At 35.9% G+C, this 505,547-nt stretch overlaps 6 protein-coding genes and 2 long non-coding RNA genes across 16 annotated transcripts; 5 read left to right on the plus strand and 3 right to left on the minus strand.

Annotated features, from left to right (window-relative positions):
• The first annotated feature begins 32,345 nt into the window (after window positions 1–32,345).
• On the plus strand, window positions 32,346–49,076 carry KATNBL1 (katanin regulatory subunit B1 like 1). Of its 2 annotated transcripts, none has more exons than XM_027717025.2 (10): window positions 32,346–32,436; window positions 40,611–40,738; window positions 41,478–41,518; window positions 41,885–42,164; window positions 43,513–43,631; window positions 43,795–43,845; window positions 43,935–44,024; window positions 44,590–44,679; window positions 45,117–45,210; window positions 46,746–49,076. In XM_027717025.2, exons 2-10 carry the CDS (start codon window positions 40,625–40,627, stop codon window positions 46,776–46,778), a joined length of 912 nt encoding a protein of 303 aa, XP_027572826.1. In that variant the 5' UTR covers window positions 32,346–32,436; window positions 40,611–40,624; the 3' UTR covers window positions 46,779–49,076. The 2 variants fall into 2 exon arrangements, with proteins under 2 accessions (XP_027572826.1, XP_027572827.1); XM_027717026.2 differs by lacking the exon at window positions 32,346–32,436 and adding an exon at window positions 32,704–32,859.
• Window positions 49,077–62,847: 13,771 nt separating this feature from the next.
• EMC7 (ER membrane protein complex subunit 7) lies at window positions 62,848–70,504 on the plus strand. The gene is made up of 5 exons (XM_027717028.2): window positions 62,848–63,128; window positions 65,235–65,354; window positions 67,217–67,355; window positions 67,876–67,956; window positions 70,005–70,504. Exons 1-5 carry the CDS (start codon window positions 62,863–62,865, stop codon window positions 70,155–70,157), a joined length of 759 nt encoding a protein of 252 aa, XP_027572829.1. The 5' UTR covers window positions 62,848–62,862; the 3' UTR covers window positions 70,158–70,504.
• A 17,058-nt stretch (window positions 70,505–87,562) lies between these two features.
• On the plus strand, window positions 87,563–92,771 carry LOC113985846 (fibrinogen-like protein 1-like protein). Its single transcript, XM_027717027.2, has 3 exons — window positions 87,563–88,509; window positions 88,592–88,776; window positions 91,043–92,771. Exons 2-3 carry the CDS (start codon window positions 88,629–88,631, stop codon window positions 91,741–91,743), a joined length of 849 nt encoding a protein of 282 aa, XP_027572828.1. The 5' UTR covers window positions 87,563–88,509; window positions 88,592–88,628; the 3' UTR covers window positions 91,744–92,771.
• Window positions 92,772–93,837: 1,066 nt separating this feature from the next.
• On the minus strand, window positions 93,838–156,866 carry CHRM5 (cholinergic receptor muscarinic 5). 6 transcript variants are annotated; one of them, XM_039378747.1, is made up of 6 exons: window positions 147,588–147,993; window positions 147,261–147,500; window positions 124,885–125,024; window positions 108,376–108,670; window positions 107,852–108,218; window positions 93,838–101,759 (listed from the first exon to the last, which is right to left on the minus strand). In XM_039378747.1, exon 6 carries the CDS (start codon window positions 101,674–101,676, stop codon window positions 100,090–100,092), a length of 1,587 nt encoding a protein of 528 aa, XP_039234681.1. In that variant the 5' UTR covers window positions 101,677–101,759; window positions 107,852–108,218; window positions 108,376–108,670; window positions 124,885–125,024; window positions 147,261–147,500; window positions 147,588–147,993; the 3' UTR covers window positions 93,838–100,089. The 6 variants fall into 6 exon arrangements, with proteins under 6 accessions (XP_039234681.1, XP_039234683.1, XP_027572824.2 ...); XM_039378749.1 differs by lacking the exons at window positions 107,852–108,218; window positions 108,376–108,670; XM_027717023.2 differs by lacking the exons at window positions 107,852–108,218; window positions 108,376–108,670; window positions 124,885–125,024; window positions 147,588–147,993 and adding an exon at window positions 156,690–156,866.
• On the plus strand, window positions 107,281–208,054 carry AVEN (apoptosis and caspase activation inhibitor). 2 transcript variants are annotated; one of them, XM_039378750.1, is made up of 7 exons: window positions 107,281–107,628; window positions 129,380–129,560; window positions 173,996–174,082; window positions 200,304–200,374; window positions 203,977–204,072; window positions 206,672–207,032; window positions 207,620–208,054. In XM_039378750.1, exons 1-7 carry the CDS (start codon window positions 107,386–107,388, stop codon window positions 207,736–207,738), a joined length of 1,158 nt encoding a protein of 385 aa, XP_039234684.1. In that variant the 5' UTR covers window positions 107,281–107,385; the 3' UTR covers window positions 207,739–208,054. The 2 variants fall into 2 exon arrangements, with proteins under 2 accessions (XP_039234684.1, XP_027572825.1); XM_027717024.2 differs by lacking the exon at window positions 173,996–174,082 and having other exon boundaries at window positions 107,285–107,628.
• On the plus strand, window positions 153,841–159,198 carry LOC120322711. The gene is made up of 4 exons (XR_005562561.1): window positions 153,841–154,135; window positions 155,861–155,950; window positions 156,888–156,971; window positions 159,120–159,198. It is a non-coding gene; the product is annotated as an uncharacterized LOC120322711 (long non-coding RNA).
• Window positions 208,055–208,130: 76 nt separating the features above from the next.
• Window positions 208,131–423,065, minus strand: RYR3 (ryanodine receptor 3). Its single transcript, XM_027717007.2, has 105 exons — window positions 422,865–423,065; window positions 376,074–376,193; window positions 372,561–372,668; window positions 369,244–369,255; window positions 368,870–368,944; window positions 367,840–367,918; window positions 365,278–365,390; window positions 364,709–364,808; window positions 361,023–361,116; window positions 357,623–357,697; window positions 356,493–356,649; window positions 350,547–350,720; window positions 347,782–347,903; window positions 346,425–346,593; window positions 345,297–345,432; window positions 343,555–343,650; window positions 342,736–342,854; window positions 340,189–340,322; window positions 339,336–339,577; window positions 337,052–337,244; window positions 334,266–334,482; window positions 333,955–334,059; window positions 333,458–333,561; window positions 333,015–333,098; window positions 331,218–331,377; window positions 330,654–330,801; window positions 329,523–329,728; window positions 328,685–328,859; window positions 326,898–327,106; window positions 325,533–325,717; window positions 325,068–325,104; window positions 324,562–324,722; window positions 323,878–324,043; window positions 320,491–320,577; window positions 319,874–320,100; window positions 317,983–318,784; window positions 317,281–317,481; window positions 316,001–316,103; window positions 311,592–311,729; window positions 307,742–308,015; window positions 306,009–306,123; window positions 303,152–303,284; window positions 302,139–302,242; window positions 299,173–299,308; window positions 294,394–294,574; window positions 293,816–293,921; window positions 292,491–292,611; window positions 288,609–288,778; window positions 287,725–287,945; window positions 287,016–287,106; window positions 285,518–285,658; window positions 283,748–283,929; window positions 282,727–282,805; window positions 281,297–281,386; window positions 279,717–279,866; window positions 278,602–278,664; window positions 278,072–278,147; window positions 277,765–277,888; window positions 273,222–273,337; window positions 272,863–272,930; window positions 272,153–272,274; window positions 269,831–269,880; window positions 269,517–269,577; window positions 268,258–268,496; window positions 267,263–267,344; window positions 262,740–262,870; window positions 259,582–259,902; window positions 258,205–258,445; window positions 256,637–256,724; window positions 256,439–256,531; window positions 251,687–251,701; window positions 248,529–248,699; window positions 248,074–248,133; window positions 246,874–247,005; window positions 245,924–246,036; window positions 241,989–242,085; window positions 240,387–240,496; window positions 239,531–239,582; window positions 238,769–238,819; window positions 238,392–238,491; window positions 238,066–238,145; window positions 237,633–237,709; window positions 236,017–236,090; window positions 235,757–235,774; window positions 235,190–235,270; window positions 234,719–234,807; window positions 234,211–234,339; window positions 233,720–233,824; window positions 232,526–232,607; window positions 230,882–232,206; window positions 228,746–228,804; window positions 227,339–227,507; window positions 226,604–226,690; window positions 224,585–224,782; window positions 223,885–224,015; window positions 220,099–220,141; window positions 219,367–219,494; window positions 218,390–218,450; window positions 216,971–217,117; window positions 215,000–215,134; window positions 212,843–212,999; window positions 211,740–211,804; window positions 211,533–211,633; window positions 209,866–209,917; window positions 208,131–209,060 (listed from the first exon to the last, which is right to left on the minus strand). Exons 1-105 carry the CDS (start codon window positions 422,913–422,915, stop codon window positions 208,965–208,967), a joined length of 14,643 nt encoding a protein of 4,880 aa, XP_027572808.1. The 5' UTR covers window positions 422,916–423,065; the 3' UTR covers window positions 208,131–208,964.
• Window positions 423,066–429,308: 6,243 nt separating this feature from the next.
• Window positions 429,309–450,610, minus strand: LOC120322712. 2 transcript variants are annotated; one of them, XR_005562562.1, is made up of 3 exons: window positions 450,253–450,610; window positions 446,317–446,370; window positions 429,309–430,165 (listed from the first exon to the last, which is right to left on the minus strand). It is a non-coding gene; the product is annotated as an uncharacterized LOC120322712 (long non-coding RNA). The 2 variants fall into 2 exon arrangements; XR_005562563.1 differs by lacking the exons at window positions 429,309–430,165; window positions 446,317–446,370 and adding an exon at window positions 448,889–449,022.
• Window positions 450,611–505,547: the final 54,937 nt, after the last annotated feature.

Below are 505,547 nucleotides of genomic sequence, written 5' to 3' on the forward strand. Positions count from 1 at the left end.
GCAGCAACACAGAGAGAACTCCTGGAAGGAGAGAGAGAAAGAGAAAGAGAGCCAACAGCAGGGAGAGAGAGAGTTTTGGGTAAGAACTGAACAAAGTCCCCAAACCCCTCTGAGACCTCCAAGAGAGAGGAGGATGATGGACTCTTACTTGAGTAGAGTCCTGGAGTGCTACAGCACCGAAAAGAGAGGAGCTAAGAACCTCAAAGCGTCCTGGAAAGCTGGACCAGGATGGAGACGGAATGTGGAGGGGGTGACCTTGGCACCCCCTCACCGCTGCTGCCAAGCTAAGCTAGCAGCCTGAGACAGAACACAGGAGCTCTGGTAGAACTCTTGAGGCAAAGGCTTCCAACTGAAAGCTGCCCGAGACGTTCTGACTCGGGGGTGAATCCCCTGAGGAAGGGACCTTCATGGGGGTCTTACGCCCCATGATATGACGTGGTGACGCGAGTTTTGTCCCTGCTACGCAGCCCACGGAAGAGAAGACCCTCGCTTGGAGACAAAGGGCCGAGGGGCTTGGATACCCCTTGTGTGTACTGGCAGAGATCCAGATACAGATGCTGCATGGAAGAGAGAGAGACAGACTGCTACTCTGAAAAGAATGCTGCTTTGAGAGTGGAAAGGATCTCTTCCTTCTTCCCTCCTGGACTTTTATTTGGAGGGGAGAAGAGATTTGATCCATTGTAAATACTTTTATGTCATGGTAGAAATAGTTAAGATTGTATATAATGTATTGTAGTATTTATTTTGTACAGTCATTGTAATATATAATCCCTTCCCCCCATTCTGAGTCTCATGTGGTGTCTGGAAAACCCATATCACACCAGGTTGAGATGTGGGAAGGGGCTTGGACTCGGGAATTGGATTCTGGGGTTCTCAAACCATGACACTAGGATAACGGAAAGATGCATATCAAGTAGACGCTGCACCCTGGAAAATAATTGACCTAATATTTGCCAAGTGACCAGACACAATATTTGATTTGAAATGTCATATAGCTAAATGAAGTCATTTTACTCTGACTGATAAACAATTCAGAGAATAAAAAGGAAGAAGTCTGACAGACCTTCTTTCTTGCAAAACTGACAGAAGACAAGAAAGCTTTTATGAGTTACTGTGTTTACTTTTAGCAGTAGGAACTGACAAGACTCACAACTACAAAGCAAAAAAGGACAGATCTGCTTCATGAATTAGAATCTACTTTTGAAATATTTTCCCTTTCTCTAAAGAAAAGGTTGTCAAAACATGTTTTTAATTACTTTCAGAGGTGTTTTTTGTTTCCCTTAAGTGTCTACAGCTGTCCCCTGCTTAATCATTTCAAAAATCTGATGAACTCTCCTAAAAATCATTCTGCTCAGAAGCAATTTTTTACATATCACATATTTACCATATCTTTATTCCTTTACTGTTTCATTAATTTGAATATTGGAATGAAAATAGGATAACTGCTTCATAAAAAAGGTTTTTGTTTCTGTCACTTATTTTCCCATTTGCACAATAATTTCTTGGATTTAAGAAGATGGTTAGGTTAAGACATCTCTAAAAAGTACCTAATAAAGCAATAACATGATACAAATATAAAACATTCTCAACTGCAAGTGTTCCATTCCCCAAACCAGGCAGCATAGGACAGACTGAATCACAGGAAGAGTTGCGTCCTTCTCTTTGTGTGCATAAATGTAAGAAAATAACATGTCATTATAGAAGACAGAATATAAAACTTTGGATCATCTGACAGATTCTAACAGGAGCTTGAAGAACCAGTATCAAGGAAAAGATTCAGGACAAAATTTTCACACAGTATTTTGTAGCTCATACTCTTTGAAAACTGTGTGCCTCCTTCAAGAATCATGTCAGAGAACATACTAGGGACAATACAGCTAAAAGCATTCCTGAAGCCATGATGTTCTTCAGCTGCTGTAAGACTTGTAGCAGAGCCATCTGTATATGAATATGTATGTAGAGCCATCAGTACTTCGATAGCATGTAACAGGAACTGAAGAATTAGTATTTGCACCATCTTGGTTGGAGTCTTTAGTTGAAGTACTTCCTGGATTCTGACTGTAAGAAGAAAATGGGTACTAGGAATATATATTTATATGTATTATTTGTTTACAATACTATTTCTTTACAGTATTACTTGTTTACAGAAGAGCTAGGAGAGGGGGAAAGAGAGAAGGATATGTAGTTTTCAAATACTACTTTTAACCACAGAACCCTCAGTTTCTATTATTCACCTTAACAGAATCAAATGCAACCTCCACATCAATCAAGCTCTCTCTCATACACACATACATAAAAATGGACAATTCTTTGAAAAAGGATATAACAAAGGATTTGGTGGTGTTTAAGAGGTATCAGAGTACAATCATATAGAAGTATACACTGTCCATGTTTACGGGTTTCTACAGTGATTCCTAGAGATTTCAACTGCTTAATTAAGCCTTAAAAGGTATGTAAATGCTGGGTTTATACAGGCAAATATGGCATTCCATGACAAACCTCTTTCTTTTTCACTTCTGTGGACATTACATCTCTACTTTATCTCTGGTCATATCACCCACTTTTAGATAGAACTCTCTGCAATCAGTAAATGGGACCAGGATTGTACGGAGAGTGAGCAGAGCCTTTGGTTGTTCCTCTCCTCGGTGCATAGACTACCAGAGTTATGCCAGAAATCATAGTCTGTAAGAGATAGGGCCAGCACAGTTCTGAAGAAAGCCAAAAGAAAAGTCACAGTCCTGTTGCTGGTGGGTCCCAGAGAAAAAGTGCTTGAAGAGTTGAAAATAATTTATTAATAGCTGACCAAACCTCTATCTTCCTACATCAAAATTATAATGCATTAGTTACCTATTTTAAAATTCATATTATTTAATTACGCAGTATTTCTAACTTCTAGGGTAGGTATTCTAAAGGCACAGTTGCAAATCAGTTTGTGTCAGTCTCATATGCTTCTTAGAAACTGTTCTGTAAAAGCACCAAAAATTTCATAATTATTTTCTCCAGAATTTTAATTAAAAAAAATATTGTGTCTAACCATCAAAAAGCTTGTTTTCTGTGCAATAACTCCCAAAAGGCTGCTTGCTGATCTCTAGACTGTCAGACCCATTAGTCCGCAGACTAGCATAAAAATGAGTTTCTAATTTATTCATCCTAATAGATAGAGAAAACAATAGCATTTTACAAGACACACATTGTTTCTGTCAAAATCTTATAATATTAGTTGTATGTGAAATTCAACTATGAAACTTGACCCATGTTCTGCAACAGCCTTATTTGTCCTTGGAGAATATTTAGAGTCACAGAGGTGGACTACTGAGAAAAAAAAAATTGCCACTGAAATGGGAGATCAGTAGCAGAAAAGAACCAGAACACTGCATGTAAGTCTGTAATTAGGGACCTGATTCTGCAATAGTCTTTCCTGAGTATTTCCTGAATGGTTTGGTGCTGAGTACCTTTAACTCATCAAATGATGTCATCAGTTTAGTTTGTTCAACAGCACAGCACTGTGGTAAGAGGAAGGTAAGGAAGGTTGTTTAATTGGAGATGTGTTCCAATTGTTATTCAAAGGCAGAAAATCAAATGTCAGACAACTGTAATTTTTTGGTTGGGACTGCACACGTAGTGTGCCAACCAAGGCATTAGAGCACCTCACCTGAAGCAGGCGGAAGGTCACTTCATCAATTAAATGGCTGGAGAGATGCCCAACAACTAAGCATATAAAGTGAGAGCCACAGACTCACACTCAAAGCGCTCTCACACTCCAAGCACTCTCACAGCATTTAAATTTGATGTTGTCCGAGCCACAGAGCCACTTTTCTTGGTACTGAGTATGAGGATAATGTGTAGCTGTGTTGGGGGGGCTTGAAAACTGTTCAGATTGGCTCCAAGTTTGTTTTGCTTCAACTGTCTAACACGTAAAAGATTTTTCCTCATAATCCATATCTTCAAACATGCTGCCTTATCAAGCATTACAGATTTACCCATGAGGAAGAATAAGATTGTTCTATGTCCTAGAAAATCCAGATCAACAAGTTCATATGAACATGGGAACAAGGTGGTATGATCATCTAATTGTATATGAAGGAGGAAAGAAACTAAGAAATTGTACTGTACAAATTCTATCTGCTGAGGTGTAAGTTGAGGTGTCCAGGGGTTAAACTCTTTTCCCCATTGATTTAAATATAACTAGTAGGAAAAAGAGAGTATATACTTTTAAACTAGGACTGTGAATTGTATTAAGAAATTTCCAAACTTTCACACCATCTTCCTGTGTCAGAACAGGATTTTTGGAATCAGTGCATCATTGCTAAAAGGTACTGAAACAGAAGTTAGCAAGTGCTGCTTTGTTTTGGAAAGGACATTTACAGTTTTAACAACAAAGAAGGACACTATTTAGTTCTGAGGTCTAACAGGGCTGGAATATCAGGATTATTTTATAGCATTTGATTATTATAGGAAATAAATTCATAGTATTAGACATTAATCATATTCCAACAATGAAAAATATAGAGTAGTAAACAAATGTTTTTTTCTATTCCCCAATCTTCTAGTCAATTTACAACTTGAAATCCTGACACCTGGATTGTGAGCTTGCAACTCTGACACTTCTTAAAATCTGATATCAAAGAGTGCTTTTCTACTTATAAATAATACTGTCCAAAGCATCGACTTTACCTAACATTTCACTTTCCTTTGCTGAAGTGGAATGGCCAGCACCGGCATACAGTTCCCCAAACTCTGAGGTCTTTTGAGCCCAAGGGAACCTCAAAAGTATATAGAAATTGTGAAAGAATTACTTTATAACCATTTCCATCTACAAAAAGGCAATTTTGGGACATACAAGTGAGTTCACACTCAAAATTGGTGTCAAACCTTCAAAAGGATCTTGAATTTTTACAGTGAGTCCAAGTGAACAAGATTTATTGATGTTTTCCTCAGAAATCTTCTCCTATATCTTTCACTTTAGCTGAGTGAGGGATATGAAAATCTACTACATATACATACTGTAATACATACATTCTTAGTTTCAGTCCTCTTTCTGGGTTTCTTTAACTTCAAGGTTTACCTCAAATTGCAGTTCACTTGAGTTAGTACTAAAATAATACATTTATATTGCTAAAATAAATAAATTTTGTTATATGAAAATTACAGGATGTAAGATGTGTCTCCATTGTTTTTCATCCATCATTTATTTAGATTTTGAATAGTGGAGTTGATATTATGGCTCTTTTATGAGATTGTCTACTTGGTATATTTTTTTAAGTGACTATAGATAATATCCACAGCCAAGGTAAAAACTATGTGTATAGCCTGGATTTTCAACTCTCTGTGTTACAATCCTGGGAATATTGGAAATTACTTTTTTTGAGATTGCAATGAAGAGGTCAAATATTGAATTCTCTCTCTACAGTGTGAAAAATTCTCATAATCCCATATGAATCTATCCTTGGTCATTTAATTCCAAAATTTTAATTAGTCTATGTTGTTAGCAGATTATAGGAAATTGTAGACGAAGTACTGTTGATTTCCTTAAGAATCATATGGCTTCCTATAATCTATTAAGAAGAAAATATTATTTTGTCTTCTGGCCCAGAAGGTTGATGTTCATTCAGCTTCTCATGGAATAAGACCCAGTTTAGATAGGATAAAAAGACTTTTTTTTTTTTTTAATTAAACCAGACACTTGGTTCTGGCTATCCAGGTAAGTTAGAATTCAAAAATTTTATCCATTCCTTTTGCTGAAGTGTAAATTGCCATTACACTCAGTTTCATATTATCTATGTAGGCTTTTATAGCCATACAAACTAAACATAGAAAAAAAATTTCTCATCAGCACGTCACTCAGGAATGACATTTTGGACTTTATCACTGCTCCATTGAAGAACTTCTACAGGAAACCATACAATCATAGAATAGTTTGGGCTGGAAGGGACCTCTAAAGGCCATGTAGTTTAACCCCCCTGCAGTGAATAGGGATATATTCAACTACATCAGATATACATCAGCGAATAGGGATATATTCAACTGCTCAGAGTCCTGTCCAATCTGACCATTAATGTTTTCAGGGATGGGGCATCTACCACCTCTCAGGGCGACCTGTTCCAGTGTTTTACTTTCTTAACAGGAAATGTTTTAACAGCTGACCCTGGGAGTTTGCACTTTCCTAACATAAATTTCAGAATTTGCCAAAAAACAATAGCTATTATTTTTACTTTTTCAGTTCAGAAAGATAATTGTCAGTCTGAAATAGACTCTACTTGCACATGCCAGGATGAATACCAGTGATTCCAGTGCTGTTTAAGGTTCACTGACAAGATCTAATAATTTTAGTTTGAGCTACTCAGAGTATACAAAATAAGATAAAACTAGCCATGTACAACCTATTTTACTTTGTTTACATGTACGTGACCAAGTGCAAATATTTATGAATGCACACTTAGTCTTACTAAACAGTGACATGTAAAACTGAGATACAGTCTCACAATACACAATTTCTTAACCAGTGCATTGACTTGAAGCAATGGAAGTTGTAGGTTCAATCTACCCTTTATCTATTTCATAACCTGAAATGTAAGGGAATGTTTCTAGAATAGAATGCTCCAGAAGACACCTTGGTTTCCTTGTGGTCAATTAAATGGAAAAGCTATTTGTAAAAGGAAAGTACCAAATTGTCTTATTACTTCACAAATATCTATTTCAAGTAAAGCTGCCTAGCCCTGAACACTTAGAACATTAAATGTACATTACAGTCATAACTATTGATTGGACTAATGTTTGCTTAAAACGATGTCACAGCAACTCACTGTTATGGACCTAAATCAAATAGTTTGAGCAATAGTTCAAGTAGGAGTTAAATCTGATTGTTTGCTTGGATTTGATTCATATTCTTGTAGCCATTATGATATTCACTGTAAGCTACCAGTTATCTGCATAAGTAAAAATCTATGCTCTGAAAATGTTTGGTTCCTTTTCACTACCTGTGTTCTCACAGAACTCTACTTGCATCCAGTGAAAAGCTTAAAGTGCACTTGGAGCCACCTCATATTTCTGTATACTTGTGCACTAGCAAGTTGAATGAGGCATCTGATTCGTATAGAGGTGTGATGAGGAAGCACAAAGGGAGCCATACACTGAGCTACAACGAGGTGTATAAAATCATGAATGTTTTAGACAAGGTACAAGTCTATTTGATTTGCTCAAAATTCCAAGATCCTTCATTTGGCCTAATGTTAAATTCTATTTAGTTTTAATCCATCACAGCTATGTTAATTGACACAAACAGATCATTACTCCACTTTTAGGGAAACCAAGTCATGAAGTCAAAAAGCAGAAGAAAAGAATTGTTGTAAGATGTAATCAGGGAGGAAAGAAAACCTACTGTGTTCAACTCATGTCTGTGATTAAAATTCATTTATTCCTACATAGCTGGTACTTGGGTACATGCAAATAAATCTGCAGATGATAAATAAGAAATTTTTGCTTTTTCTCAGTCACAGATGGTAAGGTAGAAGACAAGGAGATCAGGACTTGTTTCACTTCGGAAGACTTTCCTGCCTGGAAGAAGCATCTTTCCCAGAGACAGTTTTGGATGGTTTCTCCACCTGCATTCCAGAGAAACTGGTATGAGAAAAATATAAGTCCTTGCAGACATGTTCAAAGGTCCCCACAGAGAGGGGGGCTAGGATAAAGCCCTGAGAAGAACAAGGGGCATGTCTTTGCCCAGGCCCAGTGTTTGAAACATCTTTAAGTTTAATGTTCTTTAAGTCTAGTGTTCTCGACTTTGGAAATAAATTTTCCTACAGTTCTTCCACTGCCTAGCATTTTGGTGTACCTGCACGTTATCTTATTTCACACTGTTGCTACATTCAAGAGAGAAACAAAAGTTGGTGAAGTTGTTCATACGCTAATTTTTTAATAAATTTCAGTTAAATTGCTGTAGTGGAAAACTGTCTTTCTGTAAATTCCTAGAGTGATATACAGAGCAAAATATGTCATTCTTAGTGCATCCAAATTATTTTTTGCTCATGTTCCTGACATTTTCCACTGTCTGCGATTTGTACACAGAAAAAGGTAAAAAGTTTTCTTAAATATAGTTACCATCAGGAGGATCAGAATTTGGCAAATATCACAGTGGGAAGAAAACACAACAGTAAGACAACTCACACACCTTTCTTTTGAATGCTAGTCCTTTCCCCTGATAAATAACATTTAAGTAACCAGATATCCAGGAGCACGAGCTGTGGTATTGATCAGGATGCCCCTGTGAAAGGCTGTCTGACAAAATAAGAAAGAAATAGACAAGAGTCCAAGTTAAAAAGCACTTCCTTGGGCTATGGCCTAAAGAAAATAATTTATCATGCTCTAATAGATATGTCCCTTCTAAGAAAGCAGCAAAAACCCAAGATATGATCAGCAGAAAATATTTTGCAGGAGTTGAAGTGTTAGAAGCAGTAACTCTGTTACAAGTTTTCTGCAAAAACAAGCAGAATTTATGTAAATAATTCACCAGCAGTTAAAGTGAACAGATCAAATGTGGGGAGAAATCTATGTTCTTATGGTCTCGGCACTCATTGGCTGTTTCTTGAGAGGGATTTCAATTAATGTTTACAGCTTTTATGCAAGGGATAATGTCTTCTCCTACCTGCCCTGACTGGATGTAGTAAATGGTTTGTGACTGATTCTGAAAGTGTTCATGCAAGTGACATCTGCCATTAGTTCCTTTCTAGTTCCACAAATCAATTAATATACACAATCCATACTTGCCTCCCAGAGATGCAATACAAGTGATTTACCCACTGCAAATCTGTCTAAAACCGCCACGCAGCAAGTCGGACATTGCTTCTGGAAATGAAGCTTCATGTGTCTGATTTAAAGGCTAAAAATCAGGAGGTTGGATTCCTACATGAACTGTTTCACCTCACACTAATGAAGGTAAACAGTTACTGAAAAGTTCATTATCCGGATGTATATGGACCTGATTTCAGGAAAAGTCAAATTTTCAATGTGTGTAGTTTCACACCACCAGCCCCTTCCTCCTCACACACAAATCTAAGGGCAAACACAGCCTATTCAGAGACTGAACTTTAGCTGACTCTTTTTTTCTGTTCCTGTCATCATACTCCATCTGCTTTGATGTTACTAGAGATTACACTGAGGTATGATTAGAAGGGAGCTGGAATTATGCCCACCTCTCCTCCCAGGATTTTTAAGAGAGATGTGAGTAGAACTTTCAGACTTTGGCTGAAGATGAAAGACTCTAAAAATATGAAGTTGTGAAAACATGAAGGGCTCACATGCTCTCTGTAATCAAGTAGAGCCCTCACAATTGTCTTCAGTGCAATACCTCACAAGAGAATATCCTCAAAGGAAACAGAATAGTTTAAAAATACACATTTAGTATCGGATGTCTAGATCTATTTTGCAAAGAATCCAGATAGTGAATGTTTTTGTTCAGTTCTTCAACTGAGGGTAAAAATTAAAAAAAAATAAATTAAAAGAAAATAAAAATTAAAAATAGCCATATATTCAAAAAAGTAGGGTTTGTACATTAGAATCTTAGCTTTGCTTTTGCTAATAAGTATCCTCTCACAAAACAGTATCTCTCACCAAACAGTCAATAGGGACAGCACTTGAAATAGAGAGTACCCTGCAGCGTAAAGGTATGCATTATTCCTGAGGACTAAATAACTCACACTGGATGACAGCTCTTCAAGTACCATGCAGGAGATGGAACAGAACCCTGTAAGCTGCAGGTTCCACAACCCCATCAAAAGTCTTTGCAGACAGCAGCTGCTCCTGCTCCTTTAATCCTCACCCACACCTCATCGCTCAGATTTTGCAAAGTCAACAGAAAAAAAACCAAACGAACATCCTTTTTTAGGAGGTACTGTTTGACCAAACATTGCAACGAGCAAACAAATTGCTGAAATAACCATTAACTAACAAAAGTGCATAGGAAATGATTGTTTTATATATAATAAAAGTGCTAAAGTTAAACTCTCCTCAGTCTATCCAAAAATTATGTTTTATCCATTTATTACATGATAAAACTAATTCTCATCAAGACCTGTTGAGCAAGCAGTGTTAATCCTGCATTTTGACCATCAGCTAATGTAAAACTTTGATCAGATTAATATTTTTGCTCAGGTTTAATATTTTATACTATAGGGCCTATGTTGGGAACAAAGTCAAAAAAGAGTACCTAAATGTGATCTTCTATTTTTTCTTTTCAATTATTTGCTCCAGATTACCAACAATGGTAGGATGACAATAGAAAATATCTCTTCTTCATGTTTTATGAATGCTATGGCTAAGTACAGAGTTGAACACATTGCTGCTTAGGGTGCAGAGCCATCATGCAGCACTTATTTCCATGAGAGACAGAGATTTTCCTGTTTGATGCCTCAGGACAAGTCTCAGACAAAATTCCATAAGGATCTTTTCAAAGAATTTCAAAGTAGTCCAGAGAGCATACATCTTGAACAGAGAGTCAGCTTTCTGAATTTTATATACAGCTCAACTGTTTATTTCCTGCATGATTTTGGTCAAGATCACAGGTATGCACCAGTTTCAAAGAAACGGTTACAAAGGACCATGGAAACTAAGGAAGCAAAGACTTATTAAAGAACCAATGTGCTGCTCTTATTACCAAGCCAGTGGTGTCTTAACTGTGGCTCAACAGAACATCCAGCACTTCTCATGCCACAAGCAGAGAAAGAGGTAAAGCTGAGGACCCTAGACAGGTTTTGAGCAGGAGACTGGACTAGATGACCTCTTGAAGTCTTTTCCAACTCACATGATGCCATAAAAATGTCATGTTCCAACAGATAAGTACTTGTTTACTATTGCTGCTTATAGACCAGAAATAATCAAAAGAATAATTTAAAAAAATTAAATGCAACTACTTAGACTTTCACATTTAGTAAGATTTGGCTTATTAATGGTTTTCTTCTGTATTGAGATAAGCAATGTTTTCTAAATTTATGACTATTCCTAGTGGTGAGATTTAGTCTGTATTTCCTAGAGGAAAAAAACCCAGCCTATCAAATATCTAATACACTAGTAGTGCTTATCAAACTCGCAGATGTTTTCTCTGAGTTGTACACAACTCACAGCAAAATACTTGAAAATATTTAAGTTTGTGCATTTCATTATCACAGAGAAAAATGCCAAAACAAAAGCATTTTTAAGAAAGAACTAAAACAGTTTCCTCTCACTGCTTGACAGGGTCATTTGAATATGAATTTGGGTCCTTTCAGCTGTAAATTAAATAATCTAAGATTTATTCCAGAAGCAGATAGGAAGCTATGAAAAAACAAGCAGTTACATAAACTGTCCTCTGTTCTTAAACAAAAGAGAAGGAAACAAATCTGCCAAGAGTAAGAATATGTCATGAAAAATAAGTATACTGAAAAACAGCTGCTCCTGAAATGACTGATCACTTGGGTGGGCAGATACTGGAATACATGTTAGTGGGATCAGTCCTGACTGAAACAGCTGCAGTGAAAACTAGGTTTGCAGTAAGAAAGGTATATATATTAAATTATTTACTATTTGCCAGCCACTACCCTCAGTTCCTTATATATTATTCTAGAATTCCTTGAGCCAAGTATTACTTCTCCCACGGCTTGACTCTGTATGTATGAAGGCAATGGGTATTTTGCTCTTGACTTAAGTGGAGAATGACTAAGTTCTGAACTTGATTTACCTAAGTATGAAAAAAACCTCAGTTGTTTATCACAAACCAAAGTCTCGGCTAACATTGTATTGTTATTCTCACTAAAATCCTTGACCTTACTCACTAAGTAACTGTAGCTACAGTCACAAACCTAAAATTTGTTTTTAATAACAGCAGTGAAAGTCTAGCCTTCCCTGAAGTCAGGAAAGAGGAGTAGATCCGCACCTATGAAATTTCCAGGAGGAGGCTTTGGCAAAAAACTTTCACAGATCACTTAAGGAAGACTGTCCCCTCCATCACACTGCATCTGAGCAGAGACTGAATCATGACAATAGCTGTGGCTCCTGACAGCAAGCACTGACTTGGCAGCAGGACTTTTTCTTGGATAATGTATCTCGCAAAATTCTCAGAATGAGGTTTTCCGAGAAAGACAATGTCAATTGGAATCAATATATTTTTGGAAGATTTTTTAGAGGGGAGAAAAAAAATATTCCTTCACACTCCATATGCAGTGGGCTTATTATGGCTCTGCCTCTTCTGCCAGAATGGTATCTGCACCACAAAAAAATCTTAAAACCCAATGCACTGAATCCAGTCAAGCACAAGCAAAGGTTGCTGTTGCCCTAAATATCTGGAGGAACTCTGTCTCATAATTTTATTCTACATTTTTTGTGTTCCTTCAAAGTGTTGTGAGCCCAATGCTGAGTATCCAAGTAGGAATAAATTGCAGTAAGTACATTTGTGATACTCTTAGTCTTGTCTGCTTCTTTGTTCTCTTTCAAGCTACAACTGAAAGCATAATTTGAATCAGGAATTCAGCAAACAGCCATCTCTCAGTTGGGTGGCCCTGACTAATCTCTCATAACTTTTTGCACAGCTTCTTCAGGAAAACTAGCAAGTTATGAGCAGAAATCTCTCACGTACTGATCAGGAAATCCTGTTGCATGTTGGTGTGAGTACCTTCAAGAATACCTGAGAATTTAATTCAGAATATGCTCCAACTACCACTTTCTATTCACAAAACAAAGAATAAGCATAACTTGTGCTTTGAGGAAAAAAAAGACATCAGCAACTAACTTCAGGAGGCAGTTTAGTGCTGCAGATCCTGTGTAAGTGGATGTATCCCTGTAGACTGGAGGAAATAGTCTGAGGAAGGGGATTTGAGATTTCCCCTCACCTCAGTTTAGATATTGGGCTAGATTCCTTCTTAGCAGTCAAGCTTCACAAATCTTTCACTTCAAACCCACTGTTGGGGTTATGTAGTAATAAAAACCGGGTTCTGAAGTGTAATCTAGGGGTAAAGTGCCTAACAAACTAAGTTTTATGGTGTCAAACTTTACTGAATCTAGCCTCTAATTTCATTTTATTATCAAATAAAAACATCAAAGGCAAATTACGAAGCTATTTCCAGCATAGAAATAAAGCTGCATTTATTATTACTTAAATCAGCTAGAGCAGACTCACACATGCTTTCCTTCCTAAGGTCAGTCTTGATTTCTTTAAATAAAAGGAAGATACAAGATGAACAAAATATTTGGAACAAAAAATATTTGGATAATAGTTTTGTAAAAGTTAATCTCAGAGGTGTAAATTTTTTATAAAAGACATGTAAAATAAGATAGAAGTTCAGCAATTGAAAAGATTTGACAGTTAAAATTCTGTGGCTGCTCCACCCTGTCTTAAATATTAAAATGAACACCAGCATGAAGGCATGTGTGCCCTTAGAACAATTTCTTCTTGTTTACAATTGCAGTAGGCTACAATGAGTCATCGTTCTGTACAAAAAGAGAACTATGTGCTCCCAAAAAATGTTTTCATATTATCTGAAAATTTTCAGCAAATTAGAATGTCAGAATGATATATACAATTTCTTTGAATATAAATTTGTAAATCATGGTGCCTATAAGAATGAAAAGATATACAATTATTTGAAATTCTGTTTCATGATGATAACCTAGAGGACAATTTCTATTTTTCTTCACAACTGTTCAAAGAACAGGTGTTCTAAAACTAAATTAAGTTCACCACAATATTTGTCCTTCGGGAATTTCTAAAATAGAACATTTTCTAGGGTTATAAAAATTATATGTAGCATTTTGGAAAATTTTAAGAACTCTTTTTGTCATGAGTTTCTCCTAATATACATACTAAATATAGAGAGTTTTTATGAAAGGCTCCTGTATTAAAACATAAGCTGTAAAGATATCATCTTCATAAGTTTCCTGTACTAACCATGAGTGTGGCAGTTTTAGTGATAATTTCAAAGGTAGTAGAATAAGACAAGCACTTTGTGCTTGAAAAGAACTCGAATAATTAATTGTAAAGTGTAATTCTGCTCAAATTATGCTTAGGCAGCTATTATAACGTCTATATAAAGACTACATCTTTTCTTAGTTTAATAATATATATTTCAGTAAGTTATCAAATCAGTCGGAGAATAATTCATACAATACATAAACACAAATTTCAATACATTTTGGAAAATATATACATACACCATGAAGGATTTAATCTATTCTTCAGCCTCAGTGTTGAAACACAAGCTAACTTCACTTGAAAACCATGCTACTTGTCTGAAAATTCAATTAAGTAGATGAAGAGGTTAAAGTCTTCACTTCAGGAATGGAAAATCAAACAGAAAGAAGACTACCTTTCTGTAAGTACTCTCCACAAAACAAGCTATTAGAAAGGTAAATCCCATGTACTTTAGCAAATATTCCAGGAAAGAGTTATTTGTGTTCTGTATTAGAGGAGAGCACCATCATAGAAGAAGCTTTTGATTTTCTTTAAAGGTCACGAAAGAGGCAGAGTAACAAGAACTTTTAAAGAACAATATACTGTCACATCAACTACCAAAACACACTAGAAAATATACAGAAAAAAGCATTCACAGCAAATTTACCAGTAGTTTCTGTATTGACCCAAAAATTTCCAAACAAATGAAGACTTAACTAAATGACGATATCAGGCCCATCATGAAATCCATTTAGTATGAATGAAAATACTAACCTAGTCTGTGTTCAAACCCTCTGATGATGTTAAAGATGCTCGTTTTGCTATGTTTTAGACAATAAGAGGAAAACCCACAAAGAAAGAAAATAGTCCTTACCTTTCTGAAAATCAAAATTCAACACACTCAGGAACTGTAAAATTGTACCTTTATTTCTCACTGTATCTGGACCTACATGCAGGTACAAATTAGGGAAATTAAAACTGTAGTGGAAAGTATGAATGGACAGTTATCACAGCATCCTATTTTCTCTAAGATTTGTTTAATGAGTAGAAATACAAATATTCCTGTAAAACTTGTGGGGAATATCAATTTTAAGAAATTGAATGGGGTCAGAACTGTTGGCTCTTTCCTTGTGTTTGCTGTCTTTTCTCCATGGGTTTGGCAGTGAAGTTCATTAAGTTCACAATAGAAATTTCTGCTTCTTCACAACACACCTCATTATAAAAGGGATTTATAAAACTCATGCTGATTGTAGCCATGGGGGCTGTCTTACAGAAAAGGCAACAGCTGGACAGGTAAGTTTCCTAGAATTTCAGGCAGAATGTAAATGAGAGCAGAATGGGAAAAGACTCATTAACTTCTCCAAAGAAAGTCCCCTTTTGTCACTTTGACCTGTAACTGCTTGAAAAATCACATCAAAGACTATTTCAGAGGGCTTTCTACAATTTTAGCCTTAAAAGAGGTGTTCAAACTTTCTGAGGCAAGTCACTAGATTTAATTTGAACTACAAAACATGAACAAAAATAGCCAGCTACTTGATAGACAAAACAAATCTATAATCAACTTCCATTGTTATTAAAACACAACTGTTTTGGCCACATGGAATCCAAACAAAATCCCATGTGGATTAATGTGTTAAAACAGCGAAGTTTAACAACAACATTTATGACTTAATTTCCAAAGTAAATGTCATCAAAAAAGACTTTATCATTGCTTTGATTTCTGTTTTGCACAGAAAAATTCCTTAGGATTTTGCAGACTTAAAAATGGGAAAAGATACAGAATTAAAAAAAATGTCATCAAAAAAGACTTTATCATTGCTTTGATTTCTGTTTTGCACAGAAAAATTCCTTAGGATTTTGCAGACTTAAAAATGGGAAAAGATACAGAATTAAAAAAAAAAAATTAAAATGTTGTGTGCACCTCATTATATCATAGATATGCATTCTACTGTGCAGAAACATCTTATCATGTTATAAGGGGGAGAGTGGGGATAAAGTGCAATCACTTGGCCAAACATCCCAATGACCCACCTTCGAAACAGCTGTTAATTTCAAAGAAAAGCAGAACAAGTCAGCACAAACGGAACAAGGAACAACAGAGAAGCAATGCAGACAGAAGAGAGAAAGGGAAGAGCTAGAAATCCTTAAATTAAATATTAAATTTTTCTCTCAGAAAGTTAATTGTTGATTTTACAACATCAAAAATATAAAAAACTTATATAACAAAACTTTATCTCTCTATTCTGTAAACAATACTGTTTCTTGAGAACATGTGTATATGCACTGGGATTTGGGGAAGAAAAGGCATAGACTTTTTAAGCAAGAAGCAGGAAGACTGTATAAATATTAGTTCCTTGACTGCTATCCAAAAAGCTCCATGTTGATCATTACATTTTTCCAGAGTTTATGAGGTTAGGTCCACTTAAAACAGTTTTGTGTTAAGCTGAATATAAAACTATTTGGAACAAAAGATGAGTTTACTTGCGCAGCATTATAAATCAATATAATATCCTTTATATTTTTTGAAATCCCAATTGACTTCCCACAATGCAGGGTTACACAGTCTACTGTCTGTCAAAGAGGTACCTGTTATATAGGTTGGACAGGTAATCTATAAAACACAATTTATAAGGAAATACCAAAATGACCACAAGCATTTCAGGAGTCCAGGGAATTTTCCAACCGACAAATCAAAAAGAAAGGAAAAAGCAGTTGACCTAAGAGGCTGTTGCCTCATGGTGTTTTATATTGTATTATCTCTAACAGTTGTTAGGGATGAAAGTGCTTATTCCTCCTATCCCTCAAAAGAGAGATCTTCCCCAGGATGTTCTGCTTACTTAAAGCTAGAAGAAAGCTAGCTAATGGGAGACTAACAGGCTGCATCAAAAGAAACACGGCCAGCATGACAAGGGAGATGACCCTCCCCTCTCTCCATCCTCATGAGATCCCACCTGGCGTACTGCCTCCAGCTCTGGGGCCCTCAGCACAGGAAAGAAGCAGACTTGCTGGAGCAAGTTCAGAGTAGGGCCATGAAGAATAACAGAGGGCTGAAGCACCTCTCCTGTGAACAGAGATAGAGAGATTTTGGGTTGTTCAGCCTGGAGAAAGCTGCGGGGAGACCTTATTGCAGCCTTTCAGTATGTAAAGGATGCCTGTAAGAAAGATGGGTACAGACCTTTTAGCAGGGCCTGTTGAGATAGGACAAGGGGTAACGGTTTTAAACCAAAAGAGGGTAAATTTAGACTGGGTACAAGGAAGAAGATTTTTACAATGAGGGTGGTGAGACACTGGAAGAGATTTCGCAGAGAGGTAGTAAATGCCTCATCCCTGGAACCATTCAAGGTCAAGTTGGAGGGGGCTCTGAGCAACCCAATCTATTTGAAGATGACCCTGCTCATTACAGGAGTGTTGAACTAGATGGCCTTTACAGGTCCTTTCCAACCCAAACTATTCTATGATTCTACATGTTTCTATTACTATTGCATATGCCACTGAGCATAGAAATTGCCATCTTCCTTTTAGTCATGGATTTATGCTGTTCTTCATATTCAACCAGATACATCATTATGGAGAAAATATAAATAGCAATATAGAAGTTTTGTAAAAGTCACAAGTGCAGAAATGCTAGTGTAAGTAAAAAAAAAAATGGAAAAGATTGGGTTAGTAAAGGTAGAATTAGTATATACAAGATTCAATCAGTAAAGATACAAATTGGATTAGCAAATGTGATTGCATAGGCAAAGGAATTGTTAAAAATAACAACTTATGTCCAGCCATTTTTTTGGATTTATTTTTATTATCTGGCAGATGTACTTCATTCTGATAACATGTAGGACACGTGGCAAGTCAAGAAGTTTCTGCTCTACCATATCACTCCATAGCAGTACTGTTGTGAGTCCTTTTTCTCTATTCTGCTACAAATTTTCATAATACTTGAAAAACATTTGGTGTCCTTAAGACTTCTACACCTATTTGAAACCTTCTCTAAATTTATCAGTGAGTTTAAATGTTACTTGGAGAAATACAGGAAAAGGGACTAGTGCATCCCCATGATGCTGCACTAGAGAGTTTCTAGGGTCTTTAAAGTCTCTTTTTTGAGATGAGAAATTATCCACACAAAAACACATTCAGAAAATATTATTTGAGTTGTAATCAATCACTTCAGAATTAGGAACTGCTTAAGTTATCATTTTTTCTGACTGCATTATGATATGGCCTTTAACTACATAGTCTTTTTTCAAGCTTATCCTCATTCTACATCACACTTATGAATTCCTGTGCCATGCTGACAAATCAATTAAATTGAACATTTCACAGACTGCCAGTAGAGCATGCTTCTAGATGACAAGCTTAATACCTTATTGGAAGTCATGTCTAAACATATGAAATGTTTAATGCCAAGTTCAGTGAAGAAATCGTGCCATGATTCATAGTATTCACAGAAGTTCATAGTAACAAATAAACAGTCTTGGCTTCCTTTTGCTGGCAAAACTGGCAGCCAGGGTGTGAAGAGTGATTGTCTTACCCCACTAACTGTTATCTTATATTGAGATCACAGTAAATAGTGTGAACGCAGTCCTTTAAACCTTTGCTAAATAAGGTTAATAATGACTCCTTTTGCAGAGTTGTGGCGAAAATGAGTAATATCTGTACAGTTCTGAGATATTATTGAAAGATGCAATAAAACAGTGGATGGGGGAATTAATCACTTTCTCTGAAAAGTAGAATTTGAATACTGTGAAATATATGTGGTGCTGGACTGCTTTATTCTCACTAAATAAGAATAATTGGGTTTTTCTCAAGGCCTTTAACAAGATGGGCACTGTTTTACACTAGGCTTTGGAAGAAGTTTTCTGTAAATATTCTCTTAAAAACTGAGCACATTTGCAATTTACTAAAATGCAAATTGACTACTATAGTAATTAAACTTTTACTCATAATTCATTTACATACTTTACTTACTCATTTAACAGAATCTAGGATTCACTTCTCTTTCTTTCTGATATTGCTTAAGTGGAGCTTCAAACTTGTTTCGGAGACTGAGGTCACGGAATGGTGGTTCTCTGAGCATCTGCAAACTTAACTTTAACATAGTGGCTATGAACCAGTAGCACCTATTAGTGGGTGCTACTTTACACCTTATTTCTATATTCCCAAGGTTGACCTTGGAATTCTCAAAACTGCAGAACAAAAAGGAGTCTCAACCCAATTCTCACATTTAAATCACATTATAGATCTTCGAACACTTTACTAGAAGCAGTTGGACCAAAAGTCTGCTCAAATGATAAAGAAATGGTAAGAGAAGAAAACATTATACATTAAGATTTTCAAATTTCTTACACTACATAGAATACATACATTCGCTAAACAAGAGGAATGAGACATGTCTGTACATAGACTTTTGCACTAGCTGATGACCAAACTTCAAAAATATAATATGAAAGATGCCAAGCATGAAATGCTAACCTACTATTGAATAAGAACAGTGAAAGATTTGTCATTTATTTCACTGTGAACAGTGCTTTATTCCAGCTCCCAGCAGGATTTCAGATCTTGATGAACAAAATTACTAATTTGCTGTGAGTTTATCCCACAAGTACCTGGAAAGAAGGAAATATGGGGAAGAATCTTGCATGACTGTAGGTTTCTTTCCCTAAAGAAACTGGAACATTTTCATTGTAAGCAGCAGGAGCTAGTTTTGCATTCCAACAAAGACCTGGAGAGAAAACACTCTCTACCTCTTTAAAAGTTGATGTCTCTCATGTAAGTTAATTTATGCTTTATTACAAGAAAACTATTTACAACCTTAATAACAGTATTTACAAGCTTTGACTCAGTTCTGCCTCCTCTGTTAGACAGTACTGTGTCCTCCCTTCCTGCTAGAGCTGTGGCAGGATTCCATGCAGAAATATAAGACTCACAAGGTGAGAAAACTACCAGGAAAGTGGGAGTCCAGCTGAGGGGATGGGGGTGGGGATGGTAGTGGTGGTGATGTTCTATGCCTTTTATTTGCATTTTAAATGTCAACTCATGCTTAATAGAAAAAAATGGAAATGTTGATGTAAACAGGGACCCATACCTTGCAAGTGCCAGAAAACTCCCTAAATAATATTTCCTTCTGGACTTTCTCATTCTGTAACAGAGCCCAGAACTTCTCTTTTTACTCCACAGTCGGTCAGTTTCAGAAGAGCAACAAAGTGCCCTCCAACCAGCATAGTCAATAATTTGGTGACTAAGACATTTTTCAGAAGAGCAGTAAAGTGGGTTTCAACTCCATTCAGTTAAGAAGTGCACCAAATCTATGTCACCACCTTCTGGGTAAAAAAAATGCTCTGAACCAGCAGCTATTATAGGCACTTCTTGCAATAGTTTTGAAATAAAATAGTGCAGAATGCTCAATTATTCCGCATGTCTTTCTGTATGTCTTTTTGTATTTCTGCACATCGTATATCATCATGCTTTGGGTCCTCATCACAATAATTCACCAGCACACCAAAAGTGATATTCTATTTTTCTCCTTAAAGACATATTATTTCAGATATTTGACAAGAACCATGCAAACATAGAATAGTCCAGGTTGAAAGGTGGCTCTTAAGATGATCTGGTATAAACTTCTCCTGAAAGTAGGGATTTAGATTAGGTTACTCAGGGCTCTGCCAAGCCAAGTTTTAAGTAATTCCTGTGAGAAACATTCCACCACCTCTCTAAGCAACCTATTCCAGAGTTTAGTTGTTCTCATGGTAAAGAAAATCTTTCCTATATCCACAGAGATTTTCTTCCAGAGCAACTTGTGCCTGCTGCCTCTTGTCCTGTCCCTTTGTGCGCTTGAGAAGAAAGCACCTCCCACTCCACCATAGCTACACTTTCAAGTACTGGAAGACTGCAACAGCATCCCACTGAGCCTTCTCCTCTCCAGGCTGAACAAACTCCATTCCTCAGCCTTTCTCGGGGATTTCTTCACCCTCTACATTCCACTAACTTACTCGGGAATCTCACCTATTGAACAACATTGCTTCTGAATTTAAGTATTTGGAAAGTAAAGAAGAATCACTATAAAACCTTCAAAAACAAAATCAGCTTCTTCTAACAGTCCCTGAGCAATTTAAATTATTTATTTACTAGGTCACCTTCCTTCAGAAAAAAAAATAATCTAGTCTTTGAAGTAAAAAGCTTTAAATCTTACAAAATGCATGAATGGCTCATACACGAGCTGTATGCTAATTATTTTTAAAGATTTACAGTCCATGAAGACACCACGTGGAGTGATGCAGAATAACAAGCTTAGAAGTAAAGTATAATCAAAACTAAAATTATAACCAGCTTTTTTTGACATGTCTGTGATCATTTGGGCCCAGAAATAAATTTCCTATACTTCGAAGGAAGTGAGAAACAAACAAACAATACAGGCACAGGAGAACAGAGAGTTATGAGATTGCTAGGGTATGATACTGCAGGACTGCAGTTAAAATGACATTTCCTCACCTTGTCCTTTCTTTGGATACACATTTGTAGCCTAATAGCTGCATACTATTTTTTGCTCGCTGTTGGAGACTTTGTGAACCACAGTATTTCATATTTTAATTCCACTGCAGTTCAAAAACAGTTTATGTAATCTATTCAAATCTGATTTTGAGAATAGCTGTTTTATTTAAGTTATGAAAAATTGTCTCCTGCGGAGTCCAGGGCACCAAGTAGATAATCGTGAATGGAGATATGCCCTAAGTCTTTAACAAACATCGATAGAAATCATCTGCTTTGAATCTTTATGTTTTTAAATAAACCAGCAAATAACAGAAATATTTCCAGAAGTCATCTGCTTTGAATCTTTATGTTTTTAAATAAACCAGCAAATAACAGAAATATTTCCAGAAGTCTCCACAAAGCTTCTCTTCAATCGTCGCAGAATTTATGTTCCAAAGAATTACATGTTTGCAAAATATTACAAATAAGAACTGAGCTATCATTCAAGACTCAATAATATGACAGTTTATGAATGTCATTGCCATTTAACACACCACAAGACACAATTTTAAATGTGAATGAGGAGGAGGCAAATCTTCATATTAAGTGCAGAAAGTTGCAAAGTATCTCATAGCAACCGACCAAAATAAATGGATGCTCCAAGATGCAGACAGTGTCTGAAGGTTCCCACACAGCCCCTTAGAAGCTTAGCAGCTCTTCCACCCCTTTTTGCAGAGACAATTTGCATGACAGATATGTAGGAGTAGGTATATGGAAAAAAAATATAATAAAATGAAAAAATGTAATAAAAGACACAGGAAGAAGAATAATGTTATTTACAGATTTTCCAAATCTGTATCTCGTGGAAGTGAAGCATGTAAAGAACAGAATATGTAACCTACATGTGACAGTACTAAGTCATATTTCTTAAAGACTGATTTGCCTTTCTTAAAGAAAAAAGCTCAGCCTGCAAGTTTTATATACAATTTTTTTAAACCCAAATTGGAAAAATTGTAGCCAAAGGAGGAAATATTTCAAAATGCAGCTACAGAAGAGTAAACAGATGTAAAAAGAAAAAAAATGGACCCAGATGTAAATTATAAAAATAGAACCTACTACCTCCTTACCATTTAGAAAAGTGGCAAACTGTTCATGTCATAGCCTACATTTGCAGCAAACACGTAAAATTTAAAAACTCATCAAAGCAAAACTCCCTGAAGAATTACCTTTTTTTTAGGGTTTTTGGGGGTATTTTTGGTGGTGATGGGTATTTGTTTTGTTTGTTTGGTTTTTTCTTGAGTGGTTTCAACAAAGATAAGAAGAAGATGGTATCTAACCAACATGAAAGAGCTATGAAGAAAGGGCTAGGATTCATGCAAGATCAAGCTGCAGAATAGGCATAGAGGATTTTCCATGTTAAGGTACTGTGAAAAGAGGAAAATATCCCAGAACTTGTTACTTACTTAAGGAGTTACTCCTTAATAATATCAAAAAGCAAGTCTAAAATGGAGAAACCAGGATGACGTTTTGTTTCTCTAATAAGGGTAGACTACTGGTGCTCACAATGACTATTACGATTATTACTAAAAAGTCTGCAGGGATTCAATACTGCTCATTGTGAACAAGTATGGATGGTCCCTAAATTGGTTTAATTCACTTACAGTTTTTCTTCACAGTTGTAATAATTTCACGCAAATAACAGCAAGCTCAAAGACAGTGTAGTCACCGTGAATTCTCTTAAATAGCCTGTAGTGTTCAGGCTATTTTCAGTAAATCTACAGTATTTTTATCAGCAGTGACAAATGCTAAAGGAAAGAGGAAAATAATGGGTCTGGTAGCAATATTAAAATGGTGACATTTTTGTCACGGTCCTACCAACTAAAATCTTACCTCTTAAATTATGAGTATTTGTAACATTTTAACTTTAATCCTAACTGAAATCCTATTCTTAGTAATGTTATATCACATCATATTGTGCTGTTTGCCCAAGTAACATCCTGCAGAGGTGAATTCAACTGCACAATTAATCTGTGTTGATATAGACATTTGGTTGCTTGGTTCATATGCACAAAACGTCCCCATTTTTCCAACAGTATTAGCTTGGTAAAGAAACCCTGTATTATCTCTACCTACACATTTTCCACAGCATCCGCTTTTTAATTACTGCTTTATAGTTTCTTTAGTCTTCTCATTGTACTGAGAAATACAAGAAATGTATGCTGAATATTATGTCTTAATGCTCCTCATTAATTAGTAAGCTTTGGCATGAGACAACTCTGCTCTCATTGACTTCACTGGGAAGAAATCTGAGCTTATGTGTCTCCTCCACAAGTTGTATGGTGCAAGTCTTCCCAATGACTCTTCCCCAGAAATGCATTTTCTCCCACATCCTATTACTTGTCATGTTTGTTCCCCCTTCTTGTACCTACAACTAGGTCCTTTTTGGTGTAGGATGGGGAAGTGGATTTAGGAGTCTGTTTGGTTATTCTAAATAAAAAAAAATTGTTTTTGAACATTTTTATTTTCAATAGCTTAGTCTCAGTTACTCAATCACAGAAAAAATATTCTCCCAAGAAATTGTATTGAGAAAATAGTTCCAGGCGTTCCATTGTTACCAGCTCAGCTCAGTGTGCCTTATAAGGAGAATTTTTTTTCTTAGGTAGAACCTCTTTTAAAAATATGTTGGAAAAGGTGATGCCATAAATCTGTGTCAGGCCCAGATGTGCAAATTTCTGGTTCTTAGAAGTCATCCCAACTTATATTCATATATGCTTCCATGGTTTGTTTAGGCAGTTTAAAGTAATGTGTGTACATTAGAAAAAAATTACTCCATGTACATCTGGTAAATACGTGATATATTAACTGTACTAAAAGACAAGAGTTGAGCACCAGAAGCTGTGGTTCAAACACTAGTTAGCAAATTTTTCTCAGAGGTCATAAAAACAGTAACAAGGAGAGTATTCTGTTATTCAAGCTTATAGGATTCAAGCTCTCTCTGTATGTCTGTTTAAGCATGTGTACGTACCCTCCATGACAGCTTCAGACCAGCTGAACACAGAATAAAGATGCAGATTTCATGACTTTTCTGTTTATCATTACCCCCTAAAAAATATATCTTTCTCACTACACAAGATATTCAGAACAATTTAGAATTTTTCCCTAACACAGGTGCTTAATAATGAAAACAGGATTGTGGTTTTTTTCAGTTAGAATCATGAAATTTAGTACAGCATTTTAAATACATACAAAATTTATAGGCAGACAAACATAGTTCCTTTATTCTTTCAGCCTAATTTGTTTCTATTACTCACATTCCAGGTATTTGTTTTCCTGTACTTTCACATGCTTAATTTGATACCCCTCTTCTTGACACCATCCTGATATCTTTCTAGTCTCTTTTTGCCTCTATATTCTTTTTGGACCTCATTAAAACCCGGTCCCTTAAGACATTGTTATTTGCTTTCGCCATTATTAAGAAGTCATTTGCTTTCAGTACTGTATGTCATTTAAATTTGTAGCCTTTTCCTAAAATTCTTGCCATAATTTTATTTCCTTCTCCTCTTAATACTATTATATAAAAATGTTCTTCATCATCTTTTTAAATAGCATTCCAATTAACAAAATCACTGGTTAATTTTAGTCAGAGCCTCATCTACTCATTACTCTCAAAAAAAAAAGTTTTACTACTTTATGAATATAACTTATATAACTTATAGGAAAAAATATAACTACTATAAACTAGTGTCATCATCCTAATATTATGAATTTCCTAAGAGAAATTAATACAATATGTTTATTAAGTGTTTAGAAAAATACTCAGGCAAACCAACATAATATCATCAAGTGCTGTCATTGTGAGATGCCTGAATTAGAATGGTTATACACCTTGCACAGTATGTAAAAAAAAACTTTTGAGGAGACACAAAGAACTTGATAATAGTTACTTGAAATCAAAAGAGTCAAAAATCTATGCTTTATTGGAATTAATTATTTGGGATTACATCAATGTCAACTATAAATTCTCACTAAAAGAAGTAATTGTTCTGATAGCGGAACACAACCACCACTATTTTTACAATGCTCACAGAAATACTGTGACATCAAGCCCTCCTATAAATGGGAGCTATGTGGCATGAAATTTTCCATGAGTATCCTAGGAAAGAAAATGCAGCAGTAAACATCATTAGTCAAGAGAGACCTACACGTCATAAGCAATAGGCAAGAGTCCAGGAAGGCCACAAGGTTAAAATGCTTTGTTTGAGTAATTATAGGATTGGAGGGATTAGGCTGAACCAAAGGATTTAAGGACATGGAAGGATTAAATGGAGAAATAAATAAATTCAATTAAATAGAATGATGGTATAGAAGGCAGCACAAAAAAAATTGATATTATGTTCAGTAAAGTATTTGAAACAAGAATTGTTAAATGAATTAGTTGGAATTGAAGGTAACATGATTTTGCTGTATTTGTTTGCTATTCAGTAACTGAGTCTGCAGAGACAAAGATTTTTTACAAAATATTTGTATGTTTCTGAGATTGAAGATCTAACAGTAAAAGCACACATCTGAGGTGAGATATCTTAGCCATTCTTTGTGTCCCAGAACATGCTCTGTAGCTTCTGTGAAAGTGAAATCCCCATGTACAACTGTAGGTGAGATCACAGCCACCACAGCCTGTTATTGAAATCCAAAGATTCTTTCTATATGCACAAAAACTGAGTTTGAATGTTTACCTTATGCCACCCTGAGTTACAACATTTTACAAGCCAAGTTTGTTTAATTTAAAAGCATACTGTCCTTGTGAGCTGTTAATAATGAGAATTAACTCACTACATCTATTTCAAAAAAAATCCACAGGCTCTGTTTCTTGAATACTGTGGATGAGAAAAATTATTCCAGTGTTATGACTCCTGGGCAATCCACAGCTCATGATGAAAACCCGACAAGGTAATCATTGGTATACAACACTAAACATAAACCAATAAATGGTGGGGGGGGGGTTATGAAACAGTCACTCGCAAATGCAAGATAACTGCGCTTTCAGCAAAACTGTGCAGAGACAATAAGGCTTCGAAAACGGCCCTGAAAACAGGTTTGAAAAACGAGCGCGCCCCCGGGCCGGCCGGAGGGGCCCGGCATGGCGGGGGCGCCACCTCCCGGGCGGCGGCGGGAAGGCAGCAACAAGCCACGCTTATAAAAGCCGGTTGATTCATTTTGTCCTGGTCTCGGCGTGTGGCGGCGGAGCATACAGTGTCACCGTGTTAAAAACCATGGGTCTGAAACCATCACCATTGTCATCGGGATGCCTGACCTCAAACAAAGCCAAATAGCGTCAGCAACCCAGAAAATCAGATACTAAATTCTTCATACATTTGCTTAAAACTCTTTATCAAGGCCTAGCTGGTTAGTTTCTCTCAAAATGGTCACTCTGAAAGCCTAGTTTTGCTTCAGAAACATTAAGCAAAGCCCTGAACTAATTAGCTATAGTTTATTATTTCCATGTTAAAGTTAAATATTATAGTGATAAATAACAATTTTCATATAACCTTTTTTCAATATAACAGTATGTTTTCTCTTTAGGTACTATTTAACTTGGGGGTTTTCTAGTTCAGATAGAATAATGCTTCAGAAAACTACAGAAATTCAGGCACTAACCTAATTCACAGATTCTGTAATTACATGTGACCTTATTTCTAAAATAGGAAACGGATGCAGTGTCCAGAAGTGCTGTGTTACAGAGAATCCCAACTTGGCACATCAATGCATAATTTCTTATTCATTAAGTCAGCTAACCTATCTCAGATTGAAAAATATTTGAATTTTTATATTCTTTATATTATATTATCTTTACATATTTGAATAGATCATGTCTTTCAGCTGAACTATTTGAGTATTGCCATCATATGCCAACCAGAAATATTATTGGTGGGTATTTGCACTTAGAAGCCCAGCTGTTCTGCATCAGAGAAAAATCATATCACTTTTTGTACACGCTGTTGTCATTCTCAGCCAAGAATTATGAGTTGTTTGCTTTTTAAAAAGCTACCTTCCTGTAAACTGAATATTCCCAATGAAACAGCATCTCTCCTGACAGCTCATACTGACAAATTTTCCTATGTTCCATTCAGTTTGCTGAGGCCTGATCATCAGGTTTCTAGAGTGATTTTTAGTCCTCATGCTCATTTGGAGCTGTTTGTGGTGAAATCATTCTTCACACAGTGGTTTTTTTTTGGGCGGTGGGTTTAATTGTAAAGCTGTTCACCAACAACAGGGATGGCTACTGATTTCTCTCTCATATGGGTCACTGACCAGACACCAGATGGCGGAAATATTATGTCCTACTAATCTGGCCCAGAGTTGGCAATTCAGAGGTGAAAAGCTTTATCCCATTACCAACTGCCTGAGCTGTTCTGTCTCCAACCTGCAGGCTAAAGATTAAACAGTTAATAGTCTTGAAGTAACTCCCACCCCCTCAAATATCCCATCTACTGCACATCCCAGATATCTACTGGGCAGATCTAAGAGAAGATCCCTGTCAGTACACTTCATTGACTTTAAATTCTACCTAAGGAGGAATGAAAAAGAAGCCAGTCTGGTAAAATAACATCAATTGGGACAGTACTACTTATGTAACATCTGGAAGAAAAAGTTTATTGCAGACAAAATATCAGGAAAAATGGAAAATCCAAGTAGGCTGTTTGTGAGAAATTAAATTTGGAAATAAAGGGAGGGGGCATCATAAGAAGGAAATGCAAACACACAAAAAAAGGCAGAAAATATTAAGATGCAATTTCCTTTTGAAGGTTTCAGAAAAAAATCATATTATCAGTATAACACTACACAGTCATAACACCTTAGTCAGCTCTGAACAGTAGAACCAGTTTTAGTGAACTTACCTATTATATCCTTCCCATTTTCTTTGCCTCTGCCCAAGTATTTTGCTTTACTGTACATTCAAGCTTTCAATTTTTATATATTAGATTTCTATGTTGCATCCAAAATCACCATCAAAATTTCTGTTTTTTACTATAAATTGCCAGAGAAACTATTGTTACATCTGAGAAGATGACATCAAACATATAATTTGTAGTTCAAGATCTCTGCAAAGGAAACAACTTACAGAATTCCTGAGCACCTCTATATCCAGACTTAATCACTTTAATTCTTTAAAAATGCAAATGGGTTTAATAGCAATATAAATTTTAAAAATAAAAGAATACAAGAGAAAGCAGTTAGTAGGTTATTTTTAAATGTATTTTTAAATGTAGATATGTGTACATTTCTGCATGTTAGGCCTGCATATATTTGGATCTGTATTCTTTCACTCCTGCAGAAAAATATGATTCAGATTACATATCATGATCTTATAAAATCCTATCACACCACAGTTACCTTATCTAGTTAGACTCTTACCCATCTGGAATATTCGACTGTTTAAATCTGTCAAGCTGTGCACAAAGAACTGAGGAACCATGAAAGTAACTGTAAAAAAACTGTCCTTAAGAGAAGGGAAAGGGTAAGCATAGCTCTTTGCTGCTATCTTACATGTCTTAGTACTCATTCCTCACTTCGTATTTCATACAGCTTCACTTAGGGCAGGTACAGAAAGTCATGCTGTGAGTATATATAAGCTCTTGGTTGGCTTTATTTTTGATAACCTGCTTAATTCATTTACAACCATGATGTTTCTAAGGACTGAAAATACTCCATCTTTTGTTCATAAAGCTGTCCTATCACATCACACTGTGCCATAGTAAGAGTAGTAAAAAGCATTGTTCTAAGGTAGATTACATAAACGAAATCTCTCATGGGTAATTCTTTTCCTTGAAAATCCATAATTAGACCTTGCCAAAAAATTTAAATTATTAAAAAATTCCTTAAGTATACAATTTTCTATATTAGAACAGCAGCTAAAATTGCTTGAGGTTTGAATTTATTGCAAATATTTATTTTAAAAGCACAACATTTTGTTCAGGTTCAATAATAAGACTGGTGTAGCTCTTCTGCCAAAAGCCCCTGGTTTTACCTGTATAGCAAATTTGACTCAAGAGGGTTAAAATAAGCAATGTTAGTAAAGTACCATTCTCTGAACGCAAACTTCGAACTTTACAAGTATCGTACAGGTGTGGTATGCTAGCACTCCTCTATTAGCTCTGTGCAGAAGCAGAAACATTAGATCTTTATTCTATTGAACAAATTACACAAATTAAAAAAAAAAAAAAAAAAAGGTAAAAAAAAAGTAAGTTAAAGGAAAATAGGCTAAGGAACAGGCTCCCCAGAGAAGGGGTCACAGCACCAAGCCTGCCAGAGTTCAAGGAGCATTTGGACAATGCTCTCAGGCACATAGTATGACTCTTGGGGATGGTCCTGTGCAGGGCCAGGAGTTGGACCAATGATCCTTGTGGGTCACTAACAACTTGGCATATTCTGTGATTCTGTGAATATATTTAGAAAGAGTATAAGGATGTTTAGCTAAGGAAATTGTTTTTCCGGGCCCAGATAGTAATTTAAAACAATTGAAACTATGCATATCAAAAACAGAATCAAAGGAAAAGATGCAGAGATTTTTAATAGAAATTACTGCAGCTGAGCCCTAGGATAGCCCTAACTAACTTGTTAGTATTAGCAGCTAGATGGTCCACGGTCATTCCTACGTAGCCAGAGTACACAGCTTGTGTGCTTCTGAAAACAGAACAGGGCCCTTGGCAGAAATCGCATTTTCATTACAAAATTTTCCCCCTATGTGGACTTGCAGAGCAGCTTCTTTTCAGAAGATGTATTTAATAACCAGGCCCAGTAATAAAAATATTTGGCACCTTGACTGGACAAACCAGTTGCTCTTCCCTTTCAAGCTAAACATAAGATCACATCACATAAGAAACACATCTCCCATTTCTGCCACTGTCTAGCATAAGCATGCAACTCAGCTGCATTTAGCTGGCAATCATCTAAAAATCGTTGGGTATGTAACTATGTGCTCCAGACAAACTTCATGGGAAAGGTCTGTTTTGGAAAGCCCAGGCATTTTGTAGTGTACATCATCTGGTAATTGTCCCTTTCTCTAAAACAACATATCATCATCTGTTTCTTTTGGTAAGTTTCCATCAGTACACAGCTCAAAGAAAATATTCTTTTAAAAACTCTTAGTGACCATATATACCTGGATATCCACAGCTGCTCAGATGAGTAAGAGAACCATGTGTAGAGTAAACACTGTGCACACAGGGCAGAAAATTCAACATCTGCAAAAATGAAGGTAGAAGTGCCATTAGGACGATTAAGCAAGCAGAAAGGCTATCCTGCAATAGGAGATCAAGACCGTCAGGTAAGTGAAACGAAATTCTTGAGAGGATAAAATTATTCTCTTATATTATTCTCTTATAGCACATACACATAATAGAAAGTGACAGTTTTTTAAACTATAGGGTAATATTGGCACTAGTAGAATAAACAGGATGTGAATTAATTTAGACTGAAAATAAGAATGCATTCCTAATCACCAGGGCATTTTGGATGAAAAGGAGAATGATGATGGTGAAACACTCTAACCACTTTTAAGATCAATATGGTTATGAAACTTACAGATGAATCGTTACCTGACCTAAGGACCTGTTATATATTTGCACTTAAATTTCATGCTATTAAATGCCTTCTTTGTATAGCAGTTTGCTGTCATAAACTGGTATCTAAAGGGTTTAACTTGTTTTAAGTCTGAGGATATTATAAGACAAAAAGCACATCACAAGAAGTGGTAATGTAGCTTCTGATTAAATCCAGATAGTCTTGGAGTTGTTCAGACACTGAGGAAATGCTTTGGTAATCAAGTTATAAATTAAATTGTCATATAACTTATTGAAGAAAGGATGTAAATTGTCAAAGCCTACGCTCCCATCCCCCAAAACTGAGACTAAGGTACACTAGGTAAAAAAGTTTCAGCCAATACAAATCTTATATGCCTATAAGTGACAGATGAAGTCTCTATCTTACAGGGATGCTGTGAGCTTGCATGAGGAAATAACACACTTCAGGTGAGAATTTATGATGGGTAAGAGGACTAAAGCAAGAGGAGACGTGTCATAAATCTCACCTTTCCCTCCACTTATGATGAAAACAAGCCGTTTTTTTCACTGGCTTTAGGTATGTTCTGAGATGTTGCAACAGATTAAAGAGGGAACCTTAGTAACACTCTAGCCTCAGGAATACCAAAACTATCCACACTCAACTATAATTTACCTGAGTTTTAGCTAGTGTACCTTGGTACACTCAGCTATAATCTTACGTCCACACAAGAGCTTCTAGGACACAAAGTCTTGCCTGTTATTACCTCCCCTGGATAGCCTTTCATCGCCACCTGGAACACTGAGCCTACATGCTTTCCTTCCTTCAGAAAAGTACTGTCATTCTCTTTCAGGATCCCATCACTGAAACAGAAATACTACCTCCAAAACTGAATACGTCCAAGGATTGCTTCCACACAAAAGGTGCCAGGTCTTGCTGCCCTTTACCTGCCCTGGGCAGCCTTTGATCTGTCCCTGGAGCACTGGGGCTATTCCTTCCTATGGAAAGGAGCCCATCACCGAATTAAGGATATCACCTTCAATAACGAATACCATTGCTCCCACTCGAGAGTAGCCAGGACAGAAAGATCTTGCTGGTTACAGTCCAGCGGAGTGTGGAGCGAGTATGGTTTTCTCAGCCAGTCTGAGCGTCGCACGCTCATAACGACGCCCGCGTCATTATCCTGCAGACACGGTGAGGTTGCGAGGTTCCCGACAGAACATAGGAACCCACAGATTCCTCGGCATTCCCGGGCTGTCTCGCGGCGGGGCAGGACGCGGCAGGTGCGAGTCACGCCGGTGGCGCGGGCAGCGCGCGGCACGTGCCGCGGCCACCGCCAGGGGGCGCGGCGGTGTCGCGCGGGGCGGCGCGCGCGGCCCGGCATGCACCGCGGCGGCGTTTGAATGGCGCAGGCTCGGGGCGCCGGGCCCCGGCAGTAGCGATCCCGCCGATCCCAGCGATCCCGCCGCCCCGCCCGCGGCCCGGCCCGGGACCATGAGCAGCGGGTGAGTGAGGCGAGGGACCGCGAAGGTTCCCGGGGCAGCCGGCCTTGGGGAGCGTGGCGGGGCCGCGCTGTGCCTCGCCGGACGCAGGTGCGGCTCACAAGCGCCGCGCCGGGCGGGCGGGCCGGCGGCGGGGACGCCGATAGATCCGTCCCGCTCCGTCCCGCTCCGTCCCGCTCCGTCCCGCTCCGTCCCGCTCCGTCCCGCTCCGTCCCGCTCCGTCCCGCTCCATCCCGCTCCTCGGCGGCCCCTGCCCAGCCCTGTGCGGTGCCCCCAGCTTCCGCGAGCGAGATCTGGCACTTTGGGCGTTCTCTAAGATGGGGCCATGAGCCCCAGCACGGAACAGGCGTGTACAGAGGCAGATACGTGCCAGGAGAGCGAGGAAAGCTCCCGTGCTGCGGAGAAAGGGAAGACAACAAGCTGGGTGTAAGGCCTGCTGACGGATTTAATTTCTTGGGTGTGACAGATTCCAAGGAGGAAAGGGGGGAGGGGGCGCGGGGGGAATCTTCGGTTCTTGAAGATCAGATCCTGCATTAATTACTTTGTTCAAAAGCCTTTAAATGTATTTTTTTCAGTGTTGTGCTGGAGTAGTTTGGCATGCAGATCTAAATGACTTTTCGAATAGGGAGATTTACTAAGGAGAGAGATTTGGAGGTAGTTTTAGATACCTGTTGTTTCTGTTTTTGAAACATGCTCTGCTTTGAAGCTTTCTTCCATCTCTTCTTGGAACATGAATTTTGCTTTTCTCACTTTCTTCTTTGTACTATTCTCTGGCTGAAATCAGAGAAATAAATTCTAAAAAAGGATAGTTACCCCTGTTTAGTAAAATTAAAGCATAACAGAAGGCAGTCTAGTGCCTCTTTGGCCTTGCTGATTGGAAAGAACATCTTGTTCTTGTCAAAAGATGTCACTTTAACTTCTTATTAACAGTTTTTAGACGTTTTGATCAAAACTTATAATAGTTTTGATTAAAATTTCTATGAAGTTATTTCATTAAACTCAAATTACCATGTATTTGAATTCCTCAACTTTATAACTCAGGGTTTCATTGTAATATATTAAAATAATATTGAGGTATTTTATATGTGTATACTAGAAAACATATACATGAGTATTCCAATACATATGTATTATTATATAGTAGTGTGTATGTATATTCTCTTACCCAATTTTGAATGTTTTCTTTTCAATCTATTTTCATTGTAATAATTTAAATAAGATTTTTTTTTTCTAATTTTAACTATGTGTTGGTCCCAGGGTAATGAGCTTGCCTATGATTAAGAAAGTTTTTAAAATATTATAAACGGATTGTGGTGACAAATAGAAGTGTATTTGATGGTAACATGAAAACTCATGTGAAATGTAGTCATAGACTGTTCGTTCAGGTGGGGATGTAGTGGGGATGCCTCCACTAAGTGGACCTTGAGAAGTTTTTGAATATGTCTCTTTCTGGGTTTGAATTCAAAAATGTTGTTGCAGTTTTTTTAAAACTCTTTGGATTGAGCAATAAATTTAAAAAAAAAACCAAACTGTATTTAATTTTGTAAGTAGTTTCTTAAAGCTTCTGTAAAAATATTAATATGGGAGCTTCAGTGTATTGGAAACTTATATTCTATATAGCAGCTCTCAGATAATGTTAGTTATAGAACTTTTCCAACCTTATTATGTCTAGAGTGTTCATAACTGAAAATGAACAGGTGAAGGTATCTTTTCATTACCGAAGGATGACTTCAGAAAGAACTAAACCACTGACAGCTGCTGGTACTTTATGGCAGCTTAAAATATCTGTAAATGGTACCTTCAGATGCAGAAAACTGGGCACTTGTTTGACTTTTTTTTTTTTTTTTAAGAGAAGGTGAATAAGGTTCAGTTATTAGACTCCTGGGTTATCTCCACAAGGAGAGCTAATGCACACCTGCGTTCACCCTCGCTCAACTTGAACAAACTTCTAGTCGTTTTTGGAGGTTCATTATGGCTGTCAGTGGGCCACAGATAAATTCCATATGTAAGAGAAAAATGAGCCTAAACCTTAGGTATAAACTAACTTACCTTAATTAGTTATTCAATTAATCTTTGTCTTTATTGCATATTTAACAAAATTCCTGTGATTTTTATCAACACAAGAAACTTTAAACTGGAGCAAATGACCTGACAGGTATTGCACATTAAAAAACTGTGTCCTGCTAGCCTATAAGGCACTTTTTATAGTGTTGCAGAAAAATTTTGCAGTAACATACTCCTTACAATCTTGAAGTCTGCTTTCTTTTTTTTAAGAAAATTCAGTATTTAACACCTGGTGAACTGTCAGTACATAAATTACTAGAAAAGGAATTTGAAAAAAAAAAACTGTTTCATATTCAAAGGATGTGGAAGCCTTCTAAAACAGAATGTTACGGATGGATTCTGTAACATTTTTCAGAAGTAAAATGAAATTAAATTATGCCAGGCTTACAAAATCACTTCTACATCATAAGATAGTGCTAATTTTTTTTTTTAGACAAATTACCCTTTTGGAAGTAAATTTGAAATAACTGTTGTTAGAGGTTTCTTGTGAACATTTCAAATCTGATAATGACCAGAGAAATTAGTTGACCATTACTGGTTCCCTGATGTATACCTCATTGGGATGTTTTCAAAGAATGAACTCCCCTCCTTTGGAGTCACAATTAATTTGCTCTTTCATCTGAGTTTAATATTGTCACCCTTGAACTTGAGTTAATAAGGAGTGAGGGAGAATTACAAGAACGTTTGCAATGGCCAGTGTACATGGAATGCTACAGGAAAAAATAGCTACTAAGAATGTGGTCAAAGAATAGGATGGAAGAATGTTGGTTTTAAAAGATATTGCTGATGACTTAAGATATCCAGCTATTTTATGTTTTCTTTGCCGCCATGCAAAGTACTCCAGTCTATGTTTAGTAAGAAAATAATGTTATGTTAATACTTGTGTAGATTATATAACGTGCCAAGAAGAGTTTGTCCCTCTCTGGGGGCCATGCCCAGAACATAGGATAGGAGGGAGTGGCAGAGTTGTTAATACTTGCCTTAGATAGATATGCACTAGAAAGCCTGTTTAGTGCTGACTTTCTTTGCTCGAGTCTGGTATGGCTTGAAGAGTTTTATTGAATCTGGGAGAGATCAGAGATAGAAAGTAGCAGAAGAAGCATCAAGAAAACTTTGCACAGGTCTTGTCCGTTGACTGTGGAAACAAATCAGCTTACCTAGTCCTTCTGCTTTATGAAAATTGAGGAGAACAAAAGGGGGAGAAGGGAAGGTCGTCATCTACTATGAGAAATCATCTATGTGATGGGGGAAATTGGTGTAATTTGAGCCTATTATCTTAATGAAATTGTCCATCTCTGTTCACATTTGCAGTCTGCTTTGTTATAGTTGTAAAACAATTTAGGATTGTACGATAGATTGAGGCAGAGCTGAAGGAACATGCATTCTGTCCTTAGTTTAAAAAGTTTTATAAAGCAGAACACTTGCATTGGCCTTGGTGAGATGGTATAACAGATTGTCTTGAACAAATACCATTAGCCATGCTCATCACAAGGGTAAAGTCAAAAATTAAAAACATTATATGTTTTTTGACTCTGTACAAATTGGTATCTAATGTCAGTTTAAACACCCTCTGTATATATCCAGAATAACTGAGGGCTGTTAGATGTCCCTAGATGATATCTGGTGGTAGATAGGAAAGTTGTGAAGAGCCCTATAAATTGTCTTTCATCCTGTAGCATTCGTCTTTTTAATTGCCAACCAACTTGCATTTTGTTAGGTGTTACTAAGCTTTTGGAAGCTGGTTTCTTAAGATATCAACTAAGTTTGTTATAGCAGTGTTGGATTTGTATATACTGAATTCTTCCACTTGTGTTCTGCTCTGTCTGGACTACCTGGTTTGTGTATCTGAATTTAATCACTTTCAGTCTATTTCTTTTTTTTATGAATTTGCAGAGTCTGTCCTGGAACCCACTTAAACATTTGGGTCCACAGTATCCTGTGGCAAGTTCAGCTTGATTATCATTTGCACAAAGAGCTGCCCTCTTTTATTAGTTTTGAACCAATCTTCAGCTATTGTCTTTTGACCCTTTATTCTTATATTGGACAAGACAGTGAACAGTCTCCGTGCAACTTCTCTGAGCCATTAATTTTGTAGTTTGTTGTCTTATTTCCCATTTCAGCTATAAGTAGCTTCCACCAGGTATAAGTAGCCTCCACTCCACGTTAAAAAGGCTGATCTGTTCAGTTATCAATTTTATGAAAGTTTTTCCATACCTTTTTTAACTTGCCTTTGTCTGAGCTCTTTTTTATTTTACTTAGAAGTTTTTATTTTTGGAGGTTGGGGGTTTTTTTGTTTTCTTTTTAAGGAAAGAGAACTAAACCTGCACTCAGTATTTCAAACACAGGCACAAATTGGTTCTATACACTGTCACTGTTTTGTTTATTTTTTTAACTGTTTATTGATCCATATGGAGCACTGAGCAGTCCAAATGATCTAAATTAAACAGCCATATATCCAGATCTAGTGAGTGACAGTTATTAGCTCAGAGCCTGTGATTCTGTGTAGGAACCCAAAATTTCCTCATGCCTGCAGACACACAGGCTTTGCTTGATATTAATCTGTAATCATTGCTTCTGCTTACTGTGCATCACAGTCCTCTAATTCTTCAGTTAGCCCACATCTTTCAGTGTGGTGTGACTCTGTATTGTCAACAGTCTTCATCAATTAACTACTCATCCCCTTCGTGATGTAACTTATGAATATATTGAAGAGCATAAACCAATGCAGATTTTCTGCAGGGATTTGGAGGTGACTTTCTGCAGTGTGGAAACCACTTCAACAGTTCCTTAAGTATTGCTCCATGCTAAAGCTTTCCCCCTTATGACTTGGAAGCACAGTTTCCTCAAAATTTAAGTGAGGGACTTGTGGAAGCTTTTTGGAAACTCAAGTAGTCTCTGTCATTCAGCTGTCCTTTATCCCTGTTGTACTATCACATACTCTTGATAAATTCCATTAGTTTTGGAGGAGAGGACTATAGAATGATTTGGGTTAGAAGGGACCTTAAAGATCATCTAGTTTCAGTTCCCCTACCATGGCCAGGGACACCTTCCACTCGACCAGGTTGCTCAAAGCCCCATCTAACCCAGCCTTTAACACTTCCATCCACCACTTCTCTAGGAAACCTGTTCCAGTGCCTTACCACTCTCACAGTAAAGAATTTTGTCCTAATATCCAATCTAAACCTACCCTCTTTCAGTTTGAAGCCCTTCCTCCTTGGCCTATCTCTAAATGCCCTTGTAAAAAGTCCTTCTCCAGCTCTCTTGTAGCCCCTTCAGGTACTGAAAGGCTGCAATGAGGTCACCCCAGAGCCTCTTCATCTCCAGGCTTTGTTGCCAGGTTGAATCTTTCCCAGTATATTATTTGGTTGTGTCCACTAAGTCTATTCTTGACTAATTTTTACTAATTAGCACAACAGAGATGTCAGTCTTGATCTTCCTTCAGGCTGTCTTTAAATACTGACTATATTTTCAACGTGATTTCCTTAGGTGCTTTGTCAGCTCCAAGGGAGAAGTTCTGCACCTTGCCTAACAACACAGCTATTTCATTACTGCTTATATATTCACGGATGCTTCTGCATGATCTGAGACCCTCACAAAGCAGGTTAAACTGTGGAAAGCTCTCCTATATACATAAGAATTCTACTTTGCTTCATCAGATGTACCTTTACATTTGATTGTCTGTTGGCCTTTTTTTGGATTTCTGTTACCAGTCTTTAAGGAAAGAATTGATAGTTCTGTTGTCTCTTCCTGTTTCAACTGGAAGGCTGGAGAGTAATATGTTTTAGATCACATTTGTCGAAGAGTGTGATTCTCTTAATTTTTCTTCTTGGACACATGCAACTTTTGGTAGGGAACTTCTTCCCCTCTAGGGTCCTTTCTCTCCAGTTCAGATACCTCTAGTTCAGGTATTTTGAGATGTTGCTTTAGGCTCTTTAGAGCCCAATATTAAATACTGACATGCTAATTGAATTTCCTCGGTAAGACGTTTTTTTCTAACCTGATATTTTACACTTTATTAATTAAAGGGCATTCTAGTTATACAGTGCTGTCCTTTTACTGGCAATCAGGTTCCTACGTACTGCTTAGTGAGAAAGAGGAAGGAGAGGTCAGTGTTAGGCATGAAGGATTGTAAGCTGGGAGTGTGTTAAGGGAGTAGTCAGAAAAATTATTCTTCAGGTACAGAGATTATGGCTTTTTTTAGCTTCTGATGAGATGATCCTGTGGGGGTTAGCTCTGGTGTTTGCAGGTTGTCCTCCTTATTCTTTTGGAGTTTATTGCTTTACTCTCAGCTTTATTGTCAAAAACGGGATGAAAAAAAATACCAAGATTTTTCCAAGTTCTCCTACCTTTCTGCTTTCATCATAGGCCTGAATATAAGGCTTGATTTGTTTGGATTTTAGGATTGTTGGGTTGGGATTTTCTTCAAAAGTTCAGTTGCTCAGCATATGCCTTTGTGTTGTGCTCAAAGTTCAGATTTTAATACATAGCCCATTTTGAGTCCAAATGGTTTTAACCATAAGCAGAGGAGAAGTTGTTTGGTTTGTGGGGTTTTTTTTTCTAAACTTCAAGGGGGGGAAAACCCTTTTTTAATATTTATTTATAGGCTTGGTGTGGAAGAACTAGAAATTGGAAGTGTAGAGAACTAACTGTGATAACTACTCTGTTATAACCATCCCCTAGGGTGGAAAAGAGTCAAGTTATTAGCCAGCCTTATATCTGGAAAAGTATTGACCACCAACTGTTATAGGTCTTGTCCTAAATAATGCTACCATTTGCAATGCTTGCTGTAGTCTGAGCAAGATGGTCCCATCTTACAGAGTAAGGGATTCTGTCAGTAAATCTTCCGTTTTTTGAGAGAGGTCTCAAATGAGATCTTTAGTACTGATCCTCTTCTAAAGAAAATTGAAACATTTGAAGAATTCTTTTTTTTTTTGCTTCCACTGTACCTTACAATATGGATTTTAATATGCCTTATGTTTAAAGTACAACTTCTGTCTTGTTTCGAGCCTGCCACCTGCTTATTTTATTTGATGGCCTTTAGATGCCGTATGGAAGGATCTTCATAGCTAATAAGCTGTTTGCCATCTGGCTTTTTCAGCGCTCAGTGTCTTAGTGTTTTAAATACTGAAGTTCTTAATGTGGGATAAATCTGCTACATAGAAGAAAAAGGATAGGGCTGTTGCTAAAAGTGGAGGGAAGAGATTAGAGCACTCATGTTGGGACTAGAGTTTTACCTTTTAGGGGAAAAAACAGTAATATTAGGGGAAAAAACAATAATATTAGGGAAAGTCGTTGTCTTTTAAAAGTAGGGTAGAATGTCTTGCTAAAACATTTTAAGAATAATGCTCCATGATGACATAGTAGTTGAATCCAGTCTCAAGCAATGAATTTTCTGATCACTTCCAAAAAATGCAAAATCATATGTACAAGTGTCTCAATCTTGGTGTTGCTTCTTATAGAAATATTTGCATACTTCCAAAGACGAAGTACTTTAGACATAGAATAATGGGGTTTAGTATGGAAAATAGCCAAAGTCGTACGTTGAAAAAAATGGACAGGAGTGCATTTGCTAATAAATTAAGGGGAAGATCTTTTACTTCCATTTTTTTTAACCTTTGCTATTTTGAGGAAGTTTGCCTTCTTCCTGAAAAAAAGTAATTATTTTTTTAGGTGCCTTTCTCTCTTGGAAGCAGTTGTGGGACTAGTTATTTTTCTCTAGGCAACAGATGAAATTCATAGTATGAGGAAAGAGTCTCATAAATTACCTTGTTCTTTTCTTGAATTCTTGCTCGTATGGCACCCCTCAGTGCAAGTGTACACAAAGCTAGTCTGAAAACAAGATCTGTTTCTTGGGGTGATTTTGGGTTTGTGTCTTTTTTTTTTTTTTTAAAGGTAAATAGGGATTATGAAATGCTAATCACCATGTTACTAATGATAAGGCCTCCAGCTAACATTTGCTAAATGATGATGTCTTGGGTTATTTATATGATGGAAGATCTTGTAAATAATTGAATTCTTTTACCTAGTTTTGCCAGCTGCAATTGAAGAAAGTTGACTGCATGTTTTAGAAAATATAACTAAAATATAACTAAATATCTTTCCCTTGAGAACAGGGATTTGAGAGATTATGGCATCTGAAGCTCACAATGTTAAAAACCAGAAAGTATTGCATATTGAAGGTCATCCCATTGATCTCCGCAGAAAAGGAATCTCTTCTTCCACTAAAAAGATCATGAAGGAGGTGAGCTGGTTGTAGTGTTTGTTGGGTTTTTTTATGTCCCCTGATGAAACCAAAGTAAACATTCAAACAGGTCTGTAGTTCTGAGCAGTCTAAAACTAGAAGCACAGCACTACTAGGCACTTCATGTTTAGATAATAGAGCTTTAGCTTAAACAGCAATTACATTATGAAAACTATGCATTACAATAGACACAGGCTGCACTCATAAGTGCGTTGTATTGTCCAGGTGAGCAGTAGGTACTGATACGGTTTTATTCATACCTGTTTTTCTGCAATCTAGCCAAGAATGTTTAAATACAGGAATTCTGTCATGAAAAAGTTCTCTCTTGCCAAGAGAGCTCTATGATACAAGTGAGAGGTGGAGTAGGTGAAACACCTGCATTGAAATGGATCTGTTGTCTTATAATCGTACAGCTTGATCTACCACATTGTCTGGTAACACACATTTCACTGAATTCTTGCTATTCAAAACCAGTTTTCATAACCTCTTACCTGTGTTACTGGCTGAAGAGTAAGGCAGTGGAGCAAAGAGGAAGCACTAGAGAGGTAAACTCACTGTGAGATCTCTTCAAACAGTGGTGAAGATGCCAATATCCTCTGTGTTAACAAAAAAGATCATAACATTGTTTTGCTGGTGTGCACAATGTAAATGTTACTGTTAATGTTAAATAGTATAAATGGGAGTGTTTAGGCCTTTTTTATTAATAAAGCTTTTTTCTTCTCTGTTTCCTTTCTCCCAGGGTAAGAAATCTCCAAAACAGCTGGCTTCATACACAAACAGGTAGGATGGCTGTGCTCTGTAGTATCTGAGTTTCAAGTACAATGGTGGTAGGGAGGAAGAAGCAGTTGAAATCAATTACAACACCAAAGCAGACACAAATGGAAGATAGGTCTTGATTTTACTGACAATTCTTGGTTCTTGTGTTCCCTTCCGTAATAAGTCTCTGCATTAATAAAAACAGAGAAGAATATTGGTGACATTTCTTCTGATAACCCAAATGTCATGAAAGTATATATTGGGGAAAAAACGTTTTCAATAACCTGGAAGTTGACTACTGAATTTATAATCATATATTTTAACTTAATAATGTAAAGTATTGATTAGGTTTAGAGCAACCTTCACTAAAATACTGCTTTGTTATTGCAGAATAACGGTTGGAAAAACGGTGACCAGTCCCCTCTCTCTTTTCAAAGTGGTATATTGTAAAAGAAAAGTTCATTGTTATACTCCAAAGCCTTGTTACAGAAAGAAACTGTGCCCTAAATCTAGGGGCTGTGACATGGCAAATAAAGAAAATGAACTGGCTTGTGCAGGGAATCTGCCAGCAAAACTTCACAACAGTCGTACGCACTTGCTAAATTCTAGTGACTCTGGCTCATCTCAAACAGAAGGCCCCTCATCCAAATACAGTGGATTTTTTTCAGAGGTAAGTAACGTTTGAAGAAACTTGAGTTTAAAATAAAAGTATTCCTGGTAGTTAACTGTGAAAGTTTTCATATAGATTAATTTTCTTCAATTCTTTAAATTTCGGGTCTTGTGATTTACAGTCACTATCTGTCAGTTTATGGTGATACAGTTGTCAACAGTAATAGTCCTGCCAGTTTTCCCCATGTTTGTGTCATGTCAGAAGCTCAGATCTGCCAGACTAGACTGGGTTAAAATTGTACCAGCAGCAAAGGAAAACATTGTTTTGACTTGGTTAGGTTTCATGATCTGACTGAACACATGGCCATTTACATGTTTATGGAAGTGTGAAAGGGTATCAATGGGAATAAACTGGTGAGGTAGGCTTGGACTATTTTCAATATCTGTATCAACTTTGTGTGTGTGAAACTAACTTAAGTGTTTGTGTAAGGCTGTATTTCTTGTTAAGATTGCTTGAGGAAATGTAGTAGATGCTTTCAGGGCTCCTGAATCTGGCTAAAAGGTCATACATTTAAATGAAATGGGTTTTGTGACAGTGAAGGCCATTTAAGTCCCTGAGGCATGGCAGGGAAGATAAGATCAAAGACTATCACCATGCTGTCTTTTCGTGGTGCTGTAAGTTTGGGCTTCTATGAAGAGAACCTTGAGAGTTCGGTGGACTGAAGGTGCAAGTCTGTGGCATCCTGCACTGTTTAATTTGATAGTTTCAGGAAAGGAGCAGCAGAATAGCTACAGTTAAAGAGGTTGCAGAAAGAAAGGTAAAGAAATGGATACTGGGGAAGATTCATTCTCTGAGAAACTAAGGACCAGATCACTGAACACAGATGACTACTTAACTACTTAACTGGTTGGAGAGATGTGTGTGGCTCTGCAGTGTCCATTCCAATCCAAGGTCTATTTAATAAAATACCTGAACTTCATTCAGAGAACTAGCTTTTTTCAGAAATGAAGCTTTTCTGTCAGAATTTGGAACATGTAGTTATTTATGTTTAAATTGTGTCAAAATCATTAATCATCTGAGTAAAAAGTTCTCAGAGTTCATAAGAATTACAGTTTGATGGTCATGAGTGCTCTATTTCATTATTAGATACCTCTCTTTAGGTGGTAAAGAGATACGAACCTTATTCTTATAGCTTTGGCGTAAAGTAGGTTTAATATTTTTGTCCCCTTCTAAGGGAAATTTATGGATTTAAGGCCATCGTCAGCTAAATTTCTAAAACAAACTCATCAGCATACCGGTAGAAAAGTATATTTTCATATACTAGATTACTATAGTAGAGCAGTTTATTGTGTTATTCCTGGCTACTTAACTTGTGGCAAACTTCTTTTATATTTTCAAAAACATATAGGTTTCTCAGGACCATGAAACTATGGCTCAAGTTCTTTTCAGCAGGAATCTGAGGCTGAATGTAGCTTTAACCTTCTGGAGAAGGAGAAGTATAAGTGAACTGGTAGCCTACTTAGTGAGGTAAAATAAGTGTCTCTTTTATATTCTTAAAATAATAGCAATCCCAAATATGCTGCAGTATTTTCAGCAGCTCCTTAAGTGTTGTAACTTTGTTATACTTTTTAAATTCTACTGGAAGCATATACTTTGGTAACATTTCTGATTTTATTCTTAATGTTTCTAGGATACAAGATCTTGGAGTAGTAGTAGACTGCCTTCCTGTTCTTACAAACAGGTACAAACAAACAAAAAAAAAGTGGGGGATTAGAATCTCCTATAACAACATTAGAGTTCAAACACTTCTGAAACATCTTGTTTTTTAAGTTTACAGGAAGAAAAAGCATATGTTTCAGTTGGCTGCTGTGTAGATCTTTTGCCTTTAGTGAAATCTCTGCTTAAAAGCAAATATGAAGAGTAAGTATCAATTCTGGAAGTTTTCAAAACACTTATTACTTCTGGCTATGCAGAGCCCTGGAAATTAATGGGTTTTAGTCCTCTGACTCTTTTTCCCTTTGCCTCTTCTCCCAGCTCTGCCTTTCTCAGGAATGCCTACCTGAGGGGGAGCTTTCCTGTGAGTCTTTATCCTTTAACAAACTAGAGGTGCAAAAACTTTTCTGCAAGGTTAAGGACTTGGGGGAGAGGACTGGTTTTGCCCTTATGCAGATTTATTTATCCTAAACAGTGAAACAGAATAGCACTAAGGGTTTAATATGCTTGATGACATAAAATCAAGGCAGAGTTTTCAGGCAAAATACCTGAGAAATTTCTACTTTTTAAACAAGAACTTCAGTTTACCACTTAGAAATGGCAAATGTACGCAAGTATTTAAACTTGCCAATTTGTTTAGATTTTTCTTCTTCCAGAACAGCAAATGTGTTGCTTTCTTAATTGCTTGCCAATTTACCTTGACACTCTATCTGACCTGTAGATACTGCATGTGGAGGATGAAGTGCATAATGTGTAAAATATGTTGTTACAGATATGTGATAGTTGGTTTAAACTGGCTTCAGGCTGTCATTAAAAGATGGTGGTCAGAACTATCTGCACATACAGAAAAGGCAGAGGATGGGTGAGTACAGTGTTGGGAAATATTTAAATTTGTTTCTGTAGCTTATTTCATCTCAGAATGTTTTAATTTTGATCAGTAGGAGCCTTGCCTACAAAAGACAAAATTATACTCATAATTTGAAAGTAAAAGCTTAAAAGTACTTAAAAATAGTTCTGTTCATAAGACACAGATAGTGTTTGGAAGCTTACTTTAAGGATAATCCAAGTTTTTGGTTTTGTTTTGGTTTTTGGTTTTTTTTAACCGATGTTTTAGTACATGTAGAACATAGTCATATCAGGGGTTATACAAATGCTGTAGAAGTTGGATCAAAATTTTTCAGATCTTGTGGTGATATCTATTGTATAGGCTAAGTCTGTATGCAGTATTAATGCATTTTAGTCAAAAAGACTGCTGAAATATACTACATATGTTATAAAGTGTTGTTCATTCTTTTTCAGGAATATTCATATTTTAAAACAACAGCTGAGTGTTTTATGGGAACAGGAGAATCATCTTACTATGGTTCCAGGATATACTGGTAGTATAGCTAAGGTAATCCAGTTCCAGTTGTGTTCAGTAGCAAACGAAGTTGTATCACTGGCAGTATTCCTCTTGTTTTATTTATGCTAAACTGTGGATGGATAGAAATACCTTTACTTATTTTCCACTAATGCTCAAGCGTATTGCATGATTTTTACAGAAGTCTGGAGTGGATTCCCTTTGATGATAGTAGTATAGTTTTTTATCCTTTTTTCGTTCTTTACAGAGGAAGCATCTCCTTAATAACAAAGTAGCTAATAGTAATAAGCCTTAAAATTGATGTAAAAAAGGGTTCAGATGAGTAGGTAGACTGTGGAAAAGACAGATGTTTTCTCTGAAATCTGTTGTACCCATGGTTGTAAGTGTGAGGCAGAATGGAGAATCTTAGCTCAGGAATGTCATTAGTACTTGCACATCAGGTGACAGGGCAAGTGACAACATACTAAATTTTAAAGCTTATTGCTGACCTAATGCTTAGAAAATTATGAACTTGTGGAGAACAGAAGAGTAGATCTATCTAAGCCGAATCCCTGTTTGCCTTTCTCAGTAGGTTGTGGTGTCAGTAATATAATGAGGGTGTCTGGTAGATGCATGTTTTGCTGCTTGTTCTCATCTCTAGTAACATGGCTTTCTGAGGTTGGGCACCAAGAGTTATGCTGAGCAAAAAACCTCTCCACATGGAGAGACCTGGTGGAGGTAGACAAGTGAGAAAGAGCTTACAGCAGACACTTGGTTAGTTATGTGCAGGATTTGAGTGAACTTGAAAAGAACTTAGCATCTTTTACTTACATCTTAAGAAGTTTTGTGGAATCCATAATTCTGTGCCTACAGAATTGGTCTATTTTGATGTATCAAACAAGTAAGTTATATCTTGTTTTTCTGGGACTGCTGTGCACCCGTGACTTCAGTTTTGGTATCTCTACAAGGATAATTAAGAGCTCCTTGCAGAGTTTGTCAGCAGGGATGCAGAATAACTGTGTTCTAACTCCCAACTGTGAGGGCATCTAACATTGACTGCCTAATTCTTTTGCTAGATCAACATAACAGCTAGTGTCAGTTTGTTTCTCTAGGATTCAGGTTCCCCTTATGCTCATTTGCCTGCTTCTTAATATATATCAGGATAGATTGTGGCCATGGTCACCTGAGAGAGTCAGGAGCAAAAGCAGTACAAGAATGTTGGAAGGATTGGGTACAAGAGTGTTGGAGGGATTGGGTGAAGGAATATCACACTTGACATGTTTAAACTGCATGATTGTATGATGATGATTATCATTGCTGTGTATTCAGGGAGCAGAGGGATAACAGACTAAATTGATGGCTTTGTAAACTAATCCTGCTGTTCTTGCAGGCTTTTTAGTAGATAGAGAAATGTCATTGAAAGCATTAATTGAAAGTAATCATGAAGATAACTTATTCTGAAATTTGGCCTAATATAATTATTCTTGTGTTATGGTCCTGATTAGTTACCCCGCTTCAGACATAGAGTTGATATTACAGCTATAAATAATGTGACAAAGTCTTTCTCCCTTTTTTTTTTTTCCTTCTAGGATGTAAATGCTTATTTATTACAGCTACACTGACATGATTGAGAAACTATGTGTGCTCATGTGGTGAAACAATCCCCTAAAGTATCTCTGAAATACGTACAGAAAGCCTTTTGAGAAATACTGGCAGAAGAGAACTGAACTGTCAAGCTGTTTAATGAAACCACTAACAAAATCCTAGCAATCTACTTCACATTGAAGTGGAAAAATGTCTAGTAGGAGCAACTTTTACTTCAGTGAGGTGAAAGTGCGCTATGAAAACTGTATGCCTTTGCTGCATTTGGGATTCACTCAATTACTAGGTATTCATTTAAATGCTACTGTATTTTCCTACAACATCGCATAAAAGAAGATGAATTATACTATCATGAAGGCAAGACAGCAGAACCAGTTATAAGGAACCAACAAAAGCAATCAGCATTAAGAGCTTTTAAATATCTCTTTCACAAGAGAACTCCAAAATGCACAACTATCTTCCAATTACATTAAAAAAAAAACATCTTTGGGATATTCAGTTACTTCTATGTTTTAATCAAATTATTAAAGACAGTTTTTGTTTGCACTAAATAGAAACTATACAGCAAAGATGCCTTAATTACTAGTGTTTTGAAAAGCCAATGTGTTAAGATGCAAATAGCTATTATGTTCATGATTGTGATGAAAAATGACGAAAATCAGGGTTTCACATTGTGTAGTTAATGAAATATTGCACATATACAAAGATTCATGTATGAAAAAATATTATAAATACCTGAAGTTAAGCTTGGATAAACAGTTATTGCAAATGTCAGCAGAATGGTGAATTTATGTCTAACAAATGTTTTTATATTGTATGTGGATTTCTAACACAGTAATCTTGTTCTGTATCATTTAAACTACATGCAAATAAGTAAATATATTAAATATATCTACTGTTTTTTCTTTTCAAGTTCAAAAAATACCAATTTCTAGAATCTGTTCCGCAGTACTTTTTATCACAGATATTTATGTCTATTGTTTGAAATGTTTACAGCCAGGTGAGGCCATGTTATTCAAATCACATCCTTTTTATACTACCTCCTTTAAGAAACTGACAAAGAGCTTTTGCAAAATTAAGTTCTAGCCTGATCAGTAATGGCAAATTTATACCAACAATAGCATTGAGAATACAGCTATAAGTTCTTTTGCTGTCATATTGCTATGCTGTTCTATTTTAATTTAAAAGCTATACCTTAATAGCTCTGAGGGAGTCTTGATTTTAGGCTTGCTGTTGCCTTTTTTAATTTTGTGATTAGAAAGAATGCTTTTTCAATTAAAACTTCTGAAGTGCCAGCTCTTTACTTAAAACACAGATATACATGCACAGCATGTATGACCAAATCTACTTTCTTAGAAAACTAAGTACTTACAAGGGTTGTTCTCATACCTAGCATTAAGCATGTGCACTTTTATTGCTGTGCAGGAGAAAAGTCTTTTGATAGCCCCAAGTGGTTTTTGCTTTACAGATTAAAGAAATGAATTTTAAACTCCTGTAGTGGTCAACAACTTTAGGCCTCCTGATGCTTCATTTTGTATTTAGTTTACATATTGTTATTGCTGACTTCTAATGGCCAAGTAGAAATATGTCATCAGAACTTGGTGCTTTTGGTTATTTGAATATCCAAAGGTTTTGCACTTCCCAGGGCAGTCAGTTAACAGAGAAAAGTTTCTGGGACATCCCAAACCCGATAACTTTGTGGGGCAATCTGGAGACATGCACACAGCCAAATTATTTTTGCTAGTTATCACTAGAGATATTTCATGCTCAGAAGAGTTTGAGATAGAACTTTTCAAATGTTCTTGCTGTCAATTAAAAATTTAAAGAAACTACAGTATGACAACATTCTTGTATTACTTTACTGTTCTGTTGACCAATTAAATGTAAAAGTAACATAGAGTCTAGCTTCATAATTTGGGTAGCAATTGCTGAAGCTCTTAGATTATTCCTCAAGGAGAATACTGTAAAGGTAATGGAAACTCAGATCTTTTCTCTTGTGTTTTTTTTAATGGACAAAATGAAGTAACTCAAGGCCATTTACTTCTGATAATAGAAGTAATAGTTGTAATTGATTAAAGGGATACCCTAGTACTTAAAAAACTGGCTTGACTGTAGATGTAAATATGTGGAGTTTTAATGAATTCTTGTATGTGGTCATAGAGTTACCAAATCATAACTGTGGATGGTGCTTTTGTTCTAGAGGCAAGGTAAGATTGACTTGAGGATTGTTATTGAGACATTACTAATAAAATAGTGCATTCTTTTTAACTGCCAAAAGTTGTATTTTGACAGCATCAATAATACAGTATTAAACATTGTCAGTATCTGTGCCTTATTTTAAATGAATTTTCTTACTGTTTTCAGGCAGCTACTAGACTGTAAGAACAGGATTCCGATGTCTCCATTACGAAATTATTTTTCTGTCATGATCTTAATTTAAACTATTAACACTATATTCAGACTCAGCTTCTTGTATTCTCTTTAGTTCTCAAAAGGCTAGGAATCAGTTTTGCTGTTATAGAATGTACATGTGTAATATCCGGTCAAAGGACCTGAGTAAAATGTCTTACTAGCTGTATAACTCCATTAATTCCATATAGTTGTCTCAGTGAATCCAAGAATTAAGTTTACGAACTATCATATGCATAAGTGCTATCATGTGATACTTTCTGAAAATGCTGTTTCTAGGATATGTCTTAAGAATCAAGCAGAATTAATCCTTTTCCTGTATGTTCTTGTGATGCAGAAGCACGTATGTACTTGAGGATGAAGGATTCCTCCACAAAGCTGTTCTTCATGTTATACTATTTGATATGAAACTAATATCTTTGAAAAACAGTGTGTCTTTTGCCTCAATGTCCCCTGAAAATACTTGAGGCTGTATTGCTTAAAGAGTACTTATTTGAAGTGTGACCCAGGACTTACCCATTCCCTAAACTGAAACTGAAGAATCCTTCTGGCAATCTTTCTCTTTCTGCAGAGTTAAGGAAAAAGAAAATCCAGTGTTTTGTAACTAAGAGTCAAAGTTTAGGTATTGCTTAGAGCTTGCTGAAGAGTGGAGATAGAAAAAGCTACCCCATTAATTAGCTGGATAAGAAGTTAGCATGTCTTAATGATTATGTATGTCTCAGTTTTGAAGGAGTTACACCTATTTCTCAGTAAAGAGTACTCATATCACGCAGGTACTGCTACTTAATAGTGCTTACAGATTGTTGCTGGTATTAAAAAAATTAGCATTAGCCCTCCAGCAGCTTACCTTCTGCAGTGAGATATAAATAAAATGATCTCTCCCTTCCTGTAGGCTGCTTTATTGTTATCACAGTTTTAACACTTGAGGTGCAGGGGGGCTGGGAGAATAGGAAAGGACAAAAAAGTACACATGCGCTGTGTAGAGGGTCATCAGCCCCACTGCATTATACCATAACTTAAAGCAGGCTGTGTTTTCATTGTCTGGCATCTGAAGCAGACAAGTTTGGAGTTAGAAGTCTTTACACATTTTGCATTGAAGAGAGAAAGGTTTTGAAGATGGATGCTATAGTGCTAATTTGTGATGTGTTGATTCTTTTTTTTCTTGAATGAGTGGACATTTTTATGTGTAGAAACTTGAAAGTATCTAAGCTTACATTTTGAATTAGCAAATGGTTGCTTTTGCCAGTTCATCTTGCCAGATCTTCCAGTTTTACAGAAGACTGAACATCTGTCTGAGTGTGGAGATTTGCAGCTATATTTTGTGCTGAGTTTTCTGGTACAAAGTCAAACAGGTGTTTCATAGTCAACTATTTCAGAATACAAAACTATGCAAATCATCCTACTGGTGTGAAGTTATTCCAGCTTTGCACAATGCAAATGTTTAATTTTGTGAAAGCAGTTGATTCTTATGTAAGGAACTTTATATTGAGTTGATGCTGCATTAGAGGAGGAAAAAAAAATGAAGCCATTTTTAGTAGCCTTTGTAAAAGCCAGACAGCGTAGTCTAATTTTTCTCTTCAGTCTACTATCCTACACACAGTAATCATTGTAGGCTACAGATAAACATTCACAGAGAAAATAGATTGAGCATGCTTCTGTTTTTAATGCTTATCTTATCCTTCCTTAGACAATTTATGTTTATTCTATGAGTTAAATGGCTTGGTGTGTCTCAGAATGAGACTAAATGCAAGTGTTTTTCTCTCTGCTTCCACATTTGTTCTTCAAGTCTTAATGAAGTTATTTATTCCTCTTCTAGTTTAAATATCCTATGAGTGTCTATTTTTAGAAGGGGGGAGGGGAGGATGAGAACTCTAGACAAAACATGGGGCTAACTATTTAACAAGATTCATTCTGAAGCAATTGTGAAAACTTTTCATCTCTAAAACTTTTCACACAAATTTTGTTAATAGCTACTAATTGAAGTGGGCACTCACAGATGCAAGTTTGACTTTGAACCTTGTTGGAAAAAAATAAAGTGTTTTCATTCTAAATAACCATAGCTGCAGTATTGTTTCTATTTCTTCTTGGTTTTTTGCATTGAGTACTAAACTGGATTCTTATTAGCTAGACTAACCTGCTGTCAGGGAGACATGATGTGTAGCACTGTCCCTTAAAGGGATAAAATAGAAATATTCACATAGTCTTCAACTATTGCAGACCTAGAATATTTTTGTTTTCATACTGACTGGATTTTTGTAATCTGTTTATGTAAATTGTAGCTGCTGATCACATTGCTGTAAAATGAGATCTGCTACTTTCAGGTTGAATGTGTTGCATAGTTGTTTCTGATTTATATGGAACACTGCTTCAATTCAGGCAGTCATTACTCTGAGCGCTAAAGTGTAGATGAGCAACTAACTGTTGGGGTCTCTGTGCTGTGCTGTAACAAAATACAAGGATGCCATGTTTATGTTTTGCACCTTTACATTTTTCCCTTATTCCTTAATTTAAATGCTTAAACCTATTTTAATCCCCTCTGGAAAATGATAGCTGCCAAAATGTGATAAAATGCTTTTACAAGTACGCTTCTGACTTGTTTTGATAAAGTTCTGTGAATAATAGTTTTCTGTGGATTTGGGAAGGAGGATGTTTTCTATATGTGTAGGCTTGAAATAAACAGAACCAATGGGTTTTACTGAAATTCTATTCATATCCTTGATACTTTTTTTTTTTACATAAGCATTATGTGAATTGTGAAACAATTAAACCAAATCTAAATATCAAGATAATATTACATTCCAAGACTACCTGCTCTTACAGGTGTAACTGTTGAAATACATACGCACCCTAGTATCATACTTTAAAGTGACCTGCAGACAGTTTCAAATAGCTCTTGTAATTTACTTTGATGCCTCTTTGTCAAGTTGTATTTAATCTATTGAACTTCACTTTGAAAAGCCTGAATTATGTTTGGATCTTGCAGTTGTCACTTTCACTCTTATTTCAGATATTCTATGGATTGAAAGACTTAAGATAATAAGTATTCCAGCTTCAGAAAAATAGCTGGTCTTTTTCTCTTTGTGACAACAGGCTTTCATTACATCTCTTCTGCATGAAACAAACTTCTTTTCTGTAAGAGTTAAATAATTTTTAGAGACACTTTCAGAGGAGGATTGCCACATACAAGAAGCCTGTGGCATGTTTGGTTTTAAATGGGGAAATTGCACAAATACAGGCAGCTGTTAGGACAACAGCACATTTCATTACTGTTGAATTGTCTTATCACATGTGAATCAGCTGTCCTATTATCTACTTAGTCTAGATAAAAGTGGAATGATGGATTATTGAGAAGTTGAAGTCTTAACAAGTCTTGTCTGTGAGAAACTAAAACTGTTCTTTCCATTCTGATGAAATTGCTACAATTAATGCAGAAAGGAACTATTTTGTGTGTTCGGTTTGGAGAGAAGTCTCTTAATACTTTCTGTGTCTGCTAATAGTACTTTGTCTTGAAGCTTAAAGGCATAGGCATTTATGTGTTCGCTTAAAGTAACATTAGGTTTCTGACTGAAAAGGAAGAAAACCCTTGCTGCATTAGTTCATTTCTGGATGACTATGCCACCTCATGTTCCAGCTGCAGAAAATAGTAAACTGTATTAACCACCATTGTACAAATAGTGTTAAAACTTTGTTTTCAGCTTTTTAAGGCTTAGGCAAGTAAAGTAAGCAGTAAAGCAAATTAGTAAAGCAGTAAAGCAAAACACAACTAAAGAATTAGTGGGCAGGTTTTGTTCTCAGCCTTGTATTTTAGTAACTCTAAAAGCTTGACTTTTTAATCAGAGAGAATGAGTGGTGAACCTTTTTGTTACTTATAAGTAAAAATTAATTTGCCTTTTTTTTTTCTTTTTTTTTTTTTAAGATGTTACAGTTAAGGTGTTTCTGGATAAAGAGGGCAGAGAGGGAATTCTGAAGAGTAAGTTTTCTAAATGTCCTTTTAATTGGATGATAGAGTACTGCTGCAAGGATACCTCTAAAAATACTGCCCTCTGAGTGGTGGCATCAGTAATTATTAAAGGGGATTGAGGGCTCAAACACAGGCAAACTCTAATCCAGACTGCCAGACTGTGGCTGATGTGTGTCTTCCTGGTTGGCAATGTAGGGAATTGACTTGCATAAAACTAGGGGAGTGTTTAAGATCCAGTACAAAAATTCCTATCACCTGAAAAGGATGCCTGTGATTGTTGGGTGATTGGGGTATGATGATACTGGAAGTCTTTCCAGTCCTGTGTGCCTAATCCACGGCAATGAGGCACTTCACAAAGGACGGCTGGAGACTTACTGCTCACAGAGCAGTCATGTTTCCTCCAGTTGCTGCTTTCCCACCCCTCTGACGTGTTGGGGCACATCTGCTTGGCTGAATTCCCAGCTCCACATCCTTGTCACTTATCCAAGTGAGAATAAAATGCCTTCATATTTGGCACACCTAGTTTCCCAAGTGGTGTCTTGTACCTCAAGTCTTCCAGGTTCTCACTACAAAACAAATTATCAGCTTAGTGGCATCGAACTGTGAAAACTCAAGAGTCTTATGCCTATGCTGGGCAACTGTGGATGCTACCACTTGGTTTACTCCTTAGATTAACACTAGAGAAGCATAATGATGCATGCTAATGTAATGGCTGTTTCAGTCAGGAGGTTTAAGATGAAGCTGGTGTATTAAGAGTGTGTGTATATAAATGTTTTTTGAACATTAACACCAGTGTTCTACTAGTATTAATTAAAAATGCCTGCAGTTCGGAACCTTTACAAATGGTAAGCTAGTGATTGCTGCTTAGAGGTTTAAGAGGTTTGTTGGTTTGGATTGGGGTTTTTTCCCTCTTCACCCATCTTGCCTCTCTCTCTGAGTACAATTCTTTAAATTTGTCGATGCCTCTTATAAGCTTGCAAAAAATGAAAATTCAGTCTTTCAGGGTTTTCTGACCACACAAAATAATCAGGGAGTTGGGCAGAGGGAGGACATGTCTTGTTCACACAATGCTGTGTAAGCACATGTATGCACTCATTGCTGTGCAGAAGTATCATCTTTTGCACTTTCCTCTGCATTCCAATACATTTATGCTCCTATTAGTGGCATATCCCTTAACATGTCTAAAGGGATTCTTTCCATCTCACAATTCTTGATTCAAAAAGCAGATTAGCTACTTTCCAGATGAACAGATAAAGTTGCTACTGAAGCTAAAAACAAGAAAGGAGAAAAAAATCCAAAAAACCTCGACACAACAACCCAGAACTCAACCCAAAACAACAAACTAGAATGTACTTGTCTCCAGCATAAAGTAGCACTGTGGCCAGATGATAACAAATGCTACTACTGATTTGTCATTAAAAAGGGGACATAAGAATATCTGAGCAAAGAGTCTGACACGACAAATTGTTTGGGTTTTTTTTTTTTTTTAGGATTTTAGTGTATTGTGATTTAGTTTACTTTCCACAGTGTCTGAATATTTGGTTTGTGACCTCAGCCACACTACTCATGAGGGATGTAAATAAGAGAACGCCCTTGGAGCCATTTTCACAACTGGCAGCTTGCTAACTTCAGCTTTTACCTTGGGGACCAGCAAAACATATTTCAGCATTTCTGCATGCAGGATTTGGCATACATACTTCAGATATTGTTTCCTCATTTGATAGTTCTCTCTGAGCTCTGGAAAATGAGCATTTAGCCCCTGGTGACTCCTTCAAGTCCAGTCTGGTTGAAACAGTCAAGGATTGTGCTTATGTGAAAGGAACTGCAAGACATCATTCATAAACTCACCAAATCTAAATCTTGATTGTAATAGGCTTTTGTATTGAGAAATTGTTAATCTACAGGTCTTGGTATCCTCATTAATACCTTTTCCCTGACAAAATGGATTGGTCAGTGGTTGCTTTGTAGTATTTATTAAGCTTATTCTATTTTTCATACCTTATAGAGCAGTTCCTATTCATTACTCTATGTCTCCAAGTTACTGCAGTCCACATGTTCCTGGTGTTCAGCATAACTAACTGATTTTTCAGACTTACTTGAAGTTGTCTTTTGGCCAGGAAATGTATTTAGAACTTGAACTGATTTTAATGGTCTGCAGCAATACCTTCACTGGTATTTAGAAGCATTATACTTTTTGAGGAAAGTATCATTTTAGTTGGCATTGCAGCAGTATAATTGAATTTTACTGTCTCATCAATGAGAGACTTGAGTGAGAGGAAGAACTAATTTGAGTCGGATGGCTCCAGCAAGCCCTACCTTTTGCTCCCACATCTAGTGGTGAGATAAAAGGAAGATAAACAGCAAATACTGCTTTAAGGACAGCCTCAATCACATCTACTGTCTCATATACTGCATTTTCTCCTCATGGTACTGCCGGCTGTGAGCCATGCAGAGTTGTGGCATGTGTGGAGCTGCAGCACTGCTCCTTGATCTGTTGTTCTGTTTGAGCTTCAGACAAAGCATTGCCTCTGCTAAGAGACCCTTTTGCTGAACCCTTAATAGAATTCTTTCGTAGCAGAACTTCCCTTAGGAGATATTGCAAACTCATCTCAAGTTGTGTCAATGATTCAGTTATAAAAGAATCTGCTTTTCTTTCTTGTATGTGCCTGTTCTAGGTTAAGATGCCACTGTGTGCTTTGTATGCAAGGAGAATCTTCTAATATTAAATGCACAAGCTCAGGCTTTCTAATCTGCCTATGTTTTGTCTGCCACAGAGACTGTCCAGCCAGATAATGGGCTGTGCAAAAGCCTGCGGTGGGACTTGCTGGTGGTTCACCTGAGCTCGAGCTTTCTGTGGCCTTGCTGAAGAATGCTCCTATTCCAGGTAGCTGTGCCACAGCCAGTAAAAAGTCAGTTGCTGTTTCATCAAGCATCACATTATTTTATAGAGAAAGAGATTATCAGTTTCGGAGATGACCAGATTGGTACTTTTTATTTGGTTTGTTGTTTGAAGGGGTTATTTCTTCTTTTCTAAACAGGTATTACTTAGGAGCTCAATGTAATACATATTTTTAAGAGTTTATGCACTGTTTCTTTCCCTCTCCATCCCACCCGCCCATCCCCTCAACTCTTGCTTGAATACAAAGCAGCCCTGGCAGTTATTTAATTTTGCTTCCTCTTCCCAATATTTTAACATGTCAATAACTAAAAGCATATCTTTACACCTGCAAAGAGTAAGCCTAAACTACACACCAGAGTCTTTGTCACCTGGAGTTACCACCACTTTTAAGATGCTTAGGCTTCTTTAGGCTTGCAGAAAACAGCGAAAGTCATGAATGAAATCCTGCAATAATCTTTTTGTAGGTCATAGTTACTTTATTTGCCTAAAATAAAAATCTAAAACCAAAACACAAAATTAAATTCAGGATTTCTGCTAGCTGTGTCAAAGCTACTACTTCCAGTGGGCCCTGGATGTTACTAGCCATTATATAGTACAGAGCTTCCCAGAGGAGCCTGCTGTCAAATATGGTTACATATTTTCATTTACAAATAATGAAAGCAAGTAGCTAGAGGGGAGGAAAAGGCATTAAAAGGTGACTTATGGTATTATTTTTTCCAAAAATATATGAGACGTAGAAAAATAACCCATTCTTACATGGCTCAAAAAATTAAGGAGGAAGGAGAGATATGCATCCAAACCCATGAATCATATGACAAGTACAACACGTCATGCTGCAATTACAAATATTTTATATGACAAAGCTAGTATTTTAAATCTAAAAATTATTTCATTTAACCCCACAGTGCTTATCTGAGAAATAGAAAATCCCGCTTCAGGCTAAACTATTAAAATAATAAAAAAAGAAAGATTAATATAATATAGAAATAATCACTATACTCCTATAGGACTCTTACTTACCTGTAGTCTAAGGCTGACAGATATATTTGAGTCAAACAGGAACTACTGCATATTGCAAAGCTGCTAATTGTTTCTTTAATGAGACTGTTTAACACACTGAATAGCAATGTAACAACGCATAGAAAAGTAGCTTGTTTGCCATTGATTAATGATAGATAATGTGTGCAGTTCCCCACAGTGGTTCATTTGAGCAGTTCTCTATGACGTACGAACTCTGGCTCATCAAGGCATGCCTTTACTTGCACAGTCTGATTCAGCATAAAGGCCCACACAAATAGGAATGCACTTTAAATATGAATCCTGTCTTTAGCTTATTTACAGCGTAATGGAGGTGTAATGCACCTCCAAATTATTTAATTCAGAAGGAGGATCTCTGCTGCTTTTGGCCTTTATTTCTTCAGGTTCTCCTAGCAGAGAAGCAACTGTAGCATAATTTAAGCAACTGCTTAAGGCTCTCTGAATTAGAGCATCGCTTTGCATGTCAGATTCAGGATTTCTCAGACTCTCTGCAGGGCAGACAACTTGTGGATCTGCTCTGTGAGCATGTTGCTTGGTTCCTGAACAGGCTTCTCTCTGGTAGAACATCCTACTCCAGCACTTGCAGCTGCTTTGTGTTGCTTAACCTCCTGTCTCTTGGGAACCAATTCTATACAGCATGTGAACTATTTGAGCTTGACATACAAATAAAGGAATGTTGTTTTGTGGTAGTCTATTACTGATACTGCAGTAAAGCACAAACATGCTTTCATATGTCTTTCTGTAAAGGATGTGATGATAATGCTGTATTATGTGGAGGCCACCTTGTGGCATTATGGAAGTAGAATCCAGATGTAAAAAAAATAACACAGCATTAGACTCCATACCGAAAAATAAGGCATCTATACTGCTTATTTTTTTAGAAACCAAATATCACAGTGATGCGTCATTCTAGCCTCATGTGAATGATTACAGGTGCTGTCCATACAAGTAACAACACAGGAATCTGAGAACATGTGTAGCACCATTCTGTGGGACATAGCTTCTTAACTAGTCAGCTTAATGAATGCTGCAGTTCTTAAGCACGCTGCTTGCATGGTTTTTGAACAATTGCTGCTTAACAGAGATGTAGGGACAAATCTTTACGGAGAACAGGAGCACATGAGGAATGCAGTCATAGTACTGTAAAACTGGCTTCCGGCTTACCATCGTGTTACACCCATACTTGTTCTGCTTGCACGAGGGAGTCTGGAAATTTTTACAGCAGGAAAAGTATGCTCCTTTTCCCTGCACCTAAACTATTAATTAAATTTCCTCCACAAAAGAATGAAATTTGAATTCAGTAAAGATCAGTTCAATTGCAACCAGACAAAACTGGTTATTATCTGGCAATCTCAATGTCAGCATTTGCTGTCTCCTGTGAAGAGTGTGCCAAAGTAGAGTATCCTGTTCATGATTTTGGACATATAAGATGCAAACAATTCTTTCCTGAAAAAAAAACAAAGCCCACGTCCTGAAGAAGTTTGTCCAGTCAACTTGAGATGAAAGCAAACAAGGGAGTGGATGAATGTTAGTTCTCTGAGACTTAAAAGTCCTCAATCATATGTGCTGACTCCACGCTGTGGGGATGGATGTGTTGGAGATGTAGAAACTATTCTGACAACTACAGAGTTTACAGGGGATTAAGAGATTTTTTCTGCCCCAGCACAGTTATTTAGGTTGCCAAAGCCCTTTTAGATCATCAAGTCCAACCAGTAACCTACCACTGCGAAGTCCACCACTAAACCAGGTCCGTAAGCACCACACCTACATGTCTTTTAAATACTTCCAGAGATGAGGACTTCTCTGGACAGCCTGTTCCAGTGCTTGGCAACCCTTTTGGTAAAGAATTTTTCCTAATGTCTAATCTAAATCTCCTCTGGTGCAATTTGAGGCCATTTTTTTTCCTGCTACTTGGGAGAAGATATTGACCTCCACCTTGCTACAACCTCTTTTCAGGTCGTTGTAGAGAACAATAATATCTCCACTGAGTCTCCTTTTCTCCAAGCTAAACAAACCCAGCTCCCTCAGCTGTTTCTCATGAGACTTAGGCTCCAGACCCTTAACCAGCTTCATTGCCCTTCTTTGGACAGGCAATCTGTTTGAAGCAGAGTGGGATTCTGGAGAAACTGAAGATGGTGTACCTGTGTATCTTTCTGCCCCAAGTCAGATGTAGGACCCTCTCAGGGTGTTTTATATTCAGGACAACAAAAAGACTGTTGCTGAATCCAGACTGCAATCCTGACTTGTTCTGTCTGTGTTCTAACCATTTGTAGTGTAGAACAGAAAATTTCCAGTAGATGGCATTATGATTCCACACTACAATAAATATATCTAAAAAAAAAAAATAAATCAGTGCTGAAAAGATATGCACTGCAATTTTTGTTAATTCTGTATTTAATCATAGTAAGGTTCCTTGGTAAGGAGGGAGCTCAGCAAATGAGTTAACCTGGCTGTGGCCTTTCACTGTACCTTTATGCCGAATTCTTCCATCTACCTTCAGTTGTGTATTCTCATAAATCTGCTGTTATTGGCTGGGCATTTTGACTTCTTCTCACCTCTAATTAATTAGTTTCTCAAAAAAAAAAATAGGATGTAGCTGTGCTACAGTATTCCAGTGCACATGTAGTTCTTATTTATTCTTCATGTCAGCAAGAATTGTATCTTTGCTTCCACTGAACATATGTTAACCAGAATTACTCATCTGGTGTGCTGGGTGTTGTTATCTGTGTACCTATATCAAGGGACTGACTCAAAGATTATGATAAGACTAGAAGCAGATGGCTGAAGCTGCTCCCTGCTTGTCTGGTCAAAGTCAACACCTCTGCATATTACAGCCTGATTTTGGGCTACTGCTCTTTGTGGTCCGGTGTATTGAAGTAAACTAGTATCAATGACAGGATCATGTTCCTTTTCAAATGTAAATATTTAAATACTAGCCAAGGTGCTATCAGCTTTATGGAAAGAGAAGTTTTCAGAGAAATTGCACTGACATGTTCAAGAGTGAATTAAACACTTTACTAATGGTCTCCTGTAAGGAAAAAATATATATCAAGTTCTGCTAGCATTCCAACTGTGAAAAGGATTCAGCACAAAAATAAGTTCTGCTACACTGTTTGCAAAGTGCTTTTATCCTCGCAGGATTAAAAAACTCTCTTGCTACTTAAGAGTATCCAACAGTATCCCAAACCACTTAATTCAGAAACAGCTATGATGGTCTTGGATTTTGATGTTTTGTTCAGATGGATTTAATGGATCTCCTCTGCTTTTTCAGTTTGTATGTGAAACCACATGTGACAAGAATCTGAGACACAGATTTTGGTGTTATCAGTGTGATGGAATTACATTAATCTAGACCTCCTCTTTGTTCAACCCATTAGGGACTGTCAGCTCTCATCCATCTGGCTGACAGTTCTGTAGTGTTAGTCACAGCTGATTGAAGTAACTCAAACAAAACCGTAAATGTGCTTATGAGCAGGTTAGAACTTCTAAGAAACTTGCCATTTTCTATGTAGCTGTTACTCAATGATTCCATCAATGAAGAGGCAGCTACAAAACATGGAGGTCATCCTTGATTGCACTTTCAAGTTGTTGGAACTGTTCAGTTGTTTCAATTGCACTGAAGCTGTTGCTTGGCAGTTTTATCTGATTTCTGACCAGAGATCCACTTGAAATCAAGCTGCAGACATGACTTTGCTAATAGTAAAATTCCTTCCAGAAAAAACAGATAGCATCTCCCAGGTGAGGTACTGGGAGGTACTGAGGTATATTTTGATAAATATATACCTGGACGTTTTTATTTCTTTGTTTCCATTTGTACTACTGTTGATCTGGGATTCCTTCTTTTTACCTAGAAGGCAAACACCAATAGCATGATATCAAAACTCACAAACAGACTTGTGCAATCCACTCAAGTGAGTTGCCACTGTAGCTAGTCTTAATCGAAAAAAAGGCAGTAATCAATTATTTTCTCAGTTGTGTACACTTAAAAATACGGTAACCGATATATCTGCATGAAATAGAACTTTTATATGTAAAGAAATTATGTGGTTAGAGGACAAGGAACTGTTTACCTAACATTGAAAAGGTTGCATGCCAGTGCAGCTATCGGATAAGGCATATATGTATGTGTGTATATATATATATATAAAATTAGTCATATATAAAGATTGCCTCTGCAATGAAAGCTGCAATTACAGTCAAGGCTTCTACATGAGGATAAAATCCTAGCCAAGATGCTGTTTAATTAGCTGCTAGGTTTGTTAGCAGGACGATACAGAGAGAGAGAAGCTTCTTAGATTAGATTATGAAAGAACAGATGAGGGTTTTTTCTTTAGGTTCTCCAAGTATTTAAACCAAGAAACTCTGTAGGGTGGCACGTGTCTTTATGTAATAAAGAAAATACACGCTCTCTGTGAGGTGGTAAAACAAAGAGGTTTATTTCAAATTCGGCGCTGCTTTTATCCCTTGAAACCATGTGACTTCCTTGACCAATAGGGTTGTCTGTATCTGCGCACGCTCCCTCGGGCACTCTCGCCCTGGTACATTCCCTCGTACCTTGACACGTCCCCTACGAAACTCTATTATGTAGGTTATAAAAATAAATTACTTGGTTGAGGAAATCCTTAAAACTGGAGGGCATGATCATTCTTTGTGGTCTGACGGTATCCTAATACAGCTCCTTGAAGATATTTTAAAAATATGAGCATTTTTACAGTAACTGCGTGTAAAAACTATTAAACACGAGGTGTCACTGTGAAGATGATGTGTCTCTGTGATGTTGTAATGGAAACAGTGTTGTGTCTGTGGCTTTAAGAGAGACTTCTTAGTGGTTTTATTGGTAAGTACTTCTAACACTATTCAGTTCTGGCATTCTTAGGTTTTCACTCCCAAAACTGGTGGAGGTTAATGCTTTCAAGAGCTTATATGATGGAAGAACCTCATAGATTGTCTCCAAAGCAGACACAGCTAAAAGATACTGCCAGACAAATAATTCACAACATCCCACTGACATGGGATGACATATGCTTTTCAAATCATGCCTAGTATGATACAATGTTTTTTATTATCTGCTGATGACCAGGTTAATCTTGTTTAATGATAATGTTTTCCACATGTTCAGTAATTAACTCTGACATAAATAAGAGAGGTAAAAAGGAAGCAAGTGTAGCTACAACGTGACAATAAATACATATGACATAACAGGATGTGCTTCACAAAGGAAAATTAGGGGACAGGGAAGGTACTACAGCCCTTGTGGTTTCTCCTGTAAGTCTGTACTCCCCATTAAGTAACACATTTTCATGCTATCGTACTTAATAAAAACAAACTGCAGTGCTATGAATCACTGCTAAAAAAATGACAATTTAGGCCTTTATTTTATGATAAATTTTAATGTTTTGTAAGCTTGTTACATGTTTTCCCTAGAAAAAGCTCATTCCTCTTTGCATGATAACTATTAAGATTTAAAACTAAAACACCTTAAATAGATCCATTACCAAGGAACATACATCTACTTCTTAGACATTTATGTTCTTCAGGTTCACATTCTGCCATTCCACTTTTTGAGCAGCAAATTATCTTATCCTTTGTTTTTACTCACAATCCGAAAAAACAAAGGATCCTGCCCTGCCTTTCCAACGCGCGTGACGCGGGCTGTTGGATAAGCGCGTTGTGTTTGGGCAGATTGTGCAGCTTAAGCACCGCAGCTCAGCCGCGCCTCTGCCCCCGTCCCAGAGCTCCGGCCCGAGGGGCGGCTCCGGCGCCGCCCCGCCCTCTCCCTGGCGGGCGCAGGCGCACGATGGGGGCGCGGGCAGCGATGGCGGCGCGGAGCGGGAGCGGGGCCGGGGCGCTGTGCCTGGCGCTCCTCTGGCTGTCGGTCGCGCCGCTGCCTCGCGGCGCCTGCGGCTCGGAGCTCCTCGGGCCGGCGGAGGTGCCAGGCGGCGCGGGCCCCGGGGAGCGGTTTAAGATCGAGGGCCGGGCCGTGGTGCCTGGAGTGAAGCCGCAGGACTGGATCGCGGGGGCCCGGGTGCTGGTGGACGGGGAGGAGCACGTCGGCTTCCTGAAGTGAGCGGCGGGCGCGGCGGGGGTCGGGCCCCGCGGGGCGGCCCTGGCCGGGCGGCCCTGGCCAGACAGGGGCCGGCGGCAGGCTCGGCTCGGCCCGGCCCGGCCGTGGTGGGGCGGGAGCAGGGACAGGGCGGGGCGGCTCCTGCCAGGCACGGCCGTGTTCCCGTCAGCCGCGCACGGTTGTGGGATCGCGGGATCACAGGCTGCCGAGATGGGCTGCTGGAGTTACGCTGGCCCCGTACCTTGTAAGGGACTAGGAACGGCCAGGCCAGCAGTGCTGTAGGTTTTGGCCTCAGCCTTCTGCAGGCGTATCCAAACTGATGGCTCAGGCTGCTAGCGTTGTAGCGATCAAAAACATTGGAACAGAGTTATAAGTAAAAACAGTTCCAAAACAAAGAAAAACCCCAAACGCGTTTGCACTGTTTGGAGGACAGTGTTTATTCTCAGCTTCTCTTGGTGCAAATTCTACCACTTCGTTATAAGAACCTTAGCTTTGCTCAGAATTTACAAAATGTTTGTTGCAGTTGTGGTTCTGTGTTGTAGTACCCGTGAAAAACTTTCACTGTACTGGTGAAAGCCAGTTCAAGGGATGACTTTACTGCTTCACACAACATCATGCAAATGCAATTGGAAGTTGTAAAGAATCACATTATCCTATTCAGTCTCAGGTGGTAGTGGGTATATATAAACAAAGGATCTAGAGATTTTAAGACATAGAAAATGTCCTCAATTAAGAATGTCATAGTTTCAAAAGTAGAAGTTACCAAAACCATTCCAGTTATCAAAATAGGAAAACAATTATTTCGTATAGTAAAGTTGTTTTTCGAGTATTGCAAGAGTCGTTCTCTTGTATGAGCATTTTTATAAATCTGATTAGTTTCCTCAGTGAGGTAAAAATGGAACTTTTTTCTTCTAAAAAAGCCAGTACTGGATACCAGTATATGAAGTGAGAATTTGCTGTGTCATATGAATACATCTTTAGAAAAAAAATTAGGGGAATTTTTTTGAAGTGATACTGTAAAGAATGAAAAATTAGAAGGAAATTCCTAGGGAAACATCCTTCTAGCAATTGCCATATAAGATAGCGTAAGCATTCTTAGTGCTTCAAATCATCACATAAAAGTGGGAAGGTGCTTAATTGATGTGCATCTTTGAAAAAGAGCTGGTGTAAAGGGCATAAGGACAAAATTCTTTTTGAGAGTTCCCTTTTAAGAGGGTTTATTTATTTGTTTTTCTGATGCACGTTTCTAATGTGTCAGGTTTTATTGTGGTTTTTTCCCTTCGAACAACTTTTTTTTGTCTTAACTTTGAGTCTTATTTTTAGAAGAGAGATCATTGCTGTTGCTTTTAACACTAAGATTTTCTTACTGGAAACTTCTGGAAACACATAGGAGGAAAACTTCTGTACTTTTAAGACAACTGAAGCTGAAGCTTTCAAGTATCCTTTTAGTAATTTCACTGAATATTCAAGTTTCATATTTTAAAATAAAAGCCATCTGTATAAAAATCCCTTCTGTGTATATGTTCAGAGCTCTTAGTTTCCTTAGTGTTGTGACTGAGTTTTCCAGTGTGGGCTAGTTCTAAAGGGAGCAATTAAAATTAAACCCCTCTATTTCACAACAAAGGCACAAACTACTATTATTGTGCATTGCAAATCTTCCCTAATATCTACCCACACTATGTAGGATGTCAGTTTGGGGAGGGGGTTTGCTACCCGCAGAAGTGCTGAGGTAAACTTCATTGTATGTATTTCAGAAGGAGGAAAGAAGGTGTAAATTCCTTCTGCTGTTACTCGAATATGTGAAATGTAACTCCTTCAGATCTTTCTTGGGCTGTTGAATTGTTCTTCCAGCAAGACAATAACTTGAGGGCACAACAAAACCTTTAAGAAAACTAGTAATTTCTGCTACTGTTGTGGCGTTCATTGATGATCTTAAGGGGTTTGATATTGTGAGTGCTGAATGATTTAATTTTTCTTTTGGCCATTGTTATATTAATATTTATAATATAAAATGATAGTCTTACAACCTCTTTTAAAAAACGGGAAAGCATGCTGTCTTGTATGCTGGAGCATATTGAAATGTAGCGCAACTTACTGTTTTTCAGGACAGATGGAAGTTTTGTGGTTCATGATGTACCTTCAGGATCTTATGTAGTGGAAGTTATATCCCCTGCTCATAAATTTGAGCCTGTGCGAGTTGACATAACTTCAAAAGGCAAAATGAGGTAAGCCTTTCCTGATTTGCTTCTGTGTTGGTGTATTATGTGTTCCTGACAGCACAGTACAAGAATTAATGTAAACAGTGCTGTAGGTCTGATGTTCCATTTCAGAGCATACGTTTTAGCTTCTTTTAACATCACTTCTAGGAGCACGTTTCTTAAAATCCGAAGTCTGATCTCTTTCTTTCTTTTTATATTTATGGCCTTAAATAAGAGAAAATAGATTTTAAAAGTCTTTCTGTTTACTTTTATTATCTGCTTATGCAGCTATCCTGAAATAAAATCTGGGCATGAATCAGTTATCTGCTTTATCATTTGCCAGTACCTTTTTTTCCTTCTTCCGTATTCCATTTCTTTAATAAATGTTCTGTCAGGATTTGGCACAGTGAAACTTCAAAGTATTTCTGTTACATTCCCATAGGACACTTGTTACAGTTACTGGTTAATAGTAGTAGTTGCTAGCCTGCAGTATTTCTGTAGCATCATTAGCTTGTTTTTTATGTTATGGCAAGATGCGTTATACCAAACCACTCTAACTGTACACCTATAACTGCAAGCTATTCAGAAATACAGAAAAACTATATATCTGATGTAGTAAGGTGATTTTCCTTTAAATAAAGGTGTTTGTAGTTAATTTTTCTTTGTTCAGGCAGACATAGAGTTTCTTAACTTCATTATTGTCTTTTACAGTATCTTATAAAAGTTATCATTACATTTTAGAAATACAAACATCAGTATAAATATTCCAACAGTATATTTAAGGGAGGTTAAAAGTTGAAATCTCACTGAAAATGGTGCTTGTTTAATAATGGAACAATTTGTTTGAGCTTAGGTTTTTTCCAAACTTTATGTAATTTTTATTTTTATAGTTCGTTAGGCAATATCTTACTGGCAACAGTATGTAATAAATATGGACAAATAGACACAACAGTGTGTTTAACGTCACTCCTAGCACTGTTTGGGTATCTGAAGACTAGTAAGGTTACAAATTTGATGTAAAGTAAATCGCTAGGATATGTCTGCAGAGGAAAGTCGCAGTAGGCTTGCCATGTCTGCCAGTCAAACAGGTAGAAACTGTAATGAGGAATACAGCTGAGGAATCAGAGATGCATGAAAAACTGTGATACTTGAGGAAAATGTCAACAGGGCTTTTCTAGGGAACATTCTGCCTTAAAAAATTAATGTAATTCCTAGAAAGAGGAAAAAGAGTATTTGATAAGATCTACTTTAAAATCTCAAGTTTTGGAGAAAATATTTAGTCATAAGGTAGACGGGAAAGGCATTCTGTGGATGAGTATTTGATGAAAAATTCAGAAGGAATAATTCTCTTGTAATGAGCAGAAGCCATCCTTGGAGTTGCACTAAGGCAAGTAAATATTCATAAATCATGAAAAATGGGTCAAGAGTGACAAAGATGGTGGTAACTGAGTAACTATCTAAATACCAGGCCAAAATAAATAATGAGTGAAGAGCTATGGAAAAACCTGATAAAGTAATAAAGACTGAGATTCAGTATTGATAAATGCAAAGTAATGCACTTAGGCAAAAGGTATTAACTTCACGTACAAATAATTGATCCCTGAGCAAACTGGTTAAACCAGACTATAGTATGCAAAGCTGTATCTGTCTTTATACAGTGTAGTTTTTCTTGTTCATTACCAAGGTGACAAAAAATGGCTTGTTTTTGATTCCGTAAAAGATGCTGCTGAGAGGAACTGGTTTCTGAGAAGTGAAGCCTAATTGACAGTGCATAATTTTGTTTGTAGTCTATTATTAAAACTTTGTTTCGATTTTTTTTTTAAAATCATCTTTTATTTTGTTAAAGATTCTATGATTATATTTTCAATTACTCACATTTTGCTCATTAGAGCAAGATACGTGAATTACATCAAACCCTCTGAAGTTGTCAGGCTGCCATACCCACTGCAGATGAAATCTTCTGGACCACCTTCATACTTTATAAAGAGAGAATCTTGGGGATGGACAGATTTCCTCATGAACCCTATGGTACGTACAAGCAACACGCAAAGGTTAAAAGTATGCTAAGGATCCAAATACAGCTGTTTTTCAGAATACCAAGAATAAAGTAAATGAGAAAAGGTGTACACACTTTGCTCTTCCGAGAGGATTGTTTTATTTTTTTCATTTGCATACAAATAGAAAGTTTTTCTGTGACCTCTCCTTCCTTACGTACCCACTCTGTGAAAATAGCCTGTAGTCTGCTTCATTTGACAACATGATCTTGTTCTAATAATGTGGAGATCAACATGTTGCAGAATTGTAATGACAACAGTTTTAAGATATAACAACCATTTGCTTTATTGCAATAGATTTTGAAATCATATTATTTAAAGCACAATACTCCTTACCAGGTTTCTTTCCTGACAAATGGATTACCGTTACTGGGTTACTGACTCGGAATGCAGTGGTTCTAGAATTTGACTGTTTAGCTAAAGCTTTATGTTAGTATTTCTGAAAGTGTCTAGAGCAACCTAAGCTGAAAAAGTATTTCCTGCTTTCTGTGTAGGTGATGATGATGGTTCTTCCGTTACTGATATTTGTGCTTTTACCTAAAGTTGTCAACACCAGTGATCCTGATATGAGGCGGGTAAGTAGGTTCAGTTGATGCATACATAGAGACCAAAGATAATGAGATTTTAGCGTACAGAGAAGCAATAAAAACAAAACTGGACTTTTAAAGAGGTCTTAATGGGCATCATTTATTCAGTTAATGCAGTGTTGCTGTTCTAACATTTCCTGATTCATGAATTTGCTGTTAAACAGGACAACACAGAATTAAATTATTTGCCACAACTTTGAGGCTGTTACAGTATGAATGGTGTTTTCCAGACTTTCTTTAGAGTGATAATTTCTCAAAGGATTTTTTTTTTGTAAATTTTCAATATATTTTCGCACTCTATTTAAATCTGGCACTTTATTTTTAGACATCATTTAATAAGTGTGTATTGAGAAGAGTATGATTTGGGGTTCTCTTTCCCGTCAGGCTAAAGCACAGTTTACTATGTTAAATCCAGATGTCACAGTAGTGTATATGATACAGAGTCTTAATGTAGTCATTAAATTGCCTGATTTATTGTCCTTTCATCATGCAAAATGCCGAATAGCAGAAGGCTAGGACAAAATGGAGATTCAAGGTGTTTGCTAAATCTTTTCTTATTTTTAGAAGTATTCCTTGTCTGTCGTGGGTGGCTGTTTTTTGAAGGCTTGGTTAACTAAAAACGCCTTCTCCCCTAAATGACCAGTGTCTTCAGTAGTACTTTATAGGTGTCTGAATCTTTTTTTTTTTAATAAGTAATACCTATAAAAAGCATATCAGAGCTATGTAATGCTATTTTGGCTGTAATTTTCATTTAAAAACAGATACAAATATATGCTAGATATACATAGCATGTTCTTCAAACCAAGCTGAACTCTGGAAGTTGAATTTAAAAAAAAAATCACTTATTCCTTACTTTTTTCACTGGCCTGACACTGCTTACAGGCAGGCCATTCTGATGGTAATACCATCAGAACTTCTGATGATTTAGTTCTTATTAGCTGACCAATATGACTTGTTAAGGAGAAATTTTAAGTTGAAGGAATTTTGCTTGTAATTTAAATTATCTTTAAAGAGTAGGAAAAGGGAGTTTTTAAGAACTCAATTGTAGTGGTATTCTCTAGATGACCATGTATTAAATTGTTAAATGTATATCCAAATTCCATTTGTTTTTGGAGTGTATAGAGCTTGTATAATATTTTTCAAGTTAACTTGTTTTTTATTTATGGAATCAGCACAGTACTAGTCTGTGTAGAAATGATTAATGATTTAGTGACTGCCTGTTGTGGAGGCTTTAAGTGTAGATGTAGTGGGGATGCAATAGTAACAAAGTCTAGCAAAATGCCCTGAAACATATCATTCTGAATGGTAACTAGAAGAGCAAGGTGACAATCCCACATTAAATTGGCGATTGCTGTAAGCGTTATCCTATTGTGGATGTGCAGTTAAGCTGTTGTATGCACTTCAGGGGTGGTTTGTTTTGAAACATGCTAATTCATCTCATAGAACCACTACGCTAAATTCTAAAGTTACATTAAGCTTACCTGGATATATGGTCTCATTAAAATCCTTCTTTTCGTGAAGCAAAGAAAACTCACGTGCTGTACTGTAATAGTTTAATGTCAGAAAGTAGGGCAATGAAAATATCTAATCCCTTCAAACAGCGACAAAAATTTGTTAGATTTAGCATAAATAATACTAATTTGAAAACATCAAAGTGTGAATCTATGAAAGCACAGATCTGAAAATCTAAACAAAAGCTTAAATTTTAAAATGGAGGAAAGTAGTGTTGAAAATAATGACATTTTTTTCTTTAAGATTATTTTTTTGTCAGATGTTTGCCCTGTAAGACTGCTTAAGACATGGTTACCATTTTCCATACACCAGTGCTTTTAGTTTTGGGGTTTTATGTTTCTGTATGTAGCTGGGTGTTTGGCTGTGCTTGCATGAAAATATATAGCAATATGTACCTTGGAGGACTACAAATAGTGAAACAGTATTTTGGGAAAATTTGAAATCTTTCTGATACAATCAACTGATACCTTAACTACAGCCAGAATTGTTACAAGCTATTAAGATTATCTGATCTTTGCATGCAGGAAATGGAGCAATCAATGAACATGCTGAATTCCAACCATGAGCTGCCAGATGTGTCTGAATTCATGACAAGACTTTTCTCTTCAAAATCTTCCAGCAAGTCTGGTGGTAGCAGCAGTAAAGCAGGGAAAAGTAGTTCTGGAAAAAGGAGGTAGTTGAGTCTTCAGTTTGCACAACTGTTTGTTATGTGCTGTTGTGTTTATTTGTCCTGAAAGATCAAAAAGCCACTACTGTAAACTTTAACCAGGCAGAAAATCAGTATGCTACAATTGTAGTTTGTAGCTTTTTTTAAGACTGTTATAAGCTGTTTTGTACTTGACAGTAAGCAAAAGAGGACATGGCTTCAATACTGTATCTGTATAAAGTTACTGGTTATACTGAATTAACTATATTGTTCTGTAGAGAATTAAAATAAATTATATGATGTGCTTCACAGTAATGAATGTCTTAAGACAATGTATAAAAATATTTCAAAGATAATACAAGTGGAGTTCAGTCTTAAGATGTCTTTAATGTTTTACACTTGCTTGAGTTCTGAAATGAACAAATCACCCTTTCAAAATTGAGTTGTGGGTTTACTAAGTAGTTTGCTGTATCAGCTTGTCAGATGTTACATATAAAATAATTTTATGTTGTTTACTGCCTACACAATTTACACAACCACACAGTGGGTAAGGTTGGAAGGGACCACAGTGGGTCATCGGGTCCAAGCTCCCTGCTCAAGCAAGGTTGTCCTAGAACACGTGGCACAGAATTGCATCCAAATAGTTCTTGAATATCTGTAGTGAAGGAGACTCCACAACCTCTCTGGGTAATCTTTAGTTCAAAGACTTTCCACTTTGTATTGCCCAGTTTTATTCTGATCTACTTCCTGCTAAAAACTCTTTGGAAGGAAAAAAAAGCAAAGTATCTTTCATCAGAAAGTCTTTTAAGCTGTCCAGTTAATTATGAATCAAGGTATCTATATAACATGATGAATGTTTATCTTGGATCTTTTCTTTCTCAATCACATGTATCATTTCTGCAACATTTTTGCTTCTTACTGTTTTCTGCGTGCTGTGCTTTCATCTTATTGGTGATATGATTTGAGGCCAAATACAGAATTTTAAATGACTTGAAAATTAAATCATTTTAAAATGAAAGAAAAGAACTAAAAGTGTAGCAGGAAGATAAATCCCACTCATCTTTTAAATTATATTTCAAAGTATATGGCTGTTACTAAGTATGCTGAGTCACTTGCAAAACTTTGTTCTTGAGCATGCCTATGTGTTATGCAGTATCTTTTCAAGCTACCTGGTAACTTCAGAGAAAAGTAGAAACAATTGATTGTTTTCCACTAGCTGAACATTTGCAGAAAGTGACATCAATACCTGTCAAACCACATTAGCAACTTATAAGACCCCAGGCTCGCCCCACAAGCTCATCAAAGAGGTTTTACTCTAAAAATATACAAGGCTCAAAAAATCCACTCACTGGATTTATTAAAAGGGCCTTCAGGTCTTTTATACCTTGAGAGAGCGCACAGTAAAGGGTGCTGCACACGTTACTCAGCAGGTTAAATGACATGCTTTTACTGGAAAACTTTAAAAAATGAGGGAACTTGACAAAAGTTTAAAGGGCAACATTCAAACAAATTAAAGCATTTCACAAAGCAATGACTTAGCACCTGCTAGCCCATACAGCTTAGCAAAATCCAACCCATCCAGTTTTTAATTACCCAAATATCAAGAAAGGAGATTAGGAGAAGAAGTAAAGAAAGAGGGAGAAAAAGAGAGAATTACAGCTACCACCCCAGATCCAGCATAGATCCAGCTACCAGGAGTCCAGGAGATGGCAGGGTCACAGTCACACGATGGCTGCATGGTGCTGGTTTTATCTGCTCTGGCCCCCTGTGGCCACCCCTTCCAGGGAGGACTTCTGGCCCACTGGCCACTCTGGAGCATCGGAGTAGGGTGAGGGGCAGTGTTCCGGTGTGCCAGCCATTCTGGGGCTGGATCAGGGGCTCTGTGGGGTGTGGTTTGGGGCAGTGCTCACTGGTGTACCAGTGACTGACAGCTGCTCTGGGGCTGCTCAAGGAGGCTCCAAGGGGCTGGGGTATGGGGCAGGACACTATTCCACCTTGTTGAAATTCAACCTATTCCCTCCACCCCATTCCCTACACACTTGACTAAGTCCAAGCCAATAATTAATATAATGATCCTGTGTCTCACAACCATCCATGAATATATTTTATTCAGCATAAATGCTGTTCTCTTCCATTTTTACAATTGCTAACTTCTTAGGTAACAGTACTGTGCAGTGTCGGTAATGTATATCTGATTCCCAAAATGGGTTTAACATTTAACATTCACCTATAGTACACCTGAAGCAAAATCAATTCTAATACATTTATTTGTTGTGCCAAACACTTAGGAGAGGTATAAATTTTCTTAGAATACATACTTAGAAGTATGCTGTGAAACATAAAAGCTGCAAAAGAATAAGTACTCATTCATAGGATTAAGGCAGCTTTTAAGATGTTGGAGAAGAAATAACCCAATGATTTTGTGGACAACGAAGACTTCAGTCTTTGCACAGTAAGCTGCACAGTTTTGCTCCCTTTTTGTTTTGCTTGAATGGTCTTTTTGTTCCATGTATTAAGTAAAATATATTCAATGGTGACAAGAGAATATTTGGATATTCTTGCTGAAAGGATTTACTGAAATGAATGTCACGTTGCTTTGGTGGGGAAAAACAAGCAAGCAAACAACCTCTTTCAGAGTACCTTGCTGAAAATTTTTTATGAAAAACAGGGAGCAGTCTTTTGAAGATGGAGCATTTAGCATTGTTACTATGCTATCCTGAGAGTACAAGCCACAAGTCACTTTTGTTTAACAGCAGTTGGAATGACAATTGCATTAACTTGTTCTAAGCACAGTTTGTTTGGTAGTTAATAATCATAGTGATGCATTTTTCCATGTTAGGTAAGAACAGCAATATTTCTGCCTTCTTTCATTGTGTCTGTTCACATTCTTGATTCGTCTTCAAGGGAGAATGGAGATTTCAGGCCATGAAAAGATGAAAGTCTTTGTTAAATGTTCAGAGTAAAAAAGTTGACAGGAATTGTAAAGATCCTAGTAAAACTTTTAAAGGAGCATATGGAATATTAAACACTTCTCTTTTTCTTAGAACTTATATAAAGGTCCAGGCAGTTTCTTTGTGCATCAGGATCAGATGCAGTGTATCTCTCCTTTGCCTTCCTCCTCAGAAAATTCTCCCCGACTCTCAGAAACCTGTTATCTGAAAAATCCCAGCCCAAAAATCTTGTTACCTAATGTTGTTACCTGAATCTTGTACTTTATTCACCTCCTTTTCAGACACCTTTTTGATAAAGTAATTTGTAGAAGTCTGTTATTCTGCTGCTGAATTAATGCTAGTTACAACAGTACCATTTTTTCATTTTGTTTTATTTTAGAGCTGGAATCTGTCTGTCAAGTGAGCAAAGAGGTTCTATCTAGCCAGAGTGCCTTGGTCACTTAAAGTCACTTGGTCATTGTTGTGGTTTAACTTCAGCTGACGGCTCAGCTGCATACAGCTGCTCACTCACTTTCCTCTGTGGGATGGGGAAGAGAATCAGCAGGGTAAAAATGAGAATGCTTGTGGGTTGAGATAAAGTTTAATAGGGAAAGCAAAGTCTGCACATGCAGACAAAGCAAAACAAGGAATTCATTCACCACTACCCATGGGCAGGCAGGAGTTCAGTTATGCCCAGGACAGCAGGGCTCCATCATGCGTAATGGTTGCTTGGGAAGACAAGAACCATTGCTCTGCATGTACCCCCCTTCTTCCCACAGCTCTATAAACTGCGCATGAGGCCATATGGTGTGGGATATCCCTTTGGTCAGTTGGGGTCAGCTGTCCCAGTTGTGTGCCCTCCCAACTTCTTGTGCATCTCCAGTCCCCTCACTGGCAGGGTGGGGTGAGGAGCAGAAAAGCCCTTGGTCTGGGGGAGCACTGTGCGGCAGTAATAAAAATGTCCCTGTGTTATCAGCACTGTTTCCAGCACAAATCCTAAACATGGCCCCATACTAACTGCTGTGAAGGATATAACTGTCACTGCCAAAACCAGCACAGTCAATTAAAGTTGTAATGTGGTCTTGGGCTATCATAAATGCCACTAGGCAAAACTTACTTGATAGCTTTGCTGTTGTGGTTACTATTATAATGCAAGGTTTTCTTTCTGCAGAAAGTAAATATTTGTTACAGTTCAGTTTTTGTTTTCTTACTTACAGATTTTTAGTAGTCTTTCTTCTGTGTTAGGTCTGGCAACTCCATTTTCCTCAAAAAAAATGTAGCTGCTTTTTAGTGAGGCTATTTGAGATAAGGCAGACTGTATGTTGGAGCAACTGATACCTCAGAACAGAAAGTAAAGATTTACAGAATCTGCTTGGACTATAGACAAGCTGATTTCCTTATTGGCAAAAAGAGGAAGACTTCCTCTTCTTCGACGGGGTAACCCTGCTACCTTCTGACTACAAGTTCTGGTACAAGTTGTCAGGCTTTGTCATTCGTTGACTTAGCAAGAGAAGTTGGTTCATCTTTCTGCTAGATTTCTCTTACGTTTTAGAGAGTTAAATCAGCTCACAGAAGGATCAAAGAAATCCTAAGGCTAGCAGAAAGTAAGTGCCAGAAACATGCAGTCAGAGACAGGAATTCTCTGTTTCTGGCACTGAGTGTGCGTAATACAACAAACTCACTGCGTCTTAAGGATTTGTAGTTGAAGTGCTCATTTAGCTACATTCTGAATGAGTGGGCAACTCAGTTTATGACAGGCCATGTAGAAGGGAGAGGAGACATATTTTGCTGAAGTCTGTTTTAGCTATTAGTCATTTAAGATGGCCTGGAAGGTGTTTAGAACAGTTTGAAATAATTTTATCAATTACATCATCAAAGATGCTTACATTCTTCACATATGAAGAAAAAAATTAATGCATAACTATCTCACCTCACTGTTTTGAACAAAAAATATTTGTTGATGCTCTTTATCTTTTTGATGAAGTGGGGACGATAATGGCTCCATAAATGGGGTGTGCATTGCTTCACAGAGACAAGCTGGCTTGTGGTTAGGATTTGTGTTTGTGAAAAGGACTTTAGAATCAAGGCCTTAGGTCCTGATACAACTGTTGGACTTTGTGCAAATCATTTCTGATTTCTGTTTCAGTTTCTTGTGTGTGAGGTACGAGAAGCTTGTCTCATAGAAGTAGTTGTGAAGATAAATTTAGTAATGAATATTGGGTACTCAGATAGCATGGCTATGAGCTGACTGAAAAAAATCCAGTATGTAATCTTGTTAAAGAGTACCTTTGTTAAGCATTATTATGTAGCTCTTGATACGTATCTGTTAGAGCAACCCATTTCAGTAACCGCATGTCAAGATTTTCAAAGCAATCTAGGCAATTTTAAGTGCGTATCATTTTCCAACTTAGTGAAAAGTATATTAAATCACTAAGATCCATTTAAACATCTCCACCTGGGTGTTAATGGACCTTGAATTGCATAAAAGTCATGTGTGCTCAGTACCTCAAAGGGCAAAGTTTCTTTTACAGTTTGATAAAAGACCCTATTTTTAAAGGCTAACAGTGATAGCAATACCTTAAGGTACTAAAAGGATTTCACTTTCTTGTCTAAAACATCATGTCTGACCTTAATCCTGCTCCTATTAATAGTGAGTAAATAGTGAATTTGTATTCCTATAATTTTATGTTTCATTTGAAACCAATTTGAAAATAACCGATATAAAATATAAATAATAACAAATCCTTAGTTGTTTTCATTCTGATGTGTTAGAATGAAATATGGATACATATGGCTATATATTAGACTTATTTAACAAACTGAAGGAAAATACAAGTTGTTTACATCTACTGTTGATGGGCTAAGAAAGAACTTAAAATTTTGTATCAGTGGAAAAACAGATTTATTGAGGAAAGTATGTTGAAAGGTTAAAAAAATACATATGCACATTTTGCACATTCTTGGGCAGGAAAAGCACAAGATGCACCTATGGTACACATGTGGGACCTTGGGAAGGTCCTATTTAATAGGCTTAATTGTGGTCTGTATCTCTGTTAATTATCTCCCATGTCCAGTGAAGTTCTCTGATGATGTTTCATTTTGTAAAATACTTCAGGTATTTTACTAAACTGTAAGGAGAAAAATTTGGAGAAAGACCCCAAAGGTAGAAGAAAATTTAAACATTGCTGTCATGGCATATTTGACACAAATATTAAGGTTTGCAAAAAATTGTAGATGAAAAATATTTTTGTGATGTTCTACAGACATTTTTTTCTAGATGACCGTAGTGTTGGCAGTAGTGACAGCATATATGGACAAATGGTTATAAGTGAGCAAATCAACTGTAGTCACAGCTTTTAGGAGAGCACTGATTTCTGGTTTTGCATGTTACCCAGGTGAGTGAAGAAAAAGCTGTGATCCCATGTTTCTTTCCAGCTGGATAGGATTGCTGTACTATTCAAGAGATCAAGATCATCAGTCTTTCCCTCTATAACTACATAAAAACTGGGCACCCATTTAAGGCTCTTCCCTAAATCTTCCCAATCTAGCCAGCTTTCCCCCACTTAGTATAGGTTTCATTCTGTATAATAGTCTGCCAATAGACTTGTTAAATACATTATTATACTTTGAAGTGCCAAAAAGCAAGCAGTATCAATAGTGAAAAAAAAATTGAATTTCAAAAAGTCTTATGTCTTTCATCATTTCAGTGGCTGTGAAGACAGGACCCTAGATCTTAATGGCTGGTTTGAACTCTGTGTAAAATCAAGTGATTCAGACCATAAATTAATACAATGTTCAGGGAGCTTTTAGTCACAAAATTGTCTGTAGGAATAGTGTTGAGTTTTAGTCTCTTTTCAGATTGAGCTAGTGAAAGCTTCTGGAGGTCACAAATAGGTTGTGGCATTTTAGTTTATTTTATTTCTGTTGTTTCAAAAGCCATAAAGGATTATGAATCCTCTGTCATAATAAATACCAATTCTTCAGGAAAACATGTCTACTTTTGAAATTATAAGGTTATTCCTTGAATTATGCTGGCAGTGGCCCTTTGATAATACTTTGTTTCCAGTAAAGTTAGGAAGATTTAATGACAATATGATTTTCTGTGCACGTGGAACTTTAGCTAGTTGTAATATGTTTGAGACTTATTTTATTGTAGAGTTTTTTTTCAAAACCTTTAAGTGTACCCTGAGGATAGTATATCTGCAAATACAAGAGTTTAACACAATGTACTGTTTACAGGTTTTTTATTGGGAAAAAATAAAATTGAACAAAATGTCCAAAGGGCCTAGACAGCTCGTCATGAAAAATGTCAGCTTCAATCCTAGTAACCAACACCAAAAGTCACCTGCTGCTTTCAACTCACTTCATTAGTATTGCATTGGAAAGAAACACACTTGTAGAATTCTGCCTCTTTCAATCTTAAATCTGTGTTACAAAAAATCTGCTCTCCTTCGTACATTGTAGCTCTTTCTACATCTTTTGTATATGATGGAATAGACTTGCCCTCTGAAGGTCATTAAGTTCCTTTATAGCTTTGCGGGTCCATCATTAGCCTTTTTTAATCTTTTGTACATTGTTCAAATTTGATAGCTTTTTTTTTATAACTAAATAAACTTCTACTTTCTCAAATTTGCCTCTCTGCAAGAAGTGGTCATGTCTATAAAGACTTAAAATTTTAACCTGATTTAAGCACTGTTTGTTGTTTTTATTCTTTAATAGTGCTTATATTTTCTACTCTTTTTTTTAAGTATTTTTAATACTTTACATATAGTTTGTGTTTACATATTTTTACTAGCTAATCATTTTTTTATGTTCCAAGTTAGGAATTTGAATAAGCAGGTATTTCTGCAGTAACAATATGTGTTGCTGAGAACATTAATATGGTTTCTCAACAGAAGTCCAAACCATGAATTGGACTCTACCATGTTTGTTATTTTTAGCAGCACTTCCATGCTTCGGTTAGCTCCTTTATGAACAAAATACAGACTAAAATTACCAGTGCAGCCAGGTTATATTAATACCTGTGGAAAAAGATGTGAACACATCCAAAGATCTTGCTCTTCTACACGATGTTTCTTTTGAAGGGAAGTTTAGTATTCTTTCTCCAGCCAATGCAAGTGCTATTGGTCTTAGCAGTGGAACACAGACAGCATGGCTGCAGATAGTAGATTATGAAAAACTCCTAGCCTACACTGTAGGAATGTACTTCTAGCATATGTATGGCCTTGTACTGCTGTAGCACTTCCAGACAGTCTCCTCTGAGTGACTGTCATCTGTGGCACAAGTACGCCATAACCATGCAGTGCTTAAAAGGCAGTAGTCAGGAAAGGTCATTTGCCAACTAGACTGAAGCAAGGATAAATAAATGAGAATTTAAACCAAAACTCTGAGATCTGTGCATGAACTTCCCTTAATTTCTATATTCTATAGGTTGTTTCAGTGTGGGGGGAAGTGGCAGGCCCGTTAAGCCCCTAGAAGTTGACGAACATAATGTTTTGGATGGCATAAGACCGTTCCCATGAGAGCAGGGAAGCTAATTAACCATTCCCATGAACAGAGCAGCCTTGAGAAGTTGAGAGTTAATTGGAAAGGTGATAAGCAGCTTTAGGGAGGATAAAATGTACAAGGACAAGAATGTTGGCTGTGTTCATGGTGCAGGTGCATAGTGATGATGTTTTGTAGAAATTATGTTATTTACAGAAAGTGTGTGAGAAAATGTGGGCTAGCTGCCCCAATAAAGGATGCTGCTGCGCTGACGCGGCAGACAGCTCGTGTCTCAACTCCTTGTGCAGCGTGTGTGTGTGTGCTTTTCTATCGGCCAAACCTAACTACTATGATAGATACCCCGCGACATTTCAGAACCAGTGTATTAAAGAGGTATTGCAGGTTTTCTGTTCAAATTCTTAGACTATAGGTTCTTAATACCATAGTTCCTTAAAATAGTTCATTTCAATAGTCACTGAACAATCTGACTAATTCTTATGATGTGATCTCAACCTCTCCTGGGGAGAGCTGTGGGCAGTGAAATGTGTTGTTTTGGTAGAAATTTTTCTGCTCCCACCCTATCCACCCCCTGTGTATTTTTCGTGTTGCTATCCATTTTCCTTAAATAGCAGGATCAAGAAACTAAGTCATGTAGTTAGTGTGAGACAGTGAGATCTGTGATAAGCATCATTTCCAGGAGAGATTGATTCCACAGTCAGTTGCACAGAGTGACAGTTAGAGTGATGGGATATACGTGTTTTGGTTTGGTTTTTTGGTTTGATTTTTAACTTGGGCTCGTCATCAGACTGAGAATTTAACTTGTTTAATTATGCCTGCATTATGTTTTGAAGCATTCTTTTTCTGATCCTTCCAAGCATTTCTTACAATGGTATATTGCTCTACATGAAAAATCCCCCTTTTTTTCTTTTTTTTTTTTTAAAAGAAATACTACTAAGCGGTGAGGTTGCTAGAGAGCAACAGAAGTCACAGAATCTGTATTTGGAAATGAGGTGGTTGCCATGGCAACGATCCCAGCTGCTTCTTTTCCCAGTTAAGAAAATAATTTTTAGACTCCTATATTACAAGGTTAAGCTACAATGTTTTAAACTAAATGATATAGCTAATTGATTTAAAATGAAGATCAGCACATTGCTTATTAAAAATCTTTGGGGTTATAATTATCTGAAATTGTTGAATCAAATATTTGTGCAGGTACTTATCAAATTTTTTTTCTGTTTGTTTTGGATCAGGTACTTGAGGTAAAACTGGTGCATTGAGATGGAAAATATTTTCATCTTACTGATTTTACTAAATGTGTTTTTTATAGTAGAAATTATCCTGAAAGCTGACTGATACCTGGATAAATAGTGTTTAAAATATGACTCATATTTTGCAATATGCCAAATCTGGATCAAACCTGAAATGTTAGATACTTTTAAAGTCTATTGTCTCCAAAGTCCAGACAACTGGTAAAGTGTTGGTTGTTTTGGTGGTCTCTAGGCAACCTCACTTTGAGCAGGATTATCACCAACACCAGTTCAGTCATGCTGTATATAGCCAGTATTAAAAACCTCCAAGTATGGAGGTTCCACAACCCATCTGGGAAACCTTTTCCTATTCTCCACTACTCCTGGTGAACAAACTTTCTCAAATGTCCTGTTTCAGTCTCCCAAGTCACAGGTTGTGGTCATTGGACTGTGTTGGTTTTAGACTATGGTATTAATCATGCTAATCTAAAAAGCCTGTAAAGGTTCAGATGAATAATAACATGAAGAGGATCCCTATTAAGATAATTAGTGAACATTGGAAGGCACAGACTTCTTTGCTCCTAAGACTATCAAAGAACCATTGTCCCTGGTGTAAAACTCAAAGAAAAACTCCCAGAGCTCCTTGCAGAGTGAAGTATTACCTACAGGGTACTCACTATGGGATGTAGGGGAAAGGGCACTTTGGAATTGTTTAAAGGTTATTATGGGATACTTTTAATGGGACTGTAGGAGCATGTGGTACTATCTACAAAATGTTTAGAGGAAGGACCAAAGATTGGGAAAGGGAAGGATCCATGTAGCAAGGAGGTACAAGCTTGGTTTGATTTCTTTGTTGACCAGTCTTTGCTGGCTGCTTTTCATCACCTTATCATCCACTGGTTTGGGGGTTTTTTCTCTTATTTTCTATGTTTTGAAATGTAGCTCACTCTTTTTTATTTCACTTACCTTTTCCCCTTTTCAAAATATAGGCCCACTGAAATCCTCTGGGACCTCCATGACTTCTAAAAGGTCATTGTAAATAGTTGAGAGGACTTCTGCTTGTTCACAAGGTGCCTATAGAATTTTATCTGTCCTTACCACTTGCTACTTACTGAAGTAGTTAGGTGTCAAGTGTATCTTTGAGATGCCTCCAGTCCTACTCTTTCATTAAAATTCATTTCATTAAGTATCTGATCACTGTTTATGAAGTCTGCAACAAAAAAAAACAGTGTCATTTGCCTGTCTCCCTCATTAAATAATGGATTTTTGGGTTTGACTTCTTTTTACATCCAATACATTTACAGAATATTTGTTGAGTTTTTATGTCCCCTGATAGTGGTAACCTTTTTAATCTTAACCTCTAATTTTAGCATAAGCAGTTATTGTATTATTCCTATATAGTCACTCTTAGGATTTGTCCTTTGATTCCACTCACTTGCACAACTTCATTCTGACTTTCAAATTTTTAAAGAACTTTTGAACCAGAACTTTTGAGCTCCTAGTATGGTTTCTGCCTTTCTTCATGAGAAATAGTTTGTCATTTCACCTTCATTATAATACCTTTTATTAATTGCCAGCCCCTTCAAAGCCCTGTATCTCTCAGACTCTTAGCAAGAGAGGATAGAAAATGGTTGCCTAAGTTTATTGGTCTGACTTTGTATTTTTTCAAATATATTGTCCTTACAATGCTGCACATACTTTTCCTCAGAATCACAAATTCTGCCATCTTAAGATAGATGTCACCTACACTTTATTCATACAAATACTCTCCAACAGTTTTTACCTGCAGTGTTTATATCTGGCAATTTCTGCCACCTTTAGAAAAAAAAAAAAAGTCATTTACCAGATGTCCTACCATACTGTTTTTCAAAGCTACCTGAGTAACTTAAGTTTTTGATTACCATCAGTCCTACCTGTCAGCTAACCAAACAATTATTTTGCAATGTCTTCCATGATGATGAATTTGGACTTATTTTTCAAATTAGGTCCTACTTCAGTGCTTTTATTGAAAGTAAACGCTTTTCAATTCAGTTAACTTTCTGCGCCTTTAAATTTAGTCTTGAGTTCAGCAGGAAGACGAAGAATATGATTTTAGTGTTTACTTCAGTTCTTGAAATATTTTCATAAGAAATCTGAACAAATTTGCTGAACATCTGAAAAGTCAAATGTTTCTAAGAGTGAAGCATTTGTTCTGTTTTACATTCAGTGAAAAAATATACTTTGGTTCATTTCCCCAATAATGGTTCATCTCACAAATAATGAATGTGTAAAAAGAGATTTAAAAGCTGTATTGAAAATAGCCTTATGTGCAACGTGTTTCAGCACTTAATAACTGCTTTCTGCATTGTCAGACAAAACACACATTTCATATGCCACTGCCAGCTCAGAAGTTCAAGACCAAGTGAAAACTGTTATGAACACTTTTTTTTGTTACTGATCCTATGCATAGATACCAAACTGCATTTAGCTGAGGTTGCAAAACAATTAAAAACTACTCAAAGTTGCAGAAGTATTTCTGTGGCCCGATGTCCTGATTTAAAAGTAAACCAATGGGAGAAATGAACCCAACTCAAGAGACATTACAGGTCAGAGTTACAATTTACTAAAAGGATTATGATAAATACAATGCAGAGAATAGGTACAAAGATACAGAGAAAACTGGTTTTAACCCCTGAAGACAGATATATAACCCTGCACCCTGGGACAAGAACAGAGTGGTGTTCGTTGGCCCCTGTGCTGAGCACCACGTGGCCCCCCTGGGCACAAAGCAAAAGGAAAGGAAACCTGTTGGTGCAGATGATGGTGGCAGTTCTGTCGAAGTAATGATCACAGTCTTGTCGAGAGTGGCAGTCGCAGTCCTGTTGAGTTCTGGTCCTCCTCTGGATCTGACAAGCGGTACCAGAAGTTCCAAAACCCCAAGATTATACATACTCAGGTTCAGGTGGGAATGTCCAGTACCTCGCCCAGGGCGGGGAGTTTCACAATGGATGATTTAACTCTGTGAGTCATGGGATATTTTTGGAATCTTTGATGGTCTAGGTCTTGCAGCTGCCTATTATGCCAGTCCAGTATGATCCATTAGCAGAGATGACCCCTCAGGCTGGGTGTGAAGGTGCTAATGCCTCCCTGGGGGGGGGGGGTGGGGGGTGGTATCACAGCTGAGTCATTGGTGTGAAGACAAAGAAACACTCCCCTGCCTTGGCTTGTAGCCTAAGGTGTCAGGTGTGCCCTGGGCAGCTGCTGCAAGCGATCCATTAGTAATAGTCCATCAGAAATGACATAGAGAGTGTAGAATACACAGTTTTAGTTATACCCACATAGTGATAAACTGGACCCAGCCCCAGTAACTAGGACACCTGATTTTGTTGTTTGGTGGGGATTTGTCAATTTGTTTTCCCAATGCATCTTTCAGGATAGATACTCAGTGAGCCCTTCGTTATGTGTTTTATGTGTTTTGACTTGTTAGAACTTTGTCTCTTGAGTTCCTCAGTATGCTGAACAACTTTCTTACGTGAAAGTTAGCATTTTACATGTTTCTGGCAACCATACAAATCTTTTTGAAGGTCCTGGGTATGCAAGTTGCCAGCCTGTGTCAAAGCCTTTCCCATAATTAGAGAGTCCGTCTTGGGCAGTGATCATGAAATGAGAGGTTTTTTGGTTCTTGGACAAGTAAGGAGGTAGAGCAGAACTGCCTCCTTGGATGAGAGAGAGCAGACTTTGGCCTGTGGAGGAGACTGTTTGACAGAGTCCCTTGGGAGGCACTAGTGAAGAGCAAAGAAGTCCAGGAAGGCTGGACATTCTTCAAGAGGGTGAAGGAGCAGGCCATCCCCATGTGCCAAAAGGTTAGGTGGCAAGGAAGACCTGGCTGAACGGAGAGCTTGGGCTGGAACTCAGGGAAAAAAGGTGATTTTATGACCTTTGAAAAAAGAAGCAGGAAATTTGGGAGAACTACAAGGGTGATGTAAGGTTATGCAGGGATAAAAACAGAAGGGTCAAAGCCCAACCAGAATTTAATCTGACTAGTGCCCTAGAAGACTGTAATAAAATAAATATATAAAAACTATTTCTGTAAATATATTACCAGCAGAATGGCTGAGGATAATCCCCATCCTGTATTGGATGTGGGGGAAGAGAGTGACAAGGGATGAGGAAAAGAGTGAGGTGCTTAAAGCCTTCCTTGCCTCAGTGGCAAATTAATAGCAAGATCGGTTGTTTTCGGGGTACTCAGCCCTATGAGCTGGAAGAGAGGAACAGGGAGCAGAATGAAGCCCCCATAATCCAAGAGCAAATGCTCAGTGACCTGCTATACCACTTAGATAAACTCAAGTCTATGGGGCCAGGTGGGATTCACAGGAGGGTATTGAAGGAGCGGGCTGAAGAGGTCCCTGAGTCACTGTCCGTCATTTACCAGCAGTCCTGGCTAACCAGGGAGGTCAAATGCAACACCTATCTACAGGAAAGACCAGAAAGAGAAGCCAGGGATCTACAGGCCTGTCAACCTGACCTCGGTGCTGGGGAAGGTTGTGGCATAGAAGGTCATTTTGAGTGCCATCACACAACACATAAAAGGACAACCAGGGGATCAAGCCCAGGCAGCATGGGTTGTGAAATGCAGGTCCTGTTTGACCAACCTGATCTCCTTTTATGAAAAGGTGACCCACTCAAGTGTAGGAGGGAAAGGCTGCAGATGTTGTCTACATGGACTCTAGTAAAGCCTTTGACACAGTTTCCCACAGCATTCTCCTGGAGAAACTGGATTCCTGTGATTTGGATGGCATAGTCTTTGCTGGGTAAAAAGCTGGCTGAATACCTGGCCCAGAGAGTGGTGGTGAATGGTGCTACCTCCACTTGGTGGCTGGTCACCAGTGGTGTTCCCTAGGGCTCAGTTTTGGGGCAAGTCCTGTTTAATGTCTTTATCAATGATCTGAACTAGGGTGTTGAGTGCACCCCCAGTAAGTCTGCACATGACATCAAGTTAGGTGGGAGTGTTGATCTGCTGGAGGGCAGGAAGGCTCTGCAGAGGGATCTGAACAGGCTGGATCAATGGGCCATAGAATTACAGAGAACTTGTAAAGAGTCTTTCCACATAGAAGAGCCTGAATTGAAAAAAATCAGATGAATGTTTGCCAGTTAAAGCTGAGCAGAATTAGAAGGATCATTAAAACTTCAGTATATTGTACAGAAGGAATATGTGGTCATTGGGCTAGGAAACTAAGTATTTTAATTAACATGGCTAAAAATAAGTCATAGCAATGCATTATTTTGAAATCTGTATATGACCAAGCCATACTAATGTAAAGTAGTCTGACCTTAAGATCATTATATAATTTTCAGGGCGAAAAATTATTCTCAGAATCAAGAGCAGAGAGAAATATGTAAAGATTTAGTTGTTTCTTCAAAGTTTTCAGCTACAGAAATAGATGCTTTTCCTGAGCATGAGTGAATGAATGCTGATGCCCTTTCTTCTCTCTTCTAATTAAACACTTCCCACTTCACTTCTGCTCTGCCAGCTCAGATGAAAGTTTGGAAGTCAACAAAGAAGCAAACTGCAAGAAGGTAAAGAAAAATGGAAAGATGGGGGAGGAGATAAACAGTGATGGAATATATGGGAGTAAAAGGCACAAAACAAAGATGTACCCCAGTTTATATCAGGGTGACGAGAGGCCTATCAATAAACAACACTAGGGTCAATGGTGTTTTTCAGAGTGTATCAATATGGGCAGAGTGGAAAGGCTCCTCTGCCTTTTCTTAGCATACTATTTCACGAAGATCTTTATCTGTTCAAAGCAATTTTATTATTTCATAATCTACCATACAATATTTTCAGGCCTTTGCAAGGCTTGTAAAACTTGGTACTAACCATACATAACATATTGTCAAACACACAGATATCAGAAATTCCCTGAGCTTCATAATGCTAAAAGCAGAGTAGCTCTGCTACTGACCAGTGACAGAGAGAAGATACTGTGACAGAGGGAGGACTCTCTGTGGCCATCCTCCTGTATAATAAAGCATTGCTTGTACTTTAAAAGTGAAGAAAAATATCACTGATTTTTAAATGTTACAAGCAAATATTTCTTAAAACATTTCCTAGGGGTATTTATTTATTTGTACATAAATACAAATCCTCACATGGGAATCCTCACTGAGGATGAAGTATTGAAGAAGAGATTATGATTTGATATGAATCCTGAAGTAGAGGTTGCACAGGACTTAAATGTTCCATCAATTTTAATTGTGATTTGTTTCAAGGATGGAATCTGATCAGAGTGGGTTCCAGAGTGGATCAAGGAGCTCAAAAATTTAAGTGTTGGCTCATCTTTAAAGGGCAAATGCTAGATTAGACACCATCTAAAGGCGATGCAGACAGACAGTACAACTTTCAGATCCATAGCAACAATTAATTCATTTAATTCATTACAGTTGTGACCTGAATTAATGTTAATTAATTATTGTTAATCTACATAAACTCAAATACAAACCTGTTGACCAGCCTGTTCTGCTTTTGTTTTCTTTATTTTTAGAGCTCTGAGACACTGCTTCTGATTCATTCACATTAAAACATGAAGTAACAACATAGTTTATGGTTGGATTGTTCCTAATAATTAAAAATCAAGTTGTCTCTATGCAATTTAAATGTGGCTAGCAGTACAGCTTCTAGTTAATTCATCTGTGCAAAATGACATCTGTGCAAAATGAGCATCTGCCTGTGTCTATTTAAGTAACATAAATAATCTACTGAACTGAAACTTCTTCATGGTTCTCCATCACTGTGCCTGTTGATTAACCAAGGAAATATAATTTAGTAACTATGTCATTTTAATCATTATGGAAGAACTTTGTACTTTATAATTCATACATACATACTTGCAAATGTAATTTGTCGGAGCAAAGTCCAGCAGAATAAGCACAGTGTGAAATAAGGAATATGCAATTTTGCTGCATTTGTGATAGCATGTTGGAGCTGATTTATTCACTTGGACTTAAGTAGCAGGCAAAGTACAACTGTAGAGAGTGAGCTCATTTACTTGTGTTCTTCCTTGCCAGTCTTCACTTCAAAGAGGTAAGATGCATGCCCAGGGCTGTTTTCTTTGGGTGATTTCTTAATAATTTATAATATCAACTTCTATTCTGGAATTAAACAGATATGTAAATAACTTCAGTGTGTAAATATGCGTGAAAAAAGAAAAGACTGACTCATTCAAAAATGCTAAAAGAAAGATGAAACAGTTAAAAAAATAACTCCAGGTTGAAGGTCAAATTTCATGAAGTTTAATTATGCTTGTGGGTTAAGTTTTGATTTCAAGTCATTTAAAATTTAATAGTTAGTAATAGCAATAATAATAGAAGCTTTCAGGGAAAATGATACATGACAGTAGGAAATACAGGCACAGGAAACTTAAATGCTTTAAGGGAAGCACTTCCAAATTTCATGGAAGGTAATTTTCCAATTTATTATGATCCTAATGTCAAATGACCAACTTTACATAAAACAGCAAATTGTATGCTAATAGTAAATCATAGTTATTACTGAATAGTTTTAGGTAGAGTAGAAAATTCTGTTTTGCTGGTGTTTTGTATGGTAGGTATAAAACTTAAGTCTCAAACCTGAGCTTTATTATGTTGATTTATCTTGAACATTTTTTTTAAAAATGTGCTGAATATTTTTTCACTCTGGAAAACTGTTTGCTGAATCTGCTGCTAAGTCATTAGATTTATAAGGAATGTGGTCTTGTTGCAACATAAGCCACTGCGGAGGATACTGGCCTCTGCAGACTGTGTGCTGACACTGGCAGGAAATAAGCTCTGACTGAAGAGCTGTTTGCTGGATCTATTTTCTGCCTTCATCAAAGTCACTGTAGAGAGCCCAGTCCTTAAAAATTAAATTAAAGAAAAAATTAAAAAGTTAAAAAAGTTCGGCTAGAGACTAAGTAAATGTGTCCTTTGAGAATATAGGAAACATTCGTTATCCTGATTCAGTCTAAACTGTCATTGATACAGAAACTCCTCTTCAGAGAATCTGGGATTTGCCTAAGTGACGACTGCAGGATTTAGTCTAGTAATAGCCTAAGACTTCTTGCTGTATCAGATGGAGGGTTATAAGTTCTGTACCCCAAAAGGTGGATAAAATGAGGCTCAAAGCTGTTTTAATTCAATATATTGCACTCTTGGTTTTGGAGAGGCTAAAGGAAAGTTCTTTTTGATTTGTTTATTGAACTTTTGGGTTTTTAATCTGATTTAAACCTGTGACCTATTATTTAAACCTGTAGATAGAAATTCACAGAAAGCACAGTTCAGATGTGCTTAAGTGAGTTTTCCAGTGCATGGAAACATTCCCAGCATTAGGAAAGCCATGTCTTTGAGTACTGTTTGAGCTACAGACAGTCAGCAGAGATGTTACTGTTTCTGCCAATTCGACCATTGGTGTCTCTCCTTCACTGTAGTTTGGACTCAGGGAATAAGAAATTCAACTCTGATAAATATAAGATGTGCTTTTTCTTTTGTCATTACATTACTCTCAATGGCTTTTTTCATTGCCCAGCATGGCATCACCAGCATGGCACAAGGTGACAGAGGTGAGAGATGTTCTAAGTGTCGCAGCACAGTTCTCTGTGTCACGGGAATGACTAGTCAGAAATGGGGTGTGAGACACCAGGAAAGGAGAGGAACCTCAAAGATGGAAGAAGCCAATTTTGACAGAGGCCTACTATGTTGAAGCTAGGTATTTCAGAGCCTTTCTCCTTCAGGACTTCCACACTAAAAGTCCTAAATATTTCCATTTTCAGCTCTAATCTGTGTTACAGTTCTGTATTTCTGCAGGAGAACTGACTCAGAAGGAAGATGTTGTTGACAAGCTCAGCAGGATTTATGCTGTTCTTGCTCTCTCAATGCACTGTGTCACTGAGCACCAAAGAGGCAGTGGTCCTGGCTAATGCCCACCTTCTCCCCCAGAGAGACTATGAGAGACTGGGTAATGCCAATGAAAAAGGTACTCACAAAGACAGTGAGAGATTTAGATGCGTGCTGTGTTTTACTTTATTGCTTTGTTGTAACATTTTCAGCTCACATATTTGAAAGTTAGCCCTGAAAAAATAGTTTGCAATATGAACATGTCCTGCCGCAAAGTTCCAAATCTTTAAAAACCTTACTTTGCAGCCATCTAATTCAAGAGAAATCAACACATTATTGGGTTTTTGTGGTTTGTGTTGTTGTTGTTCTGTTTGGGGGGCTTGTTTGTTTTTGTTTGTTTGTTTGTTCATATTTTTAAATAAAATTCTGTAACATTTGAAGACTTATTCTTAGAACAATCATACCTAGATTACATCTTACATCTCAATACTTAGATCCCATTGGTACCTATAATTGAGGCAACCTATCTAGCTTTCAAAATCCAGCTTGGTATGCTTTTAATACATTTACCAGAGTAGATCCCACATAAAATGTACACAAAGAGTAGTGGGATTGATTCATTTTCATCCCCATGGCACTTTGGGATTTATAAAATTTACTTTCCAAATTAATCTTATTGTCTATAACAATCAGCCGAAAAATTTTTCTCATTAGCTGTCGATAGAAATTGTTCTATAATGTTCACTGAGGGGGTAAATACAAGTGTCACTGTGTATATCACTGACTTGGACATAACTATATACATGACTTAAATAATCCTTCTATAAAATCATGGGATCAGGTTTGGAGGCAGGCAGGCAATGTCTACCAGGTGAATGTTCTAACAACTGGGGTACAGGGTTGTGTACACAGGTCTGCTCTTTCAGGATATTTAATAATGTCATGCAGATAGTATTGAGATTTAAATTTATTCTATTCATGGCTGTAGATTCTACTAGGAAATGAAAGGCAGAAAACTTAAGACCTCAGAAAGCCTATATACTCCTGTAAATCTGTCTTGAGTGGCTTAGAAGTATCAATAAACTTCCAAATATCAAATATAAAAGACTATATTGAATAATTATTTAACAGGTTTAGTCCATCTGGATTTCTACAAAACCTATGATACAATACAATATTAAATCAGAGATGCTAGAGTTACACTGAGATTGAAAAGAAAATGAAAATGAGTTGGGTAGAAAAGTAAGCCATAAAGTCAAGGTGAGACTGGAAGTATTTGCTAATTAGTTATCTTTTCAATATTCTTATGGAGTATACCAATGCAGAAATAGGAATTAGATGATAGAATTTAATGATACCATGAAGGAGAGAAATGCAAATACAAAAAGTAGGAATATTATGTAGAAAACCCCACAGATGTTCTTAAGTAATACCACTGAGATGAAAAATAAAGTACAAAATTTTAGGTTTTACTGCAAGGTGAGGACCTTACCAGTTTCAAAGAACAAAACTCCAGCTTAAAGGAAACTAAGCAATACAAATGCAATCCTAGAAAATACCAACAAAGATGTTTTAGTAAGACTTTGAAAGAATCAGTGTCACCGTATAAGGCCATCTGCAATACTGTGTGCAAATTATACCCACATTCTAGGAGATTATCCAGTGAAGAGATGCAGAAAAGCTACTAAGACAAATAAGGAACTGAAGATTTATCTTACATGAAATAATAAAAGAAATTACTTACCCTAACAACTTACCCTAACAAAACAAAGACTTATTAAAAATATAAGTTTTCTCATGGTACATGGGGGCTTATTACACAGGAAGAAGCACTTATTTAACTAAAGAATACTACTAAAGAAATGAAGATGGACAGTGGAAGTCATTAAAATTAGATTGGGAACTAGATAAGGATTTCTATCAGAGTAGTGACAGTTTGTGAAGTCTACAGTGCCTTTCAGTTGGAAGAGAAGAAATTTAATTATTCTGTGAGAAGACTGTATGATCTAATTCCCTACAGGACCAGTAGTAGATAAAATAGTCACTCATGGTCCCCTTCTCTTTCCAGAAAGTTGGGGGCACTTTTTTTTGTCATCATTTTTGTTTGTTTGCTTTTTATACTAACCAGACTGTTTAGTGTACTTTTGATCTGTTGGTCATGAGACCATACAATACCACTTTTGTTGTATCACAGGGTAACAAACCTTTTTTTGAGTTTCTGAACATTTGCTGCATCTTCTGTCCTGAAGTCTTCCCTCTTTAGCTGAGTGAGTGCCAACCATCTGGGATGAAGTCAGTCAGCTTCCAATCAGAAGACAATCATTCACTCACTCTAAAGGACAGAGTTCAAATTCTAAAATTCATGATTTGAGCAGAAATTTACTTTAATTATTTTTTTTTCTCAGACTATCCAAGAGATTGTTTTGAGATTTTTCAGCGCTCCAAAGGAAATTCCAGAGATGGTCTTTACATCATCCAACCAAAAGAGGACCCTATTGTTGTTTCTTGTAACATGCAGGATGGTGGCTGGACAATAATCCAGCACATTACTGCCAACAGTACTGTCGACTTTGACAGGACCTGGCAGGACTACAAATATGGATTTGGCTCTGTTCATGAGAACCACTGGTTAGGAAATGAATATATGCATCAGTTAACTAGCAGCTCTGTGCAATATATACTTGGAGTTAAACTTGTAAACCTAAATGCTGAAATTAAATGGGGACAGTATGAACCATTCCTTATTGAAGGTGAGGAATCTCAATACCGCATTAGGGTCGGTCTATACAAAGGTAATGCCACTGATGCGCTGACCCTGGACACAGAAGCCTATCTCCATGACAACCAGAAGTTCACCACCAAGGACAGAGACAATGACAATTACTTTCTGAATTGTGCTAAACTGGAACTCAATGACATTCCTGGGGGAGGCTGGTGGTACGACGCGTGTGCTGGAGCAAATCTAAACCGTAGGAACATGATATACTGGCAAAAAGACTGCAACAAGCAACGCCTATGCAAGTTTGCATGGATGATGATCAAACCCATTGAGCACCACCTGTCATCTCCATCAAAGTCCTGCCCATGTCAGAAAATTGAACTGTAGATAAGCCATGTGTACTTTGAAAGGAACATGGACTTTTTGTCCAGTGACTGAAGTGAACTCACTGACTGAATAATCACACTAAGTAAATATGGTTGAAAATTTAAATTGGGCCTCTGCAAGGGATTTATGATAACATATCTTCCAGGACTGGACCATGTCATAGAAATATGCCAACCACACAAGTGAGAAACTGTCAGAAACTGAGGCCTCTACCACAAGAGTTAAATAAACAGAAGATTTAAAAAATTGATTTTATAGTATTTTAGCCGTAAGACAAGCCAGGTATGAAATCCAGGACATGATGTCTTATACAATATATACATGAATATAATTGCATTTCAGAAGGTTTTGTTCCAGTATCAATGTTCATGATTGATCTCCTATAATTGCACATCTTCATATATCATGCATGAGAGAAATTTCCAGTGAAGTGCCTACATTACAAAATGCATATTGAAGAGTATTGTGTACCACAGGGCAGCAACAGGCCTTTTCTTTCTAACTTTAGTGAACAGTATTTTAATTTATAAAATTGGAATTAGCCTTATCTCCCATGGCTTCTTTCCCCATTCACTGACTCTTCTTTTATCTCTGCTTTTTAATGATCCCGTACACATTGAAATATTCAGCATAAGCTTTTCTTTTCTTCCTTCAATTTAGAGCACCCAGCACTAATGGGATTGTCAGCTTTGCCATTTAAAGCTACTAATCCAAAGCTTACAATCCATCTGAATATTTCCCCAAGAAACTCAGACAACACATTTTTTAAAAGATCAAATTGATTTTGCAACTGTTTATTTATTGCTTCATTTTTTCCTGAATATCACTTCACTTTGTTTACCATGATTTGACTGTTGCTTCTCCCTGTTCCATGATGTGCTTCATCTTTCTCTTTTTTTTAATACTGTGAGAAAAAAAGACAGCATTGCATTTATTTCACATTTGCTAGCTTCAATTGTTTTGGTACTCAGACCTGACAGTATTTAAACACTGCCTTTTTCTAATTATAAAATAAAATAAAAATTATATATTCTTCAGTTTTAAAATAATAAATAAAAGAATTTTAGCTTTGATAACCTCGAAGACCTTGTTTTCTTTTACCTCTGTTTGAGTTCCTTCACACATTTCTATACCATTGGAATAGCTGAATGATAATTGAGGAGGTTTAATTGTTGCATTATACAAAGTGTCAGGATAATAATTAGATTATCGTGTATATTTTCTTAGATATTTCAGTTACAGAAACTCAACAAACAAATACTGGCAAATTCCTGCTTTTTAATTTAAAATATGATAAAATATCATCATTTTCACAAAAATTGCTTCACAGAAAATAAATCATATTGTGTTTTGAAAAGACTAAGACTATCAGGATTATTTAAGAAGATAAATTAATTGAGAAGCAGAAAAGCCAAAAAAGTAATATTTATTTTTTCATGATGCACTGCAACATTTTCAGAAAGAGATACAGCTATGTTGCGTGGGTGACGCCAACCCAGCACACATGTCAATTTTGCAGCATTTGATTTTTCTTGTCCCCTGAATTTGTGTTCAAAGACAGAAGCGTGATACAGGAGGAGACAGTTAATACCTGAATTGAGTTTATATCATTGAGTCAATTTAATGTGGGTTCTGCTGTAACTCTATCAGGATGCCTCCAAAGTAGTAATGAGGATACAAGAAAATCACCTAAGTGCTGCCAGTCTCCCATAGCTTTTATTTGAATTCCTGGCTATATAGCCAGATTCTCACACACCTTCCAAAAATATGTTTTGAATAACCTTGACATCAAAGCACATAACAGAAAGTCCACAGGCTGCATCTGATCATCAAAGGCAAGTAGCCTGCTCTGCAGCCCACCCTTGGCCTGTTTTGGAGAGTTTTGAAAGAAAGGACTCTGCAAATAAGTTGTATAAATGAGTTGGGCGCTGGCAGCCCAAATCCAGCCGCCCAGTTCTGGAGGAACTCTAGTATTAACTAGAGCCCTACAGACCTATACTGATACTGAATTCCAGTATAGGAATTAGATAAAAATGCAATAAAAACTCATAAGAAGTCTACAAGCAAGACGAAAAAAAAAGACAGAAATATCAATTCAGTTCAAACAAAGACATTTAATGGAACTCTGGGACTGAGGTACATTCCACACTTCTAAACAAACTATGGATGGATATTACTATTGGAGCTGAATTTGGGACAAAGTAAGAATATTCCAAAACATCCACCACCATGGAACCGTTAAAAGTGGACTAAATTCTACGTCATAATTCCCTAGCAAAAGACTGTCTTAACAGACTTTTTTTCTTCCATTGCTGAACCTTAATCACCAGATTGCAGAAAGGCAATCCAGAAGGCAGCTGGCCTTCAACACTGAGTCAGTGAAATCTCAGACTGAAGCATGGAGGTTTCCATTCTGTCTACTCCTGTTTTCTTTTGCCCATCACATTTCTCCTATGCTCTCTCAGCCTTTCCTGATTATACTGTCGCCTGCAGTATAAGAAAGGAGGAGAGTCTTCCCACAAGTATCTGCTGAAACAAGCCTATTAGGTCAAATAAATATCTTTCCAAAATGACAAGGTCTAGAGTAATAGGTTTCAGCTCTAAGCACCTGTGAATGGGAGACGTTCCTTTTTTAACAAGCAGTCTCCTAACAATAGCAATGAAATACTTTTCTTCACCTCTTTGCTACTTTGCATTTCTCCCTATCCCTGTTTTCTCAACTGCAGGAAAGACAAGCACATTCTCACATACCGATACCACATTAATCAACTCATAATTTATTTATTTTTGTCTTTAAAAATCATTCAATTTTCACATGAGAAAATGCTTGCTCTTGTTTCTGATTTCTTGACCTTTCATGTAACTTTTTTTATGTGTTAACCGTAGGTTTAAAAGTATGACAAAGTGGTTTTAGGACCGAAAATCCTGTGCATCAATAAATTAACAACATTAGCTGTCCCACCTCGTTCTTATTTCCTAGAATTAACAAGGAGTCCTTTAGTCACTCTAACATCTTCTGCACTTCAGAAGGCATCAGGGCCCAGGCAGAGTTGAATGCAGCTGTGCTCCGCAGCTGGTATCCTCCTCTGCACCCTCTCTCCACTCTTCCTCCCATAGCTGAAGAATTGCACACCTAAGGAGGCCTTATGGACAGCATACAGTAAAACCAACTGTCTGACTTCCACTATGTCTAGGTAGCTGCACCATGTAAGGAGTAAAAGATATTACAGTTTATATCTTGGCATTGTAATCTGGGGATTCTATATAACCCCCAAACTTAAAATGTCCACTGAAACAGGAGCCATCAGCAACCCGGGTTTGGAGAAGTACCTGTTGAGAAGAAAACTTTTGAAGGACTTCAAAGATTTGGGTTTTTTTGAGGAAGACTGACTGATATATCAGCAGATACACATAGAAGCGAATGGCATTTAGTGGCTAACGGCAAAAGTATCGAGTAAAAGGCAGCACTTTTACTGAGTGTAATGAAAACTGAAGTTCCTTAATTCTGAAGAAATACACCTACCAAGACAGAAAGAACAATTGCAACATCATCCCTTTCTGAAACCACTAATAGTCACAGATTATCTCATGTTTTACAACACAGTGTTATCAATTTTTTTAAACTAGTTATAGTTATGGCAACGCTATTAATAAAATTGTAAACAAGATGCTTTTTTGAATGGTCAAAGTTTAAGGCATTATGACACAACCGTTAATTGTATGTGGAAGAAAATTTCTTAGTGGGTTCAAAAGGCAGCAACGGAGACTTGGGATGACCATGTATGAAATAATTGGCCTCTCTCTGATTTGGTAGGGGGAAAGCCAAGTAGTTAAGTGAAAAGACACAGTATCCATTTCTGGAGTTAAGACTAGCAGGCTGTTTCAAAACAGAAAAGCCTGATTACCCAGCAGCTGCAGGAGCATTACAGGAACTGATGGAGGCCTTGGAGTCCCCAAGGCAAACACTGCGGGCATTTCAGAGGAAAGTTCTGACCCTGCTTTGTAGCTCATAAAAGTAGTGAATGTGGGCCATTCTTTTAAACCTTCTCTAATATCAAAAAGAAGGAAGCAGTGTGGAGTTTTTTGGGCAGAGTTCTTTCCAACAGAGGGGCACCTAGATGTACACTTCACAGCAAACTGACTGTAGTAACTCCAGCTTGATTGTTAGGTATATCTGAGGAAACAGGTTTTTGTTTCTCACTAAGCCTAAGTAAGAAACATATTCATATTCTTCATACTATTTCTATCTGTATAGAAAGGAAAGAAAATGAATTTCAGAGGAAAGCTACATCATTCTCTCTGTTTGTTTGTTTACCTAGAGCAAAGAATCTAGGGAAGACAGCAGTAATTAGGTCCCCTAAAAATTACAGAATAACTTTAAAAAGGAAGCATCCAAAAATTCTCTTTCAATATGAAGATTTTGGGAATCCAAAACTACGAATGGGCAATTTGGAAACTGTTTCCTACCACAAGTAAAGAAGCATCTTACAAAATCCTATTCAAAATTCAGAATCTGAACAAAGTCCACAACTATTAAGTTCAGTTTTAAACTGGGTATCCAGTTCCATAATAACTACATTCTAAGAGAAAACAGCACCGATATGGGATTCTTTATTTGTTGTAATGACTTAGTTAAATTTAGCATGCTTACCACACCTCAGTGAGATTTTTATTCCTTCAAGGATGTGACTATCCTTACCTGCATTTGCATTAAGATTTATCAGTTACATTAATTTGACGTGTTCAGGTCATCTATCAAATATGACAAGGAGGCAATGTCACAGATCACTGAGAAAAAGCCCTACGTGCCAGATAAAATGATCAGAATTAGAGATGGGGACTTTTTATGAGACTCAGCTCTAAAACTGGAACAACATCTAAAGTGTGATGAGAAAGTACAGTGAAGTATTTTGCCTTGAAGTCCATCACTGCCTCTGGATCTAGACTCCTCAAGTCCATATTTCCCAGTGCAGGGAATGAGATGAGGAACAAAAATCCACAAATAAAAATAATTTTCAACAGATAATAGCAGTTAATAATTGACATGAATAGTTGAGTAGGATAAGCATTATTGGCAACTGAATTGTATAATTAATAGAAAAATATTCTCTATCATATTTTACAGGTTCTTAGACTATTTTCTCTGTAAGTCTTTTGATTTCATTCTTTCGTAATTCAACAAGATTTTTTCTATAAAGGAAACCCTTGCATTTATGGTCTATCATGACTTTCTGTCCTTTGCAAAGCTCTTCACTCTGAGTAGTCACGGAAAGTGCACAACGGTATCCAGGTGTTCTATACCTGTTCAAAAATTCTGGGAACTATTCCAATTATTTATCTACAAACATAAATTATATTTACAGAAAATTAATGTTAGTTGATAATTTATGGGGATCTGGAACATACAGGGAGGCTGGCATATATGAAAAGGTAGAGGCAAAAATCCTACCTCAAGTCTGTGGGAAAATTCAATACTCAAAAATATAAAAGCTGCTGGGTCTCTGAAAAGTTTAGTTAGGGATGTATATTTATGCATCTCTATTGATAATACATACATATATTTGTACATACATGTATGTGTATGTAATTATGTATAAATAAAATGTAATTTTACAAAAAACATTTCACTAGTCCATGACCATAACCAATTATAGGATCAGTAAAAATGTCATTATAATTACAGAAATACAGACAACAAGATTGTCTTACACTGCAAAAGTCCCACAACACTTTTCAAAGGTACAAAATATAATTAAGTACTAAGTGATACTCTGATGACAACCACATTTGTCTTGTGATTTTGATTTCTTTTTTAAGAAAAAATATCCTACATAACAATAAAGCAACACATACCTCTTTATATAATTCTTGATATTTACAATGTACTCATGTTTGGCCATGTAATCTCTCACATGATTAAGTGCTAGCAGCATAATTTGAGCACATATTTCACAATTATAATAAATCAACATTGTTGCATCCATCACTATGTATTTTAATACATTAGCTGAGCACAGAGTCCATAAACACTTACAGAACATTCTTCAACAGAAATCGAAACCAACAAAAAATATCCCATTTAATTTCAGTAGAAGCCAATGCTTCATTTTAGCAATAACAGTGCAGCTAGCAGGAACTGTTACTACCTCATAAATTTTGCCATTAACTACAGCTTTTGCCCCAGAGGGGCACATTCATTTGCTAAAAATCAAGCATAGTTTACTGAATGTCTGATCCAATGTAATATAAAATAAACCCACTATAATAACCAATGTGTACATAGTTACTGTACACAGGAAAAGCTCTGGATAGTGACAGAGCAAAGTTGATGAAAGGGTCTTTATAAAAACCTCTGCTTTCCTTTAAGAAGTAATCATATGGTAGTGCACAAAAAATAATAGGCACAGTATGGTGCATTACAAAATCAATCATGAATTTAGAGAATATATTTTTACATTATTACACTGCTAACCTTTCACTGACACAATTTTGCCCTATGGAGACTGGGGATAAAGCAAGTGTTAATTACTTGTACTGTGATTGTTGAAATGGTGGAATTATTTATCTGTAGGGAAATTTTTGATGGTACGATAATTTAATAAATTATACAAATAATTTCACCGAGAGCAATGGTACATTCATGATAACTAATACAATCCCTGAAATGTGCAACTGGGTCATGTCACCACTATAATGTCCCACTAATGTGTATAGCAGATATTATAGGAAGATTGTCCCAAACTAATATTCCAGAGTATCTCACTCAGAATTTTAATAGAAAGGCTAGAACTGAATTTGAACTTTGAGTACTCGAAGATATTTCTCATTCATTCATAAACATTTGTTTCCTTTACATCTTCATTCCTTGTGACTCCTGTTGTCATTAACTTTGTTTTCTCGTGGTCTTTCCTGAGGCTTCTTGTTTGTTCCTGCCAGAAAGAGGCAGGTCAGCAGCTCTGTTCCAATGGCCTTCTGCTGAAGGCAGCCCCTTGCTTATGCACCCAGTCAGTGCTGCAGGACTCCTGCCAATCTATCACAGACATCAGTCAGGCACAGGCAGTTCAGCCCCGGCACCAAAAGCCCCAGCAAACCTCAGTTAGTGGCCAGTGCCTCAGGTCATTGTAACTAGGCCAGTACAACCCAGTCCCAGAAGCTATAGCCACCTGAGGGGTTGACTCCAGCCCCCGGTACGGTAGCAGAAATGGTTCTGCTGGACTAAAAGACAGTACCTGAAGGTTACTTGTGTTTCCAAGCACCTGATACTGACTAGTATTTGTAAAGCTATTCAAAGACAAAAAGTGTAAAGTGTCCTTAATAGTTTTATAGAAATATTCAAAAGTTACTTTAAAAAAATCTTTCAGGGATGCCAATTCTGTCACGTACAGTGCACCAATCCTTATTTTTCTCTTGTTCTACATCATTCCCTCAGTAACGGAAAATTCTGGGCTCAGGGGAAGCACAACAAAGGTGATTTGGAAAAAGGCTTTCCTTGTGTTGTAGATAGACTGTATCCATTATGCTTTACAGTCAGTTGTGTTTTGTACCATTGTCAGTATTGCATAAAATTTTAAAATTTCCTTCAGAGGTACTGGGAACTGGAGAAATTTAGAAATATCTGCTAATCAACACCATTTTTGCAGATGACAGTCACTTGTATGATGGATTGGGAATGAGACTGGGACTGGCTTCTTCATATAGAAAATACATTATCTATTCCCTTCACTATGAGCCCCTCCAATGTCTCCACAAAAGTCCTCCTTAAAGTGGAAATTTTATCAGTATTAAAATCTCCTGCAATACGTGTGTTCATCTTGAGTATTATTAATCTCCCTAACCATTTAGTATTGGGCATGACAGCATTTATCCCTTTACATATTCCTTGTTGCATTTTAACAGCAGGTGGAAAAGTCTCAAAACAAAAGTAGTACAACCTCCATCGCTTGGTACATTGAAAACTCAATAGAAAATATATTATAGAAACACAGGGAATTACAGGGAGAAAGACTGGATGACCTAACCTAATGATTGGATGATCATCCCAGTCTAATTTCTAGTAGTTCATAATTTACTCCACATATTCTTAGGCTGAAAGAAAGGACATAAGACCCCCAAACATAGTCACTTTAATGCAGATCTACTGCATAGTCAAAAACAAACTGTGTCGTTCATAGCAGCCACTGACTTTTTATCCCAAGCACGCACTATTTTCATGCAAAATTTAACTTATCAGCAGATTTTTTTAACCACTAGACACATAAAGCAACAGCTTTGAAAAGACAGAATTACAGTCAATTTGCTAAGTTACATCAATATATATATTTCCCCTTATTCCTTATTCAAAAGCAATTATGGCAGTCTGGTATTGCCGTGCCAGTATAGTTTCTCTTCCACTTTTTTCTTTTTCCACTGGCAGAAAAGCAGCATCTTAAAAGTCTTCCTGAAAGTTTTATTACAGAGGGCATAACACATGGGGTTAACAGTGCTGTTCACATAGCATAGCCAATATCCGAGGTGCCACAGTGTTACTGGAATGCATTCAGGGCAAAATGTGGAGATCAAAACCATGATATTATAGGGAGTCCATGTCATGATAAAAGCCAAAAGAATGGCACTTAAAGTCTGTGCTGCTTTGCGCTCCTTTATAAGAACCATCCGTTTCCTTTTGGTGATTTGGTTATTTATATTTGGATCCATGCTTTTGATGGAAGGATCCTTTGACAGAGCAGCAGAACAAGGAGTTATTTTTACTTTTTGGCAACCACTGTTGGCTTCCTGGGTGCCATCAGTCTTAACCACCAATCGGAATTTATAGGCTACACATTTTTTACTTTTCTGTATGTGGTCTTTGGCAGGTGACAAAAAGTATTTCTGGTTCTCAAAATCATTTTCTTCAGGTTGGTCTTTGACAACAACATCTGTACTCTCATGAAACTCTTCTGCCTTACTATTAGATGGACTTCCGTAAGTTACTTGGAAAACTGAGTCAGCGGCAAGTTTATCCTCCTCTTCTGATGATGCGTAGCTGCTGCAGGTGGTTAACTGGTCAGCCTTGGCCCAGTCGATACAAGTACTCGCTGCCTGAGAGGCTTTCGCCGTGGCTGACGTACTTCGACTAGATGAAGACCAAGAAGCCTGACACCTCTCTCTTTTGACTAAGTTTTGTTGCTTGCAACTGAAGCAAGACTTCAGGAGAGCTTTCTGAGGCTTTATTGTCTCAAACTCTGCCACAGACTCTGAACCCTGCAGTTCAGCAAGGTCCTTGGTACGTTTCTCTGTCTCTTTATAGATGCGGCAATACAGAATGGTCATCACAGACACCGGAATGTAAAAAGCAGCAATTGCAGTACCAAAGGTGACAATGGGTTCATCTAGAAACTGTATCTGGCACTCTTCAGGTGGTACTGTTCGTTCACCAACAAAATACTGCCAGCACAAGATTACAGGTGCCCACAACACGAAGGAAATTAGCCAAGCCAGACCAATCATGATGCCAGCTCTTTTGGGCGTGCGTTTGGCCCTGTAAGTTAAAGGCCTTGTGATGGAAAAATATCTGTCAAAACTGATGACTAGAAGGTTCATTACTGAGGCATTGCTAGCTACATAGTCCAGTGCTAGCCACAGGTCACAGGCAAGGCTTCCAAGAGACCAATGGCCTATGAGTATATAGGACGTATAAAGGTTCATAGAAAATATCCCAATGATGAGATCTGCACAGGCAAGGCTCAGCAAGTAATAATTGTTGACAGTTTTGAGCTGACTGTTAACCTTAAAGGATATCATTACAAGAATATTTCCCACTATGGTTATTAAGCTTACAATTGCAGTTACAGTGGCAATAGTAATGACTTCCCAGAGGCTATGCCCCTCTAACTGCTTATGGTTGATTGATGAACTGTTTACAACAGTAGAATTGCTGAATAAATTGACTCCCATTCTTGTTCTTGGTGTATTGTCATCAGAATCTTAGCAGTGTTGCATATTGCTTTCTGTATTCAAAAACATCCTTTTGGAGATAGCTATAAAGATCAAAGAAAAAAAAACCAGAAAATGACAGTACCTCATTAAATAGCATAGACTTCCACTAGAGTTATCATAAAAACACCTGTAAAGCAACCTATCAAATTATTTGTGTTCTCCTTTTGCATTTAGGTTATTCTTCCTACCATTGCGAAGATAACTAAAACCCACAAATGTACATCCTAAGACAATGTACTCTGACATTTTATGACATTTCAAAAAGCAATGTAACTATTGTTTGATAAGATAGTCAATCACACCAGCTCCTACATTTTGAATACCTTAGGAGACACTCTACATATTCTCGAAGACAGACATGTAAAGTTTTGCAGTGCAATAAGACAGTGAGTGACTGTGTTGTTTCCCACAGTACTATGTAGAAGGCATGTCAAGGTTTCAGAAAATATCTTTGGAAAATTTTGAAAAGTGACCAACAACAGAAAGAGAGCAAGAGAAAACTGAGGATGCACAGGGATTTAGGAACCACACTGCCTTGGTGACAACAAGAAACAATTAGGTGTTAGAAGTGCTTGAGGCAATTGAAGGGGAATCTGAGCTAAGGAAGCAGGCAAGGTCAAGGAGATGTTTCTAGAAAAATAAGTTAGGCAAGAAAGATTCTTCTCTATTGAGAGATCTCAGGACAGAGGAGACTGACTGGGTTAGGTGTGGAAGTACAGTCTGGGTAGTTTGGTGAGTGAATGGTAGGGTTGAGGATAGAAAGGAGTAAACTGAAGAGGGAGAAGCAATAGATAACCATAGTGACAAAGAATGCAACAAAAGCAATTTAATACTTGCATTAGCAGCAAAAGGTGAAAACAGGACCACTCTATTAATGCATACATTCCTCTGACATCCACTCCTTCCTACATTCCTCAGTGCTGTTTTCTTGTGCCAGTGAATACATGCCTGTATTAGGCAAAATTTCTTTCACAGATAACCTCTGGATTCTGAGCAATTCAATCACATCAGATGATGCTAATGACTTGCTTGATGCTTAGTCTTGCAAAACTGTGTAATTTTGGAATAGTCAAAGAGTATTTAGTTTTTAAAGTCAGAAATGAAAGAAAAATTATTAACAGGTTTTTCTGTTGGGCATATAGCTAGTGTAAAACTGGTAAGATGATCCCTTTTTTTAAAGCAGACACTGGTTCATCACTATTGAAGTCCAGCTCTAAGTCATTAGGATTCTCTCTGCATCAGATCTCTATTATATGGTCCTCCCTATCCACCCACACCACTTCTCCGTGTTTTCATCTTTCATCCTAACTTTCAGAAAGTTGTTATCTTTGGCCTTGGCAAGTAGCTTCTACAGCCTATCCCTTTCCCACATCTATCTTTTGTACCAAGTAGTTGGGTCCTGTCTCTCATCAGCTGAATACAAGCTTTTACAGCCACTAGTTGAACTTTCAGAAAAGCATCTCACTTTCTTTCATTGTCCTCTTTGCCCAGGGAGGTGGTTGAGTCACTATCCCTGGAGGTGTTTAAGAGGCATCTGAACCTGGTGATATGGTTTAGTGGTTTAGGGGTTACAGTGGCAATGATGTGTTGGTGGTTGGACTTGATGATCTTAAAAGTCTCTTCCAATCTTGATGATTCTATGATTCCTATTTGCTTTCTTTGTTTCCTTCAGTTTTGCCCCTGGTCTCCTAAGTATCCACAGAAGTTTATCTACTTTAATCTGTATCTTTCTACTTCAAACCCTACCTAATGATTATCTCTTGTTGTGATGAAACTGGATAATGGCAAGTTTCCTGATGTACCGAGACTTCTGCCTATCATGCTCCTCAAAATCATTCTCCTCCATCTGTGTGTCTGTCATCTCCTGTTTTATATTTAAATATTTGTGCATCTGTATTCTGTTTATACACAGCATATATTGAACCTAATTCAACAGGATTCTAGTTCATGTATAGGCCTTGCAAACTAGCAATACTCATAGTATGTGCATGCTGACCATCTGTATGCTTGGCTCTCTCTCTCCAACCTGCAGAGCCAGTCTAGCAGCCAAGAATGCTGAAGTGCGACAGCAGTCCTAATGAGCCTTATACAAAGGAAGACATTCCATCCTGGTTCTGCATTCTGCAAAGACTTCCCCTAAGCCAGAGCTGCCCTGATGGCTGGCTGTGCTGGCTTTACAAACCTTTACACAACCTTGAAGAGTAGAAATTAATTTAGTGTGAAACAAAGGTGTGTGGAGCAGCTGTATGGCTGTGATAGGTAGCTGAGCTCTGAGAGATGAATCTCTATCTCTGCTACCTCATGTGGCTTATGCTTCTTTTATTGTGGACAGTGAGCAGAGTTGTTCTGCACATTAAAAGTTCCATGTGACAAAATTTTATGCATGGCAGAGTGGTAGTGGTTTTAGTGTGCCAATGTCAGGGGGTGTGAGGGCCATTTGCTTAGCAGAGGAAGGTGAGCCACAGGTGGAGCATGATGCCCAGGCAGGTGGGAGCTAAGACCTCACCAAAAAGCAGCAGGGTGTGGAGAAGCACGTTTGGTTCTTGAGAAGTCTTGAGAAGTGACAGTGATGAGAGTAAGACATAGTCCATTGATCGCACAGCAAGTCTGTAGTGATGAGGAAGGTCCAAGAGCAATCCAGGAAGCCCAGCCAGCAGGTTTGAGTCAGGATCTGAGTCAGGATCGAGGAGATAGGACACCAGCTGTAGATGTAGCTGCTGTGAGGGTCAGTGGTACAGCCTCGGCTTAAAAGCAGTTCCCAAGGGAAAGGAGAAGGAGGCTCTCATTTCTAGCTTTCTTCACAACAGGTCTTATCAGTAGTGCAGCTGACCTTTGGCTCAGCCAGCTAAACTCTATCATAGCCAATGGTACTCCTAGAACGGGGCTGTGCTCCAGGCCTTGCAGCTAATGTACATGAAACACTATCAGGCTCATGAATTTTATGCAAGTTGCAAGACAGCAGCTAAGACTAGAGACGGTCCTAAAAAGGCACCAGCTACAAATATCAAGCACATGGATAAACATATACTAACTTCTACATTTGCCTAACATCTGGGTTTGAGCAACTGCATAGGAGATTGTTTCAACTTTCTGCCTTTTCTTGCCAGAACATAACACTTTTCTTAGAGGAGGGAAGACAAGAAATTGTCTAGATGCTGTTGCCTGTAACGTTTTGTCTTTGCCATAGGTAGCAAGTGTCCCCCTCTTAGGTCACTTAGCTTCCCTAACATTAGGATTTAGGAAGAAAGACTGCTGAAACTATGCCACGTGGATTGCAGACTTCAGAGCAAAAGGAGAAGCAGAAGTTTTTGTTGTCCTGACACAATTGTTCTTGGTTTGAACTGACATGGGTGGCAGAAACACTGGTAATACGGTACAGAAACTACAATTAATTTCTTAATAAAAAACAGTCTTGTTACCGTCACGCAAAGCCTTCCCTCCCTAACAGGCTATTTTACTGTGATGTCTATAAAAGCTGACAGTAGCTAAGCTACTAGTATGCAAAGATCTCTTCTTGACATTCTTGTCACCTCTTCATACTCTATAATCTTTTGTTTCATAGGTCTGTGTTAACACTTCATGGCATTACCTTTTGTCATCTGTTTGTGTATTACTCATGGCAATAGTGCCTGTGAGCAGGACTCCAGTGTGCTATGGTAACATAATTTATGTTAATTGTCTATCTTAGAGATGATAATGATAGGGAGATCAAAATTAAATTACAAAATCAAAATGCATATGTACAGTATCATGACTTCGCTGTGTCTCATAATTACTGATGTATAATGTTCATGCTTATGAGTTGTAATGGTATTTGCTATTTGTTGCCAAATATTAATGATACTTTTTCAATCTATCTAATCAAGTGTTAATTAATATGAGTTGTTAAATTTGTACATATAGTCAGCTTCCAGTTATCTGGGGGCAGATTGTTCGTGTCACAGATTAATTGCACCACAGATGCAGGCACAGCTTGGGCTCTCCAGGTTTTATTATCTCTATCTCCTTCTGAGTCTGCCAGACCTGTGCTGGCTGCACGAGAATTGCTTGGATGTCTTTGCAACATGCTTGCCAGTGCTGCTCCCTGTTATTTTATTTATTTGCATGTACACTAAGCTAATTTACTGATTCGCTGCATGCCGTGCCCCAGAACTGAGCAGCCCTTACCAAAGGTAGTAGTGCAGAGTAAGTACTGCCCACGATTTCAGAGAATGGGAGTTGTGGTCATATTTTGCTGGAAAGGCTAATGGGTTTAAAAACCTTCAAAACTAGACTGATGTTTTAATGTGTGTTGTCAAATGACAGTCTGCATGCTCAAGAGGGATCTGGCAAGCTGGTGTTAGGAAACTGGTGAACTTTCCCGAGGACACATGGGTGGCTACTTAGTTCAAGATGAGCAGAACAAAACAGCATGGCACAAAGCTGTTCCTGTGTCTCTGCTCTGCATCCTCAGAGAAGGACACTCCTCCAGTGGTTGTGGAGTCACCTCATGGGGTTCATGTAGTGCAACCTTCCGTGTAACACCCTGTCAGCCTGAGATCGGTTGCTTTTTTCCTCATTTGCTACAGAAAGCAAAGGTCTTGCATTTGGGTCACAACAACCCCATGCAATCCTACAGGCTGGTGGAAGAGTGGCTGGAAAGCTGCCCTGCGGAAAAGGAGCTGGAGATGCCGGTCAACAGCTGGCTGAACACGACCCAGCAGTGTTCCCAGGTGGCCAAGAAGGCCAATGGCATCCTGGTTTGTATCAGCAATAGTTTGGCCAGCAGGACCAGGGCAGTGATTTTCCCTCTGTACTTGGCACTGGTGAGGCTGCACCTCAAGTCCTATGTTCAGTGCTGGGCCCCTCACTATGAGATAGACATTGAGGTGCCGGAGCCTGTCCAGAGACGGGAGAAAGAGCTGGTGAAGGGTCTGGAACAAAGGAAGAGCAGCTGAGGGAGCTGGTTTTGTCTAACCTGGAGAAAAGGAGGCTCAGGGGAGACCTTATGACTTTCTACAACTACCTGAAATGAGGTTGTAGCCAGGTGGGGCTCATTCTCCTTGCCCTGGTAGCAAGCAACAAGAGGAAATAGCCTCAACTTGCACCACAGGAGGGTTAGATTGGATATTAGTAAAACTTCTTCACCAAAAGGGTGGTCAAGGAGTGCAACAAGCTGCCCAGGGAAGTGGTAGAATCACCATCCCTGGAGGTATTTAGATGTGAATTTGTGGTGCTAATGAACACAGTTTATTGGTGGACATGGTAGTGCTGGGTTAATGGTTGGACTCAGTGACATTAGAGGTCTTTTCCAACCTAAACAATTCCATGATTCATGCGGCTTTAGTTCACCATACTGTTTTCTAAACATTAAATACATATTTGCTGGAGTTCTTTATTTTTAATACATGTGGATTGCTCGTTGAGACCTCTAGAGGGTGCAGGGGCAGAGCATCCCGCGGCCACTGCCCGCGGCTGTCCCCGGGACGTGCGGGGCTGTCCCGGGAGGCGCGGGGCTGACATTGAGTCCCTCGCCGGCGCTCCCGGCCCGGCCGCGCGCCAGCCACCGGCAGCGGGCGCTGCTGAGGTCGCGGACGCCGCCATTTCCCTGTGGCCCTGGCAAGTGGCCCCTTTCCGGCAGTGGGCGGGGCGGGCGCGGCGCCGCGGCCCGGGAGGCGCAGCCCGGCCATGCAGGCGGAGCGGGGCGGCAGCCGGGCCCGCAGGGAAGGGGTCCGGCACGGCCGGCGGCGGCCTAGCGGCGCGGCCGAGGCAGCAGCTGAAGGAAGCGGCCGGGACTGCCACGGTCCCGGAGGAGGCGGGGGCCGGGGAAGAGGCGGCGCTTACGGACAACGAGGAGGCGGGGGCCGGGGCAGGCGACAGCCCCGAGGTCGCGGGGCAGCTCCGCCGCCCAGCGCTCCCCAGCACCAGCGGGTAGGCGGGAGCAGAGCCCGCCCTCCGCGGGAGGGGAGGCGGGGCTGGGCGCGGCTGGGCCGGGGCGGCCCTTGGGGTGGGGGCACAACCCTTCCCTCCCCTATTCCTCCCCTTCTCGAGGTGGAGCTGGGCTGGTAGCTCTTTCCCGCGGCCGTTCCCGGGAGTTTGGCGGGATGGGGCAGTATTCCGGGGTTGCGGGGCGCGCTGGGACTGCGGGCGTTACCTGTCGGGCCAGCCCGGCGCCTGCAGGCGCGCTCTGCCCCATCGTCCTGCCCTGGCACGGCTCAGCCAGCAGTAGTGCGCCTTGGTGCGGTATACACAGGAGTATTCTGGCCGGAATACGTTTATGATTTTGCGCTGAAGGGATAAAAGTCTTGTTTGAAAAATGCATCAGAAAAAATGCATCTCTGTTTACAAATAGACGTGAAGAATTGCTGAACGTTTTTGGCATAGTCGATTTAATGGTTGTGCTCGGATGATCTTTGAGATCTTTTCTAACCTTAACGATTCTATAGTCAGAAGTCGAAATGAGCGTGTGTCTTGTCCAGCCTGTTTTACTGAGATCTTGCGTAATGGATATCTGTGATTCACTGGAACACATATTTACCATTAGTACAAGTTAATGGTTGTGCTTTGACTAATTATGAAGTATTTTAGCAGATTAAAAGTAGCACAGACATACCAATGTGTACCACAACTACATCTGCAATTTCCTGTGGAAGTGTTAAAATGCTTTTTGTAACCTACCATGGTGTCAGATTTGTGCCTTTAAAACAGTTTCCATTAAAAATACTTTGACAGTACTACATCCAGATTGTCTCGCTTCCGTTAGCATTGTTGCAACGTAGAAATCTTGATTGTAGAAATCTGGATTGGCAGACACATTACAGTGATGCTTACTGATTGGTAGTGGCAGCACTGGGAGACCAGCTGCTACCCCATTTCCAGCATCATGTTGATTAGATTCACTTTGACTGTTACAATGCCATGGCTTCAATTGACTCCAGCCAGTGTTTTATCTGTCTTAGAGCTCCCATGGTTGCTGGAGGATTTAAAAAATATAAAATACTAATTTTGTCACTGTATTTAGATACATTTTAGCACTCATGTTTAAAAGTGAAACAATAGCTAAGATTTTCCCAGAACTCTACTAAAGACTATTCAAGTGTAATGCTCTTCCTGCACTGGAGGGTTTGGATATTATGCGTTGTATAGTCTCTTAGCACACCTGCCACAAATCTTGTGCTTAGCAGCTTGGATAGGATGGGCTCCCAGCAGTCCAGCCATACAGCAATGTGCCAGCCTGCAGCTGCTGGTTCTAGTGCTGCTGAGCCAGTCCAGTAATTTACCACTTCTGAAGCAGGGAGGACCTCCTTCTTTCATCTGTGTGGCCAGTTCTTGTCTGACAAGGAGTTACCACCTTTTATTGCCAGTTCCTTGGTGTTCTCTCTGTTCAGCAAGGTGACTTGTATTACCTGAGTGCACCACCTCAGTGAGGGGTGCTTGGTCCAGATTGAGCAGTTTGTGTGAGAGAAGACCTCACTGTCTTTCAGTAACAGGGGGCAAATCTTTTGAAGTGGTGATGTGTGAATGGTAAACCCGGAAAGCTGGGTAATAATACAAGGAGTGTGATGGTTTTACCACATTCGCTTTCCTCACTGTGTACTGAGAAGCTGAAATCTTCTCTAATTTTTTTTTTTTCCAGTGAAGTAGAAATTTGCATTAAATTGCATAATATTTTGGCAGCTATATTTCTTAGTCAATTGCATTCATTTAAAACCACTGTTGATCTTAAAGTTTTGCGGGTTTGGACGTTTTAATTTAATTGTTCCTAAGCTTGTGTTTGAAGCTACAGGTGGACATTATTTCTGACCTGTACAACAGGGAGAAGAAAGTGTCATGGTGGCACATTTGGTTCTCAGTTTTGTGTGGACACATGAAGATGGAACACCACATTATATGCTTTATGCTACTACAAGAGTCCTGTTATTCTTTGGTTTTAGTCATGGATGATCAGCTGTGTTACTTGCAAAGCCTGTGAAGACCCAGTACCTGCTGAGTCAGTTCTTCACACCTTGGCTGTGTGCTATTGTAGAAGGAGATCAGGGTGCTGTTTGTTTATAAATAATTGACGTCATACCCTGCATGGTACATACAGCTGTGGATCAGGATCTTAGAGATGAGTTTTCATGATTTCTGTCAGCTCTTAAGGAGGTGGCTCCCTGAGTAACTCCCAGCTCTGCACTTGAAACAAGATGCTACCTCTCTCAAACATGGAATTGGTTTAGAAAACGTGAGGACAAGTGTTTTTATTCCTGGTTAAGAGGGAAAAGGATCTTCCACCTGCTATGTCTTTTTGTAACTAGTGTGCTTGTTGGTTTAACTGGCTTGATTACTGAAGATTTTGTGTCCTCCTTTCAAAAATGAGTTTGTCTAATTATGACCAGCTGGTTTACCAAATGGCAGATTTCTTTGTAGATCTGTCATCTTGAATAATTTTCTGTTGTTTCAGTCTGCTTTAGCTGCTCTGTGCTATGTTAAATGAATAAAACACGGTTACAATCACTCATTTTTAGTAAAATGTGGAATTATAATGCTTAAAGATCCAGTTGACATTGGCCCAATATAATCTCTCACTTTTAGTCTAACTCCTCTAACTTGCTCAGAATTTTACATACTGTCAGAATATTAGGATTGCTCTCTCTGTGAGAAACAGAAACAACTTTCTGAAACTGTGGACATGACACTGGGTTTTATTTTGATGGTCCTTGACTACATTCTTTTGTGGGTTGTTTAAGGAGATTTTTCATTGTCCTTTATGTTTGCAATTTATGAAGTATTTTTTAAACTTTCTATTCAGTTATTTACTGAGTGTGCATGTAATGACTGCTTCAGTGCAGGTGGAATTGGCAGGTCTGTTTCAATGTTCCTTTTCTGGTTTGGGGCACTGGTTGCAGTAAATATTTTATTTTTAAAGAATGGAGGTTAACAGATGGGTTTTGATGCAGTTTTTCTTAGGTATGGTTAGTTTCAAGATATCATGTTTATTTAGTGTTTATTATATCTTCATTCTTGTGGGCCACGCACATACAGAACTGATCTAAGAGAACATCTAATGCTGTAAGCATTAGATAATTTTTTCCTAATGAGTATGAGCTAAGTCTTTACATTCTAAGCAACTGCAAAAAGCAGTTCACAGACACAGTAAAAAAAGCTTGCATTTTTCATATGCAGATATGTTTGATTTCCTTTGGAACACTGTAACACAACTTGTGCAGATAGAAGAAGAATAGATTTCTGGATCTTGAAGACAATAAATCTTTTGATATTTTAAATTAATGTTCTCAAAAGCAACTAAAAAACCCCTTACTTAAATTAATGTACATCAGTTTGTGAGCTGTACTTAATTACTAATGAGGTGTGAAGAGCTTCCCTTCTCAGGAGTTTATCTGCTGTGATGGTTCAGTGTCAAACTGGTGTTTGTTAAACAGAATTCTGCAAGGCTTCATTCTGTATCTGCTCATGTTCAGCGTTTCTATTAATAATTCTGAGAAAGATTAAAATATACAGTGTTAAAATTTGCAGATAGTGCTAAACTGGCAGGAGGGTGGAGCACAGAACAGTCTCAACAAATGGGAGAAACAGCCTGCACTAAGGTGTAATTTAAGGTCAAATATTTTGTAAACTACATTTACATAGGAAAAATCTATAAAGGTGTGTGACTGATAAAGCCGCAATTTTATAGAAGGAAACTGTCAGTTTAATGGATGAGAAGGTATCGATTAGCAATGCAATCACACTGAAGAACTGGTTCTATTCTGGCAAGATTTGGACCAGCTGGGAAAGTTTAGAGGGAAGGAATGAAGAAAGGTATGAAGTCTTGAAGATATGACCTAGGAGGACAGGCTCAAAAACCTGGTTCTTTTTGGTTGGGTTTTTTGTTTGTTTGTTTGTTTGTTTTTGTTTTGTTTTTTTCTTCCTTTTTTTTTTTCTTCTTTTTTTCCTCTATCTGGCAAAGAGGACACTTTGAACAGGCCTGTGTAGAAATGTTCCATTAAATAGAAATGTTGCTGTAAACAGGTCCATTTTAGGCAGGACAAGAAGAAAAACATTGTTAAGAATCAGAAGGTTGAATTCGGGCCTTGAGAATAAAAATTGTGACTGAAAGGGTAGATAGCTTGTGTAATGGATTGTGTAGGAAGTACTTGGAGATCAGTACAGAAAAATATGTATGGTGAAGGTTACTGAGCCTACTCACTAGAGCTGATGTGTAACCACTTGTCACAGTCCTATTTACTTTTCTTTTATTTTTTCAAGGCTGTCTGTGCGATGGAAAAAGAGAAATGCTTTTTATACAGTGAAAGTTAATTTATTCTTTTCAGTTTCTAGACAACAGAGGAACCTGTTTTTCACAGTGCTGGGGACTGCAATGTTTTGTAATAATCCCTAATTGTTTAGTGAAGAATGGTTTAGTGATATTTATTGTTATTCCTTCGTTGTATTTTACCAACTTTCCTGCTAATTTAACCTGAGACACTTGTATCAAAAGCATCCCATTTCACAAGTGAACATGCAGCACCATTGCTGCATAGCACCTTCATGTCTGACTCTGCTACTTCCTTGGAAAGAGCTTGAGGTTTTTTTATATTTTGGATGGCTGTGCTTTTCTGTCCTTGCCTACTTAAGTGCTTTTGTTCCTCATTTTCCCCTCAAGTCTCTGGGGTAGTAATTTGGTAACTTTCAAACAGGTTATCCCAAATATTTTCTAGCTTAAAGAAGAAACTTTAGCAGCTGCATATTTCGTTAATCATGTGAAACACAACTTTCCATCCTTCTCTTATTTAGATTTAATTACCCAATAAAATAGAGTGGATATTATTCAGATAAAATGAAATGGTAATATTTTGAATATTGGAGAAGAACTTCCCATCATATTTAACTGAAGATTTTAGAATTTCGAGTAGGACTAAAACTACACATTTAAGAATCCATGCAGCCAACCATCCATCCGTCCATCCAGGGCAATGAACCAATGCTGTAAGAGACCAGTAGGTGGTGCAGGCAGCCCACCCGCTGGCTGCTCCCATGCTGGATGGCCCAGCCGCGCTTCCTTGAGCTTGGAAAGGGCCAGAATTACATGATGGAGAGTAAAGATGTGTGCATGTCACAGGCTGGGAATGTTTTTCTCATCTCATAGTGTTTCTCGAACGTACAGCGCAATGTGTGAAAGTCAAACGTGTGAATTATTAGGACTTGCTCCTGGGTATTTCTTCCAAACAGAACTCAGAAGTTACTTGTAGGAAGGGAACTCTGTAATTCTGAGCTAAAAATCTTGTTGTGCTACTGGGATAAGCGTTTGGTCCTAGAGAACATAATACAGGAGTTTGTTTGGATATATAAAGTGTAGGTAGTAGGTATTTCTGGTGAAGAATAAATAAATTTGTAGAAGTGATGTAATTTGATTAAAAATTATTCCATGCAGTGCCGTGCTCTTTTCCTCACAAAAGTAACTGGGTAGTTTCAGGAGCTCTGTTAAGAGTTCCCAACCAGTCTAATCGTTCTGCACAGCCTTTGTAGCTGTCAGGTTTCCCTGTATCGTAAAGAAAAAAAAATTGCTGATTATTGGTTCAGTGGCGATTTAAAGCCTTATAAAAAGTATGGAGGAATATTTCTTACTCAGTTTCATAATCAGAGGATTTCAAGCCTGTGTGATTCAGTATTCTATGGTAAGGCATAGAGTAGGGTCCATTTCTCACTGTTCTTGTTCATGTATGCAATTCCTCAGTACTTTTATGTGGATATAGGGGGGTTGGGGTGGTTTATGGGTTTGTTTCTTTGTTTGTTTTATTTTTGTAAATAAGACTTTTAACTCTTCTGCAGGTAGACTTAGTAATACATCTTGCTGGTAAAACTCATAAATCTTCTGGAGTGTATAAGAAACTTGCCTCAAGCACCTATTTCTATTCCTGCTTCTCTTTTCCCTGAGGATAAGTCTACAGTTACAGACTGTACAGTCTCTCTCTTTAACCCTGGAATAGCTGGGATCTTTGCCTTGTAGAGAACAGAGTGATGATTCTGGGCCACAGCTCTTCCTAGGCAACTGCTCTGTCACTGACATGTTGGGAGGCCTTGATCTTTTTCTGGTTGCCTGCCAAATTAAGGTTTTTGGTGTTTTGGTTGTTTTTTTTTTTGGGGGGCGGGGAGGGAGTTGGGTTTGGTTTGAGGGGTTTTTTCCCCCCAGTATTCTGTTTCAGGCTGTATTATTCACATTATGCCGCATTGCTGACTTTACTGGCCTATTATGTTCCTGTTAATTTGTAACAGATGCTCAAATGATCCCATCCCCTGTATTTCTTTTTCTTCCACTTCAACCTCATTGTTAGCAAGGATGTTAAAAGTCTCAGAGTAAAATGTTTTTGTAGAGGTAAAATTAAAAAAAATGAATTGTGCTAATGAGAAAAATTAGTTCCTTCAGTATTTTTGTCTTAGTTTGAGTTACTGTCAAGGAAGATTTTTTGGTGCAAAATTGCCTCAAATTGTTTTTGCTCCTGATGGAGTCACAGCTGAATGCTGTCTGTAGCTTAATATCCACTGCAAAATGGATACAAAGTTCTCCTGCAGTTACTGGTCTGTATGCACCTAAGTCTGGCAACCAGTGCAAACTGTAGCACATAAAGGTGTAATAGGCACATAAAATCCTGGGATTGTAGTGTATCCCAGCAGGTACAGCCCAGTCTTCCTTTAACTTATTGGGAGTTTAGATGTGTTTGCACTTTCAGAAAGTTCTAAGTGACTCTTAGAGCTTCCTCACAGTAGTGTTAAGTTCAGGGTCAGAGCATCATTGTGTGGTAGCTCTTACTTTTTAAAATTATACTCTAGATCAACGGCAAAATAAAATTACATTTTAACATCTTGTTTTTTTTAAATATGGCATTAGGGCACTGAGGACCTTGGACAATGATTCTTCATTACCTTACACTGTGTGTTGGACTTAGGGAAGCACATTCCTTAAGGCTATTTAGAAAAATATCTTTCAGAGGATTTCCCCCTCTACCCTCTTCCAAAAAAAGTTGAAGGTCAGTGAAGGAAGGGTGTCTGGGCTTCGAGTGGTGATCTCTAAAATGTCTGCAGTAATTTGCATTCAAATTTGATATACAAATAACAAAGGGGGTTTTTCGAGTGAATGCAAAGACAGATATTTGAAAACATCTGTGGTAGTATACCACTCTGGTGTAGTTATAAAACAATTTAATGAAGATGGTTTAGATACAAAACAACATCCTCTCAAGAGGCTGATACTCACAGAATAAACATGGAGATGCAATACACAGAAGTGGAGTTTTCATGAGCACAGGGTAAGTTTTGTTCTGTTCATATAGAATTATTTAAGCCTTGTTTAATGGTAGGCTTTTTACTGATGTTATGTGTAGATATGAATCATGTTTTTTCTTCAGCTGTAAATAGGTTTGAACATAAGAACTTCTCAGGATCTAGACTTTTTCTTTTGTTATTTGAGATTGGTATTCTGCAAGTGCAGTGATGCTTTTCGGAGAGGAAACTTTGGTTATACTCTTTATCTACAAGTTACGTATCGTAGAGGACGATAGTTCACACCAGGTCACAGTCACATAACTAATCGGTTTGAATTGCCCATAACACGTTTTAAAAATCAAGGCGAGAGAAATACTTTTTGCTATTCAAGGCATTAAAACAGCTTCTAGAACCATACTTAGTGATCATTGGAGCAGTCACAATTTTATGTAGAAACTTCAAGAATAAGTCTCTTTCCTGTGTACTTCATGAGATGTTTTTCCCTTTAGCTAGAGCACCATTCCTGTTAGGCAAAACATTGTTTTCAGAATAGGATGTCTCTCTTGGATAATTCTATCTTTAGCTAACGCAGAGTGATGAGTTCCAGTATCCAACATTTATGAAGCAGTCTTAGGATTTCATCCCTCTTTCAAAAATTCTCATCCTGTACAATAAAGACTAAAAGCTTTTTTCTTCATGCTACCTGCTCTCTCAGCTGCCCTTTCTGCTAATTAAGCTTCTCTTTAGCTTTGGTAGATCTTTCTAAAGGTCACCAGTAGAGCAAACTAGTGAAGAGGATTACTCTTTGCAGGGATATTTTTTTTCTTTTCATGAAAGAACCTTTGTTGAGGCTCTTCCTTCCTTAGTCTAAAGGGAAAAAAAAAAAAAACTTTAGCTTTTTTCTTTTTCCCCCAAGCTGAAAAAGTGGTTTATAATAGAAACTTGAACTTTTACTGACAGAGCTCTGATGTCTAGGTGAGCAATAAAGAAATAAATTGTTGCTGTTTATGAGAAGCAATGCTGAAAACTCACTGAAGGTTTACTACAAATTCGTCAATAGGTCACTATGCCAACATGAAAAGACTGTGAGCATAAACGTGTCACCTCATCTCCATTAATACTTTTATAGAAATAATTTTTAACTTACTCTGGTATGTGTCATTGTAATGATGGAATAGATTTAATGTTTAGCACTACTATTTAATTTTATTAATATTGTTGACAAATCAGAAAGTGCAATACACAAAATATTAAATATCAAGGTTTTTTTTTTTAGTCTCTGTATTTCATTAGGTGTGGTCTGGAAAAAAAATAGAGCATAAAAACGAAAGGGTTTGCAAACATCTATACTGGCTTGTTTAAGCTGGCTGCCAAGAATTGCAATTAAGTGACTTTTACAAATGCTAATTTTCTGTTGAATAATTGGAAGGGAAAAAAATCTTATCTAAATTACATGAAACCCTGAAGGAGAAGGTATAATGAAAAATAGTTTAATTATTTTCAGTGAGACAGCAAAACAGATTGATGAGTTTATCAATAATTGTTTATTTTCTTGTCTTATTGTATCCTTTATTAGCCACTGAAAATGCCATTTATGATGCAGGAAAAAAAGTCTCACAATAAGGTAGTGTATTATTTTCAACTCCTTCTCAAAATATATAGCAAAATCATCTTTGCATCTACCAGTTCATGTTAGAAACAGCTTGTGTGTAATGTTACAGAGCCATTAGCACTGATGCTTTTTTGTAAAAAGGGAGGCAGTGGACACAGAACCTTTTTTGGATACAGAGTACACGATGAAAAAGTTTCAGTCTGCAATGAGTAATGAGGCAAAAGATTTGGAGAATGTGGAAAAAAGGAACAAGTTCAAACTGTGATGTTTTCTTCCCAGTTTCAAGTACAAAGTGCAGTCAAGTTTGTTTTTTTTTCACCTCTCAGCTAAGTGACCTGCCATTGAACTTGAAATAGTTTTTATCTGAATTTCCCTCAATTCCTTTTTTTCAGACCCTTTGTACTTTATGTAAAAACATGATACTGTCATAAAGAGAGCAGGAATGAAAGACAGAATGATGTGAAGTGTTACTTTTTGTTTTTTTCTTTTTTTCTTTTGTGTGCATGGTGATTAGGCATCTACAGGGCACAGAGGCCACCAGCTTCTTGAGTTCTCCTACTAGGAGGTACAATACAAAATAAAATAGGGCTGGCTGAGAAAACAGGTTAGATCTCACATTTCAGAGTATGTACAGTCACTGTGTTCTCATGGAAAGTGGGAGATGCAACTTGAAATGCATTCGTGCAGAGAAGGGAATTGAACTTATTTCCACTTCCTGGATAAAATACTGTAGTTCTGCAGTAGCTGAATAAACATGGATTGTATTTACTTACACTGTCTCTTTGAGATGCTTTGTTTTGGCAATCCCCTCTCTTATGCCCCAGGCCCCATCGATTCTGAGGTCATTTCAGGACAAACAGAACTATTTTTGCTGGTTAAAGTTTTATATTTCTGTCGAAAGTGTACTGCTTTGAGACCAAGTGCATGTCACACTTTGGTGATAAAACGTTCTGCTTCTGGCTTACCTGAGTCAAAACAATGGGATGTCTCTACATCTTTTATTTGTGTTATATTGATATTTTTATATATAAACAGAAGCCACAAACATGTTCATCATTAATACTCAAATAGCAGTTGGAGAACATGCTGCTCTGGGAACTATACTACTACCTATACATCTTTGAGCTATACTACTGAAAAAGCTTGAAAATGGGCTGTGTGGTGTGTTGCTGCCTTTTGTTTCGGAGGAGCATCATAGAGACACATTGTCCATAATACAGCTGTATTTTAAATGACAATCCATATCGATTGGACGCTCTCACCTTTGGAGGCAAACCCACCACAAATCAGATGTTTGGCAGTAATTTGCCGCATAACGGGACAACACATTGCATGGTGCCTGAGAGAATTCCAACTGATTTGTTCCTTTTTAGCTGAGTTTGTGCTAGGAAGGGGCTGACTTTTGTGAGGAAGTTGATAATGGAGGGTGTAAGTGGCTGCTTTTTTGCACCACTCAGATATACTGTCAGGGAAATGCTGCCTTGACTATGAAGCAGGGATTGCAATGTCTTAAATTTGGAAGCATATCCTTGATGAATTACTGTTTTACTCATTTCCACTTTCCTCGCATCACTATGTTGACTGGTTTGCAGACATGTATGAAAATGGATCAGCCCATATGTTCCTCACATAATTGAAAAGACAGGGAGAAAGAAAGGGTTTGGTGTTTGTTTGTCAAGTGGGTAGTTAGTACTCTCTGTACGTTTTCTGGTTTTCCATCGTATAAAGAAAAACATTAATTGTAGTATTGGTCTAAGAAATGCTGTTTAAAACCCTGGGCATCAAGGATACTATCTTTTTGATGTAGAATTGCTGTAAGTGTGGTTAGTTGGTTAAGCGTGACTTGCTTCTTTTTATAATTGGTGTCATTCAATATATCTATATCCTGCCTCTTTTTTTCTTGGTATGTGGTTTTTGCATTCAGCTTTATAGCTATGCATTTTGTTTGCCTGTCAGACAGTCTGCTTTTTATCCTTAGTGTCTTTTATATAACTTGTTCATTTGACTGTCTATTGGTCCTAAAAATTACCCCTTTTTGACCCTCCTTTCTGAAAATATTGTCAAACAAGGCAGTGTGTAACTCAAGTCTTACTGCTTCATCGTGCCACACCATAAATGTGTGGCAATAATGCAACTTAGTTTCAAAAATGCATAATGGCTGGATCTACCAATTTGTTGATAGAAGGGTAGTAGAGATGTGAGGTTTTTTGGTAGCATGTGAAATTATATTTATGAAATGGCAATATATTAATAATGAAGAATGAAAATCTTAGGGGCTGTGCTACTTACAATGTTGCAGACATAGTGAAAGGGAGGAGGAAAACAAAATGCTGTCCACTGGAATTTCTTGATATAGTATCTTTATAGGGTTTCAAATTGATAGGGTGTTTCCTTTTGCAGCTTTAATTTTCATTATCTCAATATTTATGTGTTTGCAATATGCTGTTATTATGTGATAGTTGTTCTGAAAAAGTGACAGGTGTTGGAGGTTTTAATTTAAATTCAAGATAGAATTTCCCACCATGAACCAAACATCAGTACTTGTATATAGAACCTCTAAAATGATGCCTTACACAGCTTAGTGACTATCTTAAAACCTTAACTGCAAAGGGGGACTAAAAGCCATCACAAATGGCAAATGTTCTGAAGTTTATGTTAAAAATTTAATCAATCAACATAAATATTTGTAGCAAAGCATTTTTTTTCTTAACTATGTGAGTTTGACAAAGAGCACCTCTATATCCACATGTCTTATGTGAAGCAGGAATAGTAATGGAGAATCTGTAAGTCTTTAGTGGAAAGACAAAACAAAATGTACTTTAGAAAAACAAGCTTAAGATTGCAGGAAATTAAAGCCAAGGATACGGTTTACCAGTACACTTAGCCAGTCTAGCAGATAACTGTTGCCAGACATGAAGGAAAAGACCTACTTCCCAGTTCCCATGTTTTATGACATGCTTTCAGCCTATCTAACCTTTATTTTTGCATGTCTGATTCTGCTGTGAATCGATAAAGGAACTTAAGCTGGCAGAAGGTTAGGAGTAGAAAAGGGAGGAAAATGATTGATTATGTTTCTGGCAGTCGGGGTATACAATTTCAAAGAATACTGTTCTGTTTGGTGTCTTTCAGAATTTTTTCATCTTTAATGCTGTGCCAATTGAAAATAGAACAGTGTGAGTGAATATCACTAAGCTATTTTCATGTTTTGAAATCCATAGAAAAATAATGTCTTACTCCTATGTGCTTTCCCTTTTACCAAATAGATGCATTTAAAAAACCCTAAACTTTTAACTTACTATATATTATCAAACATTTTTGAATCTGAAGATAAGGAGTAGGTTTGTTGTTATTGAAATGTGAGTTTTGGAGGACTCCTTTCATTTGTAATATAGCACAGCAAGAAATCTTTCAAGAGGTTGTTTCGGGAGGGTTGTTTGTTTATTTTTTCTATTTTCACTGTGGTAAAAAGATGGATCTGTTGAGAAACTTTGTCACATATCTCTCCTTGCATGAGAAACCCTGAAGCTTCTTCAACATGTTGTTTTTGATTCTTGGTAGAGTCACTGAATTTGTGTTGGCTTTGTCCTAAAACTGTGTGCTTGTAGGGGTTATTGACTAAACATTAGACTTGTCAATATAGCTGAGATCTTCTCTAAACTTCGCTCTGTAGAGCAGCCTTTGTTCCAAGTTTAAGAAATAACCTTTATGAGTTAGGATCAAGACTCAGTTTTGTCTCTGTTCTGCAGGTGGCTGCTTTGAATGAGCTTTTTACATAATTAGTCATGCTTTTACTTCATCACTGATATGGTTGCAGAAGTATAAAGCTTTTCAATACGTCTCAGTTTATAACAGATACCTTTATTGAGAGAGACTGTCTTACCCAGTGACTCGTGAAGACCAGTAAAATAGCAATATCCTTCAAAAAGTCTCTTATTTAACTGTTGAGGTGGATATTTATCCTCAATACACTTTGATTCCGTGATGTTACAGAATTCCTCATGTGTGTTCTTTACAAGTTATTGTTAAAGCTGTTAATATGACTGCCTTTGCAATTTTAGAAGTGCTAGAATAAAACAGCAAAATGAAATGCTAAGAATTAGGTATAGTATTGGAGGTTTTCAAGCCGTGAGTGGACAAAGCTACAACCTACCCAGTCTGATTTCAGTTTTGACCTTCTTTTGAGTAGGTGGTTGGACAAGATAACCTTTGCAATCCCTTTCAGCTTGGATTAGTCTATAACACTTTGCCATTAACACATAAGAATTGAATCAATTTCGGGATACAGTCAGTCTCTAGTGCAGCTCAGGGCACTTCTGCTTAGGAACAGCAGATCTGGTAAGAACAAATAACTTTCTCTAGAAGATTTCCTTAACCAATCTAGGATACTAAGTGTAATACAGCATTCCCATATGTGGAGCCATATGTATGCCACATATAAAACTTCTGACTTTTGCCAAATACAGTCTATACATAGGAACAATCGGTAATCTTACTGAAAATGCTATAACCTTTGTGACAATATACTTTGTAAGGTTTTATTGAAACCTGTTATTTCTGTCAAGACAGAGGCTCCTATTTTGTTTGCACTCATATTTTTGACTGATGTTTGGAAGAAAAAAGTCAGCTTTTTAGAGTTACTGTAAATTTGAAGGTAATAAAGCTGCCAGGTTTTGTGCAGGTCCATGTGACAATTTTGTATAAATTGCCTGAGTTGCATAGCTGCCAGTAACTTTCATATAATGATTTCCAGTGAATTAAAGACAAAATATGGTTGATTTTCTGTTGATGGAAATGCATTAGCTTGGCAAGTTTAGAAAATCAAAAGTCTCTTTATCTGTAGACAGCAGCTGGACAAACTTCCTACAGACTCTTTGTTTGCAGCGTGGCTCAGCCTTGGTGAAGGAAGGCAAAGCATTACTCCTACAGTTAATGCAACTTGATTCTTTACTGAGTTTTGCAATTAGTACAGAATGAGTGCTGAATTTGTAATGATACTATTATCACAACATACCCCATCAAATATCCTTCAGTTTGGAGTTTTAATCTAGATGAGTAAAGTGAAATTTTAGCTAGTGGTTCCGTAGTTTGGGAAATTCTGTATCTAATGAGCAATGTCTTGAAATATGCAGTTTTTGCTTAACCAAGCCCCATGTCTTGATAATGTACATTGCATGGTTATTAAGTTTAATTTATCTGCGAGTCAAAAGTTTTCAAATGGGGTCTCTAAAAGTTGCAATACAAAACTTGAGCAGTGTGTATTAGATTTTGTCCCATAAGGCACTCATTTGAAGGACCATGCAGCTAATCGTGTACTAGGTCATGGAGGTATTCCTGAGAGGGCAGTAAAAAGTGAACATCAGGATTTATGGATTGTTTTCTAGTTCTTTGAAAGGGAAGATAGTCTGCCATTTAAATCAGTAGTTGCAAACAAAATAACCAAGCTATTTGCCTGTGGGGCTTTATTTTTTTTTCACCTGTCTCAGTGAATCTAAGGGAGAAATTTAGCTCCTAATAGAAGCTCTAGTTCCAATTCAGTGAGGTGTAAGATTTGTACAGAATATGGCTATAGCTTGTGGAAATATTAATAATGGTTTGTGAGAAAGGTGAAGTACAACTTGTAGTCCTGGTGCTTGATCATGTTATAACTTTACAGAGTACAAAGTATATTTTAAGAGGTGGAAGTTTTGTTCCAGTTAAACAGTAATAAGAATACAGTCTTCTTCATTTAAAGTTTTTAATCCATTTCAATTATTTGTGTCTTCTAGATAGAATAAGCAAGAACTTTGAAGCAAAATACTTTGGTGGACAAGATTGTTATATTTACTTTTTCACTGTCATTATGATCAGACATGTGAATATGATATCTCTTGAAAACAATGCACTACAGATAAGCTAACAGCTCGGTTTTTGGCAGCTGTTCCTGAGTGTTATTACAAAATATTCTTTTCTGTCTCTGAAAGAAGTGGTATCTTATGATATCACTGCATTGGGAAAATCTTATTTTTCAGGGAGATTTACAAAGCTTATCTTTTTGTTTACTTTTCTAAAATCTGGATTAAGAGTACTAAATAAGAATAGTTTATGAGATTGTATTCTGCTCTTACTTCGTACTGCCCTTTTTATATTGTTCTAACTTGCTCATTTTTCTCAGTACAGAAATTTATCATTAATATTCCTAGGTAGACTGAACAATGTGTTGGCATGCTTCATGGGATTTTCCCAGATAGCAGAGTTGTATGCAATATACTGACAGACATGTTTACCTTGTAAATTCACATTTGCTATTATTTTATTTTTGTTGTTTTTGAAACAAGATTCCTCCTTGTCCATATCATTCTGAATTGCATTTCAAAATCTATCATTGAATTCCAACTGTCTGTCTAGGTAACTTCATGGAATTCTCTATTATTTTTTGCTGATAAGGACATCTTGATTCTAAACACCTACAAACTTGCATCACTATTGATAAAACTGCACTAGTATTTTGTCTTTTGTAAAATAATACCACTAATTTAAAAATGCAGTTCTGCTTTAATTTGCCATAGTTCTAAATATATTCTGTTTTTCTTTAAAGACAGTTTTTCTTTACCGTACAGTTCATATTTTAGAAAGTCCAAATGAATTTCCACCACAATAAAGCAGATGATGCATTCCTTTGTCAAGTAATTACTTACAAGAAGAGAAGAAGGACATATGTCTAGGGGTTGTAATTAGGTAAATGTGTAAAATAGGAACAACTCTTTTGAAGGTTATTATACTATATATAACTATCTTAAAGTACAAGTCTATCAATCATAGTGATATATAAATTAAGCTGTCAGGGGATTCTCCTGTATCTTTCTGGATTTAAGTGTAAATAAAGTGAATTTAATGAACATTTTTGCTAAAAAAGGAAATATTTTTGAGATTGTGTTGTATTTATAATGTGCTAAGATAATTCCTGGTGTAATTGCATTGCTCCTGTTTGGTTACACCACCAATAACTTTGAACCATTAAATTAAAAGCGAGTATGTCTTTCCAAGAGCAAGTCATTAAAGTGTAACTGTAAGTCTTTCACATTTTCACTTTTGTCTGCCTAGAGGAACAGTTGATGTCAGTAGTCAATACCAGCCAAACTCACTTACTTATTGACATGCATACAAGCATCCATATCCAGACTTTTGTTCTGTGAAACAATTTGAAGTGTAGAGATCATGAACTGCTTTGTTGGTTAATTATATATGGTTTTTTGACCCTGTGACTTACAAGTTCCATCCGTAAAAATTTGACCTTAACAGGTGCTGCTGAAGTTGAGATGAAGAGAAATTGTTTCTACACAGGCACTTTACTATTTTAAATATAAATGAGAAAAAGATATGTGCCACTCATGATGCAGCAGATAGTCTATTCAACCCACAGGATATTTTCATTTTGTCTTGCTAGTCTTTTCCCCTGATGAGAAGAGAAATTGGGATTGATACAGATAAGCAGAAATGTCCTTGCACTTGACCACAGCTTACAGCAGTTTCTAGGAAGGGAAGAGGAAATCAAGACAGAAGTTTACTCGAGGAATTGGTATGTGCTGTTGCTTGTTGTGAGAAAGCAAATGTAGGGAGTAGACAGTGGTTATCACTGTCTGTGAACATGCAGTGTTCACATGTACCAGTGGCTAGCTATTTATTGTGGACTCTGAGTGGGTATATAAGGTGTCTGGGGTATTGTAGGTAAGTGTCCCTAATAAAGAATGGAAAAGATTAAGGAAATATGAATGTGTTGTAGGTGTAATATTCAGAAGAGTAATACAGAGATTAAGTAACAAAGGAAGAAAGTAGCATTTGATCAATGTAATTCTGAAGAGTTTCTAAAGATAATTTGGGAAGACAGTGAAGGAGAGAAATAGCTATGCTCTTTCTAACAGATTAACAAAAAAAGCTCAAACTATGTTTTCATACGTACTGTAAAGTGACATTCTTGGCAAGAGAATTGAGAGAAATACTACAAAATAAATAAGAACAGAAATCTAATAAATGCATGACACCTACATAATGGGGAAGGGCAGTTGGCCCAAGGCGACGTAAGCTGAACATATGATGTTTATGTTACTGTAGGATATTCTAAGTACTGAAGTGTTCTGAATTTTTCTTACAGAGTTATCAGAATTGAAGAGGAAAAGGGCTATAAGCCTTAGCTCCTGTGGCTTCCTAAGGGTAATAAATACAGTTTTAGAAAGTCTTAATGAAAGCTCTGACTTTTAATGCACTTTCAGGGTTTTTTTTAAAGGGCTGTGAGCTCAACAATTCTTGTTGAATGCTTGGACATATATGCTTAACATGCTATGAGTGATTGCACTTACGGTGAAGAGCAGTTGAGTAATTGAAGGGGGATGTAAGAGGTCACTGTTGCACTTTCTCCATTGGGTACTTCAGCCTTGGTTTGATCTGAACCACTCAGGGTTCCAGGGAAGTGCAGAAGGATGACCCCAGGGGAAATTACCTGTTCAGAACAATGTTTACTTCATTTTAACACCTTAATTCCTGAACTGTGTGTATCAACATGTTCTCATATGTAAGAAAAGTTGAATTAAAGACCATATTTCCCTGTATTTTCTCAGTACCATACTGTCTCTAAAGATGTATGTAAAAATAGTGTACTAAAGTATCCTTTTGCTGTGGTAAACTGCAGATTGGGGTCATTTGTGCTATTCACTTAGCTTTTCTTTAGAAGAAAAATGGAGTCATAAGCTCTGGTAAAGGATAAAAATGCATTGTTTGGCAGAAGACTCTAAATCTTGCAAGTTTCTCTACAAGGGAGCTTGCCTTTTTCACTGTTGTTTGAGCACTGTAGTGTTTAGGCAATATACTGTGTATACTTTTTTTGTTCTTCTGATATGCAGAATAGTCTGAAGGTTTCCAGGTTTCATTCAACTGGGCTTTTGCATACTTTCCCCACTTTCAAAATTTCAGTGCAGTGTGCAAATGATAACGCACGTAATCCTACCTGAAACAGAGGCACAGCAGATAGATATTATACCTTCTGTGGTATCATGGTGCGTTATAGCACTGAGCAATAATGTGTAGCTATAGTTCAGTACTGTTTAAAGGCTTAAGTTTTTCCCTTATATAAGTAATACCGTTTTAAAGGTTATATTTGAGTTGGCTTCTAGAATTTGTTTCAGCTTGTATCATCTGTTATTTGGGGACGTGGCAGAAGGGAAGTTATTTTATTTCATTAGGCATAGGACAAATGTTTACTCTGTACTGATTAAGACTCATTTTCAGTAGGATGGGATGACCATGGTAGCAGTATATAGTGTAGCTGATTAGGCAGCTAAGAGGAAGGTAATTAAAGTATATGCTTATTTGTTTCTTAGGTTGTTACTTTAGATGGTAGCTCTCTCATGTGAGATGGTAGAAGCAAATTATTGTCTGAAGTTTCACTGATCAGAGTTTTTGAATGTATTTGATAATTTTAATGGTTAATACACATCTTTAAGTTGATCGAATGTTCAAAAGTGATTATTTGCAGTTTTATCTTGTAGCATGACAGTGCATCATGTAAAATTTTCCATTAAATATTTATTGGAAATGAAGCAGGTTTGTATTTGAAGTTTATTCATTTCAACAGTAAGCCTCAGGACAGTACTTGGGCAACCAGGATGCATAACTGCTATTAATTCTATTCCTGAGAATTTGTAGTTTATTTCTTGAAGTTAACTATTTTACTTCTAAGAAAGGAAATTTCCTTGAGGTGCACTGTATAACATAGCTAATAACAGAATGTGGAAAAGAATTTAATCCAGTTTAAGAGTGAACATTTGAATCCATGTTAGTTTACTGGAAGCTTGTTAAAATAAGAAGGTGGTACTCCTGATTTGTTTATGTTGACAGCTGAAAATGGTGAATTCTTCAAACAGGTCTGTAATAAGTAATTGTAGATAGTGTCATAGTTGCCTAAGGTGATTTTTTCTTAAAAACAAAAGTAAAGTGCAAAACTGATCTATGTGTGTAGCACTATTCTTGCTTTGTCTTGTGAATCATATCAGCTCCAAGTTATTTAGGGCACTGAATTTCACTAGGTTTACTGGATTATAGCAAATCATTCAATTCACAGAGAAGAACAGAAAAGAAGTTTATTTTTATCTGGATGTAAGTGGATTTGGCCTTTGCTGTGTGGAAATTATAGTTCTGCATCAGTTTCCAGTAATATAGTTGCTACTTCATCCCTTTGCCCACACAACCAACCGTTTATCCACAACACCCATTTTAGTGTATTTATCTGATGAATAGAAAGAAAAGAGAATTTGCCTAAAAATTGCACAGAACCAGTGAGAATGCACAGAATATTTTTCTTCTTGTCAACTGTTTGACAACTGGGAGTATGTTTGTGTAATTATGGCAGCTTTTAATCTCTTCAGTGATTTTACGATTCCTTCATGCCGTTCTTAACCAAGTCTTTCAAACAGTGCTGAAAGAAACTTGCTTATGAAGTTTGGTGGATTATTTTTCTTGGGAAGTCATTGTTCTAGTTCTGATTTTGCTACTTTTATGATATTCTGGGTAGTCATTTTTAAGACATCAAACACAGGAGAATCCAAACTCTCACAATCACAGAATCGTGAAATCATTTAGGTTGGAAAGACTCTTGAGATCATCAAGTCCAGCTATTAACCAAACCCTGCCAAGACCACCACTAAACCATGTTCCTAGGCCCCACATCTGTATCTCTTTTAAATACCTCCAGGGATTATAGAATCATAAAATGGCTTGGGTTGGAAGGGACTGTTAAGAACATGAAGTTCCAACCCTCCATCATGGGCATGGATACCACCCACTAGACCAGGTTGCTCAAAACCCTTTCCAGTCTGGCCTTGAACACTTCCAGGGATGGGGCAGCCACAGCTTCTCTGGGCAACCTCTTCCAGTGCCTCACTATCCTCTGGGTAAAGAATTTGTTCCTAACATGTAATATAAATCTTCCCTTCTTCAGTTTAAAACTTGTCCTATCACTGGCTGCCCATGTAAAAAAACAGTCTCCCTCTTTTCTATAAGCCCCCTTCAGGTATTGGAAGGCTGAAATAAGGTCCCCTTGGAACCTCCTCTTCTCCAGGCTTAACAGCCTCAGCTCTCTCAGCCTTTCCTCGTAGGAGAGGTGCTGCAGCCCTCTGATCATCTTGGTGGCCCTTCTCTGGACCAGCTCCAACAGGTACATGTCGTTCTTATGCTGAGGGCTCCAGAGCTTCTTTGCAATGGATTTCTGAAATCAGTTTAAAACGTGCTGCGTTGCTCTGCATCTTTTCTGTGAAAGTAACTTGTTGATTCTAAAGCAAATTAGACAAGTGATAGCAATTTGTTCCTGATAGTGGCTTTGTGCAGTTGTTTTCACCAGGTTGTTCAATATTGTACCAGTATGGACATTCACAGTGCTTAAAAAACCCAAACCCTAATGTAGTTTTAGAAACACAGCAACTACGAGAGATTTGTTAATGTTTCTGCACACGATGTTGCAGCTTTTCACTTACAGGGACCTTGTTTAAACATAAATAGTTTCCTTTCGTATTTATTTCAGGATTACATTTGGTTTAAACTATAAAAGCCAAAGTCCTTCTTAAAGCCAGTATCTGATGGGGAGCTGTAAGGGTGTTTTGGCTTATGGGTATATGATGACTTACTAAAAGGTTTCTTGCTTTTTAAATTAGTTTACACCGAAGGGAGATGACTTTAAGCTTTATAGCAGTGTAGATTAACTTGGAATTTCGCTGTTCTTGACATGAAGAATGTACTTATTGTTGGGACAGCAAAGTTTAATCCTATGGCTTCAATACACTGTGGTTTTAAAGGAGAGATGGAGTAAAGGGAGAAAAGAAAGTGGAGCTATCAGCAGGAATGTTGGGAGCCGCCCTGGTGGGAACCTCTTTCTCAGCTCCTTTACTCCAGCTCTTCAGTGCTTTTTAAGCCTCTGCAGAAAATATCTTGTACAGAACTTTTCTGATTGGTGTCAATTCTTTTCTTGCTTGTTGAGTGCTCCTTCCTCCAGGAAGCAAATATTTCTGTTTGAGAAGCAGCATTTATTCCAGCTGAACCCCCAGCTCTGGGAGAACTGCATATATAGAGGATTCAAAATGGGAGAGTCTTCCATAGCTGTTGAGTACTTGTGGCAAATGCCTCTTTCACTTGTATCTTAAGTTGACTCTACAATGAATTATCTTTTTGGTCCTAGAGCTTTTTAAGAGGTTAGGCTAGTAGCTTGACTGCTAGCCTATTTAACTTTTCATGTCTATTTCCATTAAATGGCTTTCATGAAGGAAATTAATTTGATTAATTATTCCGTATTACTTGATATAAGACACTGTAGTTGGTTATGATGGAAATTCTTATGTACATAACCATTTCCAAGATGTTTCTCTGCAGAATTTGTTATTTTTTTTTATTCTGCTCTACAATCATCAGCTTTTTCAGTTATCATCTATATCACTGCAACACTTGGACAGAGAAATTGGGATTAAATTCTTAGTTCCACTCCCTATCCATTACCAGTTTTAGGAAGGAAGCTATACATTATGGGTTTCCAGAATGGGAGGGAAAGCAGTGGAACTGGCATCAGTGTGACTGCTTGAGCCCTGTGAGAGCTGGAGCTTCACTAGGTGCTTTTAATTATATACATTATTCATGAATTACCTATACTTCAGGAAGATAGTAACACCTGATCTAAAATGTTGATGGGGATCCAGGTAAATTTGTCTTTCTGGGTTTTATTGCAGTGGTTGGAGTTGTTTGTATGAATGATAGTTTAAATACAGAACAAATTGCTATGGAGTTGCAATGGCTTAGCTGTCTATTTAAATGTCACAGGTAGTGGAGGACGATGATGCCGAATCACAACCGGAAGAAGAGAAGGAAGAATTGAAATGCTATTCAAGAAGAAAGTTATTTTCCAACTGGAACCGCTATGAAGATACAGAAAAAGAGGAACAGAATGAACATGGGGAGTCACAGAGAGGAACGGACTTCAGTGTTTTGCTTAGCTCAGCAGGTAGGCCTTTTCCAGTCTATAGGGTTTTTTTAGTTTTGCATTTTGAAACATTACTACTTTTCTGGCTGTTGTCCTTGATGATGAAACAGGACCCTAGAACACTATTCTTATCTGTCCAGTAAGTCTGCCATTTATGTATTTAGGAGTGTTCAAAGTCTTCATGGGAGCAGCCTTATAGCATCCAGGCTGCACTGAGCTGTGACAGATGGGAAGTAAAAGGGGGCTCCTGGCTGCATTTATAGCCTTCTTGTGAAAATATGGGTCTGACTGTGTGCAGCATCCAGTAACATTGAGCTTATTCCTACTGACGATAAATTTTTTGCTGATCTTGGTCATTGGGTTGCTTTCCAGGAAACAAAAAAGGTTGCTGGTGTGACTTAACACAGCAAACAGTCAGGCAGCTGCTTGCAGTTGTTTGTTTTGGCAGAGATTTGTAATCAGCGCTGTACAGATGTGTGCATGAATAGCAAGTGTTACTCTCCTCAGAAAGTAAAGATCAGTTGTTTTCCCCTCTTTAAAGGAGATAATAAACGAGGAGGTGGAGGGACAGGTTGTACTATATCCTGGGATTTTTTACCTATACCTGAATAGTATAGACAGTTACACAAAAAACAATTACCTAAAATTATTTTAGAAACTAAGATGTGTCATTATGTCGGAATACCATTCAGTAGAAAGCTGCAAACAATGTATTATGGGGTTTTTTTTTAGCACCTTGGAAGCTCTGAAATCTCCAAATCTAAATGACTGGATTTTTCAGCCACAGCTTGGTGGGGTAAGTTAGAAGTTAGCTACAGTAAAGAAACAAAGACCAGAGCTTCCTTTCTGTGTTCAAGAATCAGTTTCTGAAGTTCTGTTTCAATGAACGTTGTGAAGTTGGGCCTAATCTGTCAGTTTTTAATCATAGGATCATGAAATGTGTATTGACTTCTTGGAATGGTATGTTGCGTGGTAAACTGTGTTGGAGTCAAGATGCACGGTATGGACCTCAGAACTGTGTACGTAACCGAGGAAAGCAGATACTTCAATTCAAAACTGCTTAAATCAAGAGACCTACCCTGAGCTGCATGTATCCATGGTTCAGCTTTCTAAAACAAACTTTAATAACTCTGTAGTTAGCCTTCAGAATGTCTTTAAAATTGTTCTGAAGAATAGTACTTTTGAACTGAGACTGCAACAAAATAGGATTTAGCTCTACTAATTTGTATTTTTGGTGAGTTATACTTCAATACAGTTATTGCCAACCTTTTTATTTTACTCTTTAGACTCTTTCAATGCCTCAAATTAAAATCTCATTAGTATTCATATATTCATTCTATGTGTTAATTCTAAATCTTTGATTGATAGAGGATATATTGTGACCATTCTCTTACAATAAAATAAATTGATAAGAAACAGCAATGAAAAAAAGTGCTTCCTTTCAGAGGAAGAAAAAAGTACCTTCTAAACAGTAGTGCAGATTTCTTGCAGTCGAAAAGCAGTATATGTTGGCAGGGTTGTTTTTTTTGGCTTATGTATGAAAACTGAGAATACAGACATCTTTATTTATAGTGATCTGAGAAGAAGCTTGCACCTGTGCTTTATTTGATAATTGCTGCTATTAGTATATTTCTGCTTAGCATTCTGAAGTTGCAAAATGGATCCAATTAATTGCAACAAGCAGTTAGGGAGTACTGGAGAGGGAATGGAGTTAAATTTCCTTTTTTCAATAATAGAGAAGCTTAGAAAAGTCTTAAAGTCTTGTGATTTACTATTGATACACAACAACATAATTAATGCAGCCAGCTAAGGATTCTTTGGCAAAAACTCAGATTGAAAAACCTGTTCTCCTATGTAACATTTAGGTTCCATAATATTGAATGCAGGATCTTGAAGGGAGTGTCATCCTTCAAGATAAAATTGGATTTATTCCCAGAAAATATCCTGTTAATTGAATGAGAAAGCATAGAAAAAAGAGTTTGGCATAATGTAATAAAGACAGAATATTAATTCTAGTAGACAAACTTAAATGGAGGAATTCCTGATGTCCAAGGAATTAAAATGCCCTGGTTGTTTAATATCCTGCAAATATTTGTTTAATATCCTGTAAAAGTGCTTCTAGGTTTAATTTTCTAGTTAAAAGCAACCTAAAAATAGCAAAATGAGATGCTCTGTGATATAGGTGTCAGGTTAATAATTAGCAGGATTAGAACTTTAAATTTAGTACATGAACATTACTGTTGCTTGAATTAAGAAAGGAACAAAGTTATGGCTTCTTACATGGTATTTTTATCAGTATTAGTGGAAAGTGGGATATTTTTTCTGAGGAGGAGAAAGAAGTTTGCAGATACTTGCAGAGGATGTTAAGTCTTTAGGGTGTTTTGTTTTACGTTTTTAAAAGCTTCTGAAGACAAACACTTTTTTTAGGTTTTTGCCTATACTTCCAGCTTTTCCCTGCCTCAAGCCAGTCTCTAGGGCAGCACTGCTCCTGTCTTTTCAAGCAAATATTTAGGCCTGACTAGTCCCAGACCGTCTCTTGATTGCATGCTGTCTCTCTGCTGCCAGCCCTTGCCTGCCTACAAATTTTTCTCACTTTCCCTCGCTTCTGCTGTTTTTTCGTCTTGTCTGATTCCTGTTGATGGGTCTTTTTTCAGTCTTTTGTTGTGAACCATCTCCTTTCCACATACTTTTATTAAAATCCAACTCAGATTGTGTCAGAGATAGAATATCTGTCCCTCATTCTATCCAGTCCTGGTGATCCCCAGGTCTGCATTGTTCTGCTTGGCATTGCTCATTTTGGTTTAATCCACTACCCCCTTTTACATTCCTCTTAGTTTCTTTCATTGTCTAGTCAATCCCACTTTATTTTTTCAAGTGTCCAATTCTGGTACCCACTACAAACCGTTTCTTCCATTTTTTCTCTACCCTAAATTCTCCTTAGTTACTCAACAATGTGAAGTGACAGGCCACTGTTTTCAACTGTGTTAGGGATATCAGCATAGTTGAGGCTGCAGAAATGCCAGTGCTGTGTGTTCAATCCCTGGATGGGCCAACTCATCAAAGAGTTGGACTTGAAGATCCTTGTGGGTCCCTTCCAACTCAGAATATTCTGTGATTCTTTTACAGTGAAAATCTGACTCTTCACTCATAGCTAGAGGTTAGAGAAAACTTAATTCAGTTGCCTTGCACATTCAGATGACATACAGAAGGCCACTGAGGGTGTTTGGTGGTTGGTTGTTAAGCTCCAGCAGATCTTGCAAAAAATAGGTACAAACTTTGATTTCTAGAAGCTTGTACCTTGGCTAAGTCAGGTCATATTTTCACAAAAAGAGCACAGTGTACCTCTTTCATAAAAAAGCATTGTCCAGTCTGACTTCAAGTTACCAGTTCAGGGCAGGAAAGTGGTTACAGCCTCTCAGGTTCTCTCACAGTATAAAAATGTTCCAGCCATTCTCTGGGTTTCTTTAAAAGGTAGTGCTTAGGGGAGGGAAAAGGAAAAGCTACTTGAAGCAAACAGTAGACATGGAAAATTTCATACTGAGTAGTTCAAAAGGCAGCTGAAAATAGTCTTAAGTAAGAATTTCCATGTGGCTTTGGTAACAGCTGATGTCACTAACCTGATAGAGCTTCTTTCTTAGGGCTTGTTATATTTGTGTGTAAAGTAGGGTGATAAGTTTTTAAGTATGTTTCCTTCCTTTTTTTTAGCATTTTATAATTTATTTATTTTTAATTAACCTTGAATATAGCAAAACAAACTTTTCTGTACTGCTTTTAATGTCTAGCTGATGTAGAATACAAGTCCATTGTGGAGCCTTCAGGGAATATGTCTTGAATCAATTTAGTAAAAATGCTGTTGAAGCGTAAAGAACAAGAGAAGTGGAAGTGATAGGATAACCTTACTTTGCTAGCAGAATTCTGCCATGTTTGAAGAACTGCCCTCATTTTTTGACAGATGAGGGTTAAGTGACCTACAATAGACTTGTTTATTAGGTTTTTGTCTCTGAATAGATGCTTTAGGTTTAAAAGTTTATTTTAAAAATCTCACTATAGAGCTGATCAAAATATATCCAGGGACTTGATGACTTTTCTTTAAACATGGTAGGCATTAGCAGTACCACAGCCAAAAATTGCCAACATACATGCCTCAATAATAATGTGCCGAATTGCAAATATGATGATTATCAAGATGAAAAAATGTAATTATGGACATGAATTTTTTTCCCATTTGGTTTTTTAGGCCATGGCTGAATAATTCTGATGCCTTAAAGGGTAAGAAAAGAAATGCTGTGTAGTTCAAACAAAACTGGCAGAATGGTTTTGAATACATATATAGAATACATATAATTTCTGTAGGTACCGAGCCCTTGAATACAATAAAAAACATGGAAAAAAAATCAAAAGAGCAGTTACTGGAGCATAATAGTAATGAACAATAAGTATAGGAATGATGAAGTAGCAGTAGTATTCCCTTCCCTAAAACCCTCTTGTTTTGTTTTTTTAACCTCTTGCTTTTGGGTCTCTGTTTAATTTTGATGTATCTCTTGTAATATATTGCTGCATTTTTTGTCATTTGCATTGTCAATATATAGCTGAGAATTAAAAGTATTCAGAAGATGTTTGGCTGTCTTAAAAAAACCTGAATACATAAACTTGTAAAGCAAGGCTTGTGTTAAAGATAGGTTTTCCTTCAACTTTTCTATCTTACATATATACTGACAGAGATTTGGGGAAAAAAAAGTAGAGTGAAGAGTAAGACAGTTTTCTTGTTTCGTATTTTTAATGGTAATTCTGCTCAAACAAAAAGAATGGCAATAGCAGGACGTGGTTCAGTTGCTAAGAAAAAATCCTTTGAGTTTTAAAATTCTAGAGAATAGCTGAAAATTAGTGTTTTTTACAGAAATGCCTAACTTATTGTTGCTTTGGATTACTGTATGTATCAGGGTCCCACTTTTCAGTGTTATTTGCCAACTTCTGCTACTTCTTACTTGGTCAGAAATTCAACTGATGCAAAACTTCATGTTCTTGCTGTTCATCAGGTGACATGAGCTCCACGCAGAACATAGCAGTATTGCTTACTTCTTATTACTTATCAACACCTTTGATGTTAGTACCAGGTTACTGGTCTTGAAAGATGATTACACTTTTGCACTAAGGGTGGTAACAGAGAGTGTTCCTAGTTTATGCACTCCATAACTAAATGGGTATGGGAATGTGCTTTACTTGCATCTTTCCTCATGTTCTCAGTTTTTTACTACTTCATTCTCCGTTTTTTACTACCTAATTCCCTAAACATTCTCTGAGTTTCCATGCCATGCTCTCCTATCCTGCTTCTCCTTCTAGATGCATTCCAGCACATTAGAACTTTTCTTTTCGAAAAAACATTTCCCATCTGTGGAGGCTTTTAATCCAAGTGGTCTCACTTCCACTTACACATGTTTTAGTTGCAACAGTTACGCCCAGAGCAGTCTGCAACTTTGGGCTTGTTAATAGACCTGAGAGATACTGCTGGTTTATGTACCTGTAGGTATCTGAAATCAACAAAAATGCAGTCTCTTCCCTACTCCCTTTCTTCTCAAACAAACAGAAAAAAACCTTCCACAATAAAGATTTGCAGTAAAATCACAGGCCTAGGCGTCAGTGGAAGCCAGTTCTCCATCTGCTCAGTGCTTCCTCCTGAACTGTTCCTAACATTACAGAAATTCTTTTTTTTTTTTCCTAATCAGACAAGCCAAGCTGTCATTTTTTTTTTTTTTGATCTGAACTAGAAATAGGGGGTGCCAGATTTTAAGTATTAATTACATTTTCTTGATAAATGTGTTTTCCTGTAATAGGTAATCTGTACTCATTATATATGCTTTCATATCTGCACCTTTTTCCCTCCTAAGTTTTATATAAAATGTAACCAAAACTGTGATTGAAGTGGAGAACTATAATGTGACTCTATAATTTGAATGTATGTAAGTGTAGGATAATGTCTTCATTTTAACATTCTGATATCTTAGAAATACGTGGCTATATATGTGTCAGTGATAGTACTGCATTACTAATGGTAAGTAATAAAAGAAAAATCTGAAAGTTTTCAGTGTTTCAGAGAAATTTGTATGCTTTATGATATAGAACTGAATAGAGTAAGATTCGCAGACTAAAGGGGTTAAATTTTCTTCCTAATAAAATCAGTGCAGTAAGCTTTTCCATAATCTTTAGATTTTTCACATCTTGAGTGCACTCATTTATTTGTTAAGTTCCAGATTTCTGGATTTAAAAAGTTTTCTGACCAACATCCTTCTCTAACATTGCATCTTAATCTTTTGCCGTTTTTATATATTGATGTTATTTCTGCTGAATTGTGTTGAAGTGTGTTTTAGTTATGAAATCACAAATCAGTAAGTTTAAATGTGGAGCAATTTGTCCTTATTCCTGTCTTGCTGTTGTCATGTCCGCTACTTGATATTTGTAGGCTTGAGAGGTAGATAAAAATGTCTACTGGCGTGATTCACTGTTTCTTCTGTGTAATAATGTCCTTTGTCTTTACTAGTGCCCCTTAAACTGTTCTGTCTGACTAGGCTCCTGTTGGTCATCACGGTCTCTGCCACATCTCTGACATTACTGCCACTGAAATCCCCTAACCAAAACTGAATTACTCTGACTCTTGTATTCAGATGGTACATTTCATATCCCAGTATTAATTTTTAAAATTCAGTATGTTATTGCCACTACGTTCCTGTTCCCTTACACCTATTTTTACTACTTTTTATTTATTTTCTGCCATTCCCCTGTTCTTGGAATTTTTGTTTTATTACAGGAACTTTGTGATTTTCTTTGTTGCTACATATTACTTTTAATTGATATGAATTTTTTTCTCTTGAATTATTTTTTATACTTTTGATTCTGAAACACTGTTAAATCACCTGAATTGGACTATAAACTTTTTCGAGCAGAGACTTTTTTTTGCTTGTTGGCAAAGTATTGGTTCCTTTTCAATTATGACATTATTAGGTATCACTTCTGTGCTAATATTAAAAGGTGTTGATTGATTTGGAGGAACTGTATTCGTTTTAATTGTAATACTTTTGCTCCATTTCTCAGCAGCTTACATTTGAGAAAGAAATAAGAGGAAATGTTACAAAGTTATAAGATCAGAATATTTTGGTTATGGTGTATTGGGTTTCTGTGGCCAGGTTTTGGTAGCGAAGGGGTTACAGTGGTGGCTTCTTTGAGAAGCTGCCAGAAGCTTCCCCCATGTCTGACAGAGCCAATTTCAGCCAGCTCCAGGACAGACCCACTGCTGGCCAAGGCTGAGTCAATCAGGAATGATAGTAATGCCTCTATGATAACATATTTAGGAAGGAAAAAGAAAGTTACTGCAGAGATGAAAATTACAGCCAGAAAAGAGCAGAGTGAGAACATATAACCAGCTCTGCAGACACGAAGGTCAGTGGAGAAGAAGGGACAGGAGGTGGGACAGGTGCCAGAGCTGAGGTTCCCCTGCAGCCTGTGGTGCAGACCATGGTGAGGCAGCTGTGCCTCTGCAGCCCACAGAGGACCACGAGGGCACAGAGATCCACCTGCAGACCCTGGAAGAGACCTATGCCAGAGCAGGTGGATGCCCAAGGGCATCTGTGACCCTGTGGGAAGCCTGTGCTGGAGCAGGTCCTGTCAGGGACCTGCTGACCCACAGAGAGAGTAGCTCATGCTGGAGCAGGTTTCCTGGTAGGACTCGTGGCCCTGTGGGGGATGCATGCTGGAGCAGCCTGTGCCTGAAGGACTGCACTCCGTGGAAAAGTGACCCACGTTGCAGCAATTTGTGAAGAATTGTTGCCTGTGGGATGGACTCATGCTGGAGAGGTTCATAGAGGACTGTCTCCCGTGGGAAGGACCCCACACTGGAGTAGGAGCAGAACTCCTCCCTGAGCAGTGGTAGAAACAATCTGTGGAGAACTGACTGTAACCCCCATTCCCTGTCTCCCAGAACCACTGGGAGGGGAAGGAGGTAGAACTCAGGAAGGAGTGAGAGGTGAGGGGAAGGTGTTTTTAAGATTTATTTTACTTCTCATTCTCCTACTCTGATTCTGTTAGTAATAAATTCAATTAATATCCCCATTTTGAGTCTGTTTTGCCTGAGACAGTATCAGTGAGTGATCTCTCCCTGTCCTTATCTCAACTCATGGACCCTTTGTCATATTTTCTCTCCTCTGTCCAGCCAGGGTCAACCCACTACATATGGTAAGGATGATAAGACTATCAGATGTAGAAGATTGGTTTAATTGTAGAAACCAAACTTCATTTGTTGTTCCATTTCTCATAAGGATACATTTATTCCAAATATCAGTTAACAAATAAAATAGCTGTGATGGGAATGCTTCCTTGTTCATTGATGAATGCTCCAAAGCAGTGTTGTGATCAGATTGCGTCTCTCAGAAGAGACTGAGAGACCTATTCTTCTAGCAAGATTCTCAGAAATTTGTTTGCAGGGAGCAGTGCTATTTCTAAACATTGGTTTTGGAGTGAAAGAAGGGCTGTGAAGTAGATAGTGCTCTAAAGAGAATAGAGTACCTGTTTCTTCCTTATTCTTGTCTGCAGCTTCTCCTTTCTTCTTATCCCATCTGTGGTCCTGAAATTTCTCCTCAAATCTTCTACTGATGGTTTGGGCTCTCTTAGTCCTTCTCTTCTTTTAATACTTTTGGAGTCACAGCTATTCATTTTGAGGTGATTCTTTCCTTGATCTCACCCTGTTGCTCAAGAATTTCCAGTTCCTACATCCAACTTCTAGTCTAGGCTTTCTTTTGATCCTTCTCCTGCCTCATATTTTTGTACCTGTCTAAATCACGTTAGCTCCTCATCTAGTCTATGTTCTCTTGCCTGTTCTTCACTCTCAGCTCATTAGGGAAGTGGCGTCTTTGGCATTTCTGGGTGCTATATAGGAAGATGGCTCTTTTAAGCATTTAAAAGATTTGGTTTTTTTCCGAAACAGCTTATTTTTTGTCTAGATTTGAGTAATTTTCTTGAAGAACGTCAAAGGCATATTGAGATTTGCCAAAGTTTTTGTTTCAAAACAAGAGTTGTGTTAACTATTCCACCCTCAAGGGAACTCTTATATCTTGTTGTCCTTTCTTGCAAATCAAACCTTCTGCATGTGTAAATTTGTGAACTAAAAACTCTTTTAATACAAAGCATGTTTGAGGGTCAGAATAGGGTGCAAGTGGGGAAGAATTATATTTTCTTTGGTTCTGACTCATTTTCAACCTTTACTGGAATGTGAATCAGATGACCTTCCTTTGACAGTACACACTCATCATCTCAGTTTATAAAGCATGGTATTTCTGAATCTGTTGCGGATAATTTGGATTGTGAAACTGATTGTACTCTCTCTACTTTTTATACTGTTGATTGAAAACAGCCTGTGATAATGTCTTTCTTTTCCTTGAGTATATGCATGTGCTTCAATATGCAGAAAATGTGTCACTGAAAAGTGTGTATCACAAAATGTGAGGGGCAAGGTGGAAGAGCTAATTCAAGGTGGAATGCTTTAATACAATGATATAATTCTACTGATTTTTGTGTCATAAAGGCTCGATAGGCCATAATTGCAGATATTTACAGCAAAGAAATTTTCATTTGAGACACTTGGTTAACTTACTGCTGGGAAAATGCTGGCAGAATGGAAGTTTTGGAAAGTCAAATATTTTAAACTGACAGTTCAGTAGTAATGGGAGCTAATCTGAGTTAGATTTTTCTGAGTAAATAAAGTGCTATGGGTGCAAGAGTAATAATCCCAGAGAGAAAGTCTATACAATTTTTACTGTTCAGGAAAAGATATTCTGTTTGTAGTGTTCCGACACCCTTTGAATACCCAAGAAAGTGTACCAAAGCAGTTTTAATGGAAAACAGCGCTTTTGCCCTGACTTCTTTACTGATGGAGCCTTGTTAGAGTTGGTTGGGGTTTTTCTTCTATGTGTACTTCATGTTTCTAAAGTTGTTAGAAGATAGATTTCAGCAGGACAAAATTTGAAGTTGCTTTATATTTTGCTTCTGCCCTTGATACTAAATTATGATTGCCTCCTGTCTTCTGGAGAAAAGAGTTTGAAAGACAGTTCAGTGATATTATGGATTTGGCCCATCACCAGATATGGATCTAGTTGTCTGATTTGACTGCATGAATGGTGCAAAAGAGTTGGCAGGAACATGAAGTGGAACAGCTGGTGAGAAGGGAAAGATCTTGTGGAATCAGGGAAATACAAGAATTGCTATTAGTAATAGTAAGGGAAGAAGCAAGAGCTCTCTTTTTGGTGGTAGCATGCATGTGTATTGGATTAAATTGGATTAAATCCAGATGCCTACTTCTGATTTATTTTAATGTACATTTGCAGTTAGAATATTGACAACAAGTAAATTTTCTAATGCAAATAAGGGACTACATTCTCTCTTGCTTTTTTGTAACTCCACATGATTCTGTCTCCCCCTTCCTTTATCTTTTTTTCTGTTGTTATTTCATAATACCTTATTAAGTGTTCACTTGCTCTTGGTTTTATATATCGTCTTTCTGTCCCATAGACAACTTTATTTTTCTGAGTTGTATTTGAATATGAAAAATGAGGAGGAGGAAGAGAAAGAAGGGAGGAGTAGAAGTCTCCAGGAAGAACAATCTAGTCACTTAGAGGAAAATTGCCTACAAGTATGAGATGACTAAATTAACTTGTAGAAATGTAATCTGAAAGCATCAGATCTCATACCTGTACCTTACAAGCACAGTTTAGCTTGTCAAAGAAAATTGGTCTTTATAAATATCTCAGTGTAAAGTAACATTTAACTAGAGACAAAGCGTTTTAAAGTCTTTAAGTGTTTGATTTGGTCATGTTATCTTTGTGTTAAAAAAAAAAAATCCCAACAACTACAAAAAACCCCCTAGTGATTATTTCTGTTTAGCGCCTGTACTTCAAAACAGTTTATCTGTTCATCTGAACTTTAACATTTTTCTTTTGGCTGTTCATTTATTAATAGAAGACTCCTATAATAGTTTTTGGGGGGGTTCTATTTGCAAACCTTTCTACTTTAAAGTATTTTAGCATACTACCATTTTCCATTGCTGCAGTGGTTATAGGAAACTGAGGAAGTGAACAATGGAACCCCTTTGGGAAGCACAGTTGGGAGTATGAATTAAAAACTTACGTTTACGAACTTGCTCAGTAGAGGAAAAAAGTATTTATGGTCTAAATTTTGTCATGAGTTAAGAAAACCAGAAGGACATTTTTTTAGTTAAAAAAAGCTATAGAGAGAGGTAATAATTTTACCTCACAATTGCGAATGCTTTATGGTGGTGGCAGATGCTATAGGCAATGTTTTTTTCTAAGTATCTAGAATAAAATAATCTGAGCTCTATTCCTGAAGTCTGTCAATCTCCCAGACTGACTGCAAATTGAAATTATTTCATTCAAAAAGGACTATTGAAATAGTTTGTTCTGTTACAGAAATAACTCACTGAGCAAGCTATACTGTATGACAAGAAACTGCTGTAATGCATTTTTGAAAACTGAAGCATTGAACAACCACACTTGCAATGAAACTTCATGTGACTAGAGTTCATTTAATCATGAAAGGAAAGCACAGTAGGTTAATCCAGGGAAAATGTAACATGGACAACATATATTTTGGTAACAGTGATATTGTACACCTATGATACCAGTCAGGAAGAGATGATATCCACATAATGGCATTAGAGCTAATTTATCTAATTTATATTAGAATAGGTAAAAATTCTCGAACAGCCTATTAAGAAGAGTATGTATAGGTGTTTAAGAAGATGAATTTTTTTCTAGAGCCTGTTTTTAGGTATCTGAGTTCTGACAGCTTCGCACTGCTAAACTTAGAAATTATTCCATTTCCTCCTCTCCTTGCAACACATTTTTAAAACATTATTTTAATTGTTAGGTGACATAGTGTTTACCATTATTTGCTTTTAGATGTTAGAGATAAAATACTACCAACAAACATCTTTGAAGTATAGTTCCTTCATTTTTTAACTTGCAAGACATGAAATAGCAAATATAATAAAAAAGTCAGTTTCAGTAAGGTTTGGGGCAAATTTGAGGAAGGGTAACTTGCTGTTGTTTCTTTCCCTGAAAAATTTTACAAAGACAGTAAAATTCATAGATTACAAAGCCAAATAAACCATTTCTGATTGGGTGAGCTTTTCTGAATAATAGGAACAGTCATCAAAGTAAGTTATGAACTAGTTATCGGTTGACTTAGGGCATATTTCTTAGTACATCTACTGTTAAAAGCTGTTGTCAGTTGTGATTTAAATATGTCTACCTTGACTACAGCAAGGCTTTTGACACTCCAGAGATCCCTTCCAACCCCAAGTGTTCTGTAATTCTGTGAATTTCAGTGACAGAGAATCCCTCAGAGCCGGTTGTCGCACTGGGCGCTTGAATTGATCTGATGTGTTGTTACCTTCCTTTTTAAGGTGTGCGTGTGATTTCCCCTCTAATTCTGTATAGCCTGAGGACTGCAGAGAGTTACAGTAAAAACCTACAAAAATGACAGATTTAAATTCATTGCAGATTAAGTGATGTACATTGTGTGTGTGTAAACAGCCCCGTATCACATTCGAAGTCGTCTGAGGTGATTGGTACTCTTCACTAGTTGAAAGCAAATGAACCATAGAAATTAGGAAAAGAACAGAGAGCAAAACAGAAAACACATCACGGTTTTGTCACCACATAAATCTGTGACACAGGCATACTGCGTAACTTTTTCCAATTCAGATCGCAGAAGCTCCACAAGGAAGCAATTGTACAGCAAAGGGCAGCAGGAAAACTAACAACATGGAAGAATTTATATATAAGGCATGGCTAAGGATGGTATGAGTAGAGTAGAATAGAGGTCTTCAACCTCTTCAACCCCAAAATAGATGACTGAGAACAGTATACCATTGCTGTCTGTGAAATCATGAAGATGGATATCATGAATAAGAAATTACTATTGTGTCTTCTAGTGCAAGAAGTAGGGAATATTGAATGAAGCTATCTGGCAGCAAATTTGAAACAAAGAAAGGACGTCTGTCACAGGATCTTGTGGAAACTGAAATTTTGTACAAGTTCAAAAACAACTGGAAAAGGTTATCTTATAAATAAGACATTATCTCTGGCTCAAGAAATCCCTGAACTGCAAATAGCTAGAGGCTGGCAGAATAATTCTGAGGAAGTATCCCGATGTGTGTGCCCTGTTTTCAGGCTTCCTTAGACTTACGCTGTTGGACACTGTTGTGCAGAATTTGGGGCTTATGGAGCCTCTAATTCGATATGATGTGACCTTTCCCGAGTGATGTTCTTCTCTCTTCCCTGTTGTAAGCTGTGGAATCACTAAATTAATATTTAAAGTTTGAGATGGTGTCAGTTCAAAGCTATTGGAAGGTACTGAAGTACTGTAAAGGATTCATTTTTCTGTAATTTTAATATTTTTAGCAAGCTTGTGTACTTTACCACTGCTTGATGTATAAGTATATAGTAGGGGAGTAGCAAGTTGAATTCTTTGTAAAGCATCGATACTGCTCAATGAGGCAGACTATACAAATGGATATTTTTAATGTCTCATAATTTCAGGAGTGTTGAAGAAGACAAAAGAATGTTTTTCTAGAGTACTGAAAAAATGCTATCAAATGGAATGATTTAGGTAACTGTAGGTCCATGTATGTGATATCAATCCTGGGAAAAAGGAATGGAAAATGTGATACAGGATTTGGTTAATTAAGATTTAAAGTGTGGAGGCAGGCCTTGCCTGCAAGTTCGTCAAAGACTGGCAGTCAAAAGGACCACCAGACAACAGAGAGGAATGAGCTGAACAGATCTAAGTTGGGGCTACAGGGCTGCAGGTTTTGAGGAGCACACAGTTTCATCTGCCATAACAAAGTTTCTTTCTTTGCAGATACTGCTTTGCCATGTCAGACCCCTTCACAAAGCACTGTATATCTGCTGTAAATGTATGTAAGCCTTATGTAAATGTATGTAAGCTTTTAAGTCAAAGTTCATACTGATAGAGGCCTGAAGGTCTGTCACTGTGCCTTATTACTTATAAACTGCTTTTGCCTGAACTGGCACTGCCTGTTTATTCAACACCAAAAAAAGAGGGATATGAATATAACCAATGTCAGTCAATTTGGCTTTCTGGAATATGTCTCTTTGGATGTGATTGGAAGTACTGCATAATATTAATCTTCATGTATCTACAGTACAAATGGTTTGATGTGTTTTAGTTCCTTTTTTCTCATTACAGTAATTTTTGGAGGCAGGGGATTATTTAATGAAAGGGCTTGAGAGAGATGCAACTGGCTGCGGTGAATTTTGTATTCATCTGTAACTCAAGGTGAAATGGACATATTAGGTCAGTGATTTAACTATAGGAGCATAAGTTCTATTAGGTTATATAAGCTCTATCTCTTAATAAAAAGATGGAAGTGTAAAAGTGTCTTGTGTTTTACTTGTAACATAATAGTCTTGAGTAGACATGAAAGTGAATGCAGAAAATAGACCACCAGGTCTGAGTATGTATACCTACAAGTCCGTGCTGCTAGGTGCATTAGACCCTGAGATTAGCTCGGTTGGTAAGAGCATGGTGCTAATAACACCAGGGTTGTGGGTTTAATCCCTGTATGGGCCATTCTCTTAGGAACTGGACTCAGTGATCCTTATGGGACCCTTACAACTCAGAATATTTGGTGTGGATTTCTATTAGCTGATAACTGCCTTTAAGGGGCAGTTTGCATTTTTGGTTTGTGTCTCATTTGCATGATTTCTAAAAGGTTTATTATACCATGTCTTGCCACTTTAATATTTCTTACTTGCTGAATTAGTTGGGAAGGGGGTCCTGTTTGTATGTACCACATGTGCCGTTTTGCTAAGCAGACATCCTCTCTAGGCAATTGACTGTAGTTATTTTTGTGATGTGATTTATTCATTTCACAAATACAAACAGCTTAGTACAGAGGAAATGAAAAGATATCCTTGTCAGATGCTTAGCGATCCTTGAACAACTGCTGGAAAAATAAATATTGACTTACTGCTTTCAGGTGAGGTGATTTTACGTAATTACACATTTTGGAAAACATTTTATGATATATTTATTTCTGGTTGCGTGGAGGTTTAGGTTTTGGAACTTCATGATGAACTGTTCACTTAGTTAATGCATCTGAATTCTTTGAGGATAAGTAAGAGAAATAATGCACTTAAAAATAGCATTTATCTTGATGACTTAAAATTATTAATGCATACGTCTGAAAAAGTCTACCTTTTAAAATTATTATATATTTCAAAAAATATTAGTTGTATCCAATTCTTCTTCCTGTAAGAAAGCTTTCCACTTGTTCATAGCCGTCTCATATTTACAACAGAGCTTAAAAACCCCTAACTGCAACTCTCAGTTCTAAAGTTTCTAAACCACTAAGTTTTGAGTAAGCCTTTTGAGAGCTTCATTGAATAATCACCTTTTTTTTTATTTGTTTGTTTTAAAGGTGTGATAAACAATATCTTTTACAAAAGAGGAGGCAAAAACTCAAGTTAAAACTTTTCCAGTGTGAGAGCAGTGACTGGAGAATCAAAGGTTGAATTCCAATTCTTATTTTTCTCTGTTTTTTACTTCCAACTCTGAACCAAATTCAGCAGAAACAAAGCTGTGTTCTGAAATCAGCTGACAAAAGCTGTATTGCATCTGCTGCTTGTTGCAAGTGTTATCGAGTTGTAGTAGTAGGCTTTGATGGTTCAAGTTATGGAAATTCTGAACTGGTGTTATTGAAAACTTGTCACCATATTGTTTTGGTTTATGTTGTACAGAACCTACTTCTTAACTGATGTTTTTTTTCCTGGTTTGTAGATGTGAGACAAAGTATCAGTGCCTGTAGTATAGGAACCGTAAGGAGGCAGGGAGAATTCTTACTGGATCACTTGAATGTGTGAAGTGAGACATAGGAAAAAAATGACTGAGAGATGTTTGATTGACCAATTGGAGCTACTTATAAAAGAGAAGGACAGAAATTGGGGAAATGTAGAGAATGCTGGAAGCTGTCAGCGACAAAATGGCTGAGTTATGGGTGCACTAGCAAAATTCCATTAAGTTCTCATTAGGGACAGCAAATGGGAAAGTGGAAAAGGGTTAGACTAATAGACTTTACCTGTATTAAACAGAAGACCTAAGTGTGAGTGTTTAGAGACATGAGTTTGTCCCCCTTCTATGGCAGTGCAAAGTGTGACCTTGTAGAAAGAATTTCAGATATATAAAGTATATCTACAGTAATATGCATGAGATGACCCCTCTCCTGCAGAGTTTGTTTCACATATCTTATCTGATAGGAATTCCGTTATTTTCGGAGTATGCTGTTGACTCCTGATATTATGATGAACCTTGTCTCATATCAACTTGAGTTTTTTAGTCTTTGACAAGTAAGTTTAGTCTTCTAGCACTTGGTAGAATTCATAAATTCTTTGTGCATAAATGAAGAGTTCAAAAGAGGTGTTTGTGAATGGCAAATGAGTCTGTCTTTAGCAAGTATCAGGAAGAGAGATTATTTTAGTAAGTTAGCAAAACATAAAAAGGAAAAAAAATAAGAAAAGAACTGCTGGTTACATTAAATAAGAATATCATATAATAAGATGTGCTAAATAGAAATGAGGGAAGTGATACAAAGAAAAGTAGAGGAGATACTTAAAACAGTGCTAGAAGAAGAAATATTGCATCTTAGTAAATAGAAAAAATTGTGCAAAATCAGAAAAAAACAGTAGGAACAAAGCCGTAGTTTTTCAAAGCTGCTGTTGCATACAAAATTGACCTGTGTGATACTATAAAATGGTATGTTAAATGATATATGACTCTTAATGCTTTTTTAGTTTCAAGGATTGTTGGAGGTTTTTTGTGTGTGAGCAAAGGTAGCTTTCTCTGACTTCTAAGTGTAGTTTTTTGATTAACAGATACAGTGTTTATTTTTCAAGACCTACTAGATGTTAGAATCTCGTTCTAAAATGTTTTGCATGTTATTTCCATATAGAATTCATGTCAATGTGACTTGTGTTGTGAATGCTCCAAATGAGTTAAAAAAATGAGATCACCTGTACCTTCTTTTTTATACTTTAACTGGGGCACTGATGTCCAATCTTCTGATTGAAACTCTGTACACAGTACCTTGGGGTGTATTAACATGGTGCTGTTTCCTTATTGTGCTGTAGTTTACCTTTCATAAATAACTAAGCAACACTTCTAGCTTTATTTAATATCCTTTTATATAAACAAAGATTCATTATTCTGTAATGAAAGATAGCGTTTTACATCTGCTGCTGGGGTGCAAAACATTGTTTGCTTTGCTAGATTATATAGACAATGAAGTGCAGTAAATTTTTTTTTGGAAATGTGGCTTTTTATTATTTTTTTTCCTTAAGCACCCATGCATGGACGTAGGTATTAAAATATTTTAAAGGATTTAAATCTTAAGATATATTTCACTCTAGTATAGATCAAGAGAGAGCATTTAGCAGTTTTTCCTTTGAATAACCTTAATATTAAAAGAGATCTCTTATTTGAACAGTATAGGAAATCTAAGAACATCAAATATCTGGCATAGAATGATTCAAACTTCAGTATCAGCGTAAAGAAATTTAAATTCATTGAGTTATTGTCCATACATGAAAGTATATGTTGATGTGATAAACAATTAAAGCAGTATATGAAATAAAAACTTACCTAGGAGATATTTGATTGAAGCTTTGTCTGTGCTCTGTCAGAATATACTGACTCACTCAGCAGATAGGAAGCTTTTTCCTATTTGAAATGCATTGTGCACTCTCGTCTTGTGATTTCTTTTCCACAGCATCTTGTTGTTCACTGCTGCTTCGGTCTTGTGGTATTAGTTGTTTCCAGTTTATTTCCAGGTATCTCCAATATCTGATTTCTTCCACATTCAGCATTTTTGTTTATTCTGCCCTAATCAGGTAACAAAAAAGAACCTGTGAACTTGGCATCTTCCCCTCCCCACCAAAAAAAAAAAAAAAAAAAGGCAAATGCACCGACCCCAGTTAACTCAAGTATTCAGCACCCATTTAAAAAATCATTTAAATATTTAGAATCCAGTAAATTCCATCTGTTTTCTGGTGCTATTCCAACACTGAAAAGTTATTTTCCTACATATTTTGGTAGCCTCCACATTTTAGATTTTTGTAGGAAATATGCAGGATCAGTAGACATCAGGTCTTAACTTTTAATCCATGCAACATTATTCTGTGAAGGATGGTGAAGGTCTGCCTCTCTCAGCTCCTTATGCTTCTGTCAGACACAGATGTGAAATGCTGCTTTAGAGCAGAGGGGAAAAAAAATCCCAAAGGGTGTAGTGTTTTGTCATCTCTCAGGACAGTGAGCACGCATGGCATCAATGAGTAGCAGATATGAGCTATTCAAACCAGTCACTGAACTGACAGGATGACGATTTCATACATAATAGAACCATTAATTATTTCTTCTGATGGACAGCAGTATGTACTAGAAGAAAAAAGCGGCAGATGATAATACTAGGTTTGATAGGTTCTCTGTGTTTTAGCAGCTTGTCATCAAGAAACAAACCAGGAAAAAAATGTGGTTTTGGGATATGATCAGGTAAAACAGACCAGAGTTGTTTTGACATGGTGGATGTCATGCATAGGGTTAAAAACGCCATTCAGGGTAAGGTCAATTCATAGCTAGCTTTTTATCAAAAAGATGTTCCAAAAGATTTGCTTTGAAAATCGTGGTTTGTGTTTTGCTTCATGTAGCCTTTCACTGGGGAAACGTGGTTGTAGTCTTGTGGGTTTTCACTTATACCTTAATGTGCAGATTAAGCCCACACATTTGGGTTTTTTGCCCTGCAAAAGGAAACCTTAATGTTAAAAAAAAATATTTTTAAAAGAACTCTGTATGAAGATGGTGTTCAAACTCACTGCACACTTCGTATCAAAGACTGACTCACAAATCCATTTCTAATTAATTTAGAAATGTAAATCGTCTGATTTAATGTTAAGTAACCACACTCTTAGGATTAATATATAAGAAATTATATATATTTAGTCACTTTAATGTAGCATAAGCCTTCATAAATCTGTCCTAAAATATGATGGATAAAATCTTCATTCACTGATTCAGTGTTGTTAGGGGCAACGTATGCTGATTGTGGGAACAATAATGTGACATTCGGAACTTTTCCTTAGAATATAGTTTCTCTCTTTTTTTTTTTTTTTCTCTTTGGAACCTTACTTAGTGTAAATTTTCTTTGTAAATATGTTGACAAAAAAACGTTTACAATCAATTTTTTTTTTTTGCCTTCTGTGCATTGAAGGTAAAGAAGAGATCAAATTATGAGAGAAAGAAAACACTACTTTAAAACTGGTGTGAATCGTAAACCACATCAAAGACACAGTAGGTGAAGGGGCTACTTCTACTGGTTTGTACTTGTTTGCTCTCATAATTTGCCTTAGTTTGGTTTTATTGAAGCAGCACAGTTATCTTCATCTTTCTTATTATGAAATCATGAAGAGTATCTGGATAAAGCTTTTTTTTGGTTTATGCAGTCAATAATGATAACATAATAATGCCCTTACATCACATCAAATAACTTTTGGAATACTTTCAGTCTCTAGCTTGCATTCTGTCTAGCTCAAGACCAAATCCAAGCCTCGTAAAATATGATGGCTGTAACTTTAAATCTTAAGTTGTCAATCTTGCTCTTTAGGTAAGAAGTTGAGTTGCCAAGGTTACAATGGGTATATGATGTAAAGTCCACGCTGAAAGTACTGGAATGAGGCATACTTTCTGAAATAATATTAACACTTTCTGTCTCATGATTTCTGTCCTCAAGCATACAATCCATGCCTGGAGTTGATAGCCTAAGCTGAACTCCAAGTGTCCTAAATATATCAGGATATTTCATGAAAGTGCTGATTCTTATGAAAACCTTCCAAGTATTTGGAATTTGACAAGGCACGACCTTTGTATTCTTAGATAACCTTTTGGGAGACAATGCTAGCCTGGTCTGCTTCCCTCCTTGCAAATCCCAAAACAGAGGACTCAAATGTCTACTCTGTGATTATCCCCATAAGAAGTCCCGAAGCACAAAATAACTGAACAGTGTTTTAATACACACATGTGCAAGTGCACATATAGACATACATCTATAAACCCCACTTTTTTCCCCTCTTCAGAACAAGGTAACCTGAGCTATTTGTATGTTAGTATCAAAAGTATCAAGTATTCTGTTGTCTCAAACCCAGAGATGAGCATAAACTTGGATAAAGCAGCACATTAAAATTTAGTTGATGACAGTGGTCCTGACATCTTGATATGCAATCTGAGTCTAAGATAAGGAGATGATTGGTGTTAAGAATTCAAACTCTGAAGATGAAGCTGGTTAAAATTTTCAGCCTTGACTACAGCACGAAGAAGAGGAATTGTATTTTTAGCGTGGTGTTCTGAAAATCTTTTCCATTTGGTCAAGCTGTAACAGGAATAAGCTATATATATATAAACTGCATGACTAAAGGGGATAAATAACATCTCTGGTGGAGAATATTGCTACTGAAGTAGCAAAAGCTTCAAGCATGCACCACTGAGCACTCTGAAGGTCCTATAGTCTGTCTTGTGCCTGGATATCTAGTATATGGCTATCAGTGCTGTACTATGTGATTACTTCTTGCAGAGTTTGGTTATCTTGCACTCACAGGATGGCGTGATGAGGGATTCCATGTCCGTAAACAGTGTCAGTTGACATGAAGTTCTTGAACCTCTAAGCCAGGAGCAAGTACTCGCAGGGGGCTGGCTACATCCCTCTACATATTTTCATTTGGATCAGAGGCATGTTGCAGAACTGTAAGGGGGATACTAAACAAGTTTGCAGATAACACAAAACTGGGAGGAGCTGTTGACTTCCTCAAAGTCAGGGAGGCCCTGCAGAGAGACCTCCACAAATTAGAGGACTGGGCAATCACCAACCATAGGAAATTCAACAAGGGAAAGTGCTGGATACTGCACCTGGGATGGGGCAACCCTGGATGTATGGACTGGGGAATGAGATGCTGGAAAGCAGTGCCACGGAAAGGCACCTCGGGGTCCTGGTCGTTGGCAAGCTGAACATGAGTCAGCAGTGCCCTGGCAGCCAGGAGGGCCAACCCTGTCCTGGGGGGCATCAGGCAAAGCATCGCCAGCCAGTCGATGCAGGGGATTGTCCCGCTCTGCTCTGCGGCGGCCTCATCTTGAATATTGTGTGCAGTTTTGGGCACCACAATAGAAGAAAGATATTAAACTCTTAGAGAGTGTCCAAAGGAGGGCAATGAGGGTGGTGAAGGGCCTTGAGGGGAAGCCGTATGAGGGACGGCTGAGGTCACTTGGTCTGTTCAGCCTGTAGAAGAGGAGACTGAGGGGAGACCTCATTGCAATCTGCAATGTCCTCATGAGGGGAAGAGGAGGGGCAGGCACTGATCTCTTCTCTGTGGTGACCAGTGACAGGACCTGAGGGAATGGCCTGACATTGCATCAGGGGAGGTTTAGGTTGGGTATTAGAAAAAAGTTCTTCACCCAGAGGGTGGTTGGGCACTGGAACAGGCTCCCCAGGGAGGTGGTCACAGCACTATGCCTGATAGAGTTCAAGAAGTGTTTGGATGATCCTCTCAAGCACATGGTGTGACTCTTGGGGATGGTCCTGTGCAGGGCTAATGGTTGGAGTCTGATGGTCCTTGTGCGTCCCTTCCAACTGAGCATATTCTGTGATTCTGTGATTACTTTCTGATAGCAGAAAAGTTATTTGCAGTGAGGAAGAAGTCCTGTACTTCTTGGATAGACTTCTGTTTCAGTTCCTACTTTTTTGAGTGTACACGTTATAGCCAAAAACCTCAAAATAACTACTATGTAGCTTTGGTTAGCAACAGGTTGAAACTGCACCCGAAAACCAGATCTAGGGTGAATAATGCACTTACCTGCTTTAAGAAAAGTGCTTTTTAAAAGTTACATAAGAAGTGAGCACAATGTTTGCTTTAAAAACATTTTGCACTTTGTGTGAGCATTTGAATTAAAAGCTCACTGAAATTTCATGGGAATATTTGGGATATTTAATATTTACAGTATCAAAGCTGATAGCTTTGCAAATAGTATTAAGCCATGTGTTAGTCTGTGTTAGTCCATTCATGATTAATAATTATGGATTCTTCAGGTCTTAAAGGTCAAATATTACCCCTACTGTATGAAAATAATTTGTCAAATATATTGGAAAAAACATTTTTCTAATAAAACTGAGTGATCAGTAAAGCTGTATCTCAGTCAACTGTTTCTACAGATCATAGAATGCATGATAATCACTAATGTTAGTAATATAAAGAAATTGAGGGGGAAAAAAAAAGAAGACATAGTGTTGGAAAAAAAAGAGAAGACATAGTGTTAGAAAAAACTTTTAAGTATTTTCCTTTTTGAGAATTTTATCAGATTACCTGTTTCAAGGAAGTTGATAAGTAGTCGTTGCTTTTCAGAGAAAAGCAGTGTATCTATCAGAATTTTTTAATCACTGCAGAGCTAATGTTCTGAAGAAAATGTTGTCGTTATTGCTGCTTTTTTTGTTGCTTACAAGTAGTTCTTGCCTTTATGAACAAAATACTCTTCTGCCTTATTCTTTTTCCCTTTTTCTTTGAGGGTGTGTGTGTTTATTGTGATCTCATATCAATAATTATTTGTTATTGAAGATTAAATAATTCTGGTTTGAGTGGAATATTTGATTACCTTCCAACTACATAAAACTCATGTGCAAAACTGTATTTTTCAGTGTTCAATATAGAATATATTGTACATTTCTTAAAAAAATAGATTAAAAAATCAATGTGTGTATAAATAAAAAGTCTTCAAAGTTTTAAATTTTTGAAATCAGTTGTACAATTATCACTGAGTAATTTTTGACTTAAAAACACAACAACCTGAATCTTAAATTATTTTTAATTTAACAGCTATATCTGCTAGCTCTCAGTGAAAAGAGATACTTTGTCATCTCTTAAAATGAGACTATTCTCATTAAATTAGTATTTCCTGTAGTCTGAAAAGTGGTATAGAACAACAAACTCAAAAGAGAAATGGATTGAGATAGCTTGGAAGAAAAGGAGGTTTTGTTACCTAGGAAATGAGTGAGTAAAAGTACTTAGCACAATTCTTATCGTGTCAGACATCTGAGGCCTTTTGTGTTTCCTAGATTTTAGTTATGGCAGTCAAGTTAGACTTGAAGCAAAGTGACTTTAATAAGAAATCCTTTGAGAAGGCAGGCAAATAGTTTGTTTTCAACTTTTCTAATTGAACTGTTGCTAGTAGATGTATTTGGACAGAGTGCTTTAATAAAATTGTATTATAATAATAATAATGATGATTTAACGTTATTTCTAGGACTGTTGAGTGCTTGCAAACATTTTGGTGGAAATTTTATTCAGTGAAATTTTGCAAGAATGATACTTGCAATTAATTTTTTTTTTTTTGGAGAATGAACTATTGTGCTGACGCACGTTTTAATTAATATGTTTTAGAAATCATAATTTGGGCATTTTTGTGTATAAAAATTTGACTGCCATGGTATGTTTTTTTCCCCATTATTTTAATATTGGAAACAGCTGAAGATTTTTGCTTTTGTTTAACACATTATTAGGAAGGGTAAGTAATGATTGTTTCACAAATACATGAGCTTCATTTATATTTGTAATCACATTTTAATTATTGGATCAGTATTTGTGAATGTGCTGTCTGTTTGATTCAGTCAGATAACAGCAGGGTGCTGTTACTAAACTATTCAGATTGGTAACAAATTGTGAAATTGTCTTGAAGACTGAACAGTTTTGCGTAATTGTTGTTTGTTAACTTGTAATATCTGATGAATATGTGCTCAGCAGATGCTGTCCAGATATCTTTCAGTTGACTCTATTTTTTAGACTGTTCATATATATGCAGGAACCAGATGGATTATGATCTTGGATTTAATTTGTTTTGGATTTTAAACTCATGTAGCAACTCACCCCCCCCAACCTGTGTAAGGGGAAGTTTTGCAGTTAATTTTTTTTGTTGTCAAGGTAAGGAGTGATAGCACTGTGACCACAAGTTTTGGAAGAGTTTGCAGGGGGTGGTGTCAAAGACTTTTAAGTTTTGCTTATGCACATTCTTCCTCTTTCCCTCTCAACTTGATCATTCTAGTTGCCATAACAACTTCATAATAGCAGCGCATTTACTGCTGTAGTTAAGGTTGTGTCAGCACTTCCATTATAAGCTACTGTTTTCAGGAATTTCTAATTTATTCACAGGCTTAAAAATGACACACAGTAAGCCTATGTAATTGGTTTTAATGTATGGTATCAACTTTTTGAAAGCTGCTGTTGTCTGAGCTCTGATGGCATGTATAAAATATATTTTTTCAAGTTTTTTTTCTTTTTTACTGAGAAGTAGCAAAACATTTTTAGTCTAAAATTAATTTTGACTGGTTCCCATCTGCCAGAGGTATGAGAATCAACATGTTCTTTTGCTCTACCACAATGCTCCATCACGCCTGTATCCAGTTAGACCCATCTGTTCCTGTTAGTTAAAAGGTTAGTGTGAACATGGTGCTTTTCTGGGAAGTAAGAAAAATATAACCTCTTTAATATGAGAATTTCATATTGCATTAAGAAATAAATGTTTGGCATCTTCAATACTTTTATAGTTAATTTTATGTTAAATAAAGACTAGCAGTCTTAGATGGGGGATGATTTTTGAAATACAAGTAGTAGAGGGCGAGTCTATGGACAAAAGCTAGTACTGAAAAAAAGTCAGTCATTGTAGATGCAATTTCTGTTGAAGAGTTTAGCAAGGAATTGTGCATAACTACAGTACAACTTTTTGCAATCTGGAAATTGTTTAACCTGGGTAACCTGTCTGAGGGATTATCTAATTTTCAGAAGATATGCTCTGTGCTTTGGAACAAGTGATTCCACTTGGAATGTGATAAAGGATTTGTTCAAAGACTTTACTCCTCCCAAATGGATATTTTTTTTAAACACATTTGTTTCAAGTGAATTTGCAAGGCACAGCATGAACTTGCTGCCCTGAATAATAATGTATTGTATAGCTGTGAGGATTCACGGGATTTTTGTTTGCCTTTTTTTTTAACCTATCTTATTGCCAAATGTACTGCAAGACACTTGCCTCTAAAGCAAAATTATGCCTTTTTGCTGTAGGAGACAACAATATAACCGTATGTTACACAGTTTTAGAAACTGTTCTGTACTATTGTTACTCATAAATTAGAAGGGCAAAAAACTTTCTGCTGCTTTTTAATCCCTTATTGTTTTTATTTTACTTTGAAATAAAGTCTTCACTTACACTTGCTTCAAATCTAAGTAATTTTATGTTCCTTTTTTAGTTAATCTATGATTCTACTTCAGTGTAGTAAAATATAATTGCAGGTATTTAGACATTTGTTTGTATCACTTCAGTTGATTGATGTTTGACAAACTTTAGCAACAACATGTAACTTTAAGACTAATTCGATTTGATTTTAATGGTATGTCGTAATCATAACTATTAATTTCAAAGGCAAATTTCTTTGATTTTTATTTCTATATATTTAATTTAATCAGTCTAGTTTTAAAGGGTTTTTTTAAGTACATCTTACACTGAAGAAAAATTGTGGGTACTTCTCAACTGAGTAATATAAATAGTTTTTTAAAAGCTAATTGATGTCTTTGGCACGGACTTTCTGTTTGATCCTAGACAGGTGAAATATTCAACCTGGATTTCCTATGTCCAAACACTTTATCATCCTTTTATTCCTTCACTTTTTAATGTGCTTTCCACTTGCCTCCCAGAATCTGGTTAATTTTTAGCCATTTTCTATTGCTGCTTTTGAAATCATATTCAGCAAATTTGTTTTGGAGTTTTTTCCCAACTGACTATAAGATTTAACAACCAAAACCTATAAATGTTGCAAGAAAACCCTCTTAACTCCTGAATTAAGAAATTATTTTGAAAGAGCTACATCATTATGGTATTTGCAAATTGCATTTCTTTTTCTCAGTTTTACAGAAATCTGCATTTGTTCTCCTATTATCTTCTGTTAGTTTCTACTTTTGCTCCCTCCCCATCCCCTGAATTTATGGAGCCTTGAATTTTAGAGAGTTCTTAGACCTGGAGGATTAATTTTAAACTTTAGCATGAGCAGTTAGTTCACCTTAGTTGTTTTCTAGGTTCTATGTTCTGTTGTGATTTTAATTATAAAAGATTTTGGCCTCTCTCTGGTACGTAAGAATTCATGGAAACATTTGCATCCTTTGCAGATTTCATAGCTATGAGAAGTTACTGTGTCTCGTCTCTGCAACTGTCTTCTTATGAGCAAATATTTGAAGAGAATCTTAACTTGAGATTAGGTTGGTACTGTTTTTCATAGTACACTTCAGATTAGAGGGAATATTGAAAGGAGTAGTTTAATGTTGCAGACTCTGGGTAAACTGTAGTCTATCTGCATATATTTTGAAATCTGTAATGTAGTTCTCTGGAGCTGTTAAAATTATAGTAGTTAAAAAGTTTTACTAGAAATTCTCTGAAAGATCTCCCTCCTTCATCAATGAAAATTAGGGTAAAAGGTAATGTTTGATGTCAATTGAATTTCAGAAAGCAGTATAAAGCTAATAGTACTAATAAAGTCTGAGTTGTTAGGCTAGGTTGTTCCAAAAGGTTTTTGTTTTTTTTTAAAGGTATGTGCTATGTTGATTTTTAATGTACTAGAGGTTAGGTAGGGGAAGTGTCATATATTTATGAAGGGACGAATTAAATAGAATTACAGGTATCCAGATTTTTTTTTTAAAGCCTATGGTTTGCAAATCGTAGAAACTATTATCTATAAATGCCTAGGTACAACTTGTTTCCAGAAGACAATCAGCTATGGATCCCCTTTCTTCTTCATATCTGACATTATTTTGAAAACAATTTCCTTCAAAAATACTACATGGTTACAAAATAACTGAGATTAAAAGAGGTTTTTGGACATTCACTAATGTAAAATTTTATGCCTTTTCTTTCTAATAGATGAACATTAATTTCACTGAAATTATATTGTTCAGCCTTCAGTTGAACTAAGGTTCGAATTTTGTTAAGTTTCAGACTTACCTGAAAGGTTATTAGTTTCCCCGTATTCTTCTAGTTTGAAGAATGTTCTCTGTGAGCCATGTGTGTAGTTGTCACCCAGCAGATAGTCATGCATCTGAAAAACACATGTCCATAATTCAGATGGTTTCATAGTGATATTGTGTGGTTCATTCTCTGTCTTGTGATGTGACAAATGAGCTACATGTTTATATTCTGCAGAAGAGCAGGGCCGTCCTGCAAAAGACACAAAATTGCCAGTTTCCCGGTAAATAAGGAATGATTTCTGGAAGTCTCCCGGGAGAGGTAGGAAAACATGTCTAGTTCGAAAACCTCTATAATCTTCCTTCTGTATGTCTGCTTTTGTACATGTATTGTGTGGGAAAAGAAGTCCTTTCTTCCTGCTTTCAGACTGTATGCAGGGTTTTCTAAAGACTCATTTTATAAGCTTGGCAATTTTGAAGTGAAATCAGTACATAAAGATATAATTTGGACTTGCCTGATAATTAGGACACAATTAAGGACTACTGCAGTTGTACAGTTTAAAATCTGTCTCATTAAGTAATGAATTCATAAATTAATATTTAAAATATTGGAATTTTAGTTTGCTCTTGCTAATTATGTATGTTGCTGTCTAGTCTGTTAAGTAAACTTTTCTGGTTTATGCATTTTAATCCTGTAATTTTGCCAGTTTAAAAACATCTACTGATGCCTTTGCCAAAAATAAGAAGAATGAATGAAGTAATGAATTCACTTTCACTGGCTAGTTAAAAGCCAGTTTTAACAATATATCAAGAAAGTCTAAAGGAGAAAGGAGTCCAGTACTGCTCTCATTTTGAAGGGCAATATCAATGAATAAGGCACCGTTGAGAGTGCATATTGAAAGGCCAAAAAATCAGAAAATATGACTTTCATATGTCCGTGCATCAAGACGTACATTGTCTTGCAGTTTTATATATGTGAAGGTGCATTCTTTGTTTAGAGCTTGGTTCTTTCCCATTTTAATCAACACTTTAGTATTCAATTAATGAATCCTGGGAGCTGAGCTTTATTATATTAGTCCACTTGTGGAGGAGGAACTGGGATTCTGTCTCAGAAGGAGGATGTTTTGTTTTGGTGTTGGGTTTTGGGGTTTTTTTTGTCCTTCTGAGGATTTGTTGTTGTAGCATTGGCAACTGGAAAAAAACCCCAATACAACACCTTTACAACCATTTATGACAGATTCTATATTATAACTCTTTCATTTTAAAATTATTTTAGAATTTTGAGAAAGATTTATTTTGATGCCATATTGTTTCTTTAAAATTTTAAGAATGTTTTATGTGCGGGAACTAAGGGAAAGAGGTAAAAATAGATTATAATGGATATTATTTACAACATAGTCCGTTAGGTAACTATCTACACTTGAATATTTGAGTAACCAAAGATAGGACAAACTGATCTATACGTAGTGCATTACTTATCTGTTTGCACGCTGGGTGTTTTAATTATGCTCAGTTACAATTTCTTAAATTGCATTTTTAAAAATTTGTCAGGTTAAAGATGTTCTAGGAGAGAATTAGCTTCTTGGTGAGTAGTGCTGGCATAATATAAATAGCATCTTCAAACACCTGTTCAGGCATGCAATTCTGGTTTTGTCACTGGAGGTCAAAAAGTGTACCCTGATAACTTAGTGTCCAATGCTTCTTTCTATATCTGGAGTTGGAATGTACAGTAGGAAACATCCAATACCTTTTAATAATTATTCAGTTATTTAAATGGTGTTTGAATGCAATTATTTTCCACTTTCATTCAGCTGGGGATTATGAAAATGTTAGACTTCGTTTTTTCATAATGTACTTTTTTGAGTGACTCAGTGTATGAATGCATTTGTCAGTTGGATTATGAGTATCGTGCTCTATGCCTTATCTCAGCCTTATTTTTATGGAATCTCTGTCTTTTTTTTTCAATTACACAAACGTCAAGTCTCAGAGGGGAGCACAAGACTCATGCTTCTGTGATTCATCACATGATCTCCTGCCACGCTGCAGGCATCCTGCATAATGGCAGCAAAAGACTGCTATTTCAGTACCCTTCTGTCAGCCCATGTGTGAAGCATACTGGGGTAGAACATGAAAGATTTGCAGACGAAAGAGGCCTGGGCATCACGAGCTGGGTGAGAGGCCATAGGGCTGTGCAGAAACACAGAGAAAGCCTCAGCCCCTATCTTGCAGTTGCGGTACCTGTAGGACAGGAACATGCTTCTCACATGGGCTGATAAAGATATGTGTCTGCATCACCACTGAATGGGATTGCCCATTGCCGTGTTTTTGCCTAATACATGCAACTTCTACGTTTGGTTCTAGTATACTTCAGATAACTGCTTGTTGATTGCCACTTTTTAAAAGAGAGACGAACGTTAAAATCTGACACTTGCAAAAGAATACATCTATTCAGTTAAAATATCTCTTACAGAGACGCGAATAACTGTATGATGAGAAGAAACGGGAAGATAAGCTGTGATTCTGTTCATCCAGAGCATTTTAGTACCTTCAGAAATGTCAGGTTTTGCTTCCTGCTGGGTATTTGAATGGAGCAGTGTTCTAAGAAACTCTACCCTCCATGGAATAGGCTGCGTATGCAAATGGAAGTTTTGTTGTTCCATGCCTTTTATTTCTGGGAGGTTTTTTTGACCTACCTTTTCAGGAGGGTGCATCTTCCCAGTCACCTGTTTTTTACAATTTGAATTCTTTTTTTTGGGGTGACTGGTCAAGAAAAATTTTTTTCCTTGTCTCTACTGGGAGTCGGGGATGGGAAGAATATTCTTATCTGCAAAAATCGGATTTGTTACCCATTGTGCAACAAACCAATAGTTACACACTCGAGAGAGACATTGATTATTTATTTCAGAGTTGTGCAAGCCTCAGTGCTCAGTGGCATTCCATTAAGCTCCCCACTATCAAAACTTTACTATTTATACATTTTAGCAAACAAAGGACTTAGTGTCCGTTGGCTACAAGTTACATGGTTATCTTGTTAATTAATGTTCTGTCTTCTATTGGTTAATGATTCTCTTGCTTCTCATGCTGATTAGTCCTCATGCTCATTCTTTCCCTTCTTTTGAGTCAGTGGTCTTCTTGGGTGAGTGCTCTATGAGTCAGTGGTTGCCATCTCCCCCTGCTGGAATTACCTTTTACCTATTTGGAGCCGATTTCAGCACAATTAGTGAGTTGGCTTTATTAATTTCTTCCTTATCTTGGGAGTTCTGCCATATAGCCCATAAATTCTACATTCTTTGTGTCCACTATCAGTGGGCCTCCTTCCTAAGCCTTGTTAACTGTTCTTCCCTTAGGTCTGAGATCACTGAAGCATGTCCAGCCCTAAAACCTAGCAAGGCTATTCTACCAACAAGTAATTTGTTTTTCTAACACATAAATATCACTTAGAGCTTGTTAGCTGCTCTCTGTTTCATGGATTAAATCTCCCTTCTTGCTGATTAGGCTTGAAAGTGTACAAAGATCAAACACCAAAGAATATCCTTTCCTAAAAAAATTTTTACATGTTCCAAATTTTGCACGGTATTACTGTATCATGTTTAACGGAAAGACTTAAAATTAAGAAATTAAATCTTAGAATGTAGAAATTGACTGTTATCTGTGTGCTTCAGCTTTTATTTGGCTCGTCCAGAATATTACCTTCTAGGAGCAAACAGGACCCGTGAAACAGCTGCATGCTTTTCAGTAGCTTTAGGAACCTATCAGTGCAATTTCATGCACTTTATCAATCAGTGAGATTCTAAGAATATTTTGAGACTATTTTGTGTATTAGTTGAGACAGTTAAAAGACAGTTGAGTGCCTTTTGATTTTTTAAAAATATCTTTCAGTGGATAGATAGTCATGTTTCAGAGACCTCCCTTTTCATCATCCACTTTCCTGTTATCTCAGTAACAACACCTGCAAAAAATTTCTTAAATATAATAAAAAATACCTTAAATATATTATTGCTGGCAGCATTTTCTACCTGGGAGAAAAGAAGTGCTGTTTGTTTAATGAATTAAAGATGACATTTGCCTCCAACAGCCAAAAAGATGCTACTAACTGTAAAAACACCTCAACTTTGAAATTGGTCCCAATATGGATGGCTGACTACAAAATGTACCCTCTATTATAAAACATAGTTTCTTTTGATCAGGCGATCTACTTCTGAAAGTAAAAGAGATGATGAATGTTCTGTTGATATAACAGAAAATAGCTCTATAGTTTTAATGAGGGTCATTACAAAAGTATGTTGTGCATGTTGATTTAGAGATCTGATTTCCTCTGTGTGTGTTCCAAATTGCTGTAATCTTCTGTGCAGACCACTGTAATCTTCTACAAGATAGGAGGACAACTTGAAAATTTATTGAGCATTTTGAGATAATCCACAGGATATGCATTCAACAGTATTAAATTATACCTTGAATAAAGAGTGGAAACAAAATATTGTGCCAGTTTGGAAGTACTTTATTGGTTGTTCTTGAAGTAATCAAACTCCTTCTTTGGTGAGAACCGTGTTTAGAAAAATGACATTGGAGTAATCAAACTTAGAAGGCTTGTCTCAGGTAAGCCTTAATTTCATATTACTAATAATGACTTTGAAATAATATTTCTTATAAATTATATAATTTATGCTTGTGTAAGACTATAACCTTGTAGTAGATGTGATGAGGGCTGCTTCTATAGTGAATAAATGAATGAATGATATTTATTGATATTAATGGATATGATGATAATGGATGGCATTTTATGATATTAATGGAATATAACGAAGAAATGTCTTGAAAATTATAAGTAAATGTAGAATGTACTCCTTGTCTTGAAGCTGTTGTTTTTTTTTTTTATTTTTTAAACAAATTGAGATTTTAATCAAGCTTTGTTTTATGCTTTCAGTAAGAAAAACTTTAGCTAGGGACAGAGGTTCAGGTGGTTTGTTATGAATTCTTTGAATAAGACTGTTGCCTAGATAGTGATTTATTTATTTTTATGATCATGTTCTTAAATAGAATAGAAATAGTGATGCCACTAGTGGAATCTACTAAGGAAACTAGATTTTAAAAATTTATTTCATTTAAACTATTTGCTAATTAAAATAAGAAATTAAATTATAGGAAGCTGTAATATTAAACATTTCTCCTGTAAGTATGACAGGCCCAATTCTTTTCTGGTGTAGCTGGTTGCATTTCAACAGCAATAAATGCCCATCTGCTTCTCAGGGTTTCTTGGCAACTTCAGTGTGCTAAAAATTATAAATGCTTTAAATGATACTGAAAGTTGCATAATTTTGTTTTACTGAAGCCTTTATTGGAACAAACTGTTCTGACAAAGTGTGACTAGATATAATATGTATTTATACTTTTTTTTGTGTGAGTTTGAAGCTGAATTTTCTCAACATTTATGATTAAATAATAAATCTCTTAGAAGCTTTGGCACTTGACACAGAAAAGTGAGCTGTTGTCGAACGCATCTATTAAATTGTAAAATATTATTTCATTGGGGTTGTGTCATTAAGAATTGGATGGATTAATTTATTGTCCAGGTAGACACTTATTGTAATTCTATTTATTATGATGAAAAAATAGATGATGTAGGTTCTTTTGCCATAATTATTCTGATCTTCCCATTTTTGCACTACAGATCTATAATTGTCATTTTGGTGGAAAACATGGGAAAATAATTGCAGACTGGAGAAAAATAGGAAAAGAAAATGGACAATAAAACAAACAAAAACCCCCCGAAACTAAAGAAACTTTGAATTTGGGCTGGTAAAAAGAGATTACCCAGCAGTTTAACTATGTACATGTGTATGTGATACTTCTGATAGGGGTAGAAGATCAGATGATCCTGGTTTCAGGTTTTATGAGCTTTATCTCTCTAGCAAGGGCAAAAGAAGCCTAGCATAGAAGTTGGCAGGGCTGATCAAGAGGGCTTTAAACTAGGTCTGAAAGGGGAAGGGCTTGAAATCAGGCTCTCCAGAGATGAGGCTGAGGGTGGAAAGCCAGGATTAGGAGTGATATCAGCAGCCCAGCTGAAGTGCATGTACACCAATGCACACAGTACAGGTAACAAACAAGAGGAGCTGGAAGCCATTGTGCAGCAGGAAAGCTGTGATGTAGTTACCATCACAGAAATGTGGTGGGATGACTCGCATGACTGGAGTGCTGCCATAGATGGCTACAAGCTCTTCAGAAGAGATAGACGAGGTAGGAGAGGTGGAGGGGTGGCTCTTTGTGTTAGAGAGTCTCTTGACTCTGTAGAACTTGAAGTCAGTGACAGTAAGGTTGAGTGCTTATGGGTCAGAATTGGGTGAAGGCCAATAAGGCCGACATCCTGATGGGAGTCTGTTATAGACCACCCAGCCAGGATGAAGAGGGTGATGAATTATTCTACAAGCAGCTGGAGGAGGTTTCAAAATTGCCAGCCATTGTTCTTGTGGGTGACTATAACCTGTTTACAAACAGAGAAGGGCTGGTGGGAGATGTGGTGGTCAGAAGCCATCTTGGGTACAGTAACCACAAAATGATAGAGTTTTCAATACTCAGTGAAGTAAGGAAGGGTGTCAAAAAAACCTCTGCCCTGGACTTCCGGAGGGCAGAATTTGGCCTACTCAGGAAGCTGTTTTGGAGAGTGCCTTAGAAAACCACCCTTAAAAACAAAGGGGTCCAGGAAGGATGGACATAATTCAAGAAAGAAATCTTGAAGGTGCAGGACCAGGCTTGTTCCTTTGTGCTCAAAGGCGAGCTGGTGGGGAAGACGACTGGCCTGGCTGAACAGGGAGATTTTGCAGGAAATTAGGGAAAAAAAGAGAGTTTATTGCCTTTGGTAAAAAGGGCAGGCAACTCATGAAGTGTTTAGGAATGTAGTTGGATCATGTAGAAAAAAAAATGAAGAGGCAAAATCACAATTTGAACTTAAGCTGACCACTTCTGTTAAGGACAACAAAAAGTGTTTTTATAAATACATCCGTAGCAGAAGAAGGGGCAAGGAGAACCTCCATTCTTTGTTAGGCACGGAGGGGAACATAGTTAACAAAGACAAGGATAAGGCTGAGGTACTTAACACCTTCTTTGGCTCAGTTTTCAACAAGACAGATTGTCCTCAGGACAACTGGCTTCCTGGGCTTGTAGACAGGGATGGGAAGCTAAGTAGTCCCCCTATAATCCAGGAGGAAGAAGTTAGTGACCTGCTGAGCCACTTGGATCTTCACAAGTCTATGGGACTTGTGGTGAGGGAGCTGGTGGAAGAGCTTGCCAGGCTGCTCTCCATCATTTATCAACAGTCCTGGCTCACTGAGGAGGTCCCAGATGATTGGAAGTTGGCGAATGTCATGCCCATCCACAGGAAGGGCCGGAAGGAAGACCTGGGAAACTATAGACCTGTCAACCTGACCTAGGTGCCCAGCAAGGTTATGGAGCCAGATCATCCTAAGTGCAATCACACAGCACCTACAGGATGGACAGAGATAAGACCCAGCCAACATGGGTTTAGGAGGGACAGGTCCTGCCTGACCAATCTGATTTCCTTTTATGATCAGGTGACCCGCCTGGTGGATGAAGGGAAGGCTGTGGATGTGTCTACCTGGACTTCAGCAAAGCCTTTGACACCATATCCCACAGCATACTCCTGAAAAAGCTGGCAGCTCACGGCTTGGACAGGGGCACTCTGTGCTGGGTTAGGAACTGGCTGGAGGGCCGGGCTCAGAGAGTGGTGGTGAACGGTGCTGCATCCAGTTGGCGGCCAGTCACCAGTGGTGTCCCCCAGGGATCTGTGTTGGGCCCAGTCCTGTTAAATTTCTTTATTGATGATCTGAAGGAGGGGATTAAGTGTACCATTAACAAATTCGGGGGGGAGTGTCAATCTGCTGGAGGGTAGGAGGGCTCTGCAGAGGGACCTGGACAGGCTGAATAAATGGGCTGAATCCAATGGTATGATGTTTAACAAGACCAAATGCAGGGTCCTGCACTTTGGCCACAACAACCCCCTGCAGCCCTACAGGGAAGAGAGTGGTTGGAGAGAGACCAGACAGAAAGGGACTTGGGAGTTTGGGACAGGAAGCTGAACATGAGCCAGCAGTGTGCCCAGGTGGCCAAGAAGGCCAATAGCATCCTGGCCTGGATCAGGAACAGTGTGGCCAACAGGAGCAGGGAAGTGATTCTTCCCCTGTACTCAGCACTGATGAGGCCACACCTGGAGTACTGTGTCCAGTTCTGGGCCCCTCAGTTCAGGAAGGATATTGAGGTGCTGGAGTGTGTCCAAAGAAGGGCAACAAGGCTGGTGAAGGGACTGGAGCACAAGTCCTATGAGGAGAGGCTGAGGGAGCTGGGGCTGTTTAGCCTGGAGAAGAAGGGGCTCAGGGGAGACCTCATCACTCTCTACAACTATCTGAAAGGGGGTTGTAGTGAGGTGGAGGTTGGTCTCTTCTCCCAGGCAGCCAGCAATAGGACAAGAGGGCACAGTCTTAAGCTGTGCCAGGGGAGGTTTAGGTTAGACATTAGGAAGAAATTCTTTACAGAGAGAGTGATCAGACATTAGAATGGATTCACCATCCCTGGAGGTATTTAAGAAGAGACTGGATGTGGCACTTAGTGCCATGGTCTAGTTGACAAGTGGTGTTGGGTCATAGGTTGGACTCGATCTCAGAGGTCTTTTCTAACCTAGTTGATTCTATGATTCTGTGGTCTCATCAAGGAACAGAGCAAGAGCCTACTATGGCAAAAAAAAAAAAAAGCAGAGTGGAGTATGCAAAGGATTTAGGGGAAGAGTAATTAAAGATGACTTTCTTTTCTAATTATCTCTGCTACTAGTTGTGTTATATTTTGAATAAATATGAACAAAGACAGTAAGAAATTTCCCTGCTGCTGAGCAGAGAGGAAAGTTGTTAACAGGTGAAAGCAGGGATTTTTGCATAAATCCACACTAAGTAGATCCCCTCTGACTGGATAACTAACATATTTTTAAGAGCATTTGGAAGTGGGGTCTAATTGAGAATTCTAGGAATGTTATCAGTTACAAATTTCCATTTAGTTGAAGTAATATTAGGGAGAAGAGAATATCCTTCTTCTGTTGTTTCATTTGCCCTAGAAAACTACTTTTCACTACTCGTGGAGGTGAGATACTGTGTGATCAATCATCAGTCTGAATAAGTACAATTGTTGTTATATTGTAAAGGAAAACAGTGAAATAGGGGGTCTCGCCTTTGTATGTTTGATGATCTTTATATGTTTGATGTTTGGACATCAGGAAGAATTTCTTCATGGAAAGGGTTGTTAAGTGTTGGAGTAGACTGCCCAGGGAGGTGGTGTTCAAGAAACAGCCAGACATGGCACTTAGTGCTATGGACAAGGTGGTGATCAGTCAAAGGTTGGACTCAATGATTTTCGAGGTCTTTTCCAACCTAAATGATTCTGTAATTCTCTAAAGCTGTATACATGTTATAAGATCATAGGATAATTCAGGTTGGCAGAGTCCTCAGGAGGTCTCTAGTTCAGCCTCTGGAGCAAACCAAGGTCAGCAGACACAGTTGCTCAGGGCTTTATGCAGTAGTAATCTCAAAGGTTGGCAGTGGCATAACCTACTCCACTGCCTGACTCATGATAAAAATGTTTTTCCTTATATCCAGTCTGAAACTCTCATTTCAGTTGATCCCAGTTGTTTCTTGTCCTCCCCTCCGTGCACATTGAATGGTCTGACATCTCTCATCTTGAAAACCTCCCCATAAGTACTGGCAGGTTGCTGTAAGGTCTCCCCCAAAGCTGTCTCTTGTGCAGACTGAACAAGCCTGATTCCTTCAGCCTTTCCTCAGAGTACAAGTGCTCCAGTCCCCAGCCATCTTGGTGTCTCTCTGATGAACTCACTGCCATGTATCACTGTCTGTTCTGGGGGCCTAAACCAGTGCAGTATTCCAGATGTGATCAGGTCTAAGGAAGCACTGCTGGCTCCTATGCAGCTTACTGCCTGGCAGGGCTCCTTTGCAGCCTGGATACATCTTCATGGTGTAGATGAAAAGTAACGTAGCATGTACATTGCAGTGAGATAGGTTTTAGATTAAATATGGAAAAAAAATTATTCTGATGTGAGAACAGCCAAACATTTTGAGTGGAATCTCTAAAGAGACTGGGGAGTCTCTGTCACTGAAGATCTTCTACAGGTTAGGAAAACATCTTCCAGGAATGATGTAGGGATAGATAAGCCTGCTTGAGAAGGAAATATTGTTCACATGAGGCCTGTTCAAGTTCTGTGGTTTCGCAATGGTCTGAATAGGAATATAAAACCCCACCATTTTCTTTCTAAATATTATTAACTGTTTAAGTTAATGTTTCATGAAATGATTATGTTTATATGAATGATCATAGCCTTACATACCATAAGCTGTAGAGATGAAAACAGAGGAAAATGTTTGAGCATATGTGTCAACATTTCTCTTCTGCATTCTGTTTCAATCTGAAGTATTAAAGTTCAGTTCTCATGCAAGGCTTGTGTAGAGAAATTGTTTTATATTTCTCACAGTTAATGATACTGTTTCTGTCTTTTCTTTGATTATTGTAATATTGTTCTCAATATATTGTTCTTTTATTACGGCATATAAAGTGTTACCAAATCACTGATAGTTGACAGAAGTGGCTGATGCAACTGGCAGTCCTAGAAATGACCACTTGTACTTCTTCACTGTTTCTCTTCATAGTTTGCCTTTTAAAGATTTATTTCAGAGTCAGATTGGTTGTATTGTCATTTTATTAAATCTTCTTTGAGTTAATAACCTGTAATGCAGTGAGCATGATTTAAATTGTACTCATGATTATAATAAAGAGTACAAGTATCATGGTGATCAAATAAAATCAAATTATATACTGGGCTTCTAGATGACTGTGTAATTACTGTATTTTAAAATTTTTATTACAAAGTAATAAATAAACTTTATTAGAAATCTGTATTAGAAATTAGGAGCAATCCCTCTTGTCATTTGTGTCCATTTAAGTGATAGACTTTAGGTTATTTAACACCGATATTTGTATAAAAAATAGGAAGTATGTATTCTAGGTAAGAGTGAAACTTCAACATGGAGTTTGCCTCTGAAGAAGCAGAAATCTGCTGTGGAAAGACTTCTTTTTCTCCCCATGGACTCAACCAAAACTCAAATCAAAAGACTTCTGTCTCATGTGTGGATGTGTTCTGGCGTGTTTGGCAGGTCTCTAATGGGTGTAGTGAGGACCAGGGTAACCACTGTTTTCACTGCTTGATCAACATACATGCATTAATGGTTGACTTTCAGTAAACACTAACTAAAATTGGAACATAAGACTAAAAATGTATTTAACACTTCATTCCTTCCTCTGCTCCCTTGAGTCTTGAGAATCATTTAGTTTGAAGAAACATTGATAGACATTGTTTCTGCTATACTTGTGTTCCCACAAACACTTAAGTATGACTATGTCTGACAACCTTCTTATTTGCCATTTATATGTTTAAAAGGGACAAATAAATTAACAAAAAATATAATTTCTGCGTTTGGGGATTTTTAGTTGGTGTTTACTGGAACACAACCATTAATGCATGTACTTTTCACAAAATCTTAAGAACTTCAAGGCTAAAGGTATAACTCTAAGTAAGTGATTTATGTCAATAATTGTCTTTGCCTGAATAATCTCGCTGAACATATATATACACTATATATTTATGTTTCTTTAATGGTATAGGTATATATATTTTCCTGGGAGTTCTATTGCTCTTACAGAAACAGTAAATAATTCACATCCAATACTAACACAGAATCCTATTAAAGTACAGACCAAACAAGTGGGAAGTAAGTTCAGAATGCGTTCTCTATTTGTGCATCTATTCATGCAGAATTTAGGCATGTTACTTATTTTGTTAAGAATTAAGGGAATTAAGGCATCTGTTGTCATGTGGGATTGATCCGATTAAACCCAGACAATATCTGTAGTAAAGCAAAAAAAAAGGAAAAGAAAAGGTGCAGTAACTGCTTTGTACTGCTTTCTGATCCTCTCCTCTTGTAACTTGTGACTGTGTATAAATGAGAGACTGTTAGTACTGTAAATATGCTTTTTCTCTCTGACATGTTTCCTGCTGGTTGCTTGGTTACCAGTACTTTGCCACACATACATACAAGATATTAGCTTATTCTTCTGTCTTCACTCTTTGAGCTTTAATGAGAAGATGCATGATCAAAATACATGGTTTTATTTCTCTGTATCTAGCTATTAAGGGTTAAGTGGCTTATCGTCCTAGGAGAATTAGAAGTAGTTATCCATAATTTATCAACTTCATATGGAAGAATGTGCTGTTCCACTATATATGTATGAGTCTTTCAGGGTAGTTTTGGGGTTTTATTTTGTTTTAGGGTTTTTTTCCCTTTTTTTTTAAAAATAAAATTCTTTACTAGTTGCAGTGAAGCAGCTGAGTGACTTACTGTAAAGTTCCATTGTGACCTTTCCCAGTGATGGTGGTCTTTGCCATTTCTCCTCTAACTTATCCACATTATATCGTTAGTGTTAGGATGACTACAGAATGAAATACAGTATTTTAAATATTTCTATCGTGTCTGTCACCATGGTACCTAGTAGCTTTTAACTAAGTGGAGTAAGGGGGTAAAGAATGCAGGTTAATATATGTTTTTATATATATTTATTTAACTGTCTGATTTTAATTTTCTCCCATATCTTCCATGAATAGTCATGGAAGTAGGAAACAGTTAATGGATTGTCATTGAAAAGGTAGACACAAGCATAGTCATGTTCCCCCTATCTTGTTTCCTCTCCTCCAAAAGAAAGGATTAATATTTGATTTGTAAATTGTGCACCTGAGTTAAAAAGGAAAAAGTTGAAAAACAAATTGAGAAAATTCTTTAATGTTGGTTGAAGGCATGTTAATAGAATGATTATAACTTGAGCAGTCCAGACTTTTTAAATGAGTCTTCAATGCATTGCATTGTGCTTTTTTAAAATATTTTTTCTATACATCTAAATACTGGTACCATTTTATAATTTCATTAATATTAACTGATACATGTTAAAAATGTGCCATTTCACGGTAATTTCTTCAGCAAGTATAGGGCTGAAGGGCTATAGGATGTTGGAAGAGTAATGCCATAGCGATGTTTTCTGAAATATGTTCATTAGTGAAAAATATCTTCAGATAGGATTGCATATTTAATTCTAAAGAGTACAGACTTCTTTAAAAAAGGCAATGTCAAAGTGTAATTTGGTATAAAAGAAAAAGTAGTAGATCTTAATATTCCAACCTATTTTTGAGTATTGGTGCATCTCTTACAAAGTTGCATAGAAATCTCTAAATGTTCTTCTGTTTTATATGGTTAAATTGTGTACATGGGCATATGTAAAAAATATTTAAAGGTTGAACTACACTTTATTTGCTGATAGTTATTAGACGTGATTTCTTCATGTTATAAACTTCAAGAGCTCTCTTATTTCTTAGTTATCTGCTTTTGAAGGTTTCAATGCAGATGTGTTTATGACACTGTTTTCAAAAATTCGTCCCGTCTTGAGACTTTCAAAAAAATACCAATGGTTTACTGTTCTTTTCCAAATTCCATTTTCTAAGTTGTGTACCCCCTCATCTTTCCTCCCCTAAATACCTAGAATTGCTGAATTGATGGCAGTAGAAAAGTGAATGCAGGAAAAACAACTTTCAAACTCCTGAAGTATCTTCTTCAAAGGTACACTTCTCAAATCTGCTGTAATATATACTACATGGTTAAAAAATTGCCTTTGGAAAGTGCTTGAATAAATGCATGCAAAAGGTCACTAATCCTCTTAGGAGAATCAGAATATAATAAATATCACTAAAGTGCATTTTTTCCTCAACTTTTCTATTTCATTCTCTTTTTTTTTTTTCAAGAGTTTTTTCAACTTATTTTAACCATTGACCTTTTCTTAGTCTAATGTTTATACTGTTATTGTTCTACTTTTCTTGTGGTTACATGTATTAGGGTAGGACTATAAAAAAGAATCCCTAATTAAGGCTTCCAAAGTGGAAGATAATTTGTCACAGGTATGAAACAATACTTGCACAGTGGACAAACTTGTTTTCTTGGGTTTTCTATTTATTTGTAGTGAAAAATGGTATGCATTCAAGAACCTGAAGCATTGCAGAATGCACAGATGGAGTAGGATTATGAAATTTCATCGCTATGCGACACAGGAGGTTACCTTTTCTCCTCAATGTAGATCTGGAAAGTTAGGAAATTTTCTACAATAAAATGAAATTAATGCTCTCCCTTCTAGATTCTTTTTAGGATAAATTAATGTAGAATGTCTTTTGAGAAGAGGAGATATCTCTTTTGCCTAACTGTGAAAAATACTAATCATATTGTGAATTTCTATTGCATCGTATTAAAACTTTCAATTGAATTAAAATTATTCTTCCCACTACTTATGAGGCAATCATGAAATCTTTTGTATTACTGCCTCTTTGACATTTTTAGATTTAGATAATATTTTCAGAAAAAGGTAATAAATATAACAAGTGAATTTAGGTACTCTGTGCAAGCCAGGTCTGATTGTGGTTCCTTCTACTTCTTCTCCCCACATTTTAGGCAACTGCCTTAGTGTTAGCACTGGAAAATCTAATGTAGATAAATGTATACATTAAAGTTTAAAATGCTTCTTTGTGAGGAGGTTGCTTTAATAAAGTTCCTTCTCTTCCCTTCTGGAAGATTATGTGTATAATAGATGAACTGTACCTGAATCTGGTAGCTTCTGTAGGACCTACTAGTACCATTCCAATTTTTGGACTATTGCAATTAACTGCCTTAATAAAGGGGGGAAAAATCTTACATTGAACCACACAAACAGCAATCTTCACTTTTTTAATGAAATCTAGTTATCTCTCTGCTTCAGTAAATCTGTTTTCAACTCTACGTTCTTAAGGTGACACCAATAGTAAAACTCTGAAGTTATTTAATTCTTCTATATCATGCTAACTAAACTGTGTACAGATACACATGAAATGTGTCTGCTACTGTTTCTTAAGAAGCTGTCCATAGTGTCAAATAGTATGAAATGTTATAAACGAAGGGCACAGAAAAAATCTGTATTACGTAGTATATAAAAACAAAGACAGATAATTGTCCAGTGGAAGAAAGTATTATGTAAGAAAATGAAATAATATTAAAGGAAGTGTATTTAAAATTGGAAGGGTATATATAATAGTACTAATTAGGTTAGTTGGCTCCTTCCTAACACTGTTCAATGTGATTAAGCTTGTCTGCTCAGAATCTATGTCGGTTAACACTGTGGCAGCTACTGACTGGTGGTTTGTATGTTGGAGTTATTTGTCTTTTTGTGAATGGACTGAGACTCTCTGCTTTATCTAAGTATGTGTTCCTGTACAAATGAGGTTGTGACAGTTGTGGGAAGCCCAGTCTTGCATATAGAATCATAAGAAATCAGGAGGTGAAACCTTAACTTCCAGGTTTTAATTCTGTCATCTGCCCAGTCTCCCCATACCAGAGGTTCTAGTATTATTACTAGCTTCTCATGGTTTCTCCGTGTTTCTCTAGGAGACTAAATAAGGAGTTTGCAAACCATGATATGCGTTACTATGCACATCAAATGACATGGAAACTGCTTCAAGATGATATTTAAAAACTAAAAATTATCTAAGTTGCATGTTTTTCATGAGGAGATTGGAAGCAGTTCAGGCAGTATGTGCCCAACCCCAGTTCTGTGCAGGCCTGAAGAGAAGCCATGGACCGCCACTGCTTGTCACCCCAATGAGAAAAGATGCAGCAGGCAAGCATCTGCTTCCCCAGGGACATGGACTAATTAAAAAATGTGCCCCAAAGGTTATGTAACTTTTAATCTCAAAACATGAATAATCTTTCATTATCCTTTTTGAATCCTTTTCCTTCTTTTCCTTCCTACTTCCTTTCCTAAGTAGTTTGGTACTAAAAAGTCAAATAGTGTAAAGTTTTTATAAAAATTACAAGTATTTCCTCTTATATCACTCTAAGTAGCCATTAGGGAATGGGAATGTGTCTTCATTAATGAAGCGAGAGGCAGGTATTGATTTGGAGCTTTATGGCTATCTATACAAGTATTGACCTCTGCTGTTTTTTATTGAAATAAAAAAAAAAATGTTTGTTTACAACTAATCCCATCTCATATACTGTTATTATATTAAATTTTATGGGGGATTTGGTCAAGAAACTGTTGCAGATTTTCTAAATGAGCTAAGGTAAGCCTATTTAATAAAAGCAGTAAGATAAAAACCCCTCAGAAATAGTAGCTTGAGATGCATTCAGCTTTTATCCAGAGTTCCTTACTGTGCAGTTCTTAGAGGTCTCGAAATGCTGTCTCCAGTGGTTTTCAACAGTGAAAGGCAGAATATGGCTTTAAAAACTGCCAACTCAGCAGAGAGAAGAGCAGTTAGCCTGAAGGCAGGGGAGAGGCTGAACTGAACATAAAGGCATCTTTGTTTCCTCCACTTCCTCAGTTTAGTTTCAGTGTTCTCATCTGTGTTCAGGTAAACAGTTGACTGAAATTTTGATCTTAATGAAATTGGAGACATAGGAAATTCATGTTGTAGTTTTGATATTAATTTTTAATGCTAACTTTATCTTGAAGTATGCTTATGAGTGATTGTATCTGAAAGATACATGTAGAAGAAGCCTTGTCTGTGCTACTCTTATTTTTAAAATGTTTCCTTGTGAGTTTGTATTACCTGGACTTGGTGTTCTGTATATGTCTAAGTAGGTGTCAGTGAAATTGCAATGATAATAGATTGTTTTCAACTTCTAACATGACCTGTATATCAGAGGCTCCTTTTAAAGACTGAAGTAGAGAGATTTAAAATTAAATACTCCCTTCTACAATGCTCCCTTAATTTCAATGGTAATGATAGTAATAGCGGAAATAATCATTGCTATTTCCTCTGTCCCTTTTACAAGCTTAAGAAGAATCTTTGTCACTAATTTGTTTATATAATGCATTTTACAAACTAATTTACTAGATGCAGTAGTACAAATAGTACTTTAAATAGCATTATAGATTAAATGACAGATTCTGCCACCTTCACTCATATTAAGTTATGCACTATTTTGCAAGCATTTCTTTTGGTTTTAGTAGGAGTACTGTAAGGTTAAAATTCCACTAAAGTAGAATCTGTTTGTTTCCCTTGGGATTTAGTTATATAGTTTTAATTCATTATACTGTTTTATACACTCTCATATATGCCCCTGTGTATAATAATGGAAGTGTGAATTTCTTAGAAAATATAATAATCACATTTTCTGAGGTTACCTTTCAGCTTGTGTTCTCTATCTTTTCTCCCAACAGATACTAGATATTCTGTTTCTTTATTTACGTGCAAAGGAATAGAATACGTGTGTCAGAAAGCCTTGACAGCAAAAGTATCTGAAACAGGTAAAAGAGGGTTATTAAACAGTCAGGTATGAACCATAAATCAGTCAAGTAAGGCAATTATTGAACATTTTCTAGCTCTCACCCTATTTTATTCATTATTTGTTTTATACAAACATCTGTATGCTTCACAGTACGATTCACTGAAAGGTTAATTCCTTTAGCTGAAGACCTTATAAACTGACTGTTCAGAAATGTAATATGCTAAAGTTCCTACCAAAGTCACCTCCTAACTAGGAAACACAATGTATAACAAACAAAGTAGAAAGTAAATGGGAAGTTAAGTGTTGGAAAAAATCAGTTGTTTTCCTGTGATTTAAATGAAAAATTTTCTGAAGGTTATGACCTTCTGTCTGTCATTTCTTAATGATTTAATTTTGGAAAGTCATTAACATGAATCAGATTAAGCAGAAGACTATGTAGTCAGTCCTAGATTTGACAGTGACAAGAGAATTTTTTAATAATTACCTGAGATAATACCCTGAAAACAAAAAGGGTCTTTTCTGAAAGTTCTTTTTAAAAACAGGTTTTCCATGGGCAGGGAAACTACTAAGTTTATTTTCTTTAGAGCTTGTTTTTACATGCTCTTTTCTCTGTTCCTAGCTTTTTTGGTGTGGGCAGTTGTCACTCCATGCTATTACTGCTTTAGACTTAGAGATCTGTGCATTGCCCTGCTGGTTGCTGCATTTTTTTGAATGAAAAAGAGGATGAGTTTTAATCGTTACTCCTTTGATTAGCACATTCAAGGGCTTTTCTTTACCTGATGAATGTTGGTCACAAAATGTGAACCTTCAAAAGCTTCACCTGCTGTTATATTAAATTGAAATTTGTCAGGTAGATCAAAAGTTATAGGCAGGTAAGACAAATGGTGTATCTCATAACTATGTTTCCTTAAGAATTATTCCTGTAAGTAAATAAATATGTCCCAAATTTTTTTTTTAATTAATTTTCTGGGACTTTATTTGTTACATTTTTATGTGCTCAGTTATAATTTGCTGGTTAACTATCCTTCTGACTTAGCCATTACATCATTTAGGAAAACAGAAGCACTTAGTTTCTTTTTCTAATTGTCCAGCTTGATTTCTAATTGGCAGTACAAGAAATAGCAACGCTAAGGGCTTTTCAATTCAGATCTAGAAAACTGGGGGTGTTTTTCTCTTTTAATCTTGATGTGTTTATGTTGATGCGTGGACTCTTAGTGGGTGTAAGCTTCATTTCTTTGGGAGACAAGGCTAACACTGCTGTCAGTGCAGAGGAAACAACAAAATTATTCCTGCAGTTAAAAATGAAGAGTTATTCCAGGGGGAGTACTGTACTCATAATTTGTGTTTGAGAATGCAGTTAGAAGAACAGGGAATTAGTTAAGAAATTTGTGTTACTATAGCAAAAGTGAGATGTGCTATCTTTAAAGAGAGAAAAATCTAAAAAGTTGAGATAAAAGGTTTATTTAGAAGTGGAGAGCACATTTTCACTCCTTTTAGTGATGAAATAGGATTTTTTGTAATGTCTATCCCTAATTGGAGGAAATGAGCTTTACATTCTTGTTTTGCGTTTTTTCTAGACAAATTTGACTTAGGAGATGATTGATTCACCTCCACCCTTTGTTTTGTATGGATTAGAATGTGGAATTAAGCCAGTGCTTGTAGCCAGTTATTACTGATTCCCTTGGTAGTGAAACTGAAGAGAGAAACTCCAGAGGTTTTGTTTTGGAGGTCAGTCAGTGAATACCTGTTCAGTTAATGAAATTTTGTCCTTGAAGTCCTGACTATGGTCAATGAGGCAACTGGACCTTTAGACAGGCCACGCTAGAAAAAGGACACAATGCAGAAAGATTACTGTCCTTAGCAAGTATTTTATAAAGCTTCTGGTATTTTAAGAGTTGCTAGGCCTTGTAATATAGGCCTCATTAGGGATGCTTTATAAGTACTAGGACAAGACTACTGTGTAACAGCGCAAGCACTTTATAGTACTTTGAGTTTTAAATAGCTTTATCCATGCATAGAAGGTCACTTCTGCAGCAAAATAGATGATATTAGGCAATTTAACTTACTTACTGAAAACCATAATATTATGATAAGGATTTTCCAGATGTGAAGTATCTGTACTATGAAAGTGGAATACTTCAGGGTAAAGTGTTTTAAGAATAGGTCTTCCTTTTAGAATAAGTGTCTGTGCCAGCCTACACATAGATACTTAGAGCTGTTTAATAATTGCTTTCTCCCATGAGGCTCCTTGGAACTGAAATAAAAACCAGTGTGGTTAACCCTCATTAAAACAAATAGATTAATTTCTTATTAAAAAGAAAGACCTTTTTTTAATCATTCAGCTTCATGCTATTTAGAAAAATGTTCAATTATTAAAAGGCTGCTGTAATTTAATGGACTAGAAAGACATGGCACTTCGTTCAATTATATGAAATGCCATGATTTTTCTTGATACACAAATTATTCATCTTATATTTCTTAAAGTATCTAAGCTTTCATCTTATTTTTGGAAGTCAATTTAAATCTTAAATTTAACCCGTAAGCTTTGAAAATTAAAATACTTTCTCTGTAAAGTGTTCATAAAAATAATGGTGTTTACTTTCATGAATTTAAGTCTTCCATGATTTTAAGTCTTCATAATGCTTCTTGTGAAGTACTAGTACAGTGCATTTCCTTATTTATAAAAAGTAGGAAATGTAAACTGTAGAGATCTCAATAAAGCAACAGCAAAAGTCAGGTGTTGGAGATGGTTAGACCTGTGTGGGTGTGGTTGCCCGTGGACAGACTCCAAGAGGTCCAGGCATGAGCCACCTGCACTCCAGAAGCCATGTGAGCCAATGAAATATGTTGATCCTCATGTTTAATGTGAGTGTTGTTATTACTTTGTTGTCATCTTTTTTGTTTACTTAACAGTAAACAAAGCGAAATTAAATTAATGTTTGGTGATGAGTTTTACTTAGTTTCAGTTTACAGGATAAACTTGCTTTTTCATTCCGTGGACAGGGTTCATATGATCACATTTTACTTACTGCAGATACATATAGAAAAAGATCTGTGAGCTTTCTTATTTGCATGGTCTGGATGCATCTATGATGGTGTTTTAGTTTGGGTAAAGGAATGAAGTTTTGATGGGAATGTCTCAATTGTTCCACATTACTGTGATTTGGTTTGTACCATGATCATTTGGTTAAGGCAGATTTTTTTGGTTTTTAGAAATATTCCACTATTCATAGAGAACTCCTCACTGTAAACTTCTGATGAAAACTTAGTAAAGTTTTTTTAAAAGTTACCAAGCTTTTATTTCCAGTGTGTTTAGCTTAACAGATAGAAACTATTTGTGAGCAAAAGTCGTGTAGGCGTGCTGTTCCTAAATGTGATGTACTTGCTTTTGGGTTTCAGAATGTACTAATTTTGACAGGTTTCCTGTGTTTTACATATCTCAGGAAATTTATGCTGTGTTTTGGTTTTGTATGAGACATATTGTTGCTATGCAACCTTTGTTAGTTATCCAGTTGTGTCTTGTACAGAGATATGAAGTTTAGTTTCTCCAGATGCATCATTTTAAAATCAGAGCTGCATGCCTCTTCCCCGTGTAAAGTTTGTTTAAATCTATTACACTTCTAGGAGTGGACTTTCACCTTAGTTGACGTCTCAAGCTGTCTTTTTACAAGAGAAGATTCTGTTTAAAAATAAGAGTTTCAACTATGATAGAATGCCTGCCTGTAATTTTATCTATTACTTAATTTCAGGGTGACTGGCTGACAGTTTATTAGTGTATTTTATGATGGAAAATTCTTAAACATAAAATGAAATAAAATTAAGCAGTTTGGCATCACTGAAATGTATGATGGTAAAGATGATACTGGATCATGCTAGATGATCTTTAAGGTCCCTTTCAACTCAAGCCATTCTATGATTCTAAGATTCTGTGATAAAGATAGTTGCAAGAATATAGACTGATTGATGGAGGTTATTTTAAATTATTTTTATTTACTGCCTGTCATAAGGTTTCAAACAGTGGTTTTATGGTACTGTTTTTTCTCTTTCATCTCAGCTCTAAACTGCATACTAGTGACTTTGCTGAATTTCTCTGCAAGTTTCAGTCGTTTTGATATGATGATCTTTACTGTATATTGAAGTGAAAAGCTAAGGGATGCTGCAGCAATGTTGATTTTTAATAGGAGGGTGATAATAATAATGTGAGTGTATTCTAGGCTAATTTAGAAAAGGTATAAGATAGTTGTTTTTTTAAGAATTCATTGTTTTGGTTGACCCGTGGAGCTTCTCAAGTTAGTTGTGGGGACAGAAAGCTTTTGAGAAACAAGTGTAATTGAACAGGGAAAAACAGTTTCTGCAGAATGGGGAATTAAGCAAAACATGTTAGATAGCTTTCCAGGCATTAGCTTCATTTCTGTATCAAGTGTGCATGTGCTGAAAACAAAAGTTGTGTCCAAAATTTTCCAGAAAAGCACTTACATGCAAAGTAATTTATACATGGAATAAAAATTATTTTTCTTCAAATTGAAAATTGGCATTAGTGAGACCAGGATAGAGATTTGGTGGTTTTGTCTTTCTACAGAATAAATCTCTCTAGTACCAAACTGATACCACAGATATGTATGTATATCTTTTTAAATACAGTGACCACATAATCCTCGTTTGCAAAGAAATTAAATGGCTCTAACCACAAGGACATTCAATTCCTGAGTTCTGTTGGTAAAGACATGCTACATTTTCGTGCTAAAAGGCGAGAGTGTCCTTTAGACAAAATGTATCTCATCAGCAAACTTCACGTTGCTTAACATTCCTGTAAATAGAGCCAGATGAGTTGTTTTCGTTAAAATTACTGGGCTGGGTTTTTCATTTAATTGTATTTGCTGCGGCCCGGGTTCGATTCCCGGTCAAGGGAAACTCCCCCGGGCAGATGGAGCTCATCAGCCCTGTAAGGCCATCCATCTAAGAGAAGGTCACTCTAAACAAACCTACATCCAGAGGACCTCACTGCCACCGTCCAAGCTCGCTCGGCCCCAGCAGATGAACCTCAGGACTAAAGGGTGGGCTCAGTTCAGCGCACACTGTGTCTCACCTAAAAAATCCACTGCGCAGGCTCGAAGGGTAAAAGACCTTTCCCAAATCTTCGTTCGCGAAGACTGGCCATACATACATATACATTTAATATGTATAAAATTAATGTGGTCACCCATATGATATTTTTATTCTGATTATTGAAGAAAAAAAATCATTTTTTATAGTTTGAGTGTAGTAAAAATGGTTTGCATAATGCTTTGCTGATGAAAATGGTGAGTTTTCTTTAAGCTTAGTAACTATTCTTGTTAAAGCTTTTTGTAAGAGTGCTCTCCTTACAATGTTTTTTGTTTCCTTCTTCCTCCCATTCATCTCTGAACACAGATCATGACGTTTTCAAATTCCAGTCCGTGGCTACTCTGCCCCTATTTTGTCAGAAAAACATATTCTGAAATATTTATCTCTCTCTCACTGGCGATTCATAATTGAATGCTTTTCTCTCAGGCTGAGGAAAAAGTACTGGTAAGAGAGAAGTGATTGCCCATAGTTCTGCTGTTGTGTTGTGCTGATTTCATCACATGAAGCATACATGCAAGCCCATTTTGTACTTGTGCTTTGACATTAAATCTTCAGCTCTGTAAACGTTCTATACACTTTCTTGGTAAAAAGTTGCATTCTAATAATATATTTAGTTTCAAAGCAAATGGATTCTTTAATATTAGCAATTCATATTCTTTTCAGAAATTCATTTCTAAGTAATTTTGTTTCTTCAGATTTAGACATGCAATTGTAGGACCTCATGTAAGGCTCTGTTCTTGAATGGAGCTAGTGTTCTGCTTTACCCTAGTTTATCATTTCTCTTCACTGCTCCTGACAGCATTTATCCATTGTTTTTGCTGTGGTGCTGATCCTTCCTGGAACTGGCTTGCTAAAATACAGGGAGTTTAGTTGACAAACAAAAAAAGCAATGATTTTCTCATGATTTAGCAAAATGAGTCATCTCAGTAAGGATTCAGCATGAAGGAGGGTGTGCAGCTATACAACTAGGACCTGAGCAAGAGGTGTGAGTGAAAGCTGATTTAATAGCGAGGGTGTGGATGGAAGGAGGGATGAGTGGGACAGACATCTTTCTGACGTGACTGAGTGGTAGATTCTGTGTCAGAAACTCAGCGCTTACAAGTACTATCTGTATGGTAGCCACTTGTATGATTGACACTGCAATTTATATACTTACGCTAGGTATTAAAAATGACAACATAGAATAGTGTAAAAAGCCTTCTGCCATAAACTTCACGCAGTAAATATTTATGATATGGGAAGTTAACTGGTATTTTTCTAGAATAGAAATGTAGGATCATAGATATAACCCTGGACTTCCTAAAATGAAGTGGTCTCATTTATTGCTAGTAGCTTGAAGTAAAAATTGCCTAAATATTTTGTATTGTCTTCATATTTTGCTAAACAAAATCTTTTTTTCTTTTTTATCTACCTAAGAATGTTTTCTAAAGATAGTGGACATGAGGGACAAAGATTGGACAGAGTACACATTTCTGGGAATTTGTTTAGTTGTGGAAATGAAACTTCTGGACTGATTGAACACTGTTTTAGTGGAAGTAGATCCTTGTACATTTTTGTGCACTTCTAAATTCAGCTATCTTGGAGAAACATCTCACTCATTTTAAAATATGATTATTTTTTTATATTGTTGCCTAATTACAATTTCTTAAACTTTTCTGGTTTTGCTTTTAACTAGTGTGTTTATTTAGAATGTTATTTTTTTAATTCCAGATTTTCTTTTGTGTTTCTGTTTTACATATGTTTGGCAATCTGGTTCAAGTGAGTTTTTAACCTTTATTGAAACTTTGATTGTATTACTGCAGCTAAATAGATGTTTCAAGAGAGACCAAAAAAATTATTAGTAACAGTTTTAATTTTTATATTAACTTGAGTCAAGTATTACAAAATAATGCAGTTGCAAAAATAGACAAAGAGTTCTGGTACATAATTAGTAGTTTTACTACTGTCCTTAATTTGTGGCTACATGAAATCTTTTTGTTTGGTCAGTACTTCATGGATCCTCAGTATAATCAAATCTTGTTTCAAGGCATTGTTTTAAATGAACTTCTTACTGGAGCTAAAGCTTAAATTTTGTGATTCTATTTCATACATGTACTATGTAATGTCCATTACTTTTCTTTTCTCTGAAAACTTGCAAGGGAAAGTATGTACTTTTCTGAGACTAAACATCAGAGCACAACAGCTTCTGTTTCAGGATCTTCAGGTTTTTCAGAGAGACTAGTTAATGTCACCTTTCATCATTAGTCTATTTATGAATTAAAGGATACAATTTTGGTAGGCTTTTTAATAATATATGCCAAGGAGAGTTGTAGGTTATAGCAGAAAAATGCAAAGAAGAAACATGTTGCCAAATAGAGTAATGCATACTTATTGATGGTAGATTTAGGTACAAAGTATTTTAAAATGAGAAAGCAGTAGTACAGCAATTTTTTTCTTCAGGCTTGAAAAAATAAGTATTTATGTTTTGTCTTAGATTATTTTCTATATCTTGTAAGAAAGAACTAAAATATCCAGTGATGCTTTCCATACCCCTTTATAGCTGCTTAGAGGGTCTGACTTTAGGAACTAAGCACTACTGGCCCACAGGGAGAAGAAGTCAAGGTTGATTGTTATTTTCTCAGACTATGAAGTTCGGATTTCTATTCTCAAAATTAATTTCTCTTTGACTATCATTTGTCTCTTTGACAAAAGTATGTGAACTAAATTCTCTGACTCCTAATAAATTTTTCATATTCCTCTCAGGAGGAATCTCTCAGGACATAGTACCCTGAGATCAAAACTCCCATTTTAACAGATACACTAGTTTTCTATGTTATGGCTAGATTTTAGATGAAAATTAGACCTTATACTTAGATGTTATATGCTTCAAGAATAGAAATAGATGATGTTTAAACTTTAGATTTCAACAGGTTCTATTTAACAATGAGATTTTTTTTCTGGTAAAACAAAACTACAACTATTGTTTTTTCAGTAAAACACAAGCCACTAATATTCACTGACTGATAGAATGAAAATTGCATTGAGAATTTTTACATAACCCACTGTTATTTGTATTTCTGGGGAGCTAAGACATCTGTACATGTAGCAGTCTTATTTGGGTTCCTGATAGAACATACCTATTCTAACGAAGTCTTAAACATTGAATTTGTAAGTACTTGAACAAAACAGTAGTATTTCTTACTCTTGCTTAACTCCAAAGTTTAGCAGTACCTGTCCAGAGAAATGAATTTAAAATGCATCAGTATACAATTGTCTGATGAACCTTTACTACAGGGATGTTCATTATTGGATTTTTGGGGCTACCTTCTCTAAGTGTTTAAAACCTAAAAAGAAACTCAGGAAGAACACTGCAGATCAGTTGACACACTGTTCCCCAAGTAAGCACACTTTTTGACTGGAAGTTTGATCTTGGCCATAACTGCTCTTCATAATCCTCTCTATTAATCTTAGAGAACCCCAATGAAGATCAAAGGGTAAACAAGCCACAAAATGCACATGCTGTCTATTTCCAGCTGTCCTTTTTCTAATCTCATGAATGTGTCTCATTGAAAAACTATTCAAAGAGAGAGTAAACCCTTATCATTGCAGGAGGCATGGGATTTGTATCTTCTTATCTCAGATGAGGAGACTATTACTTCCTGCTTTCAAAGAAGAAAGAGATGGATTCAGTTGAGGGAATTTAATTATTTTATCTGCTGTGTTGTATTCACATTGATCACTGTTTTATTTCCATTACCAGATTAAAAGCATTAACAAAGGTACCTACTTTTGTAAGTATCTATCCAGCCAACATAAAGCTTCTGAGATCCTCACTTGGAATATATTATAATCCTGCCGGTGCTGCTTTGACCTTTCAGTAGCAGTGAAACATTTACAAAAACACTGCAGTGGTAATGGCCCATGTATGCTCTGCCACGCTGTGCAGTTGTTCATATATGAAGATTTCTGGCTTACGAAAGACATTTCCAGTGAACAAATTCAAAGATGACTAAATGCAGTCATCGGTCTGGTACAAGAATATCAAAGGTATCAAAGGAAGCCTGCATACAATATGTAGCTAAAGAGGACTTCCTTTTTTTTTCCCTTTTGGGTAGCCTCTTAGAAAGGGCACCCCTGAAAAAGTACACAGTAGACCTTTTGGCTGTGTCTGCCCTGTAAAATTTATGGCCACGATTCTGGTCTTACAGAAGCATGAGTAAATGCACTGTTAATGGATGCCAGACTGCACTGTGAAATCCAGTTTGCAATTTCCAGTATGAACTTGGTCACCTTTTAGGGCACGTGACCTCTTAACAAATATGTAGCACCTCATGCAATAGCTTTTTTCATTATTTATTTATAGACATGGAAGAAGCAATATGAAATCTACAGTCCAGATAACTGTACTGTAGAGAAACTGCATAGGGGTTTTTTTTGAGGGAGCAACACTTTCTGAAATTTTGAAAGATAGGCTTAGTCCAGAGTCATGTTTTCACAATCGAATCAGCTGATAAATGCTTTTCTACCTTGAGCTATTACTGTCAAGTAAACTAGAATTACTTACAACTTGACACTGGCCTAGCAATTTTGTCTTTCCTAATTATTTGAAACATGTACAATCAAGCTATATGCTTGATTCTGAGGGCACACCTGATGACAAAAACTGTAGGAAGTAATTTGATTTACTATATCCAGTAAAATGTTACTCAGTCTGAATTAGAAAGATTTTATTACACCTGTTAAATTCATCTTCTCTAGTTGTAGAAAAATTATAAAAGATGATACATTTTCAGATTAAAAAATTTAACTGGTAATGTAATCAGTGTCACATTTCTCTTTGTACTTAGCATTATCAAATACATTGGATTATACTTTCTCTATGTAGTCAGTGAACCTCTTCCACAGTTTGTCTGTATCTAGCATGTATGTATAGTCCTCTCCAGCTGACAGTCTCGTGACATTTTTATGTTCATTTGCAACAGCATGCAGAGGATTTAACATTTACAGAGGATATAACATTTCTCATTATACCAAAGTGATGAGAGTTGTAAATCTAACTCTTCTCTAAAGACACCTCATTCGTCTGGTATCCATGTTCACTTCAACATGATTTCATCAAACATACTTTCCTTCTATCAATGAAGAAAAAAAATCTTTCTCAACCACAATGAACTAACTCAGTTACTGAAAGAAATGAGTGTTAATTGAACTATTGAACTACAGCTTTAGTTTTCTTCCATACATTCTGTGATAATTACAAATTAATTTACGGCAAGTAAACAAAAAATTTACAGCAAGTTCCTTGATTGTTTATTTTTGTTAAGGGATGTTCTAAGCAACCACCACCTCCAACAACTCCTGGGGTTTCCTTCTACTCAAGCCAGAGACCCTGGGGTCTCTTCAGCTCAGGATGAGGGACGCAGCTGTTGCTTTCCCATTTGCAGGGCCAGCCAATAGTGAGGATAAGTCTGGCTTTCCACTGGGCTGATGGCTTCTATCTCCTTTTAATTAACTTTCTTAGAAAGTCTTGCAGTGAAATGCAGACACGATAAACAACAAGTTTGCTCGTGAATTCAGTAGGGTGGCGTTTTTCAAAGCTTCCTTGTGCGCATTTTGGCAGTCATAGAAAGAAAGCTTCTTTCTGAGTTGATCAATTGCCAAACGGATCTTATTCTTCTGAACTTAATAAATTCAAGTGAGGATGATAATATTTTTCAAAATTTTCATTTTCAACTCTTGTGTCTTCATTTTTGTAGAACCAGAGAGATCCGTGGCTTTGCCAGTATTTAGGGTTGTGTATGTTTGCTTTTCTTTACCTTTTTTAATTTTTTAGGTGCAGAACTGATAAATTACTAATCTTGCATGCTCTGATACTGTAAAGGCATTTCTAAAAGCACAACAATCTATTGATCACTAAGGCGATAGTATGACAATCCATTGTACCTTACTTCCTCCTAACATTAGTCCGGAATATTTTCCCACCTTTGAGGGCATAGGAATAGTTAAGTTTTAGTTTGGAATGTGTCTAGAAATATGTGATCTTCCCAAATTCTGCTTTTTTCTTATCCTTCCAATGATTGCTAATTCCTAGTTCTGAGTCATTCATCAAAATCAGCCTTGCACTATGTCTAGCTTCGTTAATGATTCATCATGGATTTGATGTAAGGTAAGGAAGCTGCAGCTGGAAGATTGGAGCAGTTCACCTCTCAAAACTGTGTATGAATAAAACACAAGTGAGCTTTGACATTTCAAGTATATTTTTAATTGAATTTTCAGAGAACCCTTGATACCCCTATATGTAATACAAAACTGAATTATTGCAGTAGTTAAACTGACCTGAACAGACTTATTTTTTTACTTGCAGATCTTAAGTGTTTTGTTTTGTTTTTTTTTCAGTGTGCTGTAGAATCCAGTTGTAAAACTATCACAATCTCATTTTGCTTTCATCACCTTTTACAGGGTACCAGAAAAGTAGTCCATAGGACCCATGGTTGAAAACCACAGATGCAGAGTTCTCTGAGTAAAGAAATTAGGAATAGATGGAAATGTATTTAGTTGAGTTGAAACTCAACCTTGACATTTCATTTTTGTTTCCTTTAGCTTAAATCTCACTTTTATATATAGAGTTTGACTGATATAATATTCTAACCTTAGTAACTTTTTGTTAATGAATTGAACTTCTGCTGTATTCTGACTATTTTCTAGACAATGTGACAAATTACTCTTGCCTGAAAGGGCTCAGATACCTACCTCTGCAGTCTCCTGTTGCATTTTCAAACTGAAGAATCTGTACAAGTTTGTATAGGAAACACTCATTTCACTATCACTTTTATGTCTTCAAAAACACATACAAAAATGTATTGTGGAAGGAAAATACACATCAGGGAACTGGTTCTCTATACATCTCTGCATGGTATTACTGGGCAGTTATTTTGTACCTCTGAATACTTTGAAACCTGTCCCCTGAAAATTGAAAGGTACTGAATGGGAATGCAATACTCCAGAAGACTTTGTGGTTTGTCATTTATTTGAAGATATGACGATCAATCTCTGTACTCACTTCTGAAAGAATTAAAAGCCTAGTTTGCTGTTCAAAATCAATTTTGAAGAATTTGGAACCATTAGTAGAACGCCTGCATTTTGTATTTGCACTTAGCAAAGGCAAGCTGCATGATGCGAAAACAGAAGCAAAAATTACTTCCCTCCTTTGAGAGCTGAGGATTGTTGTAAAGCAGAACAGTTGAGCTCAGTTGCTTGATTTCTTAGACTCCATGTAATTAATTAACCACGCTGTCCTTCATTCAAACATTTTATCTTTCTTTTCTTCTTCAGTAAGTGAAATCTTTAAGTGATTTTGAAATCGTAACTTGAATATCAGTCAGTCTTCAGCAGGAAAAGGCATTTTTGGTGGTAGTAGGACTGGCAACAAATATGAGCATTAAATTTAGCACTTGTATGTAGATCTTAAGGTGCATTAGAAAGAATAGTTTCCATCTCTAAACAGGCTGTATTTTACAAATGTAAGAACTGACACTGTAGCACCATGTATAGTTTACTTGGTAACAATGGAGAGAAGGGTTTTTTCCTTCTCTCCAGTTCCAGTACATTCCTTCACAGTTAAGAAAATTGTTCCCATTTTTGGGTTGACCTTCAGATGTGTTAACTGAAGCCTGTGGAAAAAGTTCCTCTGGACCGGAAAAAAAGATGGTACCTCTGAATTGGATGTAGGCTACCGGTAGAGTCATGACTGACCTTCTTGTCATCCTAAAACTTTTGGTAGATTCTCTTTCTTTTCTAGGTTCTGAAGCTTAAAAGCAAAATGAACAAAGGTATTTTACAAATGTTAATTAAAAAAAATAAATTTAAAATGTGCTGACCAAAAGCGGAAGAGAGATTAAAACACTGAATGTGTGTTTAGAGAAAAGGTTTTTCATCTGAGGGGAAACACATGGACAAGAGCAGCATCTCGGTGAAAGCTTTTTTCTCTTATGCTATGAAGACTAATATTTTTCCTATGTGGTTAAGATTTGTAATTGTTAAACATCTTTTGTCTATTCTAAGCATATTTTCATTGTCTGATAATCCTTGTTTTCAGATTACTTGTTGAGCTTTGACTCTGTGTTGCTGCAGGTTTGTGTTGATTCAGCGGGAGAGATATGTTGTGAAACACTTTCCTGTGTGGCTGCTGAAGAGAGAGCCCGTTGGTTATTTTGTGGATGAGTAATGATAATCCAAAACTTTGCTACAAATAAATTTTGGTTAGATTAAGAGTCAGACAGTTTGAGCTGCTTGGGACAATTCTGCATGAATTTTTCCCAGTGAAGAATGCAGTTTCTTGAAAATTGCAGTTTTTTAAGGAGTGCTGTGCTCAAGCTTATTCAAGTTCTCTACTGAGTTGGTATATCCTACACAGTGATTTCAGTGTTGACATACTAAATGAGAATCAAAATTAATGTGCCCAATAAGGCAAGGCTGCCTGAAAGCATTTAAAAGAAGTTAAAAACAAAACAACAAAAAAGAGAAGTATTTTGAAACTCCTGTAGACAAAAGAAAAATGTTGTAACTTTTTGTTTGGAAATGCACATTCAAAATTAAAACAAGCACTGAGAATAATATCTGATAATTGTCTGTGTATTTCTGTGCACAGTGAAATAGAAATGCAATTTGACAAAGCAGAGCAGAGACAACTTAGTGCTTTCTGCATGATTCACAGGTCAATTCCTGCTAAAAAATTCACTGATTAGCACCTGCTTATTATGTTCCAAGTAGGCTAGAAGGACTTAAAGTACCACAGTCATGGTCAGAAATCTGGAAGAATTGATTTAAACAAGGTTAAAAGATAAAATAAACACCCTAAACAGGGCTAGAACAAACAGACTGATAGAAGAATGAATGGCAGGAGAGGCCTTAGCACAACATTAAAATACACCATGAATTAATGTCCTTGGGGAGCAAAATTGTGCAAGCCATTTTTTTTAACTCTATAGAACTAGATCGTGGAAAAAACTGCAAATAACAACAGAATGCAAGTAAGTTTAGTAAATAGCTATGATACAGATGTTATTTCAGTTTAGCCTTATTACCAGAGATGTCACTGTCTTCAATATCTTAAAACCTGAATTTTTATATTGTTATGATGCTATTTAATAGTATGTCAATACTGTGATGGAAAATGAAATCTCCAAAGGAATGTTTCAAAATCAACATTAAAGTGCACATTTCAATTTTGTGCCACTTGAATATAGAAGATAATTAAATAAAAGTCAATATTTTTGCATTTTTCAGACCAGCGAAACACTGCGTATCAGTGGTAAATACATAGCCCGGATGGTATTTGTCATCCAGAAAACTGTAGTTCTCCATCCTGTATCAACTCTTCTTGTTTCTTAATTTGTGGGAGAACTGAAGTTCTTGTCAGAGAACTTGCATAAGAAGGCTACAGGATGTGTAAATGGTATTATAAGCTGTAGAATGTGGAGTGCTGTAGAATGTTCAGCGCAAAGGCACAAGAACAGAGGTTCACGTGAGAGATACTGGTGTTTTCACTTGAGCTAACCCAATCTTTATTTACTTATGACAAATTTTTTAGAAAACTCTCAAGGTACCTGATACAAAAGATGAGCAAAAGCTTGTATGTGGCTACAACTTTCCTTTAACATGACACAAAGAATTGTAGATAGTAAGTAGTTATTTTTCTACTTTTCACTTTACAGAAGAACTCATAATTTCTCTTAACACGTTTTGAAACTTTGCATTGTCCATTCCTCTGTAGCAATGAGAAAACCTTGCTGTAGATAATCGTAACTTTTTAAAAAGCACATTTTTGTACTTTTGGACCAAGATCATAGTGGTTTTCTAAGCAAATCCAGTATGCTGCTTGACTGTATTTTTGACTGGCAGTGAATGCTTACCAATCTGTTGTTAATTTGAGTTTGATGTTCAGAACTCTCTGACAAGTAAATCACTACTACCTTTGGAGAATTATAAGTAACTTGCATATGAAAAGAAATACTTTCCAAGCTCTTGCATGCTTATAGAACTGGAACTTTACTGGATTTACTATTTGCTAATTGTAATCCCTGTAATTATATTAACATACGAAAAGAAAATCCTCCTGTCTTGTTTTCTGAAGCTACTTCTCTTGTTTCATTGAACAAAAAAAATCTTGCAAACTCATGTTAGTACTATGACTTGTCATGCCTTGCAGAACCCTTCATAAATGCAAGAAAGCCAAGTCTCATACTCACTGTATCAAACTATTTGAATATTTTTAGGCCTGCACATTTATGTATAATTTATGAATACTTTTGAAAGATAGTCCCATAGACAGAGCATAATGTCCCACTTACATAAATAGTGGATTGTGCTTTAGGGAAGGATGGTACTAATTTGGATGTGATGATATTAAAAATATCCAGAACAGCATCATAAAGAATATTTATTGATTATATAATTACATTATTTGCTGTAAATGTTCTGTCAAATACAGAGTAAGGAATAAAACTGTAGCACTAAGAAAAATTTAGAATATTTATTTTGTTATGAAATTCTAATAATGCAAGAGGTATCCAATAATGGTGTGCACTTACCATTCGAGATTAAGACTGTCCTTAAATTCTTAAAATGGAAGCTTGACTAGTCAAATGTCAAAACTATTGTAAACTTTCATGACTTGTCTGCTATAAAAATTGGAGGGAAGGGGAACAGAGAAAGGCAAGTTTTCCAGTGTTTGCGTGTCATGTAAGAACCACAGATAGGAGACTTTTTTTCTCTAATTGTGTCAATTAGTGTCATAATTGAAATTAAAAACTGTTAAACTGCTTAAAATAAAATACTATGTTTGTTCATTTGTTTGCTCTAAGATTACTGTAGTGGGCTTTTTTGGGTTCATTTTTGGAAACAGAATTTTTTTCAGTGGTGGCCCAATGTGGAATAAAGGATTTTGTATACTCTTGCATTTTCTGGACAAGTAAGCTATGTCATCAGTTTTGAAGATTTCAGACCAAATATTCTGACAACCTACTTACAGAAAACAGTAGTTATCCTAGTGTAAATTTATGCAATGCAAGTGCTCTTAGTTAAGCATCCCAATTAGATACAAAGTTCTCTTAGATGGAAAAGTGCAAGAAGCTGGTCTAATGAATGGAGTGATGTTCTCACCTGCCAGATATAATACAGCAATATACTTCCATGCACTGTTTACACAAGAGGTATCATGAACAATAATCCAAATAAAGAATAATTAGGAGGAACTTTGCTTTGATAGGACAATGTAAAGAACCTAGGCCAGTGAGTGCCATTCTGCAACTTACCAAAATATGTCAACATGCAGTTTCTGATGTTCTTTTTTTTAAGCTAGCATGACATAAAGTATTTAAACAGCAGTAGTAGTTTTATTGTGTTTTTGAAACACACATATTTTATTTTAACTGAAGACAACTTTCAGATTCTTAACAGAATTGAGGAGTCATCTACCAAAAAAGCAGTATGGTGTAGTAGAGCACTCTGCCAAGTTTAGGCCAACAACTGAATTTTGAATCTGAGCTTTCTAATAGCCAGTAATCTACCTAGCATTTGGCAAATTTTGAAATGTTATGCGGTTTTATATAGTAGGACAATTGTTATATTTGGATTTGGAAACACTGTAAAAGTTGGTCTTCATGTGTAATTTAGAAAAAAGTAAAACCTCCCTAATAAACTGTAGAAGTTCTGTCATCTATCAAGAGACATACTTTTTAGCTACTCAAAATACCAGAACCTAGAAGTGTAGGATGATGAATTACTTACAAGCTGCACTGTCTAAAGTTTGAGTGAGGGGTGCAGTTTCAGCTTTAACCTCAGTTATTTGTCTCACTTCTGTATAAAACTAAAGTGTTCATACAGTCTGTTACTTCCCCTTCAAAGTGGTTGTGTGGAGCTTAGAAGTACTGTCTGCCTCAAGGTCTCAAGGCAGTATTTTTGCTTAATGGAATGCATAGGAGTGCATCCTTCTCCCCTCTTCTGCATGCTCTGATGCCCGTTCACTGTGGCTGCCACACAGTGGTTCCTGTCATAGGCAGGGCAAATCAGGGATCTTTTGAGATGACTGGCTTCCATTCTGATCGAACGATGTTCCTCTTGGATTCTTTTCATTATGTCTCTTCTTTTCTCACTTTACAAGCCAGAATATAGGAGTACCTTGTGCCAGCAAATGCAAATGGATTCCTCTTTTGAGTTCTGCAGTTTGATGTTATGCAAATCGTTGTGGATGGGAACCTTGCCATTTCTTCTTTTCTTCCAGTGTTGAATTTCAGCTTTGCATCCTGCTGTGGACATACGCTGTACTGATATCAGCTGCTTCTTTGCTGTTGGAGAAAACGGGGTCTTATGTTGTTGGTCTTGTGTATTTATGCAGTAACTCAGCTGCATTTTTATTAAGTTATGGAGCAATCTTTTCCTTTTTTTTTTTTCAACCTTTCTTTTGAATGATACTGCTCAAAAACCAGTATGCTCTCTGGATTTATATAGTTTGTCTAATCTTGCAAGCTGGTTGCAGTGACATTTAAAAATCCCTAAGCATGTTATAAATTAGTGGCCTGAAAAAAATGACACTACAAAATGTCATAAAGCATCAGGAAAAATGTAAATATTTAAGGTGACTAGCTTAAACTTAATGAAAAGTTTAAGCTTAACCTATGGGGAAATCAGTATCTTCACCCTTAAATATCATTGTATTGTTTATTCAGTAAAAAAGTGAATATGGAGAAGATGGGATTTATACTTATGAATAACCACATCAGGTTACTGTATTTGATTAAAATTTTAAATATACTTTTTTGTTCAATGCATTGGTTTAATATTTTGCATTTTTGTAGCATTCTAAGAGCTTTAATAATGAAATCATTAATAAAAATTACATATGAAAAGTAGTGATAAATTTAAGAAAATATGGGAAAAAATTACAAAACAGAGAGAATCTGCTTCAGAGAGAGAATGGTGTTTATACAATTTCCTTTATGGTAGCATTGTCTGTTGTCTCCTTATACACCATGTAGATGTCAAATACGCATTGACTTGAGAGAACACTTGGCTACAGACTACAAATACATTTGTGAATTACCTACTTTTCCTCCTTATTTTTCCTGCAGAAAGATAGCTAATTAGGAGACGGCTAGAGCTCTACAGGTGAAAAGAAAACTAGCTATTTGCTTTAATTTAATATTGGTTCTATTGAATTAGACCCAAGGTCCATCTGGAGACACCAGTTCAGGTAAGGCACCTGAACATGCTATATTATATGCTACTTTCCAAAATATTTTCTTGATCTGCAACAATTTATGTTCGTGGGACTTCCTGAGCCAGATGTGGAATCTTTGTATTTAGAAATAGTTATCCTATATCCTTCCTGGTACGTTGTGGCACCTGCACCATTTAATGGCATGGACTGCCACAACCTAGCTTCAAGTTATAAAGATTTTCTACTTTTTATTTGTTTTGAGTGCATTACCTGCTGGGTTCATTTGATGCCTCTAGGTCTTCTGTGAGAAAAGAGAATAAGTTAGTCCCTATCTGCCCTTTCTGTGCCTCTCACGGCTTTTAAATCTGTCACATTTCCTTGGTTCCCCTCCCTTGGTTTAAGTTACTAAATTATTTCTCATGTAGGATCTGTTCCATGCCTGCTGTTACATTCTTTGAGATTGGGCTTGAGAAACCCAACTCTGCACAGTATTCAAGGTAATGAGAGAGATGTAGTGATGTTCTCTGTGTTGTTCGCTATTGACTTTTTAAGAATTCCAAAGAGTTGGCTTCTTTGAGCACTGCATAGCACCGAGGTTCTGATTTGGAATGGTGCTGGTCAGCTCTGAACTTTCTTTGTATGGAAAGTTAGAGTTGCCCCATTTTGCATTTTTGGTATTGAGTTTCATTTGCCATTTTTAAATTTAATTTTCCAGTTTTGTGAAGTCCTTATGTCATCCTTCACAGCCTACCTTCATCTGCACTACCACAAAAAACTTGGTATCATCAGCAAACTTTATTACTTAATTTTTCTCATCTTTTTTCCTCTTCTGTTTTAATTGAGGGAAGAGGTTAAACAGATACAACCCCAGAGAATTGCACTGGTGGTTTCTTTTAATGTGAAAATTGACAATTTACTCGTGTCTTCCTATTTTAAGGCAATTATTTATTCATACAAAGCCTCCTCTTCTTTTTGCTGAAGTCTTGGGTGGGAAAGGGAGTGGGATGTCAGTGAGAGCTTTTGGAAATGCATGTAAATTATATGAACTAGATCCTGCTTATGTGCAGTGGTATTTTACTTCTTTCAAGAAATTGTCTTAGATAGTGCAGCAGAACTTCAAATGCCATGTTGACTCTCATTTGTCCATCAAAAACACTGAGCTGGTAGCACTGTCTTCCTCAGTCTCCATTTCACTGTTTCCAGTATTCTCATGCTGTCATTTAGCTTTTTAAAGCTTTAAAGGCTTAAAGTAATTACAATTTCTTCTGGATTTCATGCAGAAGCAAATGTACTACTGTTTGTTTTTCTGAACCTCTGTTTTGGGTTTTGTTTGTTTGTTTGTCTTCTTTTTAAACTGTTGTGTTCTTTGGCATTCGTTGGCTTAACCCTGCTCCTCATTTGAAAAACTGATATCTCTCCTTCATTTCATTAGGCTGCAGTTCCTTTGTATGTTAAATTAGTTCTGTTCTGAACAGACACTCTTGGTTCCAGAACCAGCAGTAATTTCCAAAGATCCTTCCTTCTCACTCCTTTATCTGTGACACATTTTAAATTTGAAAACATCATTTAGCCTTGATCAGATAATCCTGCCGTTGGGTCAGATTCACATGTTTATATTGTAAAATGTGACTAGTAGTACTGTGTAGTTGTGCCAGGGAATTAATTTAGAATATTGTTCTTTTTGAATCCTTTATAGTTTGCAGTGCAGGCTACAAATATCCTTGATATCAGTATCCTATGAAGACAGGCTGAAAGAGCTGGGGTTGTTCAGCCTGCGGAAGAGAAGGCTCTGGGGAAACCTTATAGCACCTTCCAGTACCTAAAGGGGGCTAAAAGAAGTCCAGAGAGGCACTTTTCATGGGCATGTAATGATAGGACAAAGGGGATTGGCTTTAAACTGAAAAAGGGCAGGTTTACACTAAGTATTAGGAAAAAATTCTTTACCGTGAGGATGGTGAGGCACTGGAACAGGTTGCCTAGAGAAGTTTTGGATAACCCGTACCTAGAAGTTCAAGGCCAAGTTGGATGGGGCTTTTGAGCAACCTGGTCTAGTTGAAGGTGTCCCTGCCCACAGAAAGGGTGTTGGAACTAGGTGATTTTAAGATTCCTTTCAACCCAAACCATTCCACGATTCTGTGTTTGTGCAGTGCTCAAGAATTTCTCCTGGTAACAGTAGAAGAATGTTATAAAAGATATATTTTCTTTGAGATATATCTTCTGCTGGTAGTTAAAATTTTTATACTGAGTGTTGCATAAGCCTTCTGAAGTTTGTAGTATATATCTGTTCAACCTACTGGTAAGCAAAGGAAGTAGGGGAAAATTTAGGTTGTGTTAAAGTATTTGTGGTGAAGGCATGTTGTTTGGAAATACAGGTCATGTTCTTGATAAAAGACAGACTTTGCAGTGACTTACAATATACTGATCTTAATAGTATCTGAAGAAAACTAATAGAGGTTGAGTTCTTTCAGGGTCTTTATGTTTTGGTTTTGTATTCTCAGATTTTGAAAATTGCTATTACTCAATCCATGCTTGTGGCAAATTGTGTAAGTAGCACATTGCAACCTTAGTAATAGTAAAAGATAATAGTTACAGTGTGTGTTCTACGGAAATAGAGAAAGTAAAAAATTAGAAATAAGTAAAGTTACTGGAACTGCCACAGAGTCTTTGGAAGTTTTCTCTTCCAGAAATCTGTTTCTCAGTATTATACACTATCTCATTGTGAGGAAATTATTATATCTGGATAATAATCTGTTTATGATGTGTATAAAATTAATCATATTTTGCAGAACATACATTTAGTAGTGTTGGAGAAACATTTATTATGCATTTGTTATATGTAAGTCTGCTTTTGTAGGAGAAAAAAAGAGGAAAACTCTTATGTGTCCTATAAAAGGAAATCTTCTGTAGTATTTATCAAAATAAAAATTTTTTTAATACAAAATGAACATTAATTGTAGATAAAAAATGAATATCTGTAATATGTATATATATATGTATGTGGATATCTATAATATGTATAGCAACCACACTGTGAGGAAACCCTGTAAGATGAAAAGACATCTTTTTATTCCGCTGATATTCCCAAGCACCCAGTCTGTAGTTCCTGCTGTTTCCATGCTGGTTTCAAAATCTTCGTGTTAGAGCATCCATGGATGGATGGATAGGATTCCTTCCTTGTGCTTTTTCCTCCAGTTTGAGAAATATTCATTTGCACCTAATTCATCTTAAGGGACTGCTGAGCTTTAGTTTGCTCTTTTCATTCTAAATTAGCTCAAAATTACTGACTTACTAGTTGCCCACCTTTTCTTTGGTCTAAGAATTTCTATCTTCTCTTGGACCTTCTTCATGAAGTTTTGCACTATCAGGAAAAAAATATGTTCCTTATCTTACCTCTGACTCCTCAAGAGAGTTGGTCCCTTTTATATGAAGCACTGATGTTGGATAAAATTTCAAGCATCATTCATGCCTTAACTCTGCAATTCAGATTGGTTTTCGCTGCAGAAAAGTCTTAGTTTGGAGGATTTTTGCCTTTTTTCACCTTAAAAATAACACGTTTCCTTCTGCATTTCTGCAATCTATAAAGAAGACTGGTGGAAGAGGCCCGTAGCTCATTTTGATATTACATCCTTCATAAATAGTGATGAATTTATGATCAATATAGAGATAAAGAGATCTTTTGGGAAGGGAAGTTGCTTAAAATCAATTCTAAGGATGGACTTTATTTGGTGAGAATCTTCTCAATTTAGTAACTCAGGAAGAAATTTGACTGGTGTACTAAGTAGATAGAGGGTATATTTTGAGATATTTTAGGTCTCATTCTTGATTTCCCAAAGTCGCTAAGTTGTTGTTTTCTGGTTTGGTTTGTTTGGGTCACCTGCATGCTGTTGTCATAAATTTATTGCATATTATTTAGTTAACTAAGCAAACTTGTAGACAGAGGTTTGAATTCATAAAATAAAATAAATGGGAGATGAACAAAGCTTGGAAACCCCCAAGTTTATCCAAATCATTGGTTCTTATTTAGGAGAAAGTAAATTATGATTTAAAAAGTGAGCGTAGAGTCTTATATTTGCACTTATAGCACTTCCTGACATTATGGCAGTCTTAGAAGGATCATATTATATTGCTTATTATGTTATTCCCCCCTCCAATTTTAAATTCTATCTCTAGGACTATGGAGTATTTTTCCTCTGTCTTCAGTAATGTTTTATGTGAATGAGAGAATTTTAAGTGAATAGAAGTATTCCACAGATATGTCCTTTTTCCCACTGAAAACTGTTTTTCTTCAATTTTTTCAATTTTTATACTTACAATTTCACAGATTGAAAAATATTTATTATAGATTACAGGTAGGATCTGTTTGACTCTGCAATTCAATGAATATTTGTATTAAAGGATAATTGGACTAATGAAACTGAGAAAGATACATTCTATTTAAAGAAATTGATTTAGCTTCAAAATATATTCAAGAGATAGGAAAGCATGGTGGTTTAGTTCTGCTGTTTTCATAGTAATTTTATATTTTAAACAATAAAGAATATTAAGGCTTATTATGACTGTTACCAAAGACAGCGCACGAGGTTTACTTGAATGCATTATTTTTAGCTACTCTGTATTTTAAGGCCGAGTGATACTTGTAAGTAACATAAAAATTATTCACATGAAGAAAAGTATTTTTTTTATGCTGGAAGGAACTCAGAGTCATTGCAAGGCATCTAATTAGTATTCATGGCATAAAAGGAAGTTATTTTCAGGGTAAAGGAATTTGTGAAAAGATAATTGGTTAGACCAACATTCTCATTAACCTAACTTGCATTAAATATGCTATTTTGAATTGTAGTTCTTCTTTTCCATTTGAAAGGCATGCTTTGTTAACTTATTTAAAGAACCTAATTAAACTACGGTTTAAGTCATACTCTTTAATTCAGCAATACAATATCAAACTGCGGATCTGCGATTACCAACTTTGTGAGTGTGGAGAATCATAAAGCAGTTCTTGATTCCAGTGGATTTTCCTGATGAAGTAGGTTGGTTTAGCTGCTTTATATATGGTCATTCTCAGATACTGAAAGCATTTGACTAATCCTTTAGTTTAATTTTACTCCTTTATAAGGGCAGAGAAAACTCCTATTTCTTCTGTGGTGCAACATGAGAAATAATTAAAGCAGTCTTGGGGATATTGGAAGAAAGTACTTATGCCTTTGTTCTAATAGTAGGAAGACTTCGACGATAATTTTGTTTAATTATTTTTCAGTAGAACTTCTTCACATATGTAACTAAATAGAGCCTTTAAAATGTGAGCTGTTAAAACATAAATTAATTTGCACATTCTAGTACACATTTTAAAATCATGAGACTGAATTTGTATTTCTTTGATTTTCAGCATTACTTACTACATATTAGCAGTATTCTAGATATTTTGAAAAGGGGGTTTATTTCCTCTTGTGCTGTGTGCAATGAAGAGGAAGGTGCCTTTGTTAACAGTGAGATGACTGTGAGTGCTCAAGTTAAGTATTTGCATCTGCAGATAGAGACATAAAGATACAGGGTCTAATTTTTCAACACTGCTGAGCATACCTAGCCATCTTGGTATTTGTATTGTATGAACTAAACATTTGTAAAATTAGCCACCTTGTTAGATATCTAAATGTTAATTTCAGTGCTTAATTTTCATTATTTGCACTTGTACTGTTTGACACTGGTTGTTTTCAAAATAGTAGTGGCTGTAGACATTGAATGTAAACCAAAACCTAGCTGATCAGGCAAGGTTGTATGTCAGCACAGTAATGCTGAACCATGGTGGATAAAAGTAATGAAAACAGAGAAATGCAACTTCAAGCTGGACATGGTAATGGTCTTAAATATCTCTACAAATATTCAGCTGAGAATGTCACTTTCTTGCTGTAATGATTCAGAAGATTACAATAGTGGACATGCGAGTCAGACAGTGTGATTAGTATATGAGTACCTTTGCATACCCAGTGACCAGACACGAAATACGATCAAGTAGAAATTTAGTTTAGATACTAAAAAAAAAAAAAAAAATCCTTGGCCAATCAATTTTAAATTCTGCCTGGGAGATGGTTAGATCTCCCTTTTCTTATTATTTGGCAAAGAAATATGCTAATTACTGTACCATTTTGCTGCTTATTCATTTTGTTTACAAAACAGGAGTTAACTAATGCTTGCACTATTGAGCGAATTGCTGAAAGGCTGAGCTTCCCTACATTCTGGGACAGGCAGACAATGACAAAGAAGCCAGTTGTGGAGACAGCACATTTTATGTTTGGATTTTGTCTGCAGGATTAAGGGCATGATTCGGGAATTGTCAAAGGTATGAATGACAGGATATTGAGAGCCAAATAGAAGCTAAATGCTCACTTGTTGATAAAGCCATTGAAAACTTCCTCTAGCACATGCATTCTCTAATAGAGATTAGGAAAGAATAAGCTGTTGCTTCTAAACGAACTGCTGGAATAAATCATAGTGACTTACATGTGATCACAGAATGGGTAAGATTGGAAGGGACCACAGTGGGCTATCTGGTCCAACTTCCCTGTTCAAGCAGGGTCATCCCAGAACACATGGCACAAGATTGCATCCGGACATGTTGAATATCTCCAGTGAGGAAGACTCCACAACCTCTCTGGGCAACCTGTTGCAGTGCTCAGTCACCCACACAGGAAAGAAGTTCTTCCTCAGGTTCAGGTGGAGCTTCCTGTGCATCAGTTTCTGCCCGTTGCTTCTTGTCCTATTGCTTGGCATCACCGAGAAGAGCCGAGCTCCATCCTCTTGTCACCCTCCCTTCAGATACTTATAGACATTGATGAGGTCCCCTCTCAGTCATGTCTTCTTGAGGCTGAACAGGCCCAGCTACCTCAGCCTTTCCTCATAAGAAAGACCCTTGACCAACTTAGTAGCTCTGAATTCTCAGGATCAAATTTCATCTCTTTCACGAAATATTTCAACGTGTTTTTTTTCTGACAGAGCTCCTCAAACAGCTATTTGTCCTTAAACTGCACAGTCGAAGATGACACGTCCCATACTCTGCATCAGTGATGTTTTTGCTTTCTGTTTCTCTAGACCTTTGGCCATCATCTTGCAACCCGAATCTTTCACAGTCACAGACCGTACTGATTTTTTTGAGTTACTGGAATTCTTGTATGTTTTTTTCAGTAAATAATTTATAGGACTGGAACTGTCTTTTGCAACACAGCATGGTGCTGCAATAAAAATATCACATTTAAAAGAAAATGATAATTCAACAACCCTTATAGTAAGAGGAAGTTCCTGATGGCTTGAAAGAATGCTGTAGGTTAGAAGATCCTGTAACTAAGGTTATATGTGTGACTTAATTAGTCCTATTTAAGGGTTTCTTTTAATTCAGTCCCTCTTGTATATGAATTGGAATGTGGGGTTCAGTGCCTTTTTTTGATGATGTGTTGGAGTAGGGACTAGTTCAAGGAAGAGAGAGAATTTAGCTACCAGATAACAAGAAGTTTTATTTGGCTTGTACAAAGCGATTTCATAAAATAATTATAATCCATTTTAAGAAATATTTGCATATTGGTAAGAGAAGGTCTATAGCACTTTCAAAGCTGTTCATAAGAAATTAACTCTGAATACTGTATGTATTCTTAGTATGTTGTCCAAATTGGAATTTTGAGTGAAAATCTTGCTTGCTGACATGGCACTTAGCACCTGCTCATTCAGTTTTGAATTTGTTGCCCCTTTTTCAGTACTGTTTTGCAAGTAAGTGATTAAAATTTCTATAGAACTTTGACATAAATAAGTTTAGTATTGTGAATGCAAGCAGCATTAATATTAAATGCAAATTTGTTGAAGACAGATTTATTTATTGACTTTATTTCTTTAGGTTGGAAACTTCAGAGAAAACTTGTTAATTTTTTTTAAATATTTTTTTTTTATTTCTTTTCTTTAGGAGATTCCTTTACACAGTTTCGATTTGCTGACGAGAAAGAATGGGATAAAGAAAGCATATGCCATAAGCAGGTAACAGAATTATCATTCAAATGATTTTATATAGATAATCACCTAGGACAGAATATCTAGGCAGTTGTGCTTTCAGCAACAAACTGTTAATACAATAATAACACTCTTTATTGTGTATATTTTTATTAACTTTTCCCTGATGCTGGAGGCTACTGGGCCTTGTCCTTTTTTTTTCTGCTGAAGACTAATCAAAGCATCAGGCTAGGTTTTTAGGTGATGTTGGGAGGAAAAAACAAGAAATCTCTCCAGTGAAGAGAAAATAAGAAACTGTCACTTTGCTTTACTGACATAGCAGGTCAGCCTTTTTTTTTCATCTGTATTCAAGAGAAAAGAGCTTAGTAAAATGACTGTAACAAAACCCTTATGAGTCTCTTCATATATTGAACTATGAAACGTATTTTAGTTCCTTCAAATTCACAGTTCTTATCCTCTGGTTGAAACTTCATGTCCTAAATAATTAGGGCACCAGCTAGATTATTTGTGTGTGAATTTTTTATGCTTGAATAAAAAGGAGCACATCAATAGAAGTCCCCTGTTTTCTATATCAGGATACTTGAAAGTGTCCCAATCTCTGTAGCTGTCTTCCTCATGTAAGTCACCTGAGTTATTGCAAGATAAATGCTTTTGTCTTCCAGGCTTTTCTAAAATTGCTGTGAAACTTTGCTTAAGTGTGTCTTGAAACATGCATATGTATTCAAATTTTAAAGATTTGCTATTTCTTTTCTAAAATATTACAATATTCTAAAATATTACATTAATTATACCCTGGGAAGTGATATTTAAAGGTACTTTAGGGTTGCAAAGTCAAATTAAAGTGAGGAAATAAAACCAAATGCAGCATTTGTTTAAAGCACCACCTGTCTTTCAATGACTGTATTTTTTCTTATCAGTTCTTCTGCTTCTAGTGTGCAGGATGTTGTCAGTAATCAGAATATTAATTTCTTTTTAATTTCCTCATAGTCTTGTCATTATAGCATTTAGGTGATTTGAACACATTGATTCCTGAATGGCTAAAGCCATTGTGAGAAGAGTGAAATTGCATGTTGACAGTGGTTTTCACAAATATTCTTCTGACTGCCAGTGATGAGACTGCACAGTTCTGGAGCTGGTCCCATGCTCTTACTCATTGCAAAGTGTGCTGTGGTGGGCACGTTCTTCTGCCTCTGTCCCTAGGAAACTGTAGTAATTCATTCTGCCCCATCCAAAGTTGTTATTTCAAACTGTTTCCTGTCTTTCACTGTCCTTATGTCACTTTGAAATAGTTTACTGCACTAGTCACAATTACCCTTCCTTTGAGTTCTTATTTTAGTCCAGAATCCAGTCCCAGATGGTTTGATAATATTATCTAATTTTTCACATTGTCTTTGGTATTTAGCCTGGTATCTCCTTCTGTTTCTGACCCATGTTTTTTTTCCCTGAAAGCCAAATCCAAGTCTAATTTTCACCCTACATCATTCATACCATTTGCCAAATTCCTAGTCTTTGCTTCTTAGTTCACATCTTTCTAATTCTTTGCCTTCTATGCATTATGTACAGGATTAGAGAATTGTAAACTGAAGTGAATTTATTATGAGGGAACAAAATAAAGAGAAAAGATATAAAAATAGTTGCAGAATGACTAGATATTTCTCATTCCCTACTGTTTGTAGAAAGCAATGGCAAAGCATCAGTTTCAAATGAGGAATGGAAATGTAACAATGACATCAACAATAAAAAAAATTCATTTTATTAAGAATACTATCATTCATTGCTACAAAAAGTATGTTTGGGTTTTCTCCATTGTATATTGATAAAATACAATAAAAACATTTCAGAACATAGTCTGCAATTGAAAGATCAAACAGGTCAAAAATTTGAATTTTTCAGTAAAAAATAGCAGTTCCAGCGACAAAGTATGCCTCTGTTTATTTTTTTTTACAAATAACTACATGTGCTATGAAGTGTTCATAATTTAGTAAATACTGCTTTGATTCCTTTGCTTTTTATTACAACACCACTTTTAGTGAAGTCTCTACTTGAATATCAAATTCCTTCTTCTATTATGTTGTTTTTCCGAATTCCTCTTTTCCTTCATTCTCAACTCTTCCCTATCTCTAATTTTAACCTTCAGTTGCAATGTTCATTCTTGTTAATATTTTTGCAAGTTACATAGCTCTTCTCAAATGCACTTAAATGTTATTCAGTGACACTTCACTTTTTACAATTTTTTGTGTTACCAGATTCATACAATTTCCTTGTCTTTTGTAACTGTGCAGAAGCCATATTTGATCTTCAATATCTGTCAAAATAACTGGGTTTTCTGAAGATCTGATTCATTGCTGGGCAACAAGGCTTGCTTGCTTAAGACTTTGTGAGGTTACTTGCACCAGTGAATCATCTTTGATGGTGATCACCAATGCATTGTAAAATAAAGTTGTTGGTAAAGGAGAAAAATTCTAACCATCAGATATTTGTTTGATCCTTTCACTATTATTACTGTTAAATCAACTGCATTACTTCTTTTTTTAATTTATTTTAATTTTGCAAGTATACTGTCAGAACACACACTGATTTATTTTTGCTAGACGTGCAAATGTCAAAAGCCATCCTATTGACTGGCTTTTGGAAGCAGTGTGAATTTCTTTGGCAACTCTCTTATGATACGGCGTAAAACACTCTCTCCTAATTTATGAGTATCTGGACTTCTAAATGTCTGTGATGAGAAGGACAAGATTTTATCCTTTTAAGTGAGATTTGGAAGTTGCTTCTCTGCTTCCATGAAAATGAGAGTATAGACTGAACCTAAGCATTTTGTTGTCAGATTTTAAAATACGTGATGGATATCAAATTATTTTTTCATCAACGGTGAATGTGCTCAGAATGTTCTTCTATACTGTGAGCTTGAAATCTGTTTAAGATTACTGAAGTCCGGGTTGTTATGTAAAAATGTCAAATATTGCTGGTTCATTTTGTGTAAATCTGTTTTTAAAAAGGGGTCAAGAGAAAATGGAGCTTCAGTAACTGTCACAGTAATAAGTTGTAATTTAGCAGCAGTATAATTGAATATAATTTTAGAAGTGTTTGTAACTATATACTTTGTTGCTTTTGTAAGTATCAAAACGTTTTTAAAAATGTGGAACTATAAAAAGACCCCTGTTTAGCCATTAAAAAAGATTTAGCTACACAGGAGCTATGGGTTGATTGCTTAGAAAATAGTAGCAACTCACTAAAGAATGTCATTTCAAACCACATGAAAGCTTCACAGTTTAAAACATGTTTCAGTTGGAAAAGCTTCTTATGACATTGTCATAAGAATGACTGAACTATTCTGAACTATTTCCGATTTTGGACTTTCAAGGCTAAGGAGTATTTTGTTTACAGCTTGTTTTTTAGCTGTAAGTTATTATTTGCAGTGTGTTTATATGGTAATTTAGCCAAACTGCTCCATACAAGTGTAATTTAAACTATTAATTTGTGTATTTCATTAGATTGTTTTCCAGATTCCTCAAATAAGTGGAACAGGGGAATGTAATAGATTAAAATTATTAGATTTTTTTGTTTGTGTTCTTTTTGTGTTTGTTTTTTTTATTCACAAGTATACTGTGTGTTAAATTATATTTCAGTTCTCTGCACTTTCTGTTGACTGCCAGTCTTTGGTCCAGGCCCTTCAGGAATTACCTCTACATCTGAAATTGAATGTAGCTGCTGACCTTGTACAGGTAATGCTGTGAATTAACACTAGGAAATGCAAATATTTTAAGAGAAAAATCTAGGCAAGAATGATTAGTCTTCAAACGTAAGTACAGTGAATTATGTAAGTAAATATATTCTGTTAGACTGGCATGTCAGGTGGCATGTAATGCAGGATACCCCTCTATCAGCACATTTTTTGTGCTTACTTGGCTTTAAACAAAATGGTTGAATGTGCAGCATATTAGATTTGAAGTCAGGTATCAAAGTGTTTGACGTGGAATGATTGCACTATTTTTGTATTTTTTTCTTTTGTTAGCAGCTGGTTTTAGTTGCACCAAAATTTTGAAAGTGTTTTCACATTCTTTCCTGTTAATTACTTTAATTGTGATTTAATGTTCTGTATAACTCATATCAACATACATGGTTTTTTACATGAATTGGTGTTACATCAGTGTTAGAACATGTAGAACTCTCAATCATACTGATGAAGAAAATATTATTTATGCTCCAGTGGCAGGGGGAAGCAACAATATTATTAAAAAATATTTCTTCAGATTATGAAAAAGAAAATATTAATGTAAGTGCAAAAGAGCCAATGAGAGTTAAATATAAAACCAAAATTCTTAAGATCCATCTGCTCAAGGAAGGAAAAACGTGACCCTTATAGAAGGGTCTGTTTGGGGTTGCATGAAGTGCTTCTGCAGCTGACACTATGGTCTTTGTTAAAGCAGCTCAAGGTATGTCTGCAGATGTGATGGCTAAGGGAATCTGCAAATAAATGTTACTTTCACATACAATTTTCTTTTTAGGAGTTCTAGTCACGGTCTCTAACTTTTTTCAGGGTTATAAATTGTTTGTTATGGCATTTAATCTTTGTCTTGTCATTCTGATGAGGGATGTGGTCATCAGTTATGCTGCAGTGTTATCAACACTAGGGCATCCTGATAAAAGCTGAATCTGTTACACAGTTAAATAATGAGTTGCCATTTCTGGTTTCACTGTTTGACAATGTTTTACAGTTTAGTTTCATTTTTCAAAATATATGGCTATATAATATAACATTGGCTAATTGATTTTCAGCAACCTGTAGTATGGTTTTGTTCAAGACTAGAATTTTGGAGGGATGGCCTAACATGGGATGATGTTTCTAGCCAAATTCTGACTCTAGTCATTCCAAAATTCAGAGTACTGATGGGATTTCATTACAGAAGAATTAAGGAAAAGTAATTTTCCAGGGAGTGCAAAGCATTTAACACTGTCCCGCACTACATCTTTGTCTCTAAACTGGAGAGACATGGATTTTATACATGGACCGCTCAGTGGATAAAAAATTGGCTGGATGGTCATACACAAAGAGTTGTGGTCAACAGCTCATGTCCAAGTGGAGATCAGTGATAAATGGTGTTCCTCAGGGGTCACTATGGGGACCAGCACTGTTTAACATCTTTGTCAGTGACACGCACAATGGGACCGAGTGAACCCTCAGCAAGTTTGCTGGTGACACCAAGATGTGTGGTGTGTTTGACATGCTGGAGGGAAGGGATGGGTCATCCAGAGGGATCTTGACAGGCTTGAGGGGTGGGTCTTTGAACCTCATGAAATTCAACAAGGCCAAGTGCAAGGTCCTGCCCCTGGGTCAGGGCAATCCCAAACATGGATACAAGCTGGGCAGAGAATGGATTGAGACCAGCCCCAAGGAGAAAGACTTGGGGGTGTTTGTGGACAAGAAACTCAACATGACTCTGCAATGCACACCATGTTTCAAAGGAGACCTGACCTGCTGCTCAGGTTGAGGGAGCTGATTCTCCCTCTCTACTTTGCTCTTATGAGACCCCACCTGGAGTACTGCATCCAGCTCTGGGGCCCCCAGCAGGGAAAGACATGGATCTGTTAGAGTGAGTCGAGAGGGGGGCCACTAAATTGATCACAGGACTGGAGCCTGAATACAGGCTAAGAGAGTTGGGACTCTTCAGCCTGGAGAAGAAAAAGCTGTGGGGAGACCTTATAGCAGCCTTCCAGTACCTTTAGCGGGCCTACAAGATAGCTGGAGAGAGACTTTTCAAAAAGACTTGTATGGATAGGACAAGGGAAATGGCTTTAAGCTGAAGGAGGGTAGGTTTAGATTAGATATTTAGATTAGACAGTAAAGAAGTTCTTTACTGTCACAGTGGTGAGACACTGGAACAGCTTTCCCCGAGAAACTGTGTTTTCCCCATCCCTGGAAGTGTTCAGGGCCAGGTTGGATGGGGCTTTGAGCAACCTGGTCTAGTAGAAGGTGTTCCTGCCCATGTCAAGGGTGTTGGAACAAGAGGATCTTTAAGGTCCTTTCCAAACCAAACTATTTGATGATTCTATGAGTATTTGTGAAACAATGGAATTTGCTGATTTAGCATACCATCTCATATTCTGTAATAAGGGATAAAAGGAGTTTGTATTTTGCATTTGCTTCTGTAAAAGTATCATCCAGATAACTTTACTTTCACTTCTGAATTGAATTCTGCTCAAGTTCGCTGTACCTTCTGAAGTGATAAATATAGGAAGTATGAATTACAATCCAAATTAGACAGAATAATAAAATTAGATAATAATCATTATAAAGACTCAAGTCCTTTCTTATATTCTTAGGCGTCAACACCTGTAGAGCTCCCACAGATGAAATCTAAAATTTTTGAAGATGTCAAGAGAAGAGATCAGCTGTTCCGACAGTCTCCAGCTCAAAGTGACACCGTATTGGTCTCCCCTCCTGTTGGTAATTCTGTTGCTACATCAGAGCCTGGAAGTAAAAATGGCTCTAAGGCAAATGCAAGAGAACCATTTCAGAGAATCCACCCACTATCAAAGCAAGAGACTGACCATTTGGATGAAGAACTGGATCTTCTCCTGAATCTAGAGGCTCCCATGAGTACAGGAAACAGACCTGTGTCAGGCACATTATCCTACGACATATCAACTGAGAAAGATTTGAAAATGGATTGTAAGGAAAGTGGTAAGTTTTCTCCCCAGCGTGCTCTTATTTAATTTCCACTGCTCTCTGTTTTGGAATTCTTGATTAGCCACTCAACAGTACTGCTGTCATCATCTCTTTCATACTGCATTTCATTTATCTGGTGCTGTGTTCTGACCCTTTTGTTCATTTTCAGTTTTAAATCCTCATGAACTAAAGTTTCACCATTGTCAGTACAGTTTAAGCATTAAAAGAAATTCTTCTGCAAAACAGCATTGGGCTTATGATTCAGCAAAACTTTAAATTAAAAAAAATAAGTAGTGTACTGCTAGAGAATTTTATTGTAACATTATCAGTCCTTAGTTCACTGTACTAATAGTATACAGAAGAATTGACAGTTATTTCCAATGGCTTGTCATAAATGCTATTTTCAAACTTTTCTAGCATTGATTTTATAAAAGTAAGTTTAGCATGGAAACTATTTTTGGAATATGATTTGCTGTTCTTCAAGAAAGAGGGATTGTGTTTTAATGTAGTCAGTTGTGTATTAAAAAGCAAAATGACCCAGGAAAAAAAGCTGATATAGAATTGTTTCCAGGTTATCAAGCCTGTTCTTTTCACTTTTCTAGACCCTTTGAAAGTAGATATGCCTGAAGAGAAGAGTACATCATCACAGCAACAGCAAAGTACATCTAAAGATGTTACTGAGGAAGAGCTTGAAGATTGGCTGGACAGCATGATCTCCTGAAGCTCAAATTTCCTCATGTGAATAATTGAATATAGCAAACATTACATAAAAAGTTGAACTTTTCTTTATCTTTTTATTTCCTTTCTCTGTTTCACCTTGTTCAGTGTACCAGTATGCTGGCTCCTAAAATTTTGTGCAACCAAAATTAATTTAGGTGGGATTGAAAATTGTCGAAGACTAATAACGTTATTAGAAAGGTCTAAAATTTGTGATGAAATTGGAATTTTCTTTGCTAAAGAAGCAGCCTAAGAGAACAGTTATTGCAGCTTGTGGACTCTATGTAGTCCTTAAAATAAAGCCATGACTGAACAGTGAATACCTGTGTTTTTAGTCACCATTCTCACACAACTCCATATTGTAGAAAAATGGCAAAGATGACAGCAACGGTAATATTTGGTTTATAATACTTTATTGCAGTGGGCACTTTTATTAGAAGAAAAAAGAATGCATAATCCTAACAACTTCTACTTGCAGGTGACTGTAGAGCATTGTTTTATTTTGGCCTAAGATTTAAACTGTGTTCATTTTGATACAGTGTTATGTCTTTTAACAGCAGCATCTAATAAGCTGTTATTGAAGGTAGTATATTAACTAACTTCAAGTGTAATTTGATACAGAAAGACAGAAAAGCAATACAGTTAATGGGTTTGTTCATCTAGAACATTAACATAACTAAAAAGTTTGCATAGCTATGTCTACAGAGGTTTTAAGGCACTTTAATGTTTCAAGGTTGACAAAATGTTTGAAAATGACTTCTTTTTAACTGCTTAAAGCTTTTCAAACTGTATCTTAATACATTCACTAGCAAATACTGTGGGGAAAAACTGGACAGCAGTTAGCTGAACTATTTTTTCTGAGGCATGGCCTCTGATGTTCAAGTTCTTCAATGTCAAATGTGCAATTAAGATGCCTTTTAGCCCTTTCAACTTACTGCCAAACACCAGGTTAATGATGTGGTTAAAAAGTTGTTATAATTTTAGGCCATGTTTGAACTGGAAGGCTTCAGTTAATCAGGCATAGTTTTCTCTTTTCTAATTAAAATTCCAACAAAAGACCTGTTTCACATGTGGTAGGTACAAAAAGCCTCTGAAATAGTGTCAAATTTTATGTGTGTCTTGAAGGTTAAAGACATTTAAAGCAAATACAAGCTGTGAAATTGCACCATGAAAAGATTTCTTTTTTTTTTTATCTTAATAGTTCATGAATAAATAATTTTTTTTGTGATATTAGCCAAGTTGATCCTCATACTGTTTTCGAAAGCAGTCCCCTGCTGGGAAAAAATCCCAACATCTTTCTTGGTACATCTTCCACACAAATGACTCCTGAAAATGAGAAAGAGTATTTATTTTAACAGTCAGCATACAGTTAGTGCCATAGAAAAATTTTTAAATTTTTAAAAATAACCACATACTGTGCCTATTTCTATGGAATAGAACTGTAAAGGCACTGGAACTCTGAAGATCATAACTGAAGAATGTTTGTAAAAGTTTTATCTGCACTTTTCCTGATTCATTACTCCTGAAATTTAAATCTATTAGTGAAATACGTAAGTGTAAATTAATCAGTCCAGTTATATCAGAACAAACCTATTCACAATCTGTATATATAAAATGTGTTTTGCATTGATTGGAAAACAAAGGTACTTTTGTACTCTATGCCTAACAACTTCTTACTAGAGATAAGATATAATTAAATCCTATTTATTTTCTTATATATTTACATTTAGACTTAACAATGCTAAACATACAGACACCCATATACCTATCTATCTATATACATATGTATGGATTTTTACTATAGAAATAGTACCTTAACTGCCTAAATCTTTTGGGAATAAACTGTAACTGGTACATTTGAGGTTTTCATTTCAAAGATGACAGTAACATTACTAGTACCTGACTCCTGACAGCGTTCACTGCTCAGTAAAATAGCACACTGCAGCGCCCCCCCCCTCTGGTTTTGTTTTAACCCTTTTTTTCTTTCCCTGGCAGTAGACCCTTTGAGGGTGGCATCAACCACACTCCTCAATGGTACATCAGTTCCACCTGGTGGTACACAGCTATAGGGCTCAAGAAGATAAAAATGTTTAAAGATAAGAAAAACCATTAAGTTTTATTTTTTACTCACCTGGCCAGTATGCTCAGTTTCATCCTTGTTAATTAGATACATTAAGAAGAACCTGAAACAAGCACATGAAGCAGGTATTAATGCAGGAAACATAACATCTCTGCCTGACCTTTTGTAGCCTGGGGTGTGTGAGGAAGCTTGCCTCACACTATAAGCAGTGACACTGCTAGACATGTAAAGTGCCTATTTTAAGGGATAAAATTATGTCCTGAAGCATATCTCCTGTGGAAGTGCTAACAGATAAAAAATCTGTAGAAGTAGAAAAATATGGCTTAGCATCTTATTCATTTCAGTGTGAGGAGCAATACCTGAATTAGGCATATGCCAAATCCTATGCACGTATGCTCCAACATCTCACCTTGGAAAAAGTTATGATGGCTACTATGTGAGAAATGTGGTAAATACTGAGCTGCACCAGGAATTCCAAACATTCATGCCATACAGCTCGTAAGCTGAGCCTCTACTTCTCCAGCACCTATGCTCTGTCAGACTTGAAAGCTTGAACTAATTAAGGAGGACTGTAGAGCACTAACTAAGGTCTGTTTACAGGTAACACAGCTCTTGGTTTGACAGTTTGGATGCAGTGCATTTGGAATTAGATTTAGTATGTGCTTTTGTTGTGAAGAAAGGAAAGTACGCTGACTTTAACAATTGTCTAATTAAAGGGCAACCTGGGTAAAAAGATCGTTCACTATGTATTCTAATATTAAGGAAATGGCCGCTTTTAATTTACTGTGAATTAGGGGTTCCCATGTACCAGTTAAGCAGTTCAATATAGTAAGAAAAGCTTGGTGGTTGTAGACTGTAAAACCATGGATGTTAATGGAAATTTACATCATGTAAGGCAATTGATTTTGCCAATGTCAGTTGCTATGCAAGGAATAAGGCAGCCTCCACTCCAAGAGGCACACTTTCTTTTTTTTTTTTAATTTAAAAAGTTCAGATGCAGTGTTGCAAAGTCGGTCTGCTGTAAGAGTCCACCAGCTCAGCTCCTTTGATTTTGCTGGCACAATGCTCATGTAATTATCTTCGTTGTATGAGTAACTAATGCCACCAAATTAACTTTTTAAATATCCTCTTTGGTCTGCTCTATATTTGCTAATGAAAGTGGAAAAGCACTGTCTTGGTAGTCTGGGCAATAGCCTAAACATTTACAACTCCTGATTGCTTCAAGGTTTGAAGAGCTTCACTGTCACTAAAGAACTGTGATCAGAGTTGTTATTTATTTACTGGCGGTTATCTTTCAATAACCTTCAAAAAATGCCTTTTTTTGCTTTGTTTTGGTTTGGGGTTTTTTTTGTCAAATCAAGGCCAATTTTCAATGGTCTCATCAGCGTTACCAAGCCCCCAGAAGGCACAACCAAAACTTCCAGACTAAAGCAACTCATTAAACTCTTGTCCCCCATCTTTCCACATATCTGGGTTTCCTTCCAGCAGAATAAGAAGTTGGTCTGCCTTCCAGTCTCATTCTACTAAGGTAACTCATGTGTAAGGTAAGCACTTGAAAGATCACCAGCAGGGTGGAGTAGAGGAGGGGAGACCAGAAAGGACAGGAAGTATTCCTCAGCTCTATGGAATTCTGTCTTGGAACTTTCAGCAATGTGTGCACCTAAATTACTCTAGACCTGAAAAATTTTACTACAATTCCAGCTGTAAAATGTACTTACAGATAGTTCGCCAAGTTGTGTTCTTGCAAAGTATGTGTTTCAAAGCCATGTGGGGTTGTGTCAAAATAGTCATTGCCGATTCCACAAATAAAACATTTGGTCTGAAAACACAAGTTGCGGTTACAGATGAATTTTAACTCAAACACTATTTTAATTGGTGATAATCTAGATGAATGAGGGTAATGAAAAATGTAATGTGCTTCCTACCTCCATGTCTTCCCTCACTTGTTCTTGCTGGTCTCTTAATTCACCAAAAGCATCAATAATCAGACCTATTTCAAATTGAAAAGTAGCAACAGTTCGGTACTGAGCAATATTCATATTGAAAATAATGTCAGTCCTCCACTGTCTAGAGTTTACTGTACTTATGTCTAGGTTGAACAATTCAAGTTACAATCTATCAATTTCCAGACATCCAATGTTTTTTTATACTGCACTCCCAGCAGTAAGAATTCCTATTACATGGAAGTACAATCTTGAAAGTGAAAAGGCTTTTCTGTCCTTTATTACGGTCAATTTAACCTTCCATAAGCTCATCTCTTTTGTCCCATGAATGAAATCAATTTTCACTCCTTTACTCATGAAACTCTTGTATCCCAACTCTTGTTCAACAAAGACAGCTCTGCTCCCAGAGCCCCCCTTGGCCAGTTTCTGAGGCTGCTTCGCATTTGAAGCATTACTCTTGCACTTCCAACGTATTAGGATTAGAATTGGATCATTCTGGGGACTGTGACATGTGTTACGTTTTTTCTTTGCCACCAGATGGGTGTTTTCCAAACAGCCTGAGGTCAGTTCATGCAATGAATGTTGAATGCTGACTGTCACTGAGGACAGGTCTCGTTCACTGTGAACCAAAACTGCAAACCAATTAACCCTACAAATCGTCCTCTAAAGAAAGGAGGAAATGGTTGTGTGGCCATGGTGACTTTCTTCATGTCATTTACCCTTTTCAAGGGGAAAGTCTCCATTACCCAGCCAGCTGCAGCGGTTCCAAGCTGAAAGTCTTCAGCAAGCCTCTCCAACTTTAAATGGTAATTATAGGAAGAACAGTGATCCTACACAAGCTGCATCATCTGTGACCCTTAACTGAGGTTACGCATCTTGTGCTTTGACTTTGTGTAGTACTTGGGACAAGGCATTATTTATGAATTAAGTCTAAAATTATTACTTTCAGAATTAATGATTTCATCAGCTCAGAAATAAGTCTTTATAGCTATACTGCTAAATTTACCTCAAACATAATATGGTTTACATTGCTGAGCTTCATTAAAATTATTTTGAACAGTCTCTACTAAGGTAAGTGATGTTACCTTGAATAATGGCCAGTAGGATAACAATGACAAAGAAGAAAAATGTGATGTCAAAGACAATTCGATACATTTCATAAGGGTCTCCAGCAGGATCCTCAATTTCATCTCCAATGCCACCACCAGCTCTTACACCCACATACATGTGGAACAGGTAACACTAAAAAAGAGAGGAAGATTTGCAGATATATCTACCATGAATTACTCTGAGGTTTTTTTCTTTTTTTTTTTTTTTTTAATTATTCTGCTCTGCTAATTCTCTTCACAAGTTATAGTAACAAAGAATAGTTACAAAGAACACATAATATCATTCCTCATGTATCACACACAGTGCACCAAAAATCTGTTCCTGTCTTACCTAATGCGACTCCACCTTCAGGTACACTAAGAGCAGGAGTCAGCATCAGCTGTTACCCACTACTCACTCCCTGGGTCTTATGTTCAGACTGAGACCATTTGGGAGCATTTTTCTTGTATTATTTACTGTATTCAACTATATTCTACTCCTTAAATTGATTCCTAAGGTTCTACTTTGCTCTGAGTATGCAGAGGACATCTTCTAAAGTCTTGCAATGAAGTTTAGAAATGTGGGAAAATATTACCATAAAAGAAATAGTGACATATTCACAAAAGTATTTAGGTGGTTTCTGGATAATTTAATTTTGCAATACTAGGTGTCTAGTTTAGTATATTGCAAATTAGTTGTAATATGTGAAACAGCCTGTGTTCAGTTCAGTGCAGAAAAAATAACTTTACAAAAATGTTGCTGTGTGTCATATTTTTCGAACATATAAGTCTTAATGGAAAAATCTTGAAAAATCTGTATATTTAAGCTGTGAAAGTATATTAGAATGGAATCTTCTGCAGGAGTGATATACTACTGATGTTCCTGTATGAATTGGCTACAGAATCTTGTAATCACCTTCAGCCACACATTGTGGCCTAAAACCAACTTAAATCTCTAAGCCCACCCAGTTTTCTAAAGTCACATTAGATGGCAGTGGGTATTAAATAACCAGTATAAAACCTGACATAAGCAAACACTAAACAGCACTATACATCCATTTTTATAATGCAGTTTTACTGTCGACATAAGATGCTGGTACCAGTCTAATCATACTTACAAATGTAACTTGGAATTGATTTACTGCACTTAGGAGAGTGGTTTAAAATGTAATATGATTTCATTATTCCAATTACTCCTACACCTATTTTATGACCAGACCATTGTATCCAGCTCACAAAGGGACCAGTTTGGGCAGTTTTCATAATTTCTGTAATTTACATGTCTGACTCACACTGAGTATTTAAAAGAAAGTTCAAGAATGGGGAAGATCATTCTGTGAAGTCTATTATACACCTCTGTTCTGAGGTATTTTATTCTATCTTTGGTGTATAACACAGGGCAGAGAGTTACTATTCCATGGAAGAAATCAGCTGGCCACAAATTCAGAATATTACATTTGTGATACCTGAATTTGTGTTTCTGTATGCAATGAGAAAATCAAATCCTCTTCATACCATCTGTAGAATATATTTTATTATTTCATAAATAACATTCAGTGGCAATGGGTAGAAATCAGATGGTAAATTGGTAGCATAAGATCATCACCCATTATAATTTGTAATTTCCACTTTCTCATCCTTGACTTCTTAATTAATAACTAAATTACTAATTGTAATTTTGGAGCAGGCTTTTATAACTAGTGCTAATAACATCATATAATGCATAAAATCTAAATAAGGACAGGAAGAGCTTGTCCACTTGCAAGCATTGGGAACAAATAGGGTTTATTTGTTGTGACAACACAGCATCTTTTTCCAGATCTGACTAGTTTGTCAAGAAATTTCTTCCACATACTTCGAGGGTTTGCCATCCTCACCTATAAAAGCATTGCAGCAAATCGTGTACTATAGTATTTAGGAGAAAAATCCAGAATATCTTTCTATATGTCATCTATTTGCTGTTTTGTTTAGACCACTGGAGCATGCAGAGGGAATTTTAAGACCATTCATATTTTCAAAATTACATATATCAAGAAGAAGAGAGACCCATGGATTTAACAACAAAAACATCCATCCTTGCTTATCATTCTATTTTAAGTATGCATTTGAAAATTCAGGATGACGTTTGAAGCATGCAAGTGATGTTTTAGTTACCGTCATCATGTCATCACATTTCATGTCTGGTTCATCTTCATCTTCACTTTTGTTGTAGAATTTGCGGAAGAAGTTGAATGCCACAACAGTGTAAAGGTACACTACTACAGCGAGGAGTCCCACAGTAAGAACAAGCTGTGTGAGGAGACATGACATGAAAGTAGGTTTCAATTTCATTTTGTCAGAAGAGAAACGCTAGCTTGATGTATTGCCTTAAATATTGAAAATGGATCATATTGTACCTTTCCCAAAAACTAAAGATAGTAGTTACAATAGCTTTGAAGTCTCCCTGTTGCTTGGATCACCATGGAGCTGTTACTTTGCCCTGCTCTCATGAAAATCAAAGGGAAAAACAGTATCAAGAGACTGGAGTTGTTTCTATCTTTCTGAGCTATATGCGTGCAAACTATGTGTCATTGAAGCAATGTTTAGTTTAAAAGTTAAATTTAGTAACTAGAAACACTGGCTATACAGTAAAAATTAAATGTTTAAAATAAACCCCTTTCTATAATTTGATAAATAATTTCAGCTAGGACTTATTGGGACTTACAATGACTTATCATAGTCTGTTTTCTGTTTCAAAGCTGGTGAGCAATCCATTGATAAAGCGGATGGAAAATTTTTTAGATAACCAAAGTGTAGTTAATTTCCAAGTCCTGCTTTTAAGCAAATAAAACCCTTTGGTGAAAATGTTCAGCAGTTAATGAGACTAGATTATATTGTTTATTGGAGTTGGTGTTAGAAGATACGGCTCTGGAGAGGAGTTACTGAAAGCTATGTATTTTAAAAAATGCAATAACTGGTATTACTCTTCTAAAAGAAACATGAGAGTATTGAACGACAGGCTCATCATTTATCACTTTGAGCAGATTTGTAAGTATGCTCTCAAAGTGAACATTTCAATTCAGGAATCTGCAGCTGTCTTTCAATGTTCCTATCTACTAGCAACAAAAGCAACAGCATTAGGAAAACTAATCTTTGCTTGTTAAGAATTTAAGTAAAAGCCATGGTCTTGAGTTGAAACAGTTTTGTCAACTGTGCTCAGTTTTGACTATTACATTTAAAAAAAACTCATAAAGAAAATGTATCAAGCATTATATTAAAAGTAATATGATTTTGGTCATCCTGAAGTAAAATGAAAGGAATAAAACTAGAGATTTAATTTGTTTTTGTGATGATACACATCATCACATTGTATGGGGATATTCTTATGCCTCTGCCAAAACATCGTGTAATTTAAAATGTTTTGACAAGCACAGCAGGGTGTAAGAGTGGGCTTAGAATATATGTTACTGCATTTGAGAAGGAGTGGAATGTGTATGTTTGAAATTAAACTTTGGGGAAGTTCTGTTGGATTTCCTAAATGTAAATTAAAAAGTAACTGTAAAGCTTGGTTTTTGTTGTTATGCTAGCTAGGAATAAAGAGTCCTCAGAGATCAGAGAATGATTACCTGCACAAATTTCAACAATTAGTTTTGGAAGTACATTTTATTAATCTGATTTTTGCATGACAAAGTGACACATAAATGTACTCCACAGTGCAGACTGCCCACACCTTTGAGGACATTCTTACTAGGTAAGTATTGAAATTTCAGCACCCAGGTCATTATTACTGCTGTAGCTAAGGAGAAATTGGGAATTCCTGTTATTTATCACCAATCAGTTCATCATTGAGCATATAGAAGGAGCTGGTTAGGTAATTCATATTCTTGTATTTTTCTAAAATTATGTAATTTCTGTTGTGTACGAAACGTCTTTATCTATCTGTGCTTGGTGGGTATAGATTATTATCATTTCATAGGATTTAACGTATTAAGTGTGCTGCAGAAGACATGATGTGATCTGTTCTTTAATCCAATCGTAATCAAAATCTGTGACTGTGAAAAGGGATTGCATTTTGATATTTCCTATGTACAACAAATTTTTTCCAGTACTTTTACAAAATTTCAAAGCTTTGCATGTAGCACTAACCTGTTTGCCATTGTGAGTGACTGAAGACAAAATAGTTCGCAATGTCTTAAAACCCATAGCAATATCCAGCAGATGAGCAGCAAAGAAGAAGTTGTTGTAGTGCCCAAGGATAGACATAGTTGTGTACCAAGCTAAGTATAAAAATGACTGCAGAGAAAGTGAAAAGTGGCAGAGTGTTAGTTAGCAGGTGCTAATGTGCATTATTGGATCCAGAATATAGCTTTTTTAAAGTCACTTACATTGTTGTAGCAGGACACTGCCTATGTAGGGGTGAAAGAGCTCAAACTTCACCCTACTTGTGAAAATTACCAGTGATAGAGGAGGATGTCATGCTGCTTTTGCTGTTGAAGAATGCTGAGACCAGCCTCGCTCAACTCCAAAACTAAACATCATGAGGATGTGAAAAGCTTGTGTATCCTGACAGCAACTGGCACTGGCAGGGATGTGGAAGGCAAATATTTCCAGATAGAGGAACCAATGAGTGGTAGTACTAATAACTTATTTAAAGATAAATGGTGCTCTGCTCAGCTAGCATGACTAGGCTAGAAAAATATGACTTCCAGTCAAACACTTTATATTCTAAAAGCTCAGTCCCACTTTTTAACAGCAGGGATTTCTAGCACTCCTAAGTCTGTGTGTGTGTGTAGATTCTTCATGCTAGTGAGAATACTCCCCACGATCACTCCTTGATGCTAAATGAAAGAGATTTGCCCACTGTCACTGGTATGGGCAAGTAACATCAATCTCTATCTTAATAATTATTGAGCTACCTTTGAAACCATTAATTTAATAAATAATGCACTATACTACCCAGAAAACCTAAGGCACATAACACAGCTTATTCTTTTAACAAGCAGTGAACCTGAAGCCACTTTGACATCAAAGCTTATATTGAAGAACAATGGCTCAGTGTATTTTAGTGGACAAGGATTTTATACATCTTCACTTGATTTACTTTGGCTGCCTTTTCTGTTTGCTTAAGAGGATGCAAAAAGAGGATTCACAAAAAAAAAAAAAGGGAATTTTAGTATAAACATGGTCCTTTCAAAGGAGAAGGTTTGAAAGAAAAGAATGTCAACCATGTCAAACACATGATTCAAGTATGAAAAAGGATAACTTTTTGTAGACTGTGCTTGATTTTAGAAAAGACACCTTTGGTTGGTAGGTTGATTTCTACAAAATTAAATGAATGTACCATTAACTTCCAAAATGCTGACATTGTATCAATGATGTGGAGGTGCATACTGCCCTTTAGAATCAAAAAGAAAATTGTGACATAACAGAAAAAAAATATTTTAAAATCACTCTCTAATGGAATGTTATTTATGTATGGTTGTTTAAAATAAAAGCACATAGTGGAAAACATACAATCGTGTTTAGAGTAAATCAAAGCATATTATTCTAGGCTAAAATACTCACATTATCAGTGAAGACAACTCCAAGCTTCCAAATGTGGTACTTTGTATCAATGGAGCTTAACCTAGGAAATAAAAAATTTTCGAAATACAAAAATGTCAAAATTAAGTATTGAATTTTGTGTTTATAGACAGCAAACTAGGTTTAGCACTTCACATTTGTTTCTGAAGGTGGTGATGTACTTTAACAGTTCATTTTTTTAGAGTGAGGCAGGTGCTTCATTTTTCAGAGTATTCATTACTTCTGAGCACCTATAAAGAGTTTCTAAACCACTGAAATTGGTGAAACACTTTCAGTAGGAGTGACACTGCCATATTCCAGACTTAAAAAATTAGAATATATATCAAAAATAGTGACATCTGGAACCCAGACTGCTTGAATTTGAGAGGTAAGTGGTCTGTCTAGTGTAAAATATTGCCAGAATAACCAAGAGAAAAGATAATGCCTTCTGCAAGATTCTAAGTATTTTATTAGCCATTAGATGGCATGCAAAGGGAAATCTTTCTTGTGTGTTTTAAATATCAAGGAAACCAAACTCTTGTAGGAGCCTGAATCACTTGAGACTGGGACACTTTCATACACTTGTCTTCACTGACAGATTAAGTCAGGAAAACATCTGTGAATTTTTTCTAGACACCTGGAATCTACGTATTTTTTATCATTACTTTTTCTGTCCTTTGGTTTATAAACTCTGTTGTAAAAACTTTAAATGCTGCATTAATTATTGTTTAAAATAAAAGAGTGCCCAGCTGTATAAATCAGCATAAACTCATGGATTTTTTTCTTACTTTTATAACACAAGTATGTTTTAGAACGAACAAAAAGCTTTTTAAGTTTACTTCCACGCTAGGAAAACTTCTCCATTTGAATTTTCCATGCTGAGGAAAACATCACTACAGTTTCAATATAAGATCCATTTTTATCTTTGATGGTGAAGTTATACCAACACATAACTTGTCTGTGAAGGTCAGAAGTCATACCATGATACAAGAGATGCCTCTTCTGGTTCGCTCTCTTCCACTGGACTAAAATCAAGGGCACTTTTGTCCAAACCCAAAAGTTCTGCAATGCGCTCTGCTCCATATAAGTCTCCATACTTGTTAATAACCTAAAAATGGAAGAAGAGAAGCTTTTTCTCAGAGAAGGTCCTTTGTGACATTCACCCTACTTTAGGCCAGTAGTTGTCAGGAATTAAAAAAGAAAAGGTCTTTCCCAATTAACACTACTAGAACAGTCAGAACTCCCAGGAAGCCAGGTGAGGGGGGGGGTGGGGGAGCATAAAAAAGAAAAATAGAAGCATTAAAGGCTATTATCTGAAAGCTTATGTATAATTTGCTGTCATTTAAGCTGGCATGTTTTTCTTTTTTTAGGGGGATGAGGGGGCTTTGTATCCTAAAGATGACAATGACTGTAAATTAGACCTGCTGGCTGATTGACAGTACAAAGTTATTTCAAATATCTGAGTCTAGGAAGGAAACTACAGCCTTCTGTCTTCCTCCCTCTTCCCACCTACGCTGCAGCTGCCTGTTCAAAAAGACATTTAACACAACAATGACTTTGACTTCCATAAAACAAATTTCAGTTCTCAGTTATTTGTATATTTATGTGTGCAGGAGAATATCACAGATATCACAGAATATCACAGATATCCAAATTAACCCAATAGTCAATTATTGCTATGACTTAACATAATAGAAATATAAAAAGCCTACCTTCCGTTTTACAAATTTGTCCCAGTAATTGTTAGGGAAGGACCTATATAGATAAGGCAAAGATATTTCAAGTTATTTAACTTGTTAGGGGAAAATTAAGAAACAATGAAAAAAGAGAAAATACCATGTTCCTGATCACTGCAGATTTTGCTGTAATTTCATTCACTCACTGCACTTCAATATCATTCATCTCCTAAATAAATACCTTATTGCTCCTAGCCATAAAAATCAAACCAGGCAATGATTTTCAGATGAAAATAAGAGAGTCTTGAAGCACAAATAATTTTTTAAGTTCAGTGGATTACATTTCAAATAGTCACTGAACACTTGTGAAACAGTGGACAATTTGCCAACACAAAATAAAAAAAAAATATTAAAAGCCTCCCAAAAATTGAAAAAGATCATTTGCCAAAACCAGGGGTTAGTGGTAATCTTGTTCTCACATGTGTCATGTTGTTGTCACTGGTTTTGACATCCCAGACAAGACACAGTAAAAACCGTTTATAATTCTAAAGCCGCAAGACTGTTCCCTTAAAGAGCATTTTGCATCATCTGCCTCTGAGCAACAATGCCCACACTAATAATTAAAAGAAAAGCTGTTGTGTATACCTAGAAGAAAGAAATGGAGCAGTAAATCTTAAATATTAAAGAGCTGTCAGGGTATCTATATTGAAAATTCTCTGCTTTTTTGAGAGTAATAAGCAATCATGATGCTTCAATAAGCATCTGGTTTTATGCAGGAGAGATCTTAGACACAAATATATCAACTTTGACCCGCAAGAAAAAAAAGATAGTGTTTTTTCTTATCAGTGATGTTTCTTTGATCTTCAATTTGATCATAAAAAATACTGTTCTTGAACTGTCTTATGAATTGCAGTGCCCAGGAATTTCTCATTGTAGTGGTCCTACTGTATATTATGTCTGTTTTGAAGAATGCCAATTAGCAGGAAATACTACAAAGTATAAGATTTTTCTCTCCCACTATCCTGGAAGTAACATCGAGTTGAGAAAATATGCAGGAACATAAAAGAGAACAATAACTACTTAAACTAAAGGACGGTATTGATAAAATAAAGTAAGTGTTAGCACCAGAAAAATGAGATTCCAGAACATTGTAGTGCTGGGATGTGAGGCAAACTTCCCAACTAGTATGCTCGATTTTTTACCTTTCTGAATTGGAATTCTAAATGAAATTACTCCAGATAAAGACAAATGGTTCTAGTGACTCAGATGGTATATTCTAGTCCAATGCTCTGTATTGTTTCTTTTCTTGATTTCTCAGGCTTTTAAGCAAAGTATGTCTTAGTGTAGCCAGCTTCTGTCTATCTCTTTTACCATAAACATCTAATCACGCTGCATCCATCAGGGTACCCCTTTTACATTTTCAATTACTTTTTTCACTTACAGAAAGTACATTTCAGTATGTACAGAGCACTGGGTACCCTCCAGCAGTGATTATTCTGGTGGTACAATAGCTGCATTAAAACTCTAGACTCAGTTCACATGAGAGGGAAGGATTAGCCTGCTTAAATTACCCTTAATTAGCTTTGGTAGACAGTGCAACATGCTGAGAACAGACTGAACCCTGTGTCATTAGGGTTAAGAGAAAAATATATTTCATTAATTCATGATTCTTTTTATTGAAGATAAACTTACTGGATATCTACATAGCTTGCAATCAATAGTGAAAGAAGCTGGTTGGAAACTAAGCAAGCTCTTCAGTTTCCCAACTACCCTCTGTTGTAACTTTAATAATATGTGCTAGTCCATATTGCTGACTGAAATTAAAGAAAATTCTTAAATTTTAGGTGTGGAAAACAAAGAATTTCTGGTATTTTAGAGATTCAAATCGTAGAATCATAGTTGGAAGGGACCTTAAAGATCCTCTTGTTCCAACACCCTTGACATGGGCAGGGAACGTTCCACTAGACGAGGTTGCTTAAAGTGCCATCCAGTCTGACCTTGAACTGGGCCTTGAACTTCCAGGGATGGGGAGTCCCTGCCATTATAGTAAAGAATTTCTTCTTAATATCTAATGTAAACCTACTGTCCTTCAGCTTAAAGCCATTCCCCTTGTCCTATCCATACGTGTCCTTGTGAAAAGTCTCTCTCCAATTCCCTTGTAGGCCCACTTGAGGTACTGGAAGGCTGCTGTAATGTCTCCCCAGAGCCTTCTCTTCTCCAGGCTGAAAAGTCACAACTCCCTCAGCTTTTCCTCATGGGAATGGTGCTCCAGCCCTCTGGTCTTCTTCACAACCCTCCTTGGACTCTGTCCAACAGGTCCATGTCTAACAGTTGGAGGTCCCAGAGCTGGATGCAGTACTCCAGGTGGGGTCTCACAAGAGCAAAGAAGAGAGGGAGAATCACCTCCCTCAGCCTGCTGGTTACATTTCTTTTGATGCAGCCGAAGATACAATTGGCTTTCTGGGCTGCAAGTGCACATTGCTGGGTCATCTCATCCATGAACACCCCCAAGTCTTTCTCCCAGGTCTAGTCTGGATCCACTCTCTGCCCAGCTTGTATCCATGTTTGGGATTACCCTGACCCAGGGGCAGGACCTTGCACTTGGCCTTGTTGAATTTCATGAGGTTCACAGACCCACTTCTCAAGCCTGTCAAGATCCCTCTGGATGACCCATCCCTTTCCTCCAGCGTGTTGACCACATCACACAGCTTGGTGTCACCAGCAAACTTGATGAGGGTGCACTTGGTCCCACTGTCCATGCCACTGACAATGTTAAACAGTGCCTGACACAGTACAGACCCAGAGAAACACTGCTTGTCATTGCTCTTCACTGCTTTAATTTTAATGATGGTTTTAAGGTCACTATTTATAGTGTACAAAAATTGAGTATGACTGACAATATACATTTTTTGGATATTTGGCAGCATATTGTCACTCTGATGCATAGAGTTGATTATTTTTGCTGACTTGTTTTTATACTTTTACATACTAGCCACAACTAGTCTGTGACTTGTAAATAACTTTGTTGTTTTCCTGCTTTCTTTCATTGTCCTTAAATTACGATACTATTAGGAAAAGACAGGAATTTAAGTCTAGGTATACTAGTACCATAACATGATTCAATTTGTTTTGAAAAAGGAAATTCTGAAAAATAGCCTGTAGATGAGACATTCTTTTAAGGGAAGAGAGTTGACTAGCTATATTTGTCTGTGTCACTTCTACAAATCTCTGCAGCTTACTGATATTTTTCTGGGTTTTTTTTTCCTACCCTTGTACCATTCACTCACAGAACAGCAGATGATTCTTTGTGCATGACTACTACAGTGTTTGCTAATGCCTACAATCTGACAGCAATTCCTATCATACCTACTCAAATTCTGGGACTGATATTTTTCACTAGATTTACTTCTCCTGTCATATACAGGTTTTTTTGAGCAAGTTGTGGGAAAGAAAGGCAGGAGAGTATTGCTATACAAGTGAAATTGAGTAACTGGAAAGGGTGGAAGTTATCTTTTTAAAACTTTTTCAATAGCGACTGATATGGGAAATGTCTTGGAGAGACATTGTGAGGTAAGATGCATAATCCTTGCAAATCCTGGAAAATGAAAAGGAGGTGGAATATATATGTTATGATAGTAATAAATAAATAGATAATATGGGATTTCACATTAGAATCTACTACTGTAGCATCTAATATAAGGTGCTAATTGCCTTTCTTTTAGATGAACTAAGTGGCAAGTGGACAGGAAAGTTCTAGACCAGTGGCTTAATGAGCTATAATATTTATAAACAGTTCACATATAATCATTTGATTTTACATACGGAGTATTTATAACGAGGCGATCCCACTGTCCTTTAATATCATCTTCAGTTGGCTGTTCAGTTATGTACAGGCCATCAAATTCCAGCTTTCTAGCTACCTCCTTTTCCCTCTTGAATACCACCAAAGGGACCTGTGAAAATGACAGTGGACATCTATGTCATGATTTATGTATTATTGGTACCTATAGTACTCTTTATAATGCTGTGTAACACCAAATGTCACACTAGAACCTCCTGCAAGCAGATCAATGTCTAACCAGCCTCTGAGCAATGGCCAAGCCCAACCCTCCCACACCCAGACTTTTTATTGCTGAGCATGGCGTTACATGACATGGAATATCAGTGTTTTGTTCAGGTCAGCTGTCCTGGCTGTGACTCCTGCCAACATGCTTCCTGATGCACAGAGTGGGTAAAGCAAAGGGAGCCTTCACACTGTGCAACACTGTTCAGCAATAACCAAAGGGTGACTGTGTTACCAGCACTGTTTTAACCACAAATCCAAAACACACACACACTGAAGAAAGATAACTCCATTTCTGGGAGACAGAGTACACAAAGAAAACATCTACATATTGAATAGTGAGAATTTGTAAACAACGAGGTATAAGTAGGTATTCCAGTACTGGCACCAACAATCACTTTGGGACATAGCCAGTGTTGTTTAGCAAATAATAGATTAGTAGCAAGGTTAAGAACTTGCCTTTAAGCAATAGTATCCAATCACACAGACAAAGGAGATGATAGTATGAATAACTGCCAACGCTCTGAGAGCAGGTGCCATGTAGCCTGTACTTTCTTCTAAAACAAAAAAGACCATGCCCTCCTCTTCTTCTTCTTCAGCAAAAGAATTCCAGAGATTAGAGTCTTCCTCTACTTCATCAAGTGGCTCTTCTGTCACCTGAGAAAAATTCAAGCATATTGAAAACACACAATAAACTTAAAAGCTTTTTCCTTTTTCTTGTGACAAATGATGTTTGCAAAGCCTGCTCAGAGGAAGATTATAGAACATTAGCTTTAAATGTCCTTCCTTTTAACAGTCTCTAGATCATGTCATGTCATTAAAAAGAAAATCTAGAAAAAGCAAATACAGGCAGTTTAAAAATCTATCCTCTAACAATGCCATAGCAAAACTAAAACAATCAATGAAAATGTTTTGCAAAAAACGTTTTCTTGTCAGAACCAAGGAATGACAGGGTTATCTAGTAGGCCTGAATTTAGGGTTTGTTTTGTAATCTACATTTTTTCTGATAACTAAAGTCTAGAAAGAAACAAAGTTTTCATGTTATGAACTTGTACATTGTCCACAAATTTTTATTTCATAACTCAGTTTAGGGCTTACAAACTATATACAGTATTTAATCAGCCATAAAACTGAAATACTGCCCTAAATTCTTCCAGTGACTTTAAAAACCTGACCTTTAAAATAAAAGCCCTAAGGGCCCTTTTTTGACAGCTTTATCTGAAAGCTGAAGTTCTATTCAGTCCTGTTTCGCTTGCACTGACCCTTTCCTATTTATGACAGATGGACTTGTAATGATAGACGCAAACTTTTGTCCTTGCTCTGCAACAGAATGGGTTGTCACCCACAAGACTCAATGAAAAGCAGAAGAGAATGGGGACAAAAGGACTGGCATAGACAAAAGCAGAACTCTGCGTAGATACTTAAGTCCATCTTTCTTCTCTAACCCTACGGGAAGGGAAGAAAGAGGCAAGAAGGATGCCCTAAATAACCCTGACAGTCTTTCTCCAGGAATGGTGCACATACCTTCTGCCCTTTTTGTGTCTTTACCTGCCCTTCCTCCGAGACTGTAATTGTGTTAAAGGAGTTGCATTTAAGATATTTGAGATCAGGACTTAGTTACTTCTACACTGAAGGTTCAGCCACCTGCTTTTGTCTTTGAAGTTTTTGGCTGTAAGCAACAGAACTGGAAAATGTAATATTGGAAAACATATGATGCATTTCATTCTATATCTAGGAGGGGAAAATCAAAAGAGTCAGATTTCAGGATAAATCAGGACTTTTCTGTCAGACTTCAAATCTGTATAGAAAGGGGAAAAAATGAGACTTTTATGAATGCGAGTTTTCTTTACTGAATTCTAATCTTTTCCATGAATAGAGCTTGTGAAGATTCATGAAAAAAATCAGTGGAGGCTGCTGAAGATATTCTACTTTGTATCACCGTGTTGTACACCAGAACCTGAAACAACTCCAGATTCAGGTGAACCTCTAAGATTAAGGCATGAATGTATAACCTTCTTCATCAGTGATGTAAAAAAAGAACTGTAGCCTACTATGAAAAAGAAAAAAAGAAATCAATGAGAATAATCAGATCAACTGAAGTCTCTCTTTAGAACAAATGAAATAAAAAAATTCAACAGTTTTGACATTTGAATTATTTTAGGCAATTTCAAATTTCCCACAAGAAGATTAACAATCCAAACAATAACACTTAGGTGACTAAATGAAAAAGTGCCTATAAACACATGCCTAGAAACACATAAAGGAGAAATTAAATAAATCTCTTTTCATTCCTCCTGAATAAAATAAACCCTGTATAGTTACAAACTTTCAGATTTTTTTTAACTACTTCATATCTAAATGCTTTAGTTCATGTTTAAAGGCTTGTAATAATGGCTTTATTAAACAAACCTTGAAACCATCATCAAATATTCCTTTGGAACTAACAAAAAATATTTAAAGAACAATGCATAGCCTTACCTTGTAAAATAGAAGAATAAAATTGATGGCAAATGCAACAAATAGAGCAAGAAATCTTAAGTTATAAAAATTTCTTGCCAAGTAGTGCTGAAAGTAAAACAAACAAAAAAAAAAGAATTAATGGTGGCCTGTAGGTAACATCAAGATAAGAAAAGTAGGTAGCAAGGTTTCTAAGAAATTAAATATATAATTGTGTTGCCTTCATACACCAGTTATAACGAGTAAGGGCATTTCTTGGCAGCCTGTTCTCCCATTTCATGCTGAATGGAATTAAAAGTAATGGCCTTAAAATTGTAAGTCAAAGAAGACTGAAATTGAATATTAATGAAAACTTTCTAGAAAGAAGTCCAGAAAGAAATGCTAGATAACTGGAATAAACTAATTGACAAGGTTTCAGAGAATTCAACATTTGATGGTTTTAAGAACAAAGATAAATCTTATAGCTAATAGAATTACAGATTCTAGAAATTAGATTATGGAAAAAAGGGAGCTCCTAACAAGGAGCTCAAAAGGCTAATCTGTCCTGTTAGACCAAGATAGGAGAAATTAAACACAGAAACACTTTAGATAACTCTATGAAGTATTACAAAAATCACAAGAGACCGAATAGAGCCAGTCATCTGAAAACCCTCGCCAATGTTCCTTTTATGATGACATTTCTCCCTTCGATATCAAACAAGGGTTCCATATGCATAAATAAAAATTCAGTGACTAAAGAACTTAAGACAGACTTACAAGCATTTTTGTTTGATAGATTTCCAAAGCTTTGAAGAAGTTAGCCATAACAGCCTCAGGTTTCTCAATTTTTTGTCCATGCCTTCGCTTCTTTTTCTTCATTTTTCCCTCTTCAACCTGCTCAGATTGTACTTCCTTTGCTTTATCTTGTTTCTCACCATCTTCCATGCTAGAAGAAAGGTTATCTAAACAAAAATGCCTAGCAAAACTTCTGTATTGTAAATGCTTTCATTTAGAAGGAATTTGAGTTTAGAAAGTCTGGCTTTGAAAGTTAGTTTTGATACTGGGAGAAAAAATCACAGAACGAATTAGGTTAGAAAAGACTTCTGAGACCATCACGTCCAATCTACGACCCAACACCACCACGTCGACTGGACCGTGGCACTAAGTGCCACATCCAGTCTTTTAAACACCTCCAGGGATGGTGACTCCACCACCTCCCTGGGCAGCCCATTCTGATGTTTAATCACTCTTTCTGTGAAGAAATTCTTTTTGATGTTCAACCTGAACCTCCCCTGGCACAGCTTGAGGCCATTTCCCCTTCTGTCACTGGTTGCCTAGAAGAGACTGACCCCTACCTCGTTATTGACCCTAATGGCACACTTAAAAAAATTCACTTCGGCAGATAGGAGGAGAAAGATAAATGACTGAAGTAAATATTTTAAACATGAAGCAAAATGGAAGAGAAAAAAAAAAAGAAGAAAATTATGTATAGCTTTTGAATGTGTAAGAATCTCTAGGAGATATTTTGCGTGTATCTACAAATATTTTAAGGGCATCCATCGGTCTGCAAGCCTACAATGTGGCTGCATGTTCAGGCAGACAGCATGCCCCTTAAAAGTAGGATGCTGCTAGAGCAAGGTAAGCATTTTGAAAAAATTTTAATAAGGCAGTCACATATAGGATGACTGTACAAAGGAATGCATTTGCTATCAAGTTCACAAGTCAAGAACAGATAAAAGAGCAATAAATAAGAATGGTTGGGTTAGTTACATCTTGTGTTTTAATGATCTGATATTGTTGCATGAAAATTATAGTAGGTAGTAGGAGAAGTGTAAATAGCAGTACTGACAAGTTGCAGAGTTCTTTTCAAGACTGGTACTCATTTTTAAAGGTAGTTATGGGAATTTTTAAAAAGATAGTGACCACAGATTTATATATGCAGAATTGTCAAGGGTCACAAAATCAGATTACCATTTTGTTGCCCACTGAGATGGTCTGCTACCTTTTAGTATATTTTCAAAAATATTTAGTGTATACCTCTTAGTATATTTTCAAAATACTGATGAGACAAAGTGTGCATAAAGTGCTTTGAATACTGAGCATTGCTTGCATTCTTTCTGGCCAAATTATCTAGCAATAGGAAGTAGCAAGGAATTAAACAGGAATTTTGTAAAACTGACTTACTCAGCCTTCTCAGCTTCTGCTTTTCTTTGTGTTCCAGCTTCTTTTGCAATTTCAGATATCTGCGAAAAGTATTTTAACTGTCAAAATCAATCCATTCAAATAAAATTCTGGTAACTTTTGTTACTGTCTTCTAAGAAACAAATATAATAATTAGTAATATTTTTTATACCACTTAGCACTTTTAAGGAGTTAGATTCTTAAAAAATAGGCAGCTCAGGCTGTATTTTAACAGTGAAAAATGACAGAAATTATTCTGATAGCCTTTTTCAGTATAGTATTATCAATGCTCTAACTAGTCCAGCTGACTGAACAACTTAATTATATATGTGATCAGACAGATCATGTAACCAACTGAGGATGAAGGTATCTGCCTCTTTCCAAATATGAAACAAAAAATAATATATTAATGTTATCATCAAAAATCTGAAAAAAAAAATCTATGTAATTATTAGATATTATAACACCCAATTACTCGGTCATGATCAAGTGATGCAATTGAAAACAGACAAATACTTAAACAACTTCTACTTACACAATGTTTTCTCCAAGCTGTTTATCTTAGCTGGGCTGATGGTTCATTAAACCTTTACCAGCACACCTCACAACCCTCCTAAGTACGTGCTTACAACATTCCCTTGAGATAAGGAAAAACCAATATACAATTTTACAGATGGCTAACTGCAGCAAAGAAGCTGGGGCCTGGATGTCAAACACCTTCAGGCTTCGTATTACAAGATCAAAGTAACTAATTTCAAATGCAGTTTGAAAGTGGAAGCTTCAGTGGAAATCAAAGAGATGCAGGCCCTGAAGTCCTAGAGTCACAAAGGAATCTCAAGTGCCTAAATTTGTTTCCATTCCCTCTTGCAAAAACCTGTCTTAACTCTTAATCCTCTTCTATATTCTCCTGAAGTGCTTAGACAGCAATTGTCTATTGGTCCTACTTTTCTTGTTAATACCTAAATACAGTTATCTGTATTTGCCCCACTACTCATCTGGATGCCTATCTCTTGCAGACACTTAGGAAGAAGATTCATGAAAGAATTTACTAAATTGATCTTGCCTTGGGTATCTCACGGGTATCTGTGGAACCTCATCTAGTAAACGATGCATTTGTAACTCTTTCACAATGAGTGTCCTCTAAGATCTCAAGCTGGTGGAGGGTAATTCGGAGATAATTTGATGATGCCTGGTTCTTTTAAGGGGTAGGGTGATAGATGAATGCATAAATCCCTATCCATAGACCTCTACCATATGGTCTCTCAATTTTCTCTTTTCCAGGCTGAAGAGTAACAAATGCGGATAGAGCCTTCCTAAATCTTCGTTCGCAAAGCCTAGCCATGATGATGATGGATGATGATGACCAAATATTGGAGAAAAACATATGAATTAAGAGAAGATAATGAACTAAGAAGTTGTACAGTTCAGATTTATCTTGAAATATCTGGAGAGTATAGCATAAAGAGGTAGATTAATGATGAGAGGAAAGATATATTTGAATAACAAGTAGAAACAGATCTGAACTGTAAAGGGAAACATAATGCTTTCCAAATATGAAAAATGAATTTTGGTTTTCACATTTAGTTCAATCCATTTTTAAACAGAAAAATATTCTATTTAGCGCAGCTGAGTGGAACCAAATATATTTTTTATAAAACAGAATAAAAGTAAAGAATAATTCTATGATAAACATTAAACTAACAATAAATTCAGACAAATTTATTTCAAATAATAGGAACAAAGTATACTGTATTGCATGTGATCAGTAAAGTATGTAGAAGAAAAATGATAATGGTAAGGCATATTATGGAGAAAATAAGTTCTAAAAGTAATTGAAATATACTGTGAAAAAATGGGGTATGTGGAATAAACAAGACCATAAACCAGTTAAATCAGAAACTGTGCCTAGAAATTTGCCAGCAGTTTTTGTCTTGAATAAAGTCCAAATGGACGGTAACAACAATTTACTGCATTGAAATCTAAACACTGGGCTGAATTTTTCTGCGACGTAAACTTTCCTGTTGGTTTTTAAATGAGTACAGATTGTAAAGTATGTTCTCACTGATAACATTTAGTGATCAGTTAAATGGCAAATAATTATGTTGTTGTTATTATTATTATTAAATCTCTTTAATTTACCTGTAATCCTTTTTTCTTATGAACTGTGTTTTCCAAGGATGTCTGGATCTCAGTACCAAGGATTTCTGCAATATCGCCAAGTCCAGCCTCATGACCGTGTTTTGATCCAGCTTCTTTCTTTGTAGGAATGCCAAAAATATCTGCAATTATGTCAGTTTCTCCCTTTTCACCCTTCACAAACTGCACAAGTTCAGCTCTGATGCTATGCTCAGCACCTTCAGCTTTTTCTGCTTCCATAACATCATCATGGATTCCAAACTGTGTTGGATCAGGCATATCCCCTAATATTTTAGTAACTTTTATGTTTTTGGCTCCTTCAACCAGGCCACCCCCAAATACAGTGCTCCAAAGAATCTGGAATATTCCCCACACTACAGAAAAGAATAGTTGAAACGTCCCTACAAATAGGATCCAGAAAAAGGAGAAAAACACTTTCACCATCTCTTTTACTGTCATCTTTTTAACTTTCCTGTATTGTTTCCTTAGGTTCTTCACAGTGACCATCTTAAAAAAGTTGGTAACATTCTTCTTCACTACAACACAGGCAACTGCAAAAGCTGAAGCGGGTTCCAGGGACTTTTCTTCTTCCTCATCATCTCCAATGTCCACTACATAAGCAGGCTCTGCCTCTTCCTCTTCCTCGGGCCTCTCAGCTGAATCTGTTTCAGAGATCTGAGATGCTAACTGCATTTCAAAGATTGTGTCTTCACAGAAATTTACAAAGAGTTCCATTTTTTCTTGCTCTCCACCTTCATTTACAACATCAAATATGAACTGTCTTTTGGATTCCTTTACCTGTGGCTTCTCCCATTGCATTCTACTGGATTCACTGATTTCAAAGTAAACTCTTTCTATTTTCTTGGCCCCACCCATTATTTCAATACGGCCAAGATATGGTTCAAAGTAATTAAGAACACTTTCTGCAGGTTCAAGTAAGCTCTGAAGGCGTGAATCATTAGGCATGTGCTCTGAAAGGTTTGTTAGCAATACTGCTACATTAAATCCAATGTCTTTGGCTGGTTCATGAAATCTTTCCACAAAGTCAACATAGTTAAACATATCATTTTCATCAGCTTCTGTACAGGACAGCAGAAATTCAATCTCTGACTGTATGTATTGTTTTTGAGCCTCCATGGATTTCTGAAATTCCTTCTTTGAAATTATTCCTTTACCATCTGGGTCGTACTCTTTGAAAGCATCTGAGTTAGTCAGATCTTTTAACTTCAGGAACATGTCGAAGAACTTCAAAATCATTTCTACATTGCTAGATGATTCTACAAGCGTGTCTACCATTTGTTTTCCAATAGTTCCATTTACAACGTTACCTAGGTAGTGTGTTAAAACAGGAAGTTATTTGGTGGCTACATTTTAAATAAAGACATTTCATATTCCTGCTGAAAACAAAACAAAAATGTTCTTAAATCTTAATATGTTTTCTTTCAACATGCTTTTCTGTAGCAGCCCTCTATTTCATGACTATGTATATTCCAGAATAATTCTTAAAGAAATATGAAGTATGTTTTTTCCCCCTGACATTACATAAAGGCAATTAAAGAGCAGTTTAGAAAGATTAACATAATAATTGTACTGTATATTATGAAGGTGAGATAATTATATTTGACCATAAAGAAAAACAGGTCCAACCTTCAAGCAGTGACAAGAGCATCACTACCATATCCTTTAGCAGATCTAGCAGTTCCTTAAGCAATTCAATCTGAGCAGAGTCCTGTAAAAAAAATGGAGAATAAGGTTGTTTTTTCTTCATATTTATCTGGAAAACTAAATAAATTTAGAGAAAAACAGTATTAAAGATGGTCAGCTAAACATAGTTCCCTTTATTCAGCAACATTTCATTGTCATTTTATTATGATCACTATCAGAAGTCTAATACAATATGTAACTTACTACAGCAGAGGTATTAATACCATAAAGATAAGCTTTGATTAAGCATTAAGGAGTACCAAAGTGCAGATAAGGGACATGAGAAACTAAAAAAATTGCTTGCTACACAGATCTGGAAGTATCTAAGAAAAAAATCTATCCTTTTTTACTTCACTGGGAGTATTTAATGGCAAAATGCCATTACCATAATGCATTACCACTCAAAGAAAACTAGAACTGCTTAGTTTAAATACAGAACATAAGAAGTCTAACATGGATTTGTGATTAACATTAAGGACCTAAATACTGTTGCGTATTCTCAAAATTCTGATATACTTCTATAGGGTGGGAAGAAATCTCATGTCAGAGGATAGCAGAGACACTGAATAAGAGTGAGGAAATTGCTCTCTGCACGTTTGCGTTCAGCACCTAGAGCTTGAGTGTATGCATACATTGAGCAGAAGTCACAAAAGAACACAGAATCCTGACACTATGGAGTGAGGTGGGACTCCACAGTGCTCTGTACAGTGAAATGAACACTGCCTATGCCCTCCTGCTCAGTGTCTGTGATTAATTAACTGGACAAGTTGAATCTTTCTCAGCTTTTCTCTTGTCCTACTTAGCTTTAGCATGGGAACTATGCTTTCAGTGGTGTTTCTGCTCTTGCAGATCATCAAGTTTTGGCAACAGGGAGGAAAAGACCAAACTGCCATGTTCATTATCAGAAAGGTATAATTGAGCTGTAAGCATCAAGTTTGATATTAGTAAAGGTAAGTGCACAATGACAATTAATGCTAAAAGGAGTGATATGAAGATGTTAGTCCTGAGATTCAGTCTTGGACCTGCATATTGCAACAGGCCCTTTCACAACCAAAGAGTATCAGCACTTTAACTGCTTTGCAACTTGACTAAGTTATAAACATATGTAAAGAAGAATTACTTAAATATTGAAAATACCTGTGAAAGTTTCATTTGCATATTGGCAAAGACATGAAGAAAGCCAACAACTGCGTCCCACAGCCTACTATGAGCCAGACTCTGTTGATTACCTATGCAAGGGCCCTAAAAAAATTAAGAAAGCCACATTTTTTATTTATGTAAAATAAAACAAAACAAATAAAACCATTTGTTTTCCTATGATTTGTCCTCTCCCCTCTCCTCCACCAAAAAAATAAAAAAAGACATTTCAGACTTCCATGGAGCTACATGAGAAAGTTTTCCAAGATCTCCTTGGTATCTAGTGCATAGATACCAGATTGTATCATGTAAAATATGTAGCCATTCATATGTTTTAGTTTTCACTTTGCACTGGTCCAGTGATGCCATGTAACTTTATCACAATCTAAAAAAATAAAGCCAAAGTATTTACAAATTTATGACAGAACACGATCATGCAATGTAATCATAGAACTTCTCTATTAGTACCTTGAGCAAAACATTCTGTTTACCTGGATATATTCTGTAAGGGAATTGAATATTTGTTTGGTGACAGCCAAAGCTTTAGAAAAATTACGTTGTCCTGGTTCATCAATGACATCCTTTCCTGAATAGTACCAATAGAAGTCACTGATGGATTCCTAAGAAAAAACCAACATTATATTTTCTAGTTTTGAATTCAATATGCAGTATTTACTGCCTGCATTTGTATTGCCAAAAGCTGAATCAGCAATTCAGATGAAATTTAACGTATCTGTGTCAATCTATTTCTCATTACAATAATATTTTGCACTCCTTTCAGAAGTGAACAATGAAATTGGTCAACAAACTTCTGTTTTCACACAGAATTCTGAAAGGCCACTATTTTCAAAGGAAGAAAATATGAAATAAATCAGAATTCTTTATTTTAGATATCCCTTTAGAAAGAATTTTCACATTTTATTCCAGTAAAATGTGAATTTATAAAAGTGAAGGAAAGGCAAATATTTTATAATCCATTTTCCTCTGTTTTTGTCTCACCTGAAGACGCAAGAGGTAGTCAACTGTACTAATGATAATATTCACTGTTGTGGTGTTGCCCATCTGAGTACGCAAGTAATTTTGAAAATCTGAAATAAGAAGTGATTTGTGCTTGGTTGGTATAGAGGAGAAAAATAATACAAGGTTATTTTCCTATTTTCATGAAGAATGCATTCTTTTTAAGTATTTTGTTGGGTACAGATCCTTATGGGTGGAATTGAACTACAGTGGATCACAATCTAAATAAAATTGATGAAATGTTACCCACATGACTTGGAATAGGCTTTAATAGTAATATACCATAAATTAGGACTTAAAAATCCAATTGAACTCTGCAATTCAAATTTTTGTCATGCCAGTTTCCCCTGAGAAAACTAAATGAGAGGGAAAAAAACCATTAGAATTGGTTCTATTCAACTCTGTTTCAGAACAGACTCACCACACATTTTCCCCAAAATTCAGTTCACTTACCATTGTTATGCCCTTCACAGAGCAGCTGCAAAAATCTAAATAGATCTCGAGTAAATTCATCATGCTGCAAGACCTTTTCACCTTTAAAATATATAAATAGAAAGATTATGTGACAATTGTTATGATTAATTATGCAGAACACATAGTCTTATGGTAACCTTTAAAACTGGAATTTTAATAAAAACCCAGTATTTTGAAAGCGTTAAAGCAATTTAAAAGAAACAGACTGATAATAATGAAAAGAAAAACTGAAACAGAAAAAGCAGAGCAAAAGTATTTTGCACTTCAATGCATCCATGGTTAAAAAACCAACACTAATTAAAAAAAAAAAGCAACAAGATACATATCTAATAAGTAAATTGTTAGTCATAACTAAAATCATGCCTTAAATATGGGTGACACTTTTTTAATAAGCATCAAACTCTTTATCCAAGCTGAACACACAACCTGCTGCAGACCACAAAGCTAAACCTAAAGATATCTGAGAAGATGCAATGAGAGATTTCTCTCTGTATTTGCAACACACTTTTGCAACAAGAGTATCAAAAACCGTAAACCCAAACATACCACGCTCACGAACGATGACTGTGGATCAAAGAAAAATAACAAGAATACAAGATAAGAATATTGGAAATTACAGTATTTTTCTTAAAAATTATTGCTAAAGATATTGTAAAAATAAAGCATATTCAGAAGTCAAAGCCTAGATTTACTCACAGCAAGTTTAACAACAGAAACCTCGACCCGCAGTAAGTAACAGTTCTAGTTAAAAAAGGGAGCCAAAATAATGTTTGAAGCACTACTGGAATCAATTTCATTCTACTTACGAGTTCCTTCTTCAGTAACCATTCCCAGGCCTTCCGCTTTATTCTGTCTCTCAAACGCATTCAAGTCAAGAACACTTATATTTGAAAAAAAAAACAAACAAACAAACAGCACAGACAGGAAAAAGCACTATAGTACACAGTGGAAAATTATTTCCTTCTACGAAATCTCTGGAGGCCTTCAACGACTACTCTTGACCCACTATGACATGCGTTGCTTTATATTTTATTAAACACTCATATTAAATAAAAGATGAAACTTTGGATGAAACTAAGGGTCCAGTGTACATTTCTGAAAAGAAATAAGTTTCAGGTCAAGTCTCACCACTTACCTAACTTCACTCCCAGTAATGTCATTCATGGTTTCATGTATAAATGAGGAGTGGAAAAGGAACCTGAAAATTACTGTTTATGATGACTTAAACCTGCCTCCAAAAGGACATTACTACCGTATTTCTCACTCACACTGTTTTCCTCTAAGTTGTCACTATTACTTCTATTGCTACTGCATACAGGCATTATTATGTTATTTGGAAGGTGTGTGGTGTTTCTGATTCCTTAATCAGAAGACAGAAATGTAATCAGAGATTCCTTCTCTTCAAAAGTCAAAAGAAACTGATATCTGAATTTTATTTTGCTAACTTGGCATAGCTCAGCATGTGAAATAGCAGACTACTTTCTACCCAGTCAAAATAGAATTCTATGATTATCAAATTTTTAGTTCAGTTATATAGTGATGCAGTCACATATTCTGGGTAGTGGTATCATTAAAAACAAAAACATTTTTTTAAAGCATCATTTTCATTATCACTGTTCAAGTCATTTTATCAAAACTGTTTTTAATTAAGTCTTGAGTGATAGACATACACAACTGGTAGTAACATAACGGCAGGGCCTGTTTGAGCGAGTCCCTACTAAAGTGTTTTACATAAATGGAAAAATTACAAGACAGATGTAGTGCAGGTCACCATTCCTTCCACATTTTATCCTGTCTTCATACAGCTGCTCCACTTCTAATTCCCAGTACTTCTGGTGCTTTAAAAGGCTGAGAAAAGGAGATTGTCTACTATAAGAGTAATCAGAAACACCAACAGTTTTTCTCCTTCTGTGTGGGAGTCTTTTACCTTAACTAATTTGAATTTCTGGTTTATCAAGGGAATGGACTACTGCAGTCTCACTGGCCACATGCCATCTCTAACAAACCTGATACATATGCAGAGGATTGAGATGAAGAGACAAAGATTAATGCAGCTCATAAGAAATGTGCAGAAACTGAAAGTTTATCAAAGCTCCACTGGCCTGTCTCTTCCTCAGTGATAGCTTTTCTGCATCCTAAAAGCTTGAGGGATATAGGACCAGTAAAGGAGCCATTACATTTTACTTTTCTGCCTCTCCAAACTAAGCCTTCAAAGGCATGCACAGTCTTTTGCTTTATTTTCTCCTTTGGAAGAGTACTCTAAAAGATGAACAGACTATGCCTGTGATACACAAAACTTTCCTACAAGAGTTCTACAAACTGTGACTCCTGTAATTTAAATCTAACCCATCCACTTGCACTGAGTAATAAGCCACCAAAATTAATAAAACTGAATCTGTAATAATACAATTTATGCTTTTACCTGCAGGACTGCATCAAGCCAGAAAGACTTTGAAAAAATCCAGCATCCCTTTTCTCCTTCAGGTAGTCCAGCATTTTCTGCAGGTTATGTATTTGGGGGGTGAAATATATAATATTAATATTAAATACAAAATAATCATTAACATATAATTACTAATTAATATTTATCAACTAAATTAACAATAAGAAAAATAAGTAACATTATCATTAATAATATTAAAATTATATGAATTATCAATTTTCTGAATTAATTCCTTGAAGTGCAAATCACTGACGAGCAATAACATAATTGTTATCGCACCAAAAATACACTGATATTTCTTCACTGTTTGACTTAAAATTAAGTGCATTAAAATAAACAGCAGGACACTAAAATTCTTAAAATTACTTGCCTTTTATGCAAGCAAGACTCACAGTAATTAGAAAAACATTACCTGTTGAACTATGGTGTTTCCACCATTTAGAATAGCGATACCAAGTTTTAGTGTTTCAACAACCATGGGCCCTGTATGACCTGTCAAAACAAGAATACAGTCATTAAAACTTGCAATTATGAACTATTCAATCAGAAATGCAGTCTGGAAATTTTACCTGGTACAGTTGTAACCGACATTTATTTTGCCTCATCATCTGTCCTATAGAAGTTGTATATGATTTATAAATTATAGGTATAATGATAATACACTATATATATGCATAACATTATTAAAACCTATGACGTGTACACCATTTATACATTAAATACATCTCAGAACATTACCTTTGCTTGCACTAATCATCTGAAGGACCATCTCAGCAGCTCCACGATCATGTAAGCGAGCTTGCTGATAGAGTGTTCTCTGTTTTTCCATTTCTTTCTCCTGAGTTTGGGAACAAAAATTAGAGAATACGGACTGGAACTGACTCCAAAAGATAGGAAGATGAGAAATCTGAAGTTGTTGAAGACCATCTGCCTTCATAATCCATGGGTTGTTTGACTCCAAAACTTCAGAACAAATCATCTTTGTTTTTCATGAATAACCTAGCAAACCAGCTCAACATGCACTGTGTTATGTTATTCTTGCATTTATTCTAGTGGACATATTTTAAATACTTGCACATTAGAAGATAAGAAAGAAATGTTATTTAAACTCTCACCTCAAATGTCTTTTCTTTTTCTTCTTCTTCCTCTTCTTCTTCTTGACAGCTCTTTTTTATGTTAAAAACAGAAATCACAAGATCTTGCTTATTACTTTTATAAAAGTGGCCAAATAATTTTTTCAAGGAATAATTAAAGGTATTAAGTAGATTTAAACCCCCTGTAATTGTAAATATTTGTGCTTATCCACACTAAGAAGCTGATATTCCCTAATATGTGAGTAATTCAGGGTATTAATTGAACTACATACACACTCTGTAACTACAGGCTATACATTCTTGTGCCATATCTCTATATACATAATATTTATCTTCACAGTCAAACTATCATCACATGAGTCAGCTGGAATCTATATGTTGCAAAAACTGTTAACTTATTTTTGACAGACTTCAAATATTAACTTCAAAATAATTACCCAAAGAATAAAGATAACTAACATGTTGAGACTGCTAATGAGTTAATCCTGTACAGAACAAAGTGCCAAGTGGGTGCCAAGTGCCAAGTCCTACAGTAGGTGCACTGTAGGACTGCACCTACTGGAATTGTATAGCATTGTTTCAATGCAGGAAATCTCTCATTATATATATATATATATTATTATATATATAACTCTGAACAGCATTTGCTGCATTAAAAATACAGAATTTACTAGTTTCAAGCAGTCCATGTAAGAAACAGAAAACAAAGTTTTAAGAAGAATCTAAAATTAATGGGAAGTACCTGACTGCAATAAGGAATAGAGCTTGAAATTATATACTTACTTTTGCCATCATCGCAGAATAGGCAATATATAAGGGATCATCTTCTAGTTTACTATGAAGAGTAAAAAAATACTTATAATTATTTTAGTAGTAATATAAAGATATCATATGCCTACTAATATTGAAATTCATTTTTTATTAAAGTAGACACACATCTACTTGACAAGTTATTATGCTTGAAAATCATATTAAAGTGTATTTTCTTATCCAAATCCAAGTCCTAACTTTTTGAATAAACAATTTAGGTGAATACTTAGTCATATTGGATAAGTAAGAATCATTGGCTGTTGTAGGCACAGAACAATAATACAGAAATATAAATTAGAATAATTGTAACTGTCAGATGACAAGATTATGTTAGTCATACAGAAAAAGTATATGAAGCTCTGGAATACACATACAAAATACATATTCTAATCAACAGTCGAAAGTCAAAACAGAAACTGGCAATGAGATTCATTATAACCATCAACAAACCTTTTCTGACATACTGAGTAAAATATAATGAATACCAACTAAAAGAACACACATCTATTACCAGGAGAGACCAGGGGAGGGTACTCTGATTGAACCAGCAGTTTCTGTAGACTTTATGTTTCTGTGAGAAGTCAGGTTCGATTATTTCTGTATTGGGTATTTACCAAGCTTTTAAAATGTCAAAAATAGTCAATATTTATCTCAGTGTAAAGGTTACACTGAATTTAAATGCATGAAAATGAATGAAACTGAAAGAGAAAAAAGTATTCACCATGCACATTAATGAACTACAGTTGTTTTAAATCACTTCTGTAATGTTACTAGAAATTCAATTACTATGTGCTTTTACTCAGTGTGCTTTTCAACACAGGTCTTTTACCTTCTCTCTGTGAGAGCGCTGCGACTGAAATAGAGGATAATCTGATGAAGTGGATCAGGATGGGTTTTCTCACTCTCTTCTTCTTCGTCTTCATCTTTTTTTGGAGATGTCTGTCTCAAGATTTAGAATATACAAGTTAAGCTTCAGAAGTAAGAAAAAAAATTGAGTAATTAAGCTTAGGAAAGGATTTGAGTAATTTTATTCTGTCCAATGTACATTAACTGCCAGTATTAATCTTATTCATCAGTTTACAGCATAACCTGCAACATTATGTGCCTGTAGGACTCAGAGTTACAGTATCTGATTTTTATTCACATTTTAAGCAACTCTAGAAGTTTGTCATTTGTGAGGTATTGAGAATGAGACAGTGAAAATCTTAGGGAAGCCTTATTCAGCAGAAATTACGTTTCCAGTGGACCTGAATTAAAAGAAAGACACGGCTCAATTATTTAGCAGGAGAATTTCTGGAATAATTTTGAATAATATCATCAGATACATCCTATTCAGACTAGTGTTTGTTACAATATTTTCATATATAATTTCTAGTAACCTTGATTCAATTAATGTAAGGACTGCTCCTTGTTGTAAACTTCAGACATTTTTTGGTAATTAGAAATATAACATAGCAATTTACTTCTCTAGTAAATCTGAAAGAATTGTAGTCACTGCTTTGATTAATGGCTTCATTCTTTCCTTTAGGAAGAAGCAACAAAGTCAAACACAGACTGGCCATGTAATTGTCCAGAGCATGTGAAGAATGTCCCTACCTGTGGCCACAGAGGTTGGAACTAGATGATCTTTATGGTCCCTTCCAACCCAGACCATTCTATGGCTCTACGATATTAGGCATAAGGGGTCTTTAAAAAGCACAGCATCACTGGTTTTGCTAACACTGAAGCACCTCCTGATACATCTGCATGTGATCCCTGAAGCTGTATATTAACTTTCATGGTGTTTAGATGCTATGGAGATAGGCCCCTTGGAGGTATTTTAGACAAGCTAACTACATAGAGGGAAGACAAAAAGCAGTAGGCTTTCTGAATCAATATTATTAATACAATCCTGAAGTTTATCAGTCACTTTTACCAAGTACACAGGTAAACTAAATTTTTGCTGAATATGGCATATATTTACTTCTCCTTATGATGCATCAGTAAGAAAACAAAAAAATTAATTTGTACCAAAGCTGAAAATGTTTAAATTAAATATTATGCATTAAAAAAAAAATTTAAAAAGCCAAAAGGATCCATAGTGTCAAGCTTTAAAAAAACCCAGTAGATAAAATATAGGAACATAGGAATTACCATAATGTCAAGAATAGTCTGACAGTTCATCTAATCCATTTCTCTTCCCAAGAATGAGTATCACATAGTTCGTCTGAAGGCATAAATGACCTTAATGCGCTTCAGTGTGCATCACAGGACAAATGTCTTTTTGACCACAGCAGAAAATGACCTTATGCTCTGAAGCATAAGGATTAATATTTTATAAGTTTATGCATATGCATACAGTACACAAAAATGAAATATAGTTTATAATAGATACATTAAATACACACTAAAGTGGGCACTGAAAAACATGCCCAATTATGTCAGTACTTACAGCCAAATCCTGAACTAGTTTCTCCTCAAATGAATATTCCTCTGTTTCTATCCAATAGTTCTGATAGCCATTGAGGAAGAGGTTAATAGAACGGTGCCTGGGGGGGTTGTGAAAGTGAGATCAAGAGGGGTAACGGAACAGAGTATAACAGCTCAGATGGTTAATGGTTAGTAAGGATACACATTTGTACAATTCTGATCCTCTGATTGGTCAGTGAAACAAAATGCAAAACATAACTGACATTCAGTGACAAAGCTGCAGGTACTTTCAAACATTCTTACTGGTTTTTTATACACATATGTATACATTACTTTTTATTTAGGCTTCGAGAGGGATAATATACATTATACATGAAACTGCAGGACTGGAACCTTAACGAAAAAAACACACACTTGAACAGACTGAGAATAAATGAGTGGGATCTATTTTACTAGATTTAGAACATCAAGACAGCAGAATTTGGCCATTCAACAACAAAATAATTATCAAGAGATTTCCAGCATGTTATATGCAAACAATCATTGCCTTCTTCTACACAGGGAAGCCTAACCTCAGCTTCTAGTCTTTCAGTTCCAAATCAGGGCAGTATTAGTATGTCCTCAAAGAAGCTGCATTATAAAGACACAAAACATGCTATAGAAAATTACCAATTTTAGTAACCTCTTAGCCATATTAATTACTACTATACAGTATTCATTAATGTAACTTTCCAAAGAAAATACAGCTCATGGCAATAAGGCTACACATAATAATGGCCAAACCATTACATCTGTACATTACATTTGGGAAAAATTTTGATTTGAGCTACACTACGTGAGGTTAGAAAGGCTATTTCATGCAGCCTTTTCATTTACTTTTATGCTGTACCACCAAAAAAAGGATGTAAAAACGGGCTGCATGTGCACCATTTAATACTGTTTAAATAGACTGTGCACATGAATCATTATTTTATAATGGAATAGCTATCAAGTCAACTTTTTAGGCTCACTTGCTGACGCTGGTATGATTTTATTATCAAATTTCAAAAACTGACCAATCAGAATCCCCTCTGTAAATTGTACAAATTCATGTTTTTATGATAATATCAAATCATGGCTGGGAAGGAAGAAGTGTGCACATAAGCAAGAGGCTCTCCACAAGTTACATTACCGTTAACTTGAGTATAAGCCTGTCATACTGAGTTTTTTCATGTACTTTTTCCAGCCAAACACGTTGAAAGGTGCTCAGGAAGAAATTGCTAATTTTGTGTCTGAAGAAAAGCATATAGGTTTTCATTGAAGAAAGGCACAAATTAAAATCAGTAAAGTAGTCAGAAAGTGTATTCGTAAACTGTGTATGAAAATTTGCCATGTACAGTTGTACATGTATCTATGTGCATATACAGATGACAGACAATAAGACACTTTTTTCAAATTAATTTCCATAAAATATCAAACAAAAATAGACACATCTCAGAGAAAACATTTATCACATAAGACACTTTTTCAAAGCCATATACATTCATTAAACACAGAACATGAAGAATTAGTATTTCCTAACTTAACTGATATTTAATTCTTTGTAAATAGAAATGGTTTAAAATACAATTATTTCTTTTGTATCTACAGGCACTTTTCATAAAAGGGAGTTCTTGGAATATTTATGGTACAAGTTAAAGTAATTTTTCTGTAATTTAACAAACACTTGCATGTCAATAAACATTTCCTTTTCTGAAATATCTTACTGGAATTCCTAAAACCTAAAACATATAAGAGTATATTTTCCAAAAAATTATATTAAATTGTGAGATTAAAATTAAATTTCATTGAAAGCCACCTAAATATCTAGAAAATTTTCAAAAGAGCAAGCGTATTATTTACTGAAGATATTCATCTCTTCTAACATAAATGAAAGGGTACCACTGTAATGTATGCTTACTGCCCTTTAATTGATTCTAGCATCAGAGTTATAACTAACACTCCCAATACAATGCTGCAACTAAAATAAGGAAATAGACAAGATAGAAAGCTGCATTTTAAACTCTGGTTCAAAGAGATTTAAATAGCTTCTAGAATTAATCATGCCTCACTTGAAGTAATCTCCCTAGGGTTCAGGCATGTCTTAACAACACCATCAATTTAGATAATAGAGATCGTGGTAGGTGCGTAATAGTGTGACAGCCTTATCTTCCCATCAGAATCCTATGATTTATCTGGAAAAAAATAAGTGTCTGTAAAATAATCAATTCTACAGCTTTGTTCTTCACCTATCAGCTGAGCAATATAGCTAGAAGGCCTTGCTCATTGCAGCAGAGTTGGACTAGATGCTCTTTAAAGGTCCATTCCAACCCAAACCATTCTATGACTTTAGGATTCTAAAAACATTTTTTTCAGTCTTGCCTGTTTTGAAGTGCAGACAGCATAATTAACTGACAAAAATGAAATAGCTGGACAGATTTTCCTCACATTCATATTCAAATTAGGAGTAAACTGCACCACAAAATCTACCTCAAAGTTTGAGAAGAAAAAGTTTAAGAAAAGTTTATAACACAGAGAAGTTTTTAATGAAAATTAGTCAATGTTAATGTTTCTATTTTGAGTATTACTCCATGTTTTATGGAAAATTAAAAATATTTATAACCCACTTTGCCCCTTGGCAAGTGTTCCATAAACCTCAAAAATAATACATAGAAGAGGGATTTTTTTAAGGCAAAAATAGGATGAGCCATTTTATCATTTAGTGCTCATATATATATTCTAAGCATTTTAAGAATTTATAAATCCAGACTATGAGTGTAAAGAAACATGCTCACAAAAAGGTTGAATTGAAATGGGACCTCTTCATACCACTTCCTCTTCTTTTTACAAGCACAGTTCTTGAAGATGAAAGGATTGATATGAGCCCATTTGTTGTGTTGTACTTAAACCTTTTCATTTCTCTGGTTCTTTAAATACTGCCTGGTGGTAGCTTGATAACTTGGAGAAGTTACTGTAGTCTAGAACTACTATTTTTTGTAAAGGAATGATGTGTGCTTTTTACTGGCTTTTTATTTATCTTCTGTAAATGTAATCTTCCTCCAGTGTGTTAATGGCACAGCTACAGACCCTTAGCTAAAGATGTTATCTATAGACCTTTACATCAAGCATGTAAATTGACTTTAATAAAGGCATTTAAAAATGCAGTGCAACTCTACTTTGCCAAAAATCTTTGAGTAAAAATATTAGACATGAAAGGTGAAAAAGTGCAGAAAGTAAGAGGCAAACCTAATTAAAGTTATGCTTAACCTGTATCTGAAGAAAGCAGATTTTTTGAGAAAGAACGCAATAAAGGAAATTTCCCCAGTGCCTCATGATTTTAATATTCTGCTTAAAGCAGTAGATGGATCCAGGCACAGGATGCATTTTGTCTTGGACTTTGTGGTGTCTACATTCAACTGGAATAAGAAGTGAAGCAACACACAAGCCCAAAATATCATTCTGCACTGCTCTGCCCCAATAGTTATTTTAATTCATATACCATTCAGATTAAGATTGCTCCAGACAAGCTACAGAGCATGAAGTGTTCATGCAACAGGAGAGGAAGAGCTACATACAATTGAAAAAAAGAAAAAAGAATACAAACACAGGAGAATAAAGAGTAAAAAGAGTAACCAATCAGAGCCAAAAAATGGACAGAAACAGCAACATCTTAATAATTTTCACACATAACTCGAGGAACTATATGGCTGACAATAATGAAGCATTTAGGTTTTGCAGCAGCATAATTCTTATGGTCTTTCCCCCTCTGGTTATTTGTCATGAGATGAGTATTTTGCTACTATGAGTAATTAACTGATAACTAACCAACTCTTAAAATTACATAGACCTAACAATCAACGAACATGTAGGTAAACACATGAGTAGTGATAACTAAGTAAACAAAGAAGTTTTGAAAAAATAAACCTTTAAAACATTTACCTTGGCAGGTTGTATAATGGTGCCATTCTGAAACATGCAACAACAGCCCTTTTGCGTTGTTTTGACAGGAGTTTGTGCCAAACAGCCTTTTTTGATCTCAGTGGTTGTTCAACCTACGGGAAAATATCTTCTAGTACATACAATGGAAACACTTCAACTTTCGTCCAAAATTTTCTTTTTAGCTAATGGTTAGCTAGTTAGCAAAGTAGAAAATGTTACAAATGCTCTGCATAATCTGAAAAAAAAGTTGCTTTGGGGCTTTATTTATTTTTTTTAATTAGTAAGTAAAATACTAGGGACCTTCTATATAGTACCTGTCAGTTTATTCAGGCAAACTCCAGATGCTGGAATACCTCATGTGTGCGACTCCTTGGTACATTTCCAGAATGGTTATTCTGCCTGTTTTTAACAATGCGTATTCAGCTGTTCATGTGAATGAATTTCTGTGCTGTATCACTTATAATTGAAATGGATTAACTTTATGTAGGAAGAGTCCAGTTGCCTTTATGTATTTAAATTGTATCATTTGAGTGAACAGGCAACTGATTCAAAAGTTGCTATGGCATGCTCAGATGCAGAAATAGGAGACAGGCTGAACTCAGTATATTAAAAATAACTGGACAAGCAAACATCTCTTCCTAAAATTACAGGTTTCTGAATGGAGATGATTTGTATACTATACTTCTTGCTACTGTTCACAAAGTTTTGCAGAGGCAAATATATCCTGAGTTTTCCCTGAAGCTAGATAGAGGCACTTAAACAGATTATATTAAATTTTTGTGTATATACACATCTGTATGTGCATGTGTACTTGCATGCAAGCATGTGCAAAACCCCAGTTTTTATGTGGACACTTTAATGATAACACTCACTGAAGCTGAAATAATCTCTGCAAGGAAAAATCTCAGGTTATCTTAAAACAAACACAGTATGGAGATTTATGTTTTTACCTGTTCCAGATGATACAGAGCAGCTGATATCCTCTGCACGCGTTCAACATTTCTCTCAGGGTCAGTAGGTCCATCACTCTTCAAAATGTCTTTGTACAGATTTAGCTGCCATTTCACAGCTGGATCATCAGACTAAAACCCAACATGTTTCATATGTAAGCTGCTGAATTTGACCAACACCACTACTGCTCTCATAGTATAATAAAGAATGTTATAGATACTCCCACTTTCTATCCCCTTTCAGACCAAACTAACATCTGCCAGCTGCTCAAAAAAATGGCATTGGGTTCTGTATACTGCTGGGCAATTGAACTCAATTCTTGAGCAAGGTTCTGTATTTTTATTTCACAAAACCAAATAAAGCACTCTGGGACTTTTGTATCCCACTTGACTGCATTAAAAATAAGAAAGCTGATTTAGTACTGGAATTAACTCCTTGCAGGACCTCTGTACCAATAGTGTAAAGCTGTTTTTTGGAGTCTAGAATAGACAGCTAGAATTTAAGTAGGTTACAGCCACTTAACTGTAACAGCCAAAGGTTTGGGGTATTTACTTAGAAGACAAAAAAAAAAATGACAAAACACATTAAATTACTTATTGTGTCCATTCCAAATTTATGTAAGCACAAATTTTATCAACCAGACAGTCATCTTCCATAACAGATAAATGAGTGACTCCTATTGTGTTCAAAGATTGTAGGCAATGATCTAAATTATTTATAGTTTACTGAATGATGAGGACTCTATATTGGTATTACCTTTGACAGTGTATTCAGCATATAAATTGTAGGAATATAAGGGTGCTTGTAAAACTCAGAAGTGCTAAGATGACACAAGCTTTTCTTGTTTTATCATAGTCACTTTAAAATGTATATACTCTTAGAAATGCTATTTAATTATTAGTGAAAGTTAAATTCAGGAAGAGAAGCTGAAATATTACAGTTCCAATTTTTTTTTCTTGTTGAGTCAAGATGATTCTAAGCCATTATAGCTTTAAGACTACCAACATCTCAATTCTTCACACTTGTGCCATTCTATAGAACTTCCCAAAACTTGATTATACCAACCAAAATTACAAATAAGCCATTTATTATAATGAAAAAATCATGAAGAATAATGTTAAAATGGCAATTTTTCTAATAGCTTTTCAGAGTATATTTTTAAATGTATCACAATTAACAAAACAGTTTTTTTGTATTACCTTTTCCTGCAAATGTAAGTTGTTACGTAAATGTTCTTTGACTTCATCATCTGTGTCCCTCTGTAGAAAGGTAGAAGTATTTTTCAGTTCAGATTATGATTCATTTCATAAGAAATTTTACAACATAGAACAGCTTTTATTTTAATATTGAAACATAACCTCTTTTGTATTCAAAGTATGTAGGATATCAGAAGGATCAAAGGCTTTCCTTAGCCACAAAAAAAGGATTAAACTCTGAAGGGAATTAAAGCTAACTTATGATATTTCCCTATTCGGTCCAAATGAATAGGCATATATAAAACTGCACATTGCATACAAACATTTAGCAGCTATAATTGCTTACAGTACATAGATATATTTAATAATATTGACTGCTTAGACAGCTATGCTTCAAAATATGGTTTAGAAAGTTCTGCTTACTTTGCATTAAAAACTATTGCAAAGTACACACTTACATGACTGTATCTAGTCTTAGCCAAAGAGATGAGCTCTTGATCTCCAGGAGTACACATATTCAAACCAATAGGAAGCATCTTTTTAAGTGCAGCCACAATCAAAGATGTTTGTATGGAGTACAAATCCCCTCTACGTTTTGATTTCTTCCTCTCTTGATCTTGTCCTCCAGACTATCATTAAAAAAAAAAAAAATAAGAAAAGTAAATTACTATAATTCTCTAATCACACGCTTCTCCAACATGTTCTTCCCCAATGGTCCAGGAAAACTATGTTCCTGATGTAGTACAACTAATTAAAAATGCTACATCAGAGGAAGGGTGTATAGTCTTGAGCGGGAAACATAAAGGAATAATTTTGGTGTGCGCCAATGCAGAAAATGCAGTAACAGTGATGTTTTAATAGGAGTAACACACTTTTGTGTTAGAGTCATTCATAATATGACTCTAACTATATTTTCTGGATCTTACCTCTCAAATCAGAAACAACCCTAACATTAAAAGATGAGTCAGTCTCAGAGGACACTATTAGCTCTCTAATATTTGAAACAAATTCAGGATGTTTACTTTTTTTTTAGGAAATTGATATAAAGATAGTCATCCAGGGTCTGAATGAATGAATATTGCCTGATTTGTCTCATCTGGAAAATACTAGTATTTAAAAAGCTTTCATTCAATGCAGTAAAATGCCAATGAATTAGTGCCTCTGGGAAAAGCACTGCCTTTTGGCTTTGGCTAATATTAGTAGATTTGGGATGAAAAATTAAAACTTTTGCAACTTTGGATATCATCAGTAATAGGCAAAGGAAAACAAGAGACAGAGGTAAACAGCACAACAGAATAACATCTGCCCTATCTTCATACAACAGACACTGTACAACAGTATTTCACACTCAACTTTTCATTTGTGAGACAGAGAACCAAAATCTTTCAAACAGACCCATATATTTAATGAACACAGTAAACAGCAACAACATAAAATAGCCCAGTTCTGAATTCTGTACCTAGATTAAACTCCTACTACACTCAAGGGGAGTTTTGCCTGAGATAAGATTTCAGGACTAGGCCTCCAGGCTTATACAACGCTACAAAATGTAGTGCTTGCATTTAATCCTCCACGTCCTTCTCTCAGTTAAGTTTTAGTGATAACTGTTCTTATAATATATTGTGTAGTTCCACATAAGGATACAGCAGAATCCATTGCAATTCCTTATCCCAATTACTGCCTCACTATTATCACAGTATCACTGGAAGAAAAAAAGGCAGCCATACATATTCTACTCAGTGATAAATTTTGGCAAATTCTCTCTTCTAGATGGTGAATCTCTACGTACGTAGCTGGTGGTAAGCATTTTGCAGGTCTGAGGGAACACGCAATGGATGTGGCTTCCTTTCTTAAGGAACTAACAATTGCAAGAGAGTACTTTGCCTCAAAGCTTCGCTTTTCAAAGTGCCTTAGAAATAGCAGTGATGCAATGGTTATAACAATGACATTATTTGTACTCTACATTGACAGCAGACAAACAAATCCCACAATGTATCGCTGTATTCCAGTGGCGTCACTATGCATCTTAAATAAGGAATAACAAAATATGTAATAGATAATTTAAAAAAAAAAAAAAGAAAAGAAGGAGAGATACTGGTTTCTGCATCTTTTATGCCTGAGGTCTTTCACACATCCAATTTGCTGTATGTTTATATGAGATTAATAACTACGTATGAACGAGATAGGGGAACCTTAAAACTTGAACATTTTTAAAGCACAAAAAGAAGAGTCATTCTGCCTTTGCCATAAATTCTGCTGTCCATGAATTCACATCTCCAGCTGATAAATGTATAAGTAGAGTCACAGACAGAAACCTAAATGACAATGAAATTGTGTCTCTTTCAGTTCTGATATGCACATATAAGAGTAAACACAATACCTTCATTACATATGTAAAGAGCATTAAATTTGATGTATTTTGCCTAAATAATTAACTGTGCTAAAAGGACTTGAACAGAAAGAATTATACAATTTGGTTGCCTAACAGCACATAATGATATTACTTGCCTGAGGTTTTCAACACACAAATGGATATTTCTTAAAAAAATATACAGAAAAAGAATGACAGATTCTTTAGTAGATTAATAATAACGAAATATGCAATGAAAAAGAAGAAATAATTTATTTACACTAATAAAATCAGCTAAAGCTGGTTAAGATTATGGAATTAATATTTTTAGTATTTCCATCCCTCTTTAACCCTTCAAGTCTCTGAAATTACCATGAGAGCATTCATTAAATTGTACTCTATATACCGGGAGAAGTTTGAAAACAACAAATCATGAAATCAGGTTGTTAGTTTAACAGAACTTCTCTTTTTTTAACTTATGCCTGCAGTTTAGTTGATTAAAAGCTCTTCACAGCATAATGTATGCTTCTCAGGATAGCAGGTGAAGGGAAAGATGAAAGGGTTTATGCTCCATTTTGCTGTTCATTCTGCTTCACCAATGAAGAACACACCATAGGTAAAAAAGTACTAATCTATATTAGAAATTCATATTAAAAAAATATGAATGATGCAAGGGAAGGTGACCTATGGTTCATTGGAGGAGAAGAAAGCTTCAAATACATTAAGTACATAAAAGAAACAAGGATTATTCAAAAGCTTTGTCACTGATCAGAACTTTAGTAAAGATCATTTTACTTTTGGAAAAAGGGAGGATTTGAACTGTATATCTTATTTAAACTTACTGATTTTAATACAACTTCTGTTCATCTACAGACAAGGTACAGGTTATAACACATTTCTACCATATATTCTTCTTGAATGTCATAAGCCAAATACATCTTTCTGATGACTTTACTTGAACATTGCTTTTACAATATATTAGCAAAAAAACAGAATGCAGAAAGACAGCAGAGGCAGAATGTACATCTAAAATAGTTACGAAAAGTAACTTGACTACACTGTCGCATTAAGCAGCATGCAAGGAGTGCCAAAGGGAATTTCAGCTGCTCTGATCAAAACTGCCACTTCAACCTGGACAAAATTTATAGTATGTGGAACCTGGACCTTCACTTTGTGACGCCACTGCTATGATCAATGGAAAGAGTGCTTGGAGCCTGATCATCTCTAAATCTAAAACAAAGACACATCATGCACTTTGACCTGTACCTTTACTTGCATGGCCTGTGTGAAAGAAAAATAAAGGGAAAAAACCATAAGTAAAAGAGATGAAAAGATGATAATTTTACAAGTTAGTAATAAACTTACTCAGCTTTATCAGGACAGTAAAAATATAGTAAGTTTGTAACTAAAACAAATGCATAACCAAATGGGATCTTAGCGAAATCAGCTTAATCCTTATTAAATGATTGAACTTCTGAATTTCGGTCGCTATTCTAACACACACTACCAATTGTTGCTTGAGCACATAAGGAAGTACATCTAGTAAGCCAGCCTTTTCATTAAAGCCATCTCAATTTTATTAAAAGAAGAACTCTGGTGTCTGGAACTCTGGATAGTCCAATAATGAAAAATATTCACATTTTCACCAAAATAGCTCTTTCTCCCCTCTTTCCCCCCCCAAAATATGTTTGAGAAAAATTATGTTTAGAAATCAAATTATCACTGGGAAGGTGTTGCACTTCATTTATGGATGTATTTTCCCATCACATATCTTATTATCATTTTGAAGACAATCTGAGAAGCTTGTATCTTTTAGCAGTACCCATTTTAAGAACATTATCAACTCAGCTGTAACTCTCATACATACAGAGGGGTTTTTCCCATGTTTATTATATTAATACCATAAATACACTTAAATAAATATGTATTCCATATTATTATTGGTCAGGAAATCTTAAGAATATAACATCAAAACCATTTAGTTACTGTAAAATAAAATAAACTGTTACTCAAAAGAATCCTTTACCAGGCATAGGAAAATACTATAGAAAACTGTTGGGTTTAAACAGGCAGAAAAATCTATAAACACGCACAAGCCCCTACTTCTGTCATTGCCCTAATAGTAACTTCCTTTTCTTGTGATACTTGAGTAAGCTTTAAAATGTAGAAGTCTAGGTATTTTTAAAATCTTTTGCAGCCTACTGTATTAATACCACATAGTAAAAAAAGGCTTCAAGTCAAGAAAAACAAAAGACTAATCATCAAATTAAGTGTTAGAATCTTAGATTCTTAGAATCTTGAATACCTTACTCAGACAAATAGCAAATTTTAATTTAAAATTTCAATTGTGTGAAATATGTAGATGCTCCTAGACATGGCTCAGCAGATATATACTGAAGGTAAGTAAAGACAAGATGTTAATTATACTTAATTTATTAGAGATGACTATAAAAGTAATCCACTCATGCTTTACCTCAGTATATCCAAAGGAAATACATTCTTTGTAGTTGAAATAGTCTCAGAGATCTAAAACTCTTGCAGAAAATACTAACATGAAATCCTCTAACTATTGTAAATCTGCAAATAATATGTATTACGTATCACAAATGGGCACAAACCACAATGGTGTTTCATAATACAAGCTAGAATGCTATGACTGCCTTGAAATTCTATAATAGTAATATAATAGGTCTATCCAAATGTTCTTAAAAGTAGATTAAAAAAAGTAATGAGGACCAGTCAAATAGAACTTCAGTAGAATATGCAAGAGTTTAGCAACTGAGGGTATATATCTAGCCACACATTCATTTAGATTCCAAAACTTATACAAAAAAATTGCCCACATATATATTACACAGTTATTATGTACATGTGAATGTATAAGCTTAGTGTTTTATACTGAAAAACTCAACAGGACATCATTGGCTCTTAACCAAAATGTTATTTTATCAAGAAACCTATGAAGGAGTCAAAAATAACAGATTAGTGGAGTTGAATGTGTTTAAATTCTCCATTTCAACACTTTTATCACAAATCTGTTATTTCAATGTAATCTAAGTTACCAGTCTCTCTCAGACTGGAAGTTCTCTAACTTACCATTCCCCTCCGAGCACTCTGCTGCCATATTTTTAGAAAAGAAAAATTAAAAAACTTTCTCAGCTGTTAATACATTTATTTGAAAAGCTATTAACAAAGTTAACATTGTATAATCAAAATACAATGGGTACTTAATCAATTTATTGATTGTAATGATGAATCATTTGTTACCACTGCTTTTAGCTGCCAATAAATGATGTAATGCTACTCCTTCATCCTCTGCTTCGTTTTTTTCTTCATGTGGCAGGTAAAGATATAGAACCTTCTGTACATGACATATTACACCTTACACTCTGATAGAATCACAGTATTTTTTATCTTAGGAAAAATACTAAGTCTCTGTTATATGAAGCAGTCTCAGATCAGCATGGGGCCTTAATCCTTTAAGGGACCTCAAACTGTTCTGTCTTGGGCCAACTGCCAAGAGCTAATGCTCATATTCACAGTTTTCTATACATTCTCATGCTTGATAAATACTGGATATTATTGTTTACACTGAAAATAATATGAATAAAGATAAACTAGTGATAGAGAGGAAAGTGATAATTATTCTGTTAGCATAATGCTTTTTGAGCTGAATGTTAATATTAAAGCAAGAAATTATAAAAATAATGTTCCCTAATGTAATGTCCTCTACTGATCACTGTCTGAGGATATAAATAAGTACCAAAGCTTGTAAGAAATCCTGAAGTTCAGTTACCTAGAGATTTCTTGTTTTATATATATATATTTCTTATATTTACTATATATTATTATTATATATTATATTATATATTATATATTATATTATATATTATTATATTATCTTTCTATATATTTGTTTTATATATATATTTCTTTATATTTTAAACTATGCAGCCTTAAATAAAAAATCAGACGTAAATCTATCCTTTAATGAGTGTGCTGGTTTTAGAGCACTTACATTTTATATTATGAAATATTAACAATTTCCTGCTTAGAAACCATCTATAGAAAACCAATACAACACTTCTAAAAGACAACTCATTCATTTCATCATGGTATTTAAGTCATCATGAAACAAATGTCTATCTAAATTATCAGCTGTTCTGCAATCATGCCTGCAGTTACAGTACCATATAAATAAAATATTCAGTCATGAACAATAAAGTATTTTATTTCTTCTTTTATTAGCAATGGCCATGCACAGTGTCCTTGAATGCCATAAGATGACATCGTATGCTTACAAAAATTTATATGCATATAAAAAAGCCCACAATCTCTCTGTACTGTATACCCATAGGAAGAAAAACACATTTATATATGCATCTATATCTCTGTTATGTAAAAATATATTCATACAAGTATTCATACACAGTATATCTCTATACTTAAATATATGCTTCAGGCATTTGAAAATATAATCTCAAAATCAAATTTGGGTAATATAGATTCTTGATGTTAAATTCCCATGATTTTTTCAAAATCAGAGCAGTATGAGGCCTACCTATTCTTTATTTTGTAAAGATTTGTTTTTCATTCCTGCCGTACCAGACGGACAAAAATATAACACTGTTTACATCATATTATCCTGTATTAATTTAAATATATATGAATCGCCTGATTCTAGTCTATCTTTTTTTTAAAAAAAGTACACCTAATTGGCCTTAGTTCTCAGACCATTTCTAACGTATAAATGCTGAAGTACACATATTAAATCTATGGGCAGTGATTGCCATATGATAAAAGTACAGAGCTGCATATTAGACTTGGTTATTGTGCAATTTCTCCTCAAATAGCCTTGACTATGCCCACTACTAATCCTGCTAATGAGGATGATACAAACGTTTAAATTCTATCAAACAATTTTGTAATCTGCATCTTGAAAACAGGAAAACACATTAAAAAATTCCTTTTCTCGGAATAAGGAATTCTGTATATAGTTGGACTTTTTTTTTAGTACCAGTCATGAACTAATGACAACCAGATAATCTGCTAGTTTTGCATGTAAAATTTCCAATATCAACATTTGGCTTGGTCTGGTTTCAAAACTAAAAGAAAATAATAAAAAAAACCCCAAACAAACCTTTTTAAAGAAACTTATGAAATATAAGGGCACATTTTATCTACCTCTCTATTTTCTAAAGTTGAACTTACAGTAGCTTGGTAACAGGCAACCAAAATACATTGAAATAAAAAACTTTAAACACTACTTCTCTGGTACACTTTCAAAATTACTCCAAACACATTATACATATAAATGAAAGAAAAGGTTCCTTTGCTACACTTACTTACACTAATTTGGAATTAGACTTCATCTAGCTTTAGTTTAGTAAGGCAATTTCTTCAGCTAATGTCAAAGCAGCATGTTTTACCTTGACACCATGAATTTTGTCTATTAAACAGGTAACAAATGTACTTTAAGCCATTGTATCAGCCTCTCTTTGAAAATTAGCAAAAAAGACATTAATGTGTTAAGTAATAAAAAACAAGAAAACCAGTGTACACATGGCACACTATATGTATACATAAAGGGGTATATGCAAAGACAGCAGTCATCCATCAAAGTTGACAGAACAAGATGACATTCACAGGAAAATGATGAGGCAACCAATGTTTTTTCACTTGCTTTTATAAAATAGTCTACCTTTTTTTTTTCTAAAAGATCAACAACCCATATTTTATAACACAAGACATATTCTCTTATACGTGTAATTTCTCAAATCAAGACTTTTAATTAAATCTTCTGTATTTGAATATTAGCAAACATTTAATAAGTAACTCTAAGGTACATAGGCTATATTTTGCATAGTAGTTGTCACATCTGTCATCAAGAAGCAAAACTATTTTTCTTTTCTTCTACTAGAACAGCAGCTGCAATCTGAATAGATTTTCAGAGCCTTCTTACAACATACTAAACACATAGTGAAAATTTACCTGATCCACAAATTTTTATTAACTTACTTTAGACATCTTGCTCTTGGTGTCTCCTGTTAAAAATGCCAAATTGTTGATTTCATTCTGAATCACAAAATTTTGTTCTTCTCTTTTGAAATTCTAAAGACAAAAATAAATCACCAGAAATTTAGTTCGGCCACATGCACCACCTTTATAAGTAAAGACAGGATTAAATGAAAGAAGAAAATGTACATCTTATCTTACATGTGATTTACACCACAGGATAAAAACTTCAGCTACCATTCGAAAGAGTTCATCGGAATCTGCATCTGGTTTCTTTAGCCAGTTGGCTCTAGTTACAAAAATAAGAGAAATTTAAAATAAGACATTTTAATATAATAATCTCTATTTAATAGATCAGGTTACATTTGTATAGTTAATATTGGAATTCAATGAAAATCTCTTTAGATGCTTAGAGAGGCAATCTTTCATGGCAGTTTAATTCATCTCCAGCAAAAGTCCTAATTCTTGGGTATTTATTTCTGCCTGCTCCCCCTCCCCATGGTGCCAACACATGTTTTTGTGCCTGTTCTGTTAACCAGACTAAAATCCAGACCTTGCTATTGTATTTTTTTCCTTCCTAATAAAACTTTGATATCAAAACTGTGTTGATCACAGAGAACACTGTAACAAGGAGAGAAGGAAGATTACAGGGAAATGAATGAGTGGATAGAGCTGTAAGATTCTTCAATTGGTTTATTTTTGTAATCCAGGAACTAATACAACTTCAGTCTGCGTGTGTCTGCACAAGGATGCTCAGAAAACTTGTGCAAATGAACTAACAGATGCAGCCCTCTTAAATGTCTCTAAATTAAATTGTATTGATATGACCATACATAAAGTGGGCACCTGACAGCAGACATGGAAATAGTTACTATGTTACAGTTTATGCTCATTAACTTTATCTTTCTAGTTGGATTTCTCCACAGTCAAGTTAAATCTGCGGTTTTTAAAATATTTGAACTGCTTCCTTGCCAACAAGATCTGACACAGTAAAGCCTTGAGTTCATCTAGAAAAAGAAAACAATTCTCAGTGTAAATTTGTTTACAGCCTAAAGGATTATGCATGCAATGAAATGCTTCTAACCAGCTCAATATGTACTAACACAAAAAAAAGGGGGGGACAATGGCTGTGTACAGAAGAACAATGTTGTTAAGGATAGGATAAGATACTGTAGATGCTGAGATACTATAAATACTTCAGATGCTCTTCTGAGGAGCACCTTGGGATCATGTTCTGTGACAAAGGAAATGGAAAGTGCAGGGAAAGTGCAGAATAATCCTTCAGTAAATGGCTAAGGAAAAAACTTCTAGTACAATGTCGTTCAAATACTTTTTATTTTCATCTTAAAAAGAAATGAAAAAACAAAATAAACAAAAAAAAACTTGCAAAAGAATAACAACTACATCTACAAAGAGAATCATTCAATGGAGGCAAAATATTTTTTTGTCCCTTCATTAACAGGTAAGGGGTTTAGCCATTTTTTTAGTTTTTGAAAAGCAATTAGTAATGTCACTGGGCTGCAGTAGGATGTATAGGTCTGGTCAGGATATGTGTTCTCAGTAGTAGTAGTCCAGTTACAATACAACCAAATAAGCCATACATGTGAGCAAAAGGTGTGAATTCAAGGTACAGCATTGTTTAAGTGAAGAGTCTTAAAATACTCAGGATCTGATTCTCAGCATAACATTAAATGGTGTTCTGAATGTCCAATCATAGACTCCAGTATATTAACTAATACATCAGAGTTCAATTATTAATTTTTATTTACCTGTTGTTGTCTACATAACGTATCAACATTGGATAGAAGGCATAAAGGTCTCTACAAAGTACAGCAAATTCATCGAGAATGAGTAGCTCAGCTTCTTGGGTGTCAGTTTTACTATCTGCTTTCAACTGCTCCTCTTCCATTGCTATCTTTATAGCTTTCTTCTTTAATTTATCCAGTGTAGGAATAAAGTGAGATCTGAGCAGATCAGGTCTGGCTTTGCTGATGATGGGTTGAGCATAAACTATATGTGAAAATATAGATAATACTATGATTAATGCACTATTAGTGTTGTTTTTCATCATATTCATATGAACTCTGAAGTTCTAGAAATGATAAAGGTTAAAGAGCTTCATATATTTCTGCATCATAAAATTCCTAATAAAACTGTGAACGTAGCTTTGTAAAAACTGTATGTATTGAAAGACTAAACCACTGTGGATTTGGATAAGTATTTCAGTGTTATGTAAATTAAACTATCATGGTCTTTGCAAGTCACGTCTCTAACTAAGAGCCTAAGCAAAGTAGAGATTGAGACGCAAAGTCCTCAGAAAAATACTCTTTTTTTTGATTTTTGTGTGCATGGGTGTGGGGGTTTTGTACCCTATGTCAAAACTGCAACAAATGTTCTCTACAATTAAGCAGCAAACTTCTTACTAAATTTTAATGGAATTCTTATTTTTATTAAGGATCTTCAGAATTTAAAATAATACCAAAGTCCAGTACCAATGGGTACTGGGCATTCAAATTTAGCAGTAAATTATTACCTTTACATAACTTTTCTTGAACCACATTATTGCACAGTACATATTTACACTGGTTAATATGAATGATAAAATTTCGATACAGTAAATTTCTTTATCTAGCTAGATACTAAATCCTGTAGGACATTTTGAGAAAACTTTCAGCTCATTTAATAGATCACACATTTATTCAGGTAAACCAACTAATTTTGAACTTGGGTGACTCTTGAAATTATTTCACCATTTACAATTTCTTTGCATTTTGTCCTGATATTTCATGAACAGAATTCACAGGACTTATACCCTCTACCGTAAAACTCACTTCTTAGGTGTCTTGAAAATCAGCGAAACTGGCAACTCCAAAATAAATTCTAAGGCTCTCATACAGTGCATAGAGGAGATAAGATTTTCAAAATCTGTTATGGTGTACAGAAAGCTCTCTACTTAAAGTGATGCTACACTGCATGTATAAAATGAATAATAAAAAAATAAATTGTTACTTATCTTTTGTTTATCTGTCGTTTATGATGGTTTTATTACAATTTATTGCTATTATATCACTGGGTAATAATGTAAAGTATAAAAAAGTAATTAAATATTATTAGTAAAATTACTCTTCAAAAAATGTTTACAGTACCTGCAATTCTTTTCATCCAAGATGCTTCATCTATTCCCAAATTGTTGTTAATGATTTTTAGAATGTTCCCAAGAACGATGCTCAGATGCTCAGACGTTATCATTGTACAGCAAGGCCCACCACTTTGAGGAACACTCTCAGACCCTCTTTCCCACCAGTAGGATAAATAGTTGCATAGCATGGGTAAGATAACTTCAATGACATGAGGCATTTCAGTATACCTTGCTCCAGACTCTGCTAAATCATTAATTTCCTTTATAAGTCCATCCAGCTGAGGGATCTCTGGACACATCTCTTCTACTGTATCAGGCATACCTAAAACTGCGAGTAAGGGTAGAAAAACAAAAGAATAATTAGCAAAATAAAAGAGGACACCTATGTTTAAACCCTATGTTTAAAATACAAGTCATTGTATTCAACATTGCCACTCAGGTTTTTTTCCTTCACCGTCTTGGGCAGGTATATCTGTAGTAAGACTTTGGGGTATGCATGGGTATCTCCTTTCATAAATTATGTCTTTCTGATGATGTGCATATAGCAATTATGTAAACAATATCTGCCATAAAGCCATGGCTTTACCATAATGTGTCCTGCAATTATCTGGTGAGCAGTCCAGCTAAAAGTGCAGAACAGAAAGATTATATTAATATTCAATCAATTCTGGTCATTATTTCTATAATCATTCACAACTTTTACACTTATTTGCCAAAGATTAAATCCACCTCAGGGAAAAGGAAACAACCAGCTTAAAATTATGGGTGGGGTTAAAATTTAACTGTACCTAGTATATGAACTCTGCACATCTATCTCCCAACAAAAATGACAGGAAAGAATTCCAGTTGTCAGATGCTTGTATTAAAAACTGAAGGATGCTTATTCAGCAATTAACAACCCATCATAATCTAATGCCAGTCCCTCAAGTAAAACTCTTCTTCCACCAGTGCTGTTTCTATAAAGCAGAGCTGACAGGGAGGAAGGATTAGCAGAAGCTTTTCCATAACTACTGTTATCTGGAAAAACTTGAGGCATATGTAATCGGTCTACCTACCCTTTTGTTTCTCGTTTGTTTGTTTAAAGGTACAATGATTTGGCAGGTAATGACTCTTAACGTGGATCAATCAGAAAAATACTGAAATACTTTAAGATAGGAGTCCATCAAGAGTAAATTGGGAGAGAAGCAAGTGAAGAAAAGTAGAAGGACTCATGCTCCTTTCAACAGAATCACAGAAAGGGTAAGGCTAGAAGGGACCGCAGTGAGGTTGTGTATAGACTAGGGAATGAGAGGCACTGCTACAGGAAGGGACTTGGGGTCCTGGTCAATGGCAAGTTGAATATGAGTCAGCAGTGCCCTGGCAGCCAGGAGGGCCAACTGTGTCCTGGGGGGTATCAGGCAAAGCATCACCAGCTGGTCGAGGGAGGGGATTGTCCCACTCTGCTCTGCATTGGTGCAGCCTCACCTTGAATATTGTGTGCAGTTTTGGGCACCACAGTATAAAAAAGGCATTAACCTATTAGAGAGCATCCAAAGGAGGGCCATGAGGATGGTGAAGGGTCTGAAGGGGAAGCTGTGTGAGTGGTTGAGGTCACTTGGTCTTTTCAATCTGGAGGAGACTGAGGGGAGACCTTATTGCAGCCTAAAACTTCCTTGTGAGAGGAAGAGGAGGGACAAGTACTGATCTCTTCACTCTCATGACCAGTGAAAGGACTCAAGGAAATGGCATGAAGCTGAGTCAGGGGAGGTTTGGATTAGGTATCAGGAAAAGGTTTTTCACCCAGAGGGTGGTTGGGCACTGGAACAGGCTCCCCAGGGAAGTGGTCACAGCACTTGGCCTGCTGCCTGAGTTCAAGAAACGTTTGGACAATCCTCTCAGGCACATGGTGTGACTCTTGGGGTGCCCAGTGCAAGTCTGGATGTTAGACGCAATGATCTTGATGGGTCACTTCCAACTCAGCATATTCTATGATTCTATGATTTGGCCCAACCTCCCTGCTCAAGCAGGGTCATCCTAGAGCACATTGCACAGGATTGAGCTGAGATGGTTCTTCAATATCCCCAGTGAGGGAGACTCCACAACCTCTCTGGGCAATCTGTTCCAGTGTGTGGTCACCTGCACAATAAAGAAGTTCTTCTTCATATTGAGATGGAACTTCCTGTGCATCATTTTCTGCCCGTTGCCTCTTGTCCTATTGCTTGACACCTCTGAAAAGAGCCTGGCTCCATCCCCTTGTCACCCTCCTTTCAGAGACTCATATACATTGATGAGGTCCCCTCTCAGTCATCTCTTCTTGATGTTGAACAGGTCCAGCTCCCTCAGCCTTTCTTCATAAGAGAGGTTCTCCAGTCCTTCAATCATCTTTGTAGCCCTCTGCTCCCTCCAGGAGCTCCATGTCTCTCTTATATTGAGATGCCCAGAAATGGACACAGCACTCCAGGTGAGGCCTCACCAGGGCTGAGTAGAAGGGCAAGATCACCTACCTTGACCTGCTGGCAGTGCCTCTTCCTAATGCACCCCAGGATACCACTGGCCTTCTTGGCCACAAGGACACACTCCTGGCTCCTGGATAGCTTGTTGTCCACCAGGACCCCCAAGCCCTTCTCTGTAAAGCTGCTTTCCAGCAGGTACTGCTGTATGGAGTTATTCTTCCCCAGGTGTAGGACCCTGCATTTACTTTTGTTGAACTTCAGACATTTCTTCTCTGCTCATCTCTCCAACCTGTCAAGGTCCCTGTTTGATTAAGGTTTCATGGAATCAAAGTCTTATTCTGCCAGGAGTTCCCTAGACCAAACTGCTTTAGATTACTGGTAAGACAACAAAAACCATAGAAATTTGCTACATGTACGCAATTGTATATTTGCCAAAAAATATTGTAACATATGTACGTTCTTTAACTAAGCTTCAAATATTACAGTATGCACCTTTAGAAAAGTATTCAAACATCGTGTTCAGAAAAATATCTAGAACTATTAGGAGAAAGGGAAAAATGTTGACACAGTTTCAACAAAATAGAGAAGGTTAAAATGACAAGTAATGAAACAGCGATGGTAGGAGTTCTCTACTGAGGCATACGTTTGGATTATTTTCGTTATACAACTTCTGTTACTTAGTTGGAGAGGAGTAAACAGCTTTTTTTTTTTTTTTTTGAGAAACAGTACTTACTTGCTCTTTCTCTTGCACTTTTTGTGTTGAAAACAGACAGCGGGTTGTAATGGTTGAGAGAAGGTTCAAGGAATGCTACTGGAATGGCCGCTGCAAGAGATGCTAAACACTCACCAAGTGCGGGACGCTGCCTGTATATGAGAGACATTAAAAGTCATCTGAGAGAAAAAGTCTTTCACTAGGCTATCAGTGTCTAGCATGCACAATAAAAAAGAAGTATTAGTGCTTATTGATGGTTTATTTTGTCTTTTTAATACGTTAGGAACTATTTGACAACTTTGAAAAATTGCATTTCTCAAATGAAAAAACTACTGGAAATCACAGTGGTATAAGAAACACAATTAAAAAAACACCCACCTCCACCAGTTCTGGTTCTGGCCAAGATAGGATTAATTTTGCAGTAGCCAGGAGGGAGCATGGCTAGGACCTGGAGATTATTCTATATCACTTGTCGTTGCCGGGGGATGGAGGAAGGGACCCTTCAGGGTCAACATAGTGTGGTTTTGAGCAATTGCAAGTGAATTGTTCACCTCTTTCTTGTACAGTCTGTCATTAGTATTGTCGCTCTTACTGAGCAACAATTTCATTGCCTTATTTCATTGCTATTTCCAGTAAATTGTTCTTATCTCAACCCATGATCTTTACCTTTTGTGCCTCCAATTCTCCTCTCCAGCCTGCAGCAGAGGAGGGGGAGGGGATGGTAAGAGTGAGCAAGTGGCACATAATTTGGATTGTTTCAGTGGGAACACCAAATGGGGGAATATCATTCCTAAACCACAACACCCCTATTTGGTGCTCAGTGTGAGACAGGAAGGGTTGAGATAACAACAGATCTGACCAGAGCAGGTTGGAAACAAATTTGATCTAAGCATTTGTTGTACTGGGTCCAAGCAGCTAGTCACAATGTTGCTTGGTCTGTTCACATGGTTGTGGTATCTAACCTTGCATATATTCCTGCATATGCAATATGTGCTCCATGTGATGATATTTTTCAGGGCGGGGAGAGGGATCAAGATTGCTTTGTTGCTGTATTGTGTGATATCAGCTTATGATATGATAACATCAAGGACAATGAAAGTCATTTGGGATGTGCCTTCAGTGCTCCTTTCCTGCCCTCACCTCGGGCGCTACCTCTGGGAGCTCATTAATAATCATACCCAGCCTGTGGGAAGAACAGGATGATTTTCCCCAGGTTTTCACCCCCTTTTCCTTTCTTCTTCAGGCTTGTTAGAACAGTTTTTGAGGATTTTGAATTTCCCTTGGATGTTAAGAAAAGCATGTTCTTGTTGCTAGGTCTGCCACATCCCCCACACCATGGTATGGTCCACACCATATTCAGAGTCACAAAAGAGATTTTTAGTAGTGTCTTTCAGACATCTGCCCTGAGGGTGGATAGTCATGAGTGGCATGGAATGCGGTAGAAAATTGGCCAGGTTTTGAAGGATTATTCTGCTCCAGTAGTTTGGAATTTCACCCCTGAACAATTACAGGACCCTGATAAAGTGGCAGAACATTTGAAAGAAAAATGCTGTGGCAGTTCCAGAGAGGTGTGAACTTAGGCAACATGCTGGGACCTGGCTAATATTTATTGGACACTGCTTGTTATTAGAGAGCACCCTCAGGGGACAGAGAAGGAAAGCAGATCAACAGGCACTGCGGCCACTCAAACTGCAGCTGAACCAGAGAAACAACCCATGCTAGTAGCAGTCACCCCTATAGAGGAGAAGAAATCCAAGACAAAAACAGTTCACTTAGTGAGGGATGAAGAGGAGGGAGGGCCCTCACAACAAGAAGAAGAGGCAGTGCCAGAGATAATCACCTGATGCCTATCCCTGGGTGAACTGTGACATCACCGTTAAGATGATCTTTAAGGTCCCTTCCAACTCAAACCATTCTATGATTCTGTGAAAGCCTAAAATTTTGCAGGATGGAAGTTAGAAAACATAAAAAGAATTTCAGAGCAAATTGTCAACCACTGACTCAAAAAGTAAATCATGTAAAATAAATCATCAAGGAACTGAGTTGTTCAGTAGAATAAATTGAATAAAAAGATCATTAAAAGCCAAATTAACCCTTTAGAACATGTTAGGAACCCTTTAGAATATGTTAGGAACATAACTAATTGGAAACATTCACACTGAAGTATGAGACTCTCACAGACTGATGTGCAAGCCTTGGAGGAAGTGGAAAACACTGAAATGTAATCAAATAAATCTAGACTTTGAAAAACCAAAACATGACAAAAGACTGAGGCGGTAATGAAGAAGCATTTTCTATTATACTACTCTTATAACAGGCTTTCTTGCATATTTGGCAGCCTTAATTTTGAGAAGCCTCAAGTAGGTCAGTTTAAAGTCTTAATGAACAACCTGGATATGTATATATGACTGAATAGAACAGTTAATTTTGTAATATTTAACTACATCCGTCAAAAAGTTGCTATAAATTCTTAACTCATGCAGAAGTTTATATTTCTTATTATTGTTACAGATACTAAAAATAACTTGGAAATGTGTTTCTATAAACTGACCAATAAAAGACCAAGACACCATAAAGGGACATACAATTTTTAGGTACTGGGCATGAAAACAGAGTTTTCAACCCCAAATTTAGGACCTAAATTTCTAATGCAGGAAATAAAAAGAAATGAGTACCAAAATACCCATAGCAATAATACTATACTTGTCAGTAGAGCATTAGGGCTTAAAGCAATAAAGAGTTATTGCATTTTGCATCCAGCTCTACATTTATGAACCATAGAGACATTTAGAGAAGAAATGTCCACAGAGAAATCAGAAAAATGTCAAACATCCTAAAGAAGATAAACTGTCTTTGTACAAAGGATAAAACACAACAATGGAAATGTGTCTTAACAGGGCGGCACTAGCAATCCAACTAAGTGTTAGTTCTGAGCCCCAGCAGTCAGGAGTCTTGTAGAATCAGTTGAATTATTTCAGCCACGAAAACTGATATTTATCTAAGAAAAGTGAATTGACTCATTCTACAATGAAAGGTAAAACTTCTTAATGTCCCTTCCAAAATTCACTAGGAGAAAAACCTGTACTTTGATCCTGAATCGGAGCATTGCTTAACTTGAATAACTGTTCAAGTCAGTTCAATCACTCACTTCTAAGTTTTGCTGAAACATTGAACAGTATGTTTGAAATCCTACTTCCCACCTAGACACTGATTTCTGTCTACAACTGTAATTTAAGAGCTTGAGACTTGTTAAAAACAAATTAAATTAAATCCACAGTTGAAAACCTCTCACACAGACTTAAGAGACCAATTCAATTCCTTGAATATATCTAATCTGATCGCTCTCCAGTCTAAGAAGACAACTGCAGTAGGCAAAGGTGATGCTACTAGAATCAGTGTAAAAGGTCTAATGCTTATAGCTTTTGCTGATCAAGTGGAGGCCTGTGCTGTGAGCACTTTTTATTGAAAGGCAGCTCAAACATTCTCACATTTCATTTCCTGTGAGAAGACCCTGACTACTGGTTAGATAAGGGGTAAGGCACTTCTTATTTTTCCTATCAGATCTGTGTAAAGGAGTATTTAAGATTTTCAAGCCCAAAAAGAGATGAGAGTATAGCTTTCTGATTTAGTGATGGATGCATAAATGCCTGAATAAGGAAGTACAAAAGAATGAGCTTGTGCACACATGTGCATGCATGCAGAGTGGGAGGAAAGATCTATCTAGCAGACTGCTCTTGCATTTTGCATGAAAGAATTTTAAATAAACTTTGGAAGGAAAGAATTGAAGACCAGCATTCTTCATACTAGGCAAAGCCTCTCCTAACCAGACTACTTGCATTTCCTCCAGTTTAGTCTGTCTCTCTCCCTGTGGATCTTAAACTTTTCATCATAAGAAAGGTCATGAAAATTGCCTAACCTACAACTTTCACAAACATAGGGATAGGTTATCCTTATCTTAGTTCCTATCTTATGATAGGGTTCTCTTTTCTGAACTGACGGATATGGACTTGGTCCCTTTTTAATGGAAGAGGATCTAAAATCCAGGGCTTGGAAGATAGCACAGCAACTAGATACTTAAAGGAATTGCAGACCCTAGTCTTTTTTAAATGTTACTAACTAATGGTTTCATTCACAGAGTTAAATGTTGTCAGAATAATCTACACATGCTCAGGATTTTATGCTCAGGACAACATTTGAGAACTCTGTATACACTTAGGTGTGAAACACATGCAGTCTACTTAGTACTCAGCCTACATCCCACAGCAACATGCAGTAGACAAACTTAATTGCAACCCATGGAAAAATTTAGCTTTTCCCATGGGAAAAATAAACTCTGCAGATACACTGACATATGCAGGATGAGTTATTTGCTTTTATTTAGTTTTGATTTTTTTTTGGTGGAACTGAACGCTAAAGTATAGCCAACTACTTTTAAGATAAAGTGCACTGTTTCAAATTCACCTTTCATCCAAACTGCTTTATTACCTAAGTAACACACTCCTAAAGAAGAGAAAATTTTACATGCTGAGTGTTACATGTAATACCTTTCAACATAGATGTTCTTTCCAGTCCCAAGAGAATAGAGGCTACAAAGAATTCTGTAACATGAAACTTGTACATCACCCACTAGAGGAAAATAAGAAGTATATTATCAGTATTTATTCAGCTAAAGATTACTTTTCAAACATCTATTTTACGCGATCCGTTTAAAAGCGTCTAAACTTTTAACATATGTATCACTGAACCTTCTGGCTATAGATACTCTACAGGGTATTATTTATCTTTAATTTCTCTAATACCTAGTTTGTCATCTACATTTGTTCCACAACCTAACAGATTATCAGACATTCCAAGAGGACAACAGATACTCGCTAATAAGATAATTGCAGGTTATCACACTCACAGAGTACAATTTTAAGCTAAACCACATCACTCTGTGTGTCTAACCTTTAGGTACGTGATCTGAAGTTTCACCATACTTTTAAAGAAAGTATTTTCATGGTTATCCACCTTTTAATTATGACTCAAATATATATAAAATTTTGGAAGATAATTAGGGACATTAGAGCATAATAAGACCATTCACCATGTTACTGAATCTCAAGGAGTCATTTCAGTATTTTTAAACTAAATGATGCTAAAAAGAGGGAAAACTTATATTCAAAGACCTACAGTAGTTTTCATATGTAAGGAGAAAACCCACAGGGAATTAATAGCAAGTTGTCTCCTTTAATGAAATAAGAATTTTCTATAGAAAACTAGTTTCATCCACCAGTTGGTAAGACAGCACTTAAGGGGATACTTTAATTTCTCTCTCAATGTTTGAAGAAATATTGTACATAATTTACTTGAAACTTATTGAATATTATTTTTACACATACACTAGAAATAAGATAGTATGCAGGTGATTTCAGATTTAATGCTGGAAATGTGCATGTTATTGAAAACAGAATTTCATCCTTTGAATCCATGCAGCATTACTAAAAAGCGTTTGTACCATTATAACACAATGAACTTTTTTAAAAAATAAAATACTTACAAAGTAAATCGATTCCAAACTGATGATGTGAAATATGTTCAAAAAACGATGTCAAGATTGGTAACAATGCTACTGTAGTATAATTGATATTTTGTGAAACACCCTTGATTTGTGTTCGTGAATGAGTAAATTTTCCAAGTTTAAGATTTTCTGAAGTTTTCTCCAAGTCTTCAGCAGCATTTTCAAAAAAGGCACGCAATCCTGCTTTGACAAGTTCAGATCCTGATTTCATAACAGTTCTGAAAAATAATAAGGGAAAAAATATTGCATTGAACTTCAGCAGTTGTAAAGAGCTGTACATATGTTAGTTACATTCTATCAGTCTTTGAAGATACACACACAGTATCAATGACTTTTACATTATGAACAGAGAAGGGCACTTACATTTGCATAGTGGTATAAGCAACAATTAGCTTCGGCTACTTAATACAAAATAATAACAACAAAGACCTTGATTCCATAGTCTTGCCTTTCCAGTTTTTGTGATCTGCTTTCAAACAAGATAATACCTTCTCAGTAAATATCGTAAGTGGTGAGAAAGCTCCTCCATAAAATCTGCTCAAAACCCCCCAACTCTTAATCCCTACATTTTTATGGGAGCCCCAGTAACTAGGTATGTAAGTCAAGATACTTCAAAGCACCTTAAAATCTAGAAAATGCAACTGCAATACCAGCGTCACTGTCCCATTCCTTAATTTTTTTGCACTCTTCTACAACTCCTTAATGAAGCTTCTAGTGTTGTTATTCACGATAAGTTCGTTGTCAGGCTGCTATGTAACATAACTAGGCCAGAAATCACCTCAAATTAGAAAACTATTCTGGCTTCTGTCTTAATCTTCATAATCATTTCAATGATAAACAGTAAAAGTTAGCAAATGTAACTATGCTCATATATCAATACACTGCATGCTTCTAATGACAAATTTTCCACTATGCACTAAACTCTTTCGATATCTGTGGGTATCAATACTTGCAGTTCCAAAGTTTGTGTCATTTATATCTCCCAAAAGTCTTCAAATATCCTTGGAAACAGTGACAAGAGTTTTCAATGTTTTAATGACAGGCATTGAACAGAAAAATATAGTTGAAACACTTCAGACAAAATCTGTTAATATGATGGACAATATCTGAATCACTGATGCTGCTAATGTAATTTATTACAAATAAAGAATAAAAAAATACAGAAATTACCCAACTGCTTCTGAAAAGCTCTACAATGCCTTTGTAGTTTGTAGTTGGTACAAATGTTGTAAACTTACCGTGTGTCAAGAGACTGAGCTAGGATGTGCAGGCAGTTCACCATTGTAGCAGAATCACTACCTGGTTAGAAAGAGATACTGTGAGAACAATACTAGAACCTGTCACTTCTTGCTGCTTCAACAGTTTACATATTCTATTAAGTGTTAGCTTAATAGAAGAGCCATGTTCAATGCAGTCGCTAGTTACACTAGAAGTTTATGCACCATGTTATAGAATTTTGCCTATATTTGTGAAAAAATTCAGGTGTGTTAGAAACAATGGTTATACATTCTTTACATTTTGAACTTTATCAAGATCTTTCTTAACAACTTACCAAAAAGTGAGATCCTATGTCTAACAAGAGCAGCTAGCTTGCAGAACAGGCTAAAGAATTAAAAAACCAGAGAGAGCGAGAGAAGACAAGACAAAGGTTAAAGATTTATTTAGAATATGAGGTAAAGAGTATTAGGAATATGAAAAAGAAGTCACAACATAGGAAAATCCTGGAAAGTGTATTTTGAGTTATACATGATGATAACAATCAACTGCATTAAGCAGAATAACATTTTTAATCTTCTGAGGACTCTCATTTTCTAAGCTTCACTACTTCAGAGATGACTTGAAATGTGAAACTTTCTTTTGATTACAGTGGTTTCCGACAATTGCACACTATATGGCTGAGTCATTCTTTATGGCTAATATTTCTGAATAAGAATTTTTTTTTTGTAAGAACAAGAAAAATGAGAAATATTTTAGTGTTTCACTTGGCATTCTGCAGGAAATGAATATTAAAAATCTTCATACTATTTAAAATAATTTGCGAAGATATTCTTTGTAAATAAAGAAATTAATCTGTGTTTACCCTCTGATGATGATAAGATGAATCTGGAAATATATACAGACTAGAAGAGTTTCTGGCAAGTATATCAGAAACTTGCATATCTAACCTATCTGTCAAAATAGTAGAATAATTTAGAGAATAAATCAGCAGCTCTCTAAAGGGGCTACTTTAACAAAGACAGCTAGACAGACTTGTATATCATTTGTGCTATACTTTACAAATGGAATTAGGACATAACAAAATGAAGCATATACCTTAGGAATTGGTATGGTCTCTTACTAACCACAGATTGTTACTGTTATCTTCACAATAGTAAGGAAATACTATACTTCCTATAAGATGAAAATAGCAGATAGTCACTTTTCTCAATGAAGAATGCACAAAGAATTATAAGATATTTCTGAAATTATATTAGCAGATATGTATGCTAGACATCTAACTTCTTCATGTGCCTTGGTAAAGTCACTTTGTATGGCTCTAGTACACATCCTTCTAGATTCATTATGCTGACCTGACTGACTTTAAGGAAGTAACAGGAACATTCAGAGAGGAGGCATGAAACTTAAACAAAGTTAAATGCTACTTCCATCCTCCTGAACCTGAGATGACTTTCCCAGCTACTGGGGGACTATCTTGCACGTTTGTATGTAATATACCTGAGAGCTCAGTAAAACATAATCTTAGGGATTTAACACTCATTCTTACGGGCAACTGCTATACAAGGACTATCACCCACACAGAAGGTGGAAACAAAAGAGTAATAATAATTTCGAGAAATGCAAAAATATGTTGAAAGATAAACTGAAGACTGGAATCTAGGATGTTGAGTGCTGGGTCTGATCTTACTTAACAACATGTAAGTAACCTTTAGTTTCAAATTTGATATCTACTTTCCATTGGAAATGAGTTAACTCTGGTCAATGTAGTGAAGGAAAGTAAAAAAAATCTGAGAACCTACAGGTAAAGTAAAGAAAATGTGATAGTAAAATAGTTTTAAATATTACATTTCAAAATTTCCCAAAGAAAATAACTGGCAGCACACCTTAAGTGGAAGAAAAAACCCGGCAAAAAACATATTAAGTTACAGTGATAGTTAAAGCCCAATTAAATATTAATATTAAATCTTAGTTGAGGAAAAATTAAATTCATATTTTTGTATAGGCAACACATTATAAATTAAAATGCAAATATCTCTTTTTAATTAAGTTCTCTAAAATAACTTTGCATCGAATGGCTGACTCAAACCAAATCGGAAACAGTACAGATATCTAAAAATTATTAAATTCCAGCAATATTTATGCAGGGGCAGAAGTAATTTTGTATCAATTCTTGAATCTGTAATTCCCTCTAGAGAGGTGCATCATGGTATTTTTAACATTTTTTTTAATATATATAAAAATTTAAATAAATGTGACACCATTTAAATGACCCAAGAGTGGAAAAAGCTCTCAACCAGAAACTGCCACCAACAATGGAACATAAACTCACAAGAAACTAAGTCGTTCCATTGCTCACAGAATAATTTATTAATATTTTATGTTATCGTCCACAATTACATATCCTTAAATATATAGTAGTTATATATAGTTAATTCTTTAATTATATATACATACATACATATATATATATTTATATATGTTAAAGAATACTAAAATGAGGACTTTTATTTACTCACTGTTATTTTGATAGAGAATAAAATATTCACTTTCCAGCTGGGGAAACTGAACTTTTGAACTATCTTTCTCTTTAATCTAAGAAAAGTCCTTTATTTATCTATATGAAACCCTTCTATATATTTCTTAATTTTCTTCTTACCTTGCTACCATTTCCTTCTCCTTATTTGATGCATATCCACTGCTACTGAGGTTTTTTGATGGAGAAGACAGGAAGTAGAGGCAGTGATTTGTAAAGTACTGATCAACTAATGGTAAAAGAACCTAAGAAATACAGATACAAAATATATTTTTTACAGAGCTCAATGGTGAATACAGCAGCAATGCTCTGGTTGGTCAAAGTTTATTTAAAGAATTTTAATTCTGTAACAGTTGTATTTTCCCATTTCAGAGACAAAATCATCTAAATTAAAAATTCAAGTCTTACAATTTTATTTAAAGTTACATAAATAATAAACAGTTACACAAAGATATCTGTTTTGGATCTAATATTGCATAGGAATATTTCTTCCTGATAATTAGATGATGTTATGTACTTCAGTGATTTCTTGTGGTAAAAAATTTCAGAAATAATTAATATATTCATGTAAAAAATAAATTGCCTTTTAATTTCTATGTTCCTTCTCATACACAAGCAGATTTTTTGAAGTATTTTTAAATATTTGAATCCAGCAAATATACTGAATTATTTTTGAAGATATTTCAAAATGTTTGATAACTATTTGATTACTTACCACAAAAAAATGGAAAATATATATTACTAATATGTGAAAAGCAGTCTAACATTACAAAGTTCCATATTCTGTATAATGGAATGTATATGAACGTTACTTGAAATACTAAGTCACTCACTTTAGCAAAGAATTTTATTTCTTGGTCATGTGGAGATTTTTCAGTTTTTCCACTGGTTACAATGGCTTCTGCAAGGATACAATCAAGGTAGACACACAAATAAGAATCTGTCTAATAATGAATAACACAATAGCCTTTTAAATAGCCTTGCAAACTTAGTTTTACTGAAATAAAAATAAAACAACAGAAACTCTTTGGCTAGTTACAAATGTGCAAGAATTTAATCGGCAAGTTAAAAGACAGGATTTAAGTTTCTTAAATGCAATAAAAATAGTGTTCACTACAAATGTAAATATATCAATCCAAATATTTAAATATTGACAATTCTAATTATTTTCAGAATAAAATATGCAACTTACCCAAATGTGCAATAAACTCTTGAGCAGAATCAACATATTTTAAAATTTTCTTCAGAAACTTAAAGGCAAACCTCTTTTCCATGGATGAAGCATCCAAATCCATGTCATTCAGGCCCCTGTTTCAGAAAGGATTAAGAGAAATAGCATTCATGATGACATTAGTACAAATGAAAACAGTACTATGAAGCATTCGTGCCTTATTATCTTTTTATTATGGTAAATTTTTGTAAGAAGGAGAAATTGACTTTCCATAGCAACACTTAGTCATCAACTTCCTGGCAAGAAATAGAAACATGAGCTGATTTTAATAAGAGGTATGATAGCTTGTGATTAAAGTATCCATAATATATATATTTTAGAACTTCAGAGTGCTATCTTATTGCACAAACAAAGCCATGGTACCTCTGAATCTAACAAAGTAATACATTGGTCACTCAATTTCTACTGCTGGCACAATATAGTGCCAAATGTTTAGGAAGTCAGCAGTTGCATCTTTACAAAATAAGTTTAAGTACTACCCTTTATTTGACTATTCACTGTTAAACTTCATTTTTTTCTTGAATTTTATCAAAGACTGAAGTCAAAATTACTTCAGCTACTAAATGAAGACTTCAATGTAAGTAACAAACTACTATACTATTAAAATATTTGAAAAATTTCAACAGTATACAATAATTTCTAAGGAGGCATGTATTATTTATTCTTTAAGATAAATTCATGACATAAATCCTGACTGGTACATGGAAGACATGAAAGAGGAATAAAAATGTGTGGTTGTCAGTGCCTAGATTTAAAACACTGGATTTTATTTTAACTACAAATGAAACCTAAGTGACTGAAATTCTAAAATTCTTTAGGATCAGAGAAAAATTTATGTTGGAAGGAACCTCTGAAAGTCATCTGATCCAAGTCCCATCTCAAAGCAAAGCCAAAAGATGAGGTTGCTCAGAACCTTGTCCAGCAATGTACTGAGTAGCTTCAAGGATCGAAATCTCATGATGACTCTGAAGAGCCTACAGTAATTTTTAACCACCCCTTCTGGGAACAAATAATGGTGGAATATTTTCATATGCATAACTGGAATTTTCCTTGTAAGAACTTGTTACTTTTGAGGAGACAGTGTTTTACCTCCTCGTCTCTATAACCTTGCATTAAGTAGTTGAAGACAGCAGTAAATCCCATCGTATCCTTCTACTTTAAAACTGAAAAATCCCCCTTATCTTTCCTCAGTCTTTCCTGGTATGACATGCATGCCAATCCCCAAAGCATCTCAGTGGCCTCCCACTTGAGCAACTCTTCTCAATGGTTTCCTTAGCACTCGTGAGCCAAAAACTGGACAATGTACTCCTGATACAATCTCATGATCACAAAATGGAAGGGGAAAAAAATCACCTCCATCAACCTGCAGACCACACTTAGTAATAAAGCCAGTACACAGTCAGCCTTTGTCATCACAAGGACATATTCCTGATTTATGTTCAACTTGCACAATTCAATGTGCTCTTCTGCATAGATGCTCTCAGGCTCAATTCCCCTATTCCTGGGGTTATTCCATCCTGGATATAGGACTTTGCATTTACCTTTGCTCCCCCTCACAAGAGTTCTGTCAGCCCATTTCTCCAGCCCATCAAAGTTCCTCTGATGGGTAGTCAAACTCTCCAATTCTTTGCTAAGGGTTCATTCCACAAAACCGCTCATGATGCATTCTGTCTTGGCATCCAGGACAAGAACAGGGATTTTTTTTCTTTTTCTTTTGAAGTCACATAACCCTATAGGGCTTTTAATTTATTCTGTTTTCAAACATGTTTACTTTTACAAGTTGTTATTTCTTTCCTCTTTGTTTCCTTGAGGTTTTCATGTACATTTGTTTAGTCTGCAACTTCTTCATAGTCTCTTTATACCAACATTAAAAGGACTATAAATTATACTTCAGATTTTCTGTTGATAGATGGTGTTTAACACCTGGGACATCTAACTGCCTTGCCAAGTGAGGAAGCAAGTGAGTAACATTAAGGGAAACCTCTGGTTACCCACAATGGCAACTTCATATGCTTCTGTACAGACTCGTCAAATAGTAGCAGACAGGAATAGTTGGCCTTTATCAATTAGAGAAAATGACTGGGCTAATGGAAACGCAGAGGCTACAGAGGGGTAGTGTACTGAACAGCATGTCTGAAGTAGGGAAGAAGGGAGGAACTGGTAGTTTGTGGTACTGAGGCAATAAGAAGGAAAGGAACAAGAAAGCAGGGAAGATGCTGGGCTCGTTGTAGTATGGAAAAAATGATCATTTGTACTAAGATTTCTTAGCACTGTGTGGGACTTAATTAGGGAGAATAAATGAAGATTAGACTAACAATTGTAAAACAGCTATGAGATTAATCCAAGGAAAAAAGTAATTCTGTGGTAGAAGGTTGATGCAGCAGAAATTTTAACAACAAAAGTGTCTCATAATAAAATGGATGTTCTTGACCATATCAGAACACAGTTAAGAGGAAAGGAACAGTTATAGTCTGGAGATACAGAATCAGAGAACTAAGGAACCCCTTCCAAAATCGTTTTAAACATAAATTTAGAAGGACTCTAATCTCCCATCTTACAGTTACACTTGAAAAAAAAAATTCTATTTGAAGAGTTCTAGTTTAAATACTTTTATGAACTCCTATTAATTTATATATCACCTGTGTAATCAAAGTATTTGGTCTGTATTAACAGCTGTATTAACAGTTGAGAGGCATCTCCCGCTGCCTCACTCTCACAAAGGAGACTAAGTATTTATTTGTATTTTCAGTGAGATCACTGTACATATTCTCCTTTTCAGTTTATAAGAAGTCACAGCTCCTAAGAGACTACATGTACTTTCCTAAATATTGAAATACATTGGTGCGTTTGTGAAATAACAAAAGCAGCAGCAAAGGAACTTATAGAGATTTAAAGATGCTTAACAAAATAACATGTTTTTTCTAACATGTACTTGAGTAAGGCCTGAGAGATTTATCTGTACATCACAAACACACAAAGTGTTTCAAAAGTGTTCTCAACAAAGAAAGAAGAGAAAAAAAAATAAAACAAAGCAGCAGAGGCAGATGGTATATGTAAAGTACACATGCTGTTCCACCTATACATTTCCAATTATAAACAATTTTTATGTTTTAATGCTTAGTCCAATGTTTCTAAGAATAACATTCTGGAAATGTGATAACTGCAATGAGTACTTCAAAAGATTTTATATATATATATATATATATATATATGCACATATTCATCTGAAGGAAACATTGAGAAGAGAATAATTTTGATTCATCCTTACACAGACAATTGCTGCAAACTCCTCACCCACACCAATAGAGAGTTTGAACGTGCTTTTTCAAGTTGACTTGTCCCATGAGTTAACACTGAAAACATTGCCCTCCTGACATAAAGAGACATAGCTGCAAAATGTGAACAATTCCATTGGTGTTTCAAAAGATCATTCATTTTCAGGAACTAATCTTATTCAATGGCTCTAAAGCAATTATGGAGGATATAAAAATATTTGGTGGCATACCTACATTTTGGATTCAGGGTGGGAGCCTACATATGTGGCAGGAGGGAATTTCTCTCTGTACTAGTGCAGAAGTGTATATTTAGAACTGTTTTCTCATATCTTAAGAAATGTAATTAATTGTTGAAGCCAACAAAGTTACCTTTTGCAGGTCCTAATCATTGATATGTATAAATTTCTGAGTATACTTTCAAAAGGGATGCGGACTTGAAAAGTAGAAATAAATGAAAATAGGAAATGAAGAACATTTACAGAAAAATTTGTTCATGAATACAGTTTAGTTTACAAAAATGTTTAATGTCAGCAAAATTGTGGTTTTCTATGTGCTTAGGTGTTCCACATACAATAAAAGATGATAGTTTAGTATAATAATTCACAATTCCATCATATACAGCCAAAAAATACAGTTTAAGAAGTCATTTTAATTTTACTGACACTGTAATGCCCCACAGGCCAGCTTACTTTGAGACACAGCAATTTAAGTTAGAGTACAAATAATAAAGTCTATGCTTTTGCTTGAGCAGAAGTTAAAGATGAAATGCCCGCAAAATAGCCACTTTGTCTTATGGGAGCACAGAACTCAAACCAGTATTTTTGTCTTACGAAAGCACAGAACTCAAACCAGCATTTTTTCAAAAACTGGATGAAACCCAGTTTTACGTAGATGTGTTTCAGTATCCGAATTCATATTTATTTTCCTGTGATCATTACTGACAATGGTGGCTGCTATTAGAGAATTTAGATGCTTAAACTCTCTGCTTTTTTAATTACATTACTGTTGCATCTTGTGTTTACTATGATCACATACTCATTAAAAATAATACCTGTCTATACTATTTCAGAAGGGTCTTTCTGAACTTAAAAATAACAAATGCTATGATTTATAGAAGATATGCCAAATGGTAATTATGTTAATAACTACCACACTGCAGTGAGATAAAAACATCATGCTGGTTTGTGCACTGAATGTAAACAAACATATCAAAAAAATGTGCAACTTACCGAGATATGATTATACCATTGACTTGAAGGAATTTAAACAGCTCTTGTGCCTTTTCACGGTCTCGTGATTTCTCCTTGGCTGTCAGTGTATCATAAGGTACCAATAAAGGATGACTACCTCCACCTTTAGTAAGTTGAAAAGCTGTTAGTTTTTCTATTCTAAGATTTATTTTAATTCATCTATGAAAGGAACTATTCAATTTTGATTGTCTTACACTGTCTTTTTTCAGATTGCTTCTTCTCCCTCATTTTCCTTGTCTTTTTTTTTTTTTTTTTTTTTGGTGTAGATCACAGGATTTTGGCTTACCTTTGCTTTCCAACTCCATTTTCTTCTTTTTGGCCCATATATTATGGTAGTTTTCTGCCATTACCTCAACCATTCCCTATGTTACCACCAGAAAAAAACAAGATGCAAAATTAGAAGATGACGATTAAAAATTCTGTAATTCTACATAATTTTACTATCTTGGGTAAAGTCTACATTCTTGTGGCAAAGAAACATCATAGTTAAGTGTCAGGTCTATGTTCAGGTGTTTTTTGAAGTCAGCACAAGCACAGGATACACATATATCACATACTATTATCAGCTCCTTCCCTGGCTTTGTGATAAGTTTTTCTGGGAACTCAGAAAGCACCAGTGGCATGAACAGCAGAATTTTTGTATGTTTCATTTTTCCAGTATGTAAATAGTATGGCATGCACCTTTTTGCAACAGCATATCACAACCACAGTCACAGATACAGTCGTAAAGCCTAACAAAATTCAGCTCATTAATAATAATAAAACCAAATCTATTCATTCTTTTCAGCGCAGTACATGCAAAACACAAAGACAAACCTGAAGCTCCCTAGAAAGTGCCACATTAGAGAGATCAAGTGGTGCCGGGATATACCCATTTCCCTGCAGGGAAATAAAAAGATAATTATTTTCAGATAAAAGTATTTCAGATAAAAGTATTCAACTACAACATCTCTTTTGTTGACCTGATTAGAGTAACATCATTCACAATTTTAAAGTTTCTTGTAGAAACTGTGTGCAGCTATTGTTTTGCAATGTACTGAAGATACACAGGACGATTAAGAGAATACATCCGCTGATGTGGAAATAGGAAAGTTGTGCAGATACTTAGATCTCTCTATTTGCAAGAGATGGCAAGTTGCTAACAACTATGCTTTTAGCCTAAGAGAAGAGACCAATCACGAGACATACAAGATGTGCCTTCAAAACATGACAGAACAGTGTGGGAACAGCCTGGACAAACCCTATACTAAAGACAAGACAACACAACGAAAAGATAAAATAGGTTATTGTCTTGAGGAATTTACAGACTAAGAAAAAGGAGGAGCATGATGTATTTACAGCCTTCAATTGTTTAAAGTGGTAAAGCTCTGTGCAACAAACCTATTAGGTACATGTTAAAAAAGCTACAAATGAAAAAAAAATCTATTCTCACATCAAAATGCTAGGTAATATATACAATAACCTAAAATTTTTACCTGTATATTAAAAAAAAGTGTCAAATGTGAAATCTCATATGTCAGTCATAATTAGAATCTTGAAAAAAGCCCATTTTAGGCTCTCCTGTTTGACCAAAAAAAGAAAATTGCTAGATTTGTTTATTAAAAAATAAAAGACTTTAAATATTCTGCCGCGTATTCTTTGAATGACTATATTAAAACTCTCTTTAGTTCTTCTGAGAAAATGAAAAGCAATAGCTCTCTGATATGGTCTCTGATAGCCTTACTATCTTAAAAGCTGCTGCATTTTTGGAATCCACTCTTCAGTGTTATTTCACAGTGTTTGTTATAGTGACATGACTTTCAATCTCAGAACTCTAACATTAAAAGCTTTTTTTCATTAAAAGTATATAAAACTGACATAATTGTGTAAAATTTCATAGTAAATTAGTGAACAGGCCTTTTGCTTCCTAAATTTAAGCAATTCTACATTACCTGACTAGACTGAGATATGCTGCGAAGCTTTTCATTTTCACGCTGATGTATTATTGTTTCTCCTCCTTCCTTGGTCCTTTCTAGGCTCCATCCCAGGGCCAACATGGTTTTCAATGATTCTCTGGCAGGCCAACGATAAATTTCCTTTTCCTTTGATGAAAAAATGCAAAATCTCTCTGTTTTTAGTAAGTAGCGAGAACTCAATAAAAATATTCTGTCCTTCTATATAAATTGTCACATACAACAGAAGTATATAAAATTTGTATATTATATGAGAACATACAATATAGTTCTTTTCTCATGAGATGGAAGCTTTGAAATATCATTTTTTTTATTCAGTTCTTAGTGTCACTTATTGCTGGGATATGTGTTAGAAACTAACAGCACTGCAAGGAGCTCTGGAGCAGTAATGTTGATTAGATCTGGAAACTTACTCATTGATTCCTCCAGCACAAAATAATAAAAAATTGGTGGTACTATAAGTGCTATGAAATTATTTAAGCAAGTATGTATATTTGAATACATCAGCACTCAAGGCCTTTTTTTAGTCTTTCTATATTTATATCCATTCACAGATACAGAACATTACTGAACTATACACCTCTTCATATAAACACAGCTGTCGAAAAAAAATTAGGGAACAGCCTGTATTGCAACACCCCTTTGAAAAGTAAAGGTGTTGGAGAAATTCTGAAAAGTTATGACAAAGAAAATTCAGAGTATACCATATTAAGACTTTTCAAATCAATTTTAATAAAAGTATTTCAGTTCATGCCGTAAATTAGAATTTTCCTGACAGTTACTTAACATGACAGCTTTTATGGATGGACCTGATTTTAGGTTCAAAAAAGTTCTAATTTGAGACAATTTAGAAAATTCTCTTTGAACTGCTTAAATAACAATTCAACCAACAATGCTTTGGCTCTTCTCCAAAGATTCAAAAGCAATTTACAAACCTTAGGAAACTAAACATTTTGAATCCCTCTTGATTTTTGTCATCTCCATTTTCTGAACAGGAAAAACATGGTAAAGAGGGACAAATTTAATTGATTTATTTTTGTCTCCCAGTGAATCATTGCAAAAATAAGTAACAGAATTCAAATTCAATTCAGTGTTCTGACAACTAGAAGACATTCATGCCTGGTCAAGAAATTCAAATAAAAATGCATTTAAAATAATTTAAATGCTTTTCTGCATTTTCAACTGAATCATCTACACATTCTTTACATCTTTCTACCATCTTTCTTGAAGACAAAATTGCCTTCAGATATGTTAAATTACACTTTCATCTAAAACCCAGGAGTTGCTGCCAGTCATTCCTCATCCATGGAAGCCTGAAAAAACTGTACTACTGATATTTTGAATATTAATTGGTCCAGGTCTATGAAGAAACGATGAATATTATGTGTAATGGAAGCAAGTCATACAAGATTCAATGTAAGATTAACTAAACAATCACTTCAGCATGTAGATGGACCTATTTGTCCTTCTTCCTTTTCTATCATATAATTGAAATAGATTTTAAAAAGCAAACAAATCAATCTACTTTGTGTTAACACAGTTGAAATTTCCTCTTTTACCTTTTCAGCTAAAGTTTTGAAAGGTCTTATTAATGGGTGAGTCTTCATATTTTCATCCAGGGAAACGCCATATTTCCATCCACTATTTGTCTGGAAAAAAACAAACAAACAAACAACCAAAAAACCACTGAAATAAGCTGAGAACAACATAGATAATTGACAGCAAATTAGCCAGTTTACTCTGTCATATCAAACTGCTAATCTACTCCCACAGCTGCTCAGTTCCTCAAAAAAGAGCATGCAACCATATGTGGATACACAGGAACAAATCATGCCCTGAATAGGTGCGATCTGTGAGTAGTAGGTCTTATGATACCAGTTCTGAGCCTAGTATGCATTGGCTCCCTTCAAGTGGACTCATGCATTGAGAAAGTACTGACTGAGGCAAAGAAGATTGCCTCAATTCTTTGGGAGGCTTAAGTGAAAAACACAGAGAAGAACAGGTAACATTAACAGATTAAGCACTAAAGAATATAACTGTAACGAATCCTCTACTTAAACAATATTAACTGACATTTATGGTTTGAAATTAATATTTGTACAGTTACATAGCCATATATATGTGTAATTTTCTCTACAAATTTGCATACATAGCCCCCAAACAACAGAATTGTTATTTTATATAACTATACCATAAAATTGCTATTCGTTATTGTTACAAGAAATTATTAAAGAATTTATTATCTTGTTTTAGAGCTGCGTAGAACTAGTGAAACAAAAACATGACACAGTGACAGATCATTTGGGAAACCATAGATAAAATTAATACTTAACAGTCTTCTTAAAGCTAATAAGAAAGAAAAGCTATAATTACTTTTTCTGATATAAAAAAGTAGCCTGGAGAAGAGGAGGCTCAGGGGAGACCTCATCACTCTCTACAACTACCTGAGAGGAGGTTGAAGCCAGGTGGAGGTTGGTCTCTTCTCCCAGGCAACCAGCAGCAGGATAAGAGGGCACGGTCTTAAACTGTACCGGGGAGGTTTAGGTTGGATATTAGGATATTGGATAAAGTTTTTACAGAGTAATCAGACATTGGAATGGGCTGCCCAGGGAGGTGATGGAGTCACTGTCCCTGGAGGTATTTTAAGATGAGACTGGATGTGGCACTTAGCGGCATGGTCTGGTAACCACGGTGGTAGTGGATCAAGGGTTGGATTGATGATCTCGGAGGTCTTTTCCAACCTGTTTGATTTGATGATTCTATGATTCTATGATGTTTATCCCAATACATTCTTTGAAAAAGTGACAAATTCCAATGCATTCTCTTGAGCAAAAAGTTTCTTCCGTATATCCTAAATAAATATGTAGACATTCATACACTCTGAACAAGGCCCTATCAGTTAAACTGTCCAGTATTTCTTTCAATACTCATCCCAGGTATTATTTACTAGTCCTTTTATGACAGTTGCCAGTCTTCAAATAATTCCTACCTTATCAAAGGCCCATTTATCATGGGAATGTTCAGCATATTTGCTTATGATGTACTCCAACTTTTCAGGAAGTACAAGGCTGTAAACGAAGAGGAGCACGGTCATTCAATCATAACATGGTCATTCAATCAGTCTGACTTATGAAAAAAATGTCTGGATAATATAACACTAATCAAAATACTTCACCTCCAGATGAAGGTGAGACATTTGGCTTTGCAATTCTCTTTTCTTTAGAAGAAATGTCACAAAAAAGGCAGAGCTATAAGGGCATTTACAGAGAATCTTCAAATACATAACAGTTGCACTTATTAGCAATGAAAACCTGCTTCACCCTAATCTACTGGTAATTTTGTTGCTAATTCTTAATACAGAATAATATTAACATGGATGTTACACATTGCATAATGATGGAAGAGAAAGACTTCAATAGCAAGACTCAGCTAGTGATCCTCAGTTCTTGAATATAAAAGTATTAGAAATCTGTATTTTAAAAGCACAAGATTACTAGGAAGGCCAAATCTCTATTAAATCATCCTACATTATCTGCTTATTTTGCCATGTCAGGTTTTTACAGATCAATTCTCAAAATAAGGTGAAGATTTTACAAAAATCTGGCAATAACCCAACTGAATCATTTACCAGATTTTGATGATCTTGTACCATTTGCCATAAACACACTCTAAATACTTATAGTATCAAATGCACATATCCCAAACATTTGAACTATTAGAAAATAGGATACATAATAAATATAGAATTTACTATGTACTGTGCAGATATAACATGGAAATATATTTAACATCTGTGCAGTGCTGAGAAGAATATATTTTATGTAAACAGGATATATTGCAGTGAAGTATTTGGCAGGAGGAAGCAATAATCCCTATACTACTACTGAGAGGTCCTAATATCACTAACAGTCTGTCACTAGCCAACTCTCTACAGATGAGAAAAAAATGTTAATAAGGAATAGTATAAAAATATTTAAGGAAAGGAAATCACTATGATTTATGAGACTCACTTTGCTGTGCTGACAGGTTTAGGATCAAAATTTCCTTCTGGATCCATTGAAGTCTGCTTTTCCAAAGTTGACATAATTCGTGTATCTAAATAATCAGGGGGCAAGGCACCAGCTATAGCACTTAGACAGGGCAAAGCCATTCGAAAGAGCTCTGGATCATACTTCTGCAGGAGAGATAGGAACTGGTTGGAAAATCCAATAGAAAAACATGCAAAATGTTAGTGAAAACCAAGCTGCCATATGCACAAACATTAGAAGATGCAAACACACAGTAAAGCGCATTTAAAATTTAAGCATAGAGCAAAATTATTGCTGCATGGCATCTATTTTTCATTATATCAACTTTACATATTCTTAAGACTACACAAATTACAAAAGAGTATGCTGACACTGTGTAAGTATATACAATATGAGTACAACACAAGCTTCCTTTGAGCCATGAAGGCCTACATAGGAGGATCAAGAGTTGTTCACCTTGTTACAGAGCATGATCATCTATAAAATAATGCCTTAGTTCTAAATTTACTATTTCCTACCTTAACTGCAGAAGTCATTTTTATTTACACTCTTTCTCCTCGAACTATTTCAGTTTAAAACATACTCATTAAAGGAAATTTTGTTTTACTGTAGCAAAGTCAGTTCATTATTTCTAGTAATCTTAGTACAAAACAGAACAGTGGAGAACACCGTAGCTCAGAAGATCACAGATTTACACAACTCTTCTTTCACTGGGCTGATAGCCATTTGCAGAAAAGTGAAAATGCTATTATAGTGAGCCACCAATATTGGTAGAAACATATCATCTTCATTTATTTGTTAAAAGCTAAGATGCACTGATTGGAAACGTTTCATTGTGTCAGGCCCTCCTGATACTCCTTGCACTTGTGAAAGCAGTAAGAGGGAGGTAAATGTTGCTAAAATCAAATACAAATAAAGCTTAAAAAGCCATTTCAGAATAATGCAAATATCATCGTCATTTCCATATTATAAATCAGAATGCCTAGAGGAGCAATCATCTAAATCTGTTGCTTAGAATGGGAACATTAGTGAGACGCAATGAAAAAGATTTGTTACTGTCCCATCGTGAGATCTTGATTTTTGAGCCCAATCAAGCACAAAAAGTATTTACTCAGTAGAGCATTTCTCCCACCAGAAATGCAACTTTTTCTTACTCAGAGAAAACTGAGCAAGTTAAAAATCCCAAGATCACACTTCGGAACATGAAAATGGAAAAATGTTTGTTTCATAGAATGTTGCATCATATCACCTAGGCTGAGCAACAGGTAGAAAACTAAAATAATACAAGTGCATGTTAGAAAACAGACAATATAAATTTACTGTGCATATACCAACAATTTGATAAGCACGTACATATATTTATTAAAATTAATTTTATGCCAGTAAAAAGTACGTACAAATATTTAGTAGAGCTAAGATAGGAGACAAGACCAACATCTTAGTGCAGCAAGCACTAATCATTAGTTGTGTATATATATATGCATATATATATATAGTGTGCATGTATTGCCTCATTACTGGTGTAAAGCTTATGGGTATATCAAGATAAAGATTCGACATTTCATTGGTTTGGAGAGAATCTTTCAAGATTCAGTATTCAGTTTTTCACTTCATTAAAAGCAGTCATTGCTGGATCTCCCATATTAGATGAAACAATGGTCAAAATAGGAACTTTCTGCTCTTGGCACAGCAAATTATCACTGTAATGCTTTTATGGTCACCCTGTACTGTAATGTGAATGGCAGTCATTACCTTATGAGACAAGGAATCAAATATTCCCCAGAAAAGTTTTTCAGTTAAATGTAATTCTTCTTCTGCTGCAATTCCATAGCTTCCCATTCCTGAAGGCAGACAATAGTATTTCCAGCACTGTTCATAGTGATTTGTCAGAAGCTAGATTTTCAAGAAATAAAAATGCATGTAAAACATTGGTATTTAACAGAACAATAAGCTGTTATATTAAACTGCTGCAAGAGTACTATTATTTGTCTCTGCCTTTTCATTTCCATTGACTCATAATAATGGTCCTTTTTTTCTTTTTCATTTTGGGAGAGCAGCAGAGCCCATATTGTGAAACTATAAAGCCTGTATTATCTCCAACTGCTGCTGTGGAATTCTTAGTGGTGATAGGGAAAAGTAAAATTTCAGAATTGTCACCATTTGAGTACAGATTAGCTCACAGAATAAAAACAGAGACAATGAAATGAGTATGAAGTAGGACATGATAGATTCTGATAAAAAGTTTTACCAATTTGAATTGATTTTACTCCTGTCATTTGTGGTTGATGGCCTCAGTGTTATTCAAAACACTGCAAAGACACCCATAGTACACCCTTTTACCTGCGACTGCTCTTCTTTGGAAAAACAGATGGAAAGAAGTATCATACAAGCAATCTGTAATACACCAGTTAAAGAGCTAGTATACTGATTATTGATGCACTTGCCACTGATTTCTTCTTTAGAACTAAAAATTCCTATCCCATGGGAAATTTTAAAATTTCTTTTAGCATTTAGCATTTTGGTTTTTACTGCAATTCTGTTAAGGAAGGGAAAATAATAATTAAAACCCCAAATCAAACACTTCCTCTTCACCTCATTTTTAAGAAAAAATTAATGCTGCTCCAGAGCATGTTTGTGAATATGGCAGCTCAGCTTTAGAGTATGACAGAATTTCAATTCTTCCGTAAGAAGACCTAAAGACCTAAGATCAAGCTCTTTTATCCAATGGGAAAGTGAAGCAAACCTGTCAGAATAGTCAAAATCTCACATTTTTAATTCTCTATTTGCAGAACAAGAAGATGAATAAGACTTCTGTTACAGATTGTTCAAAAATAAGAGGTCAATTTTCTTCCCTGTGTCCTGTCTCTTAGATTTCACTCAGAATTCATTCCTGGACTATACATCCTACCAAGACTTATTATAGTTCATATAGCAGCAGAAAAGATATTGAGATAACGCTAACATTTAATTTGATACATTCAAATACTCTTTTGCTGAAGTAGTGAGAAAGTCAACAGTTCACTAAACAAAATTGCATAATCAACTTACTATATACTGTTTACATTAGGCAAGATTTCAAAAAATCTGCAAACATTTCGTTAAATTTGAAAGACTTTATAAAATGCTTACATTATTTTCAATTGAGATTTGATTTCACATTGCTTCACCCTGCCTGTTCTGTTTTTAAAAACATGATGACGACAGTTTATTTTGAAATTTCATGCTGAATGCATGTGCAGAAAGTATTTACCTTAAGAGGCATTTTACAGTATTCGTTGAGCAGGGGCACATCAAAAACTAGCCTTCTCAACAGTTGTTGTAGCATAGAGGGACGTAAGTGGCTGTAATTTTAAAAAATGTTTTTAGTAAATGTCATACAGTTCAGCAAAAATGAAATAAAAACTGAATTTACATATTGGGATACAAAACAGTCATTAAAAGTATTTTGTAAAAGCAATGGTAGGTGCTTAAGGAATCTCATCTACATATAGAATGATATAGCACAGAAAGTTATGCTACTTCTTGGCCTTCTTAAGGGAAAGCCAAATCAACATTTCAATTCCTAAGGTTCAATTCCTCAGTGTTCAGTTCAGCTTTAGGACCAGCTTTAGGAGTTGTTTTTGGAATACAAACACATTGATCCCTTAAGTCCTCAACACACAGAGTCAGACTTGCCAGAACATTTTTGGTAATTACTGGGGTTTGTTTTTACAAATAATCAGAATTTATTCTATATCACCATAAGCCTGATATCAACACAACAGCCTCTATAGTGCAATACCCAGAATGGAAAAATTAAATATATTTTTTCTTCAGAAAAAAAATTGTCTCATACAATGGTCATTTATTTCATGCAAGAATAAAATAATCTTAGTTCTACACTATACACAAAGAAAGAAATTGTTAAAATACATATTCTGCACAAAAGAAATGAATCTATACACAGGTGTCCTACGTACTGGCAAATAGCAAGCAGGCATTCTTCAATAGTGTCTCTTTGTGCTTTTGTAAGGGACCGTCCCTTGGATAACCTATATATTGTGTGAAGCATGGAGTCAACCAGAGAGGCGTGATGCTCTGTTCCAGAAAAGAGGGGAGCACATCTTTTGAGTAATGGAAACACAGCTGAGCAAATGTATCTATTTAGCGCGAGAGCTGCCTCTGTGGTACTTAGAGAAACCTGTATGAAGTAGTAAATGATTGTTAGTGTCACACTGAGTAAAGGTTATTAAATACAAAGTCTATAAAACATAATACTTAAATACTCCTTAGGTTCCCTTAGTGGCTGGGTGCTAACATGATATTCCCAGTATACACATGAAGACAAAATCCATTTTTTCCTCAACTGGAGAAAATCCAAGACATCCACTTTTGTCCTATGTCTTGCCCCACTGCACTTTTAACCAATAGTGGCAGAAAAGAATATGCAGATTCTTTCTTTAAAAGATTAGAAAAACCCACTAAACATTAAGTAGTACTTTTCATCTCATTAATTTCTTCATACATATGGATTTTCAGTGTAAGTATTGGAAGCACACATAAAATAAAATCAATCACTAGGCTTATTACAGTATACTCAATCTATTTATTTCATTACTGTACAACCTGTATTAAAAGTTTTTAAACTACTTTACATTGTTGCTTCATAAGGTGCTACTGTGTGCTTGTAATCAGACTTAAGCACTATAAATTAGTAGTAACTGAATTAATATTGGTTTTGTTTTATAGCGAGCCTATAACACCTTTATTAAAAAAAGCCGTTTTGACTTGAAATTCCATTTTTTTACACTTACAGGCCACTATAGCTATCCACTGCACCTAAACTCCATAGCAAAATACGTACTGTATCCAAAGAGGCAGAGGCTCTTAAATCTGGTAAAAATCCAACTTCTAGTAGGTGAAGGAGGAAGCTTTGGTCCTTAATACCATAGACACGGTCCAAGAAGAGTACCATGGGTGCTTTATGATCAGGACAGAAACTTGCAGACATGTCTGGTTCATTTACTGTGCCATCTGCACAAATATATAATGCAAATTTTAATTGTAGATAATTGATAAAACAAGAAACACCAAGACAGTAAAAGATGCTATAATTGCATTTAGTGTAAAATCACATATTCAAAGAAAATTATATTCTTGTTTAGTTTTCTTGTATGCTGAAAAAGAATAGTAAGTTTTCACTATTTAAAAAACCCTATTATTTTGCAGTTTATTAATCTTTCACTCTTAAAAGCTTAGAAATGAATGGTAAAACATTCAACTTGTTTCATTACTATTACAGAGAACGCTTACGTGGTAAAATGAAAAATAAGTATTACTGCAAATACCAAAATTCACAGCAACTGTGAAGTCAAAGAAGGTTAAGAAGTTTAATTTTTCTCTCATGTAAACTAGACTAGAATGAACATGGAATCCAAGGGGAAGATGACAATAACAACTGCTATTGACTGATGTCAATTGTGTATCTGATAAGACATCGCTGACTGAAAAGGGGTAAACACAATTCTTGTGAAGCAGAAAGCACAACAGAAGAACAGAAAGGAGAATAAATTATTTTGCCCTAGAAGAAAATGGAAGACTGGTAGTTTATAGCCCATGGAACACAGAGAAATTAATGTGAAACATGGAGGTCATAATGCCATAAAACCCCTCATCCTCTGCTGAGTTTATGCTTTACAGAAAATTTTGGGTTTTATGGTTACTTTGGAAGTTATCTTGTGGAAATAAATCCACCCTGGATAACCATATTGATCATGTCTAGGAAAGAATCAACAGTCACCCAAGAAGCAAGAATGCTATGATCAATACACCTCTGTAATCTGAATTCTGATTCTGAATTGGTTTTGAGTTCCAGAGTAAAGAGGGTGAAAAAAGTCTTCACTGACTTGCCTTTAACAGAAAGTGTTAAGAAGGCTGTTAGTTCCACTGACAAAAAGTCAGTCTCAACCTCAATGATAGGTAGAGATCCAGGTACAAACACGGAGCTGCACAGTTTGGTGCAGAGAGAGCAGCAGATCCACACCCTGGTTTCAGGTCTTCTGTGTATACACAGAGTACACAAGGTTTGTGTCTTCAGAGAATAGTCTCATTCTCCAGAGGAGAGAATAGAGGAATCAGAGTACTAAGAGAAACAGGATAGCAACACTGCAGCTGAGCCTCAACCCCATAGTGGCAACCCTTGAGGTACTTAGGTGGTTAGTCTTGGATAGTTTACCTGGGATACCTTGGATATTTACTTGGGAAGGAAAGATAACATCTTAAGAGAAGAACCACTCCACCCTTTGCACAGAGGCTTCCGTGGTGGTAGACAGGGTTGCCAAGGATATGAAGTAGCAGGCAGTGGAAGTGGGAGATTGCTGTATGATGCACTAAGCTGAGTGGCTTCATGACGTGTAAGAGAATTCCATGATAACTTGTCTATACTTCACGGGAGGAGCTTATGTGAGGCAGGCAGAGATATCGAAGTAGAGTATCAAAGTCTCAAAGGATGGGTGAGATTGTGGTGTAGAGAAGAGGGATTTAGTCAGCTTGATTATAAAAGAGGGAATCATTATGGGACAAGATGAACAAGTACAGAAATAGACTGCCAGCAAAATCTCAACTCTGGATATGAGGAGAGTAGACTTCAGGCTGCTCAGGGAATTAGAAAGTAAGGTCCCCTGTGAAAGTATTTTTGCAGGTGCTGAGGTCCATTAGTGCTGGTCACTTTTCAAACATCACCTCCTAAGGACACAGAAGGTAATTCCGTAACGTCAGAAGTCAAGCAGACGAGGCAGAAGGCTGGTTTGGCTGAGCAGGGATCTTCTCTTGGAGATAAGGCAAAAAAGGAAGGTGTATGCCCAGTGGAAGAAAGGTCAAGTGACATGGGAAGAATTCAGAGACACTGCTTGCTGCTGTAGGGAGAAAATTCCTACGGTCAAAGCTCAACTGGAGTTGAAGTTGGCCAGAAATGTTAGGGGACAATAAAAAGAGTTTTTTCAAATGCATTAATGGCAATATATTAAACATATTTCAAATATGTTAATGGCAGTATAGAAATATCATCAGTCCATTATTGGGTGAGGATGGTCACCTCACAAACAGGGACAGAGACAAGGCAGAGGTACTTAACACTTTCTTTGCCTCTGTCTTCAACACTGATAACAGACCAAGGGGATCTCAGTGCCCTGAGCTGGAGGACCATGACTGCGAGACTGATCAACTTCCAACTCAGCATAGTCTGTGATTCTGTGACTAATAAAAGAAAAATCAGGCATCTAGGATTAAATATCAGAGATCAGAGTGGAACATTATACCTAGAAATTGGGGAAAGACAATAGGTATAGAGGAGCATCTTCTTCAGATCAAGACAATCCAGAAGCAAATATGCCTGATTTTCACTTCCTCTGAAAAAGTCATGGAAGAAATAACCAGCACAGTTCCAAGAAACAGCAAAGGTAATTAAAATGCAATATGCATGTGTGGCATTTTAATCAAGCAAGGACAAACAGGACTCTATACTGAGAGTCATCAGTGACCTATAATAGGAAGCAAAAAAAGGAGCTTAAAAGTCTGTATACAACACTAAAGTCTTCTGTTTGGATAAATCATTAACAAAACTGATTGGGCAAGTAGACAGATGCACTTCAATGAAGACAACTCCAAGTTAATGCATCTGCAGGAAAATAAGCCATGCCTACACGATGCTGAGCTCGTAACTGACATTACAAAGAGATCCAGAGGTCATCATTAAAAGTCTGTGATATCATCAACTCAATGTGTAGCTGCAGCCAAATGAGTCAACAAGATATTGGACACCATCAGAAAGGGTATTCAGAATACGGGAGAGGGCATCATTTTGCTGTTATTTACATATATAAAATAGAAAATTAACACATAAACCAAACACTTGTGTGCACACATTATCAGTACAACCTGCTCAGGTCTTGTGTACATCCCACAGATGTTTTCCATATATCGGGATTGCAGAATAGAGATAGCAAAAGTACACATTAGGCAACTAAAGTAGTTAAGGTAGTGGAGCAGTTATGATCAGAGACTAAGAAAAGTTTGGATTCTTAAGTTTTACAAAATGAGGTCTGGAAAAGGATATAACTGAAATTAAGAATATTATTTATGTAGCTGACAAGGTGAATTAAGAACTGCTATACACCAAATCCCAAAACACTACAATTCAAATGTGTTAATTAAAATTAGTAGAGCATAAGTTTCTTTTTTCTTTTCTTTTTAATAAATGCGTAAAATGTAGCAAATAGGGAAGTTCTAGAACTTATTGCCACAGGAGTTTGTGACTAGAGACATTATTCTAAAGAGATTAGATACATGCTTGGATACCACATCCAGAAACAGATGTTGATAGGCAGAGAGATACACTGATCTTTCTAAACAAATGACTGGATGATGTGGAAATACAAAGAGACTGAGCCTAAGCTCACACATTTTACTTAAAGTGGTAGCATCTCTACAACCACTGCTGAAGACAAAGTACCAGCCCATTAGTGTGATCTTTTAAAGTATTTCTTATGTTCTTACAGTCTCTGATCCACAGGAGCAAACATCTGTGCTACTAGAGCAGCTCTAATTGACACAGATCTAATTAAAATTTGAAGAACAGTTCTCAGCTTATATTTAACTCTAACAAAACCACTTTATTTTACACTTGAATGCTAATGTGCCAAAAGACTTTTATAAAAGATAACTAGTCTAATAAAAGTATTGTTCTTACCTTTGTTAACTGTTGACAGCTTTAGTGGTATACTTATAATCCCAACCAAATCTTCAGTTGGCACTAGAGATCGAAGGATAGATCTTATTCGAATAGCTTCCCCTTTTCCACTTTGAATAAGCTGTTAGAAAAAGTTTATCAATTTAGAAATTTAGTACTGATGGACATAAGAAAATTTTCCTCAAAATATTTATATTAATATGATTTTTTTAAACACTGGAAGAAAATTCAGAGAAATTCAATTTATCTGAAAACTCTAATGAAGTTGCCAATTTTCAGCTGTTCCTCCTTTTGCATCTGTTCTTATTTTGGTATCATATCAATGATTTCACAATATTATAAATTCCCAATAACACAAAAAAACTCCTCAGTGATAAGATTTCTAAACCAATCAGATACGGTGATAAAACTGAAACTTACTGAAATACTCATGTTAACTACAGAATCTTAGGTACCAGGTTTTCAACTTGCTTCTTTACGTTACAAACAGATGCAAATCTGCATGATGTGGCTATGCATTTTTCTATTATTTCTATGCCACGAAAATTTCAAAAGGCATTAACAATTAGGTGACCGATTCCTTTCAACTTCTTGCAGAAATCAGGTATTCATAGCCTGCGTCTGAACATCTCTACCAGTAATTTTCTTAACATAGAACTACTGTCTCTGGCAACAGAGAGCTACGTACAGCTAATAAAGTTAATAGCTTTGGTAGTAGTAAGTAGGCAGGCTACAAGCCAAACTCCTTCCTTCTTATTGTATTGAAATACATATAGCATTTTCATCTGGGCTTTTACTACTAAAGAATTTTAAGTACTGAAGAGCAAAAGTCAATCTAACTAAAACAAAGTCTTCCCCGTGGCTTTTATGGGTATTACAGTTAAAACAGATATTTTACATATTTTTCCATGTATTCATTTGGTGTGGGCACCATATTTCATCGATGCACACAAAAGCAGCTCTGTATCACATTCTTATGAAAATTATTTTTATGCCTTTCTAGAGAACAGTAAAGGGCCAATTTCAGAAATTGTTATTAGACTGCTTGTTTAATTATGCAACTCTAGAAGTTCATATTTGCTTTTATTCCATAGTCATATAAAAATTATCAAAACTTTAGATAAATAGAAAGCATAAAGAAATCAAAAGACCATGATTTTTATAAGCAGCTTGCAGGGAATCAATTTATCTAGATACAGTAAGAAGCAATAAAGTCTACCTTCTGAAGGGAAGAACTCTTCAAACAGAGAAAGGTTTAGTTAGAGGTGTACAGTTATGTTTACAAATCTCCTACATTTTCTGAGCAAGTGACAAAATGAACTTACATGCATTTCTGGTGCACAGCGTCCAAGTAAATCTATGAGAGCTGAGTAAAATGACATGATTGCATTACCCATGTGCACAGTCTCCTCTTCCTCCTCCTCCTCCTCACTAAAAAGTAAAGAATAACAGTGAGCATTTTTGCTAACGTAAGTTTATAGCTCTTTTCTGGAGCTAGAGACATGATCCAGAGACTATTAAACAGACATACTCAATTCTCCTTGGCTCTGGACTACAGTGTTTTTATCCCTAGAGTAAGCATGCAACTGAACAGTAATAGATGACTTTACATGAGCCTTCTATCTTCCTCTTTTACTTTACCTTAACCTTAGCTTCATTCCACAACAGCCTTCTCCTTTGCTTTGTCCGTCAGGCTTTTTCTCTCTCTCTGTAACTCTCATTCCACTTTTACCCAGCTCATGCTTTATGAATTCCATACGACAACGGCTTGTGGGTGCGAATCTTTAATGCTCTAGTTTTGTATAATGCCTTACACAGCAGGGTCTATTATCCACTTATTGCAAGCAAAATTGAATCCGCTACGAAATCATCATTTGCCAAACAAGCTTTCACATTTACTTACTCTTCTCTTTTATATGCCTGGGAAGGAAGGTCACGAGCAGGATTCTCTGAGATTCTGATAGCTTCCTGCATAGCAGCCAGCAAACCATTTCCTCCTTCTCCCCTAAGGTCTGGCCCAAAGCACTCTGGTCGTCGAATAAGGAGCTTGACAACAACACTTGCATTTTCCTCAACACTTTCACCTGAGGACCAAAAAACACTATACAAACTTTCTCCAGAAATGTATACTTAAGTCAGAAGAAAACTTAATTTTTCTCCTAAATTTTACAAAATATAAAACAAATCCTCATCCTAATAGTTGAAACCAAAAGTGTATCAAGTTGGCATCATTGGATATGCTTTATCAAAACTATACTGAGGTTTAAAACTGCTAGTGTAGACTTGCCTTGCAGAAGTTTTACTGCATTAGAACTGTCCAGTCTAGAACAGTTCCCTTTGGAAGGTGAATTTTCTGGCAAAGACTAATCTCTCTGGTATAACGGCTAACAGTCCCAAGAGGCCAGAAGTCTGCTATTGGAGTGGGTGGGAAGGACAGGGAGAAAATAGAAAGAAGTCGTGACGACTCACAGATTTAGATAATGACTGTCTAGCAGAGAAACAGAAAGCCATGCATGCAAACTGTATTGGGTTTGCACGATCAGGTTTTGGCAGCAGGGAGGGTCATGGGGGTGGCTTCTGTGAGAAGCTTCCACCAGAAGCTTCTGCCAGAAGCTTCCACCAGGTCTGACAGAGCCAATGCCAAGACAAGGCTGACCCAATCAGAAATGGTGGTAACATATTTAAGAAGGAGAAAAAAGTTATTGTGCAGATGTAATTGTAGCCAGAGAAGAGAGGTGAGATGATCAACTCTGCAGACACCAAGGTCAGTGGAGAAGGAAGGGAGAAGGTGCTCCAGGTGCCGGAGCTGAGGTTCCCCTGCAGCCCGCAGTGCAGACCATGGTGAGTCAATGAGTCAACTGTGCCCCTGCAGCCCATGGGGGCCAGTGGGGGAGCAGAGATCCACCTGCAGCCCCTGGAGGAGTCCCACACTGGAGCAGGTGAGAAAGAAGGCTGTGAACCCATGGGAAACCTCAGATTGATAGAGCAGCTTTGGTGGATATCTGGCATCCAGCCAGGGTCAATCCACCACACAAGCAAAGCAGAAAGATAAATTCATTCACTGTTTCCCAGGCAGATGTCTAGCCAGTTTCTAGAAAGGACCCCAGTACACATAATGGTTGTTTGGAAAGACAAGTTCCATAATCACAAATGTTCCCCTCTTTCTCCTCATTTTCCTGAGCTTTTATTGCTGAGCACAATGTCATGGTATGGAACATCCCTTCAGGTAGTCTGGACCAGCTGTCTCACTTGTGTCCACCTCTTGCCCACCCTGAACCTAACTGTGGCCAGCGAAGGAGGGGAAGGGGCAGGGTATGAAAACAAAGGAGAAAGCATTCATGCTGCACAGACACTGCTCAGCAGCACTCAAAAGACTGGTACATTATCAGCACTGTTAAACATAAATAAAAAGTGCAGCACTAAACAACTTGCTATGAAGAAAACTAACTCCATCCCATCCAGACGAGGGTGTGAGAGTTCTTTGAATTTTAACAGGCAAACTAAAGCAAGGAATGTTGCTTAACGTTATATTCTTGGTATTTCATCAGTGGAAAACTCATTTCAGAGTTTAATCTTCGCAATACGACTAAAGAATAATAAATTGTATTTTAGATTGAATATACCTAGAGTAAAATATCCTGATACTTTCCATTGCATGTTTAAATATTTGTTAAATTTGCTTGTTATTTAAAGCCTGAAACAGGATACTTCTTTTTTCATATATAAAAACTGCACTAAAATCAGTTTTAAAGATCACGGCTTGCCTGAAACAACCCCATTTATAAGAATCTTGTTTGGGAAATGTATGTATATTTTAAAAGCGAAAAGAGTTAGTTTAAGTATTCTATAAATTCAGTACAGGCAAACAGGTTGTGAGCTAGGTGCTTGCTGAATAAAAGTCATTAAGAAAAGGAATCTTCATATAAATGAACTCTTTCCATGTAACTAACTGCTTTGTGGACTGCAGTCAAAAGCTCAGTTTGTGGTTAACTGCAACTGTTTAGAAATTCATAGTGGCTATCTTATAAAGAATACTGATAATCTATAAGATGATATGAAATTAGGGGACATGTAGGAAGAAAAATTGCAAGAAAAGAGACAGTTCACAGTCAGCGAACTTATGATTTCAGTAGCCTGGACCATCAGTATCTATATTTCGCACGCAAGCTACAATATTAAATCAGTGCAGAATGACAGTAACAAGTTCATATTAAACTGAATGTTGTAGTTTTAGCAGTCACCAAAAAAACAGGACTAGAAACTGTAGTTTAGCTGAGAGCAGCAGTGGTGTTACCAGCCAAGTTGTAGTCAATGGAAGACACCACTGTAGGTGAGATAACTGGGACTGACTGGCTCTAGGAGCAACTAAACACTTTAAACTTGTCAGTGTTGTATTTTTCCAACTTAAAACACTGGTATGATCTTAATATGGAACACAGGGAACATAGGGAGAGAGAAAACAGCCTCAGCTTGCAGCCAGGGAGGTTTAGATTGGTTGTTAGGAAAAATGTCTTCAGTGAATGGGTTGTTAAGCATTGGAACAGGCTGCCCAGGGAAGTGGTGAAATCACCATTCCTGGACATATTTAAAAGACATGTAGATGTGTTGCTTAGGGACATGGTTTAGTGGTGGACTTGGCAGTATTAGGTTAATGGTTGGACTCAGTGGTCTTACAGGTATTTTCCAACCCATAAAGGTCTTTTCCAGCCGAAAGGATTCAATGATTCTAAACTTTATTTACTGACTTTGCAGAGATTCTGCCTTTTGTTTAGGGTAATTTTCTTATTTTTTCTCTTTTTTTTTTGTCCTCCTTTTCACAGAGCAAGGAAAAAACCAGGATTTAATCCAATCCCAAAGTCAACCATTTTAGTTTCATTTGGCTAAGGCCTTCCAAGTGAAAATTTTAGAAATAATTAAGTAAAATCTATTATCAAAAAAACTCATTACATACCTCACTATAGATATACAAATGACCATCAAAACATGCACAACATTCATATAATTAGCAGATACTACCAAATCCTTGCATGTTTTATGTATGTTTTGAGGAAACAAATAGAAAACACTCTTACAAATTGTAAGGGGCTGTTTGAATCCACGTTGCAGAATCAAATAGCAAACACAAAAAAGCACTACCAATATTGGCTTGAGTAGCTCATTTCCAATACAATTTAGATTTAAATGTTAAAAATTTATCTAGATTTGGGCATTTTTTGACACACCAGTGATACATTTTGTAAGGATTGCAATTTCTAGTAAAAGAAAAAAACCCCTTGCAGGTAGTTTTAATTTAGAATGTGCAGGAAAGAAACTTGCTTCAAGAACAAAGGTGAAATTAATCCTTAATATCACTCACTGAAGTCAATAAAAGTTTATAAAGAGTTATTAGTTCACATTTTCAACTGCTTGTACACTGCATTTGTCATTAGACTCTTATTCTGACCTTCTCTGTATATATATTTCTTTTTCATATCCCTTCTGATTGGATATCAAACTGTTGAAAATAGCTTTAATATCTTGCAGTCTGCTCTAATTTACCTCATAGGTCAAGTTAATGAAGAATTTTGCTTGAAGAAAGAAGCTTTGCTTATTCCAAGGATTCATTGACCAGAACCAAAATTCATTCATATGTTTACAAGTGTGTTTGTTGCTTTTATCTCAAAACCCACATTTTACTAATTTATTTGTAATTATCCTCTCAAGGAGAGGACACAAAGAAATTACTAACCTAATTTCAAAAGAGCTGAACCGTACCCAAACCCGTAATAATGAGAAGATTCAAAACCCCAACCAGAACTGTTTTTCAGAAATAAAACCACTGAAACACTTGAAATTAAAACTTGATTCTACTGACTAGCAGTCCATCCATCAAAGTTTACTCTAAATAAACTAAATAAACTATCACAAGAAAGACTGGAGTTATTTTCATCTAATTTTATAGAGCACTGTTAGCATTTATTTATACTGTTTAAAATTATTTCCCTTTCCCTCCCCTAGCTGCCCTTTAAAATACTTTCCATATTGGCAGATAAAACAGGTGGTACACTGATAAATCTTCTGGTCTCATCTAATCTCTAATCTAAATTACTATTTTGATGAAAAAAAGATTCACTTGAGCTGAAGTATATTCTTCAGTGGCATTTAGATAAGTCAGATTTGATTTTAACATATTTACTTAATAAATTGCAAAAGGAAATTGCCCACAGAAGCAAGTTATCGAAGATTTTATCTTTTTTGAAGATGTTAAATGTAAGATACAGTCAGGAAGCTTTACAAACATCAATTGCTCAGGGTTATGGAAATTTACTTTTTGTAATGCAAAATACCTTAATTATAAGCCTCTAAATCTCCCAGTGGTGTAGTGGCCAAGATAGGTCTAAAGTCAGTGCTCAGTGGTTATGTTTATAACCAGTGTATGGAGTATATGTAAATATTTGAGGAATCATTTGCAACCATAACAGATTAATCTACTAATTTATGTGATTTGCAAAAAGATTAAGAAAAAAATACAATTAAGAAGATTCAAAAAATTTACAATAATTGGCATATACCAATAATCTTGCATTTGTAATGAGAAGAATATGCATTAACCTCTCTTCAGTCATTAACACATTTTTATGGTTAGGAAAGTAATTTAAAGGAAACATTTGATGGAATTTGGATGCCAAGAAATTACACTTACTGTTAACAAAAACTGCAAATCGTAAGAATGACAGGTAACGTTCACCCTCTATGGGGTTCCATCCAATGTCTGGATATCCTTTAGCCAGCAATACTGGACAGCTTTGCAAACCACAACCTGCCAGGTAGGTAACAACCTACAATACAGAAGCGATCATTTATTCAGGTGTTCAGACATAAATTTCTAAACATACCTATAAAAAAAAAAGAGCATAGCATTTTTTTTTAAATCAACATTTTTTATATACTAGGCATTTCACCTAAGGAACTATCAACGTCATTATTTTATCAGTCATGGTTTCTTTTGATGATGATGAAAAAAGGCTAGCACTCTTTATTTCTGAACTTACCTAATTATATGACGACACAACAATACAAAAACAAGAACAAATGTGGAATGTGAGAAGTAGAACAAAATATTGTAGATTCTAGACCTATTTAAAGGACATAAGCAACCGCTAAAATACTATTTAACAACTTTAAAGTCATACCAATAGCCATGTAGGGTTAATTTGCTACAACAGCAAAATAAATATTACATCAAAATTTTGTATATTGTAATTCTGATTTTAATAGATACGAAAACAATTACATTTTGCAAGAGACTGATAAATATCAATAAACAGTTTTAAGAGTCTGAAACCAGAACAATTAAAAATTTTGGTATTATGTAAATTCCTAACACAGCATTTCTTATCAAGAGGAGTATCTTTAACTAAGAGAAATCTTAAAGAAATTATGAAAAAATTCTTTAATTATAGTAAACTGAATTTCTGAAAGAGTTATATCTCTGCTGATACAGTACCCAAATTGCCTCCAAAAGGCTGCAACAGATGAAAAATGGGCTGATGTGAAAAACTTGCTTATGACAGTATGCAGTAAGGAAGTTACTCAGAGCACTCTGTGCAAAAAGTATGCAATTCCTAACAGGACTTGATAGTTTTCAAGCATTCATTCAGAAGATATAAGTGAAATGCAGCTCATATAAAATGTGATAAAAACAGTAGAATAAATCTCTTTTTCTTCTCTTTTCAGAAGTTGCAATGTTACCACCAAGCCACATAATTTTAACCTATTCAGTTTACTCCAGTTTATCATCAGGCCACGGGATACATTCCTTGTGCAGTCCCCTATCTTCCACACATTCACACATTTGCAGTAAAAAGTTTAAATTTCCAATGGCAAAAGGTCAAAAGTTAGGTTGCCTATGTGTAATTAATTTGCTTTGAACACAGGTTTTATGGTACAAACTTTAGTCACATAGAAATGCTGTATCATTTTATGAATAGGGGATGTCTGCCACATTCATCAACTGATAGCTAGACAGTATTAGTTTTTTCTTGTTATTTGGTTTATAGATGTCTTTACTGAATAACATCCACATACTGCACTAGGTAAAGTTACTGACTCAGCAAAGGCAATATGTTACAGCCAATACATTACCACTGTTACAGCTAAAATGACTGATGAATTCGGAAAGCCCAATCTGAGACATATACAGCCTGATTTTTCAGCATAAAATACTGCTTATGTTGCAGTTGATATATGTAAGTGTTCGAAAATTCAGTACTTGTACGGTGCCAAGTATTTCAAGGTAAGCAATCAGTAAATTATAAACATGCAGTTAATAATCAACAGTGAAATTCACAGAATCACAGAATATGCCAAGTCGAAAGGGAGCCACAAGGATCATTGAGTCCAACTCCCAGCCCTGCACAGGACCATCCCCAAGAGTCACATTATGTGCCCAAAAGTATTGACCAAATGCTTCTTGAACTCAGTCAGGCTTGGTGCTCTGACCAGGTGCTGACTTGCTCTACAGTACTTTCCATGAAAATATAAGACAGTCGCTGGTAGTGTTCTAGTCACTAGTGTTGTATCCCAAGGGTTGATATCAATACCATTTAATTTCTTTATTAATGACAGGGCAGAGCATACTCTAGGCAATTTTGCAGGTGATACAGAATTGATAATTCTTCTCAACACTAATTTTTCCTAATCAGTTTATTTCCGTACTGTCTCACACCCTTTCCATTCATATTCTTGTCTCTGTCTTCTCCTAGCTATTCCCATAATATACCCATTTATTCCAATTTCACAACTTTTCCTCTCCTACACCACATGCTGATCACAAACACTCCCACAACCAGTTCCACTCTCATCACAGGATCCTGCCATACTGCACAGAGATTTTCCGTGTGCTAAGCTATCATTTAGGTGCTTAACTGTTCCCTCCATTTATATTAAATGCTGCCTTCTGTTTTCTGTACTCCAATGCAGTGTTACCACATATCACTTCCTTTTGTTGCTTTCCTCCTCTTGTGACTCTGCACCCATATTCCATCTCTAAATCTGTTTTTCTCCTGCAATATACAAAGAACTTTCATGCAATTTTTTTATATTTTACCACCATTTCTAGTTCATCCTGCCTCTCCTCACATCCCCCTTTATTCCTAACCATTGCCAACAACTTGAGTCCCGGATTCAGTTTCCCACTGCAACTACTCTTCAAATCATGTTCCACCTTTCCTCTTCAAATACTTGCCCTTCCATTCTCTTAGCTATAAGCTTCATCACCACCAATCTCTATGATTTAAACCAAAAGACCTGTGTCCTTTTTTCACATTCTCCTCTTAATTCTCTATTTTTTTCTCCCCAAACAATGCTTCTTGATATTCCTGTCTCCTGTTTCATGTCTTTTTTCTTGCCATCCTTTCTAGCTGATAACAATAGTGAAAAGATGCCTAAAATAGAAATAAATCTCTTTTGCTGTGATTCCCAATAAGCATAAAGCAAAATAAGGGAAAATAGTGCTCATTCAATCTTACCATAAAGCAGCACATACCTAGAGCAGGTATTTCTGAGGAAATCATATCCAAGAATTACTATGATCAAACTTGCCCTCTTAAACCCTTCTAGCACAAGTACACCATCTAATAAATAGGTAAAAGGTCAGTGACCACTTACCTTATCAAGGTCTGGCTCCTCCAATGCAAGTGCAAGCTCATTGTTGTCCATAACAGAGGCTGCTGCAACATCTAGCGGTGTCGAACCTCTCATTGAAGGAAATGCTGCAGAAGTCAATAAACACTAATTAAATTGAGTTTGCAGTAATCACATTCATGCAGCAGAGGGCAGCGATCTCGCTGGAATCTAGAACATAAATATATTCATAGTACTTTGTAGGGCTGTTCTTCATTCAAGAATATGGTCAACTGTTTTCAATATCATGAAAATAAATGCTGAAATTTTCTTCTGACTTGACATCCATATCTATAAATATACTCAATCACACTGGTTTCAAATGCAGATGAAAAAAACAGTATTAACAACATAGCAAATCAGAGGAATACTATTTCTTTAGCAGAGCAACATGTTAACTTTGTAATTCTGCACAACCTTATCAATTCCAGATTTTAAAATATGTCTAAATTTAGCCAAAAGAGACATTTCAAGCTTCAGTTACCTGTTTTCTTTCTTTAATCTTTTCCCATTTTCTGTGTTTATTATGGTCAAATGCAGGCATGAACAGCTAAAGCACTGTGAAATCACACACTATCTTGCCTTGTTATATGTTATTATTATAGCCATCTATCTAGCCAACACAATTTTCCTTGTATTACAAATCTAATGCACATACATTAAAAAACATACATTCAGTATTCCAAAGGAAAAATATGAAATTTACTTCAGTGGTGTAAACTGCAGAGGCAAGGAAAATGAAACCAGATGAAACAGGCAAACACCACGCAGGGTCAATTTAATCTTAGATTTCAAATCACAACTATTTTGAATAGAACTATTCTAATACAATTCACAGACACATAAGGATGAAACAAAAATGATTAAAAAAAAAATTAGAGGTGAAACCACAAAGTGGTTTAAGCATGTTTCAATTTGCTATACTAATTAGACACTAGTCTTGTGATATCACGGTTGCTCCTACTCTTGCTTTTAGCTGTTACAGTTACATGACATACCCAGTCCAACACTGCTGTTTTCCAGTAAGTAACTGAGATGCTCAAACATGGCCTTTTGGTTTTGACGACTAATTCGACAGAAGTAACACAGGAATCGGCAACAGCTTGCTACCATCTTAGGAAAAGCGATCTGCTGAAGAAGAAAGTTGACAAAGCAGTGAAATATGTTAATTACCAATCTGTTCCAATTCTTCTTCCTGCAGTCCTAACAAGGAAATTATGGTGAAGTTACCAAGGTGATAAGCATCTGACAGTTGCTTTGGTTCTAACTTAAAAAAAGAACCCACATTTCCTTTTTACTTTCACATTCATTAGGCTATTAAAATGTTAAAAAATCGTTTTGCAGAGGACTATAGGGGACATATAAGGGCAAAAAATGCAGAAATAATTCTCATTAAAGCAATTTGCAGACTAGCAAATGCAGTTATACAAAAACACTGTCTTAGCAGCTTTACAATAACAAGGTCGACCTGCAATATTATATCACAGAAGAATAAAGAATATTCAAGAACCTCAGTTTCTCGTCCCATACTACAATAAGAATATACAACCTGAAATTAACAAGTTGTGCCATTCTCACATTTTACTACAAGGAGATGAAAGAACAAGATCAAAATGACAGATTTTTCTGTCTGAATTATTAAATTTACCACTATATAGCACGCGTAAAAAAGTATCAAGTTCATTTGCAAACCTATGTCCTAAGGATACTCACAAAATTAGTGAGAAAATTCATTACCATCAAGAAGAATTATTTTTTAAATAATCTTGCTTGTACCCTTTAGACACAAGAAGGAATATGTTCTCTATATTATATATATTCTATAATATTCAATCCCCAGATTACAGAGATTTTAACAGAATGTGTGACATAACTTTGTTTAGAAAACTATGTTAACAGAAATACTGCTAAAAATTGTCATTTCAGAAATTCCTCATTATTGTCAGGAATACATATAAGTATGGAATTCTGAAACTTCCAATCATTAGGAAATGATTTTGAAGTAAAATAGGTGGTTGTTTGGGATTCTTTTAAAATGAATGAATGACCAACATCACAAACCCATATGACATTAAGGTTCCAAAATTGTAGCATCTAAAGACACAGACTTTAAAAGAACTATTTTAGGCATTAAGGTACACACTAAAACCTAAATGTAATGAAAATGTTCACAGCTTGCCCAATAATTTTCTGGGATATACATTTCACAAATAAAGTACCTTTCCAGGATTTTCTTAGCCAGTAATAGCAAAAGTTACTGAGATACCTTCAACAATATCAGATTCCACAGATATCCTCCTCTGGTTTTGAGTAATTTATTAATAGCACATCTAGAAAGAAGCCTGACATGAATTTTCTTCAGTTTGAACTGACAAGTTTTTACTTTCCCATCATTCCTTCGGAGCCATTACATCTCAATACAGTCACATGATAAAATCATTTATTCCAAGAAGCTGGAGATTTAGTTTAAACCATCTGCTGCCACAACCTGGAAAAATGCCCAGTCCCTAAACTAGAGACTACATTGCGTAGTTGCTCTTTCCATCTCTCAAAGATATAACATTGAATAGTAAGAAATGTCCGTGAGGTACCTAACTCTCTTCATGAATTTCATAAAGACAGCCATAAAACAGGACATTTTGGGTGGCCAGACACATTCAGTGCTGCAAGAGAAGGTTACTAAGTAATTTTCTAAGTCTTCATTTCCTTTGAAGGATATCATTTTTTGTAGACTTCCGTTACTAACATTTTCTATGAAAAGATTTTTAATGGCATTAGGAGGTGTTGTGGGGTTGTTGTTTTGGGTTGGGTTTTTTTTAATCACCTGTGATTATATGTACAAGTTGTAGCAAAGCCAGAGCATTGTAACACTTATAAATTGCCAGAGTATTAATCATTTTGTAAGTAATTGTAACTTGCCTTGAAATTAAGCAGAAAAACTAAAACCAGGATGCGAATACTTTGCAACACTGTAATTGTATAGGCAGATGCAATGTATAAGTATTTAAGATAATTATATGAGCTATAGGACCAAAGAGATAAAGAAAGGAGGATGCAGCTGCACATGGAAGGCAATCAACAAGTGAAAAGTTGACAGACAGGGAAAGGATAAGCAAAAGGTAGTAAAATGTTCCAAATACAGAAGAAGAATCAGTAGCCGAGCAAAAAAAAGAAGATAAGCAATAGTGAGATCAGAGGAGACCCTTCTTTTTGGAATGGAGGCAACAGGTTAAAGACGTCAGGCATAAGCAAAGGGAAGAAAGAAAATAGAAAATAAGCCCACTTTACTTCTCACTTTCCTCAATAGTGAAAATTTTCAGTTAGGCTCCTCAAAATTTATGCCACTCTGCCTTTAAAATAAGACATATATATGCAAGCATAACACTAAGAAAAAGGTGAGCACAGAACTGCAAGAAAATTATTGCTCAATTCAAGTACATAAATTCGAACATTCAAAATTAGTTGTTAGTCTCTTATTATAGTTTATTGGTAATAATACTTCATCTAAGATGAAGAGGCATATTTTCCTAGCACAGCTACATCTCCAATAAATGCAGTTAAAGTATGTATTTAATTTAAAATAAGAACAAATTCTTTTACAATTCTATTAAAAGACAAATGAAACACCTCTAACATTTCACTCACTTTCTAAAAATCAAGTCCTAGACTGCTGGGCTTCTCTCTCTAGTACTATAAAACATATTCAACTTTTATCATTAATGGATATTTTAATTTGGAAAAGCAAAATCTAGCTTACACAAGGGCAATATATTATTGTTTGCTTCTTAAACATCCTAGTATACTTTTGGACAGGTTCAAAATGTAAAACGCATAACAAACTTATGGTGAAATTACCTGAGATTTGTCTCCCCCAAGCACATTCACCATCACATCCATAACAGTCTCATGCATGCCCAAGACTCTCATTAAGTTTGGATGCTGATAAAACACCTTGTTGTTCATTATATCTCTAAAATGGAAGAAAAGGAACAATAAGTTTTTAAAAAGAACCATTTTAATTTAAGTCAATGTATTATTCCAGAAACATGCATTCACTGTAGTAACATAATTTCAGATTCTTAAACTTCAGCATAATACAAAAACACCTGATAACTAAATACTTCGTATTTCAATATGCTATTATTCCTTGTGGATTCTTCATAATAAGAATATTAACTTTTAAATTATTTCAAAATGGCATTTCTCATCTCTAAATTGCTCCTACTATCAGTTCTGTTTAAACAAAAGAAATGTATTCTGTGATGATCTAAGTGAAAAAGAATATATTCTGTATGTTTTAAGTTGAAAGTGGGGATCAAGAAAATAAAATCTAATCATGTTTCTGTAGTAACACCTCTTAATTAATTTCCTCAGTTCACAAAGTAGAAGACAATAAACAGACAATATTCAAGGTCACCAGTTATATGTGTTTCATCAATATTTCCATATTCTGCTAGAAGAAGTGAAACGGCATACAGTCCCATTAAAAAGGACTATTTTAACTTTTTCGCTCTGCCCACCATCATCTCAATATGTTCTAGAATTCACTGCATTGGTTTCATAATCCAGAACACAATTTATATGTTTCAATAGAATCCAGGATTAGATTATAATAGAATCCAGAGATTTCTAACATTTTAAGGCAACCTGTCAAAAACATATGGCAAATAGCAGGCATCATACCTACTTTAAAGAAATACCGAAAACTGAGAATAGATGACTCACAATACAGTACCCCTGGGAAGGTGACTATACACATGCCATGTTCAGACAAAACTTACCCTTTATCCGTCATATCCTACAATTGTTAAATTTTCTCTCTTTCTAAATACACCCTTTTATTCAAAGTAATTGATTTTCTGTGATTTTTTTTCCTTAAAACATTAAATGACCTGACCAGCATTTATTCACTTAAGAGGCATGCAGGCATGCAGGCACGCACTGCTTAACAGAGGTAATTTCACAGCAAAGATGCAGGAAAATATTCTCACATCATCAGGTGCTATTTAAAGGCAATTTTGTATAACTCTAATGCAATAGAGGATAAAATGAGCAGTCTCCTATGTTCAAACACTTAAAGCTGCCACTGATGGTGAAATAATAAATACTAACCAGTTAGAGATATTTCAGTTCACAACACCACTTTCCTGGGTCTACCTAACTGCTCGCACAAATTTCCAATTGAAAAGATGCCAGCAAGTTTATTTAATCATGCATGAAATATCAAATTAGTTTTAATTTTGGGAAGGATTTAGTATAGACACCAACAAAGATTTTAGTGATCTCCTTCTCCAGAGCTGCTAAAAGATGTACTTTGATGGGGGTTTAAGCATTAGGCTTAGCTACAGTAAAAAGAAGTCCTTTTTCTTTAGATAATACCTTAATTCACAGATCTTTGACCCATTTGATAATGCTAGAGAGATCAATTTGAGCCACTTTGGAAATATATGTGAAAATGAAAATTTCTAGTATATATTTTCATTTCAGTACAGCATTAATTTTCATTCAGGATCTAAAATGACAGAATTTATTAATATAAAAAAAAAGCTTCACACCAATTTAAAAATAAAATTATGTTAATTTCATACCCCAATCCATTAATCATCAGCAGTTCCTCCTCTTTTCCCATCCTCACACTGAGAAGGGAGCGAATCTGGCCCAGTGCTGCAAGCAGATTAATGGTATCCTTCACAGAGGCAGCACTAATAGTATATGCTTTCCTCAGAGCTTGCAGCAGCTCACCAATGCTGTCATATTGCCTACGAAGGAGGCTGTACATAATTCGAACTAATTCAGGATCTTGAATCTGATCTTCTTGGGACCAGCGCACCATAGTCTGGGATATGAGTTGTTTCAGTGTAGCTGAAAGTAAAATACATTAAATGTTACTAGTTATTCCAACAGAAAATGTAAAAAACATGTATTATAGTAAAATACTATATTACAGTAGACAACAAGGCAGTTGTAAAACAGCAAAAAAAACACAAGCAGACTGCACAGGATTTTTCAAATTGGAAAAACAACTTTTAGATCTTTCAAGGTAAGTGTGATGTTCTTGAGAGGAGGAAAACAATAAACATCTACTTAGCATTCAAGTCAACACCAGCCTTTTTGGTAATGAAAAGTTTTTAGTTGATCATGACTCTAAGAATCATCCTTGTAAATTAAATGCTACATTTAGATTTTCAATTTATTCCTCATTTCTATATTGTCACTGTCACTTGGGAATACACTTTCTAAAAACATTATATTGTTTCGAACTGCAAAATACACATTGCTTGAAGCAGTTCTGTTGTATACATTACACTGAAAAAAATTCATCTGAGCCCAGAGTTTAGGAAATTTACCTGAAAACTAGAAACGTTTTCCAGGCCTTGTTGAGATCAAGTAGAAAAATATTATCTTTATCTTAAAACAATGCAAATTTCTTTCTTCTATTGCCAGTAAAAGTTCTTCCAATGGTTAAGAATACTCCCCTCCCACTTTCCATCACAAAAGTGTTTATAACTAGTGTAGATCCATTTGGTTTTGTGTCTACATTATGCTTTCATTTGCTAACACTTCTCCCTTACAGTTTACTTAATACCCATCATTAATTCTGAGGTTTTGTTCAATAAAATGGCTTTTACTCTATGGGGACAAATTCTGTTCTTCATAGAGATAGCCCTATTCTTAGTGGCATGTTATGCTTTATCTCAATTTTGACTTGACAGTTACTAAAGTCCTATAATTGTTATTAACACTGATGTGTTTATTCTCTGAATTCCAGCTTGTTTTTAAATACAAATTTTACTGATCCATCATTAATACTAGGTTAAAGTGCTGGCATCCTCTCCTTAGGGAAAAGTTCATTTGTGATTAGAAATGAACATATGCTTAGAGGAAAGGAAGACTTACTTTTAGAAAATAGTTCCTTCTTTTGAATATTCACACTGAGAGTATTTATGACCAGACACTCGAGGCTCTGGAAACAGGCGCGTGTCATATACACCACCACCCCTCTTCATGCATATAAGAGGATTGGGGTACCTCAGACACCCATTTCCTTTACTCCCTGAATTCCATATCTATTGGTGCGTAAAGGGGAAGTGCACACATGGACTAAAAATCATACAGTCTTCAGCTACAGTCAGGTATATAATATAATATAAGATATTTATATAAATTTTCATAATGCTTTGAATTACTTCATCCATGTGCATACTTGTACCATGCATCACTCCAAGTATAAACCCAAGCCTGAAGAGATTATGTGAAATTTCTAGAAAAACAGACACTGTAGAATCATTTGTCCAACTGAATTTCTTGTGACAGGAAATGAAATATATGAACTGCTCTGTTCCAAGGACCAAACACCATGTGCCCTGAGGCTTTAGGATTGAATACTTCCTGATTCATGACAATAGAATGCTTATGAAGCATGGAGAAGAAATGATACTTCCAGATACTGAGTAGGTCCTGATACCATTAAAGAGGAGTCTGATGCTAACAGACTCCTAACACTGGAGAATTAAACCCTGTTTCATGCAGCATATCAAATTATTATAAGCCTTAATGTACTTATAAGATATTAGCAAGCTTAACAGACCAAAATATGTTTTCAGATCAGGAAAAACACACTACAGTGCTTTACATAACAAGCAGAGCATGTAAGAGGTGTCATGAGTTATAAAATAACTCTGCTGTCTAATCTCAACACAACTCTTGATGAAATGATTCTCCGAAATCAAACTAGCCACTCCAGGTCTGTATAAGGACCTCCTGTCAAACTGAGCAAATTGGAAATAGGAAAGAAGCAACCACAATTGCCAAGTGCAACCACCACTGAAAGACCAATCTCAAGTAACTTGGAGAATTCTGCACATGATATATGGATGGTGCTACAGAAATTTAGAGATGGAAAACCCAATCCTGATTCACAAGGGCACTAAGAAACCTCAGCAAAAGTGTGTTCTAAAGGAATCGCAGAATCACAGAATTTGCTGAGTTGGAAGGGACCCACAAGGACCATCAGACTCCAATCATTAGCCCTGCACAGGACCATCCCCAAGAGTCACACCATGTGCCCAAGAGGATCATCCAAATGCTTCTTGAACTCTGGCAGGCATAGTGCTGTGACCACCTCCCTGGGGAGCCTGTTCCAGTGCCCAACCACCCTCTGGGTGAAGAACCTTTTTCTAATACCCAACCTAAACCTCCCCTGACACAACTTCAGGCCATTCCCTCAGGTCCTGTCACTGGTCACCACAGAGAAAAGATCAGTGTCTGCCACTCCTCTTCCCCTCACGAGGATGTTGTAGACTACAAAGAGGTCTCCCCTCAGTCTCCTCTTCTCCAGGCTGAACAGACCAAGTGACCTCAGTCTCTCCTCATGTGGCTTCCTCTCAAGGCCCTTCATCATCTTTGTTGCCCTCCTTTGGACACTCTCTAAGAGCTTAATATCTTTCTTCATTGTGGCGCCCAAACCTGCACACAATATGCAAGATGAGGCCGCCCCAGTGCAGAGCAGAGCAGGACAATCCCATTCCTCATCCGGCTGGTGATGCTTTGCTGGTGATCCAGGAGGACAGGGTTGGCCCTCCTGGCTGCCAGGGCACTGCTGACTCATATTCAACTTGCCATTGACCAGGACACCCAGGTGTCTTTCTGTGGCACTGCTTTCCAACATCTCATTCCCCAGTCCATACATCCAGGGTTGCCCCATCCCAGGTGCAGAATCCAGCACTTCCCCTTGTTGAACTTCACGTGGTTGCCGATTGCCCAGTTATCTAATTTGTTGAGGTCTCTCTGCAGGGCCTCCCTGCCTTCGAGGGAGTCAACAGCTCCTCCCAGTTTTGTGTCATCTGCAAACCTGCTTAGTATCCCTTCCAGTCCTGTGTCGAAGTCATTTACGAAGTTGTTGAAGGGCACGGCACAGGGCCCAAGATGGTGCCCTGCAGAACCCCACTAGTCACAGGTCACCAGTCTGATGTCACCCCATTCACTATTACCTTTTGTGCACATGTATCTCAGTACTGAGATGCATACAACGTCTCATGCAGCAAGGCACAACTGAAAGGAAAATATGTCGTAAAGAAGAACTTCTGCATTTAAAAAACCCAAACCATAAAAATCAAAACTTCGGAAGTTTGGAATGCTTGAGTCCAGATTATTGAGCCATAATTAACTTTTTTACAGTTCTTCATAAGGAATATGCAAATTTTCAACCCCAGAGTAACCGATCTTGATCCAAAATCTTCCACTCATTTTTAACTTCTTGTTAAATGCATTTGAAATGATCAGTGTGCAGGAAAATGGTTCTAAGTGATAGAAGAAACTTAAGCAGGTAGTCTCCTTCTTCAGTCCACTATAAAACTTTATTAGGAAACACACTCCTGTTGACTGTGTAAACTTTTAACACTTGTATCATGGAAGTATTTATGTGGAAAGAAAACTTACTAGGAGATTTCTCTTCTTCCTCCTTAGGTTCCACTTTTTCTGCTTTTGGTGGACCTTTGATTTTGTACATTAATGAACGCAGTTTGCCAGTCAAGGAGGAATCTTCCTCTTCCTCTTCCTCTTCTTCTAGTGGAATACCTTAGCAGATAATAAAATTGCTTAGAAACTAAGCTTAATCTTTGAAGTTTAACTCCTTAATTATTTAAACAATACCAAAATATCTATAGGAATATTTTTTTAACTAACAAATTTCATACAGAAAAATTAAAAAAAAGTAGTAAGGCCAGCAGCTTTAACATGTTAGCTACAGTAGCACCCCTCAAATTATTTTCTCTTCAGTACATATACTCCTTATATCCAGATTTATAGTATTATTTTTTCAATATTATGACCAAAGAGGTAGAATTTCCTAAGAATCTGCTATAGCAATTAAATATGACTCAGATTCATATTTGATTAAATATGTGATCCTTTGTTTCGTAATGCAAAATGTAAGCTAAAGAAAGAATTGTATGGCTATATCTTACAATATAGTACAATTTTTCAGTTGAGATATTTAGCAGTCATAAACAAAAATATTAACTGAATTTAAAGCTGTAAGAAGGCAAACGTTCAGAGATTGTATGGGTGACATTTGCTTTTCATGAAAATGTGTACAGTGAGATGGGATGTCACTTTGCAAGGTAGTTTAATACAGTTCATCTCACTACACTGCTTCACAACCATTCGAAGTCTTAGCGATGACAACTCTTAGTGATGACAGACACCACATTTTATGTGCAGAAGAAGAGAACATCTAAGCAGGCTCCCTTCAGATCAAAGCTAATTGTGCTGAGATGACATGTAAGCTTTTGCAGTTTTTCTGCTTGTCAAAGTGAAATTGAGAAAAGTAAAAGTTTTCCAGGCTGGATACTAGAGACACAATGTGGAGCAGATGGAAAACAATAAACCGAGGCTAAAACCAGTACTAAAAAAAGAAACTAAGAAAGGAAGAAAGATCTGAAATGTAACATCATGTTGGAGAAACTTAGTGGCTGGCAGCTACCAAGGGGGAGGTGAAATTATGACTAGGAGTGACTAAGTAACTAGGAAGAAAAAGATTCAGAGGCAGTGGGAGGAAACGAAAGAACTCAAACTTGAAATTGGAGACTAAATATGGAATTTAAGAAATGGAGTGAAACTGGTTGGGTAAAATGAAAAGCTAAGAATGAAGGAAGGTTACAGTTAGTTTGGAAAAAGTAAGAACAGGAAATGTAGCCGGTATTGAGAGGAAAGAGAAAACAGACAAGAATATTAACAAAAGAAACTATCTGGCACTGAAATAAAAGCTAGGCACTGGACACTGGGAGGAAAAGTCTTCAGAAGCTGAAATGGACAGACAAGAAGAAATGCACTGGGATGATGAGTTACCCCATTCACTATTACCCTCCGTGTTTAACCTGCGAGCCAATTGCTCATCCACCTCATGTGTTTATCCAACTGTGGGCTGGACATTTTGTCCAGAAACATACTATATGAGACAGCATCAAAAGCTTTACTGAAATCCAAAAAGAGTGCATTGATTGGTTTCCCTTGATCAACTACGTAGGTTACCTTGTCATAAAATAAAATCAGGTGGGATAAGCATGACTTTCCTCTCCTGAAGCCATGCTAGCTGTGACCAGTGACTGCATTGTCTTTCAGGTGTTTCTTAATACTTCCCAGAATAATTTTTCCATGACATTATCAGTCACTGAAGTGAAACTAATAGGTCTGTAGTTTCCAGGGTCCTCCTGCTCACCCTTCTTGAAAATCGGGAGAATGTTCACCAGGTTCCAGTCAGCTAGGACCTCTCCAGATTCCCAGGACTGCTCAAAAATCATCGAGAGAGGTTTTGTGATGATGTCAGCAGCTCCTTGAGGATTCTGGGATGAATCCCATCAAACCCTATAGATTTTTAGGGATCCAGCTGCAGCAGTAGATCCCATAAAATTTCAGGGTCGACTGGGAGTTGATCAGTCTCGCAGTCATGGTCCTCCAGCTCAGGGCACCGAGATCCCCTTGGTCTATCAACCATGTTGAAGACAGAGGCAAAGAAAGCGTTAAATTCCTCTGCCTTGTCTCTGCCCCTGTTTGTGAGGTGACCATCCTCATCCTGTAAGGGGCTGATGATATTTCTATACTGCCTATTGCCATTAATATGTTTGAAAAAACTCTTTTTATTGTTCCCCACATTTCTGGCCAGCTGCAACTACAGCTGAACCCAGGTAAGTGTGAATTTTATATTATTCAACAAAATATGTTGTAATTTTTTGGGGGGGGCGAGGGGGTGTTTAACCAAGAAATTACACATTAAAGTTATGATAGAGGGCTCTTATTTTGCCAGCAAAATTAACCACTCAGAGTTAGGACATGCTAGGATTAAGACTGCCTGATAACTTTAATTCAGAGTATTTCTTATATTCATTATGAAAAAGCCTTTAATTACTTGATTGCCTACATATTTTTCCACTTAGATGGCAAAGTATACTTAGCAGTAAAAAGCTGATTAAACATTCCAAGCGGACCTCCTTCTCCTTTATCTGCAGCTGTGATTGCTTAGTACTGATTTTCATGACCAAGTCAGGCCACAGAAAATGAGGAACATTTATTCACAGTGACCACCTATGATAAATCTCTGTACAAAGTAATGAATATGGTTTAGTTTAGAATCCATAGGATCTTTAAGCTATTTTAATCATGAGACAGTGTTTTCTCTATCTTCAGCTCTTTTTCATTCAGCATATATATTTATAATGTAGTAAAAAAAATAATAAAAGTACATCCCTAAAAAGAATAAACCGAACACATGTAAGAACTAGTGTTTCACTTTATGACAAGATGAAGAGTGATCAGGAACTAAACTAACTCAATGATCCTACCAGCCACAAGATTCCAAGGAAAAATAAATAGAATGCAGAGTTAAGATATTTCCAAGTAAGTTGTAGGTCTTCCATAATCTCCATCCTGGAGACTCAGAGAACTCTCTGCTGCCAAAGGAGCATTATTTTTGAAAACCAGAGGTCAGATCAAGGGCTATGTGATTGAGCAATGGAGATGACAGTAATCTTTTATAATGATAGACATAATAAAAATATGGAGAAAGAGGAGTAACTATGAGGATATTAACTATTCACTTTAACATTTGGAAAAAAAATGATGGAATGAAAGATGACCCACTCATCTTTGGCTGAGGCTAAGGCTGAGATAGTTGAAAAATGAAAATTGGCTTATCATGAAATCAGTTTGATGGCTGCCAGAGATTCTATGAGGGTACTCAGATATGTCAGTGCAAAATAATAGCAGAAGCCTTAACAATACAAGCACAAAATGGTATTGGAGGCACCATGGCTACAAAGAGAAGGCAGAAACTTAATAACATTAAAACCATGTAATTCCCTGAACCAGGTAACACTGGTTTTAAGGATAGCCAAAGAAGAAAGAACTAGCAGACTGTATTGGTAAACATTTAATGATGACCTCAAGCAAACAGGAGGACAAGAAGGAACCGTTAGGATTACCATGCTCTTCCTGGGGAAGAGCTTGAAACGCTATCAATTCACTGTAATGACCCTGGCCCCTTCTTTGTAGACAAGACGGATGACATCAACCATAGGACCAAGAAACATACAGGAAGAGTAACTATGAATATATCTACCAAGTGTATCAGTTTTATCTGCATAATTACTGGGAAGGAGCAGTAATAACTGGATGACTCAGACTATACGCTAGTAAATGGGCTAATAAATCCATCATTGTCTGGATTAGACTAAGATCTCAGTAGACTAACAAAAGACTTTTGACATCAAAAAACCCACATAAAATTGCACAGGAAATCCAAATTCAATGACTGGGGGCAATTCAAGCTGTAGTCTGCAGTGCAACAGTGTTTTATAATGAATGACTCTCACAGTTATGTATACATCAGGAAACTAAGCTAAAACAGGTATAGCACCTCACATCGAGTGTTTTTCCTCAAATTTTCTACAGCTTAACTTCACAGCAATTATGTTTCCTCAATATGTTTTATATGCTTGCACTCATACATGTGCTTATGTAAATCTTTTAAGGTAATCCAACCTTCTTGTTTGAAACATTTATTTTCCCCAATGAAGTCTAAAACTGATATATAAACAGAATAATACTGGACAATATTTAATAGATATATAACAATGAAACTTAAAACCATGCACAAGTTTCCCATATTTTTGTAATATACACCAAAGTTTGTCAAGAAAGTCACCTTGTAGACAGGAATCACAAGGCTAGGTTTTGCAAATGAAGAGAGTAATACATCTAACAAAAAAACCTCTTATACTAGTATATTTTTAAACTGATCTGTCAAGTGTCAAAAAGACAAACAAAACCTGTATCAAAACCTTGCCACTCACCACAGTGAATTAGAAGGTCATCATGAAATTCATATAACTCTTCCCGAATCTCCTCTGGACAGGGACAATCCTCTCCCAGTTGAAAATTCAGCAACATATTAATCTTTAAGAGAATTAAAACATAGTTAAAACACTGAGGTAGCCTAAGACATATTCTAATATATAGCCATACTTTACCTGTTTATAATCAAATTAAAATAAAGCACAAATTTCTTATACAGTTTAAAGGAAATACTCAAGCAATGATACTTTGTAAGCTTTAATTATGATTAGCATACCAATACAGAAAATGTATCAAGAATAGTGTGGCCAGCAGGACTAGGGAAATGATCGTCCCCTATACTCAGCATTAGGGAGGCTGCACCTCAAGTACTGTGTTCAGTTCCGGGCCCCCCACTTTAGAAAGGACATGAGATACTGGAGCATGTCCAGTGAAGGGCAACAAAGCTTGTGAATGGTCTAGAAAATACATCTTATGAGGAACAGCTGAGGGAGCTGGGTTTGTTTAGTCTCGAGAAAAGGAAGTTAAGAGGGGCCCTGTTTGCTCTCTACAACCTGAAAGGAGGTTGTAGTGAGGTGGGGCCTGGTCTCTTCTACCATGTCTGCAGTGAGAGGACATGAGGAAATTGCCTTAAGCTGAGACAGGGGAGATTCAATTAGATATTAGAAAAAATGTTTTCACTGTTAGGGTGGTCAGGCATTGGAATAGGTTGCCTAGGTTGGAATAGGTTAAGAGACGTCTGGATCTGGCACTGAGTGATGTGATTTAGTGGTTTAAGAGTTGCAGTGGTAGTGCTGAGTGGACTGTTTGACTTGATGTTCTTAAAGGTCGCTTTCAATCTTGACAATTCAATGATTCTATAATTCTATAGGGACACTTGATAATAAGACTATTTCCTAGGAAGAGAAAAAAATATTTCTAACATACACATGTCAGTTCAACACTAACTTCATGCTAACTTTGAGCAACTAAGATTATCATCATCTTACAGTACTGGATGAATCTAAGCTCCTCAGCACTGGACAGTAATATTCAAATTTTCTATGCTGTTGAGAAATCTTTAGTAAAAAATTTGAGAAATTACTTTGGTTTACGGCTTAAATTCTAGAGTAGAGGCTTAAACATTCTGACATTCAGTATTTTGTGGCACGAAACAAATTTTATTTCAAATTCATTTTGATTCTCCAGCAGTTCAAATGGTAGTTTATAAGTCAGGACTCTACTTTATCATCATAAAGAATTTATTTAATCTTTAATTCAACCATATATTTAGTATTACCTGTTCTTGAGGAGGAGACCGAAATTCTTTAGTCTTCTTGGCAGTCAAAGCAGCAGACATGTTCAAGGCTTGCATGAGTTCATTGTACCTGTATTTCTGATTATACTGCAATTTTGATACGTAACGGTCTGCAAATGATACAATTGCTTCCACTCTATGTTGTAGTTCACAGTCACAAAAATAATTGAGTAAATGACACATCTAGGGTAGAAAAAAACAGACTTAAGATTAATTATTTTACGAACTGTGGGAAAGAACTGCAGTGAATTGCAGATATACTGCATCAGATTGTAAAAATTAGACACATTTTTCCCACATTTTTGTTTTAACAATGTAAAGGTGAAAAAATGTTGTACAGTTTCATTATCTGATCAATAATACTACATTACGTTCACAGTTTTTCACTCCATGCACCCAAAATATGTAGACAACATGCACTAGTTTGGCTTGGAATGGTCCTTTAAAGATCACCTGGTCTAACACTTTCCTTTTTACAAAATAAGTAAGTATCAACTTATCTATTTTGAGTGTAGAAGAACTGCAGCAACATTAAATTTGGTTATTAAACATGAGGTTATAAGGCAAAGTGGAATTAAAGACCTTCAGAATTTCAACTCTTTTAAAGTAGAGAACAGATAAAAAGTACAATCTTTTTTCCATCAAGAGTAGAACATAAATAATACATTTATTTTAAATGGTCACCTGAAGCTTAACAGATTCTGGTAATCTTGTCTGCAATAAGCCCTTTGCAGGAGCTTTTGTTTGTTTTATTGCTTTCTCCCCAGCTTCGACATCTTTTTCTTCAACTTTTGTAACTTCTTCCTTCTCTGTTCTTTCTTCTGTTTCTTCCTTGTGATCTCCAAACACAGTGGGATCAATAAGGAGTAAAATCTGCTTCACATCATCATCATCAAAAACACCCATTATGAGCAATGTTGCTATCAGTTTAAGAACAGGAACAAACTGGAATGCAACTTGTCCTCCAACAGGGTCCCGTATATGAGCACCGCTACACTGTACTGCCTCTGTTAACATACTTATGGCCTTGGATTTAAGTGTCTCAAGGGGTATTTCTGGACTGGATGTCTGATGTTCTTCAGTGGTCGCAATAAAGCATGGAGTAGAAAAATTAAAGGCTGGTTTCAGACAAGTGCTAAGCCCTACTCCAGGTAAACCATGCTTCTTTGTTTCATTGGGATACAATTTAATAGTTCGAGTTTCATCTGTAACTGGAATGATAAATTCATTGCTCATCATGAGCTTGGCTTTCTTGGCATGCTCTAAATGAATACTAATGAGCAAGTCGTAGAATCCAGAACGTAGAAGTCCAGGTAAGTATTGATTATCTATTGTAAAAAATAGCTGAGATATGTCCACATGGCTACAAAGTGCATAAGCAACTCTAGTGTTACCCAGAGCACTAACTGAGCTATAGAGTTTTAAAGTGTGGTAGTGAAACTTCATCAAATCTTCTTGTTCACACAGTTCCAAAATATCAACACATCTGTTAGAAAATAAAGAAAGGAAAGAGAAAACCAATCAATCCTATGAATAAGGATTTATTACAATTTTTCTTTGTAAAAGAAAAGTTTTGTGATCTCTGCACATTTTGGTCAGTTCCTCTTTAAACCACTAGTATTAAATTAATAGTAACTAGTCTTAGTATGTGCATCGTCCAAACACAGTAAATGGTGGCAACTGAGATTGTTTAAAATTAATACTCCTTATGAAAAAAACAACCCAAAATGGAAGGTATAGGTGCTTTTTGAAATCTATGGTAAATTAGAACTTGTTTTAAAAATAAATATATTTGCAATGCTGAAAATCTGTGTTACTACTGTCACTAAGCTGTGCCTTTCTAGTTTACTCAGGATTAGTTTCATTTTTTCCACAAGACACAGTATTTTTTAATCTTTTCTTGAATTCAGTTTTATGAACAATAAATTAAGTTTTTTATTGAATTATTAAAAGAAATTTAAAAATAACTGATAAAAGTGCAGCAGTTAAATTATCTTTCTGCTATACTTTTGTTGATAGTTTGATTTTTCACTGGTTATGATATTTGATATTTGGACAGATCTTTTTTATCCTCATTTTGAAGATAAAATCTAACGAAAATCTAAGAAAGGCATGACCTTGTCAATAAGAACATAAAAACTTAATTCATGTAAATTCAGAGCAGATGATACAAGAACAGATTACATGCTTTTATTACAGAAAAAAAAAATCAGCAAATTAGTACTTGCATATTCTTTATGTTTGTTTTTTTCAGGCTGAGAAAAATCTTTAAAGATTTTTTTATAGATCTTTAAAGATCTAGAGATTTAGGGTATGTTACTTTATAATTTAAATAAAATCAAATAGCCACTTTTTCTCTCATGTATGCAAAAGTCATCACTTGGCATTAAAGTTCAATCTCTTGTACTTAAATTTTCTGATCTTATCTGCTTAACTATTTTTATAGTAGATAAGATGAGAAATTCTCAACAACTATGGTGTAAATATTCTCTAAGGCAGGTTTAATCAATACTCTGACATCCGGTTTCAATATACTATGTCCACATTAAGTAATTTTATTTCCTTACAAATGTACCTGTTTTCTTCTGGGATATGAAGTGCCATCATCTGCAGAGGTTCCAAACACTGCACAACCCAGCCATGACGTTCACTGACACGCTCAGTTTCTACTCTCAGAAAGCTGTTTGGCATTCTGCTCCATAAAACAGGTGTAATTGTTTGCACATCAAGGCGAGGGGGACACTGAGGAACAGGATTTCTTTCTTCACTTTTAAAAATTGCTGCTGATAAAGGCATGGTATTCTGAAACAAAGAAGTGTATCAAAATATTTTTGTAATGTCTAATTATAAATAAACTGACAGCATTAAAAGGAAGTATAACTTATAAATAGCAAAGAAATCATAGAAAGATAGACGTTATTACAACAAACAAAATCCATTAAATAACCACAACATTAATGGTGTTCTGCTCAAACAATATGAGTTTATTTTGACAAATGCAGATAAACAATTAACTGCATATATATTTACATTTACAGAAGTAAACACAGAATTCAAATTAAGATTCTTGCCCTTGATTCAATTTTCCTAAACAAATTCAAGTGAGCAGGAATCTGCATAACAATAAACAGATTTAAAAGAACACCTGTACATGAAGGTTCTCTTTTTATAAAATATAAAAATATTTCCTACCTTTAATTTACCAAGTTCAAACTGAACCAAGTTAGTGCTTGTAGGCTGTAAAAAAGCCGCTGGAAAAAGCTTTGTGTTTGGTTCAACCTAGAAATGAGATGAGATTGAAATGTTTTAAAAATTAAAAATGCAAAAAAATCTCCTCCCTGAATATGATATAAAATAAATTCTGTATGGCTTACACTTTATCATCAAATGACTCCAGACACTTTATTAGAGTGGTGAATAGTATCTACTTGTAGTTCACCTCTAATACAGTAAAGCATTTGCGGTTATCTTTATAGGACCACCTGATTTTCAGACAGGTGTATCTGTTGCCTTATGTGCTCTCAACACCTCTCGCAAGAACGCTGTGTGGTTTCTTCTCAAAAATATCCAAACTCAACCCTTTATACTAGAGGGTGAGAGCACATGTGATTAAGATAGTGCAAATCTTTACTTCCTTTCAAGATTAATGTTTTTCTAATACATATTCCAAAAGTAAAATAATGTAATTTTTTTAAAGAGCTCTTTATTTTCAGGCTTAGCATCTGTCTCCAGTCTTAAAAAATTGCAGTGAATCACACTGAATCACAGTGCTACAGTTTTAAAGTGTCTGGTTGTGTTTGGGATTTTTTTGCCTGCTATGTTATCCTTCTGTCCCCGTTATAGTTGGACTCAAAGTGCATGTCAGTGTAAGACCAGTTTATTCTGAAGAATTCTCTACAAGATCCCCCACCACTACTGCCATGAAATAAAGATTATTTATAATATAAATTATTAAATTGTAACATGTGTTTCTATTTTAAATACAATATTTATAATTATTATATTATTAAAATATAATTATAGATTAGTATATTATTTAAAGAATGTCAGTGCTCCAGGGTAGCTGAAAAAAAGTACATCTATACAATTAAGTCAAAGACTCAAAAGTTCAATGAAATATATTATTCATATCATTGTGCATTTTGTGTACCATGTATACACATATACATTATACATACTGAGAGTCAAAAAATTAAATTAAAAAATACATATTCTTTTGGATGAGAAGACAGCTCCAAAACAAAATATGATTTGAACAAAATGCAAAATAATAACCTATACTGAAAAAAACGTATGCAGAATAAAGATTTTTCAATACTATCACTATTGGCATAGAAAAAATGATATAGGGCTAGGTATGTACATTCCAAACTTTTTGATAAGTAAAAAACCACAACCTCAAATCCAGAAACAAAAGGCATCTTGGACTGCAAGACATTACTAATGTGCCTATTATTTCATTAATGTCTGAAGATAGCTGAGACAATATAACTCTCAACCTCTGACCAAAGATAGCTATTTCCTAGTAACAATAATTGAATTTGTAATTTCTAGCCATGTCTGAGGATCAGAGAACTATTACTAAAAAAGTAAAATAAAACATCTTTAAACCAATATTTAAGATCTCCTTTCTGCTACAAATACCTTAACTGTGACCTGACAATTAATGACAAAATCTCAAATATATATGTATACCGTATCTTCCCTTTACCTTTCTAGTGGTTTGGTTTTGTTTTGTTTTCCTGCATATCACTATGGCATTCAATAGTTAAATCAGGAACTACAGCAAAATTCATTTTATCTCCTCAATGTATTGACCCATAGACCTTTTAAAATGAAAACAGCATACAAATATTGTCCTCTTTCAGTTAAGAAAGCTGAGAAGTGCAAGAACTTATACAACTAGAATAATTACCTAGACCAGACAAATATCAGTTATTTGTGGCAATTTGGGCAAGTGATTAGATTTATTGCAATATTTTAAAGATCGTACTTTAAGGTAAAAATATTCAAGAAATGGAAATTACATAACACTATTCTCACTACTTTCAAAACCACAGAGAATACTTAAATGACTCAAAATAAGCAAAAATTGAGTAATATTTCACCCTCAGACTTAACAATCCTGTTGGAATATACTGTTTTATCTCTATAAAAAGTGCTGACTTTTCTCATTTGTCAGCAGACCAAGTGTTATCATGTTTATCGAAAAACAATTCCAAAAGCAACTACAGGTATTTTTCCATGACAAAGAGAAGAAACAGAAGAGAAATATTGGTATTCTCTGAGATAATTTTAAATTTAATACAGAGAACGTGGTTATATTAAATGCAAGTCATATGAGGAAAAACCTGAAAGTGTTTTCTACACTAAATTCAGTAACAGGCCTCTTCTACATCTATCTTTCCATAGATCTCCTTACAAAATAAGAACAGCTAAAGGCTGTCCATGAAAAAAAAACAAACAAAAACCCATCATAAAAAAAGCACACCAAACTTCCCTGGTTTTGTTCAGAAGCTGTCATATTAATTTGTACCTAGTTAGAAAAACAACAAAGCAGGGCTTAAGCACTTTAATTATGTGGATTTTTTTCCCAGGGTGTTGACATTCAATATCCTCCCAGTGTGGCACGGAAGTTTCTGACCACTATTACAAAATATACCAAAATCACAGCTTCTAGATAATCTCCTACCCCCATTTACAGGCTATGTGCCACCCTGCCACATTCATTTTCAATGGAGTCAGTATACAAGTTCCATTAAATTTAGTCAGATAACATTTCAGTTTTATCTGGATTAAAAATTTGGGGGGTGACATTGAAGAAAGCAATGTATTATTCCTAACACTGGACAACTTCTTCCACAGTGGATGCTCTACTATGGACAACAGATCTTACTAAGAGCAAATCTCAATAATCTGGTGCTGAAAGCTTCAGTCAACTACTGATCCCTTTGCCTAATGACTTTCATTTTGAGCATGTTGATAGTATTTAGGGCCCACCGCATTTACTTTGGCTTTGTGCATTAATGCATATTTGAATTTAAGGTTTTGAAATTTATCAAATCACAAGGTCTCCAAATCACAGCTATCTGCAGAAGACACAAAACACGGTAATAAGGAACTAAATTTTATTTCTCAATTCATACCAAAAATTACAACACTTATATTTTAATTTTGACCTTATGCTAATTTAAATATTTACTTCCCCTATATTGTATAACAGATTCAGTTGACAAAAAATATTTTAAAGAATAAGGTTATAAATCAAGATTTAAGGTTATAAATCAAGATTTAAGGTTATAAATCAAGAATTTGTATCACATGAACTGAGAGGTTAAGAAAAATATTTCTCTGAACATATCTACCAATAGTCCTTCCTCAACACTTGAAACAACAGTAAGAAGCTCAAAAAAATGTAGCCTTATAGTAGAGAGAGTGAGAAAAAGAGGGATAAAATCAGAATTATATAGGAAAAACATGTTATTGTTACACAAATGGTGTTCGGTTAGATATCTGGAAAAGAAAAATAACATCAAAATCAGCATCTTACTAGATAGCTTTCTGAAAATCCGATAATACCTGATAACAGCTGCCAAGTTCTCTTCCATTGGCTGTGAATGACACCATTCCAGTAGCCAGGTCAACAAAGCATCCAATTTCTATATCAACATTACTGCGACCTGATCTCTGGGAATTAGCAATTACATCTCCTCCCCAAACCATATAGCAGTTGCTGCGCTTCACACTGAAATAACAGCAAGAACAAAGTATAGGTCACACTGCACTTCAATATTTGGTGAAGATGTACTTTTTCAGTGGAGTAATAGTTAGAGATCCTCAAAGGTGCTTGTCATGCGATAAGTTTTTTTGCTCATTAACAAATTTTTTTTGTAATATATGCATTAGACTAAATAAATTCTTTCTCCTATTTTAAAATTATGAAAAAATTTCACAGGCCTCTGTGTACGCATATAAGATACAGTAAAACAAACATGTTTATCCACAGTGAGTAAATACAGATGTTAAATGAAAGAAACATCACAAAACATTCTTTCAAATGGAACATTAATGATAAATATATTCACTCTAAGAAGTCTACATATGAAACATTCATATATAAATAAGCACAGAAAACCCAAACTTCATAACCAAGTTTCTCGTTACTTTAAATTAATGCTTAAAATATCATAAAGCTTGCAAATAATTAACTTTTGAACAACAGTATTAAAATATAAATTTAATAAGTGATAAATAAATGCATACCTTTCATGAACCCTTCCTCTCTCATCTCCTAAAGTAACTGTCACTGTACAATTTTTATTTAGGTCAAAATTCTCACTGTAAAAATGATAGTCTGGTGTTACCCAGCCAACCCAGACAGAGGATGGGTCTTGGCCAGCAAATATCCTTAGTGAGTAAAAATACTGAAAAGAGGAATAGAGCATATTAGTAATAGAAATCAAGGAATTTTATCAAGAAATACTCAGTGATTTAAAAAAAACCCTCCAATATATCAAACTTTAATAGTAATTCACATTCTCTTGAATTTAAAATGCTCTTAAATTAAAAAAGCAGACAGTGGTTTAAGATGGTGAAGTTTATGCTTCAAGTTGTGCAACTCTGGACATCATTATTTATGAACATTGCTATATCATAGCAAATTATTAAAAAGGCTACTTTCAACAGATCAATTTCTAATGAACATTCTGCCACGACTAAATCTACTTCAAAGCATTTGAAGAACTAAGTATCTCAATATATTTACTTACTGTAGTAGAAGGAGCAGCAATTTCTTGGCTGTGTTTTCTACAGATAAAAAAAAATCAGTAAATAAGTTTAAAAAAAAGGTAGTAAAAAGCTGCTCATTATTCGACTAAGTATACTTACAAGCTAACTAATATTTGCTGGGTACGTAGTATGCATTAGTTAAGACTGCAGAGGATACAAATATACAAGGAAAATAATTGATTGCAGTTAAGGTGCTTAGAAATGAATAATTTTAAACCTTTTGAAGCACCTCTTTAGATATGGTTCTCTCTTGTCTTTGTCTGCAGCAAAGGCGGGTTATAAATCAATTAAAACCTTCAAGAATAAAAAAAATCTTAATAACATGCTTCCTATGCTATGTGTTCAAAAACAACTATGAAATTTTGAGTGTACAATAATAAAGAATAATAGAACATATTACATTTACATGGAAAGCAAGAGACAGGATAACTAAAGCCAAGCCTGACCGTTTTTGGAAAACATCAGATGAGGCATTTTCCACACCCATGCCAAAGCTGAACGATGAGTGGAACTCAACAGGCATACTCAAACGACAATATATCATGTCTGAATTGCTGTTCTGTGTGCCAAATGTTTTGTGAGTTACTTTTAACCGAGGTGGACTTTCAATGGTTCCATCAATTCTCCATATCTAAAAATAACAGAAATATTTTAAAATAGTACTATCCAAAAAAATTTTGAAAATTTCCATTAAGCAACAAGAGAATGAGAAAACTGAGAGAGCCAACTTAAATTTTTCAAAAATAATTAACTTCAGAACTATGCAACTTTGTTCTCTGACATTGAATCTAACCTGCAAGGGTTAGAGCAAGGGAAGCAACAGATTAGGTATATTCTGATTACAGTATTTCAAGTTGTTCTATACAGCATAAAAAACCCCCTATATATTTTATTAAATTAATTAACTTTGAGTGCACAAGTCATTGAAAAACTGCTTCACAACAATCAGTAGTTTTCTACCACAATGAGCAAAAATATCAATTAGAATTGTTCAGATGGCCATTACGAACTATCACAGTAGTTTGATACCACTTTCCCTTGTGCTGGAAAAGTGAGTATGTTTTTAAATTCAGTTACAGGAACATTTAAAAACATTTTAGAGACAGGAATAGTGTTGAAGTGATTCTGATGAACTGAAAAAAATGCTGAAATCATTTAGTTGGAATTCATTGAAAAGTATTTTACTTAGGAAGGAAATGTTCGGAGAATTATTAAGGAATAGTTGGCTATATCTAAATTAAAGTAAATGGCTTAGACATTTTACAGTAAAAAAAACTTATCAGGAATTCAAACTTATCATTTTGGAATATATTAATAACAAATATTTTATAGAAAATACAGGAATTATTATTCTGCTCCAGAGTACATTAGTCAGGGAGTTGTGGAATTCCTATCACTGGTGCATCATAAGAATGAAAAAACCACTCAGCAACACCACAGGTACACTTAAATATCCTCAGACTTCAGCTGAACAATTTTTACACATTTACAAAATATGTATAGTAGAGAAGGTTTAAAAAGTGAATGTACATGTAAGATAGAATATAAAAAAAAATAACTGACATGTTTCCAGTAACTAACCACAAAATAAATTAGTAACACACATAATAAAAAAGATGGATATATCCATAGGAATCTATACTGCCATAAATGAAACTGAAGATAGACAAGATCATCTGGAGTTATCCGAGTGACTTAGTAGGTTTATATGAGAAAGTATCCGATGACAGTAAGTATCAGTAAGGGTTTAATGTCTCAGCTTGCTAAACAAACAGTTGTTAAACAGGTGTCTCCCTAACTTGTAATGTTACCTTAATGTGAGGATGATTTTTTGGTACATTGACAAATGTTGGTAAGCGTTTACTAAACCACATAGCAACATCTCGGTTCATGTTGACAGCAAAAGGTTCAAAACCTTCTTGAAGGCCACACATTGTATAATACTTGAATGTACTGGCATCCATTCCAAGGTTCATGCGACCAATCTGAGATAGGCCCAGTGCACAAATTGGAACAAAACCTAAAGAAACAAAAATCAAAAAAACCCCAACAGTAATTTAGTTAAAAACTTCTAATCCTTCTAATTTGGATTGAACTTTAGCTCCTACAGGTAATGCACATGAAATGATGACATTAGCAAGGATTTAAAGCCACTTTAAACACTAATTTCTAGATTCAATATAATTGCTACCAAAATTTCTGAAGACTTAGGCACTATCCCATTTATTTAAATATTAAACCAGTTCAAACAGTTGTTCTTAGTAAGTAGTAGATTTGTGTGAAAAATAAACAAAAAATGTGAAGTCAAGAGGTAGTTTTGTGGACAATCACGTTTGAAAATACTTGCTCAAGTCAGTTATTAATTTATTAAAATAATTCGTTTATCTTCCTCATTTTTAGACTAACACACATGGTTTTATACAATGAGTTGGACTCTGGAAGCCAACCTTGGCTAGATCTGAGTTATTTAACAAATATTAAGTATGATCTCTGAGGGCACTGAAGTTTCAAAAGGACTTTGAGAAGAGGTTTAGTTATCTCAGTACATTGTTGCTAGCCTTCATTCCTCCATCATTCACAATGGACACACATTTCCTTAATGCTAGTACTTTTTATGACTCCACTCTTTGATCTCCATATAACTTTATAGTAGCCAACAGACAGGGAAGAAAGATTGTTTCATCTTCATTTCTCAAGAACCAGAACTTGGAGACAACAGTTCATCCCTTAAAGGAGAAATTTTCTCTCCCAAACTTTAATTTAATCCTTCAGAATAGCTTTGTTAAGGCAGACCCTCATTCTCTACTGTTGGAAAAACTCTGTCAATGGTAACGTCAAAGAGGGACAGTGAGCAACTGCAAAGTCTTCTGGCCATTACTAACAGGTATGAAGCTACTACTGGTTGGAGAAGCTACACTTACAAAAAAAAGTCCACTAAAACATAAAGCAAAACAGTTTGAAAATATGTCCTGCCTCCTTTACTACAGTCATATAGATACTTCTTTTAGAAAAAACAAAGACCAAAAACAGAAGATGAACATTATGCTAGGAAAAGGATAAATTCAGATCAGCTATGAATAGGATGAAAGAAAAAAAATTACAAATCACTGAACTTATATTCTTTGGGTGCAGACTCTCACCACATAGTGAAGGACATACTCATTATGTCCTTCACAGACATGAACATAATACATTTATGCTCCAGTAAGATAATCAGAGACTACATTTTCAGCTTTTGAGAATTTTTCAGGATACTTATTACTGCCATCTCTTAGTACTGAAGTTTAGTCCTGAGAGTAAGCCAATCAAAGAGCAAGGCTTGAAGAAAATTTACCCATTCTGACTACTAAAATCCCATTAATGTGGTCAAAGGAAAAAAAGAAAATCAATTGGTGCCACAGAAGCACTCTCAAAATAAATATTTATGAAGTTAACATGTAGCGTAGTCTGAAGGCTCACACCGGTGAAATATCATTTCTCAGCTCACACCGGTGAAATATCATTTCTCAGCTCACTGAATCGTTATGACAGACTAGTTTTTCTGGTTGTTGTTTTGTTTTGTCTTCTCATAACCATATGACTAAAAAAGGGAAATTACCATTTTCTATTCCAAAGTCAGCAAATGCAAGTTCTGACCCTTTACTTGTTATTAGCAACTCGCCATTCAGAGTAAAGATAATTGATTTGTCATCCAAGTTTATCATACAACCAACCACATCGCCTGGTTGCCAGCTTCGTCCAAAGAATCCACTGCCTTGATGCCAACGCTGGCCCTAAATGGAAAAACAAGTGAATAACCACAGTGCTAAAATTAGAAATTAAATACAAAGTAAATAAAGAAAAACAAACATTTCATTTTCCAGGATCTCCAAGTAATTTGCAAACTGATCATGGCTTTTGTTTTACAGATAATAGAGACAAAGAGCAACTAAGCCCTAACTTCAGCAATTTAGAATCTGGATGATAACTACTGTTCACTGGATTCCACTTCTTACATGCAGTGTAACTATTATCTTTCTGCTCTTTTAGGAGTCAAGCTTGGGAAGAAAGAACATGCAGAATGCAGAAAAGACAGAAAAGGGAAAACAGAACTGTGGTTCCCTCTTCCAGTCATTGAAGAACCTTTTGTTTGATTTTTGTAAAACACCACATTAAAAAAATGGAAGTGAATGCTGTATTTTGTTTATGGTTATGACAGACTTCTTTAATTAGTTGGGTAGATCCTAGGAAGATATAAACCAGCACATCTTTATTAGCATAATTTCAATTAACAGAACCAAAATGCAGATACTATCCTGCATGAAACAGGGCTCAGAGATATATTTCTGTGAATCAGAAAAAATTCCTGTACTTGATCTGGAGTATACAGAGGAAACCTATGCTGTAGTTCTCTGTCTAGCCTGTTCATAGGTCAAAAGAGGTAAAGGTGTACTGACTTTGCTTCCTTCAAATACAAATGCTTGGTCATCAGCTCCCAACTCTACGTCAGGTCGACAGCCTGGCCTGGCCCAGCCAACACGCATATCTCCACCTGTCACAGCTTCAAATTCAAAGTACCACTTTCCAGACTTCACTGCATAAGATTTTTCTACTCTGAAAAATCGTATCTTGTCGATGCTGACTTTTTCCACTGTTTGGTCAGCTGTAAAAATGAACAGAAAAACCCCCCCCAACTTTTAATAATAAAATTAAATTATAAATGTCACTGTCTAGCTTTTCATCTGTCCCCAGTATTTTCTATCTCATCTACCATTGCATATTTAAGAAACTTCACAGCAAATGTTACAAAAAGAGTAACAGTAGTCAGCATGCAAAGGCTACCACATTCTAATTCTGTACAGGATGAGGGATCATCTGCTATGTAGAATCAGCATATTTCAATGTACCACTCAATTCAGAGCCCCAAACACAAAACTGAGTAGAGGAAACAGAAGCATAAGATTACTACATGCAATACAATCCAATGCAATAATGTAGTATTATAATACAAAAAATTATTTTCCTACACAAGTCAATGCATTTAGAACATTTTTTTTTAAATTACAGAATAAGTTTTGTTTCATTTTGAATTTTTTGTCGAAAATTACAGTGCTATAGTAAATATGAAGAACAACTTCTAAACAAGTTTTTGCTCCTGATTTCAATTTTAAAAAATTATTAAACTTGGTGAGCTTCTTTGAAGACTGCTTAAAAAACTGAAGCAGTCAAACCTAATCTACATTCCATGTAATAATTCTTTTTAAATGCAACCTATATTATTTTCTTTCTTTCCATATGAAAACCAGTATGCCCACTCACACTCCAGATTTTCTCCAATCTAAAAAATCAGGCAATTAGAATTATCATGTCATTAACTACAGCCAATCTTTAAAAAAAACTCCCAACAAAGACTTAAGTAATATAAAAGTAATTTTAAAAGTGTGTTTGCACCTTTCATTAAAATTCACTGGAAAAATACACTACTATTAATTAATATCTTCTGTTTTCCCTATATTTCAGTTTTATGTTTTTTCACAGTACAGCACTGGGGGGAAAAAAAGACCATGATTCTTTTTGGAAGTGCATACCTATCTCTTGGTCAGGTGGTTCAATACTATAACCATAGCCTGCAAATGTTCTAACGGCTTCACGGAGGCTATCTCTGTTTGATTTTTTAGTGCGTTCATCTAATAATGCATATGGCACTAGCCGAGGATTACGTTTGTTCTTAAGATCCTGAAAGGGGTTATAAAAGAGAACAAGAAGAAAACTCTGTTTAAATATCACAAAGACTTTTTATAATAAGACAGAATGTATTCTGAAATCATGTTAAGATTACAGAAGAGACAGAGCATTGATGAAGAAGAGTTCTATGAATGCAAGCTCGATTATTAATAACGGAAGACAAGAATGAAAGAGAAGGATGGAAATATATTCCCATACATCCTGCAGCTGCAACCATACAGGTCTTACAGTCTACTCAGACTTTCATGGTCAAGGTTCCTTTTCCTGCTTCCCACCCCCTCTAATTTTTCCAGATATTACACAATATTCAATATTTAACCTCTTAACACTCTCTTCCCAACTGATGTTCTAGAATACAAAATCTCACATTCTTTAGTTATTCCAAATGCATCTAAAGAAGTTCCTACCTGCTGAATGCCATAGGTCCATCCTTGCTTTATTCTGTCTTTTGCCCAGACATTATGTGCATTTTCTGCTAGTTTGTCAACTAGAAATTCTTGAGAAGGTAACAATTTCACTTCAGAAAGATCAAGAGGGGCAGGTTTATATCCATTTGACATCATGTAACTGTAAGTCAACAAGGCAAAACAGAGAAATCCCAGTTATGGTATTTAAATCATTCTACGTGGCATTCATGGCCTGGGGCTCACTTTCTCTCTCCATTTTTTTTATCTCCTATTCTCCCATTTCTTTGTAAAAATCCTGCATTACATTTGGTCATTGATTGGGATATAAACTGGATTCTAGCTGACAGTCTCATTTTCCACCTACTCGCACACTAGCTAATTAAATGTGACTCAGATCCATATATGCATGCCTAAGTGGTTGCTACAAAACAAAATTGTTGTTGAATGAGTAATTTTTATATATTTTTTTTAAATTTGTCTTTTAAACCTTTCAAGTAATTTCTCTTTTAAAGATCTGTGTGATGACTTCTTATGAAATTATCTTTTATGTATTATTAAGTATGGCATTTTAATTCACTATTCTATAGGGACTGCATTACCATTTTTCCAACAGAAAAAATCATTTTAACTATCGTTCTTCACACTTTTTCATTGAATAATAAGTTTAGTAGATTTTTAGCCCTAACTAGTACCTTTTCCAACCCTTCCATATTGTATAAAGACTACCCTCCTTTTTAGACATGTGCAGAATCTCTCTTGCTCAAATCAATTAATTTCCATTTGCTAGGACAATTCATATAGGCAGTAGGTATTTCAACAAGACAATAGTATTAAAGCAGTATTATCATAGACTGCCTGAAGATCTTTTTTCCTTTTTTTAATTAATGCCATCAGCTGGATCAAGATTACTATTTCCCATATCACAAAACTACATATTTTAGTGCTCTCTTTGAAAACCTAACTTTGTTTCTCATGGATAAAGCTGTTTCAGGAAAAAAAATGCATCTCGTGGATTGATAAACTGATTTCTCTTTCTGTCTTCAAGTTTTGTTGCAGAACAGGGCTTTAATCTGTCCCAGGAGGACTACAGGGTCCCCACAGTCAACACTAAAATACAGATGTAATCCCTGATTAATCTTCACCATTTTTGGGATGATTACTACTGATGACTTAAAGAAGTCTAAATAAAAAACATATTCAATTCTTTTAGCTCTGATTGCCACAGTTTAGCTACCAAATAGAAATTAAAGCAAAAAATATATATTTAACATAATAATCTACATATGTACATTTTCAAGAAATGTGCAACATGATAAAAACAGTAATTTTCTACTTTTCCTCTTTAAAGAAATGCATTAATAATGTCTATGGAAATGTGTGTGTGTTGAACAAACCTTTTCTTGGAGGAGAGAGAAGGAGAGGTGTAAATTGAAACGAGTTATGGGAAAATGGTATAACTTCTTTCAAGTAGATAAATTTACTACCATACTCATAAACTGTTCTTTTCCATGAAGCAGAAAAACACTGAAATGTTGCTTTTAACTTTGGAGTGTCTATTTTAAGATCATGTAACATAATCGCATGTGGTTTAGGTGTGTGACTGTTTCTGTCTCAGAATAACTTCACGAGGTGATGTAACACAACAGTATTCACAGCCAACCATCCTCACAGGCAGGGTAACAACCTAATCATTGATCTGTAAGACCATAACAAGTATGGGGCTCATATTAAGTATTTTTAAATGACCTTAAAATATTTTATATTTATAATATATAAAAATTATCATAAGGTACATACTTTTTAGGAAGTTTGACTTTTTTAAGATCTTCCTCAGCTGCTGGATGAGCATGAACAATGTGACACCCAAGGGCCAAAAGGGTTCTGTCAACATAAAAAAGTAGCATTATTGAAACCCAACATTACACTGCTCAAATAATTTTTTTTTTATTTGACTATAAATACAAAGAAGAAATTATATTTAAAAACCAGGGAAGTAATTCAAAACAATGGGATTTTAAGTTATATAACTATATATATATATATATATATAAGTTATATAACAATATATAACAATAATAAATAAGACCTTCAAAGTCTGAAGGGTTTCCTGGGACTTCTGGCAAAGTTAGCAGAACACACTTTAAATGAGATGTTCTAATGTTTTTTATATCTTAAAACAGTATGATTTGCTTGAATAAAAACAAAAAAGAAACTTTATATTCTTAATATTTAAATCTCACTTGAGTGTTTCAGTTGACATTTGTAGATTATAATTCTTCTCTGTCTCAGGTAATTTTGAGAATTCCACAAGACAAGGATGATGCCTTTTATTATCATCTCGTATCTGCAACAAGTAACAGAAAATAGTACTTTCCTGATATCACAATCAAGAATCACAGTAAAAAAACCAGTTAATTCTTTGCAATAATGAAGATACTATAAGCAATATCTTTTATCTTTTATCAATGACAGCTACTCATCACTATATAAATGTACTTTCTCATGATTCATTTATAATGCACATTGTAAGTACTCATTCACAATTAAATAACAAAAGAAAGTTTTGAATGTTCAAAAAAGTCATCAAAAAGTTAATATCACTGTCTCCTTCCACCTTACAGGTTCACCTATTGCTGGTAATGTATAGACAGCCGTTCAACATCCAAATCCATGTTTTCTGGTAAGATACTTAACCTAATACAGGTGACTGTACCCGGGCAGGTCATTCAAAATATACCTTGCCATATGTCCAGCCCAGTTCTATTTTATTCATTCCCCACAGTTCATGGATGTTTTCAGCTAGCTTGTCCCTGATCTTTTCGAGATGAAAAGGAAGAGCAATCTAAGAAAAGAGAATAACAATTTCAGAAATAAAAAAAGGTTCGTTACCATGTCTTGTATATCCAAGATCATCTAGTTTGGTTAGTACACCACAACACACAAATGAAGAATTGCTAAGAAAGGGGGAAGCTACCTTACTTTTTATAGTGTGAATTTAAATTTTGCACAGATATATTTTATGGTCCAATTATTGCAAATTTCACATACCTGACTGGTGTCTATTGGACAAGGGATAAAAGAAGCTTGCGAGAGGAATTGTGTTGTACCCAACAAATCCCTCACTCCTTCAAAATCTCTTTTATATTCTTTCACTGGTTCCAGTTTCATCTTCTCTTTTGGAAGCAATGCTTCATAACAGGGAGCATAGCCAGCAGGAGGCAGAAATTTAAACTCTCCATGACGTCCACCCAACAAAAAACGAACTCTGTGCAATTTCCAATGAAGCAGTTAGACTCTCAAATAGTCAGTATATACTAGCATCATAAATAAATCATTTAGAGACTTAAACATTTATTTGATTACCATCTACAAAGATGCAGGCGCACTTCATGTTTTCATAAACACCAAAGAGTTACCAAGGATTGATACCAGCAGATACTATCAGTTACACCATCACCTACCCACTCTTTTTTGAAAATTTGTTTTGGCTAAAGCAAAACTAATAATCTACTGTTGTAGTATATTTAAACGTTTCTCACTTAAAATCAAACAGTTGTAAGTTGTGAATTTTTTAATGGATTTAAAGGATTTGGAAACACAAATCTACTTTAAATTGGACTGTTACTCTAAAAATACTATCAGGACTATTGGTATATAACTTAAAAGTTTTAAAGTAACTTCTCAGTGCACTCAGGCAGACAGTTGGCTCATGAGATAAATAAAAACCCAAACAAAACATTAAATCATAAGACTTAAATCAAGCAAACAACATTATACCAAATATTACAACTGGGATGAGCTTCAGAAGCATAACTAAGATGCCTAATAAACCCCTAAAGTGTTCTGTTTCTCCTCAGATATATTTTTCACATAAATTTAGGACTATACCAGGAAAAACAACAGAGATAAAAACTGCCCAGCTTCATACTTTGGTCCTTAAGTAGGCAAACTCTAGAGATAAACAAACACAGAAAAGTTTAAAAAAACCCTACCCTGTTACCTCTAGGAAATAGCCTCTACATTTGTTGTGATGGAGTGACGAGAAGCCTATAAAAATTCTAGAGCTATCAGATCAGCATATTTCATTGACATTTTTAAAAAGAGGAGAACAATTAAGACACAGAAGTTTTCTCAAACAGAGTGCACATAAGCACAGGTCACAAATACCTGAAATGGTTTAATGTTCACAAGAAATGGACTATTACTGAATAATTCTATTATGCATAAACTTTCTAATTTAATTTTTAAAATACGTTGTTTAAAATATTTGAATGTTCCCAAGGCAGTTAAATATTTGAGATGACAACTCTGAGTTTAGATGTCTCTTTATGGAAAGTTCCCACACATATCACAACACTTTAAAAATAAAGGAGGTCAATTTTATCCTAAGACCTAGAAGTCTAACTTCCTAAACAGACAAAAGTCAAAAAAAGAATTGAAATTAAAAACCTCTCATTCAATTCTTCCCTTGCCAGCCACAGATGGGTAAATAGCTCATTGCTTCCTTCCAACTTGCTCAATTTTTCTGAATTGTAGCAAATCTCACTTGATCTTTATTTTCTCATTTGTTCTGAGGTCTGTTTTATCCCTGCTCTTCACTGCAGTATCTAAACCTCCATATAGGCTGTATCTTCCTATTGCTGCACAGTCTCTTTTACAAACCTGAACACTCCAAGAAGTTGTGGCTTTATTTTTTTCTCTTATTTTAATAGAAATGTTCAAATCTTTTGATTTGAAAAACCTCTTATACTTTGTCTGACCTTAACCTTCAAAAGAACCCTCCTAAAATCAAATATCAAGCAACATAACTCCGAAGGACAGGAGACAGTGAAGGTCTCTGACAAGGGTATAGAAAGGAAAAATTGATGATGGAATGATGAAGATGACTCAGAAACAGAGACTGAGAAATTCACAGATAGCTGAGAAAAACTAGATAAACCAGAGCAGAAGTAGAAACATAAGAGTTTGTGCCCGGAACACTCTTCTCCATTCATGAAGTCAGGATTCCTATGTAATAACATTTTCTTTCATATAATAACAGGCACAGAAAATTATATATATCAGGTACTAAAAACTACAAAAGAAAATGCTCTCACAAATATACAAGCAACATCAAATAAGAATGAAGTAAAATAATTACACCAGTTTAGGCAGATTTCTTACAGAAAAAAGTAACGAACATTTTCAAAAACTTTGTACTAATGCAGCTACATAGTAGGGTCACTTCCAGGGAAAAAATGAAAATTGATTTACTAAGCCTTTCCCAGTCCTCCTTTATTCTGCTTGATTCTACAGATTTTCTGAATTCACTAAAGATAAAATAACAATTAAAAACTGATTACAGTAAGTTCAAAACTCAGTGTTTTAGAAACAGAACAGGTAAGGCATGGACAATACTAGTAACAAGATTCCAAAATTGATTCCATCAGTTTTTTGTGTTTCCTACTCTGAATATAGTATCACTTTTCATGATGATTTAGGCTTTTTACTCCCTGCTGAGAAAGCCAGTGAGAATTTTAATTAGTGCAAAATCTGGTGCTGTGTTTCTAACGTCCTTTTTTTTCACTGATAATTGGAATGAGACAAAATTAATTTCCCCTAGGTCGCTGAATAATCATAAAATAATAATTTTCAGACACTGTGACTTACTCAAATTGCTTACAGGTTCACATTTCACTTTTAAGTGAAATCATCACTGAACAAATCAGCACTTTCCTGACTTCCTCCCAGCTGCTAGTTCGGCAGAAACAACAAAACCAGAACAAAAAAGAAGAAATCATAAGTGAATTTGGACAAGACAAAAAAGAAAACAATTAAAATTAAGTTGTACTTACTTTACACCTGCTGATAAGCTTACAACAGGGAAGAAAAACCCTTCTGTACTGAAGTTCTCAAACATTCCCTGTACAGGCTGTCCATTAATGCGGAATGAAATGCTGGGTACACCTAAATCCAAACAGCAGCTAACCACATCATCAGATGCTAATAAATGCTGATTGACAGATGCTACAGCTCTGGGTACTCGACCTAGGATAAAAGTATTCAGTAATCAGAAGCTTCAAGCAGGTTCTTGGAGGTTTGACACTGAAAAAAATCAAGCTTTTTCTTCATAGTCATTTAGACATGATCTTGCCTTCATCTGTTTTATGAACAATTCTGTTTTTAGAAACAGTGAGTTAACATTCTTAAAACTGATATACAGCAGAAAACTGCATAAACTGAGTGATTAACATGAAACCCCTGACACTGTTCAGAAGACAGAACATGCTGAGCTGATATGCGAGTCCACGCTGATGCAAGAGTAATGAGGCACAGTAAATTATACCCTCTTTATAAAACTAACATTTATAGATCTATTTTTCTTTAGTTTTTGTGAAATACCAGATTCACATATATGTGAATATTCAGCAGTAAGACACTAGAACAGGTTGTCCAGAGAAGTTGTGGATGCCCCATCTCTGGGATTGTTCAAGGCCAGGTTGGATGTGGCCCTGAGTTTAGTGGGTGGCATCCCTGCCTGTGGCAGAGGGTTGGACCAAATGATCTTTAAGGCGGCTTCTAACCCAATCTATTCTATGGTTCTAAAATTCTACTGGAGTTGTGATTATGGCCAATATCCAGGTTTACACAATCAAAAGGCAGAATAGTATACTGAATTATCAAAAAACGGATTAAGAATTTGATGGGCCAGGTTTTCTTTATCAACTACAGCCATACACTAAACAGACGGAGCTTAACTTACGCTACCTGGGAAGTTTAGACTTTACAGACATGCACAGGACTCAGCACTTATAATAGCAATTAACTAGAGATAACACATCTGAAGTAATCTAACATTTAGATATAACTACAGTTTTTCGATCCAACAAATGTCTCTTCAGATTTCCTTTCAAAACAATTCCATTGAAAACATTATATTTTACCTGTAAAGCAAGTCTAATTAAGCAGTTAAGTAGTATTCCAAATTACTGTGTTTGGAACTTCTTAAGAACAAGTCAAATCAACTGTCCAGGACAGTTTAAGTACCCAAAATTTTCCCTTACGGCAGGAGATGAGATTTAAGAGACTTTCCAGTACTGTATTTCTGAGGTTTAATTAGGATTTAATTTTGTATTAATGATTTCTAATGGCTGGATGTTACATATGCCTCCCAGTCTTCTCCCAAAAAACATGACTTCTGACATTGGATAATTGTTCAGAAGTGCTAAAATAAAATATTGAATTATGTGTGCGCACGCACACACACATTTTATGCTAGAACAATGCTGACATAATTGATAAATGAAATGTCCCCAAATTAGAAAATGGTAGAATTAATGTCATAAAATTAACTTCAGCGTATTTATATGTGATGTACTTAAAATGCACCTTTTAATTGCAAGACCCCACACTATTATTTTCTGAGCAATTAAAGAATATCTAGATGTATATAGCATTTAAAGGCACTGAGAAATAAGGGGAAATTAATGATTTTGCCTACATGCCTTGAAAATTGCACATTAAATCATGATCCACAAGTTGAACAAGCTAAAAAATAATATCATTTACTGTGTATGCAAAAGAGATCCGGAAGAAAAAATAGCATGATACTTCAAAATTAAAGACTTACACACAAGGACTAAAATAACAAAGCTGGAAATAGTGTAGTAATTATTACTTTTAATTGAAAAAAATGTCTTTTTATGAAGCTATTTATCCAATTTTTAATTCAATTTATTAAATCTATTAACAAGTCTAAGGATAACTGTCATTTTTCTTCAACTGTAGATATAAAGTAAAAGAATAATGCAAATGTAGATCCATATAGAATTAACTCATCTGAGATCAATGCATCCATTGATTTTGAACAGATAGAATGAAGTCAGTATTGATCTAGATCCAGAAAATACCATTCCTTGATCAAAATCATGAAAAAAGAAGCTATCTGCTAAAAAGTCTGATTGGTATAATTCAATATTGGCTAACACTTCTGTCAAGAAGTCTGATCTGAACTTCTAAATAACCCAGAGTTCTGAATGTAGCTCACTATAAAATAACATGTTATGTAAACAAAGGTACTGAAGGGAAAGGTAGGTAACTGCTAAATGAAAGATTAGTGGTAGTTCACAAAGTACTTACCGGACCATAGATGAAGGCCATCAAAACCATAGGAGTACAGGTCATCACCAACACCATTGCCCCCCCATCCTTCTCCACCTCCAGGATAGGGGGCATAACCTGAAGTAGAGGCCCATCCAACGCGTAAATGGGTGGGTTCTGCCGTCAAGAACGGATCAACCTGATCAATTATTAACTCAAAGTACCACTTCTTGTATTGTGCAGAGCCCTCAGCAACACCCAAAAATATGTTTGGCCTTATGCTAAGAAAGAAAATGGAAGCCAGTTAGTGTAAACATAAAATGCAACATATTAATCATATTGCTGTATAATTGTCAAATTCACTTTACAAATATAGTAAGTGTGTAGATATCCACATTTTCCTTACAATATTTTAAAAAGTGACCCATTTTATATAATATTATAAGGCTGCTGTAGAGTCATCTTCTAAAGCAGAGTTCCATGCTTTGAAAAACTTACAGTCAAACGAGAAATAACAAGATCATTTCCTAAAATCAAAGTGAGGTTGCAAGGAAATCATATCCCTCTTAAAACACACAAGTACTTCACAGTATGTTTACATGCTCTGTTTTGACTCAGAAACAAGCAACTTTCACGTTTCAATTTCAGAACAGATCTTACTATTAATTAACAATTTCTATTTGAGCACAGTTCCCATTACAAAATGCCATATTGTTAGGAAAAATGTTTTTTTTTAGAAGTTAATACATAATACATCAATGCTTCCCAAAGTGTGTGTCTCAATATTGAAGTCTATGGGACATTTCTTAGGTTACAGTATTTCCTTCAATAAATTATTGAAGATACAGAAGTTCCATTTTTTTCTATATAACAATAAAACATGTCACTATACCTTGTCACATCATTAATCAAACGTGTTTGCAAAAGTAAGTCTCTTCTAGGCAGTAAATTGTCACAAATCAAATTTTGATTGGCACGAACTGCAACTCCATTGCAGACACAGAGAGAGCAAAGCACATCGAGAACCTTAAAAGAAAAATCAGAAAAAAGTAGGGTAAAGGTAGCTAACTGCATATACTACTGTTCAGTTGACAGCTTAATTTACATTCAGAATAGACCTAAAGGAGGGAATATAATGCACTTTACCATTATTGTTTTCTAAATACTTGTCACATATATGGATCAAGTGTAGTCCATACTAGCGATAGAGAATATCAAACATTCATGGAACAGAAATTCTGAACACAGGATTTGAAAAATGCCTCAAAAACCTTCCTTTGAGATACCCATTCTCATTTTGACTAGAAAAAAATCAAAGCTAGAACAACTGTATGTCAACTCTTTAAAATTTTTAATTAAATCTCTTTTAAATTTTGAAATATAAAATGGAATTATTTGATAAATTTCCTGCAGCCCAAAAAAATTTCAGTGCAAAATTAGTGGACAATTCTCAACAGCAATTCTCTGACTGCTTATGAATCTCTTCTAAAAAGAATATTTTCTATATGAGAAATAATCCATTTATTTTTAAAACTAAAAACACTTGAAAGAATTCACCATAAAGCAAAACAGAATTTCAGAAAGATCTTACACTCCTACTTTCTTTTTGTTTTGTTTTAGTCTGAAAATTGAAAGAGGTTGACATAATTCTCCCATAGCTTTCTGACACAAATGTTTTGCAAGAGAGAACAGAGTAACATAGTGTTGTTTAATGCTGAGGGGCAAAGCTGCACACTTCTGCAAAATAATAGGGAAGCTTAAAGATGTGCTTGAGCTCTGACAAAGAACCTTTGAGCAATGAGCCCAAAAGGTGTAAACTGCTACAGATCACCTAAAAGATAAAGACACATCTTCACACTGTTGATTACCATTTTGGAAACTATTCTACTACACCAGGAGCAGCAGAATATACCATTCATTTTAGCTACTGCTCTCATCTGCCCAGTGAATTTAGCACAAACAAACCATCAACAGCAGTTTAAGCTAATATATTGTGGAGTTTTCTATGCCCTAGCCCATGTATTTTCCTTCCTACCATCTCTGCTGCTGGGTAGAAACCTCTAGCAGAAGGATAGAGGTAATAACTTAAAGAACTACATAAACTCTGACTGGTACTCAGCTGTAAAGCAATATAGTAACATTAATGATTACCAGTAACTCAGAATTTACATGTAAACTGTTTAAATAATCTCTGTGAGTTTGCTGACTGTAGTTCTGACACAATGCTTTTCATTTAAAAAAATCCTTCAAATCAAAAATTCCCACGACAATGTTACTTATTAATAGTACTGTTTCTTATTCCCTAAATCTCAACAGAATATCTAATCTAGCAAGAGAACAAGACATATTGTTTGTGGAGTAACAAATAAATTCATTACTTCCCATTACTTACTGAGTTTCAGTCAAAGACATTACAAATAGAAGGGTACAAATCCTTTAGCCAGTATAGTTCTTCTCCTATGTACATATTTTCTTTTTCTGCTGTAAATTCTCACTATAATGCCTACATTAAGATATTCCAGCTGAAAGGTTCTTTGTAGGTGACTGGAATAGCGCAGTAATCTTGCTAAGAGCTAAAAATAAACTAAGCTTGCTGCTGTAATTTCTATTTTTTTTCTTATGACTACTTATATCAGTTCATGCTCCTTAACCATGCTTAAAAGTACTGTTCTCCTTTACTGAAGTTGGTTAGGTTCTCTGTATTACTGATTTAAAGGAGAAGGTAATTTCAGCTCACTAAAACTTTCTCTGCTCTTCCTCGAGGTTATCAGTCTTTCAAATAAAATTTTAATTGAGGAAGGAAACTCACATCAGAAAATCACACATAAACCTATATCTTCGTCTGTGTTGTGATGTCATCCTGATCGCAGCCAGAAACTCTGTTCACCTTCTTCTATCATAATAAATTTCATATTGTTGTCTAAATTAATCTCATCCAGTATTTCTTCTGGAAACTCAGGGTTTTTTTCTTTCTTCTGAACACCTGTGTTTTCAGATATTTGAATTATTTTTCTGATTTCTCATTTTATTTTTTTTTCTGCTAATATTATTATTACTCAAGATAGAGAGTAGATCAAAGGTAGTCCACTGCTTCTGCAGAGCCCTCCATCACAAAGCAAGCTACTCTGCCCACTTTCTTACAGCCACGAGAATGCTTCATTTTCTCAGTAAATCCAATGTTCTGACTGGTTACCAATATTTCTTAACTGTTTGCTTGTCAGACATATTTGCCGTATTTGAAAATTTCTGAAAAGCAATTGTATATTACACATTCTTTTAATCTCAAGAAAGCAACTTTGCAGATGTACTTTGAGGTTATTTTGTTTCTTTAGGGGTACTAGAATCACATATTTCCATGCAGAAATTTCTCTTCCCCCTCCCCACACCCCCCCAAATCACTGTAAGATTATCAGTAAATTCTTAGTTTTTCCAAACATACCTTGTAATTTCGCCCATGTTTATCCAACAATGAAATAATGGATTTGATGTGTTCCTCAGATATTATATTTAAAGCTTCTGGGCTTTCAATCAAGATGCAGTGCAATACTTCCAAAATGCCTATATAAAAGCCACAGAAACAATGCTGTCATTAAATCACCTGCTCAACTGAACACAATCTAAAAGCTCAGTGAATGTGTATCTTACGAGATGCTACCTTTTCTCCGGACTAAAAAGAGGATGAAAACACTTTCACGGAGTATTAATAAGATTATTACACATTAGGAATAAACACCTAATAAAGCTGTTAATTCTTGTTCTCTTTTGAAAATAGCCACAATTTTAAAACCACTTGAGGAAATTGCAAATTTAACTCCTTCCTTTCAGTGAGAGACATAAAGGTTTTAATAGGGAGCACTGCATAATATATCAATATTTTGTTGAATATTTCATAGTGAAAAAAACCCTGTTATCTATATCTTCATGGGTTTTGTATGCATGTCCACAAACTGGTGTTATTTAATGGTGCAGTAGTGTTGATACTGTCTTACCCAATCCATTAATTCACCCAAGTCATGTTCAAAATTCGTTGGATGTGGCACATACCAAACACATGGAACCAAAAAATGCCACAGAAATATCTCTAAGTGTATCACTTTTTTAAATTTAAAAAGCAAGCAAACAAAAAAACCCAACCAACCAAAAAACCCAACAGCTTATTTATTTTCTAATGCATATTGGTTTCAAGTTAAACTGCTCTGACAATAATGTAAGACAGACATTAACTGATGGTTAATTTAAATTGTAAAATGAGTCTCACCTGAGGAAGATTCTAATCTATCCAATTTACTGATTAACCAATCAAGGTTACTGGAAAATTGAGCACAATTGTTTCTGTTGCCACGAATGAGAGCAGCTGGAAAAAACACATGGTATAATTTTATAACAGGAGATTTCCGTTTGAAGTCATCAATGTTTATCATATGCATTTTAACACTTTTTTTAGAGTAACTTCATGAAATAATGAACAAAGAGGTCCACATATGTTACAGTATTAAAGAATCAAGATTTTCATTATTTTGAATATCAGCAACTGACATAACTTCTAGAGAGCACATAGTTTTTGAAGTTGACTGGGATCTACTGGATAAACAGGAATTTTTTGTTTTGTTTATGCTTTTTTTTGTAGTTAAATTTAAATAGAAGTTATCCACCACCCTTGCCTAATGCATATGTCAAGCACTGTCGTGATCACAGGGCTGAAATATTTCTTTTTCTATTTCTTCCTACCAAGAGTGGGAAGATCATACGTAGAAGTTTAAGATGAGGTGCAGGTTGTGTTCACTGCTGTTTAGTTCTACTTTCTGATTACAACAAGTTATAGAATGCATAGCTTTTAGCATTTCAGTAGTGCAGAATGCAATATTATTTGACTGCACTTTGAAAGTTCATCAACGATCAAGTCTTTCAAGCAACACTTTTTTTTCATCCAGAAGTTATCACTGATGATAGGGGAAAAAAGCAACAAAAAAGCACCTTCTGTATACAGTTGTCAATTGTTTTTTATTATGAAGCATTAATATTTGTTACATCAGAACAAGTGTGTTCAAAATGTACCTGCAGATGAATATCAAGACAAAATCTGAAAAAGGCCTACATAGCACCGAAAACATTTTTTTCATCCTACTTTTCTTTAAATTCATAAGACTAAAGTAAAATGCAGGTAATGGTAACTTTCTACTTTCTAAAGCAATGAGAAGACTTCATCTGAAGCACCTGCATGTCTGTGCTATGTGAATAACCTCACGCTTCAAAGTACTTCCCCTTGTTTCTTTTATTATTGTCCTGACTCTCAACTTGCTTATTTTACTATGGTTCAGAACTAACTTTCTTTGTAATGAAATTAGAATGTATGTAAACTCCATTAGAAGACAAGAGTCTCCTATATGAGGAATAACACAAATCAGTATCAAACTAGAAATTTAAAGAAATATACATATAAATATTTTTCCTGCTCTATAATTTTGACCCTTCTACAACACAGCAGTAGTCTGCTCTAGAAACCATGAAAACCACTGGAAAAAATATTTCCACTTCTGTTTTATATAATTGTTTTTATTAACATTTAAACCTAAGTCTCAAGTAACAAACATTGAGGTCAGCAGACCTGACTATTACTTTTAGACTTCCTTCAGCTTCACATACAAAGACTGTTTTCCAGTTTCTCTAATTTTTAAAATAATAATTCACATCTATTTGCATACCACAGGTACACTTCAATAATTTAAAAAAAAAAAAAAGCTTTTGGCATGCTTCACGGAACTTTTTCCTAGCTGAGATCTATTTCTCTGCTGTATCATTGCTCAATAAACTCTTTCCTCTGTAATAAATAGCAGTAAGTATAAGGAAGAAAATCTGTAATTTACATGATGGAATGAATAACACAGTGGTGTTATTTGACCATCTTTGGTCAATGGTCTTTGATGGTGAAGCAGCAAGTAGAACATAAGGAGTACATATCCTGTCTTTTTTTTTACATTAGTATGTTTTTGAAGAACTTACCTAATAATTTGTAAAGGAGATTCAAAATTTCTTTCCATGCAGTACCATATTCTTCTCTTGCAATTCCTGCAAAATGAGCTGTGCTGTTGTAGTCATTTAAGCGATCAATGCAATTCAGAACTAGTGCCAGCATTCCCTAAACACGTGACAGAAAGTGAACTGTACATAAAAAGGTATTTGTGGTTGCCCTTTAGAAAGATTTTTTCCTTTATAAATTGGAAAGTTGTATTATCTTAAATTTAAAAAAAACAAACAGCAAAACAACAATTGTGCTTACAAGATTTGAATATGTGTATATCTGTATAAAATAATTCTTTTTAGAGAATGATTCAATATTGTTCCTTACTCAACTAAGTATTATAAAAAATAAGGGAAAAAAGCTGACAATAAAGGCTTTTAAAATAATAATGAACAGCCTTTTTTACATAAAATCTTCCTTGCATAAAAAGAAAACCCTTTAAATTTATATGAAAAGGAATTTTTATTGATAAAAAGGTGGAAATTTTACTATCCTATAAAATATCTGTAAAAAAAATTTTAAATACTGAAAGAGATTTTTAATTTCAGTTTGATTGCAGACTCAAATGGTATTGAAAACCTGCAAGCAACTCAAACATGCCTAAAAACATTGTAAAATATGTTTATTTTGTATATTTATGTATTTATATGTATATTTATACAGAAACATAGTTATTCTGTTTTCAGAGAGGAGCAATTCAACAATTATGTAATACCTATCCATCCCTAAAGCAAGCATTCTTCCAGTTTCTAGAGATAAAAAGTTACTGATTCACATCCTGGTGGGCAGAAAAGACATCAGAAATCACATCTATTATTGATGCAGGTTTTATTATTCATTTGGGGTATCCGACTTCTATAACTTCTTGTCAAAACTGTTTCTTGCAAAAATGACATCTCTTTAAAGATGCTCAGAAGTAATAAGATCAAATTTTATAACAAAGGGTTTGTAGCCTGTGACAAGTGTGTGTATGTATATATATCTCAGCAACAGAACGTTGCATTAGAGAACATATGTATACATCTAGATGATAATGTTTAGATTCTTCTCAATGTTTGTGGCACAATAGACTTGAAATTAAAATTATGTAACAATTCCTCTCTCTGTACCTCTTCTTTGAATAAATTTTGTCTGTTTTTGAGTGAGCGGAGTTTGTTTTGCTTATCTTCATGTTGCAGGTCTTCTTCAGGAAGCTGGAAGTATATAATAAGGTCTTGCAGAGTCTGAGCCATCTCCTCAACAGGCAGGGCAGAGGGTGATAGTGTTCTGTTGTTTCCACTATGGAAAACAACAAAAAAGACTGGCAGCATTAATAATTTTCCCACTGTATTTACGGTATTGTGTAGCAGCCAATTTTCTGTTGGTATCTAAGTCAACTTTTGTTACATATGTGACATATGCTTATATGCATATGAACAACAGATGATCTGAACTGAACATCATTCAAACACCTATTATTTGTGTGCCCAGCTCTCATAGCTTCCAGAAGTGGAATCATGCTCCCCTTTCCGCACTGATGTAAACAGTTTTATGGTAATTGATTTTGTTTAGATATTTAAATCCCTATTGATGATTTAGATGTAATGTGCAGATGAGCTAAAATAGTACCAGTTATTGACGGTATACACGTCCAGTCTTCTAGAAAAACAACACAAAAATAACATGTAATCCTAACCATAAATTAGATCTTCTGTATCTATTCTATATAGGAAATAAGGAAGGGTGGGATTTAAAAATGGAAAGTATTTCGAGGTATCTCAGTTGTTGGTAAAATAATTTCTCTTTCCTGTTCAAATATTTTCTCAATCTTGTGTGATAACCCAATTTTCCATGGCCTGACTCACTAGTATAAATAGGAGGAGCTGATTCCTGGCAAAGGTGGCTCTGTTTTCATATCCTCAGCCCAAGAAATATAAAGGAGTAGTGTAGGCCCTTGAGATCCTGAAGCAATAACGTTTTAAACACATACTTGTATAATGGCTTCTTTGGAAGGAAATATTTAATTACAAACTCATTTTCCTTTATTTTTTTCATCAAGTAGGTAGTAATACAAGGATATCCACTTGATCATCATAATTAAAACTTCTGCCAAGCACTATGAAAAAATACTTTCTTCAGTACTACATGCATTCTTATAGATTTCATTGTATATTCTTATACAAAGTTCAAGGTACCATAGAATTCTTATGAATGGAGTTAGACTGAGATCATTTAGCAGGTTTTCTTCAATTTAGGATCCAGCTTCTGGATTCTGACTTCAAGGTATAAGATTTCATGTAAATAATCTTAAATAAACTGTTTTATCTATTTAAAGGCACTACTAATCAAAATTGCAAATTTAAATCAGTAAAAATATATTGCTAATAGCTTCTTAATTCAAATATTTGAAAGCAGGAAATATGTATGCTCTTAGAGAAATTCTTATAATTTCAGAATACTTTAAAAAACCAGAGTGGTAATAACTACCTTATAAAGTGGCTGAATAAGCTTGTAGTATTGCGAATGATTCGAGCAGCCTGGGATTCCTCATGCTGACATCTTTGTAATGTGAGACCATCATCCATATGACCTTCTTGGTGTAATATAACCTATTGAAATCAGTAATTATCACAACAGTTACTTTAAAACACTTTCTACTTTTAAATATTTTGTAACATTTCAATATTGCACTGAAAACAGTAATGGTATATTTGATATGGTAATGGAGCTACTATTTGTTAATCACTTTATCTGGACACCCATTAAGTAGCTACAAGGTTTTCGGTTTCACATACGTTACTCAGAGAAGACATTTATTCTGCCACAATTCATTAAAAAATTACGGTTAATTTCCCATCACAAAACTAGTAAGAAAATATTTGACATTCATATAATTTTTCTTCAGGCCATTGTATGGAGCTCCAAGTTTTGGAACTACAGGAATGGAAACATTTGACAGATCGGATATAAAAGCTGCCATGCCTTGCAAAGTAATTGCATCACCATTGTGGAGCAGATATGCACTCTTCTTCCTAAGCATGCAGCAGGAAAGAGTGGAGTCTTTTAGAAGGACTAATCTTTCATACTTCTCTGACCAAAAAAAAATCCAGAAAACCAACAAATAACCCAAATCTCAACTAAATCATCCAGAAACATCACAATTACAGGAAAGTGCGATTTAGAACTCCAGTGACTAGACCACAGATAGAAGCATTCAGCACTGTCTACATCAGTTCTCCAGATAAAACACTTCTCTGCATATAAAAAGGGGCATTTGGCACTGCCTTGCTAGTTGAGGTACAGCAAGACTGATGAACAGCCTGAGCAATGGCCTCCAGAACGTGAATCCAAAACATACAGCATATGTTTCTCTGTTCTCTGACCTCTAGCATTTTGGAGCTCTGCAGGAGTTTATAGCTTGCATAGAAGCTAACTCTCAAACTGAAAAGACAGACAACCATCACTCACTGGATGGTGTGGGGATGTTGACTAGAACATTGATGTAAACATCATCATTACCTGGCAAAGTCTTGAAGCCTTGTTTACCACAATCTCAGAGAGAGATAAAATAAATAACAATTCTTGCAGAAATCTGCAAGAAAATCTCCAAAAATGATGCCAGAATTTCTTTATATTAGTGTCTTGCAAATACAGTATAACTAGGTACATGAAACTGCACCAAAAACCAAAAACCCAGAAATTTTTACTGGGAATTTTTAGTATTTTGTAACAGAATTAATCCCATAGTTGTTTTCTCCTCTCTATGGATTTGCAGCAGCTGACAGTGATAATAGCTAGGTTATGTGAAAAAAAAAGCACCCTTTTTTTTACACATCTAAATTTCCTTAAAAAAATTATAGTCTAGTATAATGTATTGCAGAGGACAAAAAACTTTTTTTTTGCCTCCACAGAAATATCAATTACTGGAAGCTAGAAGGTTTGGGTTTTCTTCTGTTTGAAGGCATTAACAAGACAGAATTCTCCAGGTGAGAGGGCAACAAAAGATTCAAAGATTCTGAACATGAATGAAACGGTTTTGAAGGAGAATAAAAGTGACAGGCAATTAGGGAGGTTCTTTTAGACCCTTGCTGCTGAGAAGAATACTGGGGAAACAAAACACTAAACTGGAAGCTATTGTAAAATTTTTCATTGAATACGGAGCACAAATCTCCATGTTGCCTTTCCAAGAAGTGAAATTGGATGCTCTGAGGAAACAGAATACCATAGCCAGTTCTGGCACGGGAAAGGAAGAGGCTATCATTGTGTGAATTAATTTTTTATCAAGAAAATATTGAATGACTGGCATATAAAGAATTTCTCTGATCAGCCATGTTGCTGAGAAGTGAAGGAGTTGGGCACTCACTACCCATTTATGATCACCATATGTGCTGCATATGAATAAATCTGATTATGCCAAAGGTGTGTGATGTGGATCTCATTGTTTCATATTACAGTACTTGTATATGTGTATCCTCTTATGAATGTACATACATACAAGTAATTAAAAGAGAATTCCAACTTCTTTTCAGTAATTAACATTTTTTTCCCTTTCTCATGTTTTCATGATAAGCTGAAGTTGTAAAATCTACAAATAGAGAATCAAGGAATCATTTGGTAATGAAGCATTTATGTGACCTAGTATTAAACCCATTAATACTGAACAAAATGTGAACGTAATTTGAAGATTTAACAGATGATATGCCCTTAATTAAGAATATAATCGTACCCTATAATCAAAAGGCTGAGTGAAAGATCATCCTGATGTCATATCACAATTACATCTAACATTTGTGGAGGAAATTATTTTAATATCCCTTAAGAAATTTGAGGATTTTCCAGAGCCATTTCTTAAGTAACAAATTTAATTGCCATTTCACACAATATACTCAATAAAAAATCTAAAACATCAGTGAATATGACTTACAGGTTTACACCAGTTATAACAGTTCAATGTAGATTTTCAAAAAATTATTTGACCATTTGAATCAGGAATTTCCATCTTTTACTGGTATCAAAAATAAAAATTGAGCACAAATTAATAATTTCTCCTGACAAGAAAAATAGTTAAATACATTTCTTAGTGGCAAAGTTTTTTCTTCAGTTATATAGTTATGTTAATATCCAACACTGTTTACATTTTTAGAATGAAATACTCACATTTTCAGTATAGCAGCACAAAACAATTAAACCCACAAACTGTTATGAAATTAAAATTCATTTCACAAGTAATTAAAAAGAATATCAAATATTACCTTTCTTTTCAGGGGACCTAAACGTGCTGATTTAGCATCCTGTGCCTTGTAAGTCAACCATAAGGCAGTGGCCACATGTTGGACAAAACAGATTGAATCACCATACTTTATTTCTGGGAGTCCCATTCCATCAATGTCACGTTTGAGACTAGAATCCTGCTTTTCTTTTAGCTCCTAGGAAGATAAAGTTGGCGTTCAGTCTCTGTATTGGAATAGGTTATGTTTCTACACTGAATATATATTACAATACTGAACAATGTTTATGCTACTTATGCTGTTAAGACAGAGCTAAATTTTACTTAACATAGTTTTTGTTTCTTTATAAATAATTATTCAGATTGTAATTAAAAATAATTTCAAATCTCAAGCATCTTTTTCTCTGAAGCAGGAAAAATCAAGTAAAATCTTTAAAGATTAAAAAAATATTTAAATGTTTAACTTAACATAATCAATAGTGGAGTTACTGATGTAAGTAAAGTTTTAGTTTCAGAGTCTGTTAAACTCTATATAACCAACATTCTTGAATTTTAGCTTAAACATGAAAAAATAAAAATAATCAGTAACCTATTTTGAAATGTAGTTAAAATATTTTTATGTAAAAGAATTTTTTGTTTATAAATTGTATATACAGATAAAAACACTAATTTTAAAAATAAATACAGTTTGGCTTTTACCTTTACTTTATTTTTAAATTTCTTAGGTTTTTTATATTTATTTTATTTTATTATTTATCTACTTTGTAAGAAGAATTGGATTTTTTTTTAAAGACATTGCTCAATGCTTAGCTAGAACACCCACTTCTTAACCCCAAACTATTTCTTAATCCTATTCTTCTTCGTTTACAACTAGAGGATTTTAAGATCCCAGCATAAAAGCAAGTATCTTTTTCTTTAAAATAAAATATTCATCTTTTCACAATTGAATTCATGAATAACAGAATTACAAAGCAAATTTTGTAATACCCAATTATGGATACATGTGATTCAACAAAAAAAACTTTAAGAAAATAGAGGAATTAAAGAACATCATTTTTCTATGATTTCAACTGCTGATGGACTTAAGTGTAGATAGCTGTTAATTTGTTGTTACCTAAACAAAATATGTTAGGAATTGATACACAGTCTAAATTTTATATGTTTAATGGGGTTTTTTTAATTTCATTTCAGGGTACCAAATTTTCAACATCTGTGGAGAAAATAGAAGTTGTATTCTAGCCTTGCTAATCTGCTTTCATTTATACAGAATTTAACTGTCACATTTCAACAATAATTTTAGTTGGAACAGGTAGCATTATAATGTCAAGATGAAATTAAATGAAATTACAAGACATTCTTTGGGGTTACCATTGCAATGTGAAGATGATGAGGAAATCATGTCACATCATATTTGTGTGGCCCCCACTATCATGTATGAATAAAGAGGAATTCTTTCAATACACATTTGCCGTGAGGCCATTAAATGAAAAATACAGTAAAACAGCACAAATTCATTAACTGTCAGCAATTACTTCTTTGACTCTACACAGCATCCTGAATATTAAAACATTTTGGTAACAAGCAATCCTAATGAAGTTACTGTTTTGAAAAGAATTGAGTGATACTGATACTGACTTTTTTTGACAACATTAAACATACAGAAAAAAACCAAGATTTTTTGAATTTCAGAAATAAAGCTTTAGAATTATTTTGAGAGTCTGAAGGCCCTTTAATAAATACAGTATAAATTCCTCTTCATCATGTTTTGCTCCTTGCTCTCTGTCCAGTTTCTCTAGGATTTCAGCCAAGTAATTTGATCACAGTGTGATTGCAAAGACAGGGTGTATTTTACAACAGCTGAAAAGTATAGTCAGATAAAGATTACCAGGGGAGGAGGGAAAAAAATATCTCTTATCTAAATATTTGAACATATTTTAGCAGTAAAATATCCAAATACTTTCTCTTTTAAAATCCTCTCTTCACAACCTATTCTCAGTTTAACTCCCTCAGGCTGTGAATTAACAAAATCAAAGAAAACAGATCACATCATGGGCCTAGAAGATGGCAAAGGAAAAACCACAATAACAAAAAAACCCAACAAAAAAAAGAAAGATGGAATGAACAAAGGAATTTGAGGGCAAAGCTGTCAAAGATGATATTTTCAAAAGATATTTAATATATTAGAGGAAGAGCAAGAATCAGTTAGAAAATTCATAGAATCATAGATTCCTATGTGATGGAAAGAAGGTAAGGAATCACAGTGTGAACAGAACAAATAAAGCCAACTGCCTTTACAAAGATTTTTTCAATAGTAAAAACACAGTAGGGGAAAACCTTTGATTGCTTAAGGGCTTGCTTAGGCACCCCTAAGAATGGTAAAAAACCCTGTCTGCTGAACTCTTAGTAAATCTAACTTGCGTAAGATAACAAAAATTTTATTGCAATAAAAGTACTGCCATGCCTCCTCCAATTTAGCAAAGTAAAAAGATAAAAGTCTACAGATACAACAGCAAAGGACTGATACATTGACCTAACTTATTGTACTCTGTATATACCTGTACACCCCAGTAGGCAAGAAAAAATAAAAAAGAGGTGATTTTTATTTTACCTTCAATTTTCTCCTCCCATATAAAATAAGTAGAAATACTCTATTGGAAATGCAGTGCTTACAGGGAAATGACAATTTTAAATTATAAACTTAAAAGTAAGTACATGAACTTTTAGAGACAAATGTCCCTAAGACAGCTACATGCTGGTAGTAATACTAAAATGATATCAAACCCTTTTGCATGAGTCATCTGTGACTTTTGAATGTGTCAGAATGTTACTTACCAAGGCTATACCAATAAATTTTTATTGTCAATTTTATATATCATAACTAAAATAAAGTATGAAATCTCAAATATTAATTCTGAACTACAAAAATTTAAAATAAACAAATATTTTTAAATATACTCTTGTTTGCACTGTGTGTAGTCTCAAAGAAATTTGTAAGTAGAACCAAGATTCTCCTCAGCAGTGTATACTGAGCCAAGTACTGTGCTGGAATGAGAACATCCCATTTCAAAACAGGATTCCATCTGGTGTAGAGAAACTGCTGTCTCTGTTGTCACAAGGCATTACAGATCTGTTACCTTAAAATATAAAGGTTCACATTTTAAAACTTGGTCGAAAGTAAGCTCCATATTAAAACCAATAAAAGATGTAATTTTGGGGGCTTTCCATCAATTTCTGATACTTATAGCTTAGTTTGCAGTAATTTACAGTAAAAAGGCACGTATTACATATGCTGTTTTCATTGAAATCAGCACCATGATGTTCTTTAGCATATTCCTTAACTTTTTTTATAAGTTCCCTTCTGTTCTTATTTATGTGAGGACATAGTAAGGAAAACACTAATTTGAATTTTATAATTTAAAATAACTGTTTCAGTTTTCAGTGCTAGCCAGCAAAAGGAAAAAAAAAGTAGTGAAAGTAAATTATGAATGCAATCACAGATTTTGAAAAGCAAGGAACAGACAAGACTGCTGGAATGTATCACTAATGAGGATGAAGGTGCTTTTTCAACAAGAAGGTCTCTATAACAACTCCTGGAAAAATACGACTTTATTTAAGTCACGTGTTACAGGCTCCTGGGAAGCCTGGGGGATTTGTATATTCCACATAGCTCTGCCTTCTGGCGAAGGTAATACCTCTTTTCTACAAAAGAGATATTTGCTGTCTTCCAAACAGGAAAGAATACTGCAATGGAAAAATGTTTTATTCCCTTTTGGATACTCTGCAGCAGTGTTTAATGTGAGCAATTTGGTCTGAATTCAGTGTTGATCCTATCTGGAGCGGAAGGCTGGACTAGATGACTTCACAGGGTTCTTTCCAATTAAAATTACTCTTAGTTTAAAGGAGAGGAGTGCTGTAAACAGAGAGGTATTCCAGCACTCTATTTTTAAGAATCTGTACACAGGTGGACATAGAGGTATATATTCCCTGAATTCATGCCATATTAAAGTCTAGGCAAGTGAAAATATTTCTTCGTTGAGAAAATGAACCCAGCAAAGGTTTACAAATACATATGTGCAGGAATTAAGATAAAATCTGTATATTGCATATATCTAGTCTAACTATTAGTTCTATGGCTATTTTTCCTCTCAATATGTATGCCATCAGCACTTGGTTGAAAGAGCCTCTTCCTTCTTACAGTCCAGGTCAATCTTTGGGGTTTATTCCCTTCCAAAACTTCATCTTTCTTTCTTCAGGAAGAGTTATCACTGCTTGTTCCCCTCGCTTTTGGAAATACTAATATCTCTACCCATGGGGTAGTGCAGCTCTTACCTGTCTAGACAACTAATAATTACTCTCATTCTTGGTACAGAAAAAAGCAAGTTTATAACTTATTTTGAGATAGAAATGTGCTTTTTTCTATAGGACAGCACATATAGGACAGGATGATTAGATACTGAGCTTGTATTTAATACAAAAATGTACATTAACAACCATATTATGCATAAACACAGCAGACATGATTGACTTCTGCATAACTAATTACTACCGTACTTCAGCTTAGTCATCTTGGGCACTGTAATAAATTTCACTAATGGGCCTTTGAGGCACACCTCAACAAAAAGATTGTGAAAATAGGGCATGTTTAATCAATGTAACAGAAAATATTTTACTAATATGCATACAAACCCATTAAGTATATATACTTAAAATTTATACATTTATATGCATAGATTAAAACATGGAAAAATAGCAGGACAGACAGTGTCCAATTAGGTAGTGAGTATATTAAGGAATTTTAACACAAATATTTATCAAGTGGCATTCCTGAGATACTCACCATTCTTACTACAGTGCCATGATTTGCCAAAAATGGGAAAAAATTATAGCTGTAATAAATGCCCCTGCACAACATCACATGTTCAATCTACACTGCATAGCCTTTATACTGGGTAGAGAATGAAAAACTATTTGGTGAGAAACTAGCAATCAGAGGAAATTTCCTGATAGTTTTTCAATTATTTAATTGGCTAAAATAAAAATTCATGAAATATCATATGCAGTCACACTAATTAACATCCTTATTTTAAACATACTAGGAACACTAACAGAAGTCTAGCATCTGTCAAGACTTAATGGTAGATTTTATCTAGTATATAACTAACTTTAAAGATTCTTTCTCACTGCCCTTCAGGGACCATACAGCGTTCATAATTAGGTGGAAAATTTAGTTTTTCAGGGTTAATAAAAAACACTATTGTAGCAGCTATGGTAACTAATCATAAGGAAAATCATGAAAATAAATAAAAATTTCTAATCATCGTTGGTTATAAAAAACTTTCACTTTCTGGGTAAAAAATTTATTAATTTCTCCTACCTCCACAATCATTCTTCATTCTCTCTCCCTTGTATTGTTTTTCCCAGCTGGAAATGATGATAAAGCTAGTAACATGCAGTTAGCAGCTCACTAGAGAGCATAGTTTGAAAACATATGGTTTAGAAATCACTGACTACATTTTCCGTGTATTGAGGAAAAATTCAATTGAGTTCAGTTCAATTCCCATCAACACACAGCATAAAGAATAGCAACTGAACTGAATTCAATTGAATTAAATTATGACAGATAAAGCTTGAATGTATAACACTAATGAGATTCTGTCTAACTAAAATGATTCTATGATTATTAAAGTATTCATATTAAACCACTGTATCTTGCACTGTATTTGTTTTCAATCTTGTTTTGTAAATGTGGTTACAGTTTAGTTTATTCTTGAATTTATTAATCATCCCTATCTTTTCTGAGGGAGACCTTTGTTACTCTTGACTCAGTTGTTTACCTTTGTATTTCAATGAATAATACCTGTCAATTACTTCAATTTAGAAATGATAAGTAATTTATACAGTTGTTGAAACAACTCAGATTCAGTATTTGAGTGCTCCACATTTAGAACAAATTTGCACCAATGTTATTTACCTTTGATGCTCTGAAACAAAAAGCAGTAGATGTTGTGTCTGACTTTTCTCTGTCTAATATTACAACTCCTTCATCTTCGTGCAGAGCCAAATACTTTCCTGTTGTAATATGCCGAAGACGGAAAGGCTGTCCCCATCTGATGTTACTTCCACTCCAGCTAAACATAAGAGACATCAAAAAATAGTTTATTAACTAAACAAACCTAACATTTCTACTTTGGGCTCTAAAGGATGTTCAGAAAATAGAATGTGTTAGATATTACTTTTTGGTTCTGATTTCAATATGTGCATAAAAACAGATGAAAAACTGTTAATACATTTGCAAAGGGAACATGGAAAGGAGTATAGCTTTCATCTTCTTGTTCCTACACCCTCTCTCTCTTTTATTAGGGTGTTACATGTGGTGTCCATAAAAACATCCTGCATGTGTAAATTAGCTACTCTCTTTTAGTTGATTGACTAAACAAACAAATTAAACTTAGTTGGGTTTAATTTGTGAGGACTCAACATTTCACAGAATTCTTGTACATCTCTCTTGATTATGAGGGTATTTCATTTGCAAACACAAATGCACCAAGGGTAAAACAAACATGGTTCAGAAGGCCATCAAAGTTAAAACATACATAATCTTATGGTATATATCGAAATTTCACTTCCAGCAAAATAAGAGATAGCTAATCACCTAGGAAGGTGATTGATTCTTAAAAAAAAAAAGAAAAACAACAAACAAACAAACAAACAAAAAAAACCCAAAAAACCAAACCAAACAAACAAAAAAACGCAGGAGGAATATTACTGCTCTGATTTCCACCTGTGCTTCTAAAACTCCAAGTGAAAACTAGAAAAGCATTTTACTTGCGGACAGAAGCAGTGTCCCAAGCAAACATACGTCATGGGCAACGCTGCCTTTAATATGGGAGACAGAAAAAAAAAGTCTGAAAATACTGACATTCCCCATATGATTATATCACAATGGATTGATTTTTATTATTGACAAAGAACATACTAACACATATCATACAGCATGACAAATATATTAGTCATGTTCTGCCTTAAGGGTCTGTAATAATCAAATTGCTGTGAACATAACAGGAGTTGCTAACAAAAAAAAAGTTAAAAAAATATAAGTACCTTATTCGAAGGGGTTCTACTCTCCACAAAGACCTTGCTCGAACACCAGCTCCTCCAGTTTCATAAAAAACTTTCCTACAGAAGAGATTCAGAAAATCATCCTCTTGTGCTTACTTGTGTTTACATAGTATTTATAGCTTACTTCTTTGTAAACTGTACATTACTCCCTGCTAAACAAATGGAGTTGAACAGACAGAAGATTCCTACTCATCACTGAGACCATCATACACAATCCAAACATCCCAGGTAAATTAGACTATTTCCATTAAACTATTCTCTCTCAGGAGATGATAAAATTCAAAGTGACTGGAGAATTTTTCCTGTTACTTAAACAGCTATAAAAATATGTAATTCCTACAGTTCCAAAGAGATTACTAAAGGTTTTAAATACATATACACAATATTAAAATAAATATATACATTTTCAGATACTAATGATTCTCTGCATGAACATGACACTGAGACTTCATCCCTAGAATTACTTGTATGATTCATATGAAAGGACAAAAAGGATGGTGATAACAAAAATTCTGCATTATAATCTTTACAAAACAGATAATACAGATAAAATTATATATTGGTTTTAGAAAATTCAGAGAAATAAAAAAAAAAGGAAGTGAAAGAATTAAACCTTTACTATAATCTAGTTTTCTTGAATTATTGTCTGGGGATCAGTGATATGTTTTAGTGCTGAAACTAATATTCTACTTAATAGTCAAATACAAACAAAAACAAACTATGGTGGATTAGCCCTGTTCACAGGAAGTTTTTAAGGTTTTAGTGATCATTCATGCTTTGTCATCTAAGCACCAGAATTTGTATAATCTTCCTCATTTAAAATGAATATAGGAAATACAATGGATAATAAGAAAGGTCTTGATCTAAAACTCTGCCTACTGAAAGACGAAAAACTTCAAGTGGTTCTTGACTGCTGACTGGGGTTAAACCACAAAATTAGCATTGTTCTTGTGCAACCATGGGACTCAGAACTCAACCTGTAAAACAAAAGTTGTGGTTCTCCTATCTGAACAAACGTTTCTAACTTTTCCTCTACTGAGAACAGTTAAGATTTTAATTCATCTGATTCTCTCTTTCTTGAGCAACACCAATACAATCTGGGAAATATCTACATTGTATTATGAAGTATACTGAAGCATGACAAACCATTTGCATCCAGTTTCTTTATAAGATGGTGCACTTGTATTTATGTATATATCATTTAGGAGTTACATTTAAGAGCACATATGTGATGTCAAAAATTTTGAAATGATAGTGTACCAAAAGAGTAAGAATATATATTCCTCATAGTTAAAGCACTATCATTTCCTACGCATTGTTTTCCATAATGATGTTTTGATATTCTAGAATCAAAGGAAAAAAGCCCCACCTATATGTCAATTCATCTTCATTTCCAGATCATGAAAATGATCTTTCAAGATCCCTTCCAACATAGGCTATTACATGATTCTATGTAATACACAATACTGAATACACAATACCTGTCTGGAGCTTTACTCTTCCGTTTTCATCCTAGATCCTCTTTGGTCCCACTGACCTTACTGATGTTAGTTTTGGCAGGCTCTAAATACCTCTTCCTAGCTAATCTCAAAACTGAGTATTCATTTCCACTCTCTTTGATCTGCTTCATTTCTCCTTGGCCCAACTCAAACCATTCTTTCACAGAAGGAATACCATAGATTTGTCTCTGTTCACTTTTATATTTTTAATTTCTATATGCAACACTACCCTAGCATTACTGACCTGTTCTTACAGTAACAAAACTGCAAGTAAAAGAGAATTGCTGCTTTTTCACAACAGCATCCACATAACATTTTCTCCATCTGCTTGATTCCATCCACCCATATTTTTTTGTTCTTGCCAAGCTGGCCTGTTTGATATTCAATATCTCCACCTCAAGTATTTCCATTTGGAAACAAACACAATCATTTCCTACATCTCTTTCTCCTGTTCCTATTACTACTTGGGTTTTCTTTCTGTATTTATTTTTTTTGATAGTGTAAATGTGACTTCTACAACTATGACACAATACAAATTTGGCCTTATGTCTATTATGCAGCTCATAAATACAAAAGATAAGACAACTTTAAATCGTCACTATCACACACTTGAAAATGTTCAATATAGTATTCACATTATTATCCATTTTAGAAACATAAAAACATAGATTTTATTCAGAGAAATATTTTTTTTAATTTCACCCTTTAATTTACTTATTGTAAAAAACATGGAAGCAGATCTTAAATCAGTAGCACTACACATCAAATATATATTAAGAATAACATCATACTGGGGAATAGGACTTCAAAATTATTTTTAGTTTTAACTACATCTGACTTCTAGATAAGTAACAGCAGTAGCAAAGTACAGCATTTCTGAACATACTGAAATGTGTTAGCATCTATTTTAACCTTACAAATACAGGTTGTTTATAAAATTAGTCTGACTATGACATCTGTTCTACATAGGTATGTAGATCCTCACATTTTTCTAGTATTTTTATACTAGATGTATACATTTTGATACTCAGTGTAAACTTTGTATCTTTTTTTCTATAGACATATGAAGAGAATAGCAATAAATATTCACCAACAAGTAAATTTTTCTGGCAATCAGTTTGAGTTTTCTTTTGGCTTTGGAGACAGTTTTACTCCACAGAAATGTAAACATGTAAACATGGAAACATGGAAAATTTAGAGCTGAAAAGTTTACTCGACAGGACTGAATGTTACTTGTGGTATCATATTACCTAAAGCATAACTTATTTGCCACAATGGGTATGAAGATCTTATTTGCTGAATATGATTTTTAAAGCTAGAAGGTTTGTGTATAAAAATTATTAGCTTGCTGTGATTTTGATTAACAGCAAAATACAAAAAAATGAAAAAAATTCAACATAAATATATAACTGTAGATGTAAGTTTAATACAAAAGTGATTCAGTCTATGTAATGTGACCTAATTATCTTAATATATTAATGAAATTTAAGAAAGCAAGAGCTTGCCAAAAGGAGCAAAATATATAAAATATAAAAGTCATTGTGAAGGCCAAACTTAATTTTTTCTGTTTTGTTTGGTTTGGGTTTTTTTTTTACGTTACCATCTTCCCTGCTAACAGTAGCTTACCTCTACTTATAGTAGTACACATTAAAGACAAACAATAAAACAGGCTGAAATCTCAGTGGAAATGGACCACTTAAATTTCAGCAATAAATGAACTCATGACTGATTTTCTGCTTAGTAGGTCCTAACTTCTTGTAACAATGTCGCTGCCTAATTAAAGACTGCTGTAAAGAGGTTTTAATCTATCTAACCTCAAATTCAACTGACAATCTTTTTCATTTTTGAGAGAAGGAAATATATAAAAATGCACCATCACTTACTTGTGTTGTGAATCATTCTGATCTGTAGATGGAATTGTCAAGCACTCATCATGGCCATGGAAAAAACGTACTACATGCCCACCAAGAAGATATCCTGTAGAAGAAGTTCATTTACTCATTAGCTTAAACATTGACAATATGAAAATAACACCCTCGTAAAATTTTTAAAAATTCAGAAGAGCTAGATGAAATGTTTTCCAAATTTTCAATCATAACTGAAATTAAACAAGAACAAATTTAGTATGATGACATGTTATTTTTAATACCTTTTTCAGTTAAAAATAATTCTTCTGAAAATGAAGATAAAAAGAAAGCAATCTCTTAAATTTTAAAAATCAAATTGGGATTCAGAGACAGAAAAGGAAATTAAAGTCCTTGGCAACATTTATTTTTTTGAAAATTGAAGAAATTAAATAGTGTAAAAATGTCCTTCTGAAATTGTGCTCTCTTAGGCAAAGGAATGGCTGTACCATGCCAGACTAAATTTTCTTCTAGCCCTGAATCCTTTCTCCAAAGGTTATAATTGTAGGTGTCTAAGGCAAGAGTACAGGGAGAAGGCAAGGAGCAGTGATGCTCTTCCAGACTGCTATGATTTGTGGTTGTGAGATTTCCTGAACCGGAGATTTAAGTCTTTGTATAATTATACAATGCTATGAAAAATTCCAGCTGTAAAGGAATACCTTTTATTTGTATATTAACACTTTAATTAATTATCCCTGCAATGCTCTTGTACTCGCCAGGAAAGAGCTGTTTTATGTCCCTGGTGGTGGTAATCAATTACCATACGGTAGGCTAGGAAATACCAGAACAAGAAAAAAACATGCAGAAAATGTTCAGGTGGGAATTTTTTGTTACCATTTTAGCTGGGTAGATAACAGTTTATTTCCACGCAGAATAAAAGCTGTGAGCAGTTTTAACTTCTCAGCATATTCATGGATCTTTTGTATAAACTTAGGCCAGTTCTGCAGTCAACCTGATTTGTGGGTACTCAGAGAATGTAATATTGTGGTATTATGTAGTCTTTACCACATCAATATATAATCATATCAATATATTGCCAAATCAAGTATATAATACCACAGTTTCCTCCCCCTTAGTACAATTTAAATTATCTCAATACAAAATAATTTCATGAGTTCATCAGTTTGTTCTGACATTTATAATCTGTGTCAAAAGCAAAAGTGCACAGCAGCAGTAAGAGAAAGACAAGAGAAAAACACTTTGTAGTTCTGAAGATTAAGTTTAATGGAAACTAACTTTCCAACCCATTTAACACAGAGTGCAGGCACTTTGCCTCACATTAGAGAGGAAAAGACAAAGGGGTGTAGGAGGAGAATGGTTCATCAGACCTTCAGTTCAAACAGTTCTGACCTAGTAAGTGAAATTAATGCCTTTTGAAAGAACATACATAAAGGAGGAAGGAAAGAAGAAAACTTTCATACTGTGCAGATGATTCAAAATAAATTTGTAAATTAGGAAAATAGTAACTGACAATTACTCTGTTGCCAATTAATACAAAATTCAAAGCAAAGAAATAATGTGAAAAAAATACACTTTCCTGATATTTGTGTTCCATCGAAAGTTTCTCAAATATCACAAAATGTACATTGTCTGATTCCCAATACAATTTTACACTCAGGAAATCCTGCTTTCTCAGTCTGTTCATTCAACATGAGCTAGACCGTTATGTCTTTTTACATATGATCATCTCTCACATAAACCATTCCAAGAACTGTATATGCAGCTAAGCCTGAGTAGTTGGAAAAAAATTGATTGATACGCAGAAAACCTACTTCTCTGCTTACCTCACCCCAACCTGTTTAATTTAATTTTTTTGTAATTACATAATTTTGGATTATGTGACCAATTCTGGGCTACACAGTATAAGGGTTCCAAGTACAGCAAAGGGACATTAAGATGACCAAGAGACTGGTGCATGTCACACATGAGGAAGGGCTGAGAGAACTGGGACTGTTTGACCTAGAGAAGAGAAGGCTCTGGGGGGACTTCAAGAATGCAAAGAGGACGGGATCAGGGTCTTTTCAGTGGTGCCCAGTGACAAAACCAGAGGCAATGGGCACACACCAAAACATGGCAGGGTCTGTCTGAATGTGAGGAAACACTTTTTCATGTTGAGGGTGTCTGAGCACTGGCACAGGTTGCCCAGGGAGGCTGTGGAGTCTCCATCCTTGGAGAGAGTCTAAACCTGTCTAGACACAGTCCTAGGCAACCAGTCCTAGGTGGACCAGTTTGGACAGCAAATTGGACCAGGTCATTTCTTACCTCAACAGCTCTGTGATTCTGTAAGTTCTTAGGAAGGTTAGCTGCCAAATCCCTTCTGTTACAGAAATCTAAAATATACCATTGATCTTCCATGATCTCTCTGTGTGGCTCATTTTGTTTGTCATCTGTTACAAGTTTTAAACTTTGCTATAGGATGGCTTTTCTGTTTGTTTGGGTTTTTTTACCTGTGAAACCTAAGAAAACACAGACTTTTCCAGAGTTGACCTCTATTCTATTTATGATCTAGGATGGCAGGCCCCCAGACAGCTGTTTTTAAATATCTGGCTCTGTCGTGCAGAAGCAATCAGAAAATCCGTATCCCATATGTTCTTAAAATTAAAACCTAAGAATACTCCAATATATGTTTCTTAGGGACCAGTGCACAGAAACACCGTGGGATGCTGATTTAAATCACTTGGGATTAGAAGAACCCAACCATACTTCAGATAAGCCTACTGAATTAAGACTTTAGCACCAAGGTAGTCATCTTCTATCAAGACTTACTGTAGCTGATCCCAGGGAAATGCTATATCTCTTTCAGTTCCCTTACAGCTCCATTTTGTCCTATGATATTGTATATTACTATATCATAAGTGATCAGTTTTACAGCCAAGTGGTACAAAATGACAAAGACATTTGAGTCATTTTTGAACATCAAGGGCTGATACTTTGAACAGAGAACGGCAGATGTAAAGTACAATGTTTGCTATGACAGTGTTAATGTCAAAGTATGGCATTGAAATAAGGAGCAATACCTAGTGGGTCAGCCTTTCAACACAGAACAAGAAATTTCTCAGGATAAGGTGAAATATGACCATAAAATGAAGTTAAGTACCTAGAAAGAAATCCTCACTCTGGTGTAGGATTTAGGCTGGTTAAGAGAATGAATTTTCTTGTCTATTACAGACAGACAATAAGCATGACTGTGAGATCCACAAAGGATACTGAGCAAATGTCCATAAAAAACACGAGACTGAAATAGGAACTTTGAGAAAACGGCTTTCCATTTTGCCTGTACTTTTTATCTCTCTGTTATACCTGTACTGGAAGAACAGGACATAGGAAAATTTTATACAAAATCTAAGTTTTCTGGCTTTAGTTATTCTGCAGCTCCTGCTCCCCAAAATTAAACTGAGTCTTCATTTCTCATGCAGCTTTTTATGCTTTGTTATTCTAAGGTTACAGTGCTCATTTAGCTTTTCTTCAGTTAATCCGGCTGATGAATCTGTATTTCCCTGTTTTCCCATCAATTATTCTTCTCCTCTTTGCTCATTTCCTTTATTTTCATTAAACTTTATGGTTTGGCGTTCTGAGGGTGACTTTTTTTTTCATTTTCATCCTTTATAAAAAGCATACAAAGTAACCTAAATTATATACATTTCTAAATAAATAAAATGGCAGACCTTCTGTAATATTGCTTCCAGAGCATATAGGATGTACGTTCCATAGTGTCTGCATAAAGGAGGCATCCACATGAATACTTCCATTTGAAACAGACAGATGCTGAAATAAGACAATGATAAGAGGAAACAGTGAAAATTCTGCACTTATAAATATTTAATACATTAATTTAACAACAAAGAGAATATATCAAAAAGTAAATATACAAACATTCTTTAAAAATTAGCAGTGACTTGCTTTTAAAATGAACTCTTTTCTAAATCTAATCAGCAGACTCCAGTTGCAGCATAGAAATCTTTCACAATTACAGAAATAAAAACTTCCTAGAGATAGAGAATGCTGAAGCACACCTTGGGAAAAAGGCATGGAAACAGTCTTATTCTGGAGGAGGAACACACACACATACACATACACCCGTTTCAGTGAGGAAAAATAAAAATGCCTTACAACCAGACATTAATTCCTAGATTAGAAAAAGACAATTCATAAGAATCCCAACTATTTTCCCCATCTTCTCACAGCACTTTGTATGTTCCCACCATTTGGCCGCTTATTAAAGAAACAAACTTACCAGATATCTTTCAGAGGACACGCTGACCAAGATAAGATCATCACCTATTCGAACTTTTTCTCCTTCTGACCTTTGTTTAGAAGCAGGGTGTATTGTCCACCAGCATGCCTCACCTAAAGGACAGAGGAACTAATCAAGAGTCTACAAAAGAGGCAACTCCCAAGAAATCTAAGGATATCTTTATATAGCATTGAAATATCATAATAAAAATTGTGTCTTATAAATCCACCTCATTCCCATTTTCAATCAATTTCAATGCTTTTCTCTTTCCTTGGAACTTTTTGTCAATCAATCTTTATCATATCTGAACCTGATATTTCCCTTTTCATGTCTTTTTAAAGCAACTAACTCTTTACAAAACACTGCTCAGGACTGCCCTCCCTTCATGGTTCTCTCTGCCAGTAAATTGCTGACAGCTACGTCAGTCTTATTTATGATCTTTTGTGTCTTCTTTTGCTTAATGGTCATATTTAATTCACAATCTTCTGCATCATTTCCACTCTAAGATACACTTCTCTTGTAGAATACAGAATTTTGAAACAAATCCTCCATAACTTTAGAAAGTTGCTACACTACAAATATCAGACCTGGAAGTGGTTCCAGTAGCACTACAGACCATATGACTAAAAGATAGTCAGGCCTAAGGGCAACAGCCATAGAATATTTCCTACACATTAAATGTAAGATTCCAGGTTACTTTGCACACACACACACACACACACACACACACACACACTTATGATTCTGGGAAGACTACCCAATTCATTTCACAATTTCACACCCTTCAGAGCTTAGATAAGACCTTGAAGAAAACAAATTGAATACAGCTTTCTCACCAGGCAATGCAAAGTGACAAAAAAATAAGCAAAGGCAAAACTGGTAGCATCTGACAAAGCACAAAAATTTGTTTGATCAATTAAGGTATTTCATGCAAAACCCTCTTAAAACAAAATTTGAAGGTTATGAAACTAATTCTAGTGAAGACAATAAATAAAAGTTACACCCCTAAAAGTGTAAAATGCTAAATCTTTTAAGGGAATAGTTTTTAATAGCCAGTGGCTTTTCCTTCAATACCTGCTAGATGAAGAATACCTCCTGCAGCTGAAATTGATTCACTAGGACAGTTTTGTAGGTGCGGGATTAGGAAGACGGGAAGTGATATTATGGCATGCAGTCTATGAGGTTTACAGGCATGTGGTAGTTACCAAAATCCTCCAGGCAGAAACACAACTAAGCACTTCTTTTATGTGTTGCCTTTTTTATCTTACCTATGTGTACAAGGGTCTTTCTGTATATGTATAATTAAGCAAATACCAATGAAACAACTACAGATATTCATTACAAAACCTCATAGGTAGAAGCAGACACATGTGCAATAACTCTGAAAAAATGCTATAAAATTAAAAAGACACAATTCAGTGAAATTATTTTCATAAAGATTATACACACAGTCCTTTCATCAACACACCTAAAGAAAATGTTCTCCATCTAAGGCAACAATCAAAGATAGCCAAGTAACAGGCTACTAATAGATGTCTGAGACCATCCTCTGTATGACTAGAAAAAACTGAAAGACAGACCTGATTCATTCAAAAGAGAAACTTACGTAGCTACAGCCACTTGAAAAGGAAGTTTCAAAGGTCATGGTCCACAAACTTTTTAACACCTACACTGGCAGTGCCTCTCCATCATCAGTCAGTCTATTTCAATTTATTTTCAGTATAATGAAAATGCAATAGAAAGCACAGGTTTCCATTAACACAACTGGTATTTCTTTATTTGAAGCTTCATATTAATGAGTTGTGTATACAGATACTTTGATTTTCCCTTCAATGTAAACCTATTTAGCTCTTTGCAGCTAAGTTGCTTTTAAACTCATTTAATATAGCTCCTAGTGGCAACCCATAATTTATATGTGCTTTCATGGAAGCACAATTTTTTTTTTACTATAGTTTTGTCAGTAGCACTGTTACTGGCAGTAGTCCCAGAAATCTATTAATTAGATTTTAAAACTTTCACATAATGTCATGTTTGTGTTGTACGTCTTCCACTTTGTCCCATTATTGTTTTGATCCATTTTATTTTTCTTCAGCTTTTTCAACAGTGTGCTCATTACACTTTTTCTGTTTTCCTGCGTTAAAAGTTGCAAATTTCTTTTGCTACATGGTTACAATGTGTATCATGAATTCACCAATGTATGGTTTTTCCATACTCTAATTCTATTGAAAGTGTCAAAACACAAAACAAAAACAACTCCATCAAATTTACTTTATTCAGCAGAATTTTTTTCCAATTTGACCATTATAACCCATGTTATTGCAGCTGTGCTAACTCAGTTTAAGTGCAAGGCTCTCTCACATTCTTACACAAAGTCAGTTTATTTGCTGGAACCTATTAGTACTGACAGCCATCAGTACTGAGAGTCATCATTTCTTTCAGTCATCTTATTTCTAATGAACACGTAAACACGCCGTTCATAAGCTTATAGTTACATTAATCTCAATGCTTCTTCTAAAACCAGAACTGTGTGACACATTTTCTTTCAAAAATAACTTGACATACCTGCTGCATTTTCTCGTAGTCCTACGTCAAATGCAAGTTTGTCTGTCTGGGATCTTGATGATGTTAAACATGTCAAATACTGCAAAACAGTGAAGTTATTGAAAACAAAAATCCAACAGTATCCTTTGAAACACATGCCAAATGAATGCTCTCACATTACTTCATCTTACTGTCAAAATGTGCTTAATTTTTTTAATTACTTGAAAAATTATGTTGTTATTCATATAGAAGCTCTTCCTAGATTGGAAACATCAAAATCCTTTTCCAATGTGCACTTTAGCACTGAGAAAGTTTCACATAGCTCATCAGATGGGAACATGCAAATGTCTAATTAAAATGTTACCATAATAAGTTTACTTCATGGAAACATGACAAATGTACTAAAAGGTACTAATCATACTAGCAACTCTGGTATATCAAGGCCACTACAATTTGTATGGTTCATGAACATAAGTAACAAAGTTTGAAGATTATTGTAGAGTTTTCTAGTAAAGGAAAAAGGAGGAAAGATGTTTTCCTGCCTTCTCATTTCTTCAGTCTTCTATAAGTGTATTCATATGGGCCCTAATAAGTAAAAGATTCAAAAGAGCTGAAATTTTCCATTTGCAAAATGTCGTACAATGAAATTTATTTAAGGCAGCCTGAAGACAGCCTGTTTGTGGGCATTATCCCTGCGAACTATAGGACATCAAACATCTTATAAAATATGGTGGGAAAAAAATAATGTATATCACAACAAATTCATTTGCAGTAGAAGCACTTGCTAATGGCATTATCATTAAAATGGATTCCTTAAGGACACAGAAATAATCCATGGCCAAAGGAGCCTTTCAGCTACATTTCTGAGTTAGATGAAGAATCTGAATTTAAACACTTCTATTATGTCAAGACACCATAAGCTTTTTTTTCATATAGCACAAAAAATAACTTGGAAAGAGCATGATTTCAAATTTATGTATTTTTTATTTGGTAAAAATACATTTATTTGACTTCTATGTTACTCATTCTGTGCAAGTGCTCTTTCACTTACCATTTCACTGAACGAATGTCGAAGTAGTATCGCATGGCCATAGAGCAGGGTTCTGTGACCACCGCTTTGAGCTGCCTACAGAACATGAGGGAGAAGGTCAGAACTCCACTGCACTATGTGGACTACAGTCAGAATTATGCAACAACATGAAGAGCTACTACAGTTCAAGGAACAAGCACAAATATTCCAACAAATTATGAAACGTATACGCTGGGCAGAATGATGAAGTAGCTACAGCAATAGCTGAATATCTGCCAAAGGAACAAGTGTCATCCTTTGTCAAAGATTCCTATTGTTACCTAATTTTTACTATGATTAAGTAAAACCATAGCATTTTCAAAAACACATTTTAAGTTAAATAAGATAATACTTACCTTTCTTATAAACTTCTCGGTGGCATTAAAAAAAAACCCAACAAAGTAAATATATATATATATATATACACGCAAAACTGAAATCTGAAAGAGAAAAAATGTGCCTACTTCCCAGTAGAATCGATATGTGTTATTTCACTATCATAGTTCTCTCTTAATTTGTAAGGTATAAAAAGTATACACAAAACAATTTGCAACTGATAATTTCATGGTTATATCATTTAGTTTATACACTATTTAGATGCTTTCCCAATTTGCTACAAAGTAACTTCTAACAAAAAGTTAATTCCTGCATTCAGGAAATTCTCAATATACAAAATTATTTTATTTTGTCATTTCTGCTGATGTATCACTATCTTTGTTTAATTTCAATACTGTACTATGAAATAAATGTTTAAAATTGTAAATAAAATTGTAAAATTATATGTTTCATACATTTGAAAAACAATCTGATGGAGGTCAACTGGACTGCTATCACAGACGTTTTGAGTATTAGATGTATGAATCTGTGTTAGACATGAGATTAGTTATTATTGAGTCAGAACCAACCTGTGGGGAGTGTGTGTGTATGTGTGTGGAGGGGGAAGGGATGGAGGTGGGTTGGCATTGTATCCTTCGTGGCAGCCCCTGGAGCCCACACGGGGAAGCCCTGGAGTAGCTGTCAGTCACAGACAGCTCGGGAAACCTATAACACACCACACCTCCTGGAGCCCCTCGCCCAGCTCAGATTGGCAGGAACAGTTAGGACACTGCCCCTCACCCTGGCCTGGAACCCCCAAAGTGGCTGGTAGGTTAGAAAGCCACCTGGGGGGGTTGGCCATAGGGACCAGAGCAGATAAAATCAAGGGCGTGTGTTTGCCGACTTGTGAGAGCTGGTCTTCTACAAGGCTTTGGTGATAGCTATACCATCTATCTTTCCCTCTTTCTTCTTCTCTCTTCTTGATCTCTCTGCTTCTCTTTTTCTGCTCCTTTCTTGATGCTTAGGGTGGTTTGGAGCTGGAGGGATTGGATCTTGATTTAATTGTTGCAGAATCAGTTGGATTTTGACTTGAGTGTGAATTAACAGTATATGTTGAAACAGTACTGCAGTGGAACATTTTTGTCTAGTTTGTGTGGTGTCCTTTTGAACTTTGGCCAAGTCCCCTTATCTACTCCCCTAAACTAACAAAGAAATTCCTTGGGAACAAGCTTATTCTCTTAATGCTGTCTCAAGGTATTAAAAAACCGTATATCTGTATATTAAAGTAAAACTCATAGCTGATCCCGTGAGCCAGTAGCTCCTGGGCCTGGAGGTTTTACAGTCTGTAACAATTTTGTCAACACATAAGAAATTTCTCATTAGAAATAACTTTATTCCACTGTGTACACCACGTAACCAGTGTTCACAATGTGTGTAATACCTTAAGATATTTTAAGACACTTTCTGCAGTTTATCCTCAACTGAACTCTGAAAGATTTATGACCATTATCCATTGATTATAATACAAAATGCAACTCATATTTTAGCCTGCTGAACTGTTCCTAAATTAGAGGATTAAAAGAGCATAAAATGGACAGTAAGAATGCCGCATCTATGCATGTATACATACATTTCTATATGAATATTGTTTACATACCTTGGAGCTACATATCCTGAATATATACATATCTTCTAAATGAAATTATATGATTTTCACACATAAAGTACAATAGAAACAAGCTTGCAGTGAAAAAAAGAGAACATTCTTTAATAGAATGAAGAGTAGGTCCTGAGGATGGCATTATAAAATTCTGAAAGCATGAAAGTATAGAACTTCACTCCTCAGTCATTCCAAAACAGCAACCTTCTCTTCAGTTTTTAAAATTTCAAAATTTAAAATCTGCAGGCTTGTTAGTCAGAAAAAAACCAAATTCTAGTTTTGAGTAATTTAGTATTTACTCTTCTGAATAAAATAATAAGGAGTTTCAGTACAAAAGCATTCTAAATATATTTATAACAATATAATTGAGAAACTGTATTGCAAAGTGTAATGTCTTCCTTCAGAAATAAGAGATACCATAGCTCACCTTAAATGATTACAGCAATTAATTAATTTAAAAAGAAAAAAAAACAAGTTCCATCATTACTACTAGTTTCTTGGGGATGATATAAAACTTTGACAAATTAAATATTTGACCACCTTTACTTTTATTTTTTTGAAAAATAATGTTTTCAAACCCAATTTTTTTTCTTATATCATAGAGCTTATAGTCTATTAAAAGTTTCAATAAGCAATCACTGCACAGTCAGTCATTGTTGGGTGACAAGTGCTAAAGTAGTGCTCTGATGCATCTGATTTACAAATAAATAAAATCAAAAAATGTTTTAAAACGTTGAATTGTTGTACAAGAATGAAGAAACTGCAGAATAAATGACATTCTATAATTCAAGAGAAAAATATAAAAAAAATTCTATAGTCATTTTTATATTTAGAAAAATAATATGCATTTTGAATGTATCACTTCTGTATAGATGGACATGACATTGAAAAAATTAATCTCAAGTAAATAAATCACCCTTTTGATTCTCCCCTCAACGATTTTTACTTAAATCATATCACTGTTCTCCTCCGAGATATTATTCTATTTTAATTTCTAGGATTGCACTAAGAAAGGAAGAAAATCCTAAAACTACATGCACCGTAACAAACTCGAGAAAAATGAACAGAAATAAAAAGAAATCTCTAATCATGAAACAAATTCAGCATAAATTTTTTTTTACCAAAAAAATATTACAGTGAAATATTATCTTTAAGAAAATTTCTTTAGGTAACACTTGTATTTTTACGTTTGGTTTCTTTCTCAGGCATTCATCCTCTTTACTTAATATGTGTGTAACTACAATAAAAGAAAAATTACAACTCAAAGAAAATATGAGTTTTCTGGTTCTACATAAAATAATGATGAAAACTGACAGTCAATCAAGCTCTGAATATGATTCGCATAATAATCAGTTGTCATTTAGTCTCATAAAGTAAGTAAAGCCATAGAATTTTTTCATGCTTTGTTTGAATGAAAATAAAATTTTTATTCAATTTGATTCAGCTGAAATTGGAGAGTTAGGGTCAAAGCAGTCAAATTGTTGATGTTTCAGGTTTTATGGATTGTAAATATTTCAACAGACAGATGCACCAGCTCTTCAATGCTAAAGAGAAATTAATATGATTAATGGGGAGCAATAATATGCCAAATAAACTGCTAGGACGTGAGGAGCCTCTTCTAGAAAATCCTGGACAAGGAAAGAAATGAGAAATATCCATATTCAGAAACTTAATGTTCTTTGAGGTCAATTTACTTACACCTTCACTAGCATTATCTCCTGTGCTGGCCAGCATTTCTTGAAGGGCTCTGACAGATAGGGACTGTTCAAGGACAAAATTACAGATGCAGAGGTCCGGAGGGACATACTATAAAAATAAAACAGTGCAAGAATAGATCAGCAGAGCAGGTGAAACAGGATGAGAAGTGTGTTTGAACACATGTGTATTTTAATTTTTAAATCCATACTTAATGTTTACTCATTTGGTTTTGAGATACATGCTATTTCCCTGTATGAAAACAATACAAATCTTCAAAACTTGACAACACAGCAATTCAACTTTTCCTTGAGCAGTATTCTTCACAGTAAAGTGAAACACCTTCAGGTTCATCAACAAAAACTCTTTCTCTACATATTATTGCCTTCCTGTCTTTCAGAATTACACCCTGAACATTGTATTTGTTCTCTAATGCTACTGACAAAACAGAAGAGAAGGTATATGATCTTATTTGATGTATAAGGTTGATAGAACATATTTCTGGTAGTAAGATGGCTAAGATTTAGAATCTTCTGACATAATAATATGGACTATTTTAGGAGATCTCAATTGTTGAATCTATATGTCATGTGGTTTTGAAAATGAAAATTACAATCACTTCATAAATGGCAGACTATATTTTTTTTTCAATTTCTTGGCACTGGTATGTCCAAGGAAAGAGGTGGACAAGAAAAAAAGTAGCAAGGGTATATAAATATTTGGCAGAAAAGTACAAAGAAGACAGATCCAGGCTAATCCCTCTTTAAAACTTGCTGTGTTGCACAATAAGCTAACACATACATGCTGTCACATACTCCATTTCTGTGGTTGAATGGCAACAAATTCTTTTTTAAAATTCCGTTGACCTGAGAAATATAGTGAAAGGTAATTTAGGTGGATGGTACATGACCCAAGTAGCAACTGACCTCCTTAATTAATCTAGATTGTCTCCTTTAAAAAAAGCAATTAACTATTGAGTTTGTCAAGGTTCATAAATTTTCTGTTCTTTTTGCAATAGATACTGTTTCATAAGTTTGATATTCAACAAACCCTCTGTGGCAGACAATTTTACATTCTTAATAATTACACACTTAGAAATGGTTTAATAAAACCTTGACCATCTGCTAATCTATGCTTTTCCCCCCACTTTGAGCAAGGTTGTATAGTAATCCCCCCCAAAAAAAGAAAAGTGCTAATAGGGGATGTTCAGAGAAAAAAAGAATACTTAGAGGACAGAGCTACTGTTATAAGATGTGAAAACATTAATGTCAGGAATCTTTATGCTAAAATGAGAAAACAAAATCTGTTCAGGTACTAACTAAGTCAAGGTTTTAAAAAATCCACTTTAAAGCAGGAATAGACATAAATATTGCATGAATACTTCTGGCTACAGAAAGTTGGACTTAGTATACAGAAGTAAGACAAAATAATTTTCAAGAATCAATAATAAAGGAAAAAAATCAGGTGGAGAATGAAGTATTTTATTTTACAGGCATTTAATGATATGCTGAGTAAGTTTTACTGTAAGTGAATTTGCAGTGCAGATTAAGATATAAAATAAGATATATCAGAAAAGAAAGCAGGAATTTGGAATAAATAATTCTTCAAAGTCAATGAGAATTTTTGGTAATTTTTCCATAACACCTCTGTGAAGTCTTGTCCAGACATACAGGAAGATAAACAAAAAGACAAATGTTATGTAGGAAACCTACACAATTTGTCAAAGCAAATCTGAAGAAACAATTGACAATTCCACCCTGGCAGCTGCTCTTTTTAGAAGAAAATGTTTATTTCTGAGGTTATGCTCAGACACGTCTGTCATGTAATTAACATTTTTCTATCAACACACTCACAACACTCAATATATCTAATTGTTCTGAATTTAGTCTTCTAGATTCCTTCAGGCACTATTATAACATTAAATTTTTGCAGGAGATATGCTCACTAACCAAATGTTTCCCCACAGCTTCTGGTCTGCAGTGTAAAAAGCCAGAGAAATATAAATTCCCTTCTCTTACCAAGTTTTTTTTTTAATATACTGCTAAAAAAATGTTAGATCCCTTCAGCACATCAACACAGGAAACTTACAACTGTCTAACATCTGTAAAGGGGATGAGAATAGTTTCCCATTTTGTAAGCATATTTATACACTCAGTTATTAGACTTTGGTAGCACAAAATGTACCTCTAGTTTCTATTAATATACAAGACTGTAGATCTTTCTCTGTGTGGCATCATCAATTCCCAGTTCTCCTAAGTTTTTATCATCTTGAAAAATTACATATGTCAATTTAAACACTGTCTTAATTGACAAAAATATCCAACAGCTTAGCACTAAGAACAGAACCCTGTAAGATCTTATTCGGAACACATCTATCAAATAACGATTTTTTTGTCCACTAGATGTGTACCATTTTGGTTTTCTCTTTCTTGTTTCTTAAACAAAATTTTGTCCAAATGTAAATGAAAGTATCATTGCTAAGGGTGTTGATAAGTATCATAATCTCTAATCATCCACGTAAACCTTCAACACTTCTTATTTGTCAAACAGAAACGTGCCTTTTCCCGAAATTCCTCCTGTTCTCAGTCAAGACCTGCAGTTCAGAAAGCTCCCTGTTAAGCTTTTTTTAAAGCCGTTACATACAAGTTTTATGAATCTCTTATTTTTAATCAAACTTCAGAAGCTTCTGCTACTAAGACAATTACAAAAAGTAAAGCAGATCTATGGCACCCTACAGTAAGGCATACCATTCCTCCTTTTCTTATAATAGGATAAGCAACATGTTGTCTTACAGATTGAGGTGGTCATCACCAGTAAGAGACAGACCACATTGCAATTGAGTTATCAATTAATAAAAAGTTCCCAATCACTGTTGAAGATTTTAGGACAATAATTGAACATACATATGTGAAAAATAACTGGTTTTACTCAAGCATACACAAAGATTACTGATGATTTGTAAAGTACATGAGAGAGAAATTATCTACCTGAATTCTTGGAATGCAAAAAAAAGTAAATTTAGAAGCTGCATAATTTTTCACCTTAGAGATGAACAAGAAATTCTCATACTGCATAAATAAATACTGTGGTATAACATGGTCATAATATCCAGACTAAAAGTAAGATCACATAGCAGCATTTCCAGAAAAAAAGATACAAAAACCTCCACTAAATATCCAGAAGGAAAAATAAATTATTAGAAAGAAAAGAAATGAAGACAATTCAAGAAAAAGTTGCGGAGAGAACAAAAGAGAAGGAGGAGGTCCTTTTCTGTTTGACTTATTCTTAATATTATTCTCTTAGATAGTTAAAGAATGGCAGCTTTTGAGTGTTCACAGGTGTGCCACAAAGTATATTTGGAATCTCTAAGAAATCTCATGTTGAAGTCACAGAAAGAAAAGCATACATAAGGTGCATCTAGCACCACACTCAAGAAACCATAATTAAACATGTTTGTGGATAAGTAGGTTAACATTCACTTATCAGTTACACCAGTTGAGAGTATCAACTTCTTACTTTAGCTTCTGATGTTGGTTCCAAAAAGCACAGGCGATTCCCAAGTCCCTCAGCTGCCAAGCAAAACTTCCTTTGTTCTTTGTGAATACTGGCAACACACTGAAGTACTACTTCATCATCCTGTCAGAATACAAAGTACAAGGAAAAAAAAGTAAATATTTGGAAGTTACATACAGACTATAAAGCTACCAAATTCTGTTACATGGAATCCATTGAAAATTAACACATTATAGTCCTATAACTGATACCATGTGCATATACAGAGATTCTTTTGATGTATATGTAAGCAGATGTTTCTATATAGATATATAGATAAGACCATATGAAAATGACAAAGCTACACATACTGTCTCCAAGGCTTTTTCAAGTATTGTGTCCTTCTGTTGCTTTATATGCATAAAACAAACTGTAAGTATACTGTTACTCAGTTTTACTGAGCAAAATATGTTTAATGCTTAGAGTAAAAAAACTTTTCCTGTGATTTTGCAAACAAAAACTAACAGAAACTAAACAGAACAAAACCAGAAACTAAATAAAAACAAATATAAACTAAATATAAACAAATTATTATTTTAGCACATCAACACATTTAAGCTATCAACACAATTCCCCTGTTAAAGTCTCGTGTAAAAAAGTACTCAGAAACCTCTGACTACAACCAAAGATTTAAGAGGCATTTTTCAAGTGGCAGTTCAAATAAGTCACAAGAATGTGGTCCTCAAAAGATATATTCCAAGAATAAGTGGCATGAAACAGCCCTATTGCTTAGTTGTCCTGATTATTCTAAAAGCTCTTTTACAAATCGTTGCATGGTACAATGGCAGACACACAAGTAGTCATAAAGTGCCAAGTCCTTTTTCACTTCTTAATATGTGACACTAAATCTGATATAAGCAAGCCAAAACAGATTATTTTCAGTGTTTGACTGCGCCAAAGGTATATACAGAATTTTAAAAAAAATATTTTCCAAAACTTGTCCACTAACTAAGAAAAAGACCACTTGGAGACTAGCGTGTAGGACACTTATTTTTATGCAGGCATGTAACTGTTCACCAAAAGACACTACCTTAGAAGTTTTTCAGGGGGTGGAAGCTGGTAAACAAAAGCGATATGATATGTCTTTGCCCTCTCCAGCTATAGTGTTATACTGGTGTCAATTATTATTATCAAAGCAGATACACAAGAGCCGCCTGTACTGAACTCTGAGATCACTTGAATAATTATGTTCTAAAAGCAGCACTGCTATTTGCAGTCCCCTTATGAAACTGCAATACTATGACAGTAGCACAGCTTGGGCACTTGAAATAAAAGCTGGGAGTGACAAAGTCATTTTCACCAAAGGAACTAAGTGACACACCCTTTAAAAGGGAATTCCAAAGCATGTTTCTCATTTGTGTGATTTTGCAAGTGTGTTCTTTTAGGTGACCCTTCACTGCCTACTTACTACTACTAAAATGAACAACAATTATAATTGAGATTAATCAACAGTTATAGTTTTTCTTACATAAGTTTTTCTTACCTAGCTTTGTATAACAATCAATAGCATTTTTAACAGTACAGAATAGGAATCCAAGAAATGTTTGCAAACAATTCTAAGATGTTTAGTCAAGTAGGAGGTAGACAGAATTAGATAATTAATGCTTAGAAAATTAATTTTCTTTTCCCCTGCTGCTTCTACTTCCATTTCTCTAAAATGCTCTTTGAAATTTTCAGCTTTCAAGTTCATTAGTAAAAACATTTCTGCTTTTTAATCTTCAGAGTAATAAGTTGCAAATACTAACAATACAATTAAGCACCCATTATTACATCCCTCTGTTCATGAATTTTTAAATATTCACATCAGAATCATATCTATCTTTTGGGAAAAAGATCAGAACATATGTAAGATAGAAATAAAGATATTTAAAACATTTTTCATCAACTGGTTCCTGTGTCAATCTTTGAACATACATATTTCAGAGATTAAAAAATAATAAAATACTGAAACATTAATTTATAAACACTGAGATTTAGGATAAAACTGAGATATGTCACCTAAATTGCACTTATCAGCAGACTACATTACGTTACTTCTATATAGCTCATATTGTATTTATTCTCCCTACTACATTAAAGTACTGATCATTCCACAGAGACATATACATAATCTCTATTGTAATCATAGTTTTCTAAAATATAAAATTATGCCTTCAGACTTTTTACAAGGGCACGTAGAGATAGTACAAGGGGCAATGGCTTCAAACTGAAAGAAGGTAAATTTAGATTAGATATACAATGGAACAGGTTGCCCGGAGAAACTATGGACGCCCCATCCTTTGAAGTGTTCAAGGTCAGGTTGGATGGGGCCCTCAGAAGCCTGGTCTATTAGGCCCATGGCAAAGGGGTGGAACTAGACGATCTTCAGGATGCCTTCCAACCCAACCTATTCAATGATTCTATGAACATACATAAAAACTTACTTTAAATGAGAATTACTCAAATAAATGAATTATTTTCCTTTGAAATCCACATGTATAAAAGAGCAAGGGTTTCTAGCATAATGAAATTAAACCATTAAATGCAGTAATCCCAAAATACAAACCCTGAAAATATCTTAAGTAAGAACTGTATGCAGCATTCAACATCAATGCTTTATGTTATTCCCCTAAATTTCCGATTTGTGCTACAACATTTAACATGCTATATGTTTGCTACATAGGATGAAAAACTTCAATAGAGCTTCCAAAAAGTGTCAATAATAGTATATTTCAGAATATTTTGCAGCAGATTTTTAAAGAGTATATCATTCAACTGCAAGTGGACCAAGCATAAAAAATTAGTGGAATCTATGCAACCTGCAAATAAGACAATTACTCGTTGTTAAGATGACTCAGTATTTTAGTGTTTTTAGTGAAGAAAGATCATTCCACCTGAGGTCTGAAATTGTTTTTCTGGCCTGTAGTTCCTAATAGAAATGAGTTTTATGGAGTTGTTTTGCTATCATGAAAATGCAGAGCATGTCTCAGCAGTATTCTGTTTTCTTGAGTCTTCTCTCACACAAATTCTGCTATTCTAAAATTCTTTTTTCCTCATTTGCTTCTTCCCTTAGTTTTTAAACACACATGGTTCCAGAGCCATTTAACCTTGATCATCACTTTTCTTATATAGTATTACATCTGTTTACTTGAATATACCTTGAATGTGCATGATCACTAGGATGTTGAGACTTATACAATGAACAGCAATGAACTGTTAGTTGCTATATGCAATCAACTGTCAAAGATAACCAAAAGCAAAATAAAAGAAAACAAAACCTATATAACTTCCTTGAGATCTAGTGTGTCAACCAGCAATTCAACAAATTTCAATGGTTTAAATTTAGTAACTGTTTAAAATGCAATTTTTCTCATCTAGCAGGTCTGACATTTCTGTGCTTAAGGAATTTAATTTGTTCTAGTCCATTTACTTTTGGAAGGTGGTTTTTGGTTGGTTGGTCGGTTGGGTTAGGTTGTGGCTTTTTGGTTGGTTGTGTAAGGGTTCCTTATATATTCCATAATTAAGAATTGTAGTTATTTATACAATATGCATAAATTTGTAGAGAGGTCATATTCCACAATAGACCCACTTCAATATATTTTATATTATGAAGCATAGACCCATCAATACACTAACTATATAATTGAAAATTTACATAGACCTATACGGAAAATGACACACTAGATTTAGTTTGTTACCTACTGATTCAACATCTACCTAACCTCTATATAGTCTATTATATTCAACTATATTCGGTACTAAGAATAAACTGATAAAATAAAACTGATATTACACGACACTGAAACCAATCGGTCCTAGATAATTAATCAGCTTTGTTATTATACCTGTAGACTACAAGAAGAAACTGTTTTCTCATAAAAGCATACATATTTTGCCTGTATTTTACTCACAGTTGCAATAAACATTCAAGTAGGTCCTTGTACATGAATGACTAACTTAAATGCAAAGTGATATGGAATTGTTTTGAAAATACATTCTTCTGTAATAACATGGAAAAGTTTTATTTGATAATATATCATTTCCATCAAGAAACACATATTACTTTAAAAAAAACCCCAACACATATCTATCAAACAAAAAACCTCAGAATTCCTGGGTTTTATGGTAAAACAAGCAAGAATATGAAGCTGATGCTTTTTACAGGCCTGATTATTGTGAGACTGACATGTGCTGATTATAGATCAGTGTTGCAAAGAAATGCACAAAGTAAAAATCCACAGCTGCCTTCATGCTTTGATAGACATCCTACTTACATATCTTACTCTATCACAAAGCACAGGATATAAACAAAAAAAACATCTTAATCAGTGTTTGAACATTGGCTACAAACTGATTCTCTACAGGACTGAATTTCTTTCAAGTTTTCTGGAATAATCTCAGAAAAAAAGTAAAGTTCACCAGAAATTGCCATCTACACTGGTTGCATTTTTCTCTACAAAATAGGGAACTACAGGCAGAGTTGACAATGCTCTAACAAAGATGGGTTTGTTGGTGCCCACCACCTGGTTTCACAAGGGGAATGGTCTCACTGAAATGACTGGTCTCACTCCACACAGTTCTATTTTTTGCAGAACTTTGTCCAAAAGGCATAGCTTCAGTGCACTGTTAATGTCACTAAATATTTTCAGTTATTTCTAAAAACAAGTGCAGGAAACATAGTTGTGGCCCATTTGAAAAACAATCTTACAGTCTTTCAGTTAAGAAATAGAAGAGTATTTCTGCTTGCAAGCTGGAGCTTGAACAGTGTTGCCCTAGGATATGGAATTGGACTCTCTTCTTCTTAAGGGGAAAAAATCTCTCCTAAATCTGACCCCATTACAAGCATTTGAAGTGGTGGGGAGGAGGGCATCACAATAGATGAACACACAAATCCTTGCTAGAATTTTACATTTACTAGAGTTTGGCAACTTAGTTTTGCAAAGATCTTGACTTAGAGTACAGAAATGGACTTCTTATGCTGCCTGTGATTTCTTCTCAATTATCCAGGATTCAAGGTGGATGAGCACCATTATTTTCAGGTCAAGAAATTTTTAGATCCAGACATAACTTTTAAACATGAAGGGAATATACCTTCCTTCCATCCTCTTTCTGCCCAGCCTCCAGTCTTCTCTTGAATTCACGTGAAATTGTGATTTGTAACCTCCTTCAATCTGCAGTGATACAGCTCAGCTACAGGAAAATCAAATTCTTGTGTTTGTTCTCAGCCTGGTTCCTACGAGTTCCATTTCATATTACCAAGCTCCTGCATTCACAACAGTCAGTGAAACTGCAGTCCATCCTCATCATCTGAGGCAGGATGTGGCACTTAGTGCCATGGTCAAGCAACCACAGTGGTGGTGGATCAAGCTGGACTTGATGATCTCAGAGGCCCTTTCCAACCCGGCTGATTATATAATTCTATGACTCTACATCAAACATTTTTCCAACCTGAAAAGTCCAAGCTTCCAAATAAGTGGTTCCTCATCTGATTGTTAACCTGATCCTCATCTGACTTTTTTCCTCAATATTTTCCAGTTGTAATGGTTTCTTTTTAAAATGAGATAAGCACAATTCCACATACTATTCAAAGTATGGAAAAAAAATTACATGTTTATGCAATAGCAAAAAGACATTCTCTCTTCTGTTCTTTATTATGCTCTTTGTAATTTCTAATATTTGATTGCCTTTTTGGCCATTAATGAGTATTCAGCTGATTTTCTCATTGAACTATTGTAATACCAGGATCTTACTTCTCAGTTCTGAGCCAATTATTTTAAGCATGAAGCTGGATAGCTAATTTTTTCCTCCTGCTTATAAATTCACATTTAGCATGAATTTTAACTGTTACCTAATTTCTGAAAGTCCTTCTAGGATGGTTCACAGCTTGATCATATCCTTGCTACTCAAAATAATTTCCTACCATGACTGCTCTACCTACTTATTCCTTTTCCCAGCTCCTCTCTGTCTTCCCCTTCCCTAGTGAGCATGGTCAAACAAACTGATTAGTATCCATCTTTGGACACCTCAAAACTCAGCTGAACAATACAATAAGCAACCTGCTCCAGAGATTACTTGCAATCTCATTAACTCTAATATTCAGTCAAATAAATAAATAAATAAATAAACAAATAAATAAATAAATAAATAAATAAATAAATAAATAAAATCTATTAACTAATTAGGGCTGTGATAAACAGTTTATAAACATATATAAGTTTGCCCCAAAATAGAAGGGAATAATACGTTTCCCATATGTAACAGACAGAAGTAGGAACACAAATCTTGAACTGCAGCAAGACTGAAGCTGGGTATTGGAAAAATATTTCCTTCTCCTTTCCTAACGATAGGGATAGCAAGGCACTAAAATTGGGTAGATTTTAAAGACACCACAGTTTATGATGGCATCTGTGAGCATGTTGTTTCATGGCTATAGTCAGTCTTTCCTTAAGTAAGGAAATATATGCACCCTGAGGTCTCCTAAAGACCTCGTTTTTCAAGATTCCATAATTGTTAAGTAATCTTTCATAGTTACTGAATGCTAGAAAATTATTTATAACCTGCAAGGGACCATCAGCTGGGTTGATCATGATTCAAAAAGGTAATGTTGCCCTCTATTTTCTAGATATATATGCATTCATCTCATCTCATGAGAAGCAATGAACAACCCGAAGGCACTAGAATGGGAAATATATGTTATTATGCAGTCTTCTCCATATCTTATTCGGATTATGTTTTATTTATACTTTTTTTTCCCCCACAGTACATGGAGCACACAAGAAACAAGACACTAGCTACTCTATTTCCTTGTGGGTACTCATGTTCTCTATACACCAATATTTGACAATTGCTTTATAAGTGAAATTACAATAAATATTCTCAAAAAAATTTCCACATCTCATAATTAGCTTCTCTATCAAATGTGCCATCTGTCAGGACGATAATGAAACAGTAATCACACTAATTTTATACTGCGATGTTCCAAAGAACAAGAAAACTGGCTTTATTTACTGTATTATAAAATGTGCATATAGAATTAAGGTTTTGACTTTTAAACTTTGTGCACACTACTATTTTAATATCTTGATTATAAAACTCTTTTTTTCATTCTTTATTGTTTGTTAATCATAGGGTAGTTCTCTCAGCAAAACCTAGCTTTAATCTGACAGTGACTTTTCTTTGAAATAAAAAACGTGACAAAGACTGGTAAAATAAACCAAACAAATGTTCATTTAAACAAGGGAATGAAAAGCAACAACCCAATTAAAATGAACCCAATATAAATTTTAAAACTCTGGTTGTTCATAGAGATATTCCACGTCAAAACATTTGCTGATAACTGAATTTTGATGCTACCAAGGTGCACATATTTTTTACTTGCACTTTTGCAAATCTGTTTCTGATTACAGATTTCAAGATATATAGGGAAAAATATATAATTTTTGCCCAGCACTTTTCACCTATACCAGAGGGCTATATAACAAGGTATGACAGTGATTTAAAAAAAAAATAAATGTATTTTATTCCAACCAGGTTTAGTATGACCCTAAAATGTTGGGAAAACAGAAACTGAGTCTAATTCTAGTCTCATCTTTATGTTAAGGAAACTTTCCTGTCCGACCCTCCAGGTGCTACTCTGGCAGTCACACTCTCACTACCTGTGCTGGGACTGAAGCCCCTTTGCAGCAGCCAGATCCAGGGAGCTCCAGAGAACCCGACGTTTGCCCTGCTTGACCCCCTACACACACCCCACACTCACACAGTCAGACCAGCTTTCCCTACTGGCTCCACCCCAGGTTTCCCATGGCAGAGTCTCAGATGTCCAGATCCTCAGAATAATTTAATCATGGTGCAATAACTAAATAACAAGATTGACTGACAGCTAGAGCCTGTGCCTCCAAGGGGAGATCCCGAACAAAGGAACCCCTGGGCTCACAGTCCAAGTGTGGGGAAGTCTGGGGGTCTCGGCTCCTGCTGTCTCTGAGTGTGGGTCCATGGCTGGGCCAGGATCCCTGTGCCCTTTGTCATGCAAAGGTTGGCAGGTCACAGGCTCTTGCCTCAGGCTTGGGCTCCTGCCCCCCAGAGCTCAACCTGCAGCTCCACTGCAGCTGCACACCCAGCTACCTGCACTGAATGTATTCCTAAACATTTAGTAATGTAAATTACGTAGAACTCTTTAATCAGTAGAATAACAAATGCTAAAAATCAAGCGAGGAGTCAGATATTTTTCTTTCAGAAAGCGTGTTACAAATTCATTTAAATATAGGAAACAATTGGTTTTAAATTCTATTAGTTTTGTCCATTAAAATTATATAAAGCATTAAAGTCTTATTCTCAAAAAAATTCTGATGTATCCTAGTCGGTTTTTACAAAAAAGGAAGGTCATATAGCTTAGCAGACCTAGTCAATATTCACCTGCATCATGGGTGATTACTACAGCTTTAATAAAACCTGTAGGTTAGGCCTTTGAACTTCTAAACAGTGTTTTGTGGGAAGCAACTCTAAATCACCAGAGGATAGTGAAAAGATAGAACTGAGTAGTCAAAGTACTTTTTCACTTGATCTGCCAGTATTTAATTTTTTTTTTGGTAGAGTGATAAATCACTTTGCTGCAGTCAAATTTCACACCTTCTGGTATAAGGCTAACAATATATGTGAAACTCTTGTCACATAACGTTCCTTGGTTTGCTACATTTAAGAATTAAAATGAAGAAGGGTGGCTGAAGTCAGGAAGCTGATGAAGTACACCAAGACTTCCTAAATACTAGTATAAAATTAAAGCGAGTTAACTATGCATTTCTGTCGCATAAATGATCCATTTAAAAAAAGTCCATAATTTACCTAGTTTCCAACTTCTTAATGGATATAGTCAATTATTCCACTAATTCTCAAACAGAAGCTTCATACAATGCTACTTGAAAGGATTCCACTACTTTCAAATTTGAAAAGAACAAAACTTTTCAAACCTTTACACTCATTATTGGGATTTATTACTTTAGTTATTATTACTGCAACACTTTGCAACTCAAGATTTAAATCTTTTCTCTCTTGTACATTTTGAAAAATTAATTTTCATAAAACTGATACCAGAAAAGAATTCTGGTATTGCTTTTTTATTTCTGCTACTGCTTTTCTACTTCAGAAGAAGGATGTGGAAAAATTCTGGATGCTGAATTTATTATTTACCACGGCAACACAGTTGCCGTGGTAACTATTTAACTAGTTAACTATTTAGACTTCCTAATTAATTAGTTCATAAAAATGAAAAGCTTCTTTGATTAAATTTTACTTGGGTTGTTTTGGCTTTGAGGCTGAGAAAAAGTACTTAATGTATTCATTTGCCATCTAGCTAGAACAATTCCGTTTGTTTAGGTTCCTGTACTGCAAAAAACAGTGTAATTTTCCTTTAATTAATAACAACAGTTTGGTGATTGTGCATCACATGTCATGCAGAAGTCAGATTCAGAGCGAAGCATGTAACCACATGAGAGATTTTACTGCATGGCCATGTCCCTTTTCCTCTGTCAAATCACTAGGGTATAACTCTCAAAAAAAATTCCTTGAGGGAAATTTCCAAAAGCCCTGCTGTATTTATCTACCTATTGATTTCTTTATTTATTGTGCTAAGGGCAATTCCATTCTTAATAAACAAAATAATTGTTCATTGTAACACTATGACTAATACTCACATATAGCATGCAGTATAGATTTGATTAATTGAAGTTTTGGATATTTTGGATTTTGTTTTTGTTGAATAAGAATAGATTACTTGCTTGAAAAAAAATTTTATTATAGTTACAAAGCTAGTAACTATTTTTTGCCTACTCTTTGTCAAGTTAAAAAACAATTCTTTTCTTTTTTGGACTAGTCATGTGAAAAAAAAATAAACAGAAAACCAAGTAAAACCTCAAAATTGTTTTCAAGACTCAAAAAAGACTCAAACCCAAAGCATACACACAGAAACAAACAAAAAAAAATTACCACACAAAATAACCTACTAAGCTTATGCACTTACCTGTAGTTACTACAAATGCAACCTTGTGGTGAGGTATAGTATGTCTTTACTGATGATTCCACATTGATCAGCAGCCTCCAAAAAAGACTACAGATGTCTCTGGGATCCTGAGATTCACTGAATACTGACTAGCTATTAGAAGAAGTTTTCCCTTACCAAGCACATAGGGAAATGTACATTACAGAAACAATTATGTAAAGGAGGAGGAACCATTACCTGTAGCACTATACCCGATGAGAAACTTGTTTAAACATGTCTTAAAATGGCTCTTTGTGGTCCCTTTGCAAACACGTGTTTCTTCTTCCCAACACCCCCCCACAGCAACTGTTATCTCCCATGCAGGAGTGTCCTGGGAAAGGTGTCCCGAGGTGTCCCATTGGTCCTTTGTTAAACCCCTTCCTATTGGCTGTTGACCCTTTACCTGATGGTTTTTTCTGTGTGACCCTGAACTTGTGATTGGTTCCCCTTTGACCCTCCTAAAAGCCTTATAAACCCCTTCCCAACAATAAACTCTCTCTTGCCTCCTCTCCACGCCCGGTGTGCTGTCTCTGTGCCTGCCATGGAGCCACGTGGGTGCTGGGGGGAGGGGAGGGCACCTCTCCCCTCCAGGCTCGGGGCCTGAAAAACCCTGTTTCTGGAGTCCCCCTTCCCCGTCCCACAAGACGTCGGAAATGGTTCTTCAGACGGAGAAGGAACTAGAGCTGGGCTCCCCCACGTCGTGGATGGGGAAAGGGAAACCCAGAATTACCCTTGGTCAGTGAACTTGGAAATGGAGGAGAACATCGGAATCTCCTCTTTGAACATATTCTAAAAATGTACATAGGGAAGGAAAGTGTATTGTGTTTTCCAAGATGGATTCTTTTGTGTGTTCTTCTATTCTCTTTTCTTCTTTGGATCAAAATGATGACAAGTCATCAAGTTCCTTGACAACTCAAGTCTCTCTTTTTAAGTTAATTCAAGTAATATGAACTTTAATCCTATACTTCCTTAAAATTAGAAACAAACAGAACAAGGAGGCAACATCAGATACACATGATCCATATTGAAGCTGCATGAACATTTTAAAAGTATTAAGATTAATATTTTTTAATCTTATGCTTGGACATACTTATATGTCCTAATTTAAATGCTTTCAGAGGTAACATTATATTTCTGTTCAACTTCAAAGGCTGCATAAAAGGTATTCACATTGCCATATTCTGTTCAGTATTTCCAGGTTTAAGAGTTTCAGTCATATTGCCTGGCAGCAGGAGAAAAAAGAAACTGAACTGCTCATCCAAAAAAACACAAATCATGCATAATAATAATGAGAAAAATTTAAAAGCAACTGTAAAGTGCTAAGAAAAATATCAAGATAAATTCAATTATTACTTTTTTTAAAACAAAACCCTACCTTTCCAGTCATGAAACCATTTGTACTGTTTTTTCTCTTTCATGCATGCCAGCAAAGCAGACATTTCCTGTTTACAGAACTCCCAATTTTGTCTCGCAGCAGTTACATTCTGTCATTCTGCCAAAGGGACATGAGTCTTCTGTATATCTTGAGAGCACTTCTTCCTCACACTACACACTATGAAGATCCAATTTTTCAATAAATACTAAATTTACTTACTGCATAAAATAATATTAGGAACATTGTTTACTAAAGTGTGTATCCAAGAACTAAAGTAAAGTTTAGTATCAGATTAAGCTTATGAAAAAAATGGTTCAAAAAATATTCAAGTTATATTTTTTATTTCTGTAATTAGAAAAGTTTATACAGGTCTGCTGCAATATGATAAAATTCATCTTAGGACCTCCACACAAAAGTCATACTGCACAAATATTTTGGTCCCAAAATACAGACATCACAGTCACGCAATTGAATCAGGAAGAGGTCACGTGAATATATCATAGGCTTTCCTTTGCTTTAAAAGTCTATAAACAAATCTTCCGTCAAGCAGTATGTGTTAATTTCTTAAACAGAGGTTTTCTCAGACACACCATGTTGTAAATCACCACAAAACTCATGAACAAATGAAGGAAAGCAATATCCAGAGCAGATTTTAAATCACTGGTGGTGGTGGTGGGGTGGAGGTGGATTCTCAGCAGATTTAGTTTTGCTTCCAATACTTGTTATTGGTTGTTTTTAATGTCTTTTTATAAATGAAAAGCCTTTATTTGCTTGGTAGTAACATACCGAGGCCTTTCTTCCCCCAGTAAGCATACAAATTTCTCCCAATAATCACAACCAGTTCATTGCAAATGGATCCTTATGATGACAGCAGAGTTCTTTGATGGAAATTCACACAGCACCATCTGAGACTTCTCAGAAGATTTTAAAAATAGAGTTGGGGTTTCCGTTGTCAGTCTACTCCTTCAACAGTGGTTGGACCAAAGCCTAATCGTAACTCTGGAATAAACTTCCATACCTTATAGTGAGACATCAGCAAGGCATGATAAGCAAATATACAGCAATAAAACAGTCAGTCCTTGTAACAAAACAAAACAACTTCTGGATGAAAAGTTGTTTCAGAAAGTTAAGTAGTTCAGTATTAACCATTTTGCTTCTTTTTTTTCAATGCAACTTCCAGGCTGTATACTTGTCATTGAAATATTTATATAGTTTGCTGTCCTTTGTATCACAGCTTTCTTGCTTTAAGAACGGAAGTGACGTTAAGTATACCCATTAATTAACAGCATAGCAGATTGACTAAAAACATCCCATGCTGATCAAAGAAGTGGAATTATCCAAGAAAGATGTATCCTGCATAAGCACCTTATCATTATTTACTGAATGGACTTGTTAGAGCAGGCCCCAAGGAGGGCCATAGAAACAGTCAGAGGGTTGGAGCAACTCTACTATCAAGAAAAGCTGAGAGAGTTGGGCCTTGTTCATCCTGGAGAAGGCTCTGGGGAGACCTCAATGAAGCATTTCAATACTTAAAGGAGGCTTATTAGAAAGACAGAGAGAGACTTGCTACCAGGGCTTGTAGTGACAGAATAAGAGACAACAGTTTTAAACTGAAAGAGCGTAAATTCAGACTGGACATAAGAAAGAACTTTTTTAGAGTAAGCGTGATAAGACACCAGAACACGTTGTCCAGAGAACTTGTGGATGCCACATCACTGGAACAGCACTCTGAGCAATCTGATCTAGTGAAAAATGTCCCTGCCTGTGGCAGGGGGCCAGACTATATGATCTTTAAAGGTCCCTTCTGACCAAAACCATTCTATGATTCTATGAATTGCGATGTCAGTATTGGCATGCTTTGCAACTCTCACATTCATGACCTATGGCATAATATTGTATGATCAAATTAAGAAATTACTAGATATATTAGGAGAGTATTACAGTTCATTTTAATGGAGCATCCTTTTGGAGAGAGAAATGAATGTAAGAAACATTATGTTTATATCGCATAATTGCATGTATTTTGTTTGTTTTACCCATTTCTTTTACATCTGGTGCAAGTGATATACTGGCAGGTTAACCAGTTAGCAACAGAAAGATATACTATAGGACATCCATAGTGATAAATTTATTTTCATTTTAGAAATTAACTGGTAACTGAAGTTCACAAATGTAAGAGACTTTGGCATAATAAACTCAAACTGCAAGGTTTAACTTAGAAATTTTTAGTGTTTGAAAGATGATCAAAAATATTAATGGAATAGCTAGTGTCTTGTCTCAATTACAGATGAACCAATTTTAAAAACTTGACACCTGACAGCAAGAAGGAATCCAAATAGAAGCTGTCAGCCTTTTGGAATCTTAGTGCATGACCACTACCACATTAGTAAAGATGTCAACAGCAACAGACATTTAGATCATACCTATTTCAAAATGAGAATGAATGTGCACCATATTTAGCATATTCTTTAAATCATATATTCTGTATATGACTGTTCTCTCCAAACTATCAACTATAAATATTTCAGATATTTATTTAATATCACAATTTGTTTAAAATGTAAGATTTCCCTGTCAGATTAACAGTTTTTGCTACAAAATTTAAAAGCTGACTTTAAGGTAAAAGTCCTATGGATCTTTTTACAGAACCCAGTACCATTCAGGATTTTATACATTGTTCTCAACTGCTGGCAGAAGGAATACTTAGTATGCAGCTTTGAAAATGAGGGACATACACTGGAGCAAAAAACTCTCTCTTAAATTTTAGGAACTCAAAACAAACTGGAAAAGGTCCTACAAAAAGATTTTTAAAAGCAGACATTTGCTCAGTCAGTATATGAAGTTTTAGGCTAGCTGCTTTCTACATGACAATAGAAGAACCTTTTTCAAAGGTATTTTTTTAAAAATAGTGTTCTCAGAGGGGATTTTACAATGTCATGATGACCTAAATTTAAGTTCTATCCTTGTCAGGTGTAGGCAGAAGAACCACAGAAAAACAGGCAGTAGCATTTAAACACATACAGACCCAGGAATTTGCACCAGATCTCAGAACCAGAGTGAGCCTGTGAATAGCCGATAAATATTTACATGCTACTTATCCAGACTTCAGGAGTAAGAAAAAAAAAAGGGTGAAGGAAAAAAAAAAAAAAAAAAGGATGTGTGAGCCGGAATGTTACCATCTAAATAGGGGTTTTTTGCCAAGGACTCAAAGATGATATGACACCAATTATGAGACAAGACAGATCTGAAGCAGAACTGCAAGGTACCACAGGCTCTAGAATTGCTTAAGACCTGTCTTTTAACTCAGTAACTATTTCATATCTTGGGGAAAACAATTACTGGTTTTAAAGAGTTTTCAATCATGAAAGCAGAGATTTAGGTTAAACCTGAGGCTTCTCCCCCAAACTTTCTATAGACTAGACCAAAATATGGCTGTGAACATATAGCAAATGAGGTCCCAGAGTTGGTAAGAATGGAATAAGTATGAAACAAGTTCAAATGTTTACATGCATACGGAGGGATCACAAATTATACAGAGAAAGAGTTCTAAAGGAACTACAATACTGATAGTTACTCTATACTACTGAATATAAAGATACATTAAGGTATGTTTGGGCTTATTCAATCAATTATCAGATACACTAAGGGATGTAGAGAACATTAAAGAATTCTTACATGCAATGCTTCTCTTCAAACAATTCATTAAACTTCTCCAATCATGTTCTTATTGAGAGAATGTCAGAATGGTGTGCCACCATATATCATATATCATATTATATATATGGTACTATATATTACCTAGACAAAAAGTTCTGGGCAAAGCTTTTAAAATTTATTAGCAAATCAATACATTTCAATGGTAAATTTCATTCTATGGACCTAGAGGCTATATACACACTATTCGGTATCAACCACAACTACTTCCCCAGTGTTAAACCACAGAATTAAAAGAAATTTTATGGTTTATAGAGTTCTAGTGCCTACAAATTATTTTAAAGGATGCTTAATATGAGGATATAATGCCCTTGAAATCCAGCTACAGCTTCCATTTCCACTATGTATATGCACATACCTGTTAGTTTATCATGTTTTCTGTGTATAAAACTTTTCCAATAAGAGTCTGCTAAGATTAATTACATCCTTATTTCAAAAAAAATTCTGAAAACCATAAATTACTGTCATGTATATTTGAAACTGAATTATTTCAGAAGTGAGCTCTCTGATATTTTTGGCAATTCTTTAAAATAAAAACCTCGCTATACTCAGTAATCATCCACATCTGTTACAGATGAAAACAGAAAAGGCATCAAACGCAGAGGACATTACAACAGAAATCTTTCAAACAGGATTTGAAAAGCATAGTAGATACTGTAACAACCTTCATATGAAATACATTAAAAAAAGACAGAAAAAAGTAGAAAAGATAGCACAGAAATAAATTGTGAAAATTTAAGTACATTCAGCTGCTGTCCATTCCATGTCAAGCATTTACACATAGGCTATAGAAAATGAAATGTTTGAGATTTAGGCAAGAACTGGCAGAGTCAGGATATTGAAAGAGCATAAATGAATCATACCCATCAACCATATCCTCCAAAATCAAAAATTCAAACCACCGACAAACAGCTGCATGGCCGTTTCACCTGCATTTTAGTGATTTAAGTCTTACAGTTATTGTTACTCCAGTAGGAGATACCTACAGACCTGCAAGCAAAAGCCATCTCTAAAAAGTGACAGATCAATCGTTATCCTCTAGGAAATGGAAATATGTGAGCTAACTACATGTTCAGTCACTGATGTCATTAGATTGGATCTATAACTGAGAACAAGTACAGTTACTGGGAATAGAATGATTCCTATAAAACAAGACAAATACTTCTCAGTGTTACCTAATTGATGTTACAAAGAATAATAAAGACATATTAATGTACTTTAGGTTTTTTTCATAAATTAGATAGTGCCAAATGATAGATAATGCCAAAGTAAAGTGCACTTAATTTTGCAACTAAGTTAATTTCTGTAGAAAAAATCAGTATCACTCTATTTCCCACTGCTTCTGTCCCAGATAAGATGTTAGCAGTGCTTGCTTACTTGCAAATCTCTTTATAAGGTTCACTTAAGAAGTCTGTAGCACCTGTTCGTACCAAAAATCAGCCAGTACATTCACTAGCAAATTAGAGAGCCAAGCCTTTATATGTTTTTAGCAGAAAAGTTTGTAAAATTTAACTACACCTCTTACACCCTTTGCACTTTACAAATTCACATCCAGTTATGTTCACCAGCCAGTCACATCACAGGAAGCAAAGGATAGCCTACCCTCTTTCCTCCAAGAAGACACAGGGGACCCACAAGATGAAGGGAATGGAACCAGGTCTCTGCTTAGGGCAAGAGGTGAATCCCCTCCCGACTTACCTCATGTTCCCACGTGCCCTGATATAACAGGTATGAGACTGTGGAACTGAGAGTCAGACACACTACAACATGGACAAAGGTTCACAAGTTGGAGGAATTGTCCAGGGTGAGTCAGTCTACGCACCACATCATGACTGCCTCAGTTATGAAAAAAAAAAGTCATCCGTGACTCCATTTTGAGAGAAACAGAGGGGCCAATATGCCAATCAGACCCAATCCATAGGGAAGTCTGCTGCCTCCTTGGGGTCCAGGTAAGTGATGTTACCAAGAAACTCTCCAGTTATCCATTACTGGTTTTTCAGGTGGGCGGCAATGAAGCATTAAAAGCAGCCTGGGGACTGTTAAGAGGGACCTCAGGGCCTTGGGACAACTGGTTGAGTGATCTGGAGCATAAGTAGCGTTCTCTATCCTGGCAGTTTCAGGGAATGGTGGGAGTAGGAAAATCACACAGATGAATAAGAGGCTCCAAGCCTAGTGTAACCCAGCAGTATTTTTTTTTTTTTCTGATCACAGGTCTGTTTACACAACACCGAGCCTGCTGGCAACAGAGGGGGCATGCCTGTCCCAAAGCAGAAAAAGAGTCTTTGCACAGGAGTTAGCAGGGCTCACTGAAAGACCTTTAAACAAGATTTGAAGAGGGAAAAGGATAAAATCAAGCTTGCTAAGATAAGCCTGGGGGCAGCACATCAGGGACCTTATCACTCTACCTGAAAGGAGATTGCAGCCCAGTGTTAGCTCTTGTTAGCTCTTCTCCCAGCTAACAAGAGACAGGATGAGAGGAAATGGTCTAAAGTTGCACCAGAGCAGGTTTAGATTGGATCTTAGGAAAAGCTTCACTGAAAGGGTGGTCAGATATTGGAACATGCTGCCCAGGGAAGTGGTAGAATCACCATCCCTGGATTCAATGTGGCACTTGGGAACACGGTTTAGTGATGAACACAGTGCTGCTAGTTAATGGTTGAACTCAAAAATCTTTGAGGTCTTTTCCTTTTCCAACCTTGACAATTCTATGATTTTATCTTGATTTGGAAGTGACCTTTAGAGACTGTCTAGTCCTACCCCTGTGCTCAAAATAGAGTCAACAGCAGCGAGGTGCTCAAGACCATTTCCGGTCCAGCTTTGAACCTGTCCTGAGACAGAGACTCCATAGCCTTTCTGGACTACCTGCGCCAGTTTGACCATCCCCACCATAGAAAAAAAATCATTTTCAGAACCAGGATTGAAGTTTGTCAGTGAAATTCTTTAGACTCATAAGCACACAAAAATTTGCAGTTCCCTCAGTTGTCAGCCCAGGCCCTCTGCCTAACACTTGGGCCTCGTACTTGCCAGCTAGTCCAGTTTGAAGTTTGCAAGGCAAATTACACATGCATGGCACTCATACTCCAGGTTAGGGGAAAATGTGAACTCCAGTGTCACCCCCAGCAGCTGGTACTTAAGCACATAGGCCCTATAAGCCACAGTTCCCACCCCAGCTGCTCACTCTAAGACCCTTCATTTCACTTGGCCCAGACCCCTGTAGCTTGCACCTAGGATCAGCGATCCATGGTCCTACACCAGCAGTTGACACTGAAACCCTTGCTTGCTCCAGTTGCTGGTACAGAACATGTCCCATCACCCAAAGTCTGATTCCAGTTGCTGGCTCAATTTCACTCAACTCAGTCCACCCAGTAGCTGTCAATCCTTCTAAGATCTATGGACTCGAGCTACTGATGGAGATACTCTTACTTGCTCCATTGCTGACACCACAAACACAGGGGCCACTTCATCTGAGGTCTGATTCCAGTTGCTGGCTCTAAATTCAACTTCTAGTTTCCTCAGTTGCTAGCATCATTCCTTACAGCAAACATGCACAGGGTAAAAAGTGAGTATTTAATAGGAAGATCTACTTCAGTGACCAGGCACAGGGCTGTCAGGCAAGCAAATCAACTGGACACAATTTTTACAAAACAAGCCCTTTTTATATCTCCTCCTGTCTATTTCCTAGTAGCACCTCAATCCCCTTTCACTTATCAGCTTTGCCTAAATTTTGCAGAGTCCTACAGGATCCTCAAATATTCAGAACCTTCATGTTTCCTGCCTTATCAGTTACAAAGCCCAAATGGGTCTTCTCCAAATGCTGCCTGTAGGTTCTTAATGGGCCATCAGTTAACAGGTGAAGAGTTTTGGTCTTTGTCATTGTCTCCATGTTCCCCTATCTACTAGGTTTGTATCTCTATGGGGTTTTGTTTATCTAGCAATCCCCCCCACTTCATCCCTTCTTCTCCACTTAATCCTTGTTTTAAGAATAAAAGGAAAAATATTCAGCAATTATTTTAGTGCTGCTTGGGGATGGAAATTACATGGAAAAAACATTGAATGCTTGAAGTTTGTAATTTCAAAATCAGCAACAACAGGTACACTGCTTGATGAGCACTTTGTACAACAGAAAGAGGTAAGGGCTTCACAACATGGTAGGTTTGCATATTATCAAAATGCATGACCAGGATGGATAGAACATGAGTGTGCTTTTAATACTACACCATAATAAACACCATTGGTTCAACTGATTGTCAATGCAAATACAATGCAGCACACACTTATAAGCGATGAAACAGAAGACATTTTTTGTCTTGATACCCTATTTCAAATGTATACACTCTTCTCTTTCAGAGAGTTACAGATTTTCTTCCTCAAGTTTACAAGTTACTGTGTCTGAACTTTCAAAATTCATGATAATAATTCTTATTTCCACAAAAGCTTAGTTACCACTGGAGAGCTAAATTAGATTTTCTCATCAGGAATACTGAGGTTTATTTAATGCTTGCACATATGCTAAGTTGGATTCATCTATTTCTCAACATACAAAGAAAAAGGAAATTACAAAATTACAAAATCTATCACCACTTCAAGTTGTCTTGCAGGGAAACTGTTATATTCCCACTGTGGGTTTCTGCCACAAAAATTACTGCCTGACATCTATGATTTCAAAATGTTCATGTCTACAAAGCTCATCTGGGAAAAAAAATTACTAGAGATATGAATCTTCAAGTATTTCATTACTTTTTTTTTTTTTTTTAAAATCTAGATCCACATTTTTCTTCATACAGAACTTCTGTTCCTCTAAACCTGCAGTGGATAACCAGCAAAACCTCTCACTTTATTTTTATTGCCAGTAGATCAGTGAGTTGTCACATCAACAATTCCACTCATACTTCAGACAGAAGTATCAGTGAGATAGTCAGAGATTTAGAATGCATATGCTAGACCTCTTCGTAGTGAGTTTCACAAGAAAAACACAGACTTTAAACCAAAATATAGAAAGATAAATAAATCTTCAGATTTTAACAGAATCATCTTAACAAATCAGACTGAAAACTAATTCAGTGGCAAAAGACATGTCTTAAGTCAGACAACAGATGAGAACTAATTTTGTAGAGATGAGTCCAGAGAGGACCAAAACCTTGGAAATTACTAGAACAACTGGTGTGACACAGCATTCTGTCATTTCCGAGCCACTCACATTTGCAACACTGAGATATTACCAAATCTAGGATGGGAAATCCCCAAAAATCACAGTTGTTATAACCTCAGTGTTTCTGTACATACTCAGATAATGTATTTTTCTATTTCTATGCATTCTTTTTCATGTAGACACTAGCATGCTTTCAAATATGTCACAGAGCTTATTCAATGGGACTACACCGATGGCAAAAACTTGAGTACAAACAAATCATCCGTTTGTTGACAAGTTATGGAGAAAGAACACAACAGCAATTTCTGAAACACAAACAAGCTAGCAGGAATTCAAGCCACTGACTTAAACAATGAAGGCACAGTTATTCAACACAGCACGGAGAAAAACTCTTCAAACTAACATACCTGGCACTACTCCTGTAAAATCTGGTACTTGCTTCCTTCACAGCTTATTCGGGATTAATAAATATTCCATCTCTGCTACAGCCTTCTTATTGTCTCCATATAAATGTCATCTAAAAATTATCACCTTGGATCCATAAAGAAGCCAGGAGGTTGAAGATAACTATAAACTGTATCACAGAATACAGCTGAAAAGAGGAACTTTAATTTCTGTAAAATTCAGTAGGGTTAAGTCCAAAGCATAGATCTTTAAAATTAAGTTATCGGATTTGGTTTTGGGTTTTTTTATGTTTTGTTTTGAGGTTTGTTTTGTTTGTTTCTTTTTCTTTTTTGTTTGGTTTTGCTTGTTGATTTTGTTTGGTTGGTATTTTAAAATAAGATCTGCACATCCACCTTCTGTTATCAGTTCTCCTGATTCAATCCTGACATACACTTTATCATCACGAGTCAACTGGCCTATAGTCAGAAACATGCAATGTCACTCCAAGAGCAAATGCAAAGGGCAACTCCTGTAGTAATCAAATTCACCAGAGGTTACAAAATTTGTTTTATATCATATCCCATTGCAAACAAAAGGTAAACAATTACTGCATCTAACACAAGCACTTCAAAGAACTGCTCTGTATAATTCTAATAGGGAAAGTTTTGGATGATACCTGAAAAGTTAGTCAGAGAAAAGTTGCTGAAAGTCAACAGTACCTTCAGAAAAGCACAGTTCATTCAAATTGACAAGATTTGCATTAGATTATTCTACTATTACTTACAATACAGAGAACATTACAGAAGATTTACATTATCACCAGCAATAGGCTGGAAATACTTGGCAAGTGGCAATAGCTCTGTCATTCTTGGCAGCCAGAATTATAATGATGACTTAACAATGATTGGATGATTGGGTATTAAATGCAAAAAACAACCAAAAGAAAACAAAAACCACAACTCACCAAAAAAACCCCAAAGCCATACAAAATTATGCAAGAACATACAAGAGCATATTCTGCCTATAGTCACAAAGATACTACAGTGATATTAATAAGGTAGAAATTATTTGATATAATGTCACCAAGCCCTATTATCCTTACATTATTCTTCCTTCTCTGTAGTCAATAGTGCATTCTTACAAATGCCTTACAAAATATTTTTTTTACATCTGCAAGAAACTGTTATAGAGTCACAATAAAAGGATAAAATTGTATTTTACATGTATACCTGTATGCGTCGTGGTGAAAACTGGTTGTACATTGGAGACCTTTTGGAACATCTCTTTCTCCTCAGACAAGATTTTAGGCAGAAATAAAGAACAGAAGGATGACCAGGCAGAGAAAACCTTCCCACTTTGACTGCTTAGTAATTAGTTGAACATGTAAAGACATGTTCTTGTTAAATGATTACACCAAGATAATTATATGCACCAAGAAAATTACAAGCATGCATAGGGCTGTTTAGCCCCTATACACACCTTCCATTAAGTTGTTTAAGTAAGTATATAGTGCTTAAGCATGTTTTCAGTGAGCATACTATAACGACGAGTCTTTTCACTTTTCAATTATTTACTAAATAACTGAATAAATAACCACTAAATAACTTTTAACATAATTATTTACTAAATAACTAAATGCTGACTGATCATGCTGTCAGCTGGTAGATTTGAAATGAGAAAAATCTACCAATGAAACTGAAATTTCAGACCTCCATAGTAGGCTACATAGTGTCTTTAGTCAACTTCAGCAGCATGAAATCCCTTGAGTGTAGTTGTTATGATAAAAACCTAAGGATAAGCCTGACTTAATTGCTAGGAATAACATTTCCTTTACAGAGATAAGAGCCAAATAATTGAATCATAAACACAGATGATAAATGCATAACAAGTATATAGGGCTGAATGTTAAAATCATGAAACCCCAAATTAGAATACAGACACTTTTGACAAGTAAGTGAATGAAACATATTAGAAACATATTTCTGCACTTTCATTCAAAAAGATTACAAATATACTGATCATCCTTAATGATTACTTCTCTGCAGTTTCATAGGAGAACTCAAAAAAAGAGGCTTTACTTAAAGCTTTATCTAATAATCATTATTAAATACTTTCCAAATACTTCTATCTATAAAATCTGAGGCAGATTTCATTCCTCTTACTTTATGGGCATCTACAGTTTATTACTGCAGTCAGACAATATATTATTTTTAGACATAATGTAAATAAATTACATACTCTTATGCTGTAGAAGAGGCAATTGCAAAAAGGCAAAAAGACACCACTCACTATCCTTTTCTTAAATGTTCAGATGAGAGTGTTGGTAAGATTTTAACTACAGCAAGAGAGAAAAAACTATTTCAAATAACACTGTTCCACAGACAAATATTGTAGACCTCTCTGCAGCTGAATTTAATCTCCTAAAAAGGGGATATGCTAAGGTATGAGAAGAGTTATATACTCTGAGAAAGGCAGGCATGAAAATAATGATGTTAACAATCAAGTTTTTTATGCCGCCATCATGGTTTAAAAGGGCTCTCTGCCACGTTCAAGTGTCTCACATCCTCTCCTCCATTTTTAACAGAGCAGGGTTTTTAGTTCAAACTAAAACTGACTAGAATAATAGGAAACTTATACCCTACTACACCCAAAGTTAGCAAAACCTTCAATTCTACAATCTTGCTTCTGTATCTTCTCATTAGTATAGGGCTCAAAGACATCTGAAGCTCCAACACAACTCTTTTGTTCTATTTTTCCACCATGTCCACTAAAGGAAAATATGCTTACGTGAACAGTAACACTCCTGAAGTATCCTTCTATTTCTAGAGGAACTTTTCTGTGTCACTACTAACTTCAGCATTTTTTTCCTCTTTCCAAAGGTAGCACCACTAGCTACAAAGTTCACCAAACATCAACTGAAGGCCTATATCAATATTTTTTTCATGGTCTTTGTTTTAATGGGAATTCAAAAGGTGCCTCCAAAGATTCACTGCAACCTACCTGACAGAATTCCTATTCCTATACAGAATCTGCAAAACCTTAATGAATTTAGATGTATTTTTCGCAATTATGTTTCAACATGAAGATCCTAAAAGAACACTTAAAAAAAGTTGAACCTACCTAACACAGCTATCAGTTCCTCTTTTTCAGTTTTGCACATCTCTCATGTCCATGCCCTCGTATCATTTCTCATCTCAGTCTTTGTCATAAATTGATTTCCTTCACTCTTCATTTAGCACATCAATCTTATAACCACTTCTCTCTGTTTGTGTATTCTGTCTGCCTTTTCCACCTCACACCCAACGTTTCTATTTCAGTTGAAGGAGAGTTCTGGCTACCTCTGATGTGCATGGCCATACCAAATGCCCAGCTACTGTTTTTAAAATTGTCTTTTACAATGGAGACACATCTTGCATGATAATTTTATACCCAGCTTAAAAGAAACCAGAAATGTAAACAACTTGTTTTAAAGTATACAATCAAAGAAGCTCCTGTAAACTCTAAATCACTGCTGTAAACTCTAAATCACTGTTAGTTTTGTGATTTGATGGTTGCCAAATCTCCCAGCCAAATCCAGTGCACCATATGAACAAATATGCCCAATTTACTATACAATAGAGCTATAAACAGTTTTCTTAAGCATGAGAAAATGTTGATCTGTGTGTTGTTAAACTGTCTCTACTGAAAAGAAATAACTGTGTTCTGTATGGGGTAGTGCTAACAGGGCTGCATTAATTGAATTAATCTGTTTCTTGTTTGTAAATAGTCCCAAATGTAAGACAAAAATTCCTTTATCCCTACACTAAGTTTATTCTTTTAGGTATGCCATTATATATATTCCATTCAGAATTCACTTGACATGCTGAAGATACTTGTTTGATAACTGATCGTCAGGATTAGCAAAATGTAGCAGGTTAGACTTGTCTACCACAAGCTTGTCTCAGCTAGTCTACTAGAGTCTGGGAGCATCTGTTTAAGAGGTAGACACCAATCAAAAGACCTACATGTGATACAAACATATCCAAACCAAAACAGCCTGTGTCATGGTAACCAGTGACAAAGATCAGTAATGTTGACTTTTACCACCTCTTCTATGCCCACTTCTCCAGCCCAAATGCCAAAATGAAAAAAATGTTCCAAGTTTCTCTACTTCTACCTCCTTCTACCTTATTATACAGCCCCTTACTGCTTAGCAAGGTCTTTATTTCCACCTGTCTTAAGTTCTGCATGGGAAGCAGAACAAATGGTTGAATATGATCAATTTGCAAAATGGCAACGCCCTTTTTTTTTTAATCTCAAACCCTACATATCTACCTCCTTCCTCATCAAGTCATTTGTCACACTGGCACTTCCTACCCTACCTCTCCTTCTTAACCAAGATCCTCAGATTGAGGTTTCTGCCTCAGTCTTGTGGTTCTAATTTTTTTCCAGCAAAAGAAAATTGAAGAGAAAGGTGAAATTCCATCTCAATTTCTCAGAAATAAAATCAAAGCAGAAAAGCAGATAACAGAACCTGACAGGCAGCAAAGCACAATGACATCAAACAAAAGTATTCTTAAGCAGTTATTTCACTAAATACATAGGACAAGCCATGGCTTCAATTAAATTTGAAGGGCTTGGATGACTGAGCTTTTCACTCTGTGCCTTTCCAGGACACAGATAATGGAGTCTAAGAAGTACTTCAAAAAAAGAAAGCACTTGCAGCACCTATACAACAAGCCAGATAGCATACTTTGTTTTCTTAATATGTGAAATCTTAAGCCTGAGAAAGCTTCTAATCTATTTGTGAGACACAGCATATAAATTTCAGAGGTAAGTACTATTCCTTCCTAATATCTTCTTGTTCAACACAGTTTAAAACGCTTACAGAGTATTGCGTGCAATATTTTCCTATCTGAAAAGACTACTGAAATATGAAGGAAAACTGTTGCAGTATCAAAGTTCTGCCTCAGAAGCATCAGAACAACTTATTGGATAATCTAAATTAAAACCCCCAAAACACAGTCTACTTTTTTCCCCAAATCCCACTGAATATTGAAGAGCAGAGCATATATATAGGGCCGGGCAATGACCAGGCATATGAAGTTTAACAAGATAAAGTGCTGGATTCTGCACCTGGGATGGGGCAACCCTCGGTGTTCATACAGATTGGGGAATGAGATGCTGAAAAGCAGTGACATGGAAAAACACCTGAGTGTCCTTGTCGATGGCAAGTTGAATATGAGTCAACAGTGCTCTGACAGTCAGGAGGGTCAACCCTGTCCTGGGGGGCATCAGGCAAAGCATCACCAGTCGGTCAAGGGAGGGGATTGTCCTACTCTGCTCTGCACTAGGGTGGCCTCACCTTGAATATTGTGTGCAGTTTTGGGCACTGCAATATAAGAAAGATTTTAAGCTATCAGAGAGTGTCCAGAGTAGGGCAGTGAAGATGGTGAAGGGCCTTGAGAGGAAGCCATATGAGGAGTGGCTGAGGTCACTTGGTCTGTTCAGTCTGGAGAAGAGGAGATTGAGGGCAGACCTCATTGCAGTCTGTAACTTCCTCATGAGGGGAAGAGGAGGGGCAGGTATTGACCTCTTCTCTATGGTGACCAGTGACAGACCTGAGAGAATGGCCTCAGGTTAGGGGAGTTGTGTTAAGGGAGGTTTACATTAGATATTAGGAAAAGCTTCTCCATCCAAAGTGTAGTTGGAACAGGGAACAGGCTCCCCAGGGAAGCACTGACAGCACCAAGCCTGCCAGAGTTCAAGAAGTATCTGATGATGGTCCTTTGCAGGTCTAGGAGTTGGACTTTGATGATCCTAGTGGGTCCCTTCCAACAGAATATTCTGTGATTCTGTCTCTGATATGGTATTAGTGTTTTCTACTTTTTATCAGTAAGCTCATTTAAAAATTAATTTAAATAACAATTGAGGAATTTTGCTATACATAGCATTCTAATGCAGTTTTGATTATACACGAGTGTACAAATAGCCTGCACTGGCATAATAATAAATAATAAATAAAATAAATTATAAATCCAGCTCTCTAAAAGAGCAGACTTGATTTGTAGCCACCAACAGAAACAAGGAATATTTTTAAGAGGCTGTTATATTATAACTTCCTAGTTCTTAATGCTTTCACCACAGCTAAGTTGAGACATTTGTGAAACACTATGGTATGTCAAGACATAGAATCAAATACCTTCATCATATGATGAAGGACAGGTATTACTAGCTTCTAATGAAACCAATCACAGGCTCGATGACTATCATTTGGTGCAAAACTGAGCCTTTTCTCTGCACTTAGTGGAACTCCTGTACAGCATATATACACAAAACCTCCAAGCATTTCTGGCTATATGGCAAGAATAGCTGGGATATCCATTAGCCAATAGACTGTTACATCATTTTCATATTAAACTAATTTTATTAGCAATAGTCTTTATAAGACAAATCAAAACAAAGTTGGGAAAGCAGTAGTTCTGTGCATGAAGCTCCACATTATACAGTAATTTATGTAATAAAGCATGAATAAAAGGGTTTTTTTACTGCAGAAAATTAGAAATGTTATAATAAAGTTGGTGGTAAAGTTTTGCCAAATGCAGTTCAAAATGCAGTGTACTTTACTAAGTGAATTAGGGAAACTGGTTTTTATGTGCAAAAAAATTCAAAAAGAGTTAGAGTTACACAGACGGTAAGGATAGGTAAATACTCCTGTAAGTTCCATTAAGGTTGGACATGAATTTATATGTAAAATCAACATAAATAAAGCACAGCTGTGAATGTTGGAAAGATCTGGACTAATCTTCTAATGCAAGCCTGAGGTAGCTCCCTTACCGAGACTTGTGGAACTTTCCAATTCCATATCATGCTAGTTGGGACATCAGATTTCTTTTAGCATGACTGTTTCATCGCTTGTTTAAAATCAAGTGTGAAAAACCCTCTGGTGGTTCTACTGCATGCTAGAAGAGTTGTGAGAGAATATTTTCTGAATATAATAATTACAGAATTATTCAGTAATTCCAAACAAAACAAATTTTAAATAAATGGAATAACACTCATCTTTGATAAAAGACAAAATATTTAAGTAACTATAGAGTCATCTGCTACATCTAGCACTATAATCTCATGGTGATTATATGTCATTTATAGAAGTAACTGACTCAAATTTCTAAAATAGGTCTTATTTTTAAACGTATTGCGTTAACTGGAGACCATTTATGACATAATGAAAAACTGACATTCAGGTTTGCTAAGCCTGAAATTACTTAAAATATCTTACCATATTTTTAGTGTAGCATTCTTCAGGGAGACTACACCATTACTAGAAGTACAGTCTACAGTTCCAGTATTTTATATGTATATCTAGTGAACATTATATGATTTTTAAGATAAACATTCACAGCTAGTTTGTTCACATAAGCTTATTCTAAACCTCACATCTAGGAAAAATATATATTCCACAAACCTTTACCCATTTGGGTTAATCAGTCATTTATGACTTCAGAAGCCATCATGAGATAACCTTCATATTAATCTTTCTTCATTTAAAAGTATAAAACACTTTGTCCCAAGATAGATTTTACTCTGCACTGGATAACATATGATGAGAACTTAAAATAAAGCCCATCTCCTGAATAAAGTGCTCCCCCTAAGAGTTCTTATTAAATATCTCAACTTCAGCATCACACAACTGAACTGGTTGTTCTCAATTTGACCAAATAACTTGGCAATGATAGAGGCCTGTACTGCTTTGCATTCAAAGAGACTCCTTCCCCTCTTGTTCCTACAGGCTTCTGTTCCTCTTTATCTTCTTTCTTGTAGAAAGACTTCACAATACATTTAAAATTTCTTTTATTTGTCTAAGAGCACAAGTTCAGTGACTTGATTGGCAATTTTCTGCTTTTTGTACCAAATGGACATAATTTTGTGTGTTTCCACATTTTAAATGCTAATCTCATATTTTGATGCCAATGCTTTTGTCTAAGTAGCTACATTATTTTAGTCAATGTTCTTTATTACCAACGCTCTTTTTTATATTGGAATTGGCCAAGCATGCTAATGTACTTCTTTTTTCTGCTTCCTATCTTCCATGTAATATACTTCACAGACTTCAGTCTCCACTTGGCTTTCACAGACAACTTTCAAAAACAAACAAAAAAATAATCTGATAATAAATATCCAAGATAATTAACTTAATAAACAAGGTAATGGTATTTGCATTATATTAAATTTTATCATATGATGTATGTTTAATGTCACAAGAGCTATTTACTAGACAGATGTGAAAGACTGACTTTTTGAATTAAAACTGTGTTTGTGATCTAAAATTCTAGCATACAAAAAATAATCAAATGTTTGTCCAAGGCTATAACTCTTTGATATCGTTACACAGAAAAACAAATAAACAAACCAGCAAACAAACAGCTGACAAGATACATATGGAAAAGTGAACTGAATTTTCTGTTCTAAATTAGGAAGTTGAGGTGAATTGAGATTGAGGCAGGAGGCGATGTGACTTGCAAATCTATTGTGGATTACGGGTTGTCTGAGACAGGAGAAGAATCATCTAATTCTACTCCTTTCTGTAGAAATAGTAATGTAGCTAGATAGAATATATACTTTGTGCTTCAATTATTTAAAAAATCCAAAAATTTATCAAAGCTATCTTACTTAAGCAGAATCTCTTAAAGACATGTTTGGGTTTTTTTAAAGGAAATTCAGAAATTATTACTAAGGAAACTTCATATTCTCCTTTTCTTCCCTCCTCTTCTTTGAGGATCTAATAATCTTAATTTTAAATCAAATTCTTTGCTCACTGAATTTAAGAAGATACTGCAATAAATCAGATGTTAATTCTAGCATGTAAGAGATACCAAGTTTGGGGATACAAAGAACAAGTCAACTTGCTAGTACCTCAAATAAGGGAGGTAGTAAAAACACTGGTCTCAATTTCCTCCCTGAAAATATTTACAAATGATATTTTGTCTCACTGAAGAGTAGCAGTTCTGTGTTGTCACACACATTAAGATATGAAGAACTCCTCACACTATTAAAAGCCTGGATAAAGACTAATCACAGTGGCACAGAAGCAATTTCTGATTATGTTCATTTTTTAACCATTGAGATCTGCTTAGCAAGAGTTTACATTTAGAATAGAAAGGAAATGAAAAAATCAAATTCAAGTGTGCATATCATCAGCAGAAATAACAGTGTGACTAAAGGAGGCAAGAAAAATTTATAATTTGATTATTCATGTCATACTGAAATTTTAATCCAGAAAACAAGTTTTGGAAAAGGTTTGAAAGGATGGCCTAAAACCAGTTTAACATAGCAAAATGTATAAAGGTCATAGCTACGAAACTTACATTGTCATTTGTACAGTGGTTTGAAAACATATTAATTAAATAAGTAATGAGCATTTATCATATAACTGTATATTACAGATAAGGAAAATACTTTCTTGGATCACCTGATGAGACCCTTGTCACTTACTATCAGCCTTTAAAATTGTGCTGTTCCCTGTTTTAGAGAAGAGAGGATACTCTGAGTATTTTGCACAAAAATATTTTAGTTAAGATAACAATGCATGACTTCAAGCACTTTGAGTCTTAAGATCCTGAAGATTTTTTAAAATTTAGAAAAAAAATGCCCCAGATGTATGGCTTGCTACTCTGAAGTTATCCTACATGTTTTGGTCAATGCTGACTACAGAGAGTATAAGATAGAATCATAGAATCAACTGGGTTGGAAGGGACCTCTGAGATCATCAAGTCCAACCCTTGATCCACTACCACCATGGTTACTAGACCATGGCACTAAGTGCCACATCCAGTCTCTTCTTAAATACCTCCAGGGACAGAGAATCCACCACCTCCGTGGGCAGCCCATTCCAATGCCTGATTACTCTCTCTGTAAAAAGTTTCTTCCTAATATCTAACCTAAACCTCCCCTGGCACAGTTTAAGACCATGCCCTCTTGTCTTACTGATAGCTGCCTCGGAGAAGAGACCAACCCCCACCTGGCTACAACCTCCTGGCAGGGAGTTGTAGAGAGTGATGAGGTCTCCCCTGAGCCTCCTCTTCTCCAGGCTGAACAACCCCAGCTCCCTCAGCCTCTCCTCATAGGCCTTGTGCTCGAGTCCCTTCACCAGCCTTGTTGCTCTTCTCTGGACCTGCTCCAGCACCTTAATATCCTTCCTGAACTGAGGGCCCAGAACTGGACACAGCACTCCAGGTGTGGCCTCACCAGCCCTGAGTACAGGGGAAGAATCACTTCCCTGGTCCTGTTGGCCACACTGTTCCTGATACAGACCAGGATGTCATTGGCCTTCTTGGACACCTGGGCACACTGATGGATCATGTTCAGCTTCTTGTCAATCCAAACTCCCAGGTCCCTGCATTTACATGTTGTGTTAAATATATATGTGTGTGTGTATATATATATATGTATGTATATATAAAAAATACTAGGACTACAACCACTTCCCTCAAATGTGCTATTCCTGACAAAAAGAAGTGAGTGGAGACTCCTATTCTGCTCAACAGTTCATTCAGCTTGTCTGGTAGGAATTGACTTTACTAACAAGATGGTTGGTACAACCATTCTGGGGGCATTGAATCTTGTGTTTTCATAACTTAAGAGTTTCAACTAGGAGGGGGATTCATCTCTCTGAATATTTTATAAGCAACATGAGACAAAGACAACCAATAATTCAAAGAAATAGCTTTTGGTTTTAGTAAGATCCAGGTATATAGAAGTGAGACATATATTAAAAATTATGTATCCAGAGTACTACATATAGTACCATTAAAGGCTCTGGTGATGTAAGTAAATAACGAAACAATTTCAGCTATAAGAAAATGTGTACAGTTTTCAAGCTATACTCCTGTTTTATAGCTATGTTTTGACTAAGTAGAAAAAACTAATTCTGAATAAAAACTACAAAAAAATTTTTCCATCTATTGTGTCCCCTATGGATATAGTAGCACAGAGATTAATTTCAGCACAGAACAATGTGAAGGTCTCGGGCAAGTCACCAGGATTTCAGCATGGCTTCATTATAATGACTAAGCAATAGTGCAATGACAGTAAAATGGAACTGTAGCCAGAAGAACCAATATGAGATAAATTTAATGTCCTTGTAGAATGCCGACACCTGACTTCCACTTAAGAGAGAACAGGTATACAGAAAGAAAAACAGTAAAATATACATTTAGTATGCACCAGACATCAGACTTCAAGATGAGGCAAAACTTTCTCCCCCTGGTTATACATGGACAGATGACTGCAAATGGCTGAAATTCAAAATATATATCATTATATCTTTGGATAAAATAATTTCAGAAGAAAAATCAGTGGTCTAGCTTCTGCTATGTCACTGTGATTTAAAATGAACGCTGTTGCTTTGGGGAAAGTAGTAAATATTCACATACAATCTTTCCCCTCCTTATGCACTCCACAAATTACCACACAAATCTGATTAAGTCAGTTATCCTAAAATACTGTTCTGGAAACTTCCCCCTAAATCTTCAAATGTACAGAGGTTACTTTATATCTCTTGTACTAGGGTGGGGGGTAGAACTCCTTGCAAAATCCATGTACATTTCTCATTAGAAAATTAATATTCCCTATTGTATTTATTCTTTCTGAACATGAGACTTTTAGTTCATTATAATTTTTTAGAATTTGTCACCTTAAAATTTATCTTATTGTATGAAACAGAATGCAAGGCACTTCTATGTAACTTACAGAGCAACTCTGTCACAGTACTGTTTCTTTTCTAAAGGTCACTGTTATTTCAGCATCATTTCATGCAAGAATATTTCCATACTCATCATACTTTTTTTTTCCCATGTCCTGAACTTCAAAGGTGGCAATAGTACTGTTCCTGCAAATTGTTAGACTACAGTCTGACTCATTATCTTAGTATTCCTTTGTCCTTACCCTGTATTTCTCTGCTTGTTCAGGAGGAAAACATGAAGAATTATTCTGAAGTGATGATATCCTACACCAGAGGATCAGCTGCATTCACACTTAACAAAACCTTGCTTAGGGGAAGTTAGGAAGGAAAGGCAGACTGTTAAAAGGAGACTGCAGTAGATTTAATCATTAGATAAGAAGATTTCTCTACAGTGACAAGATTCCTTAAGAGTTAAACTGGATATGGTTACCATGGAGCTAAGACTCCCACAGAAAAAAATTACAGCATTTTGAAACACTTGTTGGAAGCACACAGGCAGACAAATAAATGACACTGCACCACTTTCAGGCTTTATTAGGTCACTTAAATTCTACCTGCAAGTGGAAGCTTGAGGGAGGGATTTTTACAGGCTTTTACTGAATATTTCAGCTGTAGCCTTTTTAATTTAGAAATTTTTACCTGAGAACTGTAGATAAGTTTCCTGGGCAATGCAAGACTTCACCATATTAATCTAATTCCTTATTATCAGTAATGGTTCTAAGTGAAGTGAGGGGCTTGGTTTAACTATAAATGCAAAAAAAAAAACCCAAAGCAAAACGACAACAGCCAGACAACAAAAACACAAGACAAAAGAATGCTGACTTCAATCTTTCCCCTTCTTTGTATTTCTACTTTTGAATTTGGTAATATAAAAGGTATTCCATGACTGAGAGCATTGCAGCTATAAAAATTACCTCTCAGTAGCTGGGCAAAACACTGTCTTTAGCAAATGTGTTTGCATTTTGTCTCAGACCTAATTAATGCATAGTCCAAGAAAAGAGAATTTGCCAGCTCTAAAACCATAGTAATAAGGGCAGAGTCAAGTTTTCTAGAATTTTTTTAACATAAACTATTCCATAATCTGCAAGTTAATTAACACACATTCATGGAGAAGGGTAGTACAGCAGTTAGCTCTAGTTCTACCCTAATGGTCAGTGATTGCCTATTCTATCTTAAATATAAGTTTTCGCCATGGATGTCATGAGCACAAGTCATTTAACCTTAGGGCTACCACACTGTATTCTTCATAAACACCCGATGGTCAGGAATGCCATTCCTGCTAGTCGAGGGCAGTTCTCCCAGTGACAGAAATTCAGCTAAGACTATAAACCTGATTTAGGGAGTTTTGGTGTATACCACTACAATGCTATTCTTAAATTTTTCCTTCTGACTTGGCACTAAAGACTCTTTTGCCAGCTGATTCTGTCTCATGGCACACTTCTGATAAAGTCCTGTGCCTTATACAATAAAAAGCTGGGTGAGTAAAGATACTTAGATAAACTAAGTCACTCAGTGGTAACACATCTGTTAACAAACTGCTTGGAGAAGAGTGGCTGGAAAGTTGCCTGGTGGAAAAGGACCTGGGGGTGTTGGTGAACACCTGTCTTAACATGATCCAGTAGAGTGCTCAGATAGCCAAAACAGCCAATGGCACCTTGGCTTGTATCAGAAAAAGCGTGGTCAGCAGGATCGTCCCCCTGTACTCCGTGCTGGTGAGATTGCACCTAGAATACTGTGTTTGCTTTTGAGCCTCTCACTACAAGAAAGCCTAAGGTGCTGGAACATGCCCAAAGAAAACCAAAAAGATGGTGAAAGGACTAGAAGAGCAGCTGAGGGAGTTGGGGTTGTTTAGCCTGGAGAAGAGGAGGTTCAGGGGAAACTTTACTGCTCTCTACAGCTCCTTGAAAGGAGGTTGGTGTGGGGATCAGTCTCTACTCCCAAGTAATAAGCAATAGGACACTTTGTCTCAAGGCTAGAGAATTGATTGTGGCTATTTCATTTCCTAGCACAGTCAGAGACTTTGCAGACTTCAGAAAAGGTTTAGAAACATAGCCTTTTTTATTCAGGTTGGTGCCTAGGTTGAATTTATATTCTTTAATAAATGTCAATACGACCTTGTTTTAATAAATGTCAATATGACTTGCAAATCTTGACCAAGGGAACAGGAACTTACTATGTCACTGTCCAGGAAGTGGTTGTCACCTATGTTTAAAGGAGAGTCAGGCAGCAGGAGTATAAACAAGAGATAACAAAATTGTAAGGAAACCAAACATCCAGTCATATGAAAGTAAGCTGAACAAACTCAACTTACTTATTCCAGAAAAGACAAACTGAAGAGGGAAATAGAATTCTTCTTTCTAGATATATTGATAAATTAAAGTTGGCACACATGAAAAATGTATATATTTATATATAAATATATATATAATATAAATAAAAATATAAAAATATAAAAATATATTTAAGTTGAAAAACTGAAGGAGGAGTACTACATCAGTGGATTGGTACCTTGATAAAAGCAGTAGGGGAAAACATATAATTAGCTTTAAAATTGAACTTCAGTTTAAAATGGCTTCAATGACTCAAAAAGTTCTTCCCAGTTTTCTGTTCCCGTGATGCATAAATAAATGTTTCCATGTTAACTGAAAGCAAATGCAAGACTAATCTAAGCAAAGATACTTCAGATGGATACAATGTGACAAAAATAAGGCAACAAAAAGATTGGACAGTCTCAGTGACTCAACAAGTCTGAAAATGAACCTATGAAACTGAACTTTGAGGAATAATGACAGAAGAATTTCAGCATTTTCAGCAAAGTATCTTTATTTGTTTTCTGTATTCCTTACATATTCAAGAATATGAGGCCTTGCCCATTTTTGACCGTAGATTCCACTTTGAAGTTTTTATTTTCCAGAAAAAACCCTAACTATTTGCAATTTTCCATTAAAAACAAGCAAATTCCTTCTAGGACTTACAGTTTTGACAAGCCATGCATGTCAAAATGAATAAAAGGCCTGCCATTTCTTACAATTCCTTGATTTTTTTATGACCTCAAAAAACAAGAGACAGGAGGACAGTTGTTCTCACTCTGTTTTATATACCCTCAGGTAGAGCTAAAGGGGAAATATGTATGAACTGTGTATTAGTCTCTCTCTCTTTCCAATCTCTCCCTGGGAATATTTGCTACTAATGTGTACTCACAGTTGCTGAATATAAAGATTCTTTGTCTCCCTAGTCAAGTCTATCCCCACACTTCCTTTTTTTGATGACAATGATATCATTAAACTTCTCATCAAAAAAAAAATCCATCTCTGTGGGATAATTGCACCTTAGTCGCTTCCTTCTTATCCCATTAAATAATTAAGTCTTTTAAAACTCATCCTTCTGTTGTCCACAAAAATTGGATTCATTACCCAGTGTCCAACAAGACAATAGTTACACACTCAAGAGAGACATTTATTTCAGGGTTGCATGAGCCTCCATGGTCAGTGGCATTCCACAAGTCAAGCCCCCAACTATCAAAATTTTTTACTATTATTATATTTTAGAAAATAAAGGATGTAGTGTTCGTTGGCTATGAGTTCCATAGTTCTCTTATTAAATATTAGTCTATCATTTATTGGTTAATGATTCTCTCTCTTCTTATGCTAATTAGTCTGCATGCTCAGTCTTTCCCTTCTTTTGGGTCAGTGGGCTTCTTGGACCAGTGGCCTGTGAGTCAGTGGTCGCAATTTCCACCTGCCGGAATTACCTTTAACCCAGCTGGAACTGATTTCAGCACAATTACTGAGTTGGCTTTGTTAGTTTCTTCCTGTCCTTGTTACACAAAATTCTGGTATCCACCTTTTCTTTTCTCTTTTCCCCAAAGGGAACCTGAGATAAGGGTGGGACTCCACAAGTGTGAAAGACTGGAATGCTGATGACTCAGACAATCCAGGTGCAAGCCAACAGTGTGCAAAGTAATGACCTAGGTGCTGAGGGTGTGCACTCCTGCTACCTCTGGCTACAAAGCTGGGTGTTGTTTCTTTGTCCTTACACAAATGACCAAGCTTCTGTAACTCCCCCCCAAGGAAGCCCTGGGATAATTCACACATGGCCTGAAGATATCCATGTCTGCTGATGGGCCATAATGTAACATAAGGAGTGGTTGTTCTACTTGTTTAATGCTGAATTATTGTTTCACAACTAAATCTTTATATAAACATAGAATTAAATTCGATTGTTTTTTATTGAACTGCAGATGCAGTAGATCTCTCTTTTTGAATCTGCAGGCTTTCACATTTAGCATATTTACCTTCCAATTATTACTTAGCAACAGTATACTCTCAACACATATAACTACCAAGGACCGGTTTGTACGCATAGCTGTAACATTTTTATCAAGTTCTACATATGAATATTACACTAACTTTTAAATAGCTGAAGACAGGATCTGCAGCCAGTGATCCAAGTAGTAGTCACAAGAGCCACACAAACTATGCATGTATTAGACAGAAAGTAACCAGAGTGAATATGCATAGCTGAAATTGTAACAGGAGAAGAAATACTTGGGAAGAAGCAAGTGCTGCCATTGCTTCAGGCCTCTATTTTAGGACAGCAGCACATTGTCCAACATTGGCTAAGGTAGCATTTCTGCAAACATAACTCTTCACCTTACATACCCCCCCAAATGCTTACATGATCAATGTGCAGTTATCCTGTAATCAAACCACTAACTTCAAAAAAAACAAACAATGGTCATGTGTGCCAAGAACCCCAACTACATAAGTCTCTGATTGAATGTAAGGAGATAAAAGTTATTCTTGAGATGCCACTTCAGTCAAAGAAAACTGCACCTGGATGGTGACATAGTATGATGGGTCTAACTCAGCACTGCTAAAAGCTCACTGCTTCTGCCATGTTCATAAAATATTCCTACTTTCCAGAAAATAATAACTGTGTCTTTGCCTCTGTCCTCTGCAGCTGCACTTGAGACGAAGAGCTCAGTGACTTCTATTGTAAAAACTACAAGCTCCAGTTTACTGTGAAAACACCTGGCTTTAGAAACGACAGGAAGAGAAAATGGAATACACAGAAGCTGGTTCTGAAATGGCTACATTACACAGCTAGATGATAGGGTGTTTCCCTACAGCGATGGATGCTGGAGATCTAAGGCATGCACAGAAATAATGGGACTGGATATTGTTAACTGATGTTGCCAGAAAGTAGCCTGAGGTCAGGATAATCTTCCATTAGCTCCTGTGTTATCATTGGCTTCTGTTATTACTGTCTCTGTCTGGTTTGTTTTAGAAAAACAAAAAGACACAGATGTGAAAGATAAAAGTAGTAAATTAATTAGGATATAGTTAAATGGCATGAACACATGATAGAACTATGCATTTACATGATTAATTTTTTAAATAGCTCTAGAAACATTCTACTGATGTCACAGACTATAACGGAATATCACTTCTATCATCTTTTGTCCATCTTTTTTTTCACTTGCAAATTTCCCCACCCCTCACCCCATTTTTTTATGTTGTGGTGAACGCATTTTACCCTTTAGAATGCTATGATTTATGATTCTAAATGGTCTTCATATTGGCAAGGATAAGAAAGGTCATATTACCACTCTAATTGGCAAGTTAAGCTTTATAAACAGGCCCTTATTTCGTCAATGATGTTATTTAAGCCTAAGGTCAACCTTAAGAGAAGCTGGCTTGGGAGGATCCCTGGCAGATAAAAACAGGTCTTTCTAACAAAAACAAACTATAAAGTCTATTGATTTTAATCTTTTGAAAAGTGCAACAAAAATGGATATGCACTTTAGAAGAAGGTTATGTTATTAACTTGGAGTTTAATACTGACAGTTGGGGAGGTAATTTTTAAACACCAGAATGTTAACTAACTGTATCAATATTTCTACATATTACCAAACAACTTCTGAATTCTACAAACTACTGACATTAGGTATCTTCAGTGTGTATCAGGTGTATAGGTCTTCTGGGAATTTTCCATATACAAAAAAGATGGGGCAGTGCAGTCAATGAACTTGAGAAGTGGAAGTCATTTGGCCTTGAGCATTCTAGTGAATCATCTGTGACATTAGTACTAGTATATATTCTAAGCTTGATGAGCCTTGTACTCCCATTTGTACATGGTACCGCTGACGCAGTTTGAAACCATATTAAACCTTCAGTGCTGTAAATTAGTTCTGTCTCCTGTTAAACAGGTGTTTTGATTTAAAGGTGAAATTCTATTTTTTGTACAAGTAATTTGGAAAGGATTTTATTTAAGTTGCAGTGCTTCTAGATTAAATTGTTATTGAAGGGATTTCAAATTGTTGCAATTGGGTCAAGGGAAGTTGGCTTTCTGGTACAAGGTATTAAGGAACATGGTCGAGTGCTGAAGTATCTGAAATACTCAAGATTGACAGAGATGTTTGTTGTGGACTAAAAACAGTTCAGGCGTGTGCTGACTACTCAGTTTACTGCACTTGCTTATTTGGATAAAAGCCCAGGAGAAGGAACAAACCTGATGTTACTATTGAATCTTTCACCTTATGTTGCTGTTGTCTCTGTCATTACTTCTACTGACAGTAACTGTCACTCCTCATCAGAGATGTGATGTGCCAGAAGAGGGAACTGGAAAAGGGAGGTTACCTGATCAACAGACTGTCCATCAGATCCTACTTACAGCTGAACCACATCTGTTGAGATTGAGAGTTGACTGACAGCAGGTGTGCAATGGCTGACAAGTATGTATGCATCATACTGCAGTGAGACACTGCCAAAGCAGATCCAGGAGGGAAAAAAAAAATCAATTTTCCTGTAGGCTTTTACGACTCCCACGCATATCCCAATCTTAAACTACTTTAGACACACCCTGAGGTGTCACGTATTTGCCAATTGTGCTTCAGAACATTACTGTAATTTCCAGTAAATAAGTTTCCAAAAGTTACCCAAGCACAGTAAGTATTTAGGTGGAAAACATCTTCTGAAATTAGAACATAAATTCTTTTAAAGTAACATGTGGTACATAATTTTAAATTTTCCAGCACCAAAACCACTATATCCTACCAGACAGAAGGAATGGTCTGGTGATGTTTTAATGACGTTAAAGGCAGAATATAAATTTAAAATTTCTACATTGAGCAAATAAACCAAAATATTCACTGAGGCATACATTAATACCTCATGTTTTCTTTCTGAATCTTTTAAAGTGTGTACATGTTAGCAATTGTTTTCTTAAATTGAGATGATAATTTTATTGTCTATAGAGATCTGTGCTTATTATATAGCTGCACTATTATTATGTGCCACTTGGGAAAATATGCATGTCATGTATGAAGTCAAGAAATACACGACTTTTAACTAGTGTCCTGTGTTTGAATTCAATATATTCAAAATAACCGCATGCCAGCTTTATTTTTCTTCTCCTCCATGCCTGCAACTGTTTTAATTTTTGGAATCTGTAGCTAATGCACCTGGCAGCATTTGGCTGTGTGGTCACAGCACTGCCATGGGAACTGAGAAGAGGCAGTATTCACTGCTGGATTTCAATATGAATCATACACAGTTAGCATGCATGAGATTAGAGATCAGACAACCCCCTTGTTGCATTCTATAAAAATGTAGGAACATCACTAACAAACTCACTGTTTATTACTGAAGATACTAATTCTTATTCAAACATCAAAAAGCAGGGTATGAGCAGAGGATAAATCCCTACAACAGCCACCAGTGAGGTTAGGGGAAAATAGGGAAGAATATGCCTGGAGCATTACTTTAGGATTATTGCATGGTCACAAATCCTACCAAAAGGCTTTTCACTCACTAACATTCTAAGGCAAAATTGAAGAGTTTTGCCTGACTGTAACAAATTTGATGTTATTTCAGCAGAACTGTATCAACACCAATACCCCCAAAAATAAAACTGGGGGGAAAAAAAAGGAAAATAAATTAATAAGGAGTTAGTTATATCTATTCTAGACATTAAATCTACTATGAATATGCTCAATCTCATAATTATTCTATAAGAATATACTACATTTATAATACGGTAATATATTTACTGATTTCTCTTTGAAATAGAATTTTTAAAATTTATTCTGTAGAAAGAAACAGTAGAAAAGCATGATACTGAGTTCATGTAGTGTAATGTTACTCTGATTTTAACTGGTGTAGGCTGGTCAATACGAAGTAGCTTGCAAAAGTGCAAGTCATTACATATAATTACATATATCCCATATATACTTATGATATGATATATACATACATATATCATACACACACACACATACTATGATTACATATTGTTGTACAACACATCTCTGAACTTTACTGCTCTCCACCCTTGTAGAAAAAAATAGGATTACAGTCTATTCTATAGATCCATGCTAAACAAAATGTAAGAAATACATCAGGGGAATGGACCAAACAATGTGCCACCTCCAACACCAGCCTGTAATGTCAGGACCTTTGGAAGTGTGTTACTACCTCAACTACCTCCCATTTAATAGAGAGAAATCAGCCTTCACCTCTGACCAATCACGATGCGAGTCCTCATTATCCACCGGTTGTATCTGCAAAAACTGTACTTGCCTTTACTTCTTTCTGGCCCCTTTACTTGATGTAGTGTTTCAACAAATCATCACCCAGCAAATGCATTTTTTCCAGAATATTTATTACAGTTTTTCTTTAATTTACTCATTACACTAGTAAATCTACTTCATAATTGTGTCTGTAACTGGAATGCCAGAAATTACTACCTTATAATATGCTGGACATCATTTCACTGCCTTCTCATATTCTCTTTTTGCCTTCCTCTGTTATCTTTACTCTTATTTTAATTGTAAACTTTTGACAGCAGAAACATTCCACTCATTCTGTGTTTGCACCACAAGCTGGGAACAGGATCCTAACTCAGAGAAAGACTGAAGTATATCAAGACAAATCACGTGATGTACTATGAAATTATAATGCAGTTGTGGCTATATCACCTCTTTTTTCCTCAACATCAGCTATAAAATTCCAACCATTAAATAAACCTCAAACAACTTTCATTAAATTAAACATAACAAATTGCCGAAGTGTTTCCCTTTCCGTCTAAACATGGTGCAAAGAATCATTCAATGCCAGGAGCCTAAAATACAAACTTATATTAGATTATGTCACTCTAAAAGAGAAATTATTACAGATTAATTGAATGGTTGATATAGATATCAAGCAACTACTCCAGTATGTTTAGAGGTAGAAAACAAGACACACTATCCAGTCTGAAGGCATGACTGTTGTCTTTATAGTACGGTAGAGCATTTGTTAAAAATTCTGCCTTGAAAAGGGGTTGAAATTAATTGCAGATAGCTTGTTTAAGAAGCTAAAAGAAATCTGCTTGAAAGACATTTTATAAATGGAGAGGAAGAGATATGGTGTAGTTTTGGTTTCGTTTGTTGTACAATTTGTTATACTTCTTAAAAGACTTATAAATATTGTCTATTATACAATTGTTTAAAACTGTGCCAATAGGATCAGAAGGGAGAGATTTAACACATAGAGATAAATAGATACACAGACACAGAAATATTTAATTCAAAAAGTATTTAACTCATAATATGCACCAGCTCTCAGAAACAATTCAAGTTTTATATAACATTATTCTTCCTTTACTTTTACCCTTTTCCTAGAAGGAATTTACTGACTACTGGACAACTGCCCTATCATGAATTGCAGTACATTTCAGTGACAATAGACAAAATGTTCTAATTAATTTGAAAACAATACCATGGAACACACAGAACTGTTCAAGAAGCACACAGAACCCGTGCCAGCTCCCTTAAAAAGGGCTCCAGGAAAATTCCACTGATTTGATCTAAAGGCATTTCTTATAATTTAGGACTTCTACTATACAGAAAATTCTATATCACTTTTCTATAATTTCATACACAACTCACTGAGGTAAATTGCCATATTTTCCCAGTTTTAAATTAACAACCACTAAAAACTTCTCCCTAGAAATATCTTTCATTATTGTCTGATATTTGGACATTTGTCCAATATATTTGTTTGCAAGTATTTATCTGGTGAACATTATATAGGAGATATTCATGCTCTACTTAATCAAGCCATGGAGATCTGTGCTACAGAATGTCAACATGCAGCTAGTACCATAACTATTAGATATAAAGTTGGATTACTAAGGACAATTTATTTTCATATTTCCACTTCATACATTCTTTGTTATGTCACTAGGGATACACCACTAGAGACACAGATTTGATAAAACAACATGTATTAGATGCACCTAAAGAACTGGTTTTATGCTACACTAATCCTGGGTAAACGAAATAATTCAGTACCACTCCTAAAATAAATTTTAAAAAGGATGATATAATCACTTTTTATATTTATATCTAGCAACAGTGAAGATGATTGAAAAAAAGAAAATCTAATTCATACTATACCTGACAGTTCATATTGTAAAACTGAGATTACTTCTCATCTCATGTGTAACATCTCAACAGTAGAAGAGCTTGTTTCCAAGCAATATAGATAGGAAAGTGTATCCACCTATATATCTCTGTGTAAGTCACTAAGTTGTCTTGTTTCTGAGCAGCAATTTAATATACAAATGATCAAAAAAAATCTAAAAAAACAACTGTACACTCATTGTGTAAATCTATGTACGTGGACTAGATCCTGAAAAAAAAATTCCAGATATTCTATTCTAGAATAGAACAACAGTACTTTGCTATTTAACTACAGTCAGACTATAGAAGAAAGCAATTTCCCACTTCTATGTGTAAATTTTTAGATAATGATTTGAGAGGTTTATCAGAACACTTAATGTTAGGTCATTGAGACAAGCTGTTAAAAGAGCAGAAGTCAGAGAAAAATCAGCTGCTAAAGCCTTTGTCACTCAGAAAAATGAAGGACTTGTAACCAGCTGGGGAAATAATCATGGATACACAGAGACATGCACAAAGGCATGCACACACTATACTCATACATGAGTATACTCATACATGAACTATCTCAAAAAAACCCCAGTATTTCTATTAAAATTAATATGATGAATTTAAAAAAAAAATAACAAAGCAATAGACCTATTAACTAATTTACCACCATAATTTGGACGGTAAGATGGCAAACCACTTTGATATGCTTCATTACAAGGACATTTATACTGCACAGGGCAGGGGTGGGACTTCCTCTCACCCCCAACCATGCTCTCTGTTAGCAAGTGACTATATAAGTATTTCTGATGGAGAAAGACATAAGGTCTCTGATCCAAGACACCACCTCATATTTGATAAATTCAGCTGCAGTGAGAACTTGTGAATAATTTTGGAAGAGGAGAGGACTTTATTTATCATAGTAGTAAAGTCCCAGTAGCTAGGAAAGTCTTGAAGGAGAATACTTTACAGTCACTCATCTACATTGCCAAGGGCTACAGGGTTCCTTCTGTATCCCTTAGCGCATAATCTCAAAACAACACAGGTTAACATATGTGTTCTCACCTAATGCTGCATAATGTCAGCTTCACTGATTTCTCATATATTCATACCTCAGGAAGGGCTAACAAATAAACAATAGGGGGAAATCACCTAAACAAACATTGCATGGCAGTATTGTATGTTACACACATGCAACAAGTGCTCTGCTTCTCTCTTCCATACACATACACTGAATATCCAGAGTGAAATCCGGAAAAAAGCCACCAACTAGAAAACTAGAGAAAAAATTCCAAACATTATTACAAAAAACAAAACATCAAAGATTTCATAACAAAGACCAAACACTAAGTGCAAGAAAAAACTATGTGTGTTTATATATTTAATTTATATTCATACTGAACAAGTCAGGGGAAAAATCAGAAAGGAAATTACACTGTATTGGTAACACCTTCCTTGAAATGCTGTCATTGCATCACACAAGCATTGGGACGTACTTGAAATGAGTACTGAAGACACACTACTACTACTACTAGGACAATGATAGTGTTGTTATCCTCTCTGGAACTGGCTAAGGTCTTTGTCATTCCCATTGGTGCCAAACTAATCAAATACACCTTGAAACAAAAAGTGATAGTAAAAAACTTTCCATTATATGTTATACATGTGCCCACAAGTTTGCTACTCTCTAGAAACAAATACAGGCATCATTGTCATTCATTACCAAGCTTCTTAACCTTCTATAGGAGCAGAGAACCTAAAAGTGAGGCACAAAACTATACAACGACTTATATCTGGAAGGGTAAAAAAATCATAAACAATGAAAAATGGAGGACAAATGGAAACTTCTCTTTAAGATAGCAAACATTAATTTTAGTGGACTTTCAAGGGTTGATTCTCTTACTCTTTCAAAAAATACTGTATGATATCTTTGAATTAAAAAATATCTAATCTTATTTTATACCTAACCAAGAAAGAGCTATCTCTGAGAGCCTAAAACACCCTAGACCACTTCTCTCTAAAGACTGAAAGATAAGAAAATCGAGATCAACATTTTCAAAGGAAGATTCAGCTGCACAAGCTTGGGAAACATTCACTAGCAATCCAAATTCCCAGAAAACATTTTGATCTGGAGAAGATTCTAATTGATCAACAATTTCACTGGAAGAGTTCTAAAAGACTGCTGTAGTTTATGTTTGTATGTACAGTGTTTAGGCAACAATAAAAGCTGTAAGAAATCAGTACTGAAGGTGTACCTCACTGTAGCACTCAGTACCTCAGGAACCAGAAATGGTTCCTTTCTCAATATATTAAGAAACAAAAATTCATCCATTCCCCACGAATGTGAAGGAAGTTATTTATAATGGAGAGGAGACAGCAGTAACTGATATGATCGTTGAGAGAAAGAAGTAGCTGGGACTTCTAAGACAGAAATCTAGTCCATTTTTTTTCTCTGTAAAAGATTTCTTAACACTAAGTAGAAGAAACACTTCTGGATAGCCTCACTTTTACTATTTCCATTTTAACTCACGCCTCTACTTAGCACTTTATTTTAACCATTGGAAAGAAGTGCAATAGTTATTCTAGCACAAGAGTGGGTCACAGCAGCAGAAACTGCCATCTCATGTAGCACACGCAGGCTACCTATGAAAAGGCAAAGCTTCTGACTTCATCACTGAGGATGAGTGTCCAGCCAAGGCAACAACTTGGAACGTGAAAGGTTGAAGGATATTCATTTAAAGCTCCTGTCTTGGATTAAAGCACCTTCTTCTAAAGGCTGAGTTATCTGTTAAACTATGTAATACAGGTACGTCTAGAAAGTGCAGTGGAGGGGAGGGATGTTGGAAAACATTCTTCTTTGTGATTATCCATTCCCCACCCCCTCCATGAAATTCTCCGAGGCTTAAAAAGTGCTAATGACACTTCATCACACCTAAACAGCAGGAACCATCACCACTCTCCAACCTTTATCTCACATACATAAATTATCCCAGCCTCCCACAAATCAACCTTGTAATTTCTTACTTTGGGAATTTAGCATGTTTTATTTTAGTAACTTATCCTTTAAAGTTCAATCAACTCTAGAGGAGACTGTTTCTAGAACATTATTTGTGACAAATGAAAAATAAAGATAGTATGGAAAGAGAATACACTTATTAATAGCAGTTTTTTCATGCTAGTTACACAACAACACAATCTTAGTCATGCAGGGTAAAATTAATGAGAGACACAAGATGACACATGAAAAGGATCTTATACTCTTCCCAAAAATTAATGCATGTAAACTACTTGCCTAAAAGTCCAGATTAGTTGTCATACTAGATTTGTGTAAAGCTTTAGGAAAGAATGGTGTGAGGGCTCTCTACAGAAAACTACACTAAGTGAAGGCTATTTCACTAATTAACACCCCTTCCCAAAAAAAAAATGCTTATCTCCTTTTAAGATAAGCTTCTTTTATGTAAAGACCCAAACATTTCCAGAGCCCTGACTTCAACATCTGATAGTATTCCTTACACAGAAGTGTGCTTCTGTGTGCATGTTTATCAGAAGAGGTCGTCAAGGGCTTGCTAGGTTTATTCATCATTTTAAGGCACTCCTATTTGCAAAGCTCCTGTTAATGTCAGTGAAATCTAACCCAGACAGAAGTTTCAGAGGTCACATATTTGGCATGCTACATTTAGAAACCCAAGTACAAAGTTGACGAGGACGCTTCAAACACAGGGGATTACAGCGGAAATAGGTCTCCTTATACCAAACTGGCTATTGAGCAAATTCAAGGAAGAACACACCGAGACTGCCTGATGCTCTTAAAGCTCATATTCTTGCTTTATTTTTTCCACCGACTACATCAATTCTCCCATTTGGTAAAGCCCAGCACAGAAATAACACTTTATTTTTACTACAGCAGAAAAGAAATAGACATGAGACACAAAATCATGTACTACATGACCTATAAAAAGCAGATACTTACAGTTCGTAGGAACTGTATTTCATCTTCCCCTCCTTCACCCCCTTCAGCCATGGCTCTTGAGGAGTCAGCTCTGCTGAGACTGATCGCCTCCACCGTCAGCTCACTGCGCTCTGTATCGCTCCTCTCCTATCAGTATTAGCATATAGCTAATCCACAGCCATATAGGGAGCTCAGCTAACTCCACTGCACTGCAGACTGTCAGTCAACCCCCTCACTGCCAGAGCCAACTGCGCTGCTTTTCCAGCTCATAGCAAGCAATTCTTTTCCTTTTCTCTCTAGCTTGGAGGCAAAACCCCCTACTGTTAAGCTATTGCAGGAAGCATTATATGCATCACTAGGTGTTGATTTTTTTTTCCCCTCCAGATGCTGTCTGGTCAAAACAGTAATAATGGTGAAGTGTTAATGAAAGCAGAGCTTGTGCTTCCATTTTCACAGATCAGGGTTCCCAATTTTGCACTGATATGTATCAAATTCAGCAACTCTGAACCTACTAATTATGCAGCAGAAGGATGTAACTCTGATGATCACAGGACAAGCTGATTTTGACAGCAGGTATTTTCAGCTTGCTTACAATAATTTCCATTTCTTGCTTCTCTGCATAAGCAGCTGCAAATCTGATTTCCATCTGATCTGAACCAACTGTGTGTAGTTATTTGTGCTATCTTTTATATGGTATTTATAACTATATCCTAAGGACTTGAAGGGTTTTATCTGTACCTTTTCAGAACTGCACCTGAATATGTATAGAGGATGGTACATATTTACTTCACAGCCCATAAAACACAGTTAAAATAAATCTTAAAATAACCTTAAGTTTTAGTTCAATAATGAATAAATTTGTAATTGATGAAAATTGTTATTTATTACTTCAATATGAGCAAATGATCAAGGAAAAAACAGATCAACTCTAGAACAAAATTTAATTAAGTGAAGGAAGGAAAACAGAAAGGACACAAGGAAACAGAAGAAAGCACTGAGGAGGCTTAGCCAGCCAATTTACTATATGATCTTGAATTTTGTGGTAAGGTTGCAACCACAGCCTACCCATACATTCTACCCCTGAGAAGCATGACCCAAACTTTGTGCAATCCATATTTACATTGATACATTCCCTCACAGACTACCATATGTATACATCTTCTTTCTCAATAAGAGCATATTTATGTTTTACAAATGAAAAACATACGCATGAGAGTAAGGAAAGAATAATTTTCTTGGAGTCACAAGGACAAGTGTAGCACACTGAAAACTGAAACTATATACTCTGTGCCCACATGCAAATACATTTATACACAACTGTCCTCTGGACACAGAAGCCAATGCACTATGGCTTTCCACCCCCACCTCCCTCCCCTCCACCACCAAAATTAATAGTATTCTGATTTTGCAGTAATTAAAGTAAACATAGCCACAAGCCAAACTATGAAATGCCAAAGAGTTTCTCTCCTTGATGGGCAAAATGCTTTGAAAAATGTTTTATTTCACTCTCTCTTATTACCCTGAGAAACTCTGTCCAAAAAATAATGACAATGCCATTACTCAGCAACAGGCAACTTCAGGTCAAAAGCAACTCAGAAGCCTCTAGCTGACATAGTCATACAGGCTCTCCTTCCAGTCTGTCCATCCCCTTCCCCTATCCCGTAGTTTTGGTTGGATGCTGTGAGGAAGAAAAAGAGCTTTGTGCAAGACAAAGGCAATGTGATAGAAAATTATTTCTTTGAAGTGCCAGAAAACTGATATGGTTGGTATTTGAGCATCCATTTTTGTGTTTGGCTTTTGTGATGTTTATCTTAAACTACAGCCATCTTTAGATGAATGCTTTATCTCTTTCCTCATCAATACAAAGAACATAGCCTAACAGATCTTCCTGACAGAATATTGTTATTCCAGAGGGAAAAATATAATCAGAGGTGTGAAGAAAATTTGCCTAAAGAAAAAGCATGCCACTCAGTGTTTTTACTAAGAAACAGATAAGACAGAGAGGCTTACTATGATACATGTTTATCCATACCTTTATATTCTTCACTATTCTACATTCTAGTGGAAGATGTCCTTGACCAGGGAAGGGGCAGAGGGGAGAGGGAGAGTGTTGGAACTAGGTGATTTTTAAGGATCTTTCCAACCCAAGTCATTGTATGATTCTATTATATTCACAGTGGATTTGATACAGATATTTCATGGCAAAATCTACACATGTAAGGACCATTTTATAAATGTTAGGACAGCTTTACTGTAAATGAAACAACCTTTCAATCATACTACTTTACTTTGAAAGATTATAAACAAGAAATACCTGAAAACCTGAGAAAATAAGCACAAGATTCATGGAAACTACGATTGTTTATTTCCTTCACAAATAGAAATCAATATCATGCAGTACATTGCTGGTCAAATTTTATTTAAGTTATGCAGTGATATTTCTGGATAGTAACTTCTGAACATGCAAAGCTGAGGTGAATCCACCTGAATCAAATTAAAAGGGGGAAAAATATAATCTTTCAAATGTTTTCCTCAGATATTGGAGTTTCCATTAAAATGCTCCTTATTAAACTGAGAAAATTCAGAGTAAAATACTAAATTTATATCAGTTAATATAGATAGCTATAGTTATCTATGTCTGCAACTCCTAATAAGGCAGATATAGAGGTTACCAATTTTTTTTTTTAAACAGACATCAACATGCTGAGATCTCACTTTGCATTTTTTTAAACAACAGACAAAGCATACAGAAAGAGGAATATTGGGAACACCTCAAGCATTATAGCAGAGATTAAGTAAAATATCTAAAATTCTGATTCATGTCAAACCAGTAGGTATGTTTTTCTGTTTGTAAGTCCCTCTATTGTTTGATACTCAGCTTTACAAAGTAGCCTGTGCATTGTTTTGGGAAACAATTTCCTGTCATAATAGGCAAAATATTTTGTTTAGATTTCCTCTTTTTAAAATGAAGTTTAATGTAAAACCATTTCATAGCATTTCTATTCCTTGGAGTATTGTTCTGCTTGGTGTTACACCTGCATATTTAAGGAGAAAAGTATTGAGCTGCTACAGCATAATGAAATGTACATCTCCTCAAAACTTAGTTTTTTTCCTAGGACTTCCCATTGCTCCAAGACTGAGATTTGGCTGTTTATGGTACCACACTTAATCAGAAGTCGCATTTAGATGAAGTATAATGCCTTGCATTTCTGATTTCTTAATACTAACTTGTTTAAAAAAAATATGTTTCTAAAACCCCAAAATTTACTGAAGCTACGATTGAAAGAATATGACATCAGGTAACTACAGTAAATCAATCCAAAATGATCATATATTGCACACACTATATATGTGTATATATATATACACACATATGCAGTCACTCTGCTTTACTGGAGATGACGGTGGGGCGCAACATTCACAGGTCAAATAATCTGAATTTGGACCACGGTATGTTTTATGATATCCTATTCATCCCAATCAAATCTAAATCTGTAATTTAGCTCTTTTGCTGCTGACCACATTCTGGACAGAGTCCATGGTATTTTAGAGCTATCAAAAGAATTCGTCTACAAAACAAACTTAAGGAAAACTTCCTTTCAGTTTTCAGCACAAACATGCTACCTGCTTATTCTTCAACATAAGCTCTTCCTTCTTACTAAGGGATTCAGGCTGACTCACTCTTCACACAAGTTCTTGATTCTACGTTAGCTTTTGGCAGGCCTTCATGGCTGCTGCCACCAAAGAATAACTCAGAATTTTTGTAGGGGCAGTAGCCTTGCAATAAAGTAGTAACACGGATTTTACAAAAGAAAATAAACAGTCATCCTGTTGTAATAAATGGATATCTGAAATGCAAACAACTTTTTGTTGTGTGTATTTTACCTTTCTGAAGTTGACTCAACACCCCTAATCAAAGATGAATCAAATACCTAGTAGAAGATATTTACAAGACCTGCAACAGTAAGTACATGCACACTCATATTTTCAAAAGCACAGGTAATACCAGTTACTTAAGTGTATGTTGGGTGAGGAGTCAAAATTGTATTCTCCACTGATAATTATAGGCCCTAGTGTTAAAATTTAGATGCCGCTTAAGACTGACATGTCTCTGCATTCTTTATGTGTCTCTTAAGAACATAAATATGCAAAAATACAGGTTTTAAAATGTGATTAAAAGAAACAAATTGTTTTCTTTACAAAAACTTCACAAAAGTATTCAAATTCAATTATGTTGGCTGTTTTTAGCAGTGAGCTCCTTGTTCAGTTCACAAACATTAGGCATTTAAAACAGGTGAATATTTCATTCACAGAAGAGAAAACTACTTCTGTGAATGTGCAATGATCAAGTTTTTTGTTCACTTTTGGGGGTGGTTTTTTTGTTGTTTTGTTTTGCTATTTCGGTTTTCTGAGGTTTTTTTTTTACTTATTTTTTCTAGAGGAATTGCATTACATTTTACTGTGGAAAATGTGGGATCTTGGTCAAATTGAGGAAAACCTTCATCAGAAGACTACCAGTTTGAGAATTTAGAGAGGGAATGATTTTATTAATTTACACATATTTCCAAACTTCATCTACACTTTTTCTGTCCTTTTAAAAATTTCTTTTGTTGGATTTTATGCACATCTTGTGTCACTGCTTTGTTATACATCACAAAGTTTTATTTTGTTTTTAAAAGTTGAGGCAATCTTTGATGTAATTCTTTATGAACATAGAAAGAATTAAGTGTGTTATATAATATTACACAATCCATAGCACAATATCAGTACTGCTTGTAAGGCCTAATTCAGTGACTTTTCAAGCAAATTCAGCACTATTTAATTCAAAATGAGGAAAGGACAATATCTCAGAACAGATGCTGAAAAACTTGTTCTTCACCAATGATCAAAAGTTTATGTTAGATTGCCATCTGGTGGTATCAGGTTAAAAAGAGTCTGTGTCTAGGTAGGCATAATCATTCAACATTATTTTAACTAAAGTCATTGGGAATCTCATTTCCAATTTTATTATAGACTATGCAGCACATTTTTTACTACAGTCTACACTATGTACTCTGATACTGCACCTTCTTAAGTTTTCCCAAAAAGAAAAGAAAACAAAACAAAACCCACAAAGAAAAAGTATGCTCACAAGTTTTTTCCTAAACCTAAAATGTCAGTACCTCAATAGGACTTTCTCTTGTTTCCAAAAACACATTTACTCCAATCCCAGTTAACTTAAGTCTGCCAAAACAAAGACTTTCTTCATCTTTTAAAAATCCCCCCTTGAAACTGGAGCTCAAGGAGTGAACAGGAAAAAATATTTCACTTGAACTTCACAGACAGGTGTAATTCAGACTAGGCTCTTAAAGCTGACACTTGGAATAGGAAGTACATTAGAGCTTACATGGTGTGAAACATTAGGAGTGTGATTTTTCATAGAGTCACAGAATCACAGAATGGGTAAGGTTGGAAGGGACCACAGTGGGCCATCTGGTCCAACCTCCCTGTTCAAGCAGGGTCATCCTATAGCACATGGCACAGGATTGTATCCAGACAGTTCTTGAATAACTCCAGTGAGGAAGACTCCACAACCTCTCTGGGAAATCTGTTCCAGTGCTCAGTTACCTGCACAGTTGTTAAGATCCAGTTATTAAAATTATTAGAAATGTCTCTACCCAAATAAAGGTGCAAATGAGACCAAATCCCAAAGTCAATAGTATGGATTTTATTTAATGTTAAATGTGAGACAGAGAGATAGAAAGAAATAGGGAAAAGGTGTGTGTGGGGGGGATGAGTATAAGAAAGAAAGTGACAGTCAGAGATTAAAATGGAAAAAGTATCACCACTCTGTGTAATCCGGCATCATCCTGTTGGTCCAGTTCTTCTAGTCTTCTTGGTGGTGAGGGTTTCCCAAAAAACATAGAGTCTAGTGGATTAATACACATTCAGGAGATGCCAGGCACCTCCCTTTGGGGAGGGAAGCTTTGCAGACTCTTGTAACAGGTTTGCGGCCTCACGTGCAGTCTTCTCATGGTGGAACAGATTAGGGGGGCATTTTGGGGATCTTTGGTGGTTTATGACCTCTTCTCAGCTGCCTCTCATGTGAATGTCCTGTGTGTACGTGGTCTTCGGGGGGGGAGGGGGGGCGGAGGGTGGTGTGGCAGGGAATTACTCCTTTGGTTTGGTGTGGAGAGATTTCACCATCACACACACAAACTGCTTCTCCCTCACCACCCTCTGAGCCCAGATAGGGCTGATTCTTAACACAGATACATTCTTCTTTCCTGAGCTTTGTTTACTTCTCCTCAGACTTGAGATGATTAGACAACAGTCTTATCTCAAGTCCCCAGTGCCAGTCCAAATTCCAGTCAGGAGGCATTGACAGGAAGGGGTACTTTGGTGGCCACAGACAGACTATTGCTTCCTTGCAGTTTGACAAAAAGTCTTTCTATGATTTTGACAATGTTTAAGACATTACTGACATTTCAGTCCATCACAATTGTAAAGAAGTTCTTCCTCATATTAAGGTGGAACTTCCTGTGTATCTGTTTCTGCCCATTGCCTCTTGTCCTATTGCTTAGCACCACTTCCCTTTATTGCCACAACCTTTCAAAGATGATTGTCAGCAGCCTAGCTATTGTGTCCACCAGCTTTCTCAGCAGTTGTGGATGCATCCCATCAGGTATTAGTTTTCCTTAGTTTTTCTTTTGTTACTGATATATTTGAAGAAGCCCTTCTTGTTGTCTTTGACATTCTTGGCCAGATTTAATTCCAGATGGGTCTTTTCCGTCCTTGTTTCATTTCTATTCACTCTGACAACATCCCTATATTCATTCCGAATTGCCTGACCCTTCTTCTATCTCCTATGTATTTCTTGCTTACACTTGAGTAATGACAGGAGTTCTTGCTCTTTGGGATGCACCATTCTTGAGCCTGGAAGAAGTGATCCTTGAATATCAACCAGTTCTCTTGGATCCCTCTTCCCTGAAGGGCCTGTTCCCATGGGATTCTCCCAAGAAGATCCCTGAAGAGGCTAAAGTTAGCTCTCCTGAAATCTGTGGTTGCAACCTTACTTGCTGCTCTGTTTCCTCCTCATCTGATACTGAACTCCACAATCTCATGGCCACCACAGCCAAGGCTGTCCCCAACCTTCACATCTCCAATGAGGCGTTCCCTGTTAGTATAAGGTTGAGTAGCACACCTTGTGGGATCCTTCACTACCTGTGACAGGAAGTTGTCATCAATGTTTTTCACAAACTTCCTGGACTGTTTGTGCTTCAGTGTGGCTTCTCCAGCAGATGTCAGAGTAGTTAAAGTTGCAAGATACAGGGAGATTATCTCTGGGAAAACATAAAACATTCCTGGTCTCAAAATGATACCAATACTGAATTTCATGTTTCTGCTCCAAACTATTATATATGATATGGACAAACTTGTATTTCTAAGCTTGCTTTATTCTTGAAATGCCTGTTTGTTCCTGTCATATATTCCCAAATCTTATCCATCTGGCATAGATGAAGCATGACTGTTTCAGCATAATCTATAAGCATATAAGTATAGATTGTTTTGATGAACAACCTGGAGTTACGCAAAAAAAAATTCAGCCTATCAGTCAACAGAGAACTAAGCTAATTGAGTTTGTTTGCAATAAAAGCACGACTAACCGTTCCCAAAGAACTGAGACAGAATACAGTTCTGAACTAGCAATGCTGAGGAGCTGACTGTCTTCATGTGACACAGAATACTGACATAAGTCAAATGATGAATTTTCAAACTATAGCATGTCAGAATTAGGAGCTACCATGTAGTTAGTGTTTCTCTTGCACCTACCATGTAGTTCGAGAATTACCACCATAAAATGTCAAGACCGTATCAGCTAATTATAGAGTTGCAGCTATAAAAGTAACCTTAATTCTGTCCAAATCTCAATGCTTTGTAATTGTTAACTGCCGGGGTTTGGAAATTGTTAACTCATTTGTCTACCATTGGTTTCTGTGTTGCCATAGTTATTATATTGTCTCCTTGCATTGGCTAGCCAAATGGCCAATCCCCTCTTTGGCCCAGCAGCCCTTATAAGCTGCGGGAAATTTGAATAAAGCTCTTCTTCGCTGCTGGATTCCCTGTGTGGTCTCTGTCTCCTGGCTTAAGTACCTCCACCGCCTGTCCCTGCCAAGAGGGACGGGCGGCGGGGGGGTGATTCCAGCCCTGAAAACCTTCACAGAGTGGCCGGCAGTGACCCCGCAGAAACCCCTCAAACTGCAACAGTTAACTTCCTGCAAGGCCATTGTAATTGCTGTCAATACAATTACTATCGGTTTTTTATAATCTGAACAGCTGAATTTTAATAGATTGCATATATACAGTATTTTGCATTCAGCTGTGTTGTTCAGCTGTGATTGGTAAAGTAAGTCTCCCAGTAATGTTTTTGGACTGCCTCTGTGAAAATTGTACAAGAACTCTCCATTGGATTTACTTTAGTTTCTGATTTACCTTTATTTCTCAGAGCTTTTATACATAAATAATTACTGTATATAAAATTATTATAGAAAATTAATCCACATTATTAAACTCCGTTATTAAACTATATCAATATTCACTCCTCTTCTAAACAGAATTAACAGAATGTCAATACATACTCTGACTTAGAGAAAACTGCCTATGGACATTTATTGAAAACACTGAATATCTTTAATCATTTCATATTGTCTCTGACGTGACTCCCTATAAAGTGAGATCTCACAGTAGCACAGAAAGAAATAGAGTCTAAAAAAGGCATAGTTTCTATTGCAGGTATTTTTTAGTGTATCACAAATTAACCCCAGGCAAATACCAATTCCAGAAAAAGTGCTCAGAAGAAAGGACAGCTGGGATCGGGATAAAAATCAGAGAAACCTGCAATGTAAATTGATAGCATCCTACTCCTCAACACTAACTTACCTTAGTATTTTGTTTTGTGGCTTGTGTTCTAAGCCCTTATACTTCTGTATCTCCTACTACCTATTTCAGAAACCTCCCTTTTATTAATTGATGCTTGTATTTATGGCTGGTTTGCTTTTTTACAAATTGTATACTGCATAAGAGTCGTCAGCACTGTAGTTTTGTTTTGCTTTTCCAAGGAGTTTCAGAAAACATACTTTAAGTTCCACTTACAAATACTGCAACTTAAAATAATATCTTCTAACAATCCTGAAGTATTTCTGTCACTGAGAACTGAGTAGCACTGTGCCCCATACTAGGTTTGTTGCTTTTAATGACCAAAGTTACAGACCAATTACTTATTATATAAACACTACTAATGGGATAAAATGAGCTTTAGAATGCTCAACATGAATGTCCTCTTTATTCCCTGTCAGTTGGCTTCAGATCTAACCCTTAGTAGTTTCCTGTCTTGCCTGGTTTCAACTTTCTCAGAACACCCTCTCACCAAAACCCAGCCATGAGGTTTGTATGTCATAGTATATAATATGTTATCAATGGGTACAACGTGACAAGCCGTAACCATTGAGAGGGATGTGAATAATTCGTGAAAGCAGATGGGTCTCTACTATTATTTCAACCATCTCTCAATGGTTATTTTTATTAACCTATTGTGTACCATCAACAAATCAGAGAATTTTCCAGGTATTTCAAGGAAAGATAGCATCAGAAAGCTTATTCCTTATACATAATATCTTATTTTACAGAAAAATTAAGATATTTTAGGGGAAGAAATATCTTTATTTTATAAACCACAGTACCTGGAAAAAATACAAAATTTTGCATAAAAAGCAAAGCAAAACAAATAAATAAACCTTCAGAAACCCCCAACCTACCTTGTCTTTAAAACAAGAAAAATATGAACTATACAGTTTGTCATCAGGAGCATTCATCAGATTTTTCTTTTTTCGTGTGTGTGTGTGGTACAGAAAAAACATTCAAGACAACTTTGCTGGGAAGAAGACGGGGTGGGGAGCTGTAAAATAAAAACACACCTACCTACCTACACATAAGATCCTGGAACCATACATGACAGCCAGTGTGTTACTCTAACATGAGCCATGCTAGATAAATAGTTTTAAATATAGAGAGGTGAGTTCTTACGAGTCAAGTCCACCATAACTGCAATCACCATGCAACAGATACACAAGCCCAAAATAATATATATACACAAATATATAGATATATAGTTACACTCAGTAAGCACAGCATCTCCTGTAACAAATGACAACCTTGATATTAAATTTAAAAATCAGTAAAAGTGACAATAGAATTCTTACTGTTTAGAGTATATTTCTTCTATGAATTTATAGACTTGGATGATTATGAGCTAGTACTGATGGCCATGACTACTGACCATGGCAACTGATGCATAAAATAATTATTAAAGGAAATTATATGAAAAAAATTGTCAGTAATTAAAAAATTAATAGTTAGCATATTTGAGAAAGCAACCAGATGTAAGAGTGCCTTCTCAGTGTTAATTATATACAGCAAATACTAAAATCAGTGATTCAAAGGTAGGCAACAGTGACATACCAAGCACCCTTATTCCAGAGTCTAATCAATTAACTTTTCTAGTCAGGTCCCAAAATGAATTACAATCACTCATACATAATTTTAAAGTGAAGACTGTCTGCAAATGAAACTTTACCAGTTTGGTTCAATGGTTCTTTAGGAGGGGCGCAGGAAGGGATTAAGAGTCAAAACCAATTTTGACTATACTATATATTGAACTCCATTCTGAGTATTACTATACAATCAAAATTGCCTTATATAACATGCTGACAGTACAGTCTTACAGAGTTTATACACAGCCATTGTTTATTCAAGCCATAACGGTGTTTATCTTATCAGTTCTAGTTAGACCTAATTTAAATTGGACAGATATATAAGTTAAAAATTTATATAAACATTTATATTAGACTTGCAAAGAAAACTAGAAAGTTATATAAGGACTGCTAAGTCAAAGGCATTTCAACCTGTTTCTAGTATTGCCCATTCGTGAATACTTCAGGAAAAAAAAGTAATAGAACTGTGCAAATCTGTTGCAATAGTCTCCTCACAAAATCTTCCATCTTCTGCAAATCTACATATAAGGGATTTCAAAATCCGACTGTATTTGAACAGTTCAATGTGGTAACTGAAAATCAGTTGAAGAAAATAGCCTTTTTTAACATGGAACATGGCATAACTTATAAGATGTAAAATCAATAAGAATTCAACAGAATTTGTATTTCATTCAATAAAGAGTTCCAACTTCTACTTTATAAGACACCAAATTTAAAAACAAAACCACCTTTTTTGACACTTTTTAATTATTAGAAATCAAGAAACCTAAAAAGAAGCTTCTCTCATAAAGTGATTTGTGCTCCACTGAGTGTCTTTTGGTGTAGTACAAACTTATTGGTAAATATTGCTGCATACTTTAGAAAGAAGTAGTTATTCTCACTTCTACTTTATGCACATTCCAATTTATGTCACCTCTTTGTTTACTTTGTATTACTTTCAAGTTTTGTTGTTAATTTTTTACAGCTTTAAATAGGCAATTTAATATCCATATATGAGACATTTGTTACAATTTGTTAATCAAATGCTTTTTCACAACTGTAGCTTAGACATTTTGAATCTATTCATCTTGCTTGGGTTGCAGGAAATGAAAATGTGCTGGAGATGTTTTAATTAATCTTTGTAACAAGATTCTGAAAGTATTAGATGTGATCTCTTGAGAAAATGTAGAAACCAATTATGCGACTAACTCTTCCAAATATTCCCATGACAGAGGAGTCTAAATCTGAAAAAAAGACCATAAAATGCAATAAAAAAAATAAAATTCTGCTTTGGATTAACTTAGCCTCATGTGCTCTTCTAGAAATGTGTATTTAATTATTTGCATTCATATATTGGATATGAGAAAAAGAATATATTAACTTCAATCAATGAGAATGAGACATTGTTCTCTAGATAAAGCAGTGCCTAGAAGCCTGACCTTCGGTAAGAACAGGTTTTAGCCCTGATAGAGAAGATCATGATCACTCAGACTATGAGGTGATCTAACCAGCTTTAACAAAGAAAACTGTTCAAAATTTGTGTTAAGGCATCTAATAAAGAAGCAAAATTAAAAAATAGGACAAAGAAATGTTGTTCAATGCTGTTTCAGTTAGCGTGCTATTCTACCAAGTCCAGTCAATTCCTTTGGTTTAGTGTACCTCAACTTGAGCATAGAATGTTTTGAGATCCACTATACTGGATGTAGTTAAAAACAATGTCAAATTAAGAAGCCATAAAATAAGGCCAAAGATTTTTTTTTTTGGTACAATTGATTAAACTATACTCAGGCAAAGGAAAGGGAGAGATCTCCAAATCATTTTATTGGCTAATAGCTAGAACAAAATCAGTCTATTTTCTAAGAGGGACATCTATCATTACATCATCCCTGGCAAAATTTGCAGTCTGATCTGCATTTAATTTTAAACCAGGATGTTCTAATACTCTTATGCTGTTTCAGGTCATGCTCCCATTACAGTACAGTTTCATAGAGGGTTCCACAAAATTTATCAGTCTAAGATTAATTTGACCACGCAAAATTCAAAGTATCTCCAAACTTTACTCCTATTTCTTAATTCTTAGTTTAAGTTGATATACAAAAATCTTCGAGGAAGCCACTTTTAAGAAGCTTATATATGCAGCATTTAATTTTTTAAAATGTTTCAAAGTGCAGACCCCAACCTTCCCACATGCTACCTACCCCTTGACTGCCTCAGCTTTGACAGCTGAACCTTGTTCTGCCTTTTTAAGACCCCTCACAGCTTCAGCAGACCCTGTGATGGATTACAAGCAAATCTAACTGTTTTTGCAGTGGTCGTGAAGGAGGAACACACGTAATCCCATGATCTGAAGAGCAACGGGACTTGGTAGACCCTTCCCTTCTTTCCAGGAAAGCAGAATCACCTCAGTTCCTAGATCAAGCATATAAAGGTCTTGACTACTCCCACAAGCAGTGAGGGTTCCATGGCTGGGCTTGATGTGAGAGAGCAGCCCTTTATCTGGGACAGAGCAGTGGAGGGGCTGAGGGAGTCTAGAGCTGCACTCCCTCCTGCTTCCCATGCCATGAGCAGTGCCCAGGGGTGTTGTTTTGTGGGTGACCCCCAGCTGTAGTTAGACAACTCCCCAGTTGCTGAGGGACAGACTTCCAGGCCAGACTGCTCTGGGGCACTGTGGTTTCACAGGCAGTAGCCTGATTGCCATCTACAAATGTTTAAATTAAAAAAAAAAAAAAAGGGGAATTGTTTGTTATGTAACTCTTGTAAGCATAGTTAAATGCCACCTTCCCCAGTGAATTGCTTAAGGGAACAGAGAAAGCAAATCTGGAGTAGCTGATACTGTGCTGCCTTCAGCAGACAAAAGACCTCAGTCTTCTTAAATTTGCTTAGACATGTTCAAAAACACTATAGGCTGAAATAAGAGGTTGGTGGGAAATGATATATAGTCTTCAAAATGTCACAAACTTTTACCTAGACACTAATGAATCAGCTCTGCATCCAAAGACAGGTTATGGCTTTTGTAGATGAAATAAAGACAGCGGCTGTAATCTGCAAAGATGTTAAAAGACTGCAGAGGTAAAGCTGACCATATGCCATGATTTGCCTCTATCTCCCCTTGGCAATTAATTGTATGTATTCTTTTCTGCTAGCATACAGAACATAACGTAACAATGGAGAGTTACTACACATGAAAGAGATCAGTCCAAATAACTTAAAAACCAAATTCAATCAAAATTTAGAATAATTTTCTCACCTCTCAACTTAAATTACAATAAGCCTTAACATATTTTCATACAGTATTTGAGTAACTGAGTTATTTGGATTGAGGAATTAATTTTATAGCTCTGTGTTTACCTTTAGAGATTCTCACTATTTTAACTAGCAGGTACTGAAGTTTCATGGAGTTCTGAAAAACAATACTGAGTTCATTTTGTGAGTTTTTATTAATTGTGTGTGAGTCATGATGCTGAATAGTGTGGGCAGAATGTTATAATAAATATCTCTTCTTCCCTAGACAGTGTTTCCAACAAATATTTCTAATAAAAATACAAAAAAAAGTATCCCAAGTGTAAACTAAATATGGTTTCACAAAGGAAGGGAGTTACAATGAAATTCAAGAAACCTTTGATTAATGTTATCAGTGCTAAAACCCTATTGTGTCCAGTTGTCCTCGCAAATTCTAAAAAAAAGTTAGTAATTTTGTATTACCTTTTAAAGTACAGTGGGCATTTAAACATGCTGTGAAAGAACAATAAAAGTTGAGAAAGGAGAATGAGTAGCAGATTTCTTCATGAGCAAAAATAAAACTAGTAGTAAATAAAGATAATGTTTCACCTAGACATTACACACTAATTGTATTCTTGAGATAATGAAAGTCATGGCTAAATACCGTAAACTGTCATGTTGAATTTACTTCAACTCACAGTCAAAGAAAGCAGTATTGGTCCTAATGTTTCTAATTATTCCCTCTTCAAAAATATATGTTCAGGAGAGTTGTATTTGCAAAAATGTGGACAATATCTAATTGCTTCTTGACCTGAATATGCATATATCTTTAGATTTAAAACCATCTGTGAATTTTTGGCACGTTCTCACAGTTACGTGTGCAGAGTCATGTATACCTGACCATGTGAATTTAGGCATTAAGATCTTTATGATATTTATATTTCTGTTCTGTCTTTGTCTGATATATCCTAATCCTAATATTTGCTGTTTTTCTTGATTACACTCATGCTAGATTTATACCTATTTCAGTTTTAGCATTATCACATCTTTTCATTGAGGGGCTAAGATTGATTTACTTTAATTTCCCCATTTCTAGATCAATATCCCTCTTTCTAGATTTATAATGTAAGAGAATTTCAAATTTATTTTATAGAAGATTAAATTTTTTAGCCTCTTTTACAGCAGAAATATCCTTCTTCCCAATCTAATAACAACTCAAAAAATCTCCTGTGGCACCATCAAATTACTTTTTTAGGCTGCAATTTTTTTAATATTTTCAATTACTTAAAAATTCTTAGGGTTGTCATCCTGTTTTTCCCAGGGATACTTGAACAAGTATCATTTGAAAATGTTTCAATTTTAATTGCCATTTTGTCTTTCAGATTTGTGTTAAAAATACATCTCTATTTATATGATTTGTATCTTGGTGGCCAGTTGCACTGAGACCTTCATAACTTTTAGAAGAGAATAAAGAAATACTGAGTAATTATTTTCAAAGATGCATATTATTATTTTAACATATCTTCATTCTATGGTTACCTATTAAGAAATTCCTATTACATTAACAAATTGGAAAAATGTAGGTAGTTGTGTGAGCCGCCACATGTAATCTATCATAGTTGTGTTTCTATTTCTCTCTTTTGTCTTCTCTTTTATTCTATACCCACTTCATTTTCTAGAATTTGTTAACTTTGACCCCAGAAAGCTGCTTTGTAGTAGTAACTGACAAAACATTATTAGAGTAGAATTGCTTCTCTTTGGCTTCCAGACAATGCAGGACATAAAATGAGAGACTGACTGTTATTATTCTGTTCAGATAGCAATAACACCACCTGCCTAGACTTGCTTTTGTCCCTTGTGTAACTTCTTCCAAGGATCATTAGAATATTTAAAGGAACCTCATTTCTACCTACAGCATACAATTTATTAACAAACCTGTTTCACCATGAATGAAAGACTTAAATAACATTTACCTCTCTAGTATTACTTATTTTACATATACCCTTCAATAGATCACTTGAGTAAGAGATACCATGGTAGAATATCTGCTTTTTAACAGATACTAACAGGTTTATAGTCTGAGTACCACACCATCTGCACTTGTTTCCTGCTTGGGCTATGGTTGAGCTTATGCAGTCAGTTTTAATTCACAAAATCTTAAATGACTACGACCTAGGTATTTGTAGTCACCTCTTGTTCAGTAGTACTGGAATGATATTCACCATATTTTATATATTAGAAGGCTACTGGAAGGTTCTTTCACTTTCTATACTTTACCTGTGTAACTTTAATAATATCAGACAAGGGTGTAAAAAGCCTAACAACCAGATTTGCATATTCTGCTACATTAGAAAGTATTACAAAAAATTGCACATGACGGTATACTTCCAATATGAGATTAAAAAAAAAAAACAATTAAATGTCAATTTGAATGAACATATGCAAATCTTAAACTACATAAAGATTTATATACTATTAAAGCCATTTAAATATCATTTTTGGATGCCCTAAATTATCTTAATTTGTTCCATAAATAATTTGATGGCTTTAAATGGAATTGTCATAAAATAAGGATGATTTGCTTTTTTCCCCCAGCACTTTGTTTTCTGGACACATTTCTCTGTCTCAATACACAAAAATATTATCAAAACTATGTTTAAATTATCTTGACAATGTTTTTGTGGGCAAAGTGTCACATTAAAAACACTTCTTTCCCCTTTACCCCCAGAAATCTATACATACATTATGGATCTTTCAGCAGGTGTCTTTTAAAAGGGTTTGGTAAAATATCAAGCAGGCTGAAAGAAGTTTCTAATGGGAAAGTATGAACACTGGTATGCATTTATTTAACTTATACATTCATTTTGGCAATGAGATTAAATTTCTTATTAATATTCATAAATCATACTGAATTAGGATGAATATGAAGGAAAACGCTGTCAGAAATAAGGTCAGTCTAACATTTGATTTGGAAAAGTGTAAACACATTCTTTGTGGTTTAAATAGAAAAGTGGCTTGGCAATTTATAAAGTTAAAACCTAATGATAATTTGTATTTCAATGAGACTACAAAATAGCTTGATCTGAACCTTCATAACCATGAACAATATCATGTCCTGAAGCTATAAAGTGTATTTTTTTTTGTCACCTGTATTTACATACCATTGATAAGCATTGTTTTAAGAACCTTGTGTCAATTCAACCTTCAAATATGCTTCCTTAAGCCACAATTCAGCTTCAGATATTCAATCACATTTTCTGCTTCAATTTTTTTTTTTTTTTTTTGGTCATGAATATTTGTCAGTTTTGCATATATCTCTTTGCAGAAGGTGAATTGTTGTTTGAGTAGTTCTATTACAGGTCTTCCATAGTAAATCTGAAGGTAACACAACCACTTGTTGAGAATTAGTTCTGGGAGGATGAAAACTGCAGGTTTAAATTCTTTTACTTCTTAATTGTCCCAGTTGTACTTCTGATCAAATATATCACACAAGCTGGATTTACCTTACTCTTTTCTGAAAGTGTGTAGAGAAACTGTGTTTTCAAGCCCTTTAGTTTTATAAAGTTGCTAACTCTTTTACAGTGTATGTCTAAAGTTTGAAGTTTTATCTATTTTGTTTTAATTATATGTATTGGTGCTCCAATTTAAAGGGTTTTTCAACAGTAACTAGAGCAACTGAGCACCACAATTCTAAAAATTTGTTGTCCTTCTTCTCCTAACACTGTCTTTAAACAACCGGCCAGAGTTTTTTGAAAGTCATTCGTAATGGTCTTCTCCAAGTAGTAGCTCACTTTCTAGACAGTTTGTTAATGTAATGTCCAAAGTCTACAAAATGTAACTCATTGAGAAATACTTGATAGCCAAATCGGTACCTGCTTTCCTTGGATGATGCCTAACTAACTTTCAGAGAATGCCAAAGTCTCTGTTGAACATGAAAGCAGTGAATAGTATCTCAGTAATCTTCCTTGTATGTCCTTCTGCCTTGTGTCTTTCTCACAGTAAATTGTAAGGCCCTTATTTATGCAGCCAGTCTAATGCCATGTAGAACTTCCTTTTGAAAGATTCATGCAGAATTTTTTTGTGCAGGCAGCTGAAAAAAAAATACATTCAAAATGTCAATGGCTTATTGTATTCTCCTAAAAGCTTCTGGCACATTTTGGAGAGGCATATTCCAATTTGTTTATTAATCTAGGAAGCTTGCCCATAGCTAACCTGGCATTTCCTGCAAGTAGACTTCAGTGAAAACAAGTTACTATGTTGTAGTTTTTAACAATAGAAGATATGTGTTGTATCTTTGCAAGTACTATGTGATCTGTCTTTCAGTGATTGAATGACATGCACAGTTTTGACATGTTTCTGCTTTATGCTGGGAATTGACTTCAGATAATAAGTTAGATTGCTGTTATTACACAGATTGGTTTCAAATTCAATTTTCATGGGCCAAGTTGGATACTATAGCCATTAAGTTGTACATCTTGGCCCAAAATTTTGCTATTCTAATATTTTTACATGATTAAGCTACTGCTTATTAGATATACCTAGTGACTAATCCCTCACTGTGATCTGCTTCTAAGTACATACATATTACACCATGAACTTTGAGGAGTTCATGGCCTGTGGGAGTAAAATACATTCTTTTTCCCTTTCAGTGTGTGCCTTTTGTCCCTGTGATCCATTGTGCTCTTTTAAAATTCTTAATAAAGAGCTACTATGAGGAATGTTTCTGAATGTGAGACCACTTGCTCATGACAATTAATTTCAAGAACTTCCAGTTTATTCTTTCAATTTTACTGCTCATAGATAAAGTATACCCTTACCAACCATCTACAGATTTAGCTTACCTCAAAGCTCAACAGTTAAATCCTGTTGCAGAGGCTAAATTTTACACTCACTATCCCCAGTCATCAAAGCAATAGAGTTTAGTTTTAAAGTCTTAGAGTTTTTCCCACATGCAAATAGCATGTAAATAAACCTCTTAGCTTTTTAATATTTTTTTTTAAATCTGTTGATCACTCAGCATATTTCAAGATATGTCAGTCTCTTGTTTTTTAAGCAAGAGTTGAAATAGATAGGTGTAATATTGTTTATAAGCCTATATTTGAAATGCAGAAAAACTAGAAGACTGGGGTTTTTTTAATAAAAATGTTACTTAAATCACAAGTATACACTTTCAGTGCTTTCCACATCCAAAGATTAATATTACTTCAAAAAGATACAAAATTTATCAAAGTCTATAGATGGGGAAACGGGTAGTTTCAAATATTAGGAATGGCAACTGGAAGTCACATCAGGACATATAACTTCCATGAAAACTTTTTGGTAACAATTTAAAATAAAGTAAGAAGGTTTTAAGAAAAACATCAAAGAGGCTCTAAAGGAATATATAATAGAATGGAAAATAATACAGAGGAACATTTTCTAGGATTTTCCAGCATCAAAGAGCACAGGGAGTATGATATAATACACTTTGTTAGTTTCCATTGAGGACAAGAAAGCTTTCCAAGGAAGGGAGAGGACAGACCACTATTTCTGCAGAACTTTGTCTTTCATAGGATAAGGATAATATTTTGAAAGTAGTGTTCCAAATACAAGTCAATGCAAAGTCTTTTTGCATCTGCATACAAGTATCTCAAGTGACTGCAGAGTGCAGAGAAAAAATTTAATCTTAAATTCTCATGGTTTTGTCACTGAAGAGTTTGTGACAATGAGTGAAAAGTCAGTCTACTTAAGGAAAATCTGAGGAAGTTTTGGAAGAAGAATAATAATAGACTAGATGATTTACTTTGTGCATCCAATCTTTTAATCTTCATGCAGTTAGCGTGCTTTTGTCAGCTAAGAATCTAGTTTTGCCACTTTCTTTTTAAACTGAAAAGTCCAACACATACGAAGAACTTGTACAAAGAAACTGATAGTCTGGTCTTGATCAACTTAGTTGACAGTAACATAATGAAATAAAGACATTGTGAAGACATATGTTTGCTGTCTCTTTTTCAACTTATAAAATATCTGGAAAAGATTCCACAGAGATGTATATTAGTCAGATTTAAACATATTGTAAAATGAGTCTACACTGAAATAATGGAAATTAAAAACTTGGTTACTTTTAAAAGCTCTAACTAATGTTATCAAACCTGTTGTATGCTTTCATGTAGTCATCAGAAAAGTACTAATACCACCAAATTCAAATTCCATTAGAAATTCTTTTGAATTGGAATGCTCTGCTGTTGGCATACATCTAGGCATACAGATGAAGGAATTGTAACTGATCTAATGGAATGAAATGGGTCATTCAGTTGGAGGGCAGTGTGTTAATAAAAGTATAGGAAAAATTAAAAACTCATTAGTAGCTTCAGTGACCAATTTGTGAAATGTTTGAACTTTGAGATAGTTGAAGTCAGTTTTAGATTCTACAATTTATTGTAGCATGGACTGATGGAAAATTTGTCAAGCAAACAGTATATAATTAAAGGTAGTAGTAGTAGTAGTAGTGAAGAGTTCTTATTTTGTAAAGAATTTACTTGACTTAAAAAATTACAATTTTTCCATTTCTTTATGATAAGAATAATTGATATAAACCTAAAAAGGAAGAAAACCTTACAGCAAAGTATGGAGTGTAATGAATATTTATGTTTAAATTTTGCAGCTAAGACATTATATTCTTCTTTCTTTCTTGTAAACTAATTCACTCAGATATTGGTTTTCTTGCCCAGTGAAAAATTTAGGTAGCTTTTAAATTAATATTACCGAAAATATTCAACATCTTTTTAGGTACCTTGGTACATGTTTGGATCATTTATTCACTCAGAATCAACTGCTTTGCAGTCCCCCAGAAAACTGGATATTCTTAGCACTTCACAAAATCATGATGTTTAGAAATCAGGATCAATCCCATTCCTACAGAAGAAAATTTAGTGAATGCAAATATCACCATGTTTACTCCTGAAAATAGAAATGAAGCTACCTTTTGGGATGTGTAAAATTTTGTGTGCACTCCTGACATAGCTGAGCTGTGTTATGACATAGCTGAGAACAATTTGAGTCTTGACACCAGTAAGCTTGAAAAGCTTCCCTCAAGGCAATATAAAAACTGAGCTAGTTTCAAATGGTTAAAATGGAACGAAGTTTACCATGATCAGCAGAAAAGCATTCCCATGGTATCAGCCCACATGACAGAAAAAGAGCTGTAGTAAAAAGTGTTGAATTGTAGTTCTATATCCAGCCTGCAGTTCTAAAATGCAAACTTTTCTAAAGTTTTCAGTGCTGTTGAATAGGCAATGAACTGTGGATTTGGAGCAGTACAAAGACTTATTTTTTAAAAAAATGGCTTGTCAGTAAGTGTAAACAGATGCAAAGTTATGCACAAGTGACGTGTGATGCATCTACAGCCATAGCTTTACAAATTGTTGCTTTGCTTCAGTTTGAATGAAGACTTCTTTATGGCAATTTTAAATGAAACTTTTTAACCGTGCAGCTTTCATATGTCAAGTTCACTGAGATTTCTGCTTTGAGACTAGTTCTCTTCAGTCTTGAGAAGTCAGATTCTAGGGCTACTCATATTACTGCTTTATATTTGTTTTTCCCAGCAAAGGAACAAATTTTTTCTGTTAGTAGTAACTGCTATCTTATGTTTCCCTTTCTTTTCTCCTTCTCTGCCTCTTTTCTTTTCTACTTTTTCCTCCTTGATGCTGATAATTTCAAGAAGCAAATGAATAAACTTTTCTTCTGCCTTTGTTTGTGCTAGAAATCTAGCAGTAATTGGTGCACCTTTAAATGTTATCTCACTGCTGAAAATATAATGAACTTCCTCCTATGTAACACTTCCAGAAATTTAAAAAAAAATCTCATGACCAAATTATAATTACAGCAGTTTTTCTATTAAGAAGAAAAGCATCAATTAACCTCTGTATATTAAAAAAGAAATGTGCAGTTGGTGATTTTACTAATTACAGAGGATTGGGGCTCACCATATCTTGTAAAAGCACTAGCAAGAAAATCAGTCAGTTAGGGCTAAGGGTAATTTCTCTATTTATTCCTATTTTTATATGCAAACAAAAAACAACCAACAAACTAAGGCTAAATTAATTTTTTTAACAAAGTCAGTCTGATGACTGATCAGCAGATTATCCTATTTAACACTGTAACCACTGCGTTCACATCTGTTAGGATTACAAAGATTCCAACTGCCTAGAATTTGAAGGTAAAATAAGTAGCATCTGAAAGACAAGTACCACTGTTACATGTGAGTCCTCTTCCTGGAATAATTGGGAGTATTAATTGTGTTGCTCTCTGTTGCCTTAGACTTGGCATGCACACTGTCTACAAAAAAGCAGAGCATGCCAAGTCTGGTCAGCATCAGTCAGTCGCAAAAACTTCAAATTAGAGACAAAATTTCAAGAAATACAGTTGTTAAATGTCTGAAGCATTTGAACTGGGATTTTGTTTTGGTGAGATTTCATAAATGGTTGTTGCAAATAAAATATTTCTTAGTTAACTTTCAGAAAACAAAGCTACTTTTTTTCTAAGCTAAAAATTCTTTTGAGAAATATCAAACTCACATGATCAATTTATGAAGTGATTAAATCACAAAAGGTTATCTGTGTTTTTTCTCCTTCCAAATATTTAGAGTGTCTGCAGAGCAGCTGACTGTGTGACTTCTTTTTTTTTCTGAATAAGTTGAGCAAAAAAGCCCAGAGACATAAAAAGAAATTTGTTTGAAATAAAGGTTTTTCTCATAAAGACTATATCTAGACTTAGTAGCTAATTGTGGTATGAAAGCACTACATCATGATCTACTCCTGTCACTGTTTGGAATAAGGTTTTTTCTGCATCATATAGGAAGAAGTAATAGTCAGTCGTTGCAATATATGCAGATAATTGTTTATCTCAGTCCCTTACTCGTGGTGACCCTAGACAAGCAACTTTCCCTTAGAATGCTCCTTGATTCATCAAAGTGGGAAACTGAGATTCTCACAAGGTAATGGTATAATCAAATTTTGCAAAGCACTTTCAGATTACCAAAAACAGTTGAAATAAGTTAATTTATCTTCAGAGAGGTTTCAAAAGCCATTGTGTGGTTCTGAATTTATTTCGTAATTATTTTCATACAACATCGCTCAACATATATATTTTATAAAAGGTATGACTGGTTTTTGTGCATATATTGCTTTTCTTCGTCTCCTCCAGCTTTTCTTTTAGACTACTAGCCCTGAGTAATTATAATTTTGCATCTAATTAATTTTACTGTTGCTTAACTGCATCCAGTTAAAATGTGTTTAAAATCTTTGATATAGGTAGAAAAAAATTGGCTGTTTTCCTGTGTTTTTATTTATTATGCAGAACCACCTGTTATTTTGTATTAAAAACATTGATTCATTGAGTTTGTTTCTCTCTTTATACTTAAGCATTTTTAGGAAACACTGTATCTGTTGAGTAAGTTTTTGTTATTGTTTTAGTCTCCTTATTTTTTCTCCTGACTTTTTAAACTGTAGCATATACATCAAGTACAAAAATGCTAGAGTGGATAATCGATACAGAAGTTGAATTGCTTTATAACTGCTTTTATCAGCATATAGTTTAGTGTGCTGAGACTGACACGGAAACCAAGAGACTTTCCATTAGTGCTCTTCAGTGTCTTCCATGTAGCCTGTATTTGAATGTTACCTTTCACCATACTGAAATTAGGCTTTTAGTTATAAGTTTTAACATCTCTACACAAACTGAATCCATTTCTGCTTGAGGAAATGCACCTGTGTTGTTGTGTTTGATCCCAGACTCACTCGTGACTCAAATAGTAGAAGCACCTGGAAGAGAGAGAGAGAGACAGACAGACAGGGGTGTAGGCAGGGTGAGAGAGAGACAGGAGTGGTGATTTTCTGCTGTCCCAAGACTCTTTTATCCTTAAGACCATTTCTGAGGGCAGTTTGTCTTCACAATCTTTCAACCACATAAATGATATAAACCATATAAATGATACATATATCTTATCATGATATGCTACACCATTTTTTGTTTTTATTTTTTGGCACAGAATTCTACTACTAGACTCAAATAAATGGCTGTATCTACAGTTGCTGTTAATCTTTCCCTGAAAGTATTTAATACCATACACACACACACACACACACACACACACACACACACACACACACTTTTCTCATAATCTGAGTGTTTAGTTTGCCTGAGAAGTCATGCCAACTTTATTGATTTTATAAGGATTTGATGGTGTAACAGCTTCATGTAAATCTGTTGGTATGCAGTATATGCCAAACAGTAAACTCCTCCTCTTTACAATACTATAACAGACAAATTGTCTCTATTTATAATCATTAGAGAATACTTGAAATTTCTGTGCATTTGTTTTCAGACTACAGTATGTGAATGAAGCAAGTTTTTTCTTGTTATAATTCCTTTATTTTCAAATTTTAATTGGCACAGTTCCTTTAATTTTTTCTTGCACTCAAGTCCATCACAGAATACCTCAATATTGATGCACTGATGAAACCGATCCTACTACTTCACCTTTATCAATGTTTTAGTCACTTAAATACATATTCAGATACATTTCCAGAGAGACCTTCTGCATTAAGTTTTCTGTAACATTTTGTCTGCTTTCTGTAACAATCCTGATTATGTTCCTTTCCCATAAATATAAGTCATTTTTCACCCTGCCCTCAGAATTTTGCAAACACACACTAGCCTTTTTTGTAAGATTGGCTTCCCTCCTGTCCAAAATCAGGTCATTTAATAACAAGAGTTGGCAGCATTTCAAAGTCTTATACTTTCAGGACTTTGAAGATTACAAAGATTCTCCTCTGCTGTATTTTGGAGTTCCATTTTATTAATCAGACAGAAAGCCATTTTGGCCAAAGTTACTTAGTCATTTGGATGATATGGTGTAATTTGAAATGGGCAAATCCATATTTCTCATTAGGATAAAATCTTTGATATTGATGAATGATTAATGGACTGCCGATGTAAACTATAATATTTCTGTATTAGCTGGTTTTGGGTCAAGAATTCATGAATAAACCAAATTAACACAATGCAGTATATATTACTGAGACAGAAAAACGCAGTGCTCAAAAAACTCCCATCCAGTCCATTTAAAAAATGCATTCCAACATATTTTCATTTTTTGTTCATATAAATAGTACTATTGACTTTTTTCCATATGAAGATACAGATTAATCTAGGTCCTACAAGTCAAATTTTATTAATTTTAATAATTTCTAAGAAAACAGATGGTGTCTTACACTTAACTAGATGATTTTTTTTTTTTGTCTATCAATTATGCCAGACAATTATGCCAGAATTGTAATTGGTCCTGTCAAGGATTCAATAAAATTTCACAATTTGTTTTCATTATTATTGAGCAAAGTCTCTACTGAGTTTTAGATATGAGAAAAAAAAAAAACTGGCAGTGGGGACAGAAGGAATCACAATCTGAAGTTGTAGTTAGTGCATGGGATTCCTGGAATGATGGCTCATGCTGCTGTTCCAGGGCATGGAATGTTAAGGATTGAAGAAGATGACACTAGGGAGATTTGACTGGGTGCAGGAGGAGGAACTGAAGAATAAAGAGTACTAGGCATATATGCTATGCCAAAAATACATTTAATTCATGTTTCTAAACAAGTCAGGGACAGATTTAATTCTTTGGGGTTCAAAAGTGGCCATTCAAATATGCGTAGACAACGAATTGTTGCATTACAGAGCTGAATTTATTGAGAATTCAAAGTATTCATTTAAAGATGAAAATATTAAATCTTATATCCCTATTTTACTAAAGTAGCAGCTCTGATGTGCAATTTTAAGACAGGAAAATAAACATATTAAAAAATTGAAACACCTGTTCAGGGATGAGAATTTGCTGCGGGCATGGGAAAAAAAAGGAAAATAAAGCCGGCTTATGCATGATGAAAGCTTTTTGCTTTTAGTTCTTCAAGTGCAAATAGACTGGTAACAATTGCTTTGGCAGCAAGCTGCAATATATTTCCTACTCCCCTTTTCATATCAGACAGTTCATGTTTTCCTCATGTACCTCTAGGAGGTTACCCATACATTTTTATGAACATTCTTCTGACAATAGTACAGAAAAATATTCATCCTTTGAGAGAAGAGCAGAAAGAATTATAAATATGCAGCTGGTCAGCCTATATTCTCAGTGTTAGTCCTTAGAACCTATTTTACACTTAGGTTGCCAGGCATCAAAGTAAATCAGACATTGGTTCTGAGAACATTTTTGTTAAAGTGTTTCATCGATGATTAGCTATGATTTCTGGTGATACTTTTCAAAATAAAGGAGCAGCCTGAACAGGAGGCAGTTACTCATTCCTTTGTTCCATGATGGTCTTCACTTGTATGAGCCTTCCACACTCTGATGAACTAAGTGATAATAACACTAGCTCCACTCAACAGCTTCTTCACTGGAATTTAGCAGTTTACAAAAGTTCCTGAAAGGTTTAAGCAAGAACTACCATTTATTACCATCCACAAAGTCATAGATTAAGAAATTAAAGGGTAGCTGAAAGTAAAGTTTCATCTAAAGCAGGGTCAGTTTGCATACTAGAGGCAGTGAATAGCTTTCAGTTCTAATTAGTGTATTAACTTAGCAAATAGATGACTTCCAACCTTTAATTTCCTTTTAAAAATGAATAGTTTCAAGTTCCTTTCCAAATACATTTCTACATAAACTCTTTAACACTTGTTTCATATATATCTATACTGCTGTTCTATATAGGGTAAATGAAGCAGAAGGCAGGTTGCATTTATCCTATGACAAGATGAAAAGCTGATTATGCAGATGAGTGCAGATGAAGTGGAAACCTCTCAGAGATTAGGTTTTGCTCTCAGTGTGTCCTACATTGCAGCCTGACATAATTGTTTCATGTTGGTTGCTTTCTGTGAATTCTGTCTCCATACAAACCATATGCTTGCAGAAAGGGGAGTTACTAACAAAGTAATTGTTAACCTTTGTTTGAAAATAATAAACATCAGAAGAGCAAGATGTACTTTCAGCCAAGGTTTTTTCCATTCTCTAGTCTGCAAACATGTCTCAATATGCAGAGTATGAGCTTGTATAGGTGCCCAACTGATGGACAGAAAATCTCAGGTAAAAAAGAGAAAACCTCAATTTGCTAAGATTTCAAAAGGAAAGGAAGCTGTGAGAGGTCTAAAGTGACAGGAATCTAATGTTCCCTAATATTTCAAATAGAGGTTGATGTTTTCTGCTTAAGTTCAGCAAAATCATAACTGTTTATGAGAAATCCGCACCGTGAGCTAATAAAGAATAAACTAATTAATGAAGCAGAACCAATGTGACATTTTCAGGAGACTGGAGGTTACAGTGTTATGTCTGAATACAGAGAAGGGTCTTAAACACCAATGGTATTCAGAAGACCATTTCTTTCTCCCAATTGCATTGGTTACTAGAAATATTTTAACCCTAACTGTTACTTCTGAATTGTCTCTAATATTTTTACCTAAGTAAGTTGTTCCAAAGACCTTTTGCTTCTTTTATGGTGTCCTCTAGAATGGAAAACTTTCAGAGAACAGTAGAAGGAAGATTACTTGTAGAAAAGTAACATTCAGACCAATAAACTGTCCTTGCTCCATCTAAAACTCTATTCTTTGAAATAGCTAGGTATTTTACGAGGTGGTTTAGGAATGCGGCTTGTATTTACCTCTCTAAGCAGTGCTAAGAGTAAAGGGAAGGATTCCTTGTCCTCTAATGTCGCAGCTGAGAGTTATGTCTGGCTTGCTTGAGGGCTGTATTGCAATTACTGGGGTGAGCGGTAGGGACAGGATTGGCAGCGATGCTCTTCCAGGAGCAGAACAGATTTGACGGATTATGCAACGGCTGTTAATGACAAAAATAAGCAGGCTGACGCCTTGACGCGCTAGCTTCCCCCAAGCCCCCGCTCTGCCGGAGAGCCTGTCTGTGACACAGAGAGCGGCGCAGGAGCGGGGCCCTCCCGCCGAGGGCCGGGCCGCAGCGGCGCCGCCCTGCGTGCCCCGAGGGCCCCGTGCCCGCCGCCGTGCCCCGCGCGGAGCGTCCGCGCGCCGCCGCGCAGCCCGCCGATTGGTCAGACGGCCTGGCAGTCCTGACGCCCCCCCGCCGGGAGCGAGCGGCGGGGCGCGCGCAGAGCGCGGGGCTCCGCGCCGGGAATTAGCCGGGAGGCGGCAGCGGTCAGGGGGAGGAGGGGGGTGGTGGCCGGGAATAGCGTGGGGCAGCTGCAGTCCTGCAGCTACTCGGCATCTTGTGTCCTCCCCTGCGCCTGAAACAGCAGCAGGAGCATCGCAGCCCGGGGCGCTGCTTCTCGCAAGGTAATACTCCTTCGTTCGCTTGCCCACCGCTCTGCCCATCTGCTCCGTTCCCCGCAGTGGCTCTGTCGCAATCGAGTGGATTACAAAAGAAACCCACTAACTCAAGACTGCGGGAGGGGGTCTCTTTAGTCCTCGTTAGCATCTCCTCTGCTCTCTCGGTGGTTATTTTTAGATAGCTTCTGCGGGATCACGAGGGCTGGGATCTCTTAGTTTCTCTTGCAGTCCTAAGAAAGTCCGTAGCTTTCCTCCTTCCCTCTTTCCTGCCTGGGCTATTAGTGTAAATTATTACTGAATTACTTCCCCCCGCCACAAAATGACTCTTAAAACTCTTTTTCTTCTAGTCTGATGTGCGGGATACGTACAGGTAAGCGGGGAATGCGGATTGTTATAATTCTGTAGCATTTGATGGGTGCAAATGCCATCAAATGCGCTCAGGAGGGCAGATGAGTGGGAAACACGTGATTAATATTTACAGCGTTCAGACAGTCTGTTACTCGATGTCGCAAAGCTTATCGGAGTCACCGCTGCAGATGAGGTTAATGAACTGTTACCCTGCGTTAGAATGCGTTTGTATACTGACATCTGCTAATATCTTTTACATACAGGAAAAGGACACATACTGACGTTCTGGAGAAACCCTTCTCTTGCTGTTTTGCACACTCTCCTTTCTACGAATGCAATATTAAATCACATTATGATACAACAGAGAGTTGGTCTGGGAACTGTATATAATTAGTTCTTCCAGCTGTCCCACAGTCTTGTCTTGTGATACTTGTTTTCTCAAGAGTGTAGCAGGAATCATAATGAGTCCTTACTTTTCTTGTAGCTTCACAGAAAATCAATCGATTTTAAAAAGTAGCTGAGAAATTACAGAGAAGTTTTGGTTATGTTTCTGGTTTTAGTTATTTTTTTTCGCCCATCCTTTGAATTGTTCATGATGGTTTAATAATCATTTTACTTGTAGAAATGTCTTGTGCAAGTGTTATCATTAAACCATTCTGTACACATTTAAAGATATCTCTACAAGTATACCAGCAGTATTCCTATGAAGTTTAGGTAAATCGCACATAATATTCTGACACTTTCACCTTTCAGGTAGTTTGGACTGTACTTGCAGGTGAATTGGCTTGTTTGGGTAAGTTTCAGCAGAAACAGTTAAACAATTTTGGATTAAATGGAGAGTGGAAGAAAGAATAACTGCTTTTTGTATTACTATGAAAAAGAAACTGTCAGCTCATAACATCATTAAATTAACTTGAAGCACCGTAGTCAGAATGTCTAGAGATAGAAGGTTGCAGTTTGGTATGAATCAAACTATCGTGTGAGCAATGGAAATTAGTTTCGAGTTCAGCCTATCTCACTAAAAGTCAAGTGCCATGAACATGCATGTTCCTGTATGGGTTTTTTTGATAGATATATGTGTAAGGTGTACAGCTACATGGGCATGGGTGACTTAATCATGTAGTAAGTAGAGAACAGGACAATGTTTCCCTAACATTTTGCAACTTGTTAAGATTGAAATAGAGGCATGGGGAAAAGATTAGACTCTCTGTAGAGATTTTCTTACCTAGACAGCTATTTCCAGAAAATTTGAAATTTTCCTTTCAGTTTCTGTTTACAGATTTTCCTATCTCTAAAGAGGAAGCGGTAGGCAAATACCAAATAAAAATTGGGAAATATCTGTTTTTAAAAATAAATGCCAAGGTAATGAGTGTCAACTTTATGCTGACATTTGTCAGGATATAAAAATATGGTGAAGAGACATTTCTGTCTGGGATATGAGGAACTGCAGGGTGGTTTTTTTTTGATTGGGTTTGGGTTTTTTTGTTAAACTGGGAAAAGGCCTAGGGCCTTTACAATATTGTTTAACAGGGTGATCTTTTCTTAAGCTTTGGTCCTGCTTTAACTTGCACAAATAACATGTTTGAAAATGGAACCAAAAGTCAAAAGCACCCTATGCAAATAAACACAAATTATACTCTCTAGAGAGTGGTCAAGAGTAGGAAAAGAACAGCAAGAACAATCATAGAGGTCTTTGTTAAGGCTTGAGGGTTGGATGGCTATAGTATTTAGGAACTGCATGAGTTCAGTTCTTAAAAAAAATTTTCCATATGCCTTTGTGTTGCTGTTTTCAAAAATTAGCATCTCTTTCTCCACCCCATCTTCTTCGAATCTGAGAAAGTTAGTCAGCTTTTAATTTTTCTTTAGCTCTTTTGACATGAAATATATTGTTTTTCTACCTTTGATCTCGTATGACTTGAAAATATATATAATCTGAATGTATATTCCATTAGCTTTTAAGTATCTGGAAGAGTGCCAAAAACGTAAGAAACTGGCCATCTTGGAGTGATAAAATAGATACAACTCAGTGGACTCTGAACCTTAATCAAGTATTAATAGTTTCTAACATTTCAGCATGTTTTATATATTTAGACATTACTCCTTGATGACAGCCTTTCTTTTTATTAATATGTCACTGCTGTAGTTTGTAGTTGTGACTTGCACATATTTGGGTGACAGTAGGAGCAAAGACTGCATTAATATTTTAGTGACCAAGCAGAAGTTTGTTCTTGTCATTTTTCGTTGATTTTCTTAAAAATCTGATTATATGTCTAATGATCAGAATAGTTCAACCCTCCTCTGTGCAGTGGAGTCTGTAGAGCCTGAATCTGCCTGCAGTCCGAGGGAGGTTTTTTCTTTTTGCCTTGATCATTTAGCAGTCTCATGCCATTTCATTACATCTTTCCAGATTAATGTTTGTGATTTTGCTTGCCTGTAAGTGTTGCCAGACTAGATATGTGTGGCGATAATGGAGGGTTTAGTATCTCCACAAGACCATACATGTTTTGTTGATTTGGGCCCTTAGAAAATTACATAGGGCCTTTAAATTCTTATTTTTGAATTGCTTCTGTCCTCCGTTTAGAGAGTCATTGAATCTTACAGATTATTTTAAATGGCACTACTAAAATCTTGAAGTAAAATCAGTATTTATTATAAGATTTAAGTTGACAATTTTCTCAAAGACATTCTTTTTAATCCTGCAGCATTGTAAGCTTATTACATTGAAATACTGAGATTCATGTGTTAATCTTATTGCTTTTTTTCCCATGAGGGGTTTCATGTTGCTTAAGTTATAACCCCCTTGGGGGATCTATGCAACCTGTTTAATCTTAAAATAATTTGAGTTCTATAAACCCTTTAAAACATTATTATTGGTAAAAGTGCATTTGGTGTTGACAGACTTGCTGAATTTAATAAAAATTCTGTGTTCCATGATAGGACACAGACCAAGAAAATTGCTATGACATATAAACAATTAACCATTTTCAAGACTTTTAAAAAGGTTAATTCATTTGCACTTAGGACTAGTAAAGCAGACTAAATGTACATCTAAACCCCAGTACTTAATATTCTTACTTGTTCAACAGGCCTTTGGAAAACCTATAATCTCTCCTAGCAGTTGGATTTATAATTTTTTTGTTAGTTGTAGTCATATGTCAAAACCATTTAACTATGGATGAAATTCTGCTAGAAAGAAGTTGCGCTGAAGAAAACAAATGCAACCATAGTTCTCTGATTTAACACTTTTCTGTTTGAAGTGTTAATATGATCATCTCAATTATATCCCATTTTATTTAGTACAGCCAAGGTTTTCAAAACTTGAGTAACAGAATTTTTGAAACGACTCAAGATTCCTTAACAATAAAGTAATTTCAAGACCAGTAAAATTTTTGAAGGGGGAAAAGTGAAAAATATTTCTGAGTTTATTCTCAACCATTGCATTTTTTTTTAAATATGCATAGTTAAAAATAGATTTGTTAACTTGTCAAATACATTATTCCAGAAAATTATTCTTGATTCTTAAGAACTTCCTAGGGGGCAGTGTTTTTGACCTTTAGTTACAGAAAAATATATTTAAAACCTGCTGGATTTTATGGAGAGGTTCTAAGGGTCTAAAATGTTGTTATGAGAAGTTTTTTTAATTGCTGTTATTATTCTTTAAATTCTATTTCTCTTTTGTCTTCAGCACTGAAGCCTCCTTAGCACTTGCACCTCCTTTTTCACCTGGAATTGCTTCCCTTGCTCATGAAATAGCTCAAACATTTGCTGTAACACAGCCTTTTAGTTTTCTTCTTTGCTTTCCTTGAATACTGTATTGACTTTAAACTTAAGAATATATGGGCCACATATGTCTCTCAAAGTGATGTTTGGTGAAAGATCTTTGATCTGAAAGGCTATGTACTAAATGCTTCATTTAAATATCATCATGACACTAACAAGCATAGGCATTCAATAATTAAACAAATAAAAATGTACTTTCTTGCTTTAGAGAACTTAAAGATATTAATACAATACAGAACAAGATGCAGTTCTTTTTGAAATGTTGACTGTCTGGACAAGCAAAATTAAAGCTTTTGGATAAAGATCAACGAGACAACAATTGTTTTGTTTAAAAAAGGTTTATTTAATTCATGTTGGTTTTCTGTAGAAATATCCTATACTTGCTACCAGAAGTGGAAACAAATTACTGTGTATCCTGTAAAACTTACTCATTGATAAAAAATGTTTTATTTTAGGGGGTGTATTTATCTAGGTTAAAACTGGAAAAAAATCATGTGTGCAGTTTATGACCCAAATCTAACATGTACAAATATGATATTGCAAGTTCATATCTTTTTTTCACTATTAGTATGATTTGGTTTTTGTTTTACTTTTCCTGATAGTATAGTATGTTTCTGTTGAAATAGGTAAAGATTACGTTTTAGACATGTGAATAGAGGTCTGTACAAGCTTGTTTGGTCTAGTATAGTTTTTTGTTTGTTTGTTTATTACTCGAAAAGCAACTGACTATTAATTAGTGCAACTTTTCATTAAGACCTCGGTAACATGAGACAAAAGATTTTTTCCTTTTGCCTGTAATTAATTTTTACATCACTATGAGAGTTCACCTGAGTATTAGCCACAATCCCCTGTATACATGGTTTTCTATTTTAAGTTACAAAATTTCATTGAGAGTATTCATCGTAGGTACAAAAGATGTAGGGAAGGTGTTAGTGATGTTGTAGGGGAGGCTTATTTGTCTGAATAAGGTATATATATTATATTAATGCAACATCAGTAAAGCCCAGAATATCACGTAATTCTGTTATTGAGGAATGACCTCTGTCTTTATTTTAAGATAGATTAAGTAATTCTAAATTTTATTTTAATTTCCAGATTTGACAAAATACTCTTTTCACAGAATATTCTGAGTTGGAAGAGACCCTCAAGGATCATTGAGTTCAGCTGTTGAGTGGCCTGTACAGGGACAGAACCCACATCCTTGGGATTATTAGTACCATGCTCTAACCAGCTGAGCTAATCACAGGTTTTCTTACCAGCAAGGAGAGTTTGGGGTATCGTTTGTTTACTTCCTTGTTTATAAGTATCTTTTGAATCCCGTTGAATCACAACAGTTTGAGTACGTATCTTCTGCATAAGGTGAGAGTGTAAGTTCCAGTTGCCATGATAATATTGTACTTGCTACCTTCTGAATTTTGGATAGATATGCTCAACAGATTTTCATTTTCTGTATGTGGTAAAAAATGAAGACGACATGGTCTGGAATATGGTGAAGATGTCTTTGGTCTTCACTGAGAAAGGCAGAAATTAACTGCTGTGCTGGGTTGGACTGAGAGACCTAGGCCAGGAGGGCAGCCTCATTCTCGGAAGTGCTGTAATATCTGTTAGCTCCAGGAATCTTCTTTAGAAGAGAAGATACGTGAATCAGTGTTGGTATTTGAAGCAGTCTGGCTTGTATTTCATTTATCATGCAAAATGGAGCTCCTTTCTGTTTAATCTGTCATGTAAAATAATCTTGTTTTTCTGAAACTCAGTTAAAAAAACCAGCAAGACTGATTGCTACCAACTACATTAAAGTTGTTCAGGCATTTTTCATTATAAGACTCTCAGTTGTAACTTTGTGACACTTTGATTATTTCAGCTTCAATTGTCCATACCAAATACTGCCTCCTGAAATGTTTTTCCTTGGGAAATCTCAGTAAAATATTAAGCTGGAGAGGTGGGCTGAGAAATGACAAATATAACTTTGTGCTATAAGCTATTAAACTCATTTAAAATATTTAAATTCTATAAGAGTTGCTGTTACTGTCACTTAAGAAAATCTCCCTTACTTATAAGGATGTGAATTTTGGTAATGACATTTTGCTTCAAATTCTATATGCTGGACGTATCTTTCTGTGGAATGCAGTGGTTTTAGTGGTACTTTGCATTCCAGAGACAAACTGAAAAGAATGTTTTTTGTGATATTTTCCTTTTAGTTTGCCTCTTCAGCAGTCAGGAAACTCTATTCTAGTCCAAAAGAACTGGAAGCAAGACAGTAGACTCATCTACTCCCTTGTTTTTTTTCCCTGCCAAATGCCTAGGAATGAGATGGAGAGTGTAAAAACCTGACTGAAGTGTAGAGGGATTTTATTTGTTTGTTTAAAAACATTATTTCTTGAAATAGTCTGTTTCAAACTGGCCGTTGCTGTGTTGAGAGCGATTTCTTCAGGATATGTGTGCAGATCGCCTTTGCTCTTTCTCTCCTTTAATGTCTGCTGGTTTGCTAGTGAATGTACTTACTACATTAAAGACTTTTCATATTTATAATAGCCATTGCAGATTTTTTTTATTAGCAACCTCTTAAGCAGTGAAATCGTTGAATTTGTGATGGAAATCTCTTTTGGTAACTTCTTCTGAATTAGTCATCTTTGTCAAACAGATTTTGGACATTTTTGCAGTGTGTGGTTGAATTCTGCCAACACAGTTTCATGAAGACATGTTGTGTGACATCTTTGATTTTTTTTTTTTTAACTTGCTGACGCAGTTGTGCCAGGAAGAAAATACAGACTGCTTTGCTAAATTGAAGTAGGCTACACTGGATGAGAATTTTCATGTCGGTCTCCTTTGGGGAAGACAGGTCTGTTTGCTTTCTGAAACTAAAATTGCAAAAGGTGTTTTAGCACAGATAAATTTAAAAGAGAAGAAAAAAATCCACTTGCACAAATTATATTGTATATTTCCAAATAATCGCAGGTTATATTCAGAAAGTACTGTGAGTAAGAAGCAAATGTATTACTTGCTATCAGAGTTTCCATTAGCGTCTGCTGGTGCTTCCAGTGCACTTCCATTTCAGTTTCCTTAGTCATAATACTGTTTGCTTCTGCAGGGTTCAACTCATGCCCTGACAAAGCTCTTCAACAGAACAGGATTATTTGTCTTCCTTGAATCACTAGTTGTTCCAAGCCTTTATTTCCTTCTTTGTACTCAAGTTCAAATGTAGACCTGACAGGAAATTATTTTCTTCTGAAAGAAGAAATGATACATTACATTTCTTACTCAACCTGCAGTGTAGTAGTAAAACTCTTACCTGGATATTTAAAATAAATATTAAAAAATAGAAACTTTAAGTATTACATGCCCTTTTTTTTTAAAATTTTCCCTACTCTTTTTACTGTTCAAGAAAAGTGTTATCCAGGATTTTTTTAAAGATGTTTTATTTATTTATTTATTTTCCATCAGTTTAATTTTTCTAGTGTTGAAAAATTCAATGGCTGTTCCTAATTTTTTCCTTTTTTAAATTTTATACTTAATTATGTCAGAAAATGGGTTTGAGGAATTAGAGGAATAATCCTATAAATTTTTACATATTTCTTAGCAGTTTCTATGTGTGCTCCATGGTTCTCTCTTCTTTTGTTCGTTTTCCTTATTCCTGTTCTCTCTTTTGTAATAATGCATTAACAAGCCAAATTGAGTTTTAAGTCTTTGACCCTCTTAACATTTCTGTGAAATGATAATGTTCTGTTTCAACTGTAATCATAAGCAGAATATAGTGTTTTAAAAGAGCTTTCTCTACGTCATCTTCATTGCAGTATCATTGTTAAAATGTACATCAGCTTTCAGATAAAATATAGATATTATAAAGCCTGTAATTATCACTCATTTCAGCATTATGACTCTGTATAATCTTGTGTAGCTTCCTCTTTTGTTAATAAACAACAATGGATTGTTGTTCACAGAATGTGAAGAGAGTGATACAAATGACTTCCTTAACAAAATTATGAAAACTGCAATACATTTTCATGTTTTACAGGTCATGGGCAAAAAGTTGGGATATTATTTGTGTGTTATAAGAGATTTCAGTAAGATGCTTAATCTAGATGAAAGATGTATAAAATATTATGTGAACTCTGAGATGCATTAGGTGACAAAATTTAATAGGAAATCTAAAAGTGCATGTTATCTGGAGATTATAATTGCTTTTCATATATGTTCCATCTATTCTCATCCAAGTTAGTTTTAATACAGAAAGGGTTCTTTTGTCATATGATTACCCTACATCCATTTCTTTGATTCCTGTTGTATAGACCAGCTCACCAGTTAGAAATTATTTACCGAGGCTGTCTTGTGGCCTCAGAGAGCCTTGAGAGCCTCTGAGAATCCAGAAGCATTTGTTTGTGGTGGTTCTTCACATATGTGACTCTAATGGGGAAGTACTGGAGGGAAAATGAGACTTTGTGGTTGCAGAATTTAAATGTCCTGGTCTTGTCATATGTTGATATTGCACTCAATATTGCACTCCAGTGTTGATATTGGAACTCAGTAAGAAAGAAGATAGTTTACTTATTTATGCACTCAATTCTGTTGTTTTAAAGGCTATATAAACTACCTGGCCCATCTATACTATGCTAATGGCCATTTAAGTTTACCTTGGAAGGTGCATTTGGCTCTAATGCATCAGAAGTGCTGGGTAACCTGGAGTTTCTATTAGTGTTGCAGGAACACCATTAGTTCAGCTAATTTGCTGAAGCCTGTTAACAGTTTGTGAATCAAGGGATTCTGCCTAATATGATGTCCTACAGGTCTGAAATGTCATCTTATATTTGCATACCTTTTAATCATAAGCAATGGGAAATTTCCTTACAAAATATTAAAATCTGTACTTTCTAGTCAAGGCTGATCTAGCAGAAAGAAGTTCTTCATGCCTGTCCTGCCTAGGCTAACACATGTTACTTCAGAAGTGTTAGTCTGTAAAAGCTGTATTGAGTAATTTTTTGTGTTGGAAGAAAGATCAAGAATTATTTGGCACAATATTTTTCTGGAAGTAGGTACAAAGAATGATATGGTAACATATATTCTTTAAAGTTAGTTCTGTTCTGGGGATTAGAATTTTTCCATTTTTCAGAAAGATGGGCATGCTAGAGGAGCACTTACAGGAAAATATCTTGCATTGTTGAGATGGACTGTTGATTTGTCACTAGAAAATGGGTAATGATTTGACTGCTCAAAGTTTTGTATTTGAGAAGAGAGGTTTCAAGCATGTATTTATGTCTTCAGAAATCTTTGATTAGCTTCTGGCATTTTACAATTAAAGGGGTGTTTTCCACATTCTGCTGCCCACTTTAACATCTTCCCTCCTTGTTTTTCTCTTTTCTATATTGAGCTTCTATTTCCTGTCATTCTGTCTTTCAGATACAAAATCATATAAGTTTGATAGTTGATTTTTAATAGGGATTACAACACAAATATCAGGAGAAACATTTTTACAGGAAGCATAATGCTGGAAATCCTCTTTTATTTTTTGGGACCATGTATCTCCTGTAAAATGAAGCTACTAACACAGGAGTATGTCAGCCTTTTCTGGAAGGAATACTGTGGAGAGCTAAGCTGTTTTACAAGCAACCCTTATTAAGAACTGCACTGCACAGGAACGATCAGTTTCAAGGACACCATTGACATTATATCCATCTCATCATAGGAGCAAAAATCTGAATAAAGGGACTTTCTTTGTACAACTGAAAATATTTGTCAGGAATTGTGATCTTTTCTAGAGAAGATCACTGTACTAAAAATATTTTATTACTCAGAAACTACACTCTTATTGACTTCAATAGAAGTCAATAATTTCTGTATAATTCTAGTTTTCCATTCTAGGCATCTTTTAAATATTTTTAAGGCCAGGTGGTGTGAGTAATACGTGTATTTTACGTTTGTTTTCCAACCTGACTAGTCAAACATAACACACATTTTTAATATAAACGGTGAGCATTAGTTCTAAACCCCAGAGTATCATCCCTGCTTTCCTCCATCTCCTGTGCATTAAAAAGGTAATAAGCATATTTGCAGCTATTTCAAGGGAGACAGTGGTCTATAAAGCTCCAGAAACAAGTTTGGGGCAGTTTAGCTACTGAGAATGTATTTGTTTCTAGTGAGGCACCATCATGTTATTCAGTCCACCATAAAATTTTAAAAACAATTTTAATTTACTTTACATGCCTTGTGTAGATTATCTTTTTGTTAAATTCTGGCTTCATGTTTCAAGGGTTTGGATGTCCTCATCTTCAGATCACAAAGATGATGTATTCAGAGAGCTGGGTTTCAGATTGTTTTGTTTCATGGACTTGGTTCTGGATTTCGTGGTTGTTGGTGTGGAAATAGTTTGAACAGAATGACACAGCCAAAGGTTGCATTTATGGTTAAAAATTGGTTTTGGTATAAAAAGCTCTGCATTGAGGATTAACTTAATGACTTTCAACCCTGTGTTTTGTGTTTATGTTTCATCTGAATTTGTTGGCAAGACTGTAATATGCTTTAATACTTCCCCTGTACCATTGCATGAGATCTGAAATTTAATAAAGCAGTTCTCTGTCTGGCATAGACTCTGTTTTGTATTCCTTAACACTCTCTTTGCTACTGTAGATCAGTATTGCAAAGTTGAGAAGAGCAATATTTGCTGTTGCTAACTATGCACTCTATCATTCTAACCATTATACAAATACTTAAATACTCTAATTTTGGTGGGATTTTTACTTGTGGTGTTTTTGGGTTTTTTTGTTGTTGTTGTTGTTTTGTTTTGTTGTTGCAGCAATCCAGGAAATACAATGTAGGCTTAGAGTTGGAAACTTCATGTTATGAAATTTTTTTTATTTACGTCTAAGCTGCTGCAAAGAGCTGTACTATTTTGTCCTTAAGAAGAGATAATAACTTTTTATCTTTCTAATGATAATATTTGTAAGTCAAACGATAATTTGAAAGAACCTTGGAGAAACATGAGATTTTAAGCAGAAGAAGAAAATGATGGAGTTTGTCTCTACTTGTATCTATCAAACAAAACAAATACTATGGTAGTTTCATTTCGGTTTCTTCGAGCTTGTGATGTGGAACAAGCTCTTCTGTTCAATTTTTTACTACCTTTCCTGTACCACGCTTTTTCTATTGTGATGTGTTAATTAGCTACATAACAGCACAGAAAGTTAGCCATGGTGTGCTCAGAAATAGGTTGTCACTTAATGACAATTAGATATTAGGGAGAGCTGGGAAAGTTAGGAGTTTCAATTCTTGCTTAAGTATCAGGGAAAGGAGGAAGACTGTCTGTCCTGCAGAGCAGTAAATGATGCATCCTCCTAGAGAGAAAGAACTGCAGCAGTGGACTCCTGGCTTTCTAAGAGAACATTTTGAACAGCAAAATGAATAGATGTGTTGCTGTTAGACTTTGAGGGCCGCTAAATCTGGACATTTTTTGTTGTTACACTAAAAAAAAAATCCATCAGCAGAACAGGTTTGCTTCTCAACTGCCTATTTAATGCTCTCAGCTGTTCTTTCCAGTTTTTAGATATCTCTGAGTAGTTGGTTTTCTCCTTGAAGCAGTATTTCTCACAAACCCGTTGCTCTGTTACTACTCATTGGAAAGTTGCACGAGAGAAACAATTGGAAATTATGCTGAATATTACTTTCATTGCTCCACACTATGTGTTCTGTAGTTAAAATTTTACCTGTGTGTACTTTGCCTGAATATGACTGTAATTTACAACAGTTCACTCCTTGTAGTGAGGTTTGCAATGGAAATAATTTTATAAACGGATTGCAAGGTGAACAGAGAAGTTGGGGGAAGGTATTGTAATTATGTTTGAAAGTCCTTAACCAGTTTTCTTCTTTGACATAATTCTTCTGATAGTTTCTTCTAGTGCTTCTGCTTCAGGGAGTTCACTTCTTTGTTTTCTGATGGAAGATTAAAAAAGGTTGAATAAGGTGCTGAAGGCAGTGAAATTAAAAGGTTTTCTTAGTAATGAATGTATCTATTAATAGAAATAAGCTTCAAAATACCAGTAAACAGTGCAGCACATGGTATAACATTATCTTTTAAATCAGTGGAAGTTTAGATACAGAATATGTCATTGCCCTAATAGTAAAAAAACTTCTTTCTGTTATTACTATTATTACTATTACAGTTTTTTTCTAAAAATTCACTTTTAATGCTTAATTTCATAGTCTATGTAAATATTTTCATCATAAGGAGGTGAGTTATGTTCTACTCATGGTGATTTTACATTTTAATGTGTCAATATGGGTGCACCAAATCCATTGTTTATTTTGGTGTAATTAAGAAGATATCTAATAGGATGTAGCCTTTAGACCAGGTTTAAACTGGCATAACAATTTGTTATCTTTAAAAAAAGAAAGTTCAAAAGATGTATTTATTTCTAACTGAAAAAGAGCTTTTAGTTGCAATATGTTTTAAGAAGAACTGTAGGTCTCATTTCAGTAACGTAATGATTCAGAATTCAGATTAGATTAGGGGAGCTGCCTGTGTTTTGGGAGGGTCATGTCTTAGCAAATCTGTGCAGCAGAGGCAAGGGCTAGCTAGTTCTCTCGTTTACACATACAGTCTTTTGTCCCAAAAATCCCCAAACCAAAAACATGCACTTTACCAAGAGTAATGTACTGTACAGAATGGATCTGACTTGGACCTGATAAAACCATAGATGTCATTTGAGGATATGAAATTTGATCATAATGTCTGGGTGTATAGCTACTGGGTCTGTAGTTTCCATGATGCTATTTCCTTGTAATCACTTAATCATATTTTAGTGAGAAATTACCATGCCAGTTGAGGTGAAAAAGAGGAACAGATAAAATAATTCAGACTACTTTAACACTAAGGGTTTTCTCCTAGATAAGACTGTGAAATACACATAATGCAGACTGTTTTATTCTGCATATTGATGTTCTGTGTATTGTGTCTGTTATTTTCCGAATCAAATGCTTTGACAAATACTTTGATGTGATGCATCATCTTTCTTAAGTCAATATGAAGCATAGAGTTGATCTCCTTGGGATATGCACCCTCACTTTGTCTAGTTTTTTGCCAGTTACCTATTTTTTCTTCTTCCTAGTTGATCAGCTGTATGTTGCCAGTGAACCAAACAGACTGTGCCATCCGTTTCCTTGCCTAGTAACTCCCTTGATATTCTTCTAAGTAATGTTCTCTAAGTAAAAAGTGACTCAGCATACACTAGCTGTGACTGCTGAGACATTTATGGAAATGTCCACAAGTTAAATAACTCATATTTCATGGATGTCACCACAGTAGATTACTTAAGCAGCAATTTTGTGCTGTGCTGAGCTGATGTACTGGCAACCTGCTGCCATAAAGGATGTTCAGTACTTCTTGCCTGAAGAATTAGTAGGTTTAAGACTGCTCCTCTTATTTCTATATGTAGAACCACTCTTGGTCGCATCTGCCAGTGGCACACCCCTGCTGTGGCTGCATCATCACTGTATCCTAGGAGAGCAGCAGGCCTGCACAGCTGGAGACAAGGAAGACTAGAGGTGAGGCTGCTCTTTTTTGGCATTACTCAGCCTTGTCCATATTCAAACTCCAGGCTCAGACAATGAGTTAAAACAAGAATACAAGAGGAAACAAGATGGCATATTTTTCTCAGAAGCTTCTGTGGGTCTATGAAACAGCAATCTGGTTTTCAACAGAAGTGCTGACTAAAGGTTTTGCACCTTTCCTACCCCTTCCTGTACTTGCACAGGATTCTGAATCATGCCACACAACTGTTAACTGCTGGTGAACAGAGTTAAGAAGCTCATCAGGCTCTGATGGAAGATTGTTCTTACTCTCTCTCCTTAGGATCTCTCCTTTGTCTTCAAGGATTATGTGTACATAGTAAGAGCTTTGCTGGCATGAAGAGCAATACTACTCAAAGTATATGGAAAGTTTGAAACTATTTAAAGATCATTATAAAAAAATGCAAATAAAACACTACAATAAATGACTACTTGCTGATAGGATAGGATGTTTTGGGTAAGTGCTGCTTGCATCTTACAGTTAGGACTCACTAATTATGATAAGTTATGGGCATTGTTATAAAATTATATATAACTCTGCATAATAAAAACTGATACAATACTTGTATCTTGAAAAAATATGCAAAACTGAATGATGGTCACCTCAAAAACAGGAGCAGAGACAAGGCAGAGGTGTTTAGCGCTTTCTTTGCCTCTGTCTTCAACATGGGTGATGACAGACCAAGGGGGTCTCAGTGCCCTGAGCTGGAGGGCCATGACTGTGAGAATGGGTCAACTCCCAGTTGACCCTGAACTTGTGTAGAATCTGCTGCTGCAGCTGGATCCCTACAGATCTATAGGGCCTCATGGGGTTAATACGAGAATCCTGAAAGAGCTGCTGATGTCGTCTCAAAACCTCTCTCAATGATTTTTGAATGGTCTTGGGAGTCCAGAGAGGTCCCAGCCGACTGGAAGCTGGCAAACATTCTCTCCATTTTCAAGAAGAGCAAGAGCGAGGATCACGGAAACTACAGGCCTGTCAGTCTCATTTCAGAGCCTATTAAAATAATGGAGAAGATTATTCTGGTAGGTATTGAAAAAACATCTGGAGGACAATGTAGCCATCCGTCACAGCCAGCATGTCTTCATGAGAGGAAAGCCCTACTTGTTGGACCTGATTTCCTTCTACAACGGGTTAACCCATGTAACTGATCTAGGAAAGCCAGTAGATGTCATCTTTTTGGACTTCAGCAAATCTTTTGATACTGTCTCTTACAGTATCCTTCTAGACAAAATGTCCAGCACACAGCTGAATAACTGTGTTATGCCATGGGTGAGCAACTGGCTCACAGGTCGGGCACAGAATTACGGTGAATGGAGTAACATCAGTCTGGTGACTGGTTGCTAGTGGGGTTCTGCAGGGCTCCATCCTTGGTCCAGTTCTCTTCAACATCTTCGCTAACAACCTGGATGCAGGACTAAGGAATTCTAAGTAATTTTACCAATGGCACTAAATTGGGAGGAGCTGTCAACTCCCTCTAGGGCAGAGAGGCCCTGAAGTGAGACCTTGACAAATTAGAGGGCTGGGCAATCACCAACGATATGAAGTTCAACAAGGGAAAGTGCCGGAATCTGCACCTGGGGTGGGGCAACCTTGGTTGTGTATATAGACTGAGGAATGAGGGGTTGGAGACCATCACTGTCTAAAGGCACCTGGGGGGCCTGGTCAATGGCAAGTTGAATATGAGTCAGCAGTGCCCTGGCAGCCAGGAGGGCCAACCCTGTCCTGGGGGGCACCCAGAGCATAGTTGAGCATTAGAACAGGCTCCCCAAGAAGTGGTCACAGCATCAAGCCTGAGTTCAAGAAGTATTTGGACAATGCTCTCAGGTACATGCTGTGACTCTTGGGCTGTCCTGTGTAGGGCAGCAGTTGTACTCAATGATCTCAATGGGTCCCTTCCAACTCAGCATATTATATGATTCTCTGAAATGTGTTACATAGTAATATGGCAGCTTCCTTTTAATTATTGTTGCCTGAGGCTAAGTTTAACTGCTTTAAAATGATGAAAAGTTATGTTGTATTTATGCTTTTTAAGTTGAAAACTGAAATCCCTGCATTTTTCAATGTAGAAAAGCCTTGGAGCGGTGGTTTCCAGCTTTCTGTCCCCCTGGGATTTACGCCTTTCCCTGATCCTTATGCATTTCTTGGTGAACTTCAAATTTGTCCACTTTAATTGTGGTAGCAGAGTTCCTTCTGGATAAAAAGCCAGTTTAGAGCTCAAAAGGACTAAATGAACTTCTATGATGTATCAAAAGAATGTAAACATATCTCATCTGTAGCAAGAAAATACAATAACAAAGTTAAATAAATCTGCCCATAGTAGTACGATTACAGTATTGCATGTTGAATCAAAATACATTTATGTAGTACCTATATGCTAGAAAGTAAACAGAAACTTTTTTTTCCTTATTCCAAGTTTTCTTGATGTCATGACACTTTCACAGAAAGAAAATCTTCAGCCTTATTTATTTTTCACATTTTCCTAGCAAATAAAGCAGCAAGACCTAATTACATTGTGATGGTGTAAAAGGACAACAGATATGCTTGAATGGTTCTTTTTACTAAATGTTCAACAGCAAGTTAACTTTTAACAGAGGGAGAGCAATAGATTCCACTGTTCAAAAGTAAAGTTTGTATGAAATGGGTGTTTAGTGAATATCTTGTGATCTTATTGAAGAACATTGGCTGAGAACCCTGGAGACAGAGGGATGATATATGACAGAAGGATTATGACTCCAACTATGAGTGTTAGCAATGTCATTCCTTTTGTGTCAGATTTTTCAAGGTAAAAGATTTGTATCAGAGGATAGTAAAAGAAGATTATGCTTCTGCAGGCTTGTTATTTGTCATATTAAATTTGCCATAATCGAGTTTGACAGGCTTCTCTTTATTTTTTCCAGCAGACAATATTATTGTTGAAGATTAGTCAGATGCCTTCCGTCCATTCCCTGCCTCACATGCTATGTCATGCAAGCTTTGAAACACTTAGCCCATAATTTAAATGAATGATTAATTTGGCAAGCATAATGGAAGGCACACATACTGTCCTTCAATTGCACAAACCCATTATGGAGCTTTGTTACATCAGCTTCTATCTTCCAGAGGGAAAAGTCAGAGGATTTACTTACAAGGGCTGTGTAACTCTGGATAGAACCAGTAAACGTTTCTGTAGCTGCTATCAAGTAAGGCAGAGGTTAGAGATGGAGCTGAGAGAACAACCATATGAAAACTTTGGAGATATTATTTTCAAACAAACTACCACGAAAGACATTCTTGTCGAGCTGTACAAACTGACTACTGAAAAGGAAAAACTGTTATCCAGTGTTTTGAGATCACATCATGTTCCGGACCTTAAGACAGGACGTCAGGAGGGAAAGCGACAGGATGTTTCTGGAGTCACGAAACTTAAAGGTGATAATTACTCTAGTCTTACACATCAGCAGGAATTCTTTCTGGATTCCACAACAAGAGACAATTTGAATCATAAAAAAATGAGGAAATACAGAAGGAAAGAGAGTTTTGAAGAATTCAGACACCGGAAAGGGGGAAAAAAGATACATGAACATCTTTATTTACTGAGTGCACAAGACACGCAACAGGAAACTAAGAAGATGCTCTCCACAAGGTTTCCTACCAGGAGTTATCCCAGTTCCTTTTCTGCCTCCAATTGGCTAACAGTAAAAGGTAAGGAAAATTTGCCAGTAGACAGTAGAATACAACCAGAAAGGTGTATTCTCGGGAGCAACAAAGCTGTGAAACTGGATGCTGACTTACCAAGTTCTGGCTCCAAAGACAGAAACGATGTGGTCACAGTTGAACCAGTGGATAATGGAGAATGCATTCCCGAAGTTGCAAAGGTGCAACAGAGTAGCACTTCAGTGAAGCCATCTCACTACAGTCTATCTAATAAACTTGAGACATTAAGTAAACCAGCTGCTGCTAAAAGCTTGAAAGGTAGCAAGTATGCTGAGCCAATATGCAAGGAGAAACCAGGAATCACAGCTGTTGGTGAAATACAGGATTTAGATGCTTGTATTAAAAAAGTTACCAAACTCCCTGCAGAGTCTTTATCTGATTTTCACAGAGAGAAAGAAACCATTCCTCCTGTTCTCACAACAGTACATAATAAGTTTATATCAAGAACTGATGTATGCTCTGTAGATGAAGCTGCTGGAGACTGTAATAACACTGTGCTGCAGGAGGAGGAAGACGGCTCTGGTTTGCAGTACAAAGCAGAGAGAGTGCACATTACTGATGAGTCACACAACCTTGTGGGAGCAGTCAATAAAGCTCTTCTGAAAGTTATACGGAGCGACAGTTTAGATGAAGCTGCAGAATGGAAGAGACTGCAACAAATTACAAGAGCAGACAGAAACCTGCCGGGCTCTCTATATGAGAAAAGAACCACGGTATCCCGGGGAAACAGCAAGCATTTATTTTTGAACCTGCCTATAAATGAAAGTCTTGATATTTCTCAGACAAGTAATAATCTTAAACTGGAAGAGAAAAGGCTGCATTCACCCCCTTTAGCAGCAGTGAGTAATGTTTTTAGTAGTTCATATCCACTATCTAATACACACAAACAAATGTCACCTGTTCCTTCTCCGTTATCTTCAAGACTGCCTAGCCCACAGCTGCATCATCGGATTCTCCCGTTACCAACACAGAACACCGAGGACGAATCTACGTTCAGTGACTATGGCTGTGGAAGACATGGTGCTATAAACTTCTCTTTCAGTGATCTGGAGCCACAGTTTTATCTGAAGTTTTCTGAACCTGGAGAATTGGGATTTGCCAACAGACAACAGGGCTCACTTCAGAATGCAACTGCAGAGCGTTTTGAAAAGCGTGCTGTGCAAGAAAAATTAACTACTCAGACACAGCAGAATTTCTGTCCAGGTCAGTCTTATTTCATAAATCTTTAATAGAATCAACCAACCATGAAAGTGTTGTAGTGTTTGGTTTTGGTTTTTTTTTTTTTAATACTAGCCTTTAATAATAAATATGTTTGCAATTAAAGTATTTCTCACTACTTAAGGAGTGAAAATTGTTGAAATTTTTAAACAAATGTTACAACTATATAAGAGTTCCTTGGAGATACATTTTTATGTCAGCTTATATTTCAGTCCTGTTGTTACTGAATGACCTCTTAACCAAAGTTAATGAAAGATTTTTCTATATAAAATGAAAAAAGTTTACATGTTTATTTACCTGATTTTCCTGTGCTGTGTTCTGGTCTGTCAAAATGTTATGGTAACTGATTATCCAAAATGTTCTTTTTAGCTTGTTTAGCTTAACTGATAGAATGTTGTCTGAACAATATTCTAATATTTAACTAATTTACATTGCCTTGAGTATAGGACTCGTACTTTGACCATTTAAATACAAAAGGTTGATGCAAATTCTGTAACAAAAGGCTTGTTTTAAAAATGATTGCATGCAGGAATCATGTTACAATGTATTTGAGTGCAGTGCATGGGTTTATTTATAAATATATCCTGTGATTATAAAAATGCATAAATATATGACATACTGAATACTTTGTTAGCTAGAACATCAACATCTATATCCTTTTTTTCATCCTCAAGAAAAGAGCTGGATGACCTAATTCTGCAGTGGTGTAGGTGTGGTTCAGATTGGCCCCTGTGTGTTATAGGGAGGGCTGACAGTGCAAAGTGACATGAAAGGGAGATTCCAAAAGAGGAGGTGTGTAGGGATATGAAACCATTACCTTAGCCAGAGGGTGTTGAATACTACCTATGAGGCTTGCATTTATGACTGGTACTTCTAGAAGTAGCTTTAGTCCCATTCAAGACTAAATCAAGTTTAGAGTGTTGTTTGATGAATCGACAAAGCTGATGCAAACACTAAGTGGCAGCAGAAAAGATGAGTGCTGTGCTCTCATTCTTCCATTACTTTCTTGGTTCTTGTTGTGCTCTGCTGTCCTAGGCCTCTCATTGCTGCTTGTACTCATCATACCTTTTGGTGAGCTGGTTTATCTGACAAGACTAGCAATTTCACCCTTTTATAAGACTAAAGTAGCACAGCCAATCTTTTTCTCCCTGTTTTATGTTAGTATTTTTTAAATTAGAGTAATATTTAGAATTGTTAGATGTGGAACTGTACCTGTTGTGCTGTAATCTAGTACTGTGTTTGCCTGAGACAGCGTTAATTTTCTTTATAGTAGCTTGTATGGTGCTGTTTTTTGGATTTGTGATGAAAACAGTGTTGAGAGCACAGGGATGTTCTAGCTTGTGCTGAGCAGTGTTTGCACAGCATCAGTCTCTGTTTTCCACTCTGCATCCCCCCAATGAATAGACTAGGGGCTTCACAATAGGCTGGGAGGGAACACACCCAGACAGATGACCCAGAATAACTAAAGAGAAATTCCCTGACATATAATGTCATGCTCAGGAAAAAAGCAGAAAGAGGGGGCTTTGGAGGGGTTAGTCTTAGTCATCTTTTGCTTGGGATTTGGCAGGGCATCAGTCTATCTATGGGAGGCGGTGAGTGATTGCTTTAGTATCACTTGTTTCATTTCTTTTCTTTCCTCTTCTTCCACTTATCCTTCATTTATTAAACAGTTTTGTTTGTTTTATCTTGACCCCTGAGTTGTTGGGTTTTTTTTCCATGCCTCTTTCCCTTGTCCCACCTAGAATTGGAGTGAGTGAGTGAGCCACTGTGTGGTGCTTATGTGCTCTCTGGGGTTAACCCACAATAGCTTTACAAGAAACAAAATAAGACACATACATACAAATGGCATCTGTTGGCTGAAAATCCTGGCTATTAAACAGAAACATCTTTGTGGAGAGTAGAAAAGCAGACAAATCAGATCTTAGTTCTTGTTTACAGTTACCTTACAACATTAATATAGATAAAAAAAATCACAGCAACTTTCTGAAAGATGTAATGCTATTCTGTTGGGGTTTTTGTTCAGGGTTTTTTTTTCATTTTCAAGTATGATTGTATGCCAGCATTATTACTGGTGTGTCAGAAAATCTGTGACTTTAAGGAAAAATTTCTTACTTTGCTGGCATATATAACACTGTAGGTATGTCTCTGGATCTGGGATGACTTTCCATTTTCTTCTGAACCAGGGGTGGAATCATTTATATTGACAGAGCATTTGGAGTACTTCTCTTCTGTAAACTGACATGAGTAATAACTAACAAACTATAGTTCAGTGAGACAAATGATGTATCTCCAAATTTAGTCAATGTAAGTGATATTAAGATTTACAGTTATAAACTTGCACTCCAGGTTATGGAGAATTTTGGTTCACTTTTTATCAGTCAGATTGATTGAAAGATTTGTTTCATGGCAAAAATGCTGATCTTATGAATGGCTTTTCAAAGGTCTATTGCTGTCACAGTATGCACTACTTATTTCTGCAAAACTTTCAGAGTCTTTAGTTACTTATGTAACTTTGTATTTGGAAAATGCCATGAATTAGTTAAATATTCTAATTTATTAGTTTAAATAACAAATTGGACTCATACAGCTCTACACATAGTTTTAATTCTCTTTTCTGATTGTTTTAAAATCATAATTCTTCACACTTTTTCTTGATAATTGGAGAATATTCCTGCAGTCAAAATTGAAACATTTAGCTAAGGCAGAGTACCCTTACTTCTGTACTTCCACTTTTTCTGAAGTTCAGTTTCTTTATAGATATATAGATACAAATTTATGGCACATATCTTGTAGTTTCATTGCACAGAGTTCTATCAGGAATTCATTTAAAAGTACAGGTTTTGGGATCTTCCTGTTGAAGTGCAACTGTCGGCCATGGGAAGGGACCACAGCTTTCATCTTAGCGAGTTAACTGAGAATAATTTATAGTTCAACAATAATTATTTAGCAATTTTCTCTGTAGGCAGGACTGGGAATTAACATACCTATATTTGCATGTAATAGTTTCATTTGAATTATCAAAATTCTAAGTAAAAGCTTTAGAATAACTCAAGGCTTTCAAGAAATAAACTGCTCTGCAAAACCAGAAGTACAAACACTAAAATTTCTCATAAAAAAGACATTTATTAAATTGTCAGAAACATACTTTCTGCATTTGTGTATGAAGTTCTTCCTACTCTAACATAAAATACATTATACTTTTGTAGCCCTGGAGAAGCCAAGCTTGGTTTTGAAATGATCTTCAATATACCTGAATATCTGCCTCAGGGAAAGATTTTTCTGAGACCTTTTAGTTCCTGACAATGCTTCTCTCTCAAGTTGTTCACAGTGGTAGAAAAAAATAGGGAGAAAATTTTCAGAATTGTTAAATTAATAAAGAATGACACCAATATGCTCTTTTACTAAGTATTATCTGAAAGAGGAGGAAGATTAGTGGTATTTTTAGCAGTTATTGAAGTGCATTTGATTCAGAGCAGGAAACTTAAAAATCTCTGGTTATGACGTAGCCTCTATGACTTAGGGCAGTTCTAGGACAGTGACTGATGACGTGGTTTGAGTCAGAATGAGACTTGGATGGGTCATTTACCAGACTTTCTTTTGCATATATTGGTGCTAATGTGGAAAAAAGAATAAAAATTTGACAAGGGGGAATGGGGAAAGTGAAAACAAGAACAAATGAGAAAATGGTGTTACCCTACCCCCAGCCAATGAAGAATGCTCCTTTTTTGATATATAGTAGTTGTGAAAAAGACTATACCCTGAAAACACAGAAATCCAAAGTTAGTAGGACTGTAGAGAAACTTAAACTAACTTGGAATAGAACTGAATGATTAAGGCTTGTGCCAGGTAAAATGGCTGAGCCTATGGGACTGAAAAGGACAGGCCCGTTCTCTTCTTACTCTCTTCCTTCTTCTAGCAAAGGCCTCCTCTCTTCACTGTTCCTCCCTTTCTTTGGAACAACTTTGATGTTTTTCTTGCTTTTTGGTAATTTGTGTCAGATCACTAAGCAAGTTGAAAACTGAGCCAGCAAGGAGAGAGGTGAGTAGCTTTTGCTGGTTTAGTGAGCTGAACAGTTCCCTAGTGGTCTGAAGAAAACCAAAGCTAAGATGAGGGAGGACATGCAAGTGTGCTACCAGGAGACAGAAGGGACAAGTGAGCAGGACCACTCCTCACAGTAGGGAATCACTTAATCTCCAGAACATCAGTTGTATCCCAAAACTGGAAGCCAGAAGGTACTGGCTAAAATAGAAGTTGTTAGGAGTGGGAAATGAGGTGAATAAAGTTGGATGAAGATACGGAGAGACTAATATTTGAGTGGGTTCTCTTAATAGTGAAGAAAGAATAAGAGAGGGTGGACAATCAAGAAAGGGGAACTCCAAGACTGAGTAGGGAGTGTTACCTTGGCTAGGTTTGCTAACATGTATGAAGTTTTGAATTTGTTTGGGTGTATTATAATTAACTACAAAAAAATGAACTTATTGTAGTACCAGTGCTAGAAGACTTGTAATTGAAAAATGGCATACAGGTAACGTTTTATTCTAGATATTTAATGAAGGTAGCAAAAATAATGAATATAAAGTTACTATTTGAATATTATTTTGTGTTTTCCTAACTTAACTGACTCTTTAAGCTGCAAAGGGACACAGTCAGTTAAGAGAAACTCAATAACAAGACCTTATGATGTGTTCCTGAAATGAAGTTCATATAAGCAAAACTCTGTTTGAAGGCTCTTATAACAAACAGGAGACAGATTATATTATGTTGTTTGTGATGTTCCTTTTATAAGGAAGGGAAAGGTTTATAAATATATTCTCTAATTGAAGTGGTTCAGAGAATTGCTAATTAGCATTTTAAAAGCACTATAGCGTTCTGTCCACAGCAAGTATGCACTTCATGAGGTAATTTTGCATATGGATCACATGGAGACATGATGCATAGTTTCTCACAGGTAATTCACATGAAAGTAATATACATGAGTGTGTTGCTTCACAAAACCCATCTTATTCAGAATGCATGTTCTTTGAAGATTCTGTAAAGGAGTTAAGAAAAGAATTAAAATAAAAAAGAAGAGAGAATTAATCATAGAATCTCCAGATCATTTAGGTTTAAAGGGACCACTTGAGATAATCTAGTCTAACCCTCTGTTCAGTCAGGGTCACATAGAGCAGGTGGCCTGGGCCCATGTCCAACAGAGTTTTTTAATTTCTCTGAGAATGGTGGCTGAACAATCTGTGTTAGTGCTTGGTCACTCTTACACTAAAAGAGTGTTTTCTTATGTTAAGGTGGAATTATGTAAATTTTAATTTGTGCCCATGTTACTGTTAGCCTTTTTTTGTTCCTGTGAGGGTTTATTGCTGGCCACCAGGACCCCAATGTCCATTTCTGCAAAGGTAACTATCAGCTGATTGGTCCCCCAGCATGTCCTGGTGCCTGGGGTTGTTCCTCTGTGGGTGCAAGAATTTGCACTTCCCCTTGTTGAACTTCATTAGGTTTCTGTCAGCCCGTTGCTGCTCCCCATAGAGGTCCATCTGGATGGTAGCACAACCCTCTGGTGTATCAGCCACTCATCTCAGTTTTGTCTCAGCAGCAGATTTTTGAAGAGTTCACTCTGTCCAATTATGTGGGTCAGTAGTGAAGGTGTTGAACCACTAGTTTCAACAGCAATTAAAGCCACCAATCACAACCTTCCAGGCCTGGTTGTTCAGCCAGTTTTTAATTCATCTCAGTGCCCACTTGTCTAACCCATACTTTGTCAGCATGATGATGTTATGGAAGACAGTGTCAAAGGGTTTAATAAAGTAAAGGTAATTGACACAGGCTGTTCGTATCTCATCCACCAACCTAATCACTTCATTGTAGAAGGCATTGAGGTTGATCAAGCACGCTTTCCCCGTTGTAAAGGTGATTATTCCTGATCACCTTCTTGGCCTTCATGTGTTTGAAAATGTTTCCCAGGAGTATTTTCTCCATCACCATTACATGGTCTGTAATTCCTTGGAGTTTCCTTCTTAAGGTAAGAGGGATCTTCCAGTCTTCAAGAACTTCTGCCAATTGCTCTGACCATTCAAAGAGTGGCCTCATAATGACAATTGTCAGCTCCCATGGCATTTGTGGGTGCAGCTTGTTTGGTTCTGTGGATTTATATACATCCAGGGTGTTTAAATGCCCCCTAACCTGGTCCTTCTCCATCAAGGGTAAGTTTTCCTCGCTCCAGAGTTTCCCTCTGATGTCAGGAGCATGGGATAACTGAAGGCATGTTGGACTTGTAAAGACTAAGGTGAAGAAGGCATTGAGTACTTCGATCTACTCTGTCATTTGTCACCAGTTGTCCTCTTCCATTCATCAGTTATTTAATTGATAATTTTTCATGGTTTTCCAAACCTGAATAGTCTTATCACAGTTTTTCTGAACAAAGAGAGAGCTCGTTACCACATAAAATTTATGAGATTAATTATCATAGTGATGTTCAAAAGTTTTAATCCAAACTTGATTCATATAAATCCTGTCAATCTATTTTTATTATTTAAAGTTATTACCTTCCTTTTCTGACTATGAAATGATTCTGTAGATTACAGTCTGGATCAAAAAGTAATGAAATTTTATGTTAAATCTGTTAATGTCTTAATAGAACCAATATAATTCAGTACTATACTTGCTTGTGGGGTAGCAGTCATAAGTTCTATTTCCTCTTAGTGTTTTTTCCTGTGGATTATCATCTCTGCAAAATTCAGTTTACCATCTCAGTGTTATAAATACCATTAACTTCTATTTTTTTTTCCTCAATGTAAAACCTTGATGGTTCCATGGGAATTGTGTTACCTAAAGACTCAGTGTGGCTAAAATGGAGGTAATTATTTCTGAAGATCTTTCCAGATACTGGCTTTCTTAATCTTAGTGAGTAACACCACTATCCTGACTGCTACTTTGGTCTAGATGTAAGGTACATATCCTGTTTGGTAAGGATTTCTGTTGCTCCTTCTGTAGACAGTTGCAGACTGTATCTAAAATTTTCCAGTTAAGCTTGTGTGTCCTTTCTAGATAGGTAATTTTGCAAAGTTTGCTAATATGTATAATATTTGCTAATAAGTATGTCCAACTAAAATTACAGTCACTGCATAGCTGTTTAATGGATCTTTGTTTTCCTGTTACATTGAATGCAGTTCCTCATCATACATTGATGATCATACAATGCAGTATATTATGATTGTCTTTGAGGACATCATTGTGTGTTCTCTATTGAGTCTTATGACACGTCAATGATAAAAGATCATTAATACTTCATCCCAGTGAAGCCAAAATCTTTTCGTACTAGTGTATACAAAACAGGGCAATGTTGCAGTGAAACTATAGATGTATAGCAGTTTGAAATGAATGTAGACAGGACTGGAAGTTCAAGACATGGTCTCTGAGTTAAAAAGACCCCTGAAGACCGCTCTTGATAGATGCTGGGAACAAATAGCTCCTGTTTTAGTTGAATGACTTCCCAGCATGACACACTTAAGCAACAGTTATATTTTATTCTCTCTTTGTAACATGTGACTCTTCAGTCAAAGGCAGTCAGTGAGGGGAAACCAAGTGAATTAAATTGGCATGGAAAACCAGAGACAGCTTAATGTTTTATGCTGGTCATAGATTAACAATTTCATGGGGGGAGAAAAGGCCAAAACATTCCCTCTGGTTTACAGTTTGTGCATTCAGTTTAAGAAACTTACTGTAATGAAATGGACTTCTTTTTTCATCAGTATAAACAGAATTTCTTGAAGTAAAATACTGGGATATTGTGGAAGTTGTTGTTTTGTAAATCTCTATGTATTCTGTTGGCCATTTAAAATAAGTCAACATAAATGGCTCAGCTGACATTTTTCTTGATGGATCAGGATAATATATAAAGTGAGATCAAATTCAAGTATTTACCTCTGTAAGTATGATTTAATAATATATATGGGAATTTTTAAAATCTCTAATAGCTACTCTTTGGTATTTTGACATAGCACCAAATCCAACTTGTGAAAGTGGTGAAAAAAAATGTATATTCCCTGCTAAAAATATACTTTAAAATAAATTTACTAAAAATTAATAAAGACACAGTTTATGTGTTTGTGGTATCCCATATCAGTAAATAATTTTGAATATTATTTCATGACTCAGATGTGACATTAAATCTATAATAATACATTTAAATAATACCCATAAGTAGTGAATATTATTTATGAGTCATAGCATTAAAATACTGCACCTAGTGGTTTAATGACTTATTTAATTATTTGTGTCAGAATAATTTTTCTTGGGGTTTAGATTATGACTACCCTTACATTTAGATTATGGTGACTTCTCAATCGCTGCAAGTGTTTATGATTTTCTAGATCATATTCAAAGAGCTTTTCAGGCTTGTGTGTTTCGTTGTGGGGATCTGCGAGGTAAAAATAGGACAGAGAAAATAGAGGTGAAATGTTGAGAACTGTGGGATGTGTTTTACTTGAGGAATTTTAAAGGCTGAGCAAAATTAGGCTTTACCAGAAAAAGTGAGTAAGGAAGGAAATAGAAATAAGTCACAGTCCCTCATCTGAGCGACATTCGCTGTATACTGTCACTAGTAGTGTCATGTGTGATAAAGATTTAGATGCTTTGTAATTTTCTAATTTTTTTTTTTCATGTACATTTTGGACATGTTAAAAGGAAAAGTGCTATGTTTTTTTCTTGTAAGGTTTGCTGTTACAATGAAGGGGCATATGGGTCATTTCTGTATTCTGGATACAGGGAATCTCTCTGAAATTGTCTTAAGCAATCACTTAGCCTTTCTTTGCTACCACTATATAATATTTTTTTTACTTAGATAATTCAAAACTACAGAGATTAAGGGTATAAGTGATTAATAGTTTAGCTAACATATGACTGTATTTGCTGTCATTTTTCTTGAGTATGTTGGAAAATTAAGCAGGAAAATGTGTGTACTAAAAAAGTCTGACTTTATGGGAAAAGATATTCTGAGTTTCTATTCTGTAATTTTTTCAGTGATTTTATATATGTATGTCTATCTTATGAGTAGAAACTGTTTCCTGATTATCACCCCTGTAAATCTGAACCTCTTTCCTCACCAAAGCCACTAAATATTTATGAATAGAAAATAATTCTTATCATGTGTACAAAATGAATTAAATTGATTCTTGTTCTCTAAGCTTCAGTACTTCTGTTCCAGAAACATCAGTAAAAGTAACTTTAGTACAGGGGAGTTTGGCCATTAACAAGTTATTAGTTCTATGAATACATGAACTTACTAATTATTTTTGAGGGAGAAGTTGCAGAAAGGCTAAAAGTTGTTGTTCCTATTCCTTTTACCCCCTAACACTTCACATTTGTCAGCAGGTAGACTAGTAGCCCTGGGAGGCCCTTCCAGTTGGAAAGGCACGCCCTCAGTTTCCAACCTGCTCCCAGCAGCTTTAACTGTTATTATCTGCAAAGTACCAGGTGCTTCTGTGTGACCTAAGATGTTAATCATGCTCACCTCGTATACGTAATTTGTATATGGGATCTGGTTCATACTGCCAGTGTATTTATAACAAATAGCTTGATTTCCATGTCCAGAGAAACCGAACACTACAGCCACTAAGGCAGACATATCTAAAAGCTGCAGAATTTTCTCAAGCATATTGTGATAAATTTGGAGTGTTAGTCAGCAGAAGTCAAGATCTTTGGGGCAATTACTCAAAAACTGGCTTCTTTTATTTTATACGTCACTGGAACTCACTGGTTTTGCAGCCCCTTGACTAACATTTTGTTAACAATACTTGAGTCTGATAGTGTTGTTATAATAGTGAAATTTAAAGCTTTGTTTAGTCACTTGGAGAGATTAAAAGTTTGGGGGTTTTTTTTCTTGAGTTAATTTTGTTTAGGATATGTATATATGACCTGGAAAGCTACTGGTACTGAGCCATTTCATCTCAAAAAGCTAAAATCTAGAGATTATTTTCTCTAAGTTTCTTCTAGAGTATATATTCTTCTCATTATTGTAGTTGTCAGTATGTTGTAAACCTGAGCGTATGTTGACTAATTTCTGATTTTTCAAAATGAAATTTTTTTTGTCTTAAGAAATTAAAATAGTTAAGTAAGTAAAATATATTGAAAATGTGATTAAAAAAACTACTCAGTTTTGGAGAGTATATGTTTTCAAATAAATGTATATTAAAATGAAGTTACAGTTATGTACAAATTTTTCAATAGACATTACAGTTTAAACTTGAGCATGTATGTGATAGCCTATACTAATTCATGCCAGTCAGATTTTTTTTTCTTTTTGGAAAATACCAACTTTCATAGAAATAAAACTAAAAATAGAGAAAGCCTCAAACAAACATTTTTTTTCCTAGAAGTAGCAGCCTTCTGAAAATTATTTTCTTGGTGAATAATAAACTCCAACTAATATACCAAGAACAAAAGATGGTAAAACATCTTTTTGCATAGGCAGAATAGTCTTGTACAAGATCTAGGTATTTATTTATAATGCTTTTGTACCCTAATTTCCTGTCATATCCTTCTTTCATGGAATATGGACCTAATAATTTTTGTGCTAGTTTACTAAAACAGATGATTCTTTAAATCTGACACACAGTGAAACTACAGTTTTAAGTGTTATGAGTAAGATAAATATCACCATATAAATCCTCAGGAATTGTTTACATCTTTCTTTCCTGTGATTAATTTGTATTCCCCTTTTAAACTTATTTATGCAAGTTATACTTAATTATGCAAAAATGAAAGACTTCTTTCTAATGTCTAATTACGCAAAAATCCAAAGATAGGAAGAAAAATCTTAGGACATACTTCTTCAGGTTTTCAGATTTTTCAATAATCTCTTACTTTTTAGCCTTCAGTTTTCTATCTTGTCCTCTAATTTATAGTATGAAAGACAGTGTTCCATTTCAATATTTTCCTTATATTTTTGCAAGTCATGGGAAAAAAAATATTCCTAATTTCATTGCTTAGTTTGACAGTCTTAATCCATGTTGAGAGTTTTTTCTCCATTCTGTGGATTAGCAAAAGAGGCCAAGTGTAATTAGCCCAAAGAGCTCTATTTTTCATCTCATCAGGCATTGAACGTCTGTCAAGTCCTTTTCATGAAGGTGGTTGGATAACATTTAAACCATTTCACCTTGCAGTGTAAACAAAAGATTTGTTTCCATTCTATTCAGAATTTGGTTGCCTGTAAGAACTTCGAGTTTAAAGGCTTTATTCAAAGGTTAGCAGAAAATGGGCTGTAGTTGGAAGCTATTTCAGATTTCTAGGGTGACATGAACTTCACAAGAGAGATCTCTTTTGTTAAAGATTTTGAGATAGCTAAGTACAGTGAGAACACTTTCTTTTATAACAGGTCCAAAGTGAAATGTTTTTTTATCTAGAACTGGCAGGAGTCTGGGTTTGGTTTTGTCTGTTTTTTTTTTTTTAATTAAATTTAATAGGTGGGGTTTTTTCACCCCTGTCTTCCATGGTATTTCTAACCATACTAATTGACTTTCAGATTCTACTTTTTTACTCTCTGTGTAATGGTATTTCAGTTATAGTAATGTAGATGCTTTGTATGAGAGCTGTCGTGTAGGGTGTGTTTGCATGGCATGCCCGGTCCGTGCTAGCCACCCACTGCTTTTCCAGTTTGGTGTATGAGACTCTTTGGATGGATACTCATGTAGTTCAAAGAGTAGCCTGAGCTTGAACAAATCTTGCATATAGTTGCTAAGATATGTCTGCACAGACTTCATACATCTCTCAAAATCTTCATGGCAGGGCTGACATTACACAGCTTCTCTCACACCAGTGAGTTACAGTCATTCCAGCCTTGTGGCACAGAGCTCAGACCTGAAACTTTCCTCATGTGGGTTAGGCGTGACTATAGGCTTAAAGGGGATTTCAGGCTACAAGCAAGGCTGTGACATAGCCTAGGCTTGAGGCATTAATAATGTGGATGGTCAATGAGACAGAGCATAAAAGCAGGTTCAATTAACTTTGTAAAGTAAGTTGCAGCTCTGTCATCAGCGGGTTGAATTCTCTTATGTGTAACTCATTGACATTGATGTTAAATGTGCAAATTGGGCTGACAACTGGGTGTTCCAGCAGAACAAATGAAAGGTTTCTTGGAATTCAGGTCTGCTTTAGCAGCTTTGGCTGCTAAAAACAACATCTAATGATACTAATATTTAAATAGTCATAGATTTGAATAGTTGTGGAAATACTTCCACCCATCTTCTCAGTGATGTATAGTAGCATGCTGCTTTGCTTTCTTACTCAGCAGTCATCCCTACTACACTCCCGCAACCCCTTCATTGCGTCTCCTTTACTTCTACTACTTTTCTCCTTCATCTGACTTACACTTTCCTATCTGTACCCTTTGAAATATGGAAGCTCGTGCTTTGCTTATTCACGTGGAATTATCTCTGCCACCCATTTCAGTGCCCTAGGCAATTACCTGTAAGGTCATTTCACAAATGAAAGGAAGGAATGCTGTATTTGTGTTACCTCCTTATTGCACAAGATCTTTGGAAGGGATGTAAAAGCGTACAGAATGGAAAAAGCAGTTTTAGGTGCACTAGGGTGTCTGAGGCACAGGCGTAGAGCTGGCAAATCTATGATAGATAGATCTATAATGATCTGCATTTTTGTGGACCAGGATAAATTAATTTTAGCGTCTAACATTCACTTAGGCAACTGAATCCAAATAATTCTATTGTAAATGATGTGTCAGCTTTTTATTGCAGCCATGTTTTTAATTTCATCCAGCCAAATTATTCAAAAATTGATTCACTCCTTCAGAAAAAAAAAATCTTTTTAAAAACACATCTAGACTTTCATCATGCATTTTGGTGCTTTGTAGTCTGTCTTTGTTCGTTGTTCTAGAAATTGAATTCTGTTTAATTCTGCATTTTTTCTCCTAGGAACTACTTGTATTTCTGTATTACAATTCTAGTTAAGTATAATTCAGTCATTGTCTCTGTGTCAGTGCAGTAATGCACTTCATCTGACTTTCAACTATAAAACTTAATAGACTGTGTTGGGATTTTCTGGAAAAAGATTTTAGGGTCCTCAGTTCACAGATATAGCATCCCCTTTTTTTAATCCTAGGAGGAAAATCGATGAAGTGAAACTAATTGTACTTCTCGGTGACACAAGTATAGGGCTCAGGAGGACAAACCTTAGAGGTCTTTGGCGAACGTGCGTAATTTGCATAACAGGTTTACTGTTACAACAGAACTGTGAGAACAAAAATAAAGGGAAGTTATGCTTTTCATTTGGTTCCTTTGGCATCTGCATGTTGAAGATGAAAGAATTTTAAAATATGAAGAATATCTTTCGTATGAATCAGAAATATGACCAAGAGCATTTTGCTCTCACATTTGTATAGTGGTAGGATTCAGAATGGCGTATGTTATCACTGTGCCTTGAGAGAGAGAGAACCTCCCTTTTCAAGAACAGTACTGAATGCTTGCTTAACTCAAAGTAAGACAGAGAGCAGGTATGTGCTTATGAATGACTTTAAATAGAAATGCTTTCCAAAACAAAATTATATGCTAGATGGTCAGCACTTGCGAAGTTGTAATTTTATATTTAAAGTAAATGTAATAATACTGGCAGCTATAATACCAGTAGTGACTGGTATTTATATCTGGTTCATTAGCATGCCAGTGAAAAATTTCATGTGACAAAAATCCATTTGGCTAATGAACCACCTTTTAATTAGACTCTGAACTTTTAAAAGAATACAGCTTGGTTTTTTCCTCAGTAATGTAATATGACTACATTAAAAAGTTGCAAAAATGAATTGAATGACAGAAACATTTTTCTAGTGAATTAAGCAGACCACTTGTTAGGTACTTAGACATCTAAGGCTTTATTTCACCAGACGTGACTGAGGCCAATAAAAAGGGCCATGTTACATAATGAAGAGTGTTTTCTTTTGTTTCATAATAGAACCCTTTGGGTTCAAGAAAGCCTTGATAAAGCTGAGATACTTGTGGCTTTTTTACAGTTATTTTCACATGCAAGTTTTACTGAACATGCATGTAGTATCTTGCAGATGTTATGCAATCAGCCATACACTGAAAAAATGTTTCCAAAAAAAGCACTCTAGAGAAAATAAAAAGCTGTCTCCAAACTTGACTAGTTTTAACATGTCGATGTGTCACAGTTGAGACTGTGAAATGCTGCTTGTCATTTTGGCAGATACTTGTTAAAATATGAATAAATACAGACTGTATTAAAAAGAAATTTAGGCGGTAACTACTAAAGTAATGTATTAACACTTTTTTTGCATTGTTTCTGGTCTGCCGTTTTAAGATTGCTATAATTAGCCAGTCCTTTATTGAAGGACTGAAAACAAAAGAAATGAGTGGTGTTGAGAGGTAGCTGTTCTAAAGTAGCTTGTTTCCTCATGTCTTCTGAAGCCTGCTCCATTGTGCTGTTCTCCTTTGATTTGTCTCATTTTCACTATCCCAACAGTTAACCCAGGCATAGTCAGTCTTCATCACTAACTAAAATTGATATTGGTGTGCCTGAGGATGCATATCCTGATATCCAACCTGACCTCTCTGAGGTCTAGCCAATGCATATGATACCATGCTGTTTTGGGAGAAGTGCTGTGAAGAACTGGAGAAAGCATTTACTAAGTAATAGAAAGGCAGGTGAACTTAAAGGAAATAAATAGGAAGCCATGCACAAAACCCCCACAATTTCACTTCATATATAAAATGAATCTGACTATTTCACAGAATCACAGATTCAACCAGGTTGGAAAAGACCTCCGAGATCATCAAGTCCAACGCTTGATCCAACACCACCGTGGTTACTAAGTGCCACATCCAGTCTCTTCTTAAATACCTCCAGGGACAGTGACTCCACCACCTCTCTGGGCAGCCCATTCCAGTGTCTGATCACTCTCTCTGTAAAGAACTTCTTTCTAATGTCTGACCTAAACCTCCCCTGGCACAGCTTAAGATCGTGCCCTCTTGTCCTACTGCTGGTTGCCTGGGAGAAGAGACCAACCCCCACCTGGCTACAGCCTCCTTTCAGGTAGTTGTAGAGATAAATAAGGTCTCCTCTGAGGCCCCTCTTCTCCAGGCTAAACAGCCCCAGCTCCCTCAGCCTCTCCTCATAGGCCTTGTGCTCCAGTCCCTTCACCAGCTCATTGCCCTTCTTTGGACACTCTCCAGCACCTCAATGTCCTTCCTGAACTGAGGGGCCCAGAACTGGACACAGTACTCCAGGTGTGGCCTCACCAGTGCTGAGTACAGGGGAAGAATCACTTCCCTGCTCCTGTTGGCCACACTATTCCTGATCCAGGCCAGGATGCCATCGGCCTTCTTGGCCACCTGGGCACACTGCTGGCTCATGTTCAGCTTCCTGTCAGTCCAGACTCCCAGGTCCTTTTGTGCCTGGCTGCTCTCCAATCACTCTGTGCCCAGCCTGTAGTGCTGCAGGGGGTTGTTGTGGCCAAAGTGCAGGACCTGGCACAATTTCCTTTCATGTATGAGATCTTTGAGTCTTGACAGATAGTTCCATGTAAATATTTGTTGAAAACTCAATAGCTTTCCAAAAATCAGATTTGAAATTTTTAGAAAAGAAATAAACTCCAAAAACATTGTTCTACTTTACAAGATTTGGTGTTTCCAAACTTCACATATCTCACAGTTCTCATTCTTTGTCTCAAAATGTATATGGTAAAACTGGCTCATGTTCAAGGAAGGACAACAGGATATTTTAAAGCACACAAAAAAAATTGTCTTTAACCTGGGAGAAAACCCCTAAAGATAACTGAAGTGCACCAAAATGTTGACAGTAGAATGAATATGATAAACATACACCATCTTGTTTGAATGCAGAATTTTCAGTTGGCAGCAGTTTTTAACAGTTGAAGAGAACTCACTCATGGATGCCACTGTAAGTTATTCTTGAGCTCATATGTTATTCATGTAGGGTATGTCTCACTACATGTTTACAAAAAAAAATGGAGGTGCCAGGAAAACCATAAATCTAAAGGAATTAGTTCGAACCTTAATTTATTTTCTCAGTTTGAGACAATTTGGAGGGGTGGAGACCTCAGAAGTCTCCTCCCTCAGATTCAATACCCCTGGTTTCTCCAGTAGAGAGAGAGACCAAATATGCCCGGATGTAAGTGAAAAAAATAACTCTTTACTAAGAAGAAATGCTAATAACAATACTGATAAAACTGGGTTAAACAAACTGATGAGGAGAAACTTCCCAAGCCCTGTCCACTGGACCAAATTAGGATGGCAGCTGGCCTCCCCCACCTGGAAAAAACACATGTGGCCACAGGACAGAGATAAGATGACCACCCTTCCATGTGGTTTGCCTCTACCATGCCTGGAAAACCTGTCAGGAACGGTTGGAGAGTCAGCGGTGGTAGGAAATGGCAGATAGCTGGGATTTGTTACCAGCAGATGCTTGGTGCTGGAGTGAGGCTGCCCGTCAATGTCCTTTTGGGTCTTTGACATACCTGTTTCTGAGGTAGTCAATGCCCAGCATACGGGGGGCATCTGGACCAGTCACAGTGGGGTTTTTCTGCCATTCTTTCCTGGTTAAGCTCAATTCAGCTTCTAACACTGTCAACTACTGGGAACACCCTGTCACCCCAGAAATGGAAATAGACTCTGCCCCCCCATGTCCTGATGACATTAAGGTATATTGAGCACCAGTGTCAACCAAAGCTTGAATTCTTGTGGTTTTGATGTGCCAGGCCACTGGATCCACACAGTCCAGTAGACCATATTGTCCCTTTCCTCCCCTGCCTGGAGGCAGGGCCTCTCTAATCTTGTTCATCCTAGCTGCTTCTACCTCCCTGTGAATACATCCGGAATTCACAGGTATATCCCACGTGATAACTAACAACATTATCATCACCATCATTAAGGTCCAGACAATTGAGACATGCTCTAGAATACAGGCCTTCCCCACCACCTCTCCTTCCTTACCTATTCCTTCTGAAGAGTTTATGCAACACTCCAATTGCATGTCATCCCACCATGTTTGCACAGTTTTCCTAATGCATGGTGGCCTCCAGCTCCTCCTCTTTGTTGTCCATGCTGCTTGCATTGGTGTAGATGCACTTGAGTTGGGCTATTGATCCCACCACTTTTTTGAATGAAGAAGCCCTAATTTTTATATAACTGTTCTCAGGCACTTCCATTCTAATACATCAGTATCCGCTGGGTCTTTGCTGCTGCATGAATCTCCATCCCCTACCTCCTCTGAGATGGCAGACTGAAGTACCTCACTAGGACACCATCTCTCAAACATTGATGTGCTGCCCCCAGGCTTATCTCTAACAAGCCTGATTTTATCCTTTTCCCCCTTCAAATCTAATTTATAGCTCTTTCAGTGAGCCCTGCTAACTCTTGTGCAAGGATCCTTTTCTCCTCTGAGGCAGGTGTATTCCTGCAGCAGGCTTGGTGGTGTGTAAACTGACCTGTGATTACATTTCAAATTGTATTGAGTGATAAGTGATATTCTTGTTGTCTTTGCACTTGCACACATTCAGTATTTACATGGTTAAATGTTTTGATGGTCAAATTCTTAATTTTAGGATTTATCTTTTATTGCTTCTATCCTAAAGAACTTGCCCTCCCAGATAAGTATAGCTGTTTAAGCTGTTTGATTATATTCTTTGCCAAGAAAATCTTTCTGACTGGTACTTGTGGTACTTCCAGTGGAATCTCTTCACAGCCTGTTTCTTCTCCTTAATCTCCATCACCTTTCTCTCTTACTTTTATATCGTAGCTCTCCCTCTCCTCCTTCCTCTCATCTTAATCCTTGACCCTGGGCAACTTTCAGCCTGCTCCTCCATTTATTACTTCCTCTGCTTTGACTCTGTGTTTGGCGTGTTGACTGACTCAGACACTGCCCCATTTCCTTCTGCCTTAAATATCTCACATCTCTTACTCCTTACACCTCAGATATTTTGGGAAGTTTCGGTGTTTGTTGAGAGACAAATAGTACAAGTCCTTCCCCATTAAAAATAGATTATTAATCTCTGTCTCTTTCGGTAAGTAGTTGAACCTGACCCATGTTATGTTGTTTGAAATATGTTGCCTCTTTCTTTTTTAAAACTGTCAATTCTTGTGTGCTATGTTACTTTGTTTGTTTAGCATTAAGCACACTGCTAAGCACAAAATTTTAGTTGATTCTATAGCTTAAATCCATCCAGTCTAGGAGTCTGACACAGCTGTACGTGCTAAGTTACAGGATTTGGACATATAAAAATAGATCTTTAAAAAAAGAGAAAGAAAATGAGAAAGGGAAAGAAAAAAATAAAAAGAAAAAGGAAAAAAAACCCCAGTAATAATGCTTCAATTTAGCAGATTTTTTTCTGCTTTGATTTTTTCTTGCCTTTGATTCTGCAGTTTCTATGTCAATATTTATTTTGCTTTTAAATATGTAAATGACCAGAAGTATTTCATAATTATAATTAATTCCGTATCTTTCTTTGGACTGTTACCACTTTCCAGGGAAACAACAAGCTAAAATGCAGTATATTTAGTACCTTTTCATTTATTCTAGATAGCTATTAATTTACCAGATCTGTAACTTAATAGATAACATTCTTGCAGATGTGAATTTGGGACTGTCTGTAGTAGGGAAAGGACAGATTTCACATTGGAATGAAGGCATATAAGATGATATTTTATTATTTAATAGGTGTTAAGTATTGTTATAGACTACATTGGAGCTATTATTGCTGTCTATCACATGAATTCAGTGCTTATGAATTCATCAAACTTTAATAATTTCAGATAAAAATATACATCTTGTGTGCTTATCTGAAACTGAGGGTTTTAAAATGTCAGCTGAATAGTTTACCTATGTGTGAGAAACAGGCTGGAGAAAAAAAATATTTTTACTACAACAACAACAAAAAATTGTTAGATTAAAAAATATTTGAAGGAAGCTATTAAATTTTTCTGGAGGATCATTTTTGTCAGGATTATATTTCTGCCGAGTGAGGCTAAATAATGGGACTTCAAAAAAAATTCACATGTAATTGATTCTTATTCTTGACGTTTTTTTGCAAAATACTACGTCTCCATGGGCCGTGCTCCATGCATCTTTCACTGGTTCTTCCCGCTACCACAGGCCTAGGCAGTGTACAAGAAGCTGGTGGCTTTTCTTTGAATGAAAGACAAGAGCTGGAATAGAAGTAAGGAGAAGTTGACAAGAAAAGGAGCCAGTTGTTAAGCTCATTCTTGAGTTAACATCTTTATGAATAAGTCCCAGAGGATAGATTGACACCATGTAACAGTGCAGAAATACCCCACTGGTGTGGAGTTCAGCTGGTGCATCTGTATGACATAGTCAGAATCAGGAAGAGATACTAATTTATGTCTGAAACTAGTATAGTTAACTGAATACAGGGCTGCATCAAAAGCTGTCCTAGCAGTATTACTAAATAGTACTAATATTAATTAGTACTATTAGCTATTGGATTAGTAGTTTTTATGACACTGACTCAGACATCCTTCCAGTTGGATGGAGAAAATTAGTGTTACAAAACTTTTTGTGGGACTTTACAGAAGAAAATTATCTCAACAGATCTCTAGGTAAGTGAATTCTCTAAGTCGATTCTGCCCATTCACAGGATATTATGACTCTCACTCGAGATATTGCATATGTTAAAGCAGTCTGGACAGCATTGCTAATGAGGTTAGAGAGAAAAAGACACTAGCTGTCAAATCCTCACTGCATCTCTTGGGTTCTGCTGAATTGGTAATAAAACAAATGATCCTTTTGCTGCAAAGTCTTGTGTATTTTGGTTTTCATGAATGTTAAGCAAGGTTGCTGTCTATTATCTTTGTTTCCTGATTGTCAGTATCTTTTGGGCTGTCATGTGGCTTCCTATTGGATAAAGGCATAAGAATGTCACATGCAATGTGTTGTTATTCCATGAGGAGGAGGAGGAAGAGCACAGATCATGTTATCATGTTTTCAGTTTTTCACTGATGAATCATATGCCCCATGGTCTAGATATAAATAACATACTCAGTGTTAATTAGTTTTCTTGCTATTGGTAGTGTCCCTGGTTACCTGTACAGGCTGTTCTTTTAATTATTGCTTCTGGTGCTTTGGCACATTTCTATCCATACTTCAGTAAGTCAAATCTTAATATCTGCACTAAAATATTTATAAAATAACATTTATTCAATGTAGAAGTGACCTAAGTGATGTTTGCAAATAGATTCATCAATGTTAAAGCTTATTTTAGGCAGTTTTCAACATTTTGAAGTGTAAGGTAAAAGATGTAGATTAGTTAAAATCATTTATTGTCATGGATTTTTTATTAATCTATTGCACAAACCAAATCTTTTTTGTGGTGACTTTTTCTTTCTAATAGGTGAGAGAAGAGTGAGAACCAGTGTATAACAGGAAATATTCTAAACAGCATAATGTAAAATATGTTAGAAAAATAATGTAAACACTTAAAGTCATTAAATAGCTTATTTTGTTTACTGAACCTGCTGACATTGTAGCCTCTATGTTAGCTTTCCACTGTGAAACTTTTTGTCTGGATTTTCTATATACTTCTTTATTCTCCTTATTGCGCTAGACAGAGGTTCCTAATCTTTTCAAAGACTATTGCTTGCAAGGACAAATCTTGCTAAACAAAATAACGAATAAAGAATTTAAATATCAGTCTCCTACTCCACATTCTTTTAGTTCACTGGCTAAGGCCACAGATTAGAAAACCAGTTGTAAAAAGACACAGTGAAACACACCCCATAGTAGACAGCAATTACAGTATTAGGCATGCTTCTGTTTTAGGTAGTTGCTTTGAGGGCAATCTATAAAAAATACGGTATGTGCTAGAAATTACTTCAGGTAATGAAAGAAACAGTTGTAAACTGTGTTTTGGAAAATCATCATTATCTATTTTAGAGCCCCACAAGACATTTAGCATATGCTTAATAACAAAAACATATGTGAATTGTCAGGTAGTTCAAAAGTTTTCTATAGAATTTAATTTTTGTATGTCCACAAATGGCTAACTTGGGAAATGTTGTATAATTATATGCTGATTGGTTATTTAACTATATTACTCAGGGTGTTATCCCCATCTGGAATTACTGTGAGCAATGAAATTCTTTGGCATTAAAAAGGAACCTTTCAGTAAAAGTTCCTGGTATTGCAGCTCAGAACCTTGGCCTGAACACTGATTGTGGCATTTTGCTGTGGACACATGAAGCTTCTTTGGGAATAGTAAAAGATTCAGAATTTGCACTGAAGTGCCAACTGCTTCCTGTGTTATGTCCTCTTGGGATTTTTAGTAATCTTTGTTTCTTTACTTTTAATGCCAATTCTGAACACTTGGAGGGCATCCTGCTTGCATCTCTAAGCAAGATTGGGCTGGAAAGTGACAAGGCAGTTTTTGCTCATTATTTGCTCAGTGTAACTAAACTATTTAAATTTGAGTATGTGCTAAAATGATAGGCTTGAATGGGGTCAAGCTGCTCAGTACCTTACAGGTCTGTATCCTAATTCAGAAAATAAATTCTGTACTTGTTATGAGAATTCATGTTCCTCAGCTTTCTTGAGCACGTGTTGGATGATTGCACAGCACTGAAACTTGAATACAGTTCTCTCATCTTTCTGGTGATGATCCTGCTTTTTTTTTTGTTGGTTTTGGTTTTGTTTGTTATTTTTTCTTCCTAAGACAAATGCTACTAATTTTTTTACAGTGAGTTAGTGATAAGTATTTTTATTTTTGCTATTAGGGTTTGCTCTCTTAGGGATTTGGGATTTTTGTCTAGAATAAATTAACTGAGGTTAAGGAAAAAAGCAGTATAAAGGATATAAGTTACTGTAAATGTAAATGTAAACCCTTAATACGAAAATTATAAAGCGCATTCAATATCAACATTCTAAATGAAAACTTATTTTAATGCAAAAGCATTAAAGTTATAAAAGGAATTTATACTATTTGATAGATGTTGCTAATATTTTTTAGGTTTGTGACAATTCTGAAGTATTTTTGAAAATATTTGAGTTGTATCATATGCTTTTGCAGTTGATACACTCTGCATTGAGAAGTGGCACGAATATTTTTCACAAAAAAGTAAATATTTTGGATTTCCTTCACATCCCTATGTTTAGTGGTTGTTCAGTCAAATTTTCTAGGCCAGAAATCTTTATCTTCACCATTTTTTGCTGTTTTTTTTTAATATTAGACGTTTATGTGAATTCTACATACAATTTATCACCTCCTGTGGGCAAATATCCTATTTCAAGTTCACACTTCAGAATAACACACTAATATTAGCTAGCCAGGTCTTATTTTCACTTAGTGATACATTTCTCTGTTAGTAATTGGATTGATTTGAAGCCTCTTAAACATTTTTCCTCCAATACTAGCAGTATTAAGTTGTATATACTGTTTGCCAGGAGAAATAGGACACAGCCAAAAGACAATAAATTGTTAATTGTTTTGGATATTGATAATTTAGGAGCTTATAGCTTTCTCAGCATTACAAGGATCTCAACCGCCACCCCAGGGCTTTCTTACCACACTCACCACTTTGAGGGATTTGATTTAAAAATTGTTAAAAGTACTGTACCCTTCAGTCTTCTTTGTAAGAGCTGTATAGCAAGTACCAGGCCTAGCATTTGCTTTTAAAAATCCACAATTTGTCATCATGAAAAAGAATTTCTTAAATGTACTGTGGAAACAAAGGCAACCTGCAGCAAGGATTTTGCTAAACTACTTATAGTATGAATCACCTCATACTATAATACAGATTCAATAAAACTATATAAACTATGGAGAAAGATGACACATATCATTGTTCCCAAAGACAGCATTTAGTATAATTTTCCAATTTCTCTACTCCTTCACTGAACTACAGATCTTCTTAATCTTAAAAGGATTTATTCATCTACCTAGTACACAATGTTTACTATTCTGCACAGTCAGCTCCATAGGTCTTTACATTCTATCCAATACAAGAGAAAGAACTGTATTGATGCTAAGATTTCAGTCTTGAGTCTCCAGCAGAGCAAACAGGTTTCTTGTTTGCTTCCTTCCCATAAGGGAAATCTGGAAAATTAAAAGGGAAGAAGGATAGCTTCCTCTAGATTTTTAAATTTCCTTTCAGCTTTTCTTATTTTTCTCTCTACTTATTCATATTTCAACAGAATCATAGAATCAGCCAGGTTGGAAAGGACCTCTGAGATTATCAAGTCCACCCCTTGATCCAACACTGCCGTGGTTACTAAACAATGGCACTAAGTGCCACATCCAGTCTCTTCTTAAATACCTCCAGGGATGGTGAATCCACCACCTCCCTGGGCAGCCCATTCCAATGCCTGATTACCCTCTCTGTAAAGAATTTCTTCCTAATATCCAACCTAAACCTCCCCTGGCACAGCTTAAGACTGTGCCCTCTTGTCCTACTGCTGGTTGTCTGGGAGAAGAGACCAACCCCCACCTGGCTACAGCCTCCTTTCAGGTAGTTGTAGAGAGTGATGAGGTCTCCCCTGAGCCTCCTCTTCTCCAGGCTAAACAACCCCAGCTCCCTCAGCCTCTCCTTATAGGGCCTGTGCCCCAGTCCCTTCACCAGCCTGGTTGCTCTTCTCTGGACCTGCTCCAGAACCTCAATATCCTTCCTGAACTGAGGGCCCAGAACTGGACACAGCACTCCAGGTGTGGCCTCACCAGCACTGAGTACAGGGGAAGAATCACTTCCCTGGTCCTGCTGGCCACACTGTTCCTGATCCAGGCCAGGATGCCATTGGCCTTCTTGGCCACCTGGTCACACTACTGGCTCATGTTCAGCTTCCTGTCAATCCAAACTCCCAGGTCCCTTTCTGCCTGGCTGCTCTCCAGCCCCTCTGTCCCCAGCCTGTAGCGCTGCAGGGGGTTGTTGTGACCAAAGTGCAGGACCCGGCAGTTGGCCTTGTTGAACCTCATCCCCTTGGAATCAGCCCAACTCTCCAGCCTGTCCAGGTCCCTCTGCAGAGCCCTCCCGCCTTCCAGCTGATCAACACTCTCACCAACTTCATGTCATCTGCAAATTTCTTTAACTTTAAAATAGAATTTAACTGTAGAAAATCAAATCTTATTGTCCTCTGTGTCAGCTACTTGCATGGGAACACTGAGTGCAAAATTTATGTTTATACAGAATTAATGTCTTTCTAGTAACAGATCTGAGATAACCACAGGTGGTATGTGGATGGAACTGTGCAATATCATCTAACTACAGAATCTGAAACTGCTGAGACTACTTCCAATGCTGTTTTTGAGATTTAATAAAATGGTGTGTGTAGTAACAAAGAGATATTTTAAACAGGAAAAATCAGAAAGCATTTACTGCTTAGAAAGAAAAAGGTCAGGCCAGAGGGATGGATCATGAAATTTGAGGTGCCTGTAGCAAAAAAATAATTGGTAGGATCTGCATATTTTGGATTCCCATAAATTAAAAAAAAAGTAGGTCGACTTTAAACTTTAGCTCAGTTTATCGTAACATTCCGCCAGTGCTTTCAACAGCATTGGTCAAGCCTAATCTATTTGAGCAAGGAAGTGTAGCCAAGACTATTTAATGTGCTGTAACTCACTGATGTAAGATCTTGCAACAGCTAAATCCCTACAGTAATGTCATTGTCCTAAGTTAGTAATATTTTAAGTCCTCTAAATGTAGTTCTGATGTTCAAAGTGTTCATCTCTACTATCAAAATGCTGCGTTTAAATAAGCAGCTTTTGCATTTCGACTGTTTCAGTTTTATGGTCCACTTGCTGAAAAAATCTACTTGGTTATTAATTTTGTTTCTTTGTTTCTAAAATTTAAGACCCCCAAAACTTTAAAGGTCTACAAAACTTTGCATTCAGAGACTCAATTTCCAATGGTGTGCAAAGACTTAAATTTTATTTACCTTCTTTTCACTCCTTTTAAGAAGAAAACAGTGAACACAAGTGTCTATATCTAATTAACACAAGGTTTTAGGAAATCCTGGATGTACTATTAATTATCACAGTCTGATGATGTGACCCTGTCTGTACCCCTGAGGTTTAAGTGCCTCATTTGTCTTACTTGTAAATGTGACAAGATAAAAAAGTTGTTTGCTTACACTCACAAAGTCTGCATGGTAAAAATTGCCAAAGAAGCATTAAGTATTTAATCCTCCTGCATTTACATTGCTGTCTTCCTTTCCCTAGGGACAATAGATAGCAACAGATCTGTATTTGGGCAGTCTTCTTTGTACATGTAATGCTCATAGGAGGCACTCCTAATTGGTATAAACTGTAAAATCTGGAACACAGTTTGAGTAGCCATTGGACTTGTTTGAAGCCTTATTTTTTCAGAGGAGGGGGAAAAAAGATGTCAAATCAGTTCAGCTGGCTAAAAGATAAGCATATGGATTTTAAAAGTTCCAAAATGTAGTCTATAATTGAATGATATATACATTTCTTTGCATATGCATGCATAAAATATATATGACTTTTTTTTTAAACACACAGTGCGTTGCCAATTTAAAAAAAAATTCTTTTCTGGGTAAGTGTAAGTAGCAGTAAAATCCATCTGTTGGAACTGACAGAATGGTGAACTTCAGGAAAAAATATGACCAAGCATTTAAGATTTTGCTTAAAATAGAATACTTAGAGAGAGGGTTAAACTTCTTTCATATTCCACTATCTGCTGAGGTGGATGGGTCCCTTACCATAGAAGTGGTTGTATGCTAATGGTGTGTGCAGGTGAGGACTGATTCAGGGCAGAATGGGTTCATCAGCTACCCAGATAAATGCATAGATAACAGAACATTAAGTTATAATTGGAATAGAGTGTGAAGCATGGAGGCTTGGTAACAGACTTGGGAGCAGTCTGCCAACAGCAAAAAATGCCATAAATTAATATGATGGTGCATAAAATTAAATTTGGACAAAAACTGAATCTCTGCAGCTGAGGGAGGTACTAATTTTTCTAGAGGCCCAGAAAGCATTTGGCAGGCTAACTGTTCTTAGCTGGGTCACAGTTAATTATGGGAAATACCAGCTGCTACAAGAAGGAATTCTGATTGTGGCCTCTTGCTACAGCTCAGTATCACTTAATGAATCAATGAAAATTATTTCAATGACCATATTATGGGTAAAATTCACTGCCACAAAGGAATTTTCTCTTTAGGTGTAGCTGCTGTAGAACAGATATCTTGAAAAACATAGATAAAAATTGATCCAAACATACTGCCAACTACAAGCTGTAATTAAGCTTTGAAGTATTGAAGGTAATGCTGAGCAAGATGGGCAACCAGTAATGGGGGATTAGAAAATTAAAATGAATTCCCGAAGAGCATTGCATTAAAAATAGTACTATTTCCTGGGGTTTACTATGTATATTTGCATTTTAATACTGTTTTAATACTACATTGTTTTATGAAAGCATGTATGGTTTTTATAGATTATATTACATTATTCCAATTTTTTGTGATGAAAAATCAGTAGATACAAAATTTGCAGCCCTGATACATGACAGAAATCAAGAGAAACACCAAAAGATGGCACAATAGATTTGCTAACATGATACAAATAATGTTCAATTACCTTAAAAATGGTGATTTTTACTGTTTCTTCTCCACTTACTTGAAACTTTCTATTTTCCGTATGTCATAATCACATAAAGTAGGGTGGCCAGAGATAACAGGGCTAATTGTACAGAGCAATAAAAATGAGGTCAAAATTCAACTGATACATTTTATTCAGCTTATTATACTTCCAAGCATAGTATTTGCATTTCTGATCTTAAAGTTTTCTAAATATCAGAATGACTTATGTAATGACATAGGGGCCAACAAGAAAAATATTTTATGAAATGTGTAGAAATATACAGAAAAGCAATGATTCAGAAAGTCAGAAAGCAAGTCTCTTTTTAGATCCCTGATCTTAAAGATAGCACATCTGGACTTGAGAATGTCATAAAATGTGCTGTCTTGTGTTTGAGTATCTTGATACTCTTGATTCTTGATACTTGAATATCTTCATATTATACACAGTGCATAATTTCAAAATGTGTAAAAGTATGTGTAATACTCTTTCCTCTTTTTGCAGAAATATTGTCTTTTGATAGGATCTCACTTTGAGATTTCATGTGAATAAGCAGATGAGTTTATTCACACAATAATAACTGATTTGTATTTTGAAGTGTTGGCCATTTTACCAGGTGTTCTACTTTACTATGCTTACTGATACAGTGTGGCACCTGAATTTTCTGGAGCTGTAAGCTAACAGAAGTTTTGAAAATCGGCCTATATTTAAGCCAACATTCTTACAGCTGACAGCCCTAGTGCTACTTTTTTAATGTGGTCTTTTAAAATTAGGGAAAAAGAAAAAATCCAACCTTTTAAAAATTACAAAATTGTAAGTGCAGTTCATAGAATCATAGAATGGCCCGAGTTGAAAGGGACCATAAAGATCATCTAGTTCCAACCCCCACCCCATGGGCAGGGACACCTTTTTCACTAGACCAGCTACTCAGAGTTCCTTCCAATCTGACCTTAAATACTTCCAGGGTTGCTTTTATAATGCTGAGCTACAATATGCAGCAGCCAGGAATTATGCTAGTGTCTGAAGTTTCCAGTAAAATGTTCTAGGATGGATGTGTCTGTGTATATGAAAGAGTGTATATGTCCTAGAGAATATAAAAGGAGGTGTATGTTTCCTATATCATATCAGACATTACACTTCAGAGAACACACTGACTTCATGGAATTCATTATTCTTCTCATTGTTACAGTAGAGGCTATCATGCAGAAAAAGGCATTTTTGGAGGGGACTAATAAACCAGCAATTCTATGAATGAGGGAGAGTGCTGAGTGGTTCTAGTGCATGACATAGAGGAGTATACTCTTGGCTATCAGGTTTTGTTGTTACCTCTCCCACTAAATTCATGTCTGTTTGTAACTAAACAGTTCCAAAACCAGGTTGATACTATGTTTTAAGGTTAATGGAGCAAGGCAAAGTGTTTAAGTATCACTTCTGATTGAAAAACTCTGCTTTTTATGCATTTGGTGTAAGGGACTTATGTGGATTGGCACAGTGCCCACTAAGGCTGTGTTTAGCCAACGTCAAAAAGTTTGTCTAATCAGTCTGTGTAGTTTTTATACTTCACACCCACCTCTGAAATGCGTGTGTCTAATTAGCACATTCAGAAGGACGAGTAAGAGTTCCTTCGCAGAGCCGTTGGAAACTCAAGCATCTTACACACAGTCTGTCTGTGTATGGGGGAAAGACAAGCAGGCCACTTTTTTTTAATGCTACATCTGTCCCACAAAATTAAGAACAAAAAGATTTTTTTTCTGAGTGAAAACAAAGTTTCTACCCCATTTATGCCATTCTGGTTTTTTTTAAACAAATAGGAGAACTGTAAGTGCAAGTGTTGGTAGCGTGTACCAGAGTTTCAAAAAGATATATAATTTTCTGTATGCAGGGATTATCTGCAGATGCATAGAATTATTTTATTTAATTTCATTTTACTTGGGCCTTCCAGCAGAGTCTGCTTTAAAGGATGACATCACTGAAGGGCTGACTAATTTGGATGTGGCAAACAGAGATGAAGATACTTGGGTTCTGGATTGCAGATTGGGGCACTCCAACTCTTTTACTCATTCAAGTGATAAAGAGAAGATCAACAGAAACGTGTTGCATTTGAGCCTGGAACTGAATGTGAGTACGACTCTATTCATGCTATATTGGGATTCAGCAAGCATTTATTATATATAATTACATTTTTAGTGTGCATTTATTTCGTGTCTGTCTAAAAATTTTGGATGGGATGCAGTTTTCCAGATGGTCTGTGACTTCATGTATCTTTGTGCAGCTAAGCCTGAAAGCAATACATAAAGAAAACTTTTGGAACTATATAAGTAGATTAAGATACATGATGTGTCACTTCTAAAATCTTGATGGGTGTTTAGTTTAAATTAGTTGCTTCCTGGAAATGCATTGCAGGAGCAATAGCAACTAGGAGACAGCAAGGGTAAGTACCAGGAAGATTCAGGTCAACAAGCTGTGTGTGTGCACATGTGCACATGTGCACACCTCTGTGTGTCTGTATGTGTGTGTGTGTGCGTGCATGTGCTTCTGTCCATGTGCACAGCCCAATACCCAGTTTTCGTGCAGCTGAACTGGTACTGGAGTCAGACGGGCCATGCGTTTGACAGGAAAAGTTTCTAAACTTCCTGGGATATAGGATATAAACCTCTGAGGCTTCAGAAGGCAAAATGAGTTAATTACAATGTGAGACACTTCAACATGGCCCAGCTTAATGTAGCTGGAAATATTTACATGCTCCCAGGGTGAGCGGTAAGCAGCCTACAGATAGACATGTTTTGGCAGAAGTTTTCAAATTGGGAAAAGGAACAGAATGTAATAGAAGAGGAAAGAAACATGGAAGGGATTGAAAAGGTTAAAAGGGTTGAAAGATATTGTTTTAAAGACTAGACTACCTAATACAGTTTGTACAAAGAAACACTAGCAAAATTTATGTAACAGTGACATCTATTGGTAGAAATACCAGAACTTAGAAGTACATTTAAATGCTTTTAATGGTGTTTAAAATCACCATTGCTATTCTCTTGAGCTTGTTATAAAATTGATTTCTTGTCCTAATCTTCTTTTCCTAAAATAATTATTTAGAATACTGTTGTACTACTGTGAAAGTACAGATTTATTTATCCTTGTAGTAAAATGATGAGATGAAGACAATTAACTGGACTGAGAAGAATTGTGATGTAGCTATTATCACTGCTAGAAATATATACTACAGCAGTCCATGAGGATACTTTGTCTGCATTTACAGTCCTTGTATAGAGCAGGAGGAGTTACAAATTAAAAGCCATTTAAGAACAACATTTTGAGTCAAGTAAGAGATATCTAAGATTAGTAAGCAGTTTATTTCAATTTTTCTTACTTTTTCTAAAGAGACATTTCATGTCTAAAAATCTAATTCATTGCATTATGAAAAATTTAGTAACTTCAGCTTCTTGTAGTTAACAAGAAAGAATATTTATTCCACTATTTTTAAAAAATTCAGAACAAAAGCCTTAATTTCAGTTAAAAAAAGGGTGCTCAGCATGGGCTGATGGATTGTTAGGGACTCACTGAGACACTTTATCCTGCAGCTCACTCCCTGGGACTTTTCTGAAAGTCTTTTAGAACAGAACTCTGGGTTGAATTACAGAACCCTTGTATCTCCAAGACGAGTCCATGGGATTGGAGGAGGAGCTGCCAAAAGAATTGTAATGAGAAGACTGCTGCAGTTGCTGCCATCGGAATCTGTTTGGACTGCAGCATTGCTATAAGCAGCCTGTAAGAAAGATAATGGCCAAAAACAGGCTGCATGAGTTGCTGTGGTGAGAGCAACCCCTGGGCGTTCCCTTCCCCTAAAGGGTGGGATGTCACACCCAGATACTGTCTTCCCTATGCAGTCATCACACTGGACAGCAAGACAACTTGGTAAAAAATGTGCCAGTATCTAGAGGGCAACTCAGAAGCAAAAATGACGTTTCCAGGAAATAGCATCTGAAATGGACCTATTTATTTACACACAGTTGCACTACACCCAGTCATGTGATCTATGGCCCTTCCCTGCTGTTGGAAGAAAAACTTTAGTCTGACTGTTCAAAAGTTTGGCACTATCATTTTATAATTCAGTTTTATTGATAATAATGATGATGTGAAAAACAAAGCTATTTATTGAATTTTCTGCTTTCTCTGGATTATGAGTATCCTAACATTAATGTATAATATACTTGTATATGTTAATATATAGATATACCAGTGTTTGCTTATAGAATCCCTTGGGTTGAAAGGGACCTTAAAGATCACCTAGTGCTAACCCCCCTGCCAGTCTTTCACTAGACCAGATTGGTCAGAGCTCCATCCAGCCTGGCCTTGAACACCTCCAGGGATGGGGCATCCACAACTTCTCTGGGCAACCTGTTCCAGTGCCTCACCACCCTCACAGCAAAGAATTTCCTCCTAATATCTGATCTAAACCTACTCTTAGTTTCAGTTTGAATTTATTCTCCCTTGCCCTGTCACTACATGCCCTTGTAAATATTATCTCTCCATCTGTCTTGTAGGTTCCCTTCAGATACTGGAAGGCCACAATTAGATTACCCCAAAGCCTTCTCTTTTCCAGGTTGAACAAACCAAATTGTCTCAGCCTTTCCCCATAGGAGAGGTGCTTCATTGCTCTAATCATCTTGGTGGCTTCCTCTGGACTCACTCCAAAAGGTCCATGTCTTTCTTGTGCTGAGGACCCTAGGGCTGCATGCAGTACTCCAGGTGGGGTGTCACATAGGCAGAGGGGAGGAATTCCCTCCTTCGACTTACTGGCCACTCTGCTTTTGATGCAGCCCAGGACATGACTGGCTTTCTGGAAGTGCACGTTGCCGGCTCACGTCCAGCCTCTCATCCACCAGCACCCCGAAGTCCTTCTTGACAGGGCTGCTCTCAATCTGTTCATCCCCCAGGCTGTACTGATACTGGGGGTTGCCCCAACCCAGGGGCAGCACCTTGCACTTGGTCTTATTAAACCTCATGAGATTCCTACAGGCCCAGTTCTCAAGCTCTTTCATTATATTATTGAAAACATTTTTCTGTGTTTCTATTCTACTGGAAGAAGGTAGGTAAAGTAGATGAGGGAGAGAGTGAATGAATTCTGCTCTAACAGGAATTTTAAATGCACAGTCTATAGCAGAAGCATGAAAAAATCCTGCGTTAGATTTTAAATCTTACACATGGAGAAGATATAGAAATATGGAAGATAATGAAGCAAAATGGAAATGCAAGTCCGCCCTATTTTTTATATGGCATTTCATCTCAGATAAAAAAATATATGTGAGATGTGAAAATTCAGCTAAAATTACTATTAATAGCTAGTAATTACTTAAAAAATTATGGTAAATTAATGTAACTCTGGATTTTATTTTATAAAGTTTTTTTTTGTTTAATGTTTAAACTATTATATCATACTGTAGATGGGGAGCAAAAGGCCTATTGAAAGGAGATGAAGAGAGAGCAACCTAGAAAAGGAAAAAGATTAAAAATTCATCTCCATTCTTTGTTACACTGAGTACCAGCCTTTGTGCCTTAATGCACAAAGATCTTACTTAGTTTACTTACACAGTTTATAGTGATCTTCTGTTCTCTGTCTTTGTTACTTGTAAGTCTGCTTGTATTAACTAGATCAGCCAATACATCTTCTACAAGTTCTGCCTCAGAACTACCACTGATTTTTCATATGATGGGTTTTACAGGCTAAATGTTTCCTACATTTATTGATACAGTATGCACTCCTTCAAAATAGTAAACTGACTTTCTTAATGTCCTTTCTGATTTTATAAGCATATAGCTATTAGTCTTTTTTCAAATTCTTTTAAGTAGTCCATATCTCAATGTCAAGCAGAATTTAGATGAAGATGTTACAAAAGACTTTGCAGTTATACAGACCTCTACACCAAACGTGTCTGGTGTCCATGCATTCTGTTAACATCATGTAATACAGAATTTTGATAAGAATTATCAATCTCTGTTTCTATTGCTATGTCTAAAATTAATTACTTAAATTTAAAGAAATTATGTCGGTAATACCCAGATTCTCCAAACTCAGGAAAATTGCTCACATAAAACTGAGAATAATGATCAGTCAAGGACTTAGAGGTTTTCTTCCATCTTCCATGCCTTTTCTCTCTTAGAGCATTTAAAGAGATACTAAGTATAAAACAAGATAAACAGCAGGAGAGAAAAACAGGAGAGCAGGAGAATATTAAGACCACTATCAGTTCTGCACGGTAAATGTTGGGCTGGGGACAGGGCAGAGGGCAGGACTGTGTCAGCTGAGCTTCAGATCAGTTCAAACCACCCAAGCTACAGCTACAACCTGGTGCTTCATGTGGCTCTCCCAAAGCCTGACACAATTGCTGCATACTTGATTCTATTACTATTTTCAAGAAATTATGCAAACTTTTCTTGATGTGAGGTTCTTTATTTTGAAGAAGCAGTAGAAAGATTGTTTTCTATTCAGTTTAGGCACTTTGCTGTTTTGTAGAATGTGTCTTTCTGTCCTTTTCGTGTTTATCTAGTTTGTTACTACAGTCATCTGAAAAGGAAATATGAATAGATATGGGGTCAGGAAGTCTTGAGCCCTGCCATATGATAGTGATAGAAATTAGATCACCTTATTTTGGCTTAATATGTGTTTTCTTCAAGGCTGGTTTTAAAACCTACTTCACAAGCTCTTAAACACCTTGAGAACAGAACTGGAGTGAGTTGTAGGTGTGACTTCTGTCTGTGATGAAATGTAGGTCAAAAAGGGTGTGGATTATTAAATGTGCTTTAAACTGTAAGGAATGGTTGTCCTTTTGTATAATTAGTGCATTGACTGCCCTGAAAGTTGCTATGACAGGTTTTAAGAGCTTTTCTGAGGCACCAGAGTGTTGTCGGTTTTATGAAGTAAAGAGGCTTGTAACATTATCATAACTGATTTCTTCTAGAGATTTTGAAGTTGTTCCCTTAGATGCAGTGTTACAGCCTGTTCAGAGAGACTATCCTTATGAGATCCACCCAGCATTAAAACACTTCTGCCAGCAAACTGGCTGTCTCATTTGCACATCACAATATGATGATCCCTTTTTTGTATAAAAATATTAATGGGCACATATTGATGTATGTATTTTACCTAGAAACACTCTTGGGTAAGTAACCAATATGCATTTAATTATCAGCTATCCAGTCCCTCAATAGGGGAATGTCCACTGGGCTGATCATCAGAAAGTAAGAAACAAGTCCTTACAAAAGCCTTATTTGAGACTGGGGGTTTATGGACCGTGTGGTGAATTTGAGAGACTGACTGACTTCCAGTTTTTGATCATTTCTCCAGGGGTAGATATCGAGATGAGTTTCTTTGCTCGTCCTAAAGCTCAAAAAGCTTGAAAGTTTCTCCACACTTCCTAGAGTTTACTACAAATATAGGTACATATAAAGCAGTATCATTTTCTGCAGGCTTGTGAGATTACCTCTGGTTTTATAAAGTATTATTTTTACTTCTGGAGTTTTAATTATTCAGTATTCAACTCTGGGATTCCTAGCATTTCAACACATGGTCTAGCCTGACACCCAATGCACCATCCTTTTCCTATTAATTTGATCCTTGTCTTCTAAATTTTTTTGGGATGTTGTTTAGAAGTAAAGTATGAGATTCCTGTTTTATGTTCACTTTAAAACTAAACTTCTTCATATGTCCTATTAAAATCTTGAGTAATTAAATAGTAGCTATGATCAGTAACCTTATATTCATAGGACTGTTACAGCTTGGTGACCCTTGTTTATTACAGAGAAGTGTAAGTTGCTGTTAATATTAACAGATAAATAAATAGATAAATCTGATTAAGTATGTTTAGTTTAAAAGGTACCATGAAGCTGTTCATAATGGTATATTTTTTGTTAGTGACCAACAAAACTGTTCTTGAAAATATGGTTTAGTGTTTATCCACTATATGTAGTTAACCAAATCCCAAATATATAGGCACATAAATAAATAAATAAACAAGACATAACCATAGAAATTATTAGAACAATGACCAACTAGTCCTGTGATTGAACATAATAGATGTAAATTTAAATGTAGGAAACTTTGGTTCAGTGTGATCACTTTGCCCCAGTTATTTTGTCATGAAATGAAATTTAGAATTGCTGTAGCTTTCCCTTCGAGAAATTTTGTCTTGCTGGAAATCACCAGTGCTGAGGTAGCTTCCTTCCACCTCTTTTTTAAATCCTAGGATTATAAGAACAGGTTGGTGTAGAGAGTCCTAAAGACTCTGTGTCTCTTTCCTTACGTAGATCTTCTTTTTATGATATTAATCTATATTAAGCCTAGAAAATCAGGGGAGCCATGACCCATCAGTTGCTTCTGACCTTTGCACCTGATGATTAAGCATAGCGGAGAAGCAAGTCCGGAGCTCACTACAGGAAATGTCAGGCAGTAAGGCAGAAGACATTGCTCTGTGTTAAATCACAGATAAAGATGGGAATGATTGCAGTGCCCTTTGTCTACAGGTATGCACACAACCCTGTAATTGAAAAGGTGTCTGTAAGCTTCATCTAAGCCCTTAGTATTACAATATGATTTTCAGGAAACTTTCTTCCTAGGGGAGATACCAATGAGTTTTGCTGTTGACTTTATGATCTTTTATAATATATTGAAAAGATAAACAAATGCTTTTTGCGTGGTCTACATTTTTAAATATCAAACTGAAAGTTAAATGTGTTGGGGTACTTTGTTGTTGCTTGTTGTCTGTAATATTCAGCTTTTCAGTAAATGTTTTTTGGAAATCACACACAGTGATGTGATCTGCAGCTGATTTCCCTGTGAAGGACAACTTTCCCCATGGTGCTTGTTTAACATTACTCATCACAGCTAAATGGCTGACTGTAGAATGACTCTTTAACTTGGGTGCAGAAAAAAAAAATGGTATCTTTGTATTTCTAAGGTACCAGTGTGGAAATTTGACTAAACAAACTTCTTAAAGGCTTGGGAATAAGAAGAATATAAATTCCTGCAGGTTTGCAGTCTCTGTAATTCCAAAAATAAGAAAAATAACAAAAGTGGGGACTTGTGATGGGAACCTGGCCTAAATGTTACTGACTTTCTGAATATCAAAGATGCTTAGAAGCATTTCATACTTTCTTTATATGTACTAGTAAAAATATATATAGTATCCCTTAACAAGTTAATAATGAGTTAGACAGTCTTGAAAATTTCCTTCAAGTGTTTTTGCCCGTATTACCTAAACAAATCTCACACATATAGCAGTACTGTAGCAATATATAGAGAGATTAAAATTATCCCAGAATACGTTAGCAGAGATTGTTCTGGTTTGGAACGATCCAAGGCTGGTGCGGTGCGAATGGACAGCCCGTCCGATTTCCAAACAGTTAACTCGGCCCTCCTGGGCGCGGGCCGTGCTCCCGCCGCCCAGCGCTCCCGGTCCCTGGGTGCGGCCGGAGTCTCTGATAAGTACCTGTGTGCA

The sequence above is a fragment of the Pipra filicauda genome, unplaced genomic scaffold (genome assembly GCF_003945595.2).
Source record: "Pipra filicauda isolate LSUMZ 115617 unplaced genomic scaffold, ASM394559v2 scaffold145_size1923396_pilon, whole genome shotgun sequence".
Classification (NCBI taxonomy): domain Eukaryota; kingdom Metazoa; phylum Chordata; class Aves; order Passeriformes; family Pipridae; genus Pipra; species Pipra filicauda.

What these genes read in the sequence shown, in the direction of transcription:
- KATNBL1 (XM_027717025.2), top strand. Translation starts at nt 40,625, where the DNA reads ATGGCATCTGAAGCTCACAATGTTAAAAACCAGAAAGTATTGCATATT. An exon ending in CTAAAAAGATCATGAAGGAG is followed by an intron (nt 40,739 to 41,477) that starts GTGAGCTGGTTG and finishes CCTTTCTCCCAG; the next exon opens with GGTAAGAAATCTCCAAAACA. An exon ending in CTTAAAAGCAAATATGAAGA is followed by an intron (nt 44,025 to 44,589) that starts GTAAGTATCAAT and finishes ATGTTGTTACAG; the next exon opens with ATATGTGATAGTTGGTTTAA.
- EMC7 (XM_027717028.2), top strand. Translation starts at nt 62,863, where the DNA reads ATGGGGGCGCGGGCAGCGATGGCGGCGCGGAGCGGGAGCGGGGCCGGG. An exon ending in GAGCACGTCGGCTTCCTGAA is followed by an intron (nt 63,129 to 65,234) that starts GTGAGCGGCGGG and finishes ACTGTTTTTCAG; the next exon opens with GACAGATGGAAGTTTTGTGG. An exon ending in GTGATCCTGATATGAGGCGG is followed by an intron (nt 67,957 to 70,004) that starts GTAAGTAGGTTC and finishes CTTTGCATGCAG; the next exon opens with GAAATGGAGCAATCAATGAA.
- LOC113985846 (XM_027717027.2), top strand. Translation starts at nt 88,629, where the DNA reads ATGTTGTTGACAAGCTCAGCAGGATTTATGCTGTTCTTGCTCTCTCAA. An exon ending in GGGTAATGCCAATGAAAAAG is followed by an intron (nt 88,777 to 91,042) that starts GTACTCACAAAG and finishes TTTTTTTCTCAG; the next exon opens with ACTATCCAAGAGATTGTTTT.
- CHRM5 (XM_027717023.2), bottom strand. Translation starts at nt 101,676, where the DNA reads ATGGGAGTCAATTTATTCAGCAATTCTACTGTTGTAAACAGTTCATCA.
- AVEN (XM_039378750.1), top strand. Translation starts at nt 107,386, where the DNA reads ATGCAGGCGGAGCGGGGCGGCAGCCGGGCCCGCAGGGAAGGGGTCCGG. An exon ending in GCGCTCCCCAGCACCAGCGG is followed by an intron (nt 107,629 to 129,379) that starts GTAGGCGGGAGC and finishes TAAATGTCACAG; the next exon opens with GTAGTGGAGGACGATGATGC. An exon ending in TGTTTTGCTTAGCTCAGCAG is followed by an intron (nt 129,561 to 173,995) that starts GTAGGCCTTTTC and finishes TTCTCCCAACAG; the next exon opens with ATACTAGATATTCTGTTTCT.
- RYR3 (XM_027717007.2), bottom strand. Translation starts at nt 422,915, where the DNA reads ATGGCTGAAGGGGGTGAAGGAGGGGAAGATGAAATACAGTTCCTACGA. An exon ending in CAGAATCTGTTAAGCTTCAG is followed by an intron (nt 317,482 to 317,982) that starts GTGACCATTTAA and finishes TTTCTACCCTAG; the next exon opens with ATGTGTCATTTACTCAATTA. An exon ending in TGCAAATGAAACTTTCACAG is followed by an intron (nt 232,608 to 233,719) that starts GTATTTTCAATA and finishes TTTTTTTTACAG; the next exon opens with GACTCTGCTCAGATTGAATT.